This window comes from Atractosteus spatula, chromosome 24, assembly GCF_055471065.1.
Source record: "Atractosteus spatula isolate fAtrSpa1 chromosome 24, fAtrSpa1.hap1, whole genome shotgun sequence".
Taxonomy (NCBI): Eukaryota; Metazoa; Chordata; class Actinopteri; order Semionotiformes; family Lepisosteidae; genus Atractosteus; species Atractosteus spatula.
In genome coordinates this window covers 4,355,134-4,880,147 of record NC_142729.1, presented here as the reverse complement: position 1 = coordinate 4,880,147, position 525,014 = coordinate 4,355,134, and the positions used below count along the sequence as shown (strand labels likewise).

The 525,014-nt window shown below is 40.9% G+C and overlaps 4 protein-coding genes, 3 pseudogenes and 1 gene segment (V, D, J or C); 4 read left to right on the top strand and 4 right to left on the bottom strand.

Moving 5' to 3' along the window:
- Positions 1–3,210: 3,210 nt before the first annotated feature.
- On the top strand, positions 3,211–5,768 carry LOC148815801 (NLR family CARD domain-containing protein 3-like). Its single transcript, XM_088904692.1, has 3 exons — positions 3,211–3,359; positions 3,515–4,368; positions 5,722–5,768. The coding sequence occupies exons 1-2, from the start codon at positions 3,211–3,213 to the stop codon at positions 4,353–4,355; spliced, it is 990 nt and encodes a 329-aa protein (XP_088760818.1). The 3' UTR covers positions 4,356–4,368; positions 5,722–5,768.
- Positions 5,769–55,375: 49,607 nt separating this feature from the next.
- On the top strand, positions 55,376–63,753 carry LOC148815800 (uncharacterized). The gene is made up of 8 exons (XM_088904795.1): positions 55,376–55,441; positions 55,965–56,141; positions 57,794–57,940; positions 58,512–58,623; positions 58,721–58,857; positions 61,082–61,228; positions 61,868–62,027; positions 63,158–63,753. Exons 2-8 carry the CDS (start codon positions 55,992–55,994, stop codon positions 63,490–63,492), a joined length of 1,188 nt encoding a protein of 395 aa, XP_088760921.1. The 5' UTR covers positions 55,376–55,441; positions 55,965–55,991; the 3' UTR covers positions 63,493–63,753.
- Positions 63,754–121,569: 57,816 nt separating this feature from the next.
- On the bottom strand, positions 121,570–194,205 carry LOC148815799 (Ig kappa chain V-III region MOPC 63-like). The segment is given in 4 exon segments: positions 121,570–122,121; positions 124,434–124,471; positions 193,655–193,955; positions 194,131–194,205. Coding segments are annotated over 4 exon segments (711 nt in total).
- Positions 194,206–203,147: 8,942 nt separating this feature from the next.
- LOC148815795 (immunoglobulin kappa light chain-like) lies at positions 203,148–471,451 on the top strand. The gene is made up of 5 exons (XM_088904691.1): positions 203,148–203,196; positions 203,417–203,646; positions 213,195–213,216; positions 418,438–418,464; positions 471,129–471,451. Exons 1-5 carry the CDS (start codon positions 203,148–203,150, stop codon positions 471,449–471,451), a joined length of 651 nt encoding a protein of 216 aa, XP_088760817.1.
- On the top strand, positions 215,920–217,274 carry LOC148815798 (uncharacterized; annotated as a pseudogene).
- LOC148815797 (protein N-terminal asparagine amidohydrolase-like) lies at positions 359,503–389,954 on the bottom strand. Its single transcript, XM_088904682.1, has 11 exons — positions 389,871–389,954; positions 388,944–389,046; positions 387,862–387,927; positions 386,912–387,014; positions 385,628–385,681; positions 383,049–383,125; positions 382,505–382,558; positions 382,338–382,391; positions 380,443–380,546; positions 378,833–378,952; positions 359,503–359,652 (listed from the first exon to the last, which is right to left on the bottom strand). Exons 1-11 carry the CDS (start codon positions 389,952–389,954, stop codon positions 359,503–359,505), a joined length of 969 nt encoding a protein of 322 aa, XP_088760808.1.
- Positions 406,402–415,939, bottom strand: LOC148815796 (L-amino-acid oxidase pseudogene; annotated as a pseudogene).
- A 37,655-nt stretch (positions 471,452–509,106) lies between the features above and the next one.
- LOC148815794 (L-amino-acid oxidase-like) lies at positions 509,107–523,486 on the bottom strand (annotated as a pseudogene). The gene is made up of 5 exons (XR_016086021.1): positions 523,428–523,486; positions 522,940–522,979; positions 521,873–522,087; positions 519,824–519,936; positions 509,107–510,459 (listed from the first exon to the last, which is right to left on the bottom strand). The product of XR_016086021.1 is annotated as an L-amino-acid oxidase-like (transcript).
- Positions 523,487–525,014: the final 1,528 nt, after the last annotated feature.

The window sequence follows — 525,014 nt, the reverse complement described above, 5'->3', positions numbered from 1 at the left end:
TTCAGCTGGATGATTTTTTAACTCTCTGATCGGACAGAACAGCCGCCTCTGGTAAAAATAAAGGAAGAGGTCTGTGTATTTATGTCAACCAAGCATGGTGCAGAGATACTACAGAAATCACGATCCACTGCTCACCCGACTTAGAATATTTCATGGTAAATTGCCGACCCTTCTACCTACCCAGGGAATTCACATCGGTCATTATTACCGCTGTATACATACCTCCTAACGCTAATGCTAAGGAAGCAGTCAAAATGCTATCCAAAGCTATTAGTAAACAAGAATCAGCACACCCTGAGGGTGTTTTTATTATTGCAGGCAATTTTAATCAGGGAAATCTGAAATCAGTTCTGCCTAGCTACAACCAACACGTTGACTGCCCCACCAGGGGAAACAACACACTTGACCTTGTTTATACTAATGTACCCGGTGCTTACAAAGCAGTACCTCACCCCCCTCTTGGACAATCTGACCACATCTCCCTGTTCCTACTCCCAGCCTACAGACGACTTCTCAAAAGCACCAAGGCTCCAGTTATAACTGTAAAAACATGGACCAAAGAGGCAGAATCAATGCTTCATTACTGTTTTGAGTGCACAGACTGGAGTGTGTTCAAAGATGCAGCCTTCCATGGATCCCACACCGATATTGACATGTATGCATCAGCAGTCACTAGCTACGTCAGCAAATGTGCTGATGATGTGGTGAGCGTTAAAAAGATATGCAAACTCCCGAATCAAAAACCTCGGATGAACACTGAGATCCGCTCCCGTGATGCAGCCTTCAAATCTGGTAATGAGGAAGAACTGAGAGGGGCTAGGAAAAAAATTAAGAGCTGGCATAAAATCTGCCAAGAAACAGTACAAATCCCAGATAGAACACCACTACAACACCAATGCTAACCCACGACGCATGTGGCAAGACATAAATACAATCTCAAGCTACAAGAGCAAAACAAGCCCTGTAAGCGCTACTGGCCCCTCTCTTCCAAACAAGCTTAACACCTTCTACGCACGCTTCGAAGCTCAAAACCCTGAACCAACCACCTGGACCACTGACTCCCCTGCCACCCCACCCCCCACACTATCCAAGCTAGATGTGTGGAAATCACTAAGTAGAGTGAACACACATAAAGCTGCTGGATCTGATGGTATCCCTGGCCTGGTACTCAGAACATGTGCCTGGCAGATAGCTGATGTCTGTACCGACATCTTCAACCTGTCTTTGGCCCAGGCCACTGTACCTAGCTGCTTCAAGATGACCACCATCGTGCCAGTACCGAAAAAATCAGCCCCCACATGCTTGAACAACTACAGCCCTATTGCATTCACCCCCATCATAATGAAGTGCTTTGGAAAACTACTTATTCTACACATTAAAGCCAGCATTCCAAAAACACTAGATCCTCTCCAGTTTGCCTATCGCACAAACCGCTCCACAGAGGATGCAATCTCTATAGCTTTACATACCACACTAACCCACCTGGATAAAAGGAACACCTATACAAGAATGCTGTTCATTGACTTTAGCTCAGCATTTAACACCATCATAGCCATAAAACTTTCTACCAAACTCAGGGCTCTAGGTTTAGATACAACCCTCTGCAGCTGGATCCTAGACTTCCTCACCAGCAGACTCCAGACTGTCAGGATTGGCAACCTCACCTCCAACACACTCACCCTTAACACCGGTGCCCCTCAAGGCTGTGTGCTCAGCCCACTGCTTTACTCCCTGTTCACCCACGACTGTACTGCCAAGTTCAGCACAAACACCATCATCAAGTATGCTGACAATACCACAGTCTTGGGCCTGATCACTGACAATGATGAGACTGCCTACAGGGAGGAGATAAAACAACTTGCAGACTGGTGCCGAACCAACAACCTATGTCTCAACATCAGCAAAGCCAAAGAGCTGATTGTTGACTTCAGAAGACAAGGAAAAGTTCACTCCCCCATCTACATAGAAGGGTCTGCGGTGGAGATGGTGAATAACTTCAAATTCCTAGGTGTTCACATCTCTGAGGACCTTACATGGACACTGAACACCTCCAGTCTCATCAAGAAGGCACAACAGCGGCTGTACTTCCTGAGAAGGCTGAAGAAAATACACCTACATCCACAGATCCTCACCAACTTCTACAGATATACGGTGGAGAGCATACTGACCAGCTGCATCACAGTCTGGTACGGCAACTGCACCGCATCCGACCGTAAGGCACTGCAGCGGGTGGTCAAAACTGCCCAACACATCATCGGCAGTGCCTTACCATCCATCCAGGAAATATACAACACCAGGAGTCTGAAAAAAGCCACCAAAATTATGTCTGACCCCACTCACCCCAGTCATAACTTGTTTGTTCCCCTACCATCTGGCAGAAGGTTCCGGTCACTCCAGTCGCACACAACTAGACCCCAAAATAGCTTCTTCCCCAGAGCTGTCAAGTTGGTGATGCCCCCACTTCCTTCTACCATATTATGATCTCTCCTAATGTCTTCCTGTACCCACAATGACTGTACTCCCACACCACTGCACACACATGTAAGCCGAAATTGTACTGTCTCCTCGATAGCCCAGTAAAACTGTACCGGTCGTAATAATATTTAATATTTATTAATTAACCATACTATTTTTAACCATTCTATTTTTGCACTGTTCCAAGAATTACCTTGCACTGTTTTTGTCCTGTTATATTTTCTCTGCGGAATTTGGCACAGTTTTGATTACTTGATTACATGTTATTTATGTTATGTTATTACATGTTACTGTTATTGCTATTATGTTACTGTCTATTGTCTTATCTTCTGTCCTATTTATATAATGTACCTGAGTGACTAATGAGAAACACTTTTCATTATACTATGCACCTATGTAAGTTTAATGACAATAAAGTTGAATTGAATTGAATGATGGGAGTCGCTGGCATCGGGAAAACATTCTCTGTGCAGACATTTATCCCTGACTGGGCTACTGGAAAAGACAACCAGGACTTTGACTTTATATTTTTTCTTCCATTCCGTGAAATTAACTTGATCCAAGCAGAAATGAGTTTACAGGAACTAATTCAATGTTTCTGTCCAGAAATAAAATCCCTTGATAAGATTTTGGATTGCTGCAAAATCCTTTTCATTTTTGATGGTGTGGATGAAAGCAGACATCCTTTTAACTTTGAAACAAACCAGATCTGGTCTGATCTGAAAATCGTTGGATATGTTGTTAACAAACCTCATCAAGGGAAACTTTCCCATTAACACCTCCATCTGGATTACTTCCAGGCCGGCTGCAGCAGGTTTGATCCCTCCAGAGCTCATCAGCAGGGTGACAGAGGTCCAAAGGTTTGATGACCAGCAGAAGGAAGAGTATATCAGAAAGAATTGTAAGAACAGAACTCTAGCAAACAGAATTATTTCACATGTAAAGACACTGAGGAGTCTTTACATGTTGTGCTATATTCCTGTTTTGTGCTAGATTGTAGTTAGTGTTCTGGAGCACACATTGGAAGAGAACAGTGAAGAGAGTCCAAAGACATTGACAGATCTCTATACAAACTTTCTACTTGTGTTACTGACAGCAAGGAAGGGAAAGAGAAGAAAGAAAATATCCTCAAATCAAATCAAGAAGCAATTCTGAAGCTGGGAAACCTGGCGTTTGAAAATCTGGAGAAAAACATCACTGTGTTCTATGAAAAAGATCTGAGAGAATATGGCATCAATATCAACAACTCTTCTCTTTACTCAGGGGTATGCAAGGATATATTCAAACAAGATTCCGTCTTATTTGAGGAAAAGGTGTACAGCTTTTTACACCTGACAGTCCAGGAATATTTTGCAGCTCTGTATGTTTTTGGATCTTATCACAACAACTATTTTAACCCACTAAAGAAAAAATATAAGGATTCCACTTTAAAAAGAAAACCGAAGCTCACTTTGAATAAAAATGCTCTGGAAAGAGCCATCCAGAGCAGTAATGGCCACCTTGACTTTTTTGTCCGATTCCTTCTGGGAATTGAAATGGAGAACAACCAGAAGCTTTTGAAGGGATTTCTGTCACACTCACAAGATTACCCCAGTGATATCCAGAAAACAGCAGAACATATCAAGAAACTAATTAAAAAAACTTCCTCTCCTGAAAGACGCATGAACCTTTTCCACTGCCTGAGTGAACTGAAGGACCAGTTTTTACTGGATGAGTTCAATGTGACTCTGGATGCAGTAAAGCATTCAGGACAAAGCCTTTCACCTTCCCAGTGTTCAGCACTCGCCTATTTCTCTCTGCTATCTGAGAAACAGATTGATGTTTTTGACATGAGTAAATACGCCACATCAGAGGAGTGTGTATACCTGTGGCAAAGATAACGACAATTCTTTGGTAAGTACCTCACATTTACTTCACACATTGTACATCAAGATAGGATGATGAGTCAAACTGTCCCTGTGAGGGGACGTCTCGTTAGCTGCTCAATGGAGTAGACATGTTCGTCCTCTGCTCTAGCACACTTTCATTTTTTACTATTAAAACCCAGAATTATTTGAACAATTCTTGTATTATTATTGACTCTACTGTATTTAACAGAATGTCTGAACCTAAAGCTAGAACCTCAGAAGCTCCAGCAGAAGGAGACTACCCAAACTGCAGCTTCTGTTTTCTTTGGATGATATAGCTGCAGCTACAATGGCAGCTGTATTGCCTTTTTTATGCTGACATTCAAACTCTATTGTGGCCGTGAGTCACAAACCTAAATCCACTCAGTTGTCTGTAAACTTGCAGGGCCAGCATCTTCTCGTCCTGTAACACACAGCCAAAGACACAGTTTATTGTTGTCATGGACAAACTGCTCCTGTAGTTTTAGCTCTAGTTTTTGTATAACTGAGAAGAGCAAATTTGTACTCTTCTTTTCCAAACAAAAAAAAAAGACAAAGATCTTTTAGACTGCAGTTCTTATCTTCTCTCTGTTGTGATGGTAAGGTATTGACCAAAGTACTGGTGTGAAAGTTGAGGTTGAGGTTGAGGTCCACTCAGTTATTTTGCCATACCAAACAGGATTCCTTAAGGTCTTTATTTTAATCTGAGGCTTTTGTGTCCAAGTCCATGTCCATGGGATGATGTCCAGGTTATTCATAATCTGATTCAGAGAAAGCACTTGACCAGGTGGAGTGACATTATTTATTTGTTTAATCTGGGACTCTGGAGAATTTGAGTTTGGTCCAGACTTTATCTCTTGTATTAGAGTGCTTTATAGCTCTCTTAATGCCTTGGTCTGAATTAATCATTTGTCCTGCAATTACAGTACGTTTATCTATTCATTGGCACAAGACAGGGTTGCCTTGTCGGCCCTATTTTTAGGTTTGTAGAGGGGGTGAGAGATTGAAGGGTTGGTGAAGAACAAGATCTAGCTAGAATTCCTGTAGTAAAATTGTGGAAATAAATAATAATAATCTAAAATAATAAACAATTTTGTTTGAAGAGGTCTGTTGTTTTCACAATGAGACGTGAGTCTATGAGTCAAAGTCTCTTTTTGTTTCCCTTTTCCCATCACGTGTGTCTCTGTTTCCCCCTTTTGGATCCTAAAATTTTATCATCATTCTCATTTCACCCGTGGACTCTAAGATGGGTATAGACGTGACATGTATTATTTCCTAGTTGGGTGCTGTAGTCAAGACTTGGAAAGGAAGATGTGCATGAACTGTGCAGATGTTCAGCTGTGCTCCTTTTTGCCTGCAGGATGGGGAGCTTTAGACTAACAGAGAGATGTTGTGAAGATCTGGTCTCTGTTCTACAGTCTCAACACTCCAATCTAAGAGAGCTGGATCTGAGTGTCAATAAACTCGGGGATTCAGCAGTAAAACTGTTCTTTGTGGCTCTGATGCATCCCAACTGTAAATTAACAACACTAAGGTAAGTTAAGACTGGTGATTTCTTTTTTTTATTGTTTCTATAGTTATGTTAAGACATACAATATTCCCCTTTTCACATACTGCACGTCAAAAAAGGAAACAAAAATACAAAACAAAAAAAGAAGGGAGGCATATAGAAAGTCAAGAAACTAGTTGATCATTTTTCTTGTCTGTGGCATCTTTGTTACTGTCCCACTATCAAGAGACTCAAAATGTAGTCCTTCACATTTTGACCATCTTTTTTTAAAAACACATTGCTGATTTCTAATTCTGTGGGTAAATTTCATTCATAGTCTTGATCATACCACATTTGAACACTAGGTCTAACTTTAGGTAGCAGGTTTAACACTAGGTCTGGCTATAACCACTTTCTACTGATTTGCGTAATGGATGCTAAATACTATTATAGTTATTAGAATAGAATTAATAAATACAATAAGTATTATTATATAAATGTTTAATAATTATTATATAATAATTATTAAGAAATAAAGACATTTCTGCCTCTGAAGGCAGTTTATCCATTGTTTGTTCCTGAATAAAAAGTTTTCAGTTTTGATATAATGAGGAAATCTATTTTTATTTCCTCAAGAAATTCCTTCCACAACTTATTTTCATACCACAGCCATTCAGAATACGCATTAGAACTCATTGCAGCAATAACCTAGGGCTGAGTAATTCTATGTGATCCAATGGCTACAGACAATAAATATTGTAGGTGCCACTTGTGGTACATTAGATAATGTGAAATGTGAAAATATTCATTTTTAAACCCACTTTAAAGGGAATATTAATATGAAAACATGTAATTAAAGGGAAATCTGAGTAAAATAAAAATAAGTGTCTGAACATTATGAACAATATTAATTTATCGATATAACTATACAGTATTTATATACTGTAACTGAAAGTGGTAGTGTATTCCACTTTCTTAGTGAACATCGGCATCCAATTCTTTAACTCATTTACTTGTGGTTGTTTTGGAAATGCTTTCACATGTTCATTTTAACTACATTTTGCCGTTGTTATTGTTGTACTAGAAAATGAAACGCTCATAGTTTGAAATGTACAGGGATAAAATGTTTGCCTACCACTTACAGTAGCAGGTCACATGCTTGCTTTCTGGACAATTAACAAGTTTTATTTTTAACAATGACATTTTTTTCTCTAATTATAAAATATATGTATGCTATTTTGATATTTTTATTATTATTTTATATATCACAGTATGTTATATAATATTAAATAATATTAACATAATATGAATAAATTAATGACATGAATGAGTTAGCAAACATGAATACTGTCAATGGTGGGAGTAAAAAAACTGATCTATTGGTTTACAACAACCCTTAAGCTAAAATTGCAATTGAAGTTTGTCTATGCAGTATATTGTGTACAGTGTATTTTCTTTTAAAAACTAATAATTAAACTTGCTACATACAGATGCAGCCATTCAAAGTGCGCGGTACAGACACAGCGGTACAGATACCGCAGGTATGATGACACGGGATACCGCGGTGCGTGATTGGTTGACCGACAGGGGCACTCGTGGTCCGTTGGTCTGTCGTAGAAAGACTTACTGTAAACGTCTTTACTGTGCCCGTTGTAGATATTGAATTTTACCACTGAAGGGAAATCTTAGTAGCTGAGCATAAAAAGAATAGGAGCATACTGTAACGTGTGTGAAGGCCATAAACGATATTAATTTTGGAACGTAAACATACAGTATATAGCTGGTCTTGGTACTTTAAAGAAAAAAATACACACCGGTATTCCATTTCTCCCTAAACATTGTAAGCTTCGAAGTCTTTAACTAACGTGATACCGGAGTCAACAAGCATACTTTTAGAATTTGATTAAAAGGGAATATAATATGGAATCGCGTATCTAAAGAATTTAATAACGGTATGATTATATCCGTGTACTGCGGCAGGGCTGTGTAGGGCTGTTTCGCCTGCCTGATCATGCGAGCTCTCTTGTAGCCTACTGGTCTAGGTGCGTGACTACCAACTGGCAGGTTGTGTGTTCGAATCCAGCTGGTGCTGAACTTTTCTTTTAACAAACATTTCTTCGAAAAAATAGGTAAGCGATATTATGGACAATCAGTTGACTTTTATATTTCAAAATATCGCAACATGATCGATATTTGCGATATTTTGAACATATCTTCCCTTCTGACAGCGGTTCCTGCTTCTACTGTGTGTGTGTGTGCAACAGTAAATTTTTATAGAGAAATGGAGGCTGGACAGTATGCGTTACAATATAAACATTTATATTGATTTAAATCGTGTTCTGATTTAAATCGCAAACGCGTGTTTAATTATGTGTTTTTAATCATAATCAGGCTAATGCATTTCTACATTTTCTGTATGAACCAGCTTAGAGGTTCATACAGAAAGACAGCTTGTGTTTAAATTGAGTGTAAGGTAATTTATGCTTCTAAAGTCATGGTCAGTATTATTGTACTGTGCTGTACTGTGTCACATTATTTTATAGCGTTTTTATTGCGTTATTAAATCCGGTGGCGCTGTGTTAGTTTCCTGACTCACATTATTTAAACTACCACATTGATCATTCATCTCTAAATAAACTTTATTTTATATAGCGTTTTAAGCGATTAGGTAATTAGATTGCTCATAAACCTAATCGCTTTTTCTACATAAACACAGCGTGATTGCTCTCTGAAAATGCTTTTCCTTTATTTTTAAAGTAGGCTCAGATTTCAACTATAGATCGTATTATTATAAACTTTCTTGGAAAAATGTATTTTATGTAAACCATGTTTGCTATTAATTCATTTAGGGCTAAAATACGTTCATTGTCTTCCAATCGAGTCGAGTTGACATTGGAAGCCTGCCACACCCGGACTGTTAAACCAACGCATTAGCACGTCAAAGCCCATTGAGCCAGTATTGGCTTTAGTATCCCCCCCTTCTCCCCTCAATTCAATTCAATTCAAGGTGTTTTATTTGCATGACAGATGGGTACAAGCAGTGTTGGGTATGTATATTGTAACGCTTACGGCAGACAGGCACTGTGTAAGAGCCGGCGCACCAGAGCAGCGCACCGAGGGAGCGTCTGCATTTCTAACTTAGTTTTTAAAATTAGTCAAGCAATATGAAGCATCTCCTTTCACTTAGTGCCTGAGCATAAAAAGAATAGGAGCATACTGCAACGCGTGTGAAGGCCATAAACGATATTAATTTTGGAACATAAACATACAGTATATGGCTGGTCTTGGTACTTTAAAGAAAAAAATACACACCAGTATTCCATTTCTCCCTAAACATTTTAAGCATCGAAGTCTTTAACTAACACGATACCGGAGTCAACAAGCATACTTTTAGAATTTGATTAAAAGGGAATATAATATGGAATCGCGTATCTCAAGAAATTAATAACGATATAATTATATTCATGTTGCAAAAGAACTGCAACGGACATAAAAACTCCCTTGCTTTTAACAGAGCATTCCATAATTTCTAACTACGAAAATGCCAGGTGAAAGGATTTGTAAACATATTTTGTTAAAGCAAGTCAGTTTTTTCCACAACACATAAAAGACATTTTTCCAAGAAAGTTTAGCCTTTGTCACTAATGAAACCACTAAATAAAGACATAAATATAGAAATCTTAAGATTTGTTCTATTTAATGTTGGTAGCAGGATGAACTGTCAGAGTGTATATTTTGTCGCAGAGTTGCTGCAAGATGTTAACAGTGAAAAAGGTATTTAGAAATGAGTTATTTCAAGATGAAAATTTTCAGAATAATTGCAAATCTAGCAGGATAGAGAAAGCACAGAAAACTGGCAGTTAGATTGATCAGATTAGTATGAAAAGTCATTTAGCAAAGGGAATTAGAAGAGTGACAAACTAGTATACTTTAGATCTTTTTTTCTGAACCAGGGACAATCTGATCATGTTTCCCTATAACAATAATAAAAAACTTTATTTGATATATCACCATTAAAGGTGGCATCTCAAAGCAATACAGTAGATGTAAAAACAGATAAAAGGACCACAGATTACAAAGTAAATGCATATAAGAAAGACAAGCAGTTAGAGGTGCTACCAAAATTAGAAAATGAAGCAGATACAGACACTAAGTCTTCTGAAAAGAAAGGTTCTGAGGTTAGATTTAAACTGGCCTTGGTGTGTGTGTGTTTGTGTCTGTCTGTCCTGTGATGGACTGGCGCTATGTCCAGGGTGTATTCTGCCTTGTGTCCGTCGCTTACTGGGATAGGCTCCAAATCCTCTGTACTGGATAAAGAGATTAGAAATGGATGGAAGTAAAGGCACTGTGTGGATGGAACTATACACAGTGTTAGAAACCCACTATGAAATGGCAGCATCTCACTGAGAATAAAACATTTTATACTGCTGGCTTAAGGAAACAGCCTTTCCACCTCTCTTGCACATCAGTATCCATACCTAGTTATTTAAACAAATTGCCTCTAATTATAAACATCTTAATATGCTGGCTCTGTGGATCCGCATCAGCTATGTTTGCCCATTCCTTCAATTCATGTGCATCCAACACACAGTTCAACGCTAGCAACTACACAAAATCTAAAATATGAGCTCTACTTGCCACTTACAGTACCAACAGTACCAGCTAACTTTAGTAGTGACATTTTTATGGATCTTTTTAACAATAAAATTTACAACATCAGACTTCAGACACAATTAAACAGGCCTCAAAAAAGTCTGGTACAAACATTTTCAGCATGGAATAAACCGTTACTTTAATGGTATAAACCTTAAATGGATTCATATTCTCAATAAGATTTGGTGCTCAGTAACATGACTTAGAAAATGACAGAAGACATACGTATCATGCTTATCCTTCTATTTTTCATAATCGAAAACTCCTTAAGGCAGTTACATTTTCTCTGTTCTGACCTGGAGTTACAGAGAAATTTAAATTCTAATAAGAGATTTGTAATGAGGAAAGTCATACCAATCACTCATACAGTACCAGGATTTGCAATTACAATACAAATACTTTCTTTCTGTATGTGTTTATTTTGCAGTTTGAGTCTATGGCATTCCTTTGGGGGTCTATACTCCAAGGCATGACTTTTTTATGTATAAACATCAGTATTTACTGCTATTAATTACTGTACGATTTATAGTTGAAATCTGAGCCTAGATATAAAGCTAGATATAAAGTTAAAATCTCGACAAAGCAATGTAGGAAATACAGAGAAAATAAATCCTTTCTGACATCTAAAATCAGTTTCGATCAAGGTCTCTAAAACGAACAAGAAAAAGAAGATTTTCGGAGGGCAATTACGCTGTGTTTATATAGAATAAGTGATTTATGAGCAATCTAATTTCTTGTTCGTTTAAAACAGTGAAATGTCAGCTGTAAAAGATCACACCAGAAACAGCACTCTCTCTGCCTGTCATAGACGTTCAGGAAAGGCTGAATGAAGTCATGTAAAGTACAATAATTCGGAGATCAATAATAACAGTTGTAGGACAGTATATAAGGAGGATAAGGATTTTGAAGTTGACTCGAAATCTGATAGGTAACCAGTGCAAGGACTTGAAAACAGGTGTAATGCATCCCTGATAGGATTCTTGCTGTCATATTCTGAACATATTGAAGATTGCTCAGTGTGGATTTAATTTCCCCAGTGAACAGGATGTGCATTTATTAATTCTAGAAAAAAACTAGATTTCTCTAGTTCTTAGTTTCTCTAGTTCCCTTTAAAATAAACTATTATTCCACAATGCAGAGTATTACATGGCCAGTATTTACACATGATATTTGTGATTTAAAGAAATTACCATGTAACCCAGAGAGAACATGTAAACCCCACAGGATGGCAGGAATTGAACCTAGGACCCCAGTGCTGCAAGATAGCAATGCTAACCACTTTGCCACCATTATAAATGGATGGATATCTTAGTTATCTTTCTAGTTCACAGGTTTGCATGCATAATTTAATTTTGAAAGCCACTGAGACATCAGGTACTACTGTTGTATTTATGAAAAAGAAACAAAACAAAAAACATACTAACAATTGTGCCATCCTACTCCTTAGCTAATACATTTTATTATTCATTAACAGTTAACATTGTTAGCAAAATATTTTGAATTATATTTAACCCTATTTTTTCTTTAGTTTTGTATTTAACTTATTATATGATAGTCAGACTTAATGTATATTTGAACAATGAAAATATATTTTTACAAGATTTTACATTAAGCACTTAAAATTAATATGGTTAATAATAGTAAACTGTAACATGCTGTAACAAGATCGGTTAAACTGCGAAGAAAATGCTTTCAGAGAAAATGTTTCAGGTGTGAAGAACATAGATCTCCAATGCAATTTCAACCAAACCTGTTCCCACACACCCTGCCCCCACTACCATTAGAATATACACAAAGCACTCAAATCTTTCGAGCTAATGATCAGGTGACCCGAGAGAGAGCGAGAGAAACACCAAGGGGTGCGGAACCAGGGAACTATTTACATGGAAAACGGGCGATCTCCCCAGACTGTCCGCCCGTTTCACTGTTACCTGGATACCTCTTTATTTAGAACTCACAAACACTGATTTTTAGTTTAGAAGGATTCAAGTAGGGTTTTAGATGAAAGGCAGCGACCTTAATCAAGCCCAAATCACAATTGAACCCATTCACATTACATTTTAGCGTTTCATTCTGAGCAGAAGACCCTCACACCTGAAGAAGGGGGAGGTGTTTTTCGCTGGAAATCTCGCCTGCTTCTACTTTACAACCGGAGTGCTGGCTGTGACGAATTAAACCGGTATTACAGGTTTCAATCACAGACCATGTGACATGGGAGTCAGGAAACTAACAGCACAGTCCCAGCACGAAACGAAACTAAAACGCATACCGTTTCGCGCTTCTTATTAGTTGCTCAAAAGTAATTTGACCGTATGAAATGCATAATATAAACCTAGAAACATATACGTGAGCAGTACTTAAGCACTGTAGTATCGGTGTTAAGACATACCTCTCAAATACTGTAAATCAAGTTAAAAATATCTCAAGACAGATTCTGGTCATAATGAAACCATGTTTCGTGTATGTTTTCTTTAAAGTACCGAGACCAGCCATATACTGTATGTTTATGTTCCAAAATTAATATCGTTTATGGCCTTCACACGCGTTGCAGTATGCTCCTATTCTTTTTATGCTCAGCTACTAAGATTTCCCTTCAGTGGTAAAATTAGATATGAATAGTCAATACTTAAACGGGCACAGTTAAGACATTAAATATACATATACATACTGTATACAGTACAGTTTGCATACGGTAATATGTTTATGTTCCTAAATCAATCTCTTTTATGAGCATGTGTAAGGCATGGTGAATCGATTCTCAAAAATTACTGTACTTTGCATGATTGGAAAAAAATGCGTGATTGCGAAATGCTGTGGTGTTACTTTTACAAAGGCGGTCAATGAAAAAAAGAATGTGGACCAGGGCAATACTTTGAGTTTACAGCTTGTCCAAGGTCATTTATTATTAATACTATTATTAATATCTTCGTTAAAGACTTTGATGGCTACAGCTCAAACATGAGAGGTTGAGCTTTATTAGCTCCACCTTGCGGAAATTCCGGATACTATTTTGCTAGCGGTATTTACCGGTAACTTGCGGTATTTACCGGTAACTTGCGGTAGACTGCGTACAGCATACCGGAAAATAATGCGGTATCGCCCGCGCATTTTGAATGGCTGCATCTGTATAATATATTTGTATAATAAAAATCTAGAATAATTAAGAAGAATTAAAAAGAGAATAAACAACAAAAAGTAACACCTATGTTTGATAATCTGTGATCAGTCTCCTTCACCTTCTTTCCTCCTTTGTGGACGACAAACTCTGCAGAGTGAGAAATGTGAAAAGTGGAGGAGGAGTATGACAAACTAGAGTATAAGTTATAATTTACCTGACCATCATGTTCTAAAGTATGAATATACATTTACAGATTTATACAGTTTAAACTTGAAGAGCAGGATTAGGTACAAATGATTGGAAAAAAAACTGTGTAACTGGTGGTAAATGAATGACTACGTGAGCAAAGTAGTATCAAAATGAGCAAGGAAAGTTGTCGAGTTAAAGAATTTCCCTAAAGTAATATCCATAGATATCCAGCCACTCTTGCAGACTGCCTTCATCTATATTCAATTATTTTAATATATATATATATTATGTGTACATATTAATATTTCCCCTTAGCAGGCAGTAGCCACTAGTTCACTGTGCCCGCTAGGGTATTGGAACAGACAGATAGCACACAGGCATTGCTTATATCTTAGGAACTTCAATTCGTACAAAATCCACTGGGCAACTTCCTGACATCTGAATCACATATCTCATTATCTGCTTTTCTTCTTTATTTTCTTACAGCAAATCATTTTGGGATGCCACTTTTAAAGACGCATATAAAATAAACATTTATGACTGGTGAATTAAAGCAAATTAAAATTAATTAAAAACGTCTCATATAATGGTACTTGGGACTAGACTAGGGATTGTCTTATTTTATTTTTCGACTGACATAAAGAAAAAAGTGAAGTCGGAAGAAATATAACAAAATGAAGAGGGAGGAGAGAGAAATAAAGACTTCAGGCACAGCATCCGTAATGACTAAAGGGATTTTTTTTCTAAGATCAGGAAAAGAATGAAAATGAATGAAACCATCACTTACAATATTTAATCCAGACACAAACACGCTCAACAGGGCACATTGTCTCAGAAACAATGTACCTCCCAACATTGGGGATCATGTTAGCTCCCTTGAGTTGTTATTAGGATATATATCATGAACATTTTTGAAAAATGTTAAAAGTTAGGTAAAATTTAGGTTTTCATTAGTTTAGCGTGTGTTCATCATAATTTAATGAACTTCTCATTATATTGTTAATACATGAGCCCTGGGAGAACTTCTTCAAACAGCATCTTTGTTCTACTGGGAGCTCCGATTTCCTCCCACAGTCCAAAAAGATATACTGGTGGCTTCTAGGTAAATTTGCCCTGGTGTGAGTGTGTGTCCCTGTGATGGACTGGTGTCCCATCAGGAGTGTACCTCACCTTGTGCCCATTGCTTGCTGGATTAGGCTCTGGCTCTCCCATGACCCTGTACTGGATAAAGTGGTTAGAAAATGGAAGGGTGAGCGTATGCAAATACAATGTGGAAGACATTATCTTCATATGTTGTTTAACATATGAAACATTTTTAAATATAACTGAAGTATGTGTGTGTGAAATGATAGTTTTTACATTTTGATATGGAGATTTGTTTTTATTAACTGCTTTCAGTAAGTCAACTTAATACAATGTACAGTGGTGATTGTAACAAAATGTAATTCAATTTCCTGGTACTTTTCCATGTTTGAAAGTACTCTTTAATGCAGAAAAATGCTCATTCTAAGATTTAAAAAAAAAAGATGACAGCTTAAATGTTCTTTAAATCAACTGTTTACAATGGACACAATAAGAAACCGATTACTTCTTCAGTTTTTTAAAAACTATTGACACAGCTATGAATTACTATAATATATTCATTTTATTTAAATTTATTCAATTAAAATGTTATTTATTAAACTTATTTATTCACTTTTATTGCTTTATTAAATAATGTACAGTTCTCCCTGCCATTTTATTCGCGGGACTTACATCAATCTTATCAAAATCACCTTATACCTTGAAGAGGCACTACAGTATATTGATTTAAAATCTGGAAAAGTACTGATGGAGATCTATCTGGATATATTACTTGTATACAATAGGTCACCTGCACACAGGGACAACTTACATTCTGCTTTTGCTATATAAACTCCTGAAATAGACATTTTAACACTTACTGACAATTTCTTCTTATCTTACTTCTTCCTTCTGGATCCCAACATTTTAAGCAGATATTATCATCCTCATCCTTGGGCATTCAAAGACAGGTGCAGACATGATGTTGTATATTATTGGTTAGTTGTGTGTGCTTCTGTCGTTTTGTCTACAGGATGGTGAAATGTGGACTGACAAAGCGATGCTGTGAAGATCTGGTCTCTGCTCTTCAGTCTCAGTACTCCACTCTGAAAGAGCTGGATCTGAGTGAGAACAACCTGGGCGATTCAGGAATTAAACTGTTGTCTGCAGCTCTGAGGGATTCCAAATCTAAATTAGAAACATTAAGGTAAGTGAACTGGTGATTTCTATTTTATTGTTTTTTGTTGTTATGGTGAGACACACAACATTCTCTTTTTAACATGCATCACAAAAGAAGAGAGAGAGTAGAGTAGAGTTTATTGTCATATGCACAAGTGCAATTAAATGCTTTGCATGTACTGTATGCATGTATGCTCCTATACAAAGACGTCAAGGAAACACCAAAACACCAAAAACAAAAACACAGAACAGCGGCAGCAACAACAACAAGTTAAATAACATGCATCTTAAAGAAAAAAAAACATCAGTGTGAGCCACTGAAAGAGGTAGAGTTCAGTAAACTGACAGTTTGAGGGAAGAAGCTGTCTCTGAGTGTAGACGTTTGTGCCTTTATGCTCCTATAACGCTGACCAGAGGGAAAGGAGGAGAAAAGTGAAGATCCAGGATGACTGGTGTCCTTAACGATACTTCCAGCCTTCCTAGGGCAGCAAATAGTAAAAATGTCTGAAATAGAGGGGAGCTGTACTCCAGTGATGGACTGGGCTGACCTGACGACCCCCTGTAATGCCTTCCGGTCAGAAAATGGGCTGCTGCCAAACCACTCTGTAATACCACATGTGAGCACACTCTCAATAGCGCACCTGTAAAATGTGGTAAGGACGGTTGAAGACAGTCCAAATGTTTTCAATTGTCTGAGGAAGTAAAGGTGCTGCAGTGCCTTCTTTGTAGCTCCAGTTACATGTTTGGACCATGTTAGGTCGTTAGCGATGAAGGTACCCAGGAACTTGAAGCTGCTAACCATCTCAACAGCCACCCCAGTGATGTGAACAGGGGTGTGGTCCCCACCATGCTTTCTAAAATCAATAGTCAGCTCTTTGGTTTTGCTAACATTGAGGGAGAGGTCATTGTCAAGGCTCCACTCCACCAGGTTCCTGACCTCATCCCTGTAGGCTGTCTCATCATTAGCAGGGATTCAGCCAATGATGGTAGTGTCATCAGCATATTTGTAGATGTAGCTGTGTCTGGCCACACAGTCGTGGGTAAACAAGGAGAACAACAGGGGGGCTAAGCACACAGCCCTGAGGGGCACCTATATTGATGGTCAGCGTAGAAGAAAGTTTTCCATCTACTCTCACAGTCTGTTGTCTTGCTACATCTGTTCTCTTTCTTTTTCGCTTACTCTTTCTTTTTCTCTCTCCCTCTTTCTTTTTCTTTTTCTTTTTCCCGTTTACAACCACTTTTTGTGCAATATATGCCAGGGACCTGTGCAATACATTTATATTTATATCTATAGTTACATCTATATTTATATTCAGATGTGTGATATGAGTGTGATACGATTTTCTGTGTACTGTTCTGTTCTAGTTTGTTCTTGTGCGTCCGGACTGTGAGTAACTCTTGTATTGTATTGTATGTATTGTACTATTATTATATAATTCGTTACACTGTGGCTGTGTTGTGTGTGTTAAGCTGCTGTTGCACTGCAATTTCCCTCACGGGATCAATAAAGTATCTATCTATCATAGACAATAGTAATAATAAACAATAATAATCCACCTGCACAGAGAGGTATTGATGCCCAGATCATAAAGCTTCCCGACTAGTCTGGAAGGAACTATTGTGTTAAATGCGGAGCTGTAATCAATGAAAACCTGTATTTTCTAAGATTTTATATTCAGCAGAAAGAATGTGAGTTAAGATTTTGCTACTTTGGCATAAAAGTATTGTAGTGGTTTGATGGGTTTACTGAGACAATTATCAATTGTAGCAGTAACCACGAGGTTGTTCGTTGGGGCTTTTAGAAAATCAATCATCAGAACAACTAACAACGCACACAAACGGGTTCAATACACGAGATACATTTATTAATATAAACTGTGCACCAAACATATACTAGTCTGCCTGGATACGAGCGGCAGACCTTACTGTGAGGGTTATCAATACAAGGTATATAATCTCGAAGAGATGCAAACACAAAGAGATACACAACAGAGAATATATGTCAATATATATCGTTCGGTTACCAAATCGCTAATCAGTGTTATTACCCACTGTTACTCTAAACTCGGAAGTAAATACATTACTCATGAATTAAATTGATAACAACTTGTGTTGAGGTACAATTAAATTCTCGAGACGCAATGTAGAACATGGGGTTTACTTATCCACTGTGTTTGGATTTGGAATTTCCCGGCACGAACACCAAACCAGCTGACAGGCTCTGTTGCAGCCTCTGTTCCAGCGGTTGTCCAATGGGCGTTGTGTCGGCGTCCTCTGGCTACCGGCCAACCAGTCGAGGTGCAGCTCGGAGTAGGACGGGCGGAGGAATCTGACTGCGGCGCGCAGGGCAGTCGTTGCTCCGAGGGGATCTACCAGCAGTCCGGCTGGCTAGTAGAAAGTCTCTATGCACAGAGTGTGACCGCGAGTCCTCACAAGTCACTCTTTTGCCTGGGAAGAAGCTGGTTCGTTCCCGGTCCAGCGCTGCTTCTGAATAAGCTATTCAGGTTGTCGACGAGGGTCCAACTGTAGGCTGCCGTTGATCAAGCGGAGCATTCACGTTGGTAGAATTCTGAGTACGTACGGGATCCTCGGCCTCGCGCTTAGAACAAAGTCCAAGTCCTTTTGCAGACAACAGCAGTTGTCACGTGATTGTCTCTGAGGATGCACGAAAATGGCCAAGGAGAGCCCAGAACTGAGCTTGCGCTCCCTTTTTGATCAAGACCCAGAAGTGTGCTGATTGGTTGAGAGTTTGGCGGGCATTGGAGACCCACGTGGTATTACCAGTCCCTGATTGGTTGGTCAAGGTGAGATATAAGTCACTTACTCTTGACACTTAGGAATGCAGTCCAGATGTCCATTCGGCACTTCCTAGACTGATAGGCGCCAGTGGATGACCATTGATCATGATAGCCAGGCTTAGCTAATTGCATCCCCGTCTGGGAGCTTGCTTCTTATCAAAAGAAAAACATCTTAAATCAGCTTGCATGAATTCTTTCTCTGTGGCTGCACCACAGAGATGGAGGGTGAGATGGGGCCTCCTTTAGGAGCATACCAACGCTTAATTCTGTCTTATTAACAAGCATTGCCGCTACAGTATTATGCATTTTATTTGAGGGTCTATCTCTTTCTCTGTTACACTCTAGCTCAAACTGTCAAAACGATTAAATCAGGATCAATAACACTAGTGTGCAACTAATTTGCTGTGAATTTTTAAGTCCAGAATTTGTCAGAGCTCTTCTCTCAGTCTCTTGAGTCACATTGTTACTGTTTGTTCTCTGAGTTCCTTTGTTTTGACCTTGGCTTTGGATTTTTTACCCTCTGGTTTGACCTTGTTATGATAAGAGATAGATAAGATCACTTTATTAGGCATACGCAATTTCTTGCATTAGGAATTTGTCTTTTCACATACCCCCGCTTGCTCTCCATGAGGCACACAGGCACACAGATGGGCAGAGAGAAGCTTGGGGTCAGTACGTAGGGTCAACCATTTACAGTTATACAGTGCCCCTGGACCAGTTGGGGTTAAGGGCCTTGCTCATGGGCCCAACAGAGTAGGATTCCTCTGCCAGCCGCAGAATTTGAACCAGCAACCTTCCAACCACAGGCGCAGATCCTTAGCCACAGAGCCACCGCTCCGCCCATCCCATGCTTTGCTGGCTGGCCAGGAGGTGTTATGGACCTAAAAGCAAGGACAATAAAGTCCAGCGGAAGGTGGCTGCCTCACAGCAGTATCAACTCCACTTTGCAGCCAATGATTCAGAGCAGAAATCAGGACAGGGCCAAGTTGGTCGGCCTACGCTGGACAGACAGGGTGCATGCTGCCAAGACAGTCAACCAGAAAGAACGCCTGGTACTGGGTTGTTTGGACCACACAATCTTCAGGGGGTCTGTTCCAGAGACCAGGCTAGTGCATGCTCTCAGTGTGGATTGAGGAGGTGCACCAGGGACCAGGCCCACCATTGATCGGGACTGGTGTGGTGTAGAGACCAGGCCTTCCTGTCACACTCAGCAGACCGAGTCAGTTCTAGAACATACAGAAACAGACAGGGCTCCCAGTCCAGGTAAGTCAGGAAATCATCACTCTGGACAGAAGAGATGGTAGACCACCAAGGAGAAGCTGACCATAAGACGTATCTTACCTTCATCTAATTCTCACCAAGTTCTAACAGTAACAGAGTGGAAATGTTTCAAAAATAGAGTAGGCCTAATAGCTTGTGATTATGGAATCATAAACTATTAAATTATCTACTTAAATGGATAGTAATGGCCTGATAACACATTGAAAGTGTGTTTTATCAATGTTATTCTCATATTCTCTAGTATGAGTATTATCTAATACTATCACTAATAGTATCACTAGTACTGTATCTAGTATTCTCATAATTCTCTTGTACTTCCATTGCCTCTTCTGCAGTTCACAATTCACCCTCTACTATTAACGCTGAGATCCAGCACCTCGCAGATTGAGCACTGGAAAACAGTCTCTGCTTCCTTCTTTCCCCTTTGTCCCTGTCTATCTTGCACACATCCACGGGGTAATACTGACAGGATCTGTGTACCTGTGTTGTGACAGTGTAATAAACAGTGGCTCTGTGATCAGTGCTGGTAAATCGTCTGTCACTATGCTGCTCAGCCAGGATTTTTACCTGAGCTACACAGACTTTCTGTCTCTCAATTAAGTCTCTCAATCGCCTCTCCCTCCTGGGCTCCTGGCTCCAGCACTGTGCAGCAGTGACCTCATATTGTCAAGACAGTAATAGAACTGTTTAGTGGCTGCAGTGACAAGTATCAGTGTCCTGTTACTGTGAACATGAATAAAATTAAAAAGGACATATGGGAATAATTTAGTTCTGAGAAAGGTAATGGCATAATGTTATATTTTACTGCTAAGTTTGGTTTTGTAGTGAACATTTAAAATGAAAGATGCAGATGAGCTGTGCAGGGGATTCAGGAGTAAAACTGTTGTCTGCAGCTCTGAAGGTTCCCCACTGTAAATTAACAACACTGTGGTAAGTGAACACTATGGGATTTCTGTTGTGTTAAAAGAACATTCTCTTTTTCTTCCTTCATGCATAGTTCAGTCCATGTCTCTTCATTAATTACCCTCTTCTCTTGAGTCTATTAGAACTGAGGATTCAACACTTGGAATTCAACGCAACAAGAAAAATAATGTCTAATCCATCAACTTTCAGGTGTCCCCAGAGTCCTGCAGTAGAACTGGGATTAGGTACCACACCTAATTGTTGTGGTTGTGGGGAATTTTATCTCAGTTGCAGGTGGGGCAAATTTACTTTTCTGCGGGAGTAGGTGGTTAGATATTTAGGAGAGCAAAATTATACAGTGCTATTATCTTTTATATCCACATTGGTTTAGTCCTGATAACACATTTTCAATTTGGAAAAGCCACATTGATAACACACGGTAGAAGCCAGGTGACCGACCCTCCCCAGTGCTGCAGACTCAGAGTTCGGGTTAGGGTAGTTGGTTAAGGCTGAGTTAGGACAAGCTGCTTATGAGAGATTTCATCTTAACTGCATTTCCAAGGCTTTCTGCAGAGCCCTAGTGTTATTAAGATTAGAAATCTTTAAGTTTAATAATATGCCCTGCTAATATAATGTTAAAGCACCTTGAAGATGGCCCCTCTACAAACAGCACAAGCAATGAAACCCACCACATTCATTGGTGTTGTTTTGTGCCGTAGAAAGTAGCATCCAAGCTGCTTTCATTCCTAAGATATAGCTTCTTACTGTATTTTATAGGGATTCACGTGACTGTCTACAAGGAATTTTACTGTTAGTAACACACTCCGGATAGTTTTCCCACCTATCTGAACCTAGTCCGGATGTTCCTAATAATAATAATAATAATAATAATAATAATAATAATAAACTGTATTTTATATAGTGCCTTTAAAGGTGGCTTCTCAAAGTGCTTTACAGAATGACAACAACAATAAATAAACAGAATACACAAGATAAAACACAATTACACTATATAGAGGAGAGCATGGATGGTGGTACTAAGAAAAGCAGAGGGGTGAAGAATGGAACCAGTTAAGTAAAGGCTTTTCTAAAGAAGAGGGTTTTGAGTCTGGATTTGAAGAAGTTTAGAGAAGGTGACTCTGATATCCTTGGGCAGAGAGTTCCAGAGCTTGGGGGCATAACAGGAGAAGGCCCTGTCACCCATATAATGTAGATGGGCTTGGGGGACAGTAAGGAGACCAGAATTAGAAGAGCAAAGGTTACGAGGTGGGGAGTAGGGCAATAATAATTCAGACAGGTACTGAGGTACCAAGCCATGTAGAGCCTTATAGGTGAGCATGAGGATTTTAAAGTTTACACGGAATTTGACCGGAAGCCATTGCAAGGACTCCAGAATAGGAGTAAAGTGATCATTTGCACTAGACCTGGTCAGGATTCTGGCTGCTAAGTTTTGGACATACTGCAGTTTGTTCAATGTAGATTTAGATATCCCAGCGATTTTAATTACAGAATATGAAGATGTTCTTATGAAGAAAACAATACCTGCAATTTGCTTTCTCAAATGTCCTGTCTGGGGGAGTGGTGGGTAATGATGTTTTGCATTTGAATAATAGCATTTCTTGTGCGTTTGTTTGAATAGTAAAAATAAATCTGTCTCCAATACTTTAATGTAACCACATTACATTTGTTCTTTTTAAAATAAGTTTTAGCCTTAAATAGAAACATTGGGGAAAAAACAGATTATTTAAAAAACTAGTATGTTGTAATACATTGTAGCTGTGTTAGTATTTTTTATAAATGAAAAAATAATCTAAGGAGTTTCTCATCATAACCTTTTCAAATAAATGTGCTGTTCAAAAGATGTTTAAAATTTTAACCTCTTTTGAGCTATATATTTAAAAAGGTTAAAATAAACAAATTGCTGTGTTAAAAGACCAGTGTTATACTAACATTTTTTGCAATGCTAGTACGTAAATATGAAAAATTACCAGGAAATTTGATAATATGTTTTGTTAGTGGCACTGTAGTAATAAGTTGACTTAAGTTGTTCTAACAAATCTGCAAAATAATATTGGAAATGCTTCAAATCACAAATACAGAAATCAGTTATATTTGAAAATATTTGGTTGCCTATATACATTTTGAGGAGAATACCTGTAATGGAACATTTTTACAATTATACATCGACCCATCTATCCATTGTTTTAACTCTGCATTTAATACAAGGTCACAGGGGAGCCAGAGGCTTTCCCAGCAATGGGAGCAAGACAGAGTACACCCTGGATGGGACACCAGGGTATCACACAGGCACAAACACACATAGCAAACTTTCCCAGATGCCAATTAACCTACTAGTATGTGTTGGACTGTGGGAGGAAACTGGAGCACCCAAGGTCATCTCAGTGAAGTTGGTCCTTCATCAATTGTTTTGGTACCAAACATTTGCCACAGAGTTTTCCTAATGGTAAAGTTCCTAGTAGACAGTCATGTGATTCCCTCAAAAATATAAGGTTCTATACCTCAGGAATGAATGGAGCTTGGACATTATTTCCAATGGCATTAATGGAGCACTAACAAATGAGATCTAACAAATAACAGATGAGAAATCTTTGTGCTGGGAGGGCGCACAAAGAGGGCATCTTCATGGAGCTTCCCAATCTACAAAACAGAGTACCTAATCACTCTCTCTGAGACACTCACTTGTTAAAATCACTTAAAAAATAAATCAAACACAGTCAGAATCTTCTGATAAATATGCAAAAACAGAGGATCAGTACTCTGGGCAGCAGCTCATTCTGGGAAATCTGTTCCAGACCAACATCTCTATGTTGTATCAATCTCACACTCTCCTTCCTTAATTCTGTAGCTTTTCTCAAATAACAGGCCGACATCTTGGCTCAAGACAGCTGTGCTGGGTCTGGGTTTTGAGCCACTGACTGATGTGTGGGAAATGTGACCGTTAAAACAAACTGTTAAAAAGAGAATAGCTGTCTCCATTCAGTTTCCATCCCACCCCTTCACAAACCTTATATGTAACGGAAGCTGGTCCAGGCTCCCGTGAAGCGTAGTTTAGGACCCTATGCGGACGGTATAATCTGGAAGTAAGTGGAGAAGGACACTTCTCCACTGTGTCAGCGGACAGTGATCCGGTGCTCGGGGGGCGTGGCGCAGGCAAACAAGTCCAAACAGTCCAAGGGGGAAATTTGGGGTGCATTCCAAGGTCCAGATGCCGGGAGAACCATCCAAGACAGACAAATTTAAAATCCTGAATGGGATCCAGAACAGGAACAAGAAGTTAAAAGAAACTAACAAGGCCAGGCGCTCCGAGCCCAGAGGGCCAGGACGCTGTGATGAAGTCTATGCCATCGGGTCTCTCCTGGACCTGCTGATAGGCGGGCTTCCGGGCGTCCATCTCCCAGTGCTGAGCGAGGAATAGTGGGAGCGCTGGTCTTAAATAATAACAGGCAAAACAGGGGGCAGGTGCACATAATAAACTAAAATACGAAAGGGTCGGAGCGCCCTTAAGAGGAGGGATGACGATCGGGACATTATACAGTAGTTACACTAGTTATAGAGCCTATAGAATATGTTTTATTTTTTGGGTTAAGTTCAGTTTATTTGTCCCATGAACAAGTGCAAATAAAATCCTTATTTGCATGGGTGCTCCAATACAAAATACATTAAGAAAACACCAAAACATAAATAATAGAACAGCAGCAGCAACTGCAACAACATCAAATAACATAAAACATAAGTACGAGCCAGCACTTCCATTAATGCATTTTGTCTGAAAATGTCATCGGACACTTGATGTGTGACAGAAAACACTCTCACAAGATTGAACACAAACAGCATGGTCTTTACAGTATATTGACAAATCTACGTTCATGTCTCCAAAAGTGCTAAAATGAGCATACATCTAACTTTGTTTTCTTCGGAGCAGCCATTTTGTCCAAAATATTTGAATTTACACATCAGTGTGATAAATGTTATTGGTGACAGTGATGCAAAGTTTCCAAATAGAAACTCCCACTAAAAATAATGCAGCCAAAAAACCAAACAAATCCTTTTTCTTCCCAAAGAGCTTTCTTTGGGGTAGCATGTTGTAGAAAATTACTGAACAGTGTAGCGCAGCTATTATTTTTTTTATTTAATTTCCTCATGGCCTATTAGACTTTTATTCCATGACCTACGTTCAATTACACATCCCATTAACATCCCACTGTGTGTCATTAATCAGGTTGCCAAGCTCTGGTTTACAGGCTTTTACATAATGCATCACCCCAACGATCTTTTTGACTGTTAAAACTAGATATTTCAATAAGTATCAGCTCAATCAAATGTTTTATATTGTCTCATTAGTAGCTTCATCTACTTTTTCGTTATGCCTACAATATTGACATACTGTATCAAATTGTGTTTCTCTATTAAGAGCTGAGCGAGGGGGTGGGGGGGTAGTCCTGCGGGACTCAAAATATTGCCAGTGGGGTCAGGATTTCTAGGGGGAGCAGCTGGTAATGAGGAATGGAATAGTAATTCAACACATGGCTTTACAGTCATACACATCTTTGCAAAAAAAATCTGGGGGACAACAATTCTGGTGTCAGAATGATTAAATACACTTTTTACTATATATTTTTTACTACACCTTATACTATAATCAAGTTTGCATTGTTTATCACTTGCCCATAGTACAGTATGTAGAAGATATAAAATATGGATATTAATACAAACACCTGATCTTTTTAACAATAGAAAAGGTCAGTGTTTCACATATTGTACTTATAGTGTCTGTTTCACATACCGACACACAAAACCCTAAACTTGAACCCCGTTCACGTGAAACTTCATCTGCCAGGTGTTTCCCCTTTAACGTTTAATAAATAAATCTTTTTGAATTGCATTTGCTGCTTCTAGTGTTTGCTAATCCACCTAATTTTGTTTAATGTAGAAACTTGGTGGGTTTACTAACTATACAAGAAATCTGCTATAAATTAAAATCAAACAGGCATAAATGAAGAAGAGTGGTCCTAATACAGATCCCTGTGGTACTCCAATAATTACATTACCTGAGTTTGACTCATAGAATATCTGTACTCATTTTTAATTTTTAACAAATATTCAATTCAAACACACATATCTCTGCGTGGACATGAGAATTAATCTTAATATGGAACGTTATTAAAAGTCTTGTAAAAATGCAAAAAAAACATATTACATTGTATTCTCTGTGTGTTCATTACTGTTATTTTTTGTTCAAAGAACTAACGGGTTGGTTAAGTAGGACCTACCTTTTCTAAATCCCTGTTGACTATTTTTCATGTACTGTATGTGATCCTCCAATTTAGTGCTTATACCTGTTTCCATAACGTTACATATAATTGAAGTCAGATTTTAATTCTATAATTGGTTCACAATTGTCTCCCTTCTTACAGATGGGCAATACTTTGGCATTTCTCCTGTCCCTCACCTTACTGATTGTTGGAAGAGTTGCGTCAATAGCTTTTGAATAACATGTACCCTGTCATAAGATAATATGATTTTAGTACTAATATCAATAGCTATCAACATCACTGTCATGCACAAGTACTTAAATCAATTACAATAATAATAAAATGATGACTGTCTGCAAAAATTTGATTTCTAAATATATATTAATTGTAGGACTTTTGTTATTAGAGTACATGGAGATGTAAGAACAAACATTGAAGAAGTTTTCCTGAGCAGAATAGGATGGGAGAATTTGTTATCTTTAAAGAGACAGAACAAACTCCTCCAGATGTTTTTCAAACAGCACAATCCCTGCAGCCTCTGAGCAGACTGACTGTCCAGCTGTTGCCTGAAGCTGTAACCTCTGTGCCTGAAAGGAAGCCAGGAGTCTTTACATGTCCTGCAGGTCAAGGGGACAGACAGTGGTTCTGGACACAAGTCTACTGGAGATCTTCTGCTGCTCCCAGAATTGAATGAGCGTCTGTGAATGTGGATAGAAAACAGCCATGTGGGACTCTGGAACAGCCGACACACTGTTTCTCTGGACAGTCTGCTGACTGTAATAAATGGAATGAAAGCTTCTCATTCTAACAGCAGCTTGACTTCAGTCATGGCGACAGCAATTAGTCATCTTACTTTTAATCGATGACTCATTTCTCCTCATGTTCTGTGTCTCATCTCTGCATGGTGTTGTGATATTAAGTGCGAAGAGCTGTGTTTCCATTGTGCTCCAGTATATATAAATACAGGTCCCGCTCTGGCACAGCAGGCTGTTGGTTTGAGTGAAAATTCATTTCTGAGAAATTAAACTTAATTAAACTAATACAAACACATCTCATTGAGTAATTGTCTTTGAGTCGTCTTTGAGTGTCTGGAAATTGAAGTAAATATAAGGCTGGTTCACAGGTCAATAGTCAAGAAATGGACCCCATGCTGGTTCAAAGGTCATGAAAATTCCAAAAGAGAGTCTAGGGATTTCCAAGGCCAGAGTCTAGAGGTGAGCAAAAGTCCAGAACTAGAAGGAAAAATCCAGAAAAAAACAAAGGTGATTCAAAGGTCAAAGACGAGAAACAGGCTAAAGTCCAAAACTAGATGAGGAATCCAGGTAAGTAAACAAAAGACCAGGAGCTGAGAACAACAAACTGAGAAAAAGTAAACCAGGATACAACAAGCAAACAAACCCCAGGAACAAACACAAGAAAAAGGATAAACAGGGAAGCGAAAAGTAGCAGGAGAAAAAAAATTCGGGAAAGACAAGGTCTAGAGAATTGGAGAAGTGTAAATAATACTGAGCACTGTTTGAACAATGAGCAGGGCTTAAATAGGCCTGAGGAGGTGAGGCACGGTGAGAGAGGGACACTAGGAAAGCAAGGGTTGGCTATAGACGTCTGCTTGGTCTGTGTCTCTGCTGTACAGATGAAGTGAGCATGAGAGGTTAGGGTGCCCTCTGGTGGCCAGATGGTTGAACCATATCAGTAGATAGATGAAACGTATGAGGCTTACAATTAAAAATGTAATAGTCAACGCATTTTAACCCTGATGGTGTTAATGAATGATCTGATTTATAAGCAGATATTATCATGTATATAATACTCTTGCTGGCTTGGTATACATTTTTATCTTCATTTAATTGTATATTGTATAAAAATATTGTATTTTGACCATTTTGATGCCTAGGAGACATAAAAGCACGTTGCTGTTTACCGCCCCAGTTTCTTAATGTTCCAGTAAATTCAAACGATCACATCACTCCAAAACCACACAGTTGTAATTCTAAATTACAACCTTCTTGTATGTAGATTGGATAGATGTGTATATTTGTCTATATGGAAGTGTCACTGCAGGTATTTGTTCTGACTGTATAAAGAAGTGTGAAAGTGACATTGAGGATCTGTTTTGAGGGGACAACATGACTCTCACACTCTCTTCTCTGGCCAGGTCCACTGTGGGTTCAGCTGATACTGAAATCTACTCCTGAATCTCTCCAGTCAAAAGGGGCTTCAGAAGAACATCACCGAGGTTACAGATGAGAGGAGCCTATTCAGCCCACCTGGACTGTTTGGTAGTTAGTAGCTAATTGATTCAAGGATTTCAACCAATTGTTTCTTGGGAAAAAGTATCTCTGTTGGAACGTGGCTGGGTAGCTGGATGATGCAATGACAGCCACAGTGCACCCGTACACTCATCACACATCAGCAATCAGCGGGTAGGAGAGCAGAGTAATGAAGCCAATTCACAGATGGGGATTATTAGGAGGAAGGCCAGGAGGAAATAAGCAGGGGTTAACTCTTCTCGAGAAACAAACACCCTGGAATTTTTGAAAACCATGGATAGTGAGGACCTCAACTTCATGTTTCATTCAAAGGATGGAGCCCATTGCTATATGGGGCAGTAGGAGCCAACCAAACCTTAGCTTTCCTAGGAGGTCTCCCATCCAGGTACTGACTAAATAATATCTGGAGTTTAAAACTTGTCTATGTTGCTATGCCTTTTACTTATAGCAATTAAACAAATTTTATTAGTTCATTCAGACAGTAATAAAAACAGATATACCATTTGAGGATCTAGGACTGGAAGAAGGCAGTGTTAATTAAGTCACCACTTTTTGGTTTAGTCATAGTCTTATGAGACTGAGAATGATCCCCAAAGATTTTGCAAATATATTGGTTAGTAGCACTTCTGGACTGGTAAATCAATTTTGGTAGTCCCCAGAAGCAGGACCCACAGTGGAGTTATTATTTTTAATACGTCCTGAAGAGGTATCGATGTCGGAAAATGGCATAATTGTATTTAAAGAGTGTAAGCTACGCAAGCCAGGCATGTGAAGTTTGATCGAGTGATTCTAAGAGTAAATTTTCTGAACTTTGTTGACTTGTCCTTCTTATGTGAATATGATAGTATATTCCTTTTGACAAGGGTGCAAGAACACCAGATAGAATGCAAGTAGTGGAGATTCAGAAAGTTAGCCCTTTAATGATGCATGAGACTAAAAGTGCAGGTGAAGCAAGTGGAACTTGAAAGGCTGACAGGTCGGCAACCACAAAGCAGCAGTTGAGAAGGCTGAAGTCCTTGAGTTGCAGGCGGAGTAACGAGTGGGCAAGAGTGCTATGTGACAGTGAAGTCTGAGGTGACAGATGTGGAAGACGTGCCATTCTTTGAATAGACAGAAAGTGTTCTGCTGGAGATATCCCTTTGAAAAAGGGTACAGGATTTATCAATGGAGGATGGAGGAGAGCTGCCAAGATAATGAGGAGTGAGACTGCTGAATTGCCTGGGCTGGCTTTCCCAAAGTACCTGATTCGTAGGGATGAGAAACCTATGTTTTGGGAGAAACAGTAGTGTGAAGTGTTGTCATGAGTTGAGTGTTTCATCCCAATGTTTTAAAGAATGGTAGCTGTATTTTGTGGATAGAGTGAATGGCTTGGATGAGATGCACAGACAGGTAGACCATAGAAGAATAAGCAAAGCGAAGAGGAAAATTTCTGGTATGAGAAAATACAGCTCTGGGGCTCCCAGTGATGACCCCATCCTTCAAGATGGATTTGCCAACAAATACTACTTACTTGTTAACCCTGCATGCAGATCATGTTGGAACATTTCTGCAGTGAAATATTTTCTGTACAATCTGCACTTATTCACTTGTACTGTACATTGCATTACATTAGTCATTACAGGGACTAGAGAGCAGGAAGGGCCACTTCACATTGCAATTTGCATTAACTTTCGCTCTCGCCCACCAGAGTTTTGCAACAACATGGTGACCTGCAGTACGGTTCACAAAGATCACGATTGTGTGCTTAATTCTCACACAAATTGTTAATTATGAGCGGATTTTTAATTCTAATTGCAACTTCAAAACAGATGTTTCAGGCAGATTTTTTTCAATTTTTCAAATACATTTTGTGACCAGAGAAGTAGACCCAAGGAGACCTGACTGATTGAGGGCTTGGATGCTCCTGGAGAAAGGGAAAGTGAAAACAGAAAGGTGATAGAATAATTAATAATTAAGGGGAAAAAACAGAACTGGCTGGTGGAGAAGGGAAGGCCCCAGCCTGTCAGCAAGAAACGAAACCAAGAGAAGTGCAACAGTCTGAGAGATGCTGGCTGTCTGCATCTCTGGTGACTGAAGAGAGAGGGTGACACAGCAAAGTGTCATCCCCAAATTAAACTGCTCATCCAAGCCAGTCGACTGGAATCTGGGACCCTTGGCTCTGGGACTGAACCAGCTACCAAACCCCCAGAAGGAAATGGGGCTGCAAAGATCTGGAAGGCAGCCCTCCAAGTGGCCAGGGGTGCAGGATGACAAACCCACAGGCTGAAGACAGATAAAGGAGTCAGACCAGAGTACAGCTCTACAGGAACAAGTAAAGGTTTATTCCATGCTGGAAAGAGAAGAAAGGATAAACAATGTTTTGGCTGTGAAGCCTTTTTTTGGGTGAGAGTACAGCTGTACTTTGCCCTAGGAGCTTTACTGAGGTGGGGTCTCACTGAACTGGTGAGGCTGGAAACCTCCATACAGTGGTCCAGTCAGAGGGCCCGGGAGCCAGAGATTCAAGGCATAGGCCCTTGGTGATGCCCTCAGAGACCAGGCCAGGTGTGTGCTGTCAGAACAGTCTCCCAAGTTCACTCTCACATGGAGGCACCAGGGTGCAAATGGGATCGGATGCCCAGGTATCTTCTAAACCCTTTCTAGTCGAGAGTCCAACCCCAGCCTAAATTCATTGTCTTACGTCTTCCCTCTTTCTCCAATCCTTCTTTTCTCTGTTGCTGTTGGAGCGCTCGCCTGTAAGATGATACTTGTCTTGTAACTGAAGTGACTGAAAGGAACCAAAGTTCATACTTGTAAGAAGGCAAGAGAAAAAAGGTGAAAATGACCATTTTGGGTTGCAGTAAGACACAGAAAGAGCTGAAGTTGAGAAAGATTTTGCAAATATACTGGTTAGTAGTGCTTCTGAACTGATAAATCACTTTCCGTGGTGCCCAGGAGTGGGACACACAGTGGAGCAATTTTACTGAGGGGGGGTCTCACCGAACTGGCAGAGCACAGTGGTCCAGTCAGGGTGCTTGGGAGCTGGTGATTCAAGGCATACACCCTTAGTGGGGGATTTCCTTAGAGACCAGGCCTGGTGTGCGCTGTCAGCACAGTCTCCCAGGTTCACTCTCAGATGGAGGCGGCTGGGTGCAAATGGGATCAGATTCCCAGGCATCCTCTGGAACCACTGGGGAGACATCTGTGAAGGATGGGAGGCAAGAACCCAACCTAAATCCCTCTCAGCTCTCAAAACCCTGGGTCAGCAGAGCTGCAGGGAGTGGTCTCAGTCAGAGACTGGGAACTTGAATCCTCAGGGACATGAGGCTAACGGACATTCCGGACTCAAGAGAATAAAACTGGGCTGTGGACAAGGAGTAAAAGGGGCTCCATGCACAGATCCCTGGGGTCCTGGACTACGGACATGAGATGGAACTGCAGGGATGGGAGGCCAGCAGAGAAGAGTCCAGGGTTTCCAGGGCGGAGACCAGATGCTTGAGTACAGTTCAGTTCCAAGGAGTAAAATCCTGGAGTGGAATGGATGATCTGGACCAGAGAAGCAGGACAGAGGGGAAGCAGGGAAGAGTCTGGCATCCTGGATGACAGAAGCTGCCTCCTGGAAGTGGAACAGAACCACAGAGAAGGGAGGCCAGCAGACAAAAAGTCCAGGGAACCTGAGTATACTGGAACTAAGTTTCAATTTTGAATGCTTCAGCGGCAAGAGGTGAGGGTGGTCAGCATCCAATCTGGGGATCTGGTGCCGAGCTCCCAGGAAACAAGGAGCATGCTCGGGTATCTCAGTCTTGGAATGGGATCCTGTTGCCGAGCCCTGTGGGAGAAAGGGAATTTGACTTCGGTGAGGAATTCTGGTGTTGAAAACCAAAGACAGGGGTGCAGACAAGCTTCAGAATCCAGCATGAGATGACCTACTGGAGAGGCTGCTGAGACATCTGCCCAGGGAACTGGAGAAGAGGCAAGTGTAGGCAAGACGGGGTGAAATAAATAAAAATGAAGCCGAGAACAAAAGCCAGTAGTGCATGGAATGGGGGTGAAGTGAACAATAATGGAGTCTGTTGAAGTAGGGCTTTGGCTTTAAATAGAGAAAGAAAGAAATTAAGTAACGAATGGAATAATTGTAATTAAATGCACCTGAAGGGATCAAGCAAGCCCTGGAAAACAATGAGCCCTCGTAAGAATGTGACGATTTCACATGGGAATCATTAGTTTAGAGAGGCCATATGACCACGATCATGATAACGCTAAGTTGCTTTTTATAAGTGTTGTAAATACACTTTGAATTGCTCTAGCTTTTACATGTCTCACCTTGCAGTTTTACCATTCCCTGTACACATAATTTTCTAAAAACATATCCATTGTTTTTCACAGTTGCATGGTTGGTGTAAAATTCCATTGTCACAGAGGATTTTTGTTAGTCCATTGGCAATGAAATCATTCATGGAATTCATGGAATCAAACTCTTAGGGTTATTGCAATGACAGAGTACTTCTGCACATTGTCATCCAGTGAATAACAATAATAAAAATTGCTTACACTTATATGGCGCTTTTTTGGACACTCCACTCAAAGCACTTTACAGGTAATGGGGACTCCCCTCCACCACCACCAATGTGCAACATCACCTGGATGATGCGACAGTAGCCATAGTGTGTCAGAACACTCACCACACATCAGCTATTAGTGAGGAGGAGAGAAGAGTAATGAAGCCAATTCATACATGGGGATTATTAGGAGGTCATGATTAGTAAGGGCCAATGGGAAATTTGGCATTATATCCCTACTCTTTTCGAGAAATGCCCTGGGATTTTAATGACCACAGAGAGTCAGGACCTCGGTTTTACATCTCATCCGATGGACAGCGCCTGTTTATAGTATAGTGTCCCGTTCACTATACTGGGGCATTAGGACCCACATAGACCGCAGGGTGAGCACCCCCTGCTGGCCCCACTAACACCTCTTCCAGCGGCAACCTTAGCTTTTCCCAGGAGGTCTCCCATCCAGGTACTGACCAGGCTCACACTTGCTTGGGTTCAGTGGGCTGCCAGTTGTGAGTTGCAGGGTGATATGGCTGCTGGCTGGAATAATGTTGAATCACTTGCTATTCTTGTTCAAAATCAAGATACCTCACTGTCTGAGAGATCTGTTTCTCAATTGAAAATCTGAAGAAAGGACTGTAATTTTATTGATTGATATTAAAATACAAAAATGCACTCTGAACACCTACAAACAATAATAAAATACAAAAATGGACAGATTTTGTAATAGTTTGTATTTGTTTCTAAGGGAAATATAAAACACCGTCATGAAATCTCTCTGTCATGTAGGAATTTTAAACATGACACCTTTCCAGACAAGAAAAAGGCGTTCCCCTTACCCACAGAGAAATAGAAAGTTAAAAAAAATAACAAGGCATTCAAGAACATTAAAAAAGCCCTTTTTTCCTTTTGTAAAGGTTCTGTTTTAATGAAACTGGGCAAATAAAAATCATCCAAATGTACCAAAACTAATGGTACTAAGCAATGGCACAGAGAGAGCAAGAAAAATTTCACCAGCTGTATTGAAATTCCAGGAACAAAGCATTTTAGAGTGAATGTGTGTGAATATCACTTGTTGTGATATTAACTTTTCTTAATATAATAAGTGAAACAGACAGTTGTCTGACAGAGCAAAACAATGGTAAAAGGATTTTGAATTTAGAGAAAAAGTTATTCAAAATGGGAGCATGGGTTTCTTCCTGGTGCTGGAGTTTCCTCTCCCACAATCCACAGATACGATTGTAGGTTAACTGCTTTGTGTAAAATTTTGTCTGCTGTGAGTATCTACATGTTTGTGTTTGTGGCTCTGTGTGTCCTGCAATGGACTGTAGGGTTGGGTACTGCCTCTGGAAAACGTACCGCAATACGTACCACTGTATACCGCAAACTATTTTGCATGTTTATATACAGTATGAATACTTTCTCATAGTTTGATTTCATTTCAGTTTGATTAGTAAAGCATATTGAGTTGTATACCAAACAAAGTAAAAAAAAATATGTTTTATCATTTTATTGGAATCAAGTAACTAGAAATAACTCTGAACAGTGCAACAGAACAATTTGACAACAAGCAGAGTTTTGTCATTAAATCATTAAATGATTCAATCTTTTTTCACAAGGTATTGGAGGTTAATTTTAATTAGCAAGATAACAATGTAAAATTCAAAATATGACAGGTGCGTGTAAGTTGTAACATTTTCTCTGATTAGAGTTGACATTCACAACCTTGTGAAACATGTTAAGCATGTTCGATTGCCCTTGGCTATTTCATCTAATACTCAAAGAATCCTCAATACTTCCTTTAAACATTGTTGAGACAAGACATTCTATACTGACTTGACAGTTTAAGACAATCTTAATTGCAAAACAGAAAAAAAAAATCATGTATAATGGTAGTATTGGAATTAAAAACAAGATCAAGACTAGTCTTCCTTCCCGACTAGAGTAGAATCAGGAAAACTTAAAAAACCAGCACGTTCAACGTGTCATTGAAAATAAGTATGGAACATGTACCATGAACAACGTCAATGGAAAACAACCCTTAATATTACAACAACCATACCACATGGATTGGTAAAGGAGTATTTGATTATAATTTATATTTATATATATATATTATATATTATGATTATAATTTTCTCTGATTCTCCATACAAATATAGGTATACTCTTAGAAACTAGAATTGCCTCAGCAATACAACTCTAACGGATAACCAGATGTTTTTCAGGAGAAATAAGAACAATAATCCCAGTGTGATCATCAAATACTCCTTTCGGCGTGATTTCCGAAATCACATCATATTTCTAAATGAAATTAGCTAATGATATGCAGGAAATACCTTTAATATGACTTTTTTTACTCACACTTTTAAAGTTAATGACATTTTTATCACAGTCACTTTGTTCTTTGAATCAAATTTGATTTGATTAATGTAAACAGTAGAAAATCTTTCTTAAAATCGAAAAAATAAAATGCACCGATAGAAATTACCTAGTGTACCGGTACGGTCTAAAATGTACCACTGTACATACTGCTTGACTAAAGAACCACAGTTTACCAGTATACTGGTTTTACCGCGCACCCCTAATGACCTTGCATCTGTCCAGGGTGTACCCCAGCTTGCACTCAATGCTTGCTGGGATCCAAGCCACCATGACCCTGAACTGGATAAGCAATTATTGAAAGTGATCTGATGATGCTATTCCAAATCCGAACCACATGGATTTAGGGTCTCACTTGAAAGAATGAGTGATCCATCTACTGGTTAAATAAAGTACAACAACCCCAATTGCATGTAGAGTGAAATACAAATTAAATCAAAGACAAGATCACCCAGAATTGTTTATATTAAAAGATTGACTTGAAATACTGAAAATTGCCTTATATCACCATATTTAATAAATACAATATCATGTTCTATATTTATTCAAGAAAGAACCACAAATGCAGTCATCTAGAATGATTGTCAAAACTAGCATCAATAGTAAGAAAACTGATGTATACTGTGGTGTTTTTTGGATGTATCGAAGAGGTACTTGTGGTGCGTTAGATGGTAGAGAAATGGTTGCTTCCTTTAATCAGTTATACTAATTCTTAAATCCAGCTAATAAGAAATATTAATATGAAATGATGTAACTTAAGGTAAATTTGGGTTGCTGCAAATAAAAATAACCAAAGTATAATAAAATTTCTGAACATCATTAATAATATTGATTTGTAAATGTATATATAGGCAATATTGGTAACTGAAAATTTAGAATAAAGTACACATCAGTATTCCACCTTCTCCATAAATATTTTCTGCATTGTATTATTTAACTATGTCATTGTCTGTGATTATTTTGGAAAAGTTTTGATGTGCTATAACCTAATTTCCCCATGAATACTTGCTGTCATTATTATTGCAAAGATTTAACGTGCTTGTTTTAACTACATTTCCCATGGACACTTACAAGGTTCAAATTACACATAATTAATAACATTTCTTGAACAAACACAAGTTATACTGTATAGCTACTTATAAACCAATAAGGCTGAGTGGGCCTTTGCATGAACCAATGAAGCTTATTTCAATACGTTTTTTTCCATTAAGTTTCTACTGGTTTTCTCCCATGTAATGTAAATTCCATATTTACATAAAAGTATGTAAATTCCATAATTTTGGAATTATCTGTTCCTTTTCTGATTGATTAACTTCTTACTTACATGTAAGTAATCTAATGAAAAATTAAAAAAGAAAAATTAAAAATGTATAAATCCTGCAATAGGTGGAATAAAGAAAAACAGTTTTACCATCAGACCAATCTCCAGGATGTTAGGAAAGAGTAAGGGAATTTAAAGATGCCCTTAAACAGAAATCACTATTTTTTGTGTATTTGTATCTACAGTAGGATTATAATCTAAAATAGATATATATTGACACCTTTGTTCTTCTTAGTAGTTGATACACTTTTAATTTAGATAATCGTTTGGGTTTACCAAAGTTGTTGAAAGTTGTTGTCAGTGCAACTTTTTTAATGTAGAGTAACAATGGAGTGTCTCGTGTTTTGGTGGTTGCATTGTCTCCTCACAGTGGGGATACTGGAGGTACCCCTTTTATAATCCTTGATGTGTAAAGAAGCACAAAACAAAACCTCTTTTTGCTGTAAAGCCAAGGGTATGTTAATTTTCTTTATGATGCCATGTTGACATGTAATAGAAGATGAAACTTAAAATTACTAATAATTTAAACTTATTAAAATGTATACTATATTGACATTTTATTTTGTTTTTATATATCACAGTATGTTAAATTTTCACTTTACATTCAGGATCTCTTAACCCCATAGAGGTTCTTCAGCCCCAAACCAAGGGACAGACTGAGAAAGCATGGCTGCAGTGTCACAGAGATGAGTGCAATTGCAAGGTAATGCAAGGTTACACCCTGCAACAGTCATGAGTCCTGCTGCCAAAGGAAAAAAAAACTGTATAAAACCATAACTGTAACAAATGATGTCTAGTTTCACTGTCTTTTTAACAGTTATAATGTCAAATCATTAAGCTTCTTAATTTATGAAGTAGAGGACTTTATTGCCATATTTACACGTACATTGGAATTTGTATTCACGCTGATCAGTGTTGTGACTGTTAATATAATGGGGAATATAATTGTGATTCTGCTGTTTATCACTCTTTACTCAGAGTTAATCTTACCATTTTCACACTGAAAAAAATATGCATGTGATATGTTGATGTTAGTTGTTTTATAATAAATAAAATATATTTTTTTATTAATTCATTTGTCTTACATTTTGTTAGGTCACATTGTTAGACTACTGTATATACTGCAATGAGGGAAAAAAGTTAATCTTATCTCCTAAAGTTAAGTTTATCTCCTAATTAGAACTTTATAAAATCCTACAGAATGTGAGACTTTTTATACTACTCTTGTATAGGATAGGCTTCTTCAAGCACATATTTGTAAATAAACCTTTGTATTTGCGGGAAGAGGCTACCAAATCAAAACACCCAGCAAGAACTCTCAAGCAGTTGTGAAATACAGTAGGGTTAATAACCTCTGCAGTATGATCCATACATTTAAAAGCATTTAATCAAAATCTAAAGTAAAATTGTTTCCTAATAACTTGTTGCTGAAATTAACATTCAGACAAAATAAAGATTATTTTAATGTGGTGTAAACCTAAAAAAAGTACATCACATTCACAGAGAACTATAATAATATTTTTATATATATAATATTATTATATATAAAATATTTTTGATATATCCAGATGAGTATGATGAGTTTCTTTGTAGAACACCCCTACTTTATTTTTTCATATCAATTCAATTTTTAACATACAATAATATGCAAATGCTTATATTTTATATTATATATAATATACAAAATTAACAAAAGTTGAAATAGTATACAAATTTAATTCTGTAATTGGAAAAAGATTGGCTCTACGGGACTGAAAATTAACTGGGACTCAAAACCAGGTGTTTTGTGTGACAGCCCAGAATACTTCCATATTCCATGTTAGGCATTCACTGCACCTGGCCATTTACAAGTACTGCAGTCCTACATCAGATTATTTTAGAATTAACTATTTGTAACAAGATATGTGGGGTATTTTCTGGTGCATTATTTGTTGTGCTTTCTGAAAGGCTGGATCTATATATTAGAATGATCAAGTAATAGGTTTATTCCATGCTGAAAAAAAGAAGAAAGAAAACACAATGTTTCGGCGGTGGAGCCTTCTTCAGGTGTGAGAAAGACAAGGCAGTAAGCAAAGGTAACGTAGCGGGAGAACAAAGGCTGAGAGAGAGGAGGAGTGAGACGTGGGAGCAGGGGACAGAAAGAGAGGCCAATCAAGAGGTGTGAAGTCAGAATAAGTGTAGAGAGGTGTGAAATAAAACTTCCATGAATGGAGAAAATTTAGAAGAAAAGTAGTGTGTCGTTAAGAGAAGGGGGAAGGTGTGATCCTAGCTGTAGGATAATTTTGGTTTCTGTAGTCTTTCTTATGTATGAGTTCGGAAAACCGTCTTTGAGAACACAGACGGAGTCATTAGAGTGGTCATTGCCATCGGAGGTGAAATGAGAAACAATGGGCTTGGAGAGATCTTTAATCTTCACAGCCCTGACATGTTCTCTAAAGTGGTCTCCGAGTCTCCTTCCTGTTTCAAACCCTTACGTTATCTTGCAAATGTACTAATCTCTGAGACACTTGCACCCTTTGTAATGTATAGTTAATGCCTCTAAATTGCTCATTCTGTCCAGGTGGTGGGAGATGGGGCTAAAGTTAATGTATCCTACCTCTCTTCCTCTTTTTTAATATCCAATATGTCTCTATAGTCAGGTATTAAACAGAAAAGACCATTTATTTACTTAAATTTCAACTCTATAGCTGACCTAGCAGTCGTTTTATTGAAAGTTAGTTTCATTTTCCATTCTACTTCAATGTGGCATTGAAGATAAGATGGTTGCAAACTGCTCTAAAGTCGTATAGCCGGCTTTATAGCATAAGGAATTTCAGTTTGTGCTTCTTCAGACAAGAAGGGGAGTGGAAATAAGTCCCAGCCCCATACCGAGAGGAGACAATGCACCACCACAACATCTCCTCTGGGGTCACATGAGAAGTAAGAAATAGGACCTAAGTGCTTTAACAACTTCGTGAAGCCAACTGATTAAAAAACATAGTTTTTATCAAATACGAAGAAGACAAAAGTGGCAGCAAACAATCTACATATAAAAATTTTAGATTTAAAGTTTTTGATAAAAGCACTACTTTTGTATTGTTTGGGATTGAACCCGGAACCAGGCCCATAATTAGGCAAGAATATATGATCAGTGAGTCATTTGAAAAACAAATTGATTAAACATGGAAGTGTGACATTATTTGTTGTCAATGAAAGTGAAACAAAAAAAGTCTTTTCATGTTTATTTCAGCTTCCCTCTAACATTTTGATTTTATAATTAGCATTAAGTCAAAATATAAATAATTGTCTTCCTCACAAAGCAAAGAACGTATTGTACTTCATGCTCTGTAATCCAGAGACTTTTCGGCAAAGTCGTTAGATGACTCGTTTGACCCAACATGCAGTTATGTATGATAGAAATGATCTCGCTCTTTGACGCCAATTAGATACAAACAGTAGTGATGCTATAAAAAAGGGTGGTCCCACTCCTGTTTTGTTCTGAGACTATACAGTCCAGTTAAAATGGAACAGGAAGTATTCAGTTTTAATATGTCACATGAATCAAATTTGTGATAAAAATTTACAGTTTCCAAAATGCCACACATGCAAATCAAATGAACTGATACCAGCAGAAAGCCAAAGAGTACTGTACAATCCGAATAAATAAACTGCAGTGTGATTTATACACAGCCACATTAAGCATTCACTGCATCACCTGATGGTTTTACAAAGTACTGCAGTCCTGGATGAGATTATTTAAAAAATAAAAACAGGTGTTGGCTGTTACCATACAGTGTAATACGGCATATTCTTTGAGGTAGATTATGGCTAGAGCTTTCTGAATGGCTGTATCTGTATGATTAACCAAGACATTTTATGGATTGTTACTAATATTAGAAATATCAGGAATAGGCTGAGCAGATAAATCAATAATTAAAATAAAAAAATGTCATCCTCAACTTCTAACGATTTTGTAAAAAATATACCCACTTGGATGGTAGTAATTAGACGCACCTTTGTTCTTTTGGTGAAAAGAGTCACAATTCAGGCACACTGGGTTCAACAAAGATTTATTAACAGTGACGATGACACACTAAACACCAGACTGCTACCAAGTATTCAACTCCCATAACATCTGCAAAAGCCAAAAGAAGAGATTAGAGCTGCATGGGAACCTAACTCCCTATTCAAATAATGCACCTACTAAGTAAAAGAATCAATTTATACCAGGAGATTCTCTATAGTTTCTCAAACCAACAGAATGGCCAGCTCTCTTAACAAGGTTCAGATACTGAATTCGTCTGTACAAGCCTGTTTTCTGCTGTGTTGTTAGACAGTTAATGACACTCTTAGTCATCAACCCAGAACTTAATCAACTAAGGTAAAACAAGGTAAACTTTAATAATAATTATTATGATAATTTCTTACACTTATATAGTGCTTTTCTGCACACTCAACTCAAAGCACTTTACAGGTCATAAGGATCCCCTCCACCACCACCAATGTGCAGCCCCACCTGAATGATGCGATGGCAGCCATAGTGCACCAATTCGCTCACCACACACCAGCACTCAGTGGGGAGGAGAGCAGAGTGATCAAACCAATTCAGAGATGGGGATTATTAGGAGGCCATGATTGGTAAAGGCCAATGGAGGAAATTTGGCCAGGATGCTGGGGTTTACAAAGCAAACTTTATAATTGCTTTGATCACTGAAGTGAGCAGTTTAGCATCAACACTCCCAGGATAACAGGACTAGATAGAGAGCAGCTTTATAAGGAGCAGGGGATGAGACACAATCAGCTGAGCCCCTATTGCACTGAACACAGCTGGAATGGAGTGGAGTGTGGACAGTCTAGTTAACTCACCTTACAGTGAGCCCAAGCAGAATCCTTGACATAACATGACAATAATGGCACCCCAGGTCCAGATTTGATCCTGAGTCCCAGCACTGCAAAAGTAATCACTGTGTCACTGTATTGGCTAAATGTTTATATATTTGTAATAAAATTAATTTGTAGATTAATGTTAGTGTTTATCAATTTCATGTAAATATGTTGTTAGTGGCGGGCTGTTACCAACACATCAGTTCTCCCCAGCTAGTGGGTCTTTTTGCTATCAGTGAGCCTTTTCAATCCAAACTGTTGTAAAGTCTCATGAATAACATTTTAAAATTCTAATTCTTTATGGTTTTGGCAACACTATCATTTTTTTTAGTTTTAGAGAGTTGATATAGACATGCTGACACTGCCAAAGTGACTTACTGTAGTTGAGGGCTAAACAGACACACTGATAGTGACAAGGAGAGGGGTTAACTGAGAAACTAAGTGAGACAAAAACCTTGCTAAGCCTGTTTGAAAATACACCTACAGTATTCTTACACAGCACTGGGTGGTATAACAGGTGCTCACACAGGTAAAGCATACTTGAAGTGAAATATTGGAAGTATGAAAGATTTTTTCTGATGAAAACTGCAATGTGAACAATGTTTGTAATCTTGTATGAAAAGGGTGTGTTAGTGCAAAAGTACAAGAATTTTGTTTTTACAGATTCCAAAATGAAATGACCCTGTCTACCCATCAGTCCTGTGCACAAAACATATACCTGATACTTCACCTGAAAAACCACTTCAGTTCCTGCATCTATTTCCCATTGTTTTCTCTTTTGTAAAAATATTTGTACATTTTAAAGAAACAAAAACAATTTAAAAATGCAAATCACACAATCTCCACATTTCTATAGCGACCTTCATGCCAAAACAGACTTAAAACCAAGCAGAGATAGGCAGATTCCCTGTGCTTGAGGAATAAGTGTGTCTTAATTTGTAATTTTTATAGTTTCTATTATAGTTCTAGCAATGGAAATGACAGCATTTAAAAACTTTGACTTTTATTTAATGTAAGATGGATTTGATTAGGAAGAAATGCAACACTTTGTGTTATGCTTTTGGACTAGTAGACAGTTTGGAAGTACTGTATATTGTAATGGATGTGGCCTTAAGTGGTCAATTTCAGAATTAAATTTCAATTTTTCAATAGATTGAAAAATGACAGCAACAAATTAAGTTTAATATATTAACCATACGGGGGACTTTACATTCCCTAATCACTGTGGTTTTCATACAGACATTATTTCCCTTGGCAACCTATAGAAAAAAAAATGCTTTTTGTCATGTCTAATGACACACTAAACTATAAGGTCTAATGATGTATCTTATGAGTTAGCTTTGTTGGAATACTCTGTTATCCATACCCCTATAGAAAAAACTTTTTTTTAAAACAGAAAAGTGAGCTACCCAGCTTTGTTACTGAAGTCAAGTTGTCTTTAATCTGGTGTCTTTCAAGAAACAGTTATATGAGTTTCTATAATTCACTACTATAAAAATTGACCTCATAGTCATCGTATGAGTCTTTTCTAATAAGAACATCATTTCTGGCACTGTTAATAATAATTTACTATAGTAACCTATCTCATACTTACCAGATAGTACATTATTATTGTTGTAACAGAAAGAATAAGGTTCTGGATCCCGAGATGAAGTTAAACAGATGAGTTTATTGCATGCAAGGAACAATAAAGCCGAAGTCTTGTTTCCCGCAAGAAACAACAAAACCGAAATATTGTTCAAAGTGCTGGAACAAACTTTAGGTTTATATATCCTTTCCTTTCCGCTTCTGAAGTCACTGTTATTATGGTAAAGGGGGGAGGTCACGTGTCTTGCCAGTTTACAGCTTTTTGGCCAAATGGTCAGGGATTAAGTCCCCAGGGGGTTCCGTAGCTCTCCTAGCTCGCATCTGGAATCCTTATCAGTTAACCCCCTTCCTGCCATAAACTCCAGCCTTAGAAGTCTAATCTTCATGCAGAAAGGACTTAAAATTAACCCCGTCTTCACATCTTATTTCATTCCGCCCTTATAAAATATGGCATATGTCAGTATTGCCTATTTTTTACACATACAATGTCAGGGCAGATCTTTCCTTTCTAGATGTACAGGCATGCATTAACCATGACATTGTGCATTCCACTTTTACAACGAGATGTGATTGATATTTTTGTACAAGTGATAGTTACAATTATACATATAAAACAATCCTAATCCTACAAATACATAAAGTCCTACCCCAGGACCCAAACACAGACCTCAGCCATGTGGAGATCTATCGTCAGGATCTTGGAATAGCAATATTGACACAACTCTGATTATCATTTTTTGGCTGATACAAATGCCAACACCTGGAATGTATTGATACCATATCCCCAATAATGCTCCTCAGGCCTAACAAGCACACTGTTGGTCCACCTTAGGAAGCATCAGACACAGAAACAGTAACAACATCCTTCTTTCTGTTCACTCAGTCTCTGGTGCAGTGGCTCGGTGAGAGTGCGATGCGTAGATCCATCGATCTCATCCTGTCACTCAGATGGCACAGTCAGTAGTTAGTGGCACTTGATATGGTCCCTCCCAGCAGGATTGCAACGTCTGGCAGGGTATCTCTTCTTCACCTACACCCACTCGCCAGGTATCCGGTCCTGTCTCCCCTCTACTGGAGGACCCCAAGCGTCCAGCACCTGTTCACGAGCCCTGTGCACCGCTTCAGTTAACAAACCTACAATACTTTAATAGAGAGTTAGTAAATTCATCAGTGTGTTAGCCAAACTTGGCCTCCAGGGAGTTTCTTTGGTTGCCCGTGATGATCTCAAATGGGCTTAGTCTCACAGTTCCGTTTGCTCCAGCCCGCAAACTGCACAGGACTGCAGGTAGAGCATCTACCCACAGTGTTCCTTCAGTTGATATTTCCTTTGTTGGTCTTTTAGACTGTCGGTGATGGGGGCAATGTGACTTCCACCTCACCCCTAGTGAGGGGATTACAGCCTGTCACACCTTCCCAGTGTAGTATCCCCCTAGATCAGTATCCAAGGGGCAGGGCAGTCCGCACCACGGGATCATCTTTGCCATACACCTGGGTATCCGCCAGCATGAATTTCTGGCTACAAAATGTCATTGGGCTGTGAGAACATGCAGGGCATCTGGTGTGCTGACGGCCCCACACCCCATCATCATAACACCCCACATTCTTTTCACATTTTTTCTAACCCCATCTATTAGAGGCCTCAACCTGAATTCTCCCTTTTCCCCAATAGAGGTTTCACAGGGGTCTCAGACTCCTGCTCTCCCAGTGCCTCTCACCTGGCATCTGCATCTGCACGGTTGTTACCTTGAGTTACTGGAATTCTTTATTTATTGTGTTATTTACACCTTACTACAGCTACTTCAGTCGGCAGCTGCAAAACTACAAATCAGTTCAGAGAAAAGCCCAGTATTCTTAACTGGAGTCCCTGCCGTTGTGAGAGAATCCTATTTCTCCATAGCCATCCAGAATTGTGGCCTACATGCAACAAATACATACATTATATACATATACACTAACCGTTTAACACCTTTCTTTTTACAATCTTCCATCAGTGCTCTTAACTGGCTTGCTGCGCTGAGGCAGTGGAGGGGCATTTTCCGGTCATTTGCACCTCGAATTCTGTTGTAACAGCTCAGCCTGTTCTCTGTTCTCCCTCATGCACCAGAAAGGACCCATCAGTAAACAATATTACATTTTCTTAAATTTTAACGATCCCCCACCCTTTGGCTACAGCATCTAATGGTATAATAGTGCCTACCTCCATGCTCCTGCGTCAGCACAGCTGCCCAGAACCCTTTTTCCACACTTACATACAAAGGAATGGTTGATCCATCTGAGGAAACCCCCAGTCTCAGCACCTGTAAGAGAGCTTATTTCAAATTATTACAGGCGGCTTTTGCTGCTGGAACCAAGGCAATCTTGTCCTTGTACTGCACTCCCCCCTTAAGCAGATCTGTTAAAAGTTGTGCTCACCCCGTAAAAACATTGCACCCAGGCCCTGTTAAAATTACACAATGCTAGACACAAAAGGGCCTTATCATAACTGCTTACTATTAGACTCTCTAAACCTGAAGCAACTCAGACTTGTGGGTTTCCTCGTCAGGGGAAGCACTCAGAATACCATCAACATACTGAGTGATCACAGTCAGTTGAAGCCATGTGATACCCTGTTCTGGATAGTCATTCTTTGTAATGCATAATATTCCAACCCAATAGATCTGGGATAAACCACCCACATTCGTGTGATAAGTGCATGTGAATGTTAAAATCTGGTACTCAGCAAGTAAAACTTGCTGCCCCAATACTCCTGTGGCCTCCTGCCGTCTCCCCATATACATTACTCTATAGCACACTGTTGAACAGAGGAGTAAAACAAGCATGACAGTAGTGCTCCAGTATCCCATAACAGAGAAACCGACACCCCATTTACAGTACATTTTAGGTTTAACTCCTTTTACGCACTGGACTGGGACAGACTACAGGGGATTTACAGGATCTAATCGTTAGGTAAACCGATCTCTCACAAGACTGTTTATTCTCCCCAGACAGAGCTCTTAGAAGGGTGATACATTTTTCACTGTTCTTCCCTGTCAGTTGAACCACAGGGCAGGTCCCTGCTTCCTTCATCCTGCATGTGCCCTCTGCAGTATCTGGTTTCAAGCCATTCAAATAAATTCAACTTTTGGTTAACCTACTACAATTAATTGTATATAAATACAAAAACTTGATCTAACTCCTTTTTAAGTCCACCTGTACTGTACTTATACGTTTCAGATGCTTTCATATTTTCCAATCTTAAATTGATTTTCGTCAAGTCTCTTTAGTTACGTCTCTAGCTAGTCCAGCTGGCTAAACACCCTCATTTAGTATACCAAAACTCACAGTTACACACATACATGCCAGCACACAAATGCATAAAACACACATACACATCGAGAATATTTTTTCTCTTCGTACTACAATGCACTGTATTCTCATTTCACTTCTTCATGAATCCTTTTTCCTTTTAACAGCGTAACTTCTCATAAAACTTGACATCGCTTATTATCCGTCTGTTTGTTTTTTTTTACCACTGCTCAGACACTTTCCGACAGTCCTGCTCAGACCAAACACCCGTCTGACAGTCTGTACCCCTTTTTCAGCTTTCGATCCTCCTGCACAATCTGTTTTTGCTTTTGTTCATATTACTTTTTAGTAATCGCATTCCAATTTCTCTTTGGAAAATGGTCAGGGATTAAGTCCCCAGGGGGTTCCCTAGCTCTCCTAGCTCGCATCTGGAATCCTTATCAGTTAACCCCCTTCCTGCCATTTCTTCACATCTTACTTCATTACATACCTTATGTAATAAATACCAATAACAACAATTGTCATACAATACCTACATTATCATTAATTCGATTCCACACACTCTGAGTTGTTCAAAGATGAACTTAAGTATCATCATGGTTATAATGATTGTGTTCACATGAAGTACATATTGTACCATTTCATTCCAAATAAACCTCAGTCTAAAGTACGTCCGTGTACAGCCTGCAGCATTGGACGTTGTCACGAACACTTACCCCAAAGCTGCAGTTGAGATATCAGTAGCTTCTAAGTGCTGTCTGTTATGTCGCAGCTGCACACTTGCCACAGCCACAGTCGGCCTTGATCAGAATCCAATCGCAAGGAACCGGAGAGTTACGGAGTCACACCAAGGCCAGACTGCATGGAACACGCGCTCTTTGGGAGTCTCCTCCCGGGCCCAGACCAGCTCGTGCTGTAAGAGCTTCAGAGGCATGCCACAGACCAAGCAGGGAATGTCAACTGCTGGGACCAGGTCCAAAACATGGTCTCTATTCCTCTTACTACTCTATTCCTCTTAAAACTCTCTTACAGCTACCTGAGATTGCCCTGCACAGCACAGTCAGGGGCAGAACTCGCAGATGGAATCAGGGAACAGAATCCCAAAAACGAAGAGGGCTCCACTGGAAAACTGGAAAGTCCAGGACAGAGAGAGAACAGAAGAGGATAGGGCCAGCGGTACAAGTGGAAGGCTAGGGAAGTCAGAGCAGAGGCAATCAAAAATAAGGGCCGGGATTGTGCAGAGTGACAGCCAGGACAGCAAGTGGGTGGAGGCAGTCCAGGGTGAGCGCTGGGACTGCACAGAGCCAGCAGTTGGGTGGAGACGGTCCAGAGTGAGTGCTGGCACAGCGTGGAGGGACTGCTGTCTCAGTAGTTAGGTGGAGCCAGTCCAGGGTGAGCACTGGAACTGCTCGGTGTGTAATATGCTTATAGCAGGGATAAGGTCACCTGGACAGGGTGGAGGATTCCAAGGCTGATTGGACTGCACAGACGGAGAGCACTGAGATCTAGTCAGAGGAAAAGGTGGAGTGGTATGAAGGGAGCACAGTTCTAAATCCACTCTGCATGGTTAATGGTGAAGTGCAACAATAGTGACATTTCTGAAGTATTTAGGGGAAAGGTATAATAGAATAATTGGAATCTTGATTAGTGATGAAGGCCAAAAAAGAAATCCAGTGGTCGCAGAAGTGAACCATGTCAAAACAGTGAGCCCTCATGGGTTCAGTTTCCCAGGGCAATGGCACACTGACTTAGAACAGCGGATGTAACACTGTCATTGTGCAATGGAATGGGATGTTCATACACTCAAATTATCACTGGTACAGTATCTCCTAACTACGAGATAATACTGTATACTATCTTGCATTAACAATATATTTTTCTCGTATGATATACAGTATCACATGAAATATTTTTTTTCCCTTGATGGCAGCAAAGTGCTTCTGTACTACAGAATGTTGAATTCTGATAATAAATTTTTTGGTTAAATAAACAGCTACAGTAGCTACACATTCAAACTAAATGACATAAATATTACTTATAATGTAGTTGCAGTTGTGACGATTACTCGTACCACTGGACCCAGGATTCTGAGGTCGGTCAAGAGAGTGGGACTGCCCCAGTACAATGGCTTTCCCATTTAAAATAAGCTCCGGTCGCAGTCATCGTCTGACACGACGGACAGCTGACCACATGACGTTTTAAAATAGTTTTTTGTGGTTTGAGAGTCATATATTAAATACTGCCAGACTCTAGGTTATTTCTTCCAGCTGAAAGCATGGAAAACTGCAAGTATTTACCAGTTCCCCATGGTTTTTCCTACTCCAGACACTCTAGTTTTAATCTTTAATCTAATTAGGACAATGTATACATCTTATTGGTTATCTGTGTGCCAATCAATGAACACACAATAAGGGTTCATGACGTGAGATGTGGAAAAGATGGACTTTAAATGAGGAACCAGTTCAAAATATGAGATAAAAGGAAAAAATGGCCAATTATCACACAGAGGTTTCTGGTTGAATTGAAATTGAAATTGAAATTTATGGTGAACAAAGTGTGTCAAAGTTCATTATCGTATCGAGTTTTAGTCAAACATCTTATTTTGTCTTGTCTTAATTTACTCGATCAAAAATGGAAAACCGCTTAGTCTTCGTCGTCATCATTGTGGATTATTTCTTTGAGTATGTCATCATCTTTGACTGAAATGAAAATTTTGTTGACAGAATGAACAGTTGGGGACAGGAACTCTTCTTCCCTCGCCTCCAAGGAACTCCAGCATCTACGTCCTGTATCTCTCAGACATTGACTGAAAAGAGCTCCCTGCAAGGCTTTACCATATTCTTCTGTTTATATAGTGGCTCACCAATAGGTTTCACTATACTCAATAAACTCCTCAAGAAGGCTGGCTCTGTTTTGGGGCTGAGCCTTGACCACCTGCAGGTGGTGGTGGAGAGGAGAACGGAGATGAATAACGCCTCTCATCCGCTACATGGGACTGTTACTAGACACTAGACCACTTTTAGTAACACACTACTCCAGCTACGGTGTTCAAGGGAACGTTTCCGAAGGTCCTTACTTCCGGCAGATGTCTGGGTGTATAATAAAAATAATAATTGCTTACACTTATATAGCACTTTTCTGGACACTACACTTAAAGCACTTTACAGGTAATGGGGATCCCCTTCACCACCACCAATGTGAAGCATCCACCTGTATTATGCAACGGCAGCTAGTACACCACAACGCTCACCACACATCAGCTATCATGTGTTAAATTTATCAGCTATCAGTTTTTAAAAAGACCAATCCAAGCAAGGCTCCTGGCCCTGATGCCATCCCTGGCCGCCTTCTGAAGGCATGTGCAGACCAGCTGGCAGATGTCTTCTCTGACATATTCAATCTCTCCCTAGCTCAGTCTATAGTTCCTTCCTGCTTTAAGAAAACCACCATTGTCCCTGTTCCTAAAAAATCCAGAGTCAGCTGCCTAAATGACTACCGCCCTGTTGCACTCACATCAGTTATCATGAAGTGCTTCGAGCGGTTGGTCAAAGCATACATCACCTCCTCACTGCCTGACATCCTAGACCCACTGCAATTTGCATACTGCCAGAACAGGTCAACAGAAGATGCTATTGCCACTGCCATCCATACTGCCCTCTCACACCTGGATAATAAAGGAACATATGTGAGAATGCTGTTTGTTGATTACAGCTCAGCATTCAACACCATAGTGCCCTCAAAGCTCGTCATCAAGCTCCAGGACCTGGGACTGAACACCTCCCTCTGTAATTGGATCCTGGACTTCTTGACGGAACGTCCGCAGGTGGTGAAGGTGGGAACCAACATATCCTCTACCCTGACTCTAAACACTGGAGCCCCCCAAGGCTGCGTGCCTAGTCCTGTCCTCTACTCCTTATTTACCCATGACTGTGTCACCAGGCATAACTCAAACTCCATCATCAAGTTTGCGGACGATACAACAGTCATTGGCCTGATCACAGATGGTGAGGAGTCTGCATACAGGAAGGATGTTGAAACCCTGGCAGTATGGTGCCAGGAGAACAACCTCTCTCTGAACATCAGTAAGACTAAGGAGATGATTGTGGACTATAGGAAACATCAGGGTGGAAACCACACACCTATTCACATCAATGGGACTGCAGTGGAGAGGGTCAGCAGCTTTAAGTTCCTGGGAGTCAACATCTCAGAGGATTTAACCTGGACCCACCAGACCAACACCGTGATCAAGACAGCACGGCAATGCCTGTTCTTTCTCCGCAGGCTAAAGAAGTTCGGCATGCCATCACATATCCAGGCCAACTTCTACAGGTGCACTATTGAGAGCATCCTGACTGGTTGCATCACTGCCTGGTATGGGAGCTGCTCCGCACAGGATCGCAAAGTATTGCAGAGGGTGGTAAAGTCAGCGTAGCTTATCACCAGCTATGAGCTACTAAGCATCCAGGAGATCTACTCAGCTACTGTAGATGTCTGAAGAAGGCCAGGTCCATTCTCAAGGACCCCAGTCATCCCAGTCACAAACTGTTTTCCCTCCTACCATCTGGTAAATGGTACCAAAGCATTCAGTCCAAATCCAACAGACTATGGAACAGCTTCTACCTCCAGGCAATAAGACTGCTAAATAGCCAACCTGTAGCTCCTTAGCAAATCACTTGTAATGGCTACATGGACACACAATTTTCACTATATTCAGCATAACTGCACTACATGTATATATTGCATACACCATGGACACATAACAGCTCTAGTCACATTGAGTTTTATTCAATTGAAAAAATGTAACCTCAGTTTTGTGATTTTTGTGTTTTTGTGAATTTTTGTGATTTTTGTGATTTTTGTGATTCTTGTAATTTTTGTGAGCTTGCAGAAAAAGACATTTCATTGACAGCAACTACTGCTGCATGCTGTATTGTTGTGCATTTGATGAATAACTTTGATTTGATATCAGTGGGGAGGGGAGCAGAGTAATGAAGCCAATTCATAGATGGGTGTTATTGGGATGCCATGATTGGTAAAGGCCAGGATATCGGGGTAACACCTCTACTCTTTTCGAGAGAGGTATTTTTAATGACCATGCAGGACACAGTCAGGACCTCGGTTTTACGTCTCATCCGAAGGATGGTGCCTTTTTACAGTATAGTGTCCTCGTCAATATACTGGGGCATTAGGACCCACACAGACCACAGGCCCCACTAACATCTCTTCCAGCAGCAACCTTAGTTTTTCCCAAGAGTCTGAGTTGCAGGGTGATATGGCTGCTGGCAAGTGTAACACTACCCTAGGCTAGGCCTGTTAGCCCTTCATCTGCTCATCTATGGACAGCATGTTGCACTCATGTACTTTTTGGACACTGCATTAATATACGGTTTATACTGTGATACTTTCAATCTGTATATACCCATGCTCATTTTGCACATTTTTTATTGTTTTACAGTGAACGTTAGCATATTTTGCACACACCTATTTTTTCTTAACTCCATTTTATTTTTGTATTCTATATACACTATAATTACTCTAATGTTGTAGTTATTTTAATTTTAGTCTATTCTGATGTCTGTCTTGCTTTTGTTGGGCCGGGCTGCTGTAACGTCTCAATTTCTCTTTGGGATCAATAAAGTCTTATCTTATTTTATTGCTCACACTTTGGAAATACTTAGTACTGAGAGTCCTCTACCTTTTTTAGTTTTACCAACAGCCTAGCTTTTCTGATGTGATCTGGCCAAGAATATTCTGTACTTTATACTGGAATTCCTAGGTACTTACTCTTTGTACTCTGAGGAAAACATATGTCAAAATGTCCGTAAAGCCACTCTCATCTCTCTCTGCCACTGGGCCAACAAGTATTTCACAACTTCTTCCTTCATGATGAACCATAAAGCATACCTCATACTTCACTGGCTTCCAAGCTTTTCAAAAAAGGATTGATCATAGTTCCTTCATTTATTTATCACCTCCAACAGGGCCTCTGTAGAGAGAACCCTTTTCTCCAGCTGTTTCTTCTCTGGAACAGCTTGGTTGACCTGGGACTGGAGACTGGCTGTCATTCACCTCCTTTTCTATACTGGACCCTTTGGACTGGAGCTCGGGGAGGGCAGCCATACCCTGCTCATTTCCAACCCTACCTGAAAGCTGTCACGGCTGATCTTGGATTAAACTGTGGTGTCTAACCTGCTTAACAACAATCAAACTATTCTGATGGCAACTAACCGCCTAAGGACAGTTATGACTCCTTTGTCTAAGTCCATGGAATAGATGTGTGAGTGAAGGAATGCAGATTTAATGGAACTGTTGAACATCTTTGACTCAGTCGCTTAGGAATGCTGCCAAGTAGGCACATGTCCTCTTTCTCAAACTGAAACCAAACTGAAACCATAAATTAAGTTTAGTTGAGATTCTGACATCTTGAGTGATGAAAGGCCAACTTCTACAGCATCGACATGGAGGCACACCAGTTTCTAGACCTCTTCTGTTATAAATCCACTGACAGGGTCAGAGGGATCCTGCAGTGAGGACGTCATGACCAATCAACACCTGCGCAAGCAGCTGACAATTTATCAAGTACTCTAATCCCGATCACCACTGTCCAAACCACCACAACAAGCAATTGCTGGGCTCAGAGAACATACATCAACCAGAATTCTACCTAAGGGTCCTCTCCAACAAGGAGACTTTGTGATTTTGTCTGATAATAATACTGTCACAAATCAGAGGATGGGGTCAAAATAAAGATTATTCTTTCAATTTAAATTAAAAGTTCCGTCCCCTAAAGTTAGGGATTACACAGCTTGTGTTTTTATTCTCCGTACAACTTGATACTAGAGTAATAATCAGGTGTAATTTTAACTAAGACTAAAGCTCATAATGATAATCAACACATTTACTGTATATAATTAAAGAAAGCTTCACAATAAACACCTGATACACTATTGCCAGATATTTAAAACTCTACACATCTGTGGGCTTCTATAGATATAGAAAACCAGAATTCTTCAGACTTCCTCTTGGCTTTTCACATTTCACAATCAAGAATTCGACTCTTATTCCAAATAATACTCTCTCTGTGCATGTTTATTAAAGATTGAGTTATGTTCATAAAATATTTATTTTAAAATATTGCAAATAAATACATTGTGTTTTCCCACAAGAGATGAACAAAGGCATATTGACGTGCAGTAATTCCTAAAGGTTCTCAAGACTGATCTATGGAATTATTACAAAGCTATAATAGAATTCAGGAGGAAGGTTAAGCAAAGCTCATGTCTACAACAGATGCCCTTTCTCTTGAACTCCACGCTATAGCAAACTTCTTTCAGCACATGTTTCACAGTGATGCATGTGAAATCAGGAGGTGGGAGCCCATACCACATTATGGCACTCCAGTGGCTCATATCGCCGCACACACAGCATAGCAAATTCCACATTGCCAAGATCTGTTAACTCGGGTGGAAAGCTGCTTCCTGAACACCACAGACTAGTTGTCCAAGGTCTGTCAGATGTTGAAGTCTCTCTACTTTTTGGCCACTGGATTCCATGTCCATGCAATTCTTTGCCCTAAAGACAGCCTTGTCATTGGCTATCACATCTGCACACTGCATGAGTCCTCCCTCTGTATGGTCTCAGAATTGTAATGGCACTGAATGGAACTCCACCAGGCTTTTCTACTGCTCGATGACTCAATGTTCATCCTCTTCGGAAATAAAACATCTGGATCAGTGCTTTCTAAACAGCACCTGCCCCATTTGATGACGGACACAATTCTGCTGTCTAATGAAATTCGGAACCCTGGACTTCTCCAGGAACACTCATCACTGACTCTCTTTCACTGCGAACTGCAGTACATATACAGTACCATATGAAACTTGTTCTATTGTAATGATCTAATAAGAAGAACACCTGAGTGACAGAAAAACCTGAGTGACACAAGTATTATGAACTAGTTTAGCCACATTTGCAGTTCACATCCTGATTGCAATACTCAAGCCATCTGAGGATTTTCTTTACCATAATGAAGGTCAGACATTAATGAAAGCATTCATACAAAGAGACAGGAGAGACCAAAGTAGGAAGAAAAAAAGAGAGAATGACAGCAATGCTAACCACTGCGGCTCCCTGATTTATTTGTGATAATAGTCATCACAACAGGATATATTATCACTAAAATATGTATTGGTAGAAAATTATTTCTAAAACCAAATTTACATTTACTTGGGAAACCTTTGGAAGGCTTTAGCTCAAACTGACTTACTTTCCTTTAGATTAATTCCTGTGCTCATGGAAAGCTTCACATTGCTGTAATGTGCCCCAGAGTCTTACAAGAATGGAAAGGGGAAAAAAAGTCCTGTCAAATATTAAACTTAGTATTTCATTCAGAATTAAAATGTCCCACATGATGTTTTCACCAAGCACCATGTATATGACTAAAAATACAAGAAATTAATTAAAATCTCAATGCACAATTTTTATTTTATATTCTTCTGTTTCTGGTTTCCATGACTTTGATTGTTTGAATAAATCACAGTTTATAACTTTAAATGTGGGTATACTGGCTTGTTAGTGGAAATTTCACATGTATTTCCTGCTTTCCTTTCCAGAAGTTATTTCTTATGGTTTTATGCCTTATTATAAAAAGGACATTCAATTTAATCCTGTATAAATTAATGTTATAATTACACATTAGGGGGTTATATTTTTTTCCATTCAGAGAATTTCCATTCAGCCACACCTTGTTTCTTTATATGGGTTGAAATTCCATCCAGCTGGTTTCCCCTGACAGACATGCCACCGTGTTCCCTTGGCTTTATAAAGTGAGCCCTCAAAGCAAAGCCAGCATCTGTCTCTTAGTCAGACTGCAAGAAAAACTTCACAAGCAGCATTCTGGTGAGACTTTTACTTTTCTTTGACCTTATTCCTATATAACCATTGTACTTGAATTTACCGTATATATTATACATATTTAGATTCCATTTCTACTTATTAATATTATTTAAATGAAGAGTTTTAAAGGTTTGTTTTTGGCCGTGCATATTTTGAATTTGTTCTTCTTTAACTGAAATTAAACTTCAGAACAAAGAGATTTTTTTTCAATACATTGTGAAGACTGAACTTCCGGTTATTTTATATTATTTGTCATTTGTTATATACAAATAGAATTATCCTACTTTAAATTAATTTTTAATTGTAATTCAGCAACCAAATGAGTTTATTTCTTAATATTTCTCTGTATTTTGAGTCAACATACATCAGTGCTGTTTATATTCCATACTTGTACAGAAAAGTATTATGTTTTAGAAATCTGATAACTTTAAGACGTAACTAGAATACATGTAGGACAAGATTTTGGTTTTCTTGTTTAGGATGCAGACATAATGTAAAACATATCAATAAGTAGTTGTTTCTTTAGGTTTGCTTTATTCAGCAGCTCCCAGAAATGGCTCAGTATGATGGTGACACATACAAAAAAGACTCGTACAAGCTGTATGAAGCTGTCGCTCAGGTTGCCAGTGACTCTCATGTCCCAAACATCGCCTACTGCACTGTGGCTGTGGTGGCTGCTCTTGGCAAGTTGAACCTGCTCAGGGTAAGAAATTCATTCGTATTCCAGCTTCAGTCCATTTAAGAAGCTGGAGCTGAACACATCCTACTGTTCTAGATTGTCCCTGAACTATCATTACTATATAAACAGTGATGAATGAGGTAATGGGCTCAAGTAAAAAAATGCCTCATCAAGATCATTAAATGCTGCTTAATCCCACAGCTAAGTAAAGTATGATTCACTTTGGCCGAAAATACCATGTGGCCTCAGTGCTGTTCCAAACAGAAAACAAATATGGCACTCTCCCCCTAATCATATGAAGCAGCTTTGAAAAATATAATGTCAGAAATCACATTACCTTTCAAACACTAAAAAAACAAGAAGAGCACTGAAAACTGAAGACCAAGAGTGACTATAATCTCAGGGGATCTTTGCTTTGAGGAATGTTGCTGTCCCGGTGAGAATGAATATTTTGCTCTGCACTGACATGACGTTTTTCAAATGCATGTGAAAGTGTCAGACATTAAATCACTCTGTTTAAGCCCTCTTTTAAAATCTGCTGCTTAATTTTAGTCAAAAAGGTTTGGTGCAAATGTTTCTGTCACTACTATTGGTAAAGATTATGTCTTAATCTAGAGCCACTCCAGCGTCTGCCCTGTTTCCTCACATCTTTTCATGATTTGGTTCTCCTACTGTTCATCCAGCAGCTGGATCTGAACATGGCTTCACTGACTGTTTGTGCCCATCCCTTGGGTGACACTGGAGTGTTTAATGCAGTGCTCATGGGCTGGAGAAACTCTTAAAATGCATAGCTGCCAATGACCAAGAACAGATTGGCCATCCAAAAGCTTTTCCTGGTGAGGGTGAGAGGAGCCTGGAGTCTAACCCATACATTCTGGGTGAACGGCAGGACGGAGTGCACATGACAGCTCTCTCCCAGGGAGGGTCAGTCAAAACAGTCAAACTTAACCAGCCTGTCTCCGGGAAATGGAAACAAACCCCGGCACCTGGGGAAAGCCCATATGAACATGGGGAGAACAGAATTCGCATAGAAGGTGCCTCCGCCCAGAATCAGTCCCAGGACCCAACAGCTGAGATACAGCAGCAAGACCCTACGTGCTACTACGACGTGGCTTCAATGATTAATTTAGCTGCTCATTTAATAAAATCATGAAAACCAGATGAAACCCCATGATATTCAAGGACAAGAAGAATTCCCATTTCTCTCTATGCTCCAGTAGACCCCAACACTGCAGCAGTTAAAAAGAGGGTTTCCATTTATTCTGTCTAGTTCACATATAATAAACACATATAATATATAATATAATAAATGCATATAATAATCCTATTTATCTCACAGTTATATTAAAGCTTTCTGTCTATCTGAGCAGTCTGAGCTGGAATATGGAACAATTTACGTATCCTGGAGCTGTGTTTGTTAGGTCAGTATAAGATTAATGAAATCCATAATGGGTCAGATTACAGCACCTACCCTTCTTAATTCCATAATTCTTAATCACTTGTTATAAACATTCAGTAGATGACTGATCACACGTTTTTATTTTAATTAATATTCTTTAAACCATTTAAACATGGTCTTGCTGGAGACCCTAGAAACCATGGATCTCAATGTTTTTCTTTTAAAAGGACATTTTAGAATGGGAATATTAATTAAAATGTCTATTTTTCTCTTTAAGTGGGATGTGAAATCCACAAGGTGTAAAGAAATGGGAAATAAAGCCAACCGTTTTGACTTTGCCTTCAAAACGGCTATCAAAGACAGCAAGGTGGACATCAAAAAGGCAGAATTCCAGTGTTACGATGAGAATTTCCAACCATCAAGCGTACGCAAGTTGCATTATTCTTTTAAACACTTTTCTAACATCCAACATGATTGGATATAGGATTTGTCAAAAAGTGCAACAACATTAATAACTTTCTAAACAAAACAGAATTAATACAAACGTTCTCAGATGATGTGTCTGAGTTTATTGTTTTCAAGGGAAGATGTTTGATTAAATGATGGGACCTAAGACTAATTCTTGCTTCATATGATTTACATTAGCTCTAAAGTCATACAGTGCAACATTACATTTCTCTCAACCTTTTAGCATATACATACATATAACATTTTAACTAAATCAAGACAAGAAGTCAGGGTCTTATTTTGAAGAGCATCCCATTCAATCTAACACATACCTGGGAATGCACTTCATTTGGAAAGGAAACTTTGTGTATTCGGATCATAATCTTACAAATTACTTTGTGGAAGACTGGATTCAATAATGCCCTTCTCCTAAAACTCCAATATTCCAGTACTTTGTTTTTTTGTTTTTGGTTTTGTACCTAATTTTTCTGCTCACACATACAGTAGAAAATAATATAATTACCTCTATTTGTTTTTTGTTACCTCAGGGTTACAAGAATCTACTGAAGCAGCAGAATATTGACCTCATACCTTTGAAGTTTGATGACCCAGTGAAGACAGCAGAGCTTATTAATATAATGGTGAAAGAGAGGACAAAGGGTAAATTCTGAGATGTTTCTCCTCAAGGCTTCTTGACATGTATTATATCTTCAGACAAAAACATAAGAAGCAATAACTGTTTATTACACATTTCCAGGGGCAATTGAACAAGCTGTGACTCCCCGCAATATTGAAGAGAGTTTTTTGATCACTGTTGCCGGAGTTTGCATGAAGACAGCCTGGGATTTTCCACTACAAGATTCATCACTGCAGAAATTTCATACAACAGAGAGGGTATGATTACTTACTTTTAACTAATTACTGCATTGTCATAATTAGTATTTAATCAAAGAAAATTGCATAATTATTTTCACTGCTCTGTATTAGCTCATGAAATCTTTTGCACATCTAATTGAAATAAGAGGTGTTGTAATTATTAGGGTTTTTTTTCTTCCGTATTGAAAATATCTTGGATCCTCTGTGAGATTACTATTAGCTCCCACAGATACCAAGCATTTTGAAAAAAAAACAAACATTTATATTACTTCTCATACATGAAGGGTGAGTTAAATGAAAACATATTGTCTCCCTAGTTTCAAGCAGCACTATAGAACAAGATAACTAGCATGGCCATCTCATATCAAAATTACAACATATTCATATAGCTGTCAAACTTATATCTTAGCCTTAGACTTTGAAATCCATTAAAAAGTATAGATGTTAAATTAAAGGTCAGGCTTTGTCCCTGACCTCTACAAGCGATACATTGATGACTGCTTCGGTGCCGCCACATGCTCTAAGGACCAGCTCGAGCACTTTCTGCATCGCTTCACCAACTTCCACCTGTCCCTCAAATATAAAGGTAACATATCTTCCACTACTCTTCCGTTTCTAGACCTCAACTTCTCCATTAACTACCCCCGACTCTCTACTTTGGTCTATTACAAACCCACTGATTCACACAACTATGTCCTGTATAGCTCATTTCACCCCAAACACACTAAAAACCCTCCCTTTTTCATAGTTCCTTCGGCCACGATGACATCGATTTCCAGAACCAAGCCCTCAAAATGTACTCTTTTTTCATCAACAGAGGATACCCTAGGAGTGTTATTGACAGGGCCCTTGCCCAAGCCAAAACCACCCTTCGGACCATCAACTCGAGCAGGAACTCCCTCCATAACAACCGCATTCCTTTGGTGCTTCCCCACCAGCCCAACACACTTTCTATCCCCAGGACTATTAACAACTTTTCCATCCTACAGGATAATCCCTCCATTGGGGCCCTCTTTTCTGACCGCCCCATCATCTCATATCGCTGACCATCTAATCTCATAACCTTCTTGGTCACAGCTCCCTTGACCGCCTCAGCAACCATCCATACCAGGCACTTTCCCCTGCAACAGAACCTCTCTGCATCATCTGCAAGCACATGTCTAACAGCACACTCATTCAAGGCCTCTCAGGGCAATTCTGGATCACTCAGAAGACATCTTGTACCTCAAGCAACCTTATTTACTTGTATCTCTTGCAGTAAATGCCCAGCCATCTACAGTACATTGTGAAAAAAGGAAGGAGACTCAGAGACTGCTTCAGAGAACATGTTAGGGCTATGAAGATTAAATATTTCTACAAGCCCATTGTTTCTCATTTCACCTCTGATGGCCATGATCACACTTTATCTCTCCGTCTGTGTTCTCAAAGATGGTTTTCTTAACTCCCACATTAGAAAAACTACAGAAACTAAAATTATCCTGCAGGAAGAATCACATCTTCCCCCTTCTCTCACTGACAGACTAATTTTCTTCTAAATTCTCTCTACTCATGTTGGTTTCATTTCACACCTTCCTTCACCTATCCTGACTTCACACTACCTGATTAGCCACTCTGTCCCCTGCTCCTGCCTCCCACCCCTCCTCTCTGCCAGTTTTTGTTCTCCCACTACATTACCTTTGCTTACTGCCCTGTCTTTCTTACACCTGAAGAAGGCTCCACGGCCAAAACGTTGTGTTTTCTTTTTTTTTCTTTTCAGCATGGAATAAACCTATTACTTGTTCCTTTGCAGCCTATGCATGCTGACGCTGCTACCCACCTGCTGTTAAATTAATACATTCAGTTTGTGTTGTTTGTTAACTTCACACACAGATATGGTTATATAATGCAGTATGGTCTTAACTGTCTTGTTCATACCCTGCCTGTCTCTGAACGCTTCTCCCCTAGTCAAGAAGTTGCCAATATAGCAGTACTGGGAATTCAACAGGGGTACAGCAGGGAATCTTTCCCAGGAATTATTTTTATTACATACTAACAATATACTGAAAGACTATGTTTGTGACTCCTTAAAAACCTGATTAAAGACATAAACTGTAATGTAGCTTTATTAATATAATTTTGTCTTACTGTTGTTTTCACTGTCAGGTACTCATTAAGGTACTGTGTTTTCCCTTGTATTGTGTCCACTGCTATATACTGCTTTCAGTTTTGAAAATGGCTATACCTTATTATTCCATTTAAATAGGAATATAAAAAGAATATGATGAAAGGCACAGGCTTGTTTCGAACCAAGAAGATTAAAATCGCTGGCTGTGCTGTCACAGCCCTGGGACTGCCATTAAATAGAGATGCACTTGGATTCTACATTTTGATGCCTGATGTTGCCAACCAGGTAGGGTCCTGCCCTTCTAATAATAAAGACACACTTTGTTCCTCTAAACTTAATACTGATGAAGTTGGGAGACATGGAATGTAATACCCTTATTGCATTTCATCTACACACATAATATATGATGCATGATATAAATAAACATCCAATATTTTACCAATGCTTCATATTCTATGAAATAATGCATCAGTCTGCAACTGTTAATTACAGGAGTGACACTGTGTTCAGTAGCAATCATATACAATATGTCCACTGTAGTCTCCAGGAGGAGATCATTTGATCCATCTGATTTTGGTGCCAATGTTTCTGATTTTCATTCATCCTGCATCCTTAGTAAGATCCAACTGTGTCTCAAAGTCTCTTTCCTTTTTGTATTTAGTGTTAAAGGATTAACATTGTCACATCACTGAGGATAGATAGGGACATTATGTATTGTAATTTCAAACAATGCTTATATTTAAAGAATTCTAATTGGATTTGGTTTCACATAAATCAATTATACTCCTAAGCATTTTGTGGTTTGTCAAATAAAGATTTGCTATTCAAAACATGTACCTGCAAATTTTTGTGTATGACCACCATTTTGAAATCTATGTATTTTCAGTGTCCCCAGATACTATGTCGTACATTTAATTTTTTTAGCTGCAAGTCTTGGATAAGAACCTGCATGAAATCAATCTGGAAGAGATCCTGAAAGAGACTGTGCAAACGATGGACGTCATAATGCCAGCCTTCATCACTGGGACAGATTTGGTGTGTCCACTGACTACTACTCACATAGACCCTGGGAAAACTTTTTCTCGTAAGTTATCAGAGCAACATCATAGTCTAATGCCTTTTAAGACCTTAGAACCCTTTGCCTCACTGAGCATGTAATACCTAATACCACCATTACTGAACTCTAAGGAGCTCAAATGGTCACGTAAGAACATAAGAATGGAAACAACAGGCCATTTGGCTCATGTAGCCTGTTTGATACTTGGTAGTTTATTGATCTATGGATCCCGTCCAGCTATTTTGGAAGTATGTCGGCTTTAATAACAAGGCTGGGCAGCTTGTTCCAGGCTCCCATCTTTAATTTATTATTTAATTTAACAGTGTGGGAGTGGGAGAGCTCGTAAAGTCAATGCCCCATTTGAGGGGGCAGAGGCACCGGTGTGAGGCTAGCGAAAAACAAAAAAAAGAAAAGGTCTGGATTATTCCTATCCAACAGGGTCCAGTCTGGGGAAAAAAGAAAGCTGAAAGCAAAAGAAAATTCAGCCTGTCCTGGTGAGTCATCACAGCGGGACGGGAGAAAAGAAAAAGAAGCAAAAACGTGGCCTTGAGACTACCTCCACAAACCCCTCTGGGACTGTCGTATTCTCCCCTTAAGGGATTATCAAGACTCCACAGCTGCAGCTCATCCTAAATTTGCCAGGGCACCTATGGTTGCTAAGGCAATGCGTCACCCTTAATCCAGGTCTCCGCCTCCACGCTGAACACGCCCCCGCGTTGCAGCACAAAAGGAACACCAACATTTTTGTTATGGCGATACTGGCAAAAATAATCTTTGTAAGATCAACATGTGTTCCAGGAAGCTTCGTGAGAGTGAGTTTATATGAAGACAACTGTGTTGGGAAAACTGTGACACAAAACCAGTAAACTGCTGAGCAAAGGGTGGTGGAATGAGCACATTCCTATAAACAACAGCTATTAAGCAATTTGCCTGCTTCGAGTAGACTGTGGATTACATGTGTATTGTAGTGTGCTTCAGATCCGGTATCCGGGGTCTTATTTCTCTCTGTTTCAAACTGCTAGGAGGCATCTGTGACATAATTCAGTTGTTTCAGTTGCCTTCTAACGTCCTATTTGTGCAGCATGCATAGTTCATGAAAGATAGAGAAGAATGACGTGAATTATGCATTTAATTTATATTCATTTTTGTTTTCTCAGCGCCCCCTGATCCAAAGTATAAGCCAAAAGTGACAACAGGTGCCTCAATAACTGTTGCAGCTTCTGGAATATTTTGTGAATCTGTATCAGCGGCTGGAAATATTACCATAGATCCAATGATAAGGGGAGGTGCAGTTCGAGCAAAGAAAGAAGAGAGCCTGCATCCCTGCATCATAATCGACCGTCCATTTGTTTTCATACTGGCTGTGAACAGAGTCCCTCTGGAACAGGGGTCCAATGTTATTCCCTTTTTCATTGGTCGCTATGAAGATCCTACAAAAGAGATCGATCCAGCGAGCCTTGTTGTTCCACTGGATGACAGCCTATTGGAATAAGGGAATCCTGGTTGATTCCATGTTCTATCTATTCAGTTACAGAAGTAATAGAAACCAAAATTGACCTAAATAGTCTTAAAATGTTCTTCTATACTGTAATTCCAATCTACACTGCTGAAAAAATGTTTGTGCATCCTCATTATGGTTATGGGAATTATAATTTCTTATGAGGAAATATTTTTTTTTCAAATAACTAGAAGGTTTCGCAAATGCAATGTTTTTTATGATCTCATGGTGTAAGAAGTAAAAAAAATGAATAATTAAGAACCAGTGCATGTGAAATAATAAGTGAATCCCCAGATGACTTAGAATTATTGGGATGGTAATAAAGAATTAAAAAAATATTGAAATAAAATCTACTTTAAGTGAATCAGCTCGTCATAGTCAATGTAGTTTTACATTAGTGTTGAAATATACCCTTCTTTCATCCATTTATCATTTACAATAGAGCAATTTCACCAGAGTTTAAAATGTATTATAAACCATTTTTACCTCAAAAGTTTACAAATACGCATTGTGACAAGAAAACCAAGAATAGCATTGCATTAAAGGGACTGCACCATTCACAGATTTAAGCAGTTTTTATAATTTGTTCTCTTATCACAGAAACAGGGTGAAGGTTTATATGTGTTGTACCATGTAACACACATTTTGTGATTTAATTAAATAATACTGGATATATTGTTTTCCAAGCATTTGCTGTGAATAAAAGTTATACCAATGTAATCCATGAAAAAAATACTGTTTGGTAACAGCATCAGTTATTGGTGTTCACTGTTTTTCTCTTGAAAGTGAAGAGATAAGAACATTTATGTTTTCTTCTCTAATATTAATCATACATTTAGCTTTTATTAGATTTTAAATGGGGAGGGGTGATGTTTTATAATGGGCTCATTTTATTCAAGGTTTTTTTGTTCATTCTGTGCCTTTCTTCTGAACTGCAAATTAAAAGCCATTTGCTACACTGAAAACCAAACCTTTCTTTTCATTCAATTGCTATGTTTATTGCTTTTTTCTTATTTTATTTTAAACATGAGAATTGACTGAAAAAAAATCTAAACAAATCCCCTTCCCCCAGTCTCAGCACATTCTGAGGTCAGGCTCGTAGTGTGTCCAGCCAGATTGACAGCATTTGTGTTGTTGTAAGTGAGTAGTTGTCAGTAATTTTTTAAGAAGCATGGTAATTGCAAGAAATAATTAATAAAAGCACAGCCTGTCTGTGGTAACCAGTTTCAAGGTGTTTTACCCAGCATTTCCAGTTCTTTCTCAATGTCCATACTGTGCCAGACACATGGAAGTTATCTACGGTTGTACCTATCCCAAAAAGCCAGGGGCTATATCATTCAAAGATTGTACACCTGTGGCTCTTACCTCTCTTTTAGCCAAATTTATGGAAAGAGTTGTAAGTAACCACCTTTTGCCATCAGTAATTTATGTCTTGGATCCACTACGATTTTCTTACAGAGCACGCAGGGGGACAGAGGACACATTCCATAGCCAAGCTCCTTCAACACTCAAATTATTTTGTACGAGCTCTCTTCGTTGATTTAATCTCTGCCTTTAACAACCATGCAAATTCATACTCTTTTACAACATCGTAGTGACTTGAATGTGAATGAGAATGTCAATGATTTCCTTATAGTTCAACCTCAGAAAGTCCGCATGAATGGTGTACTCTCAGATGAACTAGTTTTAAGTACAGGTGCTCCCCAGGGTTGTGTATTGTGACCTCTTCTGTTCTCAATATATACTAATGGGATGCAGATTCAGAGTAGCACAGCCAGTCTGATTAAATATGCAGATGACATGGTTCTTGTGGGACTCTGTTTAAAGGACCAACCTCTGGGTGAGCAAACTTACTTTAAAAACATCATCCTTGAAAACCAGTGCTAATCCAGTGCATTGGAAACAAATGTGACCAAGACTAAAAACCTTACAATAGTACAAGAGCAAACAATAGTACTCAATGGTCTGTCTTTAGAGGTTGTGGAGAGTTTAATATATCTGGGAACACATATCAGAGGCTTAGTTATACTGAGAATATAGAAACCATTTTTAAGAAAGCAAATCAGACACTGTTTTTAATTCAAAGACTCAAGAACTTTATTGTTAGTCAAAATGTCCTAGAGATGCCATATAAAAGCCTTGTTGAGAGCATCTTGACATTTAACATGACAGTTTGGTTTGGAAACCTGGGGTTGAAAAGCAAAACCAACCTGGATTGTGAAAATGGCATGAAAAATAATTGGGAAAACAGCAACCCCAGCTCTGCGATTTATATCATAATACAGTTCAAAATGGTCAGGAACATCACAGCTGATTCCACACATCCACTCCATTCTCAATTCATAATATTCCCATCAGGAAGATGGTATAGGGGACCCAATTCACATTTAAATATTTTTAAGAAATCCTTTGTCCCCCTTCCAATAAAATAACTTGTACACTAGAATATTGTGTACAATTTCAGGCATCATGTTATACAAAATATATTACTGTTTTGTAGTCAGTCCAGAAAAGAGCATCCAAATACATTCTAGGGCTTAAGGCAGTTGTTCTCAACCTTTTTATCAACTGGTCCACAACCATGACTAAAAGCAAGTCTCGCCGGCCGCATATATTAATTACTACTAGGCCTATCTTATCTGCGTGCATAATAGCTATTAACCATGGGTATGTATATATACAGTATAGAGAGAGAGGTTGGAAAAGTTATGGTGTAGTGCACAAGGTTTCTTGAGAAACAGGACATTTTTGGGGCACTTTTGCTTGCACAGCTGATGAAGGACTTCCTCCCGAAACATCCTGTTTCTCAAGCAACCTTGTGCACTACACCACTTTTCCAACCTCTACATTTCAGTTACTGAAATGTAGAGTTACTCCCTGGATTTTCTTATATATATAATCTTAACATTCTTAACTCTGACAGTATAGTACTCACATTAATGGGATAATTGATGCTATCTGGAGGAGACCAAACACATGTAGTCGGGCTCTAATTGTGTGACTGCACAACAAAGTTGAAATTCCAGGTGGAGACTCACAAACGTGCATGGATACATGACTTGATACAACAGATTCTGTAGAAATGTATGTCGATGCAGATATGGACAGTATTTTTTCACTTTCTGCCACAATTCTGGAATGGAAAACGAGAGTTGGGCAGCATAGGACCTCCCTCTAGCTTGTACATCTGTTAGTTCATCCTCAAGTGCATGGCGGGGAAAATCAAAAGTTTCAGCCAGTTGCTTCATTTTTTCCACAAGGAAAGTGAATGTTTCTCTGATAAAATGTCGGGCAGATTTAAATTTTTCCAAATCTGTAAAACGGGAGAAGAAATTTGATTCCACCTGACTCACTGCTGCCCCGGATTGTTCTCGGTCTTCTGTTTCTAAAACCCTTTTTTATATGAACTAGCAAGCTACTAGGCTAGACAACCCTGCTGTTAAGGCAATATGAAAGTGTGTCTAGTGACACGCGTTATAGCCTACGTGCAGCACTTTAATGAAATTGAAGATTAATGAAAATTAATCTGATCACAAGCAAATCTATTCAGAAATGGTTTTATGTGACTAGAACACACTCTTAGTGGGGCTGCGAGTTCTACCTATTTTTTTATTATTTTGTATCGAAGGAATCGACTGCAAACAAATGTAATTTATTAAAAGGGGTTGGACATTGCCGGCTGCACAATCGTGTGTGGCAGGACGCAGGTTGAGAACCACTGGCCTTACCTTGAAGAAACTAAATCTGTTCACAAGATTATGAGGGGAACTGATCATTTCAAAATAATCAATGACACATTAAAAGTAAACCATGTGGAAGTGCAATGAAACTGAGAGCAGGAGGTACTCATTTTCCAAAGGGTTGTGGGATTGTGGAATAAGAAGCTGATATCCTAAATGAGTTACTTGCATCAGTTATTTACTTACTGTGACAAATTTGTTCTTCAAAGATATTGATGAGGGATTATCGCATAATAAAATACTCCTGTGCCCTTAGAGGAGGTGGACCTTCCCCCAATAAATAAAGAGCATGGAGATGTTTAAATCAAAGTAGACTCTTCGCTGTGTGTAAATTAGATATCTCAGGCATAGCCTTTGCCTAAAAGTTGTAAAACTAAATGTTAGACTTAATCTAAATGAAGACTAAATGATCATGTCTCTTCATTCTACTAAAAACTAAGATGATAAAACAGCAAATTTGCTCTTCTAAGTAATGAAAAATGGGTTCAGATCCATGTATCTCTTGTCTGGGTGATACCAAACTATTCCACATGATGGCACTATGGATGGCACTACAGTAAGTCTACTTTTGGTGTTGGGGTTTTAACATGATAAACATGTATTATACTATAACAACTCTCAGTAATGCAATAGCAACAAAATTGCAGTATTAGCAGACAATTAGAAGTTATATAAAAATAATTTGACACTTATTTTGTTATTTTTTGTTCCATTCTTTTTGTATGTGTTTCTGTTTTTTTTAGTAGATGTAAAAAATAGTATAAGCATCGACATCACTACAATAAAGTATAAAAAAACTACTTTCTCTCCAGTCCTGGTGTCATGGGAGTTAAGAAACTAAACTGCTCATCTTGCTCTGTCACATCACACAACACCTGGGTTCCCAGTTCCACTGACTGGCAACAGAACCCACAGCAACAATGACTTTCATCACCATCTTCCTCTGGACACTCCTCATCTCTGCTCAGGGTAGGAATGTATTTGATATATTCCACAAGGATTTTATTTAAAGAGAGAAAAAAAATGTGTTTTCTAATATTTTATCCCCATGTGTGTTTGATTTATTTTACATTTTTCAGAATACAGTGGACAGGTTACTGTGGTTCAAACTCCAGTGAAATCTACTGCTCCAGGACAGACAGTCACTGTCAGTTGTACAACCAGCCCTGCAGTGTATAATAACAACTTCCTCGGCTGGTACCAACAGAAAGCTGGAGAAGCTCTTAAACTCCTGATCTATGGAGCAACTACCCGTCAGCCTGGGATCCCAGAGCGTTTCAGTGGCAGTGGATCTGGGAATAACTTCACTCTGACCATCACAGGAGTCCGGGCTGAAGATGCTTCAGATTATTACTGTCACTCCAGTGCTCAAGCAGAAGTGGATGCATTAATATAGCCTGCTGTTTTATCACCCTGCTACACAGAACTGGCAACTAACTGAAGATCAGCAGTTGTGAGCCTGGCCAGTACCTGCATGGGAGGATAAGGTTGCTGATGGAAGATGTGTTAGTGGGAACAGTAGGGGGGGGGCTAACTCTGCGGTCTGTGTTAATGCCCCAGTGTAGTGATGGGGACACTTTACTGTAAATGAGACAAATGAGACATAAAACAGAAACTCTGAGTTGTTTCAACTCTCTCACTAGCCCTGCATGATGCTGACGTGACAAGAGCTTCAGAATAAAACATACGACACAAACTCTTCATCAAATCTGTCCTGATTTTACCTGCTGTTCAAGGCATTTCTGAAGGATCTTCTCCCATCTCCCAGTCTGCAGATAACCTGATCCTGGTTTCATACCCTCACTCCACTCATACCTGTAGTGATCACTGGACTGGTCAGGTGGAAGAGGTCAATGGGTCATGTCAGTCCCCAAAGCTACTGAGACCACTATCTGTCACTGGATCTCCATCTACACCTCCTGCACTCTCCCACGGCCAAAGGCAATGGATTCACAGTCATTCCAATGTCAATCCTCCCTCCATCTGAAGCAAAACAACTGTCAAGGAGGAGAAACCGGGAGCCTTTCAACCTCAGTCCTGGGTCTTTTACTAGGTGAGTTTTCTGCTTCACTCATTCTCAGAGCACAGGTCCAAGACAGCAGCTCAGTCCCTTATCTCTGGTATATTTCTGCTCCATATTTTGGTGCTGAGACTCAGGGCCCCCACCCCCTCTCTAGAACAGGGGACATGGGCACCAGCTGCCCCTCTCTCCTAACTAATAGAACACACATACCAGTTACACTACTTACTGTATATAACTAGACATCTCAGAGGCCTGCATTCTATAGATCCAGAAACCAAGACTCCTAACCCTGTAACCAGAAACACTATCTGACACTCTGACAGACCAACAAGAGAGATACCTACATCCTAAATAAAAGAATACGATTCAGCACTACATCTTCCTTCTTATTACCGTATCTATCTAAGAATCTATCTCCTTATTCTAAAGATGCATCACCAAATCAGGAGAGACTGTCTGTAGCCTAAAGATTCTGTCATGGATGTCGGAAGGGACAAACCGTGGAGAGGCAGGAGAGCGAAAAAGACCCCATGCGAAGCGGCGGAATGGGGAGTTAGCCCAGGTTCTGGAGTTCTGGAGTGCTGTATATAAACCTATGCCCTCAGGCCACGGACAGAGCGGCAACCTTGTGCTAGGCGGGTCTCAGGACATCCGAACGTCAATGCTGAACGAAGCAGAATAAGTGCCCCAGAGAGAGAGACACCAGAAGGAGAGCAAAGCACAGGAAACTAGGGACGGGACAGAGCAGGAGCATCCTCTGGCTACAGAGGGTGTGACAGATTTCACAATACAGGAGATCAGAATTTCCTAAAATAAAACATTTTTTTCAAAGCAGTACCCCTTTTTACATGACACATTCTCCCAAATTGATTTTTCATCTAAATGATGGATTACTTTCCTTAGTGCACTCTTGTACTTGTGACAGTGTAGTAATTTCTTATCATGCCCCACTTATTTTGAAGCTGAATCTATCAGTTGAAAATCCTGCATGCAACCCCTGCAATTTTAGCCTTTTGCTACACTCTGATGCACATTTTATCTCATTTATTGCTTCCCAGATAAAAATATTTTTAAAGACTATATACAAATACATTCCCACTTTACCCTGTCACTTGGCTAGATGGTACTTCAGAACAAAATGTAGTTACGACGGAGGTGTTAGAGTTACATCATGAAAAGATCTGAACAAGATTTTCTCACCTTTTCTCATATCTTACTGTACATTGAAGTTTAAACTGGTGTTCATTGTACTCTGGGAGCATTAGAGCATTAGAAATACCCCAAAACTTCAGCTTTAATTAGTTACATTTACAGTTTATGTTCTTTAATTGGGACACTGTAAGGGGGATTTTGGGGCTCAACTTCACACTTTGGAGTGAGGAAGACTTGTGCTTTTAATAATAGTGAGGATTCTTACTAACTTCATGCTCAACACCACCGAGTAAAAATATTTAAAGTAAATAAACAACACCAGTGTTATCTTCTCTTTAAATTCAATTAAATTCAATTCAGTTTTATATAGCGCCTTTCACAACAGGGTTACCCCAAGGCACTTAACAATGCAGGTAACCATATATTTTGTGAATACAGAACAGAAGACCAGAAGACAACGGAGGAGAGGAACCAAAAACTCCTTAGTAAAGAGAAAAAAAACCTCTAAGGGTCCAAGGTCAACTGCCCTTTGGGCATGCTAACATTACATAATTTAAAAAAAAACATAACATTTAAACATAGGTTGAACACAACAGGCTGAAGCTGTAGATGATTATTACTGGCAAGAGTTAATACTTCATCGGCGTGAAATGGGGTGAAAGAGACTAATGAGAAGGATAATATAATTTTCTACTTGTGGATATCTATCTATATTGTGATGACCAAAATTGTACACAATATTCTAAAAGAGGTCTTACTAGTTCACTACACAACTTTGATATAAATTCCCTTGATTTAAATTCTATCCTTTCAACATCATATCCCAGCATCGTTTTACCTTTCTAATTGTATGGCTTCCACACATTTTCTGAAGATATAAATGGTGTGTCAACATAAACACTTCAGGCTTTTTCAAGTAGCATCTTCTAGCTCAGTGTCTGCCATTTCTATGTAGAGTGTATATTTCTTACTACCTGCGTGCAAAACTCTGCACTTGTCTCTGTCACATTCCAGACAACATGCAGGTCATCTAGGTGACTACGCCACCTAGCAGTGTGAAAGGTGCTTGGATATTTCTCCTTACACAGGCACCACCTGTGCATCACAGACCAGCCCAAGACAGGTGGATTCCACATTGGAAATCATTTTCTGCAACCTCACTCAACCACAGGAGGGTCAGCCAAAATTAGTTCATACAAAAGTCCCCACTGTTCCTCGCTGCTCTGGATTGGTCTATTAGAAAGAAGAGGTGGATACCAAGCCAAAAAGAAGAAAAAAAATATTTAGAATAAGGCGCTGCGCAATTCCTGGACATCTCAGCGATTGTGTGATGTAAATTAGAGGTTTTACAAGGTACCTTTTTCATTTTACATTTGTTGTGGTTTGATATGCAATCACCAATGCCGATTCGTTCTAAGCCCGACACATACAAATAGCGTTGCAGATACCCTTTAAGCTATCTTGTCCACATAAGACACATACCGTATGAATAATTTAATATGAAAAACATAACGCATCCCCGAGAGGGAAGGGGAGAGAATGTGCACAGGGGTGTATGCATTTCCAGGGTTTATAGATATACGACGATATACAGGGTAATACAGGGTAATAGATACGACGCCGATAAATACATACTATTTTATGGGACATTAATATTTTGGTGGAATGTATTATTTTCTGTCGGATTCCCAATTCTAATTTCATAACCCCTCAGTAACACTGTACCGTACACGATCTTCCCTGTTCTTGAATTGTGAGCTATTCCGATACCTGAGAGCACCGGTTTTGCAAGCTTACGTTTAATTGTATGCACAAATACTCACAGCAACAAAAAAATAATGCCCTAAAAGTAAACTGCCTATACAACTAAGTGAGATACGTCTCAAATAACGAAGCTAACAGCCTGCTCTTGCTCTTGCCAACACTTGCTCTTGAGACTGCTTGTGTTGAAGGAACAGCCAAGCTCACATCTGTCGTGTACTCAAGGGCACAAGAGACTCCTGTCCCTGCACTTTACCTAGAAGGTATTTGAACATCGGGGTAAAGTTAGCTTGAAGTTCGAAAATGATTTTGGCACGCCTGTAGCGTTTACACGAAACCTCTTAGAGTTGCGAGAATACTTGTTTTGTGTATAAAATACATTGTGAATGCTTTCTCAGCCTTTACTTTTTCGTTTTTATGACATTTTTTTGACCAAGCACGAATATTCTTTTGTCCATATCTTCGCAATGGAAACACAGAACGCCTTCAAACCAAATGCATTTTAAAGACCACGACTTGTGGATATTTCCACAGCCTCTACATCAAAGTATCAGTGAGCTAATTATCTTTTTTTAAACCTCCGGTTTTTCATCGATGCGTAATTATGCACTAACTGGAACCCGGGGGACCGCTGTGTGCACACGTTCACAACGCGAGAAATACTGTTCAATACGGCTTTGTGCGAAAAACCCGTATATGACCATAGGAAGCAGAATAGCGCAGTCTCCAATTACTCAGACTGTAAGCACGGGAATAAAGCTTTGTTTGATTTCTGAAACCCCTCCTTTACGTCCTGTTTTCATTCAGGTAAGGGTCAACTATATTCACAATACTACTGACAGCAGGAAGATTAAAATATTCTTTACTCAGCAGCTTATTAAAAACAGCTCCCATGATGTTCAAACTGATTTTTTACACAGAACACGGACACAGCTTTGCGTTCTGAATCTCTTTTTCTTGTGCTTCTATTTAATGTGCCACAATGCACTGGGATAGGGGTATTCTGTTCACAAACCAATAGCATTTAAACCACAGCACCCACAATGCTGCAAGTAAGTGTTTTGCACACTAAGCAGGTCCTCTGACTTTTCCCAGCTTTGTTTTGGGTTGTGGAACCTTTCTTTATTTTTTTATGATTTTTTTAAGATAACACTACAGGTAATACACTGGGGTAGGTGGGTCTTCTTCATGGCTCAATAGCATTTCAAGTACAACAGCCACACTGCTGAAACCAAGTGTTTTACACAGCAGACAGCCCCCCTAACCTTATACAACCTTGCTGTGGCTGTGGCCCCTTTCTTTATTTTTTTATGATTTTTTAAGATAACACTACAGGTAATACACTGGGATAGGTGGGTCTTCTTCATGGCTCAATAGCATTTCAAGTACAACAGCCACACTGCTGAAACCAAGTGTTTTACACACCAGACCACCCCCCTAACCTTATACAACCTTGCTGTGGCTGTGGCCTCTTTCTTTATTTTTTTATGATTTTTTCAATGTGGCACCATTAGACAGGCGGTACATGGGGATAGGGGGGTGCTATTCACGAGTCAATAGTTTTTCAAGCACAACAGCCACAGTGCTGCATCCAGGTGTTTTACACACCAGACAGCTCCCCTAACTTTATACAACCTTGCTTTGAGTTGTGGAACATTTCTTTATTTTTTAATGATTTTTTGACTGTAATCAAGTGTTGTGCTCACTAGGCAGGCCTCCTGACCTTTCACAGTCATGCTTTGTTGTGTGAAACTTTAATTCTCTTTTTAGGATTTTTTGAACATGGCAACTTCCACCGAGATGGGTGGGGGGTGGGGGGTGTGCTCTTCAATAGATTTTTCATCTATACACAGAAACGGATGTAAACAAGACGCTCAGAACCAACAGAATCAACCTGAAACCAGAATCACTTGGGACTCCGGGGGGATCGGTGTATGCAAAATATGAATTCCTTATGCAAGAAATTGTATATGGTCAATATAGTGATCATATCTTATCAGCAGATGGTAATCTCCAAGGAACAAGTAATAGGTTTATTCCATGCTGAAAAGAGAAGCCCCAAATGATTCTGGTTTTGGTAAGCTAAAGGACAATGAGCTTCACGATACCAGGGGGACAGTGGGTGGTCAAGGCTCCCCTAAACAATGTCTCTTGTCAGATTATGATGTCAGTGCATTTAATAATGTTGTTGAGCTCTCTTCAGCCCAAATACAGAGGAGCCCAGACCCAGAATGTTACACATACTGACAGAGAGTGATCTCATTATGTGTGTTTGGATTTTAACAACTATTATTATTGTTTGCTAGAACCAAAACAATCCATGTTAGACATTTTCATCTTCAGCTAAAAAATACAAACTTGTGTACGTAGTGTGGTGCAGGTTCTTGTCCCATCCTGATCTTGGTCCAGGTTGGAGGGTCGCACCGATTCTGAGTCTTGTTAGCTGGTATGGATGGGTTTGGGGGTGTTGATACCAGAGTGGTCCAGGAGGGGGGTGCAGGTGTCTTGGGGGCATTCTTTTTTTTTCTATGAGTTCAGGTTGATTCTGTTGGTTCTGAGTGTCTTGGTTACATCCGTTTGTGTGTATAGATGAAAAAGTTATTGAAGAGCACACCCCCACCCCCCACCCATCTCGGTGGAAGTTGCCATGTTCAAAAAATCCTAAAAAGAGAATTAAAGTTTCACACAACAAAGCATGACTGTGAAAGGTCAGGAGGCCTGCCTAGTGAGCACAACACTTGATTACAGTCAAAAAATCATAAAAAATAAAGAAATGTTCCACAACTCAAAGCAAGGTTGTATAAGGTTAGGGGGGCTGTCTGGTGTGTAAAACACTTGGTTTCAGCAGTGTGGCTGTTGTGCCTGAAATGCTATTGAGCCATGAAGAAGACCCACCCATCCCAGTGTATTACCTGTAGTGTTATCTTAAAAAATCATAAAAAAATAAAGAAAGGGGCCACAGCCACAGCAAGGTTGTATAAGGTTAGGGGGGTGGTCTGGTGTGTAAAACACTTGGTTTCAGCAGTGTGGCTGTTGTACTTGAAATGCTATTGAGTCATGAAGAAGACCCACCTATCCCAGTGTATTACCTGTAGTGTTATCTTAAAAAAATCATAAAAAAATAAAGAAAGGTTCCACAACCCAAAACAAAGCTGGGAAAAGTCAGAAGACCTGCTTAGTGTGCAAAACACTTACTTGCAGCATTGTGGGTGCTGTGGTTTAAATGCTATTGGTTTGTGAACAGAATACCCCTATCCCAGTGCATTGTGCCACCTTAAATAGAAGCACGAGAAAAAGAGATTCAGAACACAAAGCTGTGTAAGTGTTCTGTGTAAAAAGTCGGTTTGAACATCATGGGAGCTGTTTTTAATAAGCTGCTGAGTAAAGAATATTTTAATCTTCCTGCTGTCAGTAGTATTGTGAATATAGTTGACCCTTACCTGAATGAAAACAGGACGTAAAGGAAGGGTTTCAGGAATCAAGCAAAGCTTTATTCCTGTGCTTACAGTCTGGGTAATTGGAGACTGCACTGTTCTGCTTCCTATGGTCATATACGGGTTTTTCGCACGAAGCCGTATTGAACAGTATTTCTCGCGTTGTGAACGTGTGCACACAGCGGTCAACCGGGTTCCAGTTAGTGCGTAATTACGCATCAATGAAAAACCGGAGGTTTAAAAAAAGATAATTAGCTCACTGATAGTTTGATGTAAAGGCTGTGGAAATTTCCACAAGTCTTGGTCTTTAAAATGCATTTGGTTTGAAGGCGTTCTGTACTTCCATTGCGAAGATATGGACAAAAGAATATTCGAGCGTGGTCAAAAAAATGTCATAAAAACGACAAAGTGAAGGCTGAGAAAGCATTCACAATGTATTTTATACACAAAGCAAGTGTTTTTGTAACTCTAAGAGATTTAGCGAAAGCGCTACAGGCGTGCCAAAATCATTTTCGAACTTCAAGCTATTTGAACGCGGTCCGAGAGCTTTGCATGATTTACATACCACTCTGTTAGATCTCATTCATCCCGCATTTTTCTGCTCTTTTCACTCAATGCTTTCTTTCTCCGTGAAAAAAAACAAAACAGTTCTGCTATAATCTGTCACTGAAACTTCAGCCATCGTGGTCCAAGGCTCTGATTGGTCTCAGTAACATAAAATCGACTTCGCCCTCTTGGGTGTATCCGAGACTGGAAACTCCCGTTACCAGCACAGACGCACTCAACAGGATATACACACATGCATACAGGTAAATAAGTCATTTCTCTTGGTTAAAACCGCGGTCATTTCTTACTAAACTGGGGCCGTATACTGTATAAACTTTGAGATTACTGGGCAAGCTTTCAGGGTGCATTCACTACAGTAGGTAAAGCAAAGACGTTCACAAGCTGTAAAACTCATACATTTAGACAGCCTTATTCTTTGTAAAAGAAGAAGTGAATCGTCAGGAGGTCAGTTTAAATATTTCATTTATTGAACTTATGCGCATAAAGTAGATGCTTTTTGGTGATGCACCGGTACGAATGCATTCTCCCTCTTAGGAACAAGACCCAAACATAAGCACAACCCCTCAGGGTATCAGGCCATGTCTCAGCCCTGATCCTTGAGTCCTGCCTCCTGCCTCCAAGTCCGCACTTCTGTGACGTAGCGCCAGCGTGACTCCAAGCGCGCTGGGTTGCTAGGACACCCTCGCATGACGTCATTCAGTTGCTACACGGCTCTGTTTCCTGTTGTTGCTGCTTCTTTTCCAGTGACTAAGTGCACGTCGGCAGATATTTTTTTTTCAAAAAAGAATTTTACATTTTCCGCTAACAGTTTGAATTTCATTTTGTCTATCCCTGCACACAAATATTGACACATCGTGTTCGTGCTGAGCAGACTCGACTCAAAACAGACGAAGAAAACTAGGGAAATATTGCCAATACCACTGTCTCTTTATTCAAAGATTTGTACAACTACAGTACATATATTTCATATTGTCTGCCCCAGTACGAAATGACAGTAGGAGGAATATAATGCGTTCATTCACGTCCATTCAATGCAAACTAAATAAGGTAAACATGGCAATACCTCAAAGCTAAATACTATTAAATACGTGTACTATTAAATATTCTGTGTACAAAACATAACGCAGGAAATGCAGTACCTGGATGGGAGACCTCCTGGGAAAAAACTAAGGTTGCTGCTGGAAGAGGTGTTAGTTGGGCCAGCAGGGGGTGCTCACCCTGTGGCCCATGTGGGTCCTAATGCCCCAGTATAGTGATGGGGACACTATACTGTAAACAGGCGCCATCCTTTGGATGAGACGTAAAACCGAGGTCCTGACTCTCTGTGGTCATTAAAAATCCCAGGGCGTTTCTCGAAAAGAGTAGGGGTGTAACCCCGGCATCTTGGCCAAATTTCCCATTGACCTTTACGAATCATGGCCTCCTAATAATTCCTGTCTATGAATTGGGTTCATTACTCTGCTCTCCTGCCCACTGATAGCTGGTGTGTGGTGCATGTATGGTGCACTATGGCTGCTGTCACCTCATCCAGGTGGGGCTGCACACTGGGGGTGGAGGGGAGTCCCCATTACCTGTAAAACGCTTTGAGTGGAGCGTCCAGAAAAGCGCTATATAAGTGTAAGCAATTATTGTTATTATTATATATACAAAAAGGGAAAATATAACAAGGGTATACACTTACAAATGTCACAACATGACAGAACAAAGGTAACATCAAATGAATGAGACAGAAAAAAGAACTTTGTCAACAGTACAGAGTTATATGGTGTTAGGAGTCACATTAAGTTTATATGCTAAAAGATTTTTGTAAACCAACTAGCCAAGCTTATTTTTTAATATTTTTAGTGAATTTGAGTATAGCTTAAATGAGTTAGAAAATTATTTAAAGAACATTGGAGTTTTTTTTTACTCTACACGTATGTATGTAAAAGTTTGCTAACATGTGAATGACATTTACAGATCCAGCTATTCAAAAAGAGCAGGGTATGCCGCATTAAAACACGGTGGACGTTCCACAACAAACCGCATGTGTTTCAAATATGATAATTTCATCCTATAGGATAATTTCCGGAAGTACCTTGTAAAACTGCCAGGTGGAGCTAATAAGGCTTAACGTCTCATGTACAGCATTTGAGCTGTCCCCAGAAAACGCCCTGTTTCGAATCCTGGACACTGCTGTAGGACAATCTTTTTCCAATTAAGAATTTAAGTTGTATACTGTTTAGACTTTTTAAATTTTAAACTGTGTGTTACAGCATGTTAAATATTAAACTAAAAAGTGGGTATATTTTATAAAAGCAAGATTGCTCAGTTGGACAAAAGTACTCAACCTTCCACCTTCTTCATAAATAATTTAATTATGCATAAATATTTTATGCATCTAAGTCTTTAACTTGGTAACTTACAGTGGGTTCTGGTTTTAATGTGCTTGTTCTAACATTACTTATATACTGTACTTCATAAAAAATTATAACGTATTATCCTTTTCTAAGAATTCATAGTAAGAACATCACTTTTATTGTAAAAAGATAAATGTTGTAGTAATTTAACATCACTTGATAGCTATATTAATATGGAATCGTGTAACTAAGCAGCTAAAGTATCACAAGTGGACATTTTGGAAACATTTTGACATTTGTTTCTGTTTTCCGCCAATCAGAGGCTGTGAAAATAGCGCACCGCCCACTGTGCTCAATCAGAGGGGGGCGGCACCGAAAGAGGGAAGAGGAGCACAGAGCTTTCTATAGCATGCAGTGCGAGTGGCACCAATCTCGTCTACATTCATCACAGTTTTTAAAATTAAACAACATAAATCATTATCTTTGTTTTCTAAGTCCCTTAATTAACTTTAAGCATATCTTTCTCACCATTTAGATGTATTTTTCATACCATCATTAAACAAAGCAGGAGTGTATAGTACTTCCTAATGGCATCACACATGGAAAGATTAGATTGTAATCGTTTTTCTTTTTTGAAATACATTTTAGCAAAGTGTCATCTAAATGATACAAAACTATTCTCGATTGTCTTTCTGAATGTTATGGCACACTTAGTTCAACTTCTACATAGGAGATTCGGGTGTAAACATAAACCATTAGTAATCAATAATATTAAAACTAGCACTAATAAATTGTTGCACTTTTTCCGCATCTTGTAAAAATATTAATTTACAAATCATTGTTTAAATGTATGTTAAATCTGACTATCAAGAAAAAAATAGGGTAAAATATAATTTAAAATATTTTGCTAACAAAAATTAATAACAATTGTAACTGTTTATAAAAAATACATATGTTAACTAAGGAATCGTATGGCACAGTGTTTGGCATGCCTTTTGTATGCTTTTTCATAAATACAACAGTAGCACCAGATGTCTCAGAGGCTTTCAAAATTAAATTATGCATGGAAATCTTTTAACTAGAAAGATGACTAAGATATCCATACATTTTTAATGGTTGCCCAGTGATTAGCTTTGCTATCTTGCCATGCTGAGGCCCTAGGTTCAATTCCTGAGGAATTGTATGTGTGGAGTTTGCATGTTCTCTCTGGGTTCATGTGGGTTTTCTCCAGGTAATCTAATTTCCTAATGCAGTCCAAACTATACTGGTAGGTTAATTAGCTTATGGGAATACTGACCCTGGCGTGAGTGTGTGCGTTTGTGTCTGTTTGTCTGCCCTGTGATGGACTGACACTATGTCCAGGGTGTATTCTGCCTTGCATCTGTTTCTTTACTCCGTAAAGGGTAAAGATATTAGAAAATATTAGGCTATAGCTGAAAAGTACAGGCAAAATGTAATCATGAGTGAATAAGTCATATTGATGCAGATGTGTACAAAGAAGGTGGACTTCGGTAATACTTAGAAGTAGTATAAAGCGACACCTTTCGTCAAACTTTTGACAGGTACCACGCCCCCTTTTTCCAGCCAATGGGTGTCCGCGTTGGGTGGGTGTCCAATGGGTGTCCACGCCCCCTTGCCAGCCAATGGCAGGTTGTTATGGGTGCATGTCCCGCCCCCTCAGGACCCAATGGTGTATCGTTAAGGTTCGGAACTCCTGCCTTCCCCCCTGCCGGTCGGGCTGGAGCCTCAGGATCCAAAAGCCCCAGCGGCCGCATTCCTCGCTTTAGGTGTGTGAAAGCGTGTATTGGTTTGAAAGGGGACCATGTTTTCCTTGGGTTTGAGTGCGCTCTATTATAACCCTAGGGAATCGGGTAGTTACGGCGCCATGGGGAGTCTGGTGAGGGCCACGAGATCCCGGGGTGTGAGCGGCGCCAGCTGCGGCCGAGTGGGCGAGTGGCCGAGTGGTTGTCCAGCCAGGCTGCTTATACGCTGCACAAGCCGGCGCGCGTGCGTTTTAAGAGAAACAGGACGTTGGTGTCCGAAATGGACTGGCAGTGGCAGGCCGACTTGGTGGACATGAGAGAACACCGCGAGTTCAACGACGGTTTCTGTTACATCTTAACATGTATAGACATGCTGTCTAAATATGCTTGGGCCGTGCCACTGAAAACCAAGTCTGGAGGGGCCGTGACAGGCGCCTTCCAAAATATACTGCAAGAGGGGTGTGCTCCTAAAAAGCTACAAACGGATGAGGGTAAAGAATTTCTTAACAGGACCATCCAAAATTTTCTCAAACGTAAGAATATTGAACATTTCGTTACGGCCAGCGATGTGAAGGCTAGCGTGGTCGAGAGCTTTAACAGAACTATTAAAACAAAAATGTGGAGGTACCTGACACACAAAAACACCTTTTGATATATCAATGTCCTATCAGATCTTATTTACGCTTATAACTATAGTTACCACACGACTATTAAATGAACCCCGGCTTTTGTTACGTCCGACAACTCCCTTGAGGTGTGGAGAACGGTCTATGACGAACACTTTAAGAGAAAACCGTCAAAGTTTTCATTTAATGTGGGTGATCACGTGCGGGTGTCCAAAATAAAGGGAGTGTTTGAGAAGGGATATGAACAGACCTTCACAGATGAAATTTTCATTGTCAAAGAGCGGACCTCGGCTCTGAGACCCTATTACAAACTGCAGGACTACGCAGGCAACGACATTAAGGGCTCCTTCTATGCAGAAGAGCTACAGAAGATAAACCCCGATGTTGAGAACGTCTACCACACCCAAAAGATTTTAGCAGCCAGGGGTCGTGGCAAAAACAAACAGCTTTTGGTAAAGTGGCATGGTTGGAGCGATAAATTCAATAGTTGGATAAAGGCTTCAGAGGTCAGAGACATATAGAGGTGGTGAAAAATGAACCCCAATGGTTTCTACAGTATGTTACGCTAGCCAGTAATTCATCCTCAAAGATGTTTCCAAAGAACACCAACGCGTACTTCACAGAGCATCTGACAAAGGCGATTGACCTGGACATGAGCTGGGAAGTGGGGCTGGTCGAGCTGCACTATCCGCACACGCTAAACACATTTGATGAAGACGAAGTTTTTCTGTTCGTCAGCGATGAGCTCAAGACTATATGGACATGTACCTTACCGAGAGGGTACTACAGCAACATCGATCAGCTCTTGCATGAAATGAAACAGGCTGCGGAAAAATCCAAGTTAACGGCTGTAAGTCTTAAATACAACCCTATTAGCTGGTCGGTAAGGATTGTTAGTGATAAACGGTTTGTTATACAGGTGCATAACCGTCTGGGGAGGATGTTGGGTTCCAAAGTGGGTGTCGGAAGTGTAAAATCACCGCACCCCATCGATATGACTGGCAGATTTAACACAATATATATATACACCGATATCATAGAACACCAGTTAATAGGTGACGTCTACGCACCGCTTTTGCGTTGTGTGTCCTTCAGAGGCGTGGATGGTGAATTCGTCACAGTATTGTACGACAAACCCCATTACGTGCCGGTGAGCACCGATCATTTTAACAACATCACTATTGAAATAAAGACGGATCAAAACGAGCACGTGTCATTTGCATTTGGAAAGGTCATCGTCAAGCTGCATTTCAGACCTGTGAAAGCGACAAACATCTAAAAGGATGACGGTCATCAAAAGCTACGGGGATCCTTCTTTGTATACACACTACTACAAACAATAGGCTGGTTATGGATTACCAGGATTTTCAGGGCTACCGGTTCAGTACAGCGCGGGTATCGGGGGTATTTTCAGAGCACTATTTAGAAAAGCTGTGCCTTTTCTAAAAGGAGGGTTTGAAATAGCTAAGCCGCACATGGCATCGGCGGCTAAAAACATCGCCAAAGATGTGGTAAGCAACGTTACAAGCGCGGTCATGTCTAAGGTGGCTGCACATCAGCAGGAAGGTTCGGGTCTAGCATACAGATGCAGCCATTCAAAATGCGCGGGCGATTCCACATTATTTTTCGGTGCGCTGTACGCAGTCTACCACGAGTTACCAGTAAATACCGCTAGCTACCGTAAATTCTCCAATAATACCACAAGCAAAATAATAGTATCCGGAATTTCCGCAAGGTGGAGCTAATAAAGCTCAACCTCTCATGTTTGAGCTGTCGCCATCAAAGTCTTTAACAAAGATATTACTAATAGTATTAATAATGAATGACCTTGGACAAGCTGTAAGTGTAAACTCAAAGTATTGCCCTGGTCCACATTCTTTTTTTCATTGACCGTCTTTGTAAAAGTAACACCACAGCATTTCGCAATCACGCATTTGTTTCCAATCATGCAAAGTACAGTAATTTTTGAGAATCGATTCACCATGCCTTTCACATGCTCATAAAAGAGATTGATTTAGGAACATAAACATATTACCGTATGCAAACTGTACTGTATACAGTATGTATATGTATATTTAATGTCTTAACTGTGCCCGTTTAAGTATTGAATATTTATATGGAATTTTACCACTGAAGGGAAATCTTAGTGCCTGAGCATAAAAAGAATGGGAGCATACTGCAACGCGTGTGAAGGCCATAAACGATATTAATTTTGGAACTTAAACATACAGTATATGGCTGGTCTCGGTACTTTAAAGAAAACATACACACCAGTATTCCATTTCTCCCTAAACATTTTAAGCATCGAAGTCTTTAACTAACGTGATACCGGAGTCAACAAGCATACTTTTAGAATTTGATTAAAAGGGAATATAATATGGAATCGCGTATCTAAAGAAATTAATAACGATATAATTATATTCATGTGCCGCAACACAAGAATAGTACACGCTGTATGATGTCTGTTGATAATATTTCTGTAGTGCTTTTTCAGCACTCTGCATGTGACCTTGCTGGTGGCGCTGTGGGTTAGGTTCTTGACTCCCACCTCACACGGTCTGTGATCGAATCCCACTGGAGCAATGAATTTTTTTTAACAAACATTTCTTTGAAAAAATGAAACGTTTCCTGAGTCAGAGATTAATTAAAACCTCACTCGCACCAAACAAATTTATATTTCTAAATATCACAACATGATCGAATTTAAGTCATTTTAATAACAATGAATAGTCACCTAGGCATTACAATATAAACATTTATATTGATTTAAATCGCGTTTAAATCGCCTTTTTTTAAAACCCATAAATAAAGCTGATACTGTTTAGACTTTTAATTATTTAAAACCGTATTACAGCAGCACAATGCACAATGCAACTTAAATCGCTATCTTTGTCTTCTGTGCAATAATGTTCACCTCTCTGTCCAGCAAATTAACAATAGTAATAATAATGAACTTTATTGTATATGGCGCCCTTAAAGGTGGCTCCTCAAAGCGCTTTACAGGTTAAAAACAATAACAACAATACTGTTAGGCTGGGCAAACGATTTTTTTTAAGAAATACAAAATGAGATATAATGATGTTTTCCGGCTTAGACATTAATGAAGAGCATAACACGTGGGCGGCGTAGAGGTCGGCTCTGGCTTTATACACTGCAAGTACAACCCCCCTCTCTGCGGGAGTGCTGGCTGTGACGAATTAAACCGGTTTCACAGGTATTTTCAAAGTAGGAAGTACAGTACTTACTAGTTAAGAAAGCTAGGGTCCTCAATGAAATCGCTTTAACATGCTAATGCGTTGGTGTAACAGTCTGGGCGTGGCAAGCTTCTAATGTCAACCCGACTACGGCGAAAGGAACCCTTCTTTCATTGGAAGACAATGAACATATTTTAGCCCTGAATGAATTAATAGCAAACATGGTTTACATAAAAGACATTTTTCCAAGAAAGTTTAGCCTTTGTCACTAATGAAACCACTAAATAAAGACATAAATATAGAAATCTTAAGATTTTTAAAATACATGACTTTGCCAAAATTTATTTGAAAATAAAAACGATTACAAACGCCAGGGGAGAGAGAGAACAGGGGAGGGATGTTGGTTTTGCATAAGGGGCGGGGCTATGGAAATGAGGTCTGTTTGGGAATGTGGAGTTACATGTTCTGGCTGTTTGTGAATTCTCGTTGTTGAGTATGGCGTGTTGAGGTATTGATTTTGTGTAATGCTTTATGTTGAAAATTGAGGTGGATTTTGTTTATGATAAAGAGGATAAACTGGGATGGGAGGAGGGTTTGGTTTTGCATAAGGGGCGGGATTATGATAATTGGAGGAATTTGCGAGAGTATAATGGTTTGATATATTTGATTTTGTATTGTGGTTGTTATCTATGTTTTTGGTTGGTATTATGTTTATATGGTTGTTTTTGTTGGTTGGTTGTTATTATGGTTATTAATAATACGATCTATAGTTGAAATCTGAGCCTAAATAAAAAGAAAAAGCATTTTCAGAGAGCAATTACGCTGTGTTTATGTAGAATAAGTGATTAGGTTTATGAGCAATCTAATTACTTATTCGTTTAAAACGCTATATAAAATAAAGTTTATTATTAATTTGCTGGACAGAGCGGTGAACACTGTTATGCATAAGACAAAGATAACGATCCTGATCAGTTTAGAAATCTGTGTACGCTGTAAGGTTTTTACTTCTTAAACTTTTAAAATACACGTTTCGAATAGAAAGAAATCCTCTTCCTGGTACAGTACTGTATGTATAGCAAACCAGCACGTCTTTTTTCTCCAATCAGAGGGGTGTCAGATGGTGTCAGCCAATCACCATTCTGAAGCCCTACCATAATCTCTGGTATGGGGAGACCCCAGAATTCTGTCCCATAGTTTAGACAGATGATAGATACTTTTATTGATCCCGTGAGGGAAATAAAGTAAATCATTTTCATTTTAGGAAATTATTAAACGCTCGGTTAAAAGCAAAGGAGATTGTCTGTTATAGTAGACATAAAAACAAGAGTTCGCTGGCATTATATCCTAGAAGACACAGACCGGCGCCATACCGGGAGAATGCCTGCAGCGTAAAAGACAATGCCCGATGAACTAGGGATTGGACAGTTTCCAAGTGCTTGTACAATCGATGGAAATCTTCAAATAAATGCGCAAAAGAAATAAACAAAATAATCATTTATTTCTTTATCGTATTGGCTAGCTAATGTCCTTTAGTTAGTGGCTGTGTTTCTGCGTTGGGTAGCAATGGGTGACTGTTCTCAGGCGGAAGATGTAAACAGCTTAATTTTCGTGTTAAATAATTTTTTAAAATTAAAATTAATTCTATACAGCAATCGCATATTTGGGTACCGTTTCATAAAACTTTCATGCTTAAAATGTTTAGGGAGAAATGGAAGACTGGTGTGTATTTTTTCTTTAAACTATCAAGACCAGCCATACATAGTACAGTTTATGTACATACAGTAATGTTTACGTTCCTAAATTAATATCGTTTATGACCTTCAGATGCGTTATGCTCCTCTTCTTTTTATGCTCAGCTACTAAAATTTCCCTTTAGTGGTAAAATTCCATATAAATATTCAAAACTAAGCGGATTAAAATGTACACAGTAAAGACATTAAATGATTAAATCTTTTCACTACCAACCAATGCACCACGAGTGCCCCTGTCGGTCATTTTGGCCAGACAATCACTTACCGCGGTGCCCTGCGGTGGCTTGTGGGTAGGTTACCGTACCGCGGGTTTTTACCGCGCATTTTGAATGGCTGCATCTGTACATCTGCAGGGGTGTCAAGAGAAAAAGACAGATGTCATCATCTCACCATCGGGGGCCTCCGAAACCTGATAAAAGAACGGCTAGGCACAGACAGTCAACTCATAAAAGCTTCAGGTCGACCAAGAAGAGGGGCGTGACACACCGCAATCAACGAGATACGAAACGAGACATATTTTAAATATGGCTTTTGTTGACGGCGGGTCTGCAGAATGCGCCAAGTCAGAGCTGGACTTATTTCAATTAGCACCTACCCAAACAAGCATCGAGAAAAGCTTTTACATAGAAGTTCCACCCCTCACGGCCCTAACAGAAAACGCACCTCTGGAGTTCTACATCGCAGGCAACGGTGAAGATTATTTAGGTTTAAACAACACGCTGCTCTATTTGACCTGTAAAATAACGGAAGCAGACGGTCGGGACATTGATGCGGCAGCCCGTGTGAGTCTGGTGAATTACCCCATCGCTGCCATCTTTAGCCAGGTTGACATCACCGTAGGAGACCGATTGATCAGCCAGAGCAACAACTGTTATCTTTACAGAGCCTTTATAGAGTCTGTCCTGAACTACTGAACTACGCTGAAGTATTCAACAGGGCTCTTTTACTAAGACACAGCCAGGCAACACGAGTCCACAATTTTGGATGGACCCAATCAGGGGTTCCGAAAAAGAGCATCATACACAACGCAAAGCCGAAAACTGGAGCTCCTGGGTCACATTCACGCAGACCTGTTTTTTCAGGACAAACTACTACTGAATGGCGTAGACCTGAAAATAAAACTCACGGGCAACACAGATGCTTTCTGCTTAATGAACAACATCGGAGAACACAAACTGAGCGTTCTCTCTGCATCTTTGTTTGTGAAAAGAGTCAGAGTGTCACCAGGGGTCAGACTGGGACACGCCGAAGCACTCCTGACGGCCAACGCTAAATACCCCATAGAACGCATACAGATAAAAGTCTTCAGTCTGCCTGCAGGGAGCCGCGTGTGTAACCAAGAAAACCTCTTTCTCGGGCAGTTACCCAAAGTGGTAATTTTGGGGTTTGTGGACAACGCGGCATTCAGCGGCAGTTTTACACAAAACCCCTTCAATTTTAAACACTACAACGTTAACTTTCTGGCTCTCTACGCTGATGGTGAACAAATCCCCACTAAACCGCTTCAACCAGACTTCCAGAATGGACATTGCGTCCGTGAATATTTTAATCTGGTGGAAACATCCAGGAAGCGTCTGAAAGACAAACCACTTCTGGTGGACCGCGAGGAATACGTGCGAGGTTACACATTGTTCGCTTTCAATCTCAGCCCCGACGACGAGTGCACAGGTCATTATTCACTTATCAAAACGGGTAATCTGAGAGCTGAAATACGCTTCGCGCAACCGCTACCCACTACAGTTAACATGGTTGTGTACGCGCTGTTCAACAACGTGATAGAGCTTGATATGAGACGTCAAGTTATTTACGACTTCAGCTAAAAAGCACGGGAGGCCACACAACCTGCACCAGCAATGTACTGCCGATCGAGAGACTGGAGCGGCGGCCTTTGAGTTTAATAGTTAATACCCACCCACACGACCGCCGCGGTGAACTGGCTTGCTATTTACTTACCCGATGACGAGGGAGCAGAATTTTTCGACTCCTACGGATTTTCACCCGAAGCCTTTTACTTTCCCAAGAACAGTATTGATTTCTTAAACAGAAATGCTAATTCCATATTTTACAACAACAGACAATTGCAAGATTCTTTTGCGACCTGCGGACTACATTGCGTCTTTTTTCTATACCATAGATGTAAAGGCTTATCTTTTAGAAACATTTTAGAACTTTATTCGACGAATGCAATCCAGAATGATCGCATGGTGGAAATGTTTCTGAAAAACCGACGACGTGTGAGACGGAGAGAAGACCCCTGTACCCTTTTAAGCCATTTGAAAATACGAATGTTCAATTATGCGGGTGTTTACGACAATTTAAAACGTCATAAATGTTAATCGACCGTCTAAAATAAAAATGAAATCGAACCATTTCATTGTCTGTGTAGTTATTATTTAAAAAAGAACACAAAATATGAATTAAAATCAATACAATATTTTTATTATACATTCGCGGTTATATAAGGTTATATTGCTCAAGCTTTTTTTAATACATGTTACATCCAAGCCATTTTATTACAAACATTTTTAACTATATTGCTCACGCTTTTTAATATACATTTCAAGTCATTTATCACAAACACACACACCCAGAGAAAAAATGTTACAAAGTCAACTATGTGGGTCTAGGTATTAATGATCGTCTCCTTTCAGCGGTTATCTTAGAGACCGGGTCGGGCGTCGGCAACTCTACAGGTTGTTTTAAAGTTTTGACCGACGCTGCACACCCCAGCGGGGCAGCCTTGAGTTTTTCAAGTAGCTCTCGGTTACCAGCGTTGGCTAGCAAGGTGCCCGGCACGTTGATTTCGGCCATAGCCTCCATGAACACATCCCAGCCTTTTGGCTTCTTACCGACCGCAACTGCTTGCTGCTGTGTGAGAGCCCTGACGAGATCAATCATGTGAGAGCCCTCAACGGGTGCCCCCTTGTACACAAATTCCCCTTTTTCATTCCAGGCTATTAATGGTTCATTGCGGGCCATGGTCTTTAACAATATCTCGGCATTTCTCAGGAACCGCTGAGACACGCTGTCCAAAATATACCAAAAGTCAGCGTCGCTCGATGACGGCTGTTGTGCTAACGTGCGTGATAGCTCGGCAGGTGCATTTTCCGGTAGTACAACAGTTAAAGTCCCCTTTTCGGAAGTCTCCTGGCATACTAATGTCAAATACCTTTGTAACACCTGACTGTACAATTTCACTTTTTCATATTCGGCCAGATGTGAGTTCTGAAGAATGTCTCTCATTTCAACATCCAACCGGCGGGTTGTTATTATTCTTACATCGCTTTCGAGGCCAGATCGCTCACGGAGTCGATTGAGCTGTTTCTGAGGTACCAGGTACATTTTTTCAGCGTGCTCCATTATTGACGTTGTAGAAGCCCCGTAATCAATGGTACTGCAATACTCAACAGGGTCCCGATAAAACCGCCGGACTGCTTCACCAAGAGTCTCTTTCTTTTAAGAGAAAGACCCTTTCGACTCAAAGTCTTTATAAGCTTACGCTTTCTCTTCAGGGTCCCAAACTGCTTAGCAGATAACGGTATGTTCCCTTTCAAAGTGTTCAAGGCGATTTCAGCTATGGCCTGTACAAGATCATTTGTAGCCCCACAGAGAATAGCTTTCCGCTGACTGGGGGCGGCCTTGACCAGAAAATATAAGAGAGTCAGGTTTCTCGGAACGCGTGACGACATGACGACGGCCCGAACGTGTTTTTTCGACTGAGTCTGTGGTTGCGAGATCACCGACTTTTAGATTTTTTAAGCCGTGGGTACATCTGGGGTGAAAAGACCTGTTCGCAAGGGATAGTCATCTGGGGTGTCAGCATTTAAATCCACTAACAAGTAACCGAAAGGTTTTTTAGTAGCGTCATCGAACGCTTCCAACAAAAATTTACCGGGGTACATCTGCCGGGACAGGGTTGTAATCTGTAGTTTATCTCTAGGGTTTTTAAACAGCACCATGTACTTTGTATTTAACGCTATGGTTCTACTTTTCCGGCCTTGACAAAACACATTTTGGACGATATACATGATGCTGAGGTTTCGGTGGTGTACGTATTTGGTAAAAGCTTTTTCGATCTCATTATTTTCACATGCAGACTCCATCAAATCATCAACTATAATCAAATTTACTCTATCCGGTGGCAGTAGCTGGTCGTCGGAAAACGACGTCGGTAGTCCTTCTATAAACTGAATGTATGGAAATTTCACAAGCAACTCAGCGTATAGAGGTTGCCAGCAGCTGTAACACCAGACTATGTTTTCGGGTTTACGAGTCATAACGGTATCACCGTTCTCCAAAAGTTGTTTTATAAAATAACTTTTACCGCAATTCGAGGGTCCGGACAAAATGCATGAAAAAGGGCGTTTTAACCTGACATCCATCGTGTTAATATCCGTAGGGCAACGATGTCAAATTTTCTTGCAGCACCCGCTTGTCGTACCTTCTGGGTTTTCTTTAAGGTCCGGGTCTCAATGCGCCAATCCTTTTTAACACGCACGATCATTGGCTGTTGAATAGAAATGTGTTTAAATTCCCGGCACTCTGCATAAGGGTTAACGCCATAGTCAAAAACCAAGTCCTGCAGACTCTCAAAGTTAACTTTTTCACAATTGTTCACATTGAGCGTAATACCTTTCACCTTTAAACAGGCTTTCCCACCAGACAGCTTGTACCCGTACGACTTGGGTCCTGTTGATACAAACTCGGTGATGTGTTGTCCAGCATCGATTTCGCTGGTCAGCTCACCCAAATAGTCACCCAGCCCCGGATTCCACTCACCCTCCCGGCTCACAAAGATAACGGAATCTGTGTCGTGGTACAGACAGCGGCCTTGCAAAGCATTTAGCAGGTTGTATAACTCCAAGCTGGCATAGGCGGTTGTAAAGCTAGCAATGAAAATGTTAGTGTTTGAATGGCCTGTATAGTGGTGTTTAGTGTGTTTCCACGTAACACAGGTTGTGCTTTCATCGATAAACTCACAGGCTGACACCTCATGATATGGCGTACCTGAACAATTCATCGGGGTTTCTCACAATGGTGGTCTGTGGTAAATTGTCTCTTTGCCCATACTTGCCCCACAAACTGTTCAAGGCAATTTTTGAAAGCTGTCTTTTGGCCGGATTCTTTTTAATGTTGCCGGGGTCCAGCTGGACACCCTCTTTTTCATAATATTCGCTGATATATCTTTGTTGTTTTGCAACATCCATACACCACTCTGGAAACCCCGAAGCTTCCTATTTCCCTTTCAGATGCAGTTTGATGTAGTCGGAAAAAAGATTGTGTGAGGCCTTTTCGAAATGCCAAATTTAGTAAATTTTACTCACTCTATACCCCAGATCTAAGGCCATCTGTAATTCAGGGGTGCACCAGACACCAGTCAAGTAACGATCTTCCTCACTGTGCTCGCAGGGAGCGGTCTGTTTTGTTTCAGCACACGTACGACACAGTGTGAAAAACAGTTTTTTGTCAATTTTAGTTGGAAGAACTGGAAAGTACAAACGTCTGGGTGGGTAAACTTTCACCTTCGCTAAACTGAAATACCGTTTTAAATCTCCAAAGTTGTTATAAATTATTCGGGGGTGCCCCAGTGGGTATTTTTTACTTTTGTTCACAAATGGATACAGACTGGTGAAATCATAGTAATTAATTTTTTCACCGGGCTGCGCTGTGTAATGCAAACAAATAGCATTTGTTCTCCCCCCAAAAAGCGAATCGCGCGGTTGCAGAGGCTCTGGTAACTGCGCCGCTGTTAGAAATTTACCCAAGTCTCCATTTTTAACAAGCATGTCTCTGAACTCGTGCCCCCAAAAACACGCACGTTAAAACCTCTCATTTTGAGAAAATTAATTTTCACCATCGTCTTTCTGTACAACCAACCAAAAGTAGTGTTTGTCAGCGGATTAAAATAGTTTTTCACAATAACAAACGCTACAACCGTGAAAAAAGCAACCGTTGAACTCAAAGGCTGTCTGCACTCCGTCAATTACAGCATAACCATCCAGAAAATATGGTCCAACCTTGAACTCACCGGCCGTGGTTAACGTGTGTTGGATTTTAACATGCTCTGTGTGTTCAATGTACATAAGCCACTGAATGCTGGGTGTGAAAAATCGTTTTTGCTGGCGGTGGTAATTGTCATGGGGTAGCAACGCTATCGTCACGCGTGTCTGTCTGGTCATAGTCATGACCTCGTCCCGGAACCTGACACAGCCTCCTCTTAGAATTGCCACATCCATCTGGCAGTAGCGTTTCAACTCTCTCTGTAAGTTAAACACACTTCCCTTACATTCTTCATACCAAACCAAAAACTCGGCTTTCTCGCTCGGCAGCATGTAGTTAACGCAGTAAAGTTCTGGCGGCGGCATCGGGCCGACATAATTTTGGTTTTCTGAAGTGTTCATCAAGTGTGGAAAATGACCCTTACCCCCGGGGAACCCCATGGTTGATGGCAGTTTGCTTAATTTCATAGGGAGAAAGATTAGAGAATCGATAAATCTGATGTTCAGAGCTTTTACGGTCATACACATTATCTTACCACCCAGATTAATTAATTCAACGTCCACCTTTTCATCTAACAACTGTCTGATTACTAGGTAATTTTCATATCCCTTGCCATTGTGTGATATGAAAGTATGGTTTTTGAAACGTCTATCGATAAATTTACACACAAAATCTTTTAGACAAGTTTCACCATAAAATTCCCAGCTTCGTTTATTGTTAATATGAAGGGCGTGGACGTAATTTGGTATGTGTGTCCCCGTTTCTTGCATGCATTCAAAGTTGAAAAAAATGTACTTGTTGGAAATTTTGGGTTTGTCCAAAGGCGGTATGTAGCACAAATGTGTGTCAGGGGTGTCGATCGCGTTGTTACAACGCGAGCACAGTTTCTCTTTACATTTGTGACTTGCGAGGTTATAAACTCCACATTTCTCACAAAAGACCCTGCGCTCGCACTTACTAACACCTGTCGCCACATTCTGAAAGTGTCTCGCCAAACACTGAGAGCTACGACAAAAGACCTTACAGGCCGGGCAATTCTGAATTTCTGCATCAATTTCGCAACACTGGGGATCTAAACAGGTTTTACAAGCTTTAACACAGGCGTGTGCGTTCTTGTGGCTATACGCCGCATGGCAGTTAGTGCAAAAATACGCCGCCCCCACAAAAGCTTTAATATTTAAAACCCCGTAAAAATGCTCTTCATGCAGTAGAACAAAAAGTATTTTAGAATTTGGTGGTGTGGGCCCCGTTGTAAAATATTTCCAATCACCCTGGTCGTGGTACAAAATTTTAATGACCACCTTTAAATGTTTTTCAAAAGCTGTAATGTCTGACAAACTAATTTTCAGATTCTCTGGAAAACCCAACTCTTTGTGCATTCGTTTAGCGCCCTGTAACATTTCCCCATCGGTACAACCTTCATTTAGCAACAAACCGTACACACTCCCGGAGAAACACAGATTACCCCCCGTGTAATGTAAGTCGATAAGGTGCGCTTTTTTCCGCTCAATTACCCTGCTGTACAGAACGGATTTAAATCTTCGGCGGGCACCCCCCTGCATATTCCTAACTATCATCACCACTAATCAGAGGCTGTCATCGGTGAGAACTTCTGTGTGGCTCTGTAAGAGGTCTGAGATGTGGCTTAAAAAATCGGCAGCATTTAATTCTCCGGGGTGTCTCCTGCTTGAGAACAAGGGTTTGTTAAAACCACCCACAGTCAAACGCAGCTGTACAAAATCATTCGCTCCGATGTTTGACAAAAGTTCATCCAATATTCTCTGGACTGCACCATGCACCAGCCTGTACATACAGTACGAGGCTATTCTGTCAAGATTAACAAAACGAAATTCTTCATAGTGCTCTGTTGCTCTAAAATTATTATAAGACCGGTTATTACTACGTATACGCTCCAGGAAAACTAAGGGGTCTCTATTCGTGCTGACACCGTCACCAACCTGATTCACAACATCCATCACAACCGGTTCTCGGTTTTCAAAGTTACTGCCATCCTGTTCAGCCACAGCACCACGGCGCGCTATTATTTTCCACCAATGCATTCTCATTGTTTGGTTCGGGTTGCCCTTGTGAAATCTGAGGCCTCTCTCTGAATCTTTTACATCTTAACAAACATGCTTTTGCCAGTTTAATTCTTTTATTAATGTACAAATGCTTGATGTTGGCAAGCGGTCGGTCTTTTAAACACTTTTTAGACCGCATGCTTAGTCATTTATCACCGGAGATCTGCACCAATGAAGCATGAAATATCATCATCAGGTTCTGAAATCCTGAGCTTAGAGCTGCATCCTCTGTAGAAATTATATCTAAGACGTTAGCGGTGAAAGCTTGGATCGGTTTTGGAAACAAGGCCTGTACATCGGCTAAAGCCGCTCTTAGACGCTCTAAAGCTCGTTTTTTAGAGACCTCATTAGTGATCACCGTTGATAGTGAGTGTGTAATACAGTGCACTGAATCTAGCACATCACCCAACACCAAGTCTTTAGTCGCGCTATGATTTCTCTCTGAAGGCTTGACACGTCTGGCTTTGGTCGGCATCTTAACGGCCGTCTTCGACGCTGTCACCACCTTAGGGCCCAACGTTTCCACCACACTTTTTTCACCGCTCGTCGATACAGCGGCTATGTGAATAAAAATAAAATACTTTTTAATACCACGCCAGTGTACCATATCCCAAAATCAGAAAACTACACTATGATCAAAATAAAAGACTTTTCAACACACCAATCAATGCAATCTAAACGGTCAAAATCAGAAAACTACGATAACTAGGATAAAAACGCCACACATGTGGCGCATCCTTACACAAAGGGTTGCGGGTGAATGGAACAAGTTACCCGGACATGTTGTTACACCGGTTTCCTTTAAGACTGTGGTGGCGCTACTGGGTCAAGTGGTATGGTTAACGGCATATAGACTCATGGCACAGACCAGTAGCTTTTAGCTTTAAAGGCTAAGCAGTTTTAAAATAAGGCTTTTTAATAACCCCAAACAGAAAACTATGTGAACTTAAGATCTTTCAACGAATTAACATTCTAACAAAAGAAGTAACGGTTGCAGTAAGTGGCTCATAACACATCTTGACCATGCTTAAATGATATTAACCTTTGTTTGTTGATTAGAGACGTTTTTGAGTTCGTTGATCCTGTTAACGTCTTAGTGTTGCGTCGCAGTTTATTTTTTGAAGGTTCGGGTTCTGCACGGAGAGGGAAAATACCATTAGTGAAAGAACTCAACACCCCAAAAAATAGAAAAACGGTGGGAATTTTTATTATAGACATGTTTAAATGTGCATGCTAAAAGAGTGTTTTATAACACGACGCAGACAATCCTTAATACCGACCTCTTCTCCCAGGCGATCTGATGATATGCTCCGCACCCTCTGGTATAATGTGAACATCTGCATGTGTCTCCACAAGGTTTTGCCGGACTATTGTAAACCCCAAACAAGGTTTTTTAAACATGAATCGACTTGTCCCTTCGCCCGCGTCTGTGAAATAGACACATACGTGTATTGATGTGGAGAAAGTACCCGTGTGTCTTTAAGACTCACATGGTCGTAAAGCGTTACTCAAAACATTGTCGTAATTACTCACCAGCGTTGGGTTGCGCCGTAACTGGTCTTTTTACAGCTGTTGTTTTCGGGGCTAATGGAAATGAATGGTTACACACAGTCACGGCCACATTACGGAACAACTCCCTGGTAATTCCATTATAATAATTCAATATTGCCTAGTATACAAATATTATACAACGTTTTGCAACTATAGCTAACAACACGTCAACATGAGACATGCACCGTGACATTGTAATTTTATCTCACAATAAGCCAGATATACATACCGCTGTAATTTGTGAAGTCCTCGTCTTCGTCTATCAATTCGAACAGTGTTAAGTCTGTAAATAGACTATCTTCAGACTGTTGAAATTGATCGGTGCGATCCATTCTGACAAGTTAGTCGATAACGTGAGACTGAAAGAATTGGAATCCAGCCAAAGCTTCGCCTGTTACACCGCTTGTACTTATACCCCAAACCGATAAACATTCTCTTCTAAGAAACACACATGGCCCCCCATAAAACAATTAATCTTAGGTATCACGGGGCGTGCACGTACTGGGCTGTAGAAATTATTTTAAGAAACATTTTTAGAAAACGTTTTAGACCGTTATAATGTTAAAATCTATATTATTTTAAGACATACAATGGTGTCTAAATTTCATAGCTGTTAAAACGTGGTGAAAATGTGCCCCAGTGTCTGTGTTTGATTCACCAACAGACCACTAAGAATATTATTAAGAAAAATGTTTTTTATTAACGGTATCACTATAAGAAAATGTACCTATTCTTTATAGCGACGTGTTCACAAACCAACCTTGACGTTTTGAGGTTTTATTTTTTCGCAATGCGATGTTAAGAACATTTTTGCGTGAAATACATGTGGTGATTATAAATTAGAAAACTATACATTAATATAAAATGTATATACAAAACAGCATTTAAAACAAATGAAAAACTATAACTCCTATATCCGTCTGTTTATTGTCACACCCGCTTAAAATGTAAAAATTTTATGAACTTTCGCTCTGAGGTCAATTTTACTATCCCCCTCGCTATGTGGTCAATTTTAGCACCCCCACTCTGCATTCCAGAGCCTTTAACTACCATGACGCCTGAGGAAGAATTTTAGCATTTACCTTTTTTAAAGTGTATAAGATGACTAGTGACTAGTTGGCTTTGAAAAATGCTTTTTACCCAGCAACAATATGAAAGAACAATTGTAAGCATATTATTTGACTTTTTGATATTAATGGTACAACTGCAGGATGTCTAGCTCATTTCACACCTTTTATTTATATACTTCCTTTTGTCTGTATGCAAGGTAGAACTGCTTCTTAAGAAGAATGTGGTCAATTACAAAGAAATGTTTGTAGAGAGAAAAACAACTCCTAATATGGAAACTTAGAATGAGCTTTCCTGTGTGAATTTGCTGTATAAAACTCATTGCATTTATCATCTCGGTGGAGAGGTTACTCACAGATCTGTATGAGAGACTGCTATCAGATCTGCATGATTATATCCTCCCCATGCGCATGTATAAAGGGGCTCTGCTTGACCACACCTAACCTGAGTGAAGACTTTTCTTCGACAATTTCTTGGCGTCACGAACAGGATCACAAACCCCTGTGGAGAGGGAATTTTTCCTTACGAGTGAGCAACAACAGACCACAGTGCACACCATAAGAGGTAAGGGAGCCTTTTGAAATTCCCTGAGTGGTTGCTGTTGTAGCTTGATCGTAGAAGGGATTTTCCCAATTCAACAGGGTACGTGACCGGAGTTTTATTGTGTGGTCAGGTGGACTCTTAAGGAATAGGTGGGTTCGAGTCCCACTAAGTCCAGGTTAGAGTCCCGGCAGGAATCGGTGGGTTAGAGTCCCACTAAGTCCGGGTTCGAGTCCCGGCAGGAATAGGTGGGTTCAAGATCCACTAAGTCCGGGTTCGAGTCCTGGCAGGAATAGGTGGGTTCGAGTCCCACTAAGCCCGGGTTAGAGTCCCGGCAAGAAGAAAAATAAAAAGTTATAGTCCGGGTTAGAGTCCTGGCAGAAAAAAAAATGATTTTTAAGTTCATGAACTGTGAAGCTAGGGTAATAGGTGTAAGGGAAAATATTTATCAAACGAAAGAGGCGCCAGGGATAACAATAGATTTTTGTATATAGTAGAATATAAATGTAAGTATAAATAAAAAAAAACAGAGAAGAAAACTGCAGAATTATATTTTGAACTATGTGTATTACTTATAAGGAACTTATTAACATTTGTGTAGGAGACAAATGTATTTGGATCACTAAACCTCTGCTGTTTAAATAATATAGGTAGTTTCTTAGTAAATATGGGAAATAATCAGAGCTCTCAAAATGTGCCAGTACCTCAAAAGGGAACTTGCACATGATTTATATATGATAATTAGGGGCCCATAACTATGAAGGATCTTTGTAAGTGGTCAGAATGGAAAGGGGAAAGTGGAATTAGGAAAAAGAGGTTTCCTGAAGATGGGATATATGACAGGGATAAAATAGAAAGTTTAAGGGGAAAGTTAGAAGAGAAGGAGAAGAAAGGAAAGAAAGTGAATTGGAAAGCTTATATGTCATGGAAAGAGGAATCACAGAAATGATGGGAAGCTTCAAAAAAGGCTAGTCTTGAAAATAAAGAACAGCAAGCTGCAGCTAAAGTCATGGCCATGCGTACTAGAAAGAAAGTCTCCACCGAAATTAGAAAGCGGTCCGGAGCCAGAGCCATTTTTCCTTTGAGCACGATCATGATGGCTGGAACCCTCACTATTATAAACCATATCGTCCACCTCCACAGGCTTCTCCCAGTGCACCTCCACCAGCCTATTCTGTTGGCAAATGGGGAGTTGTAATTGATCCTCCATCTGCAAACATGCGCTCACAAACGGGGCAATGTCAAATTCAACAATTGCAGCAACTTCCACCTGCACAATCAGACAGAGGACCGGTACCTGGTGCAGTGGGAGAACACCCACTGGGTTCAGGGTTTTCAGGGGCAAGTGGCTTTGTTCGTGAAATGCCAATGTGTGCTTTTCCAGGTCCAGAAGGAAGTCCAGCATATGTACATTGACCTTGGTCTCCTAGTGAATTATTTGCATTAATCAAGTCTTCTCCTAAATTGCCTGATGATCATAAAGAATTTAAAAGAAAGTTAAGCCTCGTTATTGATTGTCATCAGCCTAATTACAGTGACATAACCTTGTTGCTAGATCATATTGGTCCCAAAGGTTTACAACCTCCTCTAAAATGGAGGAGGCAGATTGATTGATACACGACCCAAATGATGAAGGTGGCTTTGATGAGGCTGTTTGAATGAAAATAATTTCTTTAATGACTGAATTGATCAGTATTTGGTGCAGTTAAAAAGTTAGAGCTCTTTGAAGACATGACCATAAAGCTCTAGATGAGATTTTAATGTGCTAGGCTTCTCTTTGCTAGGATGCTCTCAGATGCTTTCTGTGTCTGACTGCTTTGAGCAGATGTTTTTTTTCTGCAGCAAGATATAGGATGGCTGTTTAGACAGTGTAGACTGACTTTGAGACTCATTGCCAACTTCCCTTCATTAACCTTCATTAACCTGTCTGCCTTTGAGTCATGTAAAGAGACAGGCCTTGTTGAAATTGTCCTGTATCTATTATAGGAAAATTATTGAGATCATTAATAGTTCACACTAAATAATTACTGTATGTCCTTACCGATTCGTTCTTCAAGGCAGTGTCATATTTATCATGTTAAATTAGCTTGTGTTTTGTTTTTGTGATAAAATTCTGATGGCTCTTTGATCTGTTGTTAAAGCTGCTAAAATGCCACCCTCGTGCTCTGCTCAACAAGCTGAATTGTTTGTTCCTACCCATGCATGTTGCTTGGAAAAAGAAAAATCTTTTAATATCTTTACAGACTTGTTATATGCTTATGATGTAGTGAACGATTTTGGCACTCTGTGGAAAGAACAAGGGTTTCTTACTTCAACTGATACCCTTATCAAGCATACAAGTCTAATTTCAAATCTGCTGGCTCCTATTCTCTTACCAGTTTCTACTGCAGTCGTGAAGTGCGAGGTGCACACAGGAAGATCAGCAAGTGTTTTGTTGGAGGGCACTCAGACTCCTTCCTTAAGTGGCGTGGCTGCTTTGCAGGCAGCTACTGATGAGAGGGAACAGGAGTCTTGGGTGGGCTCTGGTTGCTGTTATAATACTGCTAAGGGACTGTGGGTCTCCCACGACGGCCGCGTGGTGGCACCCCGTTCTCTACTCCCATGGTTTGCCCGCCTGGCGCACGGTGTGGGCCATACGGGCAAAGGGGGGATGTGTCAGACGATGCAAACTCAATGGTTTGCCCCTGGATTCACCAGTGTAGCAGAACAGCTGAGAAAACAATGTGTAATTTGTCAGCAGCACAACCCTGGAAAGGGTCCAAAAGTTGCTACCTCTGCACATCCTCCACCATGGTGACCTTTTGTACATACTGTATACATATTGATTTTGTACAGATGCCGAAGTGTTGTGGGTACAAATATGTGTTAGTGATTGTGGATATGTTTTTAAATGGGCAGAGGCCTACCCTTGCAGAAAAGCTGATACCACTAGTGTTGTAAAAATTTTAATGAGAGATGTGGTGTGTAGATTTGGAAACCCAGGGACGATTTCTAGAGACCGAGGAACTCATTTCACTGGATAAATCATGAGAGAAATGTGTAAGGCCTTACAAATAACACAGCACCTACACTGCCCATATCACCCTCAGTCTGCAGGAGCAATGGAGAGACAAAATGGAATCCTGAAAAACAAATTAGCTAAAATTTGTGAACAAACTAGCCTTAAATGGTCTGATGCACTGCCCATTGCATTGATGGACATGTGGTCATCCACGAACAGAAGAACTGGACTCTCACCACATGAGGTCCTGATGGGCAGGCCTATGAGACTGCCGGTATCTCCTCCCTTAACATTGAAAAAAATGGATATTCATCAAATGGATGATGCAATATTGTCCTTTTGCATTGATCTAATTCGAGCTGTCAAGGCTTTTAATTCGCAGGTGCAAGCAGCGCAGGCTGAACAAACAACTGATGACTCCTTTCAGCCGGGTGATTTTGTCTACATCAAGGATCACCGACGAAAGAGCACACTGCAACCTAGGTGGGAAGGCCCGTACCAGGAATGCAAATAATAGCACATTAAACTGTTCCCTGACTTGGGAACTGGCCAGATCAGGAGGCCCTGAAGCAGATGACACCAGTCCCGTGCCACCGGGAACATCGCAGGCCCAGAGTAGAGGCCCAGAAGAAGACGATGGGCAGAACGTGAATTAAGTACAGACTGAAAAGAAACTGTGAATTGATGAGCACACCCATGATAAGGGAGTGAACGGCATAAATATATTTTTAGCTCTGTCACATTTGTATGTGAGCAGAGAGAATCAGAGTTTGTGTTGGGTTTGCACAGCGGTGCCCCAAAAAAAAACTGCTGTCGGGGGGTTACCCCTGGGAGTTATTCCCCTAGATACAAATGATTATTGTGGTTTGTTTGTTCATAATAGGATGTTTGGCAGGAACGGAACAAAGAGAAATTTTACAACTTCAGTTAGAATTGTTCTGCAAAATGGCACAGATGAGGCAGGGGGACAATGTGTAGATTTTTCTAAGAGTTATTACCCAGCTGTTGACCTATCTTGTAAACTCCCTTAGTTTATGCTGGGCTCCAGCCCACAGGGATCTACCTGTGCTGTAAGAACTAAAGGCACAAGATTTTTAGGAAATTCCATCTGTCGATTTAATTTCACGAAGAATGTAATGAGTGAGAAAGAGGATGCCTCAAGTAACAAGTAGAGAAGTCACACTTTGATATGGTCCTGGTGACAATAAGACCTTTATGCTAACTAGCTTTAAAGAATCCACACCTCAGCCATCCCTACACGGTACTTTTTGGATTTGCGGGGAGCACTGGCTGCCTGAGGGATGGTCTGGTGTTCTGCCTGGTGTTAGTGATGATACCTCGCTATAAATGGTAAATATTAACGAAAAAACTACCATCGCAACTGAATGTTTCGTGTCTATGCTTGTGTGTTCGGCCAAATGTTAATAAAGCTGATGCCCAACCAGGTTTAGCTAACGATGCCCCTAATGAGCCAGATGTTATGGCCCAGACTGTGAAAGCAGTAGTTTATTGCATCTTCAAACACTGTTTAAAGGGGGTTCTGATGACTGCCCGGCCTGTTTGATTGACCACCCCGGTCAGCGGGGTCACACATGCCTGTCTGTCGGCTACACAGATGGGCTTGAAGATGTCACGTTTGCCGCTTTAGAAATTTATAAGTCTCTCAGTTTAGCCCGAATTTTATCAGTTGTTCTGTACATCGCCAGGTGTCCAGGTTCGTACACCATTACAAATGACACTGAGCGGGGCATAAAACAGTTGCTGAAAAACATAATTGACGACCGCTCGCCATACGCGCATGTATACACCATACTTGAACAGCTGGATGAAAAATTAGTAGACATGACTTTTGATGCATTGCAAAAGAAACATTATTCTTACTTTTACAGACGCAAAAAAAAAGATTTATGTAAAATGTGAATACAGCTTTCACTCTGTTTTACAGACCCGGTGTGCCATCGTCCGAAGAATGAAGAATTTCGAATGTATAAGTCTGAATTCTTACTAAGAGTGCTTTACACACTTCTCTCTACAAAGCTTGATATGAAAAACAAAGAGTCGAATACTAATGTCCTTGAATTTGTTAAAGAGATAGATGCGTATGTCAAGAACATGAGTGAAATTATTGCGGATCTGATGTTTTCAGATCAGAAACGGAAGCCTGGGGGGTTCTACAGTGTGTATTCCAAAATACAGCATGTTTTGCACAGAACCTGTGGTAACACCATCCCGCTGATTACGCAGGCAAATTTTTTTGCTCTGCTAGATCGGATCACAAAGTGTGGTTCGCATGGTTTTAGACATGGGGAGCGGAAGGGGATTATGAATGCTTTTTCAGATGCCTCAAAGTTTCTCAGCAATGTTGGGGTGGTGGTTACGTGTACCGAACTAATTTTCCGCACCAACATTTAATTGTTGAACGCAAACAGGAGCCGGTAACGCATGTGTACTGTGCTGTTTCTGTGTTTAAAAACCCACTGTTGAAATAAAGCGGTTCACATTTCACATGGTGTTTGTCCTGCAAGTTCTTTCCGTGAGATTTTATGCAGTCAGTGTGTGTGTGTGTGTGTGTGCTTACAACCCTGATGCTTTTGAGACACGGCTTGTGCAGCATATAAGCAGCCTAGGCACCCGGCCGTGGCTGGCGCCGCTCACACCCCGGGATCTCGCGGCCCTCACCAGACTCCCCACGCTGCCGTGACTACCCGATTCCCTAGGGTTATAGTAGAGCGCACTCAAACTCGCGGAAGACATGGTCCCCTTCCAAACCAATACACGCTTTCACACACCTAAAGCGAGGGATGCGGCCGCTGGGGCTTTTGGACCCTGAGGCTCCGGCCAGACCGGCAGGGGGGAAGGCGGGAGTTCCGACCCTTAACAACACACCATTGGCTCCTGAGGGGGCGGGTCATACACCCATAACAACCACCGCGGACACCCATTGTCTGGAAAAAGGGGGCGTGGTACCTGTCAAAAGTTTGATGAAAGGTGTCGCTTTATACTACTCTTATAGTTATATTAATATATTTAGATCCTTAAATTTATATTGTTACTGTAATTTCTTTTGATATGCGATTCCATATTATATTCCCTATTAAGCAGATTCTAAAAAGTATGTGGTTTTTTACTGTGATAACAAGCGCAAGTATTCATGGCTTTTTATAAAAAAATAAACTTAAAATAGAATGGGCACGCCAAAACTTTCCCAAATTAACTACAGTAAGTGAATGAGTGAAAGAATTTGATGCTTAAACTGTTTATGTTTATGAAGAAAGTGGAATACTGTTGTGTATTTTTTATTTAAACTACCACTACCAGCCATATACAATTTGATCATTTATTTATATTCCTAAATTAATATTGTTTATGATGTTCAGAGATGTTATGCTCCTCTTATTTTTATGCTCAGCTACTGAAATTTCCCTTTAGTTGTAAAATTCCATATAAATATTCAATACTAAGCAGATTAAAACATGCACAGTAAATAGATTAAATGAAGGAGTCATTTCACTAACAACCAATGCAGCACTAGTGCCCCTGTTGGTCATTTTGGACAGCCAAATCACGTACCGCGGTACAACGTGAACTGTGGGCAATTGCATGTGGTACTGGGTTGTACCGTGCATTTTGAATGGCTGCATCTGTATATCAAGTAGCTAGCTACGTCAGCAGGCTGCAATAAAACTACCAATACCAGCCATATGCAGTACGGTTTACATATTATGTTTATGTTCCTAAATTAATATCGTTACTATGTTCAGAGACGTTATGCTCCTCTTCTTTTTATGCTCAGCTACCAAAATTTCCCTTTAGTTGTAAAATTCCATATTAATATTCAATATTAAGTGGATTTAAATGCACAGTAAAGAGATTAAATGAAGCAGACGTTTCACTAACAACCAATGCAGCACAAGTTCCGCCTGTCGGTCATTTTGGCCAGCCAATCATGTACTGCGGTATTCCATGCTATTCTGCAGATAATTTTGCGCACTACGGGTTTTTACTGCGCATTTTGAATGGATGCATCTGTACCATTATACGATCTTCTTTGTTTACACCAAGAACAATATCCTTAAAAATTACATGTACACAGATATTACTATTATTTTGCCAAGAACATGCAGAGTGCCAGAAAGCTGTTGAATTATAACATGAGAAAAATATGTGTTCAGTTGTTTCAATATCTGATTCGCAAAAGGTGCACGTGTTATAGTTGTAGCGGCAATGCTTGTTAATAAGACAGAATTAAGCGTTGGTATGCTGTCCTAAAGGAGGCCCCATCTCACCCTCCATCTCTGTGGTGCAGCCACAGAGAAAGAATTCATGCAAGCTGATTTAAGATGTTTTTCTTTTGATAAGAAGCAAGCTCCCAGACGGGGATGCAATTAGCTAAGCCTGGCTATCATGATCAATGGTCATCCACTGGCGCCTATCAGTCTAGGGAGTGCCGAATGGACATCTGGACTGCATTCCTAAGTGTCAAGAGTAAGTGACTCATATCTCACCTTGATCAACCAATCAGGGACTGGTAGGGCTGAGTAACCCACGTGGGACTCTGATGCCCATGGAACTTTCAGCCAATCAACGAGCTGAAGTTCCTCCAGGTAAAAACAGGCAACACAGGCCTGGAGATTCAGTGAGATTCTGGAGAGGATTCTGTGGACTGTTCTAAAGGGAATTCAAAGGAGAATTCCAGCGCAGGACGGCCCAGGAGCAGAAGGCTCCCAAGGGCAGGACATTCTCGCAGCGCACCTCCTGACCATCCTGAGACTCAGCCCGGACAACCATGGAACGGCCAGTGTGTCCGAGTGCCAGAACTTTGCTTTGTTCTAAGAGTCTAGAGCGGAGGTTGCCAGAGAATAACCAGAGATCAACCCGAGGTTAGCACCAGCAGCAGGCCTCGTGAACAGGTCGGAACTGTGGAAAGCTGAACCACTATTCAGAACTAGCTCTTCATCAGGAACGAACCGGTCCTCTTCCTGACTTGCTGGGATCCACAGTCATCTTTTCTCCTGTGCACAAACTTTGCTAGTAAAGCCAACACTAACTAGCCGGTCAGTGAGCATCAGCAGCGCACCGTCGCAAGCCGTACAGCACAGCCAGAGAGCGCGGATTGGACAGCAACAAGCCTGCAGCTGATTGTTTGTGCCTGCAGGAGATATGAATCCCCAGAAATTGGATGAGTATTCAACTTCAATGCATTACAGCTCGAGAATTCAATTGTTATCCAAACCAGTTGATATCAATTTAATTCCTAAGAGTTATGTACTTGTTTTGAGTATCTAATGTAGAAGTTGTAACCAAGTTCACTTTACGAAACGGTCTTAATGAATGATATACTGAACGTATGTCCTCTTGATATGTGTAACACTTCGTAACTGATTGAATATATATCTTTTGTATTCTGATAACCCTCTCGATAAGATCTGTTAGGTTTATATGCATATTCTATGTATTAATAAATGTATCCTCGTGTATTAGTACCTGTGTGTGTGCGTTGTTTGAGTTATGTCGCATGGTTGGATTCTAAAGCCATCAAAAGAATCAACTTTGTGATTTACTGCTACAATTGATAATTGTCTCAGTAAATGCCCAAACCCTACAGAACTGGTGCCTTCAGAGAGCCACAACGTTACATATGTGGCGTCCCTGAGCCGGTTTTCTTACATAGTCAAAGATAAACTGTTTTCTTAGAAATTCCTTATAAGTGTTGTGTCATACAAATGACAAAGTTCAGGTGTCTGTGTTTTAGAAGTCTCTTTATTTCATATGCATATGGAAGAATGGCTTGCAACCACCAGACTCAAAAATAAGTAACTAAAGATGGTCTTTTATACCGCAAAAGAAACAAGTTACTACGACACATTCTAAACTAATGATAAGACAACAACACATGCCAATATTGTTATTAATCATATCTAAGTTGCAGACTAGACAAAATTTAGTTCCTTTCATGTTATGTGGGCACACAGACAGCTTGCCTAATACATGCCCTTTATCTTACTGACCAAGGCCAGGCAGCACATTTATATATTTGGGTGCAAAGCCAACTTCAAGCCACTAGACTACATACAGTAGTTTGCAAAACTATGAAAATTATATTATTATCCCACTTCCCAGGTGTCTCCCTTATCTCTTCAGAAGGATATATGTTATTCAATATTTTTAAATGAATGTCTTTAGTTTTTGGTGGCGTGGGGAGAGTAATGTATTCTGTTCTAGCAGAGATAAGAGAAATATCATCTATATAATTAAAAATGACTTTTGCCTTGATGACTGGGAAGAATCTCTCAGCCATAATTGTCCGGATGTATTTGATATTGCACTTTTTTTCTAAAATATTGTAAGTACCTATTTTGATCTCAGGCAGTAGGGAAATTATATTGCTATGGGTTGTGGAATTGTTTACCAAAGCCAGAAGAGCAGGTGGAATTGCATCTATAATTTATTTAAATTGCTTTGGGTTGCATTCAATGTCATATTTTTTAACAAAATCACAATACTCATAAACTGCTCCATTAGCTTTTAATAGATGCACAACTGACCAAATACCTTTATTTATCCAGGATTCATAAAAATATGATATTTTCTTGCAGGATATATGTGTTGTTCTATATAATAGAATTGTGAGGGGTGAAGTTATGGTTATATAATAATTCCCAATATAACAGTACTTGTTGATGAAAAGCGGAGAGTCTTATCACATCTCAACAAGAGGTCAACTTTCCTAGGAATAGCAAACCAAAAGCTCTCTTTATCATTCATAAAAGAACGCAACCATTTTATCTTTATGGTACCATTCATGATATCAAAGTCAATCATATTGTCACCACCCTCTTCATGTGATTTAATTATTTTACTTTTTCTTATATAATGTGTTTTCTTTTTCCAGATGTAGGAGAAATTTAATTTATTTATATTTTTAATTATTGCAGTGGGGATGGAGATTGATGCTACTAGGTAAATAAATCTGGAGATACTTTCTGTTTTAACCAAAATAATTCTACCAAATAAGGATATATCTGTTTGTAACCAGCTATTAAGAGTAGCCTGAGTTTTGGAAATGTGAGCTAGAGAATGTTTAATTCTATCCTCTACATTTTTATTTATACAAATCCCCAAGTATTTGACTTCAGACTTAATTGGTATAATTAGAATTATTATAAATTGGTGAAGAATGAAGAGATAAGAGAGATGCCCGGGAAGTGAGATAATAATATCATTTTCATGTTTTTGTATGTTTTTTGCAAACTATGCAGTTTAGTGGCTTGATGTAGGTTTTGTGCTCAAATGTATATAAAGATGTTGCCTGTCCTTGGTCAGTAAGATAAGGGCATGTATTTGGTAAGCTGGCTGTATGCCCAGAATATGAAAAGAACTAACTGTTGTCTAGTCTGCAACTTAGATATAATTCATTGGCAGGTGTTGCTTTTTCATCGTTTGTTTAAGGTATAAAGGACCATCTTCAGCTATTTATTTTTTAAGTCTGGTGGTTGCAAGCCAGACTTCCATATGCATATAAATAAAGAGACTTCGGCTACACAGACAACTGAACTTTGTCATTTGTTTGACACTACACTGACTATCATGAATCGTTATTAATTCACATTTGTTAATGTTTAAAGATAATCCTGAAGCATTTGAAAATGTCTTAATAGTTTCAATTGCCAATGATGTCTGATCTTGATCTTTTAGAAATAATGTTGTATCATCTGCCATTTGGCTGATAATAATAGGAGTGCCCAATGCATTTAATGGCTTAATGTAACTGTTTTTGATTAGGATTGCTAATGTTTCTGCAGCCAATATAAATAATAATGGAGAAATGGGGCAACCTTGCCTAACTCCTCGATCGATTAGGAAGCATGGTGACTTTCGATTCGTAAGAGATACCAAACTGTTAATGTTATTATATAGTAGTTTAATTATTGTAATACATTTAGAGTCAAAACCAAAATTTTGTAAGGTTTGAGCAATGAACGAATTCCAGTCTGTCAAAAGCCTTGTAGAAGTCTAAAATAATATTAAACCCTCATCAAATATTAAATTTAGAAAATCTAACAAATGCAGTACTAAACGTATGTTATTTTGTCTATTCCTTCCTTTTATAAATCCCAATTGTGTCTCACTAATTACTTGAGATAAGCCATTTTTTAATCTGTTTGCATAAATGTGAGAAAATCTTGTAATCTATATTTAATAATGAGGCCTCCACTTCTCAAAATATTTGAGATTTTTATCTGTTTGAGGGATTAATGTAATGACTCCTTGTTTCATAGTAGTAGACAAAGTATTATCGCAATTCATAAAATTGGAAAGAATGAATACAATTCTCGTATACGATCGTAGAAAGATTTAAATGTCTTTACTGTGCCCGTTTTAGTATTGAATATTTATATGGAATTTTACCACTGAAGGGAAATCTTAGTAGCTGAGCATAAAAAGAATAGGAGCATACTGTAATGCATGTGAAGGCCATAAATTATATTAATTTTGGAACATAAACATAAAGTATATGGCTGGTCTCGGTACTTTAAAGAAAACATACACACCAGTATTCCATTTCTCCCTAAACATTTTAAGCATCGAAGTCTTTAACTAACGTGATACCGGAGTCAACAAGCATACTTTTAGAATTTGATTAAAAGGGAATATAATATGGAATCGTGTATCTAAAGAAATTAATAACGATATAACTATATTCATGTACCGCAACACAAGAATAGTACACGCTGTACATTGTCTGTTGATAATGTTTCTGTAGTGCTTTTTCAGCACTCTGCATGTGACCTTGCCGGTGGTGCTGTGGGTTAGGTTCCTGACCCATGTCACATGGTGAGTGTTCAAATCCAGCTGAAGCCATGACTTTTTTTTTAACAAACATTTCTTTGAAAAAATAAAACTTTTCCCTGGGTCAGAGATTAAATAAAACCTCACTCGCAACAAACAAATTTATATTTCTAAATATCACAACATGATCGAATTTAAGTCATTTTAATAACAATGAATAGTCACCTATGCGTTACAATATAAACATTTATATTGATTTAAATCGCGTTTTGATTTAAATCGCAAACGCGTGTTTAAATATGTGTTTTTTGATTCACAATCAGACAAATGCAACATAAATTGATATCTTTGTCTTCTAAGTATCTTAATTAACTTTCAGCATAGCTTTCTCCCCGTTTAGATGTATTTTTCTTGGGATCTTGGGATCAAACGTGGAAAGATTAGATTGTAATCGTTTTTATTTTTTAAATACATTTTAGAAAAGTGTAATCTATACTAAAAAGCTGTACACCACCTGCTATAAAGATACATATTGTAATACTTTCGGGTTCGGATAGGACAGACACAAGAACTCAGACTTGCGTAGTTAAAGCAAGTTAAAGCCTTGATTTTATATATCACCTTTAAAAGTGGCATCTCAAAACAAAGTAAATACCCAACACTGATTGTACCCATCTGTCATGCTAATAAAGCACCTTGAATTGAATTGAATTGAGGAGGAGGGCGAGCGAGAGAGCACAGCCAGGACAGACAAATAAGATACACTCCACAGACATTCACAACAGCGACATATCATAAAACGTTTGCACATATAGTTAAATTATTACTTGTTTTCAGGAAGTTAAAAAAACACTTGAATTACTTATCCAGTCTCTCGAAATAAAATTATTTTTCAAGCAATGCAACTATCGTCGGGCAACGTGTTTTTTTTAATCCAACATTGACAGCCACATCTTAAATCTTGTCAGTCAGCTCTTTTTTCTCTATTTGAATTGTGGCGATTCAAACAACCTGGGATAACAAGTGGTCTCGAAGTCACCGAGCTCACAGAGCTTCAACAACATGACGATGACAATTTCCTTAGTCCTTCCTTAGTCTTCATGAAATTGTCAGATTATGAGTGAATAAAAGCATTTTATTAAAAACACGTTTGCGTTTGTTTGGGAGCTATATTATGTATTTTTCATATGTAAGATATAATGATGTGTTCCTGCTTACACATCGCACGACTTTAAAAGCTAGAAAAACAGTTTTCGATTCACATTATCTGGCGAGGCTTGTTTTGTCAAAGGATAGCACAGAAAAACAGACAATACACGGGGAGGGGGGGGTGGGCAAGCAAGAGAGAGAGTTTTTTGCCCTCTGTCAAAAAACCCCAAATCACCCGGGGCAGAGACTCTGGGGTGATCATTGTGTGGTACAGAGCGGAGCTCAGTCACTCCAAACAAGTAGTAAAGAGAGAAGAGTCAACAATTGATTTAAGGACGATCTGTCAAAGTGCAATGAAATACAATATTGTTGTTGTTGTTGTTATTGTTGTTTTTATCCTGTAAAGCATTTTGAGAAGCCAGCTTTAAAGGCAATATATAAAAGCGCTGATTCTTATGGAATGTGTTTTCTTTCTTCTTTTTTTCAGCATGGAATAAACGTATTACTTGATTCTTATGGATGCCCGGTTCCGCCGGGGATTCAAAAAAAATTTTTTTTTTAATTGCGTATCTAAGGAAATAGCAGTATAACCTTATTCATGCACAAACAGTGGCATGTTACATTATTAATTTGGGTGTCTCCTCTTGCCAGAAAGCTCTAAATTGCATTTTGAGTGCGGTTTTTGACTTTTTTTAAATTGCAACCCATAAATAAAGCTGATACTGTTTAGACTTTTAATTATTTTAAACTGTATTACAGCAGCACTATGCACAATGCAACGTAAATTGCAAAAATGCACTTGGAATCTGTCCAAGCCCTACTTTGTCAGGCATTTTCTTTTACTGTAACGGACATACAGATGCAGCCATTCAAAATGCGTGAGGTATTTCGCGGCATACCCCGGTGGGCGTGTCACAGTATCACGCGGTATGACGCAGTTAACGTGGTGTCACGTGGTTAACTATCCGGCGTCGCCTTGTAAAACCGCCAGGGGGAGCTTAACCTCTCATGTACAGCATTTGAGCCTTTAATTTTGAACTGTGTATTACAGCATGTTAATCATCAGTCATTAAAATGTTGGTATATTTTATGAAAGCAAGATTGCTCAGTTGGACAAAAGTACACAACCTACCTTTATCAGAAATATCAAAGCCTTTACTGAAGATATTACTAATAGTATTAATAATGGATGACTTTGGACAAGCTGTATACTCAAAGTATAATTTCTTTAGCACATTTGTACAAGCACTTGGAATCTGTCCAAGCCATACTTTGTCAGGCATTTTGTTTTACTTCAACGGGCATAAAAACTTCCTTGCTTTTAACAGGGCGTTTCATAATTTCTAACTACGAAAATGATTTAAAATGCGACACCTATCATTCAACTAGAGCTTAAAATATCACAAGGAAAAATGCACACCGGTATTCCATTTCTCCCTAAACATTGTAAGCTTTGAAGTCTTTAACTAACGTGATACCGGAGTCAACAAGCATACTTTTAGAATTTGATTAAAAGGGAATATAATATTTAATCGCGTATCTCAAGAAATTAATAACGGTATGATTATATCCGTGTACTGCGGCAGGGCTGTGTAGGGCTGTTTCGCCTGCTTGTTCATGCGAGCTGTCTTGTAGCCTACTGGTCTAGGTGCGTGACTACCAACTGGCAGGTTGTGTGTTCAAATCCAGCTGGTGCTGGACCTTCCAGTTTTATTTATTTATTTTTTAATCGCGTAACATAAACATATTACCGTATGCAAACTGTACTGTATACAATATGTATATGTATATTTAATGTCTTAACTGTGCCCGTTTAAGTATTGAATATTCATATCTAATTTTACCACTGAAGGGAAATCTTAACATAAACATACAGTATATGGCTGGTCTCGGTACTTTAAAGAAAAAAATACACACCAGTATTCCATTTCTCCCTAAACATTGTAAGCTTCGAAGTCTTTAACTAATGTGATACCGGAGTCAACAAGCATACTTTTAGAATTTGATTAAAAGGGAATATAATATGGAATCGCGTATCTCAAGAAATTAATAACGATATAATTATATTCATGTTGCAAAAGAACTGCAACGGACATAAAAACTCCCTTGCTTTTAACAGAGCGTTCCATAATTTCTAACTACGAAAATGCCAGGTGAAAGGATTTGTAAACATATTTTGTTAAAGCAAGTCAGTTTTTTCTGCAACACATACAATACATTTTTCCAAGAAAGTTTAGCCTTTGTCACTGATGAAACCACTAAATAAAGACATAAATATAGAAATCTTAAGATTTGTTTTATTTAATGTTGGTAGCAGGATGAACTGTCAGAGTGTATATTTTGTCGCAAAGTTGCTGCAAGATGTTAACAGTGAAAAAGGTATTTAGAAATGAGTTATTTCAAGATGAAAAAGAAAACATACACGAAACATGGTTTCATTACGACCAGAATCGGTCTTGAGAAATTTTTAACTTGATTTACAGTATTTGAGAGGTATGTCTTAACACCGATACTACAGTGCTTAAGTACTGCTCACGTATATGTTTCTAGGTTTATATTATGCATTTCATACGGTCAAATTACTTTTGAGAAACTAATAAGAAGCGCGAAACGGTATGCGTTTTACTTTCGTTTTGTGCTGGGAGCCATGGATTGATTAGAGATATCAAGTACATACAAGTCATTTTTTCAATGTTGTAGTTCGTCTTGAAAAAATGTTACGAGTACATCATCTATCAACAATCACACAGGTTCTGTTTCCATATTGCGGATTTTGGTTAGGTATTATCAAATCCAGTGGCGCTGTTAGTTTACTGAGTCCCATGTCACATGGTCTGTGATTGAAACCGGAAAAACCGGTTTAATTCGTCACAGCCAGCACTCTTCAGGTGTGAGGGTCTTCTGCTCAGAATGAAACGCTAAAATGTTTGTGTATATTCTAATGGTAGTGGGGGCAGGGTGTGTGGGAACAGGTTTGGTTGAAATTGCATTGGAGATCTATGTTCTTCACACCTGAAACATTTTCTCTGAAAGCATTTTCTTCGCAGTTTAACCGATCTTGTTACAGCATGTTACAGTTTACTATTATTAACCATATTAATTTTAAGTGCTTAATGTAAAATCTTGTAAAAATATATTTTCATTGTTCAAATATACATTAAGTCTGACTATCTTATAATAAGTTAAATACAAAACTAAAGAAAAAATAGGGTTAAATATAATTCAAAATATTTTGCTAACAATGTTAACTGTTTATGAATAATAAAATGTATTAACTAAGGAGTAGGATGGCACAGTTGTTAGTATGTTTTTTGTTTTGTTTCTTTTTCATAAATACAACAGTAGTACCTGATGTCTCAGTGGCTTTCAAAATTAAATTATGCAATAAATAACCACATGTAAGACTCTGATGCTTAAAATGTTTAGGGAGAAAGTGGAATACTGGTGTGTATTTTTTCTTTAAACTACCAATACCAGCCATATACAGTCTGTAACGTAGGGATTTCTATATGTCTTTATTTAGTGGTTACATTAGTGACAAAGGCTAAACTTTTAGCTTCAGTAACGTGTACATATCTCCCCTTTTTATAAAACGACATGGTTGAAAACTGTTCCAGAGCCACTGTTGTTATAACAGTGAAAAGTACATCATGAAATGCCTCTCCCTGTTCAATCCACTGGAAAAAAGAAAAGGAGCATAAAGCTTCTGATGGTCATAAACGATATTCATTTAGGAGCAGCATCAGAGGTATGTTTTTAACTGCACTGCATTGGAGAGAATACCATAGTGTGTTTTTTTTTTTACTCCCTGGCGGAAACTGGCTTCCAGAAGAATCAGTATGGCTCAGAGATTAAATAAAACTTCACTCGCACCAAACAAATGTATATTTCTAAATATCACAACATGATCGAATTTAAGTCATTTTAATAACAATGAATAGTCACATATGCGTTACAATATAAACATTTATATTGATTTAAATCGCGTTTAAATCACCTTTATTTAAAACCCATAAATAAAGCTGATACTGTTTAGACTTTCAATTATTTAAAACTGTATTAAAGCAGCACGATACACAATGCAACGTAAATCGCTATCTTTGTCTTCTGTGTAATAATGTTCACCTCTCTGTCCAGCAAATTTACAGGTTAAAAACAATACTGTTAGGCTGGGAAAACGATTTTTTTTTAAGAAATACAAAATGAGATATAATGATATGTTCCGGCTTAGACATTAACGAAGAGCATAACGCGTATACTGCATACACTGCAAGTACAACCCCCCTCTCTGCAGGAGTGCTGGCTGTGACGAATTGAACCGGTTTCACGGGTATTTTCAAAGTAGGAGGCGAGATTTCCAGCGAAAGACACTCCCCCCACCCTCAAAAACCCAGTAAGTACAGTACTTACTAGTTAAAGACTAGGCTCCCGACTACGGCGAAAGGAACCCTTCTTTCATTAGAATACAATGAACATATTTTAGCCCTGAATGAATTAATAGCAAACATGGTTTACATAAAAGACATTTTTCCAAGAAAGTTTAGCCTTTGTCACTAATGAAACCACTAAATAAAGACATAAATATAAAAATCCTAAGATTTTTAAAATACATGACTTTGCTAAAATTTATTTGAAAATAAAAACAATTACAACCGCCAGGGGAGAGAGAGAACAGGGGAGGGATGTTGGTTTTGCATAAGGGGCGGGGTTATGGAACTTAGGTCTGTTTGGGAATGTGTAGTTACATGTTCTGGCTGTTTGTGAATTATCGTTGTTGAGTATGGAGTGTTGAGGTATTGATTTTGTGTAATGCTTTATGTTGAAAATTGAGGTGGATTTTGTTTATGATAAACAGGATAAACTGGGATGGGAGGAAGGTTTGGTGTTGCATAAGGGGCGGGATTATGATAATTGGAGGACTTTGCGAGAGTAAAATGGTTTGATATATTTGATTTTGTATTGTGGTTGTTATCTATGTTTTTGGTTGGTATTATGTTTATATGGTTGTTTTTGTTGGTTGGTTGTTATTATGGTTATTAATAATACGATCTATAGTTGAAATCTGAGCCTAAATAAAAAGAAAAAGCAAGTGATTAGGTTTATGAGCAATCTAATTACTTATTCGTTTAAAACGCTATATAAAATAAAGTTTATTATTAATTTGCTGGACAGAGCGGTGAATATTATTATGCATAAGACAAAGATAACGATCCTGATCAGTTTAGAAATCTGTGTACGCTGTAAGGTTTTTACTTCTTAAACTTTTAAAATACACGTTTTGAATAGAAAGAAATCCTCTTCTTGGTACAGTATGTATAGCAAACCAGCACGTCTTTTTTCTCCAATCAGAGGGGTGTCAGATGGTGTCAGCCAATCACCATTCTGCGTTGGGTAGCAACGGGTGACTGTTCTCAGGCGGAAGATGTAAACAGCTTAATGTTCGTGTTAAATAATTTTTTTAAATTCAATTAAACGGGCACAGTTAAGACATTAAATATACATATACATACTGTATACAGTACAGTTTGCATACGGTAATATGTTTATGTTACGCGATTAAAAAATAAATAAATAAAACTGGAAGGTCCAGCACCAGCTGGATTTGAACACACAACCTGCCCGTTGGTAGTCACGCACCTAGACCAGTAGGCTACAAGACAGCTCACATGAGCAGGCAGGCGAAACAGCCCTACACAGCCCTGCCGCAGTACACGGATATAATCATACCGTTATTAAATTCTTGAGATACGCGATTCCATATTATATTCCCTTTTAATCAAATTCTAAAAGTATGCTTGTTGACTCCGGTATCACGTTAAAGACTTCGAAGCTTACAATGTTTAGGGAGAAATGGAATACTGGTGTGTATTTTTTTCTTTAAAGTACCAAGACCAGCCATATACTGTATGTTTATGTTCCAAAATTAATATCGTTTATGGCTTTCACACGCGTTACAGTATGCTCCTATTCTTTTTATGCTCAGCTACTAAGATTTCCCTTCAGTGGTAAAGTTCAATATCTACAACGGGCACAGCAAAGACGTTTACTGTAAGTCTTTCTACGACAGACCAACGGACCACGAGTGCCCCTGTCGGTCAACCAATCACGTACTGCGGTGCCGGGCGTCATCTTGCGTCATACTGAGCGACGTCACCTGCGGTACGTGTCTGTAACGCGCACTTTGAATGGCTGCATCTGTAGGATCATACCTTTCCCCTTCTCTCAATGACAGACTGATTTTCTTCTTAATTCTCTCTATTCATTGTAGGTTTCATTTCACACCTCTCTTCACCTATTCTGACTTCACACTAACTGATTGGCCACTCTGTCTGTCCCCTGCTCCTGCCTCTGGCTCCTCCTCTCTCCCAGCTTTTATTCTCCTGCTACATTACCTTTGCTTACTGCCTTGTCTTTCTTACACCTGAAGAAGGCTCCACGGCCAAAACATTGTGTTTTCTTTCTTCTCTTTTCAGCATGGAATAAACCTATTACTTGTATCTTTGCAGATACAAGTATGCTGACGCAGCTACCCACCTGAAGTTCTAGATATTATACATATCTTTATCCACTAGGGGGCAGTGCCCAACACAGTATTGTCTGACAGTGTCCTGTAAACTCTGTCTGCAAGCTCTTTAACTTCCTGTTACTCGAGTGTCTCTCCCTCTGGGCTGGATTGCAGAAATGGAACAGTGTGCTGATTGCTCAGCTTATTCACCTTGCTGGCCTGGGCAGCTGCATTTATTGCTGTGTCTCCGCAGCTTTTAGTTAAGAAGCTCTTCTGACAGTCAGAGAACAGAGAAGCTTGTCTTCAGGTGTATCAGAACACCAGACTGCTTGATGCTAAGAGCCCCCACAGCTCTTCCACATGATCCAAGCTCAGGCCTGCTGCTTCTCCTACAGTAACTACAGTAACTCTACTCACTCACACTCTTCTCCTACAGTAACTCTGCTCACTCACACACTCTCTCAAGTCCTTGTCTCTTCAGCGATTTAACACAAACCAGGACTATTTCCTTTGTAGAATTTGTGTGTTTTCACTTCCATCCACATACTTTACTTAGTACAGGGTCACAGGGGAGCTGGAGTCTATATCGGCAAGCTCGGGGTGGTTTAACCTCTTCATTAGACCATGATAACCAGTGTAGTGTGCTCTCACGAGGCACCAGTTCTGTAGGGGTTTGGGCATTTACGGGGACAATTATTAATTGTAGCCGTAAATCACAAAATGATTCTTTAAATGGCTTTAGAATCCAACCTTGCGATATAACTCAAACAACGCACACACACAGGTACTAATACACGAGGATACATTTATTAATACATAGAATATGCATGTAAACCTAACAGATCTTATCGTGAGGGTTATCAGAATACAAAAGATATATATTAATTCAGTTACGAAGAGTTACACATATCAAGAGGATATACGTTCAGTATATCATTCTTTAGACCGTTTTGTAATGGAACTTGGTTACAACTTCTACATTAGATACTCAAAACAAGTACATAACTCTTAGGAATTAAATTGATATCAACTGGTTGGGATAACAATTGAATTCTCGAGCAGTAATGCAGGCACAAAGAAGCAGTTGCAGGCTTGTTGCTGTCCAATCCGCGCTCTCTGGCTCCGTGCCAGGCTGTGCTGTGCGGCTTGCGACGGTGTGCTGCTGATGCTGTCTGAAGACCGGCTAGTTAGTGTTGGCTTTAACTAGCGAAGTTTGTGCACAGGAGAAAAGTTACTGTGGGTCCCAGCGGGTCAGGAAGAGGACCGGTTCGTTCCTGATGAAGCTAGTTCTGAAAACTGATTCAGCTGTCCACAGTTCTGACCTGTTCACGAGGCTTGCTGCTGATGCTAACCTCGGGTGGATCCTTTGGTTACTCGTGGCAACCTCCGCTCTAGACTCTTAGAACAGAGGAAAGTTCTGGCACTCGGACACACTGGCCGTTCCGTGGTTGTCTGGGCTGAGTCTCAGGATGGTCGGGAGGCGCGCTGCGAGAATGTCCTGCCCTTGGGAGCCTTTCTGCTCCTGGGCCGTCCTGCCCTGGAATTGATTAGAATAGTCTCGCACCCCTAGAATTCTCCTGGAATTTCCTTTCTGTGTTGCCTGTTTTTACCTGGAGGAACTTCAGCTCATTCATTGGCTGAAAGTTTCATGGGCATCAGAGACCCACGTGGGTTACTCGGCCCTACCAGTCCCTGATTGGTTGATCAAGGTGAGATATGATTCACTTACTCCTGACACTTAGGAATGGAGTCCAGATGTCCATCTGGCACTCCCTAGACAGATAGGCGCCAATGGATGACCATTGATCATGATAGCCAGGCTTAGCTAAGTGCATCCCCATTTGGGAGCTGTCCCTTATCAAAAGAAACCTTAAATCAGCCTGCATGAATAGCTTCTCTGTGGCTGCACCACAGAGATGAAGAGAGAGATGGGGCCTCATTTTGGAAAGCACAGAAACACTTAATTCTGTCTTATTAACAAGCATTGCGGCTAATAAGACAGAATAATATAGCAATCATGTGAATAATAATAAATTCCAGCCTTCAGGAATTAATCATATCTTTGAACACTGAGGATAACCTGTGTTGTGTCCATTTTCTCTGGGTGCACCACTAATCAGATTAATCTTCAAAACCGAACTGCACACTTTTTCAAACTGTCAAACCAGCAGTACAATTGAAACTTATTTTGAGCAGAGTTCACTTCAACACTGAAACAAGTCCCAAAAACTAACAAAAGCACAAAAGAGACAAAGTGGTCTTTTAGATCTCTATTTCACATGTTCACAGTAGGAATGGGGTCTGTCTCTGAAAACGATAAAACTATAATATAAACTGTTTAAAAATATATGATTAACTTCCAGTTAATAATCTGAGGAGCAGTCTAATTCAAGAGGACCCGCATAAGGAGGAACCTGCTTTACTGCAACATATCTGTGTGAGACTGGATTTGCGTGTTGAACTGTAATAAAATCAAATATAAACAATAAACACAAAACAAATATGCTATAACGATGCAGATCTACAGCATAATTCCTATTACTAAGTTTTATTAATTTTAAAAAAGAACTTCACATTTTATTTATTTTTTCTTCAATCCCAAAAAAGTAATCTTTTTTTTAGAGACAGACTCGTGTTTTACTTGCTGCACATGTCACAGAGTGAAAAGGGTGAGTTTTGGGCATCAGGTGTTGCAGGCTGTATCACATTAAGATAATTTGATGGGTCTGTAACACCACTGTGTTGGTTCAGTTTCATACCTTATCCTGTGTGTTCCCTGCTGTAATCAAAGGCCCTCCTGAGACAGACACAAGACAATGAGCACACATTCATGGGTAACATGGGCTGTACACAGAAAGACAAACAGAAATGTAATTAGTACCTAAACCATTGTTATACTGGGGCTATTTGTGAACATTCAGTGCTCATATAGTTACTGTAGCTAAAACCTCATAGGAGATGCTTAAAGCACAGAGCTACTAAAGTATCTAGTTAATATTTATAAGCCCTCAGTGACTCTTCATGTAAAATGTTAGTGATGCTCAGTTTAAAAAAGCCTGACCAGACCCAAGATCTGCTCTCTTGCTTTCCTGCTCTTGAACAGGTGCAGCTCTCTGACACCCCCACAGTGTGACACTTCCCTCCACCAGCCCATTCTCCCCCATGCTAGGCAAATCAGCCTGGCTGCACCCAGCTCAGACTGTCCCCGGTGTATTTTTGGCTACGAAATCACAAGATGTGGCGAGAAACTGAAGCTGCTGCTGGGAGGATTTGCATAGACAGGATGAGCCCTGCAGCTGGGCCAGGGCAGGACAGCCCAGATGAAGAAGAGTCTCTAGGGGCTCCTCTCCCTCTAACACTGCTGTCTACATCATAACACAAGGGCTGGGTTTAACTCTCTTCTACCTGCTCTGAGAGTCTGTATCTCTCTCTGGCATGCAGAACAGCTTACAGGTCCCTTTTAAAGACTCTAGATAATTATTAATATTCATGTGCGCTAATTACTCTACTGCAGATTAACTAAACAAAGTCACACTTGGATGGAGACTGAAAGAAACATTGAATCTGTTCACTGGTTAAAAGCTGCTGTCCAGGGTTTGACTGCTGACTCTCCAGCTCAGTATGTATACTCTGCAGCTGATAGTTTATGGTCTGACCTGTCATTTTTGAGAAGATTGATAAGACTGATTGGACAGATGATCTATATTCTAGGTCTTTCTCAGGCAAAATAAATACTGGGCTCTGCTGTCCATTACAATGGACAGTGTGAGGGCTTGGATTCAGAGATATTTCCCAACAAATATCAATTAATCTAGTATTGTTGTTATTGATAATAACCATTTTCATCATATTTCACATACAGTAGCACCTCAACTGTTTGGCATTACAAAAACATTTAAACTATACCAAGCAGGAATTAGTTTTCGAAAAGGCCCCCAGATTGATCTCTGGTTCTTAGTAGGAGCTTTTCTCAGGGACTGAAACGCATGTCTGTGTTTTGGAAAAGCAGGTGAAGGCAAAATAGCCATCCAGTTTTGTCCAATTCAGTGTCACAGGGGACAAAGCCAGCCTGGCACAAGTCAGGGTATACTCTGGACCAGAAGCCAGTCCATCACAAGCACACACTTATACCAGGGTAAAATCTCCTGAGAGAGAGGATTACCTGTTAATTCTGAACTTGTGGATCAGAGTCTGTCTGTGATATACTGGCATGATTTGTTTATTTTGAAATATTTTTGGTAACATCTTGAATATCGTCAGATTCTGTCAACAAATTAGCCTGTTGCAAGATGATTTACAATTTTAATCATTTGAAAAATGTAAAGATAGCTTGAAGAGCAATGTGCTGAAACAAGCATATCAGGAAATACCCTTAAATATACAAAACACATGAGAGTAAACCGAAGGGGACATTTATATCAAGGTGTTTCATGAAACTGAACCCAGATGCTTGATTGTCACCCTTGTGTCCCAGGACAGGCCTGTTCCCTGTGCAGTGCACCCCTGTACCACAGCACAGGATAGACAGTGAACACCCATGATCATGTAGCTCGGTAGCATCTCAGCTGAAGGCAAGAGATTCATCACTGGGAAAATCTAGCTGGAGGATTTGTAGTGAGCAGGGAGGTGTAAGACTGATAGACTCATAACATCAGCTTTAAGCCCCTGAGTCTGCAGTCTCTGCACCTGAGAAACAACCTCCATGATTCTTCCAAGGATGGATCTCCAACTCTGTTCCTGGAAGATCTGGGGTTTTCTGGGCTTGTTCTAACCTGGATTGTCAATTAAGCTAATTCTTTTCTGAGTTAAGCTTTTTTGGGGGGATTTTTCTTTGTGTAACACCCCTACACTATTCTGATGAAGAGCAGTGGTCTCAGGCAGGGAAGTGAACTTGCATGCAGGCAGACAGACAAGGATAATGAAGAAACAGCCAGAGAAGCAAAGACCAAAGCTGAAGTCAGAACAAGCATCGGATATGCATCTACAGTACGTGGTGTAAAAGAGTTTTATAATAAAAAAATCAAGACATTGATATCCATGATTCAAAAATTCTTTATTACTATTATTTTTCTCTCACTAACAGCACGTACAACAGGACCAAACAACACGCACACATGGACAGCGGCTGATGGAGAAGCTCAGAGCGTCTAAAACGTTGCTAACAAACATGTCTGAGTATTGAGCGGTGCAACAAGGTTACAGTCACAGAGATAAAGCTAAAACACAACACAGCCATCAGCAATGCGGCGCTGCCCTCTGTGTGGGCTACTCTGGGCAGTCAGATTTGTTCAGGGTCTTCTGGACAGTAGCCTGGGACCCCTGGCTGGCCTCGCAGGTAACGGAGTGCAGCGATTTCCAGTCGGCCTCGGACAGCGTCAGGGTGCTGCTCCAGCTGTAGGTGCCGTCGCTTTCCAGGATGCCGGGGGTCTTGGTGACACTGCTGCTCTTGGAGCTGCCGTCGATTTTCCACTGCAGGCTCCAATCGGACGGGAAGCCCTTGTTGGCCAGACACAGCAGCGTGGCGCTTCTCTTGGCACTCAGCTCCGCAGTGGAGGGCGGCAGGAGGGACAGAGATGGCAGCGCGTTACCTGCAGACGGAAACCGGTTGGAATGAGATCAGAGAGACTCACAGGTGCCTGGGAGAGACTCGCACAGGCCCACAGGGAACAAGAACCCGAAATGTCGCAAAATAGACATTATTTCACTATTGACAGATAGCTGAAAAAAGGAAAAAGAAGTTTAACGTTCTACACGTTTGTACACGGTTTGAATAACTCTTTCAGGACATTCCGGACTAAAGTTCTTCAGTTGGAAATACATATATTTAAATTAATTAAATACACCTCATTTTGGTAATGTCTGAAAGTTTATTTCCCTAAATGTGTTTTAACCATATCTTGCTTATTGAGGACTACAAACTAAAGCTGTATCCCTGCTGCCTCCTGTACTAAAAGCCCAACGTGGCACGTCTCGCATCCCGCTGAATAAAACTGACCCGTAACGACAGGATTGTTTCACCGTCTGCAGGACCCATCAGCACCGGCGGGTACGGAGGCTTTATAAGTACAAGACGCTACAAATAACTGAAATTCGCGAGTGTATTCACCTGGAGATGAAAAACGTGTGCCTGCTATGAAATATAAAGTACAAATAAAATACTTTTTTAATTAAGTGTTTAATAAAACACGTCTTGCATTTTTGGAGCTTAATATGATGACTGTACAGTTACTACAAAAAGTATACTTTCTTGTCTTCATTTCCGCTGTCCCTACAGCTTATTCAAAATCTTACAAAGTGAAAATCCAAAAGCAATTATGAACCCAAGAGCAGAGATCATTTAGCGAGAGATAAAACAATCGAAAACAATATTATTCAATTTTTAAACCGTCAAAGATTCGTGTAGCCCCTGAATTGTAAAATAATTATTAACGCTAACGGGAACATTGAAACGACACTAATCTACTTCAACACTTAGCTGATATGTACACATTGAATTATGATTTTTCTGTTCTTAAAAAAAAAAGATTTAAAAAGATGCTTTATGTTAATATGTTGTAATTGAACAGCAATAACTCCAGTGCATACTGTATATATGAATTCATATTCCTCATATTTGAGTTCGGGTTCTGTCAGCCCCCGGAGTGCAGCCGGAGCGGAGACACGGCTCTGTCTCCACACAGCCCGCGCCTGTCAGCTCTTCTCCGCCTGAAATGGACCCGAGTCAGCGGCTATACTGCGGCATCACTGGTCTCACTTGGACCGGCGGTGTCTGAACCCAACAGTCTCAATCGGGTTTCAGACCACGGGAAGTGGAAACATTCAGCTGTGCGCTTTTGACACCGACTCTGTATCTCCAGTACCAGCAGGATTAATGCACATCTCACGTTGAAGCCTACTCAAAATAGAAGCATTCATACTGTAACACCCTCGCCTGGTGGTGAGGAGGAAGCGCCCCTAGGCGCTCGTAGTACCGCTGGGCATGCTGGGAGTGGTAGCCGGGGAGAGTCTGAGAGTCAGCACGATGACCAGCGGCTGACCCTACCTGTGTAAATAATGTCCTAGTAATTCTAGTGCCCTGTGTAGTCCTGTAAAAGTATAGTGTGTTGTTAGGTAGTTACCACCCTAAATATGTGTATGTGTTCCGTCAGTCTCCTCATATGTGTGTGTAGACCCTGTGTTCGGTTTTGGTGTGGTTGTTAAATAAAGTCAGTGTTTGGTTGGTTAATCGCGTCTCCACTGTTCTTTAATTCTGAAAAGAACCTGCAACGCTACAATACTATAAAGCAAACATAATAAATGGACACTCAGGATTTATACGAGATGAAGCCTGTAAAGTATCCCGCACTGTAGAGGAGCGCCGCAGCAGTTTAGCCGAGCTGAGGCTAACCGAGCTGATACCCCGCTACCGAATCGCTCTTCTCAACACAACACTCTTCAACTTTATAAAGTAAGAACTTTAAAAAAACTCCTAACGTGAGCTTCAAAGTTGCAATTTCTGTGACAAAAAATAATTTCAGAAAAACACACAGAAACAGCTCTGAAAAGACGGAGAGATCACTTACTTCCAACGCTCAGTCTGGTGCTGCCGCCGAAAGTGTACCACAGTGCTTGAACCTGATTCAGTGCTCGTAGAAAAAAAACCTGCTCCCGGACAGGAGGAGCATCTACTGCGTTTCTACAGGTTTATATCTTCATTTATCTCGCCTGGAAACCCAAGGATCCTGACGTTTAAACTATTTTATATCAAGATCGTGGAAGGTGTTAAGTACAGGACATTAATAATCTCAACCTTAAATATGATCATAAAAGCGCCCGTGTTTCTCTAAGAGCCGCGCAGTCCTGCGGGGTTTGTCTGTGCGGAGAGCCCTGGAGGAAGAAGGCGAGGCTGCGCTGTACTTACTGCCCACACTCAGTCTGGTCCCGCCGCCGAAAGTCCACCACAGTGACTGACTCTGATAGAGCGCCTGTACAAAAACTGCCAGCGCGCCTGGAGGTACCCGCGGCGCTCACACTGGACAAGCTACAGTACCTCCCCGAGCTCTCTGCCCGGTAAAACTGCCTTGTTGCGATTCTGGTTTTAGTGAACAGAATTACTGATACGTTTTTAAAATCTCTCACCTGTCCGTTTTTAGTGCTATTTAGTTTATCCTTAGTGAGTCGCGACGAGCCCGGCAGTCACAATTCGCAAGCTGAGATGTCTCCCTGGACTGGACGCAGGAGAATTTTACCGCAAACATACAAAAAGGACGAGGCTGCATTTTTCCCATCAGCTTCATAAAGTGTGAACAAGAAAACATAAAACAACAATGCATGTCGGCGTAGAGTTTTTGAGTAAATCGCTGCCTGCTGAGCACAACTAAGTGTATGTTAATACAATGCCTGTAATGCACACTGGCAGTATGTTGTGCTCCTGTGCTATGATGTTAACATCACACGTACAATCTCCAGCAGGGGGCAATCTGTCCCTATAACCCAGTGGTTCTCAAAGTTATACAGTATGTTCCGCGGACCACTTACACCAAATCACAGATGCGGTGGACCACATACTGGTACAGGTACTGGTACGTAGGTACAGTATGCCTACGTCCACTTCTTTCCCTATAAAAATCATCACCTATTAACGTACTAAAAATAACTAATATTGAATTAAATTTTATGAAAAGTACTAATATTTTTACAAACAAAGCTGCATATTTTTATTTTATTGTGAAGAATGGAGCTGCTTTTGTTGAACAATCAGAAAAGTGATATCTGGATCCAAGCTGGACAACATTAGTCTCATGTGGGGAAGCAGACGAAGACATCACATCAAGCACACCTTCTGCTTCCTTGCACATCACATTTATTAAACTATTGGAATTAGAATTACAGTACTGCTGGTATGGTTCACAAATTACCACACTCACATTTTCACTTCTATTCTGCATCTTACTTGCACTTGTGCTGTCACTATCATCGCTATATTTGCATTTCAGCGTCCCAGATTTGAGCCAGTGCTCCATAATAAGCCTTCTGCTTCCTTAAATTACACTCAGAACTTTCAAACTCAAAGTAAGACATTATAATAATAATTAATAGATGCTTATACTTATATAGTGCATATAGTGCATGACATGCTGGAGACACTTGTACATTAAAGAAAAAATATTTATATTTTCTAATACAGCATCTTCTGGTTGTGCCATAGAAGTTTGTATATTAAAATGAATTTGTACATTTTTTAAAAAAATATGAAATCGTCACAAACAGAATACATTGCCTTAATCCAGGGGATATAAATACTACCTTCTTAAGAGGCAGGATGGCAAAAAAAATGCATTGAAATGCAAAAGTTCATATGGAATTATCTGATGTCCATATGGAATTATCACACTCCACTCTAAGCGCTTTACAGGTGATGTAATCACCTGCATCCACCTTATAAGAGAAATTCAGGCTGTAAGAGTGGAAAGTGCCCTTTATTCCCAGCACAGCAGAAAAGACATCAGCACTCAAATACAGCGGCATCGGGCTATAAGACGCTCGGGACATTTGGGGTACAGGTACTATAGGGTGGTTAAGTGGTTACAGGTATAAAAGGGTATAAACCGGGGATAACTATTTACATGGCAGCCCAACATCCCACTTCAATGTGCAACCGCACCAGATGGTCAACCGGCAGTGGCCAGTAGCCCTCTTTTGTCTCCTCCTCCCATCCTGCACCTCTCCACGCACCTCAGCTGGGCGCTCCTCAGCCACAACGCCAGGCGAGGGGGCCACAATATTCAAAAGTAAGAACGAAATGGTACAAACAATAAGAGCAACGGTCGAACCACACTCGCATATCAAAACGTAAACAGCGTAACCACGCAGTCATGACAACTTGTGATGTACGGGTTCACTCGGGTTTAAAAAAAATATTTTAGATCGGGTGGGTGACCCGTGCATCACTAACAACAATACACTGGTGCACGACGCCAAGGACATCACTGCCAAACTGACTTGTTTTCAATGTGTGACATCATTTCATTCGTGGTGCATAAAACTAAAACACTGAAGCTGATGAGGAAAATGAAGAGGCGAGGTGGTCCGCAATAACTCAGGCTTCATTAAAACACAAAGGCAACAGAAGGGTACAACCAAGGAGAACGAATGGAAACTTTGCCCTTTCGGCAGACCCTCAAGTCAGCCAAGCCTACAACTAGACTGGTGCACGCCCCATTACTGACACACACAGTCCCTTTAATGGCTGGTGAAACTCTGATACTGTACCTAGAATCAACACACAAGTCCCACCTCCCACTTTTTACCGCTTGCAGTTCTTAACAATGCTCCTAGGGGAAGCCCCTTAGTAACGAACACTACAATATTGTTTCCTCTGACTTAAACTTAAACAGCGTAGACTTGTTTTAAGAAAGATGATTAGGTCAGCCCGCGGACCACCTGGCACACGATCCCGGATGACTGGTGGTCTGCGGACCACACTTTGAGAACCACTGCTATAACTAACGTAGTAGGAAACCAGCAGGTTGTTAAAGGTGGAACATAAGGATGAATTATCTTTTGTCATTTACTGTCATCTTTTACCCCATTTTAAGAAGTGTAAAAGTCCCCTTTGCAGCAGGGATAAGATTCTACAATCATGGCAGTGGTAAGGATGCAGCTCCGACTGCTCATAGAAAACCTGTTAATCCTGTCTCATGGGGATTCAGAGCTGCAGGAAGGACATCTGGGTGTTTATGCTGATTCTTCAGGGTTATCAGGACAGTCTGGGGTAAAACATTGACAGATGGTCAGTGTATTTGGCACAAAGAGTGGAATTTAAACCCAGAGTAGTTCTTAAATACACTAGTAATACCTGATGCAGAACAGTCCTCTGTTTTGCTCACTGCACCTCAAAGTGATTTTATCATTAGAAAGAGCTGGAAGAATAAGAATGGTCCTTGGTCTCTATAGATAAACCACCAGTCAGTCGGTTGTTATAGAGACGGGTTAAAGGAACTTAATCTCTTCAATCTAGAACAAGGCAGACGTAAAGAAGGTTTGAACAATCTCAATCCTGACAGGGGCAGCTCAAAGGACACTTCAGACTCTGTAGCTCATTGAGGATGGAAGATCACATTCAGAAAATAAAATGTTCCACCCAGGTGGTTCAGGTCCAAGGTCTGGTCTCTCCTTCAAAAAGCTTCTAGATACAATTTGAGATTCACTCATTTGAAATGTCACATGAGCAAGATGGACCAAATGGCCGCCTCTTGTTTACAACATATTTCCTGTTTAATGTTCATAATGTCACTGTTTAAAGTGAAATTAAGAAGAGGATGTAAGACAGAAGATGAATCCATGCCCTGGGCAAAAGAACAGGACGAGATGCTGACGAGAACAGGAGACTTCAGGAAGTGCAGATAGACAAGGCCAAGCTGTGGTGAGCACACAGGCATGTGTGGTGCAGTACAGGCTGGGGACACAGGCAGAGACTGGTGCAGGTAAACAGTGCAGATCTGTGACCAGAAGCACGTGTGGCTCAAAGCCAGAGAGACACAGTAAAGGCACTGAGGAGCAAATCTAGAACCACAGTCAAGATAAGCAACCAAGGTTGAAATACACAATACCAGATCACAAAGGACAAATCCAGGTGACTCAGAACAAAGCAAGGGTTAAATATCCAAGACACAGCACAAGGCAGGGTGCTAGAGAACTAGGAAACTAAAGATCCTGGAACAAGGAATACAGGGAGGCTCTGAGCAGTCTTAATCACAGAGCACCATGTGATTAAGACTGCTGGCACTTAAATTATTGTCCCAGCAGTCCTTAAATATTCTGCACCACCTGGTGCGGGTGTGGATGTAAATTTCCTGCAGGTGGTACAGGTTTCCTGTCAGAAAGCCTTTCCTTGGTAACAGGCACTGAACAATAGGAGAGTGGTGGGTTGGCCAGTTACCATAGCAAATCCCAGCTCACTCTGCAGAAGTGAGCCTGATGCATTATTGACACTTTCAGAGTCAAACCAACTTCAGTCTTTTAGTTAGAGAGACACTGGACAATCTAAAGCAGAGATCTGACACTCTACTCCTGAACAGATACACTGATATCTGGATTTCAATCTGACTGTAACTGTTGGGTTCTGACTGACTCAACAGATACAACCAGTTCACTTCAGGAGTAGTTAAGGTGATTTTCCAAAACTTGTTTTTAAAAAAAGAACTTACAGGCAGAGTAGCTATCAGAACTAAATCTGTCTTCTGTTCTTCTATCTTCTGTTGCAAACTAATTATTATACCTCCTTACCAACAAAACTGCTCCCAATTACATCCCATTCTCCTCCATCACCTATTCCACCAAACATCGATAAAGACCTACTTTTAAACACAAGTTAATATCCTCATTAAACCCCCAGATGTGGAAGTTCACATTTTAAGCCATTATTCTATTACACAACTAGTGACACCAGGTGACATTACTTCCATAGTTTTTGAAGTCATTCTTATGGCGACACCTAGTGGCATTTCCATTGTAATTCCCTTTCCCTGGGAAGACAGAAGGCGGTGACTGTCAGATCAGAACTGATCTTCCTCACATTTACTCCCTGAGTGTCATTTATAAGGAGGATGTGGCTGTGCTTCTGTAATTCGTATGAGGACAGATCTTGGGAGGCTGGGTTGCATCACACTGGTTATGTTCTAAATCAACATCACCATGCTTATAAATGCACATTTCATCTGTACTTCTCTTACCAGACCAAACCATTCAAACAAAGCACAATTGAGTAAGATGGTTTTTAAGGCACAAAATCTTAAAAACAGAGACACAGATGACTTTTTTTCTTAAAGCACATTCTGAATAAAAGCTGGAAGTGCTGAGTCTTTCATGATGAAGAAGCTTTCCATCATGGGAGCAGGTTCTCTCAATACGGCAGACTGACAAACTCAGAGCTCTGTTGGCTTCCAGTTCTTCTTGTGCTTCAGAGTTTTGTGCTTACAGACACAGGAGATCAAAATTACAAAAGCAATAATAATTTCATGTCCTGTCTTTACATAGTTTATCATTAACTTGTTGTTGATTTTCAGAATCCAGTGAACAGATCACTGTGAATCAGACTGCAGGAGTGAAACCTGTTCTCCCTGAACAGACAGTCACTGTGAGCTGTAAGGCTGAAGAAGCAGCAGATTATTACTGTAAGAGTGAGTACTGCCTGAACAGTAGTCAGTAGTACTGACAGTACAGTAGTACTGGGTACTTTGACAGTGTCACACAGCTGTACAAAACCCCCCCTTAGTAGGTCCTGCAGGTGTTGAGGGTGAAGACAATGACACAGATCACAGCCTGTGGAGGAGCTTAACTGTACACAAACACACTGAGTGACGTTAGAACATTAACACAAAGAAATCTGTTAATCAAAGATGATTTTTGCTATGTTGAAGAGGATACATAAGGTAAGATCACTTTATTAGCCATATACAATTTCTTATATTAGGAATTTGTCTTTTCGCATACCCCAGCTTGCTCTCCGTGAGACACAGGTGGGGAGAGAAAAGCTTGGGGTCACAGTGCAGGGTCAGCCATTTATACAGCACCCCTGGAGCAGTTGCAGTTAAGGGCCTTGCTTAGGGGCCCCAACAGAGTAGGATTCCTCTACCAGCCATGAGATTTGAACCAGGAACTTTCTAGCCATATCATAGGTGCAGAGCCTTAGCCACAGTGCCACTGCTCCACAGCAAATGGTTGTCATTCAGGTTTGTAATCAACAATATATAAAAATAATTTGGTTATGTATGGTTCACACTCAACATTTCTGAATGATACTGTGATACTGAAGAAAAGAGAAAAAGCAAAGACACAGGACACAGCCTGTCGCGATCAGCTGCACACTCAGTAACAAGGTTTGTGATGATCAGATCAAATTACATCTCCTTATTGGCTTTAGAAATAAAGAATCTGAACTGGAGGCATTGTTTTCTACACATTTGAAAATACAGTATTCTAATCTAGATTTAGGTTGCAGGTTTACAAAGATATTTCTATACTTAGGAAAAGAAAAGGGGAAATGAAATCCTAGTACAAAGTACAAACTGATAAAAACTGAACCAGTTACATTTCTGTCCTGCAAATTAATAAATCCTTGCAGCTTAAAATGTGAAGGAAACAGTCCTTAGCTTTCACATCACATTTCTTTCAATAACTACTTATCCAATTTACAGGGAAGCCAAATCCTACCCCAGGAAGAAGTAGGAGCAAGGCAGCATACACCCTGGACCAGACATGAGTCCATCACAGTGCACACACAGCTGTCACGGATGTCTGAAGGGACGAACCGTGGAGAGGCAGGAGAGCAAAAAAGACCCTATGCTTAGCAGCGAGACGGGGAGTTAGCCCGGGCTCAGCTGTTCAGGAGTCGTATAGAAACCTACGCCCTCAGGCAGCGGACGTGGGGCGACCTGGTGCTAGGCGGGTTTCAGGACATCCGAACATCAATGCTGAGCGAAGGCAGACTGAAAGGCCCTGAAATATATAGCCCCAGAGAGAGAGAAACACCGGAAGGACAGCAAAGAACTGGAAATGAGAGACAGGACAGAGAAGGAGCGCCCTCTGGCTGCAGAGGGCGTGACAGTACCCCCCCTTAATGGGCGGCTCCTGATGCCCATACACATAAATGAACTGCACAGCACTGGGGGGAGGAAAAACCTCATTTAACTGAAAGGAAACCTCCAGGAGTCCACAGCTGAGAGCTACCCCCTCCTACAGGGTATAAACCTTTATTGGATAGAGGAAGGGGGGGTCAAGTAGAGCTTCAGAGACTTAAAATAAAAAGGTACACAAGCAAGAGACCAAGAAGAGAAAAGAGAAAAGAAGAGAAAAATCAAAACAACAGGCAAAAACAAGATTAAAAAACAAAAAACCCGGGGGAAAAAAAACACAGACTGGGCAATAGGCACGTTCACATGCTAACGCTGATATTGGAGTGGACAACCCGAGGAAAGCCAGACCGTAGTCCGCTCACAGACACGGATGCCCGGAGAGATATCCAGCGAAAAGAATGGAGGAACGGCAGAAAGCTCACCAAACTAACGCTGATATCGGAGTGGACAACCCGAGGAAAGCCAGGCACAGGACCCGCTCACAGACACGGATGATCGGAGTGATATCCAGCGATTAGAATAGAGGAATTGAAAAAAAAAAGCCCAGAGAGAAAGAAAAAAGCTGCGGAGAAACGAAAGACGCCGCTCGCAGGGTCAAAAATGGCTCAGCATTCTGTCAGGGCTGTCAGAAGGGACGAACCGTGGAGAGGCAGGAGAGCGAAAAGACCCTATGCGTAGCGGCGAGGCGGGGGTCAGCCCGGGCTCAGCTGTTCAGGAAATGCCGTATAGAAACCTATGCCCTCAGGCAGCTGACGTGGGGCGACCTGGTGCTAGGCAGGTTTCAGGACATCCGAACGTCAATGCTGAGTGAAGGCAGACTGAAAGACCCGGAAATATATAGCCCCAGAGAGAGAGAAACACCGGAAGGACAGCAAAGAACCAGAAATGAGAGACAGGACAGAGAAGGAGTGCCCTCTGGCTGCAGAGGGCGTGACAACAGCACGACATAGACACAAATACATAGTCCTTCCCTTTCCTGGCAGTGGATCTGGGGCTGACTTCACTCTGACCATCACAGGAGTCCAGGCTGAAGATGCAGCAGATTGATACTGTCAGAGTTACCAGAGTGTGTACTACACACCTGGAAACAAAAACTGCTCTGGGATCTCAATCTGACTGGTCGGAGCTGCTAAGCGGAATCCTCCACACAAACGGTCTCACCCCAAACAAGCACCAGCCAGAGGCGATCCCCGCAAACGCTGCCAGTCTATCCCTTCATCCAATCAGAGCGCCTCACTTGTTAACACACCCTCCACTTCCAAACATACTTGGGCCTGCTCTGTTTCACTGAACATTGCTTGATATTGTTAGCTTCCTCGGAACTCCTTGCCTCGCATTTATAATTACTCGTTCTTGCTTTTGGATACTCAAACCCGGAACTCACCTTTGACTTCGATCTCGTCTAGTGTTTTGGACTTGTCTGCCTTCTCCTCCTGGATTATCTTTGGTATTGAACCCGGAACTTGTCGTTGACTACGCTTCTGCTTTATGTTTTGGATTTACCTTTAATCTCTCCTGACTCACCTCCACAACTCCGTATAGGGTCCATCATTCAATCTACACGTAGTTCAGAAGTTAAGGAGTTTCTCCAGTTTTCTATTGGTAACAGTGGATGTAATTATTATTATACTCTGCAGAATTGGTCTGAGAAGGAGACAGAAGACAGTTCATTAGAGAGAGAGATGAGGGATAGATGTGAAGATCTGATCATAGATAAGCACACACCCAGTCTGTACAGCCCTGTGAAGCCCTGGACTGAAGCAGAGCCCAGTAAAGGAGACATGTCTGCAGTACAGGGAGAAAGATTAGCACCTCAGAGAAAGAGTGAGGCAGGGAGAGGGAGATCAGGTGTAAAGCACCTTCCATTACACAGCTCATTCATACACAGTGAGATGAGATCTGAGCTGCAGACAGTAGTGGGGCTGGATTTGTACATTTATAAAGAGTTACAGCTTAAACTTCTTAACTTATAATCTTTATTCTGTAAAGTCTTATTGATTTGCAGGACAGTAAAGTCATCGTTACTTTTAAAGATTGAGTGTCCAGTAATTTTTTCCCAGTAAGGAATGTCTTGTGGTCACTTTTTTCAGCAAGTGTGAGAGAGGTACTGAGTGGTTTGTTTATATCAGGTTGTACCTCAGCATCAGAAAAGAAATTTATTTCCCCTTGTCTTTTCCTGATGAAAGAAATATCCCTGTCAACATACAGCCTAAATATCAATAAATAATAGGATATTTTAATTTCCAAATTGTGGAGAACAGCATTTAATGCCTCCATTTAACTCATTATTATGGCTTCTGGTTCTGGCTGAGAGGGAACGCTGCCCCTCCTCTCACCAGTTTTCATTTCTTTTTATTTTCTTTTTTCTTGTTCTGCCACCCTGGTTTCTAATTACTTTTATCCGCTCCACATTGCAATTTACTAACATGACTTCCATTGTGACTGCTGCTTCTACTGCCAACTACTCCCCGATGGAATTGTTTTTTGTTTTGGACTTTTAACTACCTGCTACTGCCTTGATTCAGGATTTCTATTCCCTTTGTTTTGTCACATCATCACAGATTCCACAAATATGCTTCTAAGGTACACCTCACTGCAACTGCTGCAACTAAAACAGAATTATTTCCTGGTAAAAAACACATTTGATTATTGCCATAATATTGGGATCTTTCTTACATTCATCGCAGCACAGGACACGGTTTCTTTCATTCATCTACCTGCCGAGTCTATCCCTGCCTCTCGGCACAAGACTGTAAGACCATCCCACACCAACCCAAAAAATTTACTTTCACTACCGCGCTTGGAACTCACTCTGCTTCCCCTTGGATCCCCCAGACTAGCCTTTATTACAGATAAAAAATGGACTTTCTGTGCTTAACCAAAACCTGGCACAGAAAAAACGATGGTCTCCTGCTTAACCAACTAGTCCCTATGGGTTGTTTGACCTCCTGCGTCTCTCAGGCAGAGGTGGGGGCATTGTTATTTACAATCTTCTTTACAATTTAAGTCCTGTTACTGCACCTCTTCTCTCTTCTTTTAAGTGTCTTGTTTTAAATGTCTCTGTTCCCCACTCTACCATCATTGCCACAGTTTATAGACCAAACAATCTAACAAAGCCGTTTTAGGTGAGTTTTCTGATTTACTTTCATTCTTATGCCTCAGATTTAACAGGATCCTTATTCTTGGGGACTTTAATATACACATTGACTCAAGGTCTTCCAGTTTGGCTAAGGATTTTTTAGCTCTGTTGGGATGCTTTGATCTAACTCAGTTTGTTCGTAGCCCAACACATAACAAAGGATACACCCTAGATTTAATCATTGTAAATTACACTTTTGTCTCCCACTGCTCTCCCCTTGATCTAAGCCTCTCTGACCACTTAGCTATTCTTTTCAATTACCTGTTTCTAACACTAACCCCTCATGCTCTGTAAATTTCCACAATTGGCGATCAATTGATCAGCCTAGGTTCACAAATTCTGTTTTATCCTCCTTATCTTGTTTCTCTTCTTCTGACCTTTTAGAGGACAACATTAATTTTCTTACTAACACTCTTTTATCTACCCTCAACACCTGTGCTCCTCTAAAAGCTCAAACCATCTCCTTTTCTCGCCCTGCCCCATGGTACACTGACCATCTGTGATCTATGAAGGCAGTCTCCCGGAAACTAGAGTGTAGGTGGCGTCTTTCTGGCATTATCGGACATTAACAGGCTTGGAAAGAATACTTGTCTGAATATAAGGATACAAATGCAGCCATTCAAAGTGATCGGTACGGACACGTACCGCAGGTAATTGGCTGCGGTGTCGCGCATCATGACGCAAGATGACGCGGGGTACCGCGGTACGTGATTGGTTGACCGACAGGGGCACTCGTGGTCCGTTGGTCTGTCATAGAAAGACTTACAGTAAACGTCTTTACTGTGCCCGTTTTAGATATTGAATTTTACCACTGAAGGGAAATCTTAGTAGCTGAGCATAAAAAGAATAGGAGCATACTGTAACGCGTGTGAAGGCCATAAACGATATTAATTTTGGAACATAAACATACAGTACTGTATATAGCTGGTCTTGGTACTTTAAAGAAAAAAATACACACCAGTATTCCATTTCTCCCTAAACATTTTAAGCATCGAAGTCTTTAACTGAAGAGATACCGGAGTCAACAAGCATACTTTTAGAATTTGATTAATAGGGAATATAATATGGAATCTAAAGAATTTAATGACAATATGATTATATTCGTGTACTGCGACAGGGCTGTGTAGGGCTGTTTCGCCTCCCTTTTCATGTGAGTTCCCCTGTAGCCTACTGGTCTACGTGCCTGACTAACAACTTGCAGGTTGTGTGTTCAAATCCAGCTGGTGCTCAATGGACTTTTCTTTTAACAAACATTTCTTCGAAAAAATAGAATAGCGATATTATGGACAATCAATTGACTTTTATATTTCAAAATATCGCAACATGATCGATTCTAAGTCATTTTTGATAACAATGAATAGTCACCTTCTTCCCTTCTGACAACGGTTCCTGCTTCTATTGTGTGTGTGTGTGCAATAGAGTAAATTTTCATAGAGAAATGGAGGCTGGACAGTATGCGTTACAATATAAACATTTATATTGATTTAAATCGTGTTCTGATTTAAATCGCAAACGTGTGTTTAATTATGTGTTTTTTAATCATAATCAGGCTAATGCATTTCTACATTTCTGTATGAACCAGCTTAGAGGTTCATACAGAAAGACAGCTTGTGTTTAAATTGAGTGTAAGGTAATTTATGCTTCTAAAGTCATGGTCAGCATTTATTATTGTACTGTGCTGTAAACTTGTTCTGTGCCTAGTCACATTATTTTATAGCGTTTTTATAGCATTATTAAATCCGGTGGTGCTGTGTGTTAGTTTCCTGACTCCCATGTCACATGGTCTGTGATTGAATCCCATGGAACTATGACTTTATTTTTTAACAAACATTTCTTTGAAAAAATGAAATGTTTCCCTTGGTCAGAGATTAAATAAAACCTCACTCGCACCAAACAAATTTATATTTCTAAATATCACAAAATGATCGAATTTAAGTCTTTTTAATAACAATGAATAGTCACCTATGCGTAACAAAATAAACATTTATATTGATTTGAATCGCGTTTTGATTTAAATCGTAAACGCGTGTTTAAATATATGTGTTTTAAGGCGATATACTGTATAAAAGCGCTGATTCTTATGGAGTGTGTTCCGCCGGGGATTCAAGAAATTTATTTTAAATAAGCTGATAAAGCTTAGACTAACTGTATTCTAGACTGTATTACAACAGAACATTGGACAATGCAACGTAAATTGCAAAAATGCACTTGGAATCTGTCCAAGCCCTACTACAAAAATTATTTAAACTGGAACACTGATCATTCATCTCTAAATAAACTTTATTTTATATAGCGTTTTAAGCGAATAGGTAATTAGATTGCTCATAAACCTAATCGCTTTTTCTACATAAACACAGCGTGATTGCTCTCTGAAAATGCTTTTCCTTTATATTTAGGCTCAGATTTCAACTATAGATCGTATTATTATAAACTTTCTTGGAAAAATGTATTTTATGTAAACCATGTTTGCTATTAATTCATTTAGGGCTAAAATACGTTCATTGTCTTCCAATCGAGTCGAGTTGACATTGGAAGCTTGCCACACCCGGACTGTTAAACCAACGCATTAGCACGTCAAAGCCCATTGATGGTATTGAGCCAGTATTGGCTTTAGTATTAGCCATACAGAACATTAAAGTGCCCCTTTTCCATTCAGCGGGTGCCTGAGCCGCTGTGTCCTATCTTCTGACAGTCGCCGTTGTGAATGTCTGTAGAGTGTATCTTATTTTTAGTACTATATTTTTGTATTATATTCCCTATTAATCAAACTCTAAGAGTATGTATCGGCTTGTCCCCTCCTCCCGCCCCTCTCTGTGTGCAGTGGAGCCTCCTGTCCAGCCAGCACATGTCCACAGACATTCACAACAGCGACATATCATAAAACGTTTGCACATATAGTTAAATTATTAGTTGTTTTTCAGGAAGTTAAAAAAAACACTTGAATTACTTATCCAGTCTCTCGAAATAAAGTTATTTTTCAAGCAATGCAACAAACGTCGGGCAATGTGTTTTTTTTAATCCAACATTGACAGCCACATCTTAAATCTTGTCAGTCAGGTCTTTTTTTCTCTAGTTGAATTGTGGTTTACACATCGCACGACTTTAAAAGCTAGAAAGATAGGTTTCGATTCACATTAGCTGGCGAGCCTTGTTAACAAAAAAACTAATAATAATGTAACATGCCACTATTTGTTCATGAACAAAGTTAAACTGAGATTTCCTTAGATACACGATTAAAAAAAAAATAAAAAAAAATTTGAATCCCCGGCGGAACACATTCCATAAGAATCAGCGCTTTTACAGTATATATCGCCTTTAAAGGTGGCTTCTCAAAACGCTTTACAGGATAAAAACAACAAGAACAGCAACAACAGCAATATTGTATTTCATTGCACTTTGAAAACCAAGTAATAACTTAACTATACGTGCAAACGTTTCATATGTTGCTGTTGTGAATGCCTGTGGAGTGTATCTTATTTGCCTTGAGTCCTGGTTATCTCTCTCCCCCTCCTCCCTCTCTCCCTCAATTCAATTCAATTCAAGGTGTTTTATTTGCATGACAGATGGGTACAATCAGTGTTGGGTATGTATATTTTTAATATTTACACCCGGCGCGGCACCGAGGGAGCGTCTGCATTTATAACTTAGTTTTTAAAATTAGTCAAGCAATATGAAGCATCTCCTTTTACTTTTAAGTCCCTTAAATACATTGGGCACAGCTTTCTCACCACTTAAGATTGCTTTTTGATACCATCCTTACACAAAGCAGAAACTTTCCGATGACTTGTGGGAAAGATTACAGATTTTAATCGTCTTTAATTTTGTTACGTTATACGTTTTAGGAACGTTTCATCTAAACAAACACCACAAAACTATTCTCGATTGTATTTCTGAATGTTATGTTACACCCACAGTAGTTCACTGCTTTAAATACATCGAATTAAGAAAGTTACATGTAGCACTTTAGATCTTTTTTTCTGAACCAGGGAAAATCTGATCATGTTTCTCTATAACAATAATAAAAAACTTTATTTTACATATCACCTTTAAAAGTGGCATCTCAAAGCAATACAGTAGATCGAAAAACAGTTAAAAGGGACCAAAGTAAATACCAGACAAACGCAAACGCGTTTTTAATAAAATGCTTTTATTCATTCAGCAGAGAGTGAGAGGGACATCCAGCAGAGAGAGACACACACACCGGTTTCCATTGACAAAATTGTTTTTTTTCAATTCCTCTTGTCAAACAGGAATGTTTTGTTTGTGGACAGAATGTTAGACTAGAGGAAAAGAGCGCCTCCTTCTACGAAGCATTTAGTTGAACCGATCACATATTCTTTTCCAGTCGCACGAAGTAAGGGTAAACTTACACCATACCGCTGAGCTAATGCCAGGGAAAGACACCATTTCCTTTTTCTGATCACTCGCTTTCTGGATACACATCTCACCTGTCCTGTTCTTTGTTTTCCTGGTTTGCTGATTATGCCTGCTGCGGTCCACTCCTACCCTCACACCTAAAGAATACTATTTTAAATTTCTTGGCGCAGTTCATTAACCCTTGTATGTGCTGTCCGCACCCAAAATGCAATTTAAAAAAAGTCAAAAACCGCGCTCAAAATGCAATTTAGAGCTTTCTGGCAAGAGGAGACACCCAAATCAATGTAACATGCCACAGTTTGTGCATGAACAGGGTTATACTGCCTATTCCCTTCGATACCCGATTAAAAAAAAAATGTTTTGAATCCCCGGCGGAACCGGGCATCCATATGAATCAAGTAACAGGTTTATTCCATGCTGAAAAAAAGAAGAAAGAAAACACATTCCATAAGAATTGATTGAGCTCCGCTCTGTACCACGCAATGATCCCCCCAGATCTTTTTTCAGCATGCAATAAACCTGTTTCCATGGGATTCAATCACAGACCATGTGACATGGGAGTCAGGAAACTAACACACAGTGCCACCGGATTTAATAATGCTATAAAAACGCTATAAAATAATGTGACTAGGCACAGAACAAGTTTACAGCACAGTACAATAATAAATGCTGACCATGACTTTAGAAGCATAAATTACCTTATACTCAATTTAAACACAAGCTGTCTTTTTGTATGAACCTCTAAGCTGGTTCATACAGAAATGTAGAAATGCATTAGCCTGATTATGATTAAAAAACACATAATTAAACACGCGTTTGCGATTTAAATCAGAACACGATTTAAATCAATATAAATGTTTATATTGTAACGCATACTGTCCAGCCTCCATTTCTCTATAAAAATTTACTCTATTGCACACACACACACACAATAGAAGCAGGAACTGTTGTCAGAAGGGAAGAAGGTGACTATTCATTGTTATCAAAAATGACTTAGAATCGATCATGTTGCGATATTTTGAAATATAAAAGTCAATTGATTGTCCATAATATCGCTATTCTATTTTTTCGAAGAAATGTTTGTTAAAAGAAAAGTCCATCACCAGCTGGATTTGAACACACAACCTGCAAGTTGTTAGCCAGGCACGTAGACCAGTAGGCTACAGGACAACTCACATGAACAGGCAGGCGAAACAGCCCTACACAGCCCTGTCGCAGTACACGAATATAATTATATCGTTATTAAATTCTTTAGATACGCGATTCCATATTATATTAGCAGAAAAGCTTAAAACTACCACTTTTTCACACGCTATTTCACATGCTAGTTAAATACTTCGATGCTTAAAATCGTTAGGGAGAAATGGAATACAGGTGTGTATTTTTCCTTTAAAGTACCGATTCCTGGAATCTGACTAGCTGACACCCCTCTGAAGTGGTTCCATAAAATCTGGTATACGGAAAAGAAAGCGTTGATACATACAAGTATCTTTTAATACACTCTTTGCTGTGCTCTTGAGGATCCTTGTGATATTTTGAGCTCTAGTTGAATGATAAGTGTCGCATTTTAAATCATTTTCGTAGTTAGAAATTATGAAAAGCCCTGTTAAAAGCAAGGAAGTTTTTATGCCCGTTGAAGTAAAACAAAATGCCTGACAAAGTATGGCTTGGACAGATTCCAAGTGCTTGTACAAATGTGCTAAAGAAATTATACTATGAGTATACAGCTTGTCCAAAGTCATCCATTATTAATACTATTAGTAATATCTTCGGTAAAGGCTTTGATGCATAAATATTTCTGATAAAGGTAGGTTGTGTACTTTTGTCCAACTGAGCAATCTTGCTTTCATAAAATATACCAACATTTTAATGACTGATGATTAACATGCTGTAATACACAGTTCAAAACTAAAAGCTCAAATGCTGTACATGAGAGGTTAAGCTCCCCCTGGCGGTTTTACAAGGTGACGCCGGATAGTTTCCGGCAGAGCGTCAAATGACGCGCGATTAACCACGTGACACTGCGTGACACCGCGTGATACCGCGACACGCCCACCGGGGTATGCCGTGAAATACCCCACCCATTTTGAATGGCTGCATCTGTACGATAGAGTCTGCTAGATCCACCTACTTCTCTCACATCATTAAAAATAACCATAACAACCCCAGGCATCTTTTCACCACCATCAACAGACAGCTAAAACCAAACTACCCCACCGCATTAGCTGCCTCATCGCAATTTTGCAACACATTCCTAGATTTCTTTAGCTCCAAGATCAACAACATCTGGCATCACATTCTACTCCACAATGCATATCACTTCCACACCTCCTCCTTGTTCGTCCAACTTTACCAGTTCCCTTCTCTCCAGCTTCTCTCTTCTTGACTCTGTATCCCTCATTAAACTGCTTTCATATATGAAATCCACCACCTGTATATTAGATCCCATTCTAACCAATTTATTTCAGTCTTTTTTCACTTCTCTCTGCCCTGTTGTCCTCAATATAATAAATGAATCCTTGAGCACTGGTGTTGTACCAATGGTTCTCAAAACTGCTGCCATTACCCCTGTGCCAAAAAAGCCTAACATGGCTCTGGACAGTCTAAACATTTTTAACCCCATCTCCACCTCACCCTTTCTTGCAAAAATTCTAGAACATGCTGTCACATTTCAGTTACATACCCAAATATCATTTTGGAACCCCTCGTCTGGCTTCCGACAAACTTCACAGCACAGAAACTGCCCTGGTCAAAGTCACTAATGATCTTCTAATAGCTTCTGATTCTGGTTCTCTTCCTACCCTAATTCTTATTGATCTCAGTGTTGTTTTCGAAACTGTAAACCATGACATCATACTTTCTCGTCTTGAGACTGTGTTCAAAGTTTCTGACACTGCTCTCAAATGGTTCAAGTCTTATCTCACTGATTGCTGTCACTTTGTCTATCTTGGCAAATTTAGGTCTGAAATTGGTCTTGTTAAGTCTGGTGTTCCTCAGGGCTCAATACTGGGCCCCTTGCTCTTCAGCATTTACATGTTCCCACTTGGTCAGCTTTTAAGATCACATGGCCTCAGCTTTCATTTTTACACTGACAATACTCAAATATACATCCATACCAAACCTGACACTGATGTGGCTGTATCTATTCTATCTAATAACATTTCTGTTCTATCTAATAAAAATTTGGATGACTCAAAACTTCCTTAATCTTAACTGCAACAAGACTGAAGTCATGCTTATTGGCACCCCCCATCAACTTCATAAAGCCAGTCCTGTAACCCTTTCTGTAGATGGCTCTGTACTTGAGCTTCAATCAAAATTGAAAACCCTTGGGGTGATATTCGATTCTGGCTTAACATTCGACCCACATGTGCAGCATACTGTCAAAACTTTTTTTCACCTTAGACATATCGCAAGACTACGCCCTATGCTATCATTAACTGTTGCTGAAACGCTGATCAACACATTTGTATTCTCTCGAATTGACTACTGTAGTGCTCTACTTGCCGGGGTATCTAAATCTACTCTGAACAAACTGCAGTATGTCCAAAATTCAGCAGCCAGAATCCTGACCAGGTCTAGTGCAAGTGTTCACATTACTCCTATCCTGGAGTCCTTGCACTGGCTTCCGGTCAAATTCCGTGTAGGCTTTAAAATCCTCATGCTCACCTATAAGGCTCTGCATGGCTTGGCACCTCAGTACATGTCTGAAATATTATCGCCCTACTCCCCACCTCGCAACCTTCACTCTTCGAATTCTGCTATCCTTACTGTCCCCCAAGCCTGTCTACATTGTATGGGTGACAGGGCCTTCTCCTGTTATTCCCCCAAGCTCTGGAACTCTCTGCCCAAGGATATCAGAGAGTCACCTTCTCTAAACTCCTTCAAATCCAGACTCAAAACCCTCTTCTTCAGAAAAGCCTTTACTTAACTGGTTCCATTCTTCACCCCTCTGCTATTCTTAGTGCCACCATTCAAGGTCTCCTCTATATATTGTAATTGTGTTTTATCTTGTGTATTCTTCTAATTTATTGTTGTATTCTTCTTATTTATTGTTATTGTTATCCTGTAAAGCACTTTGAGAAGCCACCTTTAAAGGCGCTATATAAAATAAAGTTTATTATTATTATTATTATTATTATTATTATTATTATTGTGTTGAAATACAAATGATCTCTTCCCATCAGTCCAGTGAATATTTTAGTCACAATTTCTATACTCAACATGTACTTTTCTATAGAGGTTATGGGTGAAGACCTATTGACAGATTTCAGTATGAGATTTGTTTTTGCAGTTTTTGCAAACAGTGTATTTTACCCATTAAATTGTTCAATTTTCCAAGTTTTGTTGTAACACTTGTAATGGTGTAACTACCCCACTCTCCTGAAATTGCTAATATAACAATGCTAAAGTCATGTATTCAGGTGAATGTTAACCTGCATGGCTTTTGCCTGCTGTATCTCCTACTGGCCTCTCTCTTGTTAGGGTTTGTGGGCCTCCAGCTCTTCTTCTCAGCCACATCTCGAACCTTCCTTTTTCCTCCTTTTCCCACTTCCACGGGGTAGAAAAAGGGTCTCCAGCCACCTTCTCTACATTCTGGTTACCTCAGCCTCTTCCTCTTATATGAACTTCCATCTCCTCCTCTCATGGACTGTCAATTCCATGAGGAGTACAGTCTTGGTCTCTACTGCTCACACCACTTTGTCAGGACAGAATGCCTTGCTGCAGATTTCCCTAGGGGGGTTGGAACTGCCTGACAAGGTCCACCTCCATTTATTATTATTATTGAATTTTTCTGGACACTCAAAGCGCTTCACAGGGAATAGGGACTCCCCTCCACCATCACCACTGTAGCTCCACCTGAATGATGCGACAGGAAGAGACCATGTTGGGTAAGGGCCAATGGGAAATTTGGCCAGGACAACGGTGACACCCTACTCTTGTCAAGAAACACACTGGGATTTTTAGTGACCATATAGAGTCAGCATCTAGTTTACATCTCATCCGAAGAACGGGACTCTTTTACAGTATAGGGACCCCATCACAGTACTGGGGAATGAGAACCCACAAAGACAGCAGAGTTAGAGCCTCCTACCGGTCCCACAAACACCTTTTCCGGCAGCAACCTTCTCTTTCCCAGGAGTTACAAGATGATATAGCTGTCAGAGTGTATATCTCAGATTGTGTCTAACTGTACATAATGTAAACCCAGAGAGAAGCGTGTTTAAGTGTTAGTGTTTCTAATGTAATGAGGTTAGAGCTGACAATGCTAATCTTGGTGCCTACTACTATCACTGCTCTATCAACTTCAATAGCTAATTAACTATAGTATACTGTAAGTGAAACTATGGTTTGAGATATAGAGTCCCTAGCTGTCAATAGGAAACTGTGGAGAATCTGTTCTGTGAAATCTGTTCTCCCTGGACAGACAGTCACTGTGAGCTGTAAGACCAGTCCTACAGTGTACAGTACATATATGACTCTAAGCACATGCTAGCCTGGTATCAACAGAAAGCTGAAGAAGCTCCTAAACTCCTGATCTATGATGAAACTACCTGTCAGACTGGGATCCCAGAGAGTTTCAGTGGCAGTGGATTTAGGACTGATTTCACTCTGACTATCACAGAAGTCCAGGCTGGAGATGCAGCAGATTATTACTGTCAGAGTCAACACGACCTCAGCAGTACCTATGTGTCCACACAGTGTTACACACCCATACAAAAACCTCCCTCAGCAGGACTGCACAGTGACAGCACTGCTGCAGCTGGGACCTCCTGCAGGTGCACTTAGAAAAGTATTTTGTTATTATATTAGATAATTTTAGAAAATCATGTGAATAGAAAAAATGTATTTTGAATAATTTTAAGTGTGAAAATGAAGAGAGAGATACTGATCACATCTGACATCTCTGATATTTAAAATGTTTTCCTTTTCTGCTTGAGAGACATTTTTACATCTGGTCTGTCAATCCATCAATTCACCTAAATGTTTTATCCACCCATCTGTGTATTTTCTTGCTGTTTTATTCAGCATGGGGTCACAAGGGGTTCAAGGCAGGATACACACTGGACAGGACACCACTCCATCACAGGACACACACACTCACACCAGGGCCAGTTTTACCAAAAGATGATCATTCTAGCATCATGTGGGAGGAAACTGGAGCACCCATAAAAAAGCCATGCAAATACTGGGAGAACATGCAAACTGCACATAGGTAGCACCCCAGGAATAGAACCCAGGCCCCCAGCAAAGTGAGGCACAATGCTTTAGCCTAAGAAATAATATATTTTTGAGGTTAATAATAATAAAAACAACACAAATTACTTCCAGATTGACTCATGAGTATGGCGCTTCCCTCAGCTTCATAATATTCATTGAACTAATATCAGTGTTTGTGTGCAGCTGAGCTCCTCCATAGGCTGTGTCTTTGCCTTCACCCACAGCACCTGCACCACGTCCCATCTGCAAAAGTGCAGTCTCTGTGCAGTCCCGCTGTGGGAGGTTTTTGTACAAGTGTGTAACACTGTGTGAATGGCCAATTACTGTTGATGTTGTGATGACTCTGACAGTAATAATCTGCTGCATCTTCAGTCTGGACTCCTGTGATGGTCAGAGTGAAGTCAGACCCAGAACCACTGCCACTGAAACGCTCTGGGATCCCTGTCTGACGGGTAGTTGCAAGATAGATCAGGAGTTTAGGAACTTCTCCAGCTTTCTGTTGGTACCAGGCTAGGCGATTATTACTATACACTGCAGGACTGGTCTTACAGCTCACTGTGACTGTCTGTCCTGGAGCAGTAGATATTACTGGAGGCTGAGTCACAGAAATCTGTCCATTGCATTCTGTAAATAAATAAAACACAATATGATAGACATACAAGAAACAAAATATTCATACAATATTCAGAATTTTTTATTTTGTAATATTGTTGTCTTCAACTGAATTAACTTAACTCCCTATTTTTCCAAATGAAATATAAATATTGAAAAATCTTTAAAATATCCAAGCCCAATCCTACCCTGAGCAGAAATGAAGAGTGCCCAGATGAAGACTGTGATAAAAGTCATTGTTGCTGTGGATTCTGTTGCTATGAAGGGCAGCTCTCAATCATGAAGTGTTAAACTCACAGGGCTATAAACACTCCCAGAGCACTGAAGCATGTGCGGCCAATGCAAAGTGTCTTTTTCATGCAAATTGTCTTCCTGAGTTCAGTAGTCCTTGTAGCCAGTCAGTCCTGGAAACACAGGCTTTGTGCTTTAATGAGTGTTTAATGAGTTTAATGAGTTTCTATAGTGTTTTAAATTAAGTGTTTAATGAGTTTCTATGGCTGGACTGATGACTGATGCGGTCTTGTGGTTTTAGAGGGATTCAGGGTGGGATACCCCCTGAAAGTGTGTTGTGATAGAGCAGGATAAGCAGTTTAGAATGAACAATCCCGGGACAGCAGACACAGAACAGTTTTATAAGGGGCAGAAGATGAGACATCAGCTGATCCCTTATTTCACTCAAGACAGCAGAGTGTGGAGAGTCTGGTTAAAGCAGCACTTATCTCTGTGTCTTCATATACAACAACACAAATGTCTTAACTCACTCTATGATCATGTAAGCCATACTATTTGTCATCTGGGTGTGTGTGCTCATTTCTTGCTAATAAGTAAGTCTGCATGCCTGCATCTTTGAATAGATTTTATTTAGAATAGAATTTAATGAATAGATTGTTATTATTCTGATTCAAGTAAACTGATTGACAACCCAAGGCTGGAAAATTGAGTCATCCCTCTAGTGGCTAAATGAGGTACAACACCCTCCCATTGCCAAGAATGGATGATTTGCCACATCACATAGTCCGTTAAAATTAAAATTCAGGACCATAAGTATTCAAGGAGAAATGGGCTGTGGTTGCTTGGTATAAAATGAATGGGCAAAACATGGGTAGTTCAAAAATGTAAATATACTGATGGAAAAAAGAACACCTCCTCCTACACACTCTGGCCCTCCTGTCTGTGTGGAACAGGCTCATGAGTGACTCATTCGTGAAGAGGACCTGATGCCTCTGCTAGCGAGTCCATCACAGCCTCTATCTGGCCCACGCCAGTCAGGTGTGACTCCTAGGAGGTGTGTGCAGAGGGTCTCTGACAGGTCGCCTTGCTCTGAGGCCTGCAGCATGGAGTCTCACTGTCCTGTCACTGATACAGGCATTGTGTCTGCTGGCAGTTTCAGCAGCAGTACGGGGGCAGATCTGAAACGATCCCTTAGATGGACCAGTCTGATGTGTCTGTCCTGCTCTGGTGTGGTCACTCGATGGCGACAGGATCTTGGACGGTCATCTGTCCTGCCATTCTGCTGAAACCTTCTCTGCAGATGGGCCACAGTGGAGCGGCTTTCTCCTTAGTGTCTGGCAACTCTGGCACATGACATGCCTGCCTGAAGCATGCCAATGGCCCTCTCCCTTGCTACTGGTGACATTCAATGCATTATGTAATGCACAGAAAACTGGCCTTTTTCTTGCAGTGACCCAAGTTTTGAATTACAGTAAAGCCTTTTAAAAGTGACCTGATCAGGCATTGTTCCACCTGGACCTCATTGGGTAAAAGTGCATCTAACGAGCTTTTGTGTGATGGGCAAGTTGCAATGCCTCACTGCACAAGCTGTATTGCTGGTACGAAGGCTGAAAACAAATTGACAACTTTTTGTGAAAGTACATGAGCTATAACTATAGTATTCTCATTCCAGAAAATGGTGTGTTTCTTTTTCCATCAGTATATCAAACGTATTTGTATTACTTAGAAGAAGTTATCTGTTTTCATATTTTATTCTGTCTCTCCTGATAGAAACAATAAAAATTCCTGAAGGAGAGATGTGTAAATCTCAGATTTGAATTGGCCAACTAGAACCCTGGCAGATGAGACTTTGGAATGTCTTTGTCTGAGGCTAATAAATTGGGCAAGCTAAGAACCACAATCTGGAAATTAGGCCCAGGAGGACAGGAAGTTAGGACCAGGGACGACAAGACACCAGGAAGCCAGTAGGCCAATGAGAAGAAGTAACAATCAGCTTAACTGGGCCAGGGAAGCAAAGTCTGCTCCACCCTATCCAGCCAGCAGCCCATTTACTTACTCCATAGTGTCTCGCAACGCTGGCACATGACATGCCTGCCTGCAGCATGCCAATGGCCCTCTACCTTGCTTCTGGTGACATTCTAGGCATTATGTAATGCACAGAAAACTGAAACAGTGTGGCCCTTTCTTGCAGTGACCTAAGCTTTGAATTAAGGCCTTTTTAGAGGTGACCTGATTAGGCATTGTTCTACCTGGACCTCGTTGGATAAAAGTGCAGCTAATGAGCTTTCGTGTGATTGGCAAGTTGCAATGTCTCACTGCACAAGCTGTATTGCTGGTCATAGGGCTTGAGAACTTTTGACAACGTTTTGTGAAGTACATAAGCTATAGCTATAACTATAACTATAGTATTCTACAACTATATTATATAAAGCTATATATTATATATATATATAGTTATATATATGTAATGATGCATAGGTCAGGACTCTATGCAGACGGTATAACCTGGAAGTAAGTGGAAACGGACATGGGGAGGAGACGATGAGAGGCTGGGCCGGTTGACAAACAGGGCGAGCTTGACGACTGTGCACTGGTGCTCAGGGGGGCGTGGCTATGGCGAACAAGTGCAGAGGAGTCCAGGGGGTAATCCAGGGAGAAGTCCAAAAGTCCACAGCAGGGTGATTCATCCAAGACAAGTCCAAGATCCGGTCCAAGATCCGGTGCAGGGACGGGGAATAAAAACAGGTTAACGAGACCAGGCTCTCTGAGCCCTGGACCCAAATGGTCAGGACACCATGGTGAAGCCGTCGGGTCACTCCAGGTCCTGCTGGTAGGCAGGCTTCCGGGCATCCATCTTACAATGCTGTGCCTAGGATAGTAAGCATCTGGCTTAAATAAGGAGGGGCAGGATAGGAGGCAGGAGCACATAATGAACTAAAATGTGAAAGAGCTGGGATTACGATCATGACATATAACTATATTCTATAACTATAGTATTCTCATTCCAGAAAATGTTGTTTCTTTTTCTATCAGTTTAACAATCCCATGTGTATTACAACGAAGATATCAGTTTTCACATTTTATCCTGTCTCTCCTGATAGAAGCAATAAAAATTCCTAAAGGAATCACAAATTCGAAATGGCCAACTAGAACCCTGGCAGATGAGACTTCGGAATGTCGTTGACTGAGGCTAATTAACAGGGCAGGAAGTTTGGTCCAGGGGAGGGAAGTTAAGACACAAGCCAGTACTACTTGCACTCCATATCAACACCGGATCAGCTCCTGAGCTGGGTCACACAGCTCCTCTCCTAAACAAATCCACACAGTCTGCATACTTCCCAAAGGAATAGTTCACACTAAATGGGTTCAATGCTTGATAGGGATAGTATAAAATCTTTATCTTGACAAGAATCGAATGTAACTTTTGCCTCAAATTAGAATTTGAGTTTATTAAGCTGTTCATTTATTAGCTGTTACAGATTGTTTCTTTGCAAATTTTACTTTTCTAATTCTGTAGTTTCCAACTATTTCCCCATCAACTATTTCCCCATTTCCCCATCTCCTTCCATGGAAGGAGATGGGGAAATAGTTGGAAACTACAGAATTAGAAAAGTAAAATAAACTCATCTAATAAACTCATCTGTTTTATTAAAATGATGCAGTCCTGATCTGAATACACACAAATGAGCCTCACCGCATTGTGCTAATAACAACATCAATGTGTTTTCATAGGACATAGTCTCTAAAGGGTTGGTGCAGTGATCACCTCTTAATCAAGGGGTCCCTTGCTTCAGAAGCAGAAAACTACAACTTCTGCTGACATGACAGATATTCACAACAAAATTGAGAATTAATAGAGATTTGTTTATTGTTGGATATATGGCTCTATAAGGAAACCGCATCATCAATTCACTTGAATACACTGACTTGCAAAATTATTCACCCCCTTCCAATGACATCCCATTATGTTGAAATACAAATGATCTCTTCCCCTCAGTCCAGTGAATTTTTCAATAACAATTGCAATACTCAACCTTAAGACCCATTGGTCGATTTCAGTATGATATTTGTTTTTTGTTTCTGCTAACAATGTCTTTTACCCATTAAGTGTTCAGTTTGTCATATTTTGTTTTAATATAATAATAATAATAAAGTCATCTTTTCAGGTGGATGTTAACCTGCATGGCTTTTGCCTTTTGCATCTCCTACTGGCCTCTCTCTTGTTAGGGTTTCTGGGCATCCAGCTCTACTCCTCAGCCACAGCCAGAACCTTCCATTTTCTGCCTCTTCCATTAGTTCCTTTACTGCCCTCTTCAGTGTCATGCCAGCCAATCCCACATCTCGGAAGACGCGTAACGACGATGTACCTGCACTTGTAAAGCCTCTGCATCCCAGTTCCACAGGGTAGGTGAAGGGTCTCCAGCCACCTTCTCTACGTTCTGATAATCTCAGCCTCTTTCTATCATATACCCTCCTCCCATGGGACTGATTCCATGAGGAGTATAATCTTTGGTCTCTTCTGCCCAACGCGAAAAAGACCCTATGTGTAGCGGTGGAACGGGGATTAGCCCGGGCTCAGCTGTCCAGGAAATGCCATACAGAAACCTATGCCCTCAGGCCATGGACATGGGGCGACCTTGTGCTAGGTGGGTCTCAGGACATTCGAACCCTCAATGCTGAGCGAGGAGGAAAGCGTGACCCGGAAATATATAGCCCCAGACAAAGACAAACCATAAGGACAAGCAAGGCACAGGAAACTAGAGACAGGACAGAGTAGGAGCGCCCTCCAGCTGTAGAGGGTGTGACAATATCAGGACGCAATGTTGTGCTGCAGATTTCCCTAGGGGGATTGGAGCTGCCTGACAAGGTCCACCTTCATTTATTATTAATATTTAATTTATATGGCTCTTCTCTAGACACTCAAAGCTACACAGGGAATAGGGACTCCCCTCCACCACCACCAAAGTGTAGCCCCACCTGGATGATGCTACAGCAGCCAAAGTGTCCCAGGAGGAGGCCATGATGGGTAAAGGACATGGGAAATTTAGCTAGGATGCCCAGGGTAACACCCCAATCTTTTCAATAAACATGCTGGGATTTTTAATGGCCATATAGAGTCAGCACCTTTTTTAGGTCTCATCCAAAGAACGGCACCTTTGTACAGTTTATGTTGCCCGTCACTATACTGGAGCATTAGGACCCACACAGACCACAGAGTTAGCTCCCCCTACTGGTCCAATTAACAGCTTTCCAGCAGTAACCTTCTTCTCTACCAGGGGTTACAGGTTGATATAGCTGATATACTGTATCTCAGACTGTGTCTAAATGTACATAATGTAAACCCAGAGAGCAGCATGTGTCTAAACGTTTCTAATGTAAACCCAGAGATCAGCATGTGTATGATCTTTGAGCTGACAATACTATGGTGGTGCCCACTACTTTTAAAAACTGGTCAATTAAGTTCAATAGCTAGTTAACTATAGTATAGGTGGAACGATGGTTTGTGACATAGAGTCCCTAGCTGGCAATAGGAAACTGTGTAGAGGCTGTAGTTACAGAACTAAACCACTTGGGGTCGCAAGTGAAGGGTTTACAGGGGCTGATGTGGTTCTCTCAGCTGAGTGTGGTCAGCAGAGTAAGACTGATGAATCTCTAAAGAGGTCTGAGGCATAACCCTTTATAAACACACTCTTTTCAGGACCATGATAGACAGAGTCAGTTGGACATGAGGATTGCTGACAGCTTTTGTGTTGAAAGAACTATAAAGATCAACGATGCAATCTCATCTGTTAGTAAATCCAGCCCTTAGCCAGTCAAGTGAAGAAAGTCTCTGTCTCAGACAGAAACTATGGAGCTCCAATTAAACAAGAAGCCTGTATTTAATTGTTTAGCTTAATTAAAATGTGATTTTAAGTGATAGCTGATTGTTGATTATGAAATATAACCGTGTATTTACATGTTTCAGTCTCAGTTAAACATGGTATCACCTCAACCAGTAATGTGTCTGAGCATATAGACCCAAGTGCTGCTTTAACCAGAATCTCCAAACTCCACTCCATTCCAGCTTTGTTGAGTGGGATAATGGCTCGGCTGATTGTGTCTCATCCCCTGCTCCCTATAAGCTCCCTGTCTAGTCCTGCTGTCCTGGGAGTGTTCATGCTAAACTGCTTATCTTGCTCTGTCACAACACTCATAACCAAGCCTGTGTTTCCAGCACTGCCTGCCAAAAGTGCTGCTGAACCCAGGAAGACAATTTGCATAGAAGAGACACTTTGCATTGGCAGCAAATGCTTCAGTACTCTGGGAGTCCTCTGGACACTCCTCACTGTTCAGGATATGATTTAATACTTAGTTTTTAACAATATAGATTCTTGCAAATGAGGTGAACCAGGTGAACAGAAAGGTGTGAAATTACTAAAAGTCTTCAACATTCTATTTATCAACTATCTGCATTTACTGTGTTTTGTCTTGTTTTCAGTGGACAGGTTACTGTGACTCCAGCACTTTATAAACACACTCTTCAGGACCATGATAGACAGAGTCAGTCTTAACATGAGGATTGTTAACTAAAAATCTAAAAAAAAAATCTAAAATTAACAATCAATTTTGAAATCTCACCTGTTAGAGAATTCTGGCCTTAGCTAGCCAAGGAAAGACAGATTGAACTTGTCTGAGTCAAAAACTGTACAAGGCAGGATACACCCTGGACAGGACACCAGTCCATCGCAGGGCAAACACACTCACACACTCACACCGGGGCCAGTTTTATCAACAGATGATTATTCAAGCATCATGTGGGAGGAAACTGGAGCGCCCATAATTAAGCCATGCAAATAGTGAGAGAACGTGCAATCTCCACATAGATAGCACCCCAGGAAGTGAACCCAGGTCCCCAGCATTGTGAGGCACAATGCTTTAGCCTAAGAAATAATAAGATTTGTTTGTAGGTCAAAAATTATAGTAACGCAAACTACTCTCAGATTGACTCATGAGGATGGAACTTCTGTCAGCTTCATAATATTCATTGAACTAATACTAGGTCTGTAAATTGAGCTCCTCCACAGGCTGTGTCCTTTGTCTTTGCCTTCACCCTCAGCACCTGCAGTAGGTCCCAGCTGCAGCAGTGCAGTCGCTGTGCAGTCCTGCTGAGGGAGGTTTTTGTACGAGTGTGTAACACTGTGTGAATGGCCAATTACTGTTGATGTTGTGAAGACTCTGACAGTAATAATCTGCTGCATCTTCAGTCTGGACTCCTGTGATGGTCAGATTGAAGTCAGACCCAGAACCACTGCCACTGAAACGCTCTGGGATCCCAGTCTGAAGGGTAGTTGCAAGATAGATCAGGAGTTTAGGAACTTCTCCAGCTTTCTGTTGGTACCAGGCTAGGCGATTATTACTATACACTGCAGGACTGGTCTTACAGCTCACTGTGACTGTCTGTCCTGGAGCAGTAGATATTACTGGAGGCTGAGTCACAGAAATCTGTTCATTGCATTCTGTAAATAAATAAAACACAATATGATAGACATACAAGAAACAAAATATTCATACAATATTCAGAATTTTCATTTTGTAATATTGTTGTCTTCAACTGAATTAACTTAACTCCCTATTTTTCCAAATGAAATAAAAATATTGAAAAATCTTTAAAATATCCAAGCCCAATCCTACCCTGAGCAGAAATGAAGAGTGCCCAGATGAAGACTGTGATAAAAGTCATTGTTGCTGTGGATTCTGTTGCTATGAAGGGCAGCTCTCAATCATGAAGTGTTAAACTCACAGGACTATAAACACTCCCAGAGCACTGAAGCATGTGCTGCCAATGCAAAGTGTCTTTTTCATGCAAATTGTCTTCCTGAGTTCAGTAGTCCTTGTAGCCAGTCAGTGCTGGAAACACAGGCTTTGTGCTGTGTGTTGTGATAGAGCAGGATAAGCAGTTTAGAATGAACAATCCCAGGACAGCAGACACAGAACAGTTTTATAAGGGGCAGAAGATGAGACATCAGCTGATCCCTTATTTCACTCAAGACAGCAGAGTGTGGAGAGTCTGGTTAAAGCAGCACTTATCTCTGTGTCTTCATATACAACAACACAAATGTCTTAACTTACTCTATGATCATGTAAGCCATACTATTTGTCATCTGGGTGTGTGTGCTCATTTCTTGCTAATAAGTAAGTCTGCATGCCTGCATCTTTGAATAGATTTTATTTAGAATAGAATTTAATGAATAGATTGTTATTATTCTGATTCAAGTAAACTGATTGACAACCCAAGGCTGGAAAATTGAGTCATCCCTCTAGTGGCTAAATGAGGTACAACACCCTCCCATTGCCAAGAATGGATGATTTGCCACATCACATAGTCCGTTAAAATTAAAATTCAGGACCATAAGTATTCAAGGAGAAATGGGCTGTGGTTGTTTGGTATAAAATGAATGGGCAAAACATGGGTAGTTCAAAAATGTAAATATACTAATGGAAAAAAGAACACCTCCTCCTACACACTCTGGCCCTCCTGTCTGTGTGGAACAGGCTCATGAGTGACTCATTCGTGAAGAGGACCTGATGCCTCTGCTAGCGAGTCCATCACAGCCTCTATCTGGCCCACGCCAGTCAGGTGTGACTCCTAGGAGGTGTGTGCAGAGGGTCTCTGACAGGTCGCCTTGCTCTGAGGCCTGCAGCATGGAGTCTCACTGTCCTGTCACTGATACAGGCATTGTGTCTGCTGGCAGTTTCAGCAGCAGTACGGGGGCAGATCTGAAACGATCCCTTAGATGGACCAGTCTGATGTGTCTGTCCTGCTCTGGTGTGGTCACTCGATGGCGACAGGATCTTGGACGGTCATCTGTCCTGCCATTCTGCTGAAACCTTCTCTGCAGATGGGCCACAGTGGAGCGGCTTTCTCCTTAGTGTCTGGCAACTCTGGCACATGACATGCCTGCCTGAAGCATGCCAATGGCCCTCTCCCTTGCTACTGGTGACATTCGATGCATTATGTAATGCACAGAAAACTGGCCTTTTTCTTGCAGTGACCCAAGTTTTGAATTACAGTAAAGCCTTTTAAAAGGTGACCTGATCAGGCATTGTTCCACCTGGACCTCATTGGGTAAAAGTGCATCTAACGAGCTTTTGTGTGATGGGCAAGTTGCAATGCCTCACTGCACAAGCTGTATTGCTGGTACGAAGGCTGAAAACAAATTGACAACTTTTTGTGAAAGTACATGAGCTATAACTATAGTATTCTCATTCCAGAAAATGGTGTGTTTCTTTTTCCATCAGTATATCAAACGTATTTGTATTACTTAGAAGAAGTTATCTGTTTTCATATTTTATTCTGTCTCTCCTGATAGAAACAATAAAAATTCCTGAAGGAGAGATGTGTAAATCTCAGATTTGAATTGGCCAACTAGAACCCTGGCAGTTGAGACTTTGGAATGTCTTTGTCTGAGGCTAATAAATTGGGCAAGCTAAGAACCACAATCTGGAAATTAGGCCCAGGAGGACAGGAAGTTAGGACCAGGGACGACAAGACACCAGGAAGCCAGTAGGCCAATGAGAAGAAGTAACAATCAGCTTAACTGGGCCAGGGAAGCAAAGTCTGCTCCACCCTATCCAGCCAGCAGCCCATTTACTTACTCCATAGTGTCTCGCAACGCTGGCACATGACATGCCTGCCTGCAGCATGCCAATGGCCCTCTACCTTGCTTCTGGTGACATTCTAGGCATTATGTAATGCACAGAAAACTGAAACAGTGTGGCCCTTTCTTGCAGTGACCTAAGCTTTGAATTAAGGCCTTTTTAGAGGTGACCTGATTAGGCATTGTTCCACCTGGACCTCGTTGGATAAAAGTGCAGCTAATGAGCTTTCGTGTGATTGGCAAGTTGCAATGTCTCACTGCACAAGCTGTATTGCTGGTCATAGGGCTTGAGAACTTTTGACAACGTTTTGTGAAGTACATAAGCTATAGCTATAACTATAACTATAGTATTCTACAACTATATTATATAAAGCTATATATTATATATATATATTTATATATATGTAATGATGCATAGGTCAGGACTCTATGCAGACGGTATAACCTGGAAGTAAGTGGAAACGGACATGGGGAGGAGACGATGAGAGGCTGGGCCAGTTGACAAACAGGGCGAGCTTGACGACTGTGCACTGGTGCTCAGGGGGGCGTGGCTATGGCGAACAAGTGCAGAGGAGTCCAGGGGGTAATCCAGGGAGAAGTCCAAAAGTCCACAGCAGGGTGATTCATCCAAGACAAGTCCAAGATCCGGTCCAAGATCCGGTGCAGGGACGGGGAATAAAAACAGGTTAACGAGACCAGGCTCTCTGAGCCCTGGACCCAAATGGTCAGGACACCATGGTGAAGCCGTCGGGTCACTCCAGGTCCTGCTGGTAGGCAGGCTTCCGGGCATCCATCTTACAATGCTGTGCCTAGGATAGTAAGCATCTGGCTTAAATAAGGAGGGGCAGGATAGGAGGCAGGAGCACATAATGAACTAAAATGTGAAAGAGCTGGGATTACGATCATGACATATAACTATATTCTATAACTATAGTATTCTCATTCCAGAAAATGTTGTGTTTCTTTTTCTATCAGTTTAACAATCCCATGTGTATTACAACGAAGATATCAGTTTTCACATTTTATCCTGTCTCTCCTGATAGAAGCAATAAAAATTCCTAAAGGAATCACAAATTCGAAATGGCCAACTAGAACCCTGGCAGATGAGACTTCGGAATGTCGTTGACTGAGGCTAATTAACAGGGCAGGAAGTTTGGTCCAGGGGAGGGAAGTTAAGACACAAGCCAGTACTACTTGCACTCCATATCAACACCGGATCAGCTCCTGAGCTGGGTCACACAGCTCCTCTCCTAAACAAATCCACACAGTCTGCATACTTCCCAAAGGAATAGTTCACACTAAATAGGTTCAATGCTTGATAGGGATAGTATAAAATCTTTATCTTGACAGGAATCGAATGTAACTTTTGCCTCAAATTAGAATTTGAGTTTATTAAGCTGTTCATTTATTAGCTGTTACAGATTGTTTCTTTGCAAATTTTACTTTTCTAATTCTGTAGTTTCCAACTATTTCCCCATCAACTATTTCCCCATTTCCCCATCTCCTTCCATGGAAGGAGATGGGGAAATAGTTGGAAACTACAGAATTAGAAAAGTAAAATAAACTCATCTAATAAACTCATCTGTTTTATTAAAATGATGCAGTCCTGATCTGAATACACACAAATGAGCCTCACCGCATTGTGCTAATAACAACATCAATGTGTTTTCATAGGACACAGTCTCTAAAGGGTTGGTGCAGTGATCACCTCTTAATCAAAAGACCTGCCTTTTACCTTTCCTTGGTGTTTCAGTAACGTTTAAGACACGTGGTTTCAGTCTTGCAATCGAAAGAGCTTATAACATGGTCGAAGGTTAAGTCACAAGTGCTGTTCTCCTAGAATATGACTAAAAGGTTCAGGAAACCCTCCTAAACCATCTGACCCACAGTCAGGTAGTTTCCTCCCAGAACTCAGAGGAGGCAGAAATCATTGTTGTCTCTGTGTCAGTGGGAGGAAAAAAATATATCTTAACATCCCTGTATACTGAGTCAGTAAACTGAGCCCAGTCAGAGCCCTTGACATAATGAGATAATAAGATTAACTGAGTATTATTCATTAAGGACAAAAGGGTGGTTTTTCCCTTCTTTCTTGGAAGACTCCAGTGGAGTCCTCACAGCAGCACTTCCACCTTCTAGCCTGATCTAATCAGTTTTCAGAAATTCAGCAAGTTTAGACTGTCAGTTATGTGATTAGAAATCTCCAATCCAAACCAATTTGCTGCTGTGAGAGGTGTTGGTAGACCAGCAGGTGGAACAGGATTCTTGGATAAGATTTACAGGAATTTGCAGTAATCCTGCTCAGTACAAGAGGAACTGCAGTTTCAGACGTGGTGTCTAGTCTTGGCTGAGGAGCCAGTGGTGTGAAGCTGTGTTCTGTAGGATTTCGACTGAATGCCTCCGAAACAGAATCTCCCATAAAAGGTGACAGAAGACACTGTACTGTGGGAGATACTGTCTACTAGATGAGCTTTCACACTGAGGACCTGACTACCTGGTCATTAAAGATCCCATCATGGTGTTTGAATGAACAGAAGTGATAACCCTGGTGGCCTGGACTTCCCTATTTCATTTTATGGTCCCTTGCTTCAGAAGCAGAAAACTACAACTTCTGCTGACATGACAGATATTCACAACAAAATTGAGAATTAATAGAGATTTGTTTATTGTTGGATATATGGCTCTATAAGGAAACCGCATCATCAATTCACTTGAATACACTGACTTGCAAAATTATTCACCCCCTTCCAATGACATCCCATTATGTTGAAATACAAATGATCTCTTCCCCTCAGTCCAGTGAATTTTTCAATAACAATTGCAATACTCAACCTTAAGACCCATTGGTCGATTTCAGTATGATATTTGTTTTTTGTTTCTGCTAACAATGTCTTTTACCCATTAAGTGTTCAGTTTGTCATATTTTGTTTTAATATAATAATAATAATAAAGTCATCTTTTCAGGTGGATGTTAACCTGCATGGCTTTTGCCTTTTGCATCTCCTACTGGCCTCTCTCTTGTTAGGGTTTCTGGGCATCCAGCTCTACTCCTCAGCCACAGCCAGAACCTTCCATTTTCTGCCTCTTCCATTAGTTCCTTTACTGCCCTCTTCAGTGTCATGCCAGCCAATCCCACATCTCGGAAGACGCGTAACGACGATGTACCTGCACTTGTAAAGCCTCTGCATCCCAGTTCCACAGGGTAGGTGAAGGGTCTCCAGCCACCTTCTCTACGTTCTGATAATCTCAGCCTCTTTCTATCATATACCCTCCTCCCATGGGACTGATTCCATGAGGAGTATAATCTTTGGTCTCTTCTGCCCAACGCGAAAAAGACCCTATGTGTAGCGGTGGAACGGGGATTAGCCCGGGCTCAGCTGTCCAGGAAATGCCATACAGAAACCTATGCCCTCAGGCCATGGACATGGGGCGACCTTGTGCTAGGTGGGTCTCAGGACATTCGAACCCTCAATGCTGAGCGAGGAGGAAAGCGTGACCCGGAAATATATAGCCCCAGACAAAGACAAACCATAAGGACAAGCAAGGCACAGGAAACTAGAGACAGGACAGAGTAGGAGCGCCCTCCAGCTGTAGAGGGTGTGACAATATCAGGACGCAATGTTGTGCTGCAGATTTCCCTAGGGGGATTGGAGCTGCCTGACAAGGTCCACCTTCATTTATTATTAATATTTAATTTATATGGCTCTTCTCTAGACACTCAAAGCTACACAGGGAATAGGGACTCCCCTCCACCACCACCAAAGTGTAGCCCCACCTGGATGATGCTACAGCAGCCAAAGTGTCCCAGGAGGAGGCCATGATGGGTAAAGGACATGGGAAATTTAGCTAGGATGCCCAGGGTAACACCCCAATCTTTTCAATAAACATGCTGGGATTTTTAATGGCCATATAGAGTCAGCACCTTTTTTAGGTCTCATCCAAAGAACGGCACCTTTGTACAGTTTATGTTGCCCGTCACTATACTGGAGCATTAGGACCCACACAGACCACAGAGTTAGCTCCCCCTACTGGTCCAATTAACAGCTTTCCAGCAGTAACCTTCTTCTCTACCAGGGGTTACAGGTTGATATAGCTGATATACTGTATCTCAGACTGTGTCTAAATGTACATAATGTAAACCCAGAGAGCAGCATGTGTCTAAACGTTTCTAATGTAAACCCAGAGATCAGCATGTGTATGATCTTTGAGCTGACAATACTATGGTGGTGCCCACTACTTTTAAAAACTGGTCAATTAAGTTCAATAGCTAGTTAACTATAGTATAGGTGGAACGATGGTTTGTGACATAGAGTCCCTAGCTGGCAATAGGAAACTGTGTAGAGGCTGTAGTTACAGAACTAAACCACTTGGGGTCGCAAGTGAAGGGTTTACAGGGGCTGATGTGGTTCTCTCAGCTGAGTGTGGTCAGCAGAGTAAGACTGATGAATCTCTAAAGAGGTCTGAGGCATAACCCTTTATAAACACACTCTTTTCAGGACCATGATAGACAGAGTCAGTTGGACATGAGGATTGCTGACAGCTTTTGTGTTGAAAGAACTATAAAGATCAATGATGCAATCTCATCTGTTAGTAAATCCAGCCCTTAGCCAGTCAAGTGAAGAAAGTCTCTGTCTCAGACAGAAACTATGGAGCTCCAATTAAACAAGAAGCCTGTATTTAATTGTTTAGCTTAATTAAAATGTGATTTTAAGTGATAGCTGATTGTTGATTATGAAATATAACCGTGTATTTACATGTTTCAGTCTCAGTTAAACATGGTATCACCTCAACCAGTAATGTGTCTGAGCATATAGACCCAAGTGCTGCTTTAACCAGAATCTCCAAACTCCACTCCATTCCAGCTTTGTTGAGTGGGATAATGGCTCAGCTGATTGTGTCTCATCCCCTGCTCCCTATAAGCTCCCTGTCTAGTCCTGCTGTCCTGGGAGTGTTCATGCTAAACTGCTTATCTTGCTCTGTCACAACACTCATTACCAAGCCTGTGTTTCCAGCACTGCCTGCCAAAAGTGCTGCTGAACCCAGGAAGACTATTTGCATAGAAGAGACACTTTGCATTGGCAGCAAATGCTTCAGTACTCTGGGAGTCCTCTGGACACTCCTCACTGTTCAGGGTATGATTTAATACTTAGTTTTTAACAATATAGATTCTTGCAAATGAGGTGAACCAGGTGAACAGAAAGGTGTGAAATTACTAAAAGTCTTCAACATTCTATTTATCAACTATCTGCATTTACTGTGTTTTGTCTTGTTTTCAGTGGACAGGTTACTGTGACTCCAGCACTTTATAAACACACTCTTCAGGACCATGATAGACAGAGTCAGTCTTAACATGAGGATTGTTAACTAAAAATCTAAAAAAAAAATCTAAAATTAACAATCAATTTTGAAATCTCACCTGTTAGAGAATTCTGGCCTTAGCTAGCCAAGGAAAGACAGATTGAACTTGTCTGAGTCAAAAACTGTACAAGGCAGGATACACCCTGGACAGGACACCAGTCCATCGCAGGGCAAACACACTCACACACTCACACCGGGGCCAGTTTTACCAACAGATGATTATTAAAGCATCATGTGGGAGGAAACTGGAGCGCCCATAATTAAGCCATGCAAATAGTGAGAGAACGTGCAATCTCCACATAGATAGCACCCCAGGAAGTGAACCCAGGTCCCCAGCATTGTGAGGCACAATGCTTTAGCCTAAGAAATAATAAGATTTGTTTGTAGGTCAAAAATTATAGTAACGCAAACTACTCTCAGATTGACTCATGAGGATGGAACTTTGTCAGCTTCATAATATTCATTGAACTAATACTAGGTCTGTGCAATGAGCTCCTCCACAGGCTGTGTCCTTTGTCTTTGCCTTCACCCTCAGCACCTGCAGTAGGTCCCAGCTGCAGCAGTGCAGTCGCTGTGCAGTCCTGCTGAGGGAGGTTTTTGTACGAGTGTGTAACACTGTGTGAATGGCCAATTACTGTTGATGTTGTGACGACTCTGACAGTAATAATCTGCTGCATCTTCAGTCTGGACTCCTGTGATGGTCAGAGTGAAGTCAGACCCAGAACTACTGCCACTGAAACTCTGGGATCCCAGTCTGACGGGTAGTTGCAAGATAGATCAGGAGTTTAGGAACTTCTCCAGCTTTCTGTTGGTACCATCTGAGGCGATCATTATTGTACATTGCAGGACTGGTCTTACAGCTCACAGTACCTGTCTGTCCTGGAGCAGTAGATATTACTGGAGGCTGAGTCACAGTCCATTGCATTCTGTAATTCAATAAAACACAATATGATAGTCATACGAGAAACAATATATTCAAAAGATATTCTCATTTTTTGACTAATTTACTTAACTCCCTATTTTTCCACATGAAATAAAAATATTGTAAAATCTTTAAAATATCCAAACCCAATCCTACCCTGAACAGTGATGAGGAGTGTCCAGAGGAAGATGGTGCTAAACGTCATTGGTGCTGCGGGTTCTGTTTAAGTCATGAAGTGTTAAACTCACAGGGCTATAAACACTCCCAGAGCACTGAAGCATGTACTGCCAATGCAAAGTGTCTTTTCTATGCAAATTGTCTTCCTGAGTTCAGCAGCACTTGTAGCCAGTCAGTGCTGGAAACACAGGCTTGTTGCTGAGTGTTGTGACAGAGCAAGATGAGCAGTTTAGCTTGTGACAAAGCAAGATGAGCACAAGATGAGCAGTTTAGCATTAGCACTCCCAGGACAGCAAGAATAGACAGAGAGCACTTTTATAAGGGGCAGAAGATGAGACATCATATGAGCCCTTATTCCACTCAAGAAAGCAGAGTGTGGAGAGTCTGGTTAAAGCAGCACTTACCTCTTTGTCGTATACAACAACACAAATGTCTTTACTTACTCTATGATCATGTAAGCCGTACTGGGGTATATGTGCTCATTTCTTGCTAATAAGTAAGTCTGCTTACCTGTGAAGAAAGATGTGAAGACGGGTTTAAATTAAAACCTTTTCTGTATGAGGTTTAGATTTCTAAACAACAAGCTGGAGTTTATGGCAGGAAAGGGGGTTAACTGATAAGGATTCCAGATGCGAGCTAGGAACCCCCTGGGTGCGTCTTAAACTGACCATTTGGCCAGGGTCTCTTAACTGGCCAAATACCATGACCCCCCTCTTTACCATAAGAATGAATGACGTCAGAGCAGGAAGGACTATATAATTCTAAAGTTTGTACCAGCACTTTGAACAATACTTCGGTTTTGTTGTTTCTTGCGGGAAACAAGACTTCGGCTTCATTGTTCCTTGCATGCAATAAACTCATATGTTTAACTTCATCTTGGTATCCAGAACCTTATTCTTTCTGTTACAACACCTGCATCTTTGAATAATGGGGTATCTGTTATCCCTTGTAGCTCCTCAAAGGCCAGAAGAACTGTTAACCTCTCTTTAAAGGAGAAACAAGAGTTACACAGACACAGAAATAAAACCTTTTGCCCATGAACAAAGCAGGTCTGGTGATCCTCACGTAATGAAAAGAGCCCCCTACTCCAAAGACAAATACCTTTGTTAAGCTTCAGTTTTAAGAAACTGGGCAAACACACCTTAATAAAATAATTCATATAGACACCAACGTTTACCATTCTGTAAATGTAAAAATTCTATAAAGATCACATTTTTATAATGAAAAGTAACACAACCACATGCATTAAACTTCAAGACAGAAGGGGTATCAAAGAAAATGCCAATAGATATCACTTGTTTGATCTTGAATTACACGTTTATTTATAATCGACACAGATGGCACAGTCAGAATTCTGATTACAAGAAGCATTACTGTAAGAATTTAGAATTTAATGAATAGATTATTCTGATCCAACTACATTCTGCTCACACTTTGTACAAATGATTGTACAAGCAGTATTCAAAGAAACTTAATTTTCAAATTCTCAGATGACACAGCTGTTCTTGGCTTAGTGCATAGAGGTAGCAGCTCATCTGTATACTGTACATGTCAGAAATCCAAAGGTTTGTGCAATCGTGTGACAACGATTGCTTAATTCTGAATGTTAAAAAAACAAAAGAAATAGTTATTGATCCCAGAGCAGTTGGTGATCACTCACATGTAGTAATCCACAACGCATTTATCACTCAGGTCGATTCATAGAAGTACTTAGGTGTACACATAGACAGTAACCTGTGCTGGACTACTCATGTTGAGAGTGTTTGCTCCAAAGTTCAGCAGCGCTTATATTTCCTGCGAAGGCTAAGAGTGTTTGGGGTTCGACAGGAAGTAATGCTACTCTTTTACCGTGCAGTAATCTAGAGCATTGTGGATATGGTATTACAGTTTGGTTTGGAAATCTATCAGTTCATTTTAAATGGGGACACAGAGGAGCAGCCTAAATTCTATAGTGTCTGGCTACGCTGGCTGACTGCAGCATGCCAATGGCCTTCTCCCTTACTACTGGTGATGTTCTAGGCATTATGGAATGCACAGAAAACTGACTAAGTGTGGCCCTTTTCTTGCAGTGACCTATGCTTTTAAAGGCATTGCTCCACCTGGACCTCATTGGGTAAAATTGCACCCAATGAGCTTTCGTGTGACTGCATAAGCTGTATTGCTGGTCAAAGGGCTTAAAACAAATTGACCACTTTTTGTGAAAGTATATAAGCTATAACTATAGTATTCTCATTCCAGAAAATGTTGTTTTTCTTTTTCCATCAGTATATCAAACTTATTTTTATTACTTAGAAGAAGTTAACCATTTTCATATTTTATTCTGTTTCTCCTGATAGAAGCAATAAACATTCCTGAAGGAGAGATATGCAAATCTCAGATTCGAATTGGCCATCTAGAACCCTGGCAGATGAGACTTTGGAATGTCTTTGTCTGAGGCTAATAAATTGGGCAAGCTAAGAACCAGAATTTGGAAAGTAGGCCCAAGAGGACAGGAAGTTAGGACCAGGGACGACAAGACACCAGGAAGCCAGTACGCCAATGAGAAGAAGTACCAAACAGCTCAGCTGGAGCAGAGAATCAAAGTCTGATATGCTGCTGCACCCTCTCCCATCTACATGCACTCCATATCAACACTGGATCAGCTCCTGAACTGGGTCACACAACACCTCGCCTTAACAAATTCACACAGTTTGCGTACCTCCCAAAGGAATAGTTCACACTATATGGGTTCAATGCTTGATAAGGATAGTGTAAAATCTTTATCTTGATAGGAATCTAATGTAACTTTTTGCCTCAAATTAGAATTTGAGTTTATTAAGCTGTTCATTTATTAGCTGTTACATATTGTATCTTTGCAACTTTCACTTTTCTAATTCTGTACTTTCCAACCATTTCTTCATCTCCTTCCATAAGCCTTTTTGTTTGTACTATTTTTATTCCTAATAAACTCATCTATTTTAATAAACTTATGCAGTCCTGATCTTATTACACGCAGATCAGCCTCACCATTATTTGAATTTGGGTTGTTAAGAATTGTGCTAATTACAGTACCACATCAATGTGTTTTCACAGGACACAGTCTCTAAAGAGCTGGTGCGCTGATCACCTCTTAATCAAAAGACCTGTCTCATACCTTCCCTTGGTGTTTCAGTAACATCTCAGACATGTGGTTCCAGTCTTGAAATCAAAAGAGCTTATTACAGAGTCTAAGGTTTAGTCACTATCAAGGAACCAATAGGTAGAATGGGAGGATCGTTATTTGTAGCGGTAAATCCTGCAGAATGTACAGTAGAGTTGCACAGGGACAGTATCTGAAACATGTAATCCAGAGGCTTGGTCGATAGGAGATGCAATGAGTCCGGTAACCAGGGAAATCCAAAAAATGATATCCACAGAGCATGGCTGAAATAGGCAGGAGCAAAGATTAGGAACCGGAAGATCAGTCAAGAAGGTTTAAACGCGCACAAGAGAATACTATGGGAGGCTTCTCAGTAGTTAGCATGGGTTGGTGTGTGAAGGAACTTTGAATACTGAAGGGAAAGGAACAATTCTCAGGGCCATTGCCCTCCCAGTCGACTAGAAACCAGATTTCAAGGATTCTTGAATATAGTTCTCTATAGCCTGAGTTTCTTCATGGGAAAGTGAATAGATATGGCCCTTAGGGGGAAGAACCCCTGGAATTAGGTCTATGGGGCAATCAGACGGGTGATGAGGAATGAGGGATAGAGCCTTCTGTTTACTGAATGGTAGGTGTAGATCTGAGTAGTGAAAAGGAATTTCCGAGAGGTTATCATGAGAAATACAGAAAGTGGAAACTTTCCAAGGGAGTTGACAGCAATGCGAAAGACAGTGGGATCCCCAGGCTGTGAGTTCCATTTGCGACCATGAAATGTGTTCAGTCTATGGAAAGAAGACGCTTGGAAGGGTGTGGGAGGGGTTCGATTGTTGGATCTCCGCTTGATCTTTAGTTCAAATACTCGCGAGATGAAGGCTTCAAGTGACGGGAAGTACAGGGGCAGATGCGTAATGTGATCTTTTAGTTTAATCTGATAATCCAAGGCAGAACTGGTGAATAAGGGCATCGTGAAGAGAGTTCAGCAGCCAGAAAACAGAATTCTGTGATGTAGACCTGAAGAGAGCGAGATCCTTTAGAGAGGGAAGTGAGATGTGCAGAAATGAGGTGGTGAGATTGAAATTGCCCAAAGACTAATTGTAGAGCCGTCTGAAAAAGGCGGATGTTAGTCTCTAGAGTGTTCCGAGAGAGGAGATGTGTGGCCCAACCCAGAGCTTGTCCAGTGAGGTAAGATACCATGAAAGCAATTCTCTCTCTGTGGGGAAGCAGTCTGGGCGGATGTGGAAAGCCATCCAAGATTGAGTTAAAAAGCTCTTCCACTTGGAAGAGTCCCATCATATATTTCCGGGGGAGGAGGGGGTAGAGGATTAGCAAGTGCTTTAAGTGGGGGAACAAGAACAGGAGCTGAAGTTTGGGAAGGTGGTGCTCGTGCAACGTGGTCTACTAATTGCTGGACTGCCGCAGTTAGCTGGCCCAGGGTCCAGGGGTGTTCCTGGAGAATAGAAAATTGAGTGTTCTGGTCTGCTGGATTCATTTTAATTAGGCTCACTAGTCTGTCAAGGAACCAACAGGTTAAATGGGAGCATCCTTATGCACAGCTGTCAATCCTGCATAATGTAGAGTAGCACAGGGAAAATATCCGAAACACATACATACATCCAGAGGACCGGCTGACAGGAGAAGCAATGATAACCAGGGAAATCTGAAAAACGATATCCAAAGAGTATGGACGAAAAATGCAGGAGCAAAGATTAGGAACCTGGAGATCAATCAGGAAGGTTTAAACGGGCACAAGAAAATACTAGGGGAACCTTCTCAATAGTGAGCATGCGTTGGTGCATGAGGGAACTTTAAATACAGAAAAGGAAAGGGACATACTTGGTTGGATAATTGGTCCAGGAGTGAGAATCTGTTGAATCTGGTGCATGTAAGAATGTGATGGGTTCAGTTAGGAATGAGATCGTGAAACAATGGGTTTGGGAATGTAACATCAGGAGAGTTCAGGGCATAACAGTCACATGTGCTGTTCTCCTATAATGTGACTAACAGGTTCAGGAAACCCTCCTAAACCATCTGACACACAATCAGATAGTTTCCTCCCAAAACTTGGAGGAGGCAGACATCTTTGTTGTCCCTGTGTCATAGGGAGGGAAACAATGTATCTTAACATCCCTGCATACTGAGTCAGTACACTGAGCCCAGGTAGAGCTGTTGATATAACGCAATAATAAGATGAATTGATTATTATTTATTAAGGACAAAAGGGTAGTTTTTCTCTTTTTTTAGACAGTGTCAGTAATGAGATCAGAGATCTCCAATCCAAACCAATTTGCTGCTTGGAGAGGTGTTGGTGGACCAGCAGGTGGAACAGAATTCATGGACCAGATTTCCAGGACATTGCAGTAATCCTGCTTAGTACAAGAGGATCTGCAGATTCAGACATGCAGTGTCTGGACTTGGCTGAGGAGCCAGTAGTGTGAAGCTGTGTTCTGTAGGATTATGACTGAACATCTCTGAGTCAGAATCTCCCCTTAAAGGCGACAGAAGACACTGTACCATGGGAGATACTGTCCACTGGATGAGATGTCACACTGAGGACCTGACTACCTGGTCATTAAAGATCCCATCATGATGTTTGAATGAACAGAAGTGATAACCCTGGTGGCCTGGATTTCCCTTAATTCATTATACTGTCTCAGAAGCAGAAAACTACAACTTCTGTTATCATGACAGATATTCACAATAAAAATGAGAATGAATAGAGATGTGTTTATTGTTGGATCTATGGCTCTATATAGAAACCACATCACCAATTCGCTTGAATATTATACAATGACTACAATAGGTGAAGACCTATTGACAGATTTCAGTATGAGATTTGTTTTTGCTAACAATGTATTTTACCGATTAAAGTGTTCAATTTGTCATCTTTTGTTTTAATAAAATAATAATAAAGTCATCTATTCAGGTGGATATTAACCTGCATGGCTTTTGCCATCTGCATCTCCTATAGGACTCTCTCTTGTTAGGGTTTCTGGGCCTCCAGCTCTTCTCCTCAGCCACAGCCAGAACCTTTCATTTTCCGCCTCTTCCATTAGATCCTTCACTGCCCTCCTCACTGTTATGCCCTCCACTCCCACATCCCTGAGAAGGTGTAACAACTGTCATGGGAGCTGGTTCTGACTCCCAAATGAGTTGTTTAGGACCGTATGCAGACTGTATAATCCAGAAGGGACTGGAGTTGGACATCAGAGGAAACACAGCAGGAACAGGACAGGATGACAGACAGGGGACAGGGGGGTGTGGCGGCTGTGATCCCGTGCTCTGGGGGCGTGGCGCAGGTGAACAAGTCCATCACAGTCAAAAAAAGTGAAACTAGGGCGCAGTCCATAATCCAAAACCTGGAGGTCACTCCAAGTCAAGGATGATTAAAATCACCAGGAAGGGGAAACTCGATCAGGAACACAGAGGTTAAAAGGAAAATGAGGCCAGGTTCTCCGAGCCCCAGACCCAGATGGTCAGGACGCTGTTGTGAAGCCTATGCTGTCGGGTCACTCCTGGACCAGCTGATAGGCTGGCTTCCAGGTGTCCGTCTTCCAGAAGCTGAGCAGAGAGCTATGGAAATGCCACACTTAAATAGTAATCAGCAAACACAGGGCAGGTGGAAGTAATAATGAAACTAAAATACAAAAGGGTAGGAGCGCCCCCTAGAAGAGGTACCTGTACTTGTAAAGCCTCTGCATCCCACTTCCACAGGGTATATGAAGGGTCTCAAGCCACCTTCTCTACATTCTGATTATCTCAGCTTCTTCCTCTCTTATGCAGCTTCCATCTCCTCCCATGGGACTGTCAATACCATGAGGAGTACAGCCTTGGTCTCTTCTGCCCACATCACTATATCAGGACACAAGGCTGTGCTGCAGATTTCCCTAGGGGGATTGGAGGTGCCTGACAAGGTCCACCTCCATTTATTATTATTATTTAATTTATACGGCGCTTCTCTTGACACTCAAAGTGCTTCTCAGGGATTGGGGACTCACCTCCAGATCCACCGGAGTGTAGCTCCTCCTGGATGATGCAACAGCAGCCAAAGTGCTCTTGGAGGAGGCCATGATCGTTAAATTTGGCCAGGATACCCGGGGTAACACCCCTACTCTTTTCTAGAAACACATTGGGATTTTTATTGACCATATAGAGTCAGTACCTTGGTTAGGTCTCATCCGAAGGTCAGCGCCTTTTTACAGAATAGGGTGCCCTTCACTATACTGGGGCATTAGGACCCACACAGACCACAGAGTAAGCTCCCCCTACTGGTCCAATTAACAGCTCTTAGCAGTAACCTTCTTCTCTCCCAGGAGTTACAGGGTGAAACAGCTGATATACTATAACTCAAACTGTGTCTAAGTGTACATAATGTAAACCCAGAGATTAGCGTGTGTCTAAATGTTTCTAATGTAAACCCAGAGATCAGCATGTGCATGATCTTAGAGCTTAGAGCTGACAATGCTAATGGTGGTGCCCACTACTTTCAAAACTGGTCAATTAAGTTCAATAGCTAGTTAACTATAGTATAAGTGGAATGATGGTTTGTGACATAGAGTCCCTAGCTGGCATTAGAAAACGTGGAGAGACTGTAGTTAGAGGACTAAATCACTTGGGGTTGCAGGTGAAGGGTTGACAGGGGCTGATGTGGTTCTCTCAGCTGAGTGTGGTCAGCAGAGTGTAGTGTGCTCTCTGAAGGCACCAGTTCTGGAGGGTTTGGGCATTTACTGGGACAATTATTAATTGTAGCAGTAAATCACAAAATGATTCTTTTGATGGCTTTAGAATCCAACCATGCGATATAACTCAAACAACGCACACACACAGGTACTAATACACAAGGATACATTTAATAATACATAGAATATGCATATAAACCTAACAGATCTTATCGAGAGGGTTATCAGAATACAAAAGGTATATATTCAGTCAGTTACAAAGAGTTACATATATCAAGAGGACATACGTTCAGTATATCATTCATTTAGACCGTTTCGTAAATGAACTTGGTTATAACTTCTACATTAGATACTCAAAACAAGTACATAACTCTTAGGAATTAAATTGATATCAACTGGTTGGGATAACAATTGAATTCTCGAGCTGTAATGCATTGAAGTTGAATACTCATCCAATCTCTGGGGATTCAGATCTCCTGCGGGCACAAAGAAACAGTTTCAGGCTGTGCTGTGCGGCTTGCGACGGTGCGCTGCTGATGCTCACTGACCAGCTAGTTAGTTTTGGCTTTAACTAGCAAAGTTTGCACACAGGAGAAAAGATGACTGTGGGTCCCAGCAAGTCAGGAAGAGGTCCGGTTCGTTCCTGATGAAGAGCTAGTTCTGAATAGTGATTCAGCTGTCCACAGTTCCAACCTGTTCACGAGGCTTGCTGCTGGTGCTAACCTAGGGTGGATCCTCTGGTTACTCTCTGCCAACCTCCGCTCTAGACTCTTAGAACAGAGGAAAGTTCTGGCACTTGGACACACTGGCCGTTCCGTGGTTGTCCGGGCTGAGTCTCAGGATGGTCAGGAGGCACGCTGCGAGAATGTCCTGCCCTTGGGAGCCTTCTGCTCCTGGGCCGTCCTGCCCTGGAATTCTCCTTTGAATTCCCTTTAGAATTTTCCCGAAAAAGTCTCTCAGGCCTTCTGTGTTGCCTGTTTTTACCTTGAGGAACTTCAGCTCGTTGATTGGCTGAAAGTTCCATGGGCATCAGAGTCCCACGTGGGTTACTCGGCCCTACCAGTCCCTGATTGGTTGATCAAGGTGAGATATGAGTCACTTACTCTTGACACTTAGGAATGCAGTCCAGATGTCCATCTGGCACTCCCTAGACAGATAGGCGCCAATGGATGACCATTGATCATGATAGCCAGGCTTAGCTAAGTGCATCCCCCTTTGGGAGCTGTCCTAGGAAACCTTATCAAAGGAAACCTTAAATCAGCCTGCATGAATAGTTTCTCTGTGGCTGCACCACAGAGATGAACAGAGAGATGGGGCCTCCTTTGGGAAAGCTCAGAACACTTAATTCTTTCTTATTAAGCCTCGCCGCTACAACACAAACTACTTTCAGATTGACTCATGAGTATGGAGCTCTTCTTAGCTTCATCATGAACTTGAACTTTATTGCCATATGTAGCCAGTACATGTACTGGTACAATGGAATTCGTACAAAGTCTCTTGACTGTAAAAAAAAATGTAAAAAAAGTGCAGATAGTGCATCAGGAAAATATACAGACAGTAGACAATGTACAAGTAAACAAGTAAACAATTTGAATGTAAATACTGCAGACATGTAAACAATGACTGCAGATGTTCAATAAATAAGAAATTATAATGAGGTAGATGGTGTAGGTGTGGCCCGATGGGAATGGCCAGATGTGTTCGCCAATCGCCAGATGTGTTCGCTTGTGGGTAGAAACTATTGAGGAATCTGGTGGTAATTGTCCGTATGCTCTTGTATCTCTTGCCTGAGGGCAGTGGGGGGAAGAGCTCATGTCCGGGGTGGAGACTGTCCTCTGTGATGGACAGAATTCTACCATGGCAGCGGTCCTCATAGAGCTGTTTAATCTCTGTGAGACCACAGCCGATGATCTTCTGGGCCACATTCACCACTCTCTGTAGTGGCTTTCTCTCTAGAGGAGGTGATGCCGTACCACACAGTGATCCTGTTGGTGAGGACTCTCTTGATGGTGCAGCGGTAGAAGTTCACCAACACAGGTACTGGCATCCCCTATCACTTGAGGCACCTCAGGAAATAGAAGCGCTGCTGAGACTTCTTCAAGATAGAGTCAGTGTCCACAGTCCAGGTTAGATCATCAGAAATGAAGCTGGTGACTGTTGCCACTTTAGTTCCATCAATACTGAATGCGCTGTGAGTGTGCAGCCTGTGTCTCGGAAAGTCCACTATTAGCTCTTTTGTTTTATTCACATTCAGGTCCAGGTTATTGCTATGACACCACCTTAGCAGCTTTATGACTTTATACCTGTAAGTGGACTCATCATCATCGCTGATCAGGCCTATTATAGTGGTGTCATCTGCAAATGTAATGATGCGGTTGTTGCTGTGTCTTGCTGTGCAGTCGTGAGTTAATAGAGAGTACAACCTTGGACTCAAACAGCAGCCTTGTGAAGTTCCAGTGCTCAGGGTTAGTGGTATTGATGTTTTATTACCTCTCTGCACCACTTGTGGTATCTCGATTAGGAAGTCCAGCAGCCAGTTGCGGACAGAGTTGCACAGTCCTAGTCCCCTGAGCATTGTCACCAGTTGGTTGGGTATGATGGAATTGAATGCTGAATTGTAGTCCACAAACAGCATTCTCACATAAGAGTTCTTAGTGTCCAGTTGTACCAAGGCTGTATGTAGAGCTGGGGAGACAGCATCATCCACTGATCTGTTGTTCTGGTAGGCGAACTGCAAGGAGTCCAGGGACTCTGTGATGGAGGAGCTAATGTGTGACAACACCAGAATCTCCAGGCATTTCATCACCACAGATGTTAATGCTACTGGGCAGTAATCGTTCAGGCACGTCATTATGCATTTATGGGGAGTGGAAAAATAATGTTTTTTTTTAAGCAGGTGGGGACAATGGATTGTGACAGGAAGGAGTTAAAGATGTCCATAAACACTGTGGTCATTTGGGCTGCACATGTCCTAAGGACATAGGGTGGTATCCCATCAGGCCCTGCAGCCAGATTTTCACCCTACTACTGGCAATCTCCTGGCTGCAGCACTTGTAGCCTGTGATTGACTGTATTCCCTGCCACAGCCTCCAGGTGTCAGCACATTGTGTTTCAAGCCACACTCTGTAGCTCCGTTTAGAGCGTTTTATGGCTTCATCTAATGCATACCATGATTACCTGTACAGCTCTTTGTCCCCCGTTTTGAATGCAGTGGATCTATCTTTTATTTTATTGCGAACGTCGCTGTTGAACCACGGTTTCTGATTGGGAAATGTCCTAATTTTCTTTTTCTGGTAAACAAATATCGGTGCAATATTTAATATAGCTGGTGACCGCGTTCGAATATTCATTTAAATCTGTGTCGGGAGCTCTGAATGCATCCCAGTTTGTACTATCAAAGCAGTCTATTAACCTGCTTTCTGCCTCCTCAGACCAACAGCGCACTGACCTGTTCCCAATGGGGGAGGTCTTCAGCTTCTGTTTGTAGTCTGGAAGCAACAGGAGAGTGATGTGGTCTTACTTGCCGAAACTCGGTTTGGGAAGCGCTTTGTATGCTCCTTTTGTTGTTGTGTAGCAGTGGTCCAAAATATTGCCTCCCTTTGTCAGTACAGTGACACGCTGAATGTATTTTGGCATATTTATTGAACTAATATCAATGTTTGTGTGCAGTTGATCTGCTCCACAGGCTGTGTCCTGTGTCTTTGCCTTTAGCACCTGCAGTAGGTCCCAACTGCAGCAGTGCAGTCACTGTGCAGTCTTGCTGAGGAAGGTTTTTGTACGGGTGTGTAACACTGTGTGAATGGCCAATTACTGTTGATGTTGTGACGACTCTGACAGTAATAATCTGCTGCATCTTCAGCCTGGACTCCTGTGATGGTCAGAGTGAAGTCAGTCCCAGATCCACCGCCACTGAAACGCTCTGGGATCCCAGTCTGACGGTTAGTTGCTCCATAGATTAGAAGTTTAGGAGCTTCTCCAGCTTTCTGTTGGTACCAGTTTAGGTTATTATTGTTGTACACCGCAGGACTGGTCCTACAGCTCACAGTAACTGTCTGTCCTGGAGCAGTAGATATTACTGGAGGCTGAGTCACAGATATCTGTCCATTGCATTCTGTTAATCAATAAAACATAAAATGATAGACATAAAAGAAACAATATATTCATAAGATATTCACAATTTTTTATTTTGTAATTTCAACTAAATTAAATTAACTCCTTAGTTTTCCACATGAAATAAATATATTGTAAAATCTTTAAAATATCCAAACCCAATCCTACCATGAGCAGTGATGAAGAGTGCCCAGATGAAGACAGTGATAAAAGGCATTGTTGCTGTGGGTTCGATTGAAGTCATGAAGTGTTAAACTAACAGGGCTATAAACACTCCCAAAGCAATGAAGCATGTGCTGCCAATGCAAAATGTCTCTTCTATGCAAATTGTCTTCCTGAGTTCAGCAGCACTTGTAGCCAGTCAGTGCTAGAAACACAGGCTTGGTGCTGGGTGTTGTGATAAAACAAGATGAGCACAAGATGAGCAGTTTAGCATTAGCACTTCCAGGAAAGTAGGACTAGACACATATAAGGGGAATTATAAGGGGCAGAAGATGAGACATCAGGTGAGCTCTTATTCCACTGAAGAGAGCAGAGTGTGGAGAATCTGGTTCAAGCAGCACTTATCTCTGAGTCCTCATATACAACAACACAAATGTGTTTACTTATTCTATGATCATGTAAGCCATACTATCTGTCACTGGGGTGTGTGTGCTCATTTCTTGCTAATAAGTAAGTCTGAATACCTGCATCTTTGAATAATGGGGCATTTCTTATCCCCTGTAGTTCCTCAAAGGCCAAAAGAACTGTGAACCTCTCTCTCATTGAGAGATAAGAGTGTCACAGACACAGAAATAAAACCTTTTGGCAATGAACAAAGTAGGATTAGTGATTCTCATATCATGAAAAGAGACCCCCCTACTCCAGAGATCCAGAGATAAGGAATGCAAGACAAATACCTTTGTTAAACTTCAGTTTTAAGAAACTGGGCAAACATACCTTAAAATAATTCATATAGACACCAACCTTTACCATTCTTCTGGTATTAAAAGAAGAAATAACATTTTTATATCTGAAAAGAAACAACAAACTGCATTAAACCTCGAGACAAAAGGGATATCAAAGAAAATGCCAATAGATATCAAATGTTTGATCTTGAATTATACATTTCTTTATAATAGAAACAGATGACACAGTCAGAATTCTGATTACAAGAAATGTTACTGTAAGGATTTAGAATTTAATGAATAGATTGTTATTATTCTGATTCAACTAAATTGAATTAGGACTCAAGGCTGGAAAATCGAGTCATCCCTCTAGTGGCTAAATGCAGTATAACACCCTCCCTTTGCCAAGAAAGATAGATGATAGATAGATACTTTATTGATCCCGTGAGGGAAATTGCAGTGCAACAGCAGCTTAACACACACAACACAGCCACAGTGTAACGAATTATATAATAATAGTACAATACATACAATACAATACAAGAGTTACTCACAGTCCGGACGCACAAGAACAAACTAGAACAGAACAGTACACAGAAAATCGTATCACACTCATATCACACATATGAATATAAATATAGATGTAACTATAGATATAAATATAAATGTATTGCACAGGTCCCTGGCATATATTGCACAAAAAGTGGTTGTAAACGGGAAAAAGAAAAAGAAAAAGAAAGAGAACAGATGCAGCAGTAGATGTGTAGATGCGTTTAGTCCAGAAACAGGTCACTGTCGATGTTGCCTCTGCCAAGACGCAAGGTGGATGCATTGTACAGTCTTATGGCAGACGGCAAGAATGACCTCCTGTAGCGCTCCCTGTCGCACCGTGGATGAATCAGTCTATTGCTGAATGTGCTCTTCATTCCTGCAAGCCTGTCATAGAGGGGATGGGAGAAGTTGTCCATGATGGCCTCTAGTTTGGACATCATTCTCCTCTCAGCCACTACCTCCAAGGAGTCCAGGTCAAACCCAATGACAGAGCTTGCTCTCCTGATGAGCTTGTTCAGCCTTTTGGAATCTGCTGCTCTAATCCCAGAGCCCCAGCACACCACTGTGTAGAAAATGGCACTCGCTACCACCGACTGATAGAACATGTGTAGCATCTTACTACACACATTGAAGGACCTGAGCCTCCTCAAGAAGTAGAGTCGGCTCTGTCCCTTCTTATAGATGGCCTCGATGTTCTTAGACCATTCCAGTCTATCGTCGATGTGCACTCCCAGGTACTTGTACGAGTCCACCATCTCCACGCCACTCCCATGGATGTAGACAGGAGTAGGTTTGACCTTTTTCCTCCTGAAATCTACCACCAGTTCCTTTGTCTTTGTAACATTCAGTTCCAAGTGGTTCACCCCACACCACTCCACAAAGCTGCTGACCAGTCCTCTGTACTCCTCCTCCTGTTCACCCTTGATACATCCCACAATTGCAGAGTCATCTGAGAACTTCTGCAGGTGGCATGACTTTGAGTTGTACTTAAAGTCCGAAGTATAGAGGGTGAAGAGGAATGGAGAAAGAACTGTCCCTTGAGGTGCCCCTGTGTTACTCACTACCTGTTCAGACACACAGTTCTGAAGAATCACAGACTGTGGTCTGCCTGTCAGGTAGTCAGTGATCCACGAGGTCGTGGAGGCATCGACTTGCATCTCCTCCAGCTTCCTCCTTAGAAGTAAGGGCTGGATGGTATTGAAGGCACTGGAGAAGTCGAAAAACATGATCCTTACAGTGTTGCCAGCCCTGTCCAGGTGTGAGTAGGCCCTTTGCAGCATGTAGATGATCGCATCCTCCACACCAACACTGGGCTGGTAGGCAAACTGTAGGGTGTCCAGTGATGAGCTGACCAGGGGTCTCAGGTGGGATAAGACCAGCCTCTCCAGTGTCTTCATGATGTGAGAAGTCAGTGCAACTGGTCTGTAGTCGTTGAGGACAGAGGGGCACCCTTTCTTTGGTACCGGGACCAGGCATGATGTCTTCCAGAGCACCGGGACTCTTTCCAAGCGCAGGCTCAGGTTGAACAGTCGCTGGAGCACTCCGCTCAGCTGATCAGCACAGGCCCTCAGAACTCTGGGGCAGATGTTATCTGGTCCTGTGGCCTTACCCTCGTGCAGCCTCTTCAGCTCCTTCTTCACCTGGTCAGCTGTGATGGTCAGCCTGGCCTGGGGGATGGTGCTCATAGTGCTTTCAGTGCTGCAGGTGTTAATGGCGGAGGTGTTGGAGAGTGGCAGCTGTGGGGGATGGGTGGGTGAGTAGCCGTCCGGGGTTGTGGCTGTAGGCGGCCATGTTTGTGGGGGGATGGAGGAGGTATTGGGCAGTCGCAGCTGTGGGGGGATGGGTGTTGCGCCACAGAGGACCCAGAATCAAACCTGTTAAAGAACTGGTTCAACTCGTTGGCCATCTCCAGGTTCCCTTCTGTTGCACCCCCAGCCTGTTTGAAGCCAGTGATCTCTCTCATGCTGCTCCATACATCTCTCACCCTATTCCTTTGCAGCTTGTCCTCTATCTTCTTTCTGTATGCGTCCTTGCTCTCTCTTAACTTCTGCTTTAGCTCCCTCTGTACACGCTTGACCTCTTCCTTATCTCCCCTCCTAAAGGCTCTCTTCTTGTCATTCAGAAGAGCCTTCAGGTCGCTGGTGATCCAGGGTTTGTTATTGGAAAAGCAGTGTACGTCTTTGGTGGGGATGGTGTTATCTACGCAGAAGTTAATATAGTCAGTGACACAGTCCACCATGCTGTCTATGTCGTCCCCATGTGGTTCGCACAGCACATCCCAGTCGGTGGCCTCCAAAGCACCACGTAGATCCTCCATAGCCTCCTGAGACCACCTCCTCACAGTCCTCATGGTCACAGGTTGGCGCTGGACAATAGGCGTGTACAGTGGTGTAAGCAAGACAAGGTTGTGATCTGATCTGCCAAGGGGGGGAAGGGCTGTGGAACTATATGCATCCTTAGCATTGGCATATAATAAGTCCAGTGTTTTGTTTTCTCTGGTCGGGCACTTAACAAACTGGTGGAAAGTAGGCAGAGTGGTGGAAATAGATACGTGGTTAAAGTCCCCTGAAATAGCTATAAAAGCGCTTGGGTGCTTTGTTTGTAGCCTGGCTGTGACTGTGTTTATGACGTCACACACTACTGCTGCATTTGCCGTAGGTGGAATGTAAACAACAACAAAGATGGCGCATGTAAACTCCCGCGGCAGATAGTACGGACGCAGTCCTACGGCTACCAGTTCGATGTCCGGGTTGCAGACGCGCTCCTTAACATGAGTATGTCCAGGATTACACCATCTTTTGTTTACAAGCACCGCGAGCCCCCCTCCTTTCCTCTTACCGCTCTCGGTGTTTCTGTCCGCCCGCACCGTCTGAAAGCCGCCGATGGTAACGTTCGAGTCCGGAATAAGTTCCTGCAGCCACGTCTCGGTGAAACACATGATACTGCATTCACGATACTCCCTCTGGCTTCTCACCAATGCTCCCAGTTCGTCCATCTTGTTCACTAAGGACCTCACATTTCCCATGATGATCGAAGGAAGGTAGGGTTTGAATCTCCTTCTCTTCGCCTTTCGCGTCGCACCAGCCCTACAGCCTCGGCTTCTCCTCCTCAGCTCCTCCGGCACCGATGGCTTCTCTCCAGTGAGTAGAGCCGGACGCGCTAGCGCGATCAGCTGGTCCCGCGTGTAGACAATGCTTCTGTGGCTATCGGCATTGCAACTCGATAGCCACAGAGGTCCAAGTATCAGAAAAAACAAGAAAAAGTTTCTCAGCTTCCTAGTATCCATCATGTTGTGATCGCAAATCTAGTTGCCGGCAAAGGTATGAAGAAAAAAAAAAAAAACACTAACACACTAGCATTAACTAACTGAAAGAAACAAAAAGACACAGAGCTGCTGTAGCAGGCTGCCACTAACACGGCGCCATCTTGGAAGAAATGGATGAAGCACTGGATGAGTTGCCACATCACATACTCCATTCCCTTAGAAAAAAGATAAAGTCAAAATAGTCCATTAAAATTAAAATTCAGGACCATAAGCATTCAAGGAGAAATGGGCTATGAATGTTTGGTATAAGACAAGTCCATTGCAGCCCTTGTCTGGCCCAAGGTAGTCAGGTGTGATGTCTAGGAGGTGTGAGCAGAGGGCCTCTGACAGGTTGCCTTGCTTTAAGGCCTTCAGCATGGAGCCTCACTGTCCTGTCACCGATACAGGCATTGTGTCTGCCAGCAGTTTCAGCAGCAGTACGGGTGGCAGATCTGAAACGATCCCTCAGATGGACCAGTCTGATGTGTCTGTCCTGCTCTGGTGTGGTCACTCGACGGCGACAGGATCTTAATAATATTGGTAATTAATAATTGCTTACACTTATATAGCGCTTTTCTGGACACTCCACTCAACACGCTTTACAGGTAATGGGGACTCCCCTCCACCACCACAGTAATGTGCAGCATCCACCTAGACTGCATCTGTCCTGCCAGTCTGCTGAAACCTTCTCTGCAGACGGGACACAGTGAAGCGGCTTACTCTAGTGTCTGGCAAAACTGGCACATGACATGCCTGCCTGAAGCATGCCAATGGCCCTCTTCCTTGCTACCGGTGACATTCTAGGCACTATGTAATGCACAGAAAACTGACTAAATGTGGCCCTTTTCTTTCAGTGACTTGAACTTTGAATTAAGCTTTTTTAAAGGTGCCCTGATCAGGCATTGTTCCACCTGGACTTCATTTGGTAAAATTTCATCTAACGAGCTTTTGTGTGATTGGTAAGTTGCAATGCCTCACCGCACAAGCTGTATTGCTGGTCCGAGGGCTGAAAACAAACTGACAACTTTTTGTGTAAGTACATGAGCTATAACTATAGTATTCTCATTCCAGAAAATATTGTGTTTCTTTTTCCATCAGTATATCAAACTTATGTGTATTACTTAGAAAAAGTTATCAGTTTTCAAATTTTATCTTGTCTCTCCTGATACAAATTTCTGAAGGAGAGAAGCTCAAATCTCAGATTCGAATTGGCCAACTAGAACCCTGGCAGATGAGATTCAAACATTTGGAGGACTGGTCTGATTGTTCAAAGTAGACGTGGTGATTCTCAAGGCATGAAAAGAGACCCCCTACTACAGAGATAAGGAATGCAAAACAAAAACTTTTGTTAAGCTTCAGTTGCAAGAAACTGGGCAAACATATCTTAAAATCATTCATAAAGACACCAACATTTACTATTCTGTTGGTATTAAAAGAAGAAATAACTTTTTCATACTGATAAGAAACACAACCAACTGCATTTAACCAGACACAAGGGATATCAAATTACGCTGGGCAAACGTTCCGAGGTCAAATTCTTCCAGCACGGGGGTACCTTTAAAGCAGAGCCGACGGCACCGAAAGTTTTTGGCGCGCTTTCTCTTTAAAGCCCTGGCCAAATATGAAGACAGTACGTACAGTTATAATTCAAACGGAATTAAAAACTACACATCCCAGTTACCATAGTGGTGTTTGTGATCATTGCGTTTAACCAACGAAACAGGGTGAAAAATCAGTCACATGACTTTGGGGCAGAGTTTCGAAAGCTTAACCTATCAGCAACAAAGCGAAATTTAAACGATAGGCTACCTCAAACTGTCAGTTACACGACTGTGTATGTCGCTTAAGCCACTCCTATTTGGCATTTTAGTTATGGAGGCGAGAAGACGCCCCCCCCCTTCTCTGGGTGCCTGATTTGCCGCCATCTTTAACCGTCCGTGTCCGAATCGCAGTAGCTACGCGTACGAAATAAAGTTCATCCCAGCTACAAAACATATATATTTTTGTGGTAAGAGGGAGCAAAACATCAGTATTTATTGCTATTAATTAGTGTATGATTTATAGTTGAAATCTGAGCCTAAATATAAAGTTAAAATCTCGACAAAGCAATGTAGGAAATACAGAGAAAATAAATCCTTTCTGACATCTAAAATCAGTTTCGATCAAGGCCTCTAAAACGAACAAGAAAAAGAGGATTTTCGGAGGGCAATTACGCTGTGATTATATAGAATAAGTGATTTATGAGCAATCTAATTTCTTGTTCGTTTAAAACAGTGAAATGCCAGCTGCAAAAGATCGCACCAGAAACAGCACTCTCTCTGCCTGACATAGACGTTCAGGAAAGGCTGAATGAAGTCATGTCAAGTACAATAATTCGGTGATCAATAATAACAGTTGTAGGACAAGAAACAAAAGATAGTGAAAACTTAAGATTTTTAAGGCTAAAACTCAAATTCATTCTACAAATTAAGGCAAATGAAAATTCAGGATGTTAAAGTGCTAGAGGTGTAAAAAAATACAAAAATGCACATGAGCAAAAAGTTTTAGAAATGGAGCAAAAAGAAAAAAAGCCATGCCTATAGTGCAGAAGAGGGATGCAGGAACACTTGCTTAGATATACAAAAAAATCACAAAAAGGTGTATGTTACAAAAGAACATGCAAACATGTTCATCATGTACATGAACATGTACATCAATTTCCCTTCGCGATCAATAAAGTCTTATCTATAAACATGAAACAGAGTGAGGAATCAGAAATTAGCATGCACAAAAAACAGCAATTCTGTCAGTGAGCCCTAAATGAATTAATAGCAACTATGGTTTCATGGAGGGCTTCTCAGATAGTTGGGCATTCAGGTAATCTGCCAGGTGAAAGGATTTGTAAACATATTTTGTTAAAGCAAGTCAGTTTTTTCCGCAACACATAAAAGACATTTTTCCAAGAAAGTTTAGCCTTTGTCACTGTAGCGGCGAGGCTTATTAATAAGAAAGAATTAAGTGTTCTGAGCCTTCCCAAATGAGGCCCCATCTCTGTTCATCTCTGTGGTGCAGCCACAGAGAAACTATTCATGCAGGCTGATTCAAGGTTTCCTTTGATAAGGGACAGCTTCCAAAGGGGGATGCACTTAGCTAAGCCTGGCTATCATGATCAATGGTCATCCATTGGCGCCTATCTGTCTAGGGAGTGCCAGATGGACATCTGGAATGCATTCCTAAGTGTCAGGAGTAAATGACTCATATCTCACCTTGATCAACCAATCAGGGACTGGTAGGGCCGAGTAACCCACGTGGGACTCTGATGCCCATGGAACTTTCAGCCAATCAACGAGCCGAAGTTCCTCCAGGTAAAAACAGGCAACACAGAGAGCCTGAGAGATTCAGAGATTCAGGACATTCTCACAGCGCGCCTCCTGAGACTCAGCCCGGACAACCACGGAACGGCCAGTGTGTCCGAGTGCCAGAACTTTCCTCTGTTCTAAGAGTCTAGAGCGGAGGTTGCCAGAGAGTAACCAGAGGATCCACCCGAGGTTAGCACCAGCAGCAGGCCTCGTGAACAGGTCAGAACTGTGGACAGCTGAATCACTATTCAGAACTAGCTCTTCATCAGGAACGAACCGGTCCTCTTCCTGACTTGCTGGGACCCACAGTGATCTTTTCTCCTGTGCACAAACTTTGCTAGTTAAAGCCAACACTAACTAGCCGGTCAGTGAACATCAGCAGCGCACCGTCGCAAGCTGCACAGCACAGCCTGGCACCGAGCCAGAGAGCGCGGATTGGACAGCAACAAGCCTGCAACTGTTTCTTTGTGCCCGCAGGAAATCTGAATCCCCAGAGATTGGATGAGTATTCAACTTCAATGCATTACTGCTCGAGAATTCAATTGTTATCCCAACCAGTTGATATCAATTTAATTCCTAAGAGTCATGTACATGTTTTGAGTATCTAATGTAGAAGTTATAACCAAGTGCATTTACGAAACGGTCTAAATGAATGATATACTGAACGTATGTCCTCTTGATATATGTAACTCTTTGTAACTGAATGAATATATATCTTTTGTATTCTGATAACCCTCACGATAAGATCGGTTAGGTTTATATGCATATTGTATGTATTAATAAATGTATCCTCGTGTATTAGTACCTGTGTGTGTGCGTTGTTTGAGTTATATCGCATGGTTGGATTCTAAAGCCATCAAAAGAATCATTTTGTGATTTACTGCTACAATTAATAATTGTCCCAGTAAATGCCCAAACCCTACAGAACTGGTGCCTTCAGAGAGCACACTACATCACTAATGAAACCACTACATAAAGACATAAATATAGAAATCTAAAGATTTTTTTTTATTTAATGTTGGTAGCAGGATGAACTGTCAGGTTGAGCTAAGTGTATATTTTGTCGCAGAGTTGCTGCAAGATGTTAACAGTGAAAAAGGTATTTAGAAATGAGTTATTTCAAGATGAAAATTTTCAGAATAATTGCAAATCTAGCAGGATAGAGAAAGTACAGAAAACTGGCAGTTAGATTGATCAGATTAGTATGAAAAGTCATTTAGCAAAGGGAATGAGAAGAGTGACATACTAGTATACTTTAGATCTTTTTTTCTGAACCAGGGAAAATCTGATCATGTTTCTCTATAACAATAATAAAAAACTTTATTTTATATATCACCATTTAAAAGTGGCATCTCAAAGCAATACAGTAGATGTAAAAACAGATAAAAGGACCACGGATTACAAAGTAAATACATATAAGAAAGACAAGCAGTTAGAGGTGCTACCAAAATTAGAAAATGAAGCAGATACAGACACTAAGTCTTCTGAAAAGAAAGGTTCTTAGGTGAGATTTAAATGCACTCAGGGTACGTGACTGATATCACTGGGAATACAAATTGAGAGCTCTGGGGTGCAGCTAGAGAAGACCCTGTCACCCACAGAATGTAGATGTTCTTGAGGACAGCTAGAAGACCAGAGTCAGACGAACAAAGGTGGGGGAGTAGACAGATAATAAGCCATATACTGTAGGTACTGAATGAGGATGAGGAATTTGAAGTTGACTCGAAACCTGATAGGTAACCAGTGCAAGGACTTGAAAACAGGTGTAATGCATCCCTGATAGGATTCTCGCTGTCATATTCTGAACATATTGAAGATTGCTCCGTGTGGATTTAATTTCCCCAGTGAACAGGATGTGCATTTATTAATTCTAGAAAAAAAGGCCTTCCTTGATTTCTCTAGTTCTTAGTTTCTCTAGTTCCCTTTAAAATAAACTATTATTCCACAATGCAGAGTATTAAATGGCCAGTATTTACACATGATATTTGTGATTTAAAGAAATTAACACAAGCAGCTTTTGGGGACTTAAGTGTTGGCTGAGTTATTGCAGGATAAAAGACTAGAGATATTGGTAGGAAGAAGATAATTTTGGGAAAGCTAAGGAATACACTGATAACAAGAACACTTCCTAATGGGGTTAGGCATACTTTTGATGAAGATGATGAAGTTAAGAGACTGTATGTTTACATAGATACTGAAATGAGGATTGTATTTTAGATTTTGTGTAGTTACTAGCATTGAACTGTGTGTTGGATGCACATGAATTGAAGGAATGGGCAAACATAGCTGATGCGGATCCACAGAGCCAGCATATTAAGATGTTTGGAATTAGAGGCAATTTGTTTAAATAACTAGGTATGGATACTGATGTGCAAGAGAGGTGGAAAGGCCAGCACTATAAAATATTTTATTCTCAGTGAGATGCATAGTGGGTTTCTAACACTGTGTATAGTTCCATCCATTTCTAATCTCTTTATCCAGTACAGAGGATTTGGAGCTTATCCCAGTAAGCAACGGACACAACGCAGAATACACCCTGGACATAGCGCCAGTCCAGCACAGGACAGACACAAACACACACACACCAGGGCCAGTTTTCCCATAAACCTATTAACTTACCAGTATGTTTTGGAGTGCGAGAAGGAGTCATATCACACATATGGAGAAAACCCATGTAACCCAGAGAGAACATGCAAACCCCACACACACAGGATGGCAGGAATTTAACCTAGGACCCCAGTGCTGCAAGATAGCAATGCTAACTACTTCGCCACCATTATAAATGGATGGATATCTTAGTTATCTTTCTAGTTCACAGGTTTGCATGCAAAATTTAATTTTGAAAGCCACTGAGACATCAGGTACTACTGTTGTATTTATGAAAAAGAAACAAAACAAAAAGCATACTAACAACTGTGCCATCCTACTCCTTAGTTAATACATTTTATTATTCATAAACAGTTAACATTGTTAGCAAAATATTTTGAATTATATTTAACCCTATTTTTTCTTTAGTTTTGTATTTAACTTATTATATGATAGTCAGATTTAATGTATATTTGAACAATGAAAATATATTTTTACAAGATGCAGGGGAAAGTGCAACAACTTATTACAGTGCTAAATTTAATATTATTGATTGCTAATAGTTTATGCTAACACCTAACTTTCTTAATTAGATGTATTTAAAACAGTGAACTTAGTGTAACATACCATTCAGAAATACAATCGAGAACAGTTTTGTGGCGTTTGTATGGATGAAACGTTTCTAAAATGTATAACGTAACAAAATTAAAGACGATTAAAATCTGTAATCTTTCCACTTGTAATGTCATTAGACAGAACAACAAGTTTCTGCTTTGTCTAAGGATGGTATCAAAAAGTAGTCTAAGTGGTGAGAAAGCTGTGCTTAATGATAATAAAGGGACTTAAAAGTAAAAAGAGATGCTTCATATTGCTTGATTAATTTTAAAAACTAAGTTATAAATGCAGACGCGATTGCTGCCATAAGCGCTCCAGGCAGCAGAACATTCATTCTGTACTGCTGAGCTCCGCGCCTCCTCCTTCTCTCGGTGCCGCGCCCCTCTCTGACGGAGCGCAGTTTGCGGTACGCTGTTTTCAAAGCCCCTGATTGGGAAAAAAAGACCTGCTGATGAGTTTCACACAACAGGATGAGAAAAGAATGGGATTTTTTCTCTTCGAAACGTGTGTTGTCTTTATGAAATTTGTCTATTTTAAACGTTTAATTAAGAAGTAAAAACCTTACAGCGTACACAGATTCTGAGCTGATCACGAGGAAGAAAAATCACCAATTTTTCGCGCATAAAAAGTGGTTTTTAACTCTCGAAACCTGTTTTTTATAGGTTTTAAAGTCGTGCAATGTCTAAATTAAGCCTGAACACATCATTATATCGCATTTTTTATTTCTTTTTAAAAAAATTTTAAAATCGTTTGCCCAGCCAAAAAAGCAAATGCCAATAGATATCACTTGTTTGGTCTTGAATTACACATTTATGTATAATAGAAACAGATTAATTCTGATGACAAGAAGCATTACTGGGAATATTTAGAATTTAATCAACAGATTATTCTGATCCAACCATGTTGATTGATGACCCAAGGCAGGAACACCGAGTCACCCCTCTAGTGGCTACATGAGGTACAACACCCTGTCATTGCCAAGAATGAATGAAGCACTGGTTGAGTTGCCACACAACACACTCCATTCCCTTAGAAAAAAGGTCAACTCAAAATAGTCCATTAAAATTAAAATTCAGGACCATAAGCATTCAAGGAGAAATGGGCTGTGGTTGTTTGGAATAAATACATGGGCAAAACATGGGTAGTTCAAAAATCTATATATCAGATCCATCTGTACAGGTGTACGGGGTCGTCGGAACCTAACCTTGTTGTAAGTTGAAAATCGTGATGGCGTGTATCGCGATACAACACGAACCATACAGATATGTAAAGAATTAACATGCATACATGCTATGGTTTTGTATTTTATATTTTTTCACTAATTTTACTATTTATTAATGGTAAAATAATACAATGTATTATAAAATGAAATACACTAAAAGTAATCAATAATTCTGTTCTAGTGCTGCACCTTTATGTTCACTTTCTTTTCTAAATCTATTGTCTTTCGCTTTTTTTTTCTTATTGGCAGCACCAGACTTTTTTGCTTGCTAACCACCCGAACAATAACAATAACGGTGCAGCGCATGCTGATGATATCATCAACGTTAGAAAGAACCGAACGCTATGACCAAAGGCCGGGAAACTAAAATAATACGCAGTACTGTACAGTAATATACATATAGGGAATTGGAAATATGTAAAAAGTATAATTTTCAGTAATTGTGTGGTCTTTCGATGGCGACCGGATCTTGGACGGTCATCTGTCCTGATGATCTGCTGAAACCTACTTTGCAATTGGGACACAGTCTTGTTAGATCAGGAGGACAGCTGGTGTGCTGATTAAGTTCTAGGGCATATCTGATTCAGTGGTGGAAATGCAAAACATGTTATACCACAAGGCCATCTGGCCCAGTTTCTTGAAAGACATTGTGGAATGTCTCATGGAAAATATATACTGTATACTGATGGAAAAAAGAAATGCATCACCTCCTCCTCCACACACTGGCCCTCCCATCTCCGTGGAACAGGCTGAAAAGTGACTCATCCATGAAGAGACCTGATGCCTCTGCTAGGGAGTCCATCACAGCCTCTAACTGGTGTGACTCCTAGGAGGTGTGTGCAGAGGGTCTCTGACAGGTCACCTTGCTCTAAGGCCAGCAGCATGGAGTCTCACTGTCCTGTCACTGATACAGGCATTGTGTCTGCCGGCAGTTTCAGCAGCAGTACGGGTGGCAGATCTGAAATGATTTCTCAGATAAGCCAGTGTGATGTGTCTGTCCTGCTCTAGTGTGGTCACTCGACGGCGACCGGATCTTGGACAGTCATCTGGCAGTACTGGAAGGAGCGGCCTGCCAGGTGCTCCTGGATGTCTTGGAGGAGGACCGAGGCAATTACCCAGCTCTGGCAGCTACTCCAGCTACGCTTCAGCTTGGAGGAGGCACCGGACCAGATGCGGGAGAGGCTGGTCCTGTGCTGCTGATGTCATGTTCTTCACCCACCGGGGATACCCAGCCTTCCCCCAGGAGGCACAGCGGGAGATGGCTCTCCAGGCGTTTCTCAAGGCCCTCTCACCCGAGGAGCTGCGGCGCCAGGTAAAGCTGGCCACGCCGGCCTCACTGGAGTAGGCCTTGGCCCTTGCTACACGGGTTGAGGCCATGTACAGGGTGGCTGGAGGCACCAGCAGACAGATTGCGCCCTGCCGCCTGACCGAGGCAGCGACAAAGGGGTCCAGTGAAGGGGAAGAGGAGCCAGCTTGCACAGCGACCCTTGAGGAACAGCCCCGCAAGCTGTTTTACCGATGCTGTGAGAAGAGGGGACATCGAGCCCAAGACTGCCAGGCCCCGGAGCCTCGGACTCCGAGGTTGGCGTTGGGAGCGAGGAGGCTCTGCACGGGGACGGCCGCCCCTGGAACACCTCAACCCCTGCTCCGGAGAGCGCAGTGAACACCTCAACCCCTGCTACCTCGCACCTATACAGGAGGACTGCATCCTGGGGCTGGACCTGCTGCAGCGAGTGGGGGCCAGTTTGGACTTGGGCCAGCAGGAGTTGGTGTTGCAGGGGGAGTACTTCACCTGGTGGAGGGCAGGCCTGGTGAAGGCCGAGGGACAAAGGGGAAAAAGAGGCAGTGGTGGCGGCAGTGGCCGCAGTCGCCGGGGCGGACCAGGCCTGCGAGCCGGGGACCGAGCGTGCCGGATCCTGCCCCTGAGTCACCTGGGGGCCAGACAAGATGGCGTTGGCAAGGGCCGAGCATTGCGTGGATGCAAGGCGCGCCGTTGAGGACCTGTACCGGCGCAGCTGCGAGGGCCTCGATCAGGACCAGCAGCAGCAGCTGTAGGCGGTACTCGCCGAGAACAAGGACCTCTTTGCAGCAAGGGATGAGGACTGCACCTGCACTGCCTGGTCCAACACGACACCGGTGACGCTTGGCCCATCCGCATCCTACTGGGACGCATGGCTCACACCAAGCTGACCGCCGCTGAGGAAAAGATCCAGGAGATGGCCACAGGGGGGGTGATTGAGCCTTCCGCGAGCCCATGGTCAGCGCCAGCTGTACTGGTCCGAAAAAAAGACAGCCCATGGAAGTTCTGTGTCAACTACCACAAGCTGAATGAGGTCACCTGGAAAGACTCCTACCCCCTGCCGAGGATTACATTACTGGGTCGACCTGGACCTCCGCTGCAGCTACTGGCAGGTACCGCTCACTCCCAACTCTCGGCTATGAGAAAACTTTTTGGAAAAAAAGGCGCAGGGGTGGAGGATACTCTTCTCTGCATGATGTTGGGATAATACAGCGCCGACTCCGTTGACTGAAGCATCCACCTCCAGAACAAATGGAAGGTTTGGATCCGGGAGACGGAGAAGGGGGTCTGTAGTTAACAGTATCTTGAACCAACAAAAGCTTGGTCTGCCTCAGGGTTCCATTTACCTTGATCAGTACCTTTTCAGGTCAGAGCGGTAATAGGGGAAACGACAGAGCTGAAATTCCTTATAAAACGGTGGTAAAAATTGGTAAACGCCAGGAAATGTTTTAAATTCCAGGGAGTAGGCCAGTTCTGTATGGAGTCAGTCTCAGCAGGGTCAATGTCAATGCCCAGGGGTGAGATGGAAGGAAGTGAATTCTGGAAACATGGAAAGTACATTTTTCTAGTTTGGCGTAAAGTTTGTTCTGTATCAAACGGTGAAGCACCTCACTCAAATGAGAGACATGCTCCTGGAGACTGAGGGAAAATATTAGAAAATCATACGAGTATACCAAGATATATTTGTATAAGACATCCCTAAAGATGTCATTCATGAAACCCGGAAAGACAGCAGGAGCATTAACCAGTCCAAACAGCATTACTTGATACTCATAATGACCGTGGGTAGTAATGAATGCTGTTTTCCATTCGTCACCCTCCTGGATGTGGATGAGATTATAAGCACCGTGTAAATCCAATTTGGAAAAATAGCGGTGCCCTTGAGTGATTCCAAAGTCGACGAAACAGAGGAAGGAGATAACTGTTCTTGGGTGAGTTTCCCAAAAATGATGAATCTTAGAGACTAACGAGCAACTTTATGATGTAAGTACATAACATACGTGCTACTTTTTCGTGCGTTTCCCAAAACCCCTCTTAATCGGTCATTTAACAAGCGAGTATAAAGTACTTTTTTGTTAGTCCCGCCCCTGAAGTTGCTTTGCAAAAAGCATTACAAGTTGATTGAAAAACAATCGATTGACAATACTTTCATTATATGGTGTTAGTTTTGGTCCTTCAGTGTGATTAAATAAAGCTGTGAAAGTAATAAGAAGTAAACATGACATCATTTAATTACCAATTAAGCGAAAGCATATAAATAGGCACAAAATCGGACAGATGTTGACAGATACACGGCGTAAAAGAAAGCTACATTTTTCTAAAGAAGAGCTTGCTCTTATTTTAGATGAAATTGACAACAACAGAGTGTTATTGTTGATGAAGGCACGCAGCAGCCTATCCAACAGTGAGAAGAGAGTTAAGTGGAATGAAATAGCAGAGAGAATGAGTACCTGCATGTCTCAAGCTCTGATGTGCGAAAAAAAAGAAGAGCGGCAGAATTGAGGAGAGAGAGGGCCAAGACTGGAGAAGGGCAGATGACAACATTGCCCCTTTCCCTAGAGGAGGAAAGAGCCCTGGCAATCCTCGGGCCTGTTGCTGCAGATGGAATATCTGGAGGGACAGATGTCTGTGGGAATGAGTTTCCATCATCACCACCCCACGCTTCCTCACCCCAGCATCCATCCCCCTGTTCAGTGAAGATTCCACCCCTGGGCTGTCTCAGACAGGTCCCAGTCAACGGCCACCTCCTGAACCACAGACACAGGTGAATGCCTGTGCCTGTAGTCAAGAGCTTATAGCTAATAGCTCTTGAGAGAGTCTGAAACTAAAGAGAGAAAAGCTCAAACTCCAGCGTGAGCTTCTGGAGCAGCGAAAAAGCCACCGCACAGAGCTAATGGACAACAAGAAGAGAAAACTTAATGTAAAGGTGAGACAGCTACAGTAGCTGTGTCGGAGGCACAGTATGACCGGCTCTCTATATCGGTACCAATAATACTGCCTTCTGAACAGGGTGAGTTACAGTGAACATGTCTGGACTATACTCTTCCATTGTAGTTTTCTATTTGCAACCTAATGTAAATATTCATTACTTTACTTTCTTTTCAAGCACTCAGACACCACCTGGAAGCAATATATAAACAAGTTACAAATGTGTATATATATATATTAAATGTATAAAGAATTTCCACACTCCTTCAAACTATGCAAAGTGTGTTTATTTCTCAAATATAACTCAATTACAATTACAGAGTATTTGAACCTAGGAAAAAAAAAATATGTGAAAACAGTAGTGATGATGGACTGCCTAGCCTCCACACCAGCCTCATATACACCCTGTGCTGTAAGATCAGGAATTTGAACATTTCCAAACTCCATCACTCCTTCCTCGTCATCATCTTCCTCATCATCATTGGGCAGGGGTACACATGCTCTAACAGCAATGTTGTGCAGCATTGCACACACAACTATCAGCTGTGATATACAGCGGAAGCGCATTTTCCATATACCATTACTGCGTTCCACCACGCTGCGGGTTCGCTGATGTGCTGAGTTGTATTGGTCTTCGGCCGCCATCTGGGTGGTTACAGGTGTCAACAGGTATGCACGAAGGGGATACCCGCTATCGCCCAGTAGCCATCCACCACCAAACTCTTCGTTTGTTGCCTTCTGACACACTGCCGAATTGGCCCAGATGAAGGCATTGTGGGTACTCCCAGGCCACTTTGCCGCAATATCTGTAAAATATCTGTGATTACAAATCACCTGTACGTATAATGCAGAGAACCCTTTACGGCAGGTGTAACTAGGCTCCAAGAGGCTGGGAGTATGAATGGGTATCAGTGTACCATCCACTGCTCCCACAATGCGGGGGATGTAGCCGATTGTGTGGAACCCGATGTTAGTTTCACGCAGCGCTTCGGGATGTACGGAAATGTTATGTAGGTTCTTGCATGGCGTAGAAGCAGTCTGGTGACTTTATGCACACACTCACACACAGATGCGTTGCTGAGTCCATGTGCATCTCCGACAGTCTGCTGGAATCCTCCAGTAGCATAGTATTGCAGCGCTACGAGGAGCTGCACCAGAGTGGTTAAAGTGTAGTTTCGTCGGGTGGGTCTGGAAAGGTTTTCCTCCACTAAATTGAGAAGTGTCATTATTTCTGCTCTTGGCAATCTGTTTCTTTCAATTTTTGCTTCCTCACTGGAATGATAAAGTCAATTATGGTATGTCCCACCCCAGCATTAATTCGCAAAGCTTGAATGCGCGGTCGGTGTCTGCATCCTGGAAGGCGTCTTTGATTTAAGCAAAAGTTCTTTGACGCACTGCCATTGTTAAGATTCACAGCGTTTCGTGACAATATGCTGCTGTTTTATATAGTTATTGGATTTATTAGAACTACATTTTAATTGGTCTAATTAACATGACATCTGGAAAAATGAACTACTAAGCCTGGCATGTGTCACATGCACAAATTAGGATGGTCTCTCATCACATACAGGACCTACAATCAAATTTAAAAGCAAATAGGTATAAGCATTACAGTCAACAATCACGACAGAACATAAAACAGTATTTGAAATTTAAATATAAATAAATATTTAGCCTATAAATAACAAATAACAATGACCCTCTACTATTGTATCCTGTATAGGCTAATGATACAAGCCACCGCTACAACCCAATGATTTAAGAAATAATGCATTTCTGCATTTCAGCATGACAATGCTGATATAATCTAGTCAAATATTAAGTTTAGTCTTCCAAATTTCTGTCTGGCGATCTCTGCCGCAAAGGTTGGTTCAAGAGGTAGCCAGTTTAAGAAGCAATTGGTGGTTAATGAGTGGGTCGGGGAGCATGTAGATTACGAAGGATTTAACATGCTACTTTAGTTACGATAGATTTGGGAAACCGTCGTAAATTAACGATCGATCTTAAGATCAAACTTACGATGTTCTAAGCACTACGATGCTTTTGGGAAACTCACCCCTTAATAGTTACATTGTTTAGACCGCAATTATCAATGCAGGGTCTGAGAGATCCGTCTTTCTTTATAACAAAAATGAAAGCAGAACAGGCAGGTGAGGAAGAGGGGTGGATGTAACCAGATTCCAAGGATTCTTGAATATAGTCCTCCATAGCCTGAGTTTCATCATTGGAGAGTGAATAGACATGGCCCTTAGGGGAAGAACCCCTGGAATCAGTTCTATGTGGCAAACAGACGGTTGATGAGAAGGGAGGGATAGAGCCTTCTGTTTACTGAATGCTAGGTGTAGATCTGAGTAGTGAAATAGGATTTCAGAGAGGTTATCTTGAGAAATAAAGGAAATGGAAACTTTCTGAGGGAGCTGACAACAATGCGAAAGGCAATGGGATCCCGAGGCTGTGAGTTCCTTTTGCGACCAGGAAATGTGTGAATTGTGCGTCTGTAACCAAGGGAAACCAAGAACCAGTGGGTGAAAAGGGGATTGGATGTTAAGGAAGTGAATGAATTCCTGTTGGGTGGCGCCGATGCGGAGAGTGAGGGGAGGGGTCTGCCACTTCGCCAGACCAGGGGAGAAAGGGAAACTATCAAGAGTGAGTAGCCCAATGGGAGGGGTAATGGGCAACCGTGGAATTTTCCAGGACAAAGCAAGTCCGGAGTCTAGGATGTTCTATTTCAGAGCCTGAATCGACAAAAGCAATTTTGTTTTCTGGTACACAAATGTCGGTGCAATATTTAATATAGCTGGAAGGAAACTGGAACACTCATAAGAAAGCCTTGCAAATACTGGGAGAAGGTGCAAACTCCACATAGATAGCAGCCGAGGATTTGAACCCAGGTCCCCAACAATGTGAGGCGAAATGCTTTAGCCTAAGAAATAATACAGTATATTTTGGGGGTTAATAATAATGAAAACATCACAAAATACTTCCAGATTGACTCATGAGTATGGCGCTCTTCTCAGCTTCATAATGTTATTTGAACTAAAATCAGTGTTTGTGTGCAGCAGAGCTCCTCCACAGGCTGTGTCCTGTGTCTTTGGCTTCACTCTCAGCACCTGCAGTAGGTCCCATCTGCAACAATGCAGTTGCTGTGCAGTCATGCTGAGGGAGGTTTTTGTACGGGTGTGTAACACTGTGTGAAAACATTACCACTGTGGTAACTCTGACAGTAATAATCTGCTGCATCTTCAGCCTGGACTCCTGTGATGGTCAGAGTGAAGTCAGTCCCAGATCCACTGCCACTGAAACGCTCTGGGATCCCAGGCTGACGGTTAGTTGCTGCATAGATCAGGAGTTTAGGAGCATCTGCAGATTTCTGTTGGTACCAGTTTAGGTAATTATTGTTGTACACCGCAGGACTGGTCTTACAGCTCACTGTGACTGTCTGTCCTGGAGCAATAGATATTACTGGAGGCTGAGTCACAGAAATCTGTCCATTGCATTCTGTAAATAAATAAAGCACAATATGATAGACATACAAGAAACAATATATTCATAAAATATTTAGAATTTTTGATTTTGTAATATTGTTGTAATACTTCAACTAAATTAACTTAACTCCCTATTTTTACACATAAGAATATTGTTAAATCTTTAAAATATTCAAGTCCAATCATACCCTGAGCAGTGATGAAGAGTGTCCAGATGAAGAAGGTGATAAAAGTCATTTTGCTGAGGATTCTGTTGCCACGAAGAGAAGCTCTCAATCATGAAGTGTTAAACTCACAGGGCTATAAATACTCCCAGAGCACTGAAGCATGTTCTGCCAATGCAAAGTGTCTCTTCTATGCAAATTGTCTTCCTGGGTTCAACAACACTTGTAGCCAGTCAGTGGTGGAAAGACTTGGTGCTGTGTGTTGTGACAGAGCAGGATGAGCAGTTTAACACTCCAAAGACAGCAGGACTAGATAGAGAGCAGTTTTAGAAGGGGCAGAGACATCAGCTGAGCCCTTAATCCACTCAAGACAGCAGAGTGTGGAGAGTCTGGTTATAGCAGCACTTATCTCTGTGTCTTCATATACAACATCAAAAATGTCTTTACTTACTCTATGATCATGTAACCCATAATATTTTTCACCAGGGTATATGCACTCATTTCTTGCTAATAAGTAAGTCTGCATGCCTACATCTTTGAATAAAGAGGCATTTGTTATCCATTGTAGCTCCTCAAAGGCCAGTAGAACTGTGGAGCTCTCTCTCAAGGAGAGATAAGAGTTGCACAGACACAGCCATAAAACCTTTTGGCGATGAACAAAGTAGGCCTGGTGACTTTCACGTCATGAAAAGATACCCCCTATTCCAGAGACAAGGAATGTAAGACAAATACCTTTGTTAAGCTTCAATTTTAAGAAACTGGGCAAACATATCTTAAAATAATTCATATAGACACCAACTTTTACCTTTCTTTTGGTATTAAAAGAAGAAATTACATTTTTGTACTGACAAGAAAAACAACCAACTGCATTAAACCTCAAGACACAAGGGATATCAAAGAAAATGCCAATAGATTTTTTTATCTTGAATTAAATGTTTATTTATAATAGAAACAGATGACACAGTCAGAATTCTGATTACAAATGTTACTGTAAGAATTTAGAATTGAATGAATAGATTATTCTGATCCAACTTCATTGATTGAGGACCCAAGACTGGAAATGAGGTACAACACCCTCTCATTGACAAGAATTGATGAAGCACTGGATGAGTTGCCACATCACATAATTCATTCCTTTAGAAAAAAGGTCAACTCAAAATAGTGCATTAAAATTAAAATTCAGCACCATAATCATTCAAGGAGAAATGGCTATAGTAGTTCAGGTGGGTAGCTGCGTCAGCATGCGTAGGCTGCAAAGGAACAAGTAATAGGTTTATTCCATGCTGAAAAAAAGAAGAAAGAGAACACAACGTTTCGGCCGTGGAGCCTTCTTTAGGTGTAAGAAGGTAAGTTAAAGGTAAGTTACAGTATGTTAACGTAACATTGTGTTCTCTTTCTTCTTTTTTTCAGCATGGAATAAACCTATTACTTGTTCCAAGGAGAAATGGCCTGTGGTTGTTTGGTATAAAATGAATGGGCAAAATATGGGAAGTTCAAAACTCTAAATTTACTGATGGAAAAAAGAAATGCAACACCTCCTCCTACACACCTCCCGTCTGTGTGGAACAGGCTGATGAGCGACTCAATCGTGAAGAGGACATGATGCCACTGCAGACGTGTCCATCACAGCCTCTGTGTGGCCCAAGCCAGTCAGGTGTTATGCCAAGGAGGTGTGAGCAGAGGGTCTCTGACAGGTCACCTTGCTCTAAGTCCAGCAGCATGGAGTCTCACTGTCCTGTCACTGATACAGGCATTGTGTCTGCCGGCAGTTTCAGCAACAGTACAGGGGGCAGATCTGAAATGATTTCTCAGGTGGGCCAGTCTGATGTGTCGGTCCTGCTCTGGTGTGGTCACTTAAAGGCGACCAGACCTTGGATGGTCAACTGTCCTGCCGGTCTGCTGAAACACTCTCTGCAGCTGGGTTACAGTGGAGCAGCTTACTCCATAGTGTCTGGCAACACTGGCACATGACATGTCTGCCTGCAGCATGCCAACGGCCCTCTCCCTTGCTTCTGGTGACATTCTAGGCATTATGGAATGCACAGAAAACTGAATAAGTGTGGCCCTTTCTTGCAGTAACCTCAACTTTGAATTAATGCCTTTTTTTAGAGGTGACCTGATCAGGCATTGTTCCAGCTGGACTTCGTTGGATAAAAGTGCACCCAACGAGCTTTCGTGTGATTGGCAAGTTGCAATGTCTCACTGCACAAGCTGTATTACTGGTCATAGGGCTTGACAACTTTTTGTGAAGTACATAAGCTATAGCTATAACTTTAGTGTTCTATAACTATATTATATAAAGCTATATATATTATATATAGTTATATATATGTAACAATGTGAAGGTCAGGACCTTATGCAGACGGTATTATCCGGAAGTAAGTGGAAACAGACATGGGAAGGAGATGACGAGGAACTGGGCAGGTTGACAAACAGGGGGGCATGACGACTGTGCAGTGGTGTTCTGGGGGGCGTGGCCATGGCGATCAAGTCCAGAGGAGTCCAGGGTGTAATCCATGGAGAAGTCCAAAAGTCCAGAGCCGGGTGATCCATCCAAGACAAAACAAGACAAGGTTTAAAAACCGGAACAGAATCCGGTGCAAGGACGGGGAATAAAAACGGGTTAACGAGACCAGGCTCTCCTACAGGACACTGTGGTGAAGCCGTCGGGTCACTCCAGGACCTGCTGGTAGGTAGGCTTCCGGGCGTCCATCTTACAATGCTGTGCCTAGAATAGTAAGCATCTATCTTTAATAATGAGGAGCAGGATAGGAGGCAGAAGCACAAAATGAACTAAAATGTGAAAGAGCTGGGATTACAATCATAACATATAACTATAATCTATATGTATAGTATTTTCATTCCAGAAAATGTTGTATGTCTTTTTCTATCAGTTTAACAATCACATGTGTATTACAAAGAAGAAGATATCAGTTTTCACATTTTATCCTGTCTCTCCTGATAGAAGCAATAAAAATTCCTAAAGGAATCACAGATTCGAAATGGCCAACTAGAGCCCTGGCGGATGAGACTTCGGAATGTCATTGTCTGAGGCTAATTAACAGGGCAAGCTAAGAACCACAATTTGGACGTTTGGTCCAGGAGGACAGGAAGTTAGGACCAGGGACGAGAAGACACAAGCCAATACGCCAAGGAGAAGAAGTACCAAACACCTTAACTGAACCAGGGTAGCAAATTCTGAAATGCTGCTAAACCCTCTCCAGCCAGCAGCCCATCCACAGCAACGCCAGATCAGCTCCTGAACTGGGTCACACAGCCCCTCTCCTTAACAAATCCACATAGTTTGCGTACCTCCCAAAGGAATAGTTCACACTATATGGGTTCAATGCTTGATAGGGATAGTGTAAAATCTTTATCTTGATTGGAATCTAATGTAACTTTTTGCCTCAAATTAGAATTTGAGTTTATTAAGCTGTTCATTTATTAGCTGTTACATATTGTATCTTTGCAACTTTCACTTTTCTAATTCTGTACTCTCCAACCATTTCCTCATCTCCTTCCATAAGCCTTTTTGTTTGTACTATTTTTATTCCTAATAAACTCATCTATTTTAACAAAATGATGCAGTCCTGATCTGATTACATGCAGATCAGCCTCACCGTTATTTGAAGTTGGGTTGTTAAGCATTGTGCTAATTACCACATTAATGTGTTTTCACAGGACACAGTTGGTGCAGTGATCACCTCTTAATCAAAAGACCTGTCTTATACCTTCACTTGGTGTTTCAGTAACGTCTAAGACACTTGGTTTGAGTCTTGCAATCAAACGAGCTTATGACAGTCTAAGGTTTTGTCACTGTCAAGGAACCAATAGGTAGAATGGGAGGATCATTATTTATAGCCATGAATCCTGCAGAATGTGCAGTAGCACAGGGAAAATATCCAAAACATGTAATCCAGAGGCTTGGTCGATAGGAGAAGCAATGAGTCTTCATGGGAGAGTGAATAGATATGGCCCTTAGGGGGAACAACTCCTGGAATTAGGTCATTAGGTCAGATGGGTGATGAAGAGGGAGGGATAGAGCCTTCTGTTTACTGAATGCTAGGTGTAGATCTGAGTAGTGAAAAGGAATTTCGGAGAGGTTATCTTGAGAAGTACAGAAAATGGAAACTTTCCGAGGGAGTTGACAGCAATGTGAAAGACAGTGGGATCCCCAGGCTGTGAGTTCCCTTTGCGACCAGGAAATGTGTTCAGTCTATGGAAAGAAGGAGCTTGGGAGGGTGTGGGAGGGGTTTGATTGTCGGATCTCCGCTGTTGAAGCCTGATCTTTAGTTCAAATACTCACGAGACGAAGGCTTCAAGTGATGGGGAGTCCAGGGGCAGATGTGTAACGTGATCTTTTAGTTCATCTGATAATCCAAGGCGGAACTAGTGAATTAGGGCATCGTGAAGAGAGTTCAGCAGCCAGAAAACAGAATTCTGTGACGTAGTCCTGAAGAGAGCGAGATCCTTTAGTGAGGGAAGGGAGACGTGCAGCAATAAGGTGGTGAGATTGAAATTGCCCAAAGACTAATTGTAGAGCCGTCTGAAAAAGGTGGATGTTAGTCTCTGGAGCGTTCCGAGAGAGATGTGTGGCCCAATCCAGAGCTTGTCCAGTGAGGTAAAATACCATTAAAGCAACTCTCTCTCCATCCGTGCGAAGCACTCTGGGCGGATATGGAAAGCCATCCAACATTGAGTCAAAAAGCTCTGACACTTGGAGGAGTCCCCATCAAATTTTTCCAGGGTAGCAGGGGGTAGAGGATTAATAGGTGCTTGAAGTGGGGGTACAAGAAAGGGAGCTGAAGGTTGGGAAGGTGGTGCTCGTGCGACATGGTCTACTAATTGCTGGACTGCAGCAGTTAGCTGGCCCAGGGTCCAGGAGTGTTCCTGGAGAATAGGAAATTGAGCGTTCTGGTCTGCTGGATTCATTTTAATTATGGCTCACTAGTCTGTCAAGTAACCAATAGGTTGAATGGGAGCATCCTTATGCGTAGCCATGAATCCTGTAGAATGTACAGTAGCACAGGGACAATATCCGAAACACATAACCCAGAGGCTTGGTCGATAGGAGATGCAATGAGTCCGGTAACCAGGAAAATGCAAAAAATGATATCCAAAGAGCATGGTTGAAAAGCGGAGGTGCAAGGATTAGGAACCGGGAGATCAAGAAGGTTTAAACGCGTCCAAAAGAATACAATGGGAGGCTTCTCAAAAGTGAGCATGGGTTGGTGCGTGAGGGAACTTTAAATACAGAAAGGGAAAGGGACATACGTGGTTGGATATTTGGTCCAGGAGTGAGAATCGGTGGAAGCTGGTGCATGTGAGAATGTGATGTGTTCAGTTAGGAATGAGATCGTGATACAATGGTTTTGGGAATGTTACGGCAGGAAAGTGCAGGGCGTAAGAGGCACACGTGCTGTTCTCCTAGAATATGACTAACAGGTTCAGGAAACCCTCCTGTTACAATCAGATAATTTCCTCCCAAAACTCAGAGGAGGCAGAAATCTGTGTCATGGGGAGGGAAAAAAACATATCTTAAAATCCCTGCCTACTGATTTAGTACACTGTGCCCAGGCAGAGCCGTTGATATAACGCAATAATGAATAAACTGATTATTATTTATTAAGGACAAAAGGGTAGTTTTTCTCTTTTCTCTTGGAAGTCTCTAGCAGAGGCCTCACAGCATCACTTCCACCTTGTAGTCTGATCTCATCAGTTTTCAGAATTTCAGCAGGTTTAGACAATGTCAGTAATGAGATCAGAGATCTCCAATCCAAACCAATTTGCTGCTCTGAGAGGTGTTGGTGGACCAGCAGGTGGAACAGAATTCATGGACCAGATTTCCAGGAAATTAAGGGAATCCTGATCAGTACAAGAGGATCCGCAGATTCAGACATGTGGTGTCTGGTCTTGGCTGAGGAGCCAGTGGTGTGAAGCTGTGTTCTGTAGGATTATGAGTACAGAAGACACTGTACCATAGGAGATAGTCTTTACTGGATGAGATGTCACACTGAGGACCTGACTACCTGGTCATTAAAGATCCCATCATGGTGTTTGAATGAACAGAAGTGATAACCCTGGTGGCCTGGATTTCCCTTAATTCATTATATGGACTCAGAAGCATAAAACTACAACTTCTGTTGTCATGACAGATATTCACAATAAAAATGAGAATAAATAGAGATGTGTTTATCGTTGGATCTATGGCTCTATATAGAAACTGCATCATCAATATATCAATATGTATCCATATGCACTGTCTTCCAAAATTATACACTCTCTTCCAATGACATCCCATTGTGATGAAATACAAATGATCTCTTCCCATCAGTCCAGTGTATTTTTTAATCACAATTTCAATACTCATCCTGTATTTTCTATAGTGGTTATGGGTGAAGACCCATTAATAATTTCAGTATGAGATTATATTTTTTATTTTTGCTAACAATGTATTTTACCCATTAAAGTGTTAAATCTTTCAAGGTTTATTTAAATATAATAATAATAAAGTCATCTATTCAGGTGGATATTAATCTGCATGGCTTTTGTCTGCTGCATCTTCTACTGTTTTGTTAGAGTTTTTGGGCCTCCAGCTCTTCTCCTCAGCCACAGCCAGAACCTTCAATTTTCCATTCTTCCATTAGATCCTTAACTGCCCTCTTCAATGTTATGCCCTCCACTCCCACATCCCTGAGAAGGTGTAACGACTGTCATGGGAGCCGGTTCTGACACCCAAATTAGTTTTTTAGGACCCTATGCAGACAGTATAATCCAGACGTGACTGGAGTAGGACATCAGGGGAAACACGGCAGGAACAGGACAAGATGACAGACATGAGGGTATGACGCCTGTGATCCAGTGCTCTGGGGGCGTGGCCCAGTCAACCAAGTCCAACATAGTCCAAAAAAGGGAAACTAGGCTATTCTGGGTACAGCATTGGAAGATGGATGTCCAGAAGCCTGCCTACCAGCAGGACCTGGAGTGACTTGACGGCATAGGCTTCACCACAGTGTCCTGACCATCTGGGTCAAGGGCTTGGAGCGCCTGGCCTCGTTAACCCGTTTTTATTCCCCGTCCCTGCACCGGATCTTGTTCCGTTTTTAAACCTTGTCATGTTTTGTCAGCTCTGGACTTTCGGAATTCTCCCTGGACTCCTCTGCACTTGTTCACCATTGTCACTCCCTCCCGAGCACCAGTACACAGTCGTCACACCCCCCTGTTTGTCAACCTGCCCAGTTCCTCGTCATCTCCTCCCTGTGTCTGTTTCCACTTACTTCCGGATAATACTGTCTGCATAGGGTCCTGACCTTCACATCGTTACATATATATAACTATATATAATATATATAGCTTTATATAATATAGTTATAGAACACTAAAGTTATAGCTATAGCTTATGTACTTCACAAAAAGTTGTCAAGCCCTATGACCAGTAATACAGCTTGTGCAGTGAGACATTGCAACTTGCCAATCACACGAAAGCTCGTTGGGTGCACTTTTATCCAACGAAGTCCAGCTGGAACAATGCCTGATCAGGTCACCTCTAAAAAAAGGCATTAATTCAAAGTTGAGGTTACTGCAAGAAAGGGCCACACTTATTCAGTTTTCTGTGCATTCCATAATGCCTAGAATGTCACCAGAAGCAAGGGAGAGGGCCGTTGGCATGCTGCAGGCAGACATGTCATGTGCCAGTGTTGCCAGACACTATGGAGTAAGCTGCTCCACTGTAACCCAGCTGCAGAGAGTGTTTCAGCAGACAGTTTCAGCAGACAGCAGGACAGTTGACCATCCAAGGTCTGGTCGCCTTTAAGTGACCACACCAGAGCAGGACCGACACATCAGACTGCCCATGTTTTGTCCATTAATTTTTAGACCAAACAATCACAGCCCATGTCTTCTTGAATACTTACGGTCCTGAATTTTAATTTTAATGGACTATTTTGTGTTAACCTTTTTTCTAATGGAATGGATTATGTGATGTGGCAACTCATCCAGTGCTTCATCCGTTCTTGGCAATGGGAGGGTGTTGTATCTCATTTAGACACTAGAGGTAGGACTCTTTCCAGCCTTGGGTCCTCAATCAATGTAGTTGGATCAGAAAAATCACAATTTGTTGATTAAAGTCAAAATGTTCCAAGTAATTTTTCTTGTAATCAGAATTCTAACTGTGTCATCTGTTTCTATTATAAATAAATGTGTAATTCCAGATCAAACAAGTGATATCTATTGGCATTTTCTTTGATATCCCTTGTGGCTTGAGGATTAATGCAGTTGATTTTGTTTCTTTTCAGTATAAAAATGTGATTTTTACAGAATTTTTACATTTACATAATGGGAAACATTGGTATCTATATGAATTATATTAAGGTATTGGGCCCAGGTATTTGTCTTGTATTCCTTCTCTCTGGAGTAGGGGGTCTCTTTTCAGGCCTACATTGTTTATGGCCAAAAGCTTTTATGGCTGTGTCTGTGCAACTCTTATCTCTCCTTGAAAGAGAGGTTTGCAGTACTGTACTTCTGGACTTTGAGGAGCCACAAGGAATAACAAATGCCCCATTATTCATAGATGAACGCATGCAGACTTATTAGAAAGAAATAATAACATATACCCCAGTGACGGATAAAATACATGATAACATGTGTGACATGATCATCGAGTAAGTTAAGACATTTTTGTTTTGTATGTGAAGACACAGAGATAAGTGCTGCTTTAACCAGACTCTCCACACTCTGTTGTCTTGAGTGGAATAAGGGCTCAGCTGATGTCTCATCTTCTGCCCCTAATAAAACTGCTCTCTGTCTAGTCCTGCTGTCCTGTGAGTGTTAATACTTACCAGCTCATCTTATCACAACAAAGAGCACAAAGCCTGTGTTTCCAGCACTGACTGGCTACAAGTGGTGCTGAACTCAGGAAGATAATTTGTATTGAAGAGACAATTTGCATTCGCAGCACATGCTTCAGTGCTCTGGGAGTGTTTATAGCCCTGTGAGTTCATGACTGAGAGCTGCCCTTCATGGCAACAGAATCCACAGCAGCAATGACCTTTATCACTGTCTTCATCTGGGCACTCTTCATCTCTGCTCAGGGTAGGAGTGGGCTTGGATATTTTAAAGATTTTACAATATTTTTATTTCATGTGGAAAAATAGGGAGTTAATTTAGGTGAAGACAACAAAATTACAAAATCAAAAACTGTGAATATCTTATGAATAAATTTTGTATGTCTATCACATTGTGTTTTATTGATTTACAGAATGCAATGGATAGATTTCTGTGACTCGGCCTCCAGTAATATCTACTGCTCCAGGACAGACAGTCACAGTGAGCTGTAAGACCAGTCCTGCGGTGTACAACAATAATTACCTAAACTGGTACCAACAGAAATCTGCAGATGCTCCTAAACTCCTGATCTATGCAGCAACTAACCGTCAGCCTGGGATCCCAGAGCGTTTCAGTGGCAGTGGATCTGGGACTGACTTCACTCTGACCATCACAGGAGTACAGGCTGAAGATGCAGCAGATTATTATTGTCAGAGTGTACACTACCCAAACAGTAAATGGGTGTTCACACAGTTTTACACACCCGTACAAAAACCTCCCTCAGCAAGACGGCATAGCGACTGCTCTGCTGCAGCTGGGACCTACTGCAGGTGCTGAGGGTGAAGGCAAAGACACAGGACACAGCCTGTGGAGGCACTCAGCTGCACACAAACACTGATATTAGTTCAATGAATCTTATGAGCTGACAAGAGTGTCATACTAATGAGTCAATCTGAAAGTAGTTGTGTTGTTATTATTATTATTATTAACCTACAAACAAATATGATTATTTTTTACACTTAATTTGCATAGAAGAGACACTTTGAATTGGCAGCACATGCTTCAGTGCTCTTGGAGTGTTTATAGCCTTATGAGTTTAACACTTCATGACTGAGAGCCACCCTTCACGACAACAGAACCCACAGCAACAATGAATTTCATCACCGTTTTCATCTGGAAACTCCTCATCACTGTTCAGGGTATGACTTAATACTTATTTTTTATCAATTAAGATTCTTGAAAATTAGGTGAACCAGGTGAACAGTAAGGTGTGAAATTGCTAAAAGTCTTTAAACATTCTAGAAATCAATTATCTGCTTTTACGGTGTTTTGTCTTGTTTTCAGAATCCAGTGGACAGGTTACTGTGATTCAGACTCCAGCAGTGAAATCTGTTCTCCCTGGACAGACAGTCACTGTGAGCTGTACGACCAGTCCTGCAGTGTACATATATGACTCTAAGCACAGACTAGCCTGGTATCAATAGAAAGCTGGAGAAGCTACTAAACTCCTGATCTATGATGCAACTACCCATCAGACTTGGATCCCAGAGTGTTTCAGTGGCAGTGGATCTAGGATTGACTTCACTCTGACCATCACAGGAGTCCAGGCTGAAGATGCAGCAGATTATTACTGTCAGAGTACTTACTACCTCAACAGTAACTGGCTGTTCACACACCCATACAAAAACCTCCCTCAGCAGGACTGCACAGCGACTGTAGTGCTGAAGCTGGGACATACTGCTCTTGCACTTAGAAAATTATTTCTTATTTATTTATTAATTATAGATCATTGTTGATAATCATGTGAATAAAAAACATCTCTTTTGAATCATTTTAGGTGCATCAATGAAGAAAGAGATACTGATCACATTTGACATATCTGAAATTTAAAATGTTTTGTTTTCCTTCTTGTGAGAAATTAATACCTAAACTAAAAAGTCTGTCAGTCCATCAATCCAACTGTTACGGCCCCAAGTGTCTAGGGGTAAAGGGGTGTAACATTTAGGATACCACACAGTGATCCCATTGGTGAGGACTCTCTCGATGGTACAGCGGTAGAAGTTCACCAACACAGGTACTTGGCATCCCACATCGCTTGAGGCACCTCAGGAAATAGATGCGCTGCTGAGACTTTTTCAAGATAGAGTCCATGATCACAGTCCAGGTTAGATCATTAGAAATGAAGCTGGTGACTGGTTCCACTTCTGTTCCATCAATACTGAGTGGGCTGTGAGTGTGCAGCCTGTGTCTCCGAAAGTCCACTATTAACTCTTTTGTTTTACTCACATTCAAGTCCAGGTTAATGCTATGACACCACCTTAGCAGCTTTATGACTTCATCCCTGTAAGTGGACTCATCATCATCGCTGATCAGACCTATTATAGTGGTGAAAATGTAATGATGCGGTTGTTGCTGTGTTTTGCTGTGCAGTCGTGAGTGAACAGGGAGCACAACCTTAGACTCAGACAGCAGCTTTGTGGGGTGCCAGTGCTCAGAGTGAGTGGTGTTGATGTTTTATTACCTATCTGCACCACCTGTGATATCTCGATTAGGAAGTCCAGCAGCCAGTTGCACAGAGTTGCACAGTCCTAGTCCCCTGAGCTTTGTCACCAGTTGGCTGGGTATGATGGAATTTGAAGTCCACAAACAGCATTCTTACGTATAAGTTCATAGTGTTCAGGTGGTCCAAGGCTGTATGTAGAGTTAGGGATACAGCATCATCCACTGATCTGTTGTTCTGCTAGGCAAACTGCAAGGGTCCAGGGACTCTGTGATGGAGGAGATGATGTGAGACAACACCAGCTTCTCCAGGCATTTCATCACCACAGATGCTTTTTGCCTTTTTGGGGAGTGGAACAATAGTGTTTTTTTAGAAGCAGGTGGGGACAATGGACTGCGACAGGGAGGGGTTAAAAATGTCCATAAACACTGTGGTCAGCTAGGCTGCACATGTCCTAAGGACACGGGGTGGTATCCCATCAGGCCCTGCAGTCTTACGGATTTTCACCCTAAGAGTCTTCTGCACGTCCTGTTCTGAGAGTTTCAGAACAAACTCTCCCTGTACACTTGGGCTCTTCTCAGAGCTCAGACCATCAAAGTGGACATAGAAATGGTTCAGATTGTCATGTGTTGTTCTTGTCAATCTCCTGGCTGCAGCCCTTGTAACCTGTGAATGACTGTAATCCCCGCCACAGCCTCCGGGTGTCAGTGCATTGTGTTTAAAGCTGCACTCTGTAGCTCCATTTAGCACATTTTATGGCTTTCTCTAATGCATACTGTGATTCCCTGTACAGCTCTTTGTCCCCCGATTTGAATGTATTGGATATATCTTTTATTTTATTGCAAATGTCGTTGTTGAACCACAGATCCTGATATGGAAATGTCCTAATTTTATTTTCTGGTACACAAATGTCAGTCACCAGCAATACATAATATAGTTGGTGACTGTGTCCGAATACTCATTTAAATCTGTGTTGGGAGCTCTGAATGCGTCCCACTCTTTACAATCAAAGTGGTCTATTAACCTGCTTTCCACCTCCTCAGACCAACAGTGCACAAACCTGTTCACAATGGGGGAGGTCCTCAGCTTCTGTTTGTAGTCCGAAAGCTACAGGAGAGTGATGATGTCCGATTTGCTGAAACTCGGTCTCGGAAGCGCTTTGTATGCTCCTTTTACTGCTGTGTAGCAGTGGTCCAAAATATTGCCTCCCTTTGTCAGTACAGTGACATGCTGAATGTATTTTTGTGTATGTATTGAACTAATATCAATGTTTGTGTGCAGCTGAGTGCCCCCACAGGCTGTGTCCTGTGTCTTTGCCTTCACCCTCAGCAGCTGCAGTAGGTCCCAGCTGCAGCAGTGCAGTCGCTGTGCAGTCCTGCTGAGGTTTTTGTACGTGTGTGTAACACTGTGTGAACATCCAGTTACTGCTGAGGTAGTGACCACTCTGACAGTAATAATCTGCTGCATCTTCAGCCTGGACTCCTGTGATGGTCAGAGTGAAGTCAGTCCCAGATCCACTGCCACTGAAACGCTCTGGGATCCCAGTCTGACGGTTAGTTGCTCCATAGATCAGGAGTTTAGGAGCTTCTCAAGTTTTCTGTTGGTAACAGTTTAGGTGATTATTGTTGTACACCACAGGACTGGTCTTACATCTCACAGTAACTGTCTGTCCTGGAGCAGTAGATATTACTGGAGGCTGAGTCACAGATATCTGTCCATTGCATTCTGTAAATCAATAAAACATAAAATGATAGACATAAAAGAAACAATATATTCATAAGATATTCACAATTTTTTATTTTGTAATTTTGTTGTCTTTACCTAAATTAACATAACTCCCTATTTTTCCACATGAAATAAAAATATGGTAAAATCTTTAAAATATCTAAGCCCAATCCTACCCTGAGCAGAGATGAGTGCCCAGATGAAGACAGTGATAAAAGTCATTGTTGCTGTGGATTCTGTTGCCATGAAGGGCAGCTCTCAATCATGAAGTGTTAAACTCACAGGGCTATAAACACTCCCAGAGCACTGAAGCATGTGCTGCCAATGCAAACTGTCTCTTCTATGCAAATTGTCTTCCTGAGTTCAGTAGCACTTGTAGCCAGTCAGTGCTGGAAACACAGGCTTGGTGCTGTGTGTTGTGACTGGGCAAGATGAGCAGTTTAGCATGAACACTCCAAAAACAGCAGGACTAGATAGAGAGCAGTTTTATAAGGGGAAGAAGATGAGACATTAGCTGAGCCCTTATTCCATTCAAGACAGCAGAGTGTGGAGAGTCTTGTTAAAGCAGCACTTATCTCTGTGTCTTCATATACAACAACAAAAATGTCTTAACTTACTCTATGATCATGTAGGCCATACTGTCTATCATCAGGGTATATGTGCTCATTTCTTGCAAATACGTAAGTCTACATGCCAGCATGTTTGAATAATGGGGCATTTGTTATTCCTTGTGGCTCCTCAAAGGCCAAAAGAACTGTGAACCTCTCTCTTTCAAGGAGAGATAGGAGTTGCACAGACACAGAAATAAAACGTTTTGGCCATGAACAAAGTAGGCCTGGTGATTCTCATGAAAAGAGACCCTCTACTACAGAGATAAGGAATGCAAGACAAATACATTTGTTAAGCTTCAGTTTTAAGAAAGTGGGCAAACAAACCTAAAAATAATTCATTTTTATATTGAAAAGAAACAAAACCAACTACATTAAACCTCAAGACACAAGGTATATCAAAGAAAATGCCAATAAATATCACTTATTTGATCTGGAATTACACGTTTATTTATATTAGAAACAGATGTCAGAATTCTGATTACAAGAAACATTACTGTAAGAATTTCGAATTTAATGAATAGATTGTTATTATTCTGATCCTACCACATTGATTGAGGACCCAAGGCTGGAAAACGAGTCATCCGTCTAGTGGCTAAATGAGGTACAACACCATCCCTTTGCCCAGAATGGATGAAGCACTGGATGAGTTGCCACATCATTTAATTTAATGAATAGATTATTCTGATCCAACTATATTCTGTTCACACTTTATACAAATGATTGTACAAGCAGTAGTTAAAGCAACTTCATTTTCAAATTCTCAGATGATATAGCTGTTCTTGGCTTAATGCATAGAGGTATCAGCTCATTTGTATACATGTCAGAAATCCAAATGTTTGTGCAATGGTGTGACAACAATAGCCAAATTCTGAATGTTAAAAAAACAGGAGATCCCAGAGCAGTTAGTGATCATTCACATGTAGTAATCCACAACGAACTGAACACTCAGGTCGATTCATATAAGTTCTTAGGTGTACACATAGACAGTAACCTGTGCTGGACTACTCATGTTGAGAGTGTTTGCTCCAAAGTTCAGCAGCGCTTATATTTCTTGCGAAGACTAAGAATGTTTGGGGTTCTACAGGAAGTAATGTTACTCTTTTACCGTGCTGTAATTGAGAGCATTATCAGATATGGTATTACAGTGTGGATTGGTAATCTATCAGTTAATTTAAAATCGCAAATTGCCCGCCTCATCCAGACAACTTTGAAGGTCACAGGAGTAAAACAACATCCCTCCCTGCAGACAATCTTTGAAAAATCCATAATCAAACAGGGAGGAAAACTATTTCAGATCCTTCCCACATCCTTAACTCTGAATGTCAACTTCTTCCTTTTTGCAAACGTTTTAGGGTTCCCAAATGTACAGTAAGTCAAACAGATACAAACATTCCTTTGTTCCACTATCCATTAAAGCTCTTCAACGCAAATGTCAAGGATAAACACCATTTTGACTCTTACAACCCACTTGAGTGCAATATGTGATGTGATATGTTATAAATGTTACATGTTGTTATGTGTTATACTGTGCATGTGCAATAGAGTGATGTGCAATGTTTTTTTTGTTTTTTTGTTTTTTTGTAATAGAATATTGTGCAATATTTTTATTTCCTCCTTTATTTATTTTCTCCTATATTTTTTTTTGTTTGCATTCTATTTAAATGTACAGGAGTGCTGGATGTCCATAACAAAATTCCCACAGGGGACAATACAATCTTATCTTATCTTATCATTGATTGAGGACACAAGGCTGGAAAACTAAGTCATCCCACTAGTGGCTAAATAAGGTACAACACCATCCTATTTCCAAGAATTGATGAAGCACTGGATGAGTTGCCACATCACATACTCCATTAACTTAGAAAAAGGCCAACTCAAAAGAGTCCATTAAAATCAAAATTAAGGACCATAAGCATTCAAGGAGAAATGGGCTGTGGTTGTTTAGTATAAAATGAATGGGCAAAACATGGGTGATTAAAAAATCTATATATACAGATGGAAAAAATAAATGCAACATCTCCTCATACACACTCTGGCCCTCCCGTCTGTGTGGAACAGGCTGAAGAGGACATGATGCCACTGCTGACGAGTCCATTGCAGCATCTGTCTGGCCCAAGCCAGTCAGGTGTGACGCCTAGGAGATGTGAGCAGAGGGTCTCTGACAGGTCACCTCGCTCTAAGTCCAGCAGCATGGAGTCTCACTGTCCTGTCACTGAAGTGGGCATTGTTTCTGCCAGCAGTTTCAGCAGCAGTACGGGTGGTAGATCTGAAACAATCTCTCAGATGGACCAGTCCGATGTGTCGGTCCTGCTCTGGTGTGGTCACTCGATGGCGACTGGATCTTGGATGGTCATCTGTCCTGCCATTCTGCTGAAACCCTCTCTGCAGTTGGGACACAGTGGAGCGGCTTAATGTCCAGGTAGTCAGGTCCTCAGTGTGACAGCTCATCCAGTGGACAGTATCTCCCAAAGTACAGTGCCTTTTGTCGCCTTTCATGGGGGTTCTGACTCAGAGGCATTCAGTCATAATCTCTGATCTCATTACTGCCTATACCAACTTGCCAAGTTTCTTAAAACTGAACAGGCTAGAAGGTGGAAGTGCTGCTGTGAGACCTCCACTGGAGTCTTCCAAGAGAAAAGAGAAAAACTACCCTAATTCACTGAAAATAATCTCAAATCCCTAATAAGTTCTTAAATATAATACAAGTTATCAATATCTTTGTCCTTATTAAATAATAATCCACTATATGTACACTGCAGGATTGTCAAAAATGATCTAACATATTAACAAAAAAATTTCTAAGTGCACCTGCAGTAGGTTCCAGCTGCAGCAGTGCAGTCACTGTGCAGTCCTCCTGAGGGAGGTTTTTGTACGGGTGTGAAACACTGTGTGAACACACGGTTACTGCCGGGATAGTGGAAACTCTGACATAAATAATCTGCTGCATCTTCAGCCTGGACTCCTGTGATGGTCAGAGTGAAGTCAGTCCCAGATCCACTGCCACTGAAACGCTCTGGGATCCCAGTCTGACGGTCAGTTGCTCCATAGATCAGAAGTTTAAGAGCTTCTCCAGCTTTCTGTTGGTACCAGGCTAGGACATTATTGCTGTACACTGCATGACTGGTTTTGCAGCTCACAGTAACTGTCTGTCTGTCCTGGAGCAGTAGATATTACTGGAGGCTGAGTCACAGAAATCTGTCCGTTGCATTCTGTAAATCAATAAAACACAATGTGATAGACATACAAAAAACAACATATTGAAAAGATTTTCACAATTTTTGATTTTGTAATTTTGTTGTCTTCAACTAAATTAACTTAACTCCTTATTTTTCCATATGGAATAAAAATATGGTAAAATCTTTAAAATATCCAACCCCAATCCTACCCTGAACAGTGCTGAAGAGTGCCCAGATGAAGACGGTGATAAAAGTTATTGTTGTTGTGGGTTCTGTTGAAGTCATGAAGTGTTAAACTCACAGGGCTATTAATACTCCCAGAGCACCTAAGCATGTGCTGCCTATGCAAAGTGTGTCTTCTATGCAAATTGTCTTCCTGGGTTCAGAAGCACTTGTAGCCAGTCGGTGCTGGAAACACAGGCTTGGTGCTGTGTGTTGTGACAGAGCAAGATGCATGAGCAGTTTAGCATGAACACTCCCAGGACAGCAGGACTAGACAGAGAGTAGCTTTATAAGGAGCAGAGGATGAGACACAATCAGCTGAGACCTTATTCAACTCAACACAGCTGGAATGGAGTGGACTGTGGAGAGTCTGGTTAAAGCAGCACTTGGCTCTGTGTGCTCAGACAGAGCAAGATTACTGTCTGCACTGGGATTAAGACTCTCAGCATCATGGAGCAATAAAACACAGAACACATGTTAACTCAATGTATATTCTCCACAGTTAGATTTGACTAAATGCTCTATGTGTGTGCTCCCAAGAGACATTTCTTATAGTGTTCAAGGAAAGACAGTGGAATTAAGTCTCATCTGACTTGTGTTTTGTGATACAAGTGCTGCTGAACCCAGGAAGACAATTTGCATAGAAAAGACACTGCACTGGCAGCACACACTTCAGTGCTCTGTGAGTGTTTATAGCCCTGTGAGTTTAACACTTCATGACTGAGAGCCCTCCTTCATGGCAACAGAACGCACAGCAACACTGACTTTCATCACCATCTTCATCTGGACACTCCTCATCTGGGCCCAGGGTAGGAAAGGCTTTCAAATATTTTATGAACATTAAAGTTAAAGTGAAAATAATTACTTTGTGTAAAACAAGAAAACACTGAAAACATAAATTGCTTAATAAAGTGTTTTAAGTATTTTGTTCAATAATATTGTGTTTGATCTTTTATTTTCAGAATCCGGTGGATGGGTTACTGTGACTCAGACTCCAGCAGCGAAATCTGTACTCCCAGGACAGACAGTCACTGTGAGCTATAAAACCAGTTCTGCAGTGCACATAAATTACACTAAGCACTTACTAGCCTGGAACCAAGAGAAACCTGGAGAAGCTCCTAAACTCCTGATCTATGATGCAACTACCCTTCAGACTGGGATCCCAGAACGTTTCAGTGGCATCTGGGACTGACTTCACTCTGACCATCACAGGAGTCCAGGCTGAAGATGCAGCAGATTATTGTCACAGTGTGTGGTGTGTTTACACAGTGTTACACACTCATATAAAAACCTCCTTCATCAGGACTGTGCAGTGATTGCAGACAGACAGAGGAGCTCTGCTGCAAACAAGCACACCGAGTGTCATTGCGTCTTAATCCATATTTATTGTCCTCATGAACCAGGAACAGATATATTTATACAGCAACTCTATCACCATTGCTCAAAACCTTCTGAGTAGAATAAAGTTATCAAGCTGGGGAAGTTGAAAACATTGTTAATCTGCCTAAAACTCAGCTGCCATCCAAGATAGTATTGGCCCAGTTATCAGGTAGAAGAATTTCCCTTCGGGATCAATAAAGACTTATCTATCTACTGTATCATGTTACCATTTTGCAATTATTATGATTAATTGTATCTATTGTGGTGTCTCCAGGGGAAAGTTTATGTAAATTAGAGAAGTACTCACACCACACTTTTCTTTCTTGTGTTCCATGGCGTTTCTTCCGTCCAATCATCTTCCAAATCCAATCCGTAATTCGTTCTCTTAATCCTGATCCGATCTGAATTCCAAAAGTCCGTAATAAAGCCAATCTGCGATGTATCCTTATCCACAATCCGCAATCCGAATACTATAAACCGTTTCTCCTTTCAGTAGTCCATTATTCTCTAGTCCGATCTTTAACACAATCCTCTTTCCTCTCTCTTCCTCCAAACTGTATTCACCTTATCGGCTTCCACTCTGTTCACTGCCTCCGGGGCACTTATATTTCGGTTCCTGATGAGGCTCAGCTGTGTTTCATTGTTTCTCAGGGTAGACCCTTTCCATATACAGGTCAGCTGATTCTTCTTGGCAGCCATTTTGCTTAGCTCCATATCTAGTATTTTAAGTACTGTAGGTCATTCTGAAAATACCTGTTACGAATGACCCTTCCCCTGGTCATCTTACACTATCCTTATTCTTCTTGATCTCAGCACAGCTTTTGACACTGCTAACCATGACATCTTACTTTCCCATCTTAATTTATATTTGGGGTTTCAGGCATTGCTCTGAAATGATTAAGTTCTTGTCTCTCTGATCGCCAACACTTTGTCTCTCCTGGGGTTTCAGTTCTGAAGTTGGGTTCTTATAAATCTTATAAATCTGGTGTTCCTCAAGGCTCATTACGAGGCTCGCTACTAATCAACACTTACATATTGCCTCTTAGTCAGCTATTATGATCACATGGTCTGAATGATCCTCTCTATGCTGCCGATAATCAGATATATACAGTATACTAAACCTGTAAATGAAGTGGTTGTCTCTGTACTCTCTCATTGCATCTCTGACATAAAAACTTGAATGACTTTAAATTTACTTGACTTATATTGAAAAGACTTAAAGGCATGCTTCTTGGCACCTCCCATCAATTGGCACTGTACCTGAAAACTTGAGTGTGATATTTGGGACATGCTTGTCTTCTCTAGAATTGATTACTGCAATACATAAAGCATCTAGGGCATCAATGCATTCTACTTACAATCAATGTTCAAGTCATGACATGCCAAAAGTAATGTCCAGTGTGAAAGTCTTTATGAAGACACTACAGTAGCTTTACCAAGAGGTGTAAAGGTGTTTGTGTGGTGTGTGTAACTCACACTCCGCACACTCCAGTGATGCAAGTACAATTTTTTACTGCACACATAGTCACTACCAAATGTTGGCTGCAGAGGTCTTATTGATTTTCATCACCCTGAAGAGATCATCAAGGGTTCTAAGTGTTACTTGTTCACATGTACAGAAGTTATCTTAATGTTGGTTTTGCTTTCTCTGAAGGCGGCTCTGAGACACTCTGTTTTAGGTCTGTCTGAGTAGCTACGTTTTACAATTTTTACAAAATGAAACAAGGCATCTCAATTAAAGTAAAGCATAATAAGTGTTGGGCAGAATGGAGGTGCAGTGGTTAGGATGCTGTCTTGTAACCACTGCTGTCCTGGGTTCAGTTCCTGGGATGCAGTCTGCATGGAATTTGTATGTTTTCCCTGTGATCACTTACCTCGTTGGTTGCTCTGGATTCCTCCAACAACATACCGAAAGGATTAAATGGTTTTAGGAAAATTGGCACCGGTACGATTGTCTGTGTGTGCCCAGTGCTAGACTGGCGTCCTGTCCAGGGTGTATTCTTCCTTGATTCTGTTGCTTGCTGGGATAGGCTCCGGGTCCCCTGCGATCCTATATTGGATAAAGCAAATGGGTGAAAGGGTAATAAGTGATTCCAAGTTGGCTTCCATAAACCCTTAAATAAGGTATTTCTTAGAAGGTTTATCTCAGGTAATGTAGGAGCATGGATCAAAAACTGAATAAAGAACAGGATACGGTAAAAAAAAAATTAAGTGTCATCACCTCTGATTTGACTGATGTGAGCTGTGGTCAAACTCATGGATCCATTTTAGGTATAGTTAGCAAGATAGTCAGATTTTTTTTAAAGTAGAGGCCAAGTACAGAAATGCAGTAACCTATTAGAATTGTTTAAACTTGTGACATAGTGGAGGTTTATCTCTGCTAGTCACCTCTAGAGGGCTCCTTAGACAAGGAATGCAGCATGCTTGTTTTTTTTTCTGACAGCTGCATGGACATGCACTAATAATTTCCTTGACTGCACCTACTCTGCTTATCAGTACTGCTATACCAGATACTCACATGGCTGCCTCAGCGTTCACCTCAGAACCACACCAGTAGCACTTGAGCTCAGGCACAGACATCTTTCTCTCTAAAAAGGAGAATAGAATTATTTTCTCATCCCTAACCAGCTGGGTGCCTATAGACCCGTTCCACATCGACCTTCTACCTACTTCTGGGGTATTTGACATAATGCTGGTGCAAAACACAGTCCAAGCCTGTTTCATTTTTGTTGATGTTTTTTGAGCGTTTTTCATCATTGGGGTTGAATAAATCTGGGGACACTGTGGCTGGCTGTGTAAACTGTATGTTAATAATGCATATCAATCAAAACACAGTTTTTATTAATTGACAGCTTTAAGCAACATTGACTTGGAAATTTGAAGGAAAAAGATGTGTACAGTACATTGTATTATTAGTAGTACAATTAGTAGTACATCAAACCAGCGGACAAAGGAGGCGCTGTTGTGGTATGGCGTAAGGACCTATATATCTTTGAAGCCTCTAGACAACTAACTGACACATTTGCCTACCTCCCTCTCCAGCAGGACCCAACCACTGACTACTAAAATGAAGTGGTATCCACCATCTCCCTTCTTATCAGCAGTAAGGAGCTCCCCCAGGAGGCGAATCGGCACATCATTGAACATCCGCAGGTATCTCAATTTTACCTCCTCCCCAAAATCCACAAACTGGACACCCCTGGACACCCCCATCGTATCCGCATGCAACTGTCCGACTACTTATATCTCGGCCTTTCTCGACAGCCTTATGAGACCGCTGGTTGAACGTCTTCCCTCATACATCAAGGACACCAACCACGCGCTTCAACTTTTTAATGCTTTCCAATTTCAGGGCCCCGAATGCTACATTTTTACCATGGACATCACATCTCTTTACACTATCATTCCCCATAATGACGGCCTTATAGCACTCAAGCACACGCTGGACAAACGCACAGTGCTTGAACCATCCACCCACACCCTGGTATGCCTTGCAGAATTGGTTCTCACACTAAATGCTTTCTCATTCAATAACCTTTTTACCAACAGGTTAGTGGAGTTCCCATGGGCACCAGAATGGGACCCAGCTATGCTAATATTTTTGTCGGCTGGGTGGAAGAACGCTTCTTCGCTTCCTACACTGGCTATGTCCCTGACCTCTACAAGCGATACATTGATGATTGTGCCGGTGCCGCCACATGCTCTAATGACCAGCTTAAGTACTTTCTGCATCACTTCACTAACTTCCACCCTTCCGTCAAATATACAGTTAACATATCTTCCACTACTCTTCCGTTTCTAGACATCACCTTCTCCATTAACTACCCCCGACTCTCTACTTCGGTCTATTACAAACCCACGGATTCACACAGCTATCTCCTGTATAGCTCATTTCACCCTGAACACACTAAAAACTCTCTCCCTTTTTTACAGTTCCTTTGGCTACGACGATTTTGCAGCGACGACATCGATTTCCAGAACCAAGCCCTCACAATGTACTCTTTTTTAATCAACAGAGGATACCCCAGCAGTATTATTGACAGGGCCCTTGCCGGAGCCAAAAACACCCCTCAGACCATCAACTCAATCAGGAACTCCCACCGTGACAACCGCATTCCTTTGGTGCTTCCCTACTTCCCCAACACACTTCCTATCCCCAGGACTATTAATGACAACTTTTCCATCCTACAGGATGATCCCTCCATTAGGGCCCTCTTTTCTGACTGCCCCATCATCTCTTTTCGCTGACCACCTAATCTGCATAACCTTCTTGTTCTCAGCTCCCTTGGCCGCCCTCAGCAACCATCCACACCAGGCACTTTCCCTTGCAACAGAGCTCACTGTATCACCTGCAAGAACATATCTAACACCACACTCATTCAAAGCCCCTCAGGACAATTCCAGATCACTCAGATGGCATCTTGTACCTCCAGCAACCTTATTTACTGTATCTCTTTCAGTAAATGCCCAGCCATCTACATTGGAGAAACAGGAAGGAGACTCAGAGACTGCTTCAGAGAACACATTAGGGCTGTGAAGATTAAAGATTTCTCTAAGCCCATCATTTCTCATTTCACCTCTGACGGCGATGATCACACTAATCTCTCCATCAGTGTTCTCAGCGATGGATTTCCTAACTCATACATCAGAAAAACTACAGAAACAAAAGTTTTCCTGCAGCTAGGATCACACCTTCCCCATTCTCTCAACAACAGACTACTTTTCTTCTAAATTCTCTCTATTCATTGTAGGTTTCATTTCTCCTCTCTACACCTATTCTGACTTCACACCTCTTGATTGGCCTCTTTCTGTACCCTGCTCCCGCCTCTCGCTCCTCCTCTCTCCCAGCTTTTGTTCTTCTATGCTACATTTCCTTTGCTTACTGCCCTGTCTTTCTCACACCTGAAGAAGGCTCCAGGGCCAAAACGTTGTGTTTTCTTTCTTCTCTTTTCAGCATGGAATAAACCTATTACTTGTTCCTTTGCAGCCTATGCATGCTGACGCAGCAAATCACCTGAACTACTTATTAGTAGTACAAACAATGAGGATCCCTCAGGAAATACCCAATGTTTGAGTAAGGATATCTTTGATAATGTTTACAAAGAATCTATAATGGTGCAGAAAGGTGCCAAAAATGCTAATTAAGCAAGGAATTATATCAATTTTACTGTATTTCTTGAAAGAATAGATTCTCCATTTTTATCTATTTGGTATTAAAAATCACCAGGTGTTGCTGTAAATCTACTTTGTAGTGTGGTCATGCCCTTCTTCATCCACCCAAGGGCCTGCTCCTAACTTGTGGATTTTGATGCTGTGGTCTACTATCGTCTTTGTTGACATGTTGTTTATTTGTATTGTATGTCTTTAAAGGTACTGTATGAGCTGACCAAACTAAATTCCATGCAGCTGGTTTTTATGGCAAGAAAGCAAAGACATCAACTATTTTAGATGGGTCAAACAGCCAACTTGTACCGTATGGTACAAAGCGTTTTGGCAAATGACATGACATGACTTTGTTTAGGAAATAAAATTTTATTAACTCAAATTATTTTGGTACACAATGCCGATGCATTTTCAAAACATGTGTCTAAGAACTAATTGTTAAACGTTGAAAATAGAATTTTGTAATAGAGACTCATTCTTCACATGTTACAGTCATACTTTCTGCATCCAGAAGTGATGAAGGTAGACAGGTGAAGTTAACCCTCTTCAGGAGACTGCGAAAGAAATGGCAAACCTGCATTCAAAAACCTCATTTGTTTATTTCCTACAAGCAAGGTTCCAGTATGAATAAGGAGAATATTATCTCATGTGTATACTGCAGTTTGTTTCTTTTCGCCAAGGCAGGTGAGTTCAGACATAAGTTTTAGTATGAGAAATGCACTCTTATTAAGGAGCTCCTCCACAAAATCTCTATGCTAGAGGAAAGGATATAAAAATTGCAGGATATCAAACAGTCAGAAGAAGACCTTGATCTGCCATTAAAAAGTGTCCCTTGCTCAGTCAGAGTGTTTGTTGCCATGCTGTACCACATGCACACCCTTCGCCGACACCTGGATTACTAATCCACTGTTGTGGATTCAGCTCAGCAATGCTCGCTTCCAGTCTCCTCGGAAGTACAAATTTCAAACAGGTTCGCCATCTTCACAGATAATTTTGGCTCTATCTCATCTCGTCCCCAGGATTTTAATTGTTGGCGACTGTATCACACATGAAATCATGTTCAGAGTAATGTTTTCCTGGTGCCAGTGTTAAAGTGTTAAAGATTTTGAAGCACATTTGGACTCCATGCTCACAGAACATAGCGTATCAACAGTCAATATTCATTGCGGCACACAAGACACTATATTGCGGGAACTGGAAACAGCAAAGCAGTATTTGTGTGTCAGACTGAAGCAGTTTGGACAGAAGTTTATGTTGTCTGGTCCTATTCCAGTTTTTAATCATGGATGTGAGACATTTAGCAGGCTTTTCTTTATACCTTTTTGTGAATAACTGGGATACTTTCTGGGAAAGACAGAAATTGTTCTCAGTAGGGCTCAAAAAGGCAGTCTAAGAATTTTGAAGAAAAGTGCAATACTGTATGTTTGGCTAGTTTCTCAACAAGTTCCCTCACTCTCACTTTCCCTTGCTCAAAACAGAGTTGCTGTTGTGTCAGTTCTTAGAAAGCACAAGAACAACACGCACTGGTGCAATTCTGAGTAATCTGATTGCTATTAACTGTAGATCGTCATCCACTGTCACTGTTCAAACACCTTTATTGTTGATTATTTATTACTTATTTTAAACTAAATCTTGGTTAAAGAAGGATGAGAATGGCCATCATTTAAGGCTTCCCCCCACACTATAATTTTCTGAGTAAACTGAGAGAAAATGTTTCCTTTTGGGGGATTAGTTCTTACATTTTAACTGCGGTCCAATTCAAATTGGGATTTTTTTCTCATTTGAAGCCTTTACTTTTACCCTCCAAAATATAATTATATAATTAATAAGAAATAGTTTTTCTTGGAGCTCTCAGATCTAATTTCCTCACTTGTAATAAAGTGTGATAGAATCAGTTGTTCTGATGATTTTAATATTCACTTTGATAATCAATCAGATCCCCTTACTATTGAGTTTTTAAATCTCACTGGGTCCTTTAATTATTACAACATGTTTCGGGTTGATGCATGTGAATGGTGTTACTCTGGACCTGGTTTACTATCCTGGGGCTGCAGCTACATAGTCTGTAATCGAATGATATTGGTATCTCAGACCGTGTTAGTGTATTGTTTTGCATACAGTTCCCCTTCAGTAGATAATAAGAGGACTAACTCTTATCAGTCTTGTGTCATTAACGCACACATCACTGCCTACTTTCTGCTGGCTTTTTGCTTTGAAAACGTGTTGCAGAAATTTCACAGTCTTATGACTTTGTAGAATTAGTTAACAGTTCTAACAGCTCATCCTTGTTAACTCTAATTAGGTAGCTCCTATTAGAATTTTTAGTAAAAATTACTCTGCTAAAAATGCCCTTGACAATTTATGCAATATGAAAGGGTAATGCAGACAGTGTGAGCAAAAATGGAAGGCCACTAGATTAGCAGTTCACTGCTTAATCTAGAAGAAATTTTTAAAAACCTTCAATGAAGAGGTCAAAACTGCAAGAAGTAAGAAATGTACTGAATTGTTTTCTGCTAATCAACATAATCCTATATTTCCTTTGGGCAATATTAAGAGTATTTTAAATTCTACCCCAAGTGTATGTTCTGTTGTCTTTGTGGCTGAATATGTCAATTTTTTTTCATTTTTGTTGATCAAAAAGTCTCTATGACATAAGTTCACCACAGCTGTTTCTTGTGATGTTGTGCCTGCGCAAACTGTCTCTGTAATTAATTCTTTTGGGGCTGTTTCACACTGTGGCTGTATTTAAAATGTATTTTAAATGCACTATTGTGCAGTTTCTCTTGAAGAAACCAAATTTAGATATGGCTTAGTTTAGTAATTATAGACCTATTTTAACGCTCACTTTTATTTCTGATTCTGGAAAGGTGGTGGGTATCAAAAGTTTGGCTGTGCTACTCTGTAATGGCTTGTTTGAATGCTGTCAGTCTGGTTTTCTGGCTTTTCACAGCACTGAAACTGCCCTGCTTAAGGTTGCAAATGATGTATTGGTAAATGCAGATAATTGTAAATTGTTCTGTTAGATCTTGTTGTTGCTTTTGACAGTTAATCATGTCATTCTAATTAAGAGCCTCGAAGGATGAGTAGGCATTTCTGGTAAAGCTTTGAAATAATTTTTATGTTATTTGTCTGAAATGAGGTCCTTACTTTCTATTGGCAGTTGTGTGTTTCCTTATGTTTCCTCTGGGCCACATTATTCTTAAACCTAATATTTCCTTACAATATTATACTGATGATACTCAGTAATATCTTTCTTTCGATCTGAATGATTTTAGCAGATAGGCAGTCCTACAAAGGTAGATGTCCCAAAATTTTCTCCTTCTCAATTACTATAAAACAGAGGTCGCAATCAAAGGGCGAAAGCACATCTCAGATCATGTTAAGTCCATGCTAAGTGCTTCTATCCCTGATAATAGGCCAGTTTTGAGGAATCTTGGTGTGATTATGGATTCCCATCTTAACTTTAATTCATATGAAAAACAAACACTAGCTCAGGTCTGCTACATCAGGGTAAGGAATATTGCTAAAATGAGATCCCAACTATCTTTTAAAGACTCTTACTTCAGCAATCAAGTTCTGGGTTGACTCCAGGTTGTGCAAAACACAGCAGCCAGGTTACTGTCAAGGAGCAAAAGAACATCCCACATCACTCCAGTCCTGGCCTTGCTACACTGGTTACCAGCAAGATTTCACGAGGAATGAAAACACCTAAGATGAAAGCGTCATATTTTACATTTTTGGAAGGTTGAGAAAACCATTCCATAAAAGTTTGTGCAGATTTGTTTATATCTGTTTGGTCACTCTCAAATCTTTATCCAAGGTAGAAGATGTATTACAGAAGACCTAGAAAAAAGAAATGTATATCATAACTTGAGAAATTGTCTTTTGAAGAAAGACAATAAAATGCATCTGCTGTTTGTTTTCTGTTTCTGTTCTGAATATTTGTTTCTAATGTGTGTAATGAGTAAGACATATAAATCTGAAGGTTTAGACAGGATGTCCAAGGGATAATTTTTAATTCAAGACCCTAACCAGACTTGTACTGTGTATACTTTCCAAGATAATTCCAGATATTAAAGCATACATCCATTCCAGGAGGACATTGACGTTGGCTTCCATCTTGGGGAGGGAGTGTGTGATACCAGTCCACCAGGGGAGGAGAGGTAAAGACAAAGTGTGATTGTGCTTTCTCTAATGGAGTCTCAGGACTCGGGAAGAGTCTTCTCTCAAATATCAGGTCAGCTAATCTGGTGTATTCTTTTAAATCTTGTTTAAAAACATTTTATAGACTTGAGCAGTTTAAGTAGGTACTGTAGCTGTGTCAGCAAGTAAAGGTTTATTCCATGCTGACAAAACAAGAAAAGAAACATAACGTTTCAGCTGTGGAGCCTTCTTAGGTTGAGGACCAAAAAAGGCTCCAGAGCCAAAACATTGTTTTTCTTTTCTTCTCTTTTCATCATGGAATAAACCTTTACTTGTTCCATTTTAAAGACTTGCGTTTAAAAATAATACATTTTTAATGTTTCATTGAGGTATTTATCTAATAGTTTGTTTTATTTTAAGAGTTCTTAATTCTTTAATGTTTAATACTTTAAATTATTTTTTTCTTTTACCCTTTCTTTTTTTGTTGTATTCTTGTGTAAAACACTTTGTGCTGTAGAGCTGGAAAAGTGCTGTATAAATAAAGTTATTATTATACAGAGGTGAAACAATCATAGGTCTTTATTTCTGCACTTAATTAAAGACACAATGCAGTGGTGCAATAGCTCGGCTGAACCTCTGACAAGGCTCTTTTTTGTAGTGTGTAACAACCAAGTGGCACAAAAGCAAAGGTCTGTAGCTACTTCCTCATTTTAGCTTATTTGATATATGTCTTCATCCTGCGGCTAGAGTAAATCTAAACAAATATGCTGGTCATTAAGCAACTCGTAACAGTGAGCAGTTTCCACATCCTATTTTGTCAAAGTTTACAAAAACTTGTTTATCACAAGCATTTTTTTTTTCGTAGGCCAACATAATTGAGTATATAAAAATCCTTCAGTGATTACAAAAAAAAAACAGCCTGTAACTGCACTTCTTTAGAAACTGTTCGGCTTTGTAAACTGGCATTTATCATTCTACTGACAAAGTAGTATAACATACAGTAGAGGTCCTTCCTAAACTAGAAAGTTTTTATAGCCAGCAGCTATATCACCATGAAACTCAGTACCTGCATAAGGTTGCTGCAGCAAGTGGTGCCAGTAGGGGGTGGTAGTAGTAGTGATCACCTTGCGGTCTGTGTGGGTCCTAATACCCCAGTATAGCAATGGGGACACTGTACTGTAAAATAAAGGTGCCATCTGTGACCTGCCAGGGCTGCATGTGTCCTTCACAAAACAAGGACTGTGGAATGTGAGGAACAATCTAATCCAGAGTGGAGGGTGAGGGAGCTGGGGGAGAGGATCCTTGTGAACCCCAGAGGAAGAATAAACCATGACATAGCTAGGTGCAGCTTCTCCTTGGCAAAGGAGCACTGGAAAAAAATGTGGGCCTTGTACAAGTGCTTGAGGAAGCAGTAAAACCTGTCCCTTTGTGCTCCTGCAGAAAACTGGACTATTGCTGCTTAAAGCCGGGTGGATGCTGCACATAGTGGTAGGCTCTCATTTATTATGTGGCATCCCTGTTTGCAGAGAGAGATTTAAATGTAGGTTGTATATTGCATTTATTAAGAAGGCTGTTTATCTCTTATTGTGGCCTCTGTGGGCATAATTCAAGAGGTCAATACTTAGAAGCAGTCTGGGGTTTTCTGCGTGATTAGGGTGTTATGCCTCTGAAACACCTTGTCTGTAAATACTGCAAACATAGAGTGACTTTTGTGTTTGTTTTGTTGTCTGTAGCATAGTGTTTATCTTGTCATTATTAATGAACATTTGTTTAACCAAGTGTGCCTGGATTATTACTAGTTTCACCAAAGCTGTGTCAGAGAATAAAGAATTCACGTGCCTTTAATCATATCTACCGCTCGGGTATATTCTGGGGAAATCACTTACAAGTTGGGGGTTATGAATATTTATTTTACTTATTGACTAAACCACTTGTGTATTCCTGATCTTCGCTATTTGCGTAACCCCCCATTTGTAAGAACATGTTGAATTCTTTAGGAAAATATACACAGTACAGGCCTGGTTAGGTTCTTGAATTCAAGGGAATCCCTTGGCCATCCTGTCTGAACCTTCTGATTGTTTTATATGTCTTTCTCACCACACACATTAGAAAGAAATATCCAGAACAAAAACAGGAAAAAAAAACAACAGATGCATTTGAGAATATCTCCAGTTTTGGCACGCTAAATGTAAATTTCTCTTTCTACAGTAGGTGTAATCTAAATGATCTTCTACCTTAGATAAACATTTGAGAGTGACGAAACAAATTTTAAAAATCTCCATGAATGTTTATGGAATGGTTTTTTCATCCTTTCAAAAATATAAAATAAATAATAAAAAATAGAAAGAATAAGTGATTTACTATTTTTAGTGTTTTATTTCACAACTGCCTGTCCTAGAGAGGTTTCTTATGATAAGGTTAAACAAAAATTCAATGAAGGAGGAGATTAAAAATTAGATGAAATATCAAACCATCAAATAAATAAAAAAATCAAATATCGCTCAGTCAAAAGACAAACAGCAGATCCAACAACAAAAACATTTAGGATTTGTTGGTATTGGTTTCCTCCTGCTCATGGTATTGGACTAGGAAGTGGAAAACAATTAACTAAAGACTGTGACTGGCTACATCACAGACTATCTGGCAACATCATCTAATTCTAAGTATTTGTAAACATGCATTAGCTTACAAAATGAAAATAATATCACATAGAAGTTGCCTAGCTACAGACAATTTACAGTAAGATGCTTTAAAATATGAGTAATTTTGTAAAGTAGCAAACAGTTGTGTATTAATTTTAATAAAAATGCATTCAATTGCATAAAGTCACACAAATGCAGACTCTCAAGCTATTCCTAAAATGGGTGTTTTCAAATGTGAGTCATCAAACCTGGAGGCAGTGATTGGAAACATAACAATTAAAGAAGGATCTAAGACAAAAAAGTGGTTTAAAATATTTATGTACAATGTTATTATACAACATAATTTGATTATCAGACTCATAGATATACATGTCCATTATACAGTTTTGTCCAATTATGAATATTTTTTTTTGGCTCTGTTGTCTATATTAATAAAAATAGAGTAGCTCACTAAAAAAAAACTTTATAAGGCATTGCATAGAACACACAAATATTATGAAACTCTGTCAAATTGCTTTTTTTGCATAATTTCTAAAGAATTAAATCACACCTCCTTAGGTGACAAACATCTACAGCAGTGAGTAGGAAGTTTAGATCATGTGCATTCATTCAAAAAACCAATCAGTTTGGACAGAGGCCGAACCTTTCTTGTCTGAAACATAAATGAACTGTTTTGGAACATTTTAGCAAAAGGAAACATTGAGTGACTCTAAGCAGAAGACATCTCACGCTTCAAAGAACAGCAAACAGCAATCCCACAGTATCTTGATTTTCCAGGTGTCAGACTCCTGCTCCTGAACAACCTTCCATCCAGCACAGGTACCAATACCCTAATGTGTTCTGTGTTTCAGGATAATTGTCAGCATTATTAATACTGACTTCATTTGTTTTGTGAAATATATGCATTTGTGCATTCAGCATTTGTGAAACTTATGAATTACCTGTGCAATGTATTTTGTTTTAATATGGAATAAGGCAGAGGATTCTTAATGAAGACTCAATGTGTTCAGACAAGTGTCTCAACTGTATAATCCTCTAACAACTGACTGAGGAAAAACATGAGATTGTAGCAACAAAAAGGACAAGAGTAGTCATCAGAAAGGATTATTTCTTCATCAGTTTTCAGAGATTCAATGCTCATGTTCCAAATAAAAGTCTATCTGTATCCAAAGTCTATATCCAGCATATAGTACAGACAATGTTGACAATGCATGCTTGCATTCTGTATCTTTTGTGTTGTCACTAAATTTGATATTCTGTTATGTGTGTAGATGTGAAGAAAAAGTGTTCTCATCGTCGTAAACCTTAAATGTCTCATTTTCACTATTCATGACATGGTTATTTATATTTTCTATCATTTTCAATTTTTTTTGTTTTCTAAAAACAAAATTACAGATACAAAAAGTAGGTCATAATCCCCTAAGAAAGGTAACAAATGAGAGTTGGCCATTCGACCAATCTAAAACAGTTGATTTCTTTGCTTTTTTGCCATAACAACCAGCTGCATAGAATTTGGTTTGGTCACCTCATACCTTTAAAGACATACAATACAAATAAACAACATGCCAAAAAAATGATAGTAGAATGCACCTACCCAAATCATTCACACACCATCTTAAACACACACCAGTACTAAAATAAGTAAAAGTGGGGCCTGCTAGAATAACAATGAGCCGTGCGAACACTTAAAAAAGTTAAAGCTCACAGTTTATGCACCTCAAAATCTCTGGGTAGGTGCTGTTACAGAACCTAGTGCTCCTTGTCTTAATAGACCTGAGCCACCTACCAGAGGGGAGAGAAGTAAACAGAGGCTGGTGAGGGTGGGAAGAGTCAAAGAGGATCTTAACAGCTTTGTGTTTCAGTCTAGAGAGGTAGAGTAAGTCCACAGAGGGAAGGTGGTCTCCTACAGTTTTGGATCTTAAATACACTACAGTCTCTAGCTGCTTCTTCTCTTGGGCTGAAGTGTTTCCATCCCCCACACTCCAAAAATCATTAACTGTCTCAGGAAGAACAGCCTCTGTTGAGCTTTCTTCACCTTGATGGACGTGTTGACCTCCCATTTAGAGTGTGGGAGTTGGTGATGTCAAGGAACTTCAAATTCTCCACCACCTCTACAGTCTGACCACTGATTTACTGATTTAGTGGTGAGAGTGCTCCTTAGCCTCGCCTAAAGTCCATCACCAGTTTTTGATTTTACTGAAATTTAGTTCTAGGTTTTTTTCAACTAATTCAACTACTTCATTCCTTCATACAAACTCATCATTGTTTGTGATAAGCCCTGTGAGAACAGTGTTATCAGTGAAATTGAACATGTTCCATATAACTCATGGAAACTCCCTTTAGTTCAGATTATTTGTCATACACACAAGTGAAGTGCTTATTTGCATGTACAGATGCAGCCATTCAAAGTGCGCAGACACGTATCGGGGGTAATTGGCAACGTCATCGCGCGTCATCGCGCGTCATACTGCGGTACGTGATTGGTTGACCGACAGGGGCACTCATGGCACTCGTCGGTCGTAGTATGATTTAAATGTCTTTACTGTGACCATTTTAGTATTGAATATTTATATGGAATTTTACCACTGAAGGGAAATCTTAGTAGCTGAGCATAAAAAGGCCATAAACGATATTAATTTTGTTACATAAACATACAGTATTACAGTACTTTAAAGAAAAAATACACACCAGTATTCCATTTCTCCCTAAACATTTTAAGCATCGAAGTCTTTAACAGATACCAAATACCTAAATTCCAGCTCCTTTTACTGGTGTTCAGATCTTCTGTCCTCAGTTATACAGTAAATTTACTGAAACCTCCTCTCTACAATTTGTCTTTTCACCTGAAAGTGCAGCCTGAAAAATTGATCTTATTCATTGTGTTTCAAAACGCACGTGTGAAGTTGGGTTCTTATAAATATCGTGTTCCTCAGTTCTCATTACTGACTCCACAACTATTCAACACTTACATGTTAACTTTTAGTTAGCTATTAAGATCACATGGTCTCAGTGATAATTTCTGTGCCGATTATACTCACATATTGTCACGGCCGACATTCCTCCCCTAGAGGGCGCTCCACTACTACTCCTCTCATTAGCTCCGTGATTGTTTCTATGTTCCCCAGGTGTGGCCTGTTATGTCTACTGCTATTTAAAGCCCAGTGCCTCCAGTCCTCAGGGCTCAACATTAGGGTACGGATGTCGTGAGGCCCGCCTAGCACCCTGCATATTGTAGCCCTCCTGAGGGCATAGGCCTCATCCCCGACACCTCCCGTGTTCTGAGCCTGGAGGACCTCACCCCGTTATCCTAGGATCTCCATGTTGGTTGAATGTTTTCCCCATTCCCGGGGATTTTAACCTTGTCATTTCTCAGGATGAATCTATTGTTTATTGACACTTTTGGACTGTGCCCTGACCCTCCTTCAGACCTGCTCGGATTTGGAAGACACTCTTTGTCTCCCCCGCTCACAGTCTCACGTACTGTCACTGTTATTGTGCACCATTAAATCCCTGAGTGTTTTCCCATACCACGCCTCCTCTTTCCTCCACCTCTTACCGCATCACATAGGGTCTACTACAAAACCCAACACGAACTACAAACCCTGTCCGTAACACATATGTGTTCATAGTAAACCTGTCACTGAAGTGGTTATCTCAGCACTCTCTAATAGGATCTCTGACATAAAAACTCAATATTTCCTTCACTTATACTGAAAAGACAAAAAGGTATGCTTCTTGGCACCTCCCATCAATTGGCACTGTACTTGAAAGCTTGGGGGTGATATTTGGAACTGGCTTGTCTTCTCTAGAATTGATTACTGCAATGCTGGAACATCTGGGACAACAATGCATTCTCCTTACAAACAATGTCTAAATCACATTGTGCCAAAAGTAAAGTCCAGTGTGAAAGCCTTTGTGAAAATATTAAAGTAGCTTTACTAGGAGATGTAAAGGTGTGTGTGGTGTGTGTAACTCACTCCAGTGATTCAAGTACACCTTTTCACTGCACACATAGTCACTGCCAAATATTGGCTGCAGAGATCATATTGATTTTCATTACCCTGAAGAGTTCATCAAGGGTTTTAAGTGTTCCGTGCTCACATGTACATAAGTTATCTTTATGTTGGTTTTAGTTTCTCTGAAGGCAGCTCTAAAACATTCTGTTTTAGGTCTGTCTGGGTAGCTACATTTTACAATTTTTACTTAAAGAAGCAAGGCATCTCAATTAAACTAAAGCATAATATGTGATGGGCAGTATGGAGGTACAGTGGTAAGTATGCTGTCTTGTAACTACTGCTGCTCAGGGTTCAATTCCTGGGATACAGTCTGCATGGAGCTTGTGCATTTTCCCTGTGTTCACATAGGTTTCCTCTGGTTGCTCTGCATTCCTCCAACAACACACTGATAGGTTAATTGATTTCTGGGAAAATTGTAACCGGTATGATTGTGTGCGTGTTTGTGAATGTCTGTGTGTCCTGCGAAGTACTGGCATCTTGTCCAGGGTGTATTCTTCCTTGATTCTGTTGCTTGCTGGAATAGGCTCCAGGTCCCCTGCAATCCTGTTTTAGATAAAGCAGTTAGAACATGAGTTAAAGAGTAATGAGTGATGCAATTAGGCTTCTATAACCCCTTTAATAAGGTATTTATTAAAAGGTTTATCTAAAGTAATGTAGGAGCATGGGTCAAAACCTGAATAAAGAACAGGATACAGTAAAAAAAAGATTTAAGGGTCATCACCTCTGATTTGAGTCAGTTGTGTCAAACACACCATTTTAGGTATAGTTAGCAAGCTAGTCAGATTTTAGAAACGAAGAGGTCACGTATAGGAACATTGATAAGGAAATCATAAAAAATGCTGACTGGGGACACACTTTGTAAATTGAAAAGAATGTCTAATAATGCAAAGCGATTCAAATATATTTCAGAGACACATACTTTACAAATGAATGATTCTGAGCTGCAGGAAAGCAGTTCACAACAGGTTCAAAAGACCAATTCTTCATTAAGGGAGTCAAAATTCATCCTCAGAACAACCAGAACCTCAACGCCCAGGACAAGAGGACCCAGTGCAGGACTAAAAACATTCTAACTACAGGGGTATGAAAAAGTGTGACTCTTGTGTACTCAGGAATTCAATGAACTATTCATGGCGAATACTGCATTGTTCTGTGCAACGTTATTATGATTACAGTATAACATTTTAGAATTCTTTAAACATGTTGAACTACTGAATCTGCAAACTTGTTTCATTTCTACTAATGTTTTTTCTTCTTAACTTCTTTCATCAATGGTTTTGAATACATCTGGGGACACTGTGGCTGGCTGTGAAAACTGTATGTTAATAATGTGTATCAATAGAAACACAGCGCAAATGTATTTCAAATCTCACTTTTTTTTATTAATTGACAGCATTAAGCAACATAGATTTGGAAATGTGAAGGAAAAAGATGTGTACTGTACATTGTATTATTAGTAGTACTAAAAGTAAATCTAAATAAAAAACAATGAAGATTCCGCAGCATACACTCAATGTTTAAGTGAGGATGTCTATATAATGTTTACAAAGAATCTATAATTTTGCAGACAAATATGCTAGTTGAGCAAAGAATACTATCAATTATATTTGTTGAAAGATTGATTCTCCATTTTGATCTATTTGGTTTCGAAAAGAACCAGGTGTTGCTGTAAATCTACTTTGTAGAGTGGTCATGCCCTTCTTCATCCACCCAGGGGCCTGCTCCTAACTTGTGGATCTTGATGCTGTGGTCGGCTGCTATAATGAAAGATTTTCCAGGAGTGACACTGTAGTTGAGCACCACGGTTTCCAGGCAAGTATTTCTGTCATGCTCATCTTCCATGAACACACAGGCATAGTTGACACCTTTCTCAGGAAACGGTAAGAGTGTGTTGATGTCAAGTTGAACGAATTGGTCCTTGAGATCAGACTTAAAAACTTTCTTGCTGTTGGACTCTCCACCGTCGTGTAGCACTATTTCTTCAAGTTCCTTCTTCTCCACTCCACAAAATATACGTAGTGGCTTCCCAGTTGCATTTGCCACATGGAGTTTGGAGCTTGATCTTGCAGATCTTAGGTTAATTATGACATCTCCACCAGCATTATCTAAAGATGCAGATGAAATTGAAGATACTCCAACTCCCATATTGTCTTTCTGCCAAAACTGTACTGAAATATAGAGACAGATATCAGTAAATTAAAAAAAAAATCCCAAGTTTAATTATATTTTCAACTTTCTTCATGTTTGTACAGAAGAACAATATATGGCACATTCATTGTGGAGAAGAAACGGGAACCCATAGCTGTGAGAAAAAGTTTGTGAACCCCTTGGAGCTATCGGTATTCCTACATTAATTTTTTGTAAAGTGTGCTAATTTTCATTAAGTCATAATAATAGATAAACACAATCTGATCAAATAAATAACACACAAACGATTATACCTTTTCTTGTCTATATTAAACACATTGTTTAAACATTTTCTGTAATATTACAAAAAAGTATGCGAACCTCTCGGATAATGATCTCTATTAAAGGGGATAATTGTCTGGAGTTCCTATCAAAGAAATGACATTCAGGTGTGCGTTTGAGGTCTCCTGCCCTATAAAAAATTCCATAATGTTTGGGTAACAACAGAATCTGCTCTTCATAACAAAGATATGTCTAAGTGAAACATGCCCCAATCAAAAGAGGTTTCAGAGGACCAGAAAGAAGAGAAGAAGAGTTGTTGATGCTCATAAGGCTGAAAAGGGTTAGAAGCATTTCTAAAGACATTGGCCTCCATCAATTCACAGTCATGCGGATAGTGTACAAATAGAAGAAATTCAGTAGCACTGCTACTCTCCCTAGGAGTGGTTGTCCAACAAAAAGCATCCATACAATCTCAAGGAGGTGACAAAAATAATAAATTCCAAATTGTATCAGCAAATTCTACAGCAGAATTTCAGGCTATCCATTTGTGATTTGAAGCTTAATAGAAGTTTGGTCATATAGCAGGACGATGATCCTAAACACAGGAGTAAATCTACATATACTGTCTTAAACTCAGGAAATGTTGCAGTTTGGAATGCCCAAGTCAGAGATCTGATCCAACTGAAATGCTGTGGTATGACCTGAGGTAAGCCATTCATGCAAGACATCCCCAAAATACTGTACCAATTAATTGAAACACTGTAAAGAACAAGGGGCCAAAATATATTTAAATCAATATACAGGACTACTTGATGTGCTCAATGTGCAACTACTGGAAACATTTGGTTGAGGTTATTAATGCTATTTAGTTATCATTTAGTTATCATCCAGGTGGTACACTTGTGGTGGTGGAGGGGAGTCCACATTACCTGTAAAGCGCTTTGAGTGGAGTGTCCAGAAAAGCGCTATATAGGTTTAAGCAATTTTTTTATTATTTCCTTGGCACTTCACACTGCCTTGGAGCATTTGGATGATAAAGACACATGCTATTATTATATTCATTGATTACAGATCCATCTTTGACAGTATATCTCCATCCAGACTAGTCATCAAGCTTAATTATCGGGTCTCAGCACCTCTCTTTGCGGGAGGGTTCTAGATTTCCTGACAGGCAGACCGCAGACTGTGAGGGTTGATGGAAGGCTCTCTTCCATGCTGACTGCCAGTATAGGCATTCCTCAGGGTTGTGTGCTTAGTCCCATGCTGTTTCTCTTGTTTCCCACAATTGTGTGGCCAGACACAGTTCCAAGTCTCTTGACAACAATCTCTCCCTCAATGTCAGCAAAACTAAAGAGCTGGATATTGATTTTAGAAAGCAGGGTGTGGAACATACCCTCATTCACATCAATGGGGTGGCTGTAGAGATGGTTAGCAGTTCCTGGGTATCTTCATTACTAGTTATTTAACTTGGTACCAACATGTACAGTAACTAGGGCTACAAAGAAGGCACAACAGTGCCTTTACTTCCTCAGACAATAGTTGAGCTATTGAAAGTGTATCCATAATTGTTATTACAGTATGTTTTGGCAGCAGCTTGTTGTCTGACCGACTTGGGACACAGGGGGTGCTCAGGTCAACCCAGTCCATCATTGAAGTACAGCTCCCCTCTATTAAGGACTTTTTACATCTCAGTGTCTCAGGAAGGCCAGGAGTATTGCTAAGGATTACAGTCATCCTGGTTTCTCATTTTTCTCTCCACTGCCCTCTGGTAAGCGTTATACTGAAGGAGTATAAAGGCATGTACCTCCAGATTCAGAGACAGCTTCTTCTCACAGCCTGACAGACTATCGAATTCTACCTCTACCACTGACTCACACTGATGTTATTTAACTTTATTGTGACAACTGTGGTTCTGTGTTTAGGTTTAATGTTAGGTTAGTTTCTTTGTATTGGAGCATACAGATGCAGCCATTCAAAACAAGCAGGCGATACCACATTATTTTGCGGTGCGCTTGACGCGGTATACCGCAAGTTACGGTATTAATACCATATATTCTCGCATAGAACTGCATGATACTGCATGATAATGCAGGTAAAATAATAGTATCCGGAATTTCTGCAAGGTGGAGCTAATAAAGCTCACCCTCTCATGTTTGAGCTGTCGCCATCAAAGTCTTTACCGAAGATATTACTAATAGTATTTATAATAAATGACCTTGGACAAGCTGTAAACTCAAAGTATTGCCCTGGTCCACATTCTTTTTTTTATTGACTGTCTTTGTAAAAGTAACACCACAGCATTTCGTTGATCCAATCACGCATTTGTTTCCAATCATGCAAATTCACCATGCCTTTCACATGCTCATAAAAGATACTGATTTAGGAACATAAACATATTACTGTATGCATAACTGTACTGTATACATTATGTATATGTATATTTAATGTCTTTACTGTGCCTGTTTAAATATTGAATATTTATATGGAATTTTACCACTGAAGAGAAATCTTAGTAGCTGAGCATAAAAAGAATAGGAGCATAACGCGTGTGAAGACCATAAACTATATTAATTTTGGAAGATAAACATACAGTATTACAGTATGTAAACTGTATATGGCTGGTCTCGGTACTTTAAAGAAAAAATACACACCAGTATTCCATTTCTCCCTAAACATTTTAAGCATCGAAGTCTTTAACTAACATGTGAAATACCATGTGTATAAAAAGTGGGAGTTTTAAGCTTTTCTGCGAGTACGCTCGATACCGGAGTCAACAAGCATACTTTTAGAATTTGATTAATAGGGAATATAATATGGAATCGCGTATCTAAAGAAATTAATAACGATATCATTATATTCATGAACTGCAACACAATAGTACACGCTATACAATGTCTGTTGATACTGTTTGTGTAGGGCTGTTTCACCACTCCTTATGTGACCTTGTGGGTGGCACAGTGGTCTATGTGCCTGACTGCTAAACTGACTTGTAAGCCACAGGTTGGGTGTTCAAATCCAGCTGGCACTGTGACTTTTCTTTTAACAAACGTTTCTTTAAAAAAATAAAATAGCAATGTTATGGACAATTAATTGACTTTTTATATTTCTAAATATCACAACATGTTCGAATTTAAGTCATTTTTTTAATAACAATGAATAGTTGTAAATTATAAATACGACATTTACATTGGCGTATTGAAAAATACATAATATAGCAAACACAAACCTGTTTTTAATAAAATGTTTTTATTCCTAACAGTATAGTTGTTATTTTTTTTTTTCTGTAAAGCACTTTGAGGAGCCACCTTTAAAGGCGCTATGTACAATAAAGTTCATTATTATTACTATTGTTAATTTGCTGGACAGAGAGGTGAACATTATTACGCAGAAGACAAAGGTAGCGATTTACGTTGCATTGTGCATTGTGCTGCTGTAATACAGTTTAAAATAATTAAAAGTCTAAACAGTATCAGCTTTATTTATGGGTTGTAATTTAAAAAAAGTCAAAAACCGCACTCAAAATGCAATTTAGAGCTTTCTGGCAAGAGAAGACACCCAAACTAATAATGTAACATGCTACTGTTTGTGCATGAACATAGTTATACTGTTATTTCTTTAGATACGCGATTCCATGTTTTATTTTTAATCCCTGGCGGGACCGGGCGTCCATAAGAATCAAGTAATAGGTTTCATTGCGCTTTGACAGATTGTCTTTAAATCAATTGCTGATTTAAAGTTTGACAGTAAATGTTTATATTGTAACGCATACTGTACAGCCTCCATAAAAATCTAAAAGATCGTTTGTACAGCCTAAGAGGGGGGATCTGCTTTCAGTGACAGATGACAATCCTCCATACACTCAAGTGAAAAATGAATAACGCCAATGTAAATGTCATTTTTACAATTTACAACTATTCATTGTTATTAAAAATGAGTTAAATTCGAACGTGTTGTGATATTTAGAAATATAAAAAGTCAATTAATTGTCCATAACATTGCTATTTTATTTTTTTAAAGAAACGTTTGTTAAAAGAAAAGTCATGGTAACAGCTGGATTTGAACACCCAACCTGTTCGAATACATTTATGTCTTTGGTATTTAGGGTGTAGGTAATTATGAAATTGAACCTAGAGAAAAATAAAGACCACCTAGATTCGCTGAGACAAAGACGTTTAGCCGGCTGAAGGTAAAAAAAGGTTCTTGTGGTCAGTGAGAATGAACAAAGAATGTTGTGCCCCCTCCAACCAGTGTCTCTATTGTTCAAGTGCCAGTTTAATGGCCAGGAGTTTGCAATCGTAGTTCATTTCAGCTGAGGTCGATTTCTTAGAAAAAAAAGCACAAGGACGTAAGATGCCTTTGTCACCGTGGTGCTGAGAGAGAATGGCACCAACACCGTGGCCCGAAGCGTCAACCTCCACAACAAAAGGAAGGGTGGGATCAGGGTATTTCAGAAGAGGAGCAGAGGTAAAAAGGCATTTTAAGCATCGGAAAGTGTCGTCGGTTTGAGGGCTTCCGACTGAGAACTGTAATGGGAGCCACTACTGAACTAAAATTCCTAATGTATCTCCTATAAAAGTTAGCAAAACCCAGGAAAAGTCGTAAAAGTTTTTTGGGGTAGGCCAATTCGTAATTGCAGAGATCTTACTTTGGTCCATCGTGACCCCTTGAGGTCACAAGATATAGCCTAGGAATAGGATCTCAGTGACATCAAATATGCATTTTTCCTTCTTAACATAGAGTTTGTGATCAATCAGATGAGACAGGACCTCCCTTACATGAGATATACATTCCTGAAGGTTTGTGGGAAAAATTAAGATATCATCTAGATATACAAGGAGGCATTTCTCAATGAGATCCCAAAATATATCGTCTGTAAACGATTTAAAGTCTGCAGGCGCATTTACAAGACCGAAGGGCATGACAAGATATTCATAATGCCTGTGAGTGGTAAGAAAAGCAGTCTTCCATTCATCCCCCTCACATATTTTAAGGCTGATGGAATGAGTGGGAGGGGATAGTGATTTTTGATCGTGATTGCATTTAGGCCTAGATAATCAATGCATGGATGGAGGCCACTGTCCTTCTGTCCTACAAAAAAAAATCTGGCACAAGCCGGAGAGGAAGAGGGGAGTATGAAACCCGCCTTAAGCGCCTCCTGGATGTATTCTTTCAGGGCCTCCGATTCCCCATGTGAAAGGGGGTAAATTCTCCCCCCTTTCGACACCCTGGTGGCAGATCTGGTGGAGGATGCGCAGGAGATCTTCCGCCGGGAGAAACTCGGAGACACCATGAAGGAAGGCATCATCTCCCTGCTCCTCAAGGGAGGGGACGCTGCAGACCTCAAGAACTGGAGGTCGATCACGATGGACGATGGACGTCAAGATCCTGTCCAAGCTACTGACTGGCAGACTGAGGACCGCCCTGCTCCATATCATCAACACCGACCAGACGTGTGGGGTGGAAGAGCAATCCGTTGGCTGGAAGTTCCAGCTCACCAGAGACGCCATCGTCTGGGCTGAGGACTGGAATGTGCCCATGATGGTGGTGAGCCTGGACCAGGAGAAAGCCTTCGACAGATTAAACCACAGTTATCTGTTCAGAGTGCTGGAATGCTTCAGTTTCGGAGAGAGTTTCAGCTGCTGGATAAAGATACTGTACTCTGATGTGGGCAGCAGGGTCACCGTAAACGGAAACCTGGAGGATTTTATTCCCCGGGAGTCCGGAGTAGACAAGGGTGTCCCCTTTCACCCCTTCTCTATGTTCTCTTCACAGAGCCATTAGTGGAGGTGGTGAGACAGGACCCTGTCATCTATGGCCTGGTGATACTGGGAGGCGTGGGGTAAACCCTGAAGATCTCCCAGTATGCAGACGACACAACGCTGTTCCTGATTTCAGACAGGGTTTGAAGAGAGCCCTACAGGTCATGGAGCAATACTCCAGGGCCTCGGGGTGTTAGCTCAACCACTGAAAGAGCAAACTGAAGTTCTTCAGACCCTGGAATGACAGGACGATGGTGCCATCAGGTCTCGAGCTCTGCACGGTGCCCCTCAAGATTTTGGGGGTTTCATTCCAGAGCCAGGACAACGAGACCCTCAACTGGACCAAGAGGATCGCCAGGGTGATCGCGAAGCCGGGTCTGTGGAAAACGCGGTTGCTGTCCTACACAGGTAAAGTGATGGTGTTGAAAGCAGACATCCTGCCGGCTTTGGTTTACCTGGTAGTGGTGTACCCACTGCCGGCCAGACTCAGATGAGCGCTGCAAGGGATGATCTTCAGGTTCGTCTGGGGAAGCAGCTACGAGTACATCAGAGGAACCGGATGTGCCAGCCAGTCGAGGAAGGGGGTAGAGATGTACCACATTGTCCCCTGAAACTCGACGGTATCCTATTCTGCAACCTCTGTTGGGTGCTGCGGGAGCCCATCCACCACAAGAACCAGTACTTTGTCAGGCTTTGGTTCTCCATCACGATGAGGCACCTGGTCCACAAGTGGACAAACACTGGACCCAAAGCAGAGAGGCGACCCACACTGTCAAGTGGAGCCAGCGGTACGAGACCACAAGACAGCCAGAGCTCTGCACCAACCACAGAGCCCTGTACAAGGAGGTGAGGGGACAACTGGTCACTGACAAAAAGCTGCGGGTTCCCAGACAGATCTGGGAAAGGACGCAGCCGAAGGAAATGGACAACAAGCTGAAGGACCTCAACTGGATGGCAGTACACAAGAGGCTGGCAACCAGAGAGGTCCTGTATAGACACTCGCTCACTAGGAAACCACATTGCCCCCGGGACACATGTTTCAATAAGGAGCACGTGTTCTGGAGCTGCCCCTTCATTAAAATGGTGTGGGGCAGAATGGACAAAATTATGCAACTCCTGGGAGCGGGAGCGGTGCTCAGTTACTAGTGCATCCTGCTGGGGCTGGCACCAATCGGATTGGACAAGAGGACACAGTTCCTGCTGTGGCTGCTGCTGTCCCTCACAAAACAAGGCCTGTGGAACGCGAGGAACACTCTCATCCGGCACAACGCAGAGTGGGGAGCAAGGGAGCTGGAGGAGAGGATCCTGGAGGACCTCAGAAGCAGGATAAAGCGTGACATTGTGAAAGGGAGCACTGGAAAGGACTTTGGGCCCTAACAAGGAAATCCAAATCCCTGTTCCCTGAGCTCCTGCTCCGCAGTTTTAGAGCCGGGGCAGGTAAATGGACAAAAGGAAGTGGTAGGGCTTGGAGGGACTCTTTCATTGCGCAAATTCAGCCCCATCATCCACTTGCAATGATTGATAATGGACAATCACCTTTTTTGAAAGTTTTTATTGTGTGATAGTTTGATATTGTTAGAGATTGTATAGCTTGGGACACTGTTTACATTTGTGGAATGTTTTTCTATGGAACAAGTTTATTTTGATAGAAAAATACATTTTCCCAGTGACAGAGGAGTCTGTCATGGGGTACAGATAGCACAGAAAAAACAACATTCATACAACTTCCATTGAGTGGTTGCTAGATAAGTTCCTGAGGGTGCATACTCACTCACTGCTATTATTTAATTTCATATACATTCAAACACTTAAACACAGGTATGAGTGAGTACTATGGTGTGAATGGAGAGCACTCTCAAAATGGATGTTACTCACTGTTTGAAATGGGTTGTTTCAGAGGGGGAGGGGCTTACAAGCTATTTTAGCTGGCTCTTCAGCCTAAGAGGTGGTTGGTTGTTGGTGGTTAGGTAGTGTTATATCGAGAGAGAGAGAGGCCACTGTCAGGCCACAAACTCCTCTCTCTGACCATAGCCACATCACACTCTACATGAAGAGTGCACACCAGCAGAGAGACACTCTGACACAGCCCAGCCTGTTGTACGACCTCAACCAGGCATGCAGATAGGACACAGACAGCCTAGACAGATACCAAACTGCACTGGGCAATGAAGAATTTCAGACACTGATGGACACATTCCTAACACTCCATATCAAACCAACAAATTAGGCATAAACTTGGCCACACAAAAACTAAATCACCTATTTCACAAACTGGCATCAAAATCTAAACTAAAAACAACTAAATCAAAAAACTACCAAAAAACAAAAGCAAAAGAAAAGTGGTTTGATACGGAGTGCAAAAACATCAGAAATGCACTATGAAAACTCTCACAGACAACCACACAACACAGATCTACGCCTCAGCTACTGTGATACGGTAAAACTTTACAAACAAGAAACACATACATAAACAAACAACTTGCAGAAACTGAGGAGTCACTAAATCAGAACTGTTTCTGGGAGAAGCGGAACAATTTAAACAAATCAAAACCAGAAGAATTGGCCATCCAAAATGGAACAATCTGGCAAATATACTTTGAAAATCTCTATCAAAAGCTCCCAAATACAAATCAATCAGACCAAAACACCATTTATGAAGAACTTGAAATTTTGGAATTGGCTATCAAAGACAACCAAAACCCCTTAGACTCCCCAATCACTGAGCAGGAGCTACTGGACAAACTCCAGGCCCTCAGACCACGCAAAACCTGTGGCCAAGATGGAGTCAACAATGAGATGCTGAGACACAACAGCCCAAAGTTGCAACAAGCCCTGCTCAAACTCCTCAATCTCATCATGACAGCCGGATGTTTCCCCGAGGCCTGGAACCAAGGACTGATCACGCCCATCTATAAGAGTGGAGATAGACTCGATCCAACAACTACCGGGGCATCTGTGTGAACAGTAAACTGGGAAAGGTATTCTGCAGTATCCTAAATACACGAATACTGGCCATCCTTACCGAACACAATGTCCTGAGTAAGAGTCAGATTGGCTTCTTACCAGATCACCGCACATCTGATCACATTTACACATAACACACACTGATAGACAAACACGTCCACCAAAAACACAAAGGAAAAATTTTTACCTGCTTTGTCGATTTAAAAAAAGCATTCGACTCGATTTGGCATGAAAAATTATTTTATAAACTACTCCAAAGTTGCATAGGGGGCAAAGTATACGACATAATTAAATCAATGTATTCAGAGAGCAAATGTGCAGTGAAAATTGGAAACAAAAGAACCAAATTCTTCACCCAAGACCGTGGGTGAGACAGGGCTGCAGCCTGAGCCCAACACTGTTCAATATCTATATCAACGAATTAGCAGGAATGTTGGAACAGTCTGCAGCTCCTGGTCTCACACTGCACAACACAGAAATCAAGTTCCTGCTCTATACAGATGACCTGGTCCTGCTGTCGCCCACAGAACAGGGGCTGCAGCAGAACCTGGCACTGCTAGAGCAGTACTGTCAGACCTGGGCGCTGACAGTCAATCTGGACAAGACCAGAGTTATGGTTTTCCAGAAGAAAGCCAGACCTCAGGGAAACAGGTACTGTACAAATTCACACTCAACAGCAACACATTGAAGCACACATCCAGCTACACATATCTTGCTCTCACCATCAGCTCATCTGGAGCTGAAGACCCCATCTGAAGACCCCAAACTAGCAATTTACCCCTAGTCCAGGAAATCTGAGGATCATGCTTTTGTAACCAGGGGAACCCCAAGAACAGAGGGTGGTGTGGTGTTTCTAGGAGGTAAAGTTGTATAAGTTCCCGATGAAATGCTCCGACTTGTAAAGATAATGGTGAGGTCTGCCAGCTAATGACACCTAGGGAAACAGGGGATCCATCGAGGGTCTGAACATGAAGAGAAGGTTGAACAGGGATATTCCACGAACGGGCCAAGGAGAGGTCTAGGAAGTTTTCCCTGAATCAATAAAAGTGAGAAGGTTAAGTTTATTTGAGCTCCCCAGAGAGGGAAGCAAGAACAGACAAGGCATTAGTGGAGATAGCTAAACGTTTACTGTTTCTCACCAGCTGACTGGGTTTAAACAGGTGGCGCCGTGGAGGGTGGGAGGGACAGTCCGACCGGTAATGTCCCAGACTTCCACAGTAAAGTAACCCTCCCATCGGCGCTTCTCCCTTTCCTGCGGAGTGAGGCGTGGGTGAACAATCTCCATCGGCTCCGTGGTGGGATGGGGGTTGAACGGGGAGAAATGAGGGTGTGAAGTCGAGTAGGTGCAGAAAGGTTCCGCTCTTCTTCGCGTTCCTCTCCCACGAAACCTGTCATCAAGTCCAATTGCGAAGGAAATCACTTCCTTGAAGGACTTTCTTTTAAGAGGCAAGAGAAACAGATTGTCTTTAATTTCTTCCAAAGGCCGTGCTTTAAAAGGGAGATCAAAGCCTCATCATTCCAGGATACCCCCCCCACAATAACCTGGAATTCCAGCGCATAATCAGCCACCGAGTGCAGATGCCCATTCAAGAGCTCTTCCACAAAAAAGGGGGAGATAATAAAAGCTACCTTACCCAAGGAGAATGAAAATTCATCAGGATGGAGATGAAATACCAGGAAGCACTGAGTTAAACAAACCCTACACTTGCCAGGATCTCTGTCAAATGTCTCCGGGGTGATAAACGGTGCTACTCGGGAAGTATGGAAAGCCGTGGCGGGGCTGGAGCATCCTCCAGTAACATTAGTGGGGCTGCAGATGCTGTTGCCTCTGCTGGGGCTGCTGCTGCTGCTGCTGCTGCTGCTGGAGCTGCTGCTGGCTGCACTGACATACTAGCCAGGTGAGCAGTAATCTGCTGGATTGATGCCTGCAGCTGAGTCAAAACGTGGGAGCGTTCTGAGAGAATGCCATGAATCTCTTCACCTTCTGCGGGGTCCATGTTTGGCTCAGTATTCTGTTAGGATAAGTAGCGTGAACCTTATGCAGTATCCTGAACAATATCAAGAGACGTTGTCAATTGAGCAAGCCAAGGTCCTTAAGTCGTAGGTAGTCGAGCTGGGCAGAATAGAATGTACCAAAATAGAAACCGTAAACTGTGAGGAAGTCGAGAGTTGAAACCAGAACAAACAGTAGAAAGCCAAAACCGAAACCAGGAGATGTTGTCGGGAGACAAACCAGGGTCAGGAAGCCAATATCCAAATAGATAGTCACAGAGATTTAGAATGAGTAGCTCTAGCCAGGATAAACCCAATACTGAGCAAGTGTGTAATGCAGCCTTCAATAGACTGAGGTTAATTGATTAATTAGGAACAGTGCTGGAATGCGAGGTGGAACGATGAGTCCTCCGGGGGAATGGCTTAACAATAAAGAACAAAAAACCCAAACTAGTCTGGTCAAGGAGATAGTTACATTGATGTTATAAAATATACACATCAACAGCATCAATGTCCCACACAGAGGAATTAGTGCCAGATCTGTCAGAGTCCAGAGCACACAACTCACACACAGGGATAGTGCCGCCCAGAGTATGACAACATTAAACCAACAGTCTGAACGGTGTGTGGAAATCCAGTCACAGGATATTAAGATAAAAAGAAAGATCCCACCAAGTCCAGAGTTGGTGATTGGGTGATCTCCAAATTCAAGAATTTCTTTAGTTTGTGGACGACAACGCCGCCTAGCAGTTAGAAAATGTGCTAGGAGCCTTCTTCCCTTGCTACAGGTTCTATTCATCTCCCAGAATTAACAGTGCATGTACAGACTAGCAACAGACACCAGCATTAAGTGCCCTGTTTATTTTCTAGTGATTACAACATTTCACTGTCTAGCCAACACCTTAGGCCACTTTATATAAAACCAGCTCCAGACATATTCCCAAGACACGTTTCTCAAAGTATCCAGATAATGAAATTACATGCAAATGTTTTCAGTGTAGGGCTGGAGAGTGAGAAAAGGAAATGAAAAGGAATGTACTGAAAAGAGTTTGGCTAAAGGACAGTATGGTGGTGTAGTTGTTAGCACTGCAGTGAAGGGGATCTTGGTTCAATTCCTGACCTGGAGTGCTATCTGTGTGGAGTTTGTATGACTGTCAGTAGCCAACAGTTACTTCTGTGTTACTGTTCAGTTTACAATTGGTGAGTACACAAGTTTAAATTTATAATTGAAGATCGAACACAGAAACAGTAAAGAATGATTTCATGTCTGTGACACTATTTTTGCTGATCCTGGGTAATTTCTTGGTACTGCTATTGGGCCAATCAAGAAAACTGTCCTTCTGAGACAGCGCAATCAATATTCTGACATGGAAAATAAGAAGTCTACACGGAGTCAGAAAGAGGGGAAAAAGCTCAAGAAACTTAATTAAACTTAATTGCATGCCTCTCACTTCTATTTTTATGTATTTTTTTCTGTCATAGATCCATTAGAATGCCCTTCCTCTGACTCTTCTATACTCAAAACTCACAATTTTTACCAGGGCCTATATCTGTACATTCTATCTGTGTGCACCTGAATGTCTTTATGTCATTTTTTCTATTATTTTTTATCGTAGTTTGTTTCTTTCTCACAATGTACAACACCCTTTGGTTTTGGAAAGGCAGTTTATAAATAAAAGTTATAAATAATTATTATTACCTGTGCGCCGGGACCGAGATTCCTGTAAGACTGGTAAGGTGCATGGAGGAGGGATCTGTTTCGACCTAAACACCAGTGCAACACTGTGGTTGTGAGAGAAAGTCTGACTCAAACTCTTATCAGCCTCACTGCATTCATTTTCCCACCCTAGAGACTTTTGTCAAAATTTTGGAATTGTGGTCTATATTCATCCAAAACCAAGCGCAATTAGGGCAGTGGAGAGAATCGCCGCACTGTTCAGCATTTTCAAAAGTGCTTCCCCAGTGCTCCCAATTTCATTAAGTGAGATTTTAACCACTATAACCTACAGGAGTCTCTTCATAATTTTCATCAGTATGTTACGTGTTCAACAAGGTATAGTTAGGTTTTGGACTTGTATAACAGATCAATGAAAGAGGTATGTAAATCCATCGTTAAAGCACCACTGGGTTCATCTGACCACAAGGAGACGAATTTGGTTCCAACCTACAAGATAATGATGATTAATAATAATAATAATAATAATTCAATTTATTTTTATATAGCGCCTTTCACAACAAGGTTTCCCCAAGGTGCTTAACAATGCAAGTGACCATACATGTGAATACAGAACAGAAAACCAAAAACTCCTTAGTAAGGAGAAAAAAAAACCTCCTGGGGTCCAAGGTCAACTGGCTGCCCAACCCCTTTGAGCATGCTGACATTACACAATTAAAAAAGAATAAATGAATAAAGGTATTAATCCATCCATCATGTCTTCTGTATGTCAGTGCTGCATGCAGATCTCTGTAGACTAGCAAATCCTCCTAAACGATAGCTATATCCACGATATCCCTCTTGGATCCATGGCAGTGATGCAGCATCCAGCTCAGACTCAGTCCCCAGACATGTGGGGAGGAGAATAGGATAGTTTGGTCATAACAGATGTATCTACATGGTGGGCCAACACAAAGACACACAATAGCATGTACTGTACAGCAGCACCAGCAGCCATGGTTGCAGCAGGCTATGATATAAGGTGTCAGTAGACTAGGCTGAAGCAATAGGTTTTCCAGAAGTCACCACAAAGTAATGACAGTGAGTTAATAATAATAATCAATTCTAGACAACAAGGAATGTGTTTTCTTTAATGTCCTGTACCTGCACATTTCACAGCATAAATTAACAAATCTTCACTATTATACCTCAGTAAGCCTTTTCTTTCTTAAGAACTTGCAGTGTGGAGTCCATTACAATAAATATCAGAGAACACTGAGAACACTAGAGAGTCTAATTTCATTTGACCTGTCATATTTGTTTAATACGGATCACCGTACAAACCTGAGGATCATCCTCAGTTACAGTAGTACACTGTTTTCAGTTCATTGCAAATCACCTCTTGTGGAGGTGGTGCAGTCCTGGCTAGTTGATTTCAATAGGAACGGCCTGAGCCCTGTTGAATTCTACTCTTTAATATGGCAGGTTTGATGATTTACAATGAAGTTAAGTAACCTCAGTAAACAATTTGGAACACCCTTTGATCATCTATAGTATGTCTTAATCCATATTAACTGTCCTCATGAACCAGGAACAGATCTACAGTATGTAGTGTATACAGTATAACCATTGCTCAGAATCTTCTGAACAGAATAATCAATCTAAGAAGCTGAAAGCATTGTTAATGTGTCTGAAATTCAGCTGCCTTCCAAGATGGTATTAGCCCACTGATCACTGTTACCTTTTTACAATTGTTATAATTAGTAGTATCTATCTTTTTCCTTCTTGACCTCAGTACAGCTTTTGACACTGCTAGCTATGACATCTTACATTCCCATCTTGAGATTGGGTTTCTGACATAACCCTAAAATGGTTAAAATGGCTAAAGCTCTGGTCTTACTGATCGCCGACACTTCGTCTCTCCTGGGTGTTTCTGTTCATGATGTTGGGTTTGTATAAATCTGGTGTTCCTCAAGGCTCATTACTGGGTCTGCTACTTTCATTTTACCTCTTAGTCAGCTATTAAGATCACATGGTCTGAATGATCATTTCTATACTGATGATACTCAGATATACGTTCATACTAAACCTCTCACTGAAGTGGTTATCTCAGCACTCTCTAATTGCATCTCTGACATAAAAACCTGGATGACTCAAAATGTCCTTCCCTTATACTGAAAAGACTGAGAAGCTTGTTTCTTGGCAACTCCCATCAATTGGCACTCTATAATTGGAATCTATAATTTTGCAGACAAATATGCTAGTTGAGCAAAGAATACTATCAATTGTATTTGTTGAAAGATTGATTCTCCATTTTGATTTATTTGGCATCGAAAATAACCGGGTGTTGCTGTAAATCTACTTTGTACAGTGGTCATGCCCTTCTTCATCCACCCAGGGGCCTGCTCCTAACTTGTAGATCTTGATGCTGTGGTCGGCTGCTATAATGAAAGATTTTCCAGGAGTGACACTGTAGTTGAGCACAACGGTTTCCAGGCAAGTATTTCTGTCATGCTCATCTTCCATGAACACACAGGCATAGTCGACGCCTTTCTCAGGAAACGGTAAGAGTGTGTTGATGTCGAGTTGAACATATTGGTCCTTGAGATCAGATTTAAAAACTTTCTTGGTGCTGGACTCTCCACCATCGTGTAGCACCATTTCTTCAAGCTCCTTCTTATCCAGTCCATAAAATATACGTAGTGGCTTCCTAGTTGCATTTTGCCACATGGAGTTTGGAGCTTGGTCTTGCAGATCATAGGTTAATTGTGACATTTCCACCGGCATTAAATAAAGATACAGATGAATTTGAAGATACTCCAGCTCCCATATTGTCTTTCTGCCAAAACTGTACTGAAATATAGAGACAGATATCAGTAAATTAAAAAAAATCCAAGTTTAATTATATTTTCAACTTTCTTCATGTTTGTACAGAAGAACAATATATGACACAGTCATTGTGGAGAAGAAACATGTAACACTGCTCTGAAGAGGTGAAAAGGATCCAATGCAGATGCAGGAGTAGATGGGAGGTAAGTAAGCAAACAGAGCAAAACCAGGAGCTGAGCCGTAGTCCGAAGGCGTAAGGTAGGTCAAGATCCGGTAAAGGCACTGGTGGCGAACAATCCAAAATGTGAGACAGAATCGTGGTCGAAATGAGAGCGGCAGGGTCAAATCTGAAACAGACACAGATAGCAAACGATCCAAGGGGCGAGACGAGATCCGAAGTCCGAAGGCAAAAGGTGTAGACAGATTTCCAAAAAGGCAAAGGGGTAAGAAACGCTAGGCAGAGCAACAAGAAGTCAACTCAATACCGAGCACCGGCAAGTAGGTTAGAATAGTATAAATAACCCGGCGTGCCGCATGGTAGAGCAATTGCAGGTGTGTTAACTCGTGCGGCGGCACTTGTTAATAGCAACCCGCTGCTGGTGCTGATTAGCTTGCTTACGCGTTGATCTCTGCTGGCGGGTGGTCGTGACAAAACAGGAACCTACAGTTTTGAGAAAAAAGTATGTGAACCCCTTGGAGCTATCGGTATTCCTACATTAATTTTTCGTAAAGTGTTCTAATTTTCATTAACTCATAATAATAGATAAACACAATCTGATCAAATAAATAACACATAAACAATTATACCTTTTCTTGTCTATATTAAACTCTTTCCTTAAACATTCTTTGTCTATGTTCAAAAAAGTATGTGAACCGCTTGGATAATGATCTCTGTTAAGGGGGGTTATACGAGTCTGGAGTTCCCATCTGTTACGTCCCAGTGTGTGGTCTGTGTATTTTTGTTGTTATGTTCCACACTGCTGACCCTTGATTGTTCTCCCTCCCCCATTGGCCCACCATTACACCACTGTTTCAGTATGACGTCATCATCAATCAGCTTCTCAGCCGACCAGAACACATCTTATTCAGCATATAACATGGAGGTTTTCTGAAGGAAGAGGCCTTTCGTTTGACTTAGGTCCTGCTTCGCTTTTGGTTATTATTGCTTCGGCTTTGTTGGTTTGTTGTTTTGTTTTGTATGTGTGCAATTTCGTATAGCTTCGGCTTTGTTGTTTTGTTGGTTTCTGTTAGTTTCTTTGTACTTTCGTTTGTTTGTGTGTTTATCCTAGTTTTGCCATTACCTTGCCCAAACGTGTTACATGTTCAACTTTTGTGTTCTTTTGTACCCTGTTCCTGTTGATTACTCTTGTTCTCCCTTATTTGTATTCCTGGTTCACTTGTGTTTTAGTGTGAACTTTATTGTATAAGGTTAGTTTAGGTTGTTGGGTACACTTTACACACTTAGTTGACTTTGTATTAGTAATACTAGTTTAGTACGGGTGAGTGCCATTTGTCTTGTATGGTTTTGGGTTGTCAGGGGAGGTTAGTTAGGGTGTTGAAGACGCCGAAGACCATGTGTTTCGGGTTTTCTTTTGCAGTCAGGTTAGCCTTCCTTCACTTTCCTAGCCAGCTCTATTTTTGTTTGTTATTTTCTTTTCTTTGGCACAACTCTAGTTCCTTACCCTTGTCATCACGCTTCCTAGTCCCTCACCAAAACCCACCTGTTTCCAAAAGAATTATCCTAAATGTTACACCCCTTTACCCCTAGACACTTGGGGTCGTACAGTAACACCATCAATGAGATGACATTCAGGTGTGCGTTTGAGGTGTCCTGCCCTATATAATTCCATAATGTTTGGGTACTAACAGAATCTGCCATTAATAAAGATATATCAAACTGAAACATGCCCCAATCAAAAGAGGTTTCAGAGGACCAGAAAGAAGAGAAGAAGAGTTGTTGATGCTCATAAGGCTGAAAAGGGTTACAGAAGAATTTCTAAAGACATTTGCCTCCATCAATTCACAGTCATGCGGATAGTGTACAAATAGAAGAAATTCAGTAGCACTACTACTCTCCCTAGGAGTGGTTGTCCAACAAAAACATCCATACAATCTCAAGGAGGTGACAAAAAACACTAGGGTAACAGGTAACAATCTGCAGACATCTCTTGCACTGGCTAATGTCTGTGTTCATGAGTCTACAAGAAGAACACTAAACAAAGTGGTGTCCGTGGGATGATAGCATAGAAGAAACTCCTGCTGTAAAAAAAAAATATTGCTGCCAAAGTTTGACAAAGACCAAATGGATGTTCCAGTACTCCACTGGAATAATATCCTGTGGACAGATGAGATAACAGTGGACCTTTTTGGAATAAGTAAACAATATTATGTTTGGGGGACATTAAACACTACATGTCAACACAAAAACCCGATCCCAGCCGTGAAGTATGGTGGTGGGAGAATCATGGTTTTATGGAATCATTGAGGGAATAATAAATTCCAAATTGTATCAACAAATTCTACAGGAGAATGTCAGGCTATCCATTTGTGATTTGAAGCTTAATAGAAGTTGGGTCATGTAGCAGGACGATGATCCTAAACACAGGAGTTAATCTACATATATTGTCTTAAACTCAGGAAATTTAGCATTTTGGAATGCCCGAGTCAGAGATCTGATCCAACTGAAATGCTGTGGTATGACCTGAGGTAAGCTATTCATGCAAGAATGATTGAAACACTGTAAAGAAGAAGGGGCCAAAATATCTTTAAACAAATATATTGGACTACTAAATGTGCTCAGTGTGCAACTACTGGAAACATTTGGTTGAGGTTATTACTGATATTGATGCTATTTATTTATCATCCAGGTGGATGCTGCACACTTGTGGTGGTGAAGGGGAGTCCCCATTACCCGTAAAGCGCTTTGAGTGGAGTGTCCAGAAAAGTGCTATGTAAGTTTAAGCAATTACTAATTATTATTATTATTTCCTTGGCACTTCACACTGCCTTAGAGCATTTGGATGATAAAAAAACATGTTAGAATTCTATTCATTGATTACAGCTCCATCTTTAACATTATAGCTCCATCCAGACTAGTCATCAAGCTTAATTATAGGGTCTCAGCACCTGTCTTTGTGGCAGGGTTCTAGTTTTCCTGACAGGCAGACCGCAGACTGTGAGGGTTGATGGAAGGCTCCCTTCCATTCTGACTGCAAGTATAGGCATTCCTCAGGGTATTGTGCTTTGCCCCATGCTGTTTCTCTTGTTTCCCACAATTGTGTGACCAGACACAGCTCCAAGTGCCTTGACAATAATCTCTCCCTCAATGTCAGCAAAACTAAAGGGTTGGATATTGATTTTAGAAAGCAGGGTGGGGAATATACCCTCATTCACATCAATGGGGTGGCTGCAGAGATGGTTAGCAGCTTCAAGTTCCTGGGTACCTTCATTACTAATGATTTAACTTGATACCAGCATGTCATTGGGGCTACAAAGAAGACACAACAATGCCTTTACTTCCTCAGACAGTTATAATGTAATATATTCTTACTACATTCTATGGTGGCCCTATTGAGAGTGTGTCCACATTTGTTATTACAGTATGTTTTGGCAGCAGCTCGTTGTCTGACCAAATTGGGACACAGGGGGTGCTTAGGTCAACCCAGTCCATTATTGAAGTACAGCTCCCCTCTATTGAGGACTTTATAGAACTCACTGTCTCAGGAAGGCCAGGAGTATTGCTAAGGATTTACAGTCATCCTGGTTTCTCATTTTTCTCTCCACTGCCCTCTGGTAAGCGTTATACTGAAGGAGCATAAAGGCATTTACCTCCAGATTCAGAGACAGCTTCTTTCCACAACCTGTCAGACTATCAAATTCTACCTCTACCACTGACTCATACTGATGTTATTTATCTTTATTGTGACAGCTGTGGTTCTGTGTTTAGGTTTAATGTTAGGTTAGTGTCTTTGTATTGGAGCATACAATCAAATAAGCACTTCACTTGTGTGTATGACAAATAATCTGAACTAAAGGGAGTTTCCATGATTTATATGGAACGTGTTTAAGTTCACTGATAACACTGTTCTCACAGGGCATATCACAAACAATGATGAGTCTGTAGAAAGGAATGAAGAAGCTGAATTAGTTGAAAAAAACCTTGACCTAAATTTCAGTAAAACCAAAAACTGGTGATGGACTTTAGTCGAGGCTAAGGAGCACTCTCACCACTGTACATCAGTGGTCAGACTGTAGAGGTGATGAAGAATTTCAAGTTCCTTGGCATCACCATCTTCCACACTCTAAATGGGAGGTCAACACGTCCATCATGGTGAAGAAAGCTCAAAAGAATCTGTTCTTCCTGAGACAGTTAAAGATGTTTGGAGTGTGTGGGATGGAAGCACTTCAGCCCTGGAGAAGAAGCAGCTAGAGACAGTAGTGTACTGTATATCAGATCCAAAACTGTAGGACACCACCTTCCCTCTGTGGACTCACTCTACCTCTCTAGACTGAAACACAAAGCTGTTAAGATCCTCTTTGACTCTTCTCACCCTCACCAGCCTCTGTTTACTTCTCTCCCCTCTGGTAGGCGGCTCAGGTCAATTAAGACAAGGACCACTAGGTTCTGTAACAGCACCTACCCAGAGATTTTGAGGTGCATAAGCTGTGAGCTTTAACTTTTTGAAATGTTTGCTTACTTATTTTAGTACTGGTATGTGTTTAAGATGGTGTGTGAATGATTTGGGTGGATGCATTCTACTATTGTCTTTGCTGACATGTTGTTTATTTGTATTGTATGTCTTTAAAGGTATGAGGTGACCAAACCAAATTCTATGCAGCTGGTTGTTATGTCAAGAAAGCAAAGAAATCAACTGTTTTAAATGGGTCAAATGGCCAACTCTCATTTGTTACCTTTCTTTGGGGATTATTCCCTACTTTTTGTATCTGTAATTTTGTTTTATGAAAACAAAAAAAAATTGAAAATAAAAGAAAATATAAATAACCATGTCATGAATAGAGAACTGTGGAAGGGTGTTCAAGTGAAAATGAGACCTTTAAGGTTTACGACGATGAGAACACTTACTCTTCACATCTACACACATAAGAGGATATCAAATTTAGTGACAACACAAAAGAACCAGGATGCAAGCATGCATTGTCAACATTGTCTGTACTATATGCTGGATATAGACTTTGGATACAGATAGACTTTTATTTGGAACATGAGCATAGAATCTATGAAAACTGATGAAACAATCATCCTTTCTGATGACTACTCTTGTCCTTTTTGTTGCTATAATCTCATGTTTTTCCTCAGTCAGTTGTTAGAGGATTATACAGTATCATTTGAGACACTTGTCTGAGCACATTGAGTCTTCAGTAAGAATCCTCTGCCTAATACCATATTAAATCAAAATACATTGTAATTCATAAGTTTCACAAGTGCTGAAAATGAATGAAGTCTGTATTAATAATGCTGACTACTATCCTGAAACACAGAACACATTAGGGTATTGGTACCTGTGCTGGATGGAAGGTTGTTCAGGAGCAGGAGTCTGACACCTGGAAAATCAAGATACTGTGGGATTGTTGTTTGTTGTCCTTTGAAGCGTGAGATGTCTTCTGCTTAGAGTCACTCCTAAAGTTTCCTTTAGCTAAAATGTTCCAAAACAGTTCAATTTTATATTTTTCAGACAAGAAAGGTTCAGCCTCTGTCCAAAGTGATTGGTTCTTTGAATTAATGCACTTTATCAAAGCTTCCTGCTCATTGCTGTAGATGTTTGCCACCTAAGGGGGTGTGATTTATTTATTTAGAAATTATGCAAAAAAGGGAATTTGACAGAGTTTCCTAATATTTGTGTGTTCTATGCAATACCCCATAAAGTTTCTTTTTAGTAAGCTAATCTATTTTTATTAATACAGACAACAGAGCCAATTAAAAAATATTCAAAATAATTGGGCAAAAGTGTATAATGCAGATGTAGATCCATGGGTCTGATAATCAAATTATGTAGAAGAATAATATTGTACAGAATAATTTTAAACCATCTTTTTGTCTTAGCTCCTTTTTTATTCTCTCTGTTTCCAATCACTGCTTTCAGGTTTGTAGACTCACATATGAAAACACCCATTTTAGGAATAGCTTGAGAGTCTGCATCTGTGTAACTTCACGCAACTGAATGAATTTTAATTAAAATGAATACACAATTGTTTACTAAATCACTCATATTTTAAACCATTTTACTGTAAATTGTAGCTAGGCAAATTCTGTGTGATATTATTTTCATTTTGAAAGGCAATGTATGTTTAAAAATTCTTAGAATTAGATGATGTAGCCAGATAGTCTGTGATGTAGCCAGTCACAGTCTTTAGTTAATTTTTTTCTGCTTCCTAGTCCAATAGCAGGAGGAAACCAATACCAACAAATCCCAGATGTTTTTATTGTTACCTCTGCTGTTTTTCTGTTGACTGCGTGATATTGAAGGTACAGTAAAAGCTACATCTCCTTACAGTTAAATATAATTATTTCTAATAGCAAGTGTGATATATGATTGCAGAATCATGTAGCATTGTCCACCCTTTCCATTCAGTATAATGACATGCTGTATATTCTGAGAGGCATTACAAACATGCTATTGGTTTCAAACTGATTTGCTGCTTTTGTCATGTCTCTAGTGATGTCCTGAAACCATATTCTGTGACTACAGCCATTTAGAAAAAAATATATTAGATATTAAAGTTAGGAGAGGGAGAGAATTTGAAAGAAATGGTCAGTTCTATGAGAATTGTGTTAATCTTTTAATGTCTGATTAGGTTTGGTTTGAAAATTTAATCTCATTTTTAATCTCCTCTAACACTGAGGAGATTAAAACTACAGTTTTAGAACATCTGGAAAAATGTAACAATAAAATAATAGTATCCTTACACTTATACAGTGTTTTTCTGGACACTCCACTTGAAGCGTTTTATAGGCTCCACCACGATGATGTGATGTCAGCCATAGTTTGCCAGTACGCTCCCCACACACCAGCTATCGGTGAAGAGGAGAACAGAGTGATGAAGTTTAGAGATTATTAGGGATTATTGGGAGGCTGTGATTGGTAAAGCCCAATGGGAAAATTGGAGAGGACACTTGGGGTACCACCCCTACTCTTTTTGAGAAATGCCCTGGATTTTTAATGACCATGAAAAGTCAGGACCTCAGTTTTATGTCTCATCCAAAGTACAGTACCTTTTGTACAGTCTACTGTCCCCATCACTATACTGGGACAGAGTGCAGGATGAGCACCTCCTGTTGGCCACACTAACACTTCTTCCAGCAGCAACTGTAGCTTTTCCAAGGAGGTCTCCCATCCAGGTACTGCCCAGGCTCATATCTGCTGAGCGTCATTGGGCTGCTAGTTGTGAGTTATGTATAGGTGCTGGATAAAGTTTCACACTACTAATCTTAAACCTTAAAGTATAACCTAAAGCTACAACTTACGATTTGGAGTTAAATAGCTTAATGTGCTGTGTATCAACTGCGTATTAGTTTTGGAACTTTGTAATATTAATAACTCAAATTATTTTGGTATACAATGTGTCTAAGAACTAATTAAAATAAAATAGAGTTTTGTAATAGAGACTCATTCTTCACATGTTACAGTCATACTTTCTGCATCCAGAATTGGATGAAGGCGGACAGGTGAAGTTAACCCTCTTCCGGAGACTGGGAAAGAAACGACTAACCTGCTTTCAGAAACCTAATTTGTTTGTTTCCTATAAGCAAGGTTTCAGTATGAATGATTAGAATCTTACACCGTGTGTATCCTGCAGTTTGTTTCTTTTTGTCAAGGTGGGTGAGATCTGACATAAGTTGAATGAGAATGTGCAGTATGAGAAATGCACTTTTATTTAGGAGCTCCCCCACAAAATCTCTACGCTAGAGGAAAGGATAAAACATTTCAAGGATATCAAACAGTCAGAAGAAGAGTTTGAACTGTGTTATTAAGAAGTGTCCCTCAGTTAGAGTGTTTGTTGCCCTTCTGTACCACACACACACCCTTCGCCGACGCCTGGATTACTAATTCACTGCTGTAGATTCAGCTCAGCAATGCTCACTTCCAGTCTCCTCGGGAGTACAAACTTCAAACAGGTTCGCCATCTTCACAGATAATTTCTTCTGTATCTCAGATAGTCCCCAGGATTTTAATTGTTGGCCACTGTATCGCACATGAAAACATGTTCGGAGGAACATTATCCTGGCACCAGAGTTAAAGATTTTGAAGTACAGTGTGCTCACAGAACGTAACGTATCAACAGTTATTATTCATTGTGCCACACAAGACACTATATTGCAGAAACTGGAAACAGCAAAGCAGTATTTGTGTGTCAGACTGAAGCAGTTCGGAAAGAAGTTTATGTTGTCTGGTCCTATTCCAGGTTTTAATCCTGGATGTGAAACATTTAACAGGCTTTTCTTTATAGCCCTTTGTGAATAACTGGGATACTTTGTGGGAAAGGCAGAATTTTTTTGCGAGAGATGGTCTGCACCACACCGTTTGGCTCAAAAGGGCAGTTTAAGAATTTTGAAGAAAAGTGCAATACTGTATGTTTGGCTAGTTTCTCAACAAGTTCCCTCACTCTCACTTTCCCTTGCTCAAAACAGAGTTGCTGTTGTGTCAGTTCTTAGAAAGCACAAGAACAACACGCACTGGTGCAATTCTGAGTAATCTGATTGCTATTAACTGTAGATCGTCGTCCACTGTCACTGTTCTGTTAATCTTACTTCACCCCAGGTTTCTTTGTAACAAAACCTTTATTGTTGATTAATTATTACTTATTTTAAACTGAATCTTGGTTAAAGAAGGATGAGAATGACCAAGTTTTAACGCTTCCCCTCATACTATAATTGATGAGTTTAATATTCACTTTGATAATCAATCAAATCCCCTTACTATTGAGTTTTTAAATCTCACTGGGTCCTTTAATTTAGTGCAGCATGTTTTGGGTTGATGCATGTGAATGGTGTAACTCTGGACCTGGTTTAATATCCTGGGGCTGCAGCTACACAGTCTGGAATTGAATGATATTAGTATCTCAGACCGTGTTAGTGGACTGTTTAGCTTACAGTTCCCCCCTTTAGTAGATAATAAAGAGGACTAACTCTTATCAGTCTTGTGTCAGTAATGCACACATCACTGCCTAATTTCTGCTGGCTTTTTGCTATGAGAACTTGTTGCAGAAATTCCAGTCTTCTGACTGTGTAGAATTAGTTAACAGTTTTAACAGCTCATGCTTGTTAACTCTGATAAGGTAGCTCCTATTAGAAATTTTAGTAAAAAAAAAAATTTTGCTAAAAATGCCCTTGACAATTTATACATTAAAAGGTAATGCAGACAGTGTGAGCAAAAGTAGAAGGACACTAGAATAGCAGTTCACTACTTACACTTGAAAGAACTTTTAAAAACCTTCAATGAAAAGGTTAATACTGCAAGAAGTAAGTAATTTACTGAATTGTTTTCTACTAATCAGCTTAATCCTAAATTTAGGATTTTGGGCAATATTAAGAGAATTGTAAATTCTTTCCCCAGTGTGTGTTCTGTTGTCTCTGTAGCTGGATGTGACAAATGCTTAGCCTTTTTTTTATCAAATAGTCTCTATGACATTCTATGTTCAGCACAGCTGTTTCTCATAATGTCGTGCCTGTGCAACCTGTCTCTAATTAACTCTTTCTGTCCTGTCTTACTGAAGGGGCTGTTTCACACTGTGGCTGTATTGAAATCTCCCACCCTATTTTAAATGCACTGTTGTGCAGCTTCTCTTGTAGAATCCAAATTTAGATATGGCAGAGTTGAATAATTGTAGACCTTAAGGTTGAAAACGATGTATTGGTAAATAGAGATCATCTTGAAGGATCTGTTTAAATTCTTTCAGAACTTATTGCTGCTTTTGACACATTTGATCATGTCATTTAAATAAAGAGACTGGAAGGGTGGGTAGGCATTTCTGGTATAGCTTTGAAATAATTTTTATTTTATCTGAAATGAGGTTCTTAGTTTCTATTAGCAATTGTATGTTTCCTTATGCACAGATTATAAGAATCAGTTCTGGGATTCATTTTATCCCCTATTATGTTTCCTCTGGGCCTCTGGGTATTCATAAACCTAATATTTCCTTACATTGTTATACTGATAATACTCAGTAATATTGTTCTTTTGATCCAAATTATTTTAGCAGATTGTGTGTTCTACAAAGGTAGATGTCTCCAAATATTCTCATACTCAATAATGATAAAACAGAGGTTGTGATCAAAGGGCATAAGCACGTCTCAGATCAGGTTAAGTCCATGCTACGTGCTTCTATCTCTTATATTAGGCCAGCTTTGAGGAAGTTTGGTGTGATTTTTGATTCCCATCTTAGCTTTAATTCATGTGAAAAAAAAAACACTAGCTCAGGTCTGCTATATCAAGGTAAGGAATATTGCTAAAATAAGATCTTTTAAAATATTGAAAAACAGAAAGACATCATGATTGGACTACTGCAATGCTTTTTACTCTTGCTTCACCAATCAAGTTCTGGGTCGGCTCCAGGTTGTGCAAAACACAGCAGCCAGGTTACTGTCAAGGAGCAATGAACATCCTACATCACTCCAGTCCTGGCCTCACTACACTGGTTGCCAGCGAGATTTAAAGCTGATTTTAAGATTTTACTGATTACGTACAAAGCTCTGAAACACACTGGAACCTACCTGAGAGATCTTTGTTATCTATCCATAGTAGACATAGCTGTCTGTTACTCATTCCACACGCACTCACACGGTCACTTATTCCACCCACTCTAACAAACACCTTCACATTCCCACGCGCACCCACTTAAAGAGACACTCACGCCGCAACCAATCTTCCTATCACCTTTCACTCCCATTACTACGTTAACCCTCCTCTTTCCCCTTACCATCGCTCACTAATTCGGATTCTCTTTGGAGCTCCCTAGTACGCACATCTTTTTTCTTTCGTTTTTGATCTCATCGTTGCTTCCTGGACTGTCTCTAGTTTCTGACCTCGTTTCTGCCTTGCGATTTGGATTTGTTGTCTTGATTGAACTGTCCCAGCCTGGTTTTTGACTTTCACCTGCCCATCGGTTTTTGAGTGTACAGACTTGCATTTTTTGTAACATTTTTTATAAGAACTTCCTGCAACAGCGGGAGGATATCACCAACTTGAGCCATGCACAGGGTCTTTATTTTTTAGCATAACAATTGCTTGTCTACAAGTGCATAGTTACGCTTTTTATTACTAAAAACTACATTTTTTTAAATTGTTTCCCAAAATATCACAAAAGCAATTGATTTACAATATACTCTAAACACAACCATTAAGTTTGTTTTCACAGCTGTGAAAGTATTTTATTTTAAGTAAATGAATTATATTTACTTAAATTAATTATATATTTTAAGTAAATTAATTATATACTGCCCACCACAAGACTTCATCAATGTACAGAACAACAGATGGATTCCATAGGTTTTTACCAGCAAAATCAAAACACAGCACCACAAATATTACAGGAAAAGAAAAACAACACTTTCAGCTTCTGAATGGAATTTATTGGAAACAGAACAATATATTTTTATGGATTATATATTTGGCAAATCAGTCCTCAGGCACTTCAAATAGAATTAGAAATATATGGTTTCTTAGGCCAAACACAATCACAAAAGCCTTACAAAGTATATAAACCTAGATACCCTTACCTTACAGTGGCAAAAGATCCATGTACAGAAGCGCACAATGCATTCAGAAAAAGACATTTAGGGCCATAATAGCTGAGAAGGAATATGGCCGCCATATAAATTTCTTGTCTATTTTCAAAGAAACCCGCTATAGAAAAAGCTAATCAAATAGGTAGAAATATCTATCATTCAGCAAATTCTAACCAGAGTCTTAAAACCTTCTCTCTATAGTGTGCCTGCTTATTTTCTTTCATTGTGTTTCTAATAAGTGCTATAAGTACACGTCAGAAAAGTGCAAAAAGGCAAAAAAGGGTTTAAAAACACCTTATTATAAGAAACCGCTCTATGAACAGCTGTTGTGAAATACAACAGTATAAATTGGTATTTATACCAAAAGAAATTTATTCTTTTCATTTTTTATTACTTATTTGACATTTTTTGAAAGGTTGAGAAAACCACTCCATAAATGCAGATTTTTTATATCTGTTTGGCCACTCTCAAATCTTTATCCAAAGTAGAAGATATTTTAGAGAATATGTAGAAAAAGAAATATACATCCTAAGTGTGCCACAACTTGAAAAAATTGTTTTTTGAAGAAAAACAATAAAATGCATCTGCTGTTTTTTTTGCTGTTTCTGTTCTGGATATTTATTTCTAATGTGTGTAGTGAGTAAGAAATATAAAAAAAAAATCTGAAGGTTTAGACAGGATGTCCAAGGGATTCTGTTTAATTCAAGATCCTTACCAGGCCTGTACTGTGTATACTTTTCAAGATGATTCTAGATATTAAAGTACACATCCATTCCAGGAGGACATTGATGTTGGCTTCCATCTTGGGGAGGGGGTGTGTGATACCAGTCCACCAGGGGAGGAGAGGTAAAGACAAAGTGTGATTGTGCTTTCTCTAATGGAGTCTCAGGACTCGGAAAGAGTCTTATCTCAAATATCAGGTCAGTTATTCTGGTGTATTCTTTTAAATCTTGTTTAAAAAATGTTTTATAGACTTGCTTTTAAAAATATTTTTTTAATGTTTCATAGTGTTTTTTTATCTAATAGTTTGTTTTATTTTAAGAGTACCTGGTGTTTTTAATGCTTTAATTTTTTATGCTTTAAATTATTTTTTTTTCTTTTTTGTTGTATTATTGTTTAATACACATTGTGCTGTAGAGCTGGAAAAGTGCTATATAAATAAAGTTATTCGCAGATGTGAAACAATCATAAGTCTTTATTTCAGCACTGTATTAAAGACATAATGCAGCAGTGCAAGAGCTCTGCTGAACCTTTGCAAGGCTCTTTTTTTGTAGTTTGTAACAACCAAGTGGCACAAAACCAAAGGTCTGTAGCTACTTCCTCATTTTAGCTTATTTGATATATGTCTTCACCCTGTAGCTAAACTACGTCTAAACAAATACACTGGTCATTAAGCAATTTGTAACTGTCAGCAGTTTCCACATCCTATTTTTGTTAAAGTTTAAAAAAACTTGTTTATCACAAGCAATTTGCTGTAGGCCAACATGATTGAGTATATAAGAATGATTGCAATACTTCAGTAATTAAAAAACACAGCCTGTAACTGCACTTCTTAAGAAACTGTTTGGCTTTGTAAACTGGCACTTATCATTCTACTAACAAAGTAGTCCTTCCTAAACTGAAAAGTTTTTATAGGCATCAGCTATATCGCCATGAAACTCACAACTGGAAACCCATCAAAGCTAAGCTGGTGTGAGCCCAGCCAGTTACTGCTGGAAGAGTTGTTAGTGTGACCAGTAGGAAGCACGCTCCTGCAGTTTGTGTGGGTCCTAATGCCCCAGTATAGTGATGGGGACACTTTTCTGTAAAATAAAGGTGCCATCCTTTGTATGAGACGTAAAACCAAGGTACTGACATCTCCAAGAAGAGTAGGGATGTTACCTTGTGTATGTTTTGTTGTCTGTAGCATAGTGTTTATCTTGTCATTATTAATGAACATTTGTTTAATCAAATGTGCCTGGGTTATTACTGTTTTCACCAAAGCTGTGTCAGAGAATAAAGAATTCACGTTCCTTTAATCATATCTACTGCTTGGGTATATTCTGGGGAAATCACTTATAAATTGGGGGTTGTGAATACTTATTTTGACTAAACTACTTGGTCTATTCCTGATCTTCACCATTTGCGTAACCCCACCCATTTGTAAGAACATGTTGAATTCTCTGGGAAAGTATACACAGTACAGGCCTGGTTAGGTTCTTGAATTCAAGGGAACCCCTTGGCCATCCTGTCGGAACCTTCAGATTGTTTTAGATGTCTTTCTCACCACACACATTAGAAAGAAATATCCAGAAAAAAACAGGAAAACAACAACAGATGCATTTGAGAATTTCTCCGGTTATGGCACACTAAATGTAAATTTCTCTTTCTACAGTGGGTGTAATCTAAATTATCTTCTACCTTAGATAGAAATTTGAGAGTGATGAAACAAATCTAAAAAATCTCCATGAAATTTTATGGAATGGTTTTCTTAGCCTTCCAAAAATATAAAATACATAATAAACAATCCAAAGAATATATTATTGACTATTTTTACTATTTTATTTCACAACTGCCAGTCCTAGAGAGGTTTATTATAATAAGGTTAAGCAAAAGATTCAGGGATTGAGGAGATTAAAAATAATAATAATAATTGCATACAGTTATATAGCGCTTTTCTGGACACTGGGGACTCCCCTCCACCACCACCAATGTGCAGCATCCACCTGGATGATGTGATGGCAGCCATAGTTCGCCAGTACGCTCCCCACACACCAGCTATCGGTGAGGAGGAGAATAGAGTGATGAAATTTAGAGATTATTAGGGATTATTGGGAGGCTGTGATTGGTAAAGCCCAATGGGAAAATTGGAGAGGATACTAGGGGTAACACCCCTACTCTTTTTGAGAAATGCCCTGGATTTTAAATGACCATGAAGAGTCAGGACCTCAGTTTTATGTCTCATCCAAAGTACAGCACCTTTTGTACAGTCTACTGTCCCCATCACTATATACTGTACCCACACTAACATTTCTTCCAGCAGCAACTGTAGCTTTTCCAAGGAGATCTCCCATCCAGGTACTGCCCAGGCTCATATCTGCTGAGCTTCATTGGGCTGCTAGTTGTGAGTTATGTATAGGTGCTGGATAAAGTTTCACACTACTAATCTTAAACCTTAAAGTATAACCTAAAGCTACAACTTACGATTTGGAGTTAAATAGCTTAATGTGCTGTGTATCAACTGTGTATTAGTTTTGGAACTTTGTAATATTAATAACTCAAATTATTTTGGTATACAATTTCGATACCTTTTCAAAACATGTGTCTAAGAACTAATTGTTCAACTTTGAAAATAGAGTTTTGTAATAGAGACTTATTCTTCACATGTTACAGTCATACTTTCTGCATCCAAAAGTGGATGAAGGCGGACAGGTGAAGTTAACCCTCTTCAGGAGATTGGGAAAGAAATGGCTAACCTGCATTCAGAAACCTCATTTGTTTATTTCCTATAAGCAATGTTCCAGTATGAATAAGGAGAATCTTATCCCGTGTGTATCCTGCAGTTTGTTTCTTTTTGTCAAGGCGGGTGAGATCTGACATAAGTTGAATGAGAATGAGTAGTATGAGAAATGCACTTTTATTAAGGAACTCCCCCACAAAATCTCTATGCCAGATGAAAGGATAAAAAATTGCAGGATATCAAACAGTCAGAAAAAGACTTTGAACTGTATTATTAAAAAGTGTCCCTTAGTCAGAGTTTTTGTTGCCGTGCTGTACCACACGCACACCCTTTGCTGATGCCTGGATTACTAATTCACTTCTGAGGATTCAACTCAGCAATGCTGCTTCCAGTCTCCTCGGGAGCACAAACTTCAAACAGTTCGCCATCTTCACAGATAATTTCTGCTCTATATCTCAGCTATTCCCCAGGATTTTAATTGCTGGCCACTATATCACACATGAAAACATGTTCGGAGGAACATTTTCCTGGCACCAGAGTTAAAGATTTTGAAGTACAGTGTGCTCTCAGAACATAATGTATCAACAGTTATTATTCATTGTGGCAAACAAGACACTATATTGCAGAAACTGGAAACAGCAAAGCAGAATTTGTGTGTCAGACTGAAGCAGCTCGGAAAGAAGTTTATGTTGTCTGGTCCTATTCCAGGTTTTAATCATGGATGTGAAACATTTAGCAGGCTTTTCTTTATAGCACTTTGTGAATAACTGGGATACTTTGTGGGAAAGGCAGAAATCTTTTGCAAGAGATGGTCTGCACCCCAGTCAGTTTGGCTCAAAAAGACAGTCTAAGAATTTTGAAGAAAAGTGCAATACTGTATGTTTGGCTAGTTTCTCAACAAGTTTCCTCACTCTCACTTTTTCTTGCTCAAAACAGAGTTGCTGTTCTGTCAGTTCTTAGAAAGCACAAGAACAACACGCACTGGTGCAATTCTGAGTTATCTGATTGCTATTAACTGTAGATCATCGTCCACTGTCACTGTTCTGTTAAGCTTACTTCACCCCAGGTTTCTTTGTAACAAAACGTTTATTATTGATTAATTATTACTTATTTTAAACCGAATGTTAGTTAAAGAAGGATGAGAATGAGTTAAAGTTAAAAAACGCTAAAGGTTTAATGTTTCCTCCACACTTTAATTTTCTGAGTAAACCGAGAGTAAATGCTTGGGGGTGGTAGTTCCTACATTTTAACTGCAGTGTAAATAAAATTGGGATTTTTTTCTCATTTTAAACTTCCATTGTGCAAATCTGGCCCCATCATCAGCTTGCACTGATTGATAATGGACAACCACCTCATTTGGAATGTTCTCTTTTAGAAAGTTTAGTTTAATTGATTTTAGTGTAATCATTTGTTTGAAAAATAAAGTTTATTCTGATAAAAAATGGCAAGTCTGGTATTTTAATCTTTTAATGTCTGATTAAGTCTGGTTTGACATTTCATCTCAATTCATCTATGAATTGGCTTCATTACTCTGCTCTCCTCCCCACTGATTGCTGATGTGTGGTGAGTGTCCCGGTGCACTATGGCTGCCTTCACATCATCCAGGTGGATGCTGCACATTGGTGGTGGTGGAGGGGAGTCCCCATTACCTGTAAAGTGTTTTGAGTGGAGAGTCCAGAAAAGCGCTATATAACTGAAAGCAATTATTATTATTATTATTATTATTATTATTATTATTATTAATATCCATCACTTCATCGTGGTGGAGCCTATAAAACGCTTCAAGTGGAGTGTCCGGAAAAACACTGTATAAGTGTAAGGATACTATTATTTTATTGTTATATTTTTCCAGATGTTCTAAAGTTGTTGTTTTAAAACAAACATATATACATATTTACAATGAATTTTAAGATTCATTAATATTTCAACAAAGGATTCAATGTTAGAGGAGATTAAAAATGAGGTGAAATTATCAAACCAAACCTAATCAGACATTGAAAGATTAACACAGCTCTCATAGAACTGACCATTTCTTTTAAATTCTCTCCCTCTCCTAACTTTAATGTCTAATATGTTTTTTTTCTAAATGGCTGTAGACACAGAATATGGTTTCAGGACATCCCTAGAGACATAACAAAGAAAGCAAATCAGTTTGAAACCAATAGCATGTTTGTAATGCCTCTCAGAATATACAGCATGTCATTATATTGTCATTATATTGGATGGAAAGGGTGGACAATGATGCATGATTCTGCATTCAAATATCCATTCAATTATATTTAACTGTAATGAGATGTAGCTTTTACTGTACCTTCAAAATTGTACCTTCAAAATTGCTCAGTCATCAGAAAACAGCAGAGCCAACAATAAGAACATCTGGGATTTGTTGGTATTGCTTTCCTCCTGCTCATGGTATTTGACTAGGAAGAAAAAAACAATTAACTAAAGACTGTGACTGGCTACATCAAAGACTGGCTACATTGTCTAATTCTAAGTATCTATAAACATGCATTACCTTTCAAAATGAAAATAATATCACACAGAATTTGCCTAGCTACAATTTACAGTAAAATGGTTTAAAATATGAGTCATTTAGTAAACGATTGTGTATTCATTTTAATTAAAAATGCGTGAAGTTACACAGATGCAGACTCTCAAGCTATTCCTAAAATGGGTGTTTTCATACTGTATGTGAGTCTACAAACCTGAAAGCAGTGATTGGAAACATAGAGAATAAAAAAGGAGCTAAGACAAAAAGATGGTTTAAAATTATTCTGTACAATATTATTCTTCTACATAATTTGATCAGACCCATACATCTGCTTTATACACTTTTGCCCAATTATTTTGAACATTTTTTAATTTGCTCTGTTGTCTGTATTGATAAAATTAGCTTACTTAAAACAAACTTTATGGGGGTATTGCATAGAACACACAAATATTAGGAAACTCTGTCAAATTCCCTTTTTTGCATAATTTCTAAAGAAATAAATCACACCCCCTTAGGTGGCAAACATCTACAGCATTGAGCAGGAAGCTTTGATAAAGTGCATTAATTCAAAGAACCAATCACTTTGGACAGAGGCCGAACCTTTCTTGTCTGAAAAATATAAAATTGAACTGTTTTGGAACATTTTAGCTAAAGGAAACTTTAGGAGTGACTCTAAGCAGAAGACATCTCACGCTTCAAAGGACAACAAACAACAATCCCACAGTATCTTGATTTTCCAGGTGTCAGACTCCTGCTCCTGAACAACCTTCCATCCAGCACAGGTACCAATACCCTAATGTGTTCTGTGTTTCAGGATAGCATTATTAATACAGACTTCATTCAATTTCAGCACTTGTGAAACTTATGAATTACAATGTGTTTTGATTTAATATGGTATCAGGCAGAGGATTCTTAATGAAGACTCAATGTGCTCAGGCAAGTGTCTCAAATGATACTGTATAATCCTCTAACAACTGACTGAGGAAAAACATGAGATTATAGCAACAAAAAGGACAAGAGTAGTCATCAGAAAGGATGATTTTTTCATCAGTTTTCATAGATTCTATGCTCATGTTCCAAATAAAAGTCTATCTGTATCCAAAGTCTATATCCAGCATATAGTACAGACAATGTTGACAATGCATGCTTGCATTCTGTATCTTTTGTGTTGTCACTAAATTTGATATCCTCTTATGTGTGTAGATGTGAAGAGTAAGTGTTCTCATCGTCGTAAACCTTAAAGGTCTCATTTTCACTTGAACACCCTTCCACAGTTCTCTATTCATGACATGGTTATTTATATTTTCTTTTATTTTCAATTTTTTTTGTTTTCATTAAACAAAATTACAGATACAAAAAGTAGGGAATAATCCCCAAAGAAAGGTAACAAATGAGAGTTGGCCATTTGACCCATCTAAAACAGTTGATTTCTTTGCTTTCTTGACATAACAACCAGCTGCATAGAATTTGGTTTGGTCACCTCATACCTTTAAAGACATACAATACAAATAAACAACATGTCAGCAAAGACAATAGTAGAATGCATCCACCCAAATCATTCACACACCATCTTAAACACTTACTAGTACTAAAATAAGTAAGCAAACATTTCAAAAGGTTAAAGCTCACAGCTTATGCACCTCAAAATCTCTGGGTAGGTGCTGTTACAGAACCTAGTGGTCCTTGTCTTAATTGACCTGAGCCACCTACCAGAGGGGAGAGAAGTAAACAGAGGCTGTTGAGGGTGAGAAGAGTCAAAGAGGATCTTAACAGCTTTGTGTTTCAGTCTAGAGAGGTAGAGTGAGTCCACAGAGGGAAGGTGGTCTCCTACAGTTTTGGATCTGATATACACTACTGGTTCTTCTCCTGGGCTGAAGTGCTTCCATCTTACACACTCCAAACATCTTTAACTGTCTCAGGAAGAACAGAGACAAAAAAAAATGAGAAACCAGGATGACTGTAATCCTTAGCAATACTCCCGGCATTCCTGAGACAGTGAGTTGTAAAAAGTCCTCAACAGAGGGGAGCTGTACTTCAATGATGGACTGGGTTGACCTGGGCATCCCCTGTGTCAGAATTCAGTCAGACACCGAGCTGCTACCAAAACATACTGTAATAACAAATGCAGACACACTTTCAATAGGGCAACTATAGTATGTAGTAAGAATATATCAAGATAAACCAGATGTTATCAACTGTCTGAGGAAGTCAAGGCACTTTTGTGTCTTCTTTGTAGCCCTAGTTACATGTTGGTACCAAGTTAAATCATTAGTAATGAAGGTACCCAGGAACCTGAACCTGCTAACCATCTCTGCAGCCACCCCATTGATGTGAATGAGGGTATGTTCCCCACCCTACTTTCTAAAATCAATATCCAGCTCTTTAGTTTTGCTGACATTGAGGGAGAGATTATTGTCAAGGCACTTGGAGCTGTGTCTGGCCACGCAATTGTGGGAAACAAGGGAAACAGCATGGGGCTATGCACACAACCCTGAGGAATGCCTATACTGGCAGTCTGCATGGAAGGGAGCCTTTCATCAACCCTCACAGTCTGCGGTCTGCCTGTCAGGAAATCTAGAACCCTCCTGCAAAGAGAGGTGCTGAGACCCTATAATTAAGCTTGATGACTAGTCTGAATGGAGCTATACTGTTCAAGATGGAGCTGTAATCAATGAATAGAATTCTAACATGTGTCTTTATCATCCAAATTCTCCAAGGCAGTGTGAAGTACCAGGGAAATAATAATAATAAAAATTAATAATTGCTTAAACTTATATAGCACTTTTCTGGACACTCCACTCAAAGCACTTTACAGGTATTGGGGACTCCCCTCCACCACCACATGTGTGCAGCATCCAACTGGATGATAAATAAATAGCATCAATATCAGCAATAACCTCAACCAGATGTTTCCAGTACTTTAAGCACATTGAGTAGTCCTGTATATTGGTTTAAAGATATTTTGGCCCCTTGTTCTTTACAGTGTTTCAATTAATTGGTATTTTGGGAATGCCTTGCATGAATGGCTTACCTAAGGTCATACCAAAGCATTTCAGTTGGGTCAGAACTCTGACTTGGGCATTCCAAAATGCTAAATGTCCTGAGTTTAAGCCAATATATGTAGATTTACTCCTGTGTTTAGGATCATCGTCCTGCTACATGACTCAACTTCAGATCACAAATGATTAGCCTGACATTCTCCTGTAGAATTTTCTGATACAATTTGGAATTCATTATTCCCTCAATAATTCCATAAAACCATGATTCTCCCTCCACCACGCTTCATAGATCAGGTTTTTGTGTTGTCATGTAGTGTTTTATGTCCTCCAAACATAACTTTGTTTACTTATTCCAAAAAGTTCCACTGTTGTCTCATCTGTCCATAGAATATTATTCCAGTAGAGTAGTGGAACATCCAGCTGGTCTTTGTCAAACTTGGGCAGCAATGTTTTTTTTTTTATAGCAGGGGTTTCTTCTATGCTATCATCCCACGGACACCACTTTGTTCAGTGTTCTTCTTGTGGACTCATGAACATAGACATTAGCCTGACATTGGAGATGTCTGCAGATTCTTACCTGTTACCCTAGTGTTTTTTGTCACCTCCTTGAGATTGTATGGCTGAATTTTGTTGGACAACCACTCCTAGGGAGAGTAGCAGTGCTACTGAATTTCTTCTATTTGTACACTATCCGCATGACTGTGAATTGATGGAGGCCAATGTCTTTAGAAATGCTTCTGTAACCTTTTTCAGCCTTATGAGCATCAACAACTCTTCTTCTCTTCTTTCTGGTCCTCTGAAACCTCTTTTGATTGGGGCATGTTTCAGTTCGACATATCTTTGTTACGAAGAGCAGATTCTGTTGGTACCCAAACATTATGGAATTTTTCATAGAGCAGGACACCTCAAACTCACACCTGAATGTCATCTCTTTGATGGGAACTCCAGACTCCAATAACCCCCTTTAATAGAGATCATTATCCAAGCGGTTCACATACATTTTTTGAACATAGACAGAGAATTTTTAAATGATGTGTTTAATATAGACAAGAAAAGTTATAATCATTTGTGTGTTATTTATTTTATCAGATTGTGTTTATCTATTATTATGACTTAATGAAAATTAGCACATTTTACGAAAAAATTATGTAGGAATACTGAGCTACAAGGGGTTCACAAACTTTTTCTCATGACTGTAGATTCCAGTTTCTTCTTCACAATGACTGTGTCATATATTGTTCTTCTGTACAAACATGAAGAAAGTTGAAAATATAATTAAACTTGGAAATATTTGAATTTACTGATATCTGTCTTTACATTTCAGTACAGTTTTGGCAGAAAGACAATATGGGAGCTGGAGTATCTTCAAATTCATCTGCATCTTTAGTTCATGCTGGTGGAAATGTTATAATTAACCTACGATCTGCAAGACCAAGCTCCAAACTCCATGTGGCAAATGCAACTGGGAAGCCACTTCGTATATTTTATGGAGTGGAGAAGAAGGAGCTTGAAGAAATGGTGCTACACGATGGTGGAGAGTCCAGCACCAAGAAAGTTTTTAAGTCTGATATCAAGGACCAATACGCTCAACTCGACATCAACACAGTCTTACCGTTTCCTGAGAAAGGTGTCGACTATGCCTGTGTGTTCGTGGAAGATGAGCATGACAGAAATACTTTCCTGGAAACCGTTGTGCTCAACTACAGTGTCACTCCTGGAAAATCTTTCATTATAGCAGCCGACCACAGCATCAAGATCCACAAGTTAGGAGCAGGCCCATGGGTGGATGAAGAAGGGCATGACCACTCTACAAAGTAGATTTACAGCAACACCCGGTTATTTTCGATACTAAATAGATCAAAATGGAGAATCAATCTTTCAACAAATATAATTGATAGTATTCTTTGCTCAACTAGCATATTTGTCTGTAAAATTAAAGTTTCTTTGTAAACATTATGATAGACATTCTCATTTAAACATTGAGCGTATGCTGCGGAATCTTCATTGTTTTTTATTTAGAATTCCTTGTAGTACTACTAATAATACAAAGTACAGTACACATCTTTTTCCTTCACATTAACAAGTCAATGTTACTTAAAGCTGTCAATTAATAAAACCTGTGAGATTTTGAAATACATTTGCCCCGTGTTTCTATTGATACACATTATTAACATACAGTTTACAGAGCCAGCCACAGTGTCCCCAGATGTATTCAACCCCACTGATGAAAGAAGTTAAAAAAACATCAGTAGAAATGAAACAGGTTTGGAGATGTTCAACATGTTTAAACTATTCTAAAATGTTATTCTGTAATCATAATAACGTTGCACAGAACAATGCCATGAATATTTCATTGAATCCCTGAGTACACAAGAGTCACACTTTTTCATACCCCTGTAGTTAGTATGTGTTTAGCCCTGCACTGGGTCCTCTTGTCCTGTGAATTGAGGTTCTGGTTGTTCTGAGGGTGAATTTTGACTCCCTTTTTGAAGAATTGGTCTTTTGAACCTGTTGTGAACTGCTTTCCTGCAGCTCAGAATCATTCATTTGTAATGTACGTGTCTCTGAAATATATTGGGATCCCTTTGCATTTCTAGACATTCTATTCAATTTACGGAGTGTGTCCCCAGTCAGCATTTTGTTTGTGATTTCCTTGCCAATTCTTGGCCTCTTCATTTTTTAAATCTGACTAGCTTGCTAACTATACCTAAAATGGTGTGTTTGACACAGCTCACATCACTCAAATCAGAGGTGATGACCTTTAAATCTTTTTTTACTGTATCCTGTTTTTTACTCAGTTTGTGATCCATTCTCCTGCATTACTTTAGATAAACCTTTTAATAAATACCTTATTAAAGGGGTTATAGAAACCTAATTGCATCACTTATTACCCTTACACCCATGTTCTAACTGCTTTATCCAAAACAGGATCCCAGGGGACCCGGAGCCTATCCCAGCAAGCAACAGAATCAAGGCAGAATACACCATGGATAGGATGCCAGTCCAGCACTGGGCACACACAGACACGCACAAAATCATACTGGTGCCAATTTTTCCAGAAATCAATTAACCTATCAGTGTGTTGTTGGAGGAATGCAGAGCAACCAGAGGAAACCCATGTGAACACAGGGAAAACAAACAAACTCCATGCAGACTGCATCCCAGGAACTGAACCCTGGGCAGCAGCTGTGATGCCTTGCTTCTTTATGTAAAAATTGTAAAATGGAGTTACCCAGACAGACCTAAAACAGAGTTTCTCAGAACCGCCTTCAGAGAAACCAAAACCAACATAAAATTAACTTCTTTACATGTGGGCACGTAACACTTAAAATCCTAGAACTCTTCAGGGTGATGAAAATCAATATGTCCTCTGCAGCCAACATTTGGTAGTGACTATGTGTGCTTTGAAATATTGTACTTGCATCACTGGAGTGTGTGGAGTGTGAGTTATACACACAACACACACACGTTTACATCTTCTAATAAGGCTACTATAGTGTTTTCACAAAGCCTTTAACACTGGACTTTACTTTTGGCACGACGTGATTTGGACATTGATTGTAAGGAGAATGCATTGATGCCCCAGATGTTCCAGGCATTACAGTAATCAATTCTAGAGAAGACAAGCCTGTTCCAAATATCACCCCCAAGCTTTCAAGTACAGTGCCAATTGATGGGAGTTGCCAAGAAACATGCTTCTCAGTCTTTTCAGTATAAGGGAAGGACATTTTGAGTCATCCAGGTTTTTATGTCAGAGATGCAATTAGAGAGTGCTGAGATAACCACTTCAGTGAGAGGTTTAGTATGAACGTATATCTGAGTATCATCAGTATAGAAATGATCATTCAGACCATGTGATCTTAATAGCTGACTAAGAGGTAATATGAAAGTAGCAGACCCAGTAATGAGCCCTGAGGAACACCAGCTTTATACAAACCCAACTTCATGAACAGAAACACCCAGGAGAGACGAAGTGTCGGCGATCAGTAAGACCAGAGCTTTAGCCATTTTAACCATTTTAGGGTTATGTCAGAAACCCAATCTCAAGATGGGAATGTAAGATGTCATAGCTAGCAGTGTCAAAAGCTGTACTGAGGTCAAGAAGGAAAAAGATAGATACTACTAATTATAACAATTGTAAAAAGGTAACAGTGATCAGTGGGCTAATACCATCTTGGAAGGCAGCTGAATTTCAGACAAATTAACAATGCTTTCAGCTTCTTAGATTGATTATTCTGTTCAGAAGATTCTGAGCAATGGTTATAGTGTAAACTGTATACAGTACATACTGTAGATCTGTTCCTGGTTCATGAGGACAGTTAATATGGATTAAGACATACTACAGATGATCAAAGGGTGTTCCAAATTGTTTACTGAGGTTACTTAACTTCATTGTAAATCATCAAACCTGCCATATTAAAGAGTAGAATTCAACAGGGCTCAGGACGTTCTTTTGAAATCAACTAGCCAGGACTGCACCACCTCCACGAGGGGTGATTTGCAATGAACTGAAAACAGTGTACTACTGTAACTGAGGATGATCCTCAGGTTTGTACGGTGCTCCGTATTAAACAAATATGACAGGTCAAATGAAATTAGACTCTCTAGTGTTCTCAGTGTTCTCTGATATTTATTTGTAATGGACTCCACACTGCAGGTTCTTAAGAAAGAAAAGGCTTACTGAGGTATAATAGTGAAGATTTGTTAATTTATGCTGTGAAATGTGCAGGTACAGTACATTAAAGAAAACACATTCCTTGTTGTCTAGAATTGATTATTATTATTAACTCACTGTCATTACTTTGTGGTGACGTTTGGAAAACCTATTGCTTCAGCCTAGTCTACTGACACCTTACATCATAGCCTGCTGCAACCATGGCTGCTGGTGCTGCTGTACAGTACATGCTATTGTGTGTCTTTGTGTTGGCCCACCAGGTAGATACATCTGTTCTGACCAAACTATCCTATTCTCCTCCCCACATGTCTGGATGGTGCCCAAGCTGGGCACCATCTGAGTTGGATGCTGCATCACTGCCATGGATCCAAGAAGGACATCGTGGATATAGCTATCGTTTAGGAGGATTTGCTAGTCTACAGAGAACTGCATGCAGCACTGACATACAGAAGACATGATGGATGGATTAATACCTTTATTCATTTATTCTTTTTTAATTGTGTAATGTCAGCATGCTCAAAGGGGTTGGGCAGCCAGTTGACCTTGGACCCCAAGAGGTTTTTTTTTCTCCTTACTAAGGAGTTTTTGGTTTTCTGTTCTGTATTCACATGTATGGTCACTTGCATTGTTAAGCACCTTGGGGAAACCTTGTTGTGAAAGGCGCTATATAAAAATAAATTGAATTATTATTATTATTATTATTATTATTATTATTATTATTATTATTATTATTATTAATCATCATTATCTTGTAGGTTGGAACCAAATTCGTCTCCTTGTGGTCAGATGAACCCAGTGGTGCTTTAACGATGGATTTACATACCTCTTTCGTTGATCTGTTACACAAGTCCAAAACCTAACTATACAGATGCAGCCATTCAAAATGCGCGGGCGATACCGCATTATTTTGCGGTACGCTGTACGCAGTCTAACGGTAAATACCGCGAGTTACCGTAAATTCTCCTATAATACGACAAGCAAAATAATAGTATCCGGAATTTCCGCAAGGTGGAGCTAATAACGCTCAACCTCTCATGTTTGAGCTGTGGCCATCAGTCTTTAACGAAGATATTACTAATAGTATTAATAATGAATGACCTTGGACAAGCTGTAAGTGTAAACTCAAAGTATTGCCCTGGTCAACATTCTTTTTTTCATTGACCGTCTTTGTAAAAGTAACACCACAGCATTTCGCAATCACGCATTTGTTTCCAATCATGCAAAGTACAGTAATTTTTGAGAATCGATTCACCATGCCTTTCACATGCTCATAAAAGAGATTGATTTAGGAACATAAACATATTACCGTATGAAAACTGTACTGTATACAGTATGTATATTTAATGTCTTAACTGTGCCCGTTTAAGTATTGAATATTCATATCTAATTTTACCACTGAAGGGAAATCTTAGTAGCTGAGCATAAAAAGAATAGGAGCATACTGCAACGCGTGTGAAGGCCATAAACGATATTAATTTTGGAACATAAACATACAGTATATGGCTGGTCTCGGTATTTTAAAGAAAACATACAGGAAACATGGTTTCATTATGACCAGAATCGGTCTTGAGATATTTTTAACTTGATTTACAGTATTTGAGAGGTATGTCTTAACACCGATACTACAGTGCTTAAGTACTGCTCACGTATATGTTTCTAGGTTTATATTATGCATTTCATACGGTCAAATTACTTTTGAGCAACTAATAAGAAGCGCGAAACGGTATGCGTTTTAGTTTCGTTTTGTGCTGGGACCCGTGGATTGATTAGAGATATCAAGTACATGCAAGTCATTTTTTAAATGTTGTAGTTCGTCTTGAAAAAATGTTACGAGTACATCATCTATCAACAATTACACAGGTTATGTTTCCATATTGCGGATTTTGGTTACGTAATATTATTTTCTAGATTTCACGTTGTGAATATATGATTTGGGCAAACAGAGCCGCAAAGAAGTACATTATGGGTTGTTGTTTTTTTTTTGCAGTTTTATCTAGAACAAGCGATGCTTAAACCTTTGTCTGATTCTTGTGAAACTATCCACACGACAGTTACAGTACCTAGGAGTTGACTTCAGTGATGTCACTGATGGGATGTTTCTAAAAATCCATCCTCTGTAAAACGTCTTCTCTAGTTGTCCTGCATATGTATTCGCTAATGAAGCTGTGTGTTCTGAGCCTGGATCTCTACATTTCTGTATGAACCAGCTTAGAGGGCTAAAGACAGCTTGTGTTTAAATTGAGTGTAAGGCAATTTATGCTTCTAAAGTCATGGTCAGCATTTATTATTGTACTGTGCTGTAAACTTGTTCTGTGCCTAGTCACATTATTTTATAGCGTTTTTATAGCGTTATCAAATCCGGTGGCGCTGTGTGTTAGTTTCCTGACTCCCATGTCACATGGTCTGTGATTGAAACCTGTGAAACCGGTTTAATTCGTCACAGCCAGCACTCCAGCAGAGAGTGGGTTGTACTCGTAAAGTAGAAGCAGGCGAGATTTCCAGCGAAAGACACCTCCCCCTTCTTCAGGTGTGAGGGTCTTCTGCTCAGAATGAAACGCTAAAATGTAATGTAGGCTCTGAATGGGTTCAATTATGATTTGGGCTTGATTAAGGTCGCTGCCTTTCATCTAAAACCCTACTTGAATCCTTCTAAACTAAAAATCAGTGTTAGTGAGTTCTAAATAAAGAGGTATCCAGGTAACAGTGAAACGGGCGGACAGTCTGGGGAGATCGTCCGTTTTCCATGTAAATAGTTCCCTGGTTCCGCACCCCTTGGTGTTTCTCTCGCTCTCTCTCGGGTCACCTGATCATTAGCTCGAAAGATTTCAGTGCTTTGTGTATATTCTAATGGTAGTGGGGGCAGGGTGTGTGGGAACAGGTTTGGTTGAAATTGCATTGGAGATCTATGTTCTTCACACCTGAAACATTTTCTCTGAAAGCATTTTCTTCGCAGTTTAACCGATCTTGTTACAGCATGTTACAGTTTACTATTATTAACCATATTAATTTTAAGTGCTTAATGTAAAATCTTGTAAAAATATATTTTCATTGTTCAAATATACATTAAGTCTGACTATCATATAATGAGTTAAATACAAAACTAAAGAAAAAATAGGGTTAAATATAATTCAAAATATTTTGCTAACAATGTTAACTGTTTATGAATAATAAAATGTATTAACTAAGGAGTAGGATGGCACAGTTGTTAGTATGTTTTTTGTTTTGTTTCTTTTTCATAAATACAACAGTAGTACCTGATGTCTCAGTGGCTTTCAAAATTAAATTATGCATGCAAACCTGTGAACTAGAAAGATAACTAAGATATCCATTCATTTATAATGGTGGCGAAGTGGTTAGCATTGCTATCTTGCAGCACTGGGGTCCTAGGTTCAATTCCTGCCATCCTGTGTGTGTGGGGTTTACATGTTCTCTCTGGGTTACATGGTTTTTCTCCATATGTGTGATATGACTCCCTCTCGCACTCCAAAACATACTGGTAAGTTAATTGGTTTATGGGAAAACTGGCCCTGGTGTGTGTGTGTTTGTGTCTGTCTGTCCTGTGATGGACTGGCGCTATGTCCAGGGTGTATTCTGCCTTGTGTCCGTTGCTTACTGGGATAGGCTCCAAATCCTCTGTACTGGATAAAGAGATTAGAAATGGAAGTAAAGGCACTGTGTGGATGGAACTATACACAGTGTTAGAAACCCACTATGAAATGGCAGCATCTCACTGAGAATAAAATATTTTATAGTGCTGGCTTAAGGAAACAGCCTTTCCACCTCTCTTGCACATCAGTATCCATACCTAGTTATTTAAACAAATTGCCTCTAATTATAAACATCTTAATATGCTGGCTCTGTGGATCCGCATCAGCTATGTTTGTCCATTCCTTCAATTCATGTGCATCCAACACACAGTTCAATGCCAGCAACTACACATAATCTAAAATACAATCCTTATTTCAGTATCTATGTAAACATATAGTCTGTTTGTAAACATATATGTAAACATATAATCTTCATCAAAAGTATGCCTAACCCCATTAGGAAGTGTTCTTGTTATAAGTGTATTCCTCAGCTTTCCCCAAATTATCTTCTTCTTGCCAACATCTCTAGTCTTTTATCCTGCAATAACTCAGCCAACACTTAAATCTCCAAAAGCTGCTTGTGTTAATTTCTTTAAATCACAAATATCATGTGTAAATACTGGCCATGTAATACTCTGCATTGTGGAATAATAGTTTATTTTAAAGGGAACTAGAGTAACTAAGAACTAGAGAAATCAAGAAAGGCTTTTTTTCTAGAATTAATAAATGCACATCCTGTTCACTGGGGAAATTAAATCCACACTGAGCAATCTTCAATATGTTCAGAATATGACAGCAAGAATCCTATCAGGGATGCATTACACCTGTTTTCAAGTCCTTGCACTGGTTACCTATCAGATTTCGAGTCAACTTCAAAATCCTTATCCTCCTTATATACTGTCCTACAACTGTTATTATTGATCACCGAATTATTGTACTTGACATGACTTCATTCAGCCTTTCCTGAACGTCTATGACAGGCAGAGAGAGTGCTGTTTCTGGTGCGATCTTTTGAAGCTGACATTTCACTGTTTTAAACGAACAAGAAATTAGATTGCTCATAAATCACTTATTCTATATAAACACAGCGTAATTGCCCTCCGAAAATCCTCTTTTTCTTGTTTGTTTTAGAGACCTTGATCGAAACTGATTTTAGATGTCAGAAAGGATTTATTTTCTCTGTATTTCCTACATTGCTTTGTCGAGATTTTAACTTTATATCTAACTTTATATCTAGGCTCAGATTTCAACTATAAATCGTACAGTAATTAATAGCAGTAAATACTGATGTTTTGCGCCCTCTTACCACAAAAATATATGTTTTGTAGTTGGGATTAACTTTATTTCGTACGCGTAGCTACTCCGATTCGGACACCGAACAGTTAAAGATGGCGGCAAATCAGACACCCAGAGAGGGGGGGGGGGGCGTCTTCTCGCCTCCATAACTAAAATGCCAAATAGGAGTGGCTTAAGTGACATACACAGTCGTGTAACTGACAGTTTGAGGTAGCCTATCGTGTAAATTTCGCTTTGTTGCTGGTAGGTTAAGCTTTCGAAACTCTGCCCCAAAGTCATGTGACTGATTTTTCGCCCTGTTTCGTTGGTTAAACGCAATGATCACAAGCACCACCATGGTAACTGGGATGTGTAGTTTTTAATTCCGTTTGAATTATAACTGTACGTACTGTCTTCATATTTGGCCAGGGCTTTAAAGAGAAGGCGCGCCAAAAAATGTCGGTGCCGTCGTCTCCGCTTTAAAGGTACCCCTGTGCTGGAAGAATTTGACCTCAGAACGTTTGCCCAGCGTAGTTATAGTGGACATAAAAACAAGAGTTCGCTGGCATTATATCCTAGAAGACACAGACCGGCGCCAGACCGGTAAATGCTTGATGAACTAGGGATTGGACAGTTTCCAAGTGCTTGTACAATCGATGGAAATGTTCAAATAAATGTGCAAAAGAAATAAACAAAATAATCATTTATTTCTTTATCATATTGGCTAGCTAATGTCCTCTCTTTGCTAGTTAGTGGCTGTGTTTCTGCGTTGGGTAGCAACGGGTGACTGTTCTCAGGCGGAAGATGTAAACAATAATTAAATGTGATAAAGTATAGTTTGGATGTTTATACATTCATGTTAATCGTATTCTTGATTTATTTCAATAAGTGTTCATGTTTCATTTGCTAACTTAGAGCATATTGTGCAATGAAGAATAAAATAGCTGCATGACAAGTGACTTCCTTCTATCAGTGGAAATTAAAAGGTAGCCTGATAAATTATAAGACAGTAAGAAAGGTTCCAATCAGGAGGAGACAATTCTTTCCATTTTTTTTGTTTGATTGCTGGTAGCAAACTGATCTGAGGATCTACTCCAGCTCTTTCTCTTTTTATCATACAGTAAATTTTATTTTCTTGCTTTCTGAAACACAATATAACAAAAAATAACCTCACAAACTCAAAGAAAAAATCCTTGCTCCCCCACCTCCCCTTGGCAGTACTTCCTCCCGTGCTTTTAACTAAGGGCATCTAAAATACTGTCAAACAGCTACAATGGTATCTCTGTACAAGGCTTTGACTGTGTCAATCACAGCACCTACCGTTCCCTTACCAGCAACAACATGGATTCTAACACTCAGACATTAAAAAAAGTCAGGCCAAGAGAGAAAATACCGAGCTTTACAACATGCGGTACCAGTAACATTTTACCCACAGTAGACTCACCAACCAGATGTGTTTCAGTTTCTGTGATAAGCCTAGATTAATCATATCCTCTCCTCTAGTAGGAGCACCAAGTGTAAACATGTAACGCCCCTATTAAAAATAATGGCAAAACAGAAGTTCACTCTTTCTAGAACATACCTTCCTATGGACACTCCTAAAATGTATAAAATAGTGTCCACAGCATCTCATAATAGAGGCAAATGGGGAACTACAAACTCATTTCATACAATGCCATCCATGAGGGGTTAAATACACCCTGAGAGAAATTAATTTCTGGATAATTCAACGGCTGTGATTTCTGGAATATGTATTATCCCAAATATTTTCAAAATAAATTGAATCATTTCAATGAATCTGTGCCATTCAAGTACCTGCTCCAGACAGTAACCACTGCTAAGGGTTTATATGAAGCTTGCATTAAAAGACTTAAAAAAAATGTCATGTTCCCATAAAAAAGTCATGCCTTGGAGTATAGACCCCCAAAGGAATGCCATAGACTCAAACTGCAAAATAAACACTTACAGAAAGAAAGTATTTGTATTGTAATTGCAAATCCTGGTACTGTATGAGTGATTGGTATGACTTTCCTCATTACAAATCTCTTATTAGAATTTAAATTTCTCTGTAACTCCAGATCAGAACAGAGAAAATGTAACTGCCTTAAGGAGTTTACGATTATGAAAAAAGGATAAGCATGATACGTATGTCTTCTGTCATTTTCTAAGTCATGTTACTGAGCACCAAATCTTATTGAGAATATGAATCCATTTAAGGTTTATACCATTAAAGTAACGGTTTATTCCATGCTGAAAATGTTTGTACCAGACTTTTTTGAGGCCTGTTTAATTGTGTCTGAAGTCTGATGTTGTAAATTTTATTGTTAAAAAGATCCATGAAAATGTCACTACTAAAGTTAGCTGGTACTGTTGGTATTGTAAGTGGCAAGTAGAGCTCATATTTTAGATTTTGTGTAGTTGCTAGCGTTGAACTGTGTGTTGGATGCACATGAATTGAAGGAATGGGCAAACATAGCTGATGCGGATCCACAGAGCCAGCATATTAAGATGTTTATAATTAGAGGCAATTTGTTTCAATAACTAGGTATGGATACTGATGTGCAAGAGAGATGGAAAGGCTGTTTCCTTAAGCCAGCACTATAAAATGTTTTATTCTCAGTGAGATGCTGCCATTTCATAGTGGGTTTCTAACACTGTGTATAGTTCCATCCACACAGTGCCTTTACTTCCATCCATTTCTAATCTCTTTATCCAGTACAGAGGATTTGGAGCCTATCCCAGTAAGCGACGGACACAAGGCAGAATACACCCTGGACATAGCGCCAGTCCATCACAGGACAGACAGACACAAACACACACACACCAGGGCCAGTTTAAATCTAACCTCAGAACCTTTCTTTTCAGAAGACTTAGTGTCTGTATCTGCTTCATTTTCTAATTTTGGTAGCACCTCTAACTGCTTGTCTTTCTTATATGCATTTACTTTGTAATCTGTGGTCCTTTTATCTGTTTTTACATCTACTGTATTGCTTTGAGATGCCACCTTTAATGGTGATATATCAAATAAAGTTTTTTATTATTGTTATAGGGAAACATGATCAGATTTTCCCTGGTTCAGAAAAAAAGATCTAAAGTATACTAGTTTGTCACTCTTCTCATTCCCTTTGCTAAATGACTTTTCATACTAATCTGATCAATCTAACTGCCAGTTTTCTGTGCTTTCTCTATCCTGCTAGATTTGCAATTATTCTGAAAATTTTCATCTTGAAATAACTCATTTCTAAATACCTTTTTCACTGTTAACATCTTGCAGCAACTCTGCGACAAAATATACACTCTGACAGTTCATCCTGCTACCAACATTAAATAGAACAAATCTTAAGATTTCTATATTTATGTCTTTATTTAGTGGTTTCATTAGTGACAAAGGCTAAACTCTCTTGGGAAAATGTCTTTTATGTGTTGCGGAAAAAACTGACTTGCTTTAACAAAATATGTTTACAAATCCTTTCACCTGGCATTTTCGTAGTTAGAAATTATGGAACGCTCTGTTAAAAGCAAGGGAGTTTTTATGTCCGTTGCAGTTCTTTTGCAACATGAATATAATTATATCGTTATTAATTTCTTGAGATACGCGATTCCATATTATATTCCCTTTTAATCAAATTCTAAAAGTATGCTTGTTGACTCCGGTATCGCGTTAGTTAAAGACTTCGATGCTTAAAATGTTTAGGGAGAAATGGAATACTGGTGTGTATGTTTTCTTTAAAGTACCGAGACCAGCCATATACTGTATGTTTAAGTTCCAAAATTAATATTGTTTATGGACTTCACACGCGTTGCAGTATGCTCCTATTCTTTTTATGCTCAGGCACTAAGATCTCCCTTCTGCTTTGTGTAAGGATGGTATCAAAAGCAATCTTAAGTGGTGAGAAAGCTGTGCTCAATGTATTTAAGGGACTTAAAAGTAAAAGGAGATGCTTCATATTGCTTGACTAATTTTAAAAACTAAGTTATAAATGCAGACGCTCCCTCGGTGCGCTGCTCTGGTGCGCCGGCTCTTACACAGTGCCTGTCTGCCGTAAGCGTTACAATATACATACCCAACACTGCTTGTACCCATCTGTCATGCAAATAAAACACCTTGAATTGAATTGAATTGAGGGGAGAGGGGGGGAATACTAAAGCCAATACTGGCTCAATACCCTCAATGGGCTTTGATGTGCTAATGCGTTGGTTTAACAGTCCGGGTGTGGCAGGCTTCCAATGTCAACTCGACTCGATTGGAAGACAATGAACGTATTTTGTGATATTTAGAAATATAAATTTGTTTGGTGCGAGTGAGGTTTTATTTAATCTCTGACCAAGGGAAACGTTTCATTTTTTCAAAGAAATGTTTGTTAAAAAATAAAGTCATAGTTCCATGGGATTCAATCACAGACCATGTGACATGGGAGTCAGGAAACTAACACACAGCGCCACCGGATTTAATAACGCAATAAAAACGCTATAAAATAATGTGACTAGGCACAGAAAAAGTTTACAGCACAGTACAATAATAAATGCTGACCATGACTTTAGAAGCATAAATTACCTTACACTCAATTTAAACACAAGCTGTCTTTCTGTATGAACCTCTAAGCTGGTTCATACAGAAAATGTAGAAATGCATTAGCCTGATTATGATTAAAAAACACATAATTAAACACGCGTTTGCGATTTAAATCAGAACACGATTTAAATCAATATAAATGTTTATATTGTAACGCATACTGTCCAGCCTCCATTTCTCTATAAAAATTTACTCTGTTGCACACACACACACAATAGAAGCAGGAACCGCTGTCAGAAGGGAAGATATGTTCAAAATATCGCAAATATTGATCATGTTGCGATATTTTGAAATATAAAAGTCAATTGATTGTCCATAATATCGCTATTCTATTTTTTCGAAGAAATGTTTGTTAAAAGAAAAGTCCAGCACCAGCTGGATTCAAACACACAACCTGCCAGTTGGTAGTCACGCACGTAGACCAGTAGGCTACAAGACAGCTCGCATGAACAGGCAGGCGAAACAGCCCTACACAGCCTTGTCGCAGTACACGGATATAATCATACCATTATTAAATTCTTTAGATACGCGATTCCATATTATATTCCCTTTTAATCAAATTCTAAAAGTATGCTTGTTGACTCCGGTATCACGTTAGTTAAAGACTTCGAAGCTTAAAATGTTTAGGGAGAAATGGAATACTGGTGTGTATTTTTTTCTTTAAAGTACCAAGACCAGCTATATACTGTATGTTTATGTTCCAAAATTAATATCGTTTATGACCTTCAGATGCGTTATGCTCCTCTTCTTTTTATGCTCAGCTACTAAAATTTCCCTTTAGTGGTAAAATTCCATATAAATATTCAAAACTAAGCGGATTGAAATGTGCACAGTAAAGAAATTAAATGATTAAATCTTTTCACTACCAACCAATGCACCACGAGTGCCCCTGTCGGTCATTTTGGCCAGCCAATCACTTGCCCTGCGGTGCCCTACGGTGCCCTGCGGGTTGGTTACTGTACCGCGGGTTTTTACCGCTCATTTTGAATGGCTGCATCTGTACCTTGTTGAACACGTAACATACTGATGAAAATTATGAAGAGACTCCTGTAGGTTATAGTGGTTAAAATCTCCCTTAATGAAATTGGGAGCATTGGGGAAGCACTTTTGAAAATGCTGAACAGTGCGGCGATTCTCTCCACTGCCCTAATTGCGCTTGGTTTTGGATGAATATAGACCACAATTCCAAAATTTTGACAAAAGTCTCTAGGGTGGGAAATGAATGCAGTGAGGCTGATAAGAGTTTGAGTCAGACTTTCTCTCACAACCACAGTGTTGCACTGGTGTTTAGGTCAAAACAGATCCCTCCTCCATGCACCTTACCAGTCTTACAGGAATCTCGGTCCCGGCGCACAGGTAATAATAATTATTTATAACTTTTATTTATAAACTGCCTTTCCAAAACCAAAGGGTGTTGTACATTGTGAGAAAGAAACAAACTACGATAAAAACTAATAGAAAAAATGACATAAAGACATTCAGGTGCACACAGATAGAATGTACAGATACTGTATAGGCCCTGGTAAAAAGGGTGAGTTTTGAGTATAGAAGAGTCAGAGGAAGGGCATTCTAATGGATCTATGACAGAAAAAAATACATAAAAATAGAAGTGAGAGGCATGCAATTAAGTTTAATTAAGTTTCTTGAGCTTTTTCCCCTCTTTCTGACTCCGTGTAGACTTCTTATTTTCCATGTCAGAATATTGATTGCGCTGTCTCAGAAGGACAGTTTTCTTGATTGGCCCAATAGCAGTACCAAGAAATTACCCAGGATCAGCAAAAATAGTGTCACAGACATGAAAACATTCTTTATTGTTTCTGTGTTCGATCTTCAATTATAAATTTAAACTTGTGTACTCACCAATTGTAAACTGAACAGTAACACAGAAGTAACTGTTGGCTACTGACAGTCATACAAACTCCACACAGATAGCACTCCAGGTCAGGAATTGAACCAAGATCCCCTTCACTGCAGTGCTAACAACTACACCACCATACTGTCCTTTAGCCAAACTCTTTTCAGTACATTCCTTTTCATTTCCTTTTCTCACTCTCCAGCCCTACACTGAAAACATTTGCATGTAATTTCATTATCTGGATACTTTGAGAAACGTGTCTTGGGAATATGTCTGGAGCTGGTTTTATATAAAGTGGCCTAAGGTGTTGGCTAGACAGTGAAATGTTGTAATCACTAGAAAATAAACAGGGCACTTAATGCTGGTGTCTGTTGCTAGTCTGTGCATGCACTGTTAATTCTGGGAGATGAATAGAACCTGTAGCAAGGGAAGAAGGCTCCTAGCACATTTTCTAACTGCTAGGCGGCGTTGTCGTCCACAAACTAAAGAAATTCTTGAATTTGGAGATCACCCAATCACCAACTCTGGACTTGGTGGGATCTTTCTTTTTATCTTAATATCCTGTGACTGGATTTCCACACACCGTTCAGATTGTTGGTTTAATGTTGTCATACTCTGGGCGGCACTATCCCTGTGTGTGAGTTGTGTGCTCTGGACTCTGACAGATCTGGCACTAATTCCTCTGTGTGGGACATTGATGCTGTTGATGTGTATATTTTATAACATCAATGTAACTATCTCCTTGACCAGACTAGTTTGGGTTTTTTGTTCTTTATTGTTAAGCCATTCCCCCGGAGGACTCATCGTTCCACCTTGCATTCCAGCACTGTTCCTAATTAATCAATTAACCTCAGTCTATTGAAGGCTGCATTACACACTTGCTCAGTATTGGGTTTATCCCGGCTAGAGCTACTCATTCTAAATCTCTGTGACTATCTATTTGGATATTGGCTTCCTGACCCTGGTTTGTCTCCCGACAACATCTCCTGGTTTCGGTTTTGGCTTTCTACTGTTTGTTCTGGTTTCAACTCTCGACTTCCTCACAGTTTACGGTTTCTATTTTGGTACATTCTATTCTGCCCAGCTCGACTACCTACGACTTAAGGACCTTGGCTTGCTCAGTCGACAACGTCTCTTGATATTGTTCAGGATACTGCATAAGGTTCACACTACTTATCCTAACAGAATACTGAGCCAAACATGGACCCCGCAGAAGGTGAAGAGATTCATGGCATTCTCTCAGAACGCTCCCACGTTTTGACTCAGCTGCAGGCATCAATCCAGCAGATTACTGCTCACCTGGCTAGTATGTCAGTGCAGCCAGCAGCAGCTCCAGCAGCAGCAGCAGCAGCAGCACCAGCCCCAGCAGAGGCAACAGCATCTGCAGCCCCACTAATGTTACTGGAGGATGCTCCAGCCCCGCCACGGCTTTCCATACTTCCCGAGTAGCACCGTTTATCACCCCGGAGACATTTGACAGAGATCCTGGCAAGTGTAGGGTTTGTTTAACTCAGTGCTTCCTGGTATTTCATCTCCATCCTGATGAATTTTCATTCTCCTTGGGTAAGGTAGCTTTTATTATCTCCCCCTTTTTTGTTGAAGAGCTCTTGAATGGGCATCTGCACTCGGTGGCTGATTATGCACTGGAATTCCAGGTTATTGTGGGGGGGGTATCCTGGAATGATGAGGCTTTGATCTCCCTTTTAAAGCACGGGCTCTTGGAAGAAATTAAAGACAATCTGTTTCTCTTGCCTCTTAAAAGAAAGTCCTTCAAGGAAGTGATTTCCTTCGCAATTGGACTTGATGACAGGTTCCGTGGGAGAGGAACACGAAGAAGAGCGGAACCTTTCTGCACCTACTCGACTTCACACCCTCATTTCTCCCTGTTCAACCCCCATCCCACCACGGAGCCTATGGAGATTGTTCACCCACGCCTCACTCCGCAGGAAAGGGAGAAGCGCCGATGGGAGGGTTACTTTACTGTGGAAGTCTGGGACATTACCGGTCGGACTGTCCCTCCCACCCTCCACGGCGCCACCTGTTTAAACCCAGTCAGCTGGTGAGACACAGTAAACGTTTAGCTATCTCCACTAATGCCTTGTCTGTTCTTGCTTCCCTCTCTGGGGAGCTCGAATAAACTTAACCTTCTCGCTTTTATTGATTCAGGGAAAACTTCCTAGACCTCTCCTTGGCCCGTTCGTGAAATATCCCCGTTCAACCTTCTCTTCATGTTCAGACCCTCGATGGATCCCCTGTTTCCCTAGGTGTCATTAGCTGGCAGACCTCACCATTATCTTTACAAGTCGGAGCATTTCATCGGGAACTTATACAACTTTACCTCCTGGAAACACCACACCACCCTCTGTTCTTGGTGTTCCCCTGGTTACAAAAGCATGATCCTCAGATTTCCTGGACTAGGGGTAAGTTGCTAGTTTGGGGTCTTCAGTGTTAAACATTGTGTTGTTACCATCCCATTAAACTCTCTCCAGGCAACTCTTCTGAATTTCCTGCATATTATGCGGATCTGAAGCCTTCTGCAAACAAAAGGCATTGTCCCTGCCTCCCCACAGGTCCTACGATCGTGGCATCGATCTCCTACCGGGTGTTTTACACACAAAGGAGAGTGTCACACAATGACCTGAGCAAGGCCAAAGTAGGTCCATTTTATCTCAGACTGGCTCTGCCGCAAAAGCACCCAAGCAAACAAGTGCAGTCTATTTACAGTGCTCGCAGTCCTCCACACCAGAAAACAAACTCCCAAAAAAATAAACAAAACTAATTATTCAAATAAAGGTAAATCCTCCTCTCTCTCTCTCTCTCTCTCTCTCTCAATTCAATTCATGGTGCTTTATTAGCATGACCGAAGGGTACAATCAGTGTTGCCAAAGCAAATAAAATAATGAAATTCACATGAAACAAAACAAAAAATGAAAGTAAAATAAAATCTACAGACATATTACAGACATTTACAACAAGGACATATTATAAAATATTGTGGCGTTTACAGGTTCTTCTCAGGACAAAGGACTAGTGGAGATGCGATAAACAAACCAAGCGATAGCTTTATTCTTTTATCAACCACACAAAACCAAACACAGGATATTGTAGTGGTTTGATGGGTTTACTGAGACAATTATTAATTGTAACAGTAATCACGAGGTTGTTCGTTGTAGCTTTTAGAAAATCAATCATCAGAACAACTAACAACGCACACACACAGGTTCAATACACGAGATACATTTATTAATATAAATTGTGCACCAAAGATATACTAGTCTGCCTGGATACGAGCGGCAGACCTTACTGTGAGGGTTATCAATATACAAGGTATATAATCTCGAAGAGATGCAAACACAAAGAGATACACAACAGAGAATATATGTCAATATATATCGTTCGGTTACCAAATCGCTAATCAGTGTTATTACCCACTGTTACTCTAAACTCGGAAGTAAATACATTACTCATGAATTAAATTGATAACAACTTGTGTTGAGGTACAATTGAATTCTCGAGACGCAATGTAGAACATGGGGTTTACTTATCCACTGTGTTTGGATTTGGAATTTCCCGGCACGAACACCAAACCAGCTGACAGGCTCTGTTGCAGCCTCTGTTGCAGCGGTTGTCCAATGGGCGTTGTGTCGGCGTCCTCTGGCTACCGGCCAACCAGTCAAGGTGCAGCTCGGAATAGGACGGGCGGAGGAATCTGACTGCGGCGCGCAGGGCAGTCGTTGCTCCGAGGGGATCTACCAGCAGTCCGGCTGGCTAGTAGAAAGTCTCTATGCACAGAGTGTGACCGCGAGTCCTCACAAGTCACTCTTTTGCCTGGGAAGAAGCTGGTTCGTTCCCGGTCCAGCGCTGCTTCTGAATAAGCTATTCAAGCTATTCAAGCTATTCAGAGATATAAGTCACTTACTCTTGACACTTAGGAATGCAGTCCAGATGTCCATTTGGCACAGAGATGGAGGGTGAGATGGGGCCTCCTTTAGGACAGCATACCAACGCTTAATTCTGTCTTATTAACAAGCATTGCCGCTACAATATACACACACATGAGGAGACTGACGGAACACGTACACATCTTTAGGGTGGTAATTAACAACAAGCTATAGATTTATAAGGCTACACAGGACACTAGAACTACTATGACATTATTAACATATGAAGGGTCAGCTGCTGGTCATCGTGCTGAGCCTCAGACTCTCCCTGGCTACAACTCCCAGCCTGCCCAGCGGTACTATGAGCACCTAGGGGCGCTTCCTCCTCACCACTGGGCGAGGGCGTTACAATATTTACATATACTGTAGACAGATGGAGCATTATTGGGAGACAGACTCACTGTTCCTCAGGCTGTGACAGGAGATCACATACTGGGCTGCCAGTTCCACTGAGTTCCCTCTTCCCTCTCCCAGTAGGATTGGGACCTGTTGTGACTCTGGCAGGTGTGGAAACTCTGGGATTAGATTTCTGAATTTAGGGAAGAATGTTTCCCAAATCCCAGAGTATCTGTCACAGTGCAGTAGGAAGTGCCAATCCTCTCTGGGCAGCTAGGTCTGCCTGTGTCGCCCAGTTTCTATGGCCAGGCGGTGGTCACTGAACCTGTACTTCGTCAGGGTCTGTTTCTTTTTGTTGTTTCTTATCTTGGTCAAATATTCTGCTAGTGTGTATTGTCTGTTTAGGGTTCTGTAGCATTCCAGTTTATGTTGTGTTTGTGTGTGTGTCGCAGTGTGTGAGATATTGCTGTTTGATCTGTGCTGTGATGTGGTTGAGTCTGAGTTGTGGTGCTCTAGCAGTGCTGTCCTGATGCTGGTTAGTGTCAGTGTGGCTTGTGTCAGTGAGCCTCAGGACCAGCTGGCTCAGGGGGCTCTGTTTTAGGCTCAGCTCTTGGCTCAGCAGGGCTTTGTGGTGGTATGAATTTTGGTCGCTGTTTTTAGGTGTAGCCAATACTAGAATACTCTTTTCTGTATGTTTATCAATAGTGGGTACTGGCCTAATTCGGCCCTGCACCCGTTGTTAGGTGTTTTTCTCTGCACACAGAGGATGTTTCTACAGATCTCCATGTGCAGAGTTTCTGTGGGGTGTTTGTCCCATTGAGTGTACTCCTGGTCTGTGAGGGGACCCCACACTTCACTGCCGTATAGGGCAATGGATTGGATTACACTTTGAAATATTTGGAGCCAGATTCTTGTTGATGGGTTGATGTTAGAGAGCCTCCTTCTTATTGCATAGAATGCCCTGAATGCCTTCTCTATCAGTGCCTTCACTGCCAGGTCAAAACTCCCAGATGAGCTGATGGTGAGAGCAAGATATGTGTAGCTGGATGTGTGCTTCAATGTGTTGCTGTTGAGTGTGAATTTGTACAGTACCTGTTTTCCTGAGGTCTGGCTTTCTTCTGGAAAACCATAACTCTGGTCTTGTCCAGATTGACTGTCAGCGCCCAAGTCTGACAGTACTGCTCTAGCAGTGCCAGGTTCTGCTGCAGCCCCTGTTCTGTGGGCGACAGCAGGACCAGGTCATCTGTATAGAGCAGGAACTTGATTTCTGTGTTTGGTTCTTTTGTTTCCAATTTTCACTGCACATTTGCTCTCTGAATACATTGATTTAATTATGTCGTATACTTTGCCCCCTATGCAACTTTGGAGTAGTTTATAAAACAATTTTTCATGCCAAATCGAGTCGAATGCTTTTTTTAAATCGACAAAGCAGGTAAAAATTTTTCCTTTGTGTTTTTGGTGGACGTGTTTGTCTATCAGTGTGTGTTATGTGTAAATGTGATCAGATGTGCGGTGATCTGGTAAGAAGCCAATCTGACTCTTACTCAGGACATTGTGTTCGGTAAGGATGGCCAGTATTCGTGTATTTAGGATACTGCAGAAAACCTTTCCCAGGTTACTGTTCACACAGATGCCCCGGTAATTGTTGGGATCGAGTCTATCTCCATTCTTATAGATGGGCGTGATCAGTCCTTGGTTCCAGGCCTCGGGGAAACATCCGGCTGTCATGATGAGATTGAGGAGTTTGAGCAGGGCTTGTTGCAACTTTGGGCTGCTGTGTCTCAGCATCTCATTGTTGACTCCATCTTGGCCACAGGCTTTGCGTGGTCTGAGGGCCTGGAGTTTGTCCAGTAGCTCCTGCTCAGTGATTGGGGAGTCTAAGGGGTTTTGGTTGTCTTTGATAGCCAATTCCAAAATTTCGAGTTCTTCATAAATGGTGTTTTGGTCTGATTGATTTGTATTTGGGAGCTTTTGATAGAGATTTTCAAAGTATATTTGCCAGATTGTTCCATTTTGGATGGCCAATTCTTCTGGTTTTGATTTGTTTAAATTGTTCCACTTCTCCCAGAAACAGTTCTGATTTAGTGACTCCTCAATTTCTGCAAGTTGTTTGTTTATGTATGTGTTTCTTTTCTTTTTCAGCATGTGTTTGTAAAGTTTTACCGTATCACAGTAGCTGAGGCGTAGATCTGTGTTGTGTGGTTGTCTGTGAGAGTTTTCATAGTGCATTTCTGATGTTTTTGCACTCCGTATCAAACCACTTTTCTTTTGCTTTTGTTTTTTGGTATTTTTTTGATTTAGTTGTTTTTAGTTTAGATTTTGATGCCAGTTTGTGAAATAGGTGATTTAGTTTTTGTGTGGCCAAGTTTATGCCTAATTTGTTGGTTTGATATGGAGTGTTAGGAATGTGTCCATCAGTGTCTGAAATTCTTCATTGCCCAGTGCAGTTTGGTATCTGTCTAGGCTGTCTGTGTCCTATCTGCATGCCTGGTTGAGGTCGTACAACAGGCTGGGCTGTGTCAGAGTGTCTCTCTGCTGGTGTGCACTCTTCATGTAGAGTGTTATGTGGCTATGGTCAGAGAGAGGAGTTTGTGGCCTGACAGTGGCCTCTCTCTCTCTCGATATAACACTACCTAACCACCAACAACCAACCACCTCTTAGGCTGAAGAGCCAGCTAAAATAGCTTGTAAGCCCCCCCCTCTGAAACAACCCATTTCAAACAGTGAGTAACATCCATTTTGAGAGTGCTCTCCATTCACACCATAGTACTCACTCATACCTGTGTTTAAGTGTTTGAATGTATATGAAATTAAATAATAGCAGTGAGTGAGTATGCACCCTCAGGAACGTATCTAGCAACCACTCAATGGAAGTTGTATGAATGTTGTTTTTTCTGTGCTATCTGTACCCCATGACAGATTCCTCTGTCACTGGGAAAATGTATTTTTCTATCAAAATAAACTTGTTCCATAGAAGAACATTCCACAAATGTAAACAGTGTCCCAAGCTATACAATCTCTAACAATATCAAACTATCACACAATAAAAACTTTCAGAAAAGGTGATTGTCGATTATCAATCATTGCAAGTGGATGATGGGGCTGAATTTGCGCAATGAAAGAGTCCCTCCAAGCCCTACCACTTCCTTTTGTCCATTTACCTGCCCCGGCTCTAAAACTGCGGAGCAGGAGCTCAGGGAACAGGGATTTCCTTGTTAGGGCCCAAAGTCCTTTCCAGTGCTCCCTTTCACAATGTCACGCTTTATCCTCCTTCTGAGGTCCTCCAGGATCCTCTCCTCCAGCTCCCTTGCTCCCCACTCTGCGTTGTGCCAGATGAGAGTGTTCCTCGCGTTCCACAGGCCTTGTTTTGTGAGGGACAGCAGCAGCCACAGCAGGAACTGTGCCCTCTTGTCCAATCCGATTGGTGCCAGCCCCAGCAGGATGCACTAGTAACTGAGCACCGCTCCCGCTCCCAGGAGTTGCATAATTTTGTCCATTCTGCCCCACACCATTTTAATGAAAGGGCAGCTCCAGAACACGTGCTCCTTATTGAAACATGTGTCCCGGGGGCAATGTGGTTTCCTAGTGAGCGAGTGTCTATACAGGACCTCTCTGGTTGCCAGCCTCTTGTGTACTGCCATCCAGTTGAGGTCCTTCAGCTTGTTGTCCATTTCCTTCGGCTGCGTCCTTTCCCAGACCTGTCTGGGAACCCGCAGCTTTTTGTCAGTGACCAGTTGTCCCCTCACCTCCTTGTACAGGGCTCTGTGGTTGGTGCAGAGCTCTGGCTGTCTTGTGGTCTCGTACCGCTGGCTCCACTTGACAGTGTGGGTCGCCTCTCTGCTTTGGGTCCAGTGTTTGTCCACTGGTGGACCAGGTGCCTCATCGTGATGGAGAACCAAAGCCTGACAAAGTACTGGTTCTTGTGCTGGATGGGCTCCCGCAGCACCCAACAGAGGTTGCAGAATAGGATACCGTCGAGTTTCAGGGGGCAATGTGGTACATCTCTACCCCCTTCCTCGACTGGCTGGCACATCCGGTTCCTCTGATGTACTCGTAGCTGCTTCCCCAGACGGACCTGAAGATCATCCCTTGCAGCGCTCATCTGAGTCTGGCCGGCAGTGGGTACACCACTACCAGGTAAACCAAAGCCGGCAGGATGTCTGCTTTCAACACCATCACTTTACCTGTGTAGGACAGCAACCGCGTTTTCCACAGACCCGGCTTCGCGATCACCCTGGCGATCCTCTTGGTCCAGTTGAGGGTCTCGTTGTCCTGGCTCTGGAATGAAACCCCCAAAATCTTGAGGGGCACCGTGCAGAGCTCGAGACCTGATGGCACCATCGTCCTGTCATTCCAGGGTCTGAAGAACTTCAGTTTGCTCTTTCAGTGGTTGAGCTAACACCCCGAGGCCCTGGAGTATTGCTCCATGACCTGTAGGGCTCTCTTCAAACCCTGTCTGAAATCAGGAACAGCGTTGTGTCGTCTGCATACTGGGAGATCTTCAGGGTTTACCCCACGCCTCCCAGTATCACCAGGCCATAGATGACAGGGTCCTGTCTCACCACCTCCACTAATGGCTCTGTGAAGAGAACATAGAGAAGGGGTGAAAGGGGACACCCTTGTCTACTCCGGACTCCCAGGGAATAAAATCCTCCAGGTTTCCGTTTACGGTGACCCTGCTGCCCACATCAGAGTACAGTATCTTTGTCCAGCAGCTGAAACTCTCTCTGAAACTGAAGCATTCCAGCACTCTGAACAGATAACTGTGGTTTAATCTGTCGAAGGCTTTCTCCTGGTCCAGGCTCACCACCATCATGGGCACATTCCAGTCCTCAGCCCAGACGATGGCGTCTCTGGTGAGCTGGAAGTTCCAGCCGACGGATTGCTCTTCCACCCCACACGTCTGGTCGGTGTTGATGATATGGGGCAGGGCGGTCCTCAGTCTGCCAGTCAGTAGCTTGGACAGGATCTTGACATCCATCGTCCATCGTGATCAACCTCCAGTTCTTGAGGTCTGCAGCGTCCCCTCCCTTGAGGAGCAGGGAGATGATGCCTTCCCTCATGGTGTCTCCGAGTTTCTCCCGGCGGAAGATCTCCTGCACATCCTCCACCAGATCTGCCACCAGGGTGTCGAAAGGGGGGAGAATTTACCCCCTTTCACATGGGGAATCGGAGGCCCTGAAAGAATACATCCAGGAGGCGCTTAAGGCGGGTTTCATACTCCCCTCTTCCTCTCCGGCTTGTGCCAGATTTTTTTTTGTAGGACAGAAGGACAGTGGCCTCCATCCATGCATTGATTATCTAGGCCTAAATGCAATCACGATCAAAAATCACTATCCCCTCCCACTCATTCCATCAGCCTTAAAATATGTGAGGGGGATGAATGGAAGACTGCTTTTCTTACCACTCACAGGCATTATGAATATCTTGTCATGCCCTTCGGTCTTGTAAATGCGCCTGCAGACTTTCAATCGTTTACAGACGATATCTTTTGGGATCTCATTGAGAAATGCCTCCTTGTATATCTAGATGATATCTTAATTTTTCCCACGAACCTTCAGGAATGTATATCTCATGTAAGGGAGGTCCTGTCTCATCTGATTGATCACAAACTGTATGTTAAGAAGGAAACATGCATATTTGATGTCACTGAGATCCTATTCCTAGGCTATATCTTGTGACCTCAAGGGGTCACAATGGACCAAAGTAAGATCTCTGCAATTACAAATTGGCCTACCCCAAAAAACTTTTACAACTTTTCCTGGGTTTTGCTAACTTTTATAGGAGATACATTAGGAATTTTAGTTCAGTCGTGGCTCCCATTACAGTTCTCAGTCGGAAGCCCTCAAACCGACGACGCTTTCCGATGCTTAAAATGCCTTTTTACCTCTGCTCCTCTTCTGAAATACCCTGATCCCACCCTTCCTTTTGTTGTGGAGGTTGACGCTTCGGGCCACGGTGTTGGTGCCATTCTCTCTCAGCACCACGGTGACAAAGGCATCTTACGTCCTTGTGCTTTTTTTTTTAAGAAATCGACCTCAGCTGAAATGAACTACGATGTCAGAGATCGCAAACTCCTGGCCATTAAACTGGCACTTGAACATTAGAGACACTGGTTGGAGAGGGCACAACACTCTTTGTTCATTCTCACTGACCACAAGAACCTTTTTTTACCTTCAGCATGCTGAACGTCTTTGTCTCAGCGAAGCTAGGTGGTCTTTATTTTTCTCTAGGTTTAATTTCATAATTACCTACACTCTAAATACCAAGAACCTCAAAGTGAACACCCTCTCACGCCTCCATGAACACTCTAATGTGCAACAGCCTCTGGAGCACATTGTCCTGCCCAGCAAGATTTTGGCTGCCGTAAGATGGGATATTGAACAAATGGTAAGACACACCCAGGAAGGCCACCCCGTACCTCCGCAGTGTCCCCCGGACAGACTGTATGCTGTCAACTTGGTCAGGTCTGCAGTCCTTCAGTGTAGCCATGACTCCCGTTTTGCGGGACACCCCGGTATTAAATGCACTCTTGAGAAGATTTGTAGGGACTTTTGGTGGCCTACAATTTATTCTTTTGACTGCTGTATTCTTCTAGCACTTGTTCCAGCTCCTTTTACTGGTGTTCAGATCTTCTGTTCTCTGTTATACTGTAAATTTACTGAAATCTCCTCTCTACAATTTGTCTTTTCACCCGAAAGTGCAGCCTGAAAAATTGTTCTTATTCATTGTGTTTCAAAACACTCGTGTGAAGTTGGGAGTAGTATAAAGCGACACCTTTTGTTAAACTTTTTGACAGGTGCCACGCACCCTTTTCCAGCCAATGGGAGTCCACAGTGGTCGGATGTCCCGCCCCCTTTTCAACCAATGGTGCGTTGTTATGGTCGGATGTCCCGCCTTCCCCCACCAAGCGGTCCTGAGCCTCAGGGTCCAAAAGCCCCGCTTTCGCATGCCCTTGATTTATAATTAAGTGGATAAAGCATGTATTAGCGACGCGGGTTGGAAGGCGATCATGTCTGTCGCGGGGTTGAGCGTGCAGGGAGTTACGGCGGCGTGGGGAGTCTGGTGAGGGCCGCGAGTTCCCGGGGTGTGAGCGGCACCAGCCGCTGCCGGGTGGCTGAGTGGTTGGCCGGCCGGCATGTCTCAAAAAACCATCAAGGGTGTGTAAGCACTCACACTAGCAGCCCCTGCCGCGGCCGGGTGACAGAGTGGTTGACCCCTGACAGCATGTCTCAAGAAAACCATCAAGGGTGTGTAAGCACTCACACACACACACACACACACACACACACACACACACACACACACACACACACTGACCACGTAAAGTCTCACGGAAAGAACTCGCAGGACAAATAGCATGTGAAATGTGAACCACTTTATTTCATTAGTAGGTTTTCAAATACAGAAACATCACAGTACACATTTTTGAACTTTTCACACACGTTACAGACTCCTGTTTGCAATCACCAATTAAATGTTGGTGCGGAAAATTAGTTAGGTACATGTAACTATCACCCCAACATTGCTCAGAAACTTTGCTGCATCTGAAAAAACGTTCATAATGCCCTTCCCCTCACCATGTCTAAAACTATGAGAACCGCACTGGGCAATTCGATCTAACAGAGCAAAAAAATTTGCCTGTGTAATCAGAGGGATGGTGTTACCACAGGTTCTATGCAAAACACATTGTATTTTGGAATACACACAGCTGAATCTGCCAGGCTTCCATTTCTGATCTGAAAACAGCAGAAGTGGAGTAATTTCACTCATGTTCTTGACATACACATCTATCTCTTTAACAAATTTAAGGACATTAGCATTCGACTCATTGATTTTCATATCAAGCTTTGCAGAAAGAGGAGTGTAAATACTCTTTGTAAGAATTCAGACGTATACATTCGAAATTCTTCATTCTTCGGCCGATGGCACACCCGTGTCTGTAAAACAGAGTGAAAGCTCTATTCACGTTGCAAGTATTTCACAGCCCTGGTTTTACATAGATCTTTTTTCTCTTCTGTAAAAATAAGTATAATGTTTCTTTTGCAACGCATCAAAAGTCACATCTACTATTTTTCCATCTACATGTTCAAGTAAGGAGCGTGTATACGCGTATGGCGATCGGTTGTCAATTATGTTTCTCAGTAAGTGCTTTATACTCTGCTCAGTATCATTTGTGAGGCTATAGGCACCCAGACCCCTGGTGATGTACAGAACAGCCGATAAAATTCGGGCTAAACTGAGAGAGTTATACATTTCTAATGCAGTAAATGACACATCGTCATACTCATCCGTGCACCCGATAACCAGGCATGATCAATCAAACAGGCCGCGCATTCATCAACCAGAACCCCCTTTAAACAGTGGTTGAAGATGCAACACACTCCCGCCTTTACAATCTGGGCCATAACATCGCGCACATTAGGGACATCATTAGCTAAACTTGGTTGAGCATCATCATTATTAACATTTTGACGAACACACAAGCATAGACATGAAACATTCAAGCTCGATGGTCGTTTGAAGATTGATGCGTCAACCTCTTCGTTATTCTATTAAAGGAAAAATGTTTCCTCCTCACTCGCCGCGGTTTAATATTTACCATTTGTATTGACTCTTCATCATCAGTCGTTGACGGGTCACCAACACCTGATGTTTCACCACTCAAAGAAGCCATCTTCGCTGCAGTCAATACCGGGGGTCTGACAGCTCAAGTGACACGCTTCACCACTGTCAAGTTGGCGCACTTAAGAATAAACGCCAACATCGTAACAGCGCCTACATAACTCAAGACATTTTTCAATTGGTTGTGATGTTTTAGAACGCCCCACCATAGCCCCCCGCCCCCAAAAGCACACGTGTTTTATCGAGAGCAAAAAGTAATCACTTATCAGCTTTTTTTTTATGACAAATTCTCGACAGCTTTTCAAAAGTTTGAAACGAATTTCCACGTACCGTGAACGTAAAGTCTTTAAACTTTAAAAGTATTAACATGCAACCCAAACCTGAGAAGAGCATTGTGGTGATGGTCTTTATATTTTAGTGGATAGGTCATAAAAGTTTTAAAAATAATTTAATAAGACACATTTACCAGCGATAACTTTTAAGCACAAGCGTGGGGTGTGTCTTAAAGTTATAAAAATAACTCAATAAGACACATTTAGCTTATTTTTAATAACACATTCTCGACAGCTTTTCAAAAGTTTGAAATTAATTTCTACGTACCGTGAACGTAAAAGTCTTAAACATGTCACACAAACCTCAAATTATGTGGGTTTGCACAGAAGAGAAATTACATTGAACAAAAAATGTAAAACGTATTTTATCTTTTGAGAAGAGCATTGTGGTAATGGTCTTTATATTTTAGTGGATAGGTCATAAAAGTATTAAAAATAATTTAATAAGACACATTGAGCAGTGATAACTTTTAAGCACGACCAAAAAAAAAAGAAATACTTATTACATTTTCATGACAATCATGACGATCATCATTGGGAGTCGTGAGGGGGGTGGAATCACAGATGAACTGGAACGTTAAAGGTAATGTGGTGTAGAGATAATGTATGCTTTATCTGACAAACACATGCGGACAATTAGGCGCCCGGGGTCAGGGGGAGGGGTGGGGGTGGTCAACGGGGGTCTGCTAAAATTGATCTTATAGCGAAAGTATATACATTTTAGGTTTATATTAATGTCAAGTTTTCTAATTTATAATTCACTACCTGTATTTTACACAAAATGTAAATAATGTTCTTAACTCTGTATTGTGGAAAAATAAAACCCTCAAAACGTCGAGGAAAGTTTGTGAACATGCCGCTATAAAGAAAAGATACATTTTCTTATAGAGATGCCGTTAATAAAAAAACATTTTTCTTAATAATAATAATATTCATGTTGAATTAGTCACAAGCAGCAGTCCACATTTTCGCCACATTTTAACAGCGATGCCATTTAAACAGACACAGATGTATGACTTTCAATAATATAGATTTGAACATTATAACAGTCTTTTCTAAAACGTTTTCTAAAAATGTTTCTTTTAAAACAATTTCTGGATCCCAACACGGTCACACCCCATGGTACCTAAGATTAAAGGATATGGGGGTGTAGAGAAATGTTTATCTTACAAAAACATGTGTTTCTTAGAAGTGGATGCTTATCGGGGATCCAGATCAAAGTGTATAAGGACACGAAGCATAGGTGCTGGCTAGTGCCCAAGTCTGTCAGTCTCACGTGATCGACTAACTTGTCAGAAAATTGGAGAAGAATGGACCGCAGCAACCAAATCCCGCACTCTGAAGACGCAGTTTTTTCAAACCTGACACTACATGACTTGATAGACAATGACGATTTCCAACATTTCTCCGGTATGTATATTTGACTTATTGTGAGATAAAATTAAAAAGTTACTGTGCTTGTCTCATGTAGCCGTGTTGTTACCTATAGATGCAGCATTGTATACTATTCGTATATTATACAATATTGAATTATTATAATGGAATTACAAGGGAGTTGTTCAGTAATGTGACAGTGACTGCTTGTAACTATTCTTTTCCATTAGATGCACCGAAAACAATGACGTCACAGTGCACAGGTTCGACAGCTGTCAAACGACCAGCTTCATCGATACACACCAACAACAGTGAGTAATTACAACAATGTTTTGAATAACGCTTTACGGCCATGTGAGTCTTAAAGATACCCGGTCGTTTTCTCCTTATCATCACTCGGTTGTGTCTATTCGCAGACGCTGGTGAAAGGACGAGTCGGTACACGTTTAAAAAACCTTGTTTGGGCTTTTCAATACCACCTCAAAATCTTGTGGAAACTCAGGCAGATGTCCACGTTAATCCAGGGGGTGAGGAGCATATTGTCAAAACGCCTGTGAGAAAAGGTTGGTATTAGTTAAGATTTGTCTGTGCCGTATTATCAAACATTCTTTTAACATACACATTTAAAGGTGTCTATAACTAATTAATAACAATTCCGACAGTTTTCTATTTTTGGTAATTTGGAGTGTTGAGGTCTTTCTCTAATGGCATTTTCCCCCGCCGTGCACAAGCCGAACCGACAAAAAATAAAGCACCTGTTCGACGGCCAGTGACCTTGAAGACGTCAGGCGAAATAACGAACTCAAGACGTTACAAATCAACATCAAAAGGTTAATATAATTTAAGCGTGGTCAAGATGTGGTATGAACCACTTCTTGCAACAGTTACTTCTTTTGTTAGAATGTTAATTCGTTGAAAGATCCTAGTTAATGTAGTTTTCTGTTTTGGGGTATTAAAAAGTCTTATTTTATTTTTATCCTAGTTAATGTAGTTTTCTGTTTTGGGGTATAACAAAGTCTTATTTTTTAAACTGCTTAGCCTTTAAGACTACATATTTAAAGTTAAAAACGACTGGTCTGTGTCTTATGTCTAGATGCAGTTAATCTAACCGGTTGCTAGTAGTTCCAGCAGTGTCTTAAAGGAAGCCAAGGTAACAACTTCATCATGGCTGGGTAGCTTGTAATGTAATAACTATAATGTTGCTTTATTAGCCCTATACAATTTCTTGCATTAGGAATATGTCTTTTCGCATACCCCAGCTTGCTCTCCATGAGACACAGACACACAGACAGGGAGAAAAGCTTGAGGTCAGAGCGCAGGGTCAGCCATTGTACAGAGCCCCTGGAGCAGTTGGGGTTAAGGGCCTTGCTCAGGGGCCCATTGGAGTAGGATTCCTCTGCCGGCTGCGGGATTTGAACCGGCAACCTTCCAGTCACAGGCATAGATCCTTAGTCACAGCACTCCACTCCGCTTGTTCCATTCTCCCACAACCCTATGTGTAAGGAAGCGCCACATGTGTGGCATTTTTATCCTAGTTAATGTAGTTTTCTGATTTTGAGATATATAGCATTGGCGGGTTATTAAATAAAATAAGTCTTTTATTTATATTCACACAAAAGCTGTATCAACGAGTGGAGAAAAAAATATAGAAAAAACGCTGGGACCAAAGGTGGTGACTGCACCGAAGACTGTCGTTAATACGCTGACCAAATCCAAACATGTCAAGCCTTTTGAATAATAACGGAATTAGAGACTTGGCGTTTGGTGATGCACTAGATTCAGTGAGGTATATTGCACAGTTACTAACAACGGTGAGCACTAATGAGGTGGATAAAAAGCGAGATTTAGAGCACCTAAGAGCAGCTTTAGAAAGTGTACAATTCCTGATTCCAAAACCGATCCAGGCTTTCGCTACTAACCTCTTAGACATAATTTCTTCAGAGGATGCAGCTCTTAACCTGATAATGCTATTTCACGGTTCATTGGCGAAGATCCCCAGTGATAAATGACTAAGCATGCGGTCTAAAAACTGGTTAAAAGACCGACCTCTTACTAACATCAAGCGCGTCTATGTTAATAAAATAATTAAACTGGCAAAAGCATGTTTGTTGAGACATAAAAGATTCAGAGAGAGGCATCAGATTAACCAAGGTCAGCCTGAACCACACAATGAGAATGTATTGGTAGAAAATAACTTAATGGCCAGGGGTGCTGTAGCAGAACCGGATGGCGATAACTTTGAAAACCGAGAACTGGTTGTGATGAACGATGTGAATCAGGTTGGTGGCGGTGTCGGCGCGAATAGAGACCCTTAGTTTTCCTGGAGCGTATACATAGTTATAACCGGTCTTATAATAATTTTAGAGCAACAGAGCACTATGAAGAATTCGTATTGTTAATCTTAACAGAATAGCGTCGTATGTACAGGCCATAGACACTGTGCATGGTGCAATCCAGAGAATATTGGATGAACTTTCGCCATCCGTGGGCCCGAATGATTTTGTACAGTTGCGTTTGCCTTCGGGAAGGTTTAACAAACCCTTGTTCTCATGCAGAAGGCACCCTGGAGAAATAAATGCTGCCGTTTTTTTAAACCACATCTCAGACCTCTTACAGAGCCACACAGAAGTTCTCACCAATGACAGCCTCCGATTAGTAGTGACGATAGTTCGGAATATGCAAGGGGTTGCCCGCAGAAGATTTAAATCCTTTCTGTACAGCAGGGTAATTGAGTGGAGAAAAGCGCACCTTATCAACTTACATTACACGGGCAGTAATTTGTATTTGCCAGGAGTGTGTACGGTTTGTTGAATGAAGTTTGTACCGATGGGGAAATGTTACAGGGTGCTAAACGAATGCACAAAGAGTTGGGTTTTCCAGAGAATCGGAAAATTAGTTTGTCAGACATTACAACTTTTGAAAAACATTTAAAGGTAGTCATTAAAATTTTGTACCACGATCAGGGTGATTGGAAATATTTTACAACGGGTCCCACACCGCCAGATTCTAAAATACTTTTTGTTCTACTGCATGAAGATCATTTCTACGGGGTTTTAAATATTAAAGTTTTTGTGGGGTCAGTGTATTTTTGCAGTAACTGCCATGCCGCGTATAGTCACAAGAACGCAGATGCCTGTGTTAAATCTTGTAAAGCTTGTTTAGATCCCCAGTGTTGCGAAATTGATGCAGAAATTCACAATTGCCCGGTCTGTAAGGTCTTTTGTCGTAGTGCTCAGTGTTTGACGAGACACTTTCAGAATGTAGCGACGGGTGTTAGTAAGTGTGAGAGCAGGTCCTTTTGTGAGAAATGTGGGGTTTATAACCTCGCAAGTCACAAATGTAAAGAGAAACTGTGCTCGCAGTGTATCAACGTAATCGAAACGCCTGACACACACTTGTGCTACATACAGTCTTTGGACAAACCCAAAATTTCAAGCAAGTACATTTTTTTCAACTTTGAATGCATGCAAGAAACTGGGACACACATTCCAAATTACATCCACGCTCTTCATATTAACATGAACGAAGCTGGGAATTTTACAGTGAAACTTGTTTAAAGGATTTTGTGTGTAAATTTATCAATGGGCATTTCAAAAATTATACTTTCATATCACACAGTGGCAAGGGATATGACAATTACCTAGTAATCAGAAAGTTGCTAGATGAAAAGATGGACATTGAACTAATTAATCAGGTGGTAAAATAATGTGTATGACCGTAAAGGCTCTGAACATCAGATTTATCGATTCTCTAAACTTTCTCCCTATGAAATTAAGCAAATTGCCATCCGCCATGGGATTCTCCGGGGCTAAGGGGCATTTTCCACACTTGATGAAAACTTCAGAAAACCAAAGATATGTAGGACCGTTGCCACCGCCAGAACTTTACGGCGTTAACTACATGAGAGAGAAAGCCGAGTTTTTGGTTTGGTATGAAGAATGCAAGGGAACTGTGTTTAACTTATAGACTGAACTGAAAAGCTACTGCCAACAGGATGTGTCAGGCTGTGTCAGGTTTTGGGACAAGGTTATGAACATGACCAGACAGACGTATGTGACTGAGTCGGGGGCTGTTTGCATTGTGTGCTTTGACCCCTTTCAGTTTGTGACGATCGCTAGTGTGTGCATGGCCAGGTTCAGACTTTTGTTTTTACAGGAAGAGACGATCGCGTTGCTACCCCATGACAATTATCACGACCTGCAAAATCGATTTTCTACACCCAGCATTCAATGGCTTATGTACATCGAACACACAGAGCACGTTAAAATCCAACACGCATTAACCACACCTGGCGAGTTCAAGGTCGGACCATATTTTCTGGATGGTTATGCTGTAATTGACGGAGTGCAGACAGCCTTTGAGTTCAACGGTTGCTTTTTTCACGGATGTAGTGTTTGTTATTGTGAAAACGATTTTAATCCGCTGACAAATACTACTTTTGGTTGGTTTTACAGAAAGATGATGGTGAAAATTAATTATCTCAAAATGAGAGGTTTTAATGTGTGTGTTTTGTGGGAGCACAAGTTCAGAGACGTGCTTGTTGAAAATGGAGACTTGAGGAAATTTCTTGCAGCTACACAGTTACCAGAGCCACTGCAGCCGCGCAATTCGCTTTTTGGGGGAAGAACAAATGCCATTTGTTTGCATTACACAGCACAACCCGGTGAAAAAAATTACTATGATTTCACCAGTCTGTATCCATTTGTGAACAAAACTAAAAAATACCCACTGGGTCACCCCAGAATAATTTATAACAACTTTGGAGATTTAAAACGGTATTTCGGTTTAGCAAAGGTGAAAGTTTACCCACCCAGACGTTTGTACTTTCTAGTTCTTCCAACCAAAATTGACAAAAAACTGTTTTTCACACTGTGTCGTACATGTGCTGAAACAAAACAGACCACTCCCTGTGAGCACAGTGATGAAGATCGCGCCTTGACTGGTGTCTGGTGCACCCCTGAATTACAGACAGCCTTAGATCTGGGGTAAAGAGTGAGTAAAATTTACGAAATTTGGCATTTCGAAAAGGCCTCACACGATCTTTTTTCTGACTACATCAAGCTGCATCTGAAAGGGAAACAGGAAGCTTCGGGGTTTCCAGAGTGGTGTACTGATGTCGCGAAACAACAAAGATATATCGCCGAATATTATGAAAAAGAGGGTGTCCGACTGGACCCCGGCAACATTAAAAAGAATCCGGCCAAAAGACAGCTTTCAAAAATTGCCTTGAATAGTTTGTGGGGCAAGTACGGGCAAAGACCCAATTTACCACAGACCACTATTGTGAGAAACCCTGATGAATTGTTCAGGTACTTATTTGCGCCTTATCATGAGGTGTCAGCCTGCGAGTTTATCGATTAAAACACAGCTTGCGTTATGTGGAAACACACTAAAGACCACTATACAGGCCATTCAAACATGGCCCGCTTGGAGTTATACAAGCTGCTAAATGCTTTGCAAGACCGCTGTCTGTACCACGACACAGACTCCGTTATCTTCGTGGGCCGTGAGGGAAGTGGAATCCGGAACTGGGCGACTACTTGCGTGAGCTGACCAACGAAATCTATGCTTGTCAACACATCACAGAGTTTGTATCAACAGGACCCAAGTCGTAAGGGTACAAACTGTCTGGAGGGAAAGCCTGTTTAAAGGTGAAAGGTATTATGCTCAATGTGAACAATTGCGAAAAAGTTAACTTTGAGAGTCTGTGGGACTTGGTTTTTGACTATGGCGTTAACCCTTATGATGAGCGCCAGGAATTTAAACACATTTCTATTCAACTGCCAATGATCATGCGTGTTAAAAAGGATTGGCGCATTGAGACCCGGACCTTATAGAAAACCCAGAAAGTGGTGTACGACAAGCGGGTGTTGCAAGAAAATTTTACATCGTTGCCATACGAATATTAACACGATGGATGTCAGGTTAAAGCACACTTTTTCATGCATTTTGTCTGGACCCTCAAATTGCGGTAAAAGTTATTTTATAACTTTATACTGTAACTCTTGGTGAACGGTGATACCGTTACTTGTAAGCACGAAACCGTCATCCGGTGTTACAGCTGTTGGCAACCTCTATACACGGAGTTACTTGTGTTTATAGAAGGTCTACCGACGTCGTTTTCCAAAGATCAACTACTGCCACCTGATAGAGTAAATTTGATTATAGTTGATCATTTGATGGAGTCTGCGTGTGAAAATAATGAGATAGAAAAAATTTTTACCAAATACGTACACCACAGAAACCTTAGCATTATGTATATTGTCCAAAATGTGTTTTGTCAAGGCTGGAAAAGTAGAATCGTAGAGTTAAATACAAAGTACATGGTGCTGTTTAAATACCCTAGAGATAAACTACAGCCCTGTCCTGGCAGATGTACCCCAGTAAAGCAAATTTGTTTTGGAAGCGTTCGATGACGCTACTAAAAAACCTTTCGGTTTCTTGTTGGTGGATTTAAATGCCAACACCCCAGATGACTATCGCTTGCGAACAGGTTTTTTTCCCCCCAGATGTACCCGCGGCTTATGTATTTAAAAAATCTAAAATCATTGATCATAGACTCAGTCGAAAAAACACGTTCGGTCCGTCGACATGTCATGCGTTCTGAGAAACCTGACTCTCTTACATTTTCTGATAAAAGCCAACCCCAATCAGCAGAAAGCTATTCTCTGCGGGGCTTCAAATGATCTTGTACAAGCAATAGCAGAAATCGCCTTGAATACCTTGAAAGAGAACATACCATTGTCTGCTAAGCAGTTTGGGACCCTGAAGAGAAAGCGTAAGCTTATAAAGACTTTGAGTCAAGGGGTCTTTCTCTTAAAAGAAAGAGACTCTTGGTGAACCAGTCTGGCGGTTTTATCAGGACACTGTTGAGTACTGCAGTACCCTTTATTACGGGGCTTCTACAACGCCAATAATGGAGCATGCTGAAAAAATGTACCTTGTACCTCAGAAACAGCTCGATCGACTTCAGGAGCGGTCCGACAACTAAAGCGATGTGAGAAAAATAACAACCCGCAGATTGGATGATGAAATGAGAGACATTCTTCAGAACTCACATCTGGCTGAATATGAAAAAGTGAAATTGTACAGCCAGGTATTACAATGGTATTTGACATTAGTACGCCAGGAGACTTCTGAAAAGGGGACTTCAACTGTTGTACTACCCGAAAATGCAGCCGACGAACTATTACACACGTTACCGCAACAACCGTCATCGATCAATGCTGACTTTGGGTATATTTTAGACATCGTGTCTCAGCGGTTCTGGAGAAATGCCGAGATATTGTTAAAGACTATGGCACGTAATGAACCGTTAATAGCGTAGAATGAAAAAGGAAAATTTGTGTACAAGGGGTCACACGTTGAGGGCTCTCACATGATTGATCTTGTCAGAGCTCTCACGCAGTAGCAGCCAGTTGCTGCAGGTAAGAAGCCAAAAGATTGGGATGTATTTATGGAGGCTATGGCCAAAATCAACGTACCGGGCACTTTGCTAGCCAACGCTGGTAACTGAGAGCTACTTGAAGAACTCAAGTCTGCCCCGCCGGGGTGTGCAGCATCTGTCAAAACTTTAAAAACCCCTGTAGAGATGTCGACGGCTGACCCGGTCTCTAAGATAACTGCAGAAATGTCTAGGAGATGATCATTAATACCGAGACCCACATGGTTGTCTTTGTAACATTTTTTCTCTCACCTGAGGGTATGTGTGTTTGTGATAAATGACTTGACTTGAAATGTATATTTAAAAAGCGTGAGCCTTATAGTTACAGTAAAAATGTTTGTAATAAATGACTTGGATGCAATGTGTATTAAAAAAAGCTTGAGCAATATAACCTATTATTGTAGGTTAAATATATAAATATTGTATTGATTTTAATTTATATTTTGTGTTCTTTTATAAAAAAATAATAACCACACAATGAAATGGTTTGACTTCATTTTTATTTTGGACGGGTGATTAACATTTATGACATGTTTTAAATTGTCGTAAGCACACACATAATTGAACATTCGTATTTTCAAATGGCTTAAAAGGGTACAGACTCACACGTCGTCGGTTTTTCAGAAACATTTCAACCATGCGATCATTCTGGATTGCATTCATAGAATAAAGTTCTAAAATGTTTCTAAAAGATAAGCCTTTACATCTATGGTATAGAAAAAAAACACAATGTAGTCCGCAGGTCACTGCAAAAGAATCTTGCAATTGTCTGTTGTTGTAAAATATGGAATTAGCATTTCTGTTTAAGAAATCAATAATGTTCTTGGGAAAGAAAAGGCTTCGGGTGAAAATCCATAGGAGTCGAAAAATTCTGCTCCGTCGTCATCTGGTAGGTAAATAGCGAGCCAGTGTTTACCGGGGAGGTAGTGTGGGTGAGTATTAACTATTAAACTCAAAGGCCACTGCTCCAGTCTCTCGATCGGCAGTGCATCGCTGGGGAACACACCTAGAAAACTGTCTCTGGTGTAGCGGTCTCGGGTTAGAATGTCTTCGAGCTGTTTGGTGTTCATCTTTATGTGTAGGTTGTGTGGCCCCCGTTTTTTTAGCTGAAGTCGTAAATGACTTGACATCTCATATCAAGCTCTATCACATTGTGGAACAGAGCATACACAACCATGTTAACTGTAGTGGGTAGTGGTTGTGCGAAGCGTATTTAAGCTCTCAGATTACCCGTTTTAATAAGTGAATAATGACCTGTGCACTCACTCGGGGCTGAGGTTGAAAGCGAACAAAGTGTAACCGCACGCATACTCATCGCGGTCCACCAGAAGAGGTTTGTCTTTCAGATGCTTCCCGGCTGTTTCCGCCATATTAAAATATTCACGGACGCAATGTCCATTCTGGAAGTCGGGTTGAAGCGGTATAGTGGGGATTTGTTCACCGTCTGTGTAGAGAGTTAACGTTGTAGTGTTTAAAATTGAAGGGGTTTTGTGTAAAACTGCCACTGAATGCTGCGTTGTCCACAAACCCCAAAATTACCACTTTGGGCAACTGCCCGAGAAAGAGGTTTTCTTGGTTACACATGCAGCTCCCTACAGGCAGACTGAAGACTTTCATCTGTACTCGGTCTATGGGGTATTTAGCGTTGGCCGTCAGGAGTGCTTAGGCGTGTCCGAGTCTGACCCCTGGTGACACTCTGACTCTTTTCACAAACAAAGATGCCGAGAGTAAGCAGAAAGCATCTCTGTTGCGCGTGAGTTTTATTTTCAGGTCAACTTCATTCAGTAGTAGTTTGTCCTGAAAAAACAGGTCTGCGTGAATGTGACCCCGGAGCTCCAGTTTTCGGCTTTGTGTCATGTATGATGCTCTTTTTCGGAACCCCAGATCGTGTTGCCTGGCTGTGTCTTTGTAAAAGAGCCCGGTTGAATACTGCATCTTCAGCGTCTCTTCACTGTAGTTCAGGACAGACTCTATAAAGGCCCTGTATGGATAACAGTTGTTGCTCTTGCTGATCAGCCGGTCTCCCATGGTGATGTCAACCTGGCTGAAGATGGCAGCAATGGGGTAATTTACCAGACTCACATGGGCTGCTGCATCAATGTCCCTGCTGTCTGCTTCCGTTATTTTACAGGTCAAATAGAGCAGCGTGTTGTTTAAATCTAAATAATCTTCTCCATTGCCTGCGATGTAAAATTCCAGAGGTGCGTTTTCTGTTAGGGCCATGAGGTCATATCGACGGGGTACGGTGATGTTACACTTCTGACACCCGATTTGAAACCCAACACCCTCACCAGACGGATATGCACGTGCATAACAACAATCCTTACAGACCGGCATATGGGGTTGTATTTTAAACTTACATCAGTTAACTTGGATTTTTCTGCAGCATGTTTCATTTCATGCATGAGCTGCTCAATGTCACTGTAGTACACTCTAGGTAAGGTACATGTCCATATAGTCGTGAGCTCTTCGCTGACGAACAGAAAATCTTCATCTTGATCAAACGTGTTTAGCGTATGCGGATAGTGCAGCTCGACCAGACCCACTTCCCAGCCCCCGTCCAGGTCAATCGCCTTTGCTAGATACTCTGTGAAGTACGTGCTGGTGTTCTTTGCAAACATCTTTGATGATGAATTATTGGCCAGCGTAACATAGAAGCCATTGGGGTTCATTTTTCAGCACCTCTATATGTCTCAGACCTCGGATGCCTTTACCCAACTATTGAATTTATCACTCCACTTTACCAGAAGCTGTTTGTTTTTACCACGCCCCCTGGCTGCTAAAATCTTTTGGACGCGATTGACGCTCTCAGCATTGGGGTTTATCTTCTGTAGCTCTTCTGCGTAGAAGGAGCCCTTAATGTCATCGCCTGCTTAGTCCTGCAGTTTGTAATAGGGTCTCAGAGCCGAGGTCCGCTCTTTGACAATGAAAATTTCATCTGTGAAGGTCTGTTCATACCCCTTCTCAAACACTCCCTTTATTTTGGACACCCACATGTGATCACCCGCATTAAATTAAAATTTTTTTTCTCTTAAAGTGTTCGCCATAGACAGTTCTCCACACCTCAAGGGAGTTGTCGGTCGTAACAGAAGCCGGGGTTCGTTTAATAGTCGTGTGGTAACTGTAGCGGCGAGGCTTAATAATAAGGCAGAATTAAGTGTTTCTGAGCTTCCCAAATGAGGCCCCATTTCTCTGTTCATCTCTGTGGTGCAGTCACAGAGAGACCATTAGTGCAGGGTGATTTAAGGTTTCCTAGGACAGCTCCCAAAGGGGGATGCACTTAGCTAAGTCTGGCTATCATGATCAATGGTCATCCACTGGCGCCTATCAGTCTAGGGAGTGCCGGATGGACATCTGGACTGCATTACTAAGTGTCAGGACTAAGTGACTCATATCTCACCTTGATCAACCAATCAGGGACTGGTAGGGCCGAGTAACCCACGTGGGACTCTGATGCCCATGGAACTTTCAGCCAATCAACGAGCTGAAGTTCCTCCAGGTAAAAACAGGCAACACAGAGAGCCTGAAAGATTCAACGAGATTCAGATTCAGAGATTCAGTAAGATTCTGGAGAGGATTCTGTGGACTGTTCTAAAGGGAATTCAAAGGAGAATTCCAGGGCAGGACGGCCCAGGAGCAGAAGGCTCCCAAGGGCAGGACATTCTCGCAGCGCGCCTCCTGACCATCCTGAGACTCAGCCCGGACAACCACGGAACGGCCAGTGTGTCCGAGTGCCAGAACTTTCCTTTGTTCTAAGAGTCTAGAGTGGAGGTTGCCAGAGAGTAACCAGCAGCAGGCCTCGTGAACAGGTCAGAACTGTGGACAGCTGAATCACTATTCAGAACTAGCTCTTCATCAGGAACGAACTGGTCCTCTTCCTGACTTGCTGGGACCCACAGTCATCTTTTCTCCTGTGCACAAACTTTGCTAGTTAAAGCCAACAGTGAACATCAGCAGCGCACCATCGCAAGCTGCACAGCACAACCTGGCACCGAGCCAGAGAGCGCGGATTGGACAGCAACAGCCTGCAACTGTTTCTTTGTGCCCGCAGGAGATCTGAATCCCCAGAAATTGGATGAGTATTTAACTTCAATGCATTACAGCTCAAGAATTCAATTGTTATCCCAACCAGTTGATATCAATTTAATTCCTATGTACTTGTTTGAGTATCTAATGTAGAAGTTATAACCAAGTTCATTTACGAAACGGTCTTAATGAATGATATACTGAACGTATGTCCTCTTGATATGTGTAACACTTTGTAACTGATGGAATATATATCTTTTGTATTCTGATAACCCTCTCGATAAGATCTGTTAGTTTTACATGCATATTCTATGTATTAATAAATGTATCCTCGTGTATTAGTACCTGTGTGTGTGCGTTGTTTGAGTTATGTCGCATGGTTGGACTCTAAAGCCATCAAAAGAATCAACTTTGTGATTTACTGCTACAATTAATAATTGTCTCAGTAAATGCCCAAACCCTACAGAACTGGTGCCTTCAGAGAGCCACTATGATTACATATTTGGCGTCCCTGAACAGCTATGAATCACTACATATTTGGCGTCCCTGAGCCGGTTTTGATTACATATTTGGCGTCCCTGGGTGGGCGTGGCAAGACTGAAATGAGTCAACCAAGCGGAATAATTCAATATAAAACGCCGCGGGTTTCATACACGACAATACAGTGTGCTGAAAGCCGAAAGGAAAAAAGTTCCCCTTGCTCTTTAAGCAGTGCTTGATTGTTTTCTGATCTTTTGCGATCTACCGGGTTGATTGCATACTTGATCTTGTGGTTTTCTGTGGTAAAACTGTGATTTCGTACTTAAAAGTAATACTCTTTAAGTTTAACGATGGTTGCTAAAAGGTCTGAATTCGAGTCGCTATTAAGCACTCTCTCTAGCAGCGACAGGTCTGACCACGATCTCCGTCATATCTCCGTCAGCGGAGAAGCTAGGAGAATAAATCTCCATTCTCTGAGAGAGCTAGCGAAGGACATAGAGAGATTTGACCCCGCAGTGTCAGAGAATAATATCGAGAGTTATATTCAGGACCTCAGGTATAACCTGCAGTACCTGCCAAACCCCACAGAACAGGAGAAAGTGTTTCTGGTCAGGAAAACTACCAGCAGAGCTGTACATGAGTGGATGGCTAGGCAGATGAAAGAAGTCTGTAATGATTTTGAGGAGCTGTGTCAAGCACTTATCGAAGAATACAGTGCGTTTATTGACCCGACTGCCGCGATAGTAGCCGCTCTTAACATTAAGCACGAGAGAGCAGAGTCCCCTCGCGAATATTACGAGAGACTTAGACGAACTTATTTTGCAGGGCGAAAAGATGAGGGTTGCGAAGAGAACACACATTTCAAGGGTTTATTCATTGCGAATCTCCACCCGTCAGTCAGAAAGATGATCTTAATGCATACAGATGCACAGACCATGAAAATGACTGATATTAAGAGATTCGTGCAGAAAGCCTGGAAGTATGATGTCCAAAGTCGCTCTGAGAAAAAAGCTGTTAAAGCGACTGTGTTCGCCGTCAGAGCCAGCAGGGTTAATTCCCTCCTGCTCGAAGGAGCACAGGCTCCTGAGCTGGCTAAGCCCCATTCCAAAGCAGGCACACAGGACCGCACCCAGCGTCCTAAGTGCCATGAGAACACCGGGGGAGGGAAAGGGCCAGAAAAGGCTGAACAAAAGGATTCAGTAGCCGCCCGCCTGGCCAGGCTTGAACAAGCTTTATTAGGACAGGGACAACCGCTCCCCAAGGCTGCCGGAAGCGTGAATGAGCTGATACTCTCCACTGGAGGAGGCGGAGACCCGCCCCCTCCTACTCCCTCAGTCTATCTGATTGAGCGGAAGGGTTCCTGCCTGGATGAGGTCAGCCACTCCCAAGCGAGTGCTGACTCCACCCCTGAAGTCACAGAGCAGGCAGTAAAACACAGAGGAAAAGCAGGAAGCTTTTACCTCAAGGCTGCCATGGGAGATGTCTTACCCAGTGAGACACTGATTGACACTGAGGTTGAGAGGTGTTTGATGTCACACGGCAAGCTCAAACGGGTAGAAAAAGAAAAGGGCATGCGACTCAGAGAGGAACCTTTGGTGGATCACCAGAAAGGCAAAGTGTGGAAACAGGTCAAGGCTCCTAAGCCTTCTGTACAGAAGGAAAGGGGGCCCAAGAGGCAGACTGTGCTCACACAGTGCCCACCAAACACAGAAGCCTATGTGGAGATTCCTTCTGTTCCCTCTGGACAAGAAATAAAAATATTTTCTTGTTCCCCGGATATACAGGGAAGTCGTGTCCCGGCTGAGGTCACAACAGCCTCCCTGCCACAGGAGCGGTGCTCCAAGCAGCCGCCTGATCCACCAGGTAAAGCACATCCTTTTTACATCCCTAAAGAGGAGCAGATCTCCCCACCTGGCGATGAAAAGGAGCATTCCCTGTGTACCCTGGCACCCAAGAGGGGTCAGGACCACCACCCTGCAGTGGTGGAAGGGATCCAGATGGCAGGAGAGCAGGTTGGTGATGTAGCCCTCGCCCTTAGCCCTGAGAGGTCCTCTATCAGTGAGGATCTGCTTGAGCAGCTGTCACGGGGCCACCGCCAGGTGCCCCTGGTGCAACATTCACAGGTTAGACAGGAGGTCCAGCTGGACGCTGAGACTACTGCGCTGTGGACACACCTGATCCCAGATGCCGATTCCCTCTGCTTTGACCCAGGGAACCTGCAGTCAGGTAACATTATTTCTCACAACTACCAGGTAGTGAGTGAGACTGACCTGATTGTTCCTGCCTCAACGGCAGGGTTTCCAACACACCCAGTCCCCCAGAAGGGACAGGGAATGAAAGCCGAGCCGGTTTTCTTACAGCCACCAGTTCAGTCTGTCAGTCTGAGTCTGACCAACAGTGGTTCAGCCAGACTGGAGCTGGATGGTCAAGCCACCCGCCTGCCAGTGCAGGACATCGCAAAGAGGGGTGTCAGAATCCCCGCCTGCACTGACATGGGCCTGGTGGGTGATAGCGAGTTCGAAGACAGTGAACTACCTATCCCAGTGCTGGGGCAGCTCCCTGAACCCCTAGTGAGGAAAGGGGGGAGCGAGCAGGTGTCCTACACCCACGCCCAGCGAACGATTGTAAACATGCCGATAGAGGGATTCCTCAATCAGGAAGTGTGCAGGGTGGACCTGAACAGTGAGAATGGGATAACAATCCCAGATCACTCAGGTGCTCCAGATGACCACTCAGCCGAGGGTCAGGCATGCTCCACCGCTGCACCACCCCCTGCAGGTTTCCTAGAGCACAGGCATGAACAAATCGAAAAAGCAGATGCCCTGGAAAAGGAGGAGCAGCATCAGCCGCTGCGTCAGATCTCCCCAGATTTCCAGGATGTTGGTGCCCAAGATGCCACAGGGCATACTGAGAAAGACACCATGTACACGCTGCGCCAGCTTAGAAAGGCAACAGTCACTCAGAAGGAGATGACTGGGGTCAGCCACCCGAAAAGACTTTTGGGAGGACTGATTGCTGCCACCACTGTTGTGCATTTGCTCTTTTTGGTAGGTTTGTTTGTTACTGGCACTCTCACCCTGACTGCCCCAAGAAGGCAGGTGTCAGAGATGCCAGAGGGTAGTGACAGACTGTATCGACAGCAGCAAAAGTTGGAAAGCTTAGGGAAAACCCTACAGGCAACTTCCTATGCAACAGGGTTAAACCTTATTCCCCAAACAGTGGACATGATTGTTGGTGTTATACAGTGGGTATATGCTTGTGTGCAACAGGCCAGAATGTTGACACAAGACCTGTTTAGGGAGTTTAGTGCCACTGTAGCCAGTCTAACCATGGCACAAATCCCAACCCACTTGATTCCACTCTTCTCAGTAGAGGAGTATGTGACATTAACCCCATCGCTCATAGCTCACCCAAAAGGCAATCCAAGATTGAATTCGGTTCCAAATCTTGAGATGGGTATGGCTACTAAAGCTATCCATTGGCTGTGTCTAAACGATTCACCAATGAAGGGTGTAAAGCTACTAACGAGCAGAGGGAGGTTAATGAACCCCATGAAGAGCAGGTGGGACGTAAATGGCTGGTCAAAACACCACATTTAACTGACACTATGACTTGTGACAGGCATGATACAGCTACCGCAATGCAGCTACCTAACCAAATAGTTTTCCTGCAAGTTCCTGAGGAGGCCATAGTACAGCATGGTAACTTAACACTGTACGGTCTGGAACCAGACAACATAAGACCAAACTTGAGGTCGTGGATGCCTTCAGATGCCACACTAAGGAATTGGATAGAAATCCAAGAAACAGTAAGCCTGAAGAGGTACAGGTAGTTGAGTTTGCTTTAATGGAACAAACCTCCAAACCACCCTAGCAGATACCCAACACAGGTGTTGTGGTTTATCGGGGGGCTGGGAACAGGAACCGGTGTTATTGTAACACTGCTGCTGGGAAGCTGGATCATGACTGACAGTGTACTCTGAAAGCTGTACTCTTACATCAAGATGTACTCTGGGTAGCATGAATGAGTCAAAGGTAGCATGTCAAAAGAAAGGAAGTGACTTCTCCCCAAATATCTACTACAGAGGTATCAGATATTGACAGTGAGCTTCCTGATGTGTAATTCCTAGACTTAGATAATGTCTCCTACCGTGTTTATACATACTCCAGATGTTATTCATCCTGTTTGTATCCAATGCTGGTTCCGGTATGAATTCTCGAGGAGTAATGTGAACATTTAAGATTAATGTTCTAATGGCAAGGGACATCACTTAATTCTGTTTTGTTTTGAAGGCAACAACGCCTCAGGACCTCGTGACCTTCAAAAAGGGGGGATATGTAGCGGCGAGGCTTAATAATAAGGCAGAATTAAGTGTTTCTGAGCTTCCCAAATGAGGCCCCATTTCTCTGTTCATCTCTGTGGTGCAGCCACAGAGAGACCATTAGTGCAGGGTGATTTAAGGTTTCCTAGGACAGCTCCCAAAGGGGGATGCACTTAGCTAAGTCTGGCTATCATGATCAATGGTCATCCACTGGAGCCTATCAGTCTAGGGAGTGCCGGATGGACATCTGGACTGCATTACTAAGTGTCAGGACTAAGTGACTCATATCTCACCTTGATCAACCAATCAGGGACTGGTAGGGCCGAGTAACCCACGTGGGACTCTGATGCCCATGGAACTTTCAGCCAATCAACGAGCTGAAGTTCCTCCAGGTAAAAACAGGCAACACAGAGAGCCTGAAAGATTCAACGAGATTCAGATTCAGAGATTCAGTAAGATTCTGGAGAGGATTCTGTGGACTGTTCTAAAGGGAATTCAAAGGAGAATTCCAGGGCAGGACGGCCCAGGAGCAGAAGGCTCCCAAGGGCAGGACATTCTCGCAGCGCGCCTCCTGACCATCCTGAGACTCAGCCCGGACAACCACGGAACGGCCAGTGTGTCCGAGTGCCAGAACTTTCCTTTGTTCTAAGAGTCTAGAGTGGAGGTTGCCAGAGAGTAACCAGCAGCAGGCCTCGTGAACAGGTCAGAACTGTGGACAGCTGAATAACTATTCAGAACTAGCTCTTCATCAGGAACGAACCGGTTCTCTTCCTGACTTGCTGGGACCCACAGTCATCTTTTCTCCTGTGCACAAACTTTGCTAGTTAAAGCCAACAGTGAACATCAGCAGCGCACCATCGCAAGCTGCACAGCACAACCTGGCACCGAGCCAGAGAGCGCGGATTGGACAGCAACAGCCTGCAACTGTTTCTTTGTGCCCGCAGGAGATCTGAATCCCCAGAAATTGGATGAGTATTTAACTTCAATGCATTACAGCTCAAGAATTCAATTGTTATCCCAACCAGTTGATATCAATTTAATTCCTATGTACTTGTTTGAGTATCTAATGTAGAAGTTATAACCAAGTTCATTTACGAAACGGTCTTAATGAATGATATACTGAACGTATGTCCTCTTGATATGTGTAACACTTTGTAACTGACGGAATATATATCTTTTGTATTCTGATAACCCTCTCGATAAGATCTGTTAGTTTTACATGCATATTCTATGTATTAATAAATGTATCCTCGTGTATTAGTACCTGTGTGTGTGCGTTGTTTGAGTTATGTCGCATGGTTGGACTCTAAAGCCATCAAAAGAATCAACTTTGTGATTTACTGCTACAATTAATAATTGTCTCAGTAATTGCCCAAACCCTACAGAACTGGTGCCTTCAGAGAGCCACTATGATTACATATTTGGCGTCCCTGAATGGCTATGAATCACTACATATTTGGCGTCCCTGAGCCGGTTTTGATTACATAACTATGATTATAAGAATAAATAAGATCAGATAGGACGTCGATATAACGAAAGGTGTTTTTGTGTGTCAGGTACCGCCACATTTTTGTTTTAATAGTTCTGTTAAACCTCTCTACCACACTAGCCTTCACATCTCTGGCCATAACGAAATGTTCAATATTCTCATGTTTGAGAACATTTTGGAAGGTCCTGTTAAGAAATTCTTTTCCCTCATCCGTTTGTAGCTTTTTAGGAGTACAACCCTCTTGCAGTATATTTCGGAAAGCGCTTGTCACGACCCCTCCAGACTTGGTTTTCAGTGGCATGACCCAGGCGTGTTTAGACAACATGTCTATACACATTAAGACGTAACAGAAACCATCGTTGAACTCGTTGTACTCTCTCAAGTCCACCAAGTCGGCCTGCCACTGCCAGTCCATTTCGGGTACCAGCGTCCTGTTTCTCTTAAAACGCAAATGCGCCGGCTTGTGCAGCATATAAGCGAGCTGGCCAGACAACCACTCAGCCACCTGGCCGCGACTGGTGCCGCTCACACCCCGGGAACTCGTGGCCCTCACCAGACTCCCCATGCCGCAGTAACTCCCCGATTCCCTAGGGTTATAATAGAGCACGCTTAACCCTGCGGCAGACATGATCGCCTTCCAACCCGCGTCGCTAATACGCGCTTTATCCACTTAATTATAAATCGAGTGCATGCGGCGGCGGGGCTTTTGGACCCTGAGGCTCAGGACCGCTCGGTGGGGGATGGCGGGACATCCAACCCTTAACGACACACCATTGGCTCGGGAGGGGGCGGGACATCCGACCGTAACAACGCACCATTAATTGAAAAGGGTGCGGGACATCCGCCCACCGCGAACTCCCATTGGCTGGAAAAGGGGGCGTGGCACCTGTCAAAAGGTGTCGCTTTATACTACTGTTAGGTTCTTATAAATCTGGTGTTCCTCAGGGCTCATTACTGGCTCCACAACTATTCAACACTTACATGTTAACTTTTAGTGAGCTATTAAGATCACATGGTCTCATTGATCATTTCTGTGCTGAATATACTCACATATTGTCATGGCCGACATTCCTCCCCTAGAGGGCGTTCCACTACTGATCTCATTAGTTCCTTGATTGTTTCTATGTTCCCCAGGTGTGGCCTGTTATGTCTACTGCTATTTAAAGCCTAGCGCCTCCAGTCTTCGGGGCTCAACATTAGGGTACGAAAGTTGCGAGGCCCGCCTAGCACCCTACGTATCGTAGCCCTCCTGAGGGCATAGGCCTCATCCCCAACACCTCCCATGTTCTGAGCCTGGAGGACCTTGCCCCGTTATCCCGGGATCTCCATGTTGGTTGAATGTTTTCCCCATTCCCGGGGATTTTAACCTTGTCATGTCTCAGGATGGGGCTATTGTTAATGGACTCTTAGATTGTGCCCTGACCCTTCTTCAGACCTGTTTGGATTTGGAAGCCACTTTTTGTCTCCCCCATCACTGTCTCATGTACTGTCATTGTTATTTTGTGCATCATTAAATCCCTGTGTGTTTCCCATACCACGCCTCCTCTTTCCTCCAACTCTTACCACATAACATAGGGTCTACTACAAAACCCGACACGGACTACAGGCCATGTCTGTAACACATATGTGTTCATACTAATCATGTCACTGAAGTGGTTATCTCAGCACTCTCTAATAGGATCTCTGACATAAAAACTCAATATTTCCTTCACTTATACTAAAAAGACTAAAAGGTATGCTTCTTGGCACCTCCCATCAATTGGCACTGTACTTGAAAGCTTGGGGGTGATATATGGAACTGGCCTTTCTTCTCTAGAATTGATTATTGCAATCCCTGGAACATCTGGGACAACAATGCATTCTCCTTACAATCAATGTCCAAATCACATTGTGCCAAAAGTAAAGTCCAGTGTGAAAGCCATTGTGAGAACATAACAGTAGCTTTACTAGGAGGTGTAAAGGTGTGTGTGGTGTGTGTATCTCACTCCAGTGATGCAAGTACACTTTTTTCTCACTGCACAGATAGTCACTACCAAATATTGGCTGCAGAGATCATATTGATTTTCATTACCCTGAAGAGATCATCAAGGGTTTTAAGTGTTACATGCTCACATATACAGAAGTTATCTTTATGTTGGTTTTAGTTTCTCTTAAGGCAGCTCTGAGACACTCTGTTTTAGGTCTGTCTGGTAGCTACATTTTACAATTTTTACATAAAGAAGGAAAGCATCTCAATTAAACTAAAGTGTAATATGTGACGGGCAGTACGGAGGTGCAGTGGTAAGGATGCTTTCTTGTAACCACTGCTGCCCAGGGTTCAATTCCTGGCATGCTGTCTGCATGGAGTTTATGTGTTTTCCCTGTGTTCACATGGGTTTCCTCTGGTTGCTCTGCATTCCTCCAACAATACACTGATAGGTTAATTAATTTCTGGGAAAATTGGCACCGGTATGATTGTGTGCGTGTTTGTGAATGTCTGTGTGAGCCCAGTGCTGGACTGGCATCTTGTCCAGGGTGTATTCTGCCTTGATTCTGTTGCTTGCTGGGATAGGCTCCGAGACCCCTGTGATCCTGTATTGGATAAAGCAGTCTGAAAATGGGTGAAAGGGTAATAAGTGATGCAATTAGGCTTCTATAACCCATTTAATAAGGTATTTATTAAAAGGTTTATCTAAAGTAATGAAGCACGGATCAAAAACTGAATAAAGAACAGGATACAGTAAAAAAAGATTTAAGGGTCATCACCTCTGATTTGAGTCAGCTGTGTCAAACACACCATTTTAGGTTTGACTGTAGCCGATAGCTACAGAGGCATTGTCTACACGCAGGACCAGCTGATCACGTTCACTGGAGAGAAGCCATCGGTTCCGGAGCAGCTGAGGAGGAGAAGCCGAGGCTGTAGGGCTGGTGCGATGCGAAAGGCAAAGAGAAGCAGATTTAAACCCTACCTTCCTTCGATCATCATGGAAAATGTGAGGTCCTTAGCGAACAAGATGGACGAACTGGGAACATTGGTGAGGAGCCAGAGGGAGTATAGAGAATGCAGTATCATGTGTTTCTCCGAGACGTGGCTGCAGGAACTTATTCCGGACTCGAATGTTACCATCGGCGGCTTTCAGACAGTGCGGGCGGACAGAAACACAGAGAGCGGTAAGAGGAAAGAAGGGGGGCTCGCGGTGCTTGTCAACAACAGATGGTGTAATCCTGGACATACTCATGTTAAGGAGTGCGTCTGTAACCCGGAAATCAAACTGATAGCCTTAGGACTGTGTCCATACTATCTGCCGCGGGAGTTTACATGCACCATCTTTGTTGTTGTTTACATTCCACCTACGGCAAACGCAGAGGCAGCGTGTGACGTCATAAACACAGTCACAGCCAGGCTACAAACAAAGCTCCCTAGCGCTTTTTTTGCTATCTTAGGGGACTTTAACTACGTCTCTATTTCCACCACTTTGCTTACTTTCCACCAGTTTGTTAAGTGCCCGACCAGAGAAAACAAAACACTGGACTTTATATGCCAATGTTAAGGATGCATATACAGATGCAGCCATTCAAAACGAGTGAGGTACACCACGGTACCATGCGGTGGGCGTGTCGCATCCTAACGCTGTATGACGCAGTGTAACGTGTCATATGACGTCATATCGCAAAGTATCCGGAATCACCTTGTAAAACCGCCAGGAGGAGCCTATCAAGCTTAACCTCTCGTATAAAGCATTTGAGCTTTTAAATTTAAACTGTGTATTACAGCATGTTAATCATCAGTCATTAAAAAGTTGGTATATTTTATGAAAGCAAGATTGCTCAGTTGGGCAAAAGTACACAACCTACCTTTATCATAAATATTTTAATTATGCAGAAATATTTTATACATCAAAGCCTTTACCGAAGATATTACTAATAGTATTAATAATGAATGACCTTGGACAAGCTGTAAACTCAAAGTATTACGCTGGTTCACATTATTTGTAACCGTCATTTTAAATGAAAAGACTATTTTTTCATCGACAAAAAGTAACACCACAGCATTTCGTTGATCTAACTAACGAGGACAGGACATTAGCTAGCCAATACGATAAAGGAATTACTTTTTTTGCTAATTTCTTAAGCATAATTGTACAAGCACTTGAAATCTGTCCAAGCCCTACTTTGTCAGGCATTTTCTATTACTGCAACGGACATAAAAACTCCCTTGCTTTTAACAGAGCGTTTCATAATTTCTAACAACGAAAATTATTTAAACTGCGACACTCATCATTCAACCAGAGCTCAAAATATCACAAGGATCCTCAAGAGCACAACAAAGACTGTATTAAAAGATACTTGTATCAGATACATGAGAATCCAAGCTTTTTTATATATGCTTTCTTATCTACGCTAAGACGTAGTCTTTAAAATTTATCACACAGTAAAAAGTCAAATTTCAGGGGCGTCCATATACCAGAGATTATGGTACCGCTTCAGAAGGGTGTCAGCCAGTCAGATTCCAGGACCGGAATTATCTGTTTTATAATCGAGAATATGTAATCACGTATCTAAATAAATTAATAATGATATTAATTTAACGATCTAAATATCTAAATCTATGTATCTATATGGCTGGTAGTATTACTGTATTTCACTTTCTTTGTAAACATGTTGTGTTAACACCCGAACCGCAGGTGGATTCTGTTTTTTGGTCTGTTATGGTCTGTAGCTCAAATCCTGCTTAACTAAAAATTAGACACAAGAAGAGTATTATTGGACAATGTTGTGAGGCTCTGGCGGAATTTCTCTGTAAACTGAAGAGTTATAGAGGAGACAGGTTGTGTATTGCTTCTTTTGACACTTGTAAAAAAAACATTCCAATGTTAATGCGACACGGAAGATAATGTGGTGTATTGGTCGTTAGTGAAAAGATTTAATCATTTAATCTCTTTACTGTGCACATTTTAATCTGCTTAGTATTGTATATTTATATGGAATTTTACCACTAAAGGGAAATTTTAGTAGCTAAGCATAAAACGCAGAGGAGCATAACGAAGGTCATAAAGGTCATAAACGATATTAATTTAGGAACATAAACATATTATGTAAACTGTATGTTGCTGTTGGTATTTTAAAGAAAAAATACACACCAATACTCAATTTCTCCTACAGTATATTGACATTTTTTATATTTCAAAATAAAACATGTTCGTACTGTACTGTATGTACAGTACACAGTGGTACTGCAGGTTGAACTGTAGGGCGCAAATCCACCTGAGCCCAAAAGCCCAACATATTAATGTGCATTTGCCTGGCGCTGCACGGTTTTCATCACTCTCTGCGGGAGTGCTGGCTGTGACTAATTAAACCGGTTTCACAGGTATCTTCAAAGTAGAAGGCAGCGAGTCTTCCAGTGAAAGACACTCCCCCCCTCCAAAACCCCCTTTTTTTGCTTACAGTAGTAGTACTTAAGTACAGTACAGTAAGTACAGTAAGTACCTACTGTACACTGCTTACTTACGGTAGTAATTCTCGCGTTAAGAAAACTAGGTGTTAGCATAAACTACTAGTAATCAATAATATTAAATTCAGCACTGTAATACATTGTGCTAATAATAAATTCTATTCTACTCTGAGAATGTAGGGGGGAGGAAGAATGCCTGTGGTGTTGTCACTGATAAACTTGTGTCAAGCTGTCAACAAAAAACAGCTGTCAAAAAAATGTTTTTTAAAAAAAAAAGTCAATTGTGTGTCCATAATATTGCTATTTTGATATTGTTAATTGCTATTGCTACTGAGTCTCTGTGTCTACATTACATTGTTTGTGAACAAACAGGTTTCACAGGTATTTTCAACCCCCAGCCATTGTTGTTTCATCGGTTGTTATCCTGTAAAGCGCTTTGAGGAGCCACCTTTAAAGGCGCTATATAAAATAAAGTTAATTATTATTATTATTAATATTGATCATATTTTTCCTCCCAGAACTTGTAAATTGTTGTTGTTATTGTTGTTGTTATCCTGTAAAGCGCTTTGAGAAGCATACTGTCCAGCTTGTCAGGTGCATTCTCTTGTAAAATAATAAGTAGAGCTTTGGGCTTATTAGTGCTCCACTTACAACAACCCAATGTAAATACATTTTGTCTCCAAATCCACCACCACTTGTATGAATCATAGCCCTGCCAAATGATGCAAATTCCGCTGCAATGGTTGTGTGCAGGAATTATTCAGTATGGCATCTCCATGTTCAAGAAAACACTGCTCTGTGTGCAAATGCAAATGCATTTAAAAAAAGTTTTTTTTTAAAAAAAGCCACCTTTAAAGGTGCTATATAAAATAAAGTTTTTATTATTATTATTAATATTGATGATATTCTTCCTCCCAGGACTTGTAAAACTGTTGTTGTTATTGTTGTTGTCCCGTAAAGCACTTTGAGAAGCATACTGTCCAGCATATTGTATTTCATTGCACTTTGACAGATCGTCTTATAATCACTTGTTGTTAGAATATCCCCCAAGAGGATATTCCTCCCAAGAGGATATAGAGGATATCCCCCAAGAGGTATCCAGGTAACAGTGAAACGGGCGTACAGTCTGGGGAGATCGCCCATTTTCCATGTAAATAGTTCCCTGGTTACGCACCCCTTGGTGTCTCTCTCTCTCTGTCTCTCTCTCTCTGTCTTTCTCTGTCTGTCTCTCTCTGTCTGTCTCTCTCTCTCGGGCCTGCGCTCTCGGCGGGCTTGTCTTGTGTCTCTCTCTCGTCTAGGTGCGGGAGTGCTGCTGGCGGGTGGTGACGGAGAAGAAATAAAGTGCAGTTTTTAACTCCACAAGTCTGAGTCTCTGTGTTCGTCCTCAACTAACCCAAATTTATTACATTGGTGTCAGAAGCGGGAGGATGGACAGTGAACGGCCGATGATGTCAGAGAACTGCCGGTTCCCCCAGCCCCGGGGACTCCGGAGGCCATCGGGAAATGGGAGCAGGGCAACCTAAAGGGGGGAAGGTCGCCCTTGAGCGATGCTACCCCCGCTCCGGAAAGCCAGAAGGAGCGCTTCACCCCGCCTGCTGTGGGAAGAGTTGGCCACAGCTGGGGCTTATTCCTTCCCTGCCTCACCAAGGGCAGACCCTGCCAGGTATTCGTCGACACCGGTTCGACCATCACCCTGCTGCGGCCTGGTGTCCTGCCGGGCACCGAGGCAGCCGGACCTCCAGGGCGCTCACCGTGCACTTTGGGGTTGCGAGGGTGAAACACCCCTTCTACTTTGCCCCAGTCCGTGAGGACTGTATCCTGGGGTTGGACTGGTTGCAGCAAGTAGGTAGTTGCCTTGACTTGGTCCGGCGAGAGTTGGTGAGGCAGGGGAAGAATATTAATAATAATAAAAAACTTTATTTTATATAGCGCCTTTAAAGGTGGCTTTTTTAAAAAAAACTTTTTTTAAATGCATTTGCATTTGCACACAGAGCAGTGTTTTCTTGAACATGGAGATGCCATACTGAATAATTCCTGCACACAACCATTGCAGCGGAATTTGCATCATTTGGCAGGGCTATGATTCATACAAGTGGTGGTGGATTTGGAGACAAAATGTATTTACATTGGGTTGCTGTAAGTGGAGCACTAATAACCCCAAAACTCTACTTATTATTTTACAAGAGAATGCACCTGACAAGCTGGACAGTATGCTTCTCAAAGCGCTTTACAGGATAACAACTACAATTTACAAGTTCTGGGAGGAAAAATATGATCAATATTAATAATAATAATAAACTTTATTTTATATAGCGCCTTTAAAGGTGGCTCCTCAAAGCGCTTTACAGGATAACAACCGATGAAACAACAGTGGCTGGGGGTTGAAAAATACCTGTGAAACCGGTTTGTTCACAATGTACTGTAGACACAGAGTGTTACACCAACGCATTAGCATGCTAAAGCGATTCCATTGAGGAGCCGGGCGCGATAATTGTTTTGCTCCTTGATTTTCTGATCTGCAAGGCCATTTGGCTGCAGCAAATGTGAATTCTGTCTGGAATTGCCAGATTGTGAAAAAATAAAAGTATTTTAATCAAGATGGGGGGTAAAGGAGTCGTCTCTATGACACTCTCCCTTATAAAATTAACGTGAAACAAAACAAAAACTAAAAATAAGATACAATCTACAGACATTCACAACATAAACATATCTTAAAACATTTACATATATTGTTAAATTATTACTTTAAATATATATTTTAAGTTACTGAAACAGCCAGTTAATAAAATCGTTGCAGTTTTGTTCTTGTTTGGAGGTGGGGATATTCTGACAACAATTGATTTAAAGACAATCTGTCAAAGTGCAATGAAATACAATATTACGGGGGTACCTTTAAAGCGGAGACGGCGAAAATAAAGTTTATTATTAATTTGCTGGACAGAGAGGAGAACATTATTATGCAGAAGACAAAGATAACGATTTACGTTGCATTGCCAGATTGTGAATCAATAAAAATATTTAAACACGGGTTTGTGATTTAAATGGAAATGGGGGTGACAGGAACTCTTAATCTAAATAAAAATAAAATAAATAAAACAGGTTTCAATAGTTAATAACCACTTTTTATGCGCGAAACACGGGTGATTTTTCTTCCTCCTGATCAGTTTAGAAATCTGTGTACACTGTAAGGTTTTTACTTCCTAATTAAACTTTTAAAATACGCGTTTCGAATAGAAGCAGCATATGCTGTTTTCTTCCTGCTATGTAGAACAGATCAGTATTTTTTTTTCTCCAATCAGAGGGGTGTCAGATGGTGTCAGACAATCACCATTCTGAAGCCTACCGTAATCTCTGGTATAGGGACACCCCAGAATTCTGTCGCATTTTCATTTTAGGAAATTATTAAACGCTCGGTTAAAAGCAAGGGAGATTGTCCGTTATAGTGGACATAAAAACAAGAGTTTGCTGCGGCGTTATTGGAAACCCAATTTTAACACAAATCGCTGGCATTATATCCTAGAAGACACAGACCGGTGCCAGACCGGGAGAATAAAAGAAAATACAGACGAACTAGGGATTGGACAGTTTCCAAGTGCTTGTACAATCGATGGAAATGTTCAAATATAGGTGCAAAAGAAATAAAAAAATAATTTATTCCTTTATCATATTGGGTAGCTAATGTCCTCTCTTTGCTAGTTACCTGTGGCTGTGTTTCTGCGTTGCGTAGCAACGAGTGACTATATTCTCAGGCGGATGAACGTAAACAGCTTAATTTTCACGTTAAATAATTTTTTTAAATTAAAATTCATTCTATACAGCAATCGCATATTTGGGGACCGTTTCATAAAACTTTGATGCTTAAAATGTTTAGGGAGAAATGGAAGACTGGTGTGTATTTTTTCTTTAAACTATCAAGACCAGCCATACACAGTACAGTTTACATGCAGTAATATGTTTATGTTCCTAAATTAATATCGTTTATGACCTTCAGATGCGTTATGCTTCTCTAAAATTTCCCTTTAGTGGTAAAATTTCATATAAATATTCAATACTAAGCGGATTAAAACGTGCACAGTAAAGAGATTAAATGATTAAATCTTTTCACGACCGACCAATGCACCACGAGTGCCCGTCGGTCATTTTGGCCAGCCAATCACTTACCGGGGTGCACTGTGGTGGCTTGTGGGTAGTTGCGTGCGGTACGGGTTTGTATCGTGCATTTTGAATGGCTGCATCTGTAGTTCCACAGCCCTTCCTCCCCTTGGCAGATCAGATCACAACCTTGTCTTGCTTACACCACTATATACGCCTATTGTCCAGCGTCAACCTGCGACCATGAGGACTGTGAGGAGATGGTCTCCTTAGATTAGATTAATTTCTGCGTAGACAACAAAATCCCCACCAAAGACATACACTGCCTTTCCAATAACAAACCCTGGATCACCAGCGACCTGAAGGCTCTTCTGAATGACAAGAAGAGAGCCTTTAGGAGGGGGGATAAGGAAGAGGTCAAGAGTGTACAGAGGGAACTAAAGCAGAAGTTAAGAGAGAGCAAGGACGCCTACAGTAGGAAGGTAGAGGACAAGCTGCAAAGGAATAGGGTGAGAGATGTATGGAGCAGCATGAGAGAGATCGCTGGCTTCAAACAGGCTGGGGGTGCAACGGAGGGGAACCTGGAGATGGCCAACGAGTTGAACCAGTTTTTTAACAGGTTTGATTCAGGCCCCTCTGTGGCTCGACACCCATCCCTCCACAGCCACATGCTCCCTAACCCTTCACAGCTACGACCCCCAACAGCTACTCACCCCCCCATCCCCCACAGCTGCCATTCTACAACACCTCCACCATTAACACCTGCAGCACTGACAGCGCTATGAGCACCATCCCCCAGGCCAGGCTGACCATCACGGCTGACCACGTGAAGAAGGAGCTGAAGAGGCTGCACCAGGGTAAGGCCACAGGACCAGACAACGTCTGTCCCAGAGTTCTGAGGGCCTGTGCTGATCAGCTGAGCAAAGTGCTCCAGCGACTGTTCAACCTGAGCCTGCACTTGGAGAGAGTCCCTGTGCTCTGGAAGACATCATGCCTGGTCCCGGTACCAAAGAAAGGGCGCCCCTCTGTCCTCAACGACTATAGACCAGTTGCACTGACTTCTCATGTCATGAAGACACTGGAGAGGCTGGTCTTATCCCACCTGAGACCCCAGGTTAGCTCATCACTGGACACCCTAGAGTTCGCCTACCAGCCCAATGTTGGTGTGGAGGATGCGATAATCTACATGCTGCAAAGGGCCTACTCACACCTGGACAGTGCTGGCAACACTGTAAGGATCATGTTTTTCGACTTCTCCAGTGCCTTCAATACCATCCAGCCCTTACTTCAAAGGAGGAAGCTGGAGGAGATGCAAGTTGATGCCTCCATGACCTCGTGGATCACTGACTACCTGACAGGCAGACCACAGTCTGTGAGACTTCAGAACTGTGTGTCTGAACAGGTAGTGAGTAACACAGGGGCTCCTCAGGGGACGGTTCTTTCTCCATTCCTCTTCACCCTCTATACTTCGGACTTTAAGTACAGCTCAAAGTCATGCCACCTGCAGAAGTTCTCAGATGACTCTGCAGTTGTGGGTTGCATCAAGGGTGGGCAGGAGGAGGAGTACAGAGGGCTGGTCAGCAGCTTTGTGGAGTGGTGTGGGGAGAACCACTTGGAACTGAATGTAACAAAGACAAAGGAACTGGTGGTAGATTTCAGGAGGAAAAAAGTCAAACCTACTCCTGTCTACATCCATGGGAGTGGCGTGGAGATGGTGGACTCGTACAAGTACCTGGGAGTGCACATCGACGATAGACTGGAATGGTCTAAGAACATCGAGGCCATCTATAAGGGACAGAGCCGACTTTACTTCTTGAGGAGGCTCAGGTCCTTCAATGTATGTAGTAATATGTTCTATCAGTCGGTGGTAGCGAGCGCCATTTTCTACGCAGTGGTATGCTGGGGCCCTGGGATTAGAGCAGTGGATTCTAAAAGGCTGAACAAGCTCATCAGGAGAGCAAGCTCTGTCATTGGGTCTGACCTGGATCCCTTGGAGGTAGTGGCTGAGAGGAGAATGGTGTCCAAACTAGAGGCCATCATGGACAACATCTCCCATCCCCTCTATGACAGGCTTGTAGAAATGAAGAGTACGTTCAGCAATAGAATGATTCATCCACGGTGCAACTACAGGAGCGCTACAGGAGGTCATTCTTGCCTTCTGCCATAAGACTGTACAACGCATCCACCTTGCCTCTGGGCAGAGGCAACATTGACAGTGACCTGTTTCTGGACTGAACACATCTACACATCTACTGCTCCATTTGTTCTTTTTTTTCCCGTTTACAACCGTTTTTTGTGCAATATATGCCAGGGACCCATGCAATACATTTATATTTATATTTATATCTATATTTACATCAATATTTATATTCATACGTGCAATACAATTTTTCTGCGTACTGTTCTGTTCTAGTTTGTTGTTTGTGTGTCCTGGACTGTGAGTAACTCTTTTAGTGCACCCTTCACTGTACTGATTGTATTGTATGTATTGTATTATTATTATTGTATCATTCGTTACACTGTGGCTGTGTTGTCTGTGTTAAGCTGCTGTTGCACTGCAATTTCCCTCACGGGATCAATAAAGTATCTATCTATCTTAGGAATAGTTAGCAAGCTAGTCAGATTTTAAAAATGAAGAAGCCAAGTATAGGAGCATTGGCAAGGAAATCACAAAACAAAATGCTGACTGGGGACACACTTTGTAAATTGAATAGAATGTCTAAAAATACAATGAGATCCACATATATTTCAGAGACACGTACATTACAAATGAATGATTCTGAGCTGCAGGAAAGCAGTTCACAACAGGTTCAAAAGACCAATTCTTCATTAAGGGAGTCAAAATTCATTCTCAGAACAACCAGAACCTCAACGCAACAGGACAAGAGGACCCAGTGCAGGACTAAAAACATACTAACTACAGGGGTATGAAAAAGTGTGACTCTGTGTACTCAGGAATTCAATTAAATATTCACGGTGAATACAGCATTGTTCTGTGCAATATTATTATGATTACAGAATAACCTTTTAGAATAGTTTAAACATGTCGAACTATCTGCAAACCTGTTTCATTTCTACTGATGTTTTTTTTTAATTTCTGTCATCAATGGGGTTGAATACAACTGGGGACACTGTGGCTGGCTGTGTAAACTTTATATGAATAATGTGTATCAATAGAAACACAGGGCAATTGTATTTCAAATCTCACGGTTTTTATTAATTGACAGCTTTAAGCAACATTGACTTGGAAATGTGAAGGAAAAAGATGTGTACTGTACATTGTATTATTAGTAGTACTACAAGGAATTCTAAATAACAAACAATGAAGAGTCTGCAGCATACGCTCAATGTTTAAGTGAGGATGTCTATGATAATGTTTACAAAGAAACTATAATTTTGCAGACAAATATGCTAGTTGAGCAAAGAATACTATCAATTATATTTGTTGAAAGATTGATTCTCCATTTTGATCTATTTAGTATAGAAAATAACCAGGTGTTGCTGTAAATCTACTTTGTAGAGTGGTCATGCCCTTCTTCATCCACCCAGGGGCCTGCTCCTAACTTGTGGATCTTGATGCTGTGGTCGGCTGCTATAATGAAAGATTTTCCAGGAGTGACACTGTAGTTGAGCACCACGGTTTCCAGGCAAGTATTTCTGTCATGCTCATCTTCCACGAACACACAGGCATAGTCGACACCTTTCTCAGGAAACGGTAAGAGTGTGTTGATGTCGAGTTGAATGAATTGGTCCTTGAGATCAGATTTAAAAACTTTCTTGGTGCTGGACTCTCCACCGTCGTGTAGCACCATTTCTTCAAGCTCCTTCTTCTCAACTCCATAAAATATACGAAGTGGCTTCCCAGTTGCATTTGCCACATGGAGTTTGGAGCTTGGTCTTGCAGATCGTAGGTTAATTGTGACATTTCCACCAGCATGAACTAAAGATGCAGATGAAGTTGAAGATGCTCCAGCTCCCATATTGTCTTTCTGCCAAAACTGTACTGAAATGTAGAGACAGATATCAGTAAATTAAAAAATTTCCAAGTTTAATTATATTTTCAACTTTTTTCATGTTTGTACAGAAGAACAATATATGACACAGTCATTGTGGAGAAGAAACAGGACTCTAGAGTTGTGAGAAAATGTTTGTGAACCCCTTGGAGCTATCAGTATTCCTACATAAATGTTTGTAAAATGTGCTAATTTTCATTAAGTCATAATAATAGATAAACACAATCTGATAAAATAAATAACACACAAATGATTATACCTTTTCATGTCTATATTAAATACATTGTTTAAACATTCTTTGTGTGAGTTTGAGGTGTCCTGCCCTATAAAAAATTCCATAATGTTTGGGTACCAACAGAATCTGCTCTTCGTAACAAAGATATGTCGAACTGAAACATGCCCCAATCAAAAGAGGTTTCAGAGGACCAGAAAGAAGAGAAGAAGAGTTGTCGATGCTCATAAGGCTGAAAAAGGTTACAGAAGCATTTCTAAAGACATTGGCCTCCATCAATTCACAGTCATGCGGATAGTGTACAAATAGAAGAAATTCAGTAGCACTGCTACTCTCCCTAGGAGTGGTTGTCCAACAAAAATCAGCCATACAATCTCAAGGAGGTGACAAAAAACACTAGGGTAACAGGTAAGAATCTGCAGACATCTCCAATGTCAGGCTAATGTCTGTGTTCATGAGTCCACAGGAAGAACACTGAACAAAGTGGTGTCCGTAGGATGATAGCATAGAAGAAACCCCTGCTATAAAAAAAAAAACATTGCTGCCCAGGTTTGACAAAGACCAGCTGGATGTTCCACTACTCTACTGGAATAATATTCTGTGGACAGATGAGACAACAGTGGAACTTCTTGGAATAAGTAAACAATGTTATGTTTGGAGGACATAAAACACTACACGACAACACGAAATCCTGATCTATGAAGCGTGGTGGAGGGAGAATCATGGTTTTATGGAATTATTGAGGGAATAATAAATTCCAAATTGTATCAGCAAATTCTACAGGAGAATGTCAGGGTAATCATTTGTGATCTGAAGTTGAGTCATGTAGCAGGACGATGATCCTAAACACAGGAGTAAATCTACATATAATGGCTTAAACTCAGGACATTTAGCATTTTGGAATGCCCAAGTCAGAGTTCTGACCCAACTGAAATGCTGTGGTATGACCTGAGGTAAGCCATTCATGCAAGACATTCCCAAAATACCAATTAATTGAAACACTGTAAAGAACAAGGGGCCAAATATCTTTAAATCAATATACAGGACTACTCAATGTGCTTAAAGTACTGGAAACATCTGGTTGAGGTTATTGCTGCTATTGATGCTATTTATTTATCATCCAGTTGGATGCTGCACACATGTGGTGGTGGAGGGGAGTCCCCATTACCTGTAAAGTGCTTTGAGTGGAGTGTCCAGAAAAGCGCTATATAAGTTTAAGCAATTATTAATTATTATTATTATTTCCCTGGCACTTCACACTGCCTTGAAGAATTTGGATGATAAAGACACATGCTAGAATTCTATTCATTGATTACAGCTCCATCTTGAACAGTATAGCTCCATTCAGACTAGTCATCAAGCTTAATTATCAGGTCTCAGCACCTCTCTTTGCGGGAGGGTTCTAGATTTCCTGACAGGCAGACCGCAGACTGTGAGGGTTGATGGAAGGCTCTCTTCCATGCAGACTGCCAGTATAGGCATTTCTCAGGGTTGTGTGCATAGCCCCATGCTGTTTCCCTTGTTTCCCACAATTGTGTGGCCAGACACAGCTCCAAGTGCCTTGACAATAATCTCTCCCTCAATGTCAGCAAAACTAAAGAGCTGGATATTGATTTTAGAAAGCAGGGTGGGGAACATACCCTCATTCACATCAATGGGGTGGCTGTAGAGATGGTTAGCAGCTTCAAGTTCCTGGGTATTTTCATTACTAATGATTTAACTTGGTACCAACATGTAACTAGGGCTACAAAGAAGGCACAACAGTGCCTTTACTTCCTCAGACAGTTTGTAAAATGTGGTTTATCTTAATATATTCTTAATACATACTATAGTTGCACTATTAAAAGTGTGTCCGCATTTGTTATAACAGTATGTTTTGGCAGCAGCTCGTTTTCTGACCGAATTGTGACACAGGGGGTGCTCAGGTCAACCCAGTCCATCATTGAAGTACAGCTCCCCTCTGTTGAAAACTTTTTACAACTCACTGTCTCAGGAAGGCCAGGAGTATTGCTAAGGATTACAATCATCCTGGTTTCTCATTTTTCTCTCCACTGCACTCTGGTAAGCGTTATGCTGAAGGAACATAAAGGCATGTACCTCCAGATTCAGAGACAGCTTCTTCCCACAACATGTCAGACTATCGAATTCTACCTCTACCACTGACTCACACTGATGTTATTTAACTTTATTGTGCCAGCTGTGGTTCTGTGTATAGGTTTAATGTTAGGTTAGTGTCTTTGTATTGGAGCATACATGCAAATAAGCACTTCACTTGTGTGTATGACAAATAATCTGAACTAAAGAGAGTTTCCATGTGTTGTATGGAACATGTTCAAGTTCACTGATAACACTGTTCTCACAGGGCATATCACAAACAATGATGAGTCTGTAAGAAGGAATGAAGTAGTTGAATTAGTTTAAAAAAACATAGAACTACATTTCAATAAAACCAAAAACTGGTGATGGACTTTATGCGAAGCTAAGGAGCACTCTCATCACTGTACATCAGAGGTCAGACTGTAGAGGTGGTGGAGAATTTGAAGTTTCTTGGCATCACCATCTCCCACACTCCAAATGGGAGGTTAACATGTCCATCATGGTGAAGATAGCTCAACAGAGGCTGTTCTTCCTGAGACAGATAAAGATGTTTGGAGTGTGTAGGATGGAAGCACTTCAGCCCTGGAGAAGAAGCAGCTAGAGACAGTAGTGTATATCAGATCCAAAACTGTAGGAGACCACCTTCCCTCTGTGGACTACCTCTCTAGACTGAAACACAAAGCTGTAAAGAACCTCTTTGACTCTTCCCACCCTCACCAGCCTCTGTTTACTTCTCTCCCCTCTCCCCCCTACCCAGAGATTTTTTAAATGTTTGCTTACTTATTTTAGTACTGGGGTATGTTTAAGATGGTGTGTGAATGATTTGGGTGGATACATTCTACTATCGTCTTTGTTGACATGTTGTTTATTTGTATTGTATGTCTTTAAAGGTATGAGGTGACCAAACAAAATTCTGTGCAGCTGGCTGTTATGTCAAGAAAGCAAAGAAATAAAATGTTTTAGATGGGTCGAATGGCCAACTCTCATTTGTTACCTTTCTTTGGGTATTATTCCCTACTTTTTGTATCTGTAATTTGAATTTAAAAATTTAAAAATCGAAAATAAAAGAAAATATAAATAACCATGTCATGAATAGAGAACTGTGGAAGGGTGTTCAAGTGAAAATGAGACCTTTAAGGTTTACGACTATGAGAACACTTACTCTTCACATCTACACACATAAGAGAATATCAAATTTAGTGACAACGCAAGAGATACAGGATGCAAGCATGCATTGTCAACATTGTCTGTACTATATGCTGGATACAGATAGACTTTTATTTGGAACATGAGCATAGAATCTCGACTAAAAAATAATCCTTTCTGATGACTACTCTTGTCCTCTTTGTTGCTACAATTTCATGTTTTTCCTCAGTCAGTTGTTAGAGGATTATACAGTATCATTTGAGACACTTGTCTGAGCACATTGAGTCTTCAGTAAGAATCCTCTGCCTAATACCATATTAAATCAAAATACATTGTAATTCATAAGTTTCACAAGTGCTGAAAATTAATTAAGTCTGTATTAATAATGCTGACTACTATACTGAAACACAGAACACATTAGGGTATTGGTACCTGTGCTGGATGGAAGGTTGTTCAGGAGCAGGAGTCTGACACCCGGAAAATCAAGATACTGTGGGATTGCTGTTTTCTGTCCTTTGAAGCGTGAGATGTCTTCTGCTTAGAGTCACTCCTAAAGTTTCCTTTAGCTAAAATGTTCCAAAACAGTTCATTTATATGTTTCAGACAAGAAAGGTTCGGCCTCTGTCCAAAGTGATTGGTTCTTTGAATTAATGCACTTTATCAAAGCTTCCTGCTCATTGCTGTAGATGTTTGCCACCTAAGGGGGTGTGATTTAATTCTTTAGACATTATGCAAAAAAAGGAATTTGACAGAGTTTCATAACATTTGTGTGTACTATGCAATGCCTTATAAAGTTTTTTTTAGTGAGCTACTCTATTTTTATTAATATAGACAACAGAGCCAATTAAAAAATATTCATAAATAATTGGACAAAACTGTGTAATGGAGATGTATATCTATGAGTCTGATAATCAAACTATGTTGTATAATAACATTTTACACAAATATTTTAATTCACTTTTTTGTCTTAGATCCTTCTTTAATTGTTATGTTTCCAATCACTGCTTCCAGGTTTGATGACTCACATATGAAAACACCCATTTTAGGAATAGCTTGAGAGTCTGCATCTGTGTAACTTCACGCAACTGAATGGATTTTAATTAAAATGAATACACAATTGTTTACGAAATGACTCATATTTTAAACCATTTTACTGTAAATTGTCTGTAGCTAGGCAAATTCTGTGTGATATTATTTTCATTTTGAAAGGTAATGCATGTTTACAAATACTTAGATTTAGAAAATGTAGCCAGATAAGTCTTCAGTTAATTGTTTTCCTCTTCCTAGTGCAATACCATGACCAGGAGGAAACCAATACCAACAAATCCCAAATGTTTTTATTGTTGGCTCTGCTGTTTTTCTGTTGACAGCAATTTTGAAGGTACAGTAAAAGCTTCATCTCATTACAGTTAAATATAATTATTTCTAATGGCAAGTGTGATATTTGAATGCAGAGTCATGCATCATTTTCCACCCTTTCCATCCAATATAATGACATGCTGTATATTCTGAGAGGCATTACAAACATGCTATTGGTTTCAAACTGATTTGCTGCTTTTGTCATGTCTCTAGGGATGTCCTGAAACCATATTCTGTGACTACAGCCATTTAGAAAAAAAAAATGTTAGACATTAAAGTTAGGAGAGGGAGAGAATCTGAAAGAAATGGTCAGTTCTATGAGAGCTGTGTTAATCCTTTAATGTCTGATTAGGTTTGGTTTGATAATTTCATCTCATTTTTAATCTCCTCTAACACTGAATCCTTTGTTGAAATATTAATGAATGTTAAAAGTAACCGATGCAAATATGTTTGTTTTAAAACTACAGCTTTCGAACATCTGGAAAAATGCAACAATAAAATAATAGTATCCTTACACTTATACAGTGTTTTTCCGGACGCTCCACTTGAAGCGTTTTATAGGGTCCACCACGATGATGTGATGGCAGCCATAGTTCGCCAGTACGCTCCCCACAAACCAGCTATCGGTGAGGAGAACAGAATGATGAAGTTCAGAGATTATTGGGGGTTATTGGGAGGCTGTGATTGGTAAAGGCCAATGGGAAAATTGGAGAGGACACTAGGGGTAACACCCCTACTCTTTTTGTGAAATGCCCTGGATTTTTAATGACCATGGAAAGTCAGGAGAAATGCACTCTTATTAAGGAGCTCCCCCTCAAAATCTCTATGCTAGAGGAAAGGATAAAAAAATTGCAGGATATCAAACAGTCAGAACTGTGTTATTAAAAAGTGTCCCACAGTCAGAGTGTTTGTTGCCGTGCTGTACCACACGCACACCTTTCACCGAAGCCTGGATTACTAATTTACTGCTGTGGATTCAGCTCAGCAATGCTCGCTTCCTGTCTCCTCGGGAGTACAAACTTCAAACAGGTTCACCATCTTCACAGATAATTTCTTCTGTATCTCAGGTAGTCCCCAGGATTTTAATTGCTGGCCACTGTATCACACATGAAAACAGGTTCGGAGGAACATTATCCTGGCACCAGAGTTAAAGATTTTGAAGTACAGTGTGCTCACAGAACGTAACGTATCAACAGTTATTATTCATTGCGGCACACAAGACACTATATTGCAGAAACTGGAAACAGCAAAGCAGTATTTGTGTGTCAGACTGAAGCAGTTCGGAAAGAAGTTTATGTTGTCTGGTCCTATTTCAGGTTTTAATCGTGGATGTGAAACATTTAGCAGGCTTTTCTTTATAGACCTTTGTGAATAACTGGGATACTTTGTGGGAAAGGCAGAATTTTTTTGCGAGAGATGGTCTGCACCCCAGTCCGTTTGGCTCAAAAAGACAGTTTAAGAATTTTGAAGAAAAGTGCAATACTGTATGTTTGGCTAGTTTCTCAACAAGTTCCCTCACTCTCACTTTCCCTTGCTCAAAACAGAGTTGCTGTTGTGTCAGTTCTTAGAAAGCACAAGAACAACATGCACTGGTGCAATTCTGAGTAATCTGATTGCTATTAACTGTAGATCATCGTCCACTGTCACTGTTCTGTTAATCTTACTTCACCCCAGGTTTGTTTGTAACAAAACCTTTATTGTTGATTAATTATTACTTATTTTAAACTGAATCTTAGTTAAAGAAGGGTGAGAGTGACCTAGTTTTAACCTTTCCTCCACACTATAATTTTCTGAGTAAACTGAGAGAAAAAGGTTGGGGGTGGTAGTTCCTACATTTTAACTGCAGTCTAATTCAAATTGGGATTTTTTCTCATTTTAAGCTTTCATTGCGCAAATCTGGCCCCACCATTCACTTGCACTGAACGATAATGGACAATCACCTCATTCGGAATGTTCTCTTTTAGAATGTTTAGTTTAATTGATTTTAGTGTAATCATTTGTTTGAAAAATAAAGTTTATTCTGATAAAAAATAAGCTACCTCTCCCTATAGTTAAATATTATTATTTCTAATGGCAAGTCTGGTATTTTAATGCAGAATCATGTATCATTTTCCACCTTTCCATCCAATATAATGACATGCTGTATATTCCAAGAGCCATTACAAACATAACCAATGCTATTGCTATTGGTTTACTGCTTTTGTCATGTCTCTAGGGATATCCTGAAACCATATTCTGATACCCGAGCCATTTATAAAAAACATATTAGACATTAAAGTTCAGTGAAGGAGAGATATTGTATGAAATGGTCAGTTCTATGAGAGCTGTGTTAATCTTTTAATGTCTGATTAAGTCTGGTTTGATAATTCATCTCAATTCATATATGAATTGGCTTCATTACTCTGCTCTCCTCCCCACTGATTGCTGATGTGTGGTGAGCGTTCTGGCGCACTATGGCTGCTGTTGCATCATCCAGGTGGATGCTGCACATTTGTGGTGGTGGAGGGGAGTCTCCATTACCTGTAAAGCGCTTTGAGTGGAGTGTCCAGAAAAGCGCTATATTAGTGTAAGAAATTATTATTATTATTAATAATAATAATAATCTCCTCCATCCCTGAATCTTTTGCTTAACCTTATTATAATAAACCTCTCTAGGACTGGCAATTGTGAAATAAAAGAGTAAAAATAGTAAATAATATATTTACTATTATATAATAATTGGATTGTTTATTATGTATTTTATGTTTTTGAAAGGCTGAGAAAACCATTCCATAAACATTCATGGAGGTTTTTTAGATTTGTTTCGTCACTCTCAAATTTTTATCTAGGGTAGAAGATGATTTAGATTAGACCTACTGTAGAAAGAGAAATTTACATTTAGTGTGCCAAAACTGGAGATATTCTCAAATGCATCTATTGTTTTTTCCTGTTTGTGTTCTGGATATTTTTTTCTAATGTGTGTGGTGAGAAAGACATCTAAAACAATCCGAAGGTTCTGACAGGATGGCCAAGGGGTTCCCTTGAATTCAAGACCCTAACCAGGCCTGTACTGTGTATACTTTCCCAGAGAATTCAACATGTTCTTACAAATGGGGGGTTACGCAAATGGAATCAGGAATTGACCAAGTGGTTTAGTCATTAAGTAAAATAAATATTCACAACCCCCAACTTGTAAGTGATTTCCTCAGAATATACCCGAGCATTAGATATGATTAAAGGCACGTGAATTCTTTATTCTCTGACACAGCTTTGGTGAAAACAGTAATAATCCAGGTACACTTGATTAAACAAATGTTCATTAATAATGACAAGATAAACGCTATGCTACAGACAACAAAACATACACAAAGCTTATGTATGCAGTATTTACAGACAAGGCGTTTCAGAGGCATAACACCCTAATCACGCAGAAAACCCCAGACTGCTTCTAAGTATTGACCTCTTGAATCATGCCTACAGAGGCCACAATAAGAGATAAGCTGCCTTCATAATAAATGCAAAATACAACCTACACTTAAATCTTTCTCTGCAAACAAGGATGCCACATAATAAATGGGAGTCTATTTCCTTATTCTAAAACGCACTCACAAAAAAAATCATTACACTTATATAGCACTTTTCTGGACACCCTGTTCAAAGCACTTTACAGATAATGGTGAGTCCCCTCCACCACCACCAATGTGCAGCATCCACCTGGATGATGTAATGGCAGCCATAGTGTGCCAGTGTGTTCACCACACATCAGCTATTAGTGGGGAGGAGAGCAGAGTGATGAAGCCAATTCACAGAATTCAGGATTATTATGGCCATGTTTGGTAAAGGCCAATGGGGAAATTTGGCCAGGACACCGGGGTGACACCCCTACTCTTTTCAAGAAACACCCTGGGATTTTTAATGACCACGGAGAGTCAGGACCTCGGTTTTATGTCTCATCCGAAGAACAACACCTTTTTACAGTATAGTGTCCCCATCACTACACTGGGGAATTAGGACCCACACAGATTTCAGGGTGAGCACCCACTGCTGGCCTCTTTAATACCTCTTCCAGCAGCAACCTTAGTTTTTCCCAGGTACTGCCCAGACTCACAACTGCTTAGCTTAAGTGGGCTGTCAGTTGTGAGTTGCAGGGTGATATTACTGTATTGTGTGCCTCTGTCCAATCCAGTCAGTGCTTGCACCAGCAGGATAATTTGTAGCGTATCATCATTCCTGTTCCCAGGATTTGCACGGTATTGTCGATTCTATCCCACACTACCTTGGGGAACGGGCACCTCCAGAACACGTGCTCCTATGCCTCCCTGATGAAACACGTGTCCCGGGGAAAGTGTGGGGAAGCCTCTATAGGACCTCTCTGGTCGCCAATCTCTGTTGCACGGCCTTTCAGTTGAGGTTCTTCAACCTGTTGTCTAGTTCTTAGGTCCTCGCCCAGGTCTCCTTTAGTGTCGTCAGCCTCTCTCCAGCAACCAGCTGTCCACTCACCTCCCTGTACAGGGCCCTGTGGTTGGTGCACTGGCTGTCTTATGACTTCCTGCTCCATTTGACAGCATAAGTGTAGGTTCCTGATTGCTTTTCCAGTTTCCATCCAACATTTGACCACTGAATCAGGTACCTCACTGGGAGGGAGAACCACAACTGGAAAAAGTACTATCAGGTTCCGCAGTGCCTGACAGAGTTTGCAGAAGAAGATCCATTTTCTTGTGACGTACTCATACGGATGAACTTGAAGACTATTCCTTGCAGCGCTCGTCTGAGTCTGGCCAGGAAAAGGTACACTACAGTCAGGTAAACTAATGACTACTTTCAACACCTTTGCTTTCCCTGTGAGGGTTTGTGACAGCATTTTCCACAGACCCAGTTTATAGTTTCGCGTTCACCTTGGTGATCCTCTCTGCCCAGACCCTGTTTATGGCCCATTGTCCTCACTCTTGACTCTGAAAGAAAAACCCTGGTATCTCTTTGGGCTCCATGCATTGCTCGAGACCTTCGAGCACCGTGTTCCTGTCCCTCCAGGGTGCAAAGAACTTCACCTTGTTCTTTCAGTGGTTTAACTCTAAACCTATTGACCCTGCTGCCCACTACAGAGTACATTATCTTTCTCCAGCAGCTGAAACTTTCTCTGAATCTGAATGGTTCCACACTCTGAATAGATAGATGTGGTTTACTCTGTTGAAGGCTTTCTCCTGGTCCAGGCTCGCTATCATTCTGGGCACGTTTCACTCTTCAGCCCAGGTGAGGGCATCTCAAATGAGCTGGAGGTTCCGGCTTCTTTGATGAATTGGCTTATAGTTCAAAAAGCATCATCATGTGAATGATGTGACAGCAGTCAAAGTGTACCAATGCAGTCACACATCAGCTATCAGGGGGGAGGAGAGCTGAGTAATGAAGCTAATTCATAGATGGGGATTAAGAGGCCAAGACTGGTAAAAGCCAGGGAGAAATTTGACCAGGACAACAAGGTAACATCCCTACTCTTCTTGGAGATGTCAGTACCTTGGTTTTACGTCTCATCCAAAGGATGGCACCTTTATTTTACAGAAAAGTGTCCCCATTACTATACTGGGGCATTAGGACCCACACAAACTGCAGGTGAGTGCTTCCTACAGGTCACACTAATAACTCTTCCAGCAGTAACTGGCTGGGCTCACACCAGCTTAGCTTCGATGGGTTTTCAGTTGTGAGTTTCATGGTGATATAACTGAAACTGCTTGTGATAAACAAGTTTTTGTAAAATTTGACAAAAATAGGATGTGGAAACTGCTGACAGTTACAAATTGCTTAATGACCAGTGTATTTGTTTAGACTTAGTCTAGCTGCAAGGTGTAGACATATATCAAATATGCTAAAATGAGGACGTAGCTACAGATCTTTGGTTTTGTGCCACTTGGTTGTTATAAACTTTAAAAAAGAGCCTTGCCAAAGGTTCAGCAGAGCTCTTGCGCTACTGCATTTTGTCTTTAATTCAGTGCTGAAATAAAGACCTATGATTGTTTCACATCTGTATAATAATAACTTTATTTATATACTGTAGCACTTTTCCAGGTCTATAGCAGAACATGTTTTACACAATAATACAACAAAAAAAGAAAAAGAAAAAATAATTTAAAGCATAAAACATTAAAGCATTAAAAACACCAGGTACTCTTAAAATAAAACACAAATAAAACAAACTATTAGATAAAAAAACACAATGAAACATTAAAATATATTATTTTTAAAAGCAAGTCTATAAAACATTTTTTAAACAAGATTTAAAAGAATACACCAGATTAGCTGACCTGATATTTGAGAGAAGAGTCTTCCCGAGTCCTGAGACTCCAATAGAGAAAGCACAGTCACACTTTGTCTTTACCTCTTCTCCCCTGGTGCACTAGTATCATATACTTCCTCCCCAAGATGAAAGCCAAGGTCAATTTCCTCCTGGAATGGATGTGTGCTTTAATATCTAGAATCATCTTGGAAAGTATACACAGTACAGGCCTGGTAAGGGTCTTGAATTAAACAGAATCCCTTGGACATCCTGTCTAAACCTTCAGATTTTGTTTTATATTTCTTACTCACTACACACATTAGAAATAAATATCCAGAACAGAACAGCAAAAAAATAAAAACAGCAGATGCATTTTATTTTCTTCAAAAAACAATTTCTCAAGTTGTGGCACACTTAGGATGTAAATTTCTTTTTCTACATCTTCTCTAAAATATCTTCTACTTTGGATAAAGATTTGAGAGTGACCAAACAGATATACAAAAAATTTGCATTTATGGAGTGGTTTTCTCAACCTTTCAAAAAAATGTCAAATAAGTAATAAAAAATGAAAAGAATAAATTATTTACCAATTTGTACTGTTGTATTTCACAACAGCTGTTCATAGAGAGGTTTCTTATAATAAGGTGTTTTTAAACCCTTTTTTGCCTTTTTGCACTTTTTTGACGTGTACTTATTAGCACTTATTAGAAACACAATGAAAGAAAATAAGCAGGCACACTATAGAGAGAAGGTTTTAAGACTGGTTAGAATTTGCTGAATGATAGATATTTCTACCTATTTGATTAGTTTTTTAACAGGTTTCTTTGAAAATAGACAAGAAATTTATATGGCGGCCATATTCCTTCTCACCTACAGTATTATGGCCTTCCATGTCTTTTTCTGAATGCATTGTGCGCTTCTGTACATGGATCTTTTGCCACTGTAAGGTAAGGGTATCTATGTTTATATAGTTTGTACGTTTTTTGCTTTTATGATTGTGTTTGGCCTAAGAAACCATAAATTTCGTATTCTCTTTGAAGTGCCTGAGGACTGATTTGCCAAATATATAGTCCATAGAAATATGGTTGATATTCTCCCGCTGTTGCAGGACGTCCTTATAAAAAACGTTAAAGAAAACGCAAGTCCGTAGACTCAAAAACCGATGGGCAGGCGAAATTCAAAAACCAGGCTGGGACAGTTCAATCAAGACAACAAATCCAAATCGCAAGGCAGAAACGAGGTCAGAAACTAGAGAGAGTCCAGGAAGCAACGATGAGATCAAAAACGAAAGAAAAAAGATGCGCGCACTAGGGAGCTCTAAAGAGAATTTGAATTAATGAGTGATGGTAAGGGGAAAGAGGAGGGTTAATGTAGTAACGGGAGTGAAAGGTGATAGGAAGATTAGTTGCGGTGTGAGCGTCTCTTTAAGTGGGTGCGCGTGGGAATGTGAAGACGTTTATTAGAGCGGGTGGAATGCGTGACCGTGTGAGTGTGTGCAGAATGCGTAACAGACAATTATGTTTACTTTCAGTTTTCTGCAGCCATGTCACCCTGCAATTCACATCTGGCAGCCCACTGAAGTTAAGCAGAAGTCAGCCTGGTCAGTACCTGGATGGCAGACCTCTTTGGAAAAACTAAGTTTCCTGCTGGAAAAGGAGTTTGTGGGGCCAGCAGGGGGCACTCAACCTGTGATCTGTGTGGTTCCTAATGCCCCAGTACAGTGACGGGGACACTTTACTGTAAAAAGGTGCCATCCTTTAGATGAGTTGTAAAACTGAGATCCTGACTCTCTGTGGTCATTAAAAATCTCAGGCCGTTTATCAAAAAGAGTAAGGGTGTAATCCCAGCATCCTGGCCAAATTTCTCATTGGCCTTTACCAATCATAGCCTCCTAATAATCCCCATCTATGAATTGGCTTCATCACTCTGTTCTCCTCCCCACTAATAGCGGATGTGTGGTGAGCATTCTGGCGCACTATGGCTACTGTCACATCATCCAGGTGGGGCTGCACATTGGTGGTGGTGGAAGAGAGTCCCCATTACCTGTAAAGCACTTTGAGTGCAGTGCCCAGAAAAGCGCTATATAAGTGTAAACAGTTATTAGCAGCAGTCTCAGATGAGCTGGAGGTTCCAGCTTTATTTTACATTTTTCCAGATGAATTGGCTCACAGTTCAAAAAGCATCGTCATTTGGATGATGCCACGGTAGTCAGAGTGCACCAATACAGTCACACATCAGATATCAGCGGGGAGGAAAGCAGAGTAATGAAGCTAATTCATATATGGGGATTAAGAAGCCAAGAGTGGTATAAGCCAGGGAGAAATTTGGCCAGGACACCTAGGTGACTTCCCTACTCTTTTTGAGAAACATCCTGACATTTTTAATGACAATGGAGAGTTAGCACCTTGGTTTTACGTCTCATCCAAAGGATAGCACCTTTATTTTACAGTACAGTGTCCCCATCGCTATACTGGGGCATTAGGACACACACAGATCACAGGGTGAGCAACCCCTTACTGGCACCATTAACACCAGTCCCAGCAGCAACCTTATCCAGGTACTGACCAGGCTCACACCTGCTTAGCTTTAGTAGGTTTCCAGTTGTGAGTTTCATGGTGATATAGCCGCTGGCTATAAAAAAAAATAGTTTAGGAGGGACTTCTATGTTATACTACTATCTGTCAATCACTGAAGGATTGCAATCATTTTTATCTAATCAATTATGTTGGCCTACAAACAAAAATGGCTTGTGATACGTTTTTGTAACCTTTGACAAAAATAGGATGTGGAAACTGCTGACAGTTACAAATTGCTTAATGACCAGCGTATTTTTTTAGACTTACTCTAGCCACAGGATGAAGACATATATCAAACAAGCTAAAATGAGGAAGTAGCTGCAGACCTCTGGTTCGGTGCCACTTGGTTGTTACACACTACAAAAAAGAGCCTTGCCAAAGGTTCAGCAGAGCTCTTGCACTACTGCATTTTGTCTTTAATTCAGTTCTGAAATAAAGACCTATGATTGTTTCACCGCTGCACAATAATAACATTATTTATATAGCACTTTTCCAGCTCTACATCAAAAAGTGTTTTACACAAGAATACAATTAAAAACGAAAAGGAAAAAGAAAAAAATAATAATTGATAGTAATAAAGCATAGATAAAGCATAGAACATTAAAGCGTTAAAAACACCAGGTATTCTTAAAATAAAACAAATAAAACAAACCACAATGAAACATTAAAATATATTATTTTTAAAAGCAAGTCTATAAAATGTTTTTTTAAAACAAGATGTTAAAGAATAAACCAAATTTGCTGACCTGATATTTGAGAGAAGACTCTTCCCGAGTCCTGAGACTCCATTAGAGAAATCACAGTCACACATTGTCTTTACCTCTCCTCCCCTGGGGCACTGGTATCACACACCCCCTCCCCAACATGGAAGCCAAGGTCAATGTCCTCCTGGAATGGATGTGTGCTTTAATATCTAGAATCATCTTGAAAAGTATACACAGTACAGGCCTGGTTAGGCTCCTGAATTAAACAGAATCCCTTGGACATCCTGTCTGAACCTTCAGATTTTTTATATGCCTTACTCACTACACACATTACAAATAAATATCCAGAACAGAAACAGCAAAAAAAAAAAACAGCTGATGCATTTTATTGTCTTTCTGCAAAAGACAATTTCTCAGGTTGTGGCACATTTAGGATGTAAAATTATTTTTTCTAGGCCTTCTGTAAAACATCTTCCACCTTGGATTAAGATTTAAGAGTGACCAAACAGATATAAAAAAAATCTGCATGAACTTTTATGGAATGCTTTTCTCAGCCTTCTAAAAAAGGTAAAATAAGTAACAATAAATCAGAAGAATATTTGTTTTTACTGTTTTGTACTGTTGTGTTACACTACTGTTGTTTCTAGAGAGGTTTCTTATAATAAGTGACTTTTTGCACTTTTCTGACGTGTTCAGTACTTATTAGAAACACAATACAAAATACACGTGCAATATATAGAGAAAGTCTCTGAATGGTTAGAATGATCTGAATAATGGATATTTCTACCTATTTCTAGATAGGATATCTAGTTTTATGTTTTTACTTTTGTGATTGTATTTTGCCTAAGAAACCATACATTTTTAACTCTCTTTGAAGCATCTAAGGACTGCCAAATTTGCCAAATTTATAGTCTTATAAAAATATGTTTTTGTTTTGTCTTCATAGAATTCCATTCTGAGGCTGAATGTGTCGTTTTTCTTTTCCTGTAATATTTGTGGTGCTGTGATTTTATTTGGCTGGTAAAAATCTATGGAATTCCCTGTATGTTTATGAAGTCTTGCGGTGGGCAGTATAACATACATTTGCTGCTTTATCAGAAAATACTTTCACAGCTGTGAAAACAAACTTAATGGTTGTGCTTAGAGTGTATTGGAAATCACTTGCATTTGTGATATTTAGGGAAATAATTTTAAAAAATGTTGCTTTTAGTAATAAAAACTTTTTTGTTGAAAGAAACTATACACATATAGACAGCTATGTCTACTATGGATAGATAATGAAGATCTCTCAGATAGGTAGGTTCCAGTCCATTTTAGAGTTTTGTACTTAATCAATAAAATCTTAAAATCAGCTTTAAATCTCGCTGCCAACCAGTGTAGTAAGGCAATGACTGGAGTGATGTGGAATGTTCTTTTGCTCCTTGTCAGTAACCTGACTGCTGTGTTTTGCACAACCTGGACTCGACCCAGAACTTGATTGCTGAAGCAAGAGTAAGGAGCATTGCAGTATTCCAATCATGATGAGATAAACCAACTTCACCAAGTTCCACCCATCCCTCAAATATACAGTAAACATATCTTCCACTACTCTTCCATTTCTAGACATCAGCTTCTCCATCAACTACCTCCGACTCTCTACTTCGGTCTATTACATACCCACGGATTCACACAGCTATCTCCTGTATAGCTCATTTCACCCCAAACACACTAAAAACTCTCCCTTTTTCACAGTTCCTTCGGCTACAACGATTATGCAGTGATGACATCAATTTCCAGAACCAAGCCCTCAAAATGTACCCCTTTTTCATCAAAAGAGGATACCCTAGCAGTGTTATTGACAGGGCCCTTGCCCGAGCCAAAAACACCCCTTGGACCATTAACTCAATCAGGAACTCCCGCTGTAACAACTGCATTCCTTTGGTGCTTCCCTACCACCCCAACACACTTCCTATCCCCAGGACTATTAACGACAACATTTCCTTCCTACAGGATGATCCCTCCATTGGGGCCCTCTTTTCTGACCACCTAATCTGCGTAACCTTCTTGTTCAGAGCTTCCTTGACCGCCCTTAGCAACCATCCGCACCAGGCACTTTCCCTTGCAACAGAGCTCGCTGTATCACCTGCAAGTACACATCTAATGCCACACTCATTCAAGGCCCCTCAGGACAATTCCGGATCACCAAGATGCCATCTTGTACCTCCAGCATCCTTATTTACTGTGTCTTTTGCAGTAAATGCCCAGCCATCTACATTGGAGAAACAGGAAGGAGACTCGGAGACCGCTTCAGAGAACATGTTAGGGCTGTGAAGATTAAAGATCTCTCCAAGCCCATTGTTTCTCATTTCACCTCTGACCGCCATGACCACTCTAATCTCTCCGTCTGTGTTCTCAAAGACGGTTTTCTGAACTCATACATCAGAAAGACTGCAGAAACCAAAATTATCCTGCAGCTAGGATCACACCTTCCCCCTTCTCTTAACGACAGACTACTTTTCTTCAAAATTCTCTATTCCTTGTAGGTTTCATTTCACACCTCTCTACACCTATCCTGACTTCACACCTCTTGATTGGCATCTCCTTCTGTCCCCTGCTCCCACCCCTCGCTCCTCCTCTCTCCCAGCTTTTGTTCTCCCACTATATTACCTTTGCTTACTGCCCTGTCTTTCTCACACCTGAAGAAGGCTCCACGGCCCAAATGTTGTGTTTTCTTCTCTTTTCAGCATGAAATAAACCTATTACTTGTTCCTTTGCAGCCTACGCATGCTGACGCAGCTACCCATCTGATCTATGATGAGATAAAGATGTGGATACATGTCTTTCTGTTTTCTTATAAGGTAGTTGTGATCTGACTTTAGCAATATTCCTTACTTTGATGATGACCTCTGTTTTATCATCATTGAGTAGGAGAAACGTTTGGAACATTTACATTTTTAGGACAGCCAGGATAAAAAGAAAGATATTACTGAGTATCAGCAGTATAACATTATAAGGAAATATTAGGTTTATGAATACCCAGAGGTCCATAGGAAACATACTGTACAGTATAACGGAAAATAGAATGAGTCCCAGAATTGAACCCTGCAGGACACCACATACAATCTGTGCATAATGAAACACACAATTGCCAATAGAAACTAAGTTATTCCAGATAAATAAAATAAAAATTCTTCCAAGGCTATACCAGAAATGCCTTCCCACCCTTTGAGTGTCTTAATTAGAATGACATTATCAACTGTGTCAAAAGGAGCACTAAGTTCTAAAAGAATATAAACAGATCATTCACGATGATCTGCATTTACAATTACGTAATTGCAAATTTAAGCAGAGCCATTTCAGTGAAAGGCCAGAAAACCAGACTGACAACTTTCAAACAGATTATTACAGTGTAGTACAGCCACAAATGTGGATACCCGCCACCTTTCCAGAATCTTAGAAATAAAAGAGAGCTTTGAAATTATGTAATTCTGTAATTAACTTAGCCATATTTAAATTTTGTATTGAGGGATTTCAATACAGCCACAGTGTGAAACAGCCCCTTCAGTAAGACAAGACAGAAAGAGTTAATTACAGAGACAGGTTGCACGGGCACAACATCATGAGAAATAGATGTGGTGAACTTAGAATATCATAGAGACTATTTTATAAAGAAAAAGGATAAAAAAATGTCACATTCAGCCATAGAGACAACAGAACCTACACTGGGGGAAGGATTTACAATACTCTTAATATTGCCCAAAATAAATTTAGGATTATGCTGATTAGCAGAAATCAATTCAGAAAATGACTTACTTCTTGCAGTTTAACCTCTTCATTGAAGGTTCTTAAAGCTTCTTTCAAGCATAAGTAGTGAACTGCCAATCTAGTGTCCTTCCATTTTTGCTCATTACCCTTTAATATTGCATAAATTGTCAAGGGTATTTTTAGCAGAGTACTTTTTGCTAAAAGTTCTAATTGGAGCTACCTAATCAGAGTTAACAAGCATGAGCTGTTAAAACTGTTAACTAAGTCTACACAGTCAGAAGACTGTGACATTTCTGTAACGAGTTCTCAAAGCAAAAAGCCAGCAGAGATTAGGCAGTGGTGTGTGCATTAATGACACAAGACTGATAAGAGTTAGTGCACTTATGTCTCTATCTATAAAGCACAGTGTCTGTTTATGCATGCTCTTATTTTTCATCCTACAGACCTGAAATTTTGCACACAAGTACATCTTACCCTAGGTTAGGTTTTAACATAAAACCTTTCACCTTCAAGGCCAATAAAGGCCGAAAAGGCCATTTAATTTAAAACCTGACATGTTTTGTTATCAAACTGAGGGAAATGCCCGTCCCCGATAATTTTTTGATAAATGGGATTAAAAACGCAAGTGCAGCAGTAAACATTCGATGTTCCAAACACGCTGAGCATGTGGTAAATTTATGTTTCATTCACAACATTCATTTTTCAATTGTGATGTCATGTGGTGGCGCGTTATCCTTTATCACTCCGTGCAAACTCGCAAATAAACGTGACGTTGTATAAATATCTCTCTATATCTATAAAGCACCTGAAATTTAAACCTTCTAATAAACCATTTAATTAAATTAGATAGATCAGAACATGCCACACAAGAAGAGGTCTGGATCATTGGGTAGGTCCACCAAAGCTACTTCAATAGTCAAAGCAGCGTGCCTATCAGAAAGAGAAGAACAAAGAGAGGCAATGTTACAGGCACAAAGTGCTAGAACAGCTGCAACTCACCAAGCTGAAACAGATGATCAAAGAAGAACAAGGCAACAGGTAGACCAAGCAAGAAAAGCAGCTCAAAGACAAAGACAGTTTGACCTTCACAATGCAGCTTTTGATTACATTAACAACTTGGACATCTCTAAAAACGTGAAAAACGAAAAAGCCACTTCCTGGGCTGATAGAAGAGCAGGAAGAGCAGAAAGAGGAATAAAGTGAGCCGACTTCAAAAACCTGTCCACCACAACCATGATCGTAGTCTTGCCTGGGCTCTTTCCTGGGCTCTTGTGAAGGTCCATGAGAAAATCCACCGAGATGTGCGACCAAGGTCTCTTAGGAAGAGGAAGCAGTTGGAGCAAACCGGCTTTCTTGAGGTGGGATGATTTGGCTCTGGCACAAATGGGGCAAGCTTGCACATACTTAGCGACGTCGGTCTTCAGCGACGAACACCAGAAGTCTCTTGAGATAAGGTCGGTTGTGCGTTGAATGCCTGGGTGGCCCACGAAACGAGAATTATGTCCCCAGTGAATCACTACAGAGTGTAAAGAATCGGGTACAAAGAGTCTATCTGGAGGATACTGAGGGGGAACCATTTGGCTGGTGAGTGCACATCTGATCTGGTCCTCGAGGTTCCATCGTACAGCTGTAATGATCCTGTTGGGGGGTATGATGGGTTCAGGGAATCTTTCAAAATCCAGGGGGTTGTGGAGACGAGAAAGGGCATCCGCCTTGGTATTCTTGGATCCCGGGATGTAGGTAATAAAGAACCGGAACCTGGAGAAGAAGAGGGACCAGTGCGCTTGGTGTGGGTTTAGGCATTTGGCAGAGGTAGGAGTAGGAGAGGTTCTTATAGTCCGTCAGGACAGTGAAAGGGTGTAAGGTACCCTCCAACCAGTGCCTTCATTCCTCCAGGGCGAGCTTAATGGCAAGAAGCTCCCTATCACTGATGTCATAATTGGCTTCTGCTGGAGACAATTTCATAGAAAAAAAGGTACAAGGATGGAGGACACCCTTCTCTCCATAGCACTGAGACAGTACGGCACCAACTCCATAGGCCAAGGCATCAACTTCTAAGATAAACGGAAGAGAAGAGGGGTGGCAGAGAAACAGAGCCGAGCTAAAGAAAGAGAGTAAATGTGACCTCTAGGGGGAAGAGTTCCAGGGAGCCGGTTGATGGGACAGTCATAAGGGCGATGTGGAGGGAGAGACAAAGCCTTCTGTTTACTGAAAGCCAGATGCAAATCAGAATATGGGAGGGGAATTTTAGAGAACTCATCCTGGGAAACAAAAGTGACTGAGATTTTCTTGGGATGTTGACAGCAATTAGAAAGACAGCTAGGTCTCCAAGCAGTAAGCTCATTCTGTGACCAAGAAACGCGTGGATTGTGAGTCCGTAACCAAGGGTAACCTAGCACCAGTGCATGGGAAGGGGATTGGATGAGAAAAAATTGAATGACTTCCTGGTGGGTGGCACCAATGCGGAGAGTGAGAGGGGCTGTCTGCCATTCAACCAGACCAGGAGTCAAAGGGGAGCCATCAAGGGTAAACAAACGGATAGGAGGGGAGACAGGTAGTAAGGAGATGTTCTAGCAAGAAGCGAGTCCAGTGTTGAGGAAGTGTTCTTCGGAACCTCAATCAATAAAATCAGAGAGAGAAACTTGGCATTTGTCCCAAAAAAGGGTTGCTGAGAGAAAAAGTCCGGATGCGGAAGAGGAAGTCGGTACAATACTGGCCTTAACGGTGAGTGGAGAAGTATGAGGGGGGCAGATAGGACAGGAAGCAAGAAGATGGTCTGAAGCCGCACAGTAAAAAGAACATCTCACACTAAGCTGGCGGGGCCTCTCACCAGAAGACACTCTATTAAAGGGAGGAGCCTGAGGGGGAGTGGTAGGGGTTAGGTATTCAGATCTGCGTTCCTGTAGTCTGATGTGAAGCTCCGCAAAATGAAAGCCAAAATGAAAGGTAGGAAATTCAAGAGGTAGGTGAATGAGGTCGTCCTTGAGTTCGTCTAACAATCCATGGCGGAACTGATGAAGAAGGACCTCCTGGTTCCAGGGGATTTGAGCTGCCAATGAGAGGAAATCTGTGACGTAATCCTGAAGCGATCGAGATCCTTGGGTAAGGGTAGTGAGATGAGAAACAGCCAAGTAATGCGAATGGTGCTGACCGAAGACTGATTGCAGGATGGCCTGAAAAAGGTGGATGTTAGAAGACTCAGGGATATTTTGAATGAGAATGTTAGTCGCTCTATCCAGTGCTCGACCAGTAAGGTAAGAAACCATAAATGCTATTTTCTCACAATCAGTAGGGAAACAGTCCAGGCGGAGGTGGAAAGCCATCCAGCATTGGATGATAAAACTCTGGCACTTAACGGGGTTTCCATCAAACTTGGCAGAGGTGGCAGAGAGCTAGCAGGTGCAGTAATAGGAGCAGCAGACTGTGGATGCGGTGAATGTGCAACGTGAACTACTAATTGCTGAACTGCTACGGTGAGTTGGCCGAGCATCCGGGAGTGCTCTCGGAGGATAGAGAAAGGGTCAACCTGGCTCTCTGTGTCCATGTCTTCAGACTCACTATTCTGTCAGGATTTCTGAAAGGGATGAGTATTTGGACCAGCTGTGTGAAGCCGTGAAGAAGGTATTATGAGCAAAAGTAAATCCAATATTCCAAATCCAAGTTGTTAGGCAAGAGCAAAGTCAAAAGTAGGAGAACCAGGTCAGGTAGTCAAAGGAGTCAGGTGGAGAATAGTAGCGCACACAAGAGAAAGCTGTGGAAGACTTCTCAATAGTGAGTGTAGGTAAGCCAGTGAGGAGTGTTTAAATATTGAAGAGAGAGAGAGACGTGGTTGGATAATTAGTTCCTGAATGAGCGTGTGTGGAATTTAGTACATGTGGGAAGTACAAGGAGAAGGTACGAGTCGTGACACTTTCCAGCCCACAAGCATTATGGGAGAATCACAAGGAGACTCTCAGTGAAGACATTTTGTACCATGTACTGAATGAAAATGCCTCATATGATGATACTATCTTCAACGAGGCTCTGGTGAAAATTCAAGACAAGCTCCTTCCATTAGGAGGCAAAGAACTGAAGCGATTTTGATTGCCTCGACCAAGAACAGAAAAAGTGGCATCTCTCAGGAAATGCTCAGGGAAACGTCCTACAACAAAGAAGAGCTGAAGGAGATTGTTGCAAGCAATGAAACAAAGCTCACATCAGATCAAGCAAATGTCTACACCAGGGCCCCAAGTTAGCAGTGCTAACCGCTGTGCTGCACCCAGCCCTTCTTTAAAATGTTAGTACTTTGTAATACAATGTAGACAATCTATTAGCTAATCAGGTTTAGCTGGACATGAATTTTAAATATCTGACAACTGATGTAATTATTTAAATTATAGCTAAAAAAATGATTGACTCTGTTTTAATCTTACCCTTCCTCACAAGATGGAAATGAATGATGTAGTGATACAGTATGAGGGTTTTTAATTTACTGAAACAATTAGAATTCGAAACAGTACATTTTGAGAATGCTTGGAAGGCAGTTAAGAGTAAAAACAATAACAAGAAGTTTCACAAACAAATTCTAAACATAATTTGTATTAATACTACATCAAAACATGTGTTAGCACACCAACAATAATAATTCTATGTTTTGATGCTCCACAGGGTGAGGTGGAATTGTCTAAGGTAGGCAGGCATAGGAAAACAGACTGACCCAGACAAAACTGAAAGGATCAAAACCCAGGGCTCTTCATTATAATCCTGTACAGTGTGGAGCTGTCAAACAAAACACCACAAAACAAAATAAACAAAAGCCTTGGTCCTGTGTGAGCTTCTAACTTCTTCAATGAAGTCTTTCCCTATAACACTGGTAGTTGTTACTGGTTTACTGGTTTCAAATCCTCAAAGCATAAATGCCACTCAGGATTATTCTCACACAGGGCTTTTGTCACTCATCCTTAGTTCCACACAGGGTCTTGACTTCTTCACCAAGTCAAAATGTCTGTCAGACTTTTCGTAAAACAAAATAAAATAGCAAAGTTATTTCAGTGTGTTGAAATCTGTGTGAATCTAAAGTATATTTAAAGCCAGAAAAAGGTCATTCACAGTCCAGGTCAATATGAATAGTTTCTCATAGAATTGGCCAATAGTCATTTACTGATAACTATTAATCAAACATACAGAAGTCTCCTTCTCTTACACCACAATGCTTTTTGTATCTCACCGAATACACCATCCTTGCTTTTACCTAGTCAGGTGTCGCCCTTTTGCCCCAAGGAGATAATACAACTTGAAATGAATTAAATATTAAATTGGATTTTGAAAGTTATTGGTTTCCACCACACCTGCTATGTTTGTTTTGAACCCTGAACCTTGTTCTGTAATTTTTAATATAAGTCGAATAGTCACACCACTGTAAGGCAGAGGAAGAAAGACGCTACGGTTAGACACAGACCAGACATATATTTTTCCTCTACACATTTCAACACTTAAAAGCACTTTATACTCATATATAATTAGTACTAATAATTCATGATTTCGTTGTTCAACACTGATGAGAAATCTAACTGTTCCTAATTTTTGTTATATTGCATCAATGGTTTCAAACAGATTGGCTTTGAAACTGTACAAATTGTGATTGGTCCAGTTTTGTTTTGATCTTGCTACCCTGGGATGATCCCTTTGACTGTCTGTCAGAACGGAAACAAGCAGAACAGGTTTCACCTGCTTAAACAGCCCAGGCGCGCAGTCTATCCAGTGACTTCTTTCTGGTGTTGAGGAACTTTGAGGACTGTTGGAGCTGTGGGACCTCGTGGCTCTGCTGAGTAACTTCAGCTGAAGATTGAATTTCCCTTCAAAAAGATCTGCGTTACGAAGACTACAGAATGGAAACTGAACAAAGAAAGGCATGTTTTAAGATTATGAGGACTGTAAAGAGTAAAGTTTAAAACTGTAAAATAATGGATCTTAACTTCATGTCTGGAGCTGGACCATACAGATTCCTCAGTCCAAAGAGAAATCTGTGCACCTCTTCTCCTGGAACTGTCTTTGCACTGTAGGTTTGAATTTATAACAGCTTTCATAGTACAAAAACAATTTTCTTTATTCAATGTTTAATATCAAATTCAATGAAAAGTCACATTTTATGATTATTTTTTCTCTAAAACATTTTTCTTTACCTTTTACCTTTAGATCTACGTATGCATTAAAAAACATAATTCAGTAAAATTTGGTATTTAACACAGTATTTATCATTTTCATTTTTTTAGTCCTATAAGATGCACCATAATGCAGTAAATTAATGAAGACAGTAATAGACAAAAGTTTAGCCTTTTTACAATATTCCACTGCATTTTTAAAAATTGAGACATTTTCAACAATGAAGTTTCATAGGTTTCTGTTCAGAAACATTACCGAGCATATGAGCATTCTCGGTACAGTATAATGTGAATGGGAAGAGGGTGCAGTCTCCTGAGTGCTCTGGTTAAGATTTGTTTTGCTGCTTTAAATGTATGCAATTCCATACATCCACTTTATCCAGTACAGGGTCATGGGGTGGCAAGCAAGAGGTGCAAGGTAGGATACACCCTGGATGGTTCACCAATCACAGGGCACGGACACGGACACACTCATACTAGGGCCGATTTTCGCAGAAACCAATTAACCTCCCAACATGTTTTCAGATGGCTGGAGGAAACCAGAGCACATTAACAAAGTGGGAAAATACAAAGTCCACACAGATAGCACCCCAGGGCCGCAGTGCTGCGAGACAGCAATCCTAAACAGTGTGCTACTGTGCTGCTGACGTATCAATTAATATTTGGAATTTACACAACCTAATCCACACATTCAAAGGGAAAAAAACCAAAAGTAAATAGATCATTAATATGAAAGTGGACTGGATGCTAAGAATTCAAAGTTTGTTGTTGCAAACCTAAATTAATTTAAGTACACACAACTATTTTAACAAGCCACACAATTAGTTAAGTGTCCTCTATGCAAAAAAGTGATTCACATTATTTCAAAATAAATACTTCTGTCACTATGAGGTCCTTCAGTCTGATAAAGACTTTTAGTTAAGAAATCAATCCTGAAGGAGCTCTCAAAGCATCTCTGAGATAAAGTCATAGAAAAGCACAGTTCAGTAAAAAGGTACTATATAAAAAGTAAAAACACTGACATGATTTCACAGTAAATGGTGTTATCTTCTGTTTAACTCATTTCACCCCAAACACACTAAAACTCTCTCCCTTTTTCACAGTTCCTTCAGCTACAATGACTCTGCAGTGATGGCATAAATTTCCATAAAAAAGCACTCACAATGCACTCTTTTTTCAACAACAGAGGATACCCCACCAGTGTTATTGACAGGGCCCTCATCCGAGACAAAAAGGGCCCTCGGACCATCAATTTGATAAGGAACTCCCAGCCTAACAACTGCATTCCTTTGGTGCTTCCCTACCACCCTAAGACACTCTCTATCCCCAGGACCATTAACGACAACTTTCTTATCCTACAGGATGATCCCTCCATTGGGGCCCTCTTTCTTGACTGCCTTATCATCTCATATCACTGACCACCTAATCTGCAATCTAATCTGCGTTTTCACTGCTAATGGCGGCGCCCACGCAGGCAGCAGCCCAGCGAGCTCTCTTAAACGGATCTTTATCATTTTTTTTTCTTCTTTCTTTCTTTTGTTACTGTTCTTAGTCCTCAGTTTCCCTCTCCACAATGTTCACGTACATAACTTATGATCCACAAACACTTTTAGACATCGGAACAAGATCCGCAGGACTATCACTTAGTCTGGAAGATCTGGACTGCATCAGCTCGCACGGACCTCTCCGACAAGGCCTGGAAATCACGGTATCACCTGAACAACGTAACCAAGCCAGGAAGCGTTTGCAAACGATGTGAACGAAAACAGAAACGCGGTAAGCGAGCTGGGCTACAAACAAGACTAAAGACAGAACAAACATCGTTTACCAACCATTTTACTTGCCAATGTCCGATCCCGCGACAACAAACTCGATGATCTCAGACTAAGACTTTCCACACAACGAAAAATTAAAGAATGCTGCGCTTTTATTTTTACTGAAACATGGCTAACAGACAGTATTACAGACTCTGCGATACACCTAGACAGATTTTCTGCCTTCCGCGTGGACAGAACTACAGATTCCGGTAAAACCAGGGGTGGAGGAGTGTGCATTTTTATTAACAACGCGTGGTGCAACAATGTATCTACCATCACGAAACACTGCTCAACTGCTCTGGAATTCTTAATGATTAAGTGCCGCCCCTTCTATCTGCCAAGGGAATTTACATCTGTTATTATCACCGCCGTCTACATCCCCCCTGACGCTAATGGCAAAGAAGCGCTATAGGTACTGCACACTGCAATAAACAAACAGGAATCTGCACATCCCGACGCAACCTTAATCGTCGTGGGTGACTTCAATCAAACAAATCTCAAATCCTTTCTCCCAAAACACCATCAGCATGTCTCCTTCCCAACGAGAGGAGAAAACACTCTGGACCATGTTTACACCAAGATTCAGAATGCTTAGAAGGCAGTACCCCTCCCCCACTGTGGAAACTCAGACCACATCACTCTGTTTCTCCTCCTGGCATAAAGACAGCTGCACAGGCGAGTGAAACCAGTGGTCAGGACGGTGAAAGTGTGGCCTGAAGGAGCTGAATCAATCCTGCAGGACTGTTTTGAATGCACTGACTGGAATGTGTTTAAAGAGGCAGCCACACAGGGATCATACACCGACATACAGGAATATGCATCGTCAGTCACTAGCTACATCAGGAAATGTGCTGACAATGTCACACTCACAAAAGAAATAAGAACAAGAAACCATGGATGAACAGTGAGGTTCGTACCCTAATCAAAGCAAGGGATGCAGCATTCAAATTGGGCAATAAATCAGAACTAAGGGCAGCCAGGATCAATCTTAACAATGGTATTAAACATGCAAAAAACACGCTCAAACAGGAATTAGAGGAACACTTCACCACTAATGACCCAAGGCGTATGTGGCAAGGTATAGAGGCCCTCACAAACTACAAGAGGAAGAACATCTGTGCACCTGCCCATGATGCCTCCCTGCCTAACGAGCTCAACACCTTCTATGCTCAGTTTGAAGCCAACAACACAGAACCAGTCATCAGAACTGCACCCTCCGCAGCTGACCAGCTGCTCTCACTGTCTGCAGATGAGGTGAGGAGATCTCTGCTAAAAGTGAACACACGCAAGGCTGCAGGACCCGACGGCATACCCAGTCGCGTCCTCAGAGCCTGCGCCAATCAACTGGCGGGTGTACTCACAGACATTTTCAACATGTCTCTGGCCCAAGCCGTAGTCCCCACCTGCTTCAAGACAACCACCATCATCCCAATACCAAAGAAAACCACAGTGACATGTCTTAATGACTACCGACCGGTGGCACTAACACCTGTCATCATGAAGTGCTTCGAGAGGCTGGTCATGAAGCACATTAAGGACACCATTCCAAACATTCCAATTCCATTGCCTACCGGTCCAACAGATCCACGGATGACACAATCTCCATTGCCATACACACTGCCCTATCCCATCTGGACAAAAAGAACACATGCACAAGACTACTATTCATCGACTTCAGCTCAGCTTATAACACTATCATCCCAGAGAAACTAGTCAAGAAACTCAGTGCACTGGGTCTCAACACCACCCTCTGCAGCTGGATTTGGGACTTTCTGACAGGCAGACCTCAGGCTGTCAGAATTGGAAACCACACCCAAGGGTGTGTGCTTAGTCCATTGCTCTACTCCCTCTATACCCACGACTGTAAAGCCAAACACAACACCAACTCCATCATAAAGTTTGCCGATGACACCACAGTTGTAGGTCTGATCACAGACAATGATGAGAGGGCCTACAGGGAGGAGGTCGATGTTCTTACAACATGGTGTGATGACAACAACCTCACCCTCAACATCAGCAAAACCAAGGAGCTGATTGTTGATTTCAGGAAACTGTAAATCGGACATGCCCCTATCCACATCAACGGGACTGAAGTGGAAATGATCAGTAACTTTAAATTCCTTGCATCCATATCACCGAGGACCTCATATGGTCTCTCAACGCCACCTGTTCGATCAAGAAAGCGCAACAGCGCCTGTACTTCCTAAGACGGTTGAAGAAGGCTAAGATATGTCCCCAGATCCTCACTAACTTTAACAGATGCACTACAGAAAGCACACTGACAGGCTGCATCACAGTGTGGTATGGCAACTGCACTACTGCTGACCTTAAAGCCCTACAGCGGGTGGTGAAAACTGCCCAGTCCATCACTGGGGTTGCCCTCCCATCTATACAGGACATTTATGACAGACAGTGCTTAAGGAAAGCTCTAAGCATCATCAAAGACCCCACACACCCCAGCTACAGACTTTATGATCTGCTACCATCTGGAAAACGGTACCGGAGCATTCGGGCCCAGACTACCAGACTCAGAGACAGTTTTTACCCCTGCACTATCAAACTATTAAACTCCCAGCCTCTCTCACTCTCACCTCACCTCCCACCTATGATCTGAACCTCACAGTGCCTTCTTTCTTACCAAAGACCCAAACACACCTTGAAAATCTACCTCTACCATACATGTCAAAAGCTCACTCCCCATAATTTCTATCCCTTTATTTCATTCTGTTGATCCATGTTTTTGCACATAACCTGTTACCTTTTTGTTGTTTTGCACACTGCCTGTTGTCTCTGTCTTTCTTTTGTTATACAATTGTATTGTTGTTTTTTTTCTTTGTACTACTTATGTTCAAGAGCTACCTAAATAGCATTCCGTTATACCATATACCTGTATATGAGTATAATGACAATAAACTTGAACTTGATCTGAGTAACCTTCTTGTTCACAGCTCCCTTGACCACCCTCAGCAATCATTCACACCAGGCACTTTCCTGGTGCAATGGAGCTCGCTGTATCACCTGCAAGTATGTATCTTACACAACACTCATTCAAGGCCCTTCAGGACAATTCCGGGTCACTCAGATGACATATTGTACCTCCAGCAACCCTATTTACTGTGTCTCTTGCAGTAAATGCCCAGCCATCTACATTGGGGAAACAGGAAGGAGATTTGTAGACCACTTCAGAGAACATGATAGGGCTGTGAAGATTAAATATGTATCCAAGCCCATAGTTTCTCATTTCACCTCTGACGACCATGATCACACTGATCTCTCCATCTGCGTTCTCAAAGTAGGGTTCCTTAAGTCCTATAGCAGAAAGACATCAGAAACTAAAATTATCCTGAAACTTGGTTCACACCTTTCCCCTCAATGACAGACTTGTTTTCTTCTAATTCTCTCTATTCATTTGTAGGTTTCACTTTACACCTCTCCTCATGTCTCTCGACCTCGCACTACTTGATTGGCCACTCTGCCTCTCCCCTGCTCCTGCCTCTTCCTCTCTCCTGGCTTTTGTTTTCCCATTCTATATTATCTTTGCTGACTGCCCTATCTTTCTTACACCCGAAGAAGGCTCTGCAGCCGAAATGTTGTGTTCTCTTTCTTCTCTTTTCAGCATAGAATAAACCTATTACTGTACTTGTTCCTTTGCAGCTTACGCATGCTGACGCAGCTACCCACCTGAACTGCTTTCTTAGACAATTTCTCAGATAATTCTAAAATAGTGTACTACAATCTTTAAAAAAATGCCGAATGTTGATTGTTAACATGTATTACATGAAGAAAAGTACTTGCATAAAGGCTTTTAAAGGATGGCACAGTGGTCAGCATTGCTGTCTTGCAGCACCAGAGCCCTGAGTTCAATTCCTGTGGCGTTGTAGTATGCTGTATGCAGTTGGGTTTTCTCGGGGTGCTCCGTCTGCGCTGCCCATCCTAATCTCCCTCCTATAAAATTGATACAGGTACATCTTAAGGCATAGGGGCTGTAAGATGTACTCCCACCCCACCAGATTCTGAAGGGGTGTTAACATAATGGAGCATATTCAGGGGGCACCTTTGCTCATGCAGTAGCTACCACTGGGGCCAACTGAACTATATCCTGTGTATTATTGTCTGAAAGATGAAGTGGAGGCATGGGTTTGAATTCCACTCTAACACCAGTTTGTCAGTGTTGGAGGCAAGCAGCCAGGATAGTCTGGAGACAGCAATGTAGTGAATTTATTTCCATCACAGATTAAACCCCATAATACTCCCCTTCCAGTCTTACTCATCTTCATCACAGGAACTTATGACCAATTAAGGAAGTTACCACAGCAATTCTGGGACACAGGGATGACTTTGGTGTCATCTTGAACAGGTGTGGGCAGTACCTCCCCTTAAGAGGTTTTTAATGAAACCTCCACCAATCCTTAGCTGCTGTACAACATCTTCTGGTCCACCACCCTCTGAACTCTTCAATCAAGGCTGTGTTATGTCTTTCTTGACATCCTGACACACATTCTTGTGGGGAATGTGGGATCTCAGCTTCATATACTGTATCTTGAGACTTAGACCAGAATGATACAAGACGTTCAACAGTAATCAATCAGCAAATCAACATCCGCTGTAAAATCAATATTAATGACTGGAGTATATGGGCTATTAGATTTATTCAGTCCCTTCACTATAAGTTGTAACCATCGATAAGCATACATTATCAAGAAACCATCAATTAGTTTTTCATTATTAAAACAAGTTATTTTCAAAATCCTCTTTATTTTTGTAAATGTAGCAGGAAAGAAATCAACATTCTTTTTTATTTTTGCTCATTACATATCCAATAGGAAGACTGGGTGTTATTTGTAGTTTCAAGTGGTCTGCAAGATATTTGTACTGGTCCTTTATCATTTGGACGAATTCTGGCCTTTCAACAAGAGGTGAGGTTGAAAAACCCTGCAGAAAATATGAAAACATAATGGATATCATGTAAATTATATTATATCAAAATATTCTGATTGTTGTCATATTATGGTCGTATTTATATGTCAAGTGGCACTTAGATTTTAATTTGTCAATTCCTAAATAAATAATTGCTGGGCAAATGATATTACTGGCACCTTTCTGTAGCTGCAGAGCCAGAGTTGCTTATTTTGTAGACAATCCCAGCCTCAAATCAATTATCCACAGATCTAATCAGTCAAATCACATGTAGTTCATGTGATTAAAGAAACCCATTGTTTTCCTTTTATACTCAAGCCTACTCAAGCTATTTTGCTAGCTGTTAACTCCTTAGAGGGGTTATTAAGAATATGGGTGAACGTCTGGTGAGCTGGAAGTTAAAAAAAGAGTGATTTCAGAGTTCTGTAGTTGAATGCGAATTATTGACAAAACTGGTATTACATCAAAAACTTAAAGATATTCAACTCCTTTATCTGTCTTTATATGACAGGAAAGCAGACCCTGGAGATCAGTAATCTTTATATGAACTATTTCTATTACTGTAAGTAAAGTCTGATTACTGCATTGTAAGACTTAATCATAATGTGCCTGAGTTTAAATTCCACTCTTTATGCTATAATTTATTTTTAATTCATTTCTATATAGTCCTTAATAGAGGCATCTTAATAAACATTGAGATCCCTTTTGTGAATATCTTTGTGAAACTCTAAATTTCCCAAGAGAAATGTACTGTATAATATTTGTTCACACTACCGAAGTGGACCCATTTCTGTGAAGCTGTTCCTTACTACTTTGATATTTAAGAATTATTGTTATTGAAGTCATTGTTATACAACAAAATAAAGAAAATACTTAAACCTTCTTTAATATGTTCAGAAGGGATACTTGTAATCAAAGAAAAAACATGAATACCTTATTGTGTTTAAACCACATTTCTATTGTCACACATACACAGAAATAGTATTTCTGGGTTTATTTCATATACAGATGCAGCCATTCAAAGTGCACAGACACGTACCGCGGGTAATTGGCTACGTTCTCGCGCAATACTGCGGTACGTGATTGGATGACCGACAGGGGCACTCGTGGAGCGTTGGTCGGTCGTAGAAAGATTTAAATGTCTTTACTGTGCCCGTTTTAGTATTGAATATTTATATGGAATTTTACCACTGAAGGGAAATCTTAGTAGCTGACCATAAAAAGAATAGGAGCATAATGCGTGTGAAGGCCATAGATCATATTAATTTTGGAACATAAACATACAGTATTACAGTATGAGGCTGGTCTTGGTACTTTAAAGAAAAAATAAACACCAGTATTCCATTTCTCCTTAAACATTTTAAGCATCGAAGTCTTTAACTAACATGTTAAATAGCGTGTATAAAAAGTGGTAGTTTTAAGCTTTTCTGCTAATATAATATGGAATCGCGTATCTAAAGAAATTAATAACGATATAATTATATTTATATACTGCAACACAGTAATACATGCTGTACAATGTCTGTTGATTCTGTATGTGTGGGGCTGTTTCACCTGCATTCATGTGACCTTGCTGGTAGCCTGGTGGTCTAGGTGTTGGATTAATAACTCACAGGTTGGCTGTTTGGATCCAGCTGGTGCTGTGACTTTTTTTTTAAATAAACATTTCTTTGAAAAAATAGAATAGCAATATAATGGACAATTAATTGACAATAAATATACAAAAGCACATATTAAATTTGGGAAATAGTTTTAATATGTAAATAGTTCCCTGGTTCTGCACCCCTGGTTTCTCTCTCTCTCTCTCTCTCTCAATTCAATTCAAGGTGCTTCATTAGCATGACCGATGGGTACAATCAGTGTTGCCAAAGCAAATAAAATAATGAACTCCCTTGCTTTTAACAGAGCGTTTCATAATTTCTAACAACAAAAATTATTTAAACTGAAACACTTTTATCATTCAACGAGAGCTCCAAATATTACAAGGATCCTCATGAGATCAACAAAGACAACGTTGTGAATCTGTTTTTCCGTGTTTACAACGAAAGTGGAATACAGTGATACTACCTGCTATATACTGTAGATACTGTACATATGTTTAGATATTTAGACCCGGCGCGGCACCGAGAGAGGGAGGAGGCGCGGAGCTCAGCAGTACAGAACGAACGTTGTGCTGCCTGGAGCGCTTAATGGCACCAATTGCGTCTGCATTTATAACTTAGTTTTTAAAATTAATCAAGCAATATGAAGCATCTCTTTTTACTTTTAAGTCCCTTAATTACCATTAAGCACAGTTTTCTCACCACTTAGACTACTTTTTGATACCATCCTTAGACAAAGCAGAAACTTGTTGTACTTTCTAATGACATTACAAGTGGAAAGATTACAGATTTTAATCGTCTTTAATTTTGTTACGTTATACATTTTAGAAACGTTTCATCTATACAAACACCACAAAACTATTCTCGATTGTATTTCTGAATGTTACACTTAGTTCACTGTTTTAAATACATCTAATTAAGAAAGTTACTGTAGGTGTTAGCATAAACTATAAGTAATCAATAATATTAAAGTTAGCACTGTAATAAGTTGTTTCACTTTCCCCTGCATCTTGTAAAAATATATTTTCATTGTCAAATATACATTAAATCTGACTATCATATAATAAGTTAAATACAAAACTAAGGAAAAAACAGTAACATAATTCAAAATATTTTGCTAACAATGTTAACTGTTTTTAAATAATAAAATGTATTAACTAAGGAGTAGGATGGCACAGTTGTTAGTATGCTTTTTGTTTTGTTTCTTTTTAATAAACACAACAGTAGTACCTGATGTCTCAGTGGCTTTCAAAATTAAATTATGCATGCAAACCTGTGAACTGGCCTGTGGCCTGTGATACTGGCCATGTAATGAAAAGCCATTTAGCAAAGAGGGAATGAGAAGAGTGACAAACTAGTATACTTTAGATCTTTTTTTCTGAACCAGGGAAAATCTGATCATGTTTCTCTATAACAATAATAAAAAAACTTTATTTTATATATCACCTTTAAAAGTTGCATCTCAAAGCAATACAGTAGATGTAAAAACAGTTAAAAGGACCACAGAATACAAAGTACAGATGCAGCCATTCAAAATGAGTGAGGTATTTTGCGGCATACCCCGGTGGGCGTGTCGCAGTATCACGCGGTATGACGCAGTTAATGTGGTGTCACGTGCTTAACTATCCGGCGTCGCCTTGTAAAACCGCCAGGGGGAGCTTAACCTCTCATGTACAGCATTTGAGCCTTTAATTTTGAACTATGTATTACAGCATGTTAATCATCAGTCATTAAAATGTTGGTATATTTTATGAAAGCAAGATTGCTCAGTTGGACAAAAGTACACAACCTACCTTTATCAGAAATATTTATGCATCAAAGCCTTTACTGAAGATATTACTAATAGTATTAATAATGGATGACTTTGGACAAGCTGTATACTCAAAGTATAATTTCTTTAGCACATTTGTACAAGCACTTGGAATCTGTCCAAGCCATACTTTGTCAGGCATTTTGTTTTACTTCAACGGGCATAAAAACTTCCTTGCTTTTAACAGGGCGTTTCATAATTTCTAACTACGAAAATGATTTAAAATGCAACACCTATCATTCAACTAGAGCTTAAAATATCACAAGGATCCTCAAGAGCACAGCAAAGAATGTATTAAAAGACACTTGTATTTATCAACGCTTTCTTTTCCGTATACCAGATTTTATGGAACCACTTCAGAGGGGTGTAAGCCAGTCAGATTCCAGGAATCGGCACTTTAAAGGAAAAATACACACCGGTATTCCATTTCTCCCTAACGATTTTAAGCATCGAAGTATTTAACTAGCATGTGAAATAGCGTGTGAAAAAGTGGTAGTTTTAAGCTTTTCTGCAAATATAATATGGAATCGCGTATCTAAAGAATTTAATAACGGTATTCGTGTGCTGCGACAGGGCTGTGTAGGGCTGTTTCGCCTGCCTGTTCATGCGAGCTGTCTTGTAGCTGACTGGTCTAGGTGCGTGACTACCAGCTAGCAGGTTGTGTGTTCAAATCCAGCTGGTGCCGGACTTTTCTTTTAACAAACATTTCTTCGAAAAAATAGAATAGCGATATTATGGACAATCAATTGACTTTTATATTTCAAAATATCGCAACATGATCGATATTTGCGATATTTTGAACATATCTTCCCTTCTGACAGCGGTTCCTGCTTCTATTGTGTGTGTGTGTGCAACAGAGTAATTTTTTATAGAGAAATGGAGGCTGGACAGTATGCGTTACAATATAAACATTTATATTGATTTAAATCGTTTTCTGATTTAAATCGCAAACTCGTGTTTAATTATATGTGTTTTTTAATCATAATCAGGCTAATGCAACATAAATTGATACAGTATCTTTGTCTTCTATTATCTTAATAAACTTTCAGCATAGCTTTCTGCCCGTCAAGATTTATATTTCTTGGGATTTTGGGATCAAACGTGGAAGGATTAGATTATAATCGTTTTTATTTGTCAAATACGTGATTGTATTTCTGAATGTTATGTGACACCTACAGTAGTTCACTGCTTTAAATACATCGAATTAAGAAAGTTATGTGTAGCACTTTAGATCTTTTTTCTGAACCAGGGAAAATCTGATCATGTTTCTCTATAACAATAATAAAAAACTTTATTTTACATATCGCCTTTAAAAGTGGCATCTCAAAGCAATACAGTAGATCGAAAAACAGTTAAAAGGGACCAAATTAAATACCAGACAATCGCAAACGCGTTTTCAATAAAATTATTTTATTCATTCAGCAGTTTGTGAGAGGGACATCCAGCAGGGAGAGACACACACACCGGTTTTCATTGACAAAATTGTTTTTTTTCAATTCCTCTTGTCTAACAGGAATGTTTTGTTTGTGGACAGACTGTTAGACAAGAGGAAAAGACCGCCTCCTCCTACGAAGCATTAATCGCGTATCTAAGGAAAATTGCAGTATACCTTTGTTCATGCACATCATTATATAGTACAGTATCTCAATTTGTATTTCGATAAAAAAAAATCGTTTGCCCAGCCACTACTGTTGTTATTGTTTTTATCCTGTAAAGCGTTTCCTTTTTCTGCGTTTTCCATTTCCTTTTTCTGATCACTCGCTTTCTGGATACACATCTCACCTGTCCTGTTCTTTGTTTTCCTGGTTTGCTGATTATGCCTGCTGCGGTCCACTCCTACCCTCACACCTAAAGAATACTATTTTAAATTTCTTGGCGCAGTTCATTAACCCTTGTATGTGCTGTCCGCGCCGAAAATGCAATTAAAAAAAAGTCAAAAAACGCGCTCAAAATACAATTTATAGCTTAATAAGATACACTCCACAGGCAAAATTAAAGACAAAATTAAAGACGATTAAAATCTGTAATCTTTCCACTTGTACTGTGAGTCATTGGACAGTTTCTGCTTTGTGTAAGGATGGTGAGAAAGCTGTGCTCAATGTATTTAAGGGACTTAAAAGTTAAAGGAGATGCTTCATATTGCTTGACTAATTTTAAAAACCAAGCTATAAATGCAGACGCTCCCTCAGTGCCGCGCCGGGTGTAAATATCAAAGTATACATTCCCAACAAGAATTGTACCCATCTGTCATGCAAATAAAACACCTTGAATTGAATTGAATTGAGGGAGAGAGGGGGGTAGTGGGACAGAGATACTGTAGACAGACTCAAGGCAAATAAGATACTTATGGGTACGCAGGCATTTACGACAGCAACATACGAAACGTTTGCACGTACTGTATAGTTAAGTTATTACTTGGATTTCATAGTGCAACGAAATACAATATTGTTGCTGCTATTCTGGTTGTTTTTATCCCGTAAAGCGTTTTGAGAAGCCACCTTTAAAGGCGATATATACTGTAAAACCGCTGATTCTTATGGAATGTGTTCCGCAGGAGATTCAAATTTTTATTTATTTATTTTTTAATCGCGTATCTTAGGAAATCTCAGTATAACTTTGTTCATGAACAGTGGCATGTTACATTATCATTCGTTTTTTTAACAAGGCTCGCCAGCTAATGTGAATCGAAACCTGTCTTGCTAGCTTTTAAAGTCGTGCATGTGTAAACTGTACTAGAGGGCATGCAAGTTACTCTGCCCCTTTCAGCTGCAGGGAGTCCCTCTGCTGCAACACACAGCAGACAGAACGGGAGACTATTGCCTTTCATATCTGACACCAGTGAAGTAAAAGGGGTGTCTAAAGGGGTGATTTCAGACCACATTTTAGTTACTTTATTTTGTTTACTTTTAACATTTCTGTAATTTACAGTAGATGTCACAATAGAAGCCCGAAGCCTATTATACTCAGTCTAGCCTTGGATCCTCTGAGTCCCATGACTCAGTCTTGTCTGCTTTCCTAGAATAAAACCAGTTAAGTCTTGTGTACTATGCAATTTATATTTTCCGATTCCATGCATTCCCTTAATGTTTAGAGTTTACTATATTCTCCAGACTCAAACACATAAGTACTAATAGCTCTGTCCCTTTAGGAGACTCTTTGCAGTACTGTGTCCCACTACCCCCATGAATTCTTTAGGTTGGGTCTAATATTTTCCAGTAATATACAGAATGGGATACAAAATGCTGTCAGGCAGGTAACAGAAAAGAGAAAAATATAAATATTTCCATTTTACAGACGTTCACACATTTATAACATTTTGGCTCAATAAAAAGCTAACCCAATAATTAAATGTGATAAAGTATAGTTTGGATGTTTATACATTCATGTTAATCATATTCTTGATTTATTTCATGTTTCATTTGCTAACTTAGAGCATATTGTGCAATGAAGAATAAAATAGCTGCATGACAAGTGACTTCCTTCTCTCAGTGGAAATTAAAAGGTAGCCTGATAAATTATAATAAGACAGTAAGAAAGGTTCCAATCAGGAGGAGACAATTCTTTCCATTTTTTTTTGTTTGATTGCTGGTAGCAAACTGATCTGAGGATCTACTCCAGCTCTTTCTCTTTTTATCATACAGTAAATCTTATTTTCTTGCTTTCTGAAACACAATATAACAAAAAATAACCTCACAAACTCAAAGAAAAAATCCTTGCTCCCCCCCTTCCCTTGGCAGTACTTCCTCCCATGCTTTTAACTAAGGGCATCTAAAATACTGTCAAACAGCTACAATGGTATCTCTGTACAAGGCTTTGACTGTGTCAATCACAGCACCTACCATTCCCTTACCAGCAACAACATGGATTCTAACACTCAGACATTAAAAAAAGTCAGGCCAAGAGAGAAAACACCGAGCTTTACAACATGCGGTACCAGTAACATTTTACCCACAGTAGACTCACCAACCAGATGTGTTTCAGTTTCTGTGATAAGCCTAGATTAATCATATCCTCTCCTCTAGTAGGAGCACCAAGTGTAAACATGTAACGCCCCTATTAAAAATAATGGCAAAACAGAAGTTCACTCTTTCTAGAACATACCTTCCTATGGACACTCCTAAAATGTATAAAATAGTGTCCACAGCATCTCATAATAGAGGCAAATGGGGAACTACAAACTCATTTCATACAATGCCATCCATGAGGGGTTAAATACACCCTGAGAGAAATTAATTTCTGGATAATTCAACGGCTGTGATTTCTGGAATATGTATTATCCCAAATATTTTCAAAAGAAATTGAATCATTTCAATGAATCTGTGCCATTCAAGTACCTGCTCCAGACAGTAACCACTGCTAAGGGTTTATATGAAGCTTGCATTAAAAGACTTTAAAAAAATGTCATGTTCCCATAAAAAAATCATGCCTTGGAGTATAGACCCCCAAAGGAATGCCATAGACTCAAACTGCAAAATAAACACATACAGAAAGAAAGTATTTGTATTGTAATTGCAAATCCTGGTATGAGTGATTGGTATGACTTTCCTCATTACAAATCTCTTATTAGAATTTAAATTTCTCTGTAACTCCAGGTCAGAACAGAGAAAATGTAACTGCCTTAAGGAGTTTACGATTATGAAAAATAGAAGGATAAGCATGATACGTATGTCTTCTGTCATTTTCTAAGTCATGTTACTGAGCACCAAATCTTATTGAGAATATGAATCCATTTAAGGTTTATACCATTAAAGTAAAGGTTTATTCCATGCTGAAAATGTTTGTACCAGACTTTTTTGAGGCCTGTTTAATTGTGTCTGAAGTCTGATGTTGTAAATTTTATTGTTAAAAAGATCCATGAAAATGTCACTACTAAAGTTAGCTGGTACTGTTGGTATTGTAAGTGGCAAGTAGAGCTCATATTTTAGATTTTGTGTAGTTGCTAGCGTTGAACTGTGTGTTGGATGCACATGAATTGAAGGAATGGGCAAACATAGCTGATGCGGATCCACAGAGCCAGCATATTAAGATGTTTATAATTAGAGGCAATTTGTTTAAATAACTAGGTATGGATACTGATGTGCAAGAGAGGTGGAAAGGCTGTTTCCTTAAGCCAGCACTATAAAATGTTTTATTCTCAGTGAGATGCTGCCATTTCATAGTGGGTTTCTAACACTGTGTATAGTTCCATCCACACAGTGCCTTTACTTCCATCCATTTCTAATCTCTTTATCTAGTACAGAGGATTTGGAGCCTATCCCAGTAAGCGACGGACACAAGGCAGAATACACCCTGGACATAGCGCCAGTCCATCACAGGACAGACAGACACAAACACACACACACCAGGGCCAGTTTAGATCTAACCTCAGAACCTTTCTTTTCAGAAGACTTAGTGTCTGTATCTGCTTCATTTTCTAATTTTGGTAGCACCTCTAACTGCTTGTCTTTCTTATATGCATTTACTTTGTAATCTGTGGTCCTTTTATCTGTTTTTACATCTACTGTATTGCTTTGAGATGCCACCTTTAATGGTGATATATCAAATAAAGTTTTTTTATTATTGTTATAGGGAAACATGATCAGATTTAAAAAGATCTAAAGTATACTAGTTTGTCACTCTTCTCATTCCCTTTGCTAAATGACTTTTCATACTAATCTAATCAATCTAACTGCCAGTTTTCTGTGCTTTCTCTATCCTGCTAGATTTGCAATTATTCTGAAAATTTTCATCTTGAAATAACTCATTTCTAAATACCTTTTTCACTGTTAACATCTTGCAGCAACTCTGCGACAAAATATACACTCTGACAGTTCATCCTGCTACCAACATTAAATAAAACAAATCTTAAGATTTCTATATTTATGTCTTTATTTAGTGGTTTCATTCGTGACAAAGGCTAAACTTTCTTGGAAAAATGTCTTTTATGTGTTGCGGAAAAAACTGACTCGCTTTAACAAAATATGTTTACAAATCCTTTCACCTGGCATTTTTGTAGTTAGAAATTATGGAACGCTCTGTTAAAAGCAAGGGAGTTTTTATGTCCGTTGCAGTTCTTTTGCAACATGAATATAATTATATCGTTATTAATTTCTTGAGATACGCGATTCCATATTATATTCCCTTTTAATCAAATTCTAAAAGTATGCTTGTTGACTCCGGTATTGCGTTAGTTAAAGACTTCGATGCTTAAAATGTTTAGGGAGAAATGGAATACTGGTGTGTATGTTTTCTTTAAAGTACCGAGACCAGCCATATACTGTATGTTTAAGTTCCAAAATTAATATCGTTTATGGACTTCACACGCGTTGCAGTATGCTCCTATTCTTTTTATGCTCAGGCACTAAGATCTCCCTTCTGCTTTGTGTAAGGATGGTATCAAAAGCAATCTTAAGTGGTGAGAAAGCTGTGCTCAATGTATTTAAGGGACTTAAACGTAAAAGGAGATGCTTCATATTGCTTGACTAATTTTAAAAACTAAGTTATAAATGCAGACGCTCCCTCGGTGCGCTGCTCTGATGCGCCGGCTCTTACACAGTGCCTGTCTGCCGTAAGCGTTACAATATACATACCCAACACTGCTTGTACCCATCTGTCATGCAAATAAAACACCTTGAATTGAATTGAATTGAGGGGAGATGGGGGGAATACTAAAGCCAATACTGGCTCAATACCAATACGGGCTTTGACGTGCTAATGCATTGGTTTAACAGTCCAGGTGTGGCAGGCTTCCAATGTCAACTCGACTCGATTGGAAGACAATGAACGTATTTTAGCCCTAAATGAATTAATAGCAAACATGGTTTACATAAAATACATTTTTCCAAGAAAGTTTATAATAATACGATCTATAGTTGAAATCTGAGCCTACTTTAAAAATAAAGGAAAAGCATTTTCAGAGAGCAATCACGCTGTGTTTATGTAGAAAAAGCGATTAGGTTTATGAGCAATCTAATTACCTATTCGCTTAAAACACTATATAAAATAAAGTTTATTTAGAGATGAATGATCAGTGTCGCAGTTTAAATAATGGGAGTCAGGAAACTAACACACAGCGCCACCGGATTTAATAACGCAATAAAAACGCTATAAAATAATGTGACTAGACACAGAAAAAGTTTACAGCACAGTACAATAATAAATGCTGACCATGACTTTAGAAGCATAAATTACCTTACACTCAATTTAAACACAAGCTGTCTTTCTGTATGAACCTCTAAGCTGGTTCATACAGAAAATGTAGAAATGCATTAGCCTGATTATGATTAAAAAACACACATAATTAAACACGCGTTTGCGATTTAAATCAGAACACGATTTAAATCAATATAAATGTTTATATTGTAACGCATACTGTCCAGCCTCCATTTCTCTATAAAAATTTACTCTGTTGCACACACACTACAAGCAGGAACCGCTGTCAGAAGGGAAGATATGTTCAAAATATCGCAAATATCGATCATGTTGCGATATTTTGAAATATAAAAGTCAATTGATTGTCCATAATATCGCTATTCTATTTTTTCGAAGAAATGTTTGTTAAAAGAAAAGTCCGGCACCAGCTGGATTCGAACACACAACCTGCCAGTTGGTAGTCACGCACCTAGACCAGTCAGCTACAAGACAGCTCGCATGAACAGGTAAGCGAAACAGCCCTACACAGCCCTGTCGCAGCACACAAATACCGTTATTAAATTCTTTAGATACGCGATTCCATATTATATTCCCTTTTAATCAAATTCTAAAAGTATGCTTGTTGACTCCGGTATCACGTTAGTTAAAGACTTCAAAGCTTAAAATGTTTAGGGAGAAATGGAATACTGGTGTGTATTTTTTTCTTTAAAGTACCAAGACCAGCTATATACTGTATGTTTATGTTCCAAAATTAATATCGTTTATGGCCTTCACACCCGTTACAGTATGCTCCTATTCTTTTTATGCTCAGCTACTAAGATTTCCCTTCAGTGGTAAAATTCAATATCTACAACGGGCACAGCAAAGACGTTTACTGTAAGTCTTTCTACGACAGACCAACGGACCACGAGTGCCCCTGTTGGTCAACCAATCACGTACTGCGGTGCCACGCGTCATCTTGCGTCACACTGAGCGACGCCACCTGCGGTACGTGTCTGTAACGCGCACTTTGAATGGCTGCATCTGTAAATACCCAGACAAACGCAAACGTATTTTTAATAAAATGCTTTTATTAATTCTTTATCAGACTCACATTCCCGAATGTCCCCCGCCCCGGTCAACAATCCTAGGAAGAACACGAAACAGCCTGTTAATAAAATTGTTGCAATTTTGTTCTTCCTCCCAGAATTTGTAGATTGCATCGATCAGTTCTTGCTTTGTGCTGGGTTTAACAGTTTTACGAACATAGTCTTTCAGCGAATGCCAAACCATCTCTATCAGATTTAGATCTAGGGATTCGGCTGGAGTTTTCACCCAGTTCACTCCTTCTGCTACAATTCCTTTGAAAATAAGAAGAATACCCAGACAAACGCAAACGCGTTTTTAATAAAATGCTTTTATTCATTCAGCAGAGAGAGAGAGAGAGACATCCAGCAGAGAGAGAGAGACACACACACTGGTTTTCATTGACAAAAAGTAATTGTTTTTTTTACATTCCTCTTGTTTAACAGGAATGTTTTGTTTGTGGACAGAGTGTTAGAATAGAGGAAAAGAGAGCCTCCTTCTTCGAAGCATTTCATTGATCCGATCACGAATTCTTTTCCATTCGCACGAAGTAAGTGTTGAGAATCTCCGATTCACCATGCTACTAATGGTTTCTTGGAGATTGCAAGGCAAGGCACTTTTGCCTCTGGACCCATCGAAATTTACCGATGTGGTCCACCCCCAGTAAATTTCAAAAGTCACAAGATTTCGAAACACGAGGGCGGCGTAGCAGTCGGCTCTCGCTTTCCCGTCTATACCGATGCACTGCAATTACAACCCCCCCTCTTTCTCTTGAGTGAAGGGCAACAGTTGGATATCTGGGAGAATTGTTCGTCCCACTGGCGTCTGTGAATTCCGCTCTGTAAACGGTGCTTCCTGAGGGGAGATAGACGGCGGTGACAGCAATTCCTGCGCGGTGGTGAGCAGAGAGGCCGGGATGGAGTGTCCTGAGGCGGTGTGTGCTCTGTGGGGGGCAGAGCTTCCGCCAGGCATTGCAACCTGCGCGACGGGGAGAGGCACTTATCGGGAGACAGCTTCTCTACTGTTTGACTGCAAGAACATACTGTCTCCTTCTTCTGCATCTTCAGGAGTGTCTCTAACCTCCCAATCCTCCCCAGTAATGCGTCGTACTGCTCCCGCTCCTGCCGAAAAGTCTCCATACAGGTGCTGCTTCTACAGGTTGGCACCCTGGCCAGTGGCCGAGAGCAGAGACCCACAGCCTGTGGCAAAATAGCATAATTCATGTAAGAAATAAAGTCACACAGTAGTATTCATCAGTTGCGGAACAGACATCAAAATAAACTTTTCTTTTCATATGTCTTCCCGCTTTCTTTTTTACTGTCCTGGTAGTTTTCGAAGATAGTTTCGCCTGTGCGGTGTTTTCCTGAAGAACAGGCTGCGAAGAAATATTTATAATTTAATGTATAATTCAAAACGGCAATAATACCTTGTACTATGCGCTATAATCGCATATTTCAGATGAAGCCTGCTGTATTTGCTTACCCTTCGCTCTTTGCAAGCTGGGGCGGCAGAAGCACCTCGTCTCTTCCCATAAAAGGTCTTGGTCTCCATACTGTACTATGGTCGCTGCAGTGCAGGCTCACAGTTTTTTTTTTGTGATGGGAACTCACCCAATCCCTTGGTGTATTTATGCTATATTCTCATGTACGGCTAGAATGTGTTCATTGTCTTCCAATGAAAGGCAGGTTCCTTTTGCCGAAGTCGGGAGACATTAGAGGCTTGCCACACCTGGACTGTTAAACCAACGCATTAGCACGTCAAAGCTATCGCATTGAGGAGCCGGGCGCAATAATTGTTTTGTTCCTTGATTTTCTGATCTGCATTAATTACAGAAATCAAGTTCCTGCTCTATGCAGATGACCTGGTCCTGCTGTCACCCACAGAACAGGGGCTGCGGCAGAACCTGGCACTGCTGGAGCAGCACTGTCAGACCTGGGCGCTGACAGTCAATCTGGACAAGACCAGAGTTATGGTTTTCCAGAAAAAAAGCCAGACCTCAGGGAAACAGGTACAAATTCACACTTAACAACAACACATTAACACCTAACAACGGGAGCAAGGCCGAATTAGGCCAGTACCCACTATTGTTAAACATACAGAAAAGAATATTAAAGTATTGGCTTTAATATTAGCCATACAGAACATTAAAGTGCCCCTTTCCATTCAGCGCGTGTCTGAGCCGCTGTGTCCTATCTTCTGACAGTCGCTGTTGTGAATGTCTGTAGAGTGTATCTTATTTTTAGTACTATATTTTTATATTATATTCCCTATTAATCAAACTCTAAGAGTATGTATCAGCTTGTCCCCCCCTACCGCCCCTCTCTGTGTACAGTAGAGCCTCCTGTCCTGGATGGTGGAGCCCATACAGCTGTGTCTGGAGAGAATCCAGGGTATCAGCTTTAACCACACGGCTGGGTAGCTTGTTCCCCCCTCCCGCCCCTCTCTGTGTACAGTAAAGCCTCCTGTCCAGCCAGTACAGAAGGCTGTACTGTACACAGAGAGGGGCGGGAGGGGGGAACAAGCTGTCCAGCCGTGTGGAACGTTACAGAACCCTAAACAGACAATACACACTAGCCAAATATTTGATCAAGATATCCAGACACAGCTGGATGAGCTCCGCCAGCCAGGACAGGCAAATAAGATACACTGCACAGACATTCACAACAGCGACATATCATAAAACATTTGCACATATTGTAAAATTATTACTTGTTTTTCAGGAAGTTAAAAAAACACTTGAATTACTTATCCAGTCTCTCGAAATAAAATTATTTTTCAAGCAATGTAACTAACGTCGGGCAATGTGTTTTTTTTTTAATCTAACATTGACAGCCACATCTTAAATCTTGTCAGTCAGCTCTTTTTCTCTATTTGAATTGTGGCGATTCAAACAACTTGGGATAACAAGTGGTCTCAAAGTCACCGAGCTCACAGAGCTTCAACAACAGATGACAACTTCCTTAGTCCTTCCTTAGTCTTCCTGAAATTGTCAGATTATGAGTGAATAAAAGCATTTTATTAAAAACACATTTGCGTTTGTTTGGGAGCTATATTATGTATTTTTCATATGTAAGATATAATGATGTGTTCCTGCTTACACATCGCACGACTTTAAAAGCTACTGTATAAAAACAGGTTTCGATTCGTGTCTTTTTCACATTATCTGGTGAGCCTTGTTTTGTCAAAGGACAGCACATACTTTGAAAAGACCGCAAATGTATTAGCAAGGGTTAATTGCACTATGGACCGCACAAAGAAATGTAAAATAGTCTTCTTTAGGTGTGAGGGCAGGAGTGGATCGCAGCAGGCATACTCAGCAAACAACAAGAAAACAAAGAACAGGGCAGGTGAGATGAGTATCCAGACAGTGAGTGATCAGAAAAAGGAAACAATTGTTACCCATGTTTTTGACGCAATTTTTTAAAAAAATTGCTAATGCATCAGACACATTTCCTGGCGTATTGTGTTTTAAATAAAATAGGAGTTTCTTTCCCTGGTATTAGCTCATCGGTATGGTGTAAGTTTTATTTGTACCATACTGTATACAGGTACAGACTACAAGCTGCACCACTGTATCGCTTTGGTAAGGAGACAGACTATGGCCAAAATCACGAAGACTTTCTCACACCAAATAATGAAGATGAAAAGAAACGTGAAGTCAACACGAGACATTGTACACCATTTGGCTTCAATGGACATCTTCGTTTGTGAAAGCACAGTGAGACGACATTATAAAGGGGAGAGGAGCCAAAGAGAATCTAAACCGAGGAAGATTCAAAGGTAAATAACTTTCTAAAAATACTTTTCTTGCATGTAAATACAACTACGCACATTATTTTTATAACTAACTGTTGATCTTCTTTTTTTTCAAGTCCTATTGTGCGAGCCATTGACAGACTGACAGATGAAAATGATGAGCTACCGGCAATGCAAGTTCAAAGACGGCTATGGGCTGACCTCGGTGCGAGCGTTAGTCCGACATCGATAAGACGAGTGCGAAGAAGGCTTAGATGGAGATACAAAAAAAACAACACATGCCCCAACACATAAGGGTAAAAAACAAAGAGGAAAGACTCAAACAAGTGCTCCAATGGATTGAACAGGGGGAGGCATTTCATGATGTACTTTTCACCGACGAAACAACAGTGGTTCTGGAACAGTTTTCAACAATGTCATTTTGTAAAAAGGGGAGATATGTGGACAAGCCAAAGCCCACACATCCACTGAAGGTTCACGTCTGGAGGGGTATATCTAGAAGAGGCCCGGGACCACTTCTTATTTTCGAAGGAATTATGGATCGTGAATTCTTCGAGGAAGTCATGGTGAAACAGCATGCCGCCCCATATATCAGGGAGCACTTTGGATCAAGGCACCGTCTCTTTCAAGACAATGATCCGAAACACACAGCAGCAAGGGCGAGGCTTGTAGCAGAAGGAGTGAACTGGGTGAAAACTCCAGCCGAATCCCTAGATCTAAAATCCGATAGAGATGGTTTGGCATTCGCTGAAAGACTATGTTCGTAAAACTGCTAAACCCAGCACAAAGCAAGAACTGATCGATGCAATCTACAAATTCTGGGAGGAAGAACTGACCGAACAAAATTGCAACAATTTTATTAACAGGCTGTTTCGTGTTCTTCCTAGGATTGTTGACCGGGGCGGGGGACATTCGGGAATGTGAGTCTGATAAAGAATTAATAAAAGCATTTTATTCAAAATATGTTTGCATTTGTCTGGGTATTTACTTTGTAATCTGTGGTCCTTTTAACTGTTTTTACATCTACTGTATTGCTTTGAGATGCCACTTTTAAAGGTGATATATAAAATAAAGTTTTTTTTATTATTGTTATAGAGAAACATGATCAGATTTTCCCTGGTTCACAAAAAAAGATCTAAAGTATACTAGTTTGTCACTCTTCTCATTCCCTCTTTGCTAAATGGCTTTTCATTACATTTCATTACATGGCCAGTATCACAGGCCACAGGCCAGTTCACAGGTTTGCATGCATAATTTAATTTTGAAAGCCACTGAGACATCAGGTACTACTGTTGTGTTTATGAAAAAGAAACAAAACAAAAAGCATACTAACAACTGTGCCATCCTACTCCTTAGTTAATACATTTTATTATTTATAAACAGTTAACATTGTTAGCAAAATATTTTGAATTATGTTACTGTTTTTTCTTTAGTTTTGTATTTAACTTATTATATGATAGTCAGATTTAATGTATATTTGAACAATGAAAATATATTTTTACAAGATGCGGGGGAAAGTGAAACAACTTATTACAGTGCTAACTTTAATATTATTGATTACTAATAGTTTATGCTAACACCTACAGTAACTTTCTTAATTAGATGTATTTAAAACAGTGAACTAAGTGTAACATTCAGAAATACAATCAAGAATAGTTTTGTGGTGTTTGTATAGATGAAACGTTTCTAAAATGTATAACGTAACAAAATTAAAGACGATTAAAATCTGTAATCTTTCCACTTGTAATGTCATTAGAAAGTACAACAAGTTTCTACTTTGTCTAAGGATGGTATCAAAAAGTAGTCTAAGTGGTGAGAAAACTGTGCTTAATGGTAATTAAGGGACTTAAAAGTAAAAAGAGATGCTTCATATTGCTTGATTAATTTTAAAAACTAAGTTATAAATGCAGACGCAATTGGTGCCATTAAGCGCTCCAGGCAGCACAACGTTCGTTCTGTACTGCTGAGCTCCGTGCCTCCTCCCTCTCTCGGTGCCGCGCTGGGTCTTAATATCTAAACATATGTACAGTATCTACAGTATATAGCAGGTAGTATCACTGTATTCCACTTTCGTTGTAAACACTGAAAAACAGATTCACAACGTTGCCTTTGTTGATCTCTTGAGGATCCTTGTAATATTTGGAGCTCTTGTTGAATGATAAAAGTGTCGCAGTTTAAATAATTTTTGTTGTTAGAAATTCTGAAACGCTCTGTTAAAAGCAAGGGAGTTCATTATTTTATTTGCTTTGGCAACACTGATTGTACCCATCGGTCATGCTAATGAAGCACCTTGAATGAATTCAGAGAGAGAGAGAGAGAGAGGGAGAGGGGGGGAGCGAGCGAACGAGCAAGAGAGGGAGAAACCAGGGGTGCAGAACCAGGGAACTATTTACATATTAAAACTATTTCCCAAATTTAATATGTGCTTTTGTATATTTATTGTCAATTAATTGTCCATTATATTGCTATTCTATTTTTTCAAAGAAATGTTTATTTTAAAAAAAAGTCACAGCACCAGCTGGATCCAAACAGCCAACCTGTGAGTTATTAATCCAGCACCTAGACCACCAAGCTACCGGCAAGGTTACATGAGTATAGGTGAAACAGCCCTAAACATACAGAATCAACAGACATTGTACAGCGTGTATTACTGTGTTGTAGTATATGAATATAATTATATCATTATTAATTTCTTTAGATACGTGATTCCATATTATATTAGCAGAAAAGCTTAAAACTACCACTTTTTATACACGCTATTTAACATGTTAGTTAAAGACTTCGATGCTTAAAATGTTTAAGGAGAAATGGAATACTGGTGTTTATTTTTTCTTTAAAGTACCGATTCCTGGAATTTGAGTGGCTGACACCCTTCTGAAGTGGTTCCATAATCTCTGGTATATGGAAAAGAAAGCATAGATAAAAAAGCTTGGATTCTCATGTATCTGATACAAGTATTTTTTAATACAGTCTTTGCTGTGCTCTTGAGGATCCTTGTGATATTTTTAGCTCTGGTTGAATGATAAGTGTCGCAGTTTAAATAATTTTCGTAGTTAGAAATTATGAAATCCTATGTTAAAAGCAAGGGGCTTTTAACAGAGTAGGGCTTTTAACCAAGTAGGGCTTGGACAGATTCCAATTGCTTGTACAAATGTGCTAAAGAAATGAGCAAAAAATGTCATTTATTCCTTTATCGTATTGGCTAGCTAATGTCCTGTTCTCGTTAGTTAGATCAATGAAATGCTGTGGTGTTTGTCAAAGAAAAAAATAAAAGTATTTTTGTTTAAAATGACGGTTAGAAAGAATGTGGACCAGTGTAATACTTTGAGTTTACAGCTTGTCCAAAGTCATTCATTATTAATACTATTAGTAATATCTTCGGTACAGGCTTTGATACATAAAATATTTCTGCATAATTAAAATATTTCTGTAAAGGTAGGTTGTGTACTTTTGTCCAACTGAGCAATCTTGCTTTCATAAACTATACCAACTTTTTAATGACTGATGATTAACATGCTGTAATACACAGTTTAAATTTAAAAGCTCAAATGCTGTACATGAGAGGTTAAGCTTCATTGGCTCCTCCTGGCGGTTTTACAAGGTGATTCCGGATACTTTACGGCATGACGTCAAATGACGCGTTACACCGTGTGATACTGTGTTTTCATGCGACACGCCCACCGCGGTGTACCGCGAAATACCCCACGCGTTTTGAATGGCTGCATCTGTATATATGACAAAGATTAAAAGTGTGTGAGGACACATGTAAAAATCAAATCTAGATGTCAGTCTTGGCTTTATATATTAACAGATATTAACAGATCAAATTTACCCTTCTTATCTCCCCATCTGTCAAATCACGGCTGTCATCGTCAGTCTTCAACATATGTTCATAGAAGTTGTAAGGTCCAACTATCAGCCTGTCCGTCTCAGTGTCGTACACTCTACGCATCTACAGAATAAACATAAAAATGAAATATTACAACTTATTCTTCTGCAACTACAAGTAAATACAAAGCACTGGTACAAGCCTTTCTGTCAACACCACTATACTTCTGTAAAAGACTGATGATTTCTCCTATTTCTAATGACATTGTCTTTATTGTAGCTACTTAAATCATTATATTTTACAGTATATTTTATCAAGATATTATACAAAACAAAACCTCTATAAATACATGTTCAATCAATACGAATACAAATCTCTTCAAATGTATTATATAATTTTGCTGATGAATATGAGTAACAGTTTCACCTAAAATATATATATATAGATGTGCATTTTTTTGTACCAAAGAACTTTTAACTTAAAACATTAAAGCATTTTTCTACACATACATATGCACATGTTACCAATAGGCTTTAGGTGATATTTAGGAAGTAAGCCTCAAATGAGCAAAAAATAAATATAGATGGTGTTCTCCTCTTTCTTAAACCACGTTTGATCCACAGAAATAAATCTATAAACTCTCTGTACTCATTGGATTTTAGAACAGTATAATGTTACTAAAAATTTTCTGCAAAGGTTGTTGGAAAACAAAGTTTTTAGTTATTAACTGCCCCAATAGTTTCTAAAGTGCCCCAACATTGTCCAAACTTCTATTCATACAAATATAATACCACATATTAACAATACAAACTTTTAAAATCAGTGTTAGAGGACAAAGACTGTTCGATGATACAGGCTGCTGACCAGTGTAAGATATAGCTTTGAGCAGCGTAAGACAATGCCTGTGCATTATGACTGGTGAATCATAGTCAGGATCCAGACTGTAAATCAAAGCCAATCACACAAAACACGCATTCTGATGGCAAAATAGCTTTCCAGTTCTAAAATATGTTTTAATTTAGATTTCAAATCAACCAATTTTTCACTATCCGTGTCTATCCGTGTCCAACTTGTCAATTCAGATCTTCAAATCAATTTTGTTTCCTATTTCTGAGCAGTCATTGCAGGCAAAAGAAGATGGAGAAGATACTTCCTACTATACCATAATCTATGCTGGTATTTTTCATGCAAAACCTGCTATTTCATTTATTTTGGAAAATAATACCACAATTAATATCTGTAATTTCCTCCAAGGTCATTTTAAATCCTCTTTGAATTTCAGTGCACAGTGATTTTGAAATAAAATAAACACCAATGTCACACTTTAATGGAAACAAATGATAAGTCACCAGGCTATAAAAAAGGGTATTCTGAGAATACTGACACTTTCCTTTAAGGATATTGACTGAGTTAATAATTTGTAGTAACCTGTGGTCGACATGACCCACTGTACTACACGTGCACAATATCCTCCGGGATTTTAAAACACAGTGCTTTTCTACATGCATTGTGATTCTGTGTTTCAGAATGTGTGGGGGTTGCAAAATGTTACTGTTTCTTTTTGAGCAGCTTCAGAGATTACCCAGACAGCACTACAATACGGATTTTTATACCATCATGTCGACGGTCAGTCTTGCTCCTCTCAGAGTGATATGAGGAACCTTTTCAGGAAATGTAGCTCGATAGATGTAAAAAGAGTTACCATCCATCTTCACACCTAGAAAGAGGATGAATGTAAAGGAAAAACAGACTTTATTTAAATCAATTTGTGATGAGAGCTGCAATTCTTTCTTGTAGGCAGATGTGAGGTGCCTACAGGTAAGGTAAGATGCAAATTGATTTTTTTATCCTTGTTATTGAGTCATTTTCACACTGCGATTGCTTAAATTGTCCCCTTGGTTTGGTTCTTCTGCCACATTGTTGTCAAAGAGTGAAAAATAATGGGTGTAGGACAAAAGGTGTCTGGGGCTGATTGAATGGGCAGTGTCACCCAAATGTTAATGCAATGCCTTGGTCTCTGAACTTCTTACCCTGGCCAAAAGTCCACTTAGCACAGATGTTAGGTAACACCGTTTAGAGGGGCAGGTGGGGTTTCAAGGCAGCTTTGACTGTGCCTGTGACCTGGAACAGGGTGCAAATTCACCCATCTGGCTCAGCCAGTTCCTCAATGAGCCTTGAGCAGTTAGCTCTGCCTCCACCCAAGACATCACATGGGCACTTCCACATCCTCTTGGGATGAAACATGAGCCTATTTAGGTGGACTTTAAATAGCCCCATTCAGAGAATTTAAGGACTTTTGGTGAAGGCAAGAGAGATTGCAGTTGCTTGGACCCAGGAGAGAACTTGATTTAGAGACCAGGGTTATTGAGTAGTGGAGGAAAACCTAAAACATCATTTTCCTTTAACCTTTACCCAAAAGTGGTCATAGAGACAAAGAAGCTGGAAGGGGGAAATCAGGAGCACATTGAGAGATGAAAATAACCTGTTGCAGGGAGGAAAAGGTTCCTGGCACCCATTATAATTGCTAGGGGGCATACTTTGGCTTCAAAGTAAAAATACATTTCTGAATAAAGTCTTACCCTCTCCATGACATTTTAATGTGCCAAGAAAGCCTGGCTACAATCTGGAGCAAATATGAAGTGATATTCTGAGATCTTTCACTCAATTCTTATATAACAGCTTCTCTTTCAGTGGCTGAAATCACATCAAAACTGAAGACAATCTTGTCTTTCAATTTTCAGGTGTTTTACAGACAAAAGCTGCACTGGTGTAGAGAGTGGCCCAAGTCTCTGATACTCATTCTCAGAGTGTCATGCTGCAGCTTTAGTTAAGAAAGAAATGCTGCAGACAGGGGACTGGCTGAAGCCCAAGTGGAGAATTTAGGGCACTTCTGAAAATAAAGAGAGAGAAAATGTGGGCAGACAGGTAATGTGGTGTAAAGGGCTGAAGTAATAGACTGCCTGAAACTAAGCGAGAGGGATTGAGGTAAAAATGAGAGAGTCATAAAAAAGGATAAGGCTACCACTGGGGAAAAAGCTGGAAGTGCTAGAAGACGGGATGACAGTGGGCAAACAAATGGTGAACTGCCAGTGGAGAATCCTGAGACCACTGGCAAAAAAAATGAATTAAATTAAATAAGCAATTTGTTAAACTGATGAAGACCTACTTTGTTATCAAAAATGTAGATCTGACTGACAGGCTCCTCTGCCTATTGTGCACATGCTCAGTAGTTGGTTGTGAGCTCGTGCAATTGCTGAGGTTGCCATTGGGATGAAAGTTGGTCCCAGTCTGAGTTTGACAGTGTAATGTTACCTTATACGTACTGTTCAAGAATTTAGAAAGTAATTGTGCAGTTCATTTTAACATTTACACAGTTTTGACACATCCTTCTTGACACATTCAATTCTTCTGTTTCTCCTCAAGTTCAATGCTGACTGATAATTGGTTTCAATCATTCTGCATGTCTTTTGAGTCTGTATTCATGGCTTTTATACTTTTCTGGTCTTACCTACACCAGATACCACTGGCCAGTGATTCCCCTCTCTGACAACATCATTCATCTCTAGAAAAAAAAGGGAAATATAAGGCTTGGACCACCTTTAGGCAGACTGAGAGACCAATCCCCAGGTTCCCTATGAAAACATTTACACATGGTTTCTGGGTCTGCAGCATTACCTGACACACAGGCCAGCTGAAGTTCAATTTGGCAGTCTTGCTTCATAAATTCACCTGCAGTTACACAAGTGAGAAAGGGAGATACTTAAGTATTTTAAAATGTGTATTTCGCCCCTGTGTGTCTGTGTGTGCCCTGTGATGGACTGGCGTCCTGTCCAGGTTGTACCCCAGCCTGTGTGCATTGCTGAACAAGATACTGTAGACTTTGGCTCCTCTGTAAGCCTGCATTGTATGACGCAAATAGCACATGGTTTGATATTTTTATTTGATTTTGTTTGTGCACTTTTGAACCATCCACTCCACTAATCCTTCCCTTAGATCTGTGAGATGTGTGGATCATGAAATAAATCTATGAAGATAAGCAATCCACCACAGTTTTAATGAAAAAAACATGCACCTTTGATTTAATGTAGTTTTGCTATACTTATAGGAACAATTCAAAAGTAAAATTTACAATTTACATCAAAGTTAATGATCCCATAAGATTCTAATTTGAAGTACACTGTAACAGCCTGTAACAAATGTTAAGCAAGGTTTCACTCACGAAGCAGTTTCATGGTGTTGTCATGGGAAATCCCCCTCTCATCAATGAATCCCCCAGCCATGTAGAGGTCCAGGCTGCTGTAAAAAATACACTTTCTTTAAAGTCTGACAAGCTGCAGAATTCTGAAGCATGGTTTCATCAGAGGGTGGCACAGTGGTTAGCATTGCTGGCTTGTATTGCTAGGGTCTTGGGTTCAGTTCTAGACCTGGGTACTGAAGAAACATTAAAATGACAGAATTCGGATGTTGGTGAAAGAAGAGCTGTTTATTTGTTTGCACACGGGAGAGATGCTTGCAAAAGCTAGTCTCTCCAAAAGATGTTGCTCAGTGCTTTTTATACACAGTAACAGACAAGCTTCCTACTTTTGACATAGATTACCTAATCCCTAAAATGAATCATTACCAAGCCTGGGTAGCGGAGAACGTCTCCTTATCAGGACTTTCGTTATTGCTTACATTCGCAAAACAAGACATTCGACTTCACTTTTTACAACATTTAAGACACGAGCTGTACTTTTCCACTGACCTAAAGATGCCCCGTGGTATGTTTCCACTTGCCAGGGTTATAAGCAGTTAGGAAGTTAAAGGACAAGCAGTTTGTTAGCTTTTATAAAATTTATAACATTCCTTCAGTCCCTCCTTCAGAACATATTTGTTTTCACACCACTATGTTCTAAACAATGAGATTCTTGTCCTCCTCATGATTATATTGAATTATAATAGAGTTAGTTACTTTGGTACATACAGCTTTAAGACAGTGAATACATAAAATAAAAATAATTAGTAGCATTAGACCATAAAAAAAATATTTCAGTGATCCTCGCCAGGCTCCTAACACAGACTGCAGCCTCTTTCCCACTTCCCAGTCGTCAGGATTGTAATTGTGATATTTGCAGAATTGTCTGGAATATGAGTACTACAGTACATACAGCTGCTTATCACCCTAATAGAAGATTGCCTAAAACCATGATTATAGCGGGGAGCATACAGTTAATTCCATTCTAATACATTTGAGGTACACTCAGACGAAAAGCAGAACTATTTACTCATACCAATAAACCTAAATAATCACCTCTATCAAAAGGGATTACTCCTATGAGTATCTTGTATAGCAATACAAACCCAACATGAGCGCTGATTATTATTTGTGGCTGATAGATATGACAACACCAAGAAGGTATTGATTCCATATTCCCCATTATTAGTGTAACGTTCCTTACGCTTAACAGGCACACTGTCAGCCCCCCCCCCCCGACAGACAAAGAAACAGTAACATAATTAGTTCTGTTCACTCAGTCTCTGGTGCAGTGGCTCGGTTGCAGTGCGATGCGTAGATCCAGCAATCTCATCCTGTCACTCAGATGGCAGAGTTGGAAGTCAGTAGTACTTGATATGGTCCCTCCTCAGCGGGGTTGCAACATCTGGCAGGATATCTTCTTTACCCGCACCCACTCATCAGGTATCAGGTTGTGTCTTCCCTCTACTGGAGGTCCCCAACTGTCCAGCACCTGTTCACCAGCCCCATGCACCACTTCAATTAACAGCCTACAATACTGCAAATAGAGAATTAGATAGCAAATTCAACTATCCATTATCCAAATTTGGCCATCCAGGAAGGTTCGTTGGTTGGCCCGTGATGATATCAAACAGGCTCAGTTACACAGTTCTGTTTGATCCAGCCCTCAGGTTACACAAGACTGCAGGCAGAGCAGCTACCCACGCAGTTCCTTCAATCTGATGTTTCGTTGATCTTTCAGAGTTCTGTTCCTTAGTTCCACTGTTCCTGTAAGCTGAGGGTGATGGGGGCAATGTAGGTCCCATCTCACTCCGAACAACACAGCCACTGCCTGACACACCTTCCCTGTGAAGTGTGTAACTTTTTCATAATACAAGTGGCAGGGCAGTCCCCACTGAGGGCTTATCTCCGTCATCAAGTGTTTGGCGATCACAGAGGTTTATACAGCCAGGCAGGTAGCGTGCACAACATGTAAACACGAACCCTTGGCCACCGCATTGAGGGGTCCTGAATGATAACCCACCGGGCAATGCCTACCTCCATGCTCCTGTTGTCACGATTATAGTCCCTCCTCCTTAAGGGTGCTCCAGCCCTTTCACTTCAGACTTAATTCTGTGCACCTGACCCCTTTTCCCAGCCCTCCTTAAAAGCCAGGCGCTGACATCAGCCTGGCTCTGCATCTGATTTCCGCACCGTGTGAGTCCGGGACCTGGAAGCACCTGGTCCCGTTAAGGTTTTAACCTCTGTTCCTGTTCCTTGTCCGCCGGTTCCGACCCAGTTCGTGTTTTTAATTCCTTGTTTGGATGGATCACCTGGCTATTGACTTTCTTGCGTTTTTGGATTCCCTCTATGGATTACTTTTGGATTGTTTGCCTCGGCCACACCTCCCCCGTGCACCCGCGCACTTTGGACACGCCCCCCCTGTTTTCAGCCCCGTATTCCTGCATGACTTTTTCCTAGTGTTTCCCCACTTCTTCGGATTGTGTCGTCGCATAGGGTCCGGAAAGAACTGTTCGTTACACCTGTGCCAGCACAGCAGCTCACAACCCATTTCTTTTACTTACTTACAGATTACATACAGATGATCCGTCTGAGAGAATCCAGCCCAGGGCCAGTGCCTGCAAGAAAGCTTGTTTCAAATCATTAAAAACGGTTTCTGCTGCAGGGGTCAAGGCAATTCTGTCCTTAGACTGCACTACCCTCCTTAAGCCAATTCGTCACCAGGCGAGTTTGTTCCGAGAAGGAATTCACCCTCGCTTTATTATGTAGTTGGTTATATATCTTTTCCCATCAGAAGATCTAATGCTTGGAGTAGCCTAGCCTTATGGATTCCCTCATCAGGCAGAACAATCACAATACCTCAGAGCTCTATTGAGGTAGTTCACATAAATGCAGTCTCATACAGTAATTCCTTATAAATGCTCAAGTGCATTCCAGCCCAATAAATCTGGTGTGTCCCCCACCCACATCTGTAGTTGAAACTGTATATCTTTCCCCAAGCATATTGTGACAGCTTGCATCTCCTTTAAACAACCCTTGCCCCCCTACTCCTGTAGCCTCCTGCCACGTGTAAAAACTTTTCACCATAACTTTTTGCTGTTTTAGTCGATAAACAGGACAAATTTGCTCCTGTGTCCCCCAATAGGGGAACCTGGACACCATTTACTGTACACTGTAAGATTAATTCTCTTTTATTTAAATCCTGAGATAAATTTAAGGAGGCTACAAAGGGGTCTCCTAGTTTAAATCTATTAGTTCACGCAAGGCTCTCATTTCAGCTTCTGGCATATTCTTTAATTGTAAAATCAAACATTTCTTACAATTTTTTACAGTAACTTCACACCAGCCTATTAGTAGTTTTCCCACAGGGCTAGTTAACCCCCCCATCTGGATACTGCTCAAACCAGTACAGTTCTGGCTTTACTGCACAGACCTACACCTGGAACACAAACCGGTAGAGTCCCGGCTTTACTGTACAGTCACACAGTGAAAGAAGTGAAATTTTTATAAAATTTATAACATTCCTTTAGTACTATCTGTGTGAGTTTGTACGCTCTCCCTGTGTTCGTGTGGGTTTCCTCCTGCTGTGAGTGTGTGTGTCTGTGTTTGTGTACTCTGTGATGGACTGGTGTCCTGTCCAGGTTGTATCATGACTACTACATTGATGGATGGATACTTTCATCAGATCTCTCTAACTAAGCAAGATCCAGAGTATGATTGCCATCACCAGAAATGTGCAAGGAAATGTACTTTCTGCATGTATGATACTCCTTAGCTACAGTTACTGTTTCGTCTTAGAATACCGACATGTAGGACTATTATAAGGATTGTTATTTATAATGACATACTGTGAGAAATCCTTGCATTGTTTTTTCATCTCTTCAACCATAAATTTCACTCCAACACCCACTTTAGAGCCATCAATGTGAGCCAAGCTGACCTTGCCAGTGCCTGAAAAAGAGCAGAGCAGTAAGCTAGTACTAAATATTGGCAGTGTGAAATGTCCAGGTTTAAGACAACTATTATATTATTTTATCTATCAGAGGGATAGAAGGCTGTGAGCTCTTCAAGCAAATTATACAGCTTTATGCCAAATATGTTTTGTTTTTTACACATATGAAGTTGGGTTGTGTGAGATATAGCACTGCTGAACAATTACCTGTAAAGCAGAAAAATATCTTGGAAAAGTTTCGATAGGAAAACTTATAACAGTAAAATATGCACAATGGTGTGCAGATGATAAAGGTGGCTCCTGACTAAATGAACAAGAACACTACTACATATGTGAGACAATTTCTGAACTGTTTTTTCTGTAGAGAGTTCGGCTTGGTGGTGTAGCAACATATCTATTTTTTGTATAAGATGACAAATTCTTGCTTGTGTATAATAAAGTGAATTTGAGCAAGAAATTAAAAAATCTAAGGACATTAAAAAAGGATATAAATCAAAGGAGACCATTCATCTCCTGTTAAGTCGCAAGTACTGTAGCTAATTGATCTCATTCTTACCTTTAGTATAAACTCTTTGTATAACAAAGGGTCCCTGCTTTCAAGAAATGACTAATTAGATTCTTGGACTACTTAGGTACTAACTACATAGCAGGCTTAATTAGCCAAATGGCAGAAAAGTCCTGTCAGAATGTAAAGCAATGAAAGAGTAAAGAAAAACACTAAATTATTAAGTATTTTCAGAAAATATAGGACATGTTAATGCATTGCTTTCACATTCTTGTAGATTCCTTTTTAAAAATAATGTCTTGCTACTTTTACTTGTCTGCTCCAGTTAAGCAGTAACTAACCTGGGCAATGGAGGACAATAATGTGGCAGGTGGTTGCCTCATCACTTCCGATTCTAGTCACAGGTCCTGTAGAAGTTTGAAAAAATATCACAAAATGTTCTTTGCCCCTCAGTCTTTGTTTGGCTTCTTTTCTCCCTGTATTTGTTATGTGCTTTTCTAAACTATAGTATATACCTTATAGTAAAACAATGATTAGCACTATTTGTAATCCATTCAAGATGGATATAAACATGAAAAATAGCTGTTTGTTTTAGTTTTGTTAACACTTCCTGTCTCCTATAATATTATTAAATTGTCTTTAAAGAACCTGATATATGCTGTTGACTCAGCATAGAAACGAACATTCCGAGATGGTTCAGTTGTACTTTGGGGTCATATTTCAAGGTTGGCATTAAATCTTTTAATGTAACAAAATGTCCACTTTATAAAAAAAAGCTATTATTCCAAAATATGACCAAGCTACCATATCAGTCCACAGCACAGGTCACTACTTATGTATTTGAAGTTATTCATAAAATTAAAGCTTTGAGTAAATTGTAAGTGGTAAGTGATTTCACGTCTTGTCATCTGCTTTTAAATGACATTCATCAATGGATATAAAATACTCCCCAGCACCACCCCCTCTCTCCTCCCTTTCTTTCCCCATCTCAATTTTTTCCAACTCTTTCAGACCATCTTAAACTGCCAAATCATCTCTAGTCACTTCTCCTGCAATTGGGCTATACAATATGTATTTTCTTTCCTTTATGATCATCTAACTTTAGTTGTTCTTGTGTTTTTGTTCTACTTTATTTCTTATGCTTAAGCCCTCATAAAATCCTCCTGTTTTGACTGTAAATTATGATTCTGACACTCTTTCATAAAAGACAAACAAATGTTTTGTAATCTCTTACAAAGCATAACGGCTGGAGCACCATCTCTCAACATAACTCAACAGAAGTGGTGCAATTAAGAACACCTAAGTAACAATATAAATCACAGCAACAAAGTCTACCTCTTTCTCACAAATTGCAGATTCATGGAATGTAAACTTATATGTAAAAAACGTTTTTTTTTATATAAAATACATTTCAGGATCCTACCTTTACAAAGGTCAATTGTTGCATATTCTCTCTGAGAAACATAAAGCAGATAATCTGGTTGCTCAATAACTTCAGGTTTCTGCTTGAATTTTTCAGCTTCAGGCTGCACACAAAATTATTCTGTCACTGCATGGAAAATCCAAATTTTGTATAAAAGGATTTTGAATGATTTTTAAAATACCCAGAGACAGTTTGAGACAGTTTCAAAGTTTTGTGAATCACTCCCCAAATGCCAAACTTTCCAAACTGCTGGAAAACAGCAGACAGCAGAAAGTCTTTCTTAACCTGTTTCTTTACATGAATTACACTTCAAACAGATTAATTCGATACATAATAGTCTGCATTGGCAGCACTGTTTTGTAGCTGTGCTTCATGCATGCCTCACACTTATCCATACTGTGATTGATGGAACTATATGGTTTATCTATTAAATACAAAACATACTGTACAGTCATTTCAAAATTCACTCTGTCAGCAGTCAGTTTTTAAAGCAGATACTCTGTCATCAAATTAAATTACACAAATGAAACACTTATACTGTATGTATATAATTTATAGCACAAATTGTCCAATACGTCTTTTAAGGCTATGCTTAAATATTGATTGGAACCACTGATTGGGTGACAATCTCATTAATGTGAACATAGTATAATACCCAGCATATTTTAAAATGTAGTTTACTGGATCAAAAAGAGTGTAAATGCACTTATTAAGCATTTGATTATTTATGAAAAATATATGAATGGTAATATATTCTAGCATGGAAAACAAAAATAGTACATATATTAAAATCCAGAGCTTGTTTTACATTTCTTCCAATACAATGCCATGGATGCAGTAAAAGGTTCCAATATGCATGTTTTATTTTACTTTTATGTTGCGAGAATTTATTTTTTGCAAGATATATAAAAAAGCATTGTACATTACCTGTAAATCGTCTCCATATTTTGCCCAGAATTCTTTAATAGTTTCAAAGTCCTCAACCAACTTGTGTTTCACACACAGGGGCATGGTGCTGATTTGGACTGTTACTGTAAGTAAAACAGTGATCTTTGATTATGTGGTGACTAGGAACACAATTCTTCATTTTTATACAGGAGGATATGACCTGCTGACATGCTGACTTGTTTAATCCATGCTGGTGTATTATTTAAGTTTGTTTACTTGTTTTAAGTTTACTTCCTTGTTAGGTAGTTGTGCAATTAACTACACATTTCAGCACACCCAAAGACCAACTAGTCATTTCTAGTTCTGATTTTGTTTCTCCTCAGCTGCACTACATAAAATAAGTGTTTTAATGTTTTTATAAACATATATTTACATTCAGGAACTCCCACCGTAACAACTGCATTCCTTTGGTGCTTCCCTACTACCCCAACACACTTCCTATCCCCAGGACTATTAACGACAACTTTTCCATCCTACAAGATGATCCCTCCATTGGGGCCCTCTTTTCTGACCACCCCATTATCTCATATCGCCGATCACCTAATATGCGTAACCTTCTTGTTCACAGCTCCTTTGACTGCCCTCAGCAACCATCCACACCAGGCACTTTCCCTAGCAAAGAGCTTGCTGTATTACCTGCAAGTACACATCTAACACCACACTCATTCAAGGCCCCTCAGGACAATTCCGCATCACCCAGATGGCATCTTGTACCTCCAGCAACCTTATTTACTGTATCTCTTGCAGTAAATACCCAGTTTCTCTCTACATTGGAGAAACAGGAAGGAGACTTGGAGACCGCTTCAGAGAACACGTCAGGGATGTGAAGATTAAAGATCTCTCCAAGCCCATTGTTTCTCATTTCACCTCTGACAGCCACGACCACTCTAATCTCTCCGTCTGTGTTCTCAAAGATGGTTTTCCGAACTCATACATCAGAAAGACTACTAAAACCAAACTTATCCTGCAGCTAGAATCACACCTTCCCCCTTCTCTTAACAACAGACTACTACTCTACTAAATTTTCTCCATTCATTGGAAGTTTCGTTTCACACCTTTCTACACCTATCCTGACTTCACACCTCTTGATTGGCCTCTCTTTCTGTCCCCTGCTCCCGGCTCTAACCCCTCCTCCCTCCCAGCCTTTGTTCTCCCACTACATTACCTTTGCTTACTGCCTTGTCTCTCTCACACCTGAAGAAGGCTCCACGGCCGAAACGTTGTGTTTTTTCTCTCTTCTGTTTTTTTCAGCATGGAATAAACCTATTACTTGTTCCTTTGCAGCCTACGCATGCTGACGCAGCTGCCCACCTGAACTACTACTACCTGCTATATAGATACATATATTTAGATATTTAGATCCTTAAATTAATATCATTATTAATTTCTTTAGATACGTGATTCCACACTATATTCCCTATTATAAAACGGATAATTCCAGTCCTGAAATCTGATTCTCTGATATATGCACACCCCGGAATTTTGACTTTATTTACTGTGTGATAAAGAAATTTTAAACTTCTTAACTTAGATAAAAAAAATCTTTTTCTGCTGTCTTGGTTGTGCTCTTGAGGATCCTTGAGATATTTTGAGCTCTCCTTGAATGATAAGTGTTGCATAGTTTAAATAATTTTAATTCTTAGAAATTTTGAATCCCTCGATTAAAAGCAAGGGGGATTATGTCTGTTATAGTGGACATAAAAACAAGAGTTCGCTGCGGCGTTATAGGAAACCCAATTTTAACAACAAATCGCTGGCGTTATACTGTATCCTAGAAGGCACTGAGACCAGGACCAGTAGGAGCGCTCCCGCAGCAAAAAAGAAAATGCCTGACGAACTAGGGATTGGACATTTTTCAGTGCTTGTACGATCGATGGAAATGTTCAAATAAATGTGCTAAAGAAATAAACAAAAACAAGTCATATATTTTTTTATCATGTTGGCTAGCTAATGTCCTGTAAAGATTAAAGATCTCTCCAAGCCCATTGTTTCTCATTTCACCTCTGACGGCCACGACCACTCTAATCTCTCCGTCTGTGTTCTCAAAGACGGTTTTCCAAACTCATACATCAGAAAGACCACCGAAACTAAAATTATTCTGCAGCTAGGATCACACCTTCTCCCTTCCCTTAACGACAGACTACTGTTCTTTTAAATTTTCTCCATTCATTGGAAGTTTCATTTCACACCTCTCTGCACCCATTCTGACTTCACACCTCTTGATTGGCCTCTCTTTCTATCCCCTGCTCCCGCCTCTCACTCCTCCTCCCTCCCAACCTTTGTTCTCCCGCTACTTTACCTTTGCCTACTGCCCTGTCTCTCTCACACCTGAAGAAGGCTCCACGGCCGAAACGTTGTGTTCTCTTTCTTCTTTTTTTCAGCATGGAATAAACCTATTACTTGTTCCTTTGCAGCCTATGCATGCTGACGCAGCTACCCACCTGAACTACTAACAGACACAATGCAAGCCTGCACTCTCTCCTCATATACAGCATTTGAGCTTTTAAATTTAAACTGTGTATTACAGCATGTTAATCATCAGTCATTAAAAAGTTGGTATATTTTATGAACGCAAGATTGCTCAGTTGGACAAAAGTACACAACCTACCTTTATCATAAATATTTTAATTATGAAAGAAATATTTTATGCATCAAAGCCTTTACCGAAGATATTACTAATAATATTAATAATGAATGACTTTGGACAAGCTGTAAACTCAAAGTATTACCACATTCTTTCTAACCTTCATTTTAAACTAAAATACTTTTTTTTGTTTGTCTAATTTCTTTGACAAACACCACAGCATTTCGTTGATCTAACTAAGGAGGACAGGACATTAGCTAGCCAATACGATAAAGGAATGACTTTTTTTGCTAATTTCTTTAGCACATTTGTACAAGCACTTGGAATCTGTCCAAGCCCAACTTTGTCAGGCATTTTCTTTTACTGTAACGGACATAAAAACTCCCTTGTTTTTAACAGAGCGTTTCATAATTTCTAACTACGAAAATTATTTAAACTGCGACACTTATCATTCAACCAGAGCTCAAAATATCACAAGGATACTCAAGAGCACAGCAAAGACTGTATTAAAATAATCGTGTATCTAAAGAAATTGATAACGATATAATTATATTCGTGTACTGCGACAGGGCTGTGTAAGGCTGTTTCACCTCTCTCTTCATGTGACTCTCTTCAAAAGCCATTTAGGAAAGAGGGAATGAGAAGAGTGACAAACTAATATACTTTATATCTTTTTTTTCTGAACCAGGGAAAATCTTATCATGTTTCTGTATAACAATAATAAAAAACTTTATTTTACATATCACCATTAAAAGTGGCATCTCAAAGCAATACAGTAGATGTAAAAACAGTTAAAGGGACCACAGATTACAAAGTAAATACCCAGACAAATGCAAACGCATTTTTAATAAAATGCTTTTATTCATTCAGCTGAGAGAGAGAGAGACATCCAGCAGAGAGAGACACACACACTGGTTTTCATTGACAAATAGTAATTGTTTTTTTTTACATTCCTCTTGTCTAACAGGAATGTTTTATGAGATTGTCTTTATCAGACTTTCATGATTTTGGCCATAGTCCGTCTCCTTACAAAAGCGATACAGTGGTGCAGCTTGAAGTCTGTACCTGTATACAGTATGGTACAGATAAAACTTAAACCATACCGATGAGCTAATACCAGGGAAAGACACTCCTATTTTATTTAAAACACAATTCACCAGGAAATGTGTCTGATGCATTAGCAAGTTAAAAAAAATTGTGTCGAAAACCCGGGCGTAACAATTGTTTCCTTTTTCTGATCACTCACTCTCTGGATACTCGTCTCACCTGCCCTGTTCTTTGTTTTCTTGTAATTTGCTGATTATGCCTGCTGCGATCCACTCCTTCCCTCACACCTAAAGAAGACTATTTTAAATTTCTTTGTGCAGTCCATAGTGCAATTAACCCCTGCTAATACATTTGCGGTCTTTTCAAAGTATGTGCTGTCCTTTGACAAAACAAGGCTCGCCAGATAATATGAATCGAAACCTGTTTTTTTAGCTTTTAAAGTCATGCGATGTGTAAGCAGGAACACATTATTATATCTTACACATGAAAAATACATAATATAGCTCCCAAACAAACGCAAACGTGTTTTTAATAAAATGCTTTTATTCACTCATAATCTGACAATTTCAGGAAGACTAAGGAAGGACAAAGGAAGTTGTCATCTGTTGTTGAAGCTCTGTGAGCTTGGTGACTTTGAGACCACTGGTTATATAGTTGTTTGAATTGCCACAATTCAAATAGAGAAAAAAGAGTTGACTGACAAGATTTAAGATGTGGCTGTCAATGTTGGATTAAAAAAACACATTGCCTGACGTTAGTTGCATTGCTTGAAAAATAATTTTATTTCGAGAGACTGGATAAGTAATTCAAGTGTTTTTTTAACTTCCTGAAAAACAAGTTATAAATTAACAATATGTGCAAATGTTTTATGATATGTCGCTGTTGCGAATGTCTGTGGAGTGTATCTTATTTGCCTGTCCTGGCTGGTGGAGCTCATCCAGCTGTGTCTGGATATCTCAGTCAAATATTCGGCTAGTGTGTATTGTCTGTTTAGGGTTCTGTAGCATTCCACACGGCTGGACAGCTTGTTCCCACTCCTGCCCCTCTCTGTGTACAGTAGAGCCTCCTGTACTGGCTGGACAGGAGGCTCTACTTTACACAGAGAGGGGCGGGAGGGGGGAACAAGCTGCACAACCGTGTGGTTGAAGCTGATACCCTGGATATTCTCCAGACACGGCTAATATTATGGCTAATATTAAAGCCAATACTTTAATATTCTTTTCTGTATGTTTAACAGTAGTGGGTACTGGCCTAATTCGGCCCTGCACCCGTCATTAGGTGTTAATGTGTTGTTGTTAAGTGTGAATTTGTAACTGTTTCCCTGAGGTCTGGCTCTTTTTCTGGAAAACCACAACTCTGGTCTGACAGTGCTGCTCCAGCAGTCCCAGGTTCTGCCGCAGCCTCTGTTCTGTGGGCGACAGCGGGACCAGGTCGTCTGCATAGAGCAGGAACTTGATTTCTGTAATTAATGCAGATAAAAAAATCAAGGAACAAAACAATGATTGCGCCCGGCTCCTCAATGGGCTTTGACGTCCTAATGCGTTGGTTTAACAGTCTGGGTGTGGGAAGCCTCTAATGTCTCCCGACTTCGGCAAAAGGAACCTGCCTTTCATTGGAAGACAATGAACACATTCTAGCCGTACATGAGAATATAGCATAAATACACCAAGGGATTGGGTGAATTCCCATCACAAAAAAAAAAAACTGCGAGCCTGCACTACAGCGACCACAGTACAGTATGGAGACCAAGAAATCTACCACCAGGACAGTAAAAAAGAAAACGGTAATATGGTAAGATGGTAAAACGCAAGCCTTCTTCAGGTGTGAGGGTCTTCTGCTCAGAATTAAACGCTTAAATGCAATGTAGGCTCTGAATGGGTTCCATTATGATTTGGGCTTGATTAAGGTTGCTGCCTTTCATCTAAAATCCTGCTTGAATCCTTCTAAACTTAAAATTAGACTCGAGAGGAGGCTCTGGTGAAATTTCTCTTTTTTTACTTTCTCTTTTTTTCTTAGAAAAACATCTTACCCGCTGCACTCCGGACACAGAAGGATTAAAAGAAGCTAGACAGGCAGGGGGAAGAGTGAGTTCTAAATAAAGAGGTATCCAGGTAACAGTGAAGGTAACAGCCGCAGACGTGGCCTACTTAGCCCGCCAGGGTTACCCTACTCTCCCGGAGGAGACCCACCAGGAGATAGGGCTCCAGGCATTCCTCTGGGCCCTGGCGCCGACCGAGGTGCAACGCCACTTGATGCTGGCCGCGCTGATCCCCTTGGAGCAGGCCCTGGCTCCGGCTGAGCAGGCTGATGCCGTATTTGAGGAGACCAGTGGGCACCAACGGAGGGGTGCACGGGGAATCAGATGGGGAGGAGAAGACGGCCAGCGCGGCGATGCTGGGGGAGCGACGACGGCTGGTCAACTGCCACCGCTGTGGGGAGAGGGGGCACATCGCAGGGGAGTGCCGGGCACTGGAGCCCCGGGGACTTCGGAGGCCGTCGGGAAACAGGAGTAGGGTGGCCTAAAGGGGGGAAGGCCGCCCTTGAGCGACACTACCCCCACTCCGGAAAGCCAGAAGGAGAGCTTCATCCCGCCTGCTGCCGTGGGAAGGTTTGGCCACAGCCGGGGCTTATTTTTTTCCCTGCCTCATCAAGGGCAGACCCTGCCAGGCCCTCGTCGACACCAGTTCGGCACCTGGTGTCCTGCCACAGGGCGCTTACCATGCACTTTGGGGCTGCGAGGGTGAAACACCCCTTCTACAGTACCTTGCCCCAGTCCGTGAGTCCTGGGGTTGGACTGGTTGCAGCAGGTGGGTGGTTGCCTTGAATTGGGGTGGCGAGAGTTGGTGGGGTAGGGGGAATGAATCAGTCTCGCGGTGGGTGGGGCGGGAGGTGTCCGGGGTGTAGAACTGCCCCACCACAAACTGCCACCTGACCTCGCCACTGGAGGGCACCCGCCACCCCCGGTGCAGCACCCTGTCCCTCACACCCAAGTCAAGGCAACCACCCACCTGCTGCAACCAGTCCAACCCAAGGATACAGTCCTCATGGACTGGGGCAAGGTAGAAGGGGTGTTTCACCCTCGCAGCTCCAAAGTGCACGGTGAGCGCCCTGGGGGTCCGGCTGCCTCGGTGCCCGGCAGGACACCAGGCCACAGCAGGGTGATGGTCGAACCGGTTTTGACGAGGGCCTGGCAGGGTCTGCCCTCGGTGAGGCAGGGAAGGAATAAGCCAACTCTTCCCACAGGAGGCGGGGTGAAGCGTTCCTTCTTGCTTAGAATAGCAATATTATGGACAATCAATTGACAATAAATACAGAAAAGCACATATTAAATTTGGGAAATTTGGTTTCAAAAGTCCTCATATCAACGATGCCTATACTGTTTTCCTCTACAGTATGCTATCTATTGTCTGTGCTCTCTCGCTCGCCCTCCCCCCCCCCCCTCAATTCAATTCAATTCAAGGTGCTTTATTAGCATGACAGATGGGTACAATCAGTGTTGCCAAAGCAAACAAACTAATAAAATTAACATGGAACAAAACACAAAATAAAAGTAAAATCTACAGACCTATTACAGACATTTACAACAGAGACATATTATAAAATATTGACATTTACTATAGACAGAAGGAGCATTATTGGGAGACAGGCTCACTATTCCTCAGGCTGTGACAGGAGATCACATAATGGGCTGCCAGTTCCACTGAGTTCCCTCCTCCCTCTCCCAGTAGGATTGGGACCGGTTGTGATATTTACATTTCCCTGTGTGCTGGTGTAGTCTGCCAGTGTGCCTGTTCGTGCATTGAGGTCACCACTGAGCAGCACGTTTCCCTGGCCCTGGAAGTGACCGATCTCTGTGTGGAGACTGGGGAGAAGTCCCTCACTGTAGTAGGGGGATTCTGAGGGTGGGATGTAGACAGCACACAGGAAAACCTCATTTTCTGTACAGATGATATTTCTTTTGATTTTAAGCCAAACTCGTGACTCTTCTCTCTTTACTAATTGTATGGAGTGACTGAGCTCCGCTCTGTATCACACAATGATCCCCCCAGAGTCTCTGCCCCGAGTGATTTGGGGTTTTTTGACTGAGGGCAAAAAACTCTCTCGCTCGCCCACCCCCTCTCTCTCTCTCTCGCTCGCCCTCCCCCCTGTGTATTGTCTGTTTAGGGTTCTGTAGCATTCCACATGGCTGGACAGCTTGTTCCCCCCTCCCGCCCCTCTCTGTGTGCAGTAGAGCCTCCTGTCCTGACTGGTGGAGCTCATACAGCTGTGTATAAAGACATTTAATTAAACACAGGTTTGCGATTTAAATGGAAATGGGGGTGACAGGAACTCTTAATCTAAATAAAAATAAAACAGGTTTTGATTGTTAATAACCACTTTTCATGCGTGAAACACCTGGTTACCCAGAGAGGACAGACTGTGCTCCCACTGCCAGCAAGCAAGGAGAAATAGAGACAGAGGTGCACTTCCTACTTCACTGTGACAGGACATGTGAAAAATGGAATACTGGTGTGTATTTTTTCTGTGAAATACGGTACCAAGACCAGTATTCTGGGTTGTCCCTATACCAGAGATTATGGTAGGCTTCAGAATGGTGATTGGCTGACACCATCTGAAACCCCTCTGATTGGGGAAAAAAGACCTGCTGATCTGTTCTACATACCAAGAAGAGGATTTTAAACGTTTAATTAAGACGGAATTAAGACTTTTGGGTTGTAATTTAAAAAAAGACAAAATGCAATTTAGAGCTTTCTGGCAAGAGGAGTCGGGTTCGGATAGGACGGACCCAAAAACTCAGACTTGCGGAGTTAAAAGCTGCCTTTATTATTCTTCTCCGTCACCACCTACCAGGGAGCTCTCGCGCACCCCGACCAGAGAGAGAAACCCCCAGGGGTGCAGAACTAGGGAACTATTTACATATTAAAACTATTTCCCAAATTTAATATGTGCTTTTCTGTATTTATTGTCAATTGATTGTCCATAATATTGCTATTGTTAAGTTCTCTAAAGCTTTGTGATAGTTAACCCAGTTTACCCATTGTTATTAAAAATGACTTGGATTTGGATGTGATATTTAGAAATATAAAAAGTCAATTAATTATCCATAATATTGCTATTTTATTTTCTCAAAGAAATATTTGTTAAAAGAAAAGTCATAGCACCAGCTGGATTTGAACACACAATCTCTGGTTTACAAGCACAGCACCTAGACCATAGTGCTACACACAAGGTCGCATGATGAGTGGTGAAACAGCCCTACACAAAGAGTATCAACAGACATTGTACAGCGTGTACTACTGTGTTGCAGTATATGAATATAATTATATCGTTATTAATTTCCTTAGATACGCGATTCCATATTATACTAACAGAAAAGCTTAAAACTACCACTTTTTTACACGCTATTTCACGTAAGTTAAAGACTTCGATGCTTAAGATGTTTAGGGAGGAATGGAATACTGGTGTGTATTTTTTCTTTAAAGTACCGAGACCCTATACAGCTATACAGTATACTGTATGTTTATGTTCCAAAATTATTATCGTTTACGGCCTTCACACACATTACAGTATGCTCCTATTCTTTTTATGCTCAGCTACTAAGATTTCCCTTCAGTGGTAAAATTCCATATAAATGTTCAATACTAAAACGGGCACAGTAAAGACATTTAAATCTTTCTACGACCGACCAACGCACCACGAGTGCCCCTGTCGGTCAACCAATAACGTCCCGCAGTATTTTGCATCATTGTGCCGCGCGAGGCCGTAGCCAATTACCCGCGGTACGTGTCTGTGCTGCGCACTTTGAATGGCTGCATCTGTATTAGTAATATCTTCCGAAAATACTTTGATGCATGAAATATTTCTGTATAATTAAAATATTTATGATAAAGGTGGTAGGTTGTGTACTTTCGTTTAACTGAGAATTCTTGCTTTTGTAAAATATACAGACTTGTTAATGTTTAATGATTAACATGCTGTAATACACATTATTAAATGTTTAAAATTATTAAAAGTCTAAAGAGTATACAACTTAAATTATTAAGTGAATAAAGATTATCCCTGATCGGGACAGTGATCGGGATTCAAAACTGGGTTTTTTCTGGCGACAGCTCAAATGCTATACATGAGAGGTTAAGCTTTATTAGCTCCACCTGGTGGTGATTCTAGATACTATTATCAAACTGCGGTTTTATACGGTTGGACGCGTTATGACGCGTTGTGATGCGGCACGCCTACTGCGTTTTACCGCAGCATCTGTATAATGTTTTAAGCTGCATATGATATATGCTATATGTTCCTTCAGCTACGATGATTATGCAGCAACGACATTGACTTTCAGAACCAAGCCCTCAAAATGTACTCCTTTTTCATCAACAGAGGATACCCCAGCAGTGTTATTGACAGGGCCCTTGCCCAAGCCACAAACACCCGTGGGACCATCAACTCAATCAGGAACTTCCTCCGTAACAACTGCATTCCTTTGGTGCTCCCCTACTACCCCAACACACTTCCTATCCCCAGGACTATTAACGACAACTTTTCCATCCTACAGAATGATCCCTCCGTTGGAGCCCTCTTTTCTGACCACCCCATCATCTCATATCGCCAACCACCTAATATGCGTAACCTTCTTGTTCACAGCTCCCTTGACCGCCCTCAGCAGCCATCCACACCAGGCACTTTCCCTTGCAACAGAGCTCGATGTATCACCTGCAAGTACACATCTAACACCACACTCATTCAAGGCCCCTAAGGACAATTCCGGATCACCCAGATGGCACCTTGTACCTCCAGCAACCTTATTTACTGTATCTTTAGCAGTAAATGCCCAGCCAGTCTACATTAGAGAAATAGGAAGGAGACTCGGAGACCACTTCAGAGAACATGTTATGGCCGTGAAGATTAAAGATCTCTCCAAGCCCATTGTTTCTCATTTCACCTCTAAAGGCCATGACCACTCTAATCTCTCTGTCTGTGTTCTCAAAGACGGTTTTCCGAACTCATAAATCAGAAAGACTGCAGAAACCAAAATTATCCTGCAGCTAGGATCACACCTTCCCCCTTCTCTTAATGACAGACTACTTTTCTTCTAAATTCTCCCTATTCTTTGTAGGTTTCATTTCACATTTCTCTTCACCTATCCTGACTTCACACCTCCTGATTGGCCTCTCCTTCTTTCCCCTGCTCCCACCTCTTGCTCCTCCTCTCTCGCTACATTACCTTTGCTTATTGCCCTGTCTTTCTCGCACCTGAAGAAGGCTCCATGGCCAAAATGTTGCATTTTCTTATTCCATGCTGAAAAAAATTGAGAAAACCTATTACTTGTATATTTACATTCTTTACCTATAGAGTGTCATAAGGGAGCATTTAAATATATTTTAATATATTATTATTAATAGATTTTATATTTGAAATGTATTGTCCTTGTTACCAACAACAGAATATTTAAATGAAAATAATCAATATGAAAAACTGTGGGAGGTCAATATATTAAATGTATTCTATGCTGCAGCTTAAGAAAGATAAGAAAATTAGATGAAACCAGCATGAGGACGTTTGGTGATAAGCTTTGTACTAACTATATGATTATCCCTAATTAGTAAGATGCTTTCAACTTTATGCTACATAAAATACACAACGTGACAGCAGATGGAAACTTTAAATACACACATCGGAAATACACTGTTTGTTACACACTGAACACTCTCTGCTTTAATAGAGGATATGATAGATGGTAACAAAGCTTTTTAGGTAACAAACACTTTTGTTGTATTTTTTGCAATAAAGTTGTGGCAGTTGTGTGGTACTGTAAAGCCATTGTTCCTAAGGTGCAACAAAATAAAATCAGCCAGCAACTTCATTGCACAATTGTGGCACCATAAATATAGATAGATGATCCTAAAAAACAGGAAATTATCTGTACATTACTTGATAAGGAAAATGGAGTTTCAGTTTAACAGAAATTCAATCCAGGCTTTGTTAATCATTAATTAATCCCCTAGAAAGGTGTCTCTTAAGAAAATTGCTTATTTCTGCTTTTGGTCATACTGACACAAAGCCCTCTCAGTTAGTACAGAGCACAACCCTGTACAGGGCACACTCACTCACAAAGATATTTCAGAGACTTGGGATGTGTGGAACATCGTGAAAATCCACGTGAACATGGTAAGACTGTTCAAATCACACACACAGAGGGCCCTACTCTGGAATCAAACACAGAACAGCTATGCAGACTTTCACTTTCACTGTGCTGTGTCCCCCCCAACTGTAAATTACTAAATTTAAAATCAGTGTTACCTTCACAGTTTTGTTTAAGATATTTGTCAGGAAAACCAACTGGTAGAATAGGAGGATCCTAATGCATAGGACAATCCAAAAGATGAAATCCAGGGGCTAAGTCGATTAGGGAGGCAATGAGTCCGTTTACGAGAGAAATCCAAAAGACAATCCAAAAACAAAATTCAAAAGGTGTGGCCAAAAGGCAGGAGCAAAGATTTGGTACCAAGAGATCAGTCAAAAAGGCTTAGAAACACACACACAAGAGAATTCTACTGGAGGCTTCTTAATAGTGAGCATAGATTGGTGTGAGAGGGAACTTTAAGTACTGAAAGGAAAGGGATGTGGTTGGATAACTGATTTGGGAGTGAGAATTTGTAGAATCTAGTGCATGTGTAAGTGTGATGGGTTCAATTAGGAATGAAACTGTGAAACGGTGGGTTTGGGAATGCAACGCCATTTGTTAGGGAGAGTGTGGGGCGTGACAATATTGTCAGTTGTAAATGATTCACGAATGGCTCATGACTCATAAAAATGGCTCAGTAGCTGAACCTGTTTTATACAGGTACCAGTGAACAGGCTTAAAACAAGTCCAGAAACTCTTACAATATTAAAATCTGTTACATATCCTATTCTATACATGTGGTTTTAGTTCTGAAATACAGTACCTTAAATGTGCAATTTTGTTTTCCCTGTTTTTTCCATTTTTTCCTGTTTTTAAATTTAAAAATACAAGAACATAATGTTACAAAGAAAACTAGACTTATAGGTTTATTTTAAGAATTTGACAACTATTAACTTGTTAATCTGAGAAGCCAGACCCAACCCAGCACTGACAGCATAAAATCAAATTAGTTCAAAATGTCAATCCATTATATAGAGAATTTGTGGCGTCACATGCATTCATAATAACAGAAATAGCTGCATTTGAAGAGTACTCGTAACTAGTTTCTCAATGCTTCAGGTACATTACAGTAAAATAAAATAAATATCAATACAAATATAAATTAAATTAATTTCCCATTGCTTCTGAGTTCCTCACTGTTACACCATAGTTCAAGCACACAATTACCACCACTGCGCAATTGCAGTGTGTCACACAGACCTGTGTATGCTGAGTGAAATATTACTGTAGCACTTCATCACACTGACAGAGTAATAAAAATATCACTAAAAGATCATATGAGATTCTGAGAGAGAGAAAAGGTTTATCTGGAGAAATGTTACTACTGTCACCTCTTCAATTATTATACACAAATGATTGTGTCTCTTTTTGGAGTCAGTGAATAAATAACAATAAAATATATAGATACAATATTAGTAGATTGAATCACGAACAGAAATGAAACAGTACTGCATTGGAGAAACAGGAAGGAGACTTGGAGACCACTTCAGAGAACACGTCAGGGATGTGAAGATTAAAGATCTCTCCAAGCCCATTGTTTCTCATTTCACCTCTGACGGCCACGACCACTCTAATCTCTCTGTCTGTGTTCTTAAAGATGGTTTTCCGAACTCATACATCAGAAAGACTACAGAAACCAAAATTATCTTGCAGCTAGAATTACACCTTCCCCCTTCTCTTAACGACAGACTACTTTTCTTCTAAATTCTCTCTATTAATCGAAGGTTTCATTTCACACCTCTCTACACCTATTCTGACTTCACACCTCTTGATTGGCCTCTCTTTCTGTCCCCTGCTCCCGCCTCTCATTCCTCCTCTCTCCCAGCTATTGTTCTTCCACTACTTTACCTTTGCTTACTGCCTTGTCTTTCTCACACCCGAAGAAGGCTTCACAGCCAAAACGTTCTGTTTTTTCTTTCTCATTTTTTTTTCAGCATTTGGAATAAACTTATTACTTGTTCCTTTGGACCCTTTGCATGCTGATGCAGCTACCCACCTGATATATTATAATATAATTCCTAAAGGATTTTGCCTGAAATGTAGTCACTTTTTGACTCTGACACCACTCAGAGTAACACTCGGAGACTTCTACAATAATGTTCTCTTTTCAGAATGGAATAAACCTATTACTTGTTCCATCAGCATCTTTTGCTTGTCAACAACTGCCTCGCATATGCTGAAGGGAGCACCCATTTATACACAGGACCTGCTGCCGTCAACTATCACAACACTAAGCAGATAATTTCAATGTGCCTTTGAGGCCCATTTAGTCACTAAGCTCTTTTTCAATTGTGCTGTAGTGCTCAGCTGATAATATCAATGGCCTGTAGTTTTGTTCCCTGGGAAACATCCTATTGAGGTAGGTACATGGCCTATACCTGAAGAATCAGTGTGTAAAATTATAGCTGGGAAAAGTCTAAGTAACACAGGACTGGATCTTAGATAGTTGCTAAGGTCCAGGAGGGTTAATTTAGTCACCAGTTTTTGATTCAGTCATAGTTATAGTCAAGTCAACTAAAATGTCAATTCACTAAATTCAGTAAAGTATGCTATGTCTTATCTTTTTTCCAGCCAGCCAGGCTTTGTTTAAATTTAAGTGTTGCGGGTGTTCATAACAGTTGAAGGAAAGATTTTCAGAATTGTTCACAACCGCTTTTTCACAGAAGTCATAGTCACTAGTCACCCGCTTTTAAGTTAGTCCAGTCGATGAACTTCTGACTGCAATTAGTCTTACTTTTAGTTGTCTAAAACCTAACTGGTTTTAGTCACATTTTAGTCAAGCAGTTGTATTTGTGTACTAAAATGTATAAGTTCGGGTGGGTAGCTGCGTCAGCATGCGTAGGCTGCAAAGGAACAAGTAATAGGTTTATTCCATGCTAAAATAAAGAAGAAAGAGAACACAACGTTTCGGCTGTGGAGCCTTCTTCAAGCTATAATGAAATGTATTTTTAAGAGAACATGTAACACATCTGATGAGATTGTGCAACAAAGAGTTCTACTTTTTGACAGAATCTAAATTGTATTGTTTCCCTGAAAGGTCAAATATCAAGTATAAGAAACAAGTGTGCAATAAATGGTTAATAATAAATGATCTTATACAAAGACATCGTATTAATCTTTCCCAGTAAGAAAATCTATTTTGGCATGGTTAATAATAATTCTTTAATTTTCTATAAGGTTTCATTGTAAGGTTAATTTTTCAAAGTGACTTTAAATGTATTTTTATTATAAATGTATTAAAATAGAGGTCCCTGATAATACTGAATTTGCGATAACTAGAGGGTAATTACTGCATGTGTTACTTAAAAATATTAAAACACGACAATTAATACAGATCCAGACATTCAGAATGCACAGTGAATAATGTAGTACAATGTGGTGTACATTCCACATTACACCACACTTTTAAAAATATTCTGTTGCAAGACTGCACTACTTTGTAAACCCGACAGGTAGTACATTTGGGCTGTCACCAGAAAATGCCTGTTTCTGGTATCCTGGTCAATGCTTGGGACAATATTTAAGTTGTATACTATTTAGACTGTGTATTACAGTGCTGTGTTTAGATGAAATGGTGCGCATCCTGAATGGCATCTTTTGTAAGTTCTACCTTTTTATCCTTCAGAAGTCTAACAGTAGAATGAATAATTTTGAGCATCAAGCATAATATTATTTTAATTTTAAACATTTTATTAATTATATCCCTGAATGGAATGTTCGATTAATATATTTATTCTATGTTATTGTATTTTGTACTTTCTTCTTTTTATTGTCGCAAAAGGGAAAAGTGCTCTGTAATGCGGTGAAAGACATAACACAGTACACAATCCAGTCAACACAAGTTGATCCGAAATGCAAATCAGTGACATATATGTATGATATGTAAAGTAAAATAGACAATCAATTGTTTCAATTAAGCAAGTTGTGGAAATAAAAGATAACTAAGTGTTATTGCATTTGATTCTAGACTGTCTAAATTGACACAGATCAAAAGAGCTCAGATCCATTGTGCAAGGAGTGGTCATGACAGTCAATGATTATATCGGCTTTCTGCACTGTTTGTTTGATGTTGACACCACCAGAGTTCAATTACAGTGTGGCCTGCCGAAAACTCTTGGCTGTTGTGGATGCAATAGAGTACTTCCATCACCATATCTGTGGGCTACCCTTCATGCTCTGTGCAGCCCACGCTGCCCTCCATTAGTTTCTGTTCTTTAAGGAGCCTGAAGATCAGGTCGCAGCTACCCACCTGAAGATCAGGTTGCCTACCGGATTGCCAAACTCCAGATCTTTGGGTTGATGGTGCAGCACTGACATGAGGAGCTCCATGGAAAAGCGAAGACCCTGTACACCAACTGACTGTCAGTACTGCACACTGTGAGAGGAGTGAGAATGGGAATGATGCCCCCTTGTGACCACGAGCTCCCAGATCCCTCCAACCCTTTCCTGTGAGCGTGCCAATGGAGCCAGTGGCTGTGTCCCAACCCTACCCATATGGACCCACACAGACCCACACAGCACGACAGAAGTATCTGCACAATTATGATTCATGGCGAGAAACAACTGTGCAATTCTTAAGAGAAGGTTAGGGTCTACGGGCCTCATAGAGTCCGAGGCCATTGTCTGAAGCTCGATGTTAAATAGGTGTGGCCCTGCAAAGTGATTGAGAGGGAGAGATGGCCTACAGCGTAAACATGTCACTGAGGGGCCGGCTGGTAGTCCTGCACCAGCACCTGCACGCTGCAACAGCAGTGGTTGGCTCCCTACAGAAGATCACACACCCTCATATGAGCCCAAGGCACTTCCCGAAAGAGGTCCTGAGAGAGCTGAGCCAGATTCTGAGGTCTTCCCCTTCGCCTGGTATCCAGTGACCCCAATTCCAACGCCTGCACCTCCCATCCAGTGTCCCCTGCTGAATCGCAGCCGCTGCACCTGCAGGAGGTGACATCCAGCCCATCTTCAGGACGGTGTTCCTCTGAGACGAGGAATCAGTGGGGGGTATTGTAGTGTTCTGCTCCCCCTGGGATTACGGACAGTGCCGCTGCCCCATGACCTTGAGCAACAGCTTTCCCCTCCCCCACTGTATCATGTATAAGGAGGGGCCCTTAAAGCTCACTCTCTTTGCACAGCACGGCGAGCTAGAGTAAACTGTGCCCCCCTTTCTCTCCATGTGCAGTCTCTCTCCTTATCTCTCCCTAGAGAAGAGAGTAACTAAAAGGTAAAAAAATCCTCTGCCTTTGTGAAGCTTCCTGCCTATTCTGTGTAACGGTCTTCTCCTCCGAACCAGGATTGGACTGTTTCGCCACAGTGTTACATGTCACCTCTGTGTGTTTATTGAACTATACAGGTAGAAGAAGCCTTTAATCTGCGGAGTGAATGTACTGTATTGTTTACAAAATGATCTATACATTCCTTAGAGACACCTAAACAAAACCTGCTGGACTAAGGTTGGGGAGCCCTGCATGGGTCACACACCCTCCTCTTTACCTGGACATGTGGGGTCACATTGCAAATAAAGAAATAATATATATTGTATACAGATGCAGCCATTCAAAGTGCGCGGCACAGACACCGTGGTACAGATACCGCAGGTATGATGACACGGGATACCGCGGTGCGTGATTGGTTGACCGACAGGGGCACTCGTGGTCCGTTGGTCTGTCGTAGAAAGACTTACTGTAAACGTCTTTACTGTGCCCGTTGTAGATATTGAATTTTACCACTGAAGGGAAATCTTAGTAGCTGAGCATAAAAAGAATAGGAGCATACTGTAACGCGTGGGAAGGCCATAAACGATATTAATTTTGGAACGTAAACATACAGTATATAGCTGGTCTTGGTACTTTAAAGAAAAAAATACACACCGGTATTCCATTTCTCCCTAAACATTGTAAGCTTCGAAGTCTTTAACTAACGTGATACCGGAGTCAACAAGCATACTTTTAGAATTTGATTAAAAGGGAATATAATATGGAATCGCGTATCTAAAGAATTTAATAACGGTATGATTATATCCGTGTACTGCGGCAGGGCTGTGTAGGGCTGTTTCGGCTGCCTGCTCATGCGAGCTCTCTTGTAGCCTACTGGTCTAGGTGCGTGACTACCAACTGGCAGGTTGTGTGTTCGAATCCAGCTGGTGCTGAACTATTACTTTTACTTCGAAAAAATAGGTAAGCGATATTATGGATATTATGTGTGTGTGTGCAACAGTACATTTTTATAGAGAAATGGAGGCTGGACAGTATGCGTTACAATATAAACATTTATATTGATTTAAATCGTGTTCTGATTTAAATCGCAAACGCGTGTTTAATTATGTGTTTTTAATCATAATCAGGCTAATGCATTTCTACATTTTCTGTATGAACCAGCTTAGAGGTTCATACAGAAAGACAGCTTGTGTTTAAATTGAGTGTAAGGTAATTTATGCTTCTAAAGTCATGGTCAGTATTATTGTACTGTGCTGTACTGTGTCACATTATTTTATAGCGTTTTTATTGCGTTATTAAATCCGGTGGCGCTGTGTTAGTTTCCTGACTCACATTATTTAAACTACCACATTGATCATTCATCTCTAAATAAACTTTATTTTATATAGCATTTTAAGCGATTAGGTAATTAGATTGCTCATAAACCTAATCGCTTTTTCTACATAAACACAGCATGATTGCTCTCTGAAAATGCTTTTCCTTTATTTTTAAAGTAGGCTCAGATTTCAACTATAGATCGTATTATTATAAACTTTCTTGGAAAAATGTATTTTATGTAAACCATGTTTGCTATTAATTCATTTAGGGCTAAAATACGTTCATTGTCTTCCAATTGAGTCGAGTTGACATTGGAAGCCTGCCACACCCGGACTGTTAAACCAACGCATCAGCACGTCAAAGCCCATTGAGCCAGTATTGGCTTTAGTATCCCCCCCTTCTCCCCTCAATTCAATTCAATTCAATTCAAGGTGTTTTATTTGCATGACAGATGGGTACAAGCAGTGTTGGGTATGTATATTGTAACGCTTACGGCAGACAGGCACTGTGTAAGAGCCGGCGCACCAGAGCAGCGCACCGAGGGAGCGTCTGCATTTCTAACTTAGTTTTTAAAATTAGTCAAGCAATATGAAGCATCTCCTTTTACTTAGTGCCTGAGCATAAAAAGAATAGGAGCATACTGCAACGCGTGTGAAGGCCATAAACAATATTAATTTTGGAACATAAACATACAGTATATGGCTGGTCTTGGTACTTTAAAGAAAAAAATACACACCAGTATTCCATTTCTCCCTAAACACTGTGGATGCACATGAATTGAAGGAATGGGCAAACATAGCTGATGCGGATCCACAGAGCCAGCATATTAAGATGTTTATAATTAGAGGCAAGTTGTTTAAATAACTAGGTATGGATACTGATGTGCAAGAGAGGTGGAAAGGCTGTTTCCTTAAGCCAGCAGTATAAAATATTTTATTCTCAGTGAGATGCTGCCATTTCATAGTGGGTTTCTAACACTGTGTATAGTTCCATCCACACAGTGCCTTTACTTCCATTTCTAATCTCTTTATCCAGTACAGAGGATTTGGAGCCTATCCCAGTAAGCAACGTACACAAGGCAGAATACACCCTGGACATAGCGCCAGTCCATCACAGGACAGACAGACACAAACACACACACACCAGGGCCAGTTTTCCCATAAACCAATTAACTTACCAGTATGTTTTGGAGTGCGAGAGGGAGTCATATCACACATATGGAGAAAAACCATGTAACCCAGAGAGAACATGTAAACCCCACACACACAGGATGGCAGGAATTGAACCTAGGACCCCAGTGCTGCAAGATAGCAATGCTAACCACTTTGCCACCATTATAAATGGATGGACATCTTAGTTATCTTTCTAGTTCACAGGTTTGCATGCATAATTTAATTTTGAAAGCCACTGAGACATCAGGTACTACTGTTGTATTTATGAAAAAGAAACAAAACAAAAAACATACTAACAACTGTGCCATACTACTCCTTAGCTAATACATTTTATTATTCATAAACAGTTAACATTGTTAGCAAAATATTTTGAATTATATTTAACCCTATTTTTTCTTTAGTTTTGTATTTAACTTATTATATGATAGTCAGACTTAATGTATATTTGAACAATGAAAATATATTTTTACAAGATTTTACATTAAGCACTTAAAATTAATATGGTTAATAATAGTAAACTGTAACATGCTGTAACAAGATCGGTTAAACTGCGAAGAAAATGCTTTCAGAGAAAATGTTTCAGGTGTGAAGAACATAGATCTCCAATGCAATTTCAACCAAACCTGTTCCCACACACCCTGCCCCCACTACCATTAGAATATACACAAAGCACTCAAATCTTTCGAGCTAATGATCAGGTGACCCGAGAGAGAGCGAGAGAAACACCAAGGGGTGCGGAACCAGGGAACTATTTACATGGAAAACGGGCGATCTCCCCAGACTGTCCGCCCGTTTCACTGTTACCTGGATACCTCTTTATTTAGAACTCACAAACACTGATTTTTAGTTTAGAAGGATTCAAGTAGGGTTTTAGATGAAAGGCAGCGACCTTAATCAAGCCCAAATCACAATTGAACCCATTCAGAGCCTACATTACATTTTAGCGTTTCATTCTGAGCAGAAGACCCTCACACCTGAAGAAGGGGGAGGTGTTTTTCGCTGGAAATCTCGCCTGCTTCTACTTTACAACCGGAGTGCTGGCTGTGACGAATTAAACCGGTTTTACAAGTTTCAATCACAGACCATGTGACATGGGAGTCAGGAAACTCCACCGGATTTGATAACGCTATAAAAATGCTATAAAATAATGTGACTTGGCACAGAACAAGTTTACAGCACAGTACAATAATAAATGCTGACCATGACTTTAGAAGCATAAATTGCCTTACACTCAATTTAAACACAAGCTGTCTTTAGCCCTCTAAGCTGGTTCATACAGAAATGTAGAGATCCAGGCTCAGAACACACAGCTTCATTAGCGAATACATATGCAGGACAACTAGAGAAGACGTTTTACAGAGGATGGATTTTTAGAAACATCCCATCAGTGACATCACTGAAGTCAACTCCTAGGTACTGTAACTGTCGTGTGGATAGTTTCACAAGAATCAGACAAAGGTTTAAGCATCGCTTGTTCTAGATAAAACTGCATAAAAAAACAACAACCCATAATGTACTTCTTTGCGGCTCTGTTTGCCCAAATCATATATTCACAACGTGAAATCTAGAAAATAATATTACGTAACCAAAATCCGCAATATGGAAACAGAACCTGTGTAATTGTTGATAGATGATGTACTCGTAACATTTTTTCAAGACGAACTACAACATTTAAAAAATGACTTGTATGTACTTGATATCTCTAATCAATCCACGGGTCCCAGCACGAAACGAAACTAAAACGCATACCGTTTCGCGCTTCTTATTAGTTGCTCAAAAGTAATTTGACCTTATGAAATGCATAATATAAACCTAGAAACATATACGTGAGCAGTACTTAAGCACTGTAGTATCGGTGTTAAGACATACCTCTCAAATACTGTAAATCAAGTTAAAAATATCTCAAGACAGATTCTGGTCATAATGAAACCATGTTTCGTGTATGTTTTCTTTAAAGTACCGAGACCAGCCATATACTGTATGTTTATGTTCCAAAATTAATATCGTTTATGGCCTTCACACGCGTTGCAGTATGCTCCTATTCTTTTTATGCTCAGCTACTAAGATTTCCCTTCAGTGGTAAAATTAGATATGAATAGTCAATACTTAAACGGGCACAGTTAAGACATTAAATATACATATACATACTGTATACAGTACAGTTTGCATACGGTAATATGTTTATGTTCCTAAATCAATCTCTTTTATGAGCATGTGAAAGGCATGGTGAATCACTGTACTTTGCATGATTGGAAACAAATGCGTGATTGCGAAATGCTGTGGTGTTACTTTTACAAAGATGGTCAATGAAAAAAAGAATGTTGACCAGGGCAATACTTTGAGTTTACACTTACAGCTTGTCCAAGGTCATTCATTATTAATACTATTAGTAATATCTTCGTTAAAGACTTTGATGGCCACAGCTCAAACATGAGAGGATGAGCTTTATTAGCTCCACCTTGCGGAAATTCCGGATACTATTATTTTGCTTGTCGTATTATAGGAGAATTTACGGTAACTCGCGGTATTTACCGGTAGCTTGCGGTAGACTGCGTACAGCGTACCGCAAAATAATGCGGTATCGCCCGCGCATTTTGAATGGCTGCATCTGTATATATATACATGCAGTTCCAGGTGTTGATCCTGACATTTAAAGTGAAATTATGGGTGTTTGATAAACATGCACCCTTTTGGGATTAGAAATTTCAGTCAGACCCTTCTTCCTCTCCTGTGTTCTCTGTTCTCACCATGAGTAATGTCTCCAGTATTTTACTAGAAGCTACAGTACTTTACTGTCACACACAGGGCAAGGGGATGGTTTCATTAAAGATTTACAGGGTTGGCTAATCGGTGGGGAACCATTGCAGAAACAACTTGAGAACGCAAAATCTGCTTTGAAGCATTTTCCTCATTAAACTTTCCTCATTTCTAAGTCAATACAATTTAATACCTCCAGACCAGAACTGACTGGCCTTGTGCAAACCCTGAAAAATGTCTAAGATTCAAACATCCTACTTATAGCAACAATTGTGTCTCATGCTTTAAATGAGATTTTTTGTTGATTTTTTCCAAACAGCATTCCAAAATTTACTAGACATTCTCCCATGAAGTACTTTAAATCTGCCAGCATTACAATATTCCTTGATTGACCTGACATCAAACTAAAGTGATATGCTGGATTCTTGCAAGATATAATCTTTTTATTTTTAAATGCAGCTCATTGCATATCTATATCTGACAGCATTTGTAATTTAAATCACCTATTAAGAGCATTTCTTTGGCCTGTTTAAATTTGCTGACTTTCATGAACATATTGAGTAGAATAATATAGGACACATGCTATGAAGCAAATTGCACTATACTGTAATTTAGAAGAAAAAACAAACGCAGACCTCTATAATGTCCGAAAGCAGTCACCTAAAGCAAATGCAAAACACCAGTTTTATCAATTTCATAGAAAGGGTTTCCATATTATTGCTGAAAGGAAGTTTGGATATTAACAACCAGACAGTAACACCTAACAGGTTTTATTTAGAGACTCCAGGAATTTCCTGTGGTCACTCCTTCCCAAATACAGTGATATTTGACAGAAGTTCTGGGGGCCTCTTCCTCCCAGTTCTGTAACTCAGTGCACCCAGACCTGGTCCTTGAGGAACCCCATTTGACTCCTAGTTTCTTCCCCAGCAAAGTTCTTAATCACAAACTGAATGAATTAAGTTTTGTATGTTGGTTAAATTGGCTTACACCCTAAAAAATGTTATTGGTTGTTACAGGGATTAGTAATAGGTTCCAACCCTGCATCTATGGAGTTTCACCATTGTGAAAGGTAAATGCCTAAAATATAACCAACTGAATCTGTGGAAGTAAAAGTTTCTTTGTTGGCATCTAATGTCTCAAAGGAGGCATATCCAATATTGTGTCACTCCTACTGTAGGCCTGTCAGGTACCATGTTACCCCCACCTGTCTCTTTATCTTCAGTTGATCAACCAGTGAGAGCTACTTGATCAACTATTGTTGCGCAACTACTCACAGCCAGCAAATTACTCAGCTAAAGTCTGGTAAATGTTTAAACAAATAAGCACATCAGTGAAGTTATGAGTAAGCAGTGGAGGTGTAGAGCTCAGCTGCAATGAAAACCAGCAGACACAGTGTTCCAACAGGACCCAGGAAGTTCTACTCTTTTTTTTCATTCCCAGGAAAATGCAGGAATAACTACAGTTAGACACTAATATCTGGAGGGTCTTTGCCTGGGTCACCAGAATTCTGCCCTCTAGAGATCATTGTGCTTTGGAAAGAAGATAACAGAAGCTCTTTCTTAAAACGCTGACTTTATGTGTAAAACAGCTTCAGCAGACTTATTGTTCATTAGCCAGGCTGGCCTCACTGCGGACTTGATGGACGTCTCAATCCACGCGTGAGGCAGAGCAGTGTGCTCTCCTGCAAAGTAGACTCTCTCAAATGGCTCCAACAGGTCCTGGTAATAATCTGTCAGCTGAAAGGGTGTTGTAGAGGTTTGATGGGTTTACTGAGACAATTATTAATTGTAGCAGTAATCACGAGGTTGTTCGCTGTGGCTTTTAGAAAATCAATCGTCAGAACAACTAACAACGCACACACACGGGTTCAATACACGAGATACATTTATTAATATAAATTGTGCACCAAACACATACTAGTCTGCCTGGATACGGGCAGCAGACCTTACTGTGAGGGTTATCAATATACAAGGTATATAATCCCGAAGAGATGCAAACACAAAGAGATACACAACAGAGAATATATGTCAATATATATCGTTCGGTTACCAAATCGCTAATCAGTGTTATTACCCACTGTTACTCTAAACTCGGAAGTAAATACATTACTCATGAATTAAATTGATAACAACTTGTGTTGAGGTACAATTGAATTCTCGAGACGCAATGTAGAACATGGGGTTTACTTATCCACCGTGTATGGATTTGGAATTTCCCGGCACGAACACCAAACCAGCTGACAGGTTCTGTTGCCGCCTCTGTTCCAGCGGTTGTCCAATGGGCATTGTCCCGGCGTCCTCTGGCTACTGGCCAACCAGTCGAGGTGCAGCTCGGACGGGCGGAGGAATCTGACTGCGGCGTGCAGGGCAGTCGTTGCTCCGAGGGGATCTACCAGCAGTCCGGCTGGCTAGTAGAAAGTCTCTATGCACAGAGTGTAACCGCGAGTCCTCACTAGTCACTCTTTTGCCCGGGAAGAAGCTGGTTCGTTCCCGGTCCAGCGTTGCTTCTGAATAAGCTATTCAGGTTGTCGACGAGGGTCCAACTGTAGGCTGCCGTTGATCAAGTGGAGCATTCAAGGTTGGTAGAATTCTGAGTACGTACGGGATCCTTGGCCTCACGCTTAGAACAAAGTCCAAGTCCCTTTGCAGACAACAGCAGTTGTCACGTGATTGTCTCTGAGGATGCGCGAAAATAGCCAAGGAGAGCCCCGATCTGAGCTTGCGCTCCCTTTTTGACCAAGACACAGATGTGTGCTGATTGGTTGAGAGTTTGGCGGGCATTGGAGAACCACGTGGTATTACCACGCCCTGCCAGTCCCTGATTGGTTGATCAAGGTGAGATATGAGTCACTTACTCTTGACACTTAGGAATGCAGTCCAGATGTCCATTCGGCACTCCCTAGACTGATAGGCGCCAATGGATGACCATTGATCATGATAGCCAGGCTTAGCTAAGTGCATCCCCGTTTGGGAGCTGTCCCTTATCAAAAGAAAACATCTTAAATCAGCCTGCATGAATACTTTCTCTGTGGCTGCACCACAGAGATGGAGGGTGAGATGGGGCCTCATTTAGGAAAGCACACCAACGCTTAATTCTGTCTTATTAACAAGCATTGCCGCTACAGTGTGAAGAGCACAAAGGCGCCCAGGCTGTTCTCATCCAGGCTCCACTTCTTCACCACCCCTCCTTCATACAGATCCTTCTTCATGGATGGCCACCAGGTCACTCAGCGCCAGCTCCTGGCAGTCCTCGTCGCTCATCCCCAGGAAGAATATGGCCTCGTCCAACCAGGTGTAAGAGGCCAGCGCCACACTGACCCCGCTCTCGAATGCTTAGTTCATGTAGTAGATAAACCGTGATGGGCGATCTGTGATGGACTTGCTCCCGCGGATGCCTTCCTTCTCCCAGAACTGCTCCTTGAAGACCAGGAATATTTTAGTTGAGCTGCCATAGTGGATTTTCCGCAGGGCTTCTATTTTGCGCAGGGGGAGAGGGGGGTTAAATCTGATGTTCAGAGTTGCCTTGGCCGTGCCGGTGAACAGGAGGTAGTCCCCTGAGGTCGTTTTGACTGTGTTGTCCACTTTGTCTCTGTACGCAACCCAGACACTTCTGCTGGTCTGATTTATTTCCAAAACTCTTGAATTCAGAAGCACACTGCTGCTCCGAAGGTCTTTTCTCACAGCCTGAGGCAGCCAATCTATGCCTTCATCTATTTTGTAAAATCTGGGGTAAAAGGATAAGAAGGACAGATCATTTTTATTGTTCATTTGATTTACCATTTTCCAGTACTCTCAGAAGTTCAAGTTGATGACTTCATCAGGCTTCAAAGGAACAGGTAAAGGTTTATTCCATGCTGAAAAGAAAAGAAAAGCTACACAACATTTTGGCTGTGCAGCCTTCTTCAGGGATGAGGGAGAGAGGAAAACTGGCAGTTGATAAAACATGGGAGAACAAACAATAATAATTGATCGCTGCTATATGGCCCCTTTCATCCTAAAGACCCCCAAAGCACGATACAAGGGTAGATCCACTTCATGCACTTCGTCTGACTCTGAGGTGAAGCACCAATCCAGTGCCGGGACTAGAAGCCTAACTATACAGATCATGGAGACATCAAAATCATCCAGAAAGGCAGTATTAATAAGTCTGCTAACAATTTCTTACCAAAGAAGAAATATATCTATTTACACAATTTATTTAGGACTGTGATTAATAGGTTGAAGGAACACCATCTCAGGGAAAGGTACACAGTACAGATGCAGCCATTCAAAATGCACGGTACAAACACGCGGTACGGTAAACTACCCACAAGCCACCGCAGGGCACCGCGGTAAGTGATTGGCTGGCCAAAATGACGGACAGGGGCACTCGTGGTGCATTGGTTGGTAGTGAAACGATTTAATCATTTAATGTCTTTACTGTGCACATTTTAATCCGCTTAGTTTTGAATATTTATATGGAATTTTACCACTAAAGGGAAATTTTAGTAGCTGAGCATAAAAAGAAGAGGAGCATAACGCATCTGAAGGTCATAAACGATATTAATTTAGGAACATAAACATTACTGTATGTACGTAAACTGTACTGTGTATGGCTGGTCTTGGTAGTTTAAAGAAAAAATACACACCAGTCTTCCATTTCTCCCTAAACATTTTAAGCATGAAAGTTTTATGAAACGGTACCCAAATATACGATTGCTGTATAGAATGAATTTTATTTTAAAAAAATGATTTAACACGAAAATTAAGCTGTTTACATCTTCCCCCTGAGAACAGTCACCTGTTGCTACCCAACGCAGAAACACAGCCACTAACTAGCAAAGAGAGGACATTAGCTAGCCAATATGATAAAGAAATAAATTATTATTTTGTTTATTTCTTTTGCACATTTATTTGAACATTTCCATCGATTGTACAAGCACTTGGAAACTGTCCAATCCCTAGTTCATCAGGCATTTTCTTTTATGCTGCGGGCATTCTCCCGGTCTGGCGCCGGTCTGTGTCTTCTAGGATATAATGTCAGTGATTTTTTGTTAAATTTGGGTTTCCAATAACTCCGCAGCAAACTCTTGTTTTTATGTCCACAATAACAGACAATCTCCTTTGCTTTTTGCTGAGCATTTAATAATTTCCTAAAATGAAAATGATTTACTTTATTTCCCTCACAGGATCAATAAAAGTCATCTATCTAAACTATGGGACAGAATTTGGGGTCTCCCTATACCAGAGATTGCGGTAGGGCTTCAGAATGGTGATTGGCTGACATCATCTGACACCCCTCTGAGTGGAGAAAAAAGACGTGCTGGTCTGCTATACATACTGTGCCAGGAAGAGGATTTCTTTCTATTTGAAATGTGTATTTTAAAAGCTGGAGTTATCCCATAAAGCACTTTGAGCATACTGTCCAGCATATTGTATTTCATTGCACTTTGACAGATCATCTTTTAATCACTTGTTGTTAGAATATCCCCCAAGAGGATCTTCCCCCCAAAAGGATATAGAAGATCTCCCCCAAGAGGTATCCAGGTAACAGTGAAACGGGCGTACAGTCTGGGGAGTTCGCCCATTTTCCATGTACATTTCTCTCTCTCTCGGGCCAGCGCTCTTGGTGGGCTTGTCTTGTGTCTCTCTCTCATCTGGGTGCGGGAGTGCTGCTGGCGGGTGGTAAAGGAGAACAAATAAAGCGCAGCTTTTAACTCCACAAGTTTCTCAATGAACTCAAATTCATTACAATGGTGTCAGAAGCGGGAGAATGGACAGCGAACGGCCGATGATGTCGGACTCAGAGAACCACCGGTTCCCCCAGCCCCGGATTCCGATGCTGTCGGGAAACGGGAGCGGGGCGGCCTGAAGGGGGGAAGGCCGCCCTTGAGCGATGCTACCCCCGCTCCGGAAAGGCCTCGTCTGCTGTGGGAAGTGTTGGCCACAGCCGGGGTTTATTCCTTCCCTGCCTCACCGAGGGCAGACCCTGCCAGGCCCTCATCGACACCGGTTTAACCATCACCCTGCTGCGGCCTGGTGTCCTGCTGGGCACCGAGGCAGTCGGACCCCCAGGGCACTCACCGTGCACTTTGGGGCTGCGATGGTGAAACACCCCTTCTACTTTGCCCCAGTCCGCGAGGACTGTATCCTGGGGTTGGACTGGTTGCAGCGCCCCTCTATGTGTACAGTACAGCCTCCTGTCCTGGCTGGTAGAGCTCATACAGCTGTGTCTGGAGAGAATCCAGGGTATCAGCTTCAACCACACAGCTGGGCAGCTTGTTTCGCCTTCTGTCCAGCGGGAGGGGGGAACAAGCTGCCCGGCAGTGTGGAATGCTACATAACCCTAAAAGGACAATACACACTAGCCGAATATTTGACCAAGGTATCCAGACACAGCTATATGAGCTCCACCAGTAAAACTCAAACCGTCATTTTAAATTAAAATACTTTATTTTTTCATCTACAAGAAGTAACACCACAGCATTTCATTGATCTAACTAACAAGGATGGGACATTAGCTAGCTAATATGATAAAGGAATAACTTACTTTTTTGTTTATTTCTTTAGCACATTTATTTGAACATTTCCAGAGCGTTTCATAACTTCTAACACGAAAATGATTTAAACTGCGACACTTTTATCATTCAACGAGAGCTTAAAATATCACAAAGATCCTCAAGAGATCAACAAAGACAACAGAAAAAGATATGTGTATAAGATACTGTCCATGGGAATCCAAGCTTTTTTATCTACGCTAAGAAGTAGTATTTAAAATTTCTTCATTACACAGTGAAGTCAAAATTCCGGGATGTGCCTATATTAGAAAATATAGGACAACTTCGAATGTATGTCAGGCAATCAGACTTCAGGACCGAAATTATCCATTTTATAATGGGGAATATAGTGTAAAATCCTGGGTTCGGTAAAAGGTTTCAGGCATTCATGTGAAGGACAACAGAGCTTTCACTGGCCCATTATCATTATTATCATTATTATTAATAATTATATAAATTTAAGGGTCGAAATATCTAAACATATGTATCTATATAGCAGGTATTATCACTGTATTCCACTTTCTTTGTAAACACGGAAAAGCAGATTCACAACGTGACGCTGTGTCACTGTGTAAAAGAAAATGGTTTGAACACCCTATATTGTAATAAGCTGCTGAGCTAAGAATAGGAATGTTCCTGCTGTCAGAGGGGGTGGAAAGTGCCCGCGGACATTTAATTAGTTTTACAATTTGCACTGATTCCCTTGTGAAGATATGGACATAAGAATATTCGTGCGTAGTCAAAAAATGGCATTAAGCACTTAAAATTAATATGGTTAATAATAGTAAACTGTAACATGGTGTAACAAGATCCGCTAAACTGGAAAGAAAATACTTTCAGAGAAAATGTTTCAGGTGTGAAGAACATAGATCTTCAATGCAATTTCAACCAAACCTGTTCCCACACATCCTGCCCCCACTGCCATTAGAATATACACAAAGCACTGAAATCTTTCGAGCTAATGATTAGGTGTTTCCGTCAACACCTTCCAGCAGCATTTCCGTGCCCAGACGAGAGAGAAACACAAGACAAGTCTGCCAGCCCAAGAGAGAGAGAGAAACACCAAGGGGTGTGGAACCAGGGAACTATTTACATGGAAAATGGGCGATCTCCCCAGACTGTCCGCCTGTTTCACTGTTACCTGGATACCTCTTAATTTAGAACTCACTCTCCCCCCTGCCTGTCTGACTTCTTTTAATCCTTCTGTGCCCGGATTGCAGCGGGTGAGATGTTTTTCCAAGAAAAAAAGATAAATTAGAAAAAGAGAAATTCCACCAGAGCCTCTTCTCTTCTTGAGTCTAGTTTTTAGCTTGGAAGGATTCAAGCAGGATTTTAGATGAAAGGCAGCGACCTTAATGAAGACCAAATCATAATTGAACCCATTCAGAGCCTACATTACATTTTAGCGTTTCATTCAGACCCTCACACCTCAAGAAGGCTTGCGTTTTCTCTCTTCTCTTTTAAGCATGTGTACAATGCTGTAATACAATTTAAAATAATTTTTAAAATAGTTTAAAATAGTTTAAACAGTATCAACTAAACTCCATTAATATAAGTATGGAGTGGTATTAAATAAATACAGCTTTCTAGTATAGATTACACTTTTCTAAAATGTATTGAAAAAATTAAAACGATTACAATCTCATCTTTCCACATTTGATCCCAAAATCCCAGGAAAAATACATCTAAACGGGGAGAAAGCTATGCTGAAAGTTTATTAAGATACTTAGAAGACAAAGATAACAATTTATGTTGCATTTGTCTGATTGTGAATAAAAAAATACATTTAATTAAACACAGGTTTGAGATTTAAATCAAAATGCGATATAAATAAATTTAAATGTTATATTGTAATGCATACTGTACAGCCTCCATTTCTCTATAAAAATTTAAAAGATCATTTGCGCAGCCTTAGAGGGGGGGTCTGCTCTCAGTGACAGCTGACAATCCTCCATACACTCAAGAGAAAATTAATAATGCCAATGTAAACGTCGTATTTACAATTTGTTGATAATAGAAATGTTAAGTTCTGTAAAGCTTTGTGATAGATAGATAGATAGATACTTTATTGATCCCGTGAGGGAAATTGCAGTGCAACAGCAGCTTAACACACACAACACAGCCACAGTGTAACGAATTATATAATAATGGTACAATACATACAATACAATACAAGAGTTACTCACAGTCCGGATGCACAAGAACAAACTAGAACAGAACAGTACACAGAACACAGAGTAACTATAGATATAAATATAAATGTATTGCACAGGTCCCTGGCATATATTGCACAAAAAGTGGTTGTAAACGGGAAAAAGAAAAAGAAAAAGAAAGAGAACAGATGTAGCAGTAGATGTGTAGATGCGTTTAGTCCAGAAACAGGTCACTGTCGATGTTGCCTCTGCCAAGACGCAAGGTGGATGCATTGTACAGTCTTATGGCAGACGGCAAGAATGACCTTCTGTAGCGCTCCCTGTCGCACCGTGGATGAATCAGTCTATTGCTGAACGTGCTCTTCATTCCTGCAAGCCTGTCATAGAGGGGATGGGAGAAGTTGTCCATGATGGCCTCTAGTTTGGACATCATTCTCCTCTCAGCCACTACCTCCAAGGAGTCCAGGTCAAACCCAATGACAGAGCTTGCTCTCCTGATGAGCTTGTTCAGCCTTTTGGAATCTACTGCTCTAATCCCAGAGCCCCAGCACACCACTGCGTAGAAAATGGCACTCGCTACCACCGACTGATAGAACATGTGTAGCATCTTACTACACACATTGAAGGACCTGAGCCTCCTCAAGAAGTAGAGTCGGCTCTGTCCCTTCTTATAGATGGCCTCGATGTTCTTAGACCATTCCAGTCTATCGTCGATGTGCACACCCAGGTACTTGTACGAGTCCACCATCTCCACGCCACTCCCATGGATGTAGACAGGAGTAGGTTTGACCTTTTTCCTCCTGAAATCTACCACCAGTTCCTTTGTCTTTGTAACATTCAGTTCCAAGTGGTTCACCCCACACCACTCCACAAAGCTGCTGACCAGTCCTCTGTACTCCTCCTCCTGTTCACCCTTGATACATCCCACAATTGCAGAGTCATCTGAGAACTTCTGCAGGTGGCATGACTTTGAGTTGTACTTAAAGTCCGAAGTATAGAGGGTGAAGAGGAATGGAGAAAGAACTGTCCCTTGAGGTGCCCCTGTGTTACTCACTACCTGTTCAGACACACAGTTCTGAAGAATCACAGACTGTGGTCTGCCTGTCAGGTAGTCAGTGATCCACGAGGTCGTGGAGGCATCGACTTGCATCTCCTCCAGCTTCCTCCTTAGAAGTAAGGGCTGGATGGTATTGAATAAGTAAGGGCTGGATGGTGGGATAAGACCAGCCTCTCCAGTGTCTTCATGATGTGAGAAGTCAGTGCAACTGGTCTGTAGTCGTTGAGGACAGAGGGGCACCCTTTCTTTGGTACCGGGACCAGGCATGATGTCTTCCAGAGCACCGGGACTCTTTCCAAGCACAGGCTCAGGTTGAACAGTCGCTGGAGCACTCCGCTCAGCTGATCAGCACAGGCCCTCAGAACTCTGGGGCAGATGTTATCTGGTCCTGTGGCCTTACCCTCGTGCAGCCTCTTCAGCTCCTTCTTCACCTGGTCAGCTGTGATGGTCAGCCTGGCCTGGGGGATGGTGCTCATAGTGCTTTCAGTGCTGCAGGTGTTAATGGCGGAGGTGTTGGAGAGTGGCAGCTGTGGGGGATGGGTGGGTGAGTAGCCGTCGGGGGTTGTGGCTGTAGGCGGCCATGTTTGTGGGGGGATGGAGGAGGTATTGGGCAGTCGCAGCTGTGAAGGGTTAGGGAGCGTGTGGCTGTGGGGGGATGGGTGTTGCGCCACAGAGGACCCAGAATCAAACCTGTTAAAGAACTGGTTCAACTCGTTGGCCATCTCCAGGTTCCCTTCTGTTGCACCCCCAGCCTGTTTGAAGCCAGTGATCTCTCTCATGCTGCTCCATACATCTCTCACCCTATTCCTTTGCAGCTTGTCCTCTATCTTCTTTCTGTATGCGTCCTTGCTCTCTCTTAGCTTCTGCTTTAGCTCCCTCTGTACACGCTTGACCTCTTCCTTATCTCCCCTCCTAAAGGCTCTCTTCTTGTCATTCAGAAGAGCCTTCAGGTCGCTGGTGATCCAGGGTTTGTTATTGGAAAAGCAGTGTACGTCTTTGGTGGGGATGGTGTTATCTACGCAGAAGTTAATATAGTCAGTGACACAGTCCACCATGCTGTCTATGTCGTCCCCATGTGGTTCGCACAGCACATCCCAGTCGGTGGCCTCCAAAGCACCACGTAGATCCTCCATAGTCTACCCATTCAGCAAGAGATCAGCTACACTGGGAAGATGCGACACCGAAGATATGATTAATAACCTTTTAAATCTGAAGGGAGATCTACAGGGTACCCCCCCCAACACGATTGAAGCAGGAAGCAGAAGCAGGGACAGTTGTCAGAAGGAAAGAAGGTGACTATTCATTGTTATTAAAAATATCTTAAATTCGATCATGTTGTGATGTTTAGAAATATAAAAAGTTAATTAATTGTCCATAATATTGCTATTTTATTTTTTCAAAGAAATGTTTGTTTAAAGAAAAGTCATGGCACTGGCTGGATTTGAACACCCAACCCGTAATTTCTTTAGATACGCAATTCCATATTATATTTGCAGAAAAGCTTAAAACTACCACTTTTTATACACGCTATTTCACATGTTAGTTAAAGACTTCGATGCTTAAAATGTTTAGGGAGAAATGGAATACTGGTGTGTATTTTTGTCTTTAAAGTACCGAGACCAGCCATATACTGTAATACTGTATGTTTATGTTCCAAAATTAATATCATTTATGGCCTGCACGTGCATTATGCTCCTATTCTTTTTATGCTCAGCTACTAAGATTTCCCTTCAGTGGTAAAATTCCATATAAATATTCAGTACTAAAACGGGCACAGTAAAGACATTTAAATCTTTCTACGACCGACCAACGCACCACGAGTGCCCCTGTCGGTCAACCAATCACGAACCGAGGTATTTTGCGTCAACGCGCGTCACGATGCGTGAGGCCGTAGCCAATTACATCCGGTACGTGTCTGTGCCGCGCACTTTGAATGGCTGCATCTGTACATTGGTGTACAGACAAACGGAAAAAAAAGACAGAACCAACAATATACAGACATATTTACTTTGAAGGTCAAGGGGTAAGTAAGGATATGACTACAGGTATGAATGAGAACTTAAATCTGTTGGTTTTGGAGTTGGGAAGTCAGTATCTGCATTCTGATAGGAGTAACTGTGAAATTATTAAACAAGGGGCGAGAAGGATAATCACAGATGGATTGTGCTTTACGCAAAACGCGTGAATGGAGAGGGCTGGAAGATCAGCACCAATGACCTTCTGATGTATTTTCACAAGTCTCCCCAGTTTGTTCTTGCTTCTTAGATACAAGTCACCAAGCCAGCAGTCCAGGGTAAAAGTTAGAACAGAGTCAAGGAAGGGGTCTAGTTACCCACCCATCTTTCTGGGTTCACATTGAAAACTTTAATCTGCTCCATTAGACATGATCCTCTAGATTGTGAACACCACAGTCAGAACTCTCATTGATATATTATCTTTTGGATGGCTTCAGAGTACAGCTGTTTAGCAGATTTCCCCCTCTCAGAATCCTCCACAAGGTAGCCCAGAAGATCTGGATCCTTATCAGCATCATGCACCCGGTTGAGTTTCCCATTAGTAAAGTACCACATGCTGTCATCTGTGTAGATGAACTCAGATAATTTGAGTCCATAGTGTTGTACATAGTGAAGGACTAGTCTGAAAATATATATCAGAATGTTAATTCCTCTGTTAGGTAACTGTTGTCTTAAACAGATATGGTCATGTTAATATTAAGATATAATATTTCTTACACAAAATTGTTTTACAAAACTGTTGAGACTCATATTAAAATCCAGCAGTAGGACGAGACAAATTTTGTCCAAAATATTGTTTAAAGCACCTGTTCAGGGACCTGGGGTGTGCTTGGTTGAACTCAGAACTTGTCTTTACAGAGGAAGGCATTCACTCAATGTAAAGGAAATATGGCTTCAGAACATAGAACTAAGTTTCTTTATTAGAATTTTGAAAAGCTTGAAAACCACATCTGTTAGTCAAGAAGACATCCTGATTTTTCATGATGCTTAATATATGCTAGAAGCATATACATATTTCAGGTGGGTAGCTGCGTCAGCATGCGTAGGCTGCAAAGGAACAAGTAATAGGCTTTTTTCAAGCTGGAAAGAGAAGAAAGAAAACACAATGTTTCTCTTTTCAGCATGGAATAAATCTATTACTTGTTCCTGTTCATATTTGCAACACTGCCACCTGTCTGCACTGCTCTGTTATTTTTAACCCCCCTGATCCTAGGCTGGGAGAAGGAAGCAGTGCTGGGACTTGTTTACAGAAGAAGATATAGTGAAAACATTGAGAAACCTGTTATACTCTTGTGGAATGCTGTTGTTTAATCTACTCTTGGTTTTTAATCACTGAGTAATGAAGGAAAAAACATCTTAGATGTGCACTGGAGCCCTGGGTTCAGGTCTAGACCTCTGTGGAGAGCTCTCTGATGGGAGTTTGTGTGCTCTCACCATGTTCTGTGTGTTGTTGCCCATAGTCCAGAAACACACAGTACTGGTAGCTTAGCTGACTGCTAGGAAAATTGGCACTGGTGTGTGCATTTCTGTGTTTGTGTCTGTCCTGCAATAGATAGCCTGTATCCTGTCTCATGACATCCAGCTCCCTGCAAGGGTGTCCTGGATAAGACAGGTTAGAAAACTGATTGTAGTTCCGTTTAAGGTACCAGCCTGTAAGAGCTGGGGGATGCTTTTAATCTGGTTAAGTTTAGTTACTGATTCGCTTCAGCTCAATAAGACAAGGACCGATTCAGTCACCAGTGACAAAGGAAGCTGCAAGAAGTATCTTTTATCAGGGGCCCGATAGTGATTGTCAATAATCTGACATTCTGGAAGAGGAGAGCAGGGTGCCTTGTCACACAAGGATGAATGAGCTCAACTCCATTTTGAAATGCATAAACATCTCCATCACTTCTTTATTCATGTTACATCCCTGTGCAGAATAAAACCTCATGTTTGAAGAGGAAAAACGAAAACCCATTATGCTTTAAGTGTAGAGAATTAACCCATCCAATTTCCAGTTCAGGGTCACGGGGCAGCCACAGCCTATACCAGCAAGCCACAGGCAAAAAAGCAGGGTACCCCCTGGACAAGACGGCAGTCCATCACAAGCCACACAGAAACATGCACACACTCACACCAGGGCCAGTTTTCCCAAAAGCCAATTAATCTAATTGTATACTCTGGGACTTTGGGAGAAAAACACCTCAAGGAAATCCACACAAACACAGGGAGAGCAAACTACTGTACATAGACAGCACCTCAGGTCTATTATTGACCCTAGAGACCCAGAGCTGCAAGGCAGCAATACTGACCACTGCACTGCACGGTCAGTGAACTCTTAACTATTGCTTGAGCAGAATATAATAGGTCAATTGCAATGGACTTTGATACAGAACATACTGTAGCTACTGTCTAAGTTGCTGACTAGTTAATATGACACCTTGTGGAGTATATCTCCAGCTCTGAGCTCAATTACAACAAAAAATTTGTGGAACAAAGCTGCAGAGCATCTGAACTTGTGCTTAGTACGGTGCTGAGGGCTCTAATGTTGTTGTTATAATGAGCACAAACTGCTGGAGGTGGCCAATTCAGAGCATTTCAATTTATCTGATTAATAAGTTATTATATATACCATGTTATATACCATGTTAATATAATTACTGTCTGTCTCAAGTTTGTATAACTGAGTAACTCCCAGACAAATAAGGTTTTAATTTAAGAATTTAGTTTAAGAAGCGCATTCGTGCTAAACTACACCAGATGAGGGTCTGTAACTATTAGTGCAATACTGAATTGCAATTTGTCAGGAAAGAAATTAGTACAGCAGCTGTGATTTGAATTGAATCTTATTGTAATAGCTTTTATTTCTATTGTGTATAAGCAGCACTATTTCAGCTCCTCTTGTGCCTTATCAAACTCCAGGGAAACACTCTGAAGGAATTCTCATGGCACCCAGCTCTGCCCAGCTCTGCCAGCCCCTGCTCTCATATACTGTAGCTGTACTATAAAGTTGAGTCTTATGCACTTTCAGGGTGTATTTGATGCTCTTCATCTAAGTTTTTTTTTCTCTTTAGCAAACCTTCAAATTTCCCTACACAACTATTTTTTTGTACCCTTAATCCCCCAAGATCCGTGATTTCCCCTGAGAACCACAAGTGTAGAGTTCCATCCCAATAGAAAATATTCATTACTCAGATGTGAGCACATTTAACACTTACAGTACATACATTTCAATGGAGTGTATTTCCTTCGATTGCCAGAATATTCACTATCAAATTCTAAATGCTCTACATGAATTAGATGTAAATGTAACAGACAAAGTCATTTATTAATGACTCTGGGGTTAGAGCAGGGGATGCCAACAGGCTGAACAAGCTCATCAAAGAGCAAGTTCTGTCATTGGGTCTGATCTGGACCCCATGGAGGTAGTGGCTGAGAAGAGAATGGTGTCCAAATTAATAACCATCATGGACAACGTCTCCCACCCCCTCTATGACATGCTTGTGAGAATGAAGAGCACGTTCACTAATAGGCTGATCCACCCGCTGTGCGACAGGGTGCACTACAGGAGGTCATTCTTGCCTTCTGCCATAAGACTTTTCAACTCATCCACTATGTGTCTGGGAAGGGACAAATTTGACATTGACCTGTTTTTAGACTAAACATAAATTCTCTGTTTACAACTGATTTTTGTGCAATATATATTATAATGTGCAATACATATTTTTATGTACTGTACATTCTGGTTTGTTTTGTATCTTCTGTACTGTGAGTAATTCTGTACACTCCATATTTTTTACTTTTAACCGCACTTCTCACTGACTGTACTGACAGTATTGTTTTGTTTTTGTATTGTTGTATTATTGTATCATTTTGTTACACTGTGCTGGGTTGACTATGCCAGGCTGCTGTTGCACTGCAATTTCCCTCACAGAATTAATAAAGAATAATTATGATGTAACAGAAAGCAATTTTAATTAATTACAACATAATCCATCACTTGGAGAATGTGTTAGTGATGGTTCCATGATATTCCATTTCCACTTGTAGCGGCAATGCTTGTTAATAAGACAGAATTAAGTGTTGCTGTGCTTTCCCAAATGAGGCCCCATCTCTCTCTTCATCTCTGTGGTGCAGCCACAGAGAAGCTATTCATGCAGGCTGATTTAAAGATGTTTTCTTTTGATAAGGGACATCTCCCAAATGGGGATGCACTTAGCTAAGCCTGGCTATCATGATCAATGGTCATACATTGGCGCCTATCTGTCTAGGGAGTGCCAGATGGACATCTGGACTGCATTCCTAAGTGTCAGGAGTAAGTGACTCGTATCTCACCTTGATCAACCAATCAGGGACTGGTAGGGCCGAGTAGCCCACGTGGGTCTCTGATGCTCATGAAACTTTCAGCCAATGAACGAGCTGCAGTTCCTCCAGGTAAATACAGGCAACACAGAGAGCCTGTAGAAGAAATTCTGAAGAAGAATTCCAAGGAGAATTCCAGGGGTGTGAGACAATTCCAGGGCAGGACGGCCCAATAGCAGAAAGGCTCCCAAGGGCAGGACATTCTCGCAGTACGCCTCCTGACAATCCTGAGACTCAGCCCGGACAACCACGGAACGGCCAGTGTGTATGAGTGCCAGAACTTTCCTCTGCTCTAAGAGTCTAGAGCGGAGGTTGCCAGAGAGTATCCAGAGGATCCACCCGAGGTTAGCATCAGCAGCAAGCCTCGTGAACAGGTGTGAACTCTGGACAGCTGAATCACTATTCAGAACTAGCGCTTCATGAGGAACGAACCGGTCCTCTTCCTGACTTGCTGGGACCCACAGTCATCTTTTCTCCTGTGCACAAACGTTGCTAGTTAAAGCCAACACTAACTAGCCAGTCAGTGAGCATCAGCAGCGCACCGTCGCAAGCCGCACAGCACAGCCAGAGAGCTGGATTGGACAGCAACAAGCCTCCAGGTGTTTCTTTGTGCCTGCAGGAGATCTGAATCCCCAGAGATTGGATGAGTATTCAACTTCACTGCGTTACTGCTCGAGAATTCAATTGTTATCCCAACCAGTTTATATCAATTTAATTCCTAAGAGTTATGTACTTGTTTTGAGTATCTAGTGTAGAAGTTGTGACTAAGTTCATTTACAAAATGGTCTAAATGAATGATACACCGAACGTATGTCCTCTTGATATGTGTAACTCTTCGTAACTGAATGAATATATACCTTTTGTATTCTGATAACCCTCTCGATAAGATCTGTTAGGTTTATATGCATATTTTATGTATTAATAAATGTATTCTTGTGTATTAGTACCTGTGTGTGCGTTGTTTGAGTTATACCACAAGGTTGGATTCTAAAGTCATTAAAAGAATCATTTTGTGATTTACGGCTACAATTAATAATTGTCCCCGTAAATGCCCAAACCCTACAGAACTGGTGCCTCGTGAGAGCACACTACACACTATATACGGGAACATTCTAACGTGATCCAGCAGCCATGTCACTCTGCAACTCACAACTGGTACCCCACTGAAGCTAAACAGGTGTGAGCCTGGTCAGTACCTTGATGGGAGACCTCCTGGGAAAATCTAAGGTTGCTGCTGGAAGAGGTGTTAGTGGGGCCAGCAGGGGGCGCTCACCCTGTGGTCCATGTGGGTCCTAATGCCCCAGTATAGTGACGGGGACACTATACTGTAAACATGCGCTGTCCTTCGGATGAGACGTAAAACCGAAGTCCTGACTCTCTGTGGTCATTAAAAATCCCAGGGCGTTTCTTGAAAAGAGGAGGGGTGTAACCCCCACATCCTGGCCAAATTTCCCATTGGCCCTTACCAATCATGGCCTCCTAATCATCCCCATCTATGTATTGGCTTCATTACTCTGCTCTCCTCCCCACTAATAGCTGATGCATTGTGAGCGTTCTGGTGCACTATGGCTGCCATCTCATTATCCAGGTGGAAGCTGCACAGTGGTGGTGGTGGAGGGGAGTCCCCATTACCTGTAAAGTGCTTTGAGTGTAGTGTCCAGAAAAGTGCTATATAAGTGTAAGCAATTATTATTATCCAGTGTTCTGCTTAGTACGCTACCATGATGCTTAAACTACTGTATATGATGAGGTTAAAGTTAGTTCCCCACTTTTATAACCACTAGAGGGCAGCAGCTGTTACTTTGGTTTCATTGCAATTGAGAACAAGCTAGTACAGAGCTGCTTGCTAATATCAGCGACCAAGTTCATTGCAATTGTTCTGGAATGTACATTTAATTTCTCAGCTGCATTAATAATCACAGTTTTGTTCTACCAATTTACTCAATAGGAAAAAGTTAAACATCAGCACTATTTCAGCTCATCTTGTGCCAAATCCTGAAGCTAGCACTCCAGGGACACACTCACTCATGAGTTGCAGGAATTTTCATGGCACCCAGCTCTGCGTGCCAGCCCCTGCTCTCATTCCTGTAGGTGAGAATGCTCCCCCCCACCTCAGTCACTGTCTTCCAAGATCTGTACCTGTAGAGAACAAATCAATGTGGGTACAGAGGACAAGGGTAATAGGACTGTAACAGGCCTACCTCGCAGCTGCTGACTGATGGGAACCAAGGACATAAAGAAACACACTTAAATCAAATTACCATGAAGAAACTTTATTCAATCAAAGGACTATACTCAACACAAAACCCAACACCTTCTACTACTCTGAGTGTCTCTTTATATACTAAACTAAGTCTAAATTAATCCTTTGTAAGAATATGGCCTGCAGCCCTTCACCTGTTATTTAATTAGTCCTATGATGAATCATGTAATGCAGTTTTCGATGAACGGAAGACCTACTGACCTCTAGTGGCAGGTCAGCTGAAACGATTATCTTAATTAATGCTGACACAATGCAATGACAGGTTCCTGCTTGGATACTATTGGCAATACTACAGTGGTGTGAAAAAGTGTTTGCCCCCTTCCTGATTTCTTATTTTTTTGCATGTTTGTCACACTAAAATGTTTCAGATCATCAAACAAATTGAAATATTAGACAAAGATAACACAAGTAAACACAAAATGCAGTTTTTAAATGAAGGTTTTTATTATTAAGGGAAAAAAAAAATCCAAACCTACATGGCCCTGTGTGAAAAAGTGATTGCCCCCTAAACCTAATAACTGGTTGGGCCACCCTTAGCAGCAACAACTGCAATCAAGTGTTTGCAATAACTGGCAATGAGTCTTTTACAGGGCTGTGGAGGAATTTTGGCCCACTCATCTTTGCAGAATTGTTGTAATTCAGCCACATTGGAGGGTTTTCGAGCCTTAACCGCTTTTTTAAGGTCATGCCACAACATCTCAATCGGATTCAGGTCAGGACTTTGACTGGGCCACTCCAAAGTCTTCATTTTGTTGTTCTTAAGCCATTCAGAGATGGACTTGCTGGTGTGTTTTGGATCATTGTCCTGCTGCAGAACCCAAGTGCACTTCAGCTTGAGGTCACAAACAGATGGCCGGACATTCTCCTTCAGGATTTTTTGGTAGACAGCAGAATTCATGGTTCCATTTACCACAGCAAGTCTTCCAGGTCCTGAAGCAGCAAAACAGCCCCAGACCATCACACTACCACCACCATATTTTACTGTTGGTATGATGTTCCTTTTCTGAAATGCTGTGTTACTTTTACGCCAGATGTAATGGGACACACACTTTCCAAAAAGTTCAACTTTTGTCTCGTCAGTCCACAGAGTATTTTCCCAAAAGTCTTGGGGATCATCAAGATGTTTTCTGGCAAAACTGAGACGAGCCTTTATGTTCTTTTTGCTCAGCAGTGGTTTTCGTCTTGGAACTCTGCCATGCAGGCCATTTTTGCCCAGTCTCTTTCTTATGGTGGAGTCATGAACACTGACCTTAACTGAGGCAATTGAAGCCTGCAGTTCTTTGGATGTTATTGTGGGGTTTTTTGTGACCTCTTGGATGAGCCGTCGCTGCGCTCTTGGGGTAATTTTAGTCGGCCGGCCACTCCTGGGAAGGTTCACCACTGTTCCATGTTTTCGCCATTTGTGGATAATGGCTCTCACTGTGGTTCGCTGGAGTCCCAAAGCTTTAGAAATGGCTTTATGACCTTTTCCAGACTGATAAATCTCAATTACTCTGTTTCTCATTTGTTCCTGAATTTCTTTGGATCGCAGCATGATGTCTAGCTTTTGAGGATCTTTTGGTCTACTTCACTTTGTCAGGCAGGTCCTATTTAAGTGATTTCTTGATTGAGAACAGGTGTGGCAGTAATCAGGCCTAGGTGTGGCTAGAGAAATTGAATTCAGCTTTCCAAAGATGTGATAAACCACAGTTGATTAATGTTTTAACAGGGGGGGCAATCACTTTTTCACACAGGGCCATGTAGGTTTGTATTTTTTTTCCCTTAATAATAAAAACCTTCATTTAAAAACTGCATTTTGTGTTTACTTGTGTTATCTTTGTCTAATATTTCAATTTGTTTGATGATCTGAAACATTTCAGTGTGACAAACATGCAAAAAAAAATGAAATCAGGAAGGGGGCAAACACTTTTTCACACCACTGTATATTGGCAAGAATATTCCTGCAATAAAAATTTGTTAGTAATCTGAAGGTGGTGGAGAGTGGTAGCCAATAGAAAAGAAAATGTGTCCTGTCTGGGATATTTTAATGGTTCCTTTGCTCAACACCATTCTTGTAACGAACAGTTCTTTCCGGACCCTATGCGGATGACACAATCCGAAGAAATGGGAAACACTAGGAAAAGGTCATGGAGGGATACGGGGCTGAAAACAGGGGGGCGTGTCCAAAGTGCGCTGGTGCACGGGGAAGGTGTGGCCGAGGCAAACAATCCAGAAGTAATCCATAGAGGGAATCCAAAAACACAAAATAGCCAGGTGATCCATCCAAACTAGGAATTAAAACCATGAACCGGGTCGGAACCGGCGGACAAGGAACGGAAACAGAGGTTAAAACCTTAACGGGACCAGGCGCTTCCAGGTCCCGGACTCGCACGGTGCGGAAACCAGATGCAGAGCCAGGATGAGCGTCAGCGCCTGGCTTTTAAGGTGGGCTGGGAAAAGGGATCAGGTGCACAGAATTAAGTCTAAAGTGAAAGGGCTGGAGCACCCTTAAGGAGGGGGGACTATAATCGTGACAATTCTGTGCCAGATTTTCCATGTGGTACCATCAATCCCAAGTGTTCTCCGTGTTAGTGTTTATGTGCTGGAAGTGGCATTTATGTGGTCCTTCAACTCCGATAAAGGAGCTGATAGAGGACAGAACTCCACCTTCCATGCATGGATCCTTTCTGCTTGTGTCCTCCTGGTACTCCAGTTCTCAAATGGAATAAACCAAGCCAACCGCTTGACGAAATATTTTTTAAAAATGCTGAGAACAAGAATTTCTGAATGTGTTCTTTTCAAAGGTGCTGTTTTCTAACTGTATTACTGACAATACAGTGTCCACAAAATATTCCTGTTTTGCAAATTATGTTGCTATCTGTCCATAAATTTCTTATACATCACATCTAATTAAAAAAAACAACTCATGGCCACCTAGCACCATAGCATAATTTGGCCCTTGTGAATGAAATGTATGTTTTTTAAGAAAATAAACGTGAGAACAGACCAAAAAATCTTTGCTGAATCAATACTGCAACTTAAGGTCTCCAAAATTCACACCGGAGCAGAAGACTAATGTAGCGTCAGTGGATGAGGTGTGGAAGGATTTACTCAGTCCTGAGCCACTTCAGTTACCACGAGCACCAGGCAGGATTCTAACACCTTCCATCCTCCAGCACCCCATGTCAGCCTGCTCTGCCAAGAGGATTGTCAAGCAATTGGGCGGAGAACCAATCTTAACCTGCTCTATACTAGAATAATGTACATGAGAGACCAACGTTTTAGAAATACAAGGCTGAAACATTATAATAACTGTCACCCACAAATCAGAACAGGGGTCTGAGACTCAGTTCATGGAGCGTCTAGTATCTTCTTTTTTTGTTCCTCCTGAGTTTCATAGTTTGTCCACATGATTAATGTCATAAGATAAGATAAGATCACTTCAGCAGGTGCTCATAATCGTTATCAAGGAAGCACTGCTCAATGACCCTGCTACCTGCTTGCACATGCGCTAAGAGCGCCACAAAGCAGCCCAGCAAGAGCAGTGCTTGCGCAAAGGACACAAAAGCATTAACATGTGCCATACAGGACAAATAAGTTATAAAAAACTATACAGAGGTTCAAATCAATAAACCAGACAGTGACTACATTTGTTTCTGTGAGTTTTGCAGACATACAGGGATACTAACATTTTAATCCACAAGGCCCAGTGACTCAGATTCTTAAGTCCTAGAACAGCTCAGGCTGGAGGACCTTTTTATATTTTCTTAAAAGCTAAATGCATGTTAATGAAACAAATTTCCTATGTGAGCTTTTGTTTGAATGTTTATTTTCAGCGATGAGTATAGATCAGATCAATGAAAACACAGCCTTTGTCCTGTGAGCCTTACAACTCTTGGGCTCATCGAGTCATTAATCTTTTCTTGTCCCTCTTCATCCCACTGACTGATGCTCCCTGCTTGAACTCTCACCTGTACACTGTACACCTAGCACTCTGCTTGAGAGAAGACTTAAGGTCTGGGAGGTGAACTGTTTGGGAGGCTTGATTAAGGGATTGTTCTGTGATGACAATCTCATCAAAACTGCCTCACTAACAGGACTATATGTCCTTTGCAACCACTTAACAGGATGAAGCTAAATTTAGAAATTAAAAGTTCAAATTAAAATCAGACTTTAAGATTTTCAATTATTCATTTTTACATAATAATTAAATTACACTTTTAATTTGCAAATAAACATTTAGTTTTAACATAAAATGCATTTGGGCTGAAAACCTTCCAGAATAGCTTATGATTTAATGAGAATCGTTAGAGAGAGAATCAAAAGAATATAGTTACTTGCACATGATGCCATGGTCCCAGGCTGTATTTTTCCTTTCTACAAAGAAAAAACAAGCACAATCAGACCTTTGCACTGAGGTACCATCTTAACTATATAGTACTGGAGAGTCCAACTCATAGGAGTTGCTGGTGTGGAGATGAGCACTAGACTTCCATGCAGTTTGCTGAATTACTCAATTAATCACAAAAAAGTGCGTACCTGTTACAACTCGACAAAATCGACAACATAAACGCATATATAACGTAGAAAACACATCTAACACAGTGCCTAAGGCTTTTTACTGTATATATCGTGTGCCGCAACTAGGAGTATACGGCAATCTGCAAAGTGTACGAAGTAAATTATTTTCGCAGTAATTAATTTATTTACTATATTTATTACTATATTTATTATACACGTGAAAATAAATTTTCTCCTAGCTGCAGTGCTGAAGTCCCACCCTACATTGACAGAAAAATAAATAAAGGAGCACGCAATGCGTTACTTGAAGAATGCATATGCACGCCAGGCGGCCAGGAGATCTGGACACTGAAAATAATAGGTTTCTGGTTCTAACTGTTAGGACAATTAGACAGGGTTTGCAAATAGTGGACAAAAATCGTCTTAACTTCCATTATAATATTTTTTTTTCTTGGAAATATTGAAGTTGTACATTTTAACATTTATATTTGAATCAAAATGTGGTTTTGAGTTAGATATTGTGTTAATGTAATTAGTTTGTGTTTGTCATTACTATACTATATTTTGACGTTACCAGAATTTGTAGCTGAAGTTTAAGACTAGTTGTATTTTTTTTATGATTATTGCCCATATGTTAACAATAGATGTATATTAGAATTTCATTCTAGACTTATTGTGGACCACATTTATACGTTTAAGGCATGCGTTTAATAGACGTATATTATACGTCTTTTGCCCACTAGGATGAGACATTAAAAATAGTGCACAAGTAGAACATGCATGTTTCCTTTTCTAGAATCCCAAATAATAGCATTTTTGTTGGGTTTCCCTTGTAAAACGTCTGCAGCTCTAATTGTCACTTACCTGGAGGGATGATCTTGTCGTGTTCAGAGTTGGGAATCCAGCTGTTGCCCTTGTGCCTCGTATTTATATCTTATCTGCAGCGGGAAGGAGAGCCCCTGTTTTGGCGATCTTTGAAGGAAAGACGTCTGCGTCTCACAGTCACTTAACTTGTTTTTCCAGAAAGTGGTTCGCCCAATTTGATTTTATGACACAATATGAATTAAAGGCAAAGAATGGATGGGAAGCAAAAAGGATTGCATAACATGGAAAACAGCAGTAAGTGAGAGCTAGCTTCATACCTGAGGAAATTAAAAGAACCCAGTCCCATCACACAGCCTCTTCTTGTGAAGCAAAGCATGAAGATGAGATTTTCTGTAAATTCCTCCAACATCTGCTCAACACATATTGTTTCTTTTGTGAAGAAACAAGTTATGTTTTAGATTTGTCTTTCAGTGGAGGAGTCCAGTCTCTTTAGACAACATATTATTAACAAAGGTAGGTTTGTGTTTGGTGTTAACCCACTGACCATGGGTTAAGTGTGTGTGAGTGCGTGCTTGTGTATGTCTGCCCTGGTTCCATGAGATACTTTCCCATCAAGTGCCAGGGCTCTGGGTTCAGTTCCTAGGGTGTTGTCTGTGTGAAGTCTTTATGTCAGGATGTCAGCTCCAGTTTTGTTAGACCTGGAGGACAGTTTGTCCAATGGTTCACGTCCAGTCTTTTTATACCTGAATGACAGCTGGTCCAGTGGTTCAGGTCCAGTCTTTTTATACCTGAATGACAGCTGGTCCAGTGGTTCAGGTCCAGTCTTTTAGACCAGGAGGTCAGCTGGTCTGATGGGTCAGGTCCAATACAAGTTCTAGGTCACATCTGATTCAGGGGTCAAAATGCAAGAACTGTTATACCACAAGGCCATCTGGCCCAGTTTCTTGAAAGAGTGTGTGGAACACTCATGGAAAATATATACTGTATACTGATGGAAAAAAGAAATGCAGCACCTCCTCCTCCACACTCTGGCCCTCCCATCTCCGTGGAACAGGCTGAAGAGTGACTCACCCGTGAAGAGGACATGATGCCTCTGCTGATGAGTCCATCACAGTATCTGTCTGGCCCATGACAGTCGGGTGTGACGTCTAGTAAGTGTGAGCAGAGGGCCTCTGACAGGTCACCTTGTTCTAAGCCCAGCAGCATGGAGTCTCATTGTCCAATCACTGATGCGGGCATTGTGCCTACAGGCAGTTTCAGCAGCAGTATGGGTGGCAGATCTGAAACGATCTCTCAGATGGGCCAGTCTGGTGTGTTGGTCCTGCTCTGGTGTGGTCACTCTACGGTGACCAGATCTTGGATGGTCATCTGTCCTGCCGGACTGCTGAAACCTCCTCTGCAGTTGGGACACAGTGGAGTGGCTTACTCCAGTGTCTGGCAATGCTGGCACATGACATGCCTGCCTGATGCTTGCCATTGGCCCTCTCCCTTGCTTCTGGTGACATTCTAGGCATTATGGAGTGCACAGAAAACTGACTAAGTGTGGCCTTTTTGTGGCAGTGACCTTAGGTTTGAATTAAGGCCTTTTTAAAGGTGACCTGATCAGATATTGTTCCACCTGGACCTTGTTGGGTAAAAGTGCACCTAATGAGCTTTTGTGTGATTGGCAAGTTGCAATGCCTCACTGCACAAGCTGTATTGCTGGTCAGAGGGCTTAAAACAAATTGACTACTTTTTGTGAAAGTACATAAGCTATAACTATAGTATTCTCATTCCAGAAAATGTTGTGCTTTTTTCCCATCAGTATACTAGTACAGTATATATATGAATATCGATTACACAAAATATACAATAATGCTAATATTGTCAATCATTTCCATCATAAGAAGGTTTAAGTATGTGTGCTTGTATTGGGTGTTAAAACTAGATTTAGGAGTTGATAATGAACAGTTTCTCTCATCGCTCTGTTTCCTATGTTATCAGATGATCTGTGAAGCATGGTGACACATCAGCAGGACTAACATGACATAATTTTGAGCAATGAACTATAATTGATCTTAAACAGTGTGCAGTGAAGAGATTACATTTTTTTTCCATTCATCTGTGTTGCAGGTTAATTTGAATAGGAGTGTTGGGGATCTGCACTGATTAGTTTTCTAATTTTATTTAGGTAAATTGTGTCCTAAAGTAAAATTTAGGTCACATATTTACCTGGTTTTAGACATTCTGCAACATTGAGGATAAGCCTCACTTACTGTATACTAGTTGATTCTCACAAAAAGAAATGTTGGAAAACCCCCCAATAACCCACAAGAGGAATACATTCTTTATTGCATTGATGATTCTTCCCTAGCCTTTGTCTGCTCCCACTCTTTTTGGTTGGCTACATTTAGGGAACATTTTCATTCAAAGGGCTGAACTGCACTGTATATTGTACAGTGGTCCTGTAATGATGGGAGCAGACAGGGGGTGACCACAATTATTCCTTATTGACGCAAGTAAAACCTGGCAAACGAAAATAAGTTACATGCTTCTTATTTCAGTGACCATGAATTATGGTTCCTTACCAAAAACCATGAGGAGGACAAATCTGTTCTAAAGCAGAGGAACAATACTGTAGCCTCTGCAAAAGCCAGAGAAGATGCCTGGTAAAGAATCACAGATAAATGTAATGTGAAAGTTATTAATGTAATGCAATGGAGTATCTCAGGATATAAGAAAATATTTGAATTTGGTGAGCACTCATGTACAGTATTTTAACTACTTTACTTACATATTTACTTTACATCTTTACTTTGCTTTACATCTTTACTTTGCTTTTTCATTGACTATGTTGATTGCAGATAAAGTATTAAAAGAAAAATATGTCAAAAGACCCAGAAAGCATTACAGAACGTAGTACATTTATATATTTTCACATAGTAGTGTATTTCTGGGCTGTAAAAGCACCATACAGTATATATTCTGCAACAATGAACACTCCTTCATCTGTACTTGTCTTTTCAACCAAGGGTTTACTGTATTTGGAATATAAACTTTTCCCAGACCTTCCTCAAATTTGACCTTGTAAGTAAATGCCTTCAAGCACAGCCTTAAATTCCATCCTGCTCGTTTTAGTCCATTTTGTTATTCAGATGGAACTTCCTGATATGTTGCAATGTGCTGAAGAACGATTTGTGAATGCATCCAAAGTCACAGCTGTGAGGCTGGTCTAGACAGAATAAAACTGAGAGTGTGGATTCAGCAGATGCCAGCTCTAATAGAGAAGGGGTCTGGATAAGGCACTGCTTCATCAAGTGCTGAAACTTGTGTTCAAAGGTGAAAAACTGTCAGGTTCCACAGCACAGCTGACATGTTGATTCATGATTAAAAATAATTTCGTTCTTCCAAGGAAAAAGATTTACATGAGTCAAAGACTGCAGGCTTTGAAATATACTTTCTCATAAACAAGGCTATTTGGTAGGTACAGGTGTATAAGACAAAAAAAACAAAATTGGAAAAAAAAGTTTAATTCTTCTAATAATATTGTGGGGAAAATAACTCTCAGGATGCAGGAATACAGAAAAATTAAAGATAATTGACTGTAGCGACTTCAGGTGCCTGGCAACAAGTTTCAGATAATTCATACCATATTGTGCCCCATGATTTGAAAAAAACAAAAGATGTATACAAGTTTTGAAACTTCATATTTTATCCAGAACATGAATGTTTCAATGTCATGAGCATGAGATAATTTACAGTAAATGTCAGCAACAAAAAATATCACCTCTCACTCAGCAGTTGCTTGATTAAAAGCACAATTTTAACGTAGCAAAATGAAAAAGCTACATTTAAAAACAAAATCAATCATATGAACAATGTTTTAGACATGAGAACAAAAGCAATAAAAATAGTGGAGCTTGCACTGTTTTTCCATGCATTCACAGCATTACAATGTTTGTATATTGTTATGGCTCCTTCTAGTATTAGTTTTTGTTATTTGTTATATGTAATTCTGTAGACAACTTTCTGAGTTTAGGTGTTATCACAGTAAGTGATATAGAATTGTAGAAGGAAGCTGTGTTGTAACATAAGGTTAGTGCACAAGTGTGGCAATCCTTATACATCTGCATTCTAGCAATATCTTTTCACACTTTCTATGCAAATAAACTCTTTGAATTAAATAGCAGTGTGCTTTCTATGAGAGTTACTTGGATGAGTGTTCAGTTGGGTGGACAGCTGGAGAGCAGCTACATTCAGCAATGCCAGTACATTCTCTGACACAGCTCTGGATTCAGAGTAGTGACTCGGAGGCAAAGTAAGATAAACAAGTATTTATTAAAAATAACACACAACTAAACCACACAAAGTGTTATACACATACAGAAAGTTTATATAACATACTGTACAACTAACAAATAGCTGAGTTTCTCCCCAATGTTCCAGATTCTGAACTGCAAATGTTTTTTTTTTCTGAGATGTTGTCACGTAGCACTAGGCAACAGAAGGTAGGACCCTGTGAGTAGCTATTCTGGTAACTGTGGTTCAGTGTCAAATCGAGGGATGAAAACGTTGTCTTGGACAAAAGCTAGGAGGTCAAAAGCCGGGAAGGTTCCGAGAGCACAAGGTACCAAAACGGGAGACGAAGTTGTAGTCGAGGACGAGAGCGAAGAGTTGAAATGCCGGGAGAGGAGATATCTTAAGGAAAAGGCTGGGAACGTACAAGTATGGAACTCAGGGAGGAAACCTCAATAGTGAGAAAGCAAAGGAAGACAAGTGAGGGTTTAAGTAGTGATGAGTTAATTGGCACATGGGTGTTTAGGGAGAGTAGAGCTCGTGGAAATGTGGGAGCACTTGCATGCCTGCATTCAATTCGTGACAGATGTGAACTTTCAAAAAGTGAATGGAAATACCCTCCCTCCCCCCTTGCCTTAGGTCCTTGCACTGTACAAATCAACAACATTAACACAGAAAGACAGAGAGAACTAAACCAGGAAATTACAATCCAATCTGTCTCAGTTGTGTTACAGAGCTGTACTAGAAGAATAATTACAAAATAAAGACATTTTAGAAGACAACCACTGTGTATTTAGAAAATAAGTTGGAGGTCTTGGAGCAAGTATCAGGGACAGTAGATACACCAGAGCTCATAACATGTGAGTGCGAGGAATTAAGAATCTGTGAGGTTCAGTGAGGTTCCTGCACATGGTCTTGCCCTGGAGGGTTACTGGTCACACCAGGACACTGACTGTGCAGCTGTGTCCTTGGGACAACAGAATTACAACACCTGGGACAACACATAGGGTGTCAAATAGCTGTTAGCACTCAGGGAAAACTCAGCACACAGAGTAAAATTTACTAGTCACAGACATTAAATTTGAAAAACAAATGTTTCAATCTCCACAGTCCATGACCAAGAGACAGTGACCTATTGAAGTCTGAAACAGAATATGAGAAAAGGAGATTATTAATATTACAGAATCACTCTAGACTGATGGCAATATCACTGTCATAACACTTCTCCTGCCATTCTGACTCTCTAAACACAGCTGTGGGGCAGGCAGGAGTGTTGATGAAATTATTATGCAGGGCAGGAGATCATGACTGAAGGATCTACAGCATCATAGGAGCTCAGCTCAGGACCAAACAGGACTCGAAATCTCTCTACACTAAGCCTACTGTCACTGGGGTCAAGAAGGAAATACCTTCTTGCTAATTGTTACAGTGGGACTAACAGTCCATTTAATATGTGAATTAAGGATTTTCTACTGTTATATTTAACACCTGGTCTCTGCTTAAGAAACCCACTGTTCAGTTAACGATTAATTCCAGTGTAGTTAGTAAACTTAAAAATCTTAAATGAAAGTGTTCTTAAAATCCTCAACAGTTAATGGTCAGTTAAAATCATAACGAATAAATATTTGCATTGTTACTTTGTTGAATTTGTTACTTTAATTGATCCTTATGAGACTGTACAACAGATGGGATTAAATAGGCTCGGTGACAGGAACAGGACACGTGGCAGCACCTGTAATGTGTCTGTGGGCTCCTGACTCCTGCATTTTCCACACTGGTCACACCTGCCACTAACAGTATATTCACTTGAAACTGATAAATACTAAGATTTAGTTTTTTTATAAATATATGAACATTTAGAAGGCACAGCGGCACAGAGGTCAGCAATCCTACTGTCACAGGGGCCAGTTCTGACTCCCGTGAAGTGTGTTATTAAAGACCCTATGCAGGACGGTATAATCCGGAAATGACTGGAGAAGGACATCAGGGAAGACACAGCGAGGAATGGATGGGATGACGGACAGGGGGCTGGTGCATGGGGGATGTGCAGACGAACAAGTCTGAAAGGAAGTCCAATGGGGGAAACCAGGGTGCAGTGCAAGGTCCAGGTGCCAGGAGATCCAACAGAGATGAAGCCGACTAAAAGCAGGAAGAAGGAACTGGGACCAGGAACACAAAGGGTTAAAACTATAATGGGACAAGGCGCTCCGATCCCCGGACTCAGTGGGTCAGGATGTCTGGGGATAAGGCCTTGCCCTCGGACTGCTCCTGAGACCGGTGGACAGGCGGGCCTTCAGACTTCCATCTTCCAAAGCTGAGCCAAGAACTACGGAGATACCGGGCTTAAATAGGGAAACAGGGATGGGAAACAGCTGGGATAAATAAGGCTGGGGAACACAATGAAAAAGGTAGGAGCGTCCTCTAGAGGCGGGATGACGTTCGTGACACCTACCTCACAACGCTTGGGCCCTGGGTTCCATTCCAGACCTTGGGTTCTACCTAAAGTTTGTATGTTCTTCTTGTGTTCATGTGGTAGGTTAATTGGCCCTGATGTGAGTGTGTCTGTACTGTATGTCTGTGTGTCTGTGTACCCTGTAATGGCCAGGCTCTGGGCCTCCATGACTTTGAATTGGATAAGTGATTATTGAAAGAAATGTGATACGTAAAAGATATAGCTGAAGCCTATTTACTTCTAATCTTTAACCTGTAAAGATTTATTCATTAGAGATACACTAAAGCAGATAATTTGGTTTTCATAATCTTTTACTTCACTGTCAGAAGAAGCTTATGCTTTGTTTTATTATTGAAGTTCAGTGTATTTGTGAGCATCTGAGCTCCTCCACAGGCTGTGTCCTGTGTCACTGCCTTCACCCTCAGCACCTGCAGTAGGCCCCAGCTGCAACAGTGCAGTAGCTGTGCAGTCCTGCTGAGAGAGGTTTTTGTATGAGTGTGTAACACTGTGTGAACACCCATTTACTGTTTGGGTAGTGTTGACCCTGACAGTAATAATCTGCTGCATCTTCAGCCTGGACTCCTGTGATGCTCAGAGTGAAGTCAGTCCTAGATCCACTGCCACTGAAACCCTCTGGGATCCCAGTCTGACGGGTAGTTGCTCCATAGATCATGAGTTTAGGAGATTCTCCAGCTTTCTGCTGGTACCAGTTTAACCAATTGTTACCATACACCCCAGGACTGGTCTTACAGCTCACGGCGATTGTCTGTCGTGGGGCAGTGGATTTCACTGCTGGAGTCTGAGTCACAGTAACCTGCCCACTGGATTCTGAGAATGAAAAATTAAAACATGAGGTGAAAAAAATGATGAAATCTTCCTAATGTTTGGACTTTTAATATAAATATAAAGTAATTCCTACCCTGAGCCCAGATGAGGAGTGTCCATATGAAGATGGTGATCTTAATCCTCATCTTCAGTCAATGTTACAGCTGTGCTATGTTTGGAGGGATTTTGAAAATATTTGTGGTTCTCTGAGCACTACTGTAGCCATACTGTGTCACGTGGTGACAGATATGAGAACCAGCACTGGGGCAGTTGTTCAAAAAATTTAATTGATGAATGAATTAAATTAAATGAAAGGTGAGATTCACTTTACAAAACATCATTTTGTTTCGTTTCTGGGTTTTTTCTATCCACACAGTCTGCACCCCAACAAACCCTCAGAGATGATTCAGGTCAGGTGTTAGGGATTAGGTAAGAGAAACCGAAACCAGTTAATGAACCCACTTGCAGGAGCTGATAAAGCCTAGCCGTGATCCAAAGAAAACAGTAGTCGAAGAAATGAGCCAAGAGTCCATGGGAAGTCAGAGATCCAAAACAGGGAGTGAGTACTGAAGCCAAGCCGTGATTTGAAAAACCGTAATCCGAAAACCAAGACACAAAGAGGAAGAAGGTGTAGCGCAACTAGGAAGCTTGAAAGGAAAACCAATACTAAGCGAGGAGGTAGGAGAAGACTGGTGTTTAAGTACAAGATGAGACGGGGGTGTGGTGGTGAATAAGTAAACTGATAGGTAGACTGATGAAGTAAGATCGTAAAATTACCCCCCCCTCTACGGGCGGCTCCTGACGCCCTAGCGGGACAATCAGGGAAGTTGAGGTGGAAGTCCTGGATAAGGTTGGGATCCATAATATCCTTCTCCGGATCTCAAGAACGCTCTTCTGGACCATAGCCTTCCCAATCAACTAGATACTGCAGGGATCCACGAGACCATCGGGAATCTAGGATCTTATTGACAGTGTAGGCAGGGAGTCCATCAATTACTCGAGGCGGTGGGGTTTTTTGTGGTGGTTTAGACAGGGTGGATCTGTGAAAGGGCTTAAGGAGGGAAACATGGAAAGTAGGGTGGATCTGAAGGGTAGGAGGCAATGCCAGCCGAAAAGTTACTGGGGTAATCTGGGTGAGGACACAAAAAGACAACCAAACAAATTGTCCGCATCGAAATCTGGGTGGGATTTGACGGCGCCGATCCGTCACCTTCTTCTGCTGAGCTGCGGTGTGAAGAAGGGTGGCTTTGGCCTTTCTCCAGAAGTCCTGCAGGTTCGCGATATATTCCTGAACAGATGGAACCTCTGTGTCGGGATGGGAGTCTGGGAGAAGAGGAGGCTGATAACCTAAGGCACACTTGAAGGGAGACATGCCAGTAGATGCAGTATACAACGAATTGTGTGCATGTTCTGTCCATGGAAGCAATAACATCCAATTATCATGGGTATAGGAGATATAAGTCCGTAGTAAGGTTAGCAGTTCTTGATTCATGCATTCCATCTGACCGTTGGCCTGAGGGTGATAAGCTGATGTAAGCGAAACTGTAGAGCCCAGCGACTTACAGAAGACCTTCCAAAATCGGGAGACAAACTGAGGGCCCCTATCTGAAACAATATCTTTAGGGATGCTGTAGTGTGCTCTCACGAGGCACCAGTTCTGTAGGGGTTTGGGCATTTACTGGGACAATTATTAATTGTAGCAGTAGATCACAAAATGATTCTTTTAATGGCTTTGGAATCCAACCATGCGATATAACTCAAACAACGCACACACACAGGTACTAATACACGAGGATACATTTATTAATACATAGAATATGCATGTAAACCTAACAGATCTTATCGTGAGGGTTATCAGAATACAAAAGATATATATTCATTCAGTTACAAAGTTACACATATCAAGAGGACATACGTTCGATATATCATTCATTTAGACTGTTTCGTAAATGAACTTGGTAATAACTTCTACATTAGATACTCAAAACAAGTACATAACTCAGGAATTAAACTGATATCAACTGGTTGGGGTAACAATTGAATTCTTGAGCAGTAATGCAGTGAAGTTGAATACTCATCCAATCTCTGGGGATTCAGATCTCTTGCAGGCACAAAGAAACACCTGCAGGCTTGTTGCTGTCTAATCCGTGCTCTCTGGCTCCGTGCTAGGCTGTGCTGTGTTGCTTGCGACGGTGCGCTGCAGATGCTCACTGACCGGCTAGTTAGTGTTGGCTTTAACTAGCAAAGTTTGTGCACAGGAGAAAAGATGACTGTGGGTCCCAGCAGGTCAGGAAGAAGACCAGTTCGTTCCTGATGAAGAGCTAGTTCTGAATAGTGATTCAGCTGTCCACAGTTCTGACCTGTTCACAAGGCCTGCTACTGGTGCTAACCTCCGGTGGATCCTCTGGTTACTCTCTGGCAACCTCCGCTCTAGACTCTTAGAACAAAGCAAAGTTCTGGCACTCGGACACACTGGCCGTTCCGTGGTTGTCCGGGCTGAGTCTCAGGATGGTCAGGAGGCGCGCTGCGAGAATGTCCTGCCCTTGGGAGCCTTCTGCTCCTGGGCCGTCCTGCCCTGGAATTCTCCTTTGAATTCCCTTTAGAATTGTCCACAGAATCCTCCACTGAATCCCACTCAGGCTCTCTGTGTTGCCTGTTTTTACCTGGAGGAACTTCAGCTCGTTCATTGGCTGAAAGTTCCATGGGCATCAGAGTCCCACGTGGGTTACTCGGCCCTACCAGTCCCTCATTGGTTGATCAAGGTGAGATGAGTCACTTACTCCTGACACTTAGGAATGCAGTCCAGATGTCCATCTGGCACTCCCTAGACAGATAGGCGCCAATGGATGACCATTGATCATGATAGCCAGGCTGAGGAGGTACCGTCTGTCCAACCAAGGCGCGTCTAACTATAACCTCAATGTCCCATCTTACAGCTCCCAGGAACTTACCAGATGGGATGATGGGTTCAGGAAGCAATTCGGCCTCAGGAGGGTCGTGGATTCGTGAGAGAGCGTCTGCTTTGATGTTCTTAGAGCCTGGAGTGTAGGTGATGAGGAAATTAAATCTGGTAAAAAAAAGGGACCATCTGGCCTGGCGAGGACGTTTGGCTGATTGCAAAAACTCCAGGTTTTTGTGATCAGTGTAAATAAAAAATGGATGATGAGTACCCTCTAGGCAGTGCCTCCATTCCTCCAATGCCAACTTAATAGCCAAGAGCTCACGGTTACCAACGTCATAGTTCATCTGTGCAGGGGATAACTTCTTAGAGAAGAAGGTACAGGGGTGAAGAATCTGTTTTTCTCCATGACGCTGAGAGAGAACAGCACCCAAACCATGGTCAGAAGCGTCCACTTCGACAACAAAAGGCAAAGAAGGGTCAGGGTGTTTGAGGATGGGGGCCGTTGTGAATAGGTGTTTCAGGCGCTGAAATGCCTCTTCTGCTTGAGGGGTCTATTTACGTTGTCTTGTCTTGGAACACCGGATGGGGGCGTCTCCGTGAGTGCAATTCTTACGAGTAGATGACAGCAATTCCTAATACATCGGGGTCCCCAAGTTAAAATTTCTCTACGAGACCATGAAATGTTAGGGTCATGCTGTTGTAGCCAAGGAAAGCCTAGTACAAGGGGATGTGATGGGGTCTCAAGGAGATAAAACCAGATGTCTTCCACATGGGTGGCGCCAATCTGCAAGCTTATTATTTCAGTGTGCCACCTAATAAGTCCTGGAGATACTGGGGAACCATCAATAGATTGAACACGAAGAGATGGAGTCACCAGGGTCAATTTTGAGCGATGGAGGCATCTATAAAGTTTCCCGCTGCCCCTGAGTCAATAAAAGCAAGAGGTGGCATCTGTTTATTACCCCGAAAAAGTGTAGATAGAATAGAAAATCCTGAGGAAAACTGAGGGGATTGCGTTATCTCATTCACCTTAGGATCTTGAGAAGGTGGGTGGCGCCTCGAGGATGAGTATGAAGCAGGGCAGTCAGCTTTAAAGTGTCCTAATTTCCCACAGTACATGCAGCGACCCTCTCGTTGGTGTCTCTCTTTTTCTTCAGGGGTTAACTGGGTGCGGGTTATTTCCATAGGTTGTTCTGAGTCTAAAGTTCTGGTAGGTGATGGCCAAGGAGCCTCTAGTATTCGTGTCCGAGATCTTTCTGTACTCCTCTGACGAATTCTAAGTTCTAATTCCAACACCTGGGAAATTACTTCCTCCAAGGTTCTGCCCAACTGCGGCATATTTACCAGGTGGTCCTTTATTTCTTCACATAATCCTTGACGAAAAAGAAAAATAAGGACCTCATCATCCCAGTGAGTCTCCGCTGCTGCTACTCGAAAGTCTATGGCATAATCTTGTGCAGACCTGCGGCCCTGGCGGATAGTCTTGACCAGTTAAGTCTTGACCAGTTAAGGAACGACAAAAAAAACCCTTAAATTTCTCTAAAAAGAGATCATAGTCCTGAACTTCAGGGGCCCCGCGATCTAGCAGGGCAGTAGCCCATTCCAAAGCACAGACAGTTAATAGAGAAACTACGAAGGCAATCTTGTCCTGAGGAGAAAAAAAAGTTTCCGGATGGAGTCTGAAAACCAGCTCACACTGTGCTAAGAAGCCCTGACATTTCGTAGGGTTGCCGTCAAACCTGTCAGGTGGAGTAAGTGGAAGAGGTAGAGGAGCGGGTGTAGGAGCTGGCGGGGGCGGAGCCGAAGCGGCATCTCCAGCGTTACCTTCTCGATTGCCGGTAGGCGGCATTGCCGAGAGGTGCGTGGAAATCTGTTGGACGGAAGCCTGTAACTGGAGTGAAGCTTGCCAGTGCTGATCCAAAACCGAGCGAATCTCCTCTTGCTCTGCTGGGTCCATGTTAAAAAGGCTCAGTATTCTGTTAGGGATTCGGTAAGAGAAACCGAAACCAGTTAATGAACCCACTTGCAGGAGCTGATAAACCCTAGCCGTGATCCAATGAAAACAGTTGTCGAAGAAACGAGCCGAGAGTCCAGGGGAAGCCAGAGATCCAAACAGGGAAAGAGTTACCGAAGCCAGACCGTGATCAGAAACTGAAGACGATAGAGCAATCTGAGAGTCCAGGGGAAGCCAGAGATCCAAAACAGGGAGTGAGTACCGAAGCCAAGCCGTGATCCGAAAAACCATAGTCAAAGGGGGAAAAACCGTAATCCGAAAACCAAGAAAGACACAAAGAGGAAGAAGGTGTAGCGCAACTAGAAGGCTCGAAAGGAAAACCAATACTGAGCGAGGAGGTAGGAAAAGACTGGTGTTTAAGTACAAGACTAGAAGGGGGTGTGGTGGTGAATAAGTAAACTGATAGGTAGACTGATTAAATAAGGCTACGCCTTCTTCTGCCTCTTCCGTTGCCGGGAGGCAGGGATTGTAATATCAGGTACATGGCAATAAGCATTGAACATCTGTGTCTTGAATAGACAGAATAAAATCAGAATAAAATTAAAAAAAAGTAAATTTGGGAAAATCTAAATTTTAAAAAAAGTTGCTTATTCATTGCTTCATGAAACTCAGAAAAGTAAATAGGGAGCAGGAACTTGTTTGCCCCATTGATTTATCAGCACAGCTCTCTTCCCGAGACAAGAAAGAAGAAAGTGAACCTCCACTTGCACCCAGGGATGATCAACATCCACCCCCAACCCAAGCCCCATGGCTTGGTAACCCAGAAATTGAAGTTTCAAGGAGATGTTTTGTGGAGCAGTAGCAATGTTTGAAATTAAGTGTTCAGAAGAGTATAATGTTATTCTTGTCCTGTTCAGGGAATCACCCTGGCACTGCCTAAATCCGTTGAATGTGACCATGATGGATGATGATCTCTTGTTTATCCCTCCTTGGTGATCTACTCTCCTTCCTTCAATCTCATCTTCAATTCACTCAAATTCTTGACCTTATTTTTTCATCATTGCACCATCAGATCAACCTGGACACCACCTGGCTCCTGTTCCTGCAGTAATGGAATGGCACCACCTTTTACTACAATGACTACCTCGGTCTCCCAGAGACATTCATCCCTTCACTGATAACACACGATCCATAGGCTCTGGGGCTTATGATGGAAAAAACAGTTTGTGGCCAACCGACCTCACAAACACTATTTCCTCAAATTCTTCTTTCTTATTCTTCTGCAGCACCCTGCAAACTTGCAAAATTGTAATGACAAGGCCTATTTTTTCACTTAAGCAATAAGGCATGTGAGGCCTTGCTATACCCGCAACCCTTTTAACTGTGACTATATCCACAATAAAGCACAGGCCTCGAGTGCCTTGTTACTTTTATAAAACAGTCCCCAATTATGCGATAAAATGATTTTTTATTAAAAAATTTATTTAACACAAAAATTAAGCTGTTTATGTTCCTCAGCCTGAGAATATAGTCCTGCATTGCTACTGAAGAGATAAGGGAGACACCTGGGAAGTGAGGTAATAACATCATTTTTTGTTTTGTATTTTTGCAAACTATGCAGTCTAGTGGCTTGAAGTTAGCTTTGCACCCAAATATTTAAAGATGCTGCCCTTGGTCAGTAAAATGAAGGGCATGTATTTGGTAAGCTGACTGTACACCCAGAACATGAAAAGAACTAACTGTTGTCTAGTCTGCAACTTAGATATAATTAATTGGCATCTGTTGCTGTCTTATCATTTGTTCAGAATGTGTCGTCATAACATGTTTGTTTTAAGGTATAAAAGACATTCTTTAGCAACTTATTTTTAAGTCCGGTGGTGGCAAGCCGGACTTCCATATGCGTATGAAATAAAAAGACTTCTGCTTCACAGACACCTGAACTTTGTCATTTGTATGACACAACACTACACAACACAGAAACACAGCAATAAGTAACTAACTAGCAAAGAGAGGACATTAGCTAGCCAATATGATAAAGGAATAAATTACTTTTTTTTGTTTATTTCTTTAGCACATTTGAACATTTTCATTGATCGTACAAGCATTGAAAAACTGTCCAATCCCTAGTTTGTCAGGCATTTTATTTTTCGTTGTGGGAGTGCTCCCACTTGTGCAGGTTTTAGTGCCTGCCGCCAGGATATCACTCCAGCGCTTTGTCATTAAAATTGGGTTTCCACTAATGCAGTAGCTAACTCTTGTTTTTATGTCTACTATAACAGACATAATCTCCCTTGCTTTTAACCAAGAGTTTAATAATTTCTAAGAACGAAAATGATTTAAACTATGCGACACTATCATTCAACGAGAGCACATAATATCACAAGGATGCTCCAGAGTGCAACAAAGACAGCAGAAGATCAGGTACCTGAGAATCCAAACTTTTTTATCTATGCTTTATCTACGCTAAGAAGTAGTCTTCAAAAGCCTATGCAATGTATTTGATTGACCGTTATTTATCAGTCAGCGCACTGATATTTCTTTATTACACAGTAAAATGTCAAAATTCCTTCCAGGGTGTGCGTATATCAGAGAATATAGCACGGCTTCAAAAGTGTATCAGCCAATCAGATTTCCGGACTGGAACTATCCCTTTTATAATTAGAATTAAGGTGCAATTAAAGATTTTTAATAATCTTTGTGTACCTTGACCATATAGCCTGGTGCCTGCCTGTGTAAATACTGTGTAAATACTGTACATAGGAATGTAAAAAGCTTGTGATCCTTATGATCTCAGCCACAGAATGACCTGGTGGTTTTCACATGTGGGAAAGTAAGAGAGGTGACTTTGTCTTCTGGATAACGACCCTTCCTACAACAGAGGCGATCTAAATTCCCAGGATGGATGTCCACTGCTAATGGCCGGATGTCTAGTTGAGAGCCATAGATACATTTGGAACTGATCTTAAAAGTCACAGGGAGCGTTCAATCACCCAAAGGAAGATCCACCAATGAGTGACCTTTAAGGTGGGCACCAGTGGTATACCCGATGGCATCTCAGACAATCACCAACTTGTGATACTACAAAACTGTAACTCAAGTCATTTTCCGCTGGTTAACACACTGACTCAATCTCTTCATCTAAACTGACAAACTGAATTTTCAACCATGGGACTACAAGCAGTCCGAGTCACTTTTCTCAGAGAAGCCAGGCTGAGAGAGTGTGTCAGTATAGTGCAGAATTCCAAGATATTCTTCCTGAAACAGAAGAAATCTTCTGTTTGTAAGCCCAACATTATCTTCGACGATCAACAAAATTAGACAGCTAGACTCTTTTTGTTGACATCCAGAATATCCAAGCACACTCTGAACAAAAACTATAGCACAGAATTACCTAAGTTCTCCTTTTGCCTAGCTTGCAGACACCTAGAGGAAAAACTGTGCACAAACTGCTTTTAAAGACCAAAGTAAAATTTCATTATTCACATCATAATTCTCAAGAGGTGTGCTATTATTCCAAACAAACATTTGATGTTTAGTTCATGATAGTTAATGCATATTTACTTGTGTCTGAGAATATGAATATGATTTAGTTTTATGAGACTGATATAACCTTTGAGCAGGATGGGATGGCAGACAGGGGGGCGTGACGGCTGTGATCTGGTCCTCAGGGGGCGTGGTGCAGGTGAACAAGTCCTAAGGTAGTCCAAAGGGGAAACTGGGGCACAGTCCAGGGTCCAGGAGCCAGGAGATTCAATCCGAGACAGACAAGATTAAAACCGGAATGGGATCTGGAACAGGAACAGGGACAGGGAACCAGGAGGATAAAAACAGTAATGAGGGCAGGCGCTCCAAGCCCCGGACTCAGCAGGTCAGAAAACCGTGATGAAGCTTATGCCGTCGGGTCTCTCCGGGATCCAGTGGTACACAGACTTCCTGCGCGTCCGTCTTCCAATGCAGAGCAGGGAATAGTGGGAGTTCCAGGCTTTAAATAATAACAAGGAAAACAAGGGACGGGTGAAATAAAATAGGAAAGGGTTGGAGCGCCCTTAAGAGGAGGGATGACGATTGTGACACAAATCCTCTTGAAATTTGCTGTTAAAATTAGAAATTGAAATGAAAACCCCCTTCTCCACCATGGTGTATTCCAACATGTGCCCAGTGCTTGCCAGGATAGGCTCGGGGCCACAGAAGCCCTGAACTGGACAAGCAATTACTGAAAGAGTTGTGATGTGATGTGAAAAAGGTACAACAAATGCCTGTTTACTTCTATTCTTTAACCTGTCACGATATATTGGTTTGGTTATTATCAGTTTTTACTTCAGCATGAGAAAAATATTTTATTTCCCTTCATCTTTTCCTGAGCACAGACATATCTGTGTGATCCTACAATTTAAATCTAGATGAATATTAGAATATTGTAATTTTGTTGTTGAGAACAGCTCTACTTGCCGCCATTTCAGACTATTTCTAAACATAAAGCTGAGCTCCTTTACGGGCTATGTCCTGTGTCATTACTTTCAGCCTTAGCTTCAGATCTCAGCTGACCTGCTGAGGGAGTTATTTCTATGTGTGTAACACTGGGGGGAGAGAGCTATTATTGAGTTAATGGTAACTCTGGCAGTAAAAATATGCTACATCTTCAGCCTGGACTCCTGTGATCGTCAGAGTGAAGTCAGTCCCAGATCCACTAACCCTGAAACGCTCTGGGAATCCAGACTGACAGGTAGTTGCTCCATAGATCAGGAGTTTAGGAGCTTCTCCAGCTTTCTGTCGATACCAGGCTAGTCTGTGCTTAGAGTCCTAAACTTACACTGCTGTTCACCGGATTATGAAATTAAAAAATCAAACAGCATATGGTAAAATATTTGGAACACTTTGTTACATAATTTAAACTTTCAGTGTTTTTTTGTTTTACACTAAATAATTAATTATTATCACTTTAACTATACTGATTTCAGCACAAATGCTTCGTTTGTGAACTGAGATAGATGAGTCAAAGATCCTCATATAGTTTGTAACATGTTTTAATGTTCTTCTGACTGTATCTAGAAGGAGCTGTTATTATTTAACACTATACAGGCACTTATCTAGTTATCTAATTACCTGCGTTTACATACTAGGAGACACAGTAGTGATACCTTCTGGTGCAGTTCTCGAGTCAGGGGCAGGAACTAAGATTTCTCTGTCACTGTCTGCAAGTCATGTAATTGAAAGACACTGCAGACAGCTAGTTTACTTTTAGATTATGATTGTTTCTGTTTGCATACAGTAATCCTGCTGTATCTGAACACGGAGAGACAAGTGCTACTTTAACCAGACTCTCCACACTCCACTCCATTCCAGCTGTGTTGATTGGAATAAGGGCTCAGCTGATTGTGTCTCATCCTCTGCTCCTTCTAAAGCTGCTCTCTGACTAGTCCTGCTATCCTGGGAGTGTTGATGCTAAACTGCTCATCTTGCTCTGTCACAGCACACAGCACCAAGCCTGTGTTTCCAGCTCTGACTGGCTACAAGTGCTTCTGAAGCAAGGAAGACAATTTGCATAGAAAAGACACTTTGCATTGGCAGTTAATGCTCTGGGAATGTTTATAGCCCTGTGAGTTTAACATTTCATGACTGAGAGCTGCCCTTCAGGGAAACAGAACCCACAGCAACAATGACCTTCATCACCATCTTCACCTGGACACTCCTCATCTCTGCTCAAGGTAGGAATGGGTCTGAAATATTTGATGAACGTAGTTTACAACTATAGGTAAAAATGAAATGTTTTGTATAAAACAGGAAATCAATGAAAAAAATATGATGATATTTACTATTTGAATTTAATTATGTTCTCTTTGTCATTTGCAGAATCCAGTGGACAGGTAACTGTGACTCAGACTCCAGCAGTGAAATCTGTTCTCTCTGGACAGACAGTCAATGTAAACTGTAAGACCAGTGCAGCACTATACAATAACAGATTCCTAGCCTGGTACTAAAAGAAAGCTGGAGAAATTCCTGATCTATGCAGCTACTATCCGTCAGATTGGGATCCCAGAGCATTTCAGTGGCAGTGGATCTGGGACTGACTTCACTCTGACCATCACAGGAGTCTGAAGATGCAGCAGATTACTAATGCCAGAGTGCTCACAGTGGTGGTGTACAGCAGATTATTACTGTCTGGCTCATTCCACTAGTGGTCTGTTCACACAGTGTTACACACCCGTACAAAAGCCTCCCTCAGCAGGACTGTACAGCGACTGCACTGCTGCATCTGGGACCTACTGCAGGTGCTGAGGATGAAGACAAAGACACAGGACACAGCCTGTGGAGGAGGCCACAGAAGCCTGTGTTGCAAAGAGACACAATGAGATTCATGTGTATTATTAAAAGATTATTATGTTATTTTACTTTATTAAAGGGAATAATGTTAATACAAACATGAAGTTACATTTCAAGAATAAAAAAATCAAAAACTAAAATACACCCACTGCTTAAGTATTCTCCCACAAAGTCTAAATTTGATGGAAGCAACACGAAAAGCAATAACTGTACATCTGTGACTCTTTTTTGGATACATTTTTGCCAACGCTGCACATCATGATGGAGCAATATTTTGTCTGTTCTTCTTCACAAATATACCCAAGCTCTGATCAACAGCAATTTTTAATTCTAGTCCTCTGTCTTGGTCACACATTGACATTTTCTTTCTTATTCTTGAGTCACTCCAATGCTGATTTAGCCTTATGATTTGGGTCATTGTCCTGTTCAAAGTTGAATTTTCATCTAAGAAATTAGAAATTTAGCAGAGTGAAGTTTTACTCTGACATCTGCTACTTTGCTCCATTAATTGCCACCTCACTCTTGACAAATGGAGTTTATTTAACAAAAGTTCGGAAGGGATGACAACAACCACACTCAATCATTCCCAGCTGTTGGTAATTAGCAATCACTCCCTTCATCCTTCCTCCACTGAACGCTATAAATACCAAATGCAATATTTCGTGCCACTTTTGCGTCCCACCTCCACCCCAACTCCACCTCTGCAGCTACTCCTTGGATACCTTGCGTGGGGGTCCTGGCCTCCTTGTCCTATGGCTAGGAGGTCGGCTCTTTGCCAAGCACGTTTAGCCAAATATTTGGTCCACAATAGATAATTACGCTTTGATCTTGGGCGTTGTCATTCCTAGTGAAGTCTCCCAGTTCCTGCTGAGGAGAAACAGAACTATAACCTGAAGCTGCTCCACCAGGCAAATTCTAGTTTAGTCTCATGAATGTTTTGCAGTAACACTGTGCTGAATTTTATTTCAGTAATGCCTTCAGTATTTCCATAATGGTTTTCTTCTTGCTTCTGACATTAAGCTAGCACAGTTTCCCTCCTGGGAAAGTTAAAGTTGCTCCTGGAAAAGGTGATAGTTAGACCAGTAGGTCATAATGACCCAGTACAGTAATAAGAACAACATACTATAAAGAAGGCAAAGTGTGCCATTGAACTATGTAGCTCTCTCATAGCTGCTGTTGGCCTCTAGGTGGCATCACTCACCAGTTTTTTGACCTGGCTGCTCAGTTTGGAGGAACAGTCTGATCTAGGCAGGGTCTGAGTGGGACAATAACCTTCAGAGAGCTTCACCTGGTAACATTCAACACCTCCTGCACATCATACATGGGTCTACAGCCTCCCTTTCTACTGATCTTCGGCTAAATGGAAGATCTTGAGATCTTGGAATTTAAGATGGTGACATGCAAGGATGCAGCAGGTGATCCGGATCTGGAAAAAACGGTGCTAAATCTGTTCCACTGTTAAATGTTGTCTCTTGTCTGAATTTTTCAAACGTCTATGATCATCTGACCCTACTGGAAATTGGAAAACAATGCAAAGACTATCCGCCGAGTATTCTGATGGAGAAGCTATGTAGGCTTGGCTTACTGAGATCGTCAGGTCCTGGGACAGCGGCGCAACTTGTCCAAGAAAGGAGGTGCCAGAGGCAGTGTGAAAGGAAACAGAAACAAGGCAAGAGGGCTGGAATGTAAGCTAATCCTAGCAGACTGTCTCTCCCGTCAATTTTACTTTCCAACGGATATGCCCATTCAGCTACAGATGCAGCCATTCAAAACGTGTGAGGTACACCACGGTTCCATGCAGTGGGCGTATCGCATCCTAATGCGGCATGACACATATGATGTCATATCGGAAAGTATCCGGAATCACCTTGTAAAACCGCCAGGAGGAGCCAATAAAGCTTAACCTCTCATGTACAACATTTGAGCTTTTAAATTTAAACTGTGTGTTACAGCATGTTAATCATCAGTCATTAAGAAGTTGGTATATTTTATGAAAGCATTATTGCTCAGTTGGGCAAAAGTGCACAACCTACCTTTATCATAAATATTTTAATTATGCAGAAATATTTTATGCATCAAAGACTTGACCGAAGATATTACTAATAGTATTAATAATGAATGACCTTGGAAAAACATTACACTTTTCCACATTATTTGTAACCGTCATTTTAAATGAAAAGACTTTATTTTTTCATCGACAAAAAGTAACACCACAGCATTTCGTTGATCTAACTAACAAGGACGGGACATTAGCTAGCCAATAGGATAAAGGAATAAATTACTTTTTTTGTTTATTTTTTAAGCACATTTATTTGAACATTTCCATCGACTGAAAAACTGTCCAGTCCCTAGTTCGCTGGGCATTTTCTTTTACTATAACAGACATAAAAACTCCCTTGCTTTTAACAGAGCGTTTCATAATTTCTAACAATGCAAATTATTAAAACTGCAACACTTATCATTCAACCAGAGCTCAAAACATCACAAGGATCCTGAAGAGAACAACAAAGACTGTTGTAACGTTGCCATAGCCAAAATGTAATGTAGAGTGCTCTCTGAAGGCACCAGTTCTGTAGGGTTTGGGCATTTACTGGGACAATTATAAATCGTAGCAGTAAATCACAAAATTGATTCTTTTGATGGCCTTAGAATCCAACCATGCGATAAAACTCAAACAACGCACACACACAGGTACTAATACACGAGGATAAATTAATACATAGAATATGCATATAAACCTAACAGATCTTATCGAGAGGGTTATCAGAATACAAAAGGTATATATTCAGTCAGTTTCAAAGTGTTACACATATCAAGAGGACATACGTTCAGTATATCATTCATTTAGACCGTTTCATAAATGAACTTGGTTATAACTTCTACATTATATACTCAAAACAAGTACATAACTCTTAGGAATTAAATTGATATCAACTGGTTGGGATAACAATTGAATTCTCGAGCTGTAATGCATTGAAGTTGAATACTCATCCAATCTCTGGGGATTCAGATCTCCTGCGGGCACAAAGAAACAGTTGCAGGCTTGTTGCTGTCCAATCCGCGCTCTCTGGCTAGGTGCCAGGCTGTGCTGTGCGGCTTGCGACGGTGCGCTGCTGATGCTCACTGACCGGCTAGTTAGTGTTGGCTTTAACTAGCAAAGTTTGTGCACAGGAGAAAAGATGGCTGTGGGTCCCAGCAAGTCAGGAAGAAGACCGGTTCGTTCCTGATGAAGCGCTAGTTCTGAATAGTGATTCAGCTGTCCACAGTTCTGACCTGTTCATGAGGCCTGCTGCTGGTGCTAACCTCAGGTGGATCCTCTGGTTACTCTCTGGCAACCTCCGCTCTCGATTCTTAGAACAAAGGAAAGTTCTGGCCCTCGGACACACTGGCCGTTCCGTGGTTGTCCGGGCTGAGTCTCAGGATGGTCAGGAGGCGCGCTGCGAGAATGTCCTGCCCTTGGGAGCCTTCTGCTCCTGGGCCATCCTGCCCTGGAATTCTCCTTTGAATTCCCTTTAGAAAAGTCCACAGACTTCTCCACTGAATCCTCTTGAATCTCTTACTGAATCTCTCAGGCTCTCTGTGTTGCCTGTTTTTACCTGGAGGAACTTCAGCTCGTTGATTGGCTGAAAGTTCCATGGGCATCAGAGTCCCACGTGGGTTACTCGGCCCTACCAGTCCCTGATTGGTTGATCAAGGTGAGATTTGAGTCACTTACTCCTGACACTTAGGAATGCAGTCCAGATGTCCATCTGGCACTCCCTAGACAGATAGGCACCAATGGATGACCATTGATCATGATAGCCAGGCTTAGCTAAGTGCATCCCCCTTTGGGAGCTGTCCTAGGAAACCTTAAATCAAAGGAAACCTTAAATCAGCCTGCATGAATAGTTTCTCTGTGGCTGCACCACAGAGATGAACAGAGAAATGGGGCCTCATTTGGGAAGGCTCAGAACACTTAATTATTTCTTATTAATAAGCCTCTCCGCTACATATCCCCCCTTTTTGAAGGTCACGAGGTCCTGAGGTGTTGTTGCCTTCAAAACAAAACAGAGTTAAGTGATGTCCCTTGCCATTAGAACATTAACCTTAAATGTCCACATTACTCCTTGAGAATTCATACCGGAACCAGCATTGGGACAAACAGGATGAATAACATCTGGAGTATGTATAAACACGGTAGGAGACATCGTCTCAGTCTAGGCATTACACATCAGGAAGTTCACTGTCAATATCTGATACCTCTGTAGTAGATATTTGGGGAGAAATCACTTCCTTTCTTTTGACATGCTACCTTTAACTCATTCGTGCTACCCGAAGTACATCTTGATGAAAGAGTACAGCATTCAGAGTACATCCAAGTCATGATCCAGCTACCCGGCAGTAGTGTTACAATAACAACAGTTCCTGTTCCCAGCCCCCCGATAAACCACGACACCTGTGTTGGGTATCTGCTAGGGTGATTTGGAGGTTTGTTCCATTAAAGCAAACTAACTACCTGTACCTCTTCAGGGCTTACTGTTTCTTGGATTTCTATCCAATTCAATAGTGTGGCACCTGAAGGCATCCACGACCTCAAGTTTGGACTTATATTGTCTGGTTCTAGACAGTACAGTGTTAAGTTCAAGAGCACTGTGGCCTCCTCGGGAACTTGCAGGAAAACTATTTGGTTAGGTAGCTGCATTGTGGTAGCTGTATCATGCCTGTCACAAGTCATGGTGACAGTTAAATGTGGTGTGCTGACCAGCCATTTACTTCCCACCTGCTCTTCATGGGGTTCATTAACCTCCCTCTGCTCGTTAGTAGCTTTACACCCTTCATTGGTGAATCGTTTAGACACAGCCAATGGATAGCTTTGGTAGCCATACCCATCTCAAGATTTGGAACCGAATTCAATCTTGGTTTGGCTTCTGGGTGAGCTATGAACGATGAGGTTAATGTCACATGCTCCTCTACTGAGAAGAGTGGAATCAAGTGGGTTGGGAATTGTGCCATGGCTAGACTGGCTACAGTGGCACTAAGCTCCCTTAACATGTCTTGTGTCAACATTCTGGCCTGTTGCACACAAGCATAAACCCACTGTATAACACCAACAATCATGTCCACTGGTTGGGGAATAAGGTTTAACCCTGTTGCATAGGACGTTGCCTGTAGGGTTTTCCCTAAGCTTTCCAACTTTTGCTGCTGTCGATACAGTCTGTCACTAACCTCTGGCATCTCCTTCACCTGCCTTCTTGGGGCAGTCAGGGGGAGAGTGCCAGTGGCACACAAACCTACCAGAAAAAGCAAACGCACAACAGTGGCGGCAGCAATCAGTCCTCCCAAAAGTCTTTTCGGGTGGCTGATCCCAGTCATCTCCTTCTGAGTGACTGTTGCCTTTCTAAGCTGGCACCGCGTGTACATGGTGTCTTTCTCAGTATGCCCTGTGGCATCTTGGGCACCACCATCCTGGAAATCTGGGGAAATCTGACGCAGCTGCTGATGCTGCTCCTCCTTTTCCAGGGCATCTGCTTTTTCAATTTGTTCATGCCTGTGCTCTAGGAACCCTGCAGGGGGTGGTGCAGCGGTGGAGCATGCCTGACCCTCGGCTGAGTGGTCATCTGGAGCACCTGAGTGATCTGGGATTGTTACCCCATTCTCACTGTTCAGGTCCACCCTGCACACTTCCTGATTGAGGAATCCCTCTATCGGCATGTTTACAATCGTTCCCTGGGCATGGGTGTAGGACACCTGCTCGCTCCCCCCTTCCCTCGCTAGGGGTTCAGGGAGCTGCCCCAGCAGTGGGATAGCTAGTTCACTGTCTTTGAACTTACTATCACCCACCAGGCCCATGTCAGTGCAGGCAGGGATTCTGACACCCCTCTTTGCGATGTCCTGCACTGGCAGGCGGGTGGCTTGACCATCCAGCTCCAGTCTGGGTGGACCACTGTTGGTCAGACTCAGACTGACAAACTGAGCTGGTGGCTGTAAGAAAACCGGCTCGGCTTTCATTCCCTGTCCCTTCCTGGGGACTGGGTGTGTTGGCAACCCTGCCATTGAGGCTGGAACAATCAGGTCAGTCTCACTCACTACCTGGTAGTTGTGAGAAATAATGTTACCTGACTGCAGGTCCCCTGGGTCACAGCAGAGGGAATCAGCATCTGGGATCAGGTGTGTCCACAGCGCAGTAGTCTCAGCTTCGATCTGGACCTCCTGTCTAACCTGTGAATGTTGCACCAGGGGCACCTGGCAGTGGCCCTGTGACAGCTGCTCAAGCAGATCCTCACTAACAGAGGACCTCTCAGGGCTAAGGGTGAGGGCTACATCACCAACCTGCTCTCCTGCCATCTGGATCCCTTCCACCACTGCGGGGTGGTGTTCCTGACCCCTCTTGGGTGCCAGGGTGCACAGGGAAAGCTCCTTTTCATCGTCAGGTGGGGAGATCTGCTCCTCTTTAGGGATGTAAAAGGGGTGTGCTTTACCTGGTGGATCAGGCGGCTGCTTGTAGCACCGCTCCGGTGGCAGGGAGGCTGTTGGGACCTCAGACGGGACACGACTTCCCTGTATATCCGGGGAACAAGAAAATATTTTTATTTCTTGTCCAGAGGGAACAGAAGGAATCTTCACTTAGGCTTCTGTGTTCGGTGGGCACTGTGTGAGCACAGTCTGCCTCTTGGCCCCCCTTTCCTTCTGTACAGAAGGCTTATGAGCCTTGACCTGTTTCCACACTTTGCGTTTCTGGTGATCCACCAAAGGTTCCTCTCTGAGTCGCATGCCCTTTTCTTTTTCTACCCGTTTAAGCTTGCCGTGTGACATCAAAAACCTTTCAACCTCAGTGTCAATCAGTGTCTCACTTGATAAAACATCTCCCATGGCAGATTTGAAGTAAAAGCTTCCTGCTTTTCCTCTCTGTTTTACTGCCTGCTCTGTGACTTCAGGGGTGGAGTCAGCACTCGCTTGGGAGTGGCTGACCTTATCCAGGCAGGAACCCTTCCGCTCAATCAGATAGACTGAGGGAGGGAGAGGGGGCGGGTCTCCGCCTCCTCCAGTGGAGAGTATCAGCTCATTCACGCTTCCGGCAGCCTTGGGGAGTGGTTGTCCCTGTCCTAATAAAGCTTGTTCAAGCCTGGCCAGGCGGGCGGCTACTGAATCCTTTTGTTCAGCCTTTTCTAGCCCTTTCCCTCCCCCGGTGTTCTCATGGCACTTAGGACGCTGGGTGCGGTCCTGTGTGCCTGCTTTGGAACAGGGCTTAGCCAGCTCAGGAGCCTGTGCTCCTTCGAGCAGGAGGGAATTAACCCTGCTGGCTCTGACGGCGAACACAGTCGCTTTAACAGCTTTTTGCTCAGAGCGACTTTGGACATCATACTCCCAGGCTTTCTGCACGAATCTCTTAATATCAGTCATTTTCATGGTCTGTGCATCTGTATGCATTAAGATCATCTTTCTGACTGACGGGTGGAGATTCTCAATGAATAAACCCTTGAAATGTGTGTTCTCTTCGCAACCCTCATCTTTTCGCCCTGCAAAATAAGTTCGTCTAAGTCTCTCGTAATATTCGCGAGGGACTCTGCTCTCTCGTGCTTAATGTTAAGGGCAGCGGCTATCGCAGCAGTTGGGTCAATAAACGCACTGTATTCTTCGATAAGTGCTTGACACAGCTCCTCAAAATCATTACAGACTTCTTTCATCTGCCTAGCCATCCACTCATGTACAGCTCTGCTGGTAGTTTTTCTAACCAGAAACACTTTCTCCTGTTCTGTGGCGTTTGGCAGGTACTGCAGGGTATACCTGAGGTCTTGAATATAACTCTCAATATTATTCTCTGACACTGCGGGGTCAAATCTCTCTATGTCCTTCGCTAGCTCTCTCAGAGAATGGAGGTTTATTCTCCTAGCTTCTCCGCTGACGGAGATATGGCAGAGATCGTGGTCAGACCTGTCGCTGCTAGAGAGAGTGCTTAATAGCGACTCGAATTCAGACCTTTTAGCAACCTTCGTTAAACTTAAAGAGTATTACTTTTAAGTATGAAATCACAGTTTTACCACAGAAAACCACAGGATCAAATATGCAATCAACCCGGTAGATCGCAAAAGATCACAAAACAATCAAGCACTGCTTAAAGAGCAAGGGGAACTTTTTTCCTTTCGGCTTTCAGCACACTGTATTATCGTGTATGAAACCCGCGGCGTTTTATATGAATTATTCCGCTTGGTTGACTCATTTCAGTCTTGCCACGGCCGTCCAGGGACGCCAAATATGTAAGGTTGCCATAGCCAAATTAAATGTAATGTAGCTCTCTGAAGGCACCAGTTCTGTAGGGTTTGGGCATTTACTGGGACAATTATTTATCGTAGCAGTAAATCACAAAGTTGATTCTTTTGATGGCTTTAGAATCCAACCATGCGACATAACTCAAACAACGCACACACACAGGTACTAATACACAAGGATACATTTATTAATACATAGAATATGCATATAAACCTAACAGATCTTATCGAGAGGGTTATCAGGATACAAAAGATATATATTCATTCAGTTACGAAGTGTTACACATCAAGAGGACATACTGTACGTTCAGTATATCATTCATTTAGACAGTTTCGTAAATGAACTTGGTTATAACTTCTACATTAGATACTCAAAACAAGTACATAACTCTTAGGAATTAAATTGATATCAACTGGTTGGGATAGCAATTGAATTCTCGAGCTGTAATGCATTGAAGTTGAATACTCATCCAATCTCTGGGGATTCAGATCTCCTGCTGACTCAAAGAAACAGTTGCAGGCTGTTGCTGTCCAATCCGTGCTCTCTGGCTCGGTGCCAGGCTGTGCTGTGCGGCTTGTGACTGTGCGCTGCTGATGCTCACTGACCGGCTAGTTAGTGTTGGCTTTGAGTTTGTGCACAGGAGAAAAGATGACTGTGGGTCCCAGCAGGTCAGGAAGAGGACCGGTTCGTTCCTGATGAAGAGCTAGTTCTGAATAGTGATTCAGCTGTCCACAGTTCTGACCTGTTCACGAGGCCTGCTGCTGGTGCTAACCTCGGGTGGATCCTCTGGTTACTCTGTGGCAACCTCCACTCTAGAATCTTAGAACAAAGGAAAGTTCTGGCACTTGGACACACTGGCCGTTCCGTGGTTGTCCGGGCTGAGTCTCAGGATGGTCAGGAGGCGCGCTGCGAGAATGTCCTGCCCTTGGGAGCCTTCTGCTCCTGGGCCGTCCTGCCCTGGAATTCTCCTTTGAATTCCCTTTAGAATAGTCCACAGAATTCTCCACAGAATCCTACTGAATCTCACTGAATCTTACTGAATCTCTCAGGCTCTCTGTGTTGCCTGTTTTTACCTGGAGGAACTTCAGCTCGTTGATTGGCTGAAAGTTCCATGGGCATCAGAGTCCCACGTGGGTTACTCGGCCCTACCAGTCCCTGATTGGTTGATCAAGGTGAGATTTGAGTCACTTACTCCTGACACTTAGGAATCCAGTCCAGATGTCCATCTGGCACTCCCTAGACAGATGGGCGCCAATGGATGACCATTGATCATGATAGCCAGGCTTAGCTAAGTGCATCCCCCTTTGGGAGCTGTCCTAGGAAACCTTATCAAAGGAACCTTAAATCAGCCTGCATGAATAGTTTCTCTGTGGCTGCACCACAGAGATGAACAGAGATGGGACCATTTGAGAAAGCTCAGAACACTTAATTCTTTCTTATTAATAAGCCTCGCCACTACAGTGCATTCGTTTAGCGCCCTGTAACATTTCCCCATCGGTACAACCTTCATTCAACAAACCGTACACACTCCCGGCGAAACACAGATTACCACCCGTGTAATCTAAGTCGATAAGGTGCGCTTTTTTCTGAGCAATTACTCGGCTGTACAGAACAGATTTAAATCTTCGGCGGGCACCCCCCTGCATATTCTTAAGTATCGTCACCACTAATCGGAGGCTGTCATCGGTGAGAACTTCTGTGTGGCTCTGTAAGAGGTCTGAGATGTGGCTTAAAAAATCGGCAGCATTTAATTCTCTGGGGTGTCTCCTGCGTGAGAACAAGGGTTTGTTAAAACCACCCGCAGTCAAACGCAGCTGTACAGAATCATTCGCCCCGATGTTTGGAGAAAGTTCATCCAATATTCTCTGGACTGCACCATGCACAACTTCTATAGCTTGTACATACGAGGCTATTCTGTCGAGATTAACAAAACGAAATTCTTCATGGTGCTCTGTGCTCTAAAATTATTATAAGACCTGTTTTAACTATGTATACACTCCAGGAAAACTAAGGGGTCTCTATTCGCCCCTGCACCGCCACCAACCTGATTCAGATCGTTCAGCACAACCGGTTCTCGGTTTTCAAAGTTACCGACATCCTGTTCTGCTACAGCACCCCAGGCCATTAAGTTATTTTCTACCACTGCATTCTCATTACGTGGTTCGGGTGGCCCTTGGGAAATCTGATGCCTCTCTCTGAATCTTTTATGGCGCAACAAATATGCTTTTGCCAGTTAAATTCTTTTATTAATGTACAAATGTTTGATGTTGGCAAGCGGTCGGTCTTTTAAACACTTTTAAGACCGCATGTTTAGTCATTTATCCCTGGGGGTCTTCGCCAATTAACCATGAAATAGCATTATCAGGTTATGAAATCCAGAGTTTAGAGTGGCATCCTCTTTAGAAAATACGTCTAAGAGGCTAGCATCGTAAACCTGGATCGGTTTTGGAAACACGGAATGCACACTTGCTAAAGCTGCTCTTAGATTCTCTAAATCCCGCTTTTTATCCACCTCATTAGTGCCCACCGTTGATAGTAACTGTGCAATATACTGCACTGAGTCTCACACATCACCAAACACAAAGTCTCTAATTGCGTTATTATTTCTCTCCTAACGCTTGACACGTTTGGTTTTGGGCAGAGTATTAACAGCTGGCTTCGATGCAGTCATCACCTTAGGGTCCGATGTTTCTGCCACATTTGTTTCACCGCTTGTCGATACAGCTGCTGTGTAAATAAATAAAAGACTTTTTAATGCCACGCCAATGCTCCATATCTCAAAATCAGAAAACTACACTGTGATAAAAATAAGACTTTTCAACACAACAATAAATGAAATCTAAACTGTCAAAGTCAGAAAACTACGATAACTATGATAAAAACGCCACACATGTGGCGCATCCTTACACAAAGGGCTGCGGGTGAATGGAACAAGTTACCCGGACATGTTGTTACAAGACTGTGGTGGCACTACTGGGTCAAGCAGCATGGTTAACGGCATATAGACCCATGGCACAGATCAGTCGCTTTTAACTTTAAGGCTAAGCAGTTTTAAATTAAGGCTTTTTAACAATCCCAAACAGAAAACTATGCGAACTAGGATCTTTCAATGAATTAACATTCTAACAAAAGAAGTAACGGTTGCCGTAAGTGGATCATAACACATCTTGACCACGCTTAAATTATATTAAACTTTGGTTGTTAATTTGAGACGTTTTGAGCTCCTTGACCCCGTTAACGTCTTAGCGTTGCGTCGCAGTTTATTTTTTGAAGGTTTGGGTTCTGCACAGAGAGAGAAAATACCATTAGTGAAAGAACTCCGCAAATTACCAAAAAATAGAAAAACGGTGGGAAATTTTATTATAGACATGTTTAAATTGGCTTGCTAAAAGAATGTTTTTATATAATACCGACCTCTTCTCCCAAGTCTGATAATATGTTCCGCACCCTCTTGTATAACGTGAACATCTGCATGTGTCTCCACAAGGTTTTGCGGTGGTATTGTAAACCCCAAACAAGGTTTTTTAAACATGTAGTGACTTGTCCCTTCGCCCGCGTTTGTGGAATAGACACATACGTGTATTGGTGTGGAGAAAGTACCCCTGTGTCTTTAAGACTCACATGGTCATAAAGCGTTATTCAACACATTGTCGTAATTACTCACCAGTGTTGGCTTGCGCCATAACTGGTCTTTTTACAGCTGTTGTTTTCGGGGCTAATGGAAATGAATGGATACACACAGTCACAACCACATTACTGAACAACTCCTTGGTAATTCCATTATAATAATTCAATATTGCCTAGTATACAAATATTATACAACGTTTTGCAACTATAGCTAACATGAGACGTGCACCGTGACATTGTCATTTTCTCACAATAAGCCAGATATACATACCGCTGTAATTCATGGAGTCCTCGTCTTCGTCTATCAAATCGAACAGTGTTAAGTCTGTAAATAGACTATCTTCAGACTGTTGTAATTGATTGGTGTAATCTATTCTGACAAGTTAGTCGATAACGCGAGACTGTAAGAATTGGAATCCAGCCAAAACTTCGCCTGTTACACTGCTGGTACTTATACCCAAACCGATAGATATTCTCTTCTAAGAAACACACATGGCCCCCCCATAAAACCATTAATCTTAGGTATCATTGGCCGTGCATGTACTGGGCTGTAGAAATTATTTTAAGAAACATTTTAGAAAATGTTTTAGATCGTTATAATGTTAAAATCTATATTATTTTAAGACATACAATGGTGTCTATATTTCACAGCGGTTAAAACGTGGTGAAAATGTGCCCTTGATCTGTGTTTGATTCACCAACAGACCACTAAGAATATTATTAAGCAAAATGTTTTTTATTAACAGTATCGCTATAAGAAAACGCATCTATTCTTTATAGCGACATGTTTACAAACCAAGCTTGACGTTTTGAGGTTTTATTTTTTCGCGATGCGATGTTAAGAACATTTTTGCGTGAAATACATGTGGTGATTATAAATGAGAAAACTTTACATGAATATAAAATGTATATACAAAACAGCATTTAAAACAAATGAAAAACTATAACTCCTATATTTATTGTCACTGTTAATTGTACCCTCTTAAAATTTAAAAATTTTACCCCCACCCCCGCTAGGTGGGCAATTTTAACACCCCCACTCTGCATTCCAGAGCCTTTAACTACTGTGACACCGACCCCCCACCTCTCCCAAATATCTCTAATATGTGATTTTAAAACTTTAAGATCAATCCGTTAAAGAAGAACAACACCCCATCATTTGTTGCCTGTTAATACTTTAAATACTTTTACACTTGTGGTGTGTGGAAATTAATTTCAAACTTTCGAAAAAAGCTGTCGCGAATGTGTTATTAAAAATAAGCTGTGTCTTATTACATTATTTTAAAAACTTTAAGACCAGCCCCGCGTGTTTAAAAATTTATTTTCTGGGCAAACACATCATTTGTGTTTGTGTTGTGTGTTAATACTTTTAAAGTTTAAAACTTATAAACTGATAAGTGAATACTTTTCGCTCTCAATAAAACAATGTTCTAAAACAACACAACCAATTGAAAAATGTCTTGTGTTATGTAGGCCTGGTTACACCATTGGTGCATATTCTTAAACGCTCCGGCTTGACAGGGTCGCAGCGCGTCCCTGGAGCTGTCATACACCGCCCGTTTTTGGAAGCTGCGAAGATGACTTCTTTGTGTGGAGACACATCGGGGTCCGCTGCTCTACAAAGTGAAGAGGTAGGCGGCTAAAATATTTTTTCTGATCGTGCAATTGTTGTATCGGCACTTAGCATATGTCATTTTAATACTTGGTCTTCTTTTTAGCAAAACCCGACCCCGCCCTCTGCGCCCTGTGACAGCAGCGGGGGTGTGAGTTCAGCTGGGGTACCAGATGTTGAAGAACTGCCGGGTGTTAGTGATACCTCGCTACAAATGGTAAATATTAACGAAAAACCTTAGCTCAAAAGTGCGTTAAATGCTCGATATTTTAGCTACAAAGCATGTCTATTTTGTTAAGCCTTCCTTTTCTTTTTCCTTTAATAGAATAAAGAGGAGGTCGACGGGTCAATCTTCAGACTACCAGCACAACTGAATGTTTCGTGTCTATGGTTGTGTGTTCGACCAAATGTTAATAAAGCTGATGCCCAACCAGGTTTAGCTAACAATGTCCCTAATGAGCCCGATGTTATGGCCCAGATTGTGAAAGCAGTAGTTTATTGCATCTTCAAACACTGTTTAAAGGGGGTCCTGGCTGATGACTGCCCGGCCTGTTTGATTGACCATCCCGGTCAGCGGGGCCACACATGACTGTCTGTCGGCTACACAGATGGGTTTGAAGATGTGACGTTTGCCGCTTTAGAAATTTATAAGTCTCTCAGTTTAGCCCGAATTTTATCGGCTGTTCTGTACACCGCCAGGTGTCTGGGTTCGTACACCATTACAAATGACACTGAGCGGGGCATAATACAGTTGCTGAAAAACATAATTGACGACCACTTCCCAGACGCGCATGTACACACCATACTTGAACAGCTGGACGAAAAATTAGTAGACGTGACTTTTGATGCGTTGCAAAAGAAACACTATTCTTATTTTTACAGACGCAAAAAAAAAGATCTATGTAAAATGTGAATACTAAAATGTGTTTTACAGACCCGGGTGTGCCATCGTCCGAAGAATAAAGAATTTCGAATGTATACGTCTGAATTCTTACTAAGAGTGCTTTACACACTTCTCTCTACAAAGCTTGATATGAAAAACAAAGAGCCGAATGCTAATGTCCTTAAATTTGTTAAAGAGATAGATGTGTATGTCAAGAACTTGAGTTAAATTATTGCGGATCTGATGTTTTCAGATCAGAAATGGAAGCCTGGGGGGTTCTACAGTGTGTATTCCAAAATACAGTGTGTTTTGCACAGAACCTGTGGTAACACCATCCCACTGATTACGAAGGCAAATTTTTTTGCTGTGCTAGATCGGATCGCACAATATGGTTCGCATGGTTTTAGACATGGGGAGCGGAAGAGGATTATGAATGCTTTTTCAGATGCCTCAAAGTTTCTAAGCAATGTTAGGGTGGTGGTTACGTGTACCGAACAAATTTTCTGCACCAACATTTAATTGTTGAATGCAAACAGGAGCCGGTAACGCGTGTGTACTGCACTGTTTCTGTGTTTGAAAACCCACTGTTGAAATAAAGCGGTTCACATTTCACATACTTGCAAACAGGAGTCTGTAACTTGTTTGTCTTGCGAGTTCTTTCTGTGAGACTTTACGCAGTTAGTGTGTGTGTGTGTGTGTGTGTGTGTGTGTGCTTACAACCCTGATGCTTTTGAGACACGGCTTGTGCAGCGTATAAGCAGCCCGGCCACCCGGCTGGCGCTGGCGCCGCTTACATCCCGGGATCTCACGGCCCTCACCAGACTCCACACGCCATCGTAACTACCCAATTCCCTAGGGTTATAATATAGCACACTCAACCCCGCTGCAGACATGGTTCCCTTCCAAACCAATACACGCTTTCACACATCTAAAGCAAGGGATGCGCCGCCTTGGGGCATTTGGACCCTGAGGCTCCGGACCAACTGGCCGGGGGGGAAGGCAGGAGTTCCGACCCTTAACAACACACCATTGGCTCCTGAGGGGGTGGGACATGCCCCCATAACAACACGCCATTGGCTGACAAGGGGGCGGGACATCCACTCCCATTGGCTGGAAAAGGGGGGCGTGGTACCTGTCAAAAGTTTGACGAAAGGTGTCGCTTTATACTACTCGCGTCTCCGCTCTGGCTGCACTCCAGGGGCTGACAGAACCCTAGAGCTGCAGACTTCTCAAAACCGAATTCATATTCATGATATACAGTATATGTACTCAAGTTATCGCTGTTCAATTACTGTATATTAACCTAAACTTTTAAATCTTTCTTGTAATCATAAAAACATCATAGTTCAATGTGTACAGATAGTCGAAGTGTTGAGGTAGATCAGTGTCATTTCAACGTTCGATGTAATGATTCTATTACAATTTAGGGGCAAAACGAAACTGGATCTGTTTTCTTTTAATGATTGAATAATCATATTTTACGTGGTTTTATGTCTCGCTAAATAATCTGTGCTCTAGGGTTCATACAGTAATTGCATTTGGACAAGAAAATTACTAATCATAGTTAGTAGATTAATCTTCCAAAATGCTTGATTTCAAGAAATGTAATTCATATATTAATACTTTATGAAAGTAGGCATAATTATTTCTTCTCCAGGTGAATACACTTGCGAATTTCACAGGTATTTTTTTTCGTGTCTTGTACTTATAAAACCTCAGTACCCGACAGTGCTGATGGGTCCTGCAGACGGTGAAACGATCCTGTCGTTACGGGTCAGTTTTATTCAGTGGGAGACGAGGTGCCACGTTGGGCTTCTAGTACAGGAGGCAGCAGGGATACAGCTTTAGTATGTAGTCCTCAATAAGCAAGATATGGTTAAAACACATTTAGGTAAATATACTTTCAGACATTATCAAAGTGCAGTGTATTTAATGAATTTTAGATACATTTCCAACTACATGAAGGACTTTAGTCCTGATTGTCCTGAAACAATTATTCAAGCCCTGTAACAATGTGTAGAACTTTAAACTTACTTTTCCTTTTTCAACTATCTGTCAATAGTGAAATAATGTTTATTTTTTGACAGTTCGGGTTTTTGTTCCCTGTGGGTCTGTGTGAGTCTCTCCCAGGCAGCTGTGAGTCTCTCTGATTTCATTCCAACCAGTTTCCGTCTCCAGGTAACGCGCTGCCATCTCTGTCCCTCCTGCCGCCCTCCACTGTGGAGCTAAGTGCCAAGAGAAGCGCCACGCTGCTGTGTCTGGCCAACAAGGGCTTCCCGTCCGACTGGAGCCTGCAGTGGAAGATCGACGGCAGCTCCAAGAGCAGCAGCGTCACCAAGACCCCCGGCATCCTGGAGAGCGACGGCACCTACAGCTGGAGCAGCACCCTGACGCTGTCCGAGCCCGACTGGAAATCGCTGCACTCCATGACCTGCGAGGCCAGCCAGGGGTCCCAGGCAACTGTCCAGAAGACCCAGAACAAATCCGACTGCCCAGAGTAGCCCACACAGAGGGCAGCGCTGCATTGCTGATGGCTGTGTTGTGTTTTAGCTTTATCTCTGTGACTGTTAACTTATTGCGCCCCTCAGTACTCAGACATATTTGTAAGTGTTTTAGACGCGCTGAGCTTCTCCATCAGCCGCTGTCCATGTGTGCATGTTTTTTAGTCCTGTTTTATGTGCTGTTAGTGAGAGAAAAATAATAGTAATAAAGAATTTTGAATCATGAAATTAGTTGTCCAGATCTTTATTAAAAAAACTCCTTTGCACCCCATAAATGCATGTTGTTCTGATTTGATCGTGAATTATTTATAGCTGAGTGTTCAATACCTGCAGATGCTAACAGTTTGTAAAACAACCTGTGAGTGCACGTTGGGAATTACTGTATAAAGAACACCCTCATGGTGAGCTCACTGCAGGCTCACAGCTGGCTGTCCAAGAGTCAGGTCCCTGCTGCTGCGCTTGGTGTTCCAGATTCCATACGAACATAGAAACAGCTACAAACAAGAGGCCATTTGGCAAGAATCCAGGCTATCAGCTACAAGCTCATGGCTGGGTAGCTTATTCTATACTCCTGTCACCCTTTTCTATGAAGAAGTGTGAAGAAAACTGCCAGAAACCACGAAACGATAAGGTTGTAGGGCAAGAGACCACCTGGTCCGCCAGGCATTTTTCTCTTTATTAGACTTCATCCAGGTGAGCTGTGCATGATCCGTCATGAGGGTGAATTCCCTGCCCAACAGGTAATATCTTAATGTTTCAATTGCCCACTTGACTGCCAGACACTCCTTCTCCGCAACAGCATATTTTTGCTCCCAGGGCAGTAGCTTTCTGCTCGAGTATATGACAGGATGTTCTTTGCCATTAAACTCTTGAGATAGGACTGCTCCTATGCCCCTATGAAAGTCCCGAACTTTCAACTTTCTGTTGAAAGTTCGGGACCCTTAGGACTGGATCCTGGCATAAAGCGACCTTGAGGTCACTAAAGGCTTTAGCCACTTCCTGGGTCCAGTGCACAGCCTGGGGAGCTGCCACGCGCATGAAATCGGTCAGGGGTGAAGCCCTCTCGGCAAGGTTGGGAATAAACCGCCCGTAATAATTTAAAAGCCCCAAGAACGCCTTGATTTGGGTCTTTGTTTTTGGTACTGGCCAGTCCTGGATGGCCTCTATTTTATCTAACTGAGGCTGGATTTTTCCCTCTCCCACAATGTACCCGAGGTATTTGGTGGAGGCGAACCGAACCGGCTTTTCTTCAGGTTAATATGCAGACCTGCTTCCTCCAGTGAAGACAGGGCGGCCTGGCAATGTGCCAAATGCACTGGCCACGTTTAACTGAAAATAACCAGGTCGTCCAGGTAGGCAGCTGCATAGTGGAGATGGGATCTCAGAAGCCGGTCCATCAGGCGTTGAAAGGTGGCAGGGGCTCCATGGAAAAAGTGTTCTTTGGCTTTGTCAGGCTCGACAGAGGGATTTGCCAATAACTTTTTGTAAATTCCTAGGTGGTAATAAATTTGGCCTTGCCCAGCTTCTCCAGGAGCTGATCTATCCAGATCATCGGGTAGGCATCAAAACAGGAGACGTCATTGAGTTTCCTGAAGTCATTGCAGAAGCGCCAGGAGCCGTCAGGCTTCGGGATGAGCACAATGGGGCTGGACCAGGAGCTGTCCAGCTCCAACATCCTCTCCTCACGCTTCGCTACGAGTACCCGGTAAGGGGGCATCCATACAACAACTCCAGGGGGCGTCTCCACGTGATGCTGTACCAACCATGTCTGCCCCGGCAGATCTGAAAAGAGGTGGTGGTTCCAGTGCAGGAGCATCTGGGCTTCCTTGACCTGTGAGGGGGGGAGGTTTGGAGAGAGAGAAATTATATCCACGGAGAAGGAGGTAGAGTTGCTGGACAACAATGCAGGGACTGTCTCTTCCGCAGGGGGTTCTCTCTAAGGTGGTATATCTTTTCCTTTTTTCAGTGGTCTGGATGGTATACCTTGTATGTGACTGGCCCTGTCCGTTCGCGGATTTTGTAGGGTCCCTGCCATCTCGCGTAAAGCTTGCACTCCGGTGAGGGCAGTAGCAGCATTACATGATCCCCAGGGTGGAAGATCCTATGCCATGCTGAATGATCATAGTATTTCTTTTGTCTGCCTTGTGCTTGCTGTAGGTGTTCCCCCACTAGTGGCTTCAGCTGTGCAAGCCTGTCCTGAAGGGAATGGACATAGTCGAGCACATTGTGGGAGGACAAGTGCTGCGACTCCCAAACCTCCCGGGCGACGTCTAAGATTCTTTGGGGTTGTCCCCCATATAAAGGGGGAGAACCCTGTGGAGGCATGGGGTACCTCTCAGAAGGCAAACATCAGGAGAAGGAGGACTAAGTCCCAATCTTTCCTGGAGGCATGCGAGACCTTTTTCAGCATCTGCTTTAGGTATAGTCCAAGGCGGACACACTGTCCAGGTCGTAATATGCCTTCTGGGCCTCGTCACAAAGAAAGGGAGCCATGATGCTGGCCCATAAGTTGCGGTCCCATTGCAGGCATTCCACCATCCGCTCGAAGGCTCTCAGGTGAGCCTCCACATCGTTTCAGGCGTCATCTTCTGCAGGACATGTCTGGGCTGGACCTGAGCCTGTGTCGGTGATGCGGGAGTGAGTGAGGTGGGTGAAGTCTGAATTTTTTTCTCCCATCTGTCGGCACAGATCCCGTGAAGCAGTTACTTGGTCCTGTAAATATCTGCAACTCAACTTCTCCACAGGCTGTGTCCTGTATCTATGTCTTCACCCTCAGCACCTGCAGGAGGTCCCAACTGCAGCAGTGCAGGCCTGCTGGGGGAGGTTTTTGTACGAGTGTGTAACACTGTGTGGACACAAGGGCACTGTAAATGGAGTGTTTAGTTCGGCAGTAATAATCTCCTGCATCTTCAGCCTGGACTCCTGTGATGGTCAGAGTGAAGTCAGTCCCAGACCCACTGCCACTGAATTGCTCTGGGATCCCAGTTAGATGGTTAGTTGCCCAATAGATCAGGAGTTTTGGAGCTTCACTAGGATGGAGCTGAACTGGTCTTACAGCTCACAGTGACTGTCTGTCCAGGGAGAACAGTCTTTACTGCTGGAGTCTGAGTCACAGTAACCTTTCCACTGGATTCTGAAAATAAAACATCAAACAATGTATGATGAAACAAAATAATTCAAACACTTCATAGAGTAATTTATTATTTAAAATATTTCATGTTTTATACAAATTATTTTGACTTAAAATAAAATGCTTATAAACCCATTCCTACCCTGTGCAAATATGAAGTGTGTCCAGATGAAGACAGTGATGAAAGTCATTGTTGCTGTGGGTTCTGTTGCCATGAAGGGCAGCTCTCAGTCATGAAGTGTTAAACTCACAGGGCTATAAACACTCCCAGAGCAGTGAAGCATGTGCTGCCAATGCAGTGTCTCTTCTCTGCAAATTGTCTTCCTTTCTTGGTAAATGTCTCTTGACCTTGGTTTGTGGATTGTGTCTTTGGCTCTTTATACTGAATCTATCTCCTGTTTTTTTGGACTTATTTTCTTTATTTTACTGGTATCTGATTTTTTGCTGTCTTGTAACCTGCATAAGTTACTCAACAGCTGTGACTGAAGGGTGCATACTGGCTGCCAAATGTATCAGATTTTATTTTCAATAAATATGACACTTTTGTTTTTAGTGCAATTGAAGAGAGCATAACAGGGATGTCGTGTATGTCTTTTAATATTTTTATCTGGGTGGTGTTGGGCATGAAGTGAGGCATCACAACAGTCAAAAACTCAAATCTTCCTCAGAGCAAGTGTGAGGATGAGAACAAAAGTCACCTTACAGTGTGACAGTTAGGGTTACATGAACAGTAAACTAACTGTCTGAAGTTTATAGATATGTGTGTGTTTCTAAGAGGTTTTTCTCAAAGTGTTCAAAGAAAATAAAATGGAATTAAGTCACATCTGGCTTGTGTTTTATGTGGTGGCTTGGAGAATGAAACACTGAATCCATCTGAAATTTCAGATGATCAGGTTGAATATTTTCGTGTTTATGGAGAGCACGCTCACTGGTTACAGCAAAAGATCTTTTCTATGAACATAAAAGAACCTATTGAAGATGTTTCAGGCAATATATGTTTTATACCAAATTTTACAATGATATTCTTAGCCTCATTTTATCTTAGTCCTGTTACAATGTGCTGATACTGAACTTTCTCACCTTCATTTAAAATTCAAACTCATACCAGACTGCAGCACCAGCCAGTACGATAAATGTTGTGGTTTGTTCTTTTGCAATAATACATAATGAATTTACAAGGGTTTACATTTGAAACTCTCAAACACTAATCTCTGATTTTATGTTAGAAACATGGAAATTTAAATTCAAAAACATTTATTGGCGTGACTAAGAAACGTCAGTGTTGCCAAACACTGAGGACCCCAGAGTAGCAACTTACCCCTAGTCCAGGAAATCTGAGCATCATGCTTTTGTAACCAGGGGAACCCCAAGACCAGAGGGGGAAGCATTGTGTAACTCACACTCCACATGCTCCAGTGATGCAAGTACAATATTTCAAAGCACACATAGTCACTACCAAATGTTGGCTGCAGAGGTCATATTGATTTTCATCACCCTGAAGAGTTCATCTAGGGTTTTAAGTGTTACGTGCTCGCATGTAAAGAAGTTATCTTAATGTTGGTTTTGGTTTCTCTGAAGGCGGCTCTGAGATGCTCTGTTTTAGGTCTGTCTGGGTAGCTACATTTTACAATTTTTACATAAAAAAGCAAGGCATCTCAATTAAACTAAAGAATAATAGGTGCCGGGCAGTACGGAGGTGCAGTGGTTAGGATGCTGTCTTGTAACCACTGCTGCCAAGGGGTCAATTCCTGGGATGCAGTCTGCATGGAGTTTGTGTGTTTTCCTTGTGATCACGTGCCTTTCCTCTGGTTGCTCTGGATTGCTTAAACAACATACTGATAGGTTAATTGGCTTCTGGGAAAATTGGCACTGGTATGATTGTCTGTGTGTCCTGCGATGGACTACATCCTGTCCAGGGTGTATTTTGCCTTGATTCTGTTGCTTGCTGGGATAGGCTCCGGGTTCCCTGCAATCCTGTTTTGGATAAAGCAGTTTGAAAATTAGTGAAAGGGTAATAAGTGATGCAATTAAGCTTATATAACCCCTTTAATAAGGTATTTATTAAAAGGTTTATCTGAATTAATGTAGGAGAATGGATCAGAAACTGAATAAAGAACAGGATATAGTAAAAAAAGATTAAAGGGTCATCACCTCTGATTTGAACCAGCTGTGTCATACACACGAATTTTAGGTATAGTTAGCAAGCTAACCAGATTTTAAAAATGAAGAGGCCAAATATGAGAACATTGCCAAGGAAATCACAAAAAAAATGCTGGCTGGGGACACACTTTGTAAATTGAATAGAATGCCTAGAAATGCAAAAGGATCCACATATATTTCAGAGACACATACTTTACAAATGAATGATTCTGAGCTGCAGGAAAGCAGTTCACAACAGGTTCAAAAGACCAATTCTTCATTAAGGGAGTCAAAATTCATCCTCAGAACAACCAGAACCTCAACACACAGGACAAGAGGACCCAGTGCAGGACTAAAATCATACTAACTACAGGCGTATGAAAAAATGTACTCAGGAATTCAATGAAATATTTATGGCATTGTTCTGTGCAGCGTTATTATGATTACAAAATAACATTTTAGAATAGTTTAAACACGTTGAACTGTCTGCAAACCTGTTTAATTTCTACTGATGTTTTTTTAACTTCTTTCATCAGTGGGGTTGAATACATCTGGGGACACTGGCTGTGTAAACTGTATGTTAATAATGTGTATCAATAGAAACACAGGGCAAATGTATTTCAAATCTCACAGTTTTTATTGACAGCTTTAAGCAACATTAACTTGGAAATGTGAAGGAAAAAGATGTGTACTGTACATTGTATTATTAGTATTACAACAAGGAATTCTATATAAGAAACAATGAAGATTCTGCAGCATAAGCTCAATGTTTAAGTGAGGATGTCTATGATGATGTTTACGAAGAATCTATAATTTTGCAGACAAATATGCTAATTGAGCAAAGAATACTACCAACTATATTTGTTGAAAGATTGATTCTCCATTTTTATCTATTTGGTATCAAAAATAACTGGGTGTTGCTGTAAATCTACTTTGTAGAGTGGTCATGCCCATCTTCATCCACCCAGGGCCCTGCTCCTAACTTGTGGATCTTGATGCTGTGGTCGGCTGCAATAATGAAAGATTTTCCAGGAGTGACACTGTAGTTGAGCACAACGGTTTCCAGGCAAGTATTTCTGTCATGCTCATCTTCCACGAATACACAAGCATAGTCTACACCTTTCTCAGGAAATGGTAAGAGTGCGTTGATGTCGAGTTGAACGTATTGGTCCTTGAGATCAGACTTAAAGACCTTCTTGGTGCTGGACTCTCTACCGTCGTGTAACACCATTTCTTCAAGCTCCTTCTTCTCCACTCCATAAAATATACGAAGTGGCTTCCCAGTTGCATTTGCCACATGGAGATTGGAGCTTGGTCTTGCAGATCGTAGGTTAATTGTGACATTTCCACCGGCATTAAATAAAGTTGAAGATGAAGTTGAAGATGCTCCAGCTCCCATATTGTCTTTCTGTCAAAACTGTACTGAAATGTAGAGACAGATATCAGTAAATTAAAAAAATGTCCAAGTTTAATTATATTTTTAACTTTCTTCATGTTTGTACAGAAGAACAATATATGATACATTTGTAGCGGCAATGCTTGTTAATAAGACAGAATTAAGTGTTGCTGTGCTTTCCCATATGAGGCCCCATCTCTCTCTTCATCTCTGTGGTGCAGCCACAGAGAAGCTATTCATGCAGGCTGATTTAAAGATGTTTTCTTTTGATAAGGGACAGCTCCCAAATGGGGATGCACTTAGCTAAGCCTGGCTATCATGATCAATGGTCATCCATTGGCGCCTATCTGTCTAGGGAGTGCCAGATGGACATCTGGACTGCATTCCTAGGTGTCAGGAGTAAGTGACTCATATCTCACCTTGATCAACCAATCATGGACTTGTAGGGCCGAGTAACCCACGTGGGACTCTGATGCCCATGGAACTTTCAGCCAATGAATGAGCTGAAGTTCCTCCAGGTAAAAACACGCAACACAGAGCTCCAAGACTATTCTGATAGGGGGAATTCTAAAGACTTTTCTAAGGAGAATTCTAAAGGAGAATCCCAGAACAGGACGGCCCAGGAGCAGAAGGCTCCCAAGGTCAGGACATTCTTGCAGCGCACCTCCTGACCATCCTGAGACTCAGCCCGGACAACCACGGAACGGCCAGTGTGTCCGAGTGTCAGAACTTTCCTCTGTTCTAAGAGTCTAGAGCGGAGGTTGCCAGAGAGTAACCAGAGGATCCACCCGAGGTTAGCATCAGCAGCAAGCCTCGTGAACAGGTCGGAACTGTGGACAGCTGAATCACTATTCAGAACTAGCACTTCATCAGGAACGAACCGGTCCTCTTCCTGACCTGCTGGGACCCACAGTCATCTTTTCTCCTGTGCACAAACTTTGCTAGTTAAAGCCAACACTAACTAGCCTGTCAGTGAGCATCAGCAGCGCACCGTCGCAAGCCGCACAGCACAGCCTGGCACGGAGCCAGAGAGCCCGCAGGAGATCTGAATCCCCAGAGCTTGGATGAGTATTCAACTTCAATGCATTACAGCTCGAGAATTCAATTGTTATCCCAACCAAGTTGATTTCAATTTATTTCCTAAGAGTTATGTACTTGTTTTGAGTATCTAATGTAGAAGTTATAACCAAGTTCATTTACAAAACAGTCTAAATGAATGATATACCGAACATATGTCCTCTTGATATGTGTAACTCTTCGTAACTGACTGAATATATACCTTTTGTATTCTGATAACCCTCTCGATAAGATCTGTTAGGTTTACATGCATATTCTATGTATTAATAAATGTATCCTCGTGTATTAGTACCTGTGTGTGTGCGTTGTTTGAGTTATATCGCATGGTTGGATTCTAAGGCCATTAAAAGAATCAATTTCGTGATTTACTGCTACAATTAATAATTGTCCCAGTAAATGCCCAAACCCTACAGAACAGGTGCCTCGTGAGAGCACACTACAAGTCATTGTGGAGAAGAAACAGGAATCAACAGTTGTGAGCTATCAGTATTCCTACATAAATGTTTCATAAAATGCGTTAATTTTCATTAAGTCATAATAATAGATAAACACAATCTGATCAAATAAATAACACACAAATGATTATGCCTTTTCTTGTCTATATTAAATACATTGTTTAAACATTCTCTGTCTATGTTCAAAAAAAGTATGTGAACCTCTCAGATAATGATCTCTGTTAAAGGGGGTTATTGGAGTCTGGAGTTCCCATCAATGAGAAGACATTCAGGTGTGAGTTTGAGGTGTCCTGCCCTGTGAAAAATTCCATAATGTTTGGGTACCAACAGAATCCACTCTGCGCTCTTCTTAACAAAGATATGTCGAAGTGAAACATGCCCCAATCAAAAGAGGTTTCAGAGTACCAGAAAGAAGAGTTGTTGATGCTCATAAGGCTGAAAATGGTTACAGAATAATTTCTAAAGACATTGGCCTCCATCAATCCACAGTCATGCGGATAGTGTACAAATGGAAGAAATTCAGTAGCAACCACCTAGGAGTGGTTTTCCAACAAAAATCAGCCATACAATCTCAAGGAGGTGATAAAGAACACTATGGTAACAGGTAAGGATCTGTAGACATATCTTGCAGTGGCTAATGTCTGTGTTCATGAGTCCACAATAAGAACACTGAACAAAGTGGTGTCCATGGGATGATAGCATAGAAGAAACCCCTGCTATAGAAAAAAAAATGCTGCCCAAGTTTGACACTACTCTACTGGAATAATATTCTGTGGACAGATGAGACAACAGTGGAACTTTTTGGAATAAGTAAACAATGTTATGTTTGGAGGACATTAAACACTCCACAACAACACAAAAACCTGTTCCAAGCCATGAAGCATGATGGAGGGAGAATCATGGTTTTATGGAATAATTGAGGGAATAATAAATTCCAAATTGTATCAGCAAATTCTACAGGAGAATGTCAGGGTATCCATTTGTGATCTGAAGCTTAATAGAAGTTGAGTCATGCAGCAGGACAATGATCCTAAACACAGGAGTAAATCTACATATATTGGCTTAAACTCAGGAAATTTTGCATTTTGGAATGCCCAAGTCAGAGTTCTGACGCCACTGAAATGCTGTGGTATGACCTGAAGTAAGCCATTCATGCAAGAATGACTGAAACACTGTAAAGAAGAAGGGGCCAAATTGTCTTTAAACCAATATACAGGACTACTCAATGTGCTCAATGTGCAACTATTGGAAACAAAGGAACAAGTAATAGGTTTATTCCATGCTGAAAAAAAGAAGAAAGAGAACACAACGTTTCGGCCGTGGAGCCTTCTTCAGGTGTGAGAGAGACAGGGCAGTAGGCAAAGGTAAAGTAGCGGGAGAACAAAGGTTGGGAGGGAGGAGGAGTGAGAGGCGGGAGCAGGGGACAGAAAGAGAGGCCAATCAAGAGGTGACACCTCTTGATTGGCCTCTCTTTCTGTCCCCTGCTCCCGCCTCTCACTCCTCCTCCCTCCCAACCTTTGTTCTCCCGCTACTTTACCTTTGCCTACTGCCCTGTCTCTCTCACACCTGAAGAAGGCTCCACGGCCGAAACGTTGTGTTCTCTTTCTTCTTTTTTTCAGCATGGAATAAACCTATTACTTGTTCCTTTGCAGCCTACGCATGCTGACGCAGCTACCCACCTGAACTATTGGAAACATTTGGTTGAGGTTATTGCTGCTATTGATGCTATTCATTTATCATCCAGGTGGATGCTGCACACTTGTGGTGGTGGAGTGGAGTCCCCATTGCCTGTAAAGAACTTTGAGTGGAGTGTCCAGAAAAGTGCTACATAACTTAAAGCAATTATTAATTATTATTATTATTTCCCTGGAACTTCACACTGCCTTGGCCCATTTTGATGATAAAGACACGTGTTAGAATTCTATTCAATGATTACAGCTATATCTTTAACATTATAGCTCCATCCAAAATAGTCATCAAGCTTAATTATCAGGTCTCAGCTCCTCTCTTTGCGGCAGGGTTCTAGATTTCCTGACTGGCAGACCACAGACTGTGAGGGTTGATAGAAGGCTCTCTTCCATGCTGACTGCCAGTATAGGCATCCCTCAGGGTTGTGTGCTTAGACCCATGCTGTTTCCCTTGTTTCCTACAATTGTGTGGCCAGACACAGCTCCAAGTGCCTTGACAATAATCTCTTCCTCGTTGTCAGCAAAACTAAAGAGCTGGTTATTGATTTTCGAAAGCAGGGTGGGGAACATACCCTCATTCACATCAATGGGGTGGCTGCAGAGATGGTTAGCAGCTTCACGTTCCTGGGTACCTTCATTACTTACGATTTAACTTGGTACCAACATTTACTGGGGCTATAAAGAAGACACAACAGTACCTTTAGTTCCTCAGACAGTTGATAACATTTGGTTTATCTTAATATATTCTTAATACATACTATAGTCGCCCTATTGAAAGTGTGTTATTACAGCATGTTTTGGCAGCAGCTCGTTGTCTGACCGAATTGTGACACAGGGGGTGCTCAGGTCAACCCAGTCCATCATTGAAGTACAGCTCCCCTCTATTGAGGATGTTTTACAACTCACTGTCTCAGGAAGCCTGGGAGTATTGCTAAGGATTACACTCATCCTGGTTTCTCATTTTTCTCTCCACTGCCCTCTGGTATGCGTTATACTGAAGGAGCATAAAAACATGTGCCTCCAGATTCAGAGACAGCTTCTTCCCACAACATGTCAGAATATCGAATTCTACCTCTACCACTGACTCACACTGATGTTCTTTAACTTTATTGTGACAGCTGTGATTCTGTGCTTAGGTTTAATGTTAGGTTAGTGTCTTTGTATTGAAGCATACATGCAAATAAGCACTTCACTTGTGTGCATGACAAATAATATGAACTAAAAGGAGTTTCCATGAGTTATATGGAACATGTTCAAGTTCACTGATAACACTATTCTCTCAGGGCATATCACAAACAATGACGAGTCTGTACGAAGGAATGAAGTAGTTGAATTAGTTGAAAAAAACCTAGAGCTAAATTTCAGTAAAACCAAAAACTGGTGATGGAATTTAGGCGAGGCTAAGGAGCACTCTCACCACTAAATCAGTAAATCAGTGGTCAGACTGTAGAGGTGGTGGAGAATTTGACGTTCCTTGGCATCACCATCTCCCACACTCTAAATGGGAGGTCAACACGTCCATCATGGTGAAGAAAGCTCAACAGAGGCTTTTCTTCCTGAGACAGTTAAAGATGTTTGGAGTGTGTGGGATGGAAACACTTCAGCCCAGGAGAAGAAGCAGCTAGAGACAGTAGTGTATATCAGATCCAAAACTGTAGGAGACCACTTTCCCTCTTTGGACTCACTCTACCTCTCTAGACTGAAACACAAAGCTGTAAAGATCCTCTTTGACTCTTCCCACCCTCACCAGCCTCTGTTTACGTCTCTCCCCTCTGGTAGGTGGCTCAGGTCTATTAAGACAAGGACCACTAGGTTCTGTAACAGCACCTACCCAGAGATTTTGAGGTGCATAAACTCTGAGCTTTAACTTTTTTAAATGTTTGCACGGCTCATTGTTATTCTAGCAGGCCCCACTGTTACTTATTTTAGTACTGGTGTGTGTTTAAGATGGTTTGTGAAAGATTTGGGTGGATGCATTCTTCTATCGTCTTTGTTGACATGTTGTTTATTTGTATTGTATGCCTTTAAAGGTATGAGGTGACCAAACCAAATTCTATGCAGCTGGTTGTTATGGCAGGAAAGCAAAGAAATCAACTGTTTTAGATGGGTCGAATGGCCAACTCTCATTTGTTACCTTTCTTAGGGGATTATTGCCTACTTTTTGTATCTGTAATTTTGTTTTTAGAAAAGAAAAAAATGAAAATGAAATAAAATATAAATAACCCTGTCATGAATAGAGAACTGTGGAAGGGTACTCAAGTGAAAATGAGACCTTTAAGGTTTACGATGATGAGAACACTTATTCTTCACATATACACACATCAGAGAATATCAAATTTAGTTACAACACAAGAGATACAGGATGCAAGCATGCATTGTCAACATTGTTTGTACTATATGCTGGATATAGACTTTGGATACAGATAGACTTTCATTTGGAACATGAGCATAGAATCTCTGAAAACTGATGAACAAATAATCCTTTCTGATGACTACTCTTGTCCTTTTTGTTGCTACAATCACATGTTTTTCCTCAGTCAGTTGTTAGAGGATTATACAGTATCATTTGAGACACTTGTCTTAGCACATTGAGTCTTCATTAAGAATCCTCTGCCTGATACCATATTAAAACAAAACACATTGTAATTCATAAGTTTCACAATTGCTGAAAATGAATGAAGTCTGTATTAATAATGCTGACTATTATCCTGAAACACAGAACACATTAGGGTATTGGTACCTGTGCTGGATGGAAGGTTGTTCAGGAGCAGGAGTCTGACACCTGGAAAATCAAGATACTGTGGGATTGCTGTTTGTTGTCCTTTAAAGCGTGAGATGTCTTCTGCTTAGAGTCACTCCTAAAGTTTCCTTTAGCTAAAATGTTCCAAAACAATTCATTTATATGTTTCAGACAAGAAAGGTTCAGCCTCTGTCCAAAGTGATTGGTTCTTTGAATTAATGCACTTTATCAAAGCTTCCTGCTCATTGCTGTAGATGTTTGTCACCCAAGGGGGTGTGATTTATTTCTTTAGAAATTATGCAAAAAAGGGAATTTGACAGAGTTTCCTAATATTTGTGTGTTCTATGCAATACCCCATAAAGTTTCTTTTCAGTAAGCTAATCTATTTTTATTAATACAGACAACAGAGCCAGTTAAAAAATATTCAAAATAATTGGGAAAAAGTGTATAAAGCAGATGTATATCCATGGGTCTGATAATCAAATTATGAAGAATAATAATATTGTACAGAAAAATTTTAAACCATCTTTTTGTTTTAGCTCCTTTTTTATTCTCTATGTTTCCAATCACTGCTTTCAGGTTTGTAGACTCACATATGAAAACACACATTTTAGGAATAGCTTGAGAGTCTGCATCTGTGTAACTTCACGCAACTGAATGAATTTTAATTAAAATTAATACACAATTGTTTACTAAACGACACATATTTTAAACCATTTTACTGTAAATTGTAGCTAGGCAAATTCTGTGTGATTTTATTTTAATTTTGAAAGGCAATGCATGTTCAAAAATTCTTAGAATTAGACGATGTAGCCAGATAGTCTGTTATGTAGCCAGATAAGTCTTTAGTTAATTGTTTTCCGCTTCTAATCCAATGCCATGAGCAGGAGGAAACCAATACCAACAAGTCCCAGATGTTTTTATTGTTGCCAAAAGCAATTTTGAAGGTACAGTAAAAGCTACATCTCCCTATAGTTAAATATAATTATTTCTAATAATTATAGCAAGTGTGATATTTGAATGCAGAATCATGCATCATTGTCCACCCTTTCCATCCAATATAATGACATGCTGTATATTCTGAGAGGCAAACATGCTATTGGTTTCAAACTGTTTGCTGATTTTGTTATGTCTCTAGGGATGTCCTGAAACCATATTCTCTGACTAATGCCAGTTAGAAAAAAAAACATATTAGACATTAAAGTTAGGAGAGGGAGAGAATTTTAAAGAAATGGTCAGTTCTAAGAGATGTGTGTCAATCTTTTAATGTCTGATTAAGTTTGGTTTGATAATTTTATCTCATTTTAAATCTCCTCTAACACTGAATCATTTGTTAAAATATTAATGCATCTTAAAAGTTACCCATGTCAATATGTTTGTTTTAAAACTACAGCTTTAGAAAGTCTGGAAAAATGTAACAATAAAATAATAACATCCTTACACTTATACAGTGTTTTTCCGGACACTTCACTTGAAGCGTTTTATAGGTTCCACCACGATGATGTGATGGCAGCCATAGTTCGCCAGTATGCTCCCCACACACCAGCAATTGGTGAGGAGGAGAACAGAGTGATGAAGTTCAGAGATTATTAGGGATTATTAGGAGGCTGTGATTGGTAAAGCTCAATGGGAAAATTGGAGAATTGGAGGTAACACCCCTACTCTTTTTGAGAAATGCCTTGGATTATTAATGGCCGTGAAAAGTCAGGACCTCAGTTTTATGTCTCATCCAAAGGACAGCACCTTTTGTACCGTCTATTGTCTCTGTCGCTATACTGGGACAGACTGCAGGATGAGCACCTCCTGCTGGCCCCACTAACAGTTCTTCCACCAGCAACCATAGCTTTTCCCAGGAGGTCTCCCATCCAGGTACTGCCCAGGTACTGCCCAGGCTCATACCTGCTGAGCTTCACTGGGCTACCAGTTGTGAGTTATGTATAGGTGCTGGATAAAGTTTCGCACTACTAAGCTTAAACCTAAAAGTATAACTTAAAGCTACAACTTAAGTTTTGGAGTTAAATAGCTTAATGTGCTGTGTATCAACTGCATATTAATTTTTTTTAACTTTGTAATATTAATAACTCACTTTATTTTGGTATACAATTTTGATACCTTTTCAAAATATGTGTCTAAGAACTATTTGTTAAACTTTGAAAATAGAGTTTTGTAATAGATACTTATTCTTCACATGTTACAGTCATACTTTCTGCATCCAGAAGTGGACAGGTGAAGTTAACCCTCTTCAGGAGACTGGGAAAGAAACGGCTAACCTGCATTCAGAAACCTCATTTGGTTGTTTCCTATAAGCAGGGTTTCAGTATGAATAAGGAGAATCGTATCCTGTGTGTATCCTGCAGTTTGTTTCTTTTTGTCAAGGCCGGTGAGATCTGACATAAATTGAATGAGAATGAGTAGTATGAGAAATGCACTCTTAATAAGGAGCTCCCCCCACAAAATCTCTATGCTAGAGGGAAGGATAAAAAATTGCAGGATGTCAAACAGTCAGAAGAAGAACTGTGTTATTAAAAAGTGTCCCTCAGTCAGAGTGTTTGTTGCTGTGCTGTACTACATGCACACCCTTCGCCAACGCCTGGATTACTAATTCACTGCTGTGGATTCAGCCCAGTAATGCTCGCTTCCTGTCTCCATGGGAGTACAAACTTCAAACAAGTTTGCCATCTTCACAGATAATTTCTGTTCTATCTCAGTTAGATTCCAGGATTTTAATTGTTGGCCACTGTATCACACATGAAAACATGTTTGGAGGAACATTATCCAGGCACCAGAGTTAAAGATTTTGAGGTACAGTGTGCTCACAGAACGTAAGGTATCAACAGTTATTATTCATTGCAGCACACAAGACACTATATTGCAGAAACTGGAAACAGCGAAGCTTTATTTGTGTGTCAGACTGAAGCAGTTCGGAAATAATTTTATGTTGTCTGATCCTATTCCAGTTTTTAATCGTGGAAGTGAAACATTTAGCAGGCCTTTCTTTATAGCACTTTGTGAAAAACTGGGATACTTTGTGGGAAAGGCAGAAATCTTTTGCAAGAGATGGTCTGCACCCCAGTCAGTTTGGCTCAAAAAGACAGTCTAAGAAATTTGAAGAAAAGTGCAATACAGTGTATTTGGCTAGTTTCTCAACAAGTTCCCTCACTCTCACTTTCCCTTTTGCTCAAAACAGAGTTCCTGTTGTGTCAGTTCTTAGAAAACACAAGAACAACACGCACTGGTGCAATTCTGAGTAATCTGATTGCTATTAACTGTAGATCATTGTCCACTGTCACTGTTCTGTTAATCTTACTTCACTCCAGGTTTCTTTGTAACAAAACCTTTATTGTTGATTAATTATTACTTATTTTAAACTGAATCTTGGTTAAAGAATGATGAGAATGACCAAGTTTTAACACTTCCCCTCATACTATAATTTTCTGAGTAAACTGAGAGAAAATGGTTGAGGGTGGTAGTTCCTACATATTAACTGCAGTCTAATTCAAATTGGGATTTTTTCTCATTTGAAGCTTTCATTTTCAAATACACAATATAATGACATGTTGTATATTCCAAGAGGCATTATAAACATAAACAATGCTATTGGTTTAGTGCTTTCATCATGTCTCTAGGGATATCCTGAAACCATATTCTGATACCCAAGCCATTTATAAAAAAACATATTAGACATTAAAGTTCAGAGAGGGATAGATATTGTATGATATAGTCAGTTCTATGAGAGCTGTGCTAATCTTTTAATTTCCGATTAAGTCTGGTTTGATATTTCATCTCAATTCATCTACAAATTGGCTTCATTACTCTGTTTTCATCCCCACTGATAGCTGATGTGTGGTAAGCGTTCTGGCACACTATGGCTGTCGTCACATCATCCAGGTGGATGCTGCACATTGGTGGTGGTGGAGGGGAGTCCCCATTACCTTTAAAGCACTTTGAGTGCAGTGTCCAGAAAAGTGCTATATAAGTGTAAGCAATTATTATTATTATTTTCAATCTCCTCCATTCCTGAATCTTTTGCTTAACCTTATTATAATAAACCTCTCTAGGACTGACAGTTGTGAAATAAAAGAGTAAAAATAGTAAATAATATGTTATTTGAATTGTTCATTACGTATTTTATATTTTGGAAAAGCATTCCATAAAATGCGTTTTTTTAGATATGTTTGGTCACTCTCAACTTTTTATCCACTGCAGAAAGAGAAATTTACATTTAGTGTGCCACAACCGGAGAAATTCTCCAATGCATCTATTGTTTTTTCCTGTTTGTGTTCTGGATATTTCTTTCTAATGTGTGTAGTGAGTAAGACATATAAAACAATCTGAAGGTTCAGACAGGATGGGCAAGGGGTTCCCTTGAATTCAAGACCCTAACCAGGCCTGTACTGTGTATACTTTCCCAGAGAATTCAACATGTTCTTACAAATGGGGGGTTACGCAAATGGTGAAGATCAGGAATTGACCAAGTGGTTTGGTCATTAAGTAAAATAAATATTCATAACCCCCAACTTGTAAGTTATTTCCCCAGAATATACCCGAGCACTAGATATGATTAAAGGCATGTGCATTCTTTTTTCTCTGACACAGCTTTGGTGAAAACAGTAATAATCCAGGCACACTTGGTTAAACACATGTTCATTAATAATGACAAGATAAACACTATGGTATTTACAGACCATGCGTTTCAGAGGCATAACACCCTAATCACGCAGAAAACCCCAGACTGCTTCTAAGTATTGACCTCTTGAATTATGCCCACAGAGGCCACAATAAGAAATAAGCTGCCTTCATAATAAATGCAAAATACAACCTACAGTTAAATCTCTCTCTGCAAACAAGGATGCCACATAATAAATGGGAGTCTATTTCCCTATTCTAAAACGCACTCACAAAAAAAAATCATACACTTATATAGCGCTTTTCTGGACACCCTGTTCAAAGCGCTTTACAGATAATGGTGAGTCCCCTCCACCACCACCAATATGCAGCATCCACCTGGATGATTTAATGGCAGCCATAGTGTGCGTGTTCACCACACATCAGCTATTAGTGGGGAGGAGAGCAAAGTGATGAAGCCAATTCACAGAATTCAGGATTATTAGAGGCCATGTTTGGTAAAGGCCAATGGGGAAATTTGGCCAGGACACCAGGGTGACACCCCTACTCTTTTCAAGAAACACCCTGGGATTTTTAATGACCATGGAGAGTCAGGACCTTGGTTTTATGTCTCATCCGATGGACAGCACCTTTTTACAGTATAGTGTCCCCATCATTACACTGGGACATTAGGACCCACTGCTGGCCTCATTAATACCTCTTCCAGCAGCAACCTTAGTTTTTCCCCGGTACTGCCCAGACTCACAACTGCTTAGCTTAAGCGGGCTATCACTTGTGAGTTGCAGGGTGATATTACTGTATTGTGTGCCTCTGTCCAATCCAGTCAGTGCTAGCCTTAGCAGGATGACTTGTAGTGTATCATCATTCCTGTTCCCAGGATTTGCATGGTATTGTCGATTCTATCCCACACTACCTTGGTGAACGGGCACCTCCAGAACACGTGCTCCTATGTCTCCCTTATGAAACACGTGTCCCGGGGAAAGTGTGCAGAAGCCTCTATAGGACCTCTCTGGTCGCCAATCTCTGTTGCACGGCCTTTCAGTTGAGGTTCTCCAGCCTGTTGTCTAGTTCTTTGGATTGAGTCATCGCCCAGGTCTCCTTTAGTGTCGTCAGCCTCTCTCCAGCAACTAGCTGTCCACTCACCTCCCTGTACAGGGCTCTGTGCTTGTCCGGTTTCCGTCCAACATTTGACCACTGAATCAGGTACCTCATTGGGAGGGAGAACCACAACCGGAAAAAGTACTATCAGGTTCTGCAGTGCCTGACAGAATTTGCAGAAGAAGATCCAGTTTCTTGTGACCTACTCATACGGATGAACTTGGAGACCATTCCTTGCAGCGCTCATCTGAGTCTGGCCAACAACAGGGCTCCATGCAGAGCTCGAGACCTTCACGCACCGTGTTCCTGTCCCTCCAGGTGGCAAAGAACTTCACCTTGTTCTTTCAGTGGTTTTACTTTGAGCCTATTGACCCTGCTGCCCACTACAGAGTACATTATCTTTATCCAGCAGCTAAAACTTTCACCTAATCTGAATGGTTCCAGACTCTGAACAGATAGATGGGGTTTACTCTGTTGAAGTCTTTTTCCTGGTCCAGGCTCGCTATCATTCTGGGCACGTTTCACTCTTCAGCCCAGGTGAGGGAGTCTCAGATGAGCTGGAGGTTCCGGCTTCTTTGATGAATTGGCTCACAGTTCAAAAAGCATCATCATTTGAATGATGTGAGAGCAGTCAATGTGTACAAATGCAGTCACACATCAGCTATCAGGGCGGAGGAGAGCAGACTAATGAAGCTAATTCATAGATGGGGATTAAGAGGCCAAGACTGGTAAAAGCCAGGGAGAAATTTGGCCAGGACAACAAGGTAACATCCTTACTCTTCTTGGAGATGTCAGTACCTTGGTTTTACTTCTCATCCAAAGGATGGCACCTTTATTTTACAGAAAAGTGTCCCCATTACTATACTGGGGCATTAGGACCCACACAAACTGCACGTGAGTGCTTCCTACTTGTCAAACTAACAACTCTTCCAGCAGTAACTGGCTGGGCTCACACGAGCTTAGCTTCGATGGGTTTCTAGTTGTGAGTTTCATGTTGATATAGCTGATGCCTATATCAGTAGAATGATAAATGCCAGTTTACAAAGCCAAACAGTTTCTAAAGAAGTGCAGTAACAGGCTGTGTTTTTTAATCACTGAAGGATTGCAATCATTCTTATATACTCAATTATGTTGGCCTACAAAAAATTGCTTTGTTATAAACAAGTTTTTATAAACTTTGACAAAAATAGGATGTGGAAACTGCTGACAGTTACAAATTGCTTAATGACCAGTGTATTTGTTTAGACTTAGTCTAGCCGCAGGGTGAAGACATATATCAAATATGCTAAAATGAGGAAGTAGCTACAGATCTTTGGTTTTGTGCCACTTGGTTGTTACAAACTATAAAAAAGAGCCTTGCCAAAGGTTCAGCAGAGCTCTTGTGCTACTGCATTATGTCTTTAATTCAGTGCTGAAATAAAGACCTATGATTGTTTCACATCTGTATAATAATAACTTTATTTATATAGCACTTTTCCAGCTCTACAGCACAACATGTTTTACACAATAATACTGTAATGCTTACGGCCGACAGTGATTGTGTAAGAGCCGGCTTACCAGAGCGGTGACATCACCGCCCTTCCCTGTAATAGCAGGACCACAACCACTGGGCTAGGGGGAGGTCTCTCTTTAGCTCACCAGGCTGGGTCCCTGTTGAATGATGCTGGAGGCCTGGGTTTGCGTCCCCGACGGTGCGGGACCGACCTGTGTAGGCAGCAGGCGAGGGCGCCCACCTGAACCCCATTGCATTACAATACAACAAAAAAAGAAAAAGAAAACATAATTTAAAGCATAAAACTTTAAAGCATTAAAAACACCATGTACTCTTAATATAAAACACAAATAAAACAAACTATTAGATAAAAAAACACAATGAAACATTAAAAATATATTATTTTTAAAAGCAAGTCTATAAAACATATTTTAAACAAGATTTAAAAGAATACACCTGATTAGCTGACCTGATATTTGAAATAAGACTTCCCAAGTCCTGAGACTCCATTAGAGAAAGCACAGTCGCACTTTGTCTTTACCTCTCCTCCCCTGGGGCACTGGTATCACACAGCCCCTCCCCAAGATGGAAGCCAAGGTCAATGTTCTCCTGGAATGGATGTGTGCTTTAATATCTAGAATCATCTTGGAAAGTATACATAGTACAGACCTGGTAAGGGTCTTGAATTAAACAGAATCCCTTGGACATCCCATCTAAACCTTCAGATTTTTTTTTATATTTCTTACTCACTACACTCATTAGAAATAAATATCCAGAACAGAAACAGCAAAAAAAACATTATTGTGTTTCTTCAAAAGACAATTTCTCAAGTTGTGGAACAGTTATGGTGTAAATTTGTTTTTCTACATCTACTCTAAAATATTGTAACACAACGGGGGCTCCGGTGGGCGCCCTTGCCGCATCAGGTCGGCCCCACACCGTCCGGGGCTCGAACCCGGGACTTCCGCGTCTCTCTGCAGCGACCTAGCCCCGTGAGCTAAAGAGAGATCTCTCTACAGCCCAGTAGCTGTAGTCCTGCTATCACAGGGAAGGGCGGTGACGTCACCTGCTCTGGTACGCCGGCTCTTACACAGTACCTGTTGGCCGTAAGCGTTACAATATCTTGTACTTTGGACAAAGATTTGAGAGTGACCAAACAGATATAAAAAAATCTGCATTTATGGAATGGTTTTCTCAGCCTTTCAAAAAAAAATGTCAAATACTGTAAGAAATAAAAAATGAAAAGAATAAATTATTTACCAATTTGTACTGTTGTATTTCACAACAGCTATTCATAGAGCGTTTTTTTTTATTATAAGGTGTTTCTGATGTGTACTTACAGTATTAGCACTTATTATAAACACAATGAAAGAAAATAAGCAGACACACTATAGAGAGAAGGTTTTAAGACTCTGTATGGTTAGAATTTGCTGAATGATAAATATTTCTACCTATTTGATTAGTTTTTTCTATAGCGGGTTTCTTTGAAAATAGACAAGAAATTTATGTGGCAGCCATATTCCTTCTCAGCTATTATGGCATTCCATGTCTTTTTCTGAATGCATTGTGCACTTCTCTACATGGATCTTTTGCCACTGTAAGGTAAGGATATCTAGGTTTATATACTTTGTAAGTTTTTTGCTTTTGTGATTGTGTTTAGCCTAAGAAACCATAAATTTCTTATTTTCTTGCCTGAGAACTTATTTGCCAAATATATAGTGCATAAAAATATGTTGTTCTGTTTCAAATAAATTCCATTCTGAAGCTGAAAGTGTTGTTTTTCTTTTCCTGTAATATTTGTGGTGCTGTGTTTTTTTGCTGGTAAAAACCTTTTAAATCCATTTGTTGTTCTGTACATTGATGAAGTCTTGCGGTGGGCAGTACTGTATATAGTAAATTTGCTAATTTATCAGAAAATACTTTCACAGCCGTGAAAACAAACTTAATGGTTGTGTTTAGAGTATATTGGAAATCAATTGCATTTGTGATATTTTTGGAATATCCCCTCGCTGTTGCAGGAAGTCCTTATAAAAAAATGTTACAAAAAACGCAAGTCCATAGACTCAAAAACCAATGGGCAGGCGAAAGTCAAAAAACAGGTTGAGACAGTTCAATCAAGACAACAAATCCAAATCACAGAAACAAGGTCAGAAACTAGTGAGAGTTCAGGAAGCAACAATGAGATAAAAAAACGAAAGGGAAAAGATGCACGTACTAGGGAACTTCCTATTATTACAAATAATAATAGGAAGATTATTTGTGGCGTGAGCGTCTCTTTAAGTGGGTGAGCGTGGGAATGTGAAGGTGTTTGTTAGAGAGGGTGGAATGCGTGACCGTGTGAGTGAGTGCGGAATGCGTAACAGCTATCTCTACTTTCAGTTTTCTGCAGGAGCACAAAGGGACAGGTTTTACTGCTTCCTTTTCAGCACTTGTACAGGGCCAACAGTTCTTTCCAGCGATTCTTTGCCAAGGAGAAACTGCACCCTAGCTATGTCATGTTTTATTCTTCCTCTGAGGTTCACAAGGATCCTCTCCCCCAGCTCTCTCACCCTCCACTCAGGATGAGATTGTTCCTCACATTCCACAGTCCTTGTTTGTGAAGGACACATGCAGCCCCAGCAGGTATTGTGTCCCACTGTCCAATTCAGTCAGTGCCAGCCCCAGCAGGATGACTTGCAGCTGAGCATCATTCCTGCTCCCAGGATTTGCATGGCATTGTCAATCCTTGGTGAAGGGGCACCTCCAGAACACGTGCTCCTAAGACTTGTCTTGGGGAAAGTGTGGGGAAGCCTCTCTAAGACCTCTCTGGTCCTTTCAGTTAAGGTCCTTCTGCCTGTTGTCTAGTTATTTGGATTGAGTCCTCACCCAGGTCTCCTTTAGTTTCGTCAGCCTCTCTCCAGCAACCAGCTGTTCACTCACCTCCTTGACGGCACGAGCATAGGTTCCTGATTGGCTTTACCTTTTCAGTTTAATGTTTGACTACTGAATCAGATTCCTCTTCGGGAAGGAAGAATCACAACCTCAAAAAGTACTATCAGGTTCTGACAGAGTTTGCAGAAGAAGATCCAGTTTATTGTGACGTACTCATATAGATGAACTTGAAGACCATTCCATGCAGCGCTCATGTGAGTCTGTTCAGGAACAGGTACACCACAGTCAGGTAAGCTAACGACAGCAGGAGAAACACATTTGCTTTCTTTGTGAGGGTCTGTGACTGTGTTTCTGCAGACCCAGTTTATGGCTGTGCATTCACCTTGCTGATCCTCTCTGCCCAGTTTATGACCCATTGTCATGACTCTGAAAGAAAAACCATGGTATCTCAGTGGGCTCCATGCAGAGCTCGAGTCCTTCCGGTGCTATGTTCCTGTCCCTCCAGGGACCTTGTTTTTTCAATGGTTTAACTTTGAGCCCATTGACCCTGCTGCCCACTGCAGAGTACATTATCTTTAGCCAGCAGCCATGTCACCCTGCAATTCACATCTGGCAGCCCACTGAAGCTAAGCAGGAGTCAGCCTGGTCAGTACCTGGATGGCAGACCTCTTGGGAAAAACTAAGGTTCCTGCTGGAAGAAGTGTTAGTGGGGCCAGAAGGGGGCACTCAGCCTGTGATCTGTGTGATTCCTAATGCCCCAGTATAGTGATGGGGACACTATACTGTAAAAAGGTGCCATCCTTCAGATGAAATGTAAAACTGAGATCCTGACTCTCTGTGGTTATTAAAAATCCCAGGGTGTTTATCAAAAAGAGTAGGGGTGTAATCCCAGTGTCCAGGCCAAATTTCTCATGGCCTTTACCAATCATGGTCTCCTAATAATCCCCATCTGTGAATTGGCTTCATCACTCTGTTCTCCTCCCCACTAATAGTTGATGTGTGGTGAGCGTTCTGGCGCACTATGGCTCATTCTGGGTTCATTCCTCAGCGCAGGTGAGGGCGTCTCAGATGAGCTGGAGGTTCCAGCCTTTTTTTACATTTCTTCAGATGAATTGGCTCACAGTTCAAAAAGCATCATCACTTGGATGATGCCACGGTAGTCAGAGTGCACCAATACAGTCAAGCATCAGCTATCAGTGGGGAGGAAAGCAGAGTAATGAAGCCAATTCACAGATGGGAATTAAGAGGCCAAGAGTGGTATAAGCCAGGGAGAAATTTGGCCAGGACACTCAGGTGTCTTCCCCTTTAAGTTCTGAAAGAATTTAAACAGATCCTTCAAGATGATCTCTATTTACCAATACATCGCTTTCAACCTTAAGGTCTACAATTATTCAACTCTGCCATATCTAAATCTGGATTCTACAAGAGAAGATGCACAACAGTGCATTTAAAATAAGATGGGAGATTTCAATACAACCAGTGTGAAACAGCCCCTTCAGTAAGATAGGACAGAAAGAGTTAATTACAGAGACAGGTTGCACAGGCACGACATCATGAGAAACAGCAGTGCTGAACTCAGAATGTCATAGAGACTATTTTGTCAAAACAAAGGCTAAGAATTTGTCACATTCAGCTACAGAGACAACAGAACACACACTGGGGGAAGAATTTGCAATTCTCTTAATATTGCCTAAATAAATTTAGGATTAAGCTGATTAATAGAAAACAATTCAATAAATTACTTCTTGCAGTTTTAACCTCTTCATTGAAGGTTTTTGAGTGTAAGTAGTGAACTGCTAATCTAGTGTCCTTCTATTTTTGCTCACACTGTCTGCATTACCCTTTAATGTATAAATTGTCAAGGACATTTTTAGCAGAGTAATTTTTACTAAAATTTCTAATAGAAGCTACCTAATCAGAGTTAACAAGCATTAGCTGTTATAACTGTTAACTCATTCTACACAGTCAAAAGACTGAAATTTCTGCAACAAGTTCTCAAAGCAAAAACCAGCAGAAATTAGGCAGTGATGTGTGCATTAATGACACAAGACTGATAAGAGTTAGTCCTCTTATTATCTACTAAAGGGGGGAACCGTAAGCTAAACAGTCCACTAACATGGTCTGAGATACAAATATCATTCAATTCCAGACTGTGTAGCTGCAGCCCCAGGATATTAAACCAGGTCCAGAGTAACACCATTCACATGCATCAACCTAAAACATGTTGCACTAAATTAAAGGACCCAGTGAGATTTAAAAACTCAATAGTAAGGGGATCTGATTGATTATCAAAGTGAATATTAAACTCATCAGAACAACTGATTCTATCACACTTTATTACAAGTGAGGAAAGGACATCTGAGAGCTCCAAGAATAACAATCATAAATTATTTTATTATATTTTGGAGGGTAAAAGCAAAGGCTTGAAATGAGAAAAAATCCCTATTTGAATTGGACTGCAGTTAAAATGTAGGAACTAACCCCCCTTCCAAAGAGTAAACATGTTCTCTCAGTCTCTCAAAAGCAGTAAACCAATAGTATTGGTTATGTTTATAATGCCTCTTGGAATGTACAGCATGTCATTATATTGGATGGAAAGGTGGAAAATGATGCATGATTCTGCATTAAAATACCAGACTTGCCATTAGAAATAATTATATTTAACTATAGGGAGATGTAGCTTATTTTTGTCAGAATAAACTTAATTTTTCAAACAAATGATTACACTAACATCAAATAAACAAAACTTTCTGAACTTTCTGAATGACGTGATAGTCCATTATCAATCAGTGCAAGTGGATGATGGGGCCAGATTTGAGCAATGAAAGCTTCAAATGAGAAAAAATCTAAAATAAAATTTGAATTAGACTGCGGTTAAAATGTAGGAACTACCACCGTCAACCATTTTCTCTCAGTTTACTCAGAAAATTATAGTATGAGGGGAAGTGTAAAAACTTGGTCATTCTCATCATTCTTTAACCAAGATTCAGTTTAAAATAAGTAATAATTAATCAACAATAAAGGTTTTGTTACAAATAAACTTGGGGTGAAGTAAGATTAACAGAACAGTGACAGTGGACAATGATCTACAGTTAATAGCAATCAGATTACTCAGAATTGCACCAGTGCATGTTGTTCTTGTGTTTTCTAAGAACTGACACAACAGGAACTCTGTTTTGAGCAAAAGGGAAAGTGAGAGTGAGGGAACTTGTTGAGAAACTGGCCAAATACACAGTATTGCACTTTTCTTCAAAATTCTTAGACTGTCTTTTTGAGCCAAACTGACTGGGGTGCAGACCATCTCTTGCAAAAGATTTCTGCCTTTCCCACAAAGTATCCCAGTTTTTCACAAAGCTATAAAGAAAAGCCTGCTAAATGTTTCACTTCCACGATTAAAAACTGGAATAGGACCAGACAACATAAAATTCTTTCCGAACTGCTTCAGTCTGACACACAAATAAAGCTTCGCTGTTTCCAGTTTCTGCAATATAGTGTCTTGTGTGCTGCAATGAATAATAACTGTTGATACGTTACATTCTGTGAGCACACTGTACCTCAAAATCTTTAACTCTGGTGCCAGGATAATGTTCCTCCGAACATGTTTTCATGTGTCATACAGTAGCCAACAATTAAAATCCTGGGAACTAACTGAGATAGAACAGAAATTATCTGTGAAGATGGCAAACCTGTTTGAAGTTTGTACTCCCGTGGAGACAGGAAGCGAGCATTACTGAGCTGAATCCACAGCAGTGAATTAGTAATCCAGGCGTTGGCGAAGGGTGTGCATGTAGTACAGCACGGCAACAAACACTCTGACTTAGGGACACTTTTTAATAACACAGTTCTTCTTCTGACTGTTTGACATCCTGCAATTTTTTATCCTTCCCTTTAGCATAGAGATTTTGTGGGGGAGCTCCTTATTAAGAGTGCATTTCTCATACTACTCATACTCATTCAATTTATGTCAGATCTCACTTGCCTTGACAAAAAGAAACAAACTGCAGGATACACACAGGATATGATTCTCCTTATTCATACTGAAACCCTGCTTATAGGAAACAACCAAATGAGGTTTCTGAATGCAGGTTAGCCGTTTCTTTCCCAGTCTCCTGAAGAGGGTTAACTTCACCTGTCCACTTCTGGATGCAGAAAGTTTGACTGTAACATGTGAAGATTGAGTCTCTAGTACAAAACTGTTTTTTTAAAAAGCTATCAGCATTGTAAACCAAAATAGTTTGAGCTATTAATACTTTATTTCCTAAACAGAGATCCAAAACTAATACACAGTTGATACACAGCACATTAAAGTATTTAACTCCAAATCTAATGTTGTAGTTTCAGGTTATACTTCAAGGTTTAAGATGAGTAGTGAGACACTTTATCTAGCACCTATACATTACTCACAACTGGCAGCCCAATGAAGCTCATTAAAGATAAAAAAATACATATTTTTTAATTATTCAATTTTTAATTCCCAATTTTTCAGTGCACACAACAAATTTCCAGGGTCATCTGGTGAAACCGCCTGGGGGTGCTCTGAGTACCACAAGTGGTATGCGTACCACAGTTTGAGAACCACTGTTTTAGCTAAAGGAACCTTTAGGAGTGACTCTAAGCAGAAGACATCTCATGCTTCAAAGGACAGGAAACAGCAATCCCACAGTATGTTGATTTTCCAGGTATCAGACTCCTGGTCCTGAACAACCTTCCAACCAGCACAGGTTACCAATACCCTAATGTGTTCTATGTTTCATGAAAATAGTCAACATTATTTATACAGACTTCATTCTTTTTCAGCACTTGTGAAACTTACGCATTATAATACAGTATTATGCAAATGTTTATAATGAAGGCTCTTGCTGTGTCTTGCAGCCTATATGCTATTACTGTTACATGTGCAGTACTATCTATTTAGTCTTGAATAATTCATTGTCTGTTTTTTTCAGAGATTGTGTCTAAACATTTAGATTTACATTTTAATTTTATTGCTGTAACACTTATCTCACTGCTTTTGCATAGAGCTCTTCAAATTCAGCTCTTAACTCTAATACTCAATGGGTAGCTACAAAGTTGGGTATAGACAGGAGGAGTCATAGATGAGGCAAGGGAAAAAAAGAGGTGTTAATGTGTGCTATGCAGTACCTATAGAACGTGTAGAAACTGTACCTTTTCCAAATTAACAGTTTGTGGACCAACAGCCTGAAATCAAGACTCAACACACATTAAATCAGAATTTATTTTGCGTTAATCAATATTGCTTTGCATTCTGTGGGCTTGACCTAATTGCAATCGAGCACATTGCTAGGAAGCTGAAAACATATTGGGTATAGCAAATTGCTGTCTGATGGGTGCATGAATCTAAGAGGCTTTACTTGTAGTAGACAGTGCCATATACATACAGTATCACAGTTTAGGGTTGCAGTATTGAGAAAATGTTTGTGAACCCGTAGAAAAATGTCTGTATTCCTATAATTACTCCTAAAACGTGATCTGATCTTCATCTCCATCATAATAATAAACACAATCTGATTAAACAAATAACACACAAACAGTTGTACTTTTTCTTGTCTATATTGAACATAATGTTTAAACATTCAATGCCAATGCTGGAAAAAATATATGTCACGTGTAAAGTATATATGACAAAGTATTTTTGTGTGATATTTGTGTGTTAAAACAGTACATTTGTGTGTTATTTGTTTAATTAGATTGTGTTTTATGATATAGATGAAGATCAGACCACATTTTAGGAGCAATTAATGCAGGAATACAGTGCACATAGTTCCAAGGGTTCACTCTTTCTGTAAGTTCCTTTTTCTTCTCTGCAATGACTGTGTTGTATATTGTTCTCCTATGCATGAAACAAACATGAAAAAAAGTTGAAAATGTAAATAAAATTAAAATTATTTGAATTTACTAATACTGTGTCTGTCTCTGCTTTTCAGAACAGTTTCACCAGCACAACCAGAAAGACAATATGGGAGCTGGAGCTTCAGTGACTGACAATGTAAATAACAGCATAATTACTCCACGGTCTGCAAGAGCAAGCTCCAAACTCCACGTGGCAAATGCAACTGGGAAGCCACTTCGTATATTTTATGGAGTGGATAAGAAGGAGCTTGAAGAAATGGTGCTACACTATGGTGGAGAGTTTTTTAAGTCTTCCTGAGAAAGGTGTAAACTATGCCCCTGTGTTTGTGGGAGATGAGCATGACGGAAATACTTGCCTGGAAACCGTTGTGCTCAACTACAGTGTCACTTCTGGAAAATCTTTCATTATTGCAGCTGACCACAGCATCAAGATCCACAAGTAAGGAGCAGACCCCTAGGTGGATGAAGAAGGGCATGACCACACTACAAAGTAGATTTACAGCAACACCTGGTGATTTTTAATAAATAATTTATTCTTTCAACAAATACAGTAAAATTGATATCATTCCTTGCTTGATTAGCATTTTTGGCACATTTCTGCACCATTGTAGATTATTTGTAAACATTATCATAGATATCCTCACTTAAACATTGGACGTATGCTAAGGAATCTTAATTGCTTGTAATATAAAATTCCTTGTCGTACTACTAATAATACAATGTACACTCTGTTACTAATAATACAATGTGCACTTCTTTTTCCCTCAAATTTCCAAGTCAATGCTGCTTAACATTGTCAATTAATAAAAACTGCAAGATCTGAAGTATAGTCGCCCTGTGTTTTGATACACACATTATTAGCATTCAGTTTACACAACTAGTCATGGTATGTTCAGTGTTTTCCAGATGTATTCTATCTAATTGATGAAATCCATTCGAAAAACATCAACAGAAATTAAACAGGCTTGCAGAGAGTCTGACGTGTAACAGTGAGTAGATATCTGCGTTTTGCATCGGTATTATGTCAAATACCCCAGATGTAGGTAGAAGATTGATGTGGAACTGGTGTATAGGTTGGTTAGGGATAAAGAAATAGTTCTACTTTTTAGAGAGAAAAATCTGTGTGCCTGAGCTCAAGTTCTACTGGTGTGGTTCTGAGGCGAACGCTGAGGCAGCCATGTGAGTATCTGGTATAGCAGTACTGATAAGCAGAGTAGGCGCAGTCAAGGAAATTATTAGTGCATGTCCATGCAGCTGTCATAAAAAAAACAAGCATGCCACATTCCTTGTCTAAGGGGCCCTATAGAGATGGAGATAAAACTCCACTATGTCACCAGTTTAAACAATTCTAATAGGTTACTGTGTACTGTAATCATAATAGCATTGCACAAAACAACACTTATTTGCCATGCATATTTCAATGAATTCCTGAATACACAAGACCCACATCTATTCACACCTCTGTTGTCAGTGTTTTCTTAGTCCTCCTCTGGGGAGAATTTTGACTCCCTTGGTGGAGTGAACCTTTGTGAACCTTTTGTAAACTGCTTTCCTGCAGTTCTGAGCCATCCATAATTTCCTTGCCAATGTTTCTGTAGTTGTCCTCTACTTTAAAAAAAATCTGACTAGCTTGCTAATGCCACAATGAGTTCACCCCTGAAATAAGAATTATTTCCTGCCTCGTATGGGACTACGCCACCTAGCAATATGAACTTGAACTTGAACTTTATTGCCATATGTAACCGGTACTGGTACAGTGGAATTCTTACTTACAGAAAGTCTCTCGATTGTAAAACAAGTGTAAAAAACAAGACAAAGTGCAAACAAACAATAGACAATGTGCAAGTAAACATGTAGACAGTTTGAATGTAAACAATACAGACGTGTAAACAATGACTGGAGATGTGCAATAGATAAGAAATCATAAAGAGGTAGATGGTGATGGTGTAGGTGTGGTCCGAGGGGGATGGCTAAATGTGTTCGCCAGTCTCACTGCTTGTGGATAGAAGCTATTGAAGAATCTAGTGGTAAGTGTCCGTATGCTCTTATATCTCTTGCCTGAGGGCAGTGGGGTGAAGAGCTCATGCCCGGGGTGGTGACTGTCCTCTGTGATGGCCAGAATTCTACCATGGCAGCGGTCCTCATAGAGCTGTTTAATCTCGGTGAGATCGCAGCCGATGATCTTCTGGGCCATATTGACCATTCTCTGCAGTGCCTTTCTTTCTCACGAAGAGGTGTTGCCATACCACACGGTGATCCCATTGGTGAGGACGCTCTCAATGGTGCAGCGGTAGAAGTTCACCAACACATGTATTGGCATCCCCCATCACTTGATGCACCTCAAGAAATAAAGGCGCTGCTGAGCCTTCTTCATGATAGAGTCAGTGTTCACAGTCCAGGTTAGATCTTTAGAGATGTGAATTCACAAAAACCTAAAGCTGGTGACTGTTTCCACTTCCGTTCCATCAATACTGAGTGGGCTGTGGGTGTATGGGCTGTGTCTCCGAAAGTCCACTATTAGCTCTTTCGTTTTCTTTATGTTCAAGTCCAGGTTATTGCTATGACACCACCTAAGCAGCTGTACAACTTCATCCATGTAAGTGGACTTGTCATCATCACTGATCGGTCCTATTATAGTGGTGTCATCGGCAAACTTAATGATGCGGTTGTTGCTGTGTCTTGCTGTGCAGTCATGAGTAAATAGGGAGTACAACCTTGGACTCAGACAGCAGCCTTGTGGGGTTCCAGTGCTCAGGGTGAGTGGTGTTGATGTTTTATTGCCTATCCGCACCACCTGTGGTCTCTCGATAAGAAAGTCCAGCAGCCAGTTGCAGACAGAGTTGCACAGACCTAATCCCCTGAGCTTTGTCACCAGTTGACTGGGTATGATGGAATTGAATGCTGAACTGTAGTCCACAAACAGCATTCTCACATACGAGTTCTTAGTGTCCAGGTGTTCCAAGGCTGTAGGCAGAGCCAGGGAGACAGCATCATCCACTGATCTGTTGTTCTGGTAGGCGAACTGCAAGGGGTCCAGGAACTCTGTGATGGAGGAGTTTATGTGTGACAACACCAGCTTCTCCAGGCATTTCATCACCACAGATGTTAATGCTACTGGGCGGTAATCATTCAGGCATGTCACTTTTGTCTTTTTGGGGGTTGGAACAATAGTGTTTTTTTTAAAGCAGGTGAGGACCATATACTGTGACAGGGAGGAGTTAAAGATGTCCGTAAACACTGTGGTCAGCTGGGCTGCACATGTCCTTAGGACTCGAGGTGGTATCCCATCAGGCCCTGCAGCCTTACGGATTTTCACCCTGCTCAGAGTCTTCTGCACGTCCTGCTCTGAGAGTTTCAGAACAAACTCGCCCTGCACACTTGGGGTCTTCTCAGCATTGCCCATGTTCAGAGCATCAGAGCATCAAAGCGGGCATAGAAATGGTTCAGCTCGTCAGGCAGGGATGCGTTGTTCGTGTCAATCTCCTGGCTGCAGCCCTTGTAGCCTGTGATTGACTGTAATCCCTGCCACAGCCTCCAGGTGTCAGTGCACTGCGTTTCAAGCCGCACTCTGTAGCTCCGTTTGGCACGTTTTATGGCTTCATCTAATGCATACCGTGATTTCTTGTACAGCTCTTTGTCCCCCGATTTGAACGCGGTGGATCTATCTTTTATTTTATTGCGAATGTCGTTGTTGAACCATGGTTTCTGATTGGGAAATGACCTAATTTTCATTTCTGGTACACAAATGTCGGTGCAGTATTTAATATAGCTGGTGACCGCGTCCGTATACTCATTTAAATTTGTGTCGGGAGCTCTAAATGTGTCCCAGTCTGTACTATCAAAGCAGTCTATTAACTTGCTTTCTGCCTCCTCAGACCAACAACGCACTGACCTGTTCGCAATGGGGGAGGTCTTCAGCTTCTGTTTGTACTCAGGAAGCAACGGGAGAGCGATGTGGTCCGACTTACCGAAACTCGGTTTGGGAAGCGCTTTGTATGCTCCTTTTATTGTTGTGTAGCAGTGGTCCAAAATATCGCCTCCTCTTGTCGGTACAGTGACATGCTGAATGTATTTTTGCAGTACTTTCCTCAGATTGCAGTGGTTGAAGTCGCCAACTACAATTGAGACGGCTTCTGGGTGGGAGTTTTCGTGCTTGTTGATAATGTCGTGGAGTTCGCTATGTGCTGCTTCCACGCAGGCTTGAGGTTGAATGTAAACGGTTGCAAACGCAAACCTATAAACAGGGTGCTAGGGCCCCTCTACATTACCACAGGTTCTGTTTATCTCCCAGAATCACCAATGCACACACAGACCAGTGACAAGCATTTCTATCATATAAATGCCCTTTTTATTTTATAAGATAAGATTAATGTATTAGCCGTATATGATTTATGTATTGCTCTTCATGAGACACACACACACACTAGGAGAAGCTTGGGGTCAGAGTGCAGGGTCAGCCATTCATTCAGCACTCCTGGAGCAGCTGGGGTTAAGGGCCTTGCTTAGGAGCCCAACAGAGTACGATTCCTCTGCCAGCCAGAACTGGCAACTTTCCAGCCACTGGCGCAGATCCTTAGCCACAGAGCCACACCCTGAGTTGGTAGAAGCAGGGTCTTCACAGAAGAACCTGACAGCAATGGGATTCCAACCCACACCCCTGAAGTGACGGGAACCTTAAGCCAGCACCTTAGACCACTCAGCCACGCTACATTCACATTCACTTTCACCCAATCACACAGTTTGAATTTCTGAGTGTCGTCCATCCTTTTCCTTAAAGTACTGAAGAGATACCACTAGAATATTCTTCTTAGTATCTGTAAAAGTCTTTGATGGCTCAGAGGAGAACAGACATTTAGAGGAGTGGGATACCATTCAGTCCAACTTCCCCAGTCTCCATTTGGGTATTATTAGAAATTCTCCCATGGGCTGTGCTACATTTCCCTCAGTTTGTATCAGCTAGACGGGCCAGTTTCTTTTTTCCTTTCCTCCAGGTATTAAATGTGTCTGTACAGTACCTCTGTTCCAAAGCCAATGTCCCCCATAGTCATCATTTCCTAGACCAATAGTTCCTTGCCTCTGTGGTCTCGCACTCTGCAGCTTCCCTTGTGCTGTCTGTGTTGTGGGAATTGGCAGCCCCCTCTATTCTGACTCAATCCCCCACAGGGTGTTTTCCACTGTCTTTGTCAGTAAAGGGTTTGCCCAGTATTTTACCAGGAGGAAACTTGTGTTCTTTGAGAGGTGTGAGAGTGCCGAGCTTAGGTGTTATGGGCCCTTGTCACTTCTTTGTTCACTCCCTTGTTCCTCCCTTGGTCTGGTTAAAACTGGCTCAACAAATCTTCACACCTCCAAGTATCAGTACCTAATTGCTTCCTGAACAACTTGGGTGTGACCGTTGTTACTGATTGTTCCCTGCTGGACTGTATTCATTTGAACAACTGAACTTGGAAACCTTGAGCGAGAGGCAACATTGACACCATCCTGGCAATTAACACAATCCAATCAATCACGCCTGTTACTGCCTCAATGGCCCACATCCTGCGACATAAATCTTTACTTGTTCCTTTGCAGCCTACTCATGCTTACGCAGCCACCTATTTGAACTACTTCAGCCTACTTCTGCTGCAACCCACTATGCCTTCCTCTAAATCTTTTTCTAGATCTCTATGTCGTTCCTCCTCCTCCTCCCTGGGCCACATTACCCCCTCTCTTACTAAAACAGCATTCCGTCTCTTCACAGCAATCTGTTCCAAGACCCGGCTTTAGAACCACCTCCTGTTCCTTTACAGATATCATATCATATAGCATATATTATAATATAATTCCTAAAGGATTTTGCCTGAATTTTAACACTTTTTCCTTTGACTCAGACACCACCTGGAGTATCACTCAGAGACTTCTACAATAATTTTCTCTTTTCAGCATGGAATAATCCTATTACTTGTTCCTTCAGCATATTTTGCCTGTCAACAACTGCCTCACATATGCTGAAGGGAGCATCCATTTATACAGGGGACCTGCTGCCGTCAGCTATCACAACACTAACCACTGAAACCGAGTCCTTTTTCAATACACGGAAGCTAGAAGGGATCTTAGTAGAACTTTGGACCGTTCAGAGTTTGATTAAGGGAGGGTATATGAGACAGAAAGTCAGCATTGGTGTTCTTCCTTCCAAGCCAGTGCTGTATCACAATCTTAAGGAGGAAAAAATACCAAATGCGGTTGTAATCTGTGACCCGAGGGTGACAACTCAATGCAGTATGGTACCATGGTAACTGCGTGGCAGATAATATACAGTATAAGCAGATAATTTCAATGTGCTTTTGAGGCCCACTTAGTCACTAAGCTCTTTTTCAATTGTGCTGTAGTGCTCAGCTGATAATATCAATGGACTGTAGTTTTGTTCCCTGGGCAACATCCTATTGAGGTAGGTACATGGCCTATACCTGAAGAACAGTGTGTAAAATAATAGCTGGGAAATATCTGAGTAACACAGGACTGGATCTAAGATAGTTGCGAAGGTCCAGGAGGGTTAATTGAGTCACCAGTTTTTGATTCAGTCATAGTTTTAGTCAAGTCGACTAAAATGTCAATTAGTCATAGTCACTAGTCACCCACTTTTAATTTAGTCTAGTCGACGAACTTCTGACTGTAATTAGTCTTACTTTAAGTTGACTAAAACCTAATTAGTTTTAGTCACATTTTAGTCAAGCAGTTTTATTTGTATATAAAATGTATAAAGCTATAATAAAATGTATTTCTAAGAGAATATGTAACACATCTGAAAAGATTGTGCAACAAAGAGTTATACTTTTTGACAGAATCTAAATTGTATTGTTCCCCTGAAAGGTCAAATATCAAATATAAGAAACAATTGTGTAATAAATGGTTAATAATAAATGATCTTATACAAAGACATTGTATGAATCTTTCCCAGTAAGAACATCTATTTTGGCCTGGTTAATAATAATTCTTTAATTTTCTATAAGGTTTCATTGTAAAGTTAATTTTTCAAAGGGCCATTTATTTCAAGTAGAGGTCCCTGATAATGCTGAATTTGCGATAACTATAGGGTAATTGCTGCATGTGTTACTTAAAAATATTAAAACTGGACACGACAATTAATAAAGATCCAGACATTCAGAATGCACAGTGAATAATGTGGTGTAAATGCCACATTACACTACACTTTTTAAAATATTCTATGCCAGGACTGCACTACTTTGTAAACCCAACAGGTAGTACATTTGGGCTATCACCAGAAAATGCCTGTTTTTGGTATCCTGGTCAATGCTTGGGACAATATTTAAGTTGTATACTGTTTAGACTGTGTATTACAGTGCTGTGTTTAGATGAAATGGTGCGCATCCTGAATGGCTGCTTTTGTAAATTGTATCCATTTACATGGGTTTACATTTCAAACACATACTGCTCTCTGGGTTTACATTAGAAATTGTTTGATCATGAACATTTACTCAGAAACATAATTACTTGCAGTAAGCTTCAGTTTTGTAACTAACGGGAAAATTGCTCTGTAATCAGGTAAAACACATAACACAGTACACAATCCAGTCAACACAAGTTGATCCAATATGCAAAGCGGTGACATATATGTATGATATATAAATTAAAATAGACAATCAACTGTTCAAATTAAGCATGTTGTGGAAATAGAAGATAACTAAGTGTTATTGCATTTGAATCTAGGCAGTCTAAATTGACACAGATCAAAAGAGCTCAGATCCATTTTGCAAGGGGTGGTCATGACAGTCAATGGCTATATCGGCTTTCTGCACTGTTTGTTTGATGTTGACACCACCAGAGCTCAATTACAGTGTAACCTGCCTAACCTCAAGACCAGGACTGACTGGCCTTGTGCAATCCCTGAAAAATGTCTGAGACTCAAACTTCCCACTTATAGCAACAGTTGTATTTCATGCTTTTAATTAGATTTTTTTGTTGATTTTTTCCAAACAGCATTCCAAAATTTACAAGACATTTTCCCATGAAGTACTTTAAATCTGCCAGCATTACAATATTCCTTGATTGACCTGACATAAAACTAAAGTGATATGCTGGATTCTTGCAAGATATAATCTTTTTATTTTTAAATGCAGCTCTTCGCATATCTATATCTGACAGCATTTGTAATTTAAATCTCCTATTAAGAGCATTTCTTTGGCCTGTTTCTTTCAATTTGCAAAACACCAGTTTTATCAATAGAAAGGGTTTCCATATTTTTGCTGAAAGGAGGTTTGGATATTGACAACCAGACAGTAACACCTAACAGGTTTTATTTAGAGACTCCAGGAATTTCCTGTGGTCACTCCTTCCCAAATACAATGATATTTGACAGAAGTTCTGGGGGCCTCTTCCTCCCAATTCTGTAACTCAGTGCACCCAGACCTGGTCCTTGAGGAACCCTTTTTGTCTCCTGGTTTCTGCCCCAGCAAAATTCTTAATCACAAACTGAATGAATTAATTTTGTATGTTGGTTAAATTGGCTTTCACCCTAAAAAATGTTATTGGTTGTTACAGGGATTAGTAATAGGTTCCAACCCTGCATCTATGGAGTTTCACCATTGTGAAATGTAAATGCCTAAAATGTAACCAACTGAATCTGTAGAAGTAAAAGCTTCTTTGTTGGTGTCTAATGTCTCAAAGGAGGCATATCCAATATTGTGTCACTCCCACTGTAGGCCTGTCAGGTACCATGTTACCCCCACCTGTCTGCTTATCTTCAGTTGATCAACCAGTGAGAGCTACTTGATCAACTATTGTTGCTCAACTACTCACAGCCAGCATATTACTCAGCTTCAGTGGCAACCCACTGAAGCTAAGCAGGTGTGAGCCTGGTCAGTACCTGGATGTGAGACCTCCTGGGAAAAACTAAGGTTGCTGCTGGAAGAGGTGTTAGTGGGGCCAGCAGGGGGCGCTCACCCTGCGGTCCATGTGGGTCCTAATGCCCCAGTATAGTGACGGGGACACTATACTGTAAACAGGCGCCGTCCTTCGGATGAGACGTAAAGCCGAGGTCCTGACTCTCTGTGGTCATTAAAAATCCCAGGGCGCTTCTCGAAAAGAGTAGGGGTGTAACCCCGGTGTCCTGGCCAAATTTCCAATTGGCCCTTACCAATCATGGCCTTCTAATAATCCCCCTCTATGAATTGGCTACATTACTCTGCTCTCCTCCCCACTGATATCTGATGTGTGGTGAGCGTTCTGGCGCACTATGGCTGCCGTCGCATCATCCAGGTGGATGCTTCACATTGGTGGTGGTGGAGGGGAGTCCCCATTACCTGTAAAGCACTTTGAGTGGAGTGTCCAGAAAAGCGCTATATAAGTGTAAGCAATTATTATTATTATTATTAAAGTCTGGTAATTGTTTAAACAAATAAGCACATCAGCGAAGTTATGAGTAAGCGGTGGAGGTGTAGAGCTCAGCTGGAATGAAAACCAGCAGACACAGTGTTCCAGCAGGACCCAGGAATTTCTACTCTTTTTTTTCATACCCAGGGAAATGCAGGAATAACTACAGTTAGACACTGATCTCTGGAGGGTCTTTGCCTGGCCTTACTGGAACTCTGCCCTCTAGAGATCACTGTGTTTTGGAAAGAAGATACCAGAAGCCCTTTCTTAAAATTCTGTCTTTATGTGTGAAACATCTTCAGCAGACTTATTGTTCATTTGCGAGGCTGCCCTCACTGTGGACTTGATGGATGTCTCAATCCACGCGTGAGGCAGAGCAGTGTGCTCTCCTGCAAAGTAGACTCTCTCAAATGGCTTGAACAGGTCCTGGTAATAATCTGTCAGCTGGAAGGGTGTGAAGAGCACATAGGCGCCCAGACTGTACTCATCCAGGCTCCACTTCTTCACCACCCCTCCTTCATACAGATCGCGGATTCCTTCTCCGTGGATGGCCGCCAGGTCGCTCAACGCCAGCTCCTGGCAGTCCTCGTTGCTCATCCCCAGGAAGAACAGGGACTCATCCGAACAGGTGTAAGAGGCCAGCACCACACCGCCCCGCTCTCAAATGCTTCGTTCATGTAGTAGATAAGCCGTGATGGGTGATCTGTGATGGACTTGCCCCTGTGGATTACTTCCTTCTCCCAGAACTGCTCCTTGAAGACCAGGAATATTTTAGTTGAACTGTCGTAGTGGATGTTCCGCAGGGCTACTCTTTTGCGCAGGGGGAGAGGGGGGTTAAATCTGACAATCAGAGTAGCCTTGGCCGTGCCGGTGAACAGGAGGTAGTCCCCTGAGGTCGTTTTAACTGAGTTGTCCGTTTTGTCTCTGTACGCAACCTGGACGCCCTCGCTGGTCTGATTTATTTCCAAAACTCTTGAATTCAGAAGCACAGTGGTGCTCCGAAGGTATTTTCTCACAGCCTGAGGCAGCCAATCTGTGCCTCCATCTATTTTGTAAAATCTGGGGTAAAAAGATAAGAAGGACAGATCATTTGTATTATTCATTTGACTTATCATTTTCCAGTTCTGTCAGAAGTTCAAGTTGATGACTTCGTCAGGCTGCAAAGGAACAGGTAAAGGTTTATTCCATGCTGAAAATAAAATAAATTAAAAGCTACACAACATTTTGGCTGTGCAGCCTTCTTCAGGGATGAGGGAGAGAGGAAAACTGGCATTTGATATAACATGGGAGAACAAACGCCAATAGTGGTGAAGAGATGGGAGCACGAGAGAAGCAGCATCGACACTCAGGTGGTATGAAGTAAAAAGTCTGTTGTTGGGAGAAGGGAGAAGGTGGGATCCTAGTTTCATGATTAGTTTGGTTTTGGATGTCTTTCTGGAAGAGGAATTCCCAAACCCCTCTTTGAGACGGAGACGGAGAGATAAGTATGATCATGGCTGTTAGAGGTGAAATGGGAAACTGTGGGAATGAAAGAGAGGAATTTTCTGCAAGAGATGCAGTAAATAAAGTTGCTGGAAATACAAGATGCCATCGGAAGTGATCTGGAATTGTCTAGAGGGGCTGTGAATATGCATGCTATGGGATATATATTTACAAGTGATTCAGCAAGTTCTGTTGCAAGGGGAAGTATCTGGTGTGGATGGTTGCTGAGGGCGGTCTAGGGAACTGTTAACAAGAAGGTTATGCAGATTAGGTGGCTGGCAGTATGAGATGATTGGGTGGTTGGAAACAGTGGAGTGCAGTGGAGAGATCATCCTGTAAGATGGGGAAGTTGTTAATAGTCCTGGAAATAGAGAGTGTGTTAGGGTTGTAGGGAAGCACAATAAAGCAGAATGGAATGCGGTTCTGAGGCTGGGAGTTCCTAATTGATAAATAATAATTGATCCGAGGGCTGTTTTTGCCTCAGACGAGGGCCCCGTCAATAACATAGGTGGGGTATCAACTTGTTAATGAAAACAAGGGAAAAAATATTTAAAATGTTAAAGTGAGTTTGTAAAATGTTTTTATTGCGAAAGTTCTAGGTCATGTTTCTCTTTGATTTAGTGATCAGTCACGAGTTCTAACTGAATTGTAGGACTGCAGAAAATATCCAAGATTCTTTATCAGGGACTATACTGTACAGTATACCTTATGAGCAATAATGACGCCCAAGACTCAGATGCTTTGCAAACATTTGAGTGTTTACTGTAAGTATAATAAGTTTTGGCTTAACTCGTTTGGTTAAGAGGCAGCCTCCTGACCACAGGATGAGGAGGCTCAACCTCCAATACAGAAAGAAATAAGTGAATCACAATGCCGCCAACAGAAAAACAGAGACAGAAAAAGTGTACAGGCACCGTATGGTATGCAGACATTATGTTGAAAAGAGATAGTAGATGTTTAAAGCTGTAGGACACCAGAGGTAGGATGTCAGATAGACCCAGGGCCGAACTGAGCACCTCCCTAACTACAGTTAAGAACTTCCGTATGATAGCATGTTTAAGGCAACTTGTTCAAGGGACCATTTTTGGAATAAATGAATAAATTGAGGGTGTGGGAAAATTTGAATAAATTATCAGATCAGCTCCACAGATCTATGTAGGAGAGACTTCTCCACGCAAAGGAAGAAGGTTGTGGGACTATGGAACAAGCTGTCCAGCCATGTTGTTGAAGCTGATAATCTTTCAAGAAACACCTGGATAAGATCTTTGGATCAATTAACTACTAAACTACCAAACAGGCTGAATAGCCTCCTCTTGTTTCTAACCTTTCTAATGTAGCCTGTAGAGATACTATTGAAAGTGATACATTAACTCCATCCATTCACTTTCTAACCATTTCTTCCAATTCAGGGTCACTGGGAAGCTGGAGCCTATCCCAGCAAGCAATGGAATGTAGGGTACATCCTGGATGGGACGCCAGTCCATCACAGAGCAAACACACAGATACAGACACGCATTCATACCAGGGCAAGTTCTCCCAGATGCCAGTGAAACTACCAGTAAACCTTTAGACTGTGGGAGGAAAGTCACACAAAAACAGGAAGAAAATACAAATTCCGTGCAGGTAGCATACCAGGTCTGGGATTGAACCCAGGGCCCAAGCGATGCTAAATGCTGCACCACTGTACTGCCCAATACACATTCATTCTTAAATGAAATTTCCTCCAACTTTCCTTTTTAACAAGTTGTTTAAACAAGTTTACCCTTACATAAGTAAGATGGAATTGCAATGCATGACATTTGTAAAGTACTGTATTTCTCCCCAACAAGGTATACATCATAAACAGATAGCACTGACAGCTTGTCACTCAGGCTTGTGTGCTGACTCTTAAATTACTCCCTAGGGGATGAATAAAGTATTTTGAATTAAATTGAATTACTTTGTAGTTACTCCACTGTCATCATTGTAATTGTCAGTATTGCAAAATGTTCTTCCTTCCAAACCTAGTTTTACTACGTAAGAAAATGCCACAGGTTTAAAAATCTCACTTGACGTCATCATTGATGTCATTCTCCCTCCTCAGATTTTCGCTGAAGGTAGTGTAAAACAGGGACTGTGCGTTTAAGACATCTCCAATCATTTGGATAGCATGTCGGCTGAGGTTACTTTCTCTCTTAGATATTGCTGTTGAAACACAGAGCAGACAAATCAAAAATCCATTTTGACTGGTAATATACAGTTTTTAAAGCTTGGAACTTGTAAGCTCTTTGTAAAAGAAGATAACATGGTCAAAAATCACAGATTTATTTTAATTTAATCTATTTAATTACTAGTAGTTGGATGTGTTGTCTTCTGTCAATGCTAACTACTGTGCCACCAGATACCAATCAATAAAAAAAAACTAAACTAGATCTGTAAGCAAACACTGAAGTGGTTTAATCTTTAGACTTTTGCCAAATTACAGTGTCGGTGTATCTACAGTATATTTCACTTTATGAATGAATCTGTAGAAGGCTCAAACATGATTATTATAATACAATATGATCATCAACATTTTTTTCTCTATACACTGTGGGGATAATTAATGCTAAAAACCATCATGATCAGAACTCCAACGTTCCAACGGCCAACATCACCTTTACAGAATAGGTATCATATTTCTTGAGGACACGCTGGCACTGTGATTGATCTTTCTCAATTTCATCAATGACCTAGATGAAAAAATATTCTCTTAGATCATCAAGGCCATGATAATCTAATTTTTCTTGAGCTCAATAACATGTCTAACAGAGTGACATATTATTAATCTTTCACATAAAATCTTAGATGATGACCGTTCTCATTTTAAAACTCAGCTCATCACGTCAATGTGCCACTAGAGACTGCACTTACCAATTAACAGCACTGATCTTGAGCTTAACCTTCTGGACATTGAGATTAATACAAGCTTCTTATTGTTCTCCTGTTGCAAATTCTGTTTGTGACCAGGGTTGAGCTTCAGGTCAGAAGATACTGCTTTTTGACTAAAATCTCCTAGTATACTTTGAAATCCACCAGTTCTTCAGTTCTAACTAGGACAGCTGGTCTAGAGGAAGTATAACATCTCTAAAGTAGAGCAGACACATTTATGCTCTCCACATAAGGGTTGCTATTCTGGTTTACCATCAGCTTCAGCTTTCGTCCAATCATATTGTCTCAGCTATTGGGATTCAATTAGTCACTCATGTCTCACTATGGAAATCCTACAGTCCAAAATAGATTCATGAGGCCAGTGATGAAAAGAGAGAGTGTCTTTATTATCCCCGGGGGACAAGTTGTTTTACAGCAGCAGTGTTGGTGTATATTGGTGTACAGACAAACAGAGAAAAAAAGACAGAAGCAACAATATACAGACATATTTACATTGAAGGTCAAGGGGTAAGTAAGGATATGGCTACAGGTATGAATGAGAACTTAAATCTGTTGGTTTTGGAGTTCGGGGTGAGAAGGGTAATCACAGATGGATTGTGCTTTACGCAAAACACGTGAATGGAGAGAGCTGGAAGATCAGCGTAAATGACCTTCTGACATATTTTCACAAGTCTCCCCAGTTTGTTCTTGCTTCTCAGATACAGGTCACCAAACCAGTAGTCCAGGGTAAAAGTTAGAACAGATTCAAGGAAGGGGTCTATTTACCCACTGTAGCGGCGAGGCTTAATAATAAGGCAGAATTAAGTGTTTCTGAGCTTCCCAAATGAGGCCCCATTTCTCTGTTCATCTCTGTGGTGCAGCCACAGAGAGACCATTAGTGCAGGGTGATTTAAGGTTTCCTAGGACAGCTCCCAAAGGGGGATGCACTTAGCTAAGCCTGGCTATCATGATCAATGGTCATCCATTGGCGCCTATCTGTCTAGGGAGTGCCAGATGGACATCTGGACTGCATTCCTAGGTGTCAGGAGTAAATGACTCATATCTCACCTTGATCAACCAATCAGGGACTGGTAGGGCCGAGTAACCCACGTGGGACTCTGATGCCCATGGAACTTTCAGCCAATCAACGAGCTGAAGTTCCTCCAGGTAAAAACAGGCAACACAGAGAGCCTGTGAGATTCCGAAGGGATTCTGGAGAGGATTCTGTGGACTGTTCTAAAGGGAATTCAAAGGAGAATTCCAGGGCAGGACGGCCCAGGAGCAGAAGGCTCCCAAGGGCAGGACATTCTCGCAGCGCGCCTCCTGACCATCCTGAGACTCAGCCCGGACAACCACGGAACGGCCAGTGTGTCCGAGTGCCAGAACTTTCCTTTGTTCTAAGAGTCTAGAGTGGAGGTTGCCAGAGAGTAACCAGCAGCAGGCCTCGTGAACAGATCGGAACTGTGGACAGCTGAATCACTATTCAGAACTAGTCTTCATCAGGAACGAACCGGTCCTCTTCCTGACTTGCTGGGACCCACAGTCATCTTTTCTCCTGTGCACAAACTGTGCTAGTTAAAGCCAACACTAACTAGCCGGTCAGTGAGCATCAGCAGCGCACCGTCGCAAGCCGCACAGCACAGCCTGGCACGGAGCCAGAGAGCGCGGATTGGACAGCAACAGCCTGCAACTGTTTCTTTGTGCCTGCAGGAGATCTGAATCCCCAGAAATTGGATGAGTATTCAACTTCAATGCATTACAGCTCGAGAATTCAATTGTTATCCAAACCAGTTGATATCAATTTAATTCCTAAGAGTTATGTACTTGTTTGAGTATCTAATGTAGAAGTTATAACCAAGTTCATTTATGAAACGGTCTAAATGAATGATATACTGAACGTATGTCCTCTTGATGTGTAACACTTCGTAACTGATTGAATATATACCTTTTGTATTCTGATAACCCTCTCGATAAGATCTGTTAGGTTTATATGCATATTCTATGTATTAATAAATGTATCCTCGTGTATAAGTACCTGTGTGTGTGCGTTGTTTGAGTTATGTCGCATGGTTGGATTCTAAAGCCATCAAAAGAATTAACTTTGTGATTTACTGCTACAATTAATAATTGTCACAGTAAATGCCCAAACCCTACAGAACTGGTGCCTTCAGAGAGCCACTATGATTACATATTTGGCGTCCCTGAGCCGGTTTTCCCTACACCACCCATCTTTCTGGGTTCACATTGAAAACCTTTAATCTACCCCATTAGACATGATCCTCTAGATTGTGAACATCACAGTCAGAACTCTCATGGATATATTACCTTTCTGATGGCTTCAGAGTACAGCTGTTTAGCAGATTTCCCTCTTTCATAATCCTTCACAGTGTAGCCCAGAAGATCTGGATTCTTATCAACATCATGCACCCGGTTGAGTTTCCCATTAGTAAAGTACCATGTGCTTTCATCTGCGTGGATGAACTCAGATAATTTGAGTCCATAGTGTTGTACATAGTGAAGGACTAGTCTGAAAATATCACAAGAGTTACAGAACACAGAACATTTAAATGCGGAGCTGAGAAATATCAGAATGTAATTTCCTCTGTTAGGTAACTGTTGTCTTAAACAGATATGATCATGTTAATATTTTGATATAATAGTTCTACCACAAAACTGTTGAGTCTCATATTAAAATCCAGCAGTAAGACAAGATAAATTTTGTCCAAAATATTGTTTAAGGCTCCTGTTCAGGGACCTGGGGTGTGTGTGCTTGGTTTAAGTTAAAACTTGTCTTTCCAGAGGAAGGCATTCACTCAATGTAAAGGAAATATGGCTTCAGAACACAGAGCTTTCAGAACACAAAGTTTCTTTATTAGACTTTTGAAAAGCTTGAAAACCACATGTTAGTCAAGAAGACATCTTGAGAAGGGGAATGATTCTTCAGGATGCTTAGAATTCTGCTACTTAGAAATCTAGATACTCACAAGATCAAGATAATCAGTGATGACCTATCATGACCTAGAGTGATAAAGGAAAAAACATCTTAGATGTGCACTGGAGCCCTGGGTTCAGGTCTAGACCTCTGTGGAAAGCTCTCTGATGGGAGGTTGTGTGCTCTCACCATGTTCTGTGTGTTGTTGCCCATAGTCCAGAAACACACAGTACTGGTATCTTAACTGATTGCTAGGAAAATTGGCCCTGGTGTGTGCATTTCTGAGTTTATGTCTGTCCTGTCATGGACAGCCTGTATCCTGACTCATGACATCCAGCTCCCTGCATTTTTCTAAGACAGGTTAGAAAATGGATTGTAGTTCCGTTTAAGGTACCAGCCTGTAAGAGCTGGGGGATGCTTTTAATCTTAAGTTAAGTTTAGTTGCTGATTAGCTTCAGCTCAATAACACCGGGACCAATTCATTCACCAGTGATAAAGGAAGCTGCAAGAAGCATCTTTTATCAGGGGCCCGATAGTAATTGTCAATAATCGGACATTCAGGATGCCCTGTCAACACAAGGATGAAAGAGCTCAACTTCATTTTGAAATGCATGAGCATCTCCATCACTTCTTTATTCACGTTACATCCCAGTGGAGAATAAAACCTCTTGATTGAGGCATGTTTGAAGAGGAAAATCAAAAACCCCTTATTAGACAAGTGTAGAGAATGAACCCATCCATTTCCCAGTGCAGGGTCATGGGGCAGCCACAGCCTATACCAGCAAGCCACAAGCAAAAAAGCAGGGTACCCCTTGGACAAGACAACAGTCCATCACAGGCCACACAGAAACACGCACACACTCACACCAGGGCCAGTTTTCCTAAAAGCCAATTAATCTAATAGTATACTCTGGGACTGTGGGAGAAAAACACCTCAAGGAAATCCACACAAACAGAGGGAGAGCAAACTACTGTACATAGACAGCACCTCAGGTCTATTATTGACCCTAGAGACCCAGAGCTGCAAGGCAGCAATGCTGACCACTGCACTGCACGGTCAGTGAACTCTAACTGTTGCTTGAGCAGAATATAATAGGTCAATTGCAATGGACTTTGATACAGCACACAGCTGCTTTCTAATTCGCTGACTAGTTAATATGGCACTTTGTGAAGTATATTTCCAGCTCTGAGCTCAATTGCAAAAAAAAATGTGTGGAACAAAGCTGCAGAGCATATGAACTTGTGCTTAGTACGGTGCTGAGGGCTCTAGTGTTGTTGTTCTAATGAGCACAAACCTCTGGAGGTGCCCGATTCAGAGCATTTCAATTCATCTGATTAATAAGTTATTATAAAGGCCATGTTAATATAATTACTGTTTGTCTCATGTTCGTATAACTGAGTAACTCCCAGACAAATAAGGTTTTAATTTAAGAATTTAATTTAAGAAGTGCATTCATGCTAAACTACACCAAATGAGGGTCTGTAACTACTAGTGCAAAACTGAATTGCAATTAGTCAGGAAAGAAATGAGTACAGCAGCTATAGATTTGAATTGAATCAAATTGTAATAGCTTTTATTTCTAAGCACCATAATTTCAGCTCCTCTTGTGCCTTATCAAACTCTGAAGCTAACACTACAGGGAAACACTCTGTCGGGAGTTGAAGGAATTCTCATGGCACCCAGCTCTGCCCAGCTCTGCCAGCCCCTGCTCTCATATACTGTACTGTAGCTGTACTATAAAGTTGAGTCTTATGCACTTTAAGGGGGTATTTTTTGCTCTTCGTCTAAGTTTTTTTTTCTCTTAAGCAAATGCTCAAATTTCCCTACACAACTATTTCTTTGTACCCCTAATCCCTCAAGATCCCTGATTTCCCCTGAGAACCACAAGTGTAGAATTCCATCCCAATAAAAAATATTCATTACTCAGATGTGAGCACATTTAACACTTACAGTGCATACATTTCAATGGAGTGTATTTCCTTCAATTGCCAGAATATTCACCATCATATTCAAAAGGCTCTACATGAATTAGATCTAAATGTAACAGACTTAGTCATTTATTAATGACTCTGGGGTTAGAGCAGGGGATGCCAACAGGCTGAAAAAGCTCATCAAAGAGCAAGTTCTATCATTGGGTCTGATCTGGACCCCATGGAGGTAGTGGCTGAGAAGAGAATGGTGTCCAAATTAATGACCATCATTGACAACGTCTCTCACCCCCTCTATGACATGCTTGTTAGAATGAAGAACATGTTCAGCAATAGGCTGATTCAACCATGGTGTGACAGGGAGCGCTACAGAAGGTCATAAGACTTTTCAACTATGTGTCTGGGCGGGGGCAACATTGACATTGACCTGATTTTTGTGCAATATATGCTGGGTGATTTGTGCAATATATTTATAATGTGCAATACATCTTTTTGTGTACTGTACATTCTGGTTTGTTTTGTATCTTCTGTACTGTGAGCAGTTCTGTATACTCCATTTTTTACTTTTAACTGCACTTCTCACTGACTCTACTGACAGTATTGTATTATTGTATTATCGTATTATTGTATCATTTTGTTACACTGTGCTGTGTTGACTATGCCAGGCTGCTGTTGCACTGCAATTTCCCTCACAGAATTAATAAAGTATCTAATGATGTTTAATAAGCTTAATTAAAAATAATTGTGATTTAACAGAAAGCAATTTTAATTAATTACAACATGATCCATCACTTGGAGAATTTCTTAGTTACAGTTCCATTATATTCCATTTCCACTATATACGGGAACATTCTAACGTGATCCAGTGTTCTGCTTAGTACGCTACCAAGATGCTTAAACTACTGTACAGTATATGAGGAGGTTAAAGTTAGTTCCCTACTTTTAGAACGACTAGAGGGCAGCAGCTGTTACTTTGGTTTTAATATGGAGCTGCATGCTAATCATGTGTTCACAATTTCAGGCTAATATTGTTAAATAGCCTGGCATGACCATTTAATATCTCAGCTGCAGCAATAATCACAATTTTGTTCTACCAATTTACTCAATAGGAAAAAGTTCAACATTAGCACTATTTCAGCTCATCTTGTGCCTTATCAAATCCTGAAGCTAGCACTCCAGGGAAACACTCACTCATGAGTTGCAGGAATTCTCATGGCGCCCAGCTCTGCGTGCCAGCCCCTGCTCTCATTCCTGTAGGTGAGAATGTGTCCCCTGAGTCTGTCACTGGCTTCCAAGATCTGGACCTGTAGAGAACAAGTCACTGTGGGTACAGAGGGCAAGGGTAACAGGACTGTGACAGGCCTACCTCTCAGCTGCTGACTGATGGGTACCAAGCACATAAAGAAACACACTTAAATCAAATTACCATAAAGAAACTTTATTCAATCAAAGGACTATACTCAACACAAAACCCAACACCTACTACTACTCTGAGTGTCTCTTTATATACCAAACTAAGTTTAAATTAATCCTTTGTAGGAATATGGCCTGGAGCCCTTCACCTGTTATTTAATTAGTCCTATGATGAATCATGTAATGCAGTTTTCGATGAACGGAAGACCTACTGACCTCTAGTGGAAGGTCAGCTGAAACGATTATCTTAATTAATGCTGACACAATGCAATGACAGGTTCCTGCTGGGGTACTATTTGCAATACTATATTGGCAAGAATATTACTGCAATAAAAATTTGTTAGTGATCTGAAGTTTGTGGAGAATGGTAGCCAATAGAAAAAAAATGTGTCCTGTCTGGGATATTTTAATGGTTCCTTTGCTCAACACCATTCTGTGCCAGATTCTCCATGTGGTACCATCAATCCCAAGTGTATTCCGTGTCAGTGTTTATGTGCTGGGAGTGGCATTTATATATTCCTTCAACTCCGAACAGCTGAGAGAGGAGAGAGCTCCACCTTCCATGCATGGATCCTTTTTGCTTGTGTCCGCCTGGTACTCCAGTTCTCAAATGGAATAAAGCAAGCCAACCGCGTGAAGAAATATTTTTTTAAAATGCTGAAAACAAGAATTTCTGAATGTGTTCTTTTCAAAGGTGCTGTTTTCGAACTGTATTACTGACAATACAGTGTCCACAAAATATTCCTGTTTTGCAAATTATGTTGCTATCTGTCCATAAATCTCTTATACATCACATCTAATTAAAAAAAAAAAACTCATGGCCACCTAGCACCATAGCATAATTTGGCCCTTGTGAATGAAATGTTTGTTTTTTAAGAAAATCTTTGCTGAATCAATATTGCAACTTAAGGTCTCCAAAATTCAAACCGGAGCAGAAGAGTAATATAGCATCAGTGGATGAGGTGTGGAAGGATTTACTCAGTCCTGAGCCACTTCAGTTACCACGAACACCAGGCAGGATTCTAACACCTTCCATCCTCCAGCACCCCATGTCAGCCTGCTCTGCCAAGAGGATTGTCAAGCAGTTGGGTGGAAACAGAATTGCTGAACCAATCTTAACCTGCTCTATACTAGAATAATGTACTGTACATGAGAGACCAACATGTTTTAGAAATACAAGGCTGGAACATTATAATAACTGTCCCCCACAAATCAGAACAGGGGTCTGAGGGTCAGTTCATGGAGTGTCTAGTATCTTTTGTTTTTGTTCCTCCTGAGTTTCATAGTTTGTCTACATGATTAATGTCATAAGATAAGATAAGATCACTTTATTAGCCATATATAATTTCTTGTATAAGGAATTTGTCATTTCGCATACACCAGCTTACTCTCCATGAGACACACAGGCAGGGAGAGAGAAGCTTGGGGTCAGAGCGCAGGGTCAGCCATTTATACAGTGACCCTGGAGCAGCTGGGTTTAAGGGCCTTACTCAGGGCCCAACAGGGCAGGATTTCTCTGCCAGCTGCAGGATTTGAACCTTCCAGCCATAGGCACAGATCCTTAGCCACAGTGCCACTGCTCCCTATGTTACCGGATAAGTATGGTCATTTATAAGTATGGTCATTTAATTACCTGAGCTTTTACTGCCATTAGCAATGTGATTGTTTTCACTAATTAGCCGTCCAAGACCTTCAGAAGTACAAGACCATCCTGTAGATGTCTAACTGTGCAAATCATGGAGTATGAACAAAATTCTGAAGACGCTAGACCCTCTAGGAGCTGAGGGTGAGACTGCTGCCTCCTGAGGCAGTATGTGAAAATCATACATTGTGTCCAGCATCCTCCAGGAGTTTGGCAGCGATTAATCCGGAGATCCCTGCTCCAACAATCACAAAGTTCTTCGGAGGGCCAGTCCTGATGAGGCCTTGCTTCACGTCTTCCAGCAGGTGCTTGTAATCGTTATCGCGGAAGCACTGCTCAATGACACTGCTGCCTGCTTGCACATGTGCTAAGAGCACCACAAAGCAGCCCAGCAAGATGACTTTGGGGAGAAGAGCAATATCAGGTTAGGCAAAGGACACAAAAGCATTAACATGTGCCGTACGGGGCAAAGAAGTTATAAAAAAATTATACAGGGGTATAAATCAATAAACCAGACAGTGACTACACTTGTTTCTGTGAGTTCATAACATTTTAATCCACAAGGCCCAGTGACTCAGATTCTTAGGTCCTAGAACAACTCAGGCTGGAGGACCTTTCTATATTTTCTTAAAAGCTAAATGCATGTTAATGAAACAGATTTCCTATATGATCTTTTGTTTGAATGTTTATTTTCAGCGATGAGTATAGATCAAATCAATGGAAACACAACCTTTTTCATGTGAGCCTGACACCTCTTGGGCCAATTAAGGTACAACACAGGGCCAGCAAAAATACAACCAGCTACACTGTGTGGCAAATGGCACCAGAGACATCAAGTCATTAATCTTTTCTTGTCCTCTCTTCATCCCACTGACTGATGGTCCCTGCTTGAGCGCTCACCTGTACACTGTACACCTAGCACTCTGCTTGAGAGAAGAGTCAAGGTCTGGGAGGTGAACTGTTTGGGAGGCTTATTTAAGAGATTGCTCTGTGATGACAATCTCATCAAAACTGCCTCACTAACCGGACAATATGTCCTTTGCAACCACTAAACAGAATAAAGCTAAAGTTAAAATTAAAATCAGATTTTCTGATTTTCAATTATGCATTTTTACATAATAAGTCACTTACACTTTTAATTTGCAAATAAACATTTAGTTTTAACATAAAATGCATTTGAGCTGAAAACCTTCCCGAATAGCTTATGAGTTAATGAGAATCATTAGAGAGAGAATCAAAAGAATATATTTACTTGCACATGATGCCATGGTCCCAGTCTGCATTTTTCCTTTCTATAAAGAAAAAACAAGGACAGTCCTTTGCACTGAGGTACCATCTTAACTATATAGCACCGGAGAGTCCAACTTGTAGGAGTTGCTGGTGTGGAGATGAGCACTAGACTTCCTTGCAGTTTGCTGAATTACTCAATGAATCCCTAAAAAGTGCGTACCTGTTACAACTCCCTGGAAGGGAGAAAATTACGTCTTTAGTACCTACTCTGTGTCCATTTAAGAAGCAGAAAGACAACAGTTCTAAATAATAGTGTTGTTTTATCACAGCTATGCTACAGTATGTGGGATTCAATTTTAAAACTACAAAAGAGCTGCATGAATAATTATTTTAATGAGACATTAAAAATAAGTGCACAAGTAGAACATGCATGTTGCCATCACTAGAATCCAAAATAATAGCATTTCTGTTGGGTTTCCCTTGTGAAAAATGTTTCTAATTGTCACTTACCTGGAGGGATGATATTGTTGCGTTCAAAGTTGGGAATCCAGCTGTTGCCCTTGTGCCTCGTATTTATACTGTATCTTCTCTGCAGTGGGAAGGAGAGCATCTGTTTTGGCAATCTTTGAAGGAAAGACATCTGCGCCTCACAGTCACTTAACTCGTTTTTCCAGAAAGTGGTTCGCCCAAGAGGCCATGTGGGAAAAAGTATTTATTTTGTTTATTGATAATTTGCTTTTATTACACAATATGAATTAAAGGCAAAGAATGAATGGGAAGCAAAAAGGATTGCATAACATGTAAAACAGCAGTAAGTGAGAGCTAGCTTCATACTTTGACAAAACGTACATGTTGCCAGCCCCTGAGGAAATTAAAAGAACCCAGTCTCATCACACAGCCTCTTTTTGTGAAGCAAAGCATGGAGATGAGATTTTCTGTAAATTCCTCCAACATCTTTCTCAAAACATATTGTTTCTTTTATGAGGAAACAAGCTATGTTTTATATTTGTCTTTCAGTGGAGCTGTCCAGTCTCTTTAGACAACATATTGTTAACAAAAGTAGGTTTGTGTTTGGCATTAACCCACTGACCATGGGTTAAGTGTGTGTGAGTGTGTGCTTGTGTCTGTCTGCCCTGGTTCCATGAGATACTTTCCCATCAAGTACCAGGGCTCTGGGTTTAGTTCCTGGGGTGCTGTCTGTGTGAAGTATTTATGTCAGGTCCAGTCTTGTTAGACCTGGAGGACAGCTTGTCCAGTGGTTCACGTCCAGTCTTGTTATACCTGAAGGACAGCTAGTCCAGTGCTTCAGGTCCAGTCTTTTTAGACCAGGAGGGCAGCTGTTCTGATGGGTTAGGTCCAGTCTTGTTAGATCAGGAGGACAGCTGGTTTACTGGTTAAGTTCTAGGGCACATCTGATTCAGTGGTCAAAATGCAAGAAGTGTTATACCACAAGGCCATCTGGCCCAGTTTCTTGAAAGACGTTTTGGAATACTCATGGAAAATATATACTGTATCGTGATGGAAAAAAGAAATGCATCACCTCCTCCTCCACACACTGGCTCTCCATCTCCGTGGAACAGGCTGAAGAGTGACTCACCCGTGAAGAGGACCTAATGCCTCTGCTGACGAATCCATCACAGCCTCTGTCTGGCCCACTCCAGTCAGGTGTGATGTCTAGGAGGTGTGAGCAGAGGGTCTCTGACAGGTCACCTTGCTCTAAGTCCAGCAGCATGGAGTCTCACTGTCCTGTCACTGATACAGGCATTGTGTCTGCTGGCAGTTTCAGCAGCAGTACAGGTGGCAGATCTGAAACAATCTCTCAGATGGACCAGTCTGGTTTGTCGGTCCTACTCTGGTGTGGTCACTCGACAGCGACCGGATCTTGGACGGTCATCTGTCCTGCCGGTCTGCTGAAACCCTCTCTGCAGTCGGGACACAGTGAAGCGGCTTACTCCAGTGTCTGGCAACACTGGCACATGACATGCCTGCCTGCAGCATGCCAATGGCCCTCTCCCTGGCTTCTGGTGACATTCTAGGCATTATGTAATGCACAGAAAAGTGACTAAGTGTGGCCTTTTTCTTGCAGTGACCTAAGCT

Coding starts and splice junctions, on each gene's coding strand:
- LOC148815801 (XM_088904692.1), top strand. CDS start 3,211: ATGTTGTTAACAAACCTCATCAAGGGAAACTTTCCCATTAACACCTCC. Junction 3,360..3,514: donor GATGACCAGCAGAAGGAAGA/GTATATCAGAAA, acceptor AGAACAGTGAAG/AGAGTCCAAAGACATTGACA.
- LOC148815800 (XM_088904795.1), top strand. CDS start 55,992: ATGGCTCAGTATGATGGTGACACATACAAAAAAGACTCGTACAAGCTG. Junction 58,624..58,720: donor GGTGAAAGAGAGGACAAAGG/GTAAATTCTGAG, acceptor ACACATTTCCAG/GGGCAATTGAACAAGCTGTG. Junction 58,858..61,081: donor AATTTCATACAACAGAGAGG/GTATGATTACTT, acceptor CCATTTAAATAG/GAATATAAAAAGAATATGAT.
- LOC148815795 (XM_088904691.1), top strand. CDS start 203,148: ATGACCTTTATCACTGTCTTCATCTGGGCACTCTTCATCTCTGCTCAG. Junction 203,647..213,194: donor CAGATTATTATTGTCAGAGT/GTACACTACCCA, acceptor ATTGTTTCTCAG/GGTAGACCCTTTCCATATAC. Junction 213,217..418,437: donor TAGACCCTTTCCATATACAG/GTCAGCTGATTC, acceptor CCTTCTGTCCAG/CGGGAGGGGGGAACAAGCTG.
- LOC148815797 (XM_088904682.1), bottom strand. CDS start 389,954: ATGCCCCTGTGTGTGAAACACAAGTTGGTTGAGGACTTTGAAACTATT. Junction 387,928..388,943: donor AACAATTGACCTTTGTAAAG/GTAGGATCCTGA, acceptor AAACTTCTACAG/GACCTGTGACTAGAATCGGA. Junction 359,653..378,832: donor CAGATGGGGAGATAAGAAGG/GTAAATTTGATC, acceptor TATTTTCTGCAG/GGTTTTTCAACCTCACCTCT.